This window comes from Salvelinus alpinus, chromosome 26, assembly GCF_045679555.1.
Source record: "Salvelinus alpinus chromosome 26, SLU_Salpinus.1, whole genome shotgun sequence".
Classification (NCBI taxonomy): Eukaryota; Metazoa; Chordata; class Actinopteri; order Salmoniformes; family Salmonidae; genus Salvelinus; species Salvelinus alpinus.
In genome coordinates this window covers 4,327,287-4,817,291 of record NC_092111.1, presented here as the reverse complement: position 1 = coordinate 4,817,291, position 490,005 = coordinate 4,327,287, and the positions used below count along the sequence as shown (strand labels likewise).

The 490,005-nt window shown below is 42.6% G+C and overlaps 9 protein-coding genes and 2 pseudogenes across 24 annotated transcripts; 2 read left to right on the top strand and 9 right to left on the bottom strand.

The window, feature by feature from the left end:
- The first annotated feature begins 2,620 nt into the window (after positions 1–2,620).
- LOC139554486 (nuclear factor of activated T-cells, cytoplasmic 1-like) lies at positions 2,621–73,574 on the top strand. The gene is made up of 10 exons (XM_071367301.1): positions 2,621–3,011; positions 6,944–7,985; positions 8,168–8,327; positions 13,776–13,978; positions 15,975–16,147; positions 16,918–17,058; positions 33,139–33,194; positions 53,381–53,513; positions 55,670–56,278; positions 67,635–73,574. The coding sequence occupies exons 1-10, from the start codon at positions 2,993–2,995 to the stop codon at positions 67,688–67,690; spliced, it is 2,592 nt and encodes an 863-aa protein (XP_071223402.1). The 5' UTR covers positions 2,621–2,992; the 3' UTR covers positions 67,691–73,574.
- A 4,832-nt stretch (positions 73,575–78,406) lies between these two features.
- Positions 78,407–85,237, bottom strand: slc52a3-2a (solute carrier family 52 member 3-2a). Its single transcript, XM_071367021.1, has 3 exons — positions 83,157–85,237; positions 82,850–82,973; positions 78,407–82,041 (listed from the first exon to the last, which is right to left on the bottom strand). Exons 1-3 carry the CDS (start codon positions 84,152–84,154, stop codon positions 81,832–81,834), a joined length of 1,332 nt encoding a protein of 443 aa, XP_071223122.1. The 5' UTR covers positions 84,155–85,237; the 3' UTR covers positions 78,407–81,831.
- A 112-nt stretch (positions 85,238–85,349) lies between these two features.
- Positions 85,350–93,089, bottom strand: slc52a2 (solute carrier family 52 member 2). Its single transcript, XM_071367023.1, has 4 exons — positions 92,775–93,089; positions 91,699–92,554; positions 91,345–91,468; positions 85,350–90,198 (listed from the first exon to the last, which is right to left on the bottom strand). Exons 1-4 carry the CDS (start codon positions 92,902–92,904, stop codon positions 89,989–89,991), a joined length of 1,320 nt encoding a protein of 439 aa, XP_071223124.1. The 5' UTR covers positions 92,905–93,089; the 3' UTR covers positions 85,350–89,988.
- A 1,228-nt stretch (positions 93,090–94,317) lies between these two features.
- LOC139554261 (uncharacterized) lies at positions 94,318–100,571 on the bottom strand. Its single transcript, XM_071367016.1, has 2 exons — positions 100,472–100,571; positions 94,318–97,943 (listed from the first exon to the last, which is right to left on the bottom strand). Exons 1-2 carry the CDS (start codon positions 100,533–100,535, stop codon positions 95,233–95,235), a joined length of 2,775 nt encoding a protein of 924 aa, XP_071223117.1. The 5' UTR covers positions 100,536–100,571; the 3' UTR covers positions 94,318–95,232.
- Positions 100,449–128,182, top strand: fbxl6 (F-box and leucine-rich repeat protein 6). 4 transcript variants are annotated; one of them, XM_071367018.1, is made up of 12 exons: positions 100,449–100,587; positions 106,797–106,875; positions 106,959–107,114; positions 111,451–112,024; positions 112,217–112,375; positions 112,694–112,757; positions 113,044–113,175; positions 115,238–115,345; positions 126,210–126,323; positions 126,611–126,842; positions 127,085–127,328; positions 127,755–128,182. In XM_071367018.1, exons 4-12 carry the CDS (start codon positions 111,522–111,524, stop codon positions 127,882–127,884), a joined length of 1,686 nt encoding a protein of 561 aa, XP_071223119.1. In that variant the 5' UTR covers positions 100,449–100,587; positions 106,797–106,875; positions 106,959–107,114; positions 111,451–111,521; the 3' UTR covers positions 127,885–128,182. The 4 variants fall into 4 exon arrangements, with proteins under 4 accessions (XP_071223119.1, XP_071223120.1, XP_071223118.1 ...); XM_071367019.1 differs by lacking the exons at positions 106,797–106,875; positions 106,959–107,114 and having other exon boundaries at positions 100,473–100,587; XM_071367017.1 differs by lacking the exons at positions 100,449–100,587; positions 106,797–106,875; positions 106,959–107,114 and adding an exon at positions 110,387–111,202.
- A 617-nt stretch (positions 128,183–128,799) lies between these two features.
- LOC139555386 (desmoplakin-like) lies at positions 128,800–130,155 on the bottom strand (annotated as a pseudogene).
- LOC139555385 (plectin-like) lies at positions 130,085–132,906 on the bottom strand (annotated as a pseudogene).
- A 13,566-nt stretch (positions 132,907–146,472) lies between these two features.
- LOC139554258 (plectin-like) lies at positions 146,473–339,396 on the bottom strand. 13 transcript variants are annotated; one of them, XM_071367000.1, is made up of 36 exons: positions 339,065–339,396; positions 316,851–317,061; positions 203,495–203,556; positions 194,752–194,841; positions 194,163–194,198; positions 193,052–193,129; positions 191,650–191,742; positions 184,585–184,751; positions 181,339–181,454; positions 181,111–181,217; positions 180,096–180,215; positions 178,853–178,948; positions 178,586–178,713; positions 177,396–177,489; positions 176,975–177,129; positions 176,434–176,761; positions 176,202–176,279; positions 175,940–176,101; positions 173,186–173,290; positions 172,679–172,774; positions 172,439–172,564; positions 172,160–172,312; positions 170,456–170,610; positions 169,979–170,105; positions 169,457–169,640; positions 169,170–169,190; positions 165,214–165,371; positions 164,331–164,509; positions 164,067–164,205; positions 163,499–163,855; positions 163,173–163,256; positions 162,976–163,080; positions 162,764–162,862; positions 158,071–161,421; positions 150,300–157,633; positions 146,473–150,171 (listed from the first exon to the last, which is right to left on the bottom strand). In XM_071367000.1, exons 2-35 carry the CDS (start codon positions 317,056–317,058, stop codon positions 151,226–151,228), a joined length of 13,965 nt encoding a protein of 4,654 aa, XP_071223101.1. In that variant the 5' UTR covers positions 317,059–317,061; positions 339,065–339,396; the 3' UTR covers positions 146,473–150,171; positions 150,300–151,225. The 13 variants fall into 13 exon arrangements, with proteins under 13 accessions (XP_071223101.1, XP_071223102.1, XP_071223103.1 ...); XM_071367001.1 differs by lacking the exon at positions 169,170–169,190; XM_071367002.1 differs by lacking the exon at positions 194,163–194,198.
- Positions 238,109–244,132, bottom strand: LOC139554260 (fibrous sheath CABYR-binding protein-like). Its single transcript, XM_071367015.1, has one exon. It carries the CDS (start codon positions 243,647–243,649, stop codon positions 241,520–241,522), a length of 2,130 nt encoding a protein of 709 aa, XP_071223116.1. The 5' UTR covers positions 243,650–244,132; the 3' UTR covers positions 238,109–241,519.
- Positions 339,397–375,408: 36,012 nt separating the features above from the next.
- Positions 375,409–378,861, bottom strand: LOC139554485 (transmembrane protein 74). Its single transcript, XM_071367300.1, has 2 exons — positions 378,769–378,861; positions 375,409–378,117 (listed from the first exon to the last, which is right to left on the bottom strand). Exon 2 carries the CDS (start codon positions 378,105–378,107, stop codon positions 377,256–377,258), a length of 852 nt encoding a protein of 283 aa, XP_071223401.1. The 5' UTR covers positions 378,108–378,117; positions 378,769–378,861; the 3' UTR covers positions 375,409–377,255.
- A 22,440-nt stretch (positions 378,862–401,301) lies between these two features.
- trhrb (thyrotropin-releasing hormone receptor b) lies at positions 401,302–407,563 on the bottom strand. Its single transcript, XM_071367299.1, has 2 exons — positions 406,421–407,563; positions 401,302–404,309 (listed from the first exon to the last, which is right to left on the bottom strand). Exons 1-2 carry the CDS (start codon positions 407,189–407,191, stop codon positions 403,881–403,883), a joined length of 1,200 nt encoding a protein of 399 aa, XP_071223400.1. The 5' UTR covers positions 407,192–407,563; the 3' UTR covers positions 401,302–403,880.
- Between the last annotated feature and the right edge of the window lie 82,442 nt (positions 407,564–490,005).

Below are 490,005 nucleotides of genomic sequence, written 5' to 3'. Positions count from 1 at the left end.
TCAAGGTCAATGTTTTTATTTTAATTTAAAAAAAACTTCTAATAGAGTACATTTTCATTGAAGTAACAGTACTTCTACTTGAGTAGGATATTTCATTACTCTTCCCACCCCTGCTGTAAACTACACACAAAGTGGCTGGACTCAACTCAATGCATATCAACATCCTGCACACAGCAATAGACTGTATAGGAGTATAACATGTTCTGAGCAATAGGAAATGCTTCAATTTGTGTGTGTGCACGAGTGTGATGAGTGTCTTGATTATTGTTCAACATTTGAGTCATTCTCTAATCCTCAGGTTGGAACCAATATGGCTGAATATCTCTGCCAGGCGACCAAAAGAACAAGAGACCCAAACCCTTCGTTCTGACTCTTGGGGACAATCGCCTCTAATCCCTGGCATTCACCGTCAGGCTCTGGAGCAGAAGACATTGTTTCAGCATTTTTTTTTTTTTTAAACATAATTTCCTATTGACAATGAATACCTGGTAGGGGTTGGGGGAGTAGAGGGTAAAGGGTTTACTTGTCTTCAGCCCCGTTCCCCAGTAGGGCTGCTGGGATTTTCAAATGATGGACTGTGCTTCTAAGGTTTTTGTTTATTTGTGTGTTCCTAATTTGTTATCTTTCGCATGACTTGATTTTGTAACTGAAATGAATATCTGAAGAAAAAAAAAATGGTACTTTATCTACAATTTGTCATGATTGGCCATATGTCATTTGAAGAATTTTGTCGACTGTGTAGTAACATCTTAACATTGATTGTTAGAATTATTTGTTTCTTTAGAAAATTAACAGATTCTGTAATAGAAAGGTGGGAAAAAAATAACATTTTTGGGAAAATCAAGTGACCCAACATTCACATAACCCAACAGTGCTGGGTTAAAATAATGCGGTGCTGGGTCACAGAAAGGACCCAAATTTGGTCATAATTGACCCAACATTTTTTTTTTTACATTTCGCATTCACAGCGCATTGTTGTGTAGAGAAATCATTTGAGTGAAGTACCACTATCATTACCTACTCTGAAAAGTGCAACTTCAACATCTGAATGAGGCAAGCAGTGTTGGCAAGCTGTGCTGTGTTCTGAAAGACACCCACATAGTGTCCATTGAAGGTGATTACTGCATGGCACCTCTGCATCACGAAGGCCTACACATTGTACGCAGCAGCTGATTACATTCCACTGTTTTGCAGAGATTCCCACTGACAGAGATGGGCAGACTCTTTGAGAGTCACCATGTGATAGACATGTGACTAATGTTGTGTGTTGTCACAGAAGCAGTTCCCAAAGCCCTGAGATGTCCAGACCTGCCAACGATAGCTGACTGCATTATGAAGTTGCATTATGAGGTTGGATAAGTGTACAGTACACCACCATAGATAGTTCTCTATGGAAATAAGAAAAAAGGTTGAAGATTCCAAATGCCAAATTACTGGGTATGGCACTAACTTTATACATCCCTTATACTGTTTGTAACTACAGATAATTATGGGTTTCTTGCCCAGCAGATATGCACTTAGTTGTTCAGTCAAAGGAAGTGGGAAAGTGATGATTTGGTCTTGCAAGTTCAGCAACATCCATAAGAAGATCAGAAGGAAGTCATCTCCTGTATGATGTTTGAAGATACAGCAGCAGCCATATTTATCTAGCTTCAGATCAGAGCCAAGCCAAGCTCATGCATGTTTGGTTCAGCTGGTCCTCACACTGCGCTGTATTCCTTCCTCTGGAGGAGGTAAGCAGACCGGGCTCTTTAATGCAGCTCTTTAACTGAACAGACGAGCATCTGCCTGCTGCCATGTGATGAATGTCTGTATCAGGGTGAACATGGCAGTGGTTTAATGTAAAACATTCACCAAGATTAAGCTGCTTGTAAATCTTGATTAAGAACATTCCTTCTGTAGAATGTCACACTCCATCATACCATGAGGCATGAATGACTGCTCAGACATTGTGTATGATGCCAGAAGGAAGAGATGGAACGATGCTGGATGAATTATGACTAGGAGCAGGGAGGGTTTCGAGTGACCCAGGTATCTGGGGGAGTGAAAATAATACAAGCATTGAAAATATTAGTTAACAAGGGTATCGCCATATTAAAGTTTAATGTTGGTCCTGCCCACTGTTTTTAGAGCACTCCCAAGAGACAAGCTTGTAAATAGGTATATGATATTCTCATGGACACAAAATCAAGTATATGGAAAGGACAGGGTCCATTTATTTGATGTAGATGTGTTTCCTGCAACTGCTTATTCATATATTAGAGAATAGATTAATGTCAACAAGATTTTTAAAGCTGATGCAGCTGTGGGACTGGACAATGGCATATCCATTATCTGATATTCTCATTATCTTTACATCTAAATATTGCATAACATTTTCCACTAGCCTGCATCTCTCTCTGAACTGCAACTGTACACTGCCAGCCCAACTAGTCAACCACGTCTGAAAGCAGCTGGAAACCCCAGAGAGTGGGGAGAATCTCAATTCAACGCGTCTGTTGGTTGGTCAGACGTGGAGATGCGTCACTGTTCGAGGGGCGGTGCGCTCCCGCCGGAGGTGATCCCCAGGTTTATAAGTGCTGAGGAGCTCTTTGCAACGAAGCAGTGCTTCACACAGACCAATACCAGCTAGGATTCCTTTTCACAAAATCAAGTCCGATATTTCAAATCAGGCACTAAAATAATTTTAACTTTCAATCATAAACTGAATTTCCGACTCAGCGTTTTGATTTCTTTGCGCTATTCAATTGTATCCAAAAGTTTTTCACTCTGCAGATACGATTTGTATTTTTCTTCGAGTCACTTTTTAATTAATCTACATGTATTTATTATATTTCATTAAGGACATTTTCTATAGTTTCGAGGTTTGTTAGAATATAGCGAGCGAGCATCGCCATCATCATTGGAGGGGTAAAGCGCCGTTTTATGGATATTGGATTACGCAGACAAAAGTTCGATTTCAGACATTCCGTTACCTTGTCTGAAAGAAAAAATGAAATCTGCTGAAGAGGGTGAGTAGGCTGTTACTGTTACGTCTGAATGTCAGACTGTGTGTAAGAGTAATATAGCATTCGTAAACGGTCATTCAATCGACATTTGAACAGATGCTTCTGCATATTGGATAGCTGCCTGTCTTGTCTAGTGGCGCACTTTCTCCTCAGGTGTCAGTCAATGGGTTTATTCTCTGTTTAGATAGCCTACTATTACACAGGTATGACAATGTAATGCAGCGTACTGAATAATGAGATGATTCTAGGATAGGCTACGTCATTGTTATCTTATTCATGGTAGCTACTTACATTTTGAAAGAAATATTTGGTTTCACCAAAAGGTTTATTTAAAGTACCTACTAACATTGTATGTGTTGAAATAAGAAATATGTTGAGATCGCCATAAGGAACGATGAACCTGAAACACATCATTATGACGTCTACATGACATTATGAGGTGCCTCTCCTGTGAGTAGGGAGTGGCAGTGGTGGCACCAAAACTCACATTCAGGAGGGTTTACTCAAATTGGTAATCCATGCCTCAATGCCTCTTCTTGCATGAGTAAACAGACCCCATTTGAAGATACCTTTGCACCAACTGTGCAGTGTTTCAGTGTGCACGTCTAGATTTACTACACTTGAATCAGAGAACATACACAGAACTACCAGTGGTTCTCATCGGTAAAGTGGCATCTTCTGCAATCCATGGAGAAGTTGCATAGAGACATAGCAATGCTGTGACACCACTGTGATGTCAAGGCTGTTACATTGTGATTATGTGGTGGGAGTCGTATACGGTGGTGCAGGGATGTCATGTCTTTATGGTGGTGATTATGTTTCTTAACAGGAGCTCTGGCGACTGCGTACTGCCTGAGACTGGACTAGTCTTAAGAGCTGACTGTAGTAAGATTACTCAGGTCCCTGTACCCTTAACCACCACTTCCCCTATTCTCTACTGTCTGTGCCACATGGGTAGTCAGTCTGTCTCTTATGCCCTCATACCTAGTGGGGGAGCTGGCATCTTGGCTGGCATCATGAGGCTCCCCTGTTGGGTTGAGCTTGCACCTTTAGTCATGCAAACAAATTAGCCATGTGGTACACACAGGTGATACATTTTCCTGTTGCTTTTGAAAATAAACTAGCCAGCAAAAAGTATAGTATTTGGTTCAATGTTTAGATTGCTGTGGTATATAAAACCAGAGGCAATGTGAAATTGGAAAAAAGATCTAGTCTACATCTGCTTTCCTATTGGCTTATTCATCCCCCCTCTTCTCACCTGTAACTATTCCCCAGGTCACTGCTGTAAATGACAATGCGTTCTCAGTCAACTTACCTAATAAAATAAGGGTTAAATAAATAAATTACAGCTTTGGTTATTTTTTGTGTAAATATTTTTGCCACTTACTTGTATACTTGTCACCTTAGTTATTTTGTGAAGGTTGTGTCTTTCAGGGATGGTGTGTTGGTGGTAGTTTTATTTCTGTGGTTGGGGGAAACCCATTTAGTTTTGAGTTCTCTGGTCTTGCTCTTATTTGGATACAGGAACATGTTGTGCTTTTAACCAGGGCAAGGTGACCGGAAGCATGACCGAATACAAACAGTGTAGCTATTCTCTCCGCAAGGCAATCAAACAGGCTAAGTCCCAGTACAGAGACAAAATCGAGTCGCAATTCAACAGCTCAGACACAAGAGGTATGTGGCAGGGTCTACAGTCAATCACGGATTACAAAAAGAAAACCAGCCCCGTCGCGGACCAGGATGTCTTGCTCCCAGACAGGCTAAACAACTTTTTTGCCCGCTTTGAGGACAATACAGTGCCACTGACACGGCCCCCTACCAAAACCTGCGGGCTCTCCTTCACTGCAGCCGAGGTGAGTAAAACATTTAAACGTGTTAACCCTCGCAAGGCTGCAGGCCCAGACGGCATTCCCAGCCGCGTCCTCAGAGCATGCGCAGACCAGCTGGCTGGTGTGTTTACGGACATATTCAATCAATCCTTATCCCAGTCTGCTGTTCCCACATGCTTCAAGAGGGCCACCATTGTTCCTGTTCCCAAGAAAGCTAAGGTAACTGAGCTAAACGACTACCGCCCCGTAGCACTCACTTCCGTCATCATGAAGTGCTTTGAGAGACTAGTCAAGGACCATATCACCTCCACCCTACCGGACACCCTAGACCCACTCCAATTTGCTTACCGACCCAATAGGTCCACAGACGACGCAATCGCAACCACACTGCACACTGCCCTAACCCATCTGGACAAGAGGAATACCCATGTGAGAATGCTGTTCATCGATTACAGCTCAGCATTTAACACCATAGTACCCTCCAAACTCGTCATCAAGCTCGAGACCCTGGGTCTCGACCCCGCCCTGTGCAACTGGGTCCTGGACTTCCTGACGGGCCGCCCCCAGGTGGTGAGGGTAGGTAACAACATCTCCACCCCGCTGATCCTCAACACTGGGGCCCCACAAGGGTGCGTTCTGAGCCCTCTCCTGTACTCCCTGTTCACCCACGACTGCGTGGCCATGCACGCCTCCAACTCAATCATCAAGTTTGCGGATGACACTACAGTGGTAGGCTTGATTACCAACAACGACGAGACGGCCTACAGGGAGGAGGTGAGGGCCCTCGGAGTGTGGTGTCAGGAAAATAACCTCACACTCAACGTCAACAAAACAAAGGAGATGATTGTGGACTTCAGGAAACAGCAGAGGGAGCACCCCCCTATCCACATCGACGGGTCAGTAGTGGAGAAGGTGGAAAGTTTTAAGTTCCTCGGTGTACACATCACGGACAAACTGAATTGGTCCACCCACACAGACAGCGTCGTGAAGAAGGCGCAGCAGCGCCTCTTCAACCTCAGGAGGCTGAAGAAATTCGGCTTGTCACCAAAAGCACTCACAAACTTCTACAGATGCACAATCGAGAGCATCCTGTCGGGCTGTATCACCGCCTGGTACGGCAACTGCTCCGCCCACAACCGTAAGGCTCTCCAGAGGGTAGTGAGGTCTGCAGAACGCATCACCGGGGGCAAACTACCTGCCCTCCAGGACACCTACACCACCCGATGTCACAGGAAGGCCATAAAGATCATCAAGGACAACAACCACCCAAGCCACTGCCTGTTCACCCCGCTATCATCCAGAAGGCGAGGTCAGTACAGGTGCATCAAAGCAGGGACCGAGAGACTGAAAAACAGCTTCTATCTCAAGGCCATCAGACTGTTAAACAGCCACCACTAACATTTAGCGGCCGCTGCCAACATACTGACTCAACTCCAGCCACTTTAAAAATGGGAATTGATGGAAATTATGTAAAAATGTACCACTAGCCACTTTAAACAATGCCACTTAATATAATGTTTACATACCCTACATTACCCATCTCATATGTATATACTGTACTCTATATCATCTACTGCATCTTGCCATCTTTATGTAATACATGTACCACTAGCCACTTTAAACTATGCCACTTTATGTTTACATACCCTACAGTACTCATCTCATATGTATATACCGTACTCTATACCATCTACTGCATCTTGCCTATGCCGTTCTGTACCACCACTCATTCATATATCTTTATGTACATATTCTTTATCCCTTTACACTTGTGTGTGTATAAGGTAGTAGTTGTGGAATTGTTAGGTTAGATTACTTGTTGGTTATTACTGCATTGTCGGAACTAGAAGCACAAGCATTTCGCTACACTCGCATTAACATCTGCTAACCATGTGTATGTGACTAATACAATTTGATTTGATTTGATTTGATTTGTTTACTTTCTGCGTCAGCGTGTCGATGCAGTTTACACTCCATCATGAGCAACACCATCGCAGCAGCTTTCTTTGTAATTAACTGGCGACTACAGTATGTGTTTCAGTGTGTGAGCCAATGAGAGTGTGTATGGACCATAATTCTGACTCATTCCATGTATTTGCTTTTCAGATGCATACAGCCACACCCCCAATGTCAGTCTCTCCCAGGGCAACCCCTGCATGCCTTCCCAATACCACAGTCTCCAGTCTGGCCCCACCATCTCAGTGTCCATCAGCCAGCCTCCCAGCTACGGCGCCCACAACAACATGAGGACAGTGGGTTACTACTCCTCCCCTGGCATCCGTCCAAATGGGGCGCCAGCCCTCGAGAGCCCTCGCATTGAGATCACAGCCTACGGGCAGTTTCCTGAGGACAAGGTTGAAGAGAGCAACAACCTTACTGTGGCTAAACGGGTCAACTCCATCGTGACCCTGACGTTGCCCAATGCAGATGGCTACCGTGACCCCAGCTGCCTCAGCCCGGCCAGCAGTGTGTCGTCACGCAGCTGTCACTCCGAGGCCTCGTCCTACGAGTCGGGCTTCTCCTACAACTACGAAAACTCACCCCAGAACTCGCCCTGGCAATCGCCCTGCGTCTCGCCCAGGGGCTCCTCCTCTCTCGCCCTTCCGGGTGATGCTTGCGCCAATGCGGGCTCCCCCCGGCACTCCCCCTCCACCTCCCCCGGCACCAGTGTCACGGACGACAGCTGGATGGGCCAGCAGGGCTCCAGGCCCAACTCCCCTTGTGGTGGAAAGAGGAAATACAGCTTCAACGGAACCACAACCTCCAAGTACCCCTACTCCCCTAACCACTCCCCCGGGCCGTCCCCTCACACCTCCCCACGCCTCAGCGTCACAGGTGAGTCCTGGATGCCTAACAACACCAACCAGTACACCAACTCAGCCATAGTTGCAGCCATCAACGCTCTGACCACAGACGGTGTGGCAGACCTGGGGGAGGGCATCCCTCTGAAGGCCCGGAAGACCAGCCTGGAGCCTGGGGCAGTCTGCCTGAAGGTAGAGCCTGGAGGAGAGGAGCTCAGCGCTGGGGAGCTCTGTCAGGATGAGTACCCCTTCTCCCGCCTGCCCTTTAAGAAGGAGAACTACTGTGGGGGATTCCTGGATGTGCCACAGCACCCATACTCATGGTCTAAGCCAAAGCAATATGTCAGGTAAGCTGAAGCAAGACTTTGACTGACTGAAAGAATATTCCTTATAAGGTTGACAGCTCCTGACAACGGAAAGTTTTTGAGGTCAAAGTAAGGTCAACTCCGAAATATACAAGCAAAGCATTGACAATCTGCAGTTGTGTCTTGTTACACTGCAAACTTGACATATACTCTCTCCACCTTAGCCCATCTCTACCAGCCCTTGACTGGCAGCTGCCATCCAGCTCGGGGCCGTACAGCCTGCAGATCGAGGTGCAGCCCAAATCTCACCACCGTGCCCACTATGAGACCGAAGGGAGCAGAGGGGCAGTCAAGGCTCTGGCAGGAGGACACCCTGTGGTGCAGGTCTGCTATCCTCCTTATACTAACATACCGTACTCTAATATAGACTTGTCTGGATGTAATACTATTAGCCCCATCACTTCTCGGCTTAACACTTTCTCCGACCTGAGTGAGCTCCAAAAGTATTGGGAAAGTACATACGTTTTTGTGCATTTGCTGTTTGTTTTGGTTGTGTTTCAGATGATTTTGTGCCCAATAGAAATGAATGGTAAATAATGTATTGTGTCCTTTTGGAGTCACTTTTATTGTAAATAAGAATAGAATATGTGTCTAAACACTTCTACATTAATGTGGATGGGATAATTAGGGATAATCCTGAATGAATCGTGAATAATGATGAGTGAGAAAGTTACAGAAGCACAAATATCATACCCCCAAGACATGCTAACCTCTCACCATTACAATAACAGGGGTTAGCATTTTATATCATACCCCCAAGACATTCTAACCTCTCACCATTACAATAACAGGGGTTAGCATTTTTTTGGGGGGGGGGTGATATTTGTGCGTTTGTAACTTTAAAATCCAAAGTGCTGGAGTACAGAGCCAACTTAAATTGTCACTGTCCCAATACTTTTGGAGCTCACTGTATTTCTCCGATCACTTTCTTTCCAATCTATTTATATCACCAGCGCTTAAATAGATTAGTGGTTATGTGTTTTATCATTACACGTCTGTGATGTTATTTGAAAGACGTAATAGTTCTGAATGAAATGCCATAGGTATGCTATTAGATAGACCAGTCCGCTCAGTCAGTTCCTGTCCAGACGAGGGTGACTCAAACTTTTCCATTACGTCTGAAGTGCAGACAGACAGTCGCAAAGCGACGTAGTGTGGCCAGTAAAAGCTTAGTCATGAGCTTAAACCACAGTGGTCAACTCTGGTGGTCAACTCAGAAGAAGTATTGAGTAATTGTAATTCTTGGACTACAAGGCCGGTCTTCCCAATCATTGTACCACATCACTGATTTGACTTCAACCTCTGAATAAACCACAGTGTCTACGCCGAGAAGAGAAAGTGAGCCCTCCAAGGTTTCAACAGGCAACGTTTACATGTGTTGAATAGTACCTGGACGGTTGAACTTCTCACATATCCTCGTGTGGTAACACCACAAAGTTTGCGACCAACCTGGGATTCTAACCAGGAAGGCTACAGTGGGGCTGAATGGGAACCTGAGAACGTAGCTAGCTAAGCGTGTTGTATGGTCCTGTGTGTCTAAACGTCACAATTCACATCCGTACTGGGTAGCATGTTTTTCTCTGTGATTAGGTGCTAATGATTTAATGACATGGGCTCTGGGTTACTCTCATCATGAAATAGTGTGCTCTTTCAAAACCTCCACCTCCCTCCCCTTCTCTTCCTTCCCTCCCTCCACCAGCTTCCGACCAAACACACAGGCTTCCCTTTGTTTAGGAAAGTTCCCGTCTGTAATGCTGACATCATCAACAGTGGCGTCCTGTGGAGGCGTCCAGGCCGGGCTCAAACCACACACGTTTCTGGCAGCCTGAGAGAGATGTTAGAGGGAGCCTAAGACCACTCAATCTCTCCCTAGCTTCCTGATTACATGGTACACTGTGGGCTGTGGAGCTGTGGACACTGGCTGACTGGCCCTTCTCTCTTGCTCTTCCTCTGAGTCAAACCTTGCCCAAACTGTACAGAGTTTGTTCTCGAAGTCACTCTGGTTCCCTCCATGTCGAGCACAGCTAAGCCTGGTGTTTTCTGTTCTTTTCTAATGCCACAGCTGCTGCCGCTGCAGACCACACGCGCCATTATACAGATGGCAGACTGAGTTATGCTCTCCTAAAGGACTGCATGTTCTAGGTTTTAGGCTTAGCTTTCATAGCTGGGTCCGAGGGAATACCCCATACTCAAGTCTGTGGGGTCTTTTAATGGCAAACATCATTAAGTGATGTCAAATAAAGTGAGTGAAAATATCTAAAACTGGCCAGAGATAATACTGTAAACCACTGATAGATTCATTTCTCATTAGCTAAGTGTTGATTTTCTTAATCTTAACTATGAACGTCATGTAACCATGTTATTTTAAATGATAATGCTTTTTTTATGTGTTCAAGAAAACGAAATTTGAGGTCATGTGAACCATATTTTCAAAAGCACGATAGGACTGTGAAGTCAGCTGGAGGGGTGGAGAGAAAGAGAGAGAGAGGGTGCCCCTGTTGCCCTATTCCCTCTCTCCCTTTTTAATCTCTTTCTGGTGCCATGAGCGGCCAGTCTTGACATTCCTCTAGTATATGATAATACGATCTAGGGAGGGGAGTAGGGCGGCACTGCCTGTGCCGAAAACAAGCGTCCTCCAGTGGTGATTGTTACAGGGAGCTCCATAGTTAGGGATGTGGTAGTCGCGGGAAGCAAGGGACCACTGCTTCCCTGGAGCCCGTGCTCGTGACAGACATCCCCAGGTCCCCGCTGTGATGGAAAAGCACCCAAATGCTTACACAGTAGTCATTCATGTTGGTACAAACAACATCAATCTTCACAAAGCAATTCAAAGATGACTTTATAGGGCTTACAGATAGGCTAAAGGAGACAGAGAAGTGTTTTTTCTTTCCCGGGCCTCTACCAACAATAGGTCACGGAATGGAAGACTTTAGTCGTCTCCTCTGGCTACGGTACTGGCTTACATTCTACAGTTACCAATGGATTTGGAGTACATTGACAATTTTGACTACTTTTGGGAGAGGCTACAGTTTAACAAGAGGGATGTCTAGCATCCAAATAGGAACTGGGGGAAAGTTATCTTGTCCAACATCGAGGAGGCTCTTATAAAACATTGAGTTAATGACAGCGCAACCCCTGCTCAGGTAATTCTTTCTATTCCCCACTATTTCACAGCGTTGTCATCGTACTGCTACCATATTCCCAGGGGTATTGTCAGTAATAATCTTGTGTTAGCTCTGTTACTGTTCGCCCAATGGGAAGCCCACTGTGGTAAGCTCATCCAGTGCTAATACTTCAAATACCATAAATATGTTTTTCAAATCACGAAGAGGGCTTGGGCTGTTACATATCAAGTTTGATGTCAAAGATGGACCTTCTTGATATTTCTTGGTGCGTGAACACGAGCCCAGATATTGTGGTTCTGACAGAGACTTGGATAATTGACTCGATCCGAAAATCGAACATTGACATTGCTGATTACAACATCTTCAGGTGTGACAGACTGAAAAAAAGGGGGAGGGGTGACTATATACAGTTGAAGTCGGAAGTTTACATACACCTTAGCCAAATACATTTAACTCCGTTTTTCACAGTTCCTGACATTTAATCCTAGTAAAAATTCCCTGTCTTAGGTCAGTTAGGATCACCACTTTATTTTAAGAATGTGAAATGTCAGAATAATAGTAGAGAGAATGATTTATTTCAGCTTTTATTTCTTTCATCATGTTCCCAGTGGGTCAGAAGTTTACATACACTCAATTAGTATTTGGTAGCATTGCCTTTAAATTGTTTAACTTGGGTCAAACATTTTGGGTAGCCTTCCACAAGCTTCCCACAATAAGTTGGGTGAATTTTTGGCCCATTCCTCCTGACAGAGCTGGTGTAACTGAGTCAGGTTTGTAGGCCTCCTTGCTTGCACACGCTTTTTCAGTTCTGCCCACAAATTTTCTATAGGATTGAGGTCTGGGCTTTGTGATGGCCATTCCAATACATTGACTTTGTTGTCCTTAAGCCATTTTGCCACAACTTTGTAAGTATGCTTGGGGTCATTGTCCATTTGGAAGACCCACTTGCGACCAAGCTTTAACTTCCTGACTGATGTCTTGAGATGTTGCTTCAATTTATCCACATAATTTTCCATCCTCATGACGCCATCTATTTTGTGAAGTGCACCAGTCCAGCCTGCAGCAAAGCACCCCCACAACATGATGCTGCCACCCCCGTGCTTCCCGGTTAGGATGGTGTTCTTTGGCTTGCAAGCCTTTTTTGCTTGCAATCAACTCTTGTGGCATCATGCACTCTAAATATCACTATCCCCCCAACAATTGAGCTTTTGGTTATAGATGTGGCCATAAGCCAAAATACACATTAATCTGTTGTGGGAATTTACCCCCCCCCCTGCACTAGCGGAGCGTTGTTGGTCCTATTTCTGAGTGTTTTAAACGTGTTATGTCATCTGAATTAGTCGTTTTGGTTTTTTAAAATTTAGATTGGCCTACCCCTCTTAAATTGCTTGTAAATAGTGTATGCTTTTATTGCGTTGTATGATTGTGTGCAGAGCGCCCTTGAAAAAGACGAATTGACCTCAATAGGATTCCCTGTTTAAATAAATGTAAATAAAATGTCAAAAATGGTATGGCAACTCCTTTTTAAGTTAATGCATAAAGTAGACTATCGTAACTCAATGGCTTTGCTGCCTTTGCTTCTTTTCTTTTTTTACTACGTCAGTCTGACCCCCCCCATGCTAAGTTTTCTCTGCTAATGCCTCCACTGTCATAGCGTACAGATAACATGCATAGCTCCACACTCTGTGTCGGTTGTAGTCTCTATTATCAGGTTTCAGAGTGGGTATTTAGGCTCCGTGCCTTTGCTCGGCTTTCTGGGTGGCTGTCAAGCAACACCTCTGGAGGTCTGGGATTCTTTAAGAACCGTTTTGTACCGCAGCCGTTCCGAATCCTGTCCAATTAAATCATGATGTGATTGTCTCGCTGATAAAAAAAGTTAACTCCGTCCACCGCTACAAAAATCTATCCCTGACCTTGGTCAATGAGAGCATGTGTAAGTGACATGTGTTTCGTCCCAAATGGCACCCTATTCCCTCTATAGTGCACTATTTTTGACCAGGGCCCACTGCACTACTTTTGACTAGTCAAAAGAAGTGCACTAAATAGGGAATAGGATGCCATTTGGGAGACTGGTCAAAAGAAGTTCACTAAATAGGGAATAAGATGCCATTTGGGAGACTGGTCAAAAGAAGTGCACTAAATAGGGAATAGGATGCCATTTGGGAGACTGGTCAAAAGAAGTGCACTAAATAGGGAATAGGATGCCATTTGGGAGACAAGCCTAACCTTTAGTTCACTGTAACCCGGGCTTAGTTCTGTCAGCAGGGTAAACGACCCTGTGAAATCGCAGGGACGTTTGTCTCAGATGGGTAACTGGCTCTTGGGCAGCCAGCGGAACGCTGGGGACGGAGCTACTGTAATATCATGCTGTGTCGCAGCCTATCAGTACTGACACGGACTGACATTGATGGAGGAAATATGTGTATGGGTTGTTGGCCTTGGATATGTGTTTGAAAGGTATCCCTGGGTTTTTTTAACAAGTTGTCAAGAGTTGTGTGTGTGTGGGGGGGTGCTAGATACCAGACATAAGTTGTTTCTTATCTATTAACATTGTAAAACAAATTCCTATTAACCGTTGTTGATTGGCAATAAGTGATTCATTTAATACAATTGAATGGAATTGAATCTCTATGTCTTCTCCCTCCAGCTCCAAGGCTACATGGAGAGTGAGCCACTGACCCTGCAGCTGTTCATTGGTACGGCAGACGACCGTCTCCTGCGGCCCCATGCCTTCTACCAGGTCCACCGCATCACCGGCAAGACCGTCTCCACTCCCAGCCACGAGGTCCTGCAGTCCAACACCAAGGTGCTGGAGATTCCACTGCTGCCCGAGAACAAAATGCGCGCCATGTGAGTAGTGTGAGAGTGTGCTTGTATTTATTCGCCTCTGTCTCTGTCTTTTTTGTTGTGCCTATCAGTCAGTCAGACGTCTGTGCTCCTCCTCGAGCAACTCAAATGATGAGTGAACATCTGTAGAGTTATGTCCGTGACGGCTGATCAGCACCAGCTTGAGTGTGTCTGTCTGTGTGTGTGTGTGGGTTTGTGTGGACTGGATCACCCCTCTGTACAGATGGATGGGTTTCCCATTACACGGTATTATAATCCCTGGAGCTCATATTACAGGGGGAACCTCAATGCTGCTAACTGGGGTCTGTCTAGGCAGTAGCAGTTCTACTGCATTTTAATGGATGTAACACTTAAACGTATAGAACCATTTTCACTTCAGTGTTTGGTTTCAGTAGTCTTTCTGGAGAACACACCTTAAAGTGATTTTATTTGATTTATTTAACTGGGCAAGTCAGGTAAGAACAAATTCTTATTTACAATGACGGCCTACCCCGGCCAAACCCTAACCCGGACGACGCTGGGCCAATTGTGCGCCGCCCTATGGGACTCCCAATCACGCCAGTTGTGATACAACCTGGAATCGAACCAGGTCTGTAGTGACGCCTCTAGCACTGAGATGCAGTGCCTTAGACCGCTGCGCCACTCGGGAGCCCGAAATGTGATGTTTGTGTAAGCAAGGGGTTTATACATTTTGAAGTATATTCCCATGTGACTTCCTATATTTTATGCAAGTAAAATAATATATCACAAGGATTAATTCATCGTGATCTGGGAAGTTACCAGTAGTAGCATGTCATCAATTATGGTAAAGTTTTAATCAACTTGAACACGTGACAAGTCTTTCAGTATTATTTGGGCACCAATGCAACAACTTAATTTGACTCGATTAGAGATAAATTCAATGCTTTTGTTACCAATGACCGACTACACTCCAAAAGCCAAACACTCTTAACATGGGCTGCATGGGGTTCAATGGAGAAACATTTTTCCTCCTGAGATTGGCATTGAGTTGAACCCTTGGCACAGTTGACTGAGACTTCGTCTGTGTCCGAAATGGCACCTTATTCCCCATAGGCTCTGGTCAAAAGTAGTGCACTATATAGGGAATAGGTGCCATTTGGGATGAAACCCTTCTTTTCAGGCGTTTTATAGAGACTAGAGACGCCTCAGTAGCCTCAGCCTGTGCTTTGTTCACTCATCACACCCCAAGCCGTCTGGCTGTGGGCGGAGGGAGAGCCGTCTGGCTGTGGGGTCCTTAGCCTCAACACCTGATTGCCTCACCAGCGGAGCAGCCCCACCTGATTGCCTCACCAGCGGAGCAGCCCCCAGTGATTGACAAAAAACTTTCGGGAGTGTTCAGTTAGTGTAAAAGTTGACATTAACTACATTATAAGGAATGTAGCACCGAGGAGTACTGCCATGGAAAAACGAACATTTGTTTGTAAAAGCTAACGCCAAAAAGTCTGAAATGTTAAAAGTGAGTGCAGGGCATAAACAGGAGGGAGGGGGGTGAGAAATGAGACATTTATAAAGTGTCTGATGAATGCTCGGAGACTGTGTAAAAAGCATAATTACAGCCAATTGGCTGGCTGGGAGAGCCATAGAGGGACCAACATTGGATCAACATCCCATGGGTGTTCTCTTTTGGGCCATTAAAAAGCTATTTATGAAACTATTAACATTCACAGCAGTTTGGGTTGCTGAAGGGGGTTGGAACAACCTGAAAGCAGTGGTCGCTGAGTAAACCGTCCATTGAGTATACGGATGATAATCCTCCACTGAAATCCCGTTGTCTGATGAATCTATTGATCTACTCTACGGTGAAATCCCTTTGTGGCGCTGGAGAGAAACTCTTAAACCATACCTTAATTAGCCGAGTGTTGATATTTACTGTATGTGGTAAGTGTCACAGGGATAATGATGGGATCTATCTGACGTGACGATAGCTACGAGCCTCTCTGAGGTCTAACTCGGTTTCTTCTCTATCTGTTTCATCTAGAATTGACTGCGCCGGCATCCTGAAACTTCGCAACTCGGACATCGAGCTGAGGAAGGGCGAGACGGACGTCGGGCGTAAGAACACACGTGTGAGGATGGTGTTCCGGGTTCACATCAACCAGCCCACAGGAAGGACATTGTCCCTGCAGGCTGCATCCAACCCCATAGAGTGCTGTGAGTACACCTTCACTATCAGACCTGCTTTAAAATGTATGGATGCCTTTTTTGGGGCTGACATCCATGCTACGAAGAGTCTTTCACGTGAACAATTTTTCCAATTGTGCAATGTCTTATACAGGGGGGAAATGGTTTAACGTGGCAGATAATTTTGACTTTGGTGATAAGCACCATTGACCTTGAAAGAACTCGATATAAATCTGAGCAGATCGGGTAATCTCATGGGTTTATGGCTGAGAATCACACCACAAGTTCTATGAGGTAAATGAAAAATGTGGTTAAACCATGATCTCAGCTCTTAAGAAGAGACCATTGTCGGTCGCTGATACACTGCCACAAAACTGTTATTAACTGAGACTCTTTATTTCTATTGTCGAGAATAATTGTCAGAAAGGTTCTTTGCCAGATTATTTTTTTCCTTTGCCAACATTAGACTTTTATTAAGGAATATAACACACTTCAAGGCGGTTGAAGTTAACCAGGAGGTGATGGCCAAGTATGATCATGATGCCAAGAAATTATTTGTAAAAACAATAATTTGAGAAAACGATACAATAACAAATACGAAATGGATCCATGCCCTCACCCTCAGGTCAGAGGAACCCTATGTCTCGAGAGCTAATGGCTCATGGCATTGCTAGTTGTGATGATTCTTTTAAGAGTTGTCAAGCTTGTGAAAATGACTTGGTCTGGATGCTCGGGGCTGCATGGGGAATGGGTTTGTGTTGACTCGTTCGTGAGGATAGTGTTTGTCCCCCCTCCTACAGCCCAGAGATCAGCCCAGGAGCTGCCCTTGGTGGATAAGCAGACCTTGGAGACGTGCCCTGCTGCTGGAGGAGAGAGGATGCTCCTCAGCGGACACAACTTCCAGCACGACTCCAAGGTGGTGTTCATGGAGAAATCCCAAGGTAGGAGCTGGAGATGAAGCAGGAGCTAACGCAGTGCAGATGTAGCTGTATGTGGGTTAGTGTGCATGTGTATGTATGTGCATGTGTCTACACAAGTGTGTGTGTGTGTGTGCGCGCGTGTGTGTGCTTGCACGCTTGTGTGTGTGTCTACTCAAGTGTGTGTGTGTGCGTGCTCCAACTCCCTTCCTCTCTCTCTGGGTTGGAGAAACCTCAGGACTACTCCCTCCCTCCTTCCTCCCTGCTCTTCCCCCGCCGTCAAAATATCCCCCATCCTGCCAGAGTGCCACATGTGGTGCACATTAATGCGCTGTATTTTTAACACAGCAGATTTACATTTGCAGAAGTTTCCATTGCCTGTTCAGCACAGGAATGGATCACAAATGCACTATAGGCTGTGTGTGCTGCTTTGCTGTCCCTCACAGTTCTGTATTTGTTTCCTATCCTCTCTCTAAGCCCTCTCAGTTAGGAAGGAGAGAGCGAGGGACTGCTCCGAGATGTTGACGCTTAGGGTTTACTAACAGCAATGTCCTTGATTTGCTTTAGAAAAGTAACTTGAGGTATGGTTTGGGCCAAGGTTGTGCAATGTGAACATATCTAATTGTATCGCTCGGTGAGTCACTCAGAACAGAGGGGAATCCGTTGCCATTGTTCCACCTGTGAGGAGAGGAATTCTAGGTGGGTTGGGTGGGGTCTCAAGCCCCACTGTTATACAATACAGCAGTGTGAGATTTTTTTCAAAACAAGAAGTGATTGTGTGAGAGCTTTGCTATATCTCTTTCTACATCTCTTGATTTCTCCTAATCTCTTCTAGCTAGGAACTAGGGGATTGCTATTGATTTATGTATGTGAAATTCAAAATATTTACCTTGCCTAGAATTCTACATAACTCCCTTTTTGGTTTATAGTTTTTTGTCATTTTGAAGAAGATCAGTGGCTCCCTCAGATCTGTTGAGGTTTAGCAGACTGTCTTTAGGGCCTAGTGCAGCCTCTGGGCTGGCGTTGATGCTCCCTTGTATTTGATGAGGGTTTCCCTGCATCTGGCACTAGAATTAGGATTCCTGGGCAATCCTACCATGGAAACACCCTTAAGCCAGCCTTCCACCCCTTCTCACTCTCCTCTGCCTCCCTCCCTCCATTGAGTCTCCCTTTCAGCCTCAATATCCCAATTCATTAACACTGTGTGCTGTGGAATACCCTGTGAATCTTCAGTTCTGCTGTTGCCCTGTCTCCAGTGGTGTAAAGTACTACTTAAGACGTTTTTGGGGTATCTGTACTTTACTATTTATATTTTTATAATTTTACTTTTACTTAACTACATTCCTAAAGAAAATATTGTACTTTTTACTCCATCAATTTTCCATGACAACCAAAAGATTATAATGGCGCCGGAGGAGATGGCTGCCGTTTTACAGTCTCCTAACCAATTGTGCTATTGTGTGTGTTTTTTCGTGTTATTTGTAACTTATTTTGTACACAATGTTTCTGCCACTGTCTCTTGTGACCGAAAAGAGCTTCTAGATATCAGGACAGTGATTACTCACCTCGTCCTGGACAAAGATTTTTTCTTTAACGAGTCGGACACAAAGGATTTACTTCAGACACCCGACAAGGCCCAAATCACTGTGATTTGCATGAGAAATAGATAGAGATATCGGGGACGTAGGTTGGGGTGCCTTGTAAGGATCCAACGGCGAGTGGGTAATCTGCCTCTGCGATCAGTCCTATTAGCCAACGTACAATCCATTGGATAATCTCCGGTCTCCGGCGCCGACAGGGATGGCCGCCTCGCTTCGCGTTCCTAGGAAACTATGCAGTATTTAGTTTTTTTACGTGTTATTTCTTACATTGTTACCCCAGGTAATCTTAGGTTTTATTACATACAGTCGGGAGGAACTATTGGATATAAGAGCAATGTCAACTCACCATCATTACGACCAGGAATACGACTTTCCCGAAGCGGATCCTCTGTTTTGCCCACCACCCAGGACAAGGGATCGGATCCCAGCCGGCGAACCAAAACAACGATGCGGTCGTTGGGGCAGCCGAGGGGCAGGTGAAGCGGTCGTCTGGTCAGGCTCCGGAGACGGGCACATCGCGCACCACTCCCGAGCATACTACTCGCCAATGTCCAGTCTCTTGACAACAAGGTAGGCAAAATCCGAGCAAGGGTAGCATTCCAGAGAGACATAAGAGACTGTAACGTTCTTTGCTTCACGGAAACATGGCTCACTTGAGAAACGCTATCGGAGTCGTTACAGCCAGCTGGTTTCTTCACGCATCGTGCCGACAGAAACAAGCATCTTTCTGGTAAGAAGAGGGGCGGGGGGGTATGCCTTATGATTAACGAGACGTGATGTAATCATAACAACATACAGGAACTCAAGTCCTTCTGTTTACCTGACTTAGAATTCCTCACAATCAAATGTCGACCGCATTATCTACCAAGAGAATTCTCCTCGATTATAATCACAGCCGCATATATCCCCCCCCAAGCAGACACATCGATGGCCCTGAACGAACTTCATTTGACTCTATGTAAACTGGAAACCACATATCCTGAGGCTGCATTCATTGTAGTTGGGGATTTTAACAAGGCTAATCTGAAAACAAGACTCCCTAAATTCTATCAGCATATCAATTGTGCTACCAGGGCTGTCAAAACTCTGGATCATTGTTATTCTAACTTCCGCGACACATATAAGGCCCTCCCCCGCCCTCCTTTCGGAAAAGCTGACCACGACTCCATTTTGTTGCTCCCCGCCTACAGACAGAAACTAAAACAGGAAGCTCCCGCGCTCAGATCTGTTCAACGCTGGTCCGACCAATCTGATACCACGCTTCAAGATTGCTTCGATCACATGGACTGGGATACGTTCCGCAATGCGTCAAACAACAACATTGACGAATACGCTGATTCGGTGAGCGAGTTTATTAGCAAGTGCATAACGTTCCCAAACCAGAAACCGTGGATTGATGGCAGCATCCGCGCGAAACTGAAAGCGCAAACCACTGCTTTTAATCAGGGCAAGGTGACCGGAAACATGACCGAATACAAACAGTGTAGCTATTCCCTCCGCAAGGCAATCAAACAAGCTAAGCGTCAGTATAGAGACAAAGTAGAGTCGCAATTCAACGGCTCAGACACGAGAGGTATGTGGCAGGGTCTACAGTCAATCATGCATTACAAAAAGAAAACCAGCCCCGTCGAGGACCAGGATGTCTTGCTCCCAGGCAGACTAAACCACTTTTTGCCCGCTTTGAGGACAATACAGTGCCACTGACACGGCCCGCTACCAAAACCTTCGGACTCTCCTTCACTGCAGCCGACGTGAGTAAAACATTTAAACGTGTTAACCCTCGCAAGGCTGCAGGCCCAGATGGCATCCCCAGCCGCGTCCTCAGAGCATGCGCAGACCAGCTGGCTGGTGTGTTTACGGACATATTCAATCAATCCTTATCCCAGTCTGCTGTTCCCACATGCTTCAAGAGGGCCCCCACTGTTCCTGTTCCCAAGAAAGCTAAGGTTAACTGAGCCTCGTAGCACTCACTTCCGTCATCATGAAGTGCTTGGAGAGACGAGTCAAGGACCATATCACCTCCACCCTACCTGACACCCTAGACCCACTCCAATTTGCTTAACACCCCAATAGGTCCACAGACGACGCAATCGCAACCACACTGCACACTGCCCTATCCCATCTTGACAAGAGGAATACCTATGTGAGAATACTGTTCATCGACTACAGCTCAGCATTTAACACCATAGTACCCTCCAAACTCGCCATCAAGCTGTGTGCAACTGGGTACTGGACCTCCCTCTGCAACTGGATCCTGGGCCGCACCCATGTGGTAACGGTAGGTAACAACACATCTGCCACGCTGATCTGCCAACACTGAGGCCCCTCAGGGGTGCATGCTCAGTCTCCTCCTGTACTCCCTGTTCACTCATGACTGCATGGCCAGGCACGACTCCAACACCATCATTAAGTTTGCAGACAACACAATAGTGGTAGGCCTGATCACCGACAACGATGAGACAGCCTATAGGGAAGAGGTCAGAGACCTGGCCGTGTGGTGCCAGGATAACAACCTCTCCCTCAACGTGATCAAGTAAAAGGAGATGATTGTTGACTACAGGAAAAGGAGGACCGAGCACACCCCCATTCTCATTGACGTGGCTGTAGTGGAGCAGGTTGAGAGCTTCAAGTTCCTTGGTGTCCACATCACCAACAAACTATTATGGTCTAAACACACCAAGACCGTCGTGAAGAGGGCACGACAAAATCTATTCCCCCTGATAGGACTGAAAACATTTGGCATGGGTCCTCAGATCCTCAAAAAGTTATACAGCTGCACCATCGAGAACATCCTGACTGGTTGCATCACTGCCTGGTAGAGCAACTGCTCGGCCTCCGACCGCAAGGCACTACAGAGGGTAGAGCGTACGGCCCAGTACATCACTGGAAGGGGCCAAGCTTCCTGCCATCCAGTTCCTCTATATCAGGCGATGTCAGAGGAAGGCCCTTAAAATTGTCAAAGACTCCAGCCACCCTAGTCACAGACTGTTCTCTCTGCTACCGCACGGCAAGCGGTACCGGAGCGTCAAGTCTAGGTCCAAAAGGCTTCTTAACAGTTTCTACCCCCAAGACATAAGACTCCTGAACAGCTAATCAAATGCCTACCCAGACTATTTGCATTGATTCCCCCCCACCCCACCTCTTTTACGCTTTTGCTACTCGCTGTTTATTATCTATGCATAGTCACTTTAACTCTACCTACATGTACATATTACTGAAATTACCTCGACTAACCTGTGCCCCCACACATTGACTCTGTACCGGTAGCCCCCTGTATATAGCCTCGCTACTGTTATTTTACTGCTGCTCTTTAATTATCTGTTGTTTTTTACTTATCTATTTTTTACTTAACACTTATTTTTCTTAAAACTGCATTGTTGGTTATGGGCTTGTAAGTAAGCATTTCACTGTAAGGTTGTATTCAGCGCATGTGACAAATTACATTTGATTTGCTTAGATGTTTGGGTTGTGTGCCTCTGGCTATCCATACATTTTCAAAACAAGAAAATGGTGGGGTTTGCTTTGCTTAATATAAGGAATTTTAAATGATTTATACTTTTACTTTCACATTTTCATACTTAAGTATATTTGAGCAATTACATTTACTTTTGATACTTTAAAACCAAATACTTTTAGACTTATACTCAAGTAGTATTTTACTGGCTGACATTCACTTTTACTTGAGTTTCTTTCTATTAAGGTATCAATACTTTTACTCAAGTATGACAATTGGGTACTTTTTCTACCGCTGCCTGTCTTCATACAATACAAATCAATTAAATTGTAGTGCTTGTTCTTTTTTATTGTTTTAATTGTAATGTTTTTATTATTGTTTTGTCCATGCCAAGGCATAGGTCTAAAAACTGTTTAACGATCCTTCTCATAAATCCTGCCACAGAGGGTTTACCCATTTTACCAATATCATATGAATATTCCAATAAACAACACCCAGAATTTTGAGGCTCCTACTGTAGAGAATAACTAGCCAATATTGACTGAAACTCTTTTTTTATATTGTTGAGACTAATTGTCAGGAAAATTATTTGCCAGATGAATTTTTCCTTTGCAAACATTAGAGTTTTATTAAGGAATAATGTCCCTGTAGATAGGCCCACTGACATTTACCTGCTTCTCAGAACCACTCCAGCCCCATAATAAAAACAGCAGCTCATTATGCAGACACAATCCTGCCTCGGAGCTCCTGCCCACTCTGTCTCAGCACAGTAAGAGGGACCAAAGATAACATCTTTGACCCGTGGTTACAGTGTAGATCAGTAGTATTCAAAGTCGGGGTGGCGATGTTTATTGTATGGTACAATATACAAACATCTTCAAGAAAGATCATTTGAAAAATACACTTTTATTGAGTAAATGTATTTATTGGTTTCTTTTCATTTTAATAAGAGATTAGTTAGTTGAAGGTTATTTGTTGATGTAAAAATGTCAATTTACAGATTTTAACATTGTGTCATTAGATTTGGGGTGGGGTCCCAAGAAATGGGGGTCCCCACTGAAAAAGTTGGAATAGCACTGGCGTAGAGCATGGAGAGCCTTATAGGAAATGACACTACAGCCCTCAGAGCTCCCAGAAGTCAGGCTATAATCTGAAACGGCCTCAATCTGACATTGCTTCTTTCCAACCTCAGCCTGCCCAGAGATGGGCTCTTTGATTAGCCTCAGTACCGCTTGGGGAAATTATTCATCGTTTAGTCACTTTCTCAAGGTTTTGCCCCTGAATTTGTTTTGAAATTGATTTTGGCGGCTGAAGTTTGTTGACTCAAAACACAACATTATGTAAATGTCTAAAAATAGAGATGGATTTTGTTTTGATTTGATTTGCATCTCCAGGCCAAGATTGATAGATTAAGGATAGTCACCCGACTCATTTGCGCTTCTGACATTTTATCGAGGACCATAAATAATGCAGAATAATATAACCTTTTTCAAAATCATATATATATTTTTTTTTTTAAAGCATGTGGAGTTGTGTGTCAAGTTGCGTGCTTGTGTTCACACCACAGAGTATTTACATGGCGTGTGTCTATGTCTGCACAGCATTTCCTAGCAACCGCGAGTTATGGCTGAGAGCTGTGAGGGAATCCTCTTAGCAGAAAAGTCAGACATGGTGAGAAAGTCGCTCATAAAAAGAGTGCTTTCTCATCTGGGCCTGGCTGACTGGATGGCTGCCTGGTCCACTGCAGGCAGGCTGGAGCAACCATGGAGAAACACTCACTGTGTCAGTCAGAGACCCACTGTCCTTCAGTTTCACCAGTTTCCCCCTGCCTGAATCGACTGACTACTTTGTGACACGTGACACAAAATTCACCGTCTCCCTGTGAGTCAGAGCCAATGAGGACAGTCAGTCTAACCAGGTACTTTACAGACCTGCCCTGGAACAGCAACAGACCCATACAGGCATGGTTGTTCTTGGCCAGAGGTGCCGTCTATGTCTACAGTATGATCAAGGACCTCCAAATAGAATTCTGTGAGGATTATCAAACTGTAAGAACCTTACCAAATGGTGTCTGGAATTATCTGAGGAAATTATAGCTAACCTGTAACGTGTACGCTAATAACCAGGAGTCGGAAAGCAAGTACAGGGGGTGCAAATGTAATAATAAATAGAACATAGTACAAAACAAGAAACACACAGACATGAAACAGAGTCAATAACGAGGGGAGTGACAGATATAGGAGAGGTAATCAGGAAGGGGGTGGAGTCCAGGTGAGTGTCATGAGGTGCAGGTGTCCGTAAGGTGCAGGTGTCCGAAACGATGGTGGCAGGTGTGCGTAATGATGAGACAACTGGAGACGTCGAGCTCTGGGGAGGGGGAGCGGGAGTAAACGTGACAGTACCCCCTCCCTGACACGTGGCTCTAGCCGCCAGACGACGCCGACCAGAGGGATGGTCCCGAGGACCAGGAGCGGGCCGGTCGCTTCTGCTGAGGCACGAGAACCTGTAGAGCCAGCTGAAGCGAGGAAACCTGACGAGCCTGACGAGCCGGCTGAGGCATGGGGAGCCTGACGAGCCAACCGAGGCTTGAGAACCTGTCGAGCCAGCTGAGGCATCCCTGGTTGCTTCTTCAGCGGCACTTGGACCAGCATCACCAGTAAAAAAATATATCCCGGTTGCTTCCCCTTGGTGGGGCGTTATTCTGTAACGTGTACGCTAATAATCGGGAGTCGGGGAGCAAGTACAGGGAGTGAAAATGTAATAATAAATAGAACATAGTGCAAAACAAGAAACACGAAAAACGTACAGACATGAAACAGAAACCGAGTCAATAACACCTGAGGAAAGAAACCAGGGGAGTGACAGATATAGGCTAGGTAATCAGGAAGGTGATGGAGTCTAGGTGAGTGTCATGAGGCGCAGGTGCACGTAATGATGGTGGCAGATGTGCGTAATGATGAGACAACTGGCGACGTCGAGCGCCGGAGAGGGGGAGCGGGAGTAAACGTGGCATAACCATCCGTCTTCCTCAGAGTAATGATTAGCCTACACTCAGTGGGAGGGGTGCTCTGTGTTACTTATCTGGTCAGTGCTTCTGGATTTAATTAATTGCATTCTCAGAACAATGCCTTCCACTTTGAAACCGTTCAGCGGTTTGGCCGGCCTCGACATTTCAGAGAACAATATCTGTTTTCATAAACAAATCAATTATATGCACATAAACAGGGAGTTTATGTTTTTAGAAATTACAGCGTACAGTTCATATTTGAGGAAAACAAGAGGCATATTTTTTTATGAATTGATGGTGGCATAGAGTGTAAAGTGATTATATTGTAATGTAGAAGACAGACAGTGTGCTGTATTGAGTAGTGAACCTCACTACAGCAAATACAGTATCCCCTCCAGCTGCAATTGATTGAAGCAGTTTGAAGAGCTGGCTTGCCTCAATTAACGCCCTTCCCTGCGACAGCATGCTTGCATGCAATACCCACAATCCACGTGTTCTGGGGGTAGCACTGGAAGGAAGAAGTTACAGTCATCAGAACCAGGACAAGGGTTCTCTTTCACCATGCCACATGGGCCTGGGTAGCGCATGTGTTTATATTTACTGTACGTTATGAGGGTTTTGGGTATACGCCACCCTGCTGTTTGGCTTCGGGCACTAGGGTTTACTCCACCCCACTCCAATTAAAGAGCACAAGGAGCTGTTTGATTCCCTTTATAAACTCTGCATGACAAATAGCTGTATTGTATACTACTTCATTCAAATCCACGCTGGCTGCCATAAGAGTGCAGTACACCACCAGTGTTGTGTCTATTGGCTAACCTGTGTTATGTCTGCCTTGTGAAAGGTCATTACTCCTGTAGGCCAGGGTTTGTTGAGGTGAGGGAGTGGTCTGGTTGGCACTGTTCCCAAGGGTTTTGATGGTGAGAGGCATTGTGCAGATGTTGCTCAGGCCCAATGGAACATTCTGTGGGTATCAGTTCCCCAGTACACTCTGCACAACACCTCTCACCATCAAAGTAAAGGTAAAAGGTATCCCACGCATGACATGCCTATAGACACTTTTTCAGGTAGAGGGGAAACAACAAATTGCTCAATTAAAGGTTTTGCTTCTGCATTAAAAAAAGTATTATACAGTAGAGAGAGAGAGATAAGAAAAGGGGAGACGAGGGCATCCCGAGTGGTGCAGCGGTCCGGGAGACCCATGAGGTGGCGCACAATTGGCTCAGTGTCGTCCGGGTTAGGGGTGGGTTTGGCCGGCCGGGATTTCCTTGTCCCACCGCGCTCTAGCGACTCCTGTGGCGGGCCGGGCGCCTGCAAGCTGACTCCCAGTCGCCTGTAAGCTGACTTCGGTTGCCAGTTGGACGGTGTTTCCTCCGACACATTGGTGCGGCTGGCTTCCGGGCTAAGCGAGCAGTGTGTCAGAAGCAATGTGGCTTGGCAGGGTTGTGTTTTGGAGGATGCATGACTCTCGACCTTCACATTGCCCGAGTCCGTAAGGGAGTTACAGCGATGGTACAAGACTAATTACTAATTGGGTATCACAAAATTGAAAAAAAGGGAGATAGGAAATGAGAGGGGAGATCAGAAAAACATGTTTACTTTTTGCGTAGCCATCTAAGGTTTCCCTTTTGGAGTGGTTCCCAGAGTGGGAGAGAGAGGGAGAGAGTGGAGGTGGACGTGGAGAGGGCCCCTCCTGCCTCTAGTCTCCAGACATAATGGGAGGCATTGGGAGCTATCAGTCAGTGCCAGCTTCAGTCTCTGCCACATCACAGCCTAAGCAGACCCAAACCAAGGATGCCCTATCTGCAATGGGCTGTCTGCTCCACTGCCTGTGTCTGTGTTTACCTCTGTCTCACTTTATAAGACCAGACAGCCTTCAAAATAACATCTGTCATAATATAGACATAATCAAGAGGGTTTCTATCTGTAGAGTTGTAATCCTTAATGGGAAAACCACGTGCGTTTACAACATTACAACAACAAAGTGTTACTGCAAACCACGAACACTGTCTTTCCCCCATTTTTTTTTTACCTTTATTTGAACAGGTAATGCATATTGCGACCTACAGTAGGTCTCTTTTTCAAATGTGCACTGTATGATACAACATAAATATACACATTATAAACACAAAAAAATCTATTATATATATATCAATATTTACAGTATATTGGTCATATTGGTCAAGGCTCCCGAGTGGCGCACAATGGGATTGCCTTGCAGTTCTCCAGTTGTATCCACTGAAAGCGGTTCAAGAGGTTCAAGGCACGAGGGCACGGGGGCATGGGATGGGACGCAGAGCATGGGACGGGACGGCATGGGATGGGACGCACAGAAGACGGACCTAGCCCATGGGGAAGGGAGGAGGACGAAGGGGGAGGGAGGTAGACCCCCACCCCGCCACACTGGGTAGCACAGAGCAACACCTTAAGGGGCATTGCACTAATAATGGCGCTGACTAGGGAAACGTTCCCGCTGTTCTTAGTGCCAGTCTGCACGTTCAAACTAAAACAATGTAACTAATAATGGCATCTTTATGCTTTCGTTAATAAAATGATGATAAAAATACTCTTTCAAAATGCCAATGTTTATTTAGTTATGGATCCATAGCGAATTAGTATGGGAATAAATATAATTGAATTACAGAAATATTTTGTCTAATGAAGGTAAACAAATTGTTGCTTAACTGGAAAATACTCTTTCAAACACACACGGTCACGTTGTACAGCGCCATTATGGTTATTAGCAGGTAGTTGAACAATAGACTTGCCTAGAAGCAGAAAAGGGGGAGAATTCTATCGTCAAATGTATTTCTTAGTTAGGTTGGCTGTGTCACAACCGGCCGTGATTGGTTGCAGTTTCAGTTTAATCCACCAGAAAAGACAAAACAAATAATACAACAAAAAGTATTATTATTATGTATCACATCTGACCGTGATTGGGAGTCCCATAGGGCGGCGCACAATTGGCCCAGCGTTTCTCTCCCTCTAAAAACAGAAATAAATGTTTTGGCCTTTACAAATATTATTTTGGCCTTCATTCAGATTACAATCGCTCACTTTTTTTAACGAAATAACCTCCAAAATATCGTTATATATTATCAAGTTGATGACACAGTCATGGCACCTACATAAAGCTGAGTGACTCACTCATTCATGGCTTTGGATCAAAATAAATAAGTACCAACATTCTTTCTGATAGTCTTTAATAAAGAAATGTTTTGGTTATCCTGACCTGGACACCATGTACAGTATTATAATAGCCCGTTATGGGCTATTAGCAGGACAATATACCTTTACCAACACCTCTCTATATTTTGATAGTTTGTGGATGGGGCTCCCACAGTGCAAAATGCCTTGCTACAGATGTAGGTTCGATACCCGTGCTGGCCGCCACCGGGAGACCCATAAAGGGGCTTTTGGTTTCTGAGACAAGCATGGGGACTGATCTTGATAAATCAATGAGATTTTTATTTTCACTGAATCTCCATTTGGGTATTGGTTAGACTACAATTATACAATTAGGGTGTAGAAATGTTATGCTCTTAGTGTAACCTTTATTTAACTAGGCAAGCCAGTTAAGAACAAATTCTTATTTACAAGGACAGCCTACTACTTCCTCCCCATCGGGGGATTGAATCCCGGTCTCCCGTCCGCACGACACAGGGATTCTTCAGCTAAATAGCCCAGTACTGTACTGCCGACCATCACGTTGTACAGCGCCATATTTTCTGTTCCATCCTAACAGAAACCCAGAGGGTTTTTAGTTTTTCATGGAATAGAAACAGCATAATATTATTCTAATTAATTAAGCAAGTACCAGTCAAAAGTTTGGACACACCTGCTCATTCCAGGATTTTTCTTTATTTTACTCTACATTGTAGAATAATAGTGAAGACATCACAACTATGAAATAACACACATGGAATCAGTTAAGAACAAATTATTATTTACAAGGACAGCCTACTCATTCCTCCCCATCGGGGAATTGACCCCCAGTTTTCCGCTTGCCCTCCCCGTCTCTGGTAATAACAATATGGAAGGCTATCAAATGCTTTTCAAATATTCCCTCTGGTGGTCAAACTAGCACTAACTTGCATTGACAGAAAAAATGGCTGACAATTAAATGACGTGCCACAGAATGCTGCTTGCATTAGTCATTGCGGCACACCGCAAGGTGTGCCGCAGTATGACGCGACCTTTAAAGGAGGAACCACTGTAGTTGGTTGTAATTTTGGGTAGAGCAGACATTTCCATATGTTTTTGTTAGCTGCATGTGTGACCATAACTCCACAAGTCCTGTTTATGATATAATTTGTGAAGATTATACCTTTAAAAAAAATGCAAAAGATAGTTTTTTTTATCAATTCATATATTTGAGTTTAACCACTATTTGTTGTTATTTCTGGTGGATTAAATTGAAATTGCAACCAACTTTTTATTGCTTGTTTTAAAATAGCGCTATTTGGGAGATTATTTCCTTTTCAAATAACTGAAAGTGAGAGGTTGTAATCTGAATAAAGGGAAAACTTGAACATTGGGTGAGACATTTTTACTAATTTGCTAGAGAACCAGTTTGGATGTAAGTATAACTTTTGTATGACTGAAGCCTTTAGTAAGAGGTCTAATGATGTAATATTTAACAATTTCTGCCCTCCAAATTCATATTCATTATATAAATAGGTCCGTTTAATTTTGTTTGGCTAGCTGTTCCAAATAAAATGTAATATTTTTTTCTCATATCATAAAAAAAACGGTTTGCTAGGTGTAGGCAAGACCATAAGCAAATAGGTAAACTGGGATATGACTAAAGAGTTTATCAGTGTCACGCCCTGACCTTAGTATTCTTTGTTTTCTTTATTATTTTGGTTAGGTCAGGGTGTGACGAGTGTGGTATGTGTGTTTTTGTCTTGTCTAGGGTTTTGGTATGTCTAGGTGTGTGTGTGTAGTCTAGGCATTATGTAGGTCTATGGTGGCCTAGATTGGTTACCAATCAGAGGCAGCTGTTTATCGTTGTCTCTGATTGGGGATGCTATTTAGGTTGCCATTTTCCAGTTTGGTTTGTGGGTTATTGTCTATGTGAAGCTGCATGTATGCACTCTTTGTTTATAGCAGTCACGTTCGTTTTGTTAGTTTGTTTAGTGTTCTTCGTGTTTAGTCGTCTTGTATTAAAAATATGTCTTCACGCGCTTTGGTCTCCTCACTACGACGTTCGTGACAATCAGGGAGATTTTTCCACAAATAGGCAGGTGTTTTCCTTTCTATGGTATCAAGATCTTATCTATTTTTGCTAACTTTCTATAAAAATGTATTGGAGTGAGATCATTTCTTTCTTTCTGGATATTTATACCGAGTATATCCACATCACCATTTGACCATTTTATTGGTACACTACACGGTAATGTAAAAGTTGTATTTTTTGTGATTTTTTTATTTCACCTTTATTTAACCAGGTAGGCCAGTTGAGAACAAGTTCTCATTTACAACTGCGACCTGGCCAAGATAAAGCAAAGCAGTGCGACACAAACAACACAGAGTTACATATGGAATAAACAAACGTACAGTCAATAACACAATAGAAAATGTCTATATACAGTGTGTGCAAATGAAGTAAGATTAGGGAGGTAAAACAATAAATAGGCCATAGTGGCAAAATAATTACAATTTAGCAATTAAATACTGGAGTGATAGATGTGCAGAAGATAAATGTGCAAGTAGAGATACTGGGGTGCAATGGAGCAAAATAAATAAATAACAATATGGGGATGAGGTAGATTGGGTGGGCTATTTACAGAATGGGCTATATACAGGTGCAATGATCTGTAAGCTGCTCTGACAGCTGATGCTTAAAGTTAGTGAGGGGGTTATGTGTCTCCAGCTTCAGTGATTTTTGCAATTCGTTCCAGTCATTGGCAGAAGAGAACTGGAAGGAAAGGCGGCCAAAGGAGGAGTTGGCTTTGGGGGTGACCAGTGAAATATACCTGCTGGAGCGAGTGCTACGTGTGGGTGATCCAATACATTATATAGTACACTTATCATAATTTGCTTGTAATCCAGAGAGGTTAGAAAAATGATCTAGATACTCTATGAGGCTGTGGAGGGATCCAAGTTGTGGATTTAAAGAAACATGAATCATCAGCGTACAATGAAACCTTTGTTTGAAAGCCCTAGATTTCTAATCCCTTGATATTATTGTTGGATCTGATTTTAATAGCTAACATTTCGATGGCCATAATAAATAGATATGCCGATAGTGGACAACCTTGTTTTACGCCTCTTGACCATTTAAAACTTTCTGAGAAGTAGCCATTCTTTACTATTTTACACCTAGGGTTAAGTATACATGATTTTAACCCATTTTATAAGAGATTCTCCAAAATGGAAATGTTCCAGGCATTTATATATAAACTCCAGTCGTATTTTATCAAAAGCCTTTTCAAAGTCAGCTATGAATAGCAGGCCTTGTTTCCCAGATTTTTCATAGTATTCTATTGTTTCCAGTACTTGCCTTATATTATCTCCAATGTATTATCCATGTAAAAAACAAGTATTTTTGTATCACAACACTGAAGTGTAAGGGGCCTCCAAAAAATTTTATGGACTAGATCTTTACATTTCCCACTTGTATCCTGTTTCAGTAATAATGAAATCAGACCTTCTTACTGAGTGTCGGATAATCTACCATTTACATAGGAGTGGTTAAAACATGCTAATAATGGTCCTCTGAGTATATCAAAACAAGTTTGGTATACCTCCACTGGTATGCCATCCAGCCCTGGAATTTTCCTGGACTTAAAGGCTTTAATTGCATCAAGAAGTTTCTCCTCTGTAATTTCACCTTCACACGAGTCTTTCTGTACGGCTGTTAATTTTACATTATTAATAGGAAAAAATCCATTCAATTAGCTTCGGTTAGACTGAAGAGACTGAAACGAAAACATATGCTTAAAGTGCTTTGCTTCCTCTTTCAAAATATAATTTGGTGAATCATGGGTGACTCCGCTCCGTCATTTGTAACAAGTTTCAGTAAATTATTTTTGGTAGCAATTCTATGTTGAAGATTAGAAAAGAATTTGGTGCATTTTTCCCCATATTCCATCCAGTTTTCTTTATTTTTTAAAATATAGTACATGACCAGAATTGTTACAAAGGCACTTCTTAGAAAGTTTAAGGACATTTTTTATGTGATTTCATTTCTATTTCAGGCTTTGTTAACGAGTCATTGGCGTAAGAGAAAATAGTGCAGTGGTTACACTGTTTCTTATAAACTGTGTGAAAATGACTTTATGTTGATGTCTCATAGAAGAATAGCAAAATAGGACCTTTTTTAGGACCCGTGTTTCCAACAGCTGTGATGCACTATTTTATTGCCTGATGGGAAAGACTATTTGTTTACGACAAGTTGAGTGTTAAAAGAAGTTTCATTAACAGAATATAAAACAAGTAAAACATTTAATAATACTTTAATGACCATGACTAAAGCACCGATATTTGAATATGAGCTATTTAAAACGGTGGGTTGGGGAGAGAAACTTAATGCCAAGGCTTCACTTTCCAGTCATTCACAGCCCATTGGTTATCGGAATCCCCATTTTATAACCTCATTAACAAGCCCACAAGTCACAATTGGTCATGCAGTTTGGGATTCCACAAAGGAATGAATTCAGGGTTTCTCTCATCGACCAAAGACGTCAGAGATCCCTTTGGTATGGACTATGACTCGGGTCTCAGAGGTGCATCAGAACGCCCCCCTTGGCCCGAGTGGTTTAGCCAAGAATGAGACTGAGGATATGAGTTCATCGGCAGACTCAACTGATGTTGGTGATAGCCTTGGTTCTGTTGGAGCTTTTTAATAGACCACTGATGTCAGACAGAGCTAATAATGAAATCATTCACAACATCATGGCTTATGATGTCAACATTTACATGAATTAGTCTAGCTAGTTTCGGTAGTTACAAATTTTTGCAAATCTGAATACTGGTACATTTGTCACATATCATTTCCCCACATGCTTACCCTCTCTGTTCTACTCTCCCTTCTGTAGATGGCCATCACCTATGGGAGACAGAGGCCAAGGTTGACAAGGACTCCTCCAAGTCTGTAAGTCCAATAAACAAGACATTCTGCATTTCTGATAGGTATTTCACAGCAATGTTTGTGTTAGTTGGAAGACACTCTGCTGAGTCTCTGTTACTCTCTCTGAAACACCCAGCATACGACCTGTGTATGGAAAAGACAGTACAGTAGACACACTTTGAATTATTTTCATTTCTGAATTAAGGATACTCCTGGGGAAACGGTGTTGAGCAAAAATGTTTCAAAAGGTTCTGAGGAGTTCAGCGTTTCCTTGTTGGAGTGTATGTTTGACAGGGTGTGCTAGCTGTCTTGGTCTGGTACAGCTGGGGGGGGGTCGGATGCTGCTGCAGGTAGGCCAGGGGCCGGGGGAGTCACCCAGAGCACTCTTTTCTTCTGGGAGACTGGGACTGAGACTAGGCGATTAGAGTGTGTATATAGTTGAAGTCGGAAGTTTAAATACACTTAGGTTTGAGTCATTAAAACTCGTTTTTCAACCACTCCACAAATGTCTTGTTAACTAACTATAGTTTTGGCAAGTCGGTTAGGACATCTACTTTGTGCATGACACAAGTAATTTTTTCAACAATTGTTTACTGACAGATTATTTCACTTCTAATTCACTGTATCACTATTACAGTGGGTCAGAAGTTTACATACACTAAGTTGACTGTGCCTTTAAACAGCTTGGAAAATTCCAGAAAATGATGTGATGGCTTCAGAAGCTTCTGATAGGCTAATTGACATAATTTGAGTCAATTGGGGGTGTACCTGTGGATGTATTTCAAGGCCTACCTTCAAACTCAGTGCCTCTTTGCTTGACATCATGGGAAAATCAAAAGAAATCAGCCAAGACCTCAGAAAAAAGATTGTAGACCTACACAAGTCTGGTTCATCCTTGGGAGCAATTTCCAAACGCCTGAAGGTACCACGTTCATCTGTACAAACAATAGTACGCAAGTATAAACACCATGGGACCACGCAGCCGTCATACCGCTCAGGAAGGAGACGTGTTCTGTCTCCTAGAGATGAACGTACTTTGGTGTGAAAAGTGCAAATCAATCCCAGAACAACAGCAAAGGACCTTGTGAAGATTCTGGAGGAAACAGGTACAAAAGTATCTATATCCACAGTTAAACGAGTCCTATATCGACATAATCTGAAAAGCCGCTCAGCAAGGAAGAAGCCACCTCTCCAAAACCGCCATAAAAAAGACAGACTACGGATTGCAACTGCACATGGGGACAAAGATCATACTTTTTGGAGAAATGTCCTATGGTCTGATGAAACAAAAATAGAACTGTTTGGCCATAATGACCATCGTTATGTTTGGTGAAAAAAGGGGGAGGCTTGCAAGCCGAAGAACACCATCCAAACTGTGAAGCACAGGGGTGGCAGCATCATGTTGTGGGGGTGCTTTGCTCCAGGAGGGATTGGTGCTCGTCACAAAATAGATGGCATCATGTGGTAGGAAAATTATGTGGATTTATTGAAGCAACATCTCAAGACATCAGTCAGGAATTTAAAGCTTGGTCGCAAATGGGTCTTCCAAATGGACAATGACCCCAAGCATACTTCCAAAGTTGTGACAAAATGGCTTAAGGACAACAAAGTCAAGGTATTGGAGTGGCCATCACAAAGCCCTGACCTCAATCCCATAGAAAATGTGTGGGCAGAACTGAAAAAGCGTGTGCGAGCAGGGAGGCCTACAAACCTGACTCAGTTACACCAGCTCTGTCAGGAGGAATGGGCCAAAATTCACCCAACTTATTGTGGGAAGCTTGTGGAAGGCTACCCGAAGCGTTTGACCCAAGTTAAACAATTGAAAGGCAATACTACCAAAATAGTAATTGAGTGTATGTAAACTTCTGATTCACTGGTAATGTGATGAAAGAAATAAAAGCTGAAATAAATCATTCTCTCTACTATTATTCTGACATTTCACATTCTTAAACTAAAGTGCTGATCCTAACTGACCTAAGACAGGGAACCTTTACTAGGATTAAATGTCAGGAATTGTGAAAAACTGAGTTTAAATGTATTTGGCTAAGGTGTATGTAAACTTCCGACTTCAACTGTACGTTCGGAAAGTATTCAGACCCCTTGACTTTTGCCACATTTTGTTATATTACATCCTTATTCTGTAATTGATTTCACAATTTTTTTGCTCATAAATCTACACACAATATCCACTAATGACAATGTATAAAAATGAGAAACAGAAATACCTTATTTATGAAATTATTCAGACCCTTTGTTATGAGACTCGAAATTGAGCTCAGATGCATCCTGTTTCCATTGATCGTCCTTGAGATGTTTCTACAACTTGATTGGAGTCCACCTGTGGTAAATTTAATTGATTGAACATGATTTGGAATGGCACACACTTGTCTATATAAGGTCCCACAGTTGACAGTGCATGTCAGAGCAAAAAACAAGCCATGAAAGAAAGAACTGCCCGTAGAGCTCCGAGACAGGATTGTGTCGAGGCACAGATCTGGGGAAGGGTATCAAAACATTTCTGCAGCATTGAAGGTCCCCAAGAACACAGGGGCCTCCATTATTCTTAAATGGAAAAAGTTTGGAACCACCAAGACTCTTCCTAGAGCTGACCGCCCGGCCAAACTGAGTAAACGGGGAAGAAGGGCCTTGGTCAGGGGGGTGACCAAGAACCCGATGGTCACTCTGACAGAGCTCCAGAGTCCCTCGGTGGAGATGTGAGAACCTTCCAGAAGGACAACCATCTCTGCAGCACTTCTCCAATCAGGCCTTTATTATAGAGTGGCCGGACAGAAGCCACTCTTCAGTAAAAGGCACATTACAGCCCTCTTGGAGTTTACCAAAAGGCACCTAAAGGACTCTCAGACCATGAGAGACAAGATTATCTGGTCTGATGAAACCAAGATTGAACTATTTCGCCTGAATGCCAAGCGTCACGTCTGTAGGAAGCCTGGCACCATCCCTATGGTGAAGCATAGTGGTGGCAGCATCATGCTGTGGGGATGTTTTTCAGCGTCAGGGACTGGGAGACTAGTCAGGTTCAAGGGAAAGATGAACGGAGCAAAGTACAGAGAGATCTTTGATGAAAACCTGCTACAGAGCGATCAGGACCTCAGACTGGGGCGAAGGTTCACCTTCCAACAGGACAACGACTCTATGCACACAGCCGAGACAACGCAGAAGTGGCTTCGGGTCAAGTCTTTGAATGTCCTTGAGAGGCCCAGCCATAGCCCGGACTTGAACCCGATCGAACATCTCTGGAGAGACCTGAAAATAGCTGTGCAGCAACTCTCCCGATCCAACCTGACAGAGCTTGTGAGGATCTGCAGAGAAGAATGGGAGAAACTTCCCAAATACAGGTGTGCCAAGCTTGTAGCGTCATACCCAAGAAGACTCAAGGCTGTAATCGCTGAGACTACCTAAATCAGGGGTGTCAAACTCATTCCACGGAGGGCCCAGTGTCTGCAGGTTTTTGGTTTTTCCTTTCAATTAAGAGCTAGACAACCAGGTGAGTTCCTTACTAATTAGTGACCTTAATTCATCAATCAAGTACCTAGGGTGGAGCTAAAACTCGCAGACACTCGGCCCTCCGTGGAATGAGTTTGACACGTCACCAAAACCATCTAATCTGGAACAACCATTTCAGTAACAGAATGGATTTGTTTAGAAAAATTCATGTTATTCATCTTTGTGTAGCATAAGATAAATTCATGTTTTAATTAATCAATCAATATACACTACCGTTCAAAAGTTTGGGGTCACTTAGAAATGTCCTTGTTTTTTGAAAGAAAAGCAAATTTTCTGTCCATTAAAATAACATCAAATTGATCAGAAATACAGTGTAGACATTGTTAATGTTGTAAATGACTGTTGTAGCTGGAAATATCTACATAGGCGTACAGAGGCCCATTATCAGCAACCATCACTCCTGTGTGCCAATGGCACGTTGTGTTAGCTAATCCAAGTGTATCCTTTTAAAAGGCTAATTGATCATTAGAAAACCCTTTTGCAAGTATGTTAGCACAGTTGAAAACTGTTGATCTGATTAAATAAGCAATACAACTGGCCTTCTTTAGACTAGTTGAGTATCTTGGGCATCAGCATTTGTGGGTTCGATTACAGGCTCAAAGTGGCCAGAAACAAAGAACTTTCTCCTGAAACTCGTCAGTCTATTCTTGTTCTGAGAAATGAAGGCTATTCCATGCGAGAAATTGCTAAGAAACTGAAGATCTCGTACAATGCTGTGTACTACTTCCTTCACAGAACAGTGCAAACTGGCTCTAACCAGAATAGAAAGAGGAGTGGGAGGCCCCGGTGCACAACTGAGCAAGAGGACAATTACATTAGACAGTCCAGTTTGATTAACAGACGCCTCACAAGTCCTCAACTGGCAGATTCATTAAATATCACCCGCAAAACACCAGTCTCAACATCAACAGTGAAGAGACAACTCCGAGATGCTGGCCTTCTAGGCAGAGTTCCTCTGTCCAGTGTCTGTGTTCTTTTGCCCATCTTAATATTTTATTTTTATTGGCCAGTCTGAGATATGGATTTTTCTTTGCAACTCTGCCTAGAAGGGCAGATGTTGTAGAGCTTGCTGCAAGTAGTTATTGTAAAATTCACAGTAATTTACTGTTGCTGATCTCTGCCACGCTCACTGACCTGATGGTTTGAAAGGAAGGTCAGTTTGCTACCAACCAAGAGGTTGAGGCCAAGTGAGGCTGGGTTCCAAGTTTGCTCACCACAAAGAATACTTAGTAGTTGTCACGAGATTTCAAGCTTTCTTGTAATCAGAACAGTTCAGTGAAGGTACAGTGAGCTACTGGCAGCTAGTTGCAAGTAAGTTACAATGCATTTTACAATAGCTTACTGACATCTGGTTGCCAGTTAGGTTGAAAGTTAAGCTAGTAAGTTACTGCCACCTAGTTGCAAGTGAGTTAGTAGCAGCTACTGGCTATTAAGATACTGTGAATTGTACAATAACTTACTGACAGCTGGTTGCAATTAGGTAACGCAAAATTCACAGCGACTTCCAGGCAATTAACTTCCATTAAGTTACTGTGAAATGCACACCAATCTCTTAACATTGCAGCTCTTTAATGTCACATTCTCTTACAAAGATTACAGAACTGAACCATCAACCACTTAAACTGGTACAACACTTCCACTGACGGTTGGCACAACTACACATATATTAGATCATCCCCACAAATATGCTAATAAGACCCACTGGTACATTGGCACCAACTACATTTCAAAGTGCAGTGATGATTGTACCTTATATTCAAAATAGTGGGCAGACAAATGTACCTTTATACTAGATTATCTCCACATGTACCCTAAAAGGAACCGACCAGTACCATGTGAAGGTACCTTATGTGTACCTTTAACCTTTTTGTACCCGTGAACAACACTGTACCTTAATTGTACCCTAATTCTGAGAGTGTGTGGATATATGTTCTTGGTAATAAATATGTACCTGGTGGCACTACTGAAACATTCATGCACTTCCACCCAAAAGCTTGCAAATTCAAATCCTCAAAGCATTTATCCCCACTTTACATCAAGTGTACCGCAGCACTGCTATTTTTTACGTTGGTGTTATCTGACAATTATTGACTTGATTCTGGGCAACCTTTAGCAAAGTGCAGAAATGTATTCCAATTCCAATCTCAGGTCATGAGCAACCAAGAGATTGTGAGTTCAAATCCCAAGTGAGGTATAGTCTCAAGTAACCAGCATTCATCAGCATACTGTTCTTTTACTGCAATGACACCTTAATTCAGCTGTACAAATTCAGTAACTTGTTGATGTTTACCTTACTTTCACTGCAACCAGTAGCCTGTAATGTCCGATAAATTATAGGAACTTTTTAACAGTGTAGCATTTTATGACATAAAAGGAAAACATGGCGGAGAGGGAAAGCACAGGATGGTTCTTCACAACCATCTCAGCAGTAAAGAACCCTTACTGATATGAAAATATTTTTATTTTTTACACATATACAGTGGGGAGAACAAGTATTTGATACACTGCCGATTTTGCAGGTTTTCCTACTTACAAAGCATGTAGAGGTCTGTAATTTTTATCATAGGTACACTTCAACTGTGAGAGACGGAATCTAAAACAAAAATCCAGAAAATCACATTGTATGATTTTTAAGTAATTAATTTGCATTTTATTGCATGACATAAGTATTTGATACATCAGAAAACCAGAACTTAATATTTGCTACAGAAACCTTTGTTTGCAATTAAAGAGATCATACGTTTCCTGTAGTTCTTGACCAGGTTTGCACACACTGCAGCAGGGATTTTGGCCCAATCCTCCATACAGACCTTCTCCAGATCCTTCAGGTTTCGGGGCTGTCGCTGGGCAATACGGACTTTCAGCTCCCTCCAAAGATTTTCTATTGGGTTCAGGTCTGGAGACTGGCTAGGCCACTCCAGGACCTTGAGATGCTTCTTACGGAGCCACTCCTTAGTTGCCCTGGCTGTGTGTTTCGGGTCGTTGTCATGCTGGAAGACCCAGCCACGACCCATCTTCAATGCTCTTACTGAGGGAAGGAGGTTGTTGGCCAAGATCTCGCGATACATGGCCCCATCCATCCTCCCCTCAATACGGTGCAGTCGTCCTGTCCCCTTTGCAGAAAAGCATCCCCAAAGAATGATGTTTCCACCTCCATGCTTCACGGTTGGGATGGTGTTCTTGGGGTTGTACTCATCCTTCTTCTTCCTCCAAACATGGCGAGTGGAGTTTAGACCAAAAAGCTCTATTTTTGTCTCATCAGACCACACGACCTTCTCCCATTCCTCCTCTGGATCATCCAGATGGTTCTTGGCAAACTTCAGATGGGCCTGGACATGCGCTGGCTTGAGCAGGGGGACCTTGCGTGCGCTGCAGGATTTTAATCCATGACGGCGTAGTGTGTTACTAATGGTTTTCTTTGAGACTGTGGTCCCAGCTCTCTACAGGTCATTGACCAGGTCCTGCCGTGTAGTTCTGGGCTGATCCCTCACCTTCCTCATGATCATTGATGCCCCACGAGGTGAGATCTTGCATGGAGCCCCAGACCGAGGGTGATTGACCGTCATCTTGAACTTCTTCCATTTTCTAATAATTGCGCCAACAGTTGTTGCCTTCTCACCAAGCTGCTTGCCTATTGTCCTGTAGCCCATCCCAGCCTTGTGCAGGTCTACCATTTTATCCCTGATGTCCTTACACAGCTCTCTGGTCTTGGCCATTGTGGAGAGGTTGGAGTCTGTTTGATTGAGTGTGTGGACAGGTGTCTTTTATACAGGTAACGAGTTCAAACAGGTGCAGTTAATACAGGTAATGAGTGGAGAACAGGAGGGCTTCTTAAAGAAAAACTAACAGGTCTGTGAGAGCCGGAATTCTTACTGGTTGGTAGGTGATCAAATACTTACGTCATGCAATAAAATGCAAATTAATTACTTAAAAATCATACAATGTGATTTTCTGGATGTTTGTTTTAGATTCCGTCTCTCACAGTTGAAGTGTACCTATGATAAAAACTACAGACCTCTACATGCTTTGTAAGTAGGAATTTTGCAGGTTTTCCTACTTACGAAGCATGTAGAGGTCTGTATTTTTTTAATCATAGGTACACTTCAACTGTGAGAGACGGAATCTAAAACAAAAATCCAGAAAATCACATTATATGATTTTTAAGTAATTCATTTGCATTTTATTGCATGACATAAGTATTTGATACATCAGAAAAGCAGAACTTAATATTTGGTACAGAAACTTTTGTTTGCAATTACAGAGATCATACGTTTCCTGTAGTTCTTGACCAGGTTTGCACACACTGCAGCAGGGATTTTGGCCCACTCCTCCATACAGACCTTCTCCAGATCCTTCAGGTTTCGGGGCTGTCGCTGGGCAATACGGACTTTCAGCTCCCTCCAAAGATTTTCTATTGGGTTCAGGTCTGGAGACTGGCTAGGCCGCTCCAGGACCTTGAGATGCTTCTTACGGAGCCACTCCTTAGTTGCCCTGGCTGTGTGTTTCGGGTCGTTGTCATGCTGGAAGACCCAGCCACGACCTATCTTCAATGCTCTTACTGAGGGAAGGAGGTTGTTGGCCAAGATCTCGCGATACATGGCCCCATCCATCCTCCCTTCAATACGGTGCAGTCGTCCTGTCCCCTTTGCAGAAAAGCATCCTCAAAGAATGATGTTTCCACCTCCATGCTTCACGGTTGGGATGGTGTTCTTGAGGTTGTACTCATCCTTCTTCTTCCTCCAAACACGGCGAGTGGAGTTTAGACCAAAAAGCTCTATTTTGTCTCATCAGACCACATGACCTTCTCCCATTCCTCCTCTGGATCATCCAGATGGTCATTGGCAAACTTCAGATGGGCCTTTACATGCGCTGGCTTGAGCAGGGGGACCTTGCGTGCGCTGCAGGATTTTAATCCATGACGGCGTAGTGTGTTACTAATGATTTTCTTTGAGACTGTGGTCCCAGCTCTCTTCAGGTCATTGACCAGGTCCTGCCGTGTAGTTCTGGGCTGATCCCTCACCTTCCTCATGATCATTGATGCCCCACGAGGAGAGATCTTGCATGGAGCCCCAGACCGAGGGTGATTGACCGTCATCTTGAACTTCTTCCATTTTCTAATAATTGCCTTCTCACCAAGCTGCTTGCCTATTGTCCTGTAGCCCATCCCAGCCTTGTGCAGGTCTACAATTTTATCCCTGATGTCCTTACACAGCTCTCTGGTCTTGGCCATTGCGGAGAGGTTGGAGTCTGTTTGATTGAGTGTGTGGACAGGTGTCTTTTATACAGGTAACGAGTTCAAACAGGTGCAGTTAATACAGGTAATGAGTGGAGAACAGGAGGGCTTCTTTAAGAAAAACTAACAGGTCTGTGAGAGCCGGAATTCTTACTGGTTGGTAGGTGATCAAATACTTATGTCATGCAATAAAATGCAAATTAATTACTTAAAAATCATACAACGTGATTTTCTGGATTTTTTTTAAATTACAGACCTCTACATGCTTTGTAAGTAGGAAAACCTGCAAAATCGGCAGTGTATCAAATACTTGTTCTCCCCACTGTATATATATAAAACAGGTAGGCCAGTTGAGATCAAGTTCTCATTTACAACTGCGACCTGGCCAAGATAAAGCAAAGCAGTGCGACACAAACAACAACACAGAGTTACACATGGAATAAACGAGCGTACAGTCAATAACATAATAGAAAAAAAGAAAGTCTATATATAGTGTGTGCAAATGGCGTGAGGAGGTAATGCAATAAATAGGCCATAGTAGCGAAGTAATTATAATTTAGCAAATTAACACTGGAGTGATAGATGTACAGATGATGATGTGCAAGTAGAAATACTGGTGTGCAAAAGAGCAGAAAAGTAAATAAAAACAATATGGGGATGAGGTAGGTAGATTGGATGGGCTATTTACAGATGGGCTATGTACAGCTGCAGCGATCGGTTAGCTGCTCAGATAGCTCATGTTTAAAGTTAGTGAGGGAAATATAAGTCTCCAGCTTCAGCAATTTTTGCAATTCGCTCCAGTCATTGGCATCAGAGAACTGTAAGGCAGCCAAAGGGGGTGTTGGCTTTGGGGATAAGACTTATAGATGACCCGGAGCCAGTGGGTCTGGCGATGAATATGTAGTGAGGGCCAGCCGACTAGAGCATACAGGTCGCAGTGGTGGGTGGTATATGGGGCTTTGGTGACAAATCGTGATAAACTGCATCCAGTTTGCTGAGTAGAGTGTTGGAGGCTATTTTGTAAATGACATCGCCGAAGTCGAGGATCGGTAGGATAGTCAGTTTTACGAGGGCATGTTTGGCTGCGTGAGTGAAGGAGGCCTCACCCCTATTATCACCCTCACCCCTGACAAAGAACCTCTCAATAACTTTTTTCTTGAGTGTATGCTGGTCCAGCATGGTCTGTTGAAGCTGGTCTGCAAAACCATGACTATTATCATATTTCCCAGCATGCTCTATTGCAATTAGATTTTTAGAATTGTTTGTTTTAACATCTATGTTTTGGCATGTACAATGATTGACTAATTAATCAATTAATTTATCTTATGCTACACAAAGATAGATAACATAAATTCTTCTAATCCAGTCTGTTAGTTGGAGCTGTTTGTTGCACCCATTACTGAAATGGTTGTTCCAGTTGAAATGGTTTAGATAGTCTCATCTATTAAATTTCTAAACCCTGGCAGTCATTATGAATGCAGATTGTGGGTGAATAAAAGTTCCAATTGTTGGAACGTCCCACTGGCTGGATTCCAATAGAAATTAGACATCACTTAGCCAACCAGTATAATGTGACTTGATGCTAGTTTTGTGGGTGACCATCATATGCTGGTACGCTGATCATCAGCTCATGTATCCAAAACCAGTATCCAAAACACAGCAAAGGCTGGTCACCAGCGAAAACACAATAAAGGCTGGTCACCAGCAGCAACAAAACGAAGGCTGGTCACCAGCGAAAACACAATGAAGGCTGGTCACCAGCAGCAACAAAACGAAGGCTGGTCACCAGCGAAAACACAATGAAGGCTGGTCACCAGCCTATGCTGGTCTATGCTGTTTTTTCTTCAGCAGGGCACACACTCACTGTTGTTGTTGGGACACATCTGTGTGAATCTCAAACAGACAAGGGGCACACTCCACAGCCCAGATTGCTGCATCAGTCCCATTCTTAACACCGACAGAGCCCTGGCCAGGTTTAACCTTGCCTATTGTGCCACAAAGCTGCGAGACAACACATTCATCACTGAGGAATTTTAAACACCTCAAAAATGTTAAACAGACTCAAAGAGGAGATTAAATCATCATTTAGAGGTGTTACTCGTGAATGATGAGCTGATTAGACCTACTGTAACTTCTCAATGTCTGGTATGTCAGTCTTTGATCTAGGGTTAGTCCTATAGACAATTTTCTGTTGTGACGGGAGTTACTCAAATTAGGTATAAGGTGTGCAATTAAACATGTCATTGCCGATTAACTCAAAAGTTCGTTTCTTGAGAAACTGACAAATAGTGGTTGTAGCGCAATTGCCATCTGGTAGGAATGAGGAAAAAATGTATAATGTGTTTTGATCCTCTCAAAAAGCTACCTCTCTGCTCACTTTCTTCTTGTTTTCCACCCTCTCGATAAAATAAATGCTGTCTACAGTCCCTAGCACCCCAGACACTGTTCATGGCTGAAAGTATAATGGAATAAAACAGTAAACTCTATATTGACCCTTTTTCATTAACTAATCCTCTGACGCATTATCAGGGCGGAGAATAGAGCGGAGTGAAGCCGCAATGTGCAACGCAACAGAAGTGCTTCATCTGGCTTCACTTTAGTTTACGGCTGTACTGATTTGATGTAACGTGTGTCAGGCCTCACCTGCACCTGCCAGGGGCAGCCTTCCTCCAAAGACTAATGCCAAGATGAACGATTCCCAGTCTGGCTACTGCTCAGCACCTCCATAAGTCTGCAATAGATGGTGTTAACCTCAAAAAGTCTTAGCCTTTGTGGGGGAGTTCTACTAGCTAACATATGGAATTGTTTTAAGATTGTCATACCATGGATCATTTAGCTATTTGATTTTGAATTTTAGGACCCATGTAGGTATCAATTATTGTATTTTATAAATGTAATTGAATTTGGCCTTTTCTATCATAGCCCATAGAAATGCATTGAATAACACATTCATAAATGGCAAAATAGACACTCCAAAAATAAATCATAAGGAATGCGGTTTTGTAGTGTCTTTCCTATATCTAGGAGAAATATTTCGTTTTTGGATACAAATTGAACCAATTTTTTGTCACAGAACTGCCACCATACTTCCGTTAAGAAAATTCCAAAAACAGTACTGGTTACCTTCACGAGTCCCGTGACACTTGTGGGGGTCGTAGAGCAAAACAGAGAACACCATCATGAGAGTCTCATCTTTTCATAGAGTGGTCATATTAGTTTGTGTTCCAAACCGTTCAGATGCTACAGCTGTTTTTGTGAGAAGACCTGACAAAGACCGCTGTAGCTCGGCCACCTTCCACTGCAAATGCGAAAGGCCGACGTAGGCGGACGCGGTTGATTGAGACGCAGCCCATGCAAAAAAACAGATATCTCTAGCTTAAACTGAGAGATTTTGATGGGGGATTTTTTCATTATGTTACTTAGGTTGACACGCACTGTTGGGTCAATAGACACTAAAGGATTAACCTCTAAACACGGGTAGAAATTCTATTCAAATTCATTTGAAATACTTGAGCTGGGCTTGATTAAGCTTGCCTGGTGCAATAAATCCAATAGAATAGTCTCAAAACTGCACCAGCACCAGTCCCGTCCACATGACACTCCAGGCAGACTAAAGCAAACATTAAAAGTATTAGTATGTTTTCAAATAGTATTTGAACCCAGGTCTGTAAAACTCCATGCAGTGTAGTACTGTGGTATGCTCACAGACTGGGCTGAACCAAGTCGCACACGTTCAGTCCTGGCCTGCGTTCCCCCCACAGACAGCAGGGAGCAGTGCTGGGGGAAATGAAACGTCTGGAGACGCCCTGGATGAATTTCAGAGTTAATCACAATGAAAACCACCATGGTTTACTGTATAACCTTACCTAATGTATGGGCTTTCACTGTATTCCCCATCTGGACTGGAGTATCACATACAGTGCATTCGGAAAGGACCCCTTGACTTTTTCCACATTTTGTTATGTTACAGCCTTATTCTAAAATGGATTAAATAAAAAATGGCCTCATCAATCTACACACAATAGCCCATAATGACCAAGCAAAAACAGTTTAAAAAAAAAAAAAATAGAAACCCAAAAAATATTTCAAAAATACCTTCTTTACATACAGTTGAAGTCAGAAGTTTACATACACTTATGTTGGAGTCATTAAAACTCGTTTTTCAACCACTCCACAAGTGTATTGTTAACAAACTATAGTTTTGGCAAGTTGGTTAATACATCTACTTTGTGCATGACACCAGTCATTTTTCCAACAATTGTTTACAGACAGATTATTTAACTTAAAATTCACTGTATCACAATTCCAGTGAGTCAGAAGTTTACATAGACTAAGTTGATTGTGCCTTTAAACAGCTTGGAAAATTCCAGAAAATGATGTCATGGCTTTAGAAGCTTCTGATAGGCTAATTGACATAATTTGAGTCAATTGGAGGTGTACCTGTGGATGTATTTCAAGGACTACATTCAAACTCAGTGCCTCTTTGCTTGACATCATGGGAAAATCAAAAGAAATCAGCCAAGACCTCAGAAACAAATTTGTAGACCTACACAAGTCTGGTTCATCCTTGGGAGCAATTTCCAGACACCTGAAGGTACCACGTTCATCTGTACAAACAATAGTATGCAAGTATAAACACCATGGGACCACGCAGCCATCATACCGCTCAGGAAGGAGACGCGTTCTGTCTCCTAGAGATGAGTGTACTTTGGTGCGAAAAGTGCAAATCAATCCCAGAACAACAGCAAAGGACCTTAAAAAGCCAGACTACAGTTTGCAACTGCACATGGGGACAAAGATCGTACTTTTTGGAGAAATTATGAAAAAAATAGAACTGTTTGGCCATAATGACCATAGTTATGTTTAGAGGAAAAGGGGAGGCTTGCAAGCCGAAGCACACCATCCCAACCGTGAAGCACGGGAGTGGCAGCATCATGTTGTGGGGGTGCTTTGCTGCAGGAGGGATTGGTGCACTTCACAAAATAGATGGCATCATGAGGGTGGACAATTATGTGGATATATTGAAGCAACATCTCAAGACATCAGTCAGGAAGTTAAAGCTTGGTCGCAAATGGGTCTTCCAAATGGACAATGACCCCAAGCATACTTCCAAAGTTGTGACAAAATGGCTTAAGGACAACAAACACTCAATTAGTATTTGGTAGCATTGCCTTTCAATTGTTAAACTTGGGCAGACGTTTTGGGTAGCCTTCCACAAGCTTCCCACAATAAGTTGGGTGAATTTTGGCGCATTCCTCCTGATGGAGCTGTTGTAACTGAGTCAGGTTTGTAGGCCTCCTTGATCGCACACACTTTTTCAGTTCTGCCCACACATTTTCTTTAAGATTGAGGTCTGGGCTTTGTGATGGCCACTCCAATACCTTGACTTTGTTGTCCTTAAGCCATTTTGCCACAACTTTGGAATTATGCTTGGGGTCATTGTCCATTTGGAAGACCCATTTGCGACCAAGCTTTAACTTCCTGACTGATGTCTTGAGATGTTGCTTCAATATATCCACATAATTTCCCTCTCTTATGATGCATCTATTTTGTGAAGTGCACCAGTCCCTCCTGCAGCAAGCACCCCCACAACATGATGCTGCCACCCCCGTGCTTCACGGTTGGGATGGTGTTCTTCGGCTTGCAAGCCTCCCCCTTTTTCTTCCAAACATAACGATGGGCATTATGGCCAAGCAGTTCTATTTTTGTTTCATCAGACCACAGGACATTTCTCCAAAAAGTACGATCTTTGTCCCCAGGTGCAGTTGCAAACCGTAGTCTGGCATTTTTATTGCGGTTTTGAAGCAGTGGTTTCTTCTTTGCTGAGCGGCCTTTCAGGTTATGTCAATATAGGACTCGTTTTACTGTGGATATAGATACTTTTGTACCTGTTTCCTCCAGCATCTTCACAAGGTCCTTTGCTCTTGTTCTGGGATTGATTTGCATTTTTCGCACCAAAGTACGTTCATCTCTAGGAGACAGAACGCGTCTCCTTCCTGAGCGGTATGTCGGCTGCGTGGTCCCAGGAAATTGCTCCCAAGGGTGAACCAGAATTGTGGAGGTCTACAATTTTTTTTTCTGAGGTCTTGGTTGATTTCTTTTGATTTTCCCATGATGTCAAGCAAAGAGGCACTGAGTTTGAAGGTAGGCCTTGAAATACATCCACAGGTACACCCCCAATTGACTCAAATGATGTCAATTAGCCCATCAGAAGCGTGACAATTTTCTGGAATTCTCCAAGCTGTTTAAAGGCACAGTCAACTTGGTGTATGTAAACTTCTGACCCACTGGAATTGTGATCCAGTGAATTATAAGTGAAATAATCTGTCTGTAAACAATTGTTGGAAAAATGACTAGTGTCATGCACAAATTAGATGTCCTAACCGACTTTCCAAAACTTTAACAAGAAATTTGTGGAGTGCTTGAAAAATGAGTTTTAATGTCTCCAACATAAGTGTATGTAAACTTCCGACTTCAACTGTAGGTAGGGGTGAAGTGACTATGCATAGATAATAAACAGCGAGTAGCAGCAGTGTACAAAACAAATGGGGGGGGGGGGGGGGGGTCAATGTAATAATCCGGTGGCCTTTTGATTAATTGTTCAGCAGTCTTATGGCCTGGGGGTAGAAGCTTTTAAGGAGCCTTTTGGTCCTAGACTTGTCACTCCTGTACCGCTTGCCGTGCGGTAGCAGAGAAAACAGTCTATGACTTGAGTGACTGGAGTCTCTGACAATTTTATGGGTTTTCCTCTGACACCGCCTGGTATATAGGTCCTAGAATTGCAGGAAGCTTAGCCCCAGTGATGTACTGGGGCGTACGCATTACCCTCTGTAGCGCCTTATCTAGAGTAGTGTGCGTACATCCCAGTACATCACTGGGGCCAAGCTTCCTGCAATCGATGACCTATATAATAGGCGGTGTCAGAGGAAAGCCCATAAAATTGTCAGACTCCAGTCACCCAAGTCATAGACTGTTTTCTCCATCACTCTCCTCTTGGCATTCTCTCAACAAGCTTCACCTGGAATGCTTTGTTGGCTGCTTTTCCAAATCATCTCAATTGGGTTGAGGTCGGGTGATTGTGGGGGCCAGGTCATCTGATGCAGCACTCCATCACTCTCCTTCTTGGTCAAATAACACTTAGACAGCCTGGAGGTGTGTTGGGTCGTTGTCCTGTTGAAAAACAAATTATAGTCCCACTAAGCGGCAGGTAGCCTAGTGGTTAGAGTGTTGGACTAGTATCAAAAGGTTGCAAGATCAAATCCCCGAGCTGACAAGGTAAAAATCTGTCGTTCTGCCCCTGAACAAGGCAGTTAACCCACTGTTCCTAGGCCGTCATTGAAAATAAGAATTTGATCATAACTGACTTGCCTAGTAAAATAAAGGTAAAATGAAAAAATTATAAATGAGTGCAAACCAGATGGAATGACATGTCGCTGCAGAATGCTGTGGTATCCATGCTGGTTAAGTGTGCCTTGAATTCTAAATAAATCACAGACAGTGTCACCAGCAAAGTACCATCACACCTCCTCCACCACACTTGTGGAGATCTTCCGTTCACCTATTCTGCGTCTCACAAAGACACAGTGGTTGGAACCAAAAATCTTAAATTTGAACCAAAGGACAAATGTCCACCGGTCTAATGTCCATTGCTCGTGTTTATTGGCCCAAGCAAGTCTCTTCTTATTATTGGTTTCCTTTAGTAGTGGTTTCTTTGCAGCAATTTGACATGAAGGCCTGATTCACACAGTCTCCTCTGAACAGTTGATGTTGAGATGTGTCTGTTACTTGAACTCTGTGAAGCATTTATTTGGGCTGCAATCTGAGGTGCAGTTAACTATAATGAACTTATCCTCTGCAGCAGAGGTAACTCTGGGTCTTCCTTCCCTGTGGCGGTCCTCATGAGAGCCAGGTTCATCATAGCACTTGATGGTTTTTGCAACTGCACTTGAAAAAACTTTCAAAGTTCTGGAAATTTTGGCATTGACTGACCTTCATGTCTTAAAGTAATGATAGACTGTTATTTCTCTTTGCTAATTTGAGCTGTTCTTGCCATAATATGGACTTGGTCTTTCTGTATACCACCCCTCCCTTGTCACAACACAACTGATTGGCTTAAAACCTATTAAGAAAGAAAGAAATTCCATAAATTGACTTTTAACAAGGCACACCTGTTAATTGAAATGCATTCCATGTGACTATCTCATGAAGCTGGTTGAGAGAATGCCAAGTGTGTGCAAAGCTGTCATCAAGGCAAAGGGTGGCTACTTTGAAGAATCTCAAATATAAAATATATTTTGATTTGTTTAACACTTTTTTGGGTTACTACGTGATTCCATGTGTTATTTCATAGTTTTGATGTCTTCACTATTATTCTTCAATGTACAAAATAGCAAAAATAAAGAAAAACCCTTGAATGAGTAGGTGTGTCAACTTTTGAATGGTACTGTAAGTATTCACACCCCTGACGCAATACTTTGTATAAGCACCTTTGGCTGCCATTACAGCTGTGAGTCGTTCTGGTTAAGTCTCTAAGAGCTTTCCATACCTGGATTGTGCAACATTTGCACATGACTATTTTCAAAATTCTTCAAGCTCTGTCAAATTGGATGTTGATCATTGCTAGACAATCATTTACAGATCTTGCTTTAGATTTTCAAGTAGATTTAAGTCAACTGTATCTTGGCCACTCAGGAACATTTACTGTCTTCTTGGTAAGCAACCCCAGTGTAGATTTGTCCTTGTTTTAGGTTATTGTCCTGCTGAACTGTGAATTAATCTCCCAGTGTCTGGTGGAAACCAGACTCAACCAGGTTTTCCTCTAGGATTTTGCTTGTGCTTAGCTCATTCCGTTTCTTTTTTTCTCTCCTGAAAAACTCCCCAGTCCTTAATGACTACAAACATACCCATAATATGATGCAGCCACCACTATGCTTCAAAATATGGAGAGTGGTACTCAGTAATGTGTTGTATTGGATTTGCCCCAAACATAACACTTTGTATTCAAGATAAGTATTGTTTTGGAATATTTTTATTCCGTACAGTCGTCCTTCTTTTACTGTCATTTAGGTTAGTGTTGTGGAGTATCTACAATGTTGTTGATCCATCCTCAGTTTTCTCCTATCACAGCCACTCTGTAACTGTTTTAAAGTCACCATTGGCCTCAAATCCCTGAGTGGTTTCCTTCCTCTCCGGCAACTGATTCCAGACGCATGTATCTTTGTAGTGACTCGGTGTATTGATACACCATCCAAAGTGTAATGAATAACTTCACCATGCTCAAAGGGATATTCAATGTCTGATTATTTATTTTTTACCCATCCACAGGGCCTTGCAAAAGTATTCATCCCCCTTGGCGTTTTTCCTATTTTGTTGCATTACAACCTGTAATTTAAATGTATTTTTATTTGGATTTCATGTAATGGACATACACAAAATAGTCCAAATTGGTAAAGTGAAATGAAAAAAAATTACTTGTTTCAAATTCTAAAAATAAAAAAACTGAAAAGTGGTGCGTGCATATGTATTCACCCCCTTTGCTATGAAGCCCCTAAATAAGATCTGGTGCAACCAATTACCTTCAGAAGTGACATAATTAGTTAGATTGCACACAGGTGGAGTTTATTGAAGTGTCACATGATCTGTCACATGATCTCATATATACACCTGTTCTGAAAGGCCCCAGAGTCTGCAACACCACTAAGCAAGGGGCACCACCAAGCAAGCGGCACCATGCAGACCAAGGAGCTCTCTAAACAGGTCAGGGACAAAGTTGTGGAGAAGTACAGATCAGGGTTGGGTTATAAAAAAAGATCTGAAACTTTGAACATCCCACAGAGCACCATTATATCCATTAATAAAACATTTTAAGAATATGGCACCACAACAAATCTGCCAAGAGAGGGCCGCCCACCAAAACTCACAGACCAGGCATGGAGGGCATTCATCAGAGAGGCAACAAAGAGACCAAAGATAACCCTGAAGGAGCTGCAAAGCTCCACAGCGTAGATTGGAGTATCTGGCATAGGACCACTTTAAGCTGTACACTCCACAGAGCAGTGGCCAGAAAAAAAGCCATTGCTTAAAGAAAAAAATAAGGAAACATGTTTGGTGTTCACCAAAAGGCATGTGGGAGACTCCCCAAACATATGGAAGAAGGTACTCTGGTCAGATGAGACTAAAATGTAGCTTTTTGGCCATCAAAGAAAACGCTATGTCTGGCCTCTCATCACCCCGAGAACAGCATCCCCACATTGAAGCATGGTGGTGGCATCATCATGTTGTGGAGATGTTTTTAATTGGCAGGGACTGGGACATTGGTCAGAATTGAAGGAATGATGGATGGCGCTAAATACAGGGAAATTCTTGAGGGAAACCTGTTTCAGTCTTCCAGAGATTTGAGACTGGGACGGAGGTTCACCTTCCAGCAGGACAATGAAACTAAGCATACTGCTAAAGCCACACTCGAGTGGTTTAAGGGGAGACATTTAAATGTCTTGGAATGGCCTAGTCAAAGCCAAGACCTCAGTCCATTTGAGAATCTGTGGTATGACTTAAAGATTGCTGTACAGCAGTGGAATCCATCCAATTTATAGAAGCTGGAGCAGTTTTGCCTTGAAGAATGGGCAAAAATCCCAGTGGCTAGATGTGCCAAGCTCATAGAGACATACCCCAAGAGACTTGCAGCTGTAATTTCTGCAAAAGGGGGCTCTACAAAGTATTGACTTTGGGGGGGTGAATAGTTATGCACACTCAAGTTTAGTTTTTTTGTCTTATTTCTTGTTAATTTCACAATAAAACATATTTTGCATCTTCAAAGTGGTAGGCATGTTGTGTAAATCAAATGATACAAACCCCCCAAAAATATATTTTAATTCCAGGTTGTAAGGCAACAAAATAGGAATAATGCCAAGGGGGGTGAATACTTTCGCAAGCACTGTACCAATAGATGCCATTCTTTGTGAGGCATTGGAAAAGCTCCATAAACTTTGTGGTTGAATATGTATTTGAAATTCACTGCTCGACTGAGGGACCTTACAGATAATTGTATGTGTTGGGTACAGAGATGAGGTAGTCATTCAAAAAACATGTTAAACAATATTATTGCACACAAAGTGAGTCCATGCAACCTATCATATGACTTGTTAAGCACATTTTTACTCCTGGACTTATTTAGGCCTGCCATAACAAAAGGGTTGAATACTTATTGACTCAAGACATTTCAGCTTTTCATTTTTTATTGATTTTTTATAAAACAAATGAGAAATATAATTCCACTTTGACATTATGGGGTATTGTGTGTAGACCAGTGACCAAACAATCTAAATGTAATCCCATTTTAAATTCAGGCTTTAGCGCAACAACATTTGGAAAAAGTCAAGGGGTGTGAATACTTTCTGAAGGCACTCGGTTGCGTCTCACTATGGATGGCATTGCCTTTGCCTTTATATTGCAGACATCTCTTCTCATTGAAATCCCTCCTTATCGGAACCAGAGGATATCCAATCCTGTTCAGGTGAACTTCTATGTGTGCAATGGCAAGAGGAAAAGGAGCCAGTACCAGCACTTCACCTACATGTCTGCCAATGGTAAACTCTCTTTCGTTCTGTCTGTCTCCATCTCTCTCTTTCTCTCTCTCTTTTTCTACCCAGCACCCTATCCCCGACTCCTCTTTTGTCTATCCTTGTCCTTTCATATCCCAGACCAATAAGAAAACTTTAAGCACAATTTTTACATCTGAAGAAAAGAACACAAACATTCTGTGTCCCGTCTTTGGTGGTTTTCAAGTGAGGAGCAAAGCGATGGTTTGAGTTATTCCCAATGTAAAAATGGATCTCCATAAAATTTATTATTTTCCATACCTGCAGCTATAGGAACACTTGGAGTGGACTGTACCAGAGTGGAAAAGGGGAGGGGAACACTGTTTTTTGAATAGCCAAACTGTTGCCAGACTAAATGAAAAACGCCACACCAGATCAAATGTAAAAAAAATAAACACTTCTAATTGCAGCCGGCTTGGAGAAAGCTAGTATCCAGTGGGTGGTTCAAAGCTCTAATTCAACTGCGGTCCCAGTCCTGTATGTGGGCACTGACGTGCCTCAGTTGCTTTCCCCTCTGAAAGTGAAGCATTGTCCTCAGCCTCTGGTGAGAGTCAGAGAGGGGGGAGAGAGGACACTGGGCCTGGTCAGTGTCTCTTAAAGGGTTAGACTCAAGTCTCTTCATTAAACAAGCTGTCTGGACAGTGTGGTATGTGAAGTCATGCCACACACTCTAGTAGTCTACACATTAGGTCCAGACAGCTAAACCTACAGTAAAAGAAGATTTGATATCCCTCCAAAAAATGTGTGGATTAAGCCTACACCTAATGAGATGGAAATGATTGTCGCTTATAATTTTTTTTAAACTTTCATATATCAATAAAATATGCAGAAGTACAAACATTTCTGTTACAGTCCACTTACTCAGGCATTTCTAACAGTAAGCTTACAGTATTGTTATTTCAGCAACATCACAGATTTTTATTGCGGAGGTGCTAAGGCACACTCTCAGATTTTGTGGTAACACAAACATTGCACTCATCCTACTCATCTGTGTGTTGTGTCTGCGCATTAGTCTACCCTGTCGCTTGCAGACACACTGCGTCCTACTGGGTCTAAAATAGAAGCGGTTCGCTATTGTAAACCTGCTGTTGGCATGACTCGTCTCATCAGAATTCACCTTGTTCACTTGACAGCGGGCTCAGCAAGGCTGGGTACTGCAGGATGTAGCTTGGTTTCACTCGTTTTAGGTGTGCAAATCGAGTTTCGTTTTTGATGCACGATAAATCTCAGGTTCAAAACCGCTGCTAACGGTCGGTTGTCAGTGGACTGCGGCGTCAGCCGTTAAACGAGATTGACCGAGAATCATACAGGAGGAGATGTAATGTTCAACACGTGTGGATCTTGTTGAAATGTAATGTTCAACACGATCCACACAGGAATTTGGTATCGGTAGCCAAGGGCTGGGAACTGAGAACAAGACAGTGGAGAAAGGGCCCTTCTGAACTCAACCATGGTCACCACAAGCATAATCATTGCAATCTTCAAAGCATTTTGGAGGCACCCATTTTGTTTCAATACTGAGCCACGTCTTGAAATATTGGGGTTTGAAGGAGCAATACATAGCATATTTGGTAAAACTGTTTTTTGTGTGTGGTTTTTTGAGAGAGCAGTAATCTATTTCATGTTTGGGTACAGTATGAAGCTTCTGCAGCAGCAACATATTTCATAATGCACGTTTATAGGATATTATTGCCCGGGTCTGATCCAAAGAAAATGGACATTTTTATTGTAGAACCAGCTGAAGTCTCTTGTGGTGATGATTCATCCCTTTTGTCTCTCCCTTTTTTCATTTTTGAATATTTTCAGCAGGGTGAAAAAGACACAGAGTCTCATTGATGAGAGTGTTTGTTTGGCTGTGGGTATCCTAGCCACAAACCCACTCACTCACTCACTCACTCACTCACTCACTCACTCACTCACTCACTCACTCACTCACTCACTCACTCACTCACTCACTCACTCACTCACTCACTCACTCACTCACTCACTCACTCACTTATTAACTCACTCATTCACTCACTCACTCGCTCACTCACTTATTCACTGACACTTGCTCACTCTCTCACTCTCTACACTCGACAGGAGATCGAACTGTATGCTTATTCATTTTCCTCTTTTTCCTCTCCTTTTTCTCCTTCTTTCAGTTCCAATGATAAAAACGGAGCCGAATGATGACTACGACCCCCCTCAGGTGTGTCCCCAGCGTGGCCCTGGCCTGGCGCTTCACCCCAAGCCCTACTACACCCCACAGGTCATGACCTCCATTATACCCACAGAACTCCGGCCGTGTGTGGGGGGCGCCTACTCCGCCTGCCAACGGAGACTGGGAGGGAAGCCTTCCTCACTGTCCTCCTCATCCTCCCCCAGCACCAGTCCCAAACTGCATGACCTGTCACCCACCACGCCCTTCTCCAAGTGCCTGTCAGCAGGACCATCCCAGTCTCCGATCCCACATGTCTCCATCATCCAGGAGAGTCCTGGATGCTACCAGCCGCAATCTGTCCTCTACCCACCCAGTAGTGCCTCATCCTCACCAGGCTCACAGCCCTCCACCCCTGACACCAGCGGCCCGGAAGCCCCGTTCTCCCCCACCCACTGCCTAACGCCGCCCCAGCCCATCAGTGGCAGCTCCAGCCCAGTGACCCAACAGTTCTCCAAAGTGCCAGAGAGAGGCAGCCGCTCCTCGAGCACCACGTTGGCCATTAACATCAAACAGGAGCCAGAGGAACTGGACCAGATGTACCTAGATGATGGTGAGTTATTAATCATAAACCTCTCCACATTATCCTAATGCACTGTGACAATTAAAGCCACCATTGAAACATACAGTAAATCATATTATTGGCATATTGTAAATCATTTTTTGTATAGCCAGCTGCTTAGAAGCTATGTAAATGCACACTTGATGTAATACAATACTATGCTATGCTACTATCAGTCACTATTTACAGTAATTGCCTTCTCATGAACTTAGTGAGAAAGGCTTTTATGATTAACACCCTCTGGTCCTAATTCCTCCCACTGCTATCAGCCGACTAGAACAGGGATTTACCGTTAGATCATAGAACCCTGGTAGATACTTTGAAGCCCCTGAATAATGGCCAGGCCTTTTAAAAGTCCACTGATAAAATAAACAACTCTCCTCGACCTCTTTTATTCCTCCCAAGCAGAGTGCAAGCTGGGGGATTTTAGAAACCCAGTTTTATGATCTCACTGGTCTGGGATTCCAGCATTCACCACCACTAAGGGTTCTGGGCTGTGTGCTGATTTGCAATAAATGGGATAAATGATCTTCCCTGGGGTTAGCTAAACAACAGTGCTGCCTGGCCCCATATCAATCACTGGGAGGAAACCATCCTTCAGACCTGGAGCTGGGAGAGTCGCTAACCAGCAGCTATCAGCAGCAGTAAAAGTAGAGCTCTTTGATGTGATCTGCACCAGACCCCTGCTGAACTGAACTGAGCTCAAATGTCTGGCTGGGTTGGTCTGGGCCTTCCTAGCCCTGGTGGATTGGTTGTTATGCTGGAGCTACGCTCCAACCATTCTAATTGCCCCCTTCCCGCTAGCAGTCTGGTTAAATAACACACTGACTGAAGTTCTGTTAGGCTGCTCTGTCTGTCTGGGGAAATCAAGCAGCAGAGCTTATATTGTAGTAGGTTATTTACATGGCTCCTCTAATAATCAAGTTATCACTAACCACATTTATCAGGAGTTGTGCTTCTCTTGTACACTTAGTGAACAATGGTGGATTTGGACCAGGAGTGGTATAATTACAGTAATGTGGACAGGAGTTTTGGCACGGTTACATGTGGATTTAGACCAGGATAGGTATAATTACAGTATTGTGGACAGGAGTTTTGGCACGGTTACATGTGGATTTGGACCAGGAGAGGTATAATTACAGTAATGTGGACAGGAGTTTTGACACGGTTACATGTGGATTTGGACCAGGAGAGGTATAATTACAGTAATGTGGACAGGAGTTTTGGCACGGTTACATGTGGATTTGGACCAGGAGACGTATAATTACAGTAATGTGGACAGGAGTTTTGGCACGGTTACATGTGGATTTAGACCAGGAGAGGTATAATTACAGTAATGTGGACAGGAGTTTTGGCACGGTAACATGTGGATTTGGACCAGGAGAGGTATAATTACAGGAGAGGTATAATTACAGTAATGTGGACAGGAGTTTTGGCACGGTTACATGTGGATTTAGACCAGGATAGGTATAATTACAGTAATGTGGACAGGAGTTTAGGCACGGTTACATGTGGATTTAGACCAGGAGAGGTATAATTACAGTAATGTGGACAGGAGTTTTGGCACGGTTACATGTGGATTTGGACCAGGAGAGGTATAATTACAGTAATGTGGACAGGAGTTTTGACACGGTTACATGTGAATTTAGACCAGGAGAGGTATAATTACAGTAATGTGGACAGGAGTTTTGGCACGGTTACATGTGGATTTAGACCAGGAGAGGTGTACTTACAGTAATGTGGACAGGAGTTTTGGCACGGTTACATGTGGATTTGGACCAGGAGAGGTATAACTACAGGAGAGGTATAATTACAGTAATGTGGACAGGAGTTTTGGCACGGTTACATGTGGATTTGGACCAGGATAGGTATATTTACAGTAATGTGGACAGGAGTTTTGGCACGGTTACATGTGGATTTAGACCAGGATAGGTATAATTACAGTAATGTGGACAGGAGTTTTGGCACGGTTACATGTGGATTTAGACCAGGAGAGGTATAATTACAGTAATGTGGACAGGAGTTTTGGCACGGTTACATGTGGATTTGGACCACGAGAGGTATAATTACAGTAATGTGGACAGGAGTTTTGGCACGGTTACATGTGGATTTAGACCAGGATAGGTATAATTACAGTATTGTGGACAGGAGTTTTGGCACGGTTACATGTGGATTTGGACCAGGAGAGGTATAATTACAGTCATGTGGACAGGAGTTTTGACACGGTTACATGTGGATTTAGGACGCACGGAGAGAGTATAATTACAGTAATGTGGACAGGAGTTTTGGCACGGTTACATGTGGATTTGGACCAGGAGACGTATAATTACAGTAATGTGGACAGGAGTTTTGGCACGGTTACATGTGGATTTAGACCAGGAGAGGTATAATTACAGTAATGTGGACAGGAGTTTTGGCACGGTAACATGTGGATTTGGACCAGGAGAGGTATAATTACAGGAGAGGTATAATTACAGTAATGTGGACAGGAGTTTTGGCACGGTTACATGTGGATTTAGACCAGGAGAGGTATAATTACAGTAATGTGGACAGGAGTTTAGGCACGGTTACATGTGGATTTAGACCAGGAGAGGTATAATTACAGTAATGTGGACAGGAGTTTTGGCACGGTTACATGTGGATTTGGACCAGGAGAGGTATAATTACAGTAATGTGGACAGGAGTTTTGACACGGTTACATGTGGATTTAGACCAGGAGAGGTATAATTACAGTAATGTGGACAGGAGTTTTGGCACGGTTACATGTGGATTTAGACCAGGAGAGGTGTACTTACAGTAATGTGGACAGGAATTTTGGCACGGTTACATGTGGATTTGGACCAGGAGAGGTATAATTACAGTAATGTGGACAGGAGTTTTGGCACGGTTACATGTGGATTTGGACCAGGACAGGTATAACTACAGGAGAGGTATAATTACAGTAATGTGGACAGGAGTTTTGGCACGGTTACATGTGGATTTGGACCAGGATAGGTATATTTACAGTAATGTGGACAGGAGTTTTGGCACGGTTACATGTGGATTTAGACCAGGATAGGTATAATTACAGTAATGTGGACAGGAGTTTTGGCACGGTTACATGTGGATTTAGACCAGGAGAGGTATAATTACAGTAATGTGGACAGGAGTTTTGGCACGGTTACATGTGGATTTGGACCAGGAGAGGTATAATTACAGTAATGTGGACAGGAGTTTTGACACGGTTACATGTGGATTTAGACCAGGAGAGATATAATTACAGTAATGTGGACAGGAGTTTTGGCACGGTTACATGTGGATTTGGACCACGAGAGGTATAATTACAGTAATGTGGACAGGAGTTTTGGCACGGTTACATGTGGATTTGGACCAGGAGAGGTATAATTACAGTAATGTGGACAGGAGTTTTGGCACGGTTACATGTGGATTTAGACCAGGAGAGGTATAATTACAGTAATGTGGACAGGAGTTTTGGCACGGTTACATGTGGATTTGGACCAGGAGAGGTATAATTACAGGAGAGGTATAATTACAGTAATGTGGACAGGCGATTTGGCACGGTTACATGTGGATTTGGACCAGGAGAGGTATATTTACAGTAATGTGGACAGGAGTTTTGGCACGGTTACATGTGGATTTGGACCAGGAGAGTTATAATTACAGGAGAGGTATAATTACAGTAATGTGGACAGGCGATTTGGCACGTTTACATGTGGATTTAGACCAGGAGAGGTATAATTACAGTAATGTGGACAGGAGTTTTGGCACGGTTACATGTGGATTTGGACCAGGAGAGGTATATTTACAGTAATGTGGACAGGAGTTTTGACACGGTTACATGTGGATTTAGACCAGGAGAGGTATAATTACAGTAATGTGGACAGGAGTTTTGGCACGGTTACATGTGGATTTAGACCAGGAGAGGTGTACTTACAGTAATGTGGACAGGAATTTTGGCACGGTTACATGTGGATTTGGACCAGGAGAGGTATAATTACAGTAATGTGGACAGGAGTTTTTGCACGGTTACATGTGGATTTGGACCAGGAGAGGTATAACTACAGGAGATGTATAATTACAGTAATGTGGACAGGAGTTTTGGCACGGTTACATGTGGATTTGGACCAGGATAGGTATATTTACAGTAATGTGGACAGGAGTTTTGGCACGGTTACATGTGGATTTAGACCAGGATAGGTATAATTACAGTAATGTGGACAGGAGTTTTGGCACGGTTACATGTGGATTTAGACCAGGAGAGGTATAATTACAGTAATGTTCACAGGATTCTGGCACGGTTACATGTGGATTTGGACCAGGAGAGGTATAATTACAGTAATGTGGACAGGAGTTTTGACACGGTTACATGTGGATTTAGACCAGGAGAGGTATAATTACAGTAATGTGGACAGGAGTTTTGGCACGGTTACATGTGGATTTGGACCACGAGAGGTATAATTACAGTAATGTGGACAGGAGTTTTGGCACGGTTACATGTGGATTTGGACCAGGAGAGGTATAATTACAGTAATGTGGACAGGAGTTTTGGCACGGTTATATATGGATTTGGACCAGGAGAGGTATAATTACAGTAATGTGGACAGGAGTTTTGGCACGGTTACATGTGGATTTGGACCAGGAGAGGTATAATTACAGTAATGTGGACAGGAGTTTTGGCACGGTTACATGTGGATTTAGACCAGGAGAGGTATAATTACAGTAATGTGGACAGAAGTTTTGGCACGGTTACATGTGGATTTGGACCAGGAGAGGTATAATTACAGGAGAGGTATAATTACAGTAATGTGGACAGGCGATTTGGCACGGTTACATGTGGATTTGGACCAGGAGAGGTATAGTTACAGTAATGTGGACAGGAGTTTTGGCACGGTTACATGTGGATTTGGACCAGGAGAGTTATATTTACAGTAATGTGGACAGGAGTTTTGGCACGGTTACATGTGGATTTGGACCAGGAGAGTTATAATTACAGGAGAGGTATAATTACAGTAATGTGGACAGGCGATTTGGCACGTTTACATGTGGATTTAGACCAGGAGAGGTATAATTACAGTAATGTGGACAGGAGTTTTGGCACGGTTACATGTGGATTTGGACCAGGAGAGGTATTTTTACAGTAATGTGGACAGGAGTTGTGGCACGGTTACATGTGGATTTGGACCAGGAGAGGTATTGAATAGAGCCCTGAGTGAAATTATATGTCAGATTTCTCCATTAGTCAACACATATACATATTAAAAAATGTCTAGCAATTCAAATTTTACCTACCGAACGTTCTGTTGCTTTATCTTTTTCCATGTCAGGCTGAATGACCTGTTATGAATGAGGTTTAAATTACAGTAATATGGACAGGAGTTTTGGCACGGTTATATGTGGATTTGTATTTTATTGACTCACTCAGGTGTGGTGGTACACTAATTCATTGTCGACCATGCTCGTTAAAGTTCACATAGACAAATATAATATTTTTCTTTTTTGCAGAGACATCTACTGTCCATGGACTAGTAACTTATTCTGTTCAATTAGTTTCAGCACTAACAGGAAATTTGATTTGTGAAAATTATCATTAGATTTGGCCGCTGAAGTCATACTTCCTAGCTTTTTATTAGTTTAAAATGGTGAGATACGGTATATATATTTTTTAATTTAACTAGGCAAGTCAGTTATGAACAAATTCGTATTTACAATGACAGCCTAGGAGCAGTTAACTGCCTTGTTCAGGGGCAGAAGGACAGATTTTTATTTTGTCAGCTCGGGGATTCGATCTAGCGACCTTTCGGTTACTGGCCCAACGCTCTAACCACTAGGCTACCTGCCACTCCATGTTAATGTCTTAATGGAATGTCCATACATTCAATTTTAGTGTGAAACAAAGCTGTATACAACAGACCTCTAATATTTTGACCCCCATGCTTAATAACTGTCCTACCACACCACCAAAAGGTATCCCTATCTTCCATCATCCCAGTGTCTCCCTCACCGTGCTATCTTTTAACCTACAGTCTAAGGATCCCCCCTGTCTGTCTACCATTTCCCAGATTCTCCTGTAGGACGTTCCAAACCTCTTTCCTCATGGAAACTCTGACTAGGCCACGTGGCTATAAAAGCTACTGACTGGAGCTTGTGCGTTCTGGATGCTGCCTGAGCCCGCTGCCACGGTGGCCTGAGGCAGTGGAGGAGTAGAGGACCAGGGCACATAGTGTAATGTTACTGTAAAGTCACAGCTGAGAGCCAGGGGTAGTAGAGGAGAGAGACCCGAGGGAGAGGAGGGGAGGGAGGTTAAGGTTAAAGCTTGAAATTGTGATTCCCGCAACATTTTGGTAAACATTCTCAACCTAAGGAAGGAAACAAAACCACTTTTACAGTTTTGGTTAGGAGATATGATGTGGCTTTTGGATTACCATGATCCAATATTGAATACCAACTGGTTTTATACTGTTCACAGAGAAGTCGGCAGTCAATGCTGCATTTCCCGATATTGATATGGAATGTTATCCGCACGGTAACATTTTTGCTCTCTCTCTCTTTCTCTCTCACTTGCCCTCCTTTTTCATATATATATTTTTAAGCCTTTTCCCGTATTTCAGTATTTCTCCATTGTTCAGGCAATTTGCATGTATAAAATACCTGGTTGGAAAAGTGTTTTCATTGGCGTAATAGAGGGTGACTTGCTGAACTAGCCGACTGCACTCAGGAACTGACTAACAGTAATACAGCAGGAGCCCCAGCCCGCACGGGCCAAGAACATCTTGTGGCTTGTGGCCTGGCCCAGCTATGTGGCCATATTCTGGAGGACGTGCATGTCCACCACCCTTCCTCACTGTTTCAGGGCTTGTCTTTTTCTGTGAATATTAATAGGTTTTAAAGGTGGTAGTTAGCATGTTAGTGGACCGGTTGTCCTGTAGTACAGATGTATTGTATTGTGAAACACTCGTTATTGGCACGGTTGTTGATGCTCTGGAACCCTTTAATGGGGCTAACAGCGCTGTTCTGCTAATTGTTTTGTGAATGGTGTGACTGACTTTGTTTCTCTAGCTGTTCAGAGTCATTGTTTTCGTCCGTTCCTTCATTGGCGGTCCTTGCCATTCACACAAGAAATTCCCATCTGGGTTGTTTGCTTTGAACAACACAGAGTTTTTCAGTATGTCTCTATCGCAAGACTCTGTATTGAACATCGTCATAGTAACCAGTTCCACATGCTACTGTCACTTTCATATGGGAGGCTATTTTTAGTGTTGTGTTGAGGGCGGGGAGCCTGAATCATCCGTAAACATACACAGATCAACGGTTAGATTTTTTCAATTAGATCCCTCACATGAAATGTGGCAACAGAATGAAATGTAGTCCATGGCAACAGACGTAAACAGACAACGGTGTGGGCTTGGTGGGGGTAAGCCATCGTGTTTTCTGCTTGTAGTCAGTGGGTCAGCTTGCTTTTGCAGGGTCAAAATGAGCAGCACTGATTCAGAAAGGGGGACATTGTTCTTGTTACAGCGCTGTAGGATCTACCACCAACATAGTTGGTGTTAAACTCAACATTTACATTTAATAATCAATCCCAGATTTAGATTCATGTAAACTGCTGTCAATCTTTTTAAAATACAATGTTTTTACAGATGTATATTTTCTCTATTCAGCAGATATCTAGAACCTATTGAACCATATGTGGCATATTTCTGCAAATCTATTCAACCTCCGTAATCCATCCACCATGTTGGTCATTAAATGGGCAGGTGATGATATGGTGTGGATGTTTCTGTTGTATTAATGTCTCAGATTTATGTCTGACATCATGACTTGATGTATGTACTGTATGTATCGAGACGTTGGAGCACAACTCGTCCCTGGTTGTTTGAGTTTGGAAAAGGATATCCCATAACCTCCAGATGCAGAGAAGGTTAATGCCAGATCAAATAGACGACTGACGGCCGGGCCAGTGGTCTGAGTTCTGGGAAGGACACATGTGGCAGGGGTTGGGGAGAATAAAGTGAAGGGGTTGGGGAGAATAAAGTGAAGGGGTTGGGGAGAATAAAGTGAAGGGGATGGGGAGAATAAAGTGAAGGGGTTGGGGAGAATAAAGTGAAGGGGTTGGGGAGAATAAAGTGAATGGGGTGGGGAGAATAAAGTGAAGGGGTGGGGAGAATAAAGTGAAGGGGATGGGGAGAATAAAGTGAAGGGGTTGGGAAAAATAAAGTGAAGGGGTTGGGGAGAATAAAGTGAAGGGGTGGGGAGAATAAAGTGAGGGGGTGGGGAGAATAAAGTGAAGGGGGTGGGGAGAATAAAGTGAAGGGGTTGGGGAGAATAAAGTGAAGGGGTTGGGGAGAATAAAGTGAAGGGGTTGGGGAGAATAAAGTGAAGGGGTTGGGGAGAATAAAGTGAAGGGGATGGGGAGAATAAAGTGAAGGGGTTGGGGAGAATAAAGTGAAGGGGTTGGGGAGAATAAAGTGAATGGGGTGGGGAGAATAAAGTGAAGGGGTGGGGAGAATAAAGTGAAGGGGATGGGGAGAATAAAGTGAAGGGGTTGGGAAAAATAAAGTGAAGGGGTTGGGGAGAATAAAGTGAAGGGGTGGGGAGAATAAAGTGAAGGGGTGGGGAGAATAAAGTGAAGGGGGTGGGGAGAATAAAGTGAAGGGGTTGGGGAGAATAAAGTGAAGGGGTTGGGGAGAATAAAGTGAAGGGGTTGGGTAGAATAAAGTGAAGGGGTGGGGGTCCATTTCAGGATGTGGTTATTTCTTCACTTTGTGGTTAATGGCTATTATTTTTGAAAGGCCAAGCTATACACCTTGCTGCTGACAAAGACTAAGAAGTAGTGTGGGGCTCTGAAGATCATGTTGAAATGAAGCTATGCACCTTGTGTATGCATTAGAAAATGTAATGATGTCAATATGACTTGCACTGAATAGAGTTGTTAAAGATTTCAATCAAATTCAAGCTGAGGCCTAGTATGGTACATTATCCCCACAGAAGCACAGATCTTCCATATTACTGAATGGGAATACTCCAAGGTCTCCCTTGAAAGATCCTGCTCTCCTAGCACATGCTTTGCTAATATCTGAAAGATGGGCTTGGAAATCGTCTGCTGGTGATGTAGTACAAAGATAAAACTTTAGCACAGAAGTGAACCGTTGGAAACTGAATAGCCATTTTGTTCTAGATCCACTATTATGGCAGATCAAGAGGTGATTTAATGTACCTGAATAAAAATGCTCTTGCCAAGTTCCTCATGAAGTCATATCACATTTCACACCCCTGTCCTCAAAGACACATAATAGTGTGTGTCTGTGTGTTTCTATGACACACACGTATGAGAGCTCTACTCCGTCATTTAGCCAACACAGATCGTTTTCCTATTTCTTTATTAATAGCAGTCAATCAGCTGGCCAAACATATTAACTTTATGTCTAGACAACTTGACGGCCCAGATTCAGGGAAGTTTGTACTGTACTCTGTAGCCATAATAAAAGAGCTTCCCTATTATCAAAATTCAAGTGATTTGTCTTCGAAATACCTGAACATGTTATGGAATGCCTCTTTTTAGTTTAATTTATTGGCTGCTTATGTGGGTCTCGGTTTCTCACATTCAGCTCTGTCCCTTGTACATTTATACCATTGGTTGTGATCATGTCAAATTAGTTTGACCTGCACATTGTTTGGACCCCAAAGACTTCTCTCTACCATGTAAACACCTCCGGGACCAGCCAAACACTGCTAGGCACACCCTGTCACTTTTATTGTGCAGGGAAGTAAGGGAGAAGGCTGAGAGGAAGTGGCTGTGTCAGGGCTGGGCCACACAGGGAAGAGCTGCACCGCACCACAATAGATGAAAAAAGCACCACCCCATTTTTTGGGGAGGGAATCTTACAATTCCAGACTGCTTTTCCAGGCCCCAGCTCCTGGCTGTAATGGGAGCGAGCTAATGGTGCAGGGCCAGTGTCCGGTCAAAGGGAATTCCTCTGTATGCTCGTGGGCTTGGCTTCCACCACCAGGCTCCAGGGGTGTTCCCCTCATTTCCTATCTGGCTGCTACCAGGTGGAGCTGTGAGACACATCCTTGGCCTGTGGCTAGATCTGAGTCCAGGAGGAGCTGCTGCCGAGGTGGTTAGAGACTCAGTCCCAAATACCACCTTATTCTCTATAAGGTGCACTACTTTTGACCAGGGCCCATAGCGCTCTGGTCAAAAGTAGTGCACTATTTAGGGATTATGGTGCCATTTGGGATTCAGACAGAGGCTGTTAAATGATCGTGGTGCTGGTTCATTCAGTACTATTAAATGATATATCCTCTGAATTTTAAAAAAAACGATCAAGTAAGGAATTTTCCTCCAAGCTCCTCAATCAGGTGTCTGTGATGAAATGAAAAGAAGTGCCTTGTACTATTGACCCTTTATCCTATCATCGTCATAGGAAAATAATGTTTATTTATATACAGATACTGAAGCAACTATAACACAGATGGTGATTCGGTCTCACAAGTAATGAAGGGGCATAGCTTGTTCTAATATGAAGGAGACCGTTTCTTGCTAAAAGCTTTAGGTTATGCAGATGTTACCAGATTGTGAAATATTTCCAGACTCCAGATCTGATAAGGCTTGCCAGAAAAAGCACTGTAAAGGGAGTCAGGTCCTCTTGGTGAGTCTGACAGGGCTGGTTCATGGTGGACTCCTCATTCAAGATGGCTGCCTTTTCCATCCTCTTTTTCAGAAGGTTTGTTTAGTTCCAATTGGTCCCTTCGGTGTTTGGTCACTTCCCTCCCATCAGCCAAAGAACACAGCTGATAAAAGGGGACAGGCTCTCCGACTGTGGGAACACTGAAAGAGTGGCAGTAGGCAGGAAAGGGGGAGAGACAAGTGCATGACAAGTGCATTTGGATCCTTTGTAGAGGGCAAGAAGCTGCATCCTCTCCAAACCAAACAGTCTGAGACTTCTATTCATCGGTGTTAACAAGACTCCATTTATTTTCCTGTTTCAACAAATGACTATATTTTGCACACTGAACGCATCATGACATATTACCTGCTAAAACACCTAGCTATATCTCTCAAATACTATGAACTATACACTTAAAAAAAGAAGTGCTATCTAGAACCTAAAAGGGTTATTTGGCTGTCCCCATAGGAGAACCCTTTGAAGAACCCTTTTTGGTTCCAGGTAGAACATTTTTGGGTTCCATGTAGAACCGTTTCCACAGAGGGTTTAACATGGAACCCAAAAGGGTACTCCTATGGGCACAGCCGAATATCCCTTTTGGAACCCTTTTTTCTAAGAATGTACCGGAGATGCTTTGATGTAGATTGGGAGATATTGACATCTTTCTCCTTTCTTCACAGTTAATGAGATCATCAGGAACGACCTCTCAAGCATCTCTGTCCACAGTCATGCGTAGCACCACTTTCATCATGGACACAGGAGGACTGAAGCAGAAGAAAGGGAAATACCATACTGTACCAATAATTTGTTACAACGTCTGCATGCTTGGACTACAGTATGCAGGAAGCCAAAAAACAACCAAGGGGAACAGAGATTGAGCATCTTGAAGATTAGAATCTAATGTGTGCCTTTCAGAAGATGCCGTTTCAGAAGATTCGCCATTGTATAAAGATTGAAGATGAGAAGAAATGGCTGATCTCTCAGAAAATAAAAACAGGCGTACTATGCAGCACCGCACCTTCCAGCCTCAACCCAAATAAGTATACTTTTTAGTGGACCAAGAATTTTGATTTTTTACTTCTGTCTGCAGATATTGTAAATGATTCAGTGCCTACGTGTACGTTTTGTGTACAGTGCTTCAGATTGTTTTGTGTATCTGGCATTTCAATGAGATGATTTCATCCAAAATAAGTGCCTTCGACTGGAAATAGGAAATGATGAGAATTAAAGGGCGACTGCACTTCCTGATTTGGCCTTGTTTTTCATCAATGCTCATAAAGAAATGCTAGCGGAATCACAACAAACAAGCTAGCTTTGCTATGGAGAGAACAACGTTTGAAGTTGAGGACTTCTCCCCTCCTGACTGACTCGCCTTCTCAAGATGGTCAGCTAATTCACTTCTACAGTTTGTGTGAGCTTGTGTTTAGTCAAGCTGACAGCAGGTAGCTAGCGTAGCTTGGTGATAGGATAGCCGGCTGCAGCTATCTAGCTAATACTTCTCTGTCAAATCAGTTATGGCAAGATAGCAAGTGCCAGTGTCTGGAATGTGTTTCATAAGACACTTGTTCTACAACACCTTGCTACGAAAGTAGCTTAGAACTTAGTTTCAGTGTTTCGTCAAGTCATGTAATGCATGTTACCGTGGAAATGGTTTAAACTGAGAGTTGAACGCCTGGTCTTAAGTCAGCTCAGCTGTCCACCAACACAATATTCTATAACTGGCTAGTTTTGTCTCATCTCTCCTTATGTCCACTGTTACATCTTTCCCAGGGGGACAAATCCCCAAACTACTAATATCCCTACAACAGGTGTCACCTAGCCTACATCTTGACATTGCACAAACATAGACCAGCTTGACATTTACCCCCCCCCCCCCCAAAAGGGATGAGTTTGTGTTACAGAGACAAAGTATTGTATAATGTAAATATCATATTGATGTGGCTACACTTAGCTAGCAGATAAAAACAAGTTGTGTAGAGTACAACTTCAGCTGTCTAACCAGAACGGCATTCTATTTGGCCAAATCTAAGGATTTGGCTGTCTAACCACACACTGACATGCAAATCTCTGGGTGAGGAGGTCCCTTTAATCTATGTAATGTGTTACAGGTTATGGACAAGTGCAGTCAGGGGGCAGGAGGGGTGGAGTGCATGACAGCCCATCCTCGATATGACAGAGTTTGCCTCAACCCATGGGTCCTGCAGGCAGAGTTCAATAACTACAGGCAGATGTGAGATGCAGGAGAATGGCACTCTTCTCATACCACTTTGTAGGCTAACTGACCAATTCAAAGCTCCATCCCGGAGCCTACAGAGTAATATGAGAAGAGTGCAATTGTTAAACGTATGTAGATATTCGAAACAAAGTGTTTTGATAACTTTCAAGTGTAACAGTTCTATGTATAATAAACCATACTTCCCATAATACTGTAGAAGAAGTGATCTGATAATGTGCAAATATTGTACCTTCCTGTATGGTGTCCCGTATAAGACAAGAGTTCCCTGACATGTTTCAAGAATACACAGTGTCCCTCCCCCCTATTGATAGTACCATTCAATTCAATAGTAACAAAAGATGATACAAAATAATAGATGTGTCTTATATAATTGTAATGCTAAGTGCAACGTCTCTCCCAATTCAGACATCAGTATCAACTTGTCTTTCAGTCAGAGGACTCCATTTCAAAAGCGTCTCTTCTGCCCAGCTGTAGAAAAATGAGGAAGAGCTAACGAGTGACATGTATCGAAAGGGTGATATTACTAAACACTTGCGATGTACTGTCTTATTAGTAATCACCTTTTGTCCCTTCTGAGGTGTTTGCCAATGCCTGATGGGCATGGCAGTGTAGATCAGCTCCAGGCCCCTCTCGTCACAGATACTGGTCATGAAGGAGCCCGACTTCGGCTCCGATATGGGACCCAGCTTCTATATCACAAAGGGAGGGAGAAAGACTGTCACTATATAGTCATGGAAGCCAACAGTTATTTCACGGTTGAACATAGCCATAGCCAATCCTGATTCATAGCTAATTCCCAAGGGACACGTGCCAGCATGGCACTGACTGGTTGGCATTACTCACTGGGGCCCAGGAGTAGTCCATTGGCACAGCGGAAGGGGCCACCTCCTTACAACATACAATACATGCATATATACACGGCACTCATTATATTATGAATGGTGATTAGGTGAATTTCAGGACAGATAGTAATTTTGACCATTGACCAGACCAAATGTGACCTCCATTACTCTGAAGCAGGACTGGTGCCTCACCACTGCCTCAGCCTTCTGTAACAGGTCCTAATATGGTATGGGGTTACTCACGAAGCTGCTGAACAACAAATCCACCAGGTTTTGTGTGTAGCCTGTGAATGGAATAACATATCATCACTGAATAATATAGCGAGAAGAATCATTTTCTCTAGTTTGTAAGTAATTTATATGCTAATAGAGGGACTGTAACTACGGAATAGATTCAGGCCGGTGACGCTGATGCCGTTGCTATGCAACCAGCTGTCTACATTGCTGAATGTTTACTGATATGTTTTGCTATTTGCTGCCAGAGCCATAGCTATATTTACAGTAGACAAGTGCCATCCTACATTTATTTTTGCTCTAGAGAAGACATGATAAACTTTTATGATAACAGGCATGTTGTTTTGGGTTAGCAGACAAAGCCCCCGAATGCTAGTTAAAGACCTAACTTGCAAATCCGGGTTAGTTATCATATCTTTCTACGAGTTGCAATGAATTGGCTAGCTAGCTAACGTAACATTAGCTATCCATTGCGAGTTAAAACATTATTGAAAACAAGCTGTCTACATCCTATGGTTAACTAACAAGCTAGTATCCAAGTGCTTGCCCTGTTATTGACCCTAATGCCAATGGGCTACAGTTATCTGTTGTTACCAAGGTAGCTAGCTAACGTGAGCTATGCACATCTTCCTCTGACATGCTACATCACATTACACGTTAGAGTAATGTATTTATCTAGTTACAGTATCATTCCCCTTTCATCTGTGGTATCACAGCTAGCCTGGCTCGCTAGCATGATCAAATAATGTTTTATAATAAAGGTATCCTGCCCAGAGTGGGTGAAAACGTGCTTTGGTGATGAAATTTCACTTCCTTATGTTATAAAATACATTTTACCAAGACAAATGTGATTACTTATGTTCTGAATCGTTCTGTTGGGTCTTTCTCTAACATGAGTAACCTAATACATCCAATAATAAGCACTGAGCTCTGTTGACATAGCGGTGAATTAAATATAAAAAGCTTTGAAAATAAAACGCTTGGTATATGCTCAGTGACATTTCAAAGAGATATGTTTGTTTTTGTGAGAAATGTTATTTTAAAATAGGAATTTCAAATTAATATGAAAAGCGTACACTAAAATATGAAAATACTACATGCCATATCTCAAAATCAATATCCATCTTACCTGTTTTATGTCCTGCGGATTCGAGAAAAGATATGATTTCAACAGGAAAGTGAGGTAGCCAGTAGCCTTAATTCTTGCACAGAATCCAGCCTAGATGACAATGCAATTTTCCAAACTTTTTACAATTTTTTTTCTCTGGCCTCCATTGATTTAGTCATCCTAATTTTGGCCATCCTACAAGGGTAAAAACACCAATAACTTTGAACTGATTATGATAGAGACATGCGGTTTGGACCATTGGTTTTCTTAAGAGGATTAGCTACACAAATACAACATTAGTCAAAATATGGCATTTTTCACACCCTATGTATAACCAAAAGTAGATACTAGATAGCTAGTACCTCTTATCTATTTAGCTAACATACTCACCAACACCAGTCGTTTGACGGTTGACAGGCAGCAGAATTGACTGTGTCGGGTACAATCTATTCCTGGCCATCTGGCAATATTGTTGAAATGCATTGGGAGTTTGCGGCAACTTTATGGTAGCCTATTTTCACTCCTGTTTGCTGAGCGAAACGTGCGTGTGTTGTATCCATATGCAGACTTGACATCAAAATGTCCACATGGTACGACAACGTGTTGTCTCTAGGCAATTGGGCATCATCTGCAAAAGTGGCCATGTAATCCATACCCAACCCCCTAGTAAATCGTGACGAACGCACTTACAAAACTCTGTTTTGGACGAGACTGACTTTATAATAAAAATTATTCTATTTACACTTTGCAGTCAATTTTGACACTAGAATGAATTTGACTCATATCGATGCCACATAGGCCGTTTAAAACCAGTGAAGTTGGTTCCAAGGGACAGTTGACCTTTAAGCACTTGTTCACACTCACCAATGATAGCATTTTAGAGAGCATGTTCAATTTTGCTTTTGATCTGTTTAGTACAGCTTTGTATGTTTGTGACTTGAGCCATCTCTTCAAGTCACCCAAGGACTGAGAAATGGCATCAACATTGAGTCCTTGAGTACAGGGAGTTAAAAGCACATGCCTTATAAAAGACAAAGACCTCAATCTGTTCAGGTGTATATTTATTTTAAGGAAATACAACTAGGGCAATGTGTTGGCTATGTTGTCAAGAGGATTTTGAAGATATTCAAGGCTAGTGCCTTTTGGAAAGCCAAAATGTCATCTCAAGTACCAGTGCTGCCTCTGTCCTGTTGGGACAATGCAATGTTTGCATTTCATATGCTTGATTAGCCAATAGGCAGCTTGTGATAATAACTCTGTTGCTTACTGGCCAATGCTTGATTTGCTTCTGCTTCATATGGTTGCCATATGCTAACAAAAATGAATTTCCTTTACATAGTTATTACATAGTTGTGTAGTTCTTATCTACAAGATACTGAGGGAAAGAATGATGCCTGAAAAAATATGTGAATGGGATAGAGCATATATAGCAGGTTTTCGCCACACTAATCATGCCATCCCTGAAATTCAGTTTTTTTTTGTTTCGCTTGTACAAACAGTGGGGAAATCTGGTAAAACGTACGTTAGCAATCATTCTTTCATTCATATGAAAAGAAGAAATCATCTCACTTTGGTTAAATTGTCAATTAGAAAATAATTCCTGGATACCTATGCAATATGCTGGTATAGCGTTTGTTTCTCAAATAATGTATGCATTTTAAGACTGTAATAGAAAAAGGTGTCTCTTATGTACATTTATTATTTCCTTTAATCCAAAGAATTGGTAACAATGGTGAAAAGCAATATTCTCCCGTAGGAGATCAAAAACTTTTACATTTTTCTACAAGTATGTATTTATTTTTTACAGCATGTACTTTGTTTATTCCAGTGTTTCATGTAGCTCCTCATATTACTAAATGGTTAACTATATAATACACTATAATATATAGTATTCTAAGATTCAGTTTGTAGAATGCACAATAGCTAGACTGAATACACGCTAAATAATCAGATTTTTGCTTCATTGTATCATTAGCTCGCACAAGTTCCCTTATTACAACTGCATTTTTTTCCTGCTCTTTTATATTAAGTCTTAATCCGTGAATTTAAAGGAAATTAACGAAGCCATGTTTACTGAAAAGTTGACTATTATATTGTTCAGATATGCAGATTAATTGTTCAAAGTTTTTTTTGGTGGGCTCCAATTCTGCTTCATGTACTGTATGTATTGTCAATTATAAACACCTTCTTTTGAATGCTACAGTTGTCTCAATTATTTATATTGAATATTACATTCATGTAGTTTAGATTTTAGAGAGTTATATTCAGTTAATTAATAATACACTCAGTTAAATTTAATAATACATTATATAGATATACACACAGACAGACATATACACCACCATTCAAAAGTTTGGGGTCACTTAGAAATGTTCTTGTTTTTGAAAGAAAAGCTATTTTTTTTTGCCCATAGAAATAACATAAAATGTATCAGAAATACAGTGTAGACATTGTTCATGTTTTGAATGACTATTGTAGCTGGAAACGGCAGATTTTTTATGGAATATCAACATAGGCATAAAGAGGACCATTATCAGCAACCATCACTCTTGTGTTCCATTATCAGCAACCATCACTCCTGTGTTCCAATGGCACGTTGTGTTAGCTAATCCAAGTTTATAATTTTAAAAGGCTAATTGATCATCAGAAAACCCTTTTGCAATTATGTTATCACAGCTGAAAACTGTTGTCCTGATTAAAAAAGCAATAAAACTGGCCTTCTTTAGACTAGTTGAGTATCTGGAGCATCAGCATTTGTGGGTTCGATTACAGGCTCAAAATGGCCAGAAACAAAGACCTTTCTACTGAAACGTGTCAGTCTGTTCTTGTTCTGAGAAATGAAGGCTATTCCAGTCGAGAGATTGCCAAGAAACTGAAGATCTCGTACAACGCTGTGTACTACTCCCTTCACAGAACAGCGTAAACATGCTCTAACCAGAATAGAAAGAGTGGGAGGCCCGGTGCACAACTGAGCAAGAGAACAAGTACATTACAGTGTCCAGTTTGAGAAACAGACGCCTCACAAGTCCTCAACTGGCAGCTATTGTATTATCTCCGGCTACTGTAAGATGTTAGGAAATAAACAGAAGAATAAACAGATGTTGAATGAGACTGAAAGTCCAATGTCTCCTATGTGAAAAGGTGTTAGTATGGTGTATACTGACATCCAGTGGCCAGCTTCTCTCTGTCAGGCATGACTCGTTACTGGTGCAGACCTGGGTTCAAATACCTCAATTACTTTCAAATACATTCAAAGTAAGTATTCAGAATTATTTCATTTGAAATGACAAGTAGTTGAATATTTGTATGTATTTTGAAATACAATCGGGAAGTATTTGAAAAACTCAAGTACACCGACTCAAATACACCCCAATGCATTTTAACCCAGGTATTTGAACATACTGTCAAATATAATTTGTCAGTCTACTTAGTTTTTACAAATAGCCATTCAAATAAAAGTAGTTGTTTTGGGCTGTGTGTTTGAAAATACTCAAAGTATTTTAAGTATGAGATACTCAAATACACAGATATTTGAACACAGGCCTTGTCTGGTGTATTAGGGAACGTTGACTTTACATTTCAATCGAGCTATACTGCTGATCTTCTAAGACCGCCTTTCCTCTCAGTATTTGGTATTCAGACTTATCTTTTTCAGACATGTAAGGCACTCTGCAGGTGTAGCTATCATGCGTGCTCTGAATAAACTGAATGCAACCGCTGACAACCCTCCCACTTGCTGGCCAGCAGATGTAGAATTTTGATTGAATAGCATTTGTAATTTCAAATTAAACCATCCCTTTAAATATGCTGTACCTTTTAGTTATAATTTTATCAACAGACTCACTAGATATAGAGAGAACGGGTCCAATATAGGCTATGCACAGCCTACTCGTCTCTGTTTCAGCACCAATTGGTAGATTTAAAAAATACTCTGATCTTGTAGATTTAGGTTTAGGAAAGTATTGATGAATCATAAAAAACAGGTTTGGAGGGCCTTTATGCACGAAAGAAAGAAAACAGTGGTTTGATTCATTCAGAAAATTGACACGTTTTTCAACCCATGGCAATGAAGGAAGATTAGTGTACATAGAATTCAGTGGTGGTCAGTGCTGTTTTAGATCAAATCAAATCAAATGTTATTAGTCACATGCGCCGAATACAACAGGTGTAGACCTTACAATGAAATGCTTACTTACGAGACCCTAACCAACAATGCAGTTAAAAAAAATAAAAAATAAAAATACAGATAAGAATAAGAAATAAAAGTAACAAGTAATTAAAGAGCAGCAGTAAAATAACAATAGTCAATGTACTGGGGCACCGGTTAGTTGAGGTAATATGTACATGTGGTTAGAGTTATTAAAGTGACTATGTATAGATAACAGAGTAGCAGCGGTGTAAAAGAGGGGGAGGGGCAATGCAAATAGTCTGGGTAGCCATTTGATTAGATGTTAAGGAGTCTTATGGCTTGGGGGTAGAAGCTGTTTAGAAGCGTCTTGGACCTAGACTTGGCGCTCCGGTACAGTCTATGATTTTTAGGGCCTTCCTCTGACACCGCCTGGTATAGAGATCCTAGATGGCATGGAGCTTGGCCCCAGTGATGTACTGATGTAGTGCCTTGCAGTCGTAGGCCGAGCAGTTGCCATACCAGGCAGTGATGCAACCAGTCAGGATGCTCTCGGTGGTGCCGCTGTAGAACCTTTTGAGGATCTGGGGACCCATGACAAATCTTTTCAGTCTCCTGAGGAGGAATAGGTTTTGTTGTGCCCTCTTCACGACTGTCTTGGTGTGATTGGACCATGTTAATTTGTTGGTGATTGAACTTGAAACTCACGACCCGCTCCACCACAGCCCCGTCGATGAGAATAGGGGGGTGCTCGGTCCTCTTTTTCCTGAAGTCCACAATGGTCTCCTTTGTCTTGATCACGTTGAGGGAGAGGTTGTTGTCCTGGCACCACATGGTCAGGTCTCTGACCTCCTCCCTATAGGCTGTCTCATCGTTGTCGGTGATCAGGCCTACCACTGTGTCATCGGCAAACTTAATGATGGTGTTGGAGTCATGCCTGGCCGTGCAGTCATGAGTGAACAGGGAGTACAGGAGGGGACTGAGCACGCACCCCTAAGGTGCCCCTGTGTTGAGGATCAGCGTGGCGGATGTGTTGTTACCTACCCTTACCACCTGGGGGCGGCCAGTCAAGAAATCCAGGATCCAGTTGCAGAGAGAGGTGTTTAGTCCCAGAGTCCTTAGCTTAGTGATGAGCTTCGTGGGCACTATGGTGTTGAATGATGAGCTGTAGTCAATGAATAGCATTCTCACATAGGTGTTCCTTTTGTCCAGGTGGGAAAGGGCAGTGTGGAGTGCAATCGAGATTGCATCATCTGTGGATCTGTTGGGGCGGTATGCACATTGGAGTGGGTCTAGGGTTTCTGGGATAATGGTGTAGATGTGAGCCATGACCAGCCTTTCAAAGCACTTCATGTCTGACTACGGGTCGGTAGTCATTTAGGCAGGTTACCTTAGTGTTCTTGGGCACAGGCACTATGGTGGTCTGCTTAAAACATGTAGGTATTACAGACTCGGACAGGGAGAGGCTGAAAATGCCAGTGAAGACACTTGTCAGTTGGTCAGCGCATGCTCGCAGTACACATCCTAGTAATCCGTCTGGCCCTGCAGCCTTGTGAATGTTGACATGTTTAAAGGTCTTACATCGGCTGCGGAGAGCGTGATCACACAGTCTTCCAGAACAGCTGGTGCTCTCATGCATGTTTCAGTGCCAATTGCCTCAAAGTGGGCATATAAGTAGTTTAGCTCATTTGGTAGGCTTGTGTCACTTGGCAGCTCTCGGCTGTGCTTCCCTTTGTAGTCTGTAATGGTTTGCAAGCCCTGCCACATCCGACGAGCGTCAGAGGCGGTGTAGTACGATTCAATCTTAGTTCTGTATTGACGCTTTGCCTGTTTGATGGTTCGTCGGAGGGCATAGCGGGATTTCTTATAAGTTAGAGTCCCGCTCCTTGAAAGCGGCAGCTCTAGCTTTTAGCTCAGTGAGGATCTTGTCTGTAATCCATGGCCTCTGGTTGGGGTACGTACGTATGCTCACTGTGGGGACGACATCATCGATGCACTTATTTATAAAGCCAGTGACTGATGTGGTGTACTCCTCAATGCCATCGGAGGAATCCCGGAACATATTCCAGTCTGTGCTAGAAAAACAGTCCTATAGCTTAGCATCTGCTTCATCTGACCACTTTTTCACTGGTGCTTCCTGCTTTAATTTTTGCTTGTAAGCAGGAATCAGGAGGGTGAGGGAGAGCTTTGTTTGCGTCTCTGTGTGTTGTAAAGGTGGTCCAGAGTTTTCTGGCCGCCTCCGGGTGGGCGTTTTCTTGTTTGCTTATGGCGGAATACAGCTCATTCAATGCTGTCTTAGTGCCAGCCTGACTGTGGTTGAACGTAAACAGCTACAAAGAATACAGATGAAAACTCTCCAGGTAGATAGTGTGGTCTACAGCTTATCATGAGATACTCTACCTCAGATGAGCAATAGCTTGAGACTTCCTTAGATATCGTGCACCAGCTGTTATTTACAAAAATACATAACCCGCCGCCCCTTGTCTTACCAGACGCTGGTGTTCTATCCTGCCGGTACAGCGTATAACCAGCGACGTTGTTGCCGGTGATATCTGGTGAGGACCCGCCTTACAACAGGCCTACAAGCCCTCAGTCCAGCCTATTGCGGACACTCTGAGCACTGATGGAGGGATTGTGCATTCCTGGTGTAACTCGGGCAGTTGTTGTTGCCATCCTTTACCTGTTCCGCAAGTGGGATGTTCGGATGTACCGATCCTGTGCAGGTGTTGTTACATGTGGTCTACCACTCACATATTGTACTGTAAATTGTGTGTACAAGGAAAATCCACAGCAACAATGTGATGCATAAATCATTATACATTTATAATTGAATGAAATGTTGGGATTAACACAACTTTATTAATTTGTGTAGACCAGCAGTTACCAACCTTCTCTGTTCCGAGGACCACATCTTCTTAGTCAAATTTAGTCCATTTTAGCAGTGAATGTAACAAATTAAAGAACGAGTATTTTTATTATTACAAAGTAATGTACAATTGCTGATAATACCTTTATTTTTGGAAGCTAAAACTTTTTTTCTTAAACACACTGGTGTGTAAATCACATTTTCTGATATTTTAAGAAATTAGTGTATGCAGAAAAATCCGTGATTGGTACATACATTTTTGGACTTTAAAATATGTTATATACCCATTGATTCTTAAAGAATATAACTCAAACTCTCGTTCCCTATCAGAACCCAAAATATAAGCTTAATTATCCCTGTAGCTCTGACTATACATTTGAGAGTGGTTACATTTCTCCAACTCCATCCCTCAGCTATTTACCAAAACAGTGGTGGGTTGAACCTCTGAGTTGAACTGCAGATTGCCCCTTTAATGTTATCGGGGTATTTTATTCATCTGAACAGAAAGTCTGCTAAGCTACAGAATGAAAGTGACAGATGACTGACCTATTCTGTCAAGACCTCTAACATAACCTGAAGACATGGAGTTCGTAGCCCAGCAATTTGATAATCTGACAAATGACAATAATTTGACAATTATCAGCACAAGAAAAACCCACACCCAGGTTGCCTATGGAGCCCTTTCAAACCGTTGATATTGTTGGAGTTCCAGTGATCTCAAAACGTCTGTGGATCTCCATTACAGCAAAGAGAACATTGGACATCCTCAATTTAAATCTCGCCATCTTCCTCGCGATGTAACACTGTCTTTCATAGACTTCCTCTTCCACTCATTTAGAACTAGGGCATTTATGTTTGGCTATTTGCTTATAGGGGGACCCATGATTTTGTGTTTTATCTGCATGGAGTGCTGTGGCAGTGACATGACCCACAACCTACCCATCGCTGAAAATGTACAGGTTTACAGAGGTGTGCAATGTGGCAGTGTGGGTTACAGTATAGCCAACTGCTCTGGCAAAGAGTTTCTTAGAAATTGATGAGAATGGATGGACTGTATGTGGGATTGTGAATTTCCTTGTTATAGTGATGTGGTGGTGCAACATTAGTATTATATTTGCTGTAAAGAAATCAGGGCCAGGGAAAGATGAGACGCTCCCATCCAAAAAGTGTGCCCATAGAACTGTCCACATAACTAATATGGTTGTACATGTGTTACAACCCTACAACTATTTTACTGGCCTTAAAGAAAAATGATACAGAAAACCTTTTAAAACAGTTTAGTTGTTCCTACGCGTGTGCTCATGCTATCTGCTGCCAGCCTAGTACATCCAATACGGTACCTGTGTACTCAAGGAATACGGTATGCCTGTTTCAAAATAAAACGTTTAATAGTATAGGTGGCAATAGCCTTTTGATGTTAACTAGAAAATGTCAAGAACCGAGATGGTTTTTCTTTTAGAATATTGGACTTCGTGACATTTTATGGCGCCGTAACAGTTTAGTTGACTACACTTGAATAAGTTTAGTACCTTGCTATAACGTGTAAAATTCATTGTATTGCATATAATATTTGACCTGTTTACTCAAGCAAAACTGTTTGCCTGTTCAAAACAAGTTGAATAGAGAAAAGGCGGTATTCGGGGTACTTTTGATTGTGATCTAGAATGTTGTTCTCTTTCTGAATAATGAACTTTGTGGCCTTTTATGGTTCTGTATAGCCTACACATTTTAGTTGACTGATCTTGAATATGTACAGCTTGTTGCTATCACCTGTCAAATCCGTTCTGAACACTTAAAGCCACTGCAATACATTAATTAACTGTAATAGGTTTACAGTATACTACAATACATTACAATACAGGGCGGTAGGTGGTTAGAGCATTGCGCCAATAACCAAAAGGTCGCTGGTTCGAATACTCAAGCTAACAATGTCAGAAATCTGTTGATGAGCCCATGGCTAAGGCACTTCACTCTAATTTGCTCAATGGTTGCCGACCCTGTAAAACACCACATTACACTACAGCTATCAGGTGTATGTGACAATACATTTTTTGTTTTGTTTTGTCAATATACTTAAAATGACTTGTACAGTATAAGAATAAACATGTGATTTCTAAATGAATCAAGTTGAAAATCATTATCTGAATCATACAACCAGGCCTGATGTTTAGTCAGAAAAACTAAACACCCTTGTCTTTCTAACTAGCACTGATTTTGCTGATGGCTGCTTTATTTAGGAAAGTTTTTCTTACAACGATTGTGATATGTGTCTTACCGAACTACATTAAGTTAAATGCACTGACTAAGTCGCTCTGGATAAGAGCGTCTGCTAAATCAGCAGATTTAGCAGACGTTTGTTTTGTTTTGTTATTTTGTCAGCTAACTTTTGTTTTTCAGTTTTTTTAAAGCCAATGGATAGTAATTTGAGTCACTCAAATATCACATGAATACACTTTAGACATGGCAAAATGTAAAGAATTGCAAGAAAATTTGCTAAAATGTGTGGAATAGCAGGAAAAAGCTGCGCCAGGGGGGGACGTGGGATATTCCCCAATGCGGGAAGGGGGGCCCAGAGTGAAAACGTTTGGTAACCCCTGTGCAATTTTTTTTTGTTTAACTTTTTAAAAATGTAACCTTTATTTAACTAGGCAATTCAGTTAAGAACAAATGATGGCCTACCCCGGACGACGCTGGGCTAATTGTGCGCTGCCCTATGGGACTCCCAATCACGGCCGGATGTGATACAGCCTGGATTCGAACCAGGGGCTGTAGTGATGCCTCTTGCACTGAGATGCAGTGCCTTAGACCGCTGCGCCACTCGGGAGCCGAGTAAACAAATGAGTAAATAAATGACCAAATGTTAAGATTGCTACATAAATCACTGAATTCCTGTGAAAGATTCTCCACTGTGAGAATGGCCCATTCAAGACTCTCCGCATAACTCTTGTGAAGTCCAAACTGTCAGACATTGATTTGTCAACATTAGATTAGGGCAACCATAATAGTTGACATAGCTAATCACAAGTCCATTTATTCAATGGCGTCTGCTGCAAAAACACTAGGCTTTTATCTTCCGGAGAGCTGAATGTTCTTTCTATCTACCTGGTATGTGCTACTCTCTAAAGGTGCTTATTTGCTGCCTGGTATTATTTGCATGCACTGACAAAAGTCCCTAATTTTACTATCCACAAACTGCTAGTGTAAAGTGAAAAGAGGCTCTGACGGTAGCTTATCAATAGCACCAATGTCACATGACAAGATACTTGAAGGGTGTTGTCCAAATAGTAAATCACCCTGAACCTTATATAGGGTATACCTTACTTTACTATGACAAGTTGGTTGAATTCTGTTCACCTCACTAGTTAGTTGTTCAATTGCATTTTACTAATGAAGTACACATGCTTCGGAATAATTAATCAAATATGTTTCTCAGAATATGCCTGGATCATCGTTGTTTAGCATAATTTAAGGGCACTTTGTATTACATGGGTCTCCTGATAAAAATAAACTATACACACTGACCAAGGGAAACATGGTGACTGCACCCATGAAGGACCCCAACTGCACCACTGCTCCACACCACACGAGGGCACTGTGGCCCTCATCACGGAGGATAACTCCAATGATCACCTTAACATAGGACAAAGTGAGGATGAAGAAGATCCAGGAGCCCACCTGAGATAAGGGACAAGTATAACATTTAATTACTCAATCCATTGTAATGTTTACCATATACTGTATGTGTAATAATTATTTCTATGAGATGTAGCCCTCTATGTTATGCTTTCATCTGTAGCATAGAACTACAGTGGGGTCTGAAATTATTGACACTTGGCAAGAATGACTATATAAAATAAATAATCCACATACTGAGCTACAGTTTTTTTTTTTAAAGGGGAAATTATATTCTTATACTAATACAATTGCTCAGAGAAAGAGATTTTGTTTAACTAGTAATATATATTTTTCTCAAAAAGGTAGTTGTCAAAACTATTGACATCCCTGAAGATTCTTTAAAATAAAGTAGTCAAAAGTTCAGTATTTGGTCCCATGTTCGTAGCACGCAATGACTACATCAAGTTTGTGACTATACAAACTTGTTGGATCTATTTGCAGTTAGCTTGGCTTGTGTTTCAGATTAATTTGTGCCCAATATAAATGCATGGTAAATAATGTACTGTGTCATTTTGGAGTCACTAATTGTAAATAAGAATAAAATATGTTTCTAAACACTTCTACATTAATGTGGATGCTACCATGGTTACGGATAAGCCTGAATGAATCGTGAATAAACAATGAGAACGTTACAGAGGGCGAGGTTAGCATCTCTTGGGGGTACGATCTTTGACCCTTTTTTTGTCTACAATATACAGTAGCTAAGTATTTTAATTATTTCTTTTAGAATCTATTGCGCATCTTTATCAAGGGTGTCAATAATTTCCAACCACACTGTACATTGTGAATTTATGTAGGGGAAACGTACAATGAGGAAGGTTCCTGAGGTTTCATTGACCAGCAGAGGACATGGACTCAGCACTGCCATGCCTATAATGTAGGCTCCAACCCCACTGCCAAACAATGTGAGAGCCCCCAACAGCAATAAGGACCTGTGACAGGATGACAGTAACATTATCAGTATTAGTGGGTTAGGAGGTGCAGTTTAATAAAAGTCCCATTTTGTTGGCCATTTAATAAGCCTACAAATAGGCCTACATATATTAAGTTGATAATGAGTAAATTAAATAACGATTCATTCATATTTATTGGAAATACATTTGAACAAAACTGACCTGGTTGGGAAAAACATGGCAATAAAGCAGGCTAGAGGGTTGGACACCGCAGCCATGGTGGCCGATAAGTGGTAGGCACTGTTTCCATAGGGCAGACAAGCGTAGGACTGCACTGATGGAAGCACAACGTTAGTCAGTCCATTGACCCAGGCCAGGATGAAGAACATGTACATCACCTGTATCCGGCTGTACGTCCCGGTCCCAAAGCAGCTTTTGGGCTTGATATCAGACTGTTTGATCATGGCCTTCTGCTCTGTTGGGTTCATCTGAGCTGCCTCGCCTTTCTCCAGCACCCTGTTAGGGTAGCGGGCATTTGGGCGTTCTCGGGCCACGGCAGGGTGGTAGTTCAGAAGGATGAAGGCTCCCAGGCACACCAACATCATGGCACCGAGGAAGAAGAAGAACACCCCAGCTGAGAAGTTGGCCGGCTGGTAGTGAGCCTGAAGTTCGTAGCTAAGACTGACTGAGCCAGTGTCATTTATCATCCGAGTGCAGTTGTTACAGTGGACCACCCCCACCCCCTGGATCAGGGCTACCAGGGCGGGTAGCAGGCCACTGACACCCTCCCCCACAAAGTAGGTGGTGAGGTACTGGGGCTTCAGACGCATCATAAAGGGCAGGAAGGTGACAGAGGAGGTGCAGTCCACAGTGGAGAGGAATAAGGTAAGGAGGAGGAGGGCCACGCTGCGAGGGACGCCAGCCACCACCAGCGTCTCCTTCCAGAAGAAGGCCAGGAGAAAGCTGGCCACCATGCCCAGGGAGATGATCACATAGATGACCACTGTCTCGTTGAGCACCCCGGGGCGGAAGCGGTGCATGAGGGTGATGAACAGGGGCCCCACGTTGGCCATCTGGATGAGGACGGATAGGTAGGATGGCAGGTACCAACCCTCGGGGATCTGGGGCACGATGAGAGGCAGCTCTACCCATAGTCCGTTGATAGACACCCAGGAGCCCATGCCAAACAGGCAGGCCAATATATGGATGAAAAGTGACATTGTGAATCTGGGTACTGAACACTGGTGCTCGGAAGTGGATTCTAGAATGAGATAGAAATAAGAGTTAGGGCAGCATAAAATACAATGAAATGAACACAGATTATATTTATACTTTGCCTGTTATTCACAGAAATGTACTTTGCGTAAAGAAAAAAAGCAATGTGTTTCAATGTTGAATTGATGCAAATCCAGAACGGCCGACACAAACACACGTCTCAACCACATCTATTTGAAAAGGAAACATCATCTCACTCACCCCGTGCAGCTGGTAAGGAACACTCCTTCCAGCTTAGTGACTTATTCCTGTGTTTACTCAACGATTGCTCTGGTATGTGACATTTAGTACCCCCAAAATCTAAAAAGTCTACTTGCCTCGAATCTAAGTGTTTTTACTTTCTCCCCTGAAATGCAGGTAAACCAACTAACGGCTTGTAACAGAACCATGATGTTATTAGTTAAAATGCAGGCATGCATTAACCATAAGTTATAAAATTGTGTTAGTCATCCGATACACACGTCACCTTAGTTTAATCCCTTTTCAGCTAAGAAAATACCAAACACTCTTTCCTGATAGTTATTAATTAGTCAGCTGAATATATTTAGGAGCTAAGTGGCTCAACTCATTGACAAGAGTCTACTTCTGGTTATGTAAAAAAAAAAACACATGCCAAATGATTTCCCAGTATTTTTTAAAGACAGGATTCCATCCCAGGTGTTACAGAACTGTGTAGTGCGCTGCTCTAGAAAATGCTGTGGATTGAATCTCGGCCTTACATACACACTTTTAAAACATTGGGTTTTGTCACTAAGGGTTCAGACAACGTCTTGTCTGAAGGTGTGTTGTAAAAACGTTATTTTACTGTTGACAGATATTGGCCACTTAAACCTGTAGTGTCATCTGGGAGAAGAGTCTTATCAGTTGAAGCTCTCTGCTAAAGGTGACAATGTCAAATTCATTACAGATTCTTACAAGGCTACAGATGTGAAATAACAAATGATTATGTAAAAAAATGCTTTAGTGGAAATCACTTTATGATGCTTCCAATACCGAAAGACCTGCCCAGTATACTTTATGACAAAGTTAATTGGACACTGTCACATTTTCTTAATTTACTTCAAATATCACCATGAAGCAGCCAAAAGGAATCATTGGTTACTTATACTGTAAAAGTATTGCATAACTACTACGAAAACATCTGAGCAGGATATTGTTTATTGACAAGGAAACCGTTAACAAGGAAACCAAGCTTGCAGCAGTGTCTTTGATCTGGTACAAAAACAACTCAAAAGGAATGGAAAACAATTATAGGAAATTATTTTGTTACAGCGTGTCCTCTTAAGTTAAAAGTAAGAGGAGATAAAAGCAAGACATTGAAACAGATGTCTCAGACTTTCATGTAAGCAGAAATAAGATTTTCAGGTAAAAAAAAAGAGAAAAAAATCCTAAAAAGTAGACTACACATACATGAAAAAGCATGCATCGCAATCATAAAATATATTCCATCCATTTAAATGATATTTCACACCTTCGCAAGTGCACAAAGTAAAACAAAAAGATAAGAGTACAGATTGTTCACTTCATTTTTAAATAAGTTAACAGTAAGAAGAGGACAGCATGCATCCGTGCACATATACTCACGTTGGGTAGACAGCAGAGAGTTCAGTCAGAGGTTCTGCAGAGCAGAGAAGCCAAAGTCCTATGCACTGAAGGATTCCTCTGAGTGAACCTGGGGATTATGGCCCCATTCCTTGGTGGGTGTGCTGTTGTCAACCAACCAAGACACATGGTTTGTTCAACACCTGAGTTGATATTTCATCCACAGTTCCCTCAATAGGCACATTTCAGGACATTTTTCCATTGAGACATCCCATGTAATGGTTTACAAGAATTACACCACCACCATGATTTTCATTGTTTCTTTTCAACTTATGGCTGAGTCAACACATTCTTGTATCTAAGCATTTCTCTAATTCTCCCTAAGGAGATCAAGGGAACTAAGCTAAGCTGGAAGATGGAAATACAGTAGAACTAGCTAAGGCTTAGAATGTTTTGTTTTTCCCGATATACACAAATTCCATTCATTTCTCCAGAGCACATTTTAAAATGAGTTTTAAAATGGTTTGATCTTGAACTTTTGTTGAGGTTATACTTGATTACTTTCTCATTTCACTTTGGTTCACAAACTGCTTTACAGAGAAAGTGAAATTGGCGACGATCTTGAAATGCAATCCATAACCACAGTAACAGGTGAAAAATTAACCAAAGCAATAAAGCAAGCCAAACAGTGCTTTAACTTTATCTACATACCGACATCTACTGGAATGTCGACCAAATTACACTAAGGACGAGGCAAAACTGTCCTGACTAACAAAAGAGATCGGAATAAAATTCCATAGGAAAACATTATACGTACTGAATGACCCAAAAAAGTATCATCAATGATAATGTAGGCCAAAATACCATCCTGGTTAAAAGGCACGTCAAATGCATTCATATATTTCGATAACTCTTCTGTAACATTTCCTGAGAATGCATAGCAACAGGATGAGACCTGCGCTTTGCATTAGGGCTTTGTTCACCCATAACAATGCAACTTTAGTCCATAGAAGGCAATTCCTGTGAGGAGTAATAATGAGTCTCAAGAGGCAACAAAACCTGCTACCTCTACCCATCCTGTCATTTGAGCCAAGTAGTAACTACTTTGCCATATTGTCAAAGCTTACAAAACAAGTAGCTATTGGTTGGAAGTCTCTCATTGGTTGCAAATCTCTCATTGAGATTGAATCATTTTCCTGAGTAGGTGACTTGTACTATGTGGCGATTCAACATCGCATTCCGAGGAACAAAATGTAACAGATTCTTCAACACTCCTATTTTTTTATTATTCCAAACATCCCAAGCTTCTAATGTCAATTGATTTTGAGTGACCATATCTGAAAGGCAGTCAAAAGGATTGTTAACACAGCGATCTAAAGATAATTAGCTGATTGTCAACAAAATATGACTTAGACTTAAGACAGGAAAGATTACAAACGGACAATTTTTTTTTTTTTTACGGAAATGTAAAATCAGTGCCTGAAAAACTAGTTCACCTTTCATTTCACATTAAAAAACATATACAAAAATGGTTATATAGTAAATGTATAGTAAAATATTGTCGCCATCTGACAAAAACCTTTAACTCCGTTTTTGACTATTTGAATTTTTATTATACAAATGATTGAAAGCAGTAACTTCCCTCAATGTATATTTCAAGACTAAGGCCAAGAAAGTGTATTCAAAATAGCTTGATGTCTCATAATTGTACTCTCGTTAATGGGAAAATAAGGTATTTTTTTCCTGAACAGGTTTATCAGATAGTGACGATATAAACATGACTAAAGAGCCAAGGCATGTTGGACCGATACTATTTCTATATTGTCAACATAAAGTCTATAAATTCCATTGAGCAGCACGTTTTCCAATATTAGTCACTGTAGGAGGTACTAAGGCGTAGCAGATTTTTTTTTACATTTCTTTATTCCTTCCAAAGCTGAAATCACAAAACCCCTTGTGTCTCAGTCATGTGTTTAGTAGGCTAACTTAGGTCGCATTTACATTATCAGACATAGCACTGGTGTTTGGAGGCTTCAACATTACCGAAATGTTTTAGATAGCAAGATAACATTTAATGTATCTGAAGGAAGGCTAACATTTGGCATTGCAATTGGAATAGTTAATCATTTTTTAAAAATGGTCACCAAAAAGAAATCAACACCAAATTACATGGATGATAATACGCAACAGGAGACGAAGGCATTAGTAGAAAGAAACAATCACATTGTGTATGGAGAAATAATCTGGAGGGAAATAAACAAGTAATTGTTCATAATTATCCGGACAACACAAAATAAGCTTCAACTAGAATCTCTCTGGAATGATGATTCTGACATGGCAGACAATGACATACCAAGTGACAGACATGAGGGAAATGTAAGTATCTCCTAGAGCAGGCAAATTCAAACATGGACCTCCAAGCCAATTCCACTGCTGATTTTCATTCTTCCCCTCTAATCAAGGACTGATTTAGACCTGGGACACCAGGTGAGTGTAGGTGAGTATGAGGTAGAACAGAAAAACAGCAGTACTCTGGACCTCCAGGCTTGGATTAAAACTCCGCTGTACTAGAACCATAATGATTGGCTACACAACGGTGCATGGTAACAACCCCACTCAGCAGCAAAACCAACTCATATTTTTACTACAGCACTGAGAACAAAATTGTGTATAATCAATTACAAGTTATATTCAACTGCTCCAATAGTAAATCAAAACTTGAATGTCAATTTACTAAAATGGCTGCCCTTGATTTTAGCAATGTGGGAAAAAGTGGATTTGGGCAGCATTTGCATTAAAAATAACAAGTAGAGGACTAAAATTAAACATTTCAGTCAATGGCTGAAAGTGAATAGTTTCCAGTTACATTTTAAATATTTTAATGGCATGGATAAAATGATTTACTTGTATCCATTTATTGTTGGTTAGCTTTGGATAGGTATTTGTACTTGAGAAACAGTAGTATTTAAAACCTGTCTATAGCTAGGTTTCCATCCAATTGGAGACAGATTTTCATGCGAAAATAAAATAAAAACTGCATTTAAAAAATAAAATAAAAATTCCACCAGTGGTATGTTCCACCAAACGGACTTATTACGGATAAAAAGAGCTGCGCACACAAAATGTACGTTTTCATGCAACAAATAAAAATCTAAAGTACAACGGATTTCCATCGCATTTTCAAATACTCTAAACTCTCAGATAGTCGTCACAAAAACTGTTGCGTTAAATAGCAAATGTCCCTATTCTGGTCTTTGCACGTGCCAACATTCGGCAGATACGGTGCGGACAGGCTGTCCACATGAGATGATTATGGATAAGAGCGAGAATCTGTTAAATTTGTCAAGCAACATTCAAGCATCGACCATCATGTCACCAGAATAAGTAAAAGCATCAAGATCACCATGCACTTTCACCACCCTGTGAAGTTAATCATTTATTCAATCTGTAGCCTAATAAACTGCACGGTTTCTCCAAGGCGTAGTGGGAGGACCACACACCATATCATCACAAGTTAACTTCGATATGATGTTTGTCAATATTTGCCATTTCTCGCGTTATTAATTTTAGACACAAAGATCCCACCTTGTCGAACTAGGAAATTATCTGTTAGCATATATAAAATTGTACCGACCTGTCCTGTTTCCATCACAGCTGTCGTGATTTAAAAAAAAATATGATATGACTTTAAATCACATGAAAGCTGTGGATGGAAACGTGGTTTTTGAGTTTCATAGGGCCACTTTCCAAGTCAAAGATTAAGCCCTGTCCAGGACTCTCTGCATTCTCTGGAGATTCTCCATTGAGCACGCTTTTTAGTCGAGGACTGGGCTTATTCTGTCTCTCTGAATCTGGCCATTAATGCGTTTGTTTCTTACTCCTAAGGCCTGGGGACAGCCAAACTGGATGAATGGGTGATATTGATTCAGTCCCTGATTAAACAAGACTTGTCACATGATTTAGTGGGAAAACATACCGGTAATAGCAGCTCCTTCAGCAAACCAAGAAACTAGATCAATAATTTTAAAAATCCCTTGCGGCACTGCATCACAGGCACTTACATACCCTTAGCCAGGACACAGCAACTCAATGCTCCCATTACCCCTGGAATGCCTTTCCTCAGCCCTTACAGAACGGGGGGTTCTGGGGGGGCATCAACCCTTCTGGGCCTGGAAAGGGTGTTCCATCTTCCATCCCTGATGTGATCACCCAGCTAGCTGTGGTTCCTGGTGCATAACTAACTGCAGTTGTCCACACAGTCCTGAGACCTTGCAAATATGTGGTAAATGCTGACCAGGGGGAACATGGAGAGGGCTCCTATCAGTGAGCCAGCCTGGATGAAGACGCCGCACCACAGCAAAGCAGCATGGCCAGCCTCGTGGAGCAGCGTCCCTATAACTACCTTCAGGTAAGAGAACAGACCAGTGAAGATGATCCAGGACACCACCTGTGTAGAAACAGAGAACTGTCAGTGTGTAAATCATTCGGGTTACAGATACTCTAAATATGCTACACATTGTGTTGATCACACCAGACCTGGGTTCAAGTGTTATTTTAATTACTTCCATATACATTTTAAAGTAAAGCATTTGGATTTTTTTTATTTGAAAATAGAAATAGTTAAATATTGGAATGTATTTTGGTATGCATTTACAAATACACTTGGAAAGTACTGGCATTTATTTTCAAATGCAAATATTAAAATACTCCCATACATTTGATATCAAGTCTGTTTGGTCCTAGGGTTATTGGAAATAATATATTTGGAAACAATTATTTGAAAATAGTTTTAAATAGCAGGTTATTTATAGAGAATTATATAAAAAGATACTTTAAAATAGTTAAAATATAAGTAGTTGATTTGGCAACACATTATTTGAAAGCACTCAAATACACAGAACACAAGTATTTAAATGACAAATACTTAATACACATGTATTTGAACTCGGGTCTGGATCACACCTAAATTAAAGCGATCTTAAAATTTTCTCATTACAGGTACACACACACACACACACTACACAAAACACTGGGAACCCAGGAAGTGAATGCACTTCAAGACAAAAAGTGATTTCATCTGTCGCAACCGGCCGCGACCGGGAGGTCCGTGGAGCGACGCACAATTGGGCTAGCGTCGTCCGGGTTAGGGAGGGTTTGGCCGGTAGGGATATCCTTGTCTCATCGCGCTCCAGCGACTCCTGTGGCGGGCCGGGCGCAGTGCGCGCTAACCAAGGGGGCCAGGTGCACGGTGTTTCCTCCGACACATTGGTGCGGCTGACTTCCGGGTTGGAGGCGCGCTGTGTTAAGAAGCAGTGCGGCTTGGTTGGGTTGTGCTTCGGAGGACGCATGGCTTTCGACCTTCGTCTCTCCCGAGCCCGTACGGGAGTTGTAGCGATGAGACAAGATAGTAATTACTAGCGATTGGATACCACGAAAATTGGGGAGAAAAGGGGATAAAATTTAAAAAAATATATATAAAAAAAAAGTGATTTCATTATTAATAGTAGCCTCAATCAATGTTGTAGTGAACAAGGTCCACAATGTTAGCACTGACAGGCCTAGTAGTTAATAGATGATGGTCGAAATAACTGACCACCAAGGATACACCAGCAGGGCTCCCCAAGAGAGGAGGGCAGGGGCTGAGCACTGCAAGAGCCATGAGGTAGGCTGCAAAGACCCCACCTGCTACAGACATGAAACCAAGACCCACAGATGACCTGCAACACAGAGAGGAAAAACACACCCACAAGTAAGATCTCCTGATTCAACATGTACAATTATTCCAAACCATATCTAGGCCTAGTGTCCGTCCATATTTACATTATAATATTCATACATCAATATGAATATTTCTATCAATCAATTACTGTACATGAGGGTGCAACACACAACTGTGGTATTGGCCTACACTGTAATCATGCAGTCTAACTCAGTCATATCCACTCACCTGCAGAGGACAAACATGGCCACAAAGCAGGCCAGTGGGTTTGCAATGTTGCCAAGGACCACAGAGAGGTGATAGGTCATGGTGCCGTAGGGCAGACAGGAGAAGCTCTGGACAGAGGGAAGGACTCCATTGGTCAGGGCGTTGGACACACCTAGTAGCACCAGCAGGTAGATGTTGCGTGGCGTCCAGAAGGTTTGGACCGGGGGTGCTTTCTCCAACTCCACCTGGTCCTCAGACAACAGTGTTCCTCCATTCTGGAGCGGGTGGGTCTCCTCCCCGTTGTCCTTTGTCATCACCATCTCAGGCTCTGGGGTCTCCGGTGATGCTGGCTCTGTTATTTCTCTACACGTCAAAGCCACGAAGCAGAGGGCTGAGATTGTCAGCATTACAAACAGGAACCAAAAGAAGTCCTGTGCAGGGAAGTTCTCTTCCAGATAGTCTGCCCGTACCGTGCCATTCTCCAATTTGCACTCCAATTTCCCCACACCCTGCCCCAAAGCCACAACACATGGGAACAGGGCACTGAGCCCCTGGCCAACAAAGAATGTGCGGATGTATTGAGGGGGGTAGCGGAACATGAAGGGCAAGAAGGTGACATTGGACGTACAGCAAACCAGAGCCAAAACGAACGTGAGCAGCAGATATGGTACGGATCTCACTTCCCCTGCCACAGTGGCCACCTGTGACCAAAAGATGGCTAGGAAGATTGATGCCACCACTGCTAGAACCTGGATACTGTGGATGACCAGGCGCTCGTTTAACTGTCCTGGGGCACAGTGATGCGTTATGGTCACAGCAATCGGACCTATATTCCCAAAGGCTATCAGTACTGACAGATAGACCGGCAGGTTCCACTCTACATATAGAAAACAATGGTCAGTGTCAATCAGAATACACTGCCGGATTAAGCTACTGTCTTTTAGCCTAGACTTCATGCAACAGTGTCTGTACTCAATAATAATACTGTAAAAGGACAAAACAGTATTTCTTATAGAATGGTATAAACGAAGAGGGTACCATGCATTGACAATGAAAGAACATGAACAAAGAAAACATGTTTGGAATCAGATACTGACCTTCAGGCAGAATTCTGACAACCACGGGTAGCTCAACCCAGAGACCGTTGACGGAAATCCAGGAACCCATACCGAAAAGAGCCACAAGGACGTGAGTAAAAGCGGCACTGTTCCACCAAGTACCCGCCATTTAGCCGCTCTGACGAAGAAGACAGACAAAATGTACGTTATGTATCGTTTGAAAAGTGGGACCGATGTCTTATGGGCACGTGCCCTTCCTTATTAAAATGTCAGCCAGCAGGATCTTCGAGTTGAGTAAATGCGTCCGCAGAAAAAACATCTATGATTTGTGGCGTGTTATGTGAAGAGTAGATTCTCCTCCCCTTATCATGTAGCCATTCAGAGAGCTTCTAGGGACTGTGGAGGCGGGCATTCCTGCATCATAGGCTAAATACAGTGCATGCCATTTAGTTCGACGAGCATGGCACCGGAAAAATGCGGCACATTTCCCTAGGCAGAGTGAACACAGATCCACCCGCTCGGTGCTTCGATTTAGTGTGCTGGTGTGAATATCGAGTGCACTGATACGTATCAGAGTTACTCAACAAGATGTGATCGATCATTTATAAATGCAATTGTATTGTAGTACGGTCTACGTAAATGCACTGACATAATTTACTACAACTGCATTATAGTCAGTATGTCTAATACACCTTCCCTTCCCAATACACCGTCTAACAAATAAATAATTTCATAATAATGAACTAATTGACCTACTGGGCTATATAAGCACTTAAACAAACCCTTCAGAATATCCAGTGATCCCTATTATAATATTCAGAACTGAGAGTTGATTCAGTAAAAGTGGCAATCTGCATTTGGTGCATCGATTTGAGTTAAATGAATGATACCCATTGATTCTTGAATAATTTAACATATTAATGCCTCATTACCTTAGTTCAACTGTCCTACCCAATCAGAAGCCACGATAAGCTTGTTTTACTCCATTGTTTGTAAACAATATAATTTTAAACAAACACTAAAGCCTCAACATGACTAAAACTATCCTTTTGATCTCATGCGTGGTCAGTCTGTATCCATAGCACACTATGAATTTGAGTGTGGTTACATTACTCCAGCCCCATCCCTCAGCATTTTTCCAAAACAGTGGCAGGTTGTGCTTTGTTAATATCCAAACAGCAGATTACCCAGTGTGACATAAAGAGGAAAACAAATTGAATACAGACACCCACTGTGCACCCTCAAAAGAATGTTTAAATGTTCATTCAATACGTTTAAATAGTCTAATATATCACAGGTTGCTTAAAAGATAAATGGCATCTCAGTGTAAAACTGGCAAACCTTACATCTGGAAGTTGTGGCCTGATATTTTTTTTTACACAATGTTGATTTTTGGGGCAGTAACTCCCAGCACCACAAACAAGATAAGCTTGGTAGTGTGTGTGAGTTAACTATTCTATTAAGTTATAGTGTGGTAGACAAAATGAATGTAATATGTTTTTGCTCATCTTTATCAAGGGTGCCAATAATTATGGACCCGACCATATGTGCATGTATATCAATTAACAGTGTGACAAAAAGGGAAAGTATACAAACCTTTATTATATTGTTTACATTCCATCCTCTCTTTCCAGGTACAAAATATAAATCTAGGTGAAATCATACAAAAACTATTTCACATCACATTTGATTGGAATCAGAACAGAAATATTGATTATTGATTATTTATTTTTTATAATTGGGGGGGGGGCGATAGAAAACATGTCACTTACAGGAGTTGCAGCACACGTGATAATGTCTGTTCAAATTAAACATCAAACATACAATTTTATGATGGTACAAAACATGTCTTGAACAAACATTTCCCACAAAAAAATAAAATTAACTTCCCTGCCTAAAATGGCAAAGGGCATATAGGACCAACCAATACAATTGGTATGGGTGACGTATTGGGCATGTACCATTTACAAAGAGCAACGACAGTCATCAGCAATCAATACGCTCTGTCAAACGCAGGGAAGTTGCTTTACTTGCTTCTGCTCAAATATTGGTGACATATCAAGCTGGCCTCAACGAACAAGATTCGCGCAAAGCTAGCATTCCTATAGACGGGTTAGCTGACATCACGAAAACGATGTGGGCGCTTCAAAAGGCTGTGTGTTATGGTTCTGGATGGCCAGATAGCTAGCAACAATGACAAGAAACTGTCATGTGGTGAATTGTAAGCTCGTTTGATCTCGATCTTGATACCATACCATGCCTTGTTTTGAGGTGTTTTGACTGATGTCTAATATATGCTAATATGGCTAAAATTTGCTAGCTAGCTAACCAACAACTCTAACTAATGTATTTGCGAGACAAGTGCTCATTGAGAAACTTGGTTTTCAATAAACATAAGACAAAATATAGTTTACATGTTATCAACAGTCTAAGAAAACCATCTGCTTTTCCCCATAGTTGCGCATGTGTCCGTTTTGTTGCTAACTTCCTTCAATATCTAGTGAAATTCATCAAAGTTACCTCTGTAGCTCTGGTAGGAAACAATGTTTTTGTTTCCACCCAAGTCAATACTTCTTTGACCCTTTCCCAAAACCCCTTTGTTGCTTTCATAGTCAACACTCTGACTAGATTGAGCATCAGCAGGGGTTATAGTGTCATGCTCGCTCTGTTGTTCATTGTGCTCATTCTCTTGTACAGAGACTGAGACATCATCCAAACTACACACATCGCCAGGCAACACACTTTTCAGCTTAGAGATCATGTCTGCGAGTGAAAAACCAATATGATTCAGGCTTGGGTCTCTGGAGTCCAGGACCAGTTTTTGGTAACTGATCTCACAGCGGATTGCATCGCGCTTTTGAGCATGGCTTGTCCCATCTAATCGGGCCAATAGTCTGTCAACATCTTGCTCACAGGTGCAAGGTCCTCCGTTTCTTGCAACAGCAGCAATGACCGTGTTTCGGTTTGCTTCGTCTTGCTGGTCCTTTGTCACTGAACTAGGATATTTTCTCGGACGTCCTACTGGCCTCTTCTGGGTCTTGCTTTGGTCAAGAGACTTTTTCTTGGAAGGAGGAGAGTACTCTTCTCTTGGAACAGCGTCGGATGTTTCCCTCTCTGCATTTGTTGCACCAGCAGGAGAACCACTTTCAGATGGAATAGAGTGGCCCTCTGGTTCTTCGTATGTACTTGATGCAAGGTTCGTAAGTCGATCTGGCCTCTTCCTTTTGTATGGGTAGGCATGACCAAAGGGGTATTCAGCCATCAAGACGCAAAATGTGCAGGTTGTCAGCTGTGTGGAAATTTCCAGAGGGGGGTTGTGACAATGTGCGCCTCCAGGCAAAAAATCACTCAGATTGACCTCAGTGACAGCCGCGATTACTTTCACCATCTTCTGCAGACAGACCCTTATTAGGTCAACATGGATGTGTCCCGTGCCAGTTGTGAAGTATGAAAAAACCCCATCAAAGGTCTTCTCTTGCAGAGGCAACTGGAGAAACACATTTGCAATGGTATCTGGCTCAAGGAGGGCTGAGGCATCCTTAGCCCACTCAAGCAGTTTTTGGTAGAGGCAGAGTATATACTGGCTAAAAAGTGAGTACTCTCCTCCGCTCTTCAGAAGTTGCCAGTAAGGCCCCAGGATTTTGCAGTAGACAATGGCGAGAACGCACACAAGTGACTGTATGACATCATCATTGGCATCATCAGTAACACTCTCCAGAATGACATTGGGGCATTCATCGTTGTTCAGTAAGAGCAGGTCGGAAAAGAAAAGGGCAATCTCACCATGATGGTGAATGAGACCCGCTGCTGCTTCAAAGTAGTTATTAAATCGGTTTGAGCGGTTGACTGTTAGTTTGGAGGGATTGTTCTTCTCTTCACAGAAAGCTATCCAGTGTTTCCTGTAGTTTTGCTTTGATGCAGCACGAGGACTCAAGACATCACAGGCCATGTGGATGTAGCGTGACGTAGAACTTTCAGAGAAGTTCACAAATCTTCGGAATTTCGGGTTCCTGTCACGGCCTAGTTTTTCTCCAGTAGACTGCATGATCTCATTTTCGAAGCTCATCATCTGCTGTTCAATTGCGTCATGAATGTCAACAAGAAAATGGGCATTGTAGTGTAGAAAACGCAGGGGTGATGCCATGGAATGTTGATCTTTAAGAGACGCAACTTTCTCTTCAAAGAATTTCATTGCTACATTTTCTTTACATGTTAGTGTGTACTGGTTTTTGAGAAGATCAAGGGAAACTTGTTTGGAAGCATCAGTTTTTCCACCATACACACTTGACAGTTTTTGGACAGAGAGCATAGCGATGTCAAGCAGTGTGAGGGCTTCTCCTTTGCTTGCATCAGGATTCTCTATCAAACTGAGCGAGTTTTGGTTCATTGCATGAGGACTTTCTTCAGTTGGAGAATCGTATTCTTCTTTCACTTTCACCTGAGAGTAAGGTTCCCATACACTCTCTGCGTTTGGTGTTATGGCAAATGTTTCATTTTCTTCTTTGAAGACTTTCACCACTGGCTTATCAAGTTTTTTCTTTCTTCCTTTTTTGCCTGATTTCTTTCCGTCAGTTGGGTCTATAACAAGTTCAAATGGACTTTGAAGGAAGGTTTCCATCTGAGCATTTCTTCTATGTCTGGTTGTTTGGTAATTGCGGTAATGTAGTCTGAATTTTTTTAGCTTTGCCTGAAGGACTTTGCTAGCTTTCAGGATGTTACCATCACTACAGAACTCTGGGTCAAATTGACGTAACCAAGACACCAAGAAAATGGGGTCAATTTTCTCCCTGATGACAAAGTTACTCAACTCAAGTATCAAACCATTTGTGACCTCAATAGACTCTGCTTGCTCAGAAAAATCTGTCATTTCCAAAAGATCAACTCTACCAACTCCAATGCTGTCACATATTGGGCCAACGAATTCAAAGTTAACATTTGACTCAAGGAAGGCTCGTCTTGCATCTCCACTCAAACTTAAAGTTGTTGCAATGCCTCTTTCAATCAGACAACGGAAATCTGCAGACTGATACATTGGGAAAATCTTTTGAAGCCAGTCTACCACTGCCTCCCAGGAGAGTTGGTTGTCTTCTCTCAGAAGTCCCACTTGGATCAGAAGTCTGTTTTTACACGGTTTTTCATTTAGATTCAATGTTTCCCCAGTCTGAGATCCAAAGTAGTCTGCAGCAAGCTTACCGAAGTTGTCATCCCCTGAAAGAAATTTTGATTTATATTAGAACAGAAAGTAATAAAATACAGATTCTAAAAGATAGTTCTTTAAAGTGGTAGTTCACTCCAAAATCAAAGATCGTAAGACATAGGGGTGGGCGATTTGGACTGCATTTATCAGTGTTCTGCAAAGCTGAACTTCATGAGAATACACTGAAAGTAACCAGGAAGTAGTGACTGCCCCCTCAGCCCTGTAATTGTTCAACTTTAGTACTTTTTTTGAACGGATCTTTAAATGAGCAAAAACATAGCGCAGTGGCCTAAATGCACAAAAACTTCATAAAATGGCATCTGGTAGAAGTAAATTAATCCACAAACACATTACATTTACATTTAAGTCATTTAGCAGACGCTCTTATCCAGAGCGACTTACAAATTGGTGCATTCACCTTATGATATCCAGTGGAACAACCACTTTACAATAGTGCATCTAACTCTTTTAAGGGGGAGGGGGGGGGGTTAGGAGGATTACTTTATCCTATCCTAGGTATTCCTTATATACACTACCGGTCAAATGTTTTAGAACACCTACTCTTTCAAGGTTTTTTCTTATTTTTCTTATTTTCTACATTGTAGAATAATAGTGACGACATCAAAACTATGAAATAACTCATGGAATCACGTAGTAAAATAAATCAAAATATATTTCATATTTGAGCGGGTGTTGAGCGTTCGTAAATTCATCAGTTATTCTGCGTTCTGGCACACTCAGACAAGAGTGCTCTGAAATCGGAGTAGATAGCCAGAGCGAATTTTCCAGCTACGTCTATCGATAGTTGTCGCAGTGACATCAACATTCTACTTAAATAGTTACTTGCATAGTGAAGTCTTTTGTTTAGACATGTAGCTAGCTAGCTAAACAATGAACCATAATCCCAACTCATAACATTACCCTGCATGAATCTGCAGGTAGCTAACCAACCAGGTTCAATGTTAGCTAGCTAACATCAGGCTATAACTAGCAATGCAAATGGCTCTGAGCTAGCCAGTCAGCTAACATTAGCTAGCTAGCTAACATTACACTAATTTGAAATGAAAACGAATGACAAAATTAGAAACATGTAATATCTGAAATTGTTGCTAGCTAGACTATTTTACCCATATACATGGATGGATGCTTCACCCTCTGTCACGGATGCCATGGTTGCCCTTAGTTTGAAGACGTTATCCAGAGACGTGTTTTATACAACAGCTTTCTGTGCGTTCTCTTTTCGACTCCGTCTTCATATTTGCAATCAAACGGCAGAATTTTCTCCATTTCCTTAGCATCATACTCTAATTCCAATGATTTCAAAACGTGGTCCTCCAGAAAGTGGAGAGTAACACTTATGCAGATCTATTATGTGATATCTTAAAAAATCTATATTAGAAAGGATTACCTACACATACTGACCATTTCATGGTTATAGACAGAAGCTACATGGCAGAACAAACCAAACTCATCTCTCGGCATGTCCAGCCCAATCATTATCTCAGCCAATCATGGCTAGCGGGAAGGTTGTCTTTTTCCATGGCTAAACCAACTTGGCTCATAATTTAACAATTGTATTTGTATTTACAGATGGCATACAAGTTTCTTATTAAGGCACATGAAAGTTCACAAGTTCCAGAAGTCATTTCTGCCAAAAAACGGATTTTAATACGCCTAGTTTCCTGAAACAAGTCACTCACAACCGTGTTTTCATGAATTTGATGATAAAATCCTGGTAGCCCATTCAAATCAGCAAGGGAAACTAAGCAAAGAAGAATTGGCCGTCACATTCACAGCTAATTATCAGTTAAACAAAGCATGACAACCAATCAGAAGAGGGTCTCATTAGCTAGCTTTGACACAGTGCTGGATAGGCTACAACAAACAGTGCCGTTTTGAATGCTGTTCAGAAGATTCAATAAGTGATCTCAAAGGTGGTCTAATGTCAAGAGGAGTCCACGTCCCACTCCATCTGTGGTCTATCCAGCACAAACCTTTCCTATTTGTTTGAAGAACGGCTTGAGCTACAAACTTGATGGACCACTATTGAGGTTTTAAACAGGCTGACACATTTTGATTTTGGAGCGAACTATCATCTTAATATAGTTAAGTATGTTATCAGTTATTAACTGGAGCCTATAAGACTTGTAAAAAAAAAAATACTTCACATGCTTTGAGGATTAGTTACAATAATTGGATTAATTTAAAATACTACTTAAACTATATGCATCATGACGTTGTACATTAAACTCTTAAAAAAGGCAATATTGTGCAACTGCAGCCCGCAATTAGGGGTTTTCCTGCATGTCGGCCCCGCCCCTTCTTCTGCGGGGTTTATAGCCGGCTGGCATTCAACTTTATAGCGCATTAACGCCACCTACTTTCATGGAACGCCCCCGCCTGTCCTAGTTTAAAAATGGACCAATAGAAGTACAAAGAGGGATTCCTGCATATGCAGTACTGCACCGATTTGCAGGCCGCAATTGCACATGTAGTTTGTCTTTAGCTAGATAAATGCGACTGATAAATCCATACTCACTCAAATCAGCATCAAGCCTGGCAGCATTTGGACCGCTCAGTGTAAAGTCCTGTTCTTCCTCCATGATATCTCAATGATTTGGAGGCAGGTATACAAACATCTGGAGGAACACCGAGGTAACTGTCACCTTTCTATGTAGTCGTGAATATGAGCTCGGTCCAACGAGCAAAATAGCTAGTTAGCTAACTACAAACACGCCTGTTGACCAAGCTAACTGGCTAGCTAGCAAACCATGCTAGCTAATATACTAGCGCTACAAGCTAAAGGGGCAATATAATGGGCTCACCTACTTAGCTGGAAATAACGTTATATAGTTAACTATGAAAATAGCTTTATATAAAATAAGGAAAAAGCAAGTTGGCTAACGCGCTAGGCTACATACACCTAACTAACGTTACCTTGAAAGATATGTGCGATTGTATTATATGAAAGCGAACAGATTTTTCGGAATATCGACACTGCACTTCAAGCATACAATTTAGTACAAAACCGCTTACCGTTTATCTCCTTTTTAATCTTAATACTTGGGCGGCACACTCATCAATTTTTTTCATGAGTTTCAGACGCAGTGCTAGTAACATCTGCTTTGTTTTCCCTCCACAGAATTAGCAAGGGATATCCTTCCTATGTCAATCCGTTATGGCGTGTGTGAAGCAGTGTCTTCTTCGATGAGGTTTAACAGCGGTTGGCATCCAGTATGTTGCGTTACTGCCACCTACTAGACTGGAGTACAACTCCCTTATACTTTGCTTGAAAAATAAATAAACAAATACCCTACCATAACAATACTCACAAAAAAATAAAATAACCCCACTATTTAAATCTATTTAGTCCTACCTCAGGCCAACAACCTGAAAGGATGAGACACCACCACTTAACACACCCTGAAACTCTTCTGATGTCAAGTCTCGCACACCCAAGTACCTCTCTGCAGCACCACCACAACCTCAATTTTCTGCAACTTACGTTCCATCCCTGCAGTACAGTTGATAACCATGGCTATAAATGTTAAAAATCCAATCATACTGAAACATATATCACTTTTTGGTTTATCCCTCTGTACTGGTACAGATCTTCTAGTCACACCATTCCTCTCAGGATCCCAACCTCTTGACCCATCTTCCTCTACTTTCTTCACTGCCTCAGCATATGACAACTTCTGCACTACTCTAACCCTGGAAACCTCAACCTGCCTCTCTCGCACGGGACATTTCTGATCCCCAGCCCCATGGGTACACCTACAATTAACACATACCACTACTTTCCCCAATGCTACACAATCCTTTGTCTCATGCCCTTCGGCACACTTCTCACACCTAGGAACCTCCCTCCTACACACTGCTGCCACATGTCCATAAGCTTGACACCCACAAGCTTGACACTTGAACATCTCTGGAGAGACCTGAAAATAGCTGTGCAGCAACACTCCCCATCCAACCCTAATAGAGCTTGAGAGGATCTGCAGAGAAGAATGGGAGAAACTCTCCAAATCAAATCGTATTGCTCACATACATGTGTTTAGCAGATGTTATTGCGGGTGTAGCGAAATGCTTGTGTTTCTAGCTCCAACAGTGCAGTAAAATCTAACAAATAATATCCAACAATGTCACAACAATACAAACAATACACACAAATCTAAGTAAAATAATGGAATTACGAATATATAAATATATGGACGAGCAATGTCGGCATAGACTAAGATACAGTAGAATAGAATAGAATACAGTATATACATATGAGATGAGTAATGCAAAATATGTATATAAGATTTACACCTGCAACAACGTAATGCATTCGGCACAAAAGCTCGTACAGGATAACTTACAGTTGAAGTCTTAAGTTTACATACACTTAGGTTGGAGTCATTAAAACTCGTTTTTCAACCACTCCACAATTTTCTTGTAAACAAACTATAGTTTTGGCAAGTCGGTTAGAACATCTACTTTGTGCATGACACAAGTAATTTTTCCAACTATTGTTTACAGACAGATTATTTCACTTATAATTCACTGTATCACAATTCCAGTGGGTCAGAAGTTTACATACACTAAGTTGACTGTGCTTTTAAACAGCTTGGAAAATTCCAGAAAAAGATGTCATGGCTTTAGAAGCTTTTGATAAGCTAATTTACATAATTTGAGTCAATTGGAGGTGTACCTGTGGATGTATTTCAAGGCCTACCTTCAAACTCAGTGCCTCTTTGCTTGACATCATGGGAAAATCAAAAGAAATCAGCCAAGACCTCCACCAGTCTGGTTCATCCCTGGGAGCAATTTCCAAACGCCTGAAGGTACCACGTTCATCTGTACAAACAATAGTACGCAAGTATAAACACCATGGGACCACGCAGCCGTCATACTGCTCAGAAAGGAGACGCGTTCTGCCTCCTAGAGATGAACGTACTTTGGTGCAAAAAGTGCAAATCAATCCCAGAACAACAGTAAAGGACCTTGTGAATATGCTGGAGGAAACAGGTACAAAAGTATCTATATCCACAGTAAAACAAGTCCGATATCGACATAACCTGAAAGGCCGCTCAGCAAGGAAGAAGCCACTGCTCCAAAACCGCCATAAAAAAGCCAGACTACGGTTTGCAACTGCACATGGGGACAAAGATCGTACTTTTTGGAGAAGTGTCCTCTGGTCTGATGACACAAAAATAGAACTGTTTGGCCATAATGACCATTGTTATGTTTAGAGGAAAAAGGGGGAAGCTTGCAAGCCGAAGAACACCATCCCAACCGTGGAGCACGGGGGTGGCAGTATCCTGTTGTGGGGTGCTTTGCTGCAGGAGGGACTGGTGAACTTCACAAAATAGATGGCATCATGAGGAATAAAAATACGTGGATATATTGAAGCAACATCTGAAGACATCAGTCAGGAAGTTAAAGCTTGGTCGCAAATGGGTCTTCCAAATGGACAATGACCCCAAGCATACTTCCAAAGTTGTGGCAAAATGGCTTAAGGACAACAAAGTCAAGGTATTGGAGTGGCCATCACAAAGCCCTGACCTCCATCAAATAGAAAATTTGTGGGTAGAACTGAAAAAGTGTGTGCGAGCAAGGAGGCCTACAAACCTGACTCAGTTACACCAGCTCTGTTAGGAGGAATGGGCCAAAATTCACCCAACTTATTGTGGGAAGTTGTGGAAAGCTACCCGACTCGTTTGACCCAAGTTAAACAATGTAAAGGCAATGCTATCAAATACTAATTGAGTGTATGTAAACTTCTGACCCACTGGGAATGTGATGAAAGAAATAAAAGCTGAAATCATTCTCTCTACTATTATTCTGACATTTCAAATAAAGTGATGATCCTAACTGACCTATGACAGGGAATTTTTACTTGGATTAAATTTCAGGAAATGTGAAAAACTGAGTTTAAATGTATTTGGCTAAGGTGTATGTAAACTTCCGACTTCAACTGTATATATCCTAACATCATTGTCAAGCAAAGACTCAACATCGAACTCAAAAGAACAGACAATGACTCTTCTGTTTCACCACTCACCACCCTGTCTGCGTCGCACTAAACGACGAGAGTAACAAACACTAGCAATCTTCCCCTTATGTTGGTCAACTTTTATATTTAGGGCTACCCCAGTAATCACTCGTTTCAATGGCGCCCTTTTCTAGAGAGCAAAACAATTTATATTTCTTGCCCCCATTAGTTTAACGCGGAGTGCCTTCTCCCTCTGACTTGCAGAAACACAAACATTTATCACAAGACCACTTCTGATTACCCTCACCGATTCCACAGCACCCAACTCTGTTTTCACCCACCCTGAAACCACAAATGGATCAGCCAAAAGGCAAGGGTCCACTTTTTCCAAAAACTTCACTCCTTTTGTCAGACTCATCTTTATCCTAACCCTCGGTGCAAGCCTCGGCCTCCAAGAACTTCACCACACCTACCACCTCTGATACTTCGACCTCATTCACTTCCATTTCTCCTCCTGTCTTCAGTTCACTCTGCTTACACTTTCTACCATTCTTCTTTAACAAACAATCTCCTTTTCCCCGCCATATTTAACCGACTCAAGCTCACCCTCTTCCTCCCTCTCTCTCTTAGACCTCCTCTGCCTCTCTTTTTCCTTCCATTATTCTTTCGTATTCATCTCCTTATGATAATACTGCACTTCTCCTGACATACATCTTGTTCTTGCCTTCTCAAGGGACGCCGTTTAACCGGCTCTCACAATCTCCGTACAATCAGCACAAACTGAAGCAGCTTCTCCTCAGAAACACAAAATAAGCACCACATTTCGTACATTTTCTTAATAAAGTCCCCCCACGTAATAGTAGAAACGTGTCAATAACCTGTATTTATTCCTGATATATTACAAATATATTCATGATATATTTAAGTGACATTTGTATTAAATGTGGGTTGTAAAACATGTTCCAAATAACTGGCCACAACGCGAATCACTGTATATGGAGTACATATTGGCTTATAGAGCAAAAACTATTCTGGGTGACACACTCATGCACATTGACACAGATCATGTAGCTTACTACTTATTGCCAGTTAGGCCTAATATTTTGGTGGTATATTGTATGAAATATATTTCATACCTACTATAGTAGGCTAATTAGGGAAGGTGGATTCTGGGGAACATTTAGACATTAGACTACTTGCAATATAGCCTAACAAGTCATTAGATTGGCTTTTTAATACATTGGTAAGGCAATAGCCACCTACTAGACATTTATACAGTGCTTTTTACTTTTTACATGTTTTACAATAACGGTACATTCGTGGACTGTCTGTGTATTTTAATTGTGCTAAAAATAGCCTATCTCTGAAATGCATGGTAGCAATACATGGTTATAACATCGACAGAAAATACATCAATGCCAATGGGGGCGGTGTTGTTGTCTATATTCAGAGCCACATTCCTGTAAAGCTTAGAATAGTATCTCATGTTAAATGCTGTTGAAGTAATATGGCTACAGGTTCATCTGCCCATTCTTGTGGGAAGCTGCAATGGGTGACCTAAATATTTACTGGCTTTCATCAAGCGGCCCACCGAGTGGCGCAGCGGTCTAAGGCACTGCATCTCAGTGCTAGAGGCGTCACTACAGACCCTGGTTCGATTCCAGGCTGTATCACAAACGGCCGTGATTGGGAATTTCATCCTGTGCCTGCTCCACGGGTCAGTCCGGAGCCTCCGGCGACGAGGGTCCCCAGTCCAGGGCCTGCGGCGAGGGTCCCCAGTCCGGGGCCGGCGACGAGGGTCCCCAGTCCGGGGTCGGCGACGAGGGTTTCCGCACCAGAGGCGCCACCAAAGTGGGGGGAGCCAGAGTTGGAGCGGGGGCTATGTCCCGAGCCGGAGCCACCACCGAGGGTAGATGCCCACCTGGACCCTCCCCTATAGGTTCAGGTTTGCGGCCGGGAGTCTGCACCTTTGGGGGGGGTACTGTCACGTTTTATTTCTCTATTTGGTTAGGTCAGGGTGTGATTTGGGGTGGGTATTCTATGTTGTTTGTTTCTATGTTTTGGCTTGGTATGGTTAATCAGGGACAGCTGTCTATCATTGTCTGTGATTGGGAATCATACTTAGGCAGCCTTTTTTCCTTTGTATTTTGTGAGTAGTTATCTTTGTTAGTGGCACTTCACGGTCGTTTATTTGTTTCTTGTTTTGTTGGCGACATTTACATAAATAAAGGAACATGTACGCTCACGCAGTGCCTATTCTAAAGTGAGTGCTATTTATACTTATAAGTGTTTTGAGTGACCAGTGTAAATTCTCACAAAGATGGGCATGCCATTGGTAGACATTCCTTCTGTATCTGGTAAAAGAACAAGCATACTATACAGGATGTTTAAGGAAATTATATTTACATGCGTGAATAACTAGCTTACTAACCTTTTACAAATGTGGGAGTAAGGATTAAGAAATGGTGAGCAAAAATGATTGACCTTTAATTAAAGTGTTACCCTAGGATGTTGGTGGGCGCAGCACAGGCAGTGTGGTCCCCTGGTCTTCTGGTCCCAGTGATGCTAGGCTTAGCAGCACATACTGCACATCTCAGTTGCTGCTGCAGCAGTCAAGTATAATGGATGTAGGGAGAACTCACAGAGAGAGAGAGAGACTGACACATGTACAGTCAGTTTATTGATATTTTGGCTCTATATTATATATGTAATAGTAATTCATCCTTGTATGACAGCCAGGTGCTTATATTTGTAATAAAAGTAGTTAGGCATTCATAAGGTATTATGAGTCAATGGTCATCTATTGTGCATTTATTCAGTAATATTTCTTCTTTATCTAATACATGTGTTTTCTCATTCACAACTACGACGTTGCTGGGCCCAGCACAGGCAGTATGGTCCCCTGGTCTTCTAGTACCAGTGCTGTGGGAAAGGATGCTAGGCTTAGCAGAGACAGCTCAGAGGTGAGTGCAGTGGGGGTAGGAAGAAAACAGAGAGACACAGATGTACTGCCAGTTCCTTAATATGTTGGCTTTATATCTAATAGCATTGGACGGACGGACAGTGACAACAGAGGGGCACAAGGAGACGCAAAGACAGAGTGATAACATAGAAGAAAGAGACAGACAGACAGACAGAGTAACAGCAAAGAAGATGCAGAGAGACTGCACAACAGGGAGACCACAGAGACACAGTTATAGTGGTGAGTTGTATCTCCAGTAGTGCTTTTACATGTTGTATGTGTCTTTAACATGAGCTGGTTAAAAAGAGCTGGTTAAAAGAGGACTATGTTTCACCGGCCACAGTAAAAGTTGAGAAACAATGTACTATAGTCCCTATATTATGTGTCACTAGCATTACTGTCTGTGTCTGTAAGTTGCTTTGCAATCTTGCAGTTAGCCACTCATTCCTTCCAAACCACTCATTGTTGAATTTATGATTTCCTACTTGTGTAATGTTTATGTCCAATGGCCGATGAGCACCGATACATTTTATCTATAATGATGATGACTGCTAGCTTGCTAGCTAAGATTTTGAAAGGATGATGTTGACATGCTTAGTCCAATCAATGCTACAGTAGATATAACGTGATTTGAGGTCATTTTATCTGTGGCCAATGACCTTGAGCGTTCTTGGATCGGCACTTCTACTGTAACTCTATGGCAGCACTCAAGGGGCTTGAATTTTCTAGCTCTACCCGTTGATTTTGCAGTGACGTAGTGTCCCCATGAGAAACAGAACACTGGGCCTAAAGAAAATGACCAACCCCTACACTCCATATTTTCCGCTGGATGCCCCACCACAGAAAGCACTGAGCTAGGCGAAAACACCTGCATTTTGGAGCTGCCTTACTCAAGTAAGCAAAAAAGAGACCATGTTTGGATGCAGCTTTATTAACTCAGCCTGCCCTTAATCACGGGTCGCCACTGGTTGTAAGTACTGTTCCAGGTCATTGTATCTACCATTTGTCGGTCATATGGACTGAGGCCAACACATCTCTCCCGGTCTTCCCTAACTAGCTCTCTGGACTCTGGACTTAACCCTCCCCAGCCTGGTCTCATGAACTAGACATAACATAGTAAATGTAAATCCGACACACTCAAATTAGTGTGATATGTCACTTTTGGTATGGTTACATTAGAAAGAAGTTACTTAAGGCAAAATGAAAGGAGGCTGCTTGGTCGGGGTGGATGGGGTTGAGTGGGCATATAACCAAAGGTTGCGTGTTCGAATCTCATCACGGACAACTTTAGTATTTTAGTTAATTAGCAACTTTTCAACTACTTAATACTTTTTAGCTACTTTGCAACTACTTAGCATGTTAGCTAACTCTTCCCTTAACCTTAACCCTTTAACCTAACTTCTAACTCCTAGCCTAGCTAACGTTAGCCACCTAGCCACCCATCTAATGTTAGCCACATCGAATTGGAATTCGAAACATATTGTACGTTTTGCAAATTCGTAACATATCATCATGTGAATTGTTGTTCGTAACATATCATATGAAATGTTTGATCGACATCCACATTAATGCGATGCCGTAGAGGTTAATTTGTGGATGATATGATTTCATATGATATGTTACGAATTACAATTTGTATGATATGTTTTCTGAATTTGCTGAATGTACAAATATGTTACAAATTTCCAAAACATATGATATTTTACGAATTCCAATTTGGTTAATGTTAGCTAGCTGGCTGACCTTAGCTAGGCTATGGGTTACGGTTACGGTTAATATTAGGAGTAGGTTAAAGTGTTAACCTTCTGTATAATGTAACTATACCAAACATAACATATCATCCTAATATGATTATCCCAGATTTACATTTACTATGTTACTTCTGGCGTTACCAGACTAGTTGGGTGGGTCGCATGTCTGCTAGGCTAAAACTATATTGAACAAAAATAAATGCAACATGCAACAATTTCAAAGATTTGACTGAAAAATTCATTAGGCCCTAATCTATGGATTTCACATGACTGAATACAGATCTGTTAAAGGTAGGGGCGTGGATCAGAAAATCAGTCAGTATCTGGTGTGACCACAATTTGCCTCATGCAGCTCAACACATCTCCTTCACATAGAGTTGATCAGGCTGTTGATTGTGGCCGGTGGAATGTTGTCCCACTCCTCTTCAATGGCTGTGCGAAGTTGCTGGATATTGGCGGGAACTGGAACACGCTGTCGTACACGTTGACCCAGAGCAACCCAAACATGTTTGAGTATGCAGGCTGGGACATTTTCAGCTTCCAGGAATTGTGTGCAGATCCTTGCGACATGGGGCCGTGCATTATCATGCTGAAACAGGAGGTGATGGCGGCGGATGAATGGCATGACAATGACCCTCAGGATCTCGCCACGGTATCTGTGTGCATTCAAAATTGCCATTGATAAAATGTATTTGTGTTCGTTGTCTGTAGCTTATGCTTGCCCATACCATAACCCACCATGGGTTCACAAGATTGACATCAGCAAACCGCTCACCCACACAATGCCATACACGTGGTCTGCGATTGTGAGGCCGGTTGGACGTACTGCCAAATTCTCTAAAACGATGTTGGAGACGGCGTATGATAGAGAAATTAACATTCAATTATCTGGCAACGGGCCTCCCGGGTGGCGCAGTGGTCTAGAGCACTGCATCGCAGTGCTAGCTGCGCCACCAGAGTCTCTGGGTTCGCGCCCAGGCTCTGTCGCAGCCGGCCGCGACCGGGAGGTCCGTGGGGCGACGCACAATTGGCTTAGCGTCGTCCGGGTTAGGGAGGGTTTGGCCGGTAGGGATATCCTTGTCTCATCGCGCTCCAGCGACTCCTGTGGCGGGCCGGGCGCAGTGCGCGCTAACCGAGGGGGGCGGGTGCACGGTGTTTCCTCCGACACATTGGTGCGGCTGGCTTCCGGCTGGAGGCATGCTGTGTTAAGAAGCAGTGCGGCTTGGTTGTGTTGTGCTTCGGAGGACGCATGGCTTTCGACCTTCGTCTCTCCCGAGCCCGTACGGGAGTTGTAGCGATGAGACAAGATAGTAATTACTAGCGATTGGATACCACGAAAATTGGGGAGAAAAGGGGATAAAAAAATTAAAAAATATCTGGCAACTGTTCTGGTGAACATTCCTGCAGTCAGCATGCCAATTGCACGCTCCCTCAACTTGAGACATCTGGCATTTTGTTGTGTGACAAAATTGCACATTTTTATAGTGGCCTTTTGTCCCCAGCACAAGGTGTGCTTGTGTAATGATCATGCTGTTTAATCAGCTTCTTGATATGCCACACCTGTCAGGTGGATGGAGTATCTTGGCAAAGGAGAAATGCTCACTAACAGGGATGTAAACATTTGTGCACAATATTTGTGAGAAATAATATTTGATTTATGTTCAGTGTAACTAGCTGTGAAGGGCTCATCAGGACTACTGACTGGCCCGAATCTGTTAGCAAAGATCTTTATAAGCCTGTCGTTTCCAATGGGAGCAAATTAATCAGTGGGCAGAACAAGCAAAGGAGATGGGCAGAGCCAATCACGAGCTAGTGAGATCCAACTGGCGTGTTTTAGCATTTATTTGAATATTTCAGTTAGGGAACATCTACTCAGAACTGCGTGTGTGCAATAACTCATTTTGCGCTCCTAAACAAGGCCATTTTTTGAACTTTTGGCAAAGTCTACAAAATACAGTCTACTCTGTTACAAATTCTATTTTTGGAAAGCGAAAACTGTATGGAGATCAAATGTTTAATCGATGAGAAAATGTGCAGAATTTGGGCCAAAATCCATCTCGCGCTATCTTCTCCCACTACCGGCAACTGGGCTTCCTCCTCATCACCATATTTGGTAGTGAGTGGAAACGCCAACCAGATACTTCACATTTATACATCCAGTGAAATATCTGTCTCATTGTTCTATCTGTCTGGTGCTTTCATGACAACTGGGAACTCTGACAAATACGAGTTCAAATCATAACGTTAGTGATCTTCAGGTCGGAAACTCTGAGCTCTGAGGCCCGAGTTCCCAAGCTGGAATTTCGAGTTGGGTGACCATTCAAAATAATTTTCAGTCTGAGCTCGTTTTTTCCCAAGTTCTCAGTTGTTTTGAACGCAGCAGTAGACTTCACTCGACTCAAGCTGCGCGACAAACGTAATAAATTTGGGCACCAGGCAGGCGCGTACTGTATGTATAGCTTCTCCTTTATTGTTTACAAGTAGCCTAGCTAGCTACTCCACGACGTGCCTTTTTTGTTGTTGATTAATTTAAGTAAACATTTATGATGTAGCTCATTTAAAGGAAGATACATGCAGGTATGTCCACTAAATATTGGTTATATAAATGTGTAGCTTACTAGTGCGGTTATGTTCAGCTAGCTAACGTTAGCCAGTTAACGTTACCGGTAGCTACTGTAGCTAGCTAATCGTTTCTGCTGTCGGTTCTATCTAACCCTGCAATTATTGGCATTGCTTTTAGCTAGCTAAATAGACAATAATACTTTTAATGTGATATTTATTTTAAATATTGCTGTTACATAGCTTTTGTTTGTTTACACTTACAGATTTTTTTGAAGATAAGTGAAGTTAGGAAACGTGAAGTGTTTGTGTAGACAAAGTGAAGATTGAGGACGAGATGGAAGATGGTACACCTGCAGGACTATCTGTGGGAATTGCAGACGCTGACAATGCGCCCTCAAGCTCATCAGCAGCAGCATCAACACGAAAGAGGACGTCTGATGTGCTCAGAAATGCTAAGCCCAAGAAGAAAAAGAAGGCCAAAGTCAGCCGCCCCCCAAGGCTTGGCTACACTGTTGAACAAGGAGAGGATATGCTTCTGATCATATCGAATACAAATCAGTATGATAACATATGGCGGCCGAACGCGAAAGGAAGAAAGAAAAAGAAAATCCTTAAAGGAAAAGTCAAAGTCACTCCAGCAAAGAAGAAGAATAAGGTTCTTCCAAAGGGTAAAGCCACAAAGAAGCCACTGATCAAAAAAAGTGAACTGGAGCCCACACTTCAACACCACCAAGAGGAGGGCTTTGACAGCTGGGGTCAGAGCCTCCCAGTGGAAGTGTTAGTTAATATTTTCAAGATGGTAGTTCACCAAGATGGTGCAGTACCATTCCTGTGCAGGTAATGCCATGTTTCATGTAGCCTGCCCTTCTCATGTTGCAATTCATTGGTGCCTTTGTCTCATCTCTCTTAAATGGGAGATTCTAGACATAAAACTTAGATGAAATAAACAATCAAGCTCAATACAAGCGGCAATGAACATGGAAACTATCCGAGCTAAATGATATGTAAACATTCTGCACACTGTTTTAGGGTGGCTAAGGTGTGCCACCTATGGAATGCTGCTGCAGCCAGTCCTGCTCTGTGGCGCCGTGTATCTGTGGGTTACTGCTGGTTGGAACCTGGTAAAACTCAATTACCTAAAACAGAACTGAAGATCAGGAACACTGTTAGCTGGCTTGCACAGAACAGGTCAGTACTATTTGGTAAAATTTCAAACAGAATAACATAGTTTCAGACAGTTTGGGGAACTCTGTATCTATGCCTGCTAAGTAAAATGTGGATTGTATAGGCTACTTCCGGGGTTTCACGGACACTGATTAAGCCAAGTCATGGACTAAAAAGCACTGTCAGGGCATAATTTGTGTCCATGAAACAGACTGACCCTTAGAGTAAATGTATTCAAAGCTCTAACAACAATTTTGTAATTTGAAAAAAGAACACTAACTGTCTTAACTATACCTCTATAAATAAGTAATAATGGTACATTTCTCTTATTTTGTTTTGAAGATTCTCCCAAGTAAGAGACTTTTCTCTTAATCACTGGAAAAAAAATGTTGACCATGTTGTGGAGGTAAGTTCTAATCTACACAATACATCTGTAATGTTACTGTTTTGCCATTTAATGCCTCAATGAGGCTAATGTTTGTGTTGCCTCATACCTGTTCTACATTTTTATTGGATCCATGCACTTTACTAATGTAGACTAAATGTAGACTAAATGTAAGAAATTGTTTGACATGGAAAGAAAGCTATCACTGTTAAGTGTTTGATAATAACTTCACACCATGAATGTCAGTATAACATTAGCATAAGTTATTTCCTGTTTATTGATTAACATCCCACTGTTTACCTAACAGGTTGTGTCCCAGTCTTGCCCCCATCTCCGCTCACTCAAGCTGTCATACTGTACAGGCGTGACTGAGAAGGCCTTTCAGAGCCTCAGTGGCAGCTGCCGGTCACTGGATAGCATTAACGTCCAGTACTCTGAGGTAGGTCAAAAAGCATGTCAGTGGACATAATGATGGTTCACTCGCACTATAGCACACAAAAGTCCAAATACTGCACCATAGTAGGCCAGATACTGTGCCTTCTGAAAGTATTCACACACCTTGACTTTTTCCACATTTTGTTGTTTTACAGCAGGGGTTCCCAAACTTTTTTGGGGGCCCATTTTGATTAAAAAAATAATAATTTGCAACCCCACCATGTAAAAAATGTAATTAAAATTAAAATACTTCCTTCAGAGATTTTTTTTCTTCAAGTGGGGTATGACAGTCTATTACAAATCATTCTGACAGTACTTTTTCAAGTATTTACATCTGAAGGAAGTGTGGTTTGAAGTGACTTAAATCAGAATCGCAAGGTATTGGAATGTTCAGAAGATCATCAGGCAATTTTGTATGATCTTCTGTGTAGAAAAGTCCAGCATTGATGGACATAATCTCCCCCCCCCCATTCTGATTTTAGTTCCTGGTATTGTCCGTTCTAATGAGTCCTGCGCGGCTTGTGGGCATTGTAGAGGGAAACATCACACATGCATTTTCCTGAGAGTCCTATCTTTCAGTGATGGGGGTCATAATATTGTTTTATCTTAAACCGTTCAAAGGATAGAGCCGCATTTGTAGGAAGAAAACAGAAACCACTCTGTTTATTACAATCACATCTAGCGGCTACTAAATCCTCATCAATCTACACACAATACAAAATAATTAAAAATATTTAATACATTTTAGAACCGGGGTTACTTAGAAATGTCCTTGTTTTTGAAAGAAAAGCAAAAAAAAATTGTCAATTAAAAATAACATCAAATTGATCAGAAATACGGTGTAGACATTGTTAATGTTGTTAATGACTATTGTAGCTGGAAACTGCTGATTTTTAATGGAATGTCTACATAGGCTTCCCGAGACCCATTATCAGCAACAATCACTCCTGCGTTCCAATGGCACGTTGTGTTTGCTAATCCAAGTTTATAATTTTAAAAGGCTAATTGATCATTAGAAAACCCTTTAGCTACAATAGTAATTTACAACATTAACAATTTCCACACTGTATTTCTGATCAATTTGATATTATTTTAATGCACCAAAAATGTGCTTTTCTTTCAAAAACAAGGACATTTCTAAGTGACCCCAAACTTTTGAACGGTAGTGTACCTGGTTCAGTCTGCTTTCCAACAGACACCGGGAGATAAATTGACTTTTCAGCAGGACAATAATCTAAAACACAAAAATATATAGTGCATTCGGAAAGTATTCAGACCCCTTGACTTTTTCCACATTTGTTACGTTACAGCCTCATTCTAAAATGTATTAAATAGTTGTAATTATTCTGTATTGTGTGTAGATTGATGAGGATAAAAAAAAAAAAAATCTATTTTAGACTAAGGCTGTAACATAACAAAATGTGAAAGAAGTCAAGGTGTCTGAATACTTTCCGAATGCACTGTACAATGGAGTTGCTTATCTAGACGACATTGAATGTTCCTGAGTGGCCTAGTTACAGTTTTTTACTTAAATCGGCTTTAAAATCAAAACTTCAAAATGGCTGTCTAGCAATGATCAACAAACATCTTGACAGAGCTTGAAGAATAAAAAAAAAAAAAGTGCAAATATTGTACAATCCAGGTGTGCAAAGCTCTTAGAGACTTACCCAGAAAGGCTCACAGCTGTAGTCAGTGCCAAATGTGATTCTAACATTATTGACTCAGTGGTGTGAATATTTATGTAAATTCGATTTCTGTATTTCATTTTCAATAAATTTGCAGACCATTCTAAACATGTTTTCACTTTGTAATTATGAGGTGATGAGTGAGGGGAAAAAATTATTTAATCAATTTTGAATTCAGGCTGTAACACAAAATGTGGAATAAGTCAAGGTGTATGTATACTTTATGAAGTTACTGTACATGACAGTGGAGTGAGCTTATGATATACACTTCTGACTATTGATTGTATCACTTTTCATTAGACGTACCATCATTAAAGTAGGTAGAACTTCTTTATGCAATATTAAATGCCTAAAATCCTATACTCTCTCGTGTTGCTGTAGATACAGGTTGAAGGGCTTGTCAACTTCTTGGAATCCTATGGCAGTCAACTTAGACAGATTCTGTTCACCCATGGGCCCAGGAATGACCGACTTCTCACTGCTATCTCCGTAAGTGTTATTTTAATTCTTACAGTATTTGACAACTTGCGTATAATACAGAGACTTCAGAAAGTATTTATACCCCTTGACTTTTTCCACATGTTGTGTTAAAGCCTGCATTTAAAATGGATTACATTGAGATTTTGTGTCACTGGCCTATTATACTCCTATTATACTCCATAATGTCAAAGTGGAATTATGTTTTTAGACATTTTGACAAATGACAGTTTTTTTTTAATGATTGCTTATCTTTGAAACTATAGGCTGATTTTGCAAAACTCTACACACTAACCACAAAACCTTACACCAAACCAGCAAAACATTTATACATCTCTTGCAAAAGCAAACAATTCTTGCAAAACTCTTCACTCTTTTAAAATAAATTGTTTTTGCGTCAATACAGTTCACACAAACCATCATTTGAATAAGCACACGAAGCACCAACTACGCACTGATAGTATACACGAAAAACACTTGTGTCTTTTTCTTTTTCTGTGTTCAGGGCAATCATGTTTGCAATAAAGTTCTGTCATGCATGTAGTAAACACACATACACACAGGTATCCAAATGTGTAAAGTATGGCTGTGTATTCCGAACGTAGTGTCTTATCAATACAAATAAGTGGAAAAGGTTTTTAGTTCTCTCAATGTTCTAACACTCCTCAAACAACAAAAGCGCAGTAGGAGAAAACAAGCATTTCCGCTAGAGAAAAAAGAACAGAAAAAAGGGTCTACATCTCGTGGGTTTGGCCATAAGATTTCATCCACATCACATGCGATGTCTTGAGCTAGGCAGCGTGGAAAGTATTGTCTGGAGTGCCGTATCCAGGCCTGGCATGACCCGTGATCGACGCCTCCTCCATTGCCTGTAGATGAGGTATGCGTTGGTGGGGCTGGCGATCATACACCTTCCAACGCCATGCAGAGAATAATTCTTCAATAGGATTCAAGAACGGAGAGTATGGGGGGAGATTGAGTGCGATGAAAAGTGGGTGACCTGTGAACCAATTGCGGACCACAGCAGCCCGGTGGAAACTAACATTGTCCCAGATGATAACGTACCTGGGCTGCTCTGGCCCCTGGTCATTAGTGATTAGTCTGTTGTGGAGGGTGTCCAGAAATGTGATAATGTGTGCAGTGTTGTATGGGCCTAGGATTGCATGATTGTGAAGGAGACCGTTTTGACTAATAGCCACACACATTATGTTGCCACCACGTTGTCCCGGGATGTTGATGATGGCACGGTGTCCGATAATATTTCTGCCACTGCCCCTTGTTTTTGCAAGGTTGAAACCTGCCTCGTCCACATATATTAGGTCATGATGCACTGCATCTGGTTCTAGCTCCATGAGTCTCTGGGATCAGTCAACATGATGTAGTACAGTAGAAAAAGACAGGGATCAGTCAACATGTAGTACAGTAGGAAAAGACAGGGATCAGTCAACATGTAGTACAGTAGGAAAAGACATGGATCAGTCAACATGATGTAGCACAGTAGGAAAAGACAGGGATCAGTCAACATGATGTAGCACAGTAGGAAAAGACAGGGATCAGTCAACATGATGTAGGAAAAGACAGGGATCAGTCAACATGATGTAGGAAAAGACATGGATCAGTCAACATGATGTAGCACAGTAGGAAAAGACAGGGATCAGTCAACATGATGTAGCACAGTAGGAAAAGACAGGGATCAGTCAACATGATGTAGGAAAAGACAGGGATCAGTCAACATGATGTAGCACAGTAGGAAAAGACAGGGATCAGTCAACATGATGTAGGAAAAGACAGGGATCAGTCAACATGATGTAGGAAAAGACAGGAATCAGTCAACATGATGTAGGAAAAGACAGGGATCAGTCAACATGATGTAGTACAGTAGGAAAAGACAGGGATCAGTCAACATGATGTAGTACAGTAGGAAAAGACAGGGATCAGTCAACATGATGTAGCACAGTAGGAAAAGACAGGGATCAGTCAACATGATGTAGCACAGTAGGAAAAGACAGGGATCAGTCAACATGATGTAGGAAAAGACAGGGATCAGTCAACATGATGTAGAACAGTAGGAAAAGACAGGGATCAGTCAACATGATGTAGGAAAAGACAGGGATCAGTCAACATGATGTAGGAAAAGACAGGGATCAGTCAACATGATGTAGGAAAAGACGGATCAGTCAACATGATGTAGGAAAAGACGGATCAGTCAACATGATGTAGGAAAAGACGGATCAGTCAACATGATGTAGGACCATACACTTCCAGATCCAGTACCAATGATCGGATAGTACAGCTTACCTGCACATATTCATATCTCAGTTGTTTTACACGGTCTGAGTTTCTTTCAAAAGGGACTCTGTACAGCTGCTTCATCCTAATTCTATTGCGTTTCAGTAGACGAGACAGTGCAGAGAGACTAACTCTGACGTTTAGGAATATGGTGTTATCTGCCATTATGTGGTCCTGCACTTCTCTGAATCTGATGCAGTTATTTACAATGTGGGTCTCCTGCTCTGGGGTGAACAGTCAACCTCTTCCACCAGATACTGGTTTTCTTGCAGTTGTGTAAAAACATTTGAATGGTGAAAGTACAGTACATATTACTGTACCAGTAAGACTACAGAACTTACGGTTCTCATTTCGAAATATCCGGATGATACCTGCAACAGTATAGCGGCTCAGATTTGGTTGAACCCGTTGCCCAGCCTCCCTCATGCTCATCCATCCCATGGTTGACAACCTGGTCAACCACAGTCGCTCTGATTTCATCAGTTATTGTGTTCATGACTCCCCGTCCTCTCCTTCTCCCCCATCCTACTTCACCTCTTCCTCCTCTTACTTCTTCACCTCCTCCTCTAGTTCTCACCCCTCTTACACTCTGTCCAATATTGGTCTCCATTGTTGTCCAACCAAATGTTTACCCGTGGCCTGTTTATAGTGTTCAAGCTCTGATTTGTAAGTGAGCTCATTATCTATTAGTGTTTTCACATGTGTCAATGTGGAAAGGCAATTGGCAAAATAGTGTAGCACTGTAGAGACCAATGTTTACAATTTTGCTAGAAGTGTGTCATTAAATTGCAAACTGAGTGTAAAGCAGAGAACGTGCACACTTGGTAAATACATTGGCTGCAAGTGTTAATGGTTTCAGAGATAGTGCTTCAAGAATCACCATTAATGTTTAAGCATTCATCCCATTTGTTATGGCAAGACAATAAGGTCAGGAGGCAAAATGTGTAAAACGAGTCACATGATAAGTCTTTGCGCACTAATAGTGTTTAACATGATTTTTTTTTTACGACTACCTCATCTCTGTACCCCACACATACAATTTTCTGTAAGGTCCCTCAGTCGAGCAGTGAATTTCAACCTCAAAGACCAGGGAAGTTTTCCCATGCCACGCAAAGATGGGCACCTATTGGGAGATGGGTTAAAAAAAAAAGATGCGTGCCTCCCGGGTGGCGCAGTGGTCTAGGGCACTGCATCGCAGTGCTAGCTGTGCCACCAGAGACTCTGGGTTCGCGCCCAGGCTCTGTCGCAGCCGTCCGCGACCTGGAGGTCCGTGGGGCGATGCACAATTGGCCTAGCGTCGTCCGGGTTGGGAAGGGTTTGGCCGGTAGGGATATCCTTGTCTCATCGCGCACTAGCGACTCCTGTGGCGGACCAGGCGCAGTGCGCGCTAACCAGGTCGCCAGGTGCACGGTGTTTCCTCCGACACATTGGTGCGGCTGGCTTCCGGGTTGGATGCGCGCTGTGTAAAGAAGCAGTGCGGCTTGGTTGGGTTGTGTTTCGGAGGACGCATGGCTTTCGACCTTCGTCTCTCCCGAGCACGTACGTGAGTTGTAGCGATGAGACAAGATAGTAACTACTAACAATTGGATACCACGAAATTGCGGGTAAAAAAATAAATAAAGATGCAGACATTGAATATCACTTTGAGCATGGTAAAGTTGTTCATTACTAGGGTTGCAAAGGGTCGGAAACTTTCCGGTAATTATCCTTTAAGTTAAGCCTGGGAATTTGGGGTATTTTGCTTAAATTCATAAAAGTTAGCTTATGTGTATCCCACAAAAAAGGTTCACTCTTATAAGGCATTGTTATAAGGAAATTCTAGGTCATGTGGCATATTTTGGTTAAACTATCCCCTATTCAATGGAATTGCAACCCTTTGCATGCACAGTGCATTCTTCCATCACCATGTACAGCTGATTCTCAAGATCTTCCACACTAATGAGATGCTTTTGAGTGGAAGAGGAGGAGGTAGTAACTTTCAGAATCAAAAAGGAGGAAGATGCCATAACATTGAAAGAAGAGGAAGAACATTTTGTAGTAAAAGAGGAAGAGGAGGCTATCTCAATAAAAGAGGAGGAGAGGGAATTTCCGATTACCACCAGAGAGAGACATGACTATCGTGGATCCTCTGGGGACCCTCAACAACATCCTGATGCTGACAAGTCAGAGAAGAGTCTTTCCAGATCAGAACACCAGATGGTACAGCTTGGTCTGGTCTAGCATACAGCTTGCTCTATCTGGGTCTGGGCTGGGTTTTTGTAACGCACTTCATGACAACAGTGACATCAGCATCCATAATGATATGTGTCTGTGTCCCCTCTTTATGGTTACCAGGACAACGCTAGCACTTCTGTCCTACTGAAGTCCCTATGTCGTGCCTCTCCCGGCAGCAACTTACTGCTGGGTACCCCGATCTCCCGGGTGGCGCAGTGGTCTAGGGCACTGCATCGCAGTGCTAGCTGCGCCACCAGAGTCTCTGGGTTCGCGCCCAGGCTGGGCTGGGTTCGCGCCCAGGCTCTGTCGCAGCCGGCCGCAACCGGGAGATCCGTGGGGCGACGCACAATTGGCATAGCGTCGTCCGGGTTAGGGAGGGTTTGGCCGGTAGGGAGGGTTTGGCCGGTAGGGATATCCTTGTCTCAGTATGTTAAAAAATAATAATAATAATGTATGCACTCAACTGTAAGTCGCTCTGGATAAGAGCGTCTGCTCTTGGCCGGTAGGGATATCCTTGTCTCAGTATGTAAAAATGTAATAAAATGTATGCACTCTACTGTAAGTCGCTCTGGATAAGAGCGTCTGCTAAATGACTAAAATGTAATGCTTTTGAGCCCACACTACTACACTGTCTGAGCCAAGGACTACATGTTTTCTGGTAAGTTTTGATTACAGTACTGGGTGGGGTGAATATATTTTATATGATTTTTGTTTTGCAACGGGTGTTTAAATCATTTCTAACTTGTTAACAATTTCTGCTAGTTAGTTTTTGGTACCATGTGGTTTTTAGCTTGCTTGAGCCTGCTAACTGAGGAGTGTTAATTAACCTGTTTCCATACATGTTTCATTTTAAAACATTTATCTTACAAAGGAGTGGTTTAATCTAACTGCTTAACTATTTATCTGTACAGTCGTGGCCAAAAGTTTTGAGAATGACACAAATATTAATTTTCACAGTCTGCTGCCTCAGTTTCTTTAGATATTTGTTTGATGTTACTATGGAATATTGAAGTATAATTACAGGCATTTATTGACAATTACATGAAGTTGATGCGAAGAGCCAATATTTGCAGTGTTGACCCTTTTTCAAGACCTCTGCAATCCGCCCTGGCATGCTGTCAATTAACTTCTGGGCCACATCCTGACTGATGGCAGCCCATTCTTGCATAATCAATGCTTGGTGTTTGTCAGAATTTGTGGGGTTTTGTTTGTCCACCTGCCTCTTGAGGATTGACCACAAGTTCTCAATGGGATTAAGGTCTGGGGAGTTTCCTGGCCATGGACCCAAAATATCAATGTTTTGTTCTCCGAGCCACTTAGTTATCACTTTTGCCTTATGGCAAGGTGCTCCATCATGCTGGAAAAGGCATTGTTCGTCACCAAACTGTTCCCGGATGGTTGGGAGAAGTTGCTTTCGGAAGATGTGTTGGTACCATTCTTTATTCATGGCTGTGTTCTTAGGCAAAATTGTGAGTGAGCCCACTCCCTTGGCTGAGAAGCAACCCCACACATGAATGGTCTCAGGATGCTTTACTGTTGGCATGACACAGGACTGATGGTAGCGCTCACCTTTTCTTCTCTGGACAAGCTTTATTCCGGATGCCCCAAACAATCGGAAAGAGGATTCATCAGAGAAAATTACTTTACCCCAGTCCTCAGCAGTCCAATCCCTGTACCTTTTGCAGAATATCAGTCTGTCCCTAATGTTTTTCCTGGAGAGAAGTGGCTTCTTTGCTGCCCTTCTTGACACCAGGCCATCCTCCAAAAGTCTTTGCCTCACTGTGCGTGCAGATGCACTCACACCTGCCTGCTGCCATTCCTGAGCAAGCTCTGTACTGGTGGTGCCCCGATCCCGCAGCTGAATCAACTTTAGGAGACAGTCCAGCAGGCGCCAGGACTATCTTGGGCGTCCTAAGGCCTTCACAACAATTGAACCGCTCTCCTTGAAGTTCTTGATGATCCGATAAATGGTTGATTTAGGTGCAATCTTACTGGCAGCAATATCCTTGCCTGTGAAGCCCTTTTTGTGCAAAGCAATGATGACGGCACGTGTTTCCTTGCAGGAAACCACGGTTGACAGAGGAAGAACAATGATTCCAAGCACCACCATCCTTTTGAAGCTTGGCCAAGTGCATCAAGTCCCTCTACTTCTATTCGAGGTGAAAATGATGAATCATATACCTTATCGATAGCAACAGCTCATGTTCCTCCTGGAATCAGAAGTTTTTTTGACTCAATGGAGGAACGTAGTCAGAGATGCTGATGAATGTCTTGCTCGAGCTGTGTATGCAACTGGTTCACCTCTGATACTCACAGGAAATGTGTATTGGAAGAGATTTCTGAATGTTTTTCATCCAGCATAGACCCTTCCAACCAGACATGCTTTATCGACTCATTTGCTGGATGCAGAGTTCATCAGAGTTCAAGTGAAGGTCAAGCAAATCATAGAGAAAGCAGACTATTGCAATCATCTCTGATGAGTGGTCGAATGTTCGTGTGCAAGGAATAATTAACTACATCATCTCCACCCCTCAACCAGTATTCTACAAGAGCGTAGACACAAGAGACAACAGACACACCGGTCTCTACATTGCAGATGAGCTGAAGGCAGTCATCAATGACCTTGGACCACAGAAGGTATTTGCACTGGTGACGGACAATGCTGCAAACATGAAGGCTGCTTGGTCTAAAGTGGAGGAGTCCTACCCTCACATCACACCCATTGGCTGTGCTGCTCATGCATTGAATCTGCTCCTCAAGGACATCATGGCACTGAAAACAATGGATACACTCTACAAGAGAGCCAAGGAAATGGTTAGGTATGTGAAGAGTCATCAAGTTATAGCAGCAATCTACCTCACCAAGCAAAGTGAGAAGAATGAGAGCACCACATTGAAGCTTCCCAGCAACACCCGTTGGGGTGGTGTTGTCATCATGTTTGACAGTCTCCTGGAGGGGAAGGAGTCTCTCCAAGAAATGGCCAAATCACAGTCTGCCGATATGAACAGCCCCATCAAGAGGATCCCCCTGGATGATATATTTTGGGAGACAGTGGTAAGCAGCCTGAAACTCCTGAAACCAATAGCAGTAGCCATTGCACAGATTGAGGGAGATAATGCCATCCTGTCTGATGTTCAGACTCTGCTTGCAGATGTAAGAAGAAATCCGTACTGCCCTGCCCACTTCACTGTTGCTCCAAGCAGACGAAACTGCAGTTCTGAAATACATCAAAAAGCGTGAAGACTTCTGCCTGAAGCCCATACACACCGCAGCGTACATGTTGGACCCCAAGTATGCTGTCTCGCCACCTTGGCCTGGATGAGGGCAAGGTTCTTGGCAGTCTGGTGAAGTACACTTCCAAGCAAGGGCTTTGGGATGGAGATGCAATATGTCAGTCGTGTCAACATATCTCATCAGTCACCTGGTGGAAGGGACTTTATGGATCTGAGGCTCTTTCCCCTGTTGCCTTCATCATCCTCCAAATCGCAACAACATCAGCCGCTTCAGAGCGCAACTGGTCCTTGTTTGGGAACACACACACCAAAGCACGAACAGGCTGACCAATACAAGGGTTGGCCATCCGAGCAAATTTGAGGCTTTTTGAGCCTGACAACGAGCCATCGTCAACAAGGTTGGAAAGTGAAGATGAGGCCTCAGTCTGATGTTCAAGAGCCTGAGAGGTAGACAACCAAAGCTTTAGTTTCTAGACTATTATTTTACAGATGTATGTTGAAAGTGTTTTTGGGAGATGCGATGGATCATTGGGGATCATTCAATATTCCCTTTTGTTGTGCAATGAAATCGTCCCATGTGAAGTCAACTCATTTAATTAAAGTTCAATTCGTAACTAAATAGTATTTTTTTCTTTTGGAAGGATTTAATCATTTGCAATTGTCTACTTATCATATGGAGACAAACATAAACTTTTTACCTTATCATATGGTAAATATATCCAATGCAAAAAAGCATCTACATTTTTAAATGGTATTAATTTGAATATTTCTGTTAATTCCCATATATTCCCACGGAAAGTTACCACCTCTGAATATTCCCTAAAATGTGCAACCCTATTCATTACACTTTGAATGGTGTATCAATGCAGCCAGTCACTACAAAGATACAGGCGTCCTTCCTAACTCAACTACTCTTCCTGGGGACCAGCAAAATCAAGGCAGTTATACATTACAATACATTTCAACAGATTTCACAACATTAAGTGTGTGCCCAAAAGCCCCTACTCTACTACCATATATCTACAACACAAAATCCATGTGTGTGTGTATAGTGCGTATGTTATCTTGTGTTTTGTATTCAGAGAGAACCCTGGTTGTCTGCTTTCCAACAGACACTGGGATACAAATTCACCTTTCAATAGGACAGTAACCTAAAACACAAGGCCAAATAGACACCGAGTGTACAAAACATTATGAACACCTGCTCTTTCCATGACATTCACAGACCAGGTGAAAGCTATGATCCCTTATTGATGTCCCTTGCATTCGGGAAAGGATTCAGACACTTAACTTTTTCCACATTTTGTCATTACAGCCGTATTCTAAATTGGATTAAATAAATAAACAATCCTAAGCAATCTACACACAATACCCCATAATGTTTGCATAATAATGTTTGCAAATGTATTTAAAAAATAAACATGCCTTATTTACATAAGTATTCAGACCCTTTGCTATGAGACTTGAAATAGAGCTCAGGTGCATTCTTTTTCCACTGATCAACCTTGATGTTTCTACAACTTGATTAGGGTCCACTTGTGGTAAATTCAATTGATTGGACATGATTTGGACAGGCACACACCTGTCTATGTAAGGTCCCACAGGTGACCGTGCATGTCAGAGCAAAACCAAGCCATGAGGTTGAAGGAATTGTCCATAGAGCTGCAAGACAGGATTGAGTCGAGGCACAGATCTGGGGAAGGGTACCAGAAAATCTCTGCAGCATTGACTGTCCACAAGAACACCGTGACCTCCATCATTCTTAAATGGAAGAAGTTTGGAACCACCAAGACTCTTCCTAGAGCTGGCCGCCTGACCAAACTGAGCAATCGGGGAGAAGGGCCCTGGTCAGGGAGGTGAGCAAGAACCCGATGGTCACTCTGACAGAGCTCCAGAGTTCCTCTGTGGAGATGGGAAAACCTTCCAGAAGGACAACCATCTCTGCAGCACTCCACCAATCAGGCCTTTATGGTAGTGGCCAGACAGAAGCCAGCCACTCCTTAAAAGGCACATGACAGCCCACTTGGAGTTTTCTAAAAGGCACCTAAAGGACTCTGACCATGAGAAACAGGATTCTCTGGTCTGATGAAACCAAGATTGAAATCTTTAGCCTGAATGCCAAGCGCCATGTCTGGAGGAAAACTTACACCGCTCATCACCTGACCAATACCATCGATACGGTGAAGCGTGGTGGTGGCAGCATCAGGACAACGACCCTAAACACACAGTCGAGACAATGCAGGAGTGGCTTCGGGACAAGTCTCCGAATGTCCTTGAGGGGCCCAGCCAGAGCCTGGACTTGAACCCGATCGAACATCTCTGATAATAGCTGTGCAGCGTCGCTCCCCGTCCAACCTGACTAAGCTCGAGAGGCTCTGTATAGAAGAACGTGAGAAACTCCTCAAATACAGGTGTGCCAAGCTTGTAGCTTCATACCCAAGAAGACTCAAGGCTGTGATCGCTGCCAAAGTTGCTTCAACAAAGTACTGATTTTAAAGGGTCTGAATTCCTGTGTAAATGTGATATTTTCAGTTTTATTTTTAATACATTGGCAAAAATGTCGCAACCAGTTTTTGCCTTGTTATTGTGTGTAGATTGAGGGAACAATTTAATCAATTTTAGAATAAGGCTGTAATGTAAAAAATAAAAGTGAAGTACCAGAGAGGATACTTTGAGGAAATTAACTCAATATTAGGAAGGTGTTCTTAATATTTTTGACACTCGGTGTACACAAGTTGCTTACCAAGATGACAGAATCTATGGCAAGCCTTGAAAATGATCAACAATCAACTGTGCAAAGCTCTTAGAGACTTAACCAGAAAGACTCACAGCTATAGTTACTGCCAAAGGTGATTCTACCATGTATTACACTCAGGGGGATGAATAGTTTTGTAATCAAGATATTTGTTTTTTTATTTCTCGTCAATGTTTTTATCAATGTTATAATTTTTCTTCCACTTCGAGTATTTTGAGCGTTGACAAAAGAAAGACAATTCAATCCATTTTAATCCCACTTTGTAACACAAAAGGTGGAAAAAGTCAAGGGGTGTGAATACTTTCTGAAAGCGATGGATTTAAATTATCGCTGCCCTCAATTAATATTTGAAATATATGTCCCATACTGTATGTCATTTTACTAGAGAGGATGCTGCCCTGAGTTGCAATTGCTGGAAATCAACACAAAACTGGACAGTGGATATTGCCAGCTTCCAATTTGCATCCAAGCTTTGCAAAATGGCTGTCCTAAACTGCAGGTATTTATTCTTTACGCAGTTGCTTATTATGATTACTTATTATGATTACATATTTTTATTTAGTCATTTAGCAGATGCTCTTATCCAGAGCAATTTAGTGGATTAATCTTAAAATGGGACAACCATATATCACAGGCATAATAAATATACTTTTCCTCAATAAATTAGCTATCAGCAAAGTCAGAGATCGTAGAAGGGGGTTTATCTTATTGAATGGCTTTTTATTTGTTGTGTAAAGGGACAAACACACTGTAGACCTTTTTGATTTATTTTCTCTTGTGGCTCAGACTTTCCGGATGCTGAATGTCATTCCGATGCCTAAAATGACTCGTAATTGGTCGGGTTCCACATCTGGCTTCCCTTTACTGGAGGAGCTGTGTATGGCCACCACAGCTGTTTCCTTTATGACTGACCAAGACTTGACGAAGATTGTCTACGACTCCCCTAAACTGCGTGTGCTGGACCTGAGAGGTTGTTCCCGGATCACAGCAGCCGGGCTCTCTTCTCTACCATGTGAAGGTACAGTATATCCAGACAAACCCATCCATTGTTGATGCTATGGAATGGTGTTTGTTTGTGCAATCAATCAAATGCAGAATTTGGCCAAGTCTGTTGCTACCCTCTTGGTTAGTTATCAATAATTACATTGGTTCATGTCAATGTTGTAAACTCATATGCTTCAAATGTCAATGATTACATAGGTTCATGATTACATTGATTATGTTATATGCTACTATACTCTCTGCTGTGTTTTTTCTTAGAGCTTGAGTGTCTGTACTGGGGACTGTACTTCAGCAGCAATGTCACAGTGTCGTTGTCCAAGAAGGGAATTCACCTGCTGACCCAGAAATGGAGTGGTACCTTGCAGGAGCTCGACCTTGCCAACCAGCTCTTCTCTGAAGGAGACATGGAGATTGCCATGGGCCATTTAGCTCAGAGAACCGGAGAAAAACCCTTACGTTCGCTCAATCTTAGCGGGACCAAGGTCACAACACCTGCCCTCCGGTAGGCAACACATTGGTCTTCTTTTCAACATAAAACTCACTATGAAATGCAATAGCCATTACATTACGCTTTATCTATTGTTTGCACAATACCTTTTATTAGGATTATCAGAACAGATGCAAGTATTTGTGAAATAAAGTATCTGAATTTCTCTACCTAGAGAAAGGTCACAGGTAGGGGCAGCCCATCAGTGGAGGTTAAGCGCACGTTAACGCTGTGTGCACCTTTTTTTATTTTGTGTGAGTGTTCACCCATCTTTTGTGGAAAAATGTATTGAAACTAAGTATAGGGAGTGTTACTTTACTCACCGCGAACCATGATCAGTGTTTACCCACTTTTTTTCTCACCACTACATCACTGCAGCATATGCTATATCAGCATGCAATGTGATTTGCCTAGATAAAATGTATTTTCTTTGTTTTGCAGGTTAGTTATAGGCCAGTCTACAGCACTCAATTACTTAAACTTGTCTTCCTGCCGTTACCTTCCTAGAGGTCTGAAGAAACTGTATCGTGGCCAAGAAGAAATCCACCAGCTGCTGGACAAATTAGAGTAATCTATTGGTCCAGTTATTTGTTCTAAGAATGCCTGCAAAAGGACATTGTCTTCAAACCAATCATAAAAGTGAATATGAATCCCCCCAATAGCTTAGCTTAGCTTTAAAACATGGATACTATTGAATAATTGTTTTAAATGTTTTACCATGACCACTCAATCCACAATTTGTCATTTTTGTCATGTTTTATCTGTATGTTGGCATTATGATTTTATTCTTGACTCTTAATATGACTGGAATGCTCTAAACTGTTGTGTAAATATGTTGAATAAAATGTGGTTTCATTTACCTTGCTAAATATGTCTCAAATTCCATATTACTATTAAGGAAATGAACCTTGTGTACTTATTTGTGAACTTTAGAGCTGACTCAACTAGATTGGTGATTATAAACGAATCTGTAACAAAAACCCAGAGTGTATTTAATTGTGCATGAGAAAGTATTACAGGGGTTTCTCCTATTTCTAGTAGTGCCAAGTTATCCACAAGAGGGAGGGAAAGTCTATTGAAATGAATATACTGGTATATACTGTAGGTGGATGGCTTGTCTTTGCTTCCAAGTGAAAAGACATCAGTCTGACAGACGAGGACAAATCTGCTGGAATCGGGTCCGATTTTATGCACACCCCACTCTTATTTTTACTCTGTCATTCTTATTCCTGTTTAAGGGTACAGAGCTAAGCAAAACAATCTTGTGTGTGGCATATTGATATCAATAAGCATAACAGTTTTTAACCTTTTTGCATGTACACAGTATCTCAGATACAGTATACCTGTGGATTATTTTACAATTATGAAATTCAGTTCAATTTTTTTTTTTTTTATTAATTTCAGATTAATTTGGTCCTAACAACACCGAAATTAATTATATTTAGTATAATGTAATAGATTCAAAATTATATGAAAATAGTTTTGAATTATATCCACAGCTTAAATTACAACTAGGTTTTCTGCACAAATCATTATAAGATCTTTTTTTCAGGGACAGTAAGCTAAAACCAGTATCTGGGTCTCACACACACACCTCTCCACAAGCAGCAGGTAGGTGTCAGGGTCGTCGAGGATCTGGTTCATTTCCTCATCAAAGTATCCTCTCTTGTATTAGGGTGACTATATTATCTCATCCATTGTCAATGATCTTGTATTGCTTCAAGAGCTGCTCTCTTTCAGAGAGTAACACATCCCACAGTGACACTTGTTTGCCTTCAAATTGACCTGCATTGATGACCACAGTTTTGTCTTTGAAAGCCTTCTCTGTTTGTTAATCTGTGTGAAACTCACCTCCACCTTCTCCATGTAGTGGGAGAAGTAACAGTCCTGTCTGAGAATCCTTTTCACACCTCTCTTTTAGCTGAAGGTATGTTGTTTTTTTCCCCGGTATTGAGGTCAAATAATCATTTTTTGCCATCGTTTGGATTGCACATTATTCCATTTGTTTCTTCTTCAAGGTAGCCTTTTTTCTTGGCAACATGAACAGGTATCCTGTGGCTGTTGACTGGCTCAGTTATTCCCCCTGTTACAATTTGTGCTTCTAGCAGATGCATCCCATGGCCTTCCTCGATCAGATATTTGTTTATAGCTCCAAATAAAGATATTGTGGAGTTTGTGTATGGATCTACATATCCAGTGACTGTTTGTTCAGCTGAAAGTCGTTTTTCATGTATTTCAACTCCAATTAGCCGTTCTCTTGCGGCCTCATCAACAGATAGTTATTTGTTCTTGATTGGATCGATGAAAAACCCTGTTGCAGCCTGAGCCTCGAGCAGCACCAGTGCAATACCAGGTGTTAGCAAATCTTGCGTCTTTGCCTCATAAATGCTCATTACTTTTTTGGATGGAAGAATCCAGATGGCAGCAACACTTCCTGTACCCCTTATGTATTGCTTCACAGATTCCAGTTGGTCCACTTGTTCAAGAGTTACTTTTCCTTCCAAACTCTTGACGGTACTGGCTGCAATTATGCTTGATTCTAATAGTTGTTTTGCAGAGACCGGTTTTCTCAGACCTGTTTTCAAATCAAATGTATTTATATAGCCCTTCTTACATCAGCTGATATATCAAAGTGCTGTACAGAAACCCAGCCTAAAACCCCAAACAGCAAGCAATGCAGGTGTAGAAGCAGTTTGAATTTGATTTTTGTAATAGTGAAATTTACCGAAATGATGATTACTTGTATGGTTATCGTCTTTGTTCTGTATTTATCAAGGAACTGGAGTCTCTGATCATCAGTAAAGTATCCAGAGTGAATCAAATCCCAAAGAGAGACTATCATTCCTGATTAACGCCCCACTGAAATAAATGCTAACGGTTGTCTTTCAAACTCCTGTTTTATCTCAGCGTCTGAGTACATTTTCTCGGGTTTCTCCTGTGTTTTAGTTTTGTCCGTCAGTGGCAAAAGAAACAGACCCGTCCCTGGATCCTTTATGCACTGCTCCATCATTCCCATGTAGGTCAAGTTTGCTTGTGTCCTTGGGTCAAAGAATCCCTTGGTGTCATCACTAAGATCTGTCAGGTTTTGATTAAGCTCTGCATCAAAGTATCCCTCTGTATGCAACTTCAAGGGGAAAATGAAGACACTTCAATGGGTTGATGATGCCAACTGTTGCAATCTGGGCTTCAAGTAAATGAATGCCATGCTGCTGCAGGATCAGATATTTTTTCATGGCTTGGAAGAGTGAGATATTTTTTATCAGTGTAGGGGTCTTTGTAGCCAGTTACTGCCTTCTCTGCTGATAAGAGCTTTTTGTACAGTTCTGGGCCAATTACCTTCTATTTCAGAGCCTGGTCCACAGTCAGTTTCTGGTTCTGAAGAGGGTCAATGATAAAGCCTGTGGCAGCTTGTGCTTCCAGAAGAGAGAGGTCAATACCAGGAGTCAGGATGCCCTTTTTCTTGGCCTCATAGATGCTCTGTTTTTGATTGGAGGGTTGGAGTATCACACCGGCTACACAGCTGTTTCCTCTCAGATGTTTATCTTCATTATATCCTTATTGGTCAGTTTCCCTTCAATCAGACGTTTGTATGTCTTTTCGTCCACGATTTCCAACCTCAAAAGGTCCACAACAGAAACATTCCCCCTCAGACCCTCAAAGTTCAGACCAACTTGTCATTTTATCTCCTTGCTTTCAAGGATTTCCAGGATAATTACAATGATTTCCTCGACTGATCATCCTCGAACTTGTACAGTTTTAATAACTCCTGCCTTTTGTCCTCACACAGATATTCAGAGTTGATGAGATCCCAGTGTTACATGGTTGCAGCTGAACCTGCCATGCATAACAGTGACATTTGTAGCTTGGAATGTCTCCTTTATGTGATCTTGTAGGTTGACTCTTGTTGCTTTTGAGGAGAAGATGACAAAGCCCTGTGCTGGGATCAGTGACACACCTGGCCATAAGCTGCAGGTATGAGAGGTTCTCATGAGTGTTGGGGTCAAAGAATCCCTTAGTGTCATCACCGGGATCATAAAGAATCGGATCAATTTCCTCATCGAAATAGCCCCTCTTGAAGGCTACATGGACAAGAATACGATGGCTGTTAACAGGGTCAATGATTCCTCCAGTGGCAATCTGTGCCTCCAGCAGACAAATTACACGGTCTTGTAAGATAAGGCTTGGAACAGAGAGATGGTTTTGCCAGTTATGGATCTTTGTAACCAGTCACTGCTTTCTCTGCTGAATGCAGCCTTCCATGCATTTCAGGCCCCACTATGTTTACCTTCACTGCCTCATCCACTGAAAACGGTCTGGTCCAGTAGAATCAGTGCAGTTCCTGGCATCAGCTTTCCCTTTCATCTGGCCTGGTAGACTGTTATGATCTGAGAATCAGGAAGCAAAACACCTGCAACGCTGTCTTTCCCTTGTAAGTATATTTGAACAGGTTTATCCTCTGTGACCTCCTTCACTGTCTTCTTCCCACTGTTGAGTTCCTGCAGGACATCCTCGCTAATGATATCTGCCTCCACCAGCTGCATTGCTGTGACAGTCTCCCGGATACCTTCAAAAACGACGTTGGTTGTTTTCACTGATTGCTCTATAACCTTCAGAATTATGATGATCGTCTTCATTGTAAGGTGTCCCTGCGTGTATTGCCGAATGATGTCTTTCCTCTGACGTATTCGTCAAAGTATTCTGACATCAGCAATTCTCAAAGGGATACAGTCATTCCCATGTATTTCCCAAAAGTCTCCCTCACCCTCACTTCCTTGAAGTTAATTTCATCGACTATCAAACTAAACTTATGATTCCGCCCGCCTGACTGTTCTTGAAGAGGAAGCAGAGTCCAGTGGCTGGGTCGATGACGCATCGTCCAATCAGCTCAAGGTACGTCGGATTTTCCTTTTGTGTTTGGATCAAAGAATCCCTTGGAGACGTCTCCTGAGTCTTCAAGCATTGCATTCATGTCCTTATCAAATAAACCTTGCTTGTAGGCCACGTCTACAGGAAGTCTGTGATTGTTGATGGGGTCAATTACTCATCCTGTGACGATTTGAGCTGCTAGTAAGCGAATCCCATGATCTTTCACGATTAGGTCCTTTGACAGTGACTGAAACAGGGATATTGTTTTACTTGTGTAGGGGTCTTTGTATCCTGTGACTGCTCGCTCAGCCGAGAGCAACTTGGCATGGTAGTCAGGGCCCACAAGTTTGTTTTTGATAGCCTCGTCCACACTGAATTTCTTGTTTTGAACAGGGTCAATCATGAATCCAGTGGCCTGTGCCTCAAGAAGAACCCGTGCTGTTCCAGGCATTAGAATGCCCTGCTTCCTGGCATGATAGATGCTCATTCTCTGATTGGATGAGAGCATAGCTACACCAGAGATACTCCCTTTACCTTCCAGGTACTCTTTCACAGTCTTCATGAGCATCACATTCTGAGTGGTTCTTTTCCCTGTTTGCAAGTCGTCATAGGTCTCTTTGTCAATGATGTTTGCCGCCAGGAGCTCAGGGTAGGACACCCCCCTGTACATGCTTTTGAAGGTGATGCAAACGGGGAGCAGCAGCAAGCCAGTGTCAGGATCCACCATGCATTTCTCTATCAGATGTGGGTAGTTGAGATTTTCTTGTGAGTTTAGATAATAGAACACTTTGACCTCCTCAATCTGGTCAGAGAGTAAGCCTTTTTCATAGTGGCCTTTCTCAGTTGCTGAGTCCACTAAAACATATTTAGTTTCAACAGTGTCAAATAGGCCTTTTGTGGAAATCTGTACCTCAAGCAACCGGGATCCAAAATATTTTGGAATCACATACCTTTGTAGGGCTTGGAATACAGATATTTTTCATTGGTGTAGGGATCTGTGTAACCATCAACAGCTCTCTCTGCAGAAAGGAGTTTTTCTCTCATCTCAGGTCCAACAATTCCTTCCTTGACAGCTTCTTCTACTAGATCTTTCCAGTTGGGTCTATGATTCCCTCAGTGGCAGCCTGAGCCTCCAACAGGGCCAACGCTGTGCCAGGCTTCAGTAGACCTTTTCTCAAGGTTTGATATATTGTTATATTATGCTTTGTCTTCTCCAGGAAGACTCCAGCTACTGCACCGGTGCCTTGTGCATGGCCATTTTCCTTCCCTTCCATATCTTTAGTGATCAACTCCATCTTGACATTCAAATCTGTGTAAAGAAAGATAATATTTTGTTAACCCTCTGTAAACTAAGGGTGTATTGCAATGAGCACTGGACAGCATACTAACTCAAGGCAATCTCTCATAAAAATTTCAATGCGAGCTAAAATCACCCGCACAGCTGATCTCAATTGCAACAACCATCATTAGCCACAGAATTGCTGCTTTTGTCAGTGTCAACTTTTAGTCCTGGTTGCTGTCAACATCATTGAAGACATTTTTACTTTGGTGAGTATAGAGCCCCACAGTAGAAGCATCATAATACCTATAAAACCTAGCGGTCAAACACAGATTTTTTTTTTTCAGAACCACTTTCATGTAGGCTTTCGCTGGCATGACATTTTGATAACTGTGGAAATATCTCTCGGACAAAGTTACTTTTATCAATGTATTCGGCTCTATTTACTCTCAGATTTGAAAATTCTAATTATTAGCATCAAAGTAGACATGCAAGATTATAAATCCCTGCTATATATCCCACGCCATCTCGAGGTCTAACTTTGCATTGGGACTTTTGATCAAATCAAATCAACAACACCGAAATGAATTATATTTAGTAAAATATAATGTAATAGATTCAAAATGATATGAAAATTGTTTTGAATTATATCCACAGCTTAAATTACAACTAGGTTTTCTGCACAAATCAGGAAGAAACTTAGAGAGGAACCAGGCTATGAGGGGTGGCCAGTCCTCTTCTGGCTGTGCAGGGTGGAGATTATAACAGAACATGGCCAAGATGTTCAAATGTTCATAGATGACCAGCAGGGTCAAATAATAATAACCACAGTGGTTGTCGAGGGTGCAACAGGGCAGCACCTCAGGAGTAAATTTCCCATCCACTTTGCCAAAGCACAGCCCCCAAACCACTAGAGGGATATCTTCAACCACCAACTTACTATCTTGAGACAAGGCTGAGTATAGCCCAAGTGATGCATATACAGTGGCAAGAAAAAGTATGTGAACCCTTTGGAAATACCTGGATTTCTGCATAAATTGCCCACAAAATTTCATCTGAACTTCATCTAGGTCACAACAATAGACAGACACAGTCTGCTTAAACTAATAACACACAAACAATTATATGTTTTCATGTCTTTATTGAACACACCGTGTAAACGTTCACAGTGCAGGGTGGAAAAAGAATGTGAACCCTTGGATTTAATAACTAGTTGACCCTCCTTTGGCAGCAATAACCTCAACCAAACATTTTCTCTATGCTCAGGAGGAATTTTGGACCATTCCTCTTCACAAAACTGTTTCAGTCCTGTTGCATCATCCAACTTCTGTTGAGCTTCAATTGGAGGACAGATAGCCTAACATTCTCCTGCAAAATGTCTTGATAAATTTGGGAATTCATTTTTCCGTCCATGACAGCAAGCTGTCCAGGCCCTGAGGCAGCAAAACAGCCCCAAACGACCATACTTTACAGTTGGGATGAGGTTTTGATGTTGGTGTGCTGTGCCTTTTTTTCTCCACACATAGTGTTGTGTGTTCCTTCCAAACAACTCAACTGTAGTTTCATCTTTCCACAGAATATTTTGCCAGGTGCACATTTGCAAACTTCAGACGTGCAGCAATGTTTTTTTTGGACAGCAGTGGCTTCTTCCGTAGTGTCCTCCCATGAACACCATTCTTGGTTAGTGTTTTACGTATCGTAGACTCGTCAACAGAGATGTTAGCATGTTCCAGACATTTCTGTAAATCTTTAGCTGACACACTAGGATTCTTCTTAACCTCATTCAGCGTTCTGCGCTGTGCTCTTGCAGTCATCTTTGCAGGATGGTCACTCCTAGGGAGAGTAGCAACAGTTCTGAACTTTCTCCATTTATAGACAATTTGTCTTACCCGTGGACTGATGAACATACAGGATTTTAGAGATACTTTTTTTAACCCTTTCCAGCTTTATGCAAGTTCTTCATCTGAGGTCTTCTGAGATCTATTTTGTTCGAGGCATGGTTCACATCAGGCAATGCTTCTTGTAAATAGCAAACTCAAGGCAGCTCTAACCAACATCTCCGAACTCGTCTCATTGATTGGACTCGAGGTTAGCGGACTCCTCACTCCAATTAGCTTTTGGAAAAGTCATTAGACTAGGTGTTCATATGCTTTTTCCAACCTACACTGTGAAAGTTTAAATGATGTATTCAATATAGACAAGAAAAGGCTGCTTCCGCTGTGCCTGATGGTTTCTCCTGTCTCAACAGGTACAGATCTCTGCACTGGATATGCCGCCGCGAGATGTTATGTTTCGCTACGGTCTCTTTTCAGATGCGGGTTACATGGCACGAAGGACGAGTTTGCCCGCCTGTTTCTGCCCTCTACAATATTTGCAGAACATGACGTTGTTTTAGAACTCTAGCCATGGGAACATTTTGAGCCAATTCGCATTGAATCTATATGTTTCGCTACGGTCTCTTCTCAGATGCGGGTTACATGGCACGAAGGACGAGTTTGCCCGCCTGTTTCTGCCCTCTACAATATTTGCCGCTTGTGGAATGTGGGACTTGTAGTTTTTAAACAATTAGCAGCGGGGGTAAAATAGATACGGTAGGTTGTAATCTTTAATCGCACACTGTGCTCGTAAATATTTTTTCCGGTTCGCACATATCTATTTTTAGGGGCAAATGCGAGTGTCACGATCGTTATATGGTAGAAGAGAGGAGGACCAAGGCGCAGCGTGATAACAATACATTCATCCTTTTAATTAAGCGAAACGAAGAACACTATACAAACTATACAAAACAACAAACGAACGAACGTGACGCTATAAACAAATAGTGCTGACACAAACACTACACATAGACATAGACAATAACCCACGAATTACCCAATGAATATGGCTGCCTAAATATGGTTCCCAATCAGAGACAACGATAGACAGCTGTCTCTAATTGAGAACCAATCTAGGCAACCATAGACATACATACACCTAGACTAGACACTGCCCCATAAACATACAAAACCCCTAGACAATACAAAACACATACATCCCCCATGTCACACCCTGACCTAACTAAAATAATAAAGAAAACAAAGATAACTAAGGCCAGGGCGTGACAGCGAGTGAAATACTCACACTGTAGAGCCCTGCTTAAAGGTCCTCAATGATGTCACCATTGCCCTTGATTCCAAGCAATGTTATGCTGCTATTTTTATTGACTTGACCAAAGCTTTTGATACGGTAGACCACAGGTGTCAAACTCATTCCACGGGGGGCCGAGTGTCTGCGGGTTTTCGCTCCTCCCTTGTACTTGATTGATGAATTAACATCACTAATTAGTTAGGAACTCCCCACACCTGGTTGTCTAGGGCTTTATTGAAAGGAAAAACCAAAAACCTGCAGACACTAGGCCCTCCGTGGAATGAGTTTGACACCCCTGCGGTAGACCATTCCATTCTTGTGGGCCGGCTAAGGACTATTGTGGTCTCTGAGGTGTCTTTGGCCTGGTTTGCTAACTACCTCTCTCAAAGAGTGCAGTGTATAAAGTCAGAACATCTGCTGTCTCAGCCACTGCCTGTCACCAAGGGTGTACCCCAAGGCTTGATCCTAGGCCCCACGCTCTTCTCAATTTACATCAACAACATTGCTCAGGCAGTAGGAAGCTCTCTCATCCATTTATATGCAGATGGTACAGTCTTATTCTCAACTGGCCCCTCCCCGGATTTTGTGTTAAACACTCCAACAAAGCTTTCTTAGTGTCCAACAAGCTTTCTCTGCCTTTAACGTTGTTCTGAACACCTTCAAAACAAAGGTCATGTGGTTTGGTAAGAAGAATGACTCTCTCCCTGCAGGTGTGATTACTACCTCTGAGGGTTTAGAGCTTGAGGTAGTCACCTCATACAAGTACATGGGAGTATGGCTAGACGGTACAGTATCCTTCCCTCAGCACACGTCAAAGCTGCAGGCAAAGTTAAATCTAGACTTGGTTTCGTCTATCGTAATCACGCCTCTTTCACCCCAGCTGCCAAACTAACTCTGATTCAGATGACCATCTACCCATGCTAGATTATGGAGATGTAATTTATAGATCGGCAGGTAAGGGTGCTCTCGAGCGGATAGATGTTCTTTACCATTCGGCCATCAGATTTGCCACCAATGCTCCTTATAGGACACATCACTGCACTCTTCTGTAAACTGGTCATCTCTGTATACCTGTTGCAAGACTCACTGGTTGATACTTATTTATAAAACCCTCTTAGGCCTCACTCTCCCCTATCTGAGATATCTACTGGAGCCCTCATCCTCCACATACAACTCCCGTTTTGCCAGTCACATTCTGTTAAAGGTCCCCAAAGCACACATCCCTGGGTCGCTCGTCTTTTCAATTCGCTGCAGCTAGCGACTGGAACAAGTTGCAACAAAATGCAACAAAAACTCTAACTGGACAGTTTTATCTCAATCTCTTCATTCAAAGACTCAATCATGGACACTCTTACTGACAGTTATGGCTGCTTTGCGTGATGTATTGTTGTCTCTAGCTTCTTGCCCTTTGTGCTGATGTCTGTGCCTAAAAATGTTTGTTTTGTGCTGCTGCCATGTTGTGTTCCTACCATGTTGTTGTCATGTTGTGTTGCTACCATGCTATGTTTTTGTTTTAGGTCTGTCTTTATGTAGTGTTGTGTTGTCTCTCTTGTCGTGATGTGTTTTGTCCTATATTTTTATTTTATTTATTTGTATTTTTAATCCCAGCCCCCATCCCCGCAAGAGGCCTTTTGCCTTTTGGTAGGCCGTCATTGTAAATAAGAATGTGTTCTTAACTGACTTGCCTAGTAAAATAAAGGTTAAATAAAAAAATATGTATATAAACTCAGAAACGTTCTCTCACTGTCATCTGCGTTTATTTTCAGCAAACTTAATATGTGTAATATTTGTATGAACATAACAAGATTCAACAACTGAGATATAAACTGAACAAGTTCCACAGACATGTGACTAACAGAAATTGAATAATGTGTCCCTGAACAAAGGGGGGGTCAAAACTAACAGTCAGTATCTGGTGTGGCCACTAGCTGCATTAAGTACTGCAGTGCATCTCCTCCTCATGGAATGCACCAGATTTGCCAGTTCTTGCTGTGAAAATGTTACCTCACTCTTCCTCCAAGGCACCTGCAAGTTCCTGGACATTTCTGAAGGGAATGGCCCAAGACCTCACCCTCCGATCCAACAGGTCCCAGACGTGCTCAATGGGATTGGCTCTTTGCTGGCCATGGCAGAACACTGACATTCCTGTCTTGTAGGAAATCACACACAGAATGAGCAGTATGGCTGGTGGCCTTGTCATGCTGGAGGGTGGAGGATGTCTTCCCTGTAACGCACAGTGTTGAGATTGCCTGCAATGACAACAAGCTCAGTCCAATGATGCTGTGACACACCGCCCCAGACCATGATGGACCCTCCACCTCCAAATCGATCCCGTTCCAGAGTACAGGCCTCGGTGTAATGCTCATTCCTTCGACGATAAACGCGAAGTCAACCATCACCCCTGGTGAGACAAAACCGTGACTCATCAGTGAAGAGCACTTTTTGCCAGTCCTGTCTCGTCCAGCGACGGTGGGTTTGTGCCCATAGGCGACGTTGTTGCCGGTGGTGTCTGGTGAGGACCTGCCTTACAACAGGCCCACAAGCCCTCAGTCCAGCCTCTCTCAGCCTATTGCGGATAGTCTGAGCACTGATGGAGGGATTGTGCATTCCTGGTGTAACTCGGGCAGTTGTTGTTGCCATCCTGTACCTGTCCCGCAGGTGTGATGTTCGGATATACCGATCCTGTGCAGGTGTTGTTACACGTGGTCTGCCACTGTGAGGATGATCAGCTGTCCTTCCTGTCTCCCTGTAGCGCTGTCATAGGCATCTCACAGTACGAACATTGCAATTTACTGCCCTGGCCACATCTGCAGTCCTCATGCCTTCTTGCAGCATGCTTTAGGCACGTTCACGCAGATGCACAGGGACCCTGGGCATCTTTCTTTTGGTGTTTTTCAGAGTCAGTAGAAAGGCCTCTTTAGTGTCCTAAGTTTTCATAACTGTGACCTTAATGGCCTACCGTCTGTAAGCTGTTAGTGTCTTAACGACCGTTCCACAGGTGCATGTTCATTAATTGTTTATGGTTCATTGAACAAGCATGGGAAACAGTGTTTAAACCCTTTACAATGAAGATCTGTGAAGTTATTTTTACAAATTATCTTTGAAAGGGTCCTGAAAAAGGGACGCTTTTTTTAATGCTGAGTTTATTCCTATTCTATTATTTTTGTGTATTAGGTAGTTGTTGTGGAATTGGTAGATTGCTTGTTAGATATTACTGCACTGTCGGAACTAGAAGCTCAAGTATTTTGCTACACTCGCAATAATATCTGCTAACCATGTGTATGTGACCAATAAAATTTGATTTAGATTTGATTTGCAGAAAGCATGGCTCCTTGACACACAGTTGAAGTCGGACGTTTACATACACTTAGGTTCAAGTCATTAAAACTTGTTTTTCAACCACTCCACAAATTTCTTGTTAACAAACTATAGTTTGGCAAGTCAGTTAGGACATCTACTTTGTGCATGACACAAGTAATTTTTCCAACAATTGTTTACAGACAGATTATTTCACGGTATCACAATTCCAGTGGGTCAGATATTTAAATACACTAAGTTGACTGTGCCTTTAAACAGCTTGGAAAATGCCAGAAAATCATGTCATGGGTTTAGAAGCTTTGCTAATTGACATCATTTGAGTCAATTGGAGGTGTGGGTGTATTTCAAAGCCTACCTTCAAACTCAGTGCCTCTGCTTGACATCATGGGAAAATCAAAAGAAATCAGCCAAGACCTCATAAAAAACATAGTAGACCTCCACACGTCTGGTTCATCCTTGGGATAATTTCCAAACGCCTGAAGGTACCACGTTCATCTATACAAACAATAGTAAGTAAGTATAAACACCATGGGACCACGCAGCTGTCATACCGCTCAAAAAGGAGACAAGTTCTGTCTCCTAGAGATTAATATACTTTGGTGCGAAAAGTGCAATCAATCCCAGAACAACAGCAAAGGACCTTGTGAAGCTGCTGGAGGAAACAGGTACAAAAGTATCTATATCCACAGTAAAACGAGTCCTATATCGACATAACCTGAAAGGCCGCTCAGCAAGGAAGAAGCCACTGCTCCAAAACCACCATAGAAAAACCAGACTATGGTTTGCAACTGCACATGGGGCAAATATCGTACTTTTTGGAGAAATGTCCTCTGGTCTGATGAAACAAAAATAGAACTGTTTGGCCATAATGACCATCGTTATGTTTGGATGAAAAGGGGGGAGGCTTGCAAGCCGAAGAACACCATCCCAACTGTGAAGCACGGGAGTGGCAGCATCATGTTGTGGGGGTGCTTTGCTGCAGGAGGGACTGGTGCACTTCACAAAATAGATGGCTTCATTAGGGGGGATATTATGTGGATATATTGGAGCAACATCTCAAGACATCAGTCAGGAAGTTAAAGCTTGGTCACAAATGGGTCTTCCAAATGGACATTGACCCCAGCATACTTCAAATGGCTTCAGGACAACAAAGTCAAGGTATTGGAGTGGCCAACACAAAGCCCTGACCTCAACCCTATAGAAAATGTGTGGGCAGAACTGAGAAAGCGTGTGCAAGCAAGGAGGCCTACAAACCTGACTCAGTTACACCAGCTCTGTCAGGAGGAATGGACCAAAATTCACCCAACTTATTGTGGGAAACTTATGGAAGGCTACCCGAAACGTTTGATCCTAGTTAAACAATTTAAAGGCAATGCTACCAAATACTAATTGAGTTTATGTAAACTTCTGACCCACTGGGAATGTGATGAAAGAAATAAAAGCTGAAATAAATTATTCTCTCTACTATTATTTTGACATTTCACATTCTTCAAATAAAATGGTGATCCTAACTGACCTAAGACAGGGAATTTTCAGGATTTGTGAAAAACTGAGTTTAAATGTATTTGGCTAAGGTGTATGTAAATTTCCGACTTCAACTGTACTCCTGTGCCTCTACTCTCCAGACTAAACCCGCTGCTCTTCATCCATGTGTAGGCCACCTGCTCGTTCTCCTTGCCATATGTGGTTGCGGAGTTCCTGGGGAAAGATGCTCCCGCACAAAGTTGTCAGGATTTGTTGAGATGCGCACTGGAACCTTCAATGCTGCACTAGCAATGATCCGAAGATTAAGCGAGTCATTCCACGCATGGGAGGCACTCTGTGCTTTAGTGACCTCCTCCAAGCTGGCACATTTACACTCCTCCATCTTAACATAAACGTCATAAAATGACAAGCATTTTCTGACACTGCATGTTGATGCCGTGTTCACCATGAGGCTGCTGTAGCTGTGTGGCTGCTGCTGGAACCTGTTGACTGTTTGGTTTAGCTTTGATGCACTTGTCAAGAAGGCTCCCCACTGGAACATTGGCCCCTTCCACACTCTTTTTAAGTGCATTGTGGGAGTGGTATGCAGAAGCGTCTGTGGTTCTGTCAGAGAACTTGTCACTTGATTTGTGACGTTTGAAACAGATCTCGCTCAACCTTTTGAGGTAAATTCCACTCCGTCACCAAGTTCCACTGGTGTTGGTCATCTGTACATGACACCCCTGTCAATCCTCCATACACAGCATTCTGCACCTTCAACAAAGCACTACTGGTAGAATAGTCAATTGCAATACAGAACACTAGTTTACATGGTGTTCACAGCTGACTAGTTTACACAGTTTCCTTTTAACTAGTAGGTTTAGGTTGTTGGTAATTTCCCATTTGAATGTAAAACTCACCTTGATTCTGTACCTACCTCATTGCCATTCAAGATTAAACTGATATACTTACACAATGAGCCATTGAAACCAAGAACCGTGTGTGTGTGTTGTAATAGTTAACGTTATCAGTTCTGGTCAGTGATATGGTATCATCACAATTAGCTAGCTAGCTGAGTAATTAGCTAACGTCAAACATATCAGTCATAGAAAGGGTTATGATAAACAAAAAGCCAGCGAGCTAGCTACCTTCCATAGTATTGCATCTGCATGACTGCAAGACTTCCCCTGCCCTGCAACACAAGAACACTCTGCAGTCTCCGCCGTGCCGACAGATAATACAAGAATCCAGGCAGAATGATGGTGTGTTTTGCTTTGACTGGGCTGGATATCTGCTTTGAGAAACACCCGGTTGTCATCCTCAAGACAGTGAATAAGCACCCGCCCAACTTTTCTGCTGTGGAGGTATTGATATGCCTCTGTGCTTTGTAGCTCCTAATCTCTGACCCATCCACATGAGAGATGAGACAAAATAATTGAAAATGTTTTCGTAGGTGCTGTGTGGCCATTCTTGAATAATCTTCAGATGTGGCACAGACTTGCCATTCGACTTTGAAATGTTTTTCTTGGTATGATCCCACAACATTTTGAGCTAGCTAGGTAAAGTTCGCAAAATGGCAAGAACGCCACAACGAAAGTCCTCCACAAAACAGAACATTCTGACATTGTTTTGTTTCTGAGTTCTTAAAAAGGTGAATACTTCCAGAGAAACACGTGGGCCATTGTTCTATCTGTGCTAACACTAATAAGTTAGCTAGTATTTAGCCACATTGAAAAATAACTAATGTTACTTATAGTGTGTGTTGACACACGTAGTTAGCTAACTTTAGTTAATATGATGGGTGTGCTCCGTTTGTGGCACTTTCAATGGGGAACTTATTCACTATTCTGAAGGCGAATCGTTATTGTGGCTAGCTTCACACGTGAGCCCAGCTACCTAACTAGTTAGCAAGTAGCGACCATAGACTAGCACAGTGAACACATTATAATACACATAAAACCTAGCGGTAAAACCCGGTAATGGTTCCAATTGTTTTTTCACCATTCATTTTTGCTTCTGGGATTTTAGAACTACTTCATATAAGGTCTGTGTTTCGTAGAGGCTTATCCTGGCGTGACGTTTGGATAACCATCTACTTCTCTCTCTGACAAAGTCAGTTTATCAATATATTCATTTCAATTTACTGTAAATGCTAATTAGCAACAGAGTTCTCTAGTAAATTGGTAGGAATGTCTCACCCAATGTTCAAGAAAAGCCTTTTTCCCTTTATTCAGATTACAACTGCTTGAAAACAAAATAATCTCCAAAATATAATTATTTTTTAAATAAGCCTTAGAAAGTTGGTTGCAATTTCAGTTTAATCCACCTGAAAAGACAGAACAAATAATACAACAAATATTGTGGTTAAACTCAAATATACTAATTGATAAAAACGTATTTTTCAATAAAATGTTTAAAAAATGTATGATTTCATAAGGGCACAAGGGTAGACCCAGATGCAGATGGTTTGAATCTTTGATATTTATTAAATCCAAAAGGGGTAGGCAAGAGAATGGTCGTGGACAGGCAAAAGGTCAAAACCAGTTCAGAGTCCAGGAGGTACAGTGTGTCAGGCAAGCTCGAGGCCAGGGCAGGGCAGGCAGGTACAGAGTCCAGAAAACAGGTCAGGGTGTGACAGTCCCCCCTCCCCCTCTAGGGGCAGCCACCTGGCGTCCTACCCAGGAGCATACCTGGTTGACCGGGGTGCTGGCAGTGGAAGTTGGCGATGAGGGCTGGGTCCAGGGTGTCTCTAGCGTGGACCCAGCACCTCTCCTCCGGGCCATAACCTTCCCAGTCAACCAGGTACTGGAAACCCCTGCCCCGCGGTCGAACACTCAGGAGGCGTCTCACCGTGTATGCCGGATGGCCATCGATGACATGGGGCAGAGGGGTGGGCCTGGAAACAAAAGACAAAGGGCTGTGAGACACGGGCTTAATCCTAGACACATGGAACGTTGGGTGAATACGGAGAATACGCAGTAAAAAAAGACAAACAGCAGTGGAACTAAGGACTCTAGAGATGGGGAAAGGGCCAATGAAACGGGGGAAAGTTTGCGGTACTACACCCGAAGGGGCAGGTCCCGTGGGGATAGCCATACCCTCTGTCCAATGCGATAGCGAGGAGCTGGAGTCCGACGGCGATCCTTTTGTTGACGATACCTGGAGTTGGTCTTGAGAAGCGCCGCCCGGTGAAATTGCAGAGTGCGAAATTCAAACTACAGTATTATAAATATTTAACTTTCATATAATCACAAGTGTAATACATCAAAATAAAGCTTAATCCATCCGCTGTGTCAGATTTCAAAAAGGCTTTACAGAGAAAGCAAACCATGCGATTATGACAATAGTTCATGTAAAACTGTAAAAATCTACCTAATGATTCTGTATCAAGACATACTGTATCTTTCTTTCCTGTTAAACTTAATCCTTGCAGAAACTTTCTTTGTAAACGCTTGATTAAAAAGTTCAATAACCTTTGGGTGAAACAGACCATAACAATCACCACCCAATGACCTAACAAGCCAGGCATTGTGCGGGGGCCGTCATGCATGTTGAGCCTATGCTGTCAGATAAATTCTGTCTTTACCAGATAAGTTCCAACTTACATATTACGATTCTATCACCGGGTGTCTTTCAGAGATATTTTTTACTCATCTCTGACAACAAGTTCTATCATGTTTCTGAGCCATTTAGACATCCATGAAATACTGTTTTTTCATAAGGAGGTAATTCAGACATTTCAGCTTCAGAGTTTTTTCAATCCAAGATGTTTGTACATAATCACTTGTGGAATGTTTTAACAGCAGTTGCCAGTGATAAAGGTTGTGATTGATTACCTGGCACAATGGAGAGAGTTCCATCCCACATGGGTGTGTGGGAGGAACAGGTGGAACCAGGTGTTCACTTGCGATGTGAAAGACCGGTTCGTGACAACACTTATGAGCCACTCGAAGTATTTCATTTCGAAAGAAATTAGCTCCATTCATGGCACTGTCTGGGTACAGCATTGGTGTGTTGTCCTGCACCTGACATATTTCTCATATCCATTTGTCTTGGCCTCATTCATTCTGACATAGACAGGGTTCACATCAAACAATTTAAAGTGTAAAGCATATGTGAAACACAGTTATACAATGCCATTAGGAGTTTAGTGATTGAGGTATACTTTATTCCAAAACATTGCATCAATCCTACACTTTATCACACCTATTGTCTGCTAAATATTTGAAATAGCTGAACCAGCTTTGATCATACTGCTAATTACACCTTAGAGACTCTCTCTCACACCTCACCTCACCTCATAAGTGACGTATGTGTGTCTTGTGTTTTTAGCTTAATGGTGTGTTATGCACTGTACATGTGAATGGAACCATATACCTGTATATTTTGAGCATCTACTGTGGGACTACTGTATTTCCTATTTTCCACCCGAGCCATGAACAGGCCATGGCTCGGGTGGCTGAGATCCTTGATGATCTTCTTGACCTTCTTGTGACATCAGGTGCTGTACCACCATCTGGAAAGCCCTGTGGTTGTGGATGGTGCAGTTGCCGTACCAGGCGGTGATACAGCCCGACAGGATGCTCTCAATGGTGCATCTGTAGAAGTTTGTGAGGGTCTTAGGGGCCAAGCGGAATTTCTTCAGCGTCTTGAGGTTCTTCACCACGCTGTCTGTTTTAAGGGATTTCAGGTTGTCAGTGATGTGCACGGCGAGGAACTTGAAGCTTTTGACCCAGTTCGTTTTGTTCGTCAACCCTACCGGCGTTTTTCCGCTTGCTCCTGTCTTTTTCTTGTTTTCCCGGTTTTGATCATTATTCCTGCCCTGACCCTTCCTGTCGTCCTGTACTTGCCCCACCACACTGGATTATTGGCCTCTGCCTGCCCTGACCCTGAGACTGCGTGCCGTTCTGTACCTTTTGGACTCTGATCTGGATTACTGACCTGTCATTTTGCCTGCCCCCTGTTCTAGTAATACACTTTTGTTACTTCGACACTGTCTCTTTCTGGGTCTTCCCTGAAACGTGATATTGTTTTGGAGTGTAATTATCTACATGCGAACATATATGCATTCGGAAAAACATTTAATTACTCAAAAGACATTGAATGGACTTTTGTGTTGATGCCTCATAAGTTTATTTACATTATGTTAGGTGTTACATTAAAATACAATGTCACCCTTTCGAAACGCCATTTTAAGCATGCCTGATAACCCAATTTCAAAGTAAATCCTTCAAACATTTTTAAAAGGCTTCACAACCAAAAATGTATTCTCAAATGGATACAACTATTTATATTTTCAACCAAGTTAAATGTCCTGCTTTAAATGATGTGCAGCGTATAAAGGCTTCATAAGCACTACATACATGTGTTACAAATAATCTACACGCATATGTCGTGCTTTATAAAGGGTTCATAAATGTGGCATAACTGTGTGACATAACCACCAATCTCACATGTGACATAACCCACTATGTCAAATATGACAAACCTGTACTTTATAAACGATGGCATATGTGATGATTATGTGCAGTGATTAGCATTATGACCGCCAATGGAATGGGTGGAGTAAAAGGCCAGCAACACTCCGTACCATACACTGTACAGTGATTCGCATTCCAAATTTAATACAAATGTCACTCATATATGAACATATATGAATCATTGTTAATGTTTAGACAACTATTTTTCATATATCATGAATAAATACAGGTTATTGACACTTTTATACTATGAATTCAATACATAACGTAATTTTTTTTGGAAGAATTCCTAAATTCTTAAAGTATTTTTTTAGTGTTACCGACAAGATGCTGATCACGTGATGAGTTCGCAAATCACAATGCCCAATTGTGGTGCCACTGGACAGTGAAAAACAAGTTAACCTTTATTCATTGTAATTTAAATTAGTAGTTGAGTTATATTCCATACAGTAGTTACCTCAGTCGTTATTTCAAATAATTTCGGTGACTTCACAGCAATTGTTAGCTAGCCCAAATTTTGCTAGCTAAAATCCCCTTAGATACAGACATGTCTCATAGTCACGTCATCAGATTTGTACATTAAATATTAGAATAATACGAATCAAATGGAGTTTCCCATCTCCCCATTTAGAGTTTCTGGCGCTGCACAGAAAACCAGACATGCTAACTTTCTTTGTTACTTTTAAGGTTGGAACCAACATGCAGTACCTCCAGCGGGCAGAGAGGCAAGAACCATTCATCCACTAGCTCAGGGACAGGCTACACTATTCACAGTCCTGTGTAATGTTCAATATAATTGCTTTGCTGGACTTTTTGAAACTTAATGTATTTGTCTTTAATGTTTATTTGTTTTAGCTTTTAGTGATAATGTCTTGAGTGTTAATACATTTGTGTTTACATCATTAAGCCTTTATGTGTCTGTTATGAATGACCAAAGGTGTCTGACTTTATAGTAAGTACAGCTTCATATGATACAAGGCATTTATGTATGTGTTATAAATCACCAAAGGGGTCTGACTTAAGTACAGGGTCATGCAATATAGAGTCTTTATGGATGTGGTATGAATATCAAAAGGTGTCTCACTTCATACTAAGTATTACAGGACACTACATAGTGTCAATAAATAGGTTATTAACGTTCGACTGAATTATGAAGGTTCTCTCATGATCCAAAGGTTACTGTAGGGTGTAAGAGGTATTTAAATGGGCTGATGGACTTGCAAAGACCTGATGGGCCCAACACTGCACGGTATGCCTTGTTTTTGTTGTGTGCGTGTTTGTGTACTGAGGAACATGTAACTTGGTGCCAGACGACAGCCATTTTCAATGTCTTTAGGTTGGGGGCTTTCATCAAGGTAAGTGTTTCTTGGTGTAATGTCGCCCCTAGACTATTGCACACACCGCACATTAAGCCTGTGATATCAACCATTCAAAGCTGGCCTTAGTGGAGTGACCGTAGAATTCTATAGGAGTGACCTTACAGAGTCAAGTACTTGTCATCACCACTAGTTAACAGTCAAAAAGTCATAGTTATGGCTAAACCCTACCCATTTCCACAATTGATCTTCATTAAAATTCGATGTTAAAGCTAACCCTAACCAATGAAGGCCAGGTTTAATGTGTCGGTCAAGCAGACCTTCCGTGCATTTGGCCGGAAGTGTCTGGGAACGACATTAGGTGTAATGTGACTAACATGACTTCACTTTTGAGTGCACTCCAATCCCTTGACCCAACATGTCTCCCTTTATAAAGCGCATGTTGATATCATATTCGACATAGAGGGTTATGTCACATTTGACATTGGCGATTGTGTCACACCGTTACGCCACATTTATGAACCCTTTACAAAGCATGACATACGGTCGCAGATACTTTGTAACACATTTATGTAGTGCTTATGAAGGCATTATGAAGCCTTCATAAGTTGAACGTCATTTAAAGGGGGATCAAACATGCAAAGCAATAATAAAATATGTATGACAATATTATGGACATTTAGATGATTTACAAAGAAAAGTACTTTTAAGGAACAATAAAACAAACAATTGTGGATGAAAATATGAACACTGGTTTAGGAGGCAACAAGTGATTAAGCGTAGATATTTTTCAAATATACACTGAGTGTACAAAACATTAGGAACACCTACTCTTTCCATGATAGACTGGCCAGGTGAAAGCTACGATCCCTTATTGATGTCACCTATTAAATCCCCTTAAATCAGTGTAGATGAAGGGGAGGAGACAGGTTGAATAAGTATTTTTAAGCCTCGAGACAATTGAGACATGGATTTTGTGTGCCATTCAGAGAGTGAATGGGCAAGACAAAAGATGTACCTGCCTTTGAACGTGGTATGGTAGTAGGTGCCAGGCGCACCGGTTTGAGTGTGTCAAGAACTGCAACCCTGCTGGGTTTTTCACGCTCAACAGTTTCCCATGTGTATCAAGAATGGTCCACCACCCAAAGGACATCCAGCTGACTTAACACAACTGTGGGAAGCATTAGAGTCAACATGGGCCAGCATCACTGTGGAACGCTTTCAACACCTTGTAGTCCATGGCCCCGACGAAATGAGGCTGCTCTGAGAGCAAAATGGGGTGCAACTCAATATTAGGAAGGGGTGCATAATGTTTTGTACATTCAGTGTATAATACAGTGTACAGTACATAGCTTGTCAGTACATTTCAAATGTTATAATATTTTTTTTGCTCTAAACATTTATTTAAATATTAGCCCTGTACAAATGTTCTTAGTTTTATTATATTGAAATAAAAGGGTTTTGATGCGGTATGAATACTCTATGATGCATAAATTGTGTCATGAACTTGGGAAATACCTGATAATAATGATAATATATAATTTGAACTATGGGAAGTCTGTGTCAGTTCTTTCTCCAGTTGTGAATCACTCAATTTACAGAACAATTCACACCTTGTAATCTATGCAACCCTTTGATGCATTAAATATGCAGGCACTTACAAAAACATTTCAATACAGCAATTGTGGTGTGTGTGGCGGTGGTTAAGACTGTTACTGAGATCAGGTGTAGGTGAGCAGGCATAGGGTCAAAGTTAGAAACAAGGCTGAAGACGGTCAAAGCAGTAGTGATTAATTATATTTTGCTTAGTTAACATCAACATCATCCTTTATTTTTTAATAAATGGCTGAAAAATAAAAAGTCTAAAACAAATTATGGAAATGTGTGTCGGTGCAGTCTTGAGTGCGAACATTGCCGGTGATCTCAGGTAAGTTCTTCTTTTTGACTTGAGGGTCTCAGGATATTGGAAGACATCAAAGCATCAGGACACAGAGGAGAAGTGGAGATTGCTAAGGGAGTAAAATACAGACAAAACTTAGGTTTCAACAAAATGAAGGAAAAAAAAGACTTGAAGATACAGCATTTATTTAAGATTCATGTCTAGCAAAAAATATGAAATCAAAGAAAATAAACTTACCTTTCAAAGGTCTCCAGAGAAGCAATGGTTCTGCTGAGAAGTTATTTCAGCTTGAGATGAGACCAAGGTGTTTCATGGTGATTTGTGGCATTTTTCACTTCAAGTGAGTTTGTCCAGGTTTTATTATGTTGGGATTGCCATCCTTGGAATGCTCTCTCCATAAGGTGCTTGACTGTATAAAGACTGCATAGTTTTAACTGATTGGTAGTCCATTGTATATTACGAGAAGGGGATAGGTAGAATCCAAACATTAGCAAAGTATTAGCGGCACAAGATCTGGAAGCTTGGTTTTTGTTTAAGCATTTCTTCCAGTGTTATAATTAATTGTCCTGTGACTCCTTTTTCTGCTCTGCAGATTGGATGCTTTACTTTCCATTTCTATATATTGTAATGACAGACATCAGTTTAACAGCTTTTACATCTAATTTGTTTTGCCATAAAAAGGTATACTTTATAATAGATATTGTTCTTTCTTTGATGGAATTTAACAGAAATATATATATCAAAAATTAAAATATAATTTTTACTCAAATGTCTGAAAATGTAACTATAGAAGTATAATGAATTAAAACTAATAACAAGCTTGGCTTAAAAATGAAAAAATATGTCAATATGTCTAACACTGAAAACTTTATTATCAATATCATTGTAGTTGCTAAAAATAAAAAGATAATAGGCTGAATACAGCTCTTCTGTATGTAAGCATATAAATAATGGCAACATTGCCATTAAAGTCTACAAAAATGTGACTTCTCAGACCACACAAAACAAAAGAGAGCAACCGAAAATGTACTTCAAAAAAATTGAACTGAATAAACTATGGACAAAATGTAAAGCCAGCAAAAAGATGTATAATATACTGCTGAAAAGCCCCATAATAACGACATGCAGAGCAGAATAAAGGTAGTCTATTTTTCTAATAAGAATTAGGCAACTGGTGAGTAATTTGGTTGTAATGTGGTGAATATTCTCTCTTTAGAACTGCAGTTCCTGCCCATTGCTAGTGATGTCAGGGCCTGTGCTAGCTCATCCATGCTAAGTCCGCTTTGTAATCCTGCATTATATCTGCGCCCATAGCTCGTCGAGCTGAAGGAGGAGGAGGAAAAGTTAGTGGAGAAACCAGAGCCCGTGGCATCAAAGCTCCCTCGTCTGGAGCCTGACCTGGAGCCAGTTCTTGAGTCGGGCCGGGAACCCGATGCTGACCCAGAACCGCTAACACTGTAGGGACTGTAAAGGCCTTTACTTGATTGAGAAGAGGCTTCCAACAGACGCAGACCAGAACCCTCCTCAATCATGCTTCTATCCATGGCATCCTTGTATGAGATCTTAAGCTTTGTCTTTGGGCAGGTGAGGTATTTGGAGTATCCACTGACATCTCGTAACTTTTGTGCAGTACGTGCATCTAGGGTGCCCTTGTTGATGGCAACGTCTAGTGGAACTCTGCCAGTGACCTCTGGTTCGATCAAACCACCAGTTAGATATTGTACTTCCAGGAATCTCTGACCAGCCTCATAGTACAACCACCCTTTTTTTAATGCTTGTGCAGCAGACATTCTTTTTTTGGTTCTGGGATCCTCAAATCCATTGAAGGCCTTCTGTGCCAGGTTGATTCGGTCAACCATGATCTTATCCACAAGTCCCATGTTCATTGCATCTGAAACTGAGAACTTCTCTCCAGTGTTTGGATCAATGATGCCACCAACGCAAGCCTGAGCCTCCAGCAATCTTTGACCTGTGATATTGTCCACAAGATTTCTGTGCATGGCTTCTGTGACAGACACCTTTTCCAATGTGTCAGTATCCAGTATTCCAGCCACAGGCACGGTTTCTTCTGTTGGGTCATTCCATATTGTTGCTGGGGGTTTGATAGAGGGAGCTGGGCTACTGGAGTAAGATGATGTGGACCCAAAAGAGGATGACCTGGATCTGGTGCCAGTTATGTTTCCGGACAACATGTCTGCAAACTCTGTGATGGACAGAGTTCCAGCACGGTATTGATCCAGAGCAGACTGGTCAATGAGGCCCTTTGTGATTGCGTCATCAATGTCATACTGTCGGCCAGACCTTCTATCAATGATCATGGACTTCACAACACCATCAGATGAGGATATAGTAATCTCCTCCCACTCACACTCTTGCTCTGCAAGCTCCGTGTAGGTCTGGTGATCTATAAGTCCTTTGTGATATGCCTCATACACAGACATCTCTTTGCCTGTCTCTGGGTCAACAATGACTACTCTGCGTTTACGCACAGACGATTTAGAGGATGTCTTCTTCTCACGTTTCTTTTCTTTCAACAGCAAAAGTGCTAGTCCAGTTTCCGGGTCAATCATGCATCGCTCCATCAGTTGCAGGTAAGTGAGGTTCTCCTCAGTGTTAGGGTCAAAGAAGCCTTTAGTGTCATCCGATGGGTCTGTAAGAATGCCATTCATCTCCTCATCAAACAGGCCACGTGTGTAGGCCATCTCGACTGGCAAGCGGTGACTCTCTTCTGGATCAATGATCCCACCAGTGGCAATTTGGGCTTCCAATAGGCGAATGCCGTGGTCTTTCAGAATGAGACCCTTTTTCATGGCCTGGAATAGAGAGATGGTCTTGCCAGAGTACGGATCCTTGTAGCCTGTAACGGCACGCTCAGCAGAGATGAGCTTGTCTTTGAACTCTGGACCAACGACTCCCATTTTAACAGCTTCACCAACATTCAGCTTCAGGTTCTTTATTGGGTCAATTATATATCCTGTTGCTGCTTGAGCCTCAAGAAGTTCAAAGGCTGTCCCTGGTCTTATCATGTTCTTTTTCATTGCTTGGTAGATGGACAGACGGTCTTTGCTGGATTCTACATATACTCCAGCAATGCAGCTTGTGCCCACAAGGTACTTCTTCACATCTTTGCTGACCTCTTCTACTGAGATAAGGCCTTCAATGAGATCATTGTATGTCTTCTGGTCAATAATCTGTGAACGAAGCAGCTCATCTAAGGTGATTTGCTTTCTGAGACCCTTGAAAAGCAGCCTTCTGTCGGCCAGTGAAAGTAATCGTAGACCACTCTCTTTATCAGCTTTGCATCTCTTCAGCAGCTGGGCATAGGTCTGTCTCTCCTCTGTGGTTGGATCAACATAACCTTGTACATCACTGTTTGGATCTGTGATCCTGTCATGCGTTTCCTTATTGATGTATCCGCGTTGCATTGCAACATCTGTGGGAAGGTGGAAGTAGTATTCTGGATCCATAAGTCCCCCAGTGGAAGCCTGGGCTTCAAGAAGCCTCAGGGCATAGTCCTCAGGAACAAGGTCTTTTTTCATCGCTTGGAAGAGAGAGATTACTTTTCCACTGTAAGGATCCTTGTAGCCAGTGACTGCCCTCTCGGCAGAGAGAAGTTTGTCATGGATTTCAGGGCCGACTAGCCCTTTGCGCACAGCTTCGTCAACGGTTAGCAATTCTTCTTTCACAGGGTCAATGATGAATCCTGTTGCCGCTTGGGCCTCCAGGAGACTGATAGCAAAATCAGGCTTAATGAGACCTCTCTTCATGGCCTGGTAAATACTGACCTTAGAGGGGGAGTCTGAGAGGATTCCAGCAATACTGCCTGTGCCAAACAAATACTGCTTTACAGACGGCATTTCCATTACCTCACGGATAGTTTTCTTCTCTTGCTTCAACATGTTGTATGTTTGAAGGTCGATAATGCGAGAACTATAGAGCTCCTCAATAGTGACTCTTCGTCTGATCACATCACAGGACATGCTCTGCTCTCCTTTCAGTATCTCCCTTTGTTCAATGATTTCAATGACGATGATGATCATTCTCTCCTTTGTGATTTGCCCAAGGCGATACTGCTCCAGGAGCCTTAGCTTTTCCTCCTCAGGGAGAAGGTTTGACCCCATGACATCCCATAGGGTCATTACCTTCCCTGCATAGCTCTGATGAGGGATATCCACTTGAGTGTTAGTCAAGTCTGTCTGTGCCTGTTCTTCTGTGAATACGTAGGACTTTTCCACTGGACTTTGAGCTTCAGCCTTTGATAGCGGCAGGAAGCACAGACCGGTATCTGGATCTCTTATGCATTTCTCTTGCAGTTGTTTATAGGTGGAACTTTCATTATTGTTGGGATCAGTGAAAGCTTTGATATCCTCTGAGGGGTCAGTAAAGGTCTTAGCCATCTGCTTATTGAAATAGCCACGTTGGAAGGCCACATCATTTGGAACACGGTGGCTGCTGACTGGGTCAATAATCCCTCCTGTGGCCACCTGAGCTTCCAACAGGGGAATAGCATGTTCTCGTAGCACAAGCTCCTTCTTCATGGCTTGGAAGAGGGAAATCGTGTTGCCCGTGTATGGATCTCTGTAACCAGTCACTGCTTTCTCTGCTGACAGAAGTTTCTCGTGAACCTCAGGGCCAACAACTCCTGCTTTCACAGCATCATCCACAGTGTACCTCTGGTTTTTGACAGGATCGGTAATGAAACCGGTTGCTGCTTGTGCCTTGAGCAACGAAAGACCTGTATTTTGTCTCAATATGTTCTTCTTCATTGCTTGATAGATGCTAACCTTGTCCTTTGAATCACCCATGTAGATGCCTACGATCTGTCCATCTGTTCCTTGCAAGTACTTTCTGACTGAGTCAATGTCACTGATTTCTTTGGGTTTCTTTTTACCCTGTTGGAGCTGATCATATGTAGCTTTATCAATTATTTTGGATTCAAACAATGAGCTGGCAGTGACAGATGACCTAAGACCTTCAAAGCTGGCCTGTTCCTTTTCCTGTTTCTTGGCCTCCTTTTCATCAACCATTGTGACAAGGATGGTAATCATTCTCTCAATAGTCACTGTTCCAGTTCTGTACTGTCGAATCAACTCGATTCTTTGTTCCTCTGTAATATATTCAGAGTATATGATCTCCCAAATAGTGACTTTCCTTCCTTTGAAAGGTCCATACGGCAGCTCCATAGTTGCCTGGTTCAGGGCATCTTTGATCTGGACCTCCGTGTATTGATGTTCCTCTTTTGACTTATAATGTTCCTCTTTTGACTTATAATGTTCCTCTTTTGACTTATAATGTTCCTCTTTTGACTTTTGAATTGCTTTCTCTGAAAGCGGAAGAAATGGAAAACCAGTCTCTTTGTCTGTGACACATTTTTTCATGAGTTGTACATAAGATGCATTCTCCCACATGTTAGGATCAAAGAAGACTTTAGTTTCATCAGTGTTGTTGCTCAAGGTCTTGTTTGTTTCATCGTTAAAATATCCACGTTTGCAGGCAACATCATGTGGGATGTGATAACTTTTAACTGGATCAATTATACCTCCAGTTGCAAGCTGAGCCTCTAGCAGACGGATACCCTGGTCTTTCTTAATGAGGTCTTTCAACATTGCCTCAAATAGGGATAGATTCTTTCCAGTGTAGGGATCTTTGTACCCATTAACAGCTCTCTCTGCAGACATAAGTATTTCATGCATCTCTGGGCCAACAAGACCTGATTTAACAGCCTCATCCACAGTGAGCTTCTGATTTTTGACAGGGTCAATTACAAATCCAGTCCCAGCTTGAGCCTCAAGAAGAGACAATGCAGTCTCGGGAGAGAGCATCTGTTCCTTTACAGCTTGATAGAATGGTATTTTCTCATTTGTTGACTCAACGATCACTCCAGCAATGCTATGTGTTCCCCTTAAGGCGTTCTTAACGGGCTCCATCTCAGAGATTTCTTTGACAGTTGTTTTACCATTATGCAATTGGTTGAACAGGTCTTTATTGAGGATCTTAGATTCTAGAAGTTCAGCTGCAGTAACAGGAATCCTCAGACCGTCAAACACAATTTCCTTCCTCTTCTCTTTGTCTTCCACGACGCTAATTACAATTTTGATAATTTTTTCCACAGTAATTTTTCCGGTCTTGTACTGGCGAATCAGATCCTTCCTCTGTGCCTCTGTGAAATACTCTGAGTTAATGATTTCCCAAATGGTCACAGTCTTTCCTTGGAATCTTCCAAATGGTACAGAGATATTCGCTTTAGTGAGTACATCTTTAGTTTCTTCCGTTGTATAGGTCTTGTCACTTTGTGTAGCTTTCTCTGTGATTGGTAACATAAGTAGGCCTGTCTCTGCATCTGGGATGCATTTCTCCAATAGTTGCTGATAAGTGAGGCGCTCCTGAGAGCTTGGGTCAATGAATAACTTTGAGTCATCAGTAGGGTTTGATAGAGTTTTGCTCATCTCAGCATCCAATTGGCCCTGCTTATAGGCTGTCTGGAGAGGTACACGGTGACTATTGACAGGGTCAATTATTCCACCAGTTGCAATCTGAGCATCCAGAAGTCTAAAGGCCTGATCTTGTTCAATCAGACCTTTTTTCATGGCCTCAAAGAGTGAGATTTTGTCTCCAGTGTAAGGATCTTTGTAACCAGTAGCTGCTTTTTCTGCAGAAAGCATTTTGTTATGGAGTTCTGGACCTATTAATTCCTCCTTTACAGCTTCATCCACAGTGAGCATTCTGTTTTTCACTGGATCGATGATGTACCCAGATGCTGCCTGAGCTTCAAGAAGCATTGTGGCAGCACCAGGAGAAAGTTTATTCTCTTTCATGGCCTGATACACACTCATTTTCTGCTTGGCTGGGGTCAAGACTCCGCCAACACTATTCTTGCCTTTGAGACATGTTTTCACTTTCTCAGTCTTGCTCAGGTCTTTCACTGTGGTTTTGCCTTTTTTAAGCTTATCAAAGTCCTTCTTGTTCAGTATACCAATGTCATGGAGCCTGCTGGCAGGTACCTTCTCCCTAATCCCATCAAAAGAAAATGGTAATTCTTTGTTTTTCTTCTCACCATCTACTACTGCAGACCCATCGAATACTTTCTTTGTAGTTCCCACCATTGTCATTGCAATTAGTTGATCTTCAGGGACCTCATCCGTTTGCATCTCCATTTCTTTAGTGTGGGATGTTGCAGATTTTTTTAATGTAGAAAGTTGCTGCAGCTTCTCTCTAAGCTTTTCATTCTCCTCACCCAACAATTTATCTTGTTCAAGCCTCTTCTTTTCAAGATCCTGCATCTCTTTCTGCTTGTTGCACATCTCCTCCTCGGCATCCTTCTGCCTTTTAACAGCGGCATCCAAGGTAGCGTGGAGTTTCTTCTTCTCCTGTTCCATCTGCTTCCTTTGACGATCCTGCTCGTCTCTGAGATCTTTGGCCTTCTTAACCTCATCCTCAAACTGTTTCTCAAGTTTATTTTTCTCTTCTTCAATGAGCTTTTCTTTTTTCAACAACAATTGTTTTTCTGTCAGGAAAGTCTGCTCAAGAACGACCTTTTCCTTTTTAATTTGTTCCTGTTGGGCATTGGCCATCTAATTTGGAGAAGAAAAAAAAGACACAATTAATACAACTCCAAACAACCCTTTTTCACATGGTCTTAACATTCTATTACACTGATTATAACTGCTCAATAATATAATCAATATATTTACATATAAATGGTATTTGTATATATAGCATATAACTGTATTCTGTATTCTATGGTTGGAAATTGATTTGAAATCGGTTTCATTTTGAAATGCAATTATGAACATTTTCTAGAAAACTTAATTGGATTTACAAAATGCAGCAACATTTGATAATTCATGAGAAATTGCTGGACACTTAGTATTGTTGACAGTCTCTGCAATTCACATGAATAGTAACTTTGGACCTCCCCTATGTGTTAGTGCTTTTGAGAAGGTTACGGATATTTGCAAAGGGGTTTTGCACTTATTATTTCACAGGATTATTTCACATTCTGCAATACCTCTTTCGACGTGTTCTGTAGATCTGCAGCCTCTTTTTGTAATTTCTCATTTTCTTTCTGAAGGTCAGCTATGGCTTTGCGTAGGTCATCAGACTCTTTGCTGCTCTGTAATCTCTGCACCTCCAGTTTCTCGACAATGACTTTTTCTGAAGCATGTTGCTCTTTCTCTTGGAGACGAACCCTGATCTCATCTGCTTGTTTCTTGAATTTCTTGGCCTCCTCTTCTGCTTTAGACTGAGCATCACTAAGCTGTGTCACCCTAAGCTTCAGTTTCTCTGCCTCCACCGTCGCTTCATGCTGCCTCTTGCGCTCAGCCTCTAGGGATTTTTGGAAGCCCTCTGTCTCCTCTTCAAAACGTTGCTGCATCTGCTGCTTGTCCTCCAGCAGTTTTTGGGCCTGCTTCTGAGCCTTGTCCTTTTGTTTCTGGAGATTCTCTGCCTCAGCTTTCAGTTTAGTTGCTTCTTGGATAGCTTGCATTTTCTCCTTCAGCATTTTGTCAGCAAGAGCCCTCTGTTCTTCAAGCTTGGACTCTGTAATCTGTCTCTCTCGGGCTGCCTCCTGAGCTTCTAAGCTTAGCCTGGCCGCATCCTCCGCAAGCTTCTTCATGTTCTCAGCTTCCTCTTCCAGGAATTTCTGAGAATTATCTTTGTCTTTACTCATGAGACGCTGGTTTTCGTTCTCAATTCTAAGCTTAAGTTTGACCAGCTCTTCCATCTGGACCTTGATCTTGAATAGCTCATCCTCCACTTGAGCTTTCTGCTTGACAGCATTGCTAACTTCATCCTTCTGGCGCTGAAGCTCTTCATCCAAAACAGATTTCTGCTTATCGGTCTCATCCAGTCGCAGTTTCACCTTTGTCAACTCCTGCTCAACTTGTTTCTTCTGCTTCACTGTTTGTTCAGCTAGCTTTTTGTGCTTGGCCATCTCTGCATCTGCCTGCTGTTTCTGTTTCAGAGCAGCAGCCTCAGCTTCTGCTTGCTTTGCAGCCTCCTGCTCTGCTTCCATCCTCAGTCTCTCAGCAACCCCCTGAGCCTTGGCCTGTTTGGCAGCCTCAGCTTCAGCTGCTTTCTTCTGTTTCTCAGCATCCTCTGCTTTTTGACGGAGTAAAGCAGCCTCTTTCTCAGCTTTCTCCTTTGCCTTCTCGGCTTCTTGTACAAGATTCTTAGCCTTGTCAAACTCCTCTTTGAGCTTGCCCTGGGAAAGATTGTCCTCTTTCTGCTTGACCAGAACAGCCTGTGCTCTCTTTTCTGCAGCACTACATTTCTGTGCAGCCTCTTTGGCTAGACTAATCTGTTTCTCTGTTTCTTTGTCAGCATCCTCCTTTTGCTTGTTAGCATCAGCAGCAATCTTTTTGAGGCGCTCAACTTCTTTCTGAGCTGCCTGGCATTGTCGCGCTGCTTCTTCCTCTGCTGCAGTGATCTTTTTTACTTTCTCTTCAGCTTGCTTCCTTTTGTTCTCCTCCTCTAAAGCATGCTTTCTGAGTTTCTCTGATTCTTCCTCAGCCTTCACTTTGTTCTTATGTGTCTCCTCTGCAATGCCTTTAAGCTTGTTCAACTCCAACTCAAGATCCAACTTGCCTGTTGATGCCTCCTCAAAGTTTAGTTTTAGTATGCGAATCTCCTCTTCGACCACCCTCCTCTGCTTAAGAGTTTCCTCTACAATCTTCTTCTGCCTCTCCAATTCAGAATCAGAAGTTTTCTTAAGCTGGGTGATCTTTTCATCAATGTCTTGCTTGTGCTGTTTGGCTTGGTCTTCCAGGATCTTTCTCTGATAAGCCTCATCTTCGGCTTTTCTCCTAAGTCGCTCATTTTCTGCCTCTTTATCCTTCAGGGCAATCTCAGCTTCAGTTTTCAGACAAGTTGCTTCATTAATGGCTGCCAGTTTTTCCTTGAGTATCTTCTCAGCCTCTCCTCTTTGCCGAGCTGCCTCATCCTCTGCTACCTGCCTCTGCTTCTTTGCGTCTTCAGCAATGGATCTCAGCTTAGTCGCCTCTTCAGCTAGTTGCCTCATTTTCGATGCCTCAGACTCAAGGAGATTTCTGCTTTTCTCTGTTGTAGACATGGTCTCCTTCTCAGCTTTGGACTTCATCTGAAGAAGAACTTCCATTTCGCATCTTACTTTTGCCAGTTCGTCTTCTAGCTCTTTCCTTTGTTTTACAGCAGCATTCACCTCATTTTTCAGGCGCTGGAGCTCTTCATCCAATAGAGATCTCTGTTGCTTACCATGGTCAAAGTCAGCCCTTAGGCGAATTAGCTCTTGCTCTGCAGAGAGTTTCTGCTGGGCCATTCCCTCTGCCAATTTCCTCTGTTTCTCCAGCTCCTTCTCTGCCATTTCCTTTTGCTTAAGAGCAGCCTCTTCAGTCTTAGCCCTTTTCTTTGCCTCTTGCTGAGCTTTCTCTTTCTGCTTCTCTGCTTCCTCCTGAGCCTGGCTCTTCTTATGGGCATCTTCTTCAGCCTGGAGTCTCAAACGGAGTGCCTCGTTGGCTTTCTGCCTCCACTTCTCAAGCTCCTTCTCTGCTTCCTCCCTGGCTTTGTTGGCTTCCTCTTGTTGCTTCTTGAGGCGCTCTGCCTGTTCCTGCAACTGAATAACAGTGTCCTGTTCTTGTTTCAGTGATGCCTCGAGCTTTACTGCCTTCTCGTTAAAGGACATGCGTTTGGTTTGCAGCTCGGTGGCGGCACTCTTCTGTGCCACCTCCTCTGCAACCATGACATGCCTCTGCTTTTCCTCCTCTGCCTGTTTCATGCGCCTCTCTGCCTCTTCAGCTTGCATCTTGAACTTCTGCACCTCATCCAGGGCCTTCTGCTTTTGCTTGGCAGCCTCTTGTTCTGCCTCTGCTTTGTGTTTCAGCTCCTCCTCCGCGTTGCGCTTTTTCTGAGTCTCTTCATTCACCTGCTTGCGAAGCTTCTCTGCCTCCTCCTGAGTAACTTTCCTCAGTCTCTCAGCCTCGGCAGCCATGTCCCTAAGCTGCTGAACTTGGGCCTCGGCTGTGGCCTTCTGCTTTATGGTGGTCTCTAATTGGATTCTGATGATGTGGATCTCCTCTTCTATCTTGGTGTGACTATACAGTGCCTCCTCAACCTGCTGGCTCTTGGATTGGATCTCTTGCTCTGACAGATTCTTGAGTTCGTGCAGCTGCTGCTGTATGTTGTGCTTCTGTTTCTCAGAATCCACTTTCACAACCTCCCTCCTGCTGACCTCTTCTTTCATTTTCAACTTGAGCTCTTGGGCTTCTTGTTCGGCTTTAGCGATAGCTTTTGCGTGTGCCTCAGCTAACTGTCTTTGTTTGTCTAATTCAGCCTGCATCTCAGACAACTTTTTTCTCTCCTCCTTCTTTAGTATTTCAGTAGCTTTCTGTATTAGTGGAAGCAAAAAGTAAAGGGAAAAACAATGTTAAGTATTACAGTGTTAGAATATAAATGTTTGAGTTGATTGAATTACTCAAAGAAAGTCAAACGTTTAAGTACATGTAGGTAGGTACACATACAGTGGGGTCCGAAATGATTGACACCCATGATAAAGATGAGCAAAACTGATAAAAAAAAAATTATAATTAAAAAAGTTCCAATGTTTTTGAACATACAATATAGCTCAGTATTTGAATGATGTGTTTTATACAGTAATTTCCGCTCATCTTTATCAAGGCTGTCAATCATTTCAGACCCCATTGTAGATGTAAATACATGAACAAAACGTTACTTCAAATGAATAAACATTTGTTATCTAGGGAGAGAAATGTTTGTTATTTGCTTTAGGGAAATAATCACGCATGTCTTGTCACATTTACTTAATGTATGGCACACATAATGAGACATTACTTCACAACACTATTGGGATCTTGAATGGTATCATGCCAATTAGGTATAAAATACCAATCAATCAAATAACACTTTTCAATGTACTGACTTGGCTACTACTCTTCAACTTTACCTTGGACTAAGATTGTGTTATCTTTTACAAATTAAATCCATCACGTTTAAAAATTGGAAATAAACTTGAAAGGACAGAAGCAGAAAAATAATAGTTTTCAAAGAGTATATTACCCATAGAGAGTATGCTTAGATTGAGTTAGGTTAGAAAAGGGGCAAACAAAACTTGTCATTTGAAATAATCATTCTGAGGTGGTAGTTAGTCAGACCGCAGAGTCCTAATCACCAGATCAGAGAAAATGGAGTGTGCTGAAATATTTTGTTTCAAGAGTGAAATGACAAATTCAATTGCAGAAAAAAAGGCTGGGGTTGAATGGGGAGCCTGATGTTTGCTTCAGATTTAATGGGATACTGTAGCAAAACTAACTTGCAAGTGTAATTTAAAGACCGATTACACATCCACATCTAATGGGATGTGCTGCAGCACCAACATTTTAAATGACTCTTTTTTTATTACTCACTTTCCATACTGCGATGAGCTACACTAAAACGAATTACTTCCCTCATAGACCACATCAGCTAAAAGATTTTGAACCCTTTAATTAATACATTAATACATAAAGAGAGTGTTTTATCGTAACTGTTGTTATCGCCTGGGTATTCAAGTCTGTTTGTGCCATCATGTTCTCCTTGACACATGCCAAACATCTAAATAGTTGATATGTGCGCACAAACAGACCTTGGACCAGGCTATTGTTATCATGGTTAGTGGGTTTAATTGAAGTTGTCGGGAGCTGCTGCCTGTCTTCAATGTGTCACTCAATTACCTCCTCGTCCTCAAGGCGGCGCTGTGTCTCTGTGATAAACTTGATGTACTGGCTGGTCAGAGTCATCAGCTCACTGTAGCGGGTTCTTAGCGTCACATACTGAAAGACAACTCCAGATGTTTAGTAATCCCATATAATTGTTAACAACTTTAAAGCTACTGTAGCTGTAAAATAATATTAAATAAATTCCCCATCTTGTCTATATGACCTACCTCTTGGATGATATTGTCAGATGCACACTCCATTTTGGTTTTCCTAAGGGGCGAAGCCAGGGGCTCCACCAGAGCTTTGTACGTCACCACCTGAAGCTCATAGTCCTGGGGAAAACACATGGACATAATATAATAATTTTACTGATGCAACAAATCTCCATATGCATGATCTTGTTTTAAGTGATTTGCATACGCACCTTGACTGCATCAATATATGCCCTTGCATGTTTTTGACACTCCTCAACCTTATCTTTGTTCTTCTCGATCTCTTCTAGGAGTTTCTGCAATGATAAAAGATTGGAACACTGACTGTCATGATAATGTAACATTATATTCCATCATTGAGCAAAGAAGTTTCATCTCCACTATTTGTAATGGAAGCATCCTGCTACCTTGTCCTGGGTGCCTCACATTGGTGGTGGATGAGGTGAGTTTCCCCCTTTACTACGTAAAGCGCTTTGAGCATCTAGGTAGAAAAGCACTATATAAATCCAATCAAATCTTATTATTAGTCGTACAGTACCTTCTCCTGTGCCAACTGTTGCATAAGGGCCTTGCTGTCGCCGATGGGCACGGCCTGGATCTTCACCTGCCTTTGCTTGGCATCACCGAGCCATCTGATGAGCCAGTCATAGCTCTCGTGGTAGGCGCACATCTGCCTCCCCAGCAAGTCCAGTTCCTGTTGGCGCAGGTCTATCTGGGCAAACACGACCTGCCAGCGCTCCTCTAGCCCGGCCACTAGTTGGCGGTAGTGTTCCAGCTCGGTGTTGTGCTCGCTGTGGACCAGCTTAATCCGCTCATTCACGGCCGCCGCCTTCTTCAGTTCCACCCGGAGATTGTCGAATGTCTTCTGGTCATCCTCTGCCTCGCCACGCATTGTCTGCCAGAGTGAAAGAGGGAGACAAAGAGAGAGAGAGAGAAAAAGAGAGAGGGAGAGCGAGAAAGAGAGAAACAGAGAGAACGAGAGAAAGAAAGAGGGAGAGAGAGGAACATCACTACAAATGCATAGAAATCATTAAGTTACTGTCGGATAACCAGTCCATATAAAAGCATTGTCTAAACACCAACGGATAGAATACAGTTAATTCTACCTTTAGCTGGGCGTGGTACTTCTCCACCTCTTTTTCGTCTGTTGGCATCTTGTTGACGTCTCGTAAACGGGCTTCGTACTTTTTGAGGGTGTCCTCTGCTCCCTTTGTGCTGCGGATCACTATGTCGATGGTCTTCAGTCTGGACAAGCAATGGTGTATAGTGTTAGCTGTGTGTGTAACATGACTCAGATCTACTATTTATGTTACTTATTGGTCCTATGGGTTTTTGGATATGGTAACAATCAGAGTCAGCGAGGGACTCACTTGTCCAGGTACACGGAGGACAGGCTGTAGATGTGCTCCATCTTCTTCAGCGTAATATCCAGCTCAGAGCGCAGTACTGGGGCGGAGCTGGACTGCTGAGGAGATGCCAGCACCTCCTCTGTCTCCTCAGCCACATTGGTCAGGTCTTTCTTCAAGCCCTCCAACTCTGACTGGACTTTCTATGAGCAGAAAGGGGAATAATGAACCATAACTGGCTATTCCATCTGGGCTTCCAAGCAGTCATGGAGTTGTTAACAAGCTAACCAGCGATATACTGTAAAGTGAAACAGGGACACAAAGGTCTTCTGAAACGTCTTACGATCGGAAACGAGCAGATGGAACATACTTAAACAGCACGACTGATCTAAAAATGTTAGTTTGTCTCCTCTACTGTCTAACTTAATTTACTTGACACACAAGAACTTTAAATCGCTTCCTTAAACAATAACCCCATGTTGAATTTGTCCTGGCTCTGTTTCAAATAGGCATGTTATCTAATTTGGGCTCAAACTTCATTACAGATCTACCATGAACTCGGTTTACTTTGGGATTGGATGCGTGATTTATGGTAACCGTTTACCAGTGGCCTGGCTACCCCTGAGTCTAAATGACATAGATACTGGGTTGAGAAACAGCTACAACAGCAAATGTCTCTTCCTCCATTGCCGTTAGACCCATAGTGATAAAACTCCCAAGGTGCCCCTGTAATGTTATGTTGTATTGTCTTTGTGTTGTTCTTGTCTGTAACTGTCATGCACTGTGTCATGTATTTTGTATTTTGTGTGGACCCCAGGAAGACTAGCTGCAGCATGTGCAACAGCTAATGGGGATCCTAATAAACTAGACAAAACAATGTCAATGAGGGGTGACGTCACTGCAGTACCTTCTGCTCAGCGGTCCTCTGGGCGCAAGCCTTGAGCGGCTCCTTGTCCACGGGCTGTCGCAGATGTGCGACGGTGCGAGTCTCACAGCCCTCCAGCTTCAGACACAGGTCCTTGATCTTGGTCAGGTAGCTCCGGCACTCAGATTCATCTTGCTCACCTGAACAGAATGGGAGCAACCATTACAAACAAATGTATAAGAAGATGAATTTACAGATCAATAGGACTAGAATTCTGGATCATAAAATAGTGCTCTGTTCCCTGATTAACATTGAATGATGCAAAGAGCATATATCTATGTATTTGCTTAGAATTATTTGGTTACATGGGTTGCATCCCAAATGGCATCCTATTCCCTACATAGTGCATTCATTTTGACCAGGGCTCATAGGGATGTGGTCAAAAGTAGCGCACTATGTAGGAAACAGGGTGCCATTTGGGATGCATCCATGGTTATGGTACAGCAGCACAGTCAAAATAAAATAAAATCACATTTTATAGGTCACATACACATTTTTAGCAGATGTTATTGCTGGTGTAGCGAAATGCTTGTGTTCCTAGCTCCAACAGTGCAGTACTATCGAACAATTCACAACAACACACACACAAATCTAAAAGTAAAATAATGGAATTTAGAAATACATAAATATTAGAACGAGCAATGTCGGAGTTTGGAGTATAAATATGTATATATATATTTTTTTGTGGCAGATGGCAGGGAGAGGTGAGGGGTGGGGTAACAGAAAGATATCTGGCAGGTAGCTTGCTCCACCCCCAAGCCTTATATGGACTTCCTGCCCCAACGAGGAAAGGCTGTTGGTCGTTAAGCCAGGGAGTGCTTGGGGATAAAGGAGGAAGCAGCCTGCACAAAGGGGGCAGAAGAGGTGAGAGAAACGAGAGAGGTATGAAGAGTGAGAGAAACGAGAGAGGTATGAAGAGTAAGAGAAACGAGAGAGGTATGAAGAGTGAGAGAAACGAGAGAGGTATGAAGAGTGAGAGAAACGAGAGCAAAAGCTATGTGATTGCCCGTTGTGACCTGGACTGTTGGACTACCCCCTCTTCAGCTATATATATATATATAGCTGAAGAATATGTGGATAGTATATCTACAGCAATAGTTGAATAGAATGGACTTGACTAGAATACAGTATATACAGTGCCTTTGGAAAGTATTCAGACCCCTTGACTTTTTACACATTTTGTTACGTTTGTTATACCGCATAATGACAAAGCAAAAACAGGTTTTCATTTTTATTTTTTATTTTATGAAAAACAACAAACAGAAATACCTTATTTAGATAAGTATCCAGACCCTTTACTATGAGACTCAAAATTGAGCTCAGCTGCATCCTGTTTCCATTGATCATCCTTGAGATTTTTCTACAACTTGGAGTCCACCTGTGGTAAATATGATTTGGAAAGGCACACACCTGTGTATATAAGGTCCCAGAGTTGACAGTGCATATCAGAGCAAAAACCAAGCCATGAGGTCGAAGGAATTGTCTGTAGAGCTCCGAGACAGGATTGCGTTGAGGCAATGATCTGGGTAAAGGTTCCAAAAAATGTCTGCAGCATTGAAGGTCCTCAAGAACACAGTGGCCTCCATCATTCTTAAATGGAATAAGTTTGGAACCACCAAGATTCTTCCTAGAGCTGGCCGCCCGGCCAAACTGAGCAATCGGGGGAGAAGGGCCATGGTCACGGAGGTGACCAAGAACCTGATGGTCACTTTGACAGAGCCCCAGAGTTTGCCAAAAGGCACCTAAACACTCAGATTATGAGAAACAAGATTCTCTGGTCTGATGAAACCAAGATTGAACTCTTTGGCCTGAATGTCAAACGTCACGTCTGGAGGAAACCTGGCACCATCCCTACGGTGAAACATGGTGGTGGCAGCATCAGGATGTGAGGATAGTTTTCACCGGCAGGGACTGGGAGACTAGTCAGGATCAACGGAGCAATTTACAGAGAGATCCTTGATGAAAACCTGCTCCAGAGCACTCAGGACCTCAGACTGGGGGCGAAGGTTCACCTTCCAACAAGACAATGACCCTAAGCACACAGCCAAGACAACACAGGAGTGGCTTTGGGACAAGTCTCAATGTCCTTGAGTGGCCCAGCCAGAGCCCGGACTTGAATCCGATCTAACATCTCTGGAGAGACCTGAAAATAGCTTTCCAGCGACATTACCCATCCAACCTGACACAGCTTGAGAGGATCTGCAGAGAAGAATTGGAGAAACTCCCCAAATACTGGTGTGCCAAGCTTGTAGCATCATACCCAAGAAGACTCAAGGCTGTCATCGCTGCCAAAGGTGCTTCAAAAAAGTTTGAATGCTTATGTAAAAGTGATTTTGAAGTTTTTGATTTATTTACATCTTTTAAAACCTGTTTTTGTTTTGTCATTATGGTGTATTGTGTGTAGTTAGGGGAACAAAATATTTTATACATTTTAGAATAAGGCTGTAACGTAACAGTATGAAAAAAGTCAAGTGGTCTGAATACTTTCTGAAAGCACTGTACATATGAAATGAGTAAAACAGTATGTAAACATTATTAAAGTGACCAGTGTTCCATGTACAAAGGGCAGCAGCCTCTAAGGTGCAGGGATAATTAACCGGGTGGTAGCCGGCTAGTGCCAGTGAGTAAGATCAGGGCAGGGTAATGGGTGGTAGCCGGCTAGTGCCAGTGAGTAAGATCAGGGCAGGGTAATGGGTGGTAGCCGGCTAGTGCCAGTGAGTAAGTTCAGGGCAGGGTAATGGGTGGTAGCCGGCTAGAGCCAGTGAGTAAGTTCAGGGCAGGGTAATGGGTGGTAGCCGGCTAGTGCCAGTGAGTAAGATCAGGGCAGGGTAATGGGTGGTAGCCGGCTAGTGCCAGTGAGTAAGATCAGGGCAGGGTAATGGGTGGTAGCCGGCTAGTGCCAGTGAGTAAGTTCAGGGCAGGGTAATGGGTGGTAGCCGGCTAGTGCCAGTGAGTAAGTTCAGGGCAGGGTAATGGGTGGTAGCCGGCTAGTGCCAGTGAGTAAGTTCAGGGCAGGGTAATGGGTGGTAGCCGGCTAGTGACAGTGAGTAAGATCAGGGCAGGGTAATGGGTGGTAGCCGGCTAGTGCCAGTGAGTAAGTTCAGGGCAGGGTAATGGGTGGTAGCCGGCTAGTGCCAGTGAGTAAGTTCAGGGCAGGGTAATGGGTGGTAGCCGGCTAGTGCCAGTGAGTAAGTTCAGGGCAGGGTAATGGGTGGTAGCCGGCTAGAGCCAGTGAGTAAGTTCAGGGCAGGGTAATGGGTGGTAGCCGGCTAGTGCCAGTGAGTAAGTTCAGGGCAGGGTAATGGGTGGTAGCCGGCTAGTGACAGTGAGTAAGTTCAGGGCAGGGTAATGGGTGGTAGCCGGCTAGTGCCAGTGAGTAAGTTCAGGGCAGGGTAATGGGTGGTAGCCGGCTAGTGCCAGTGAGTAAGTTCAGGGCAGGGTAATGGGTGGTAGCCGGCTAGTGCCAGTGAGTAAGATCAGGGCAGGGTAATGGGTGGTAGCCGGCTAGTGCCAGTGAGTAAGATCAGGGCAGGGTAATGGGTGGTAGCCGGCTAGTGCCAGTGAGTAAGTTCAGGGCAAGGTAATGGGTGGTAGCCGGCTAGTGCCAGTGAGTAAGTTCAGGGCAGGGTAATGGGTGGTAGCCGGCTAGTGACAGTGAGTAAGTTCAGGGCAGGGTAATCAAAATCAAACTCAATCCAGCTTCATGCAGGAGAAATGATTACACAACATTATTATACAACACAATGCATCAACACATGCAAACTCATGCGATTGGACAAGGTGGCTAATGCAATGAATGAACAGCGAAGTTAGAGAAAATCTTGAAGGATGGATAGGTTGAGTGAAGTTGATGGAGTGAAACGAATCCGAACTATCAGAGAAAAAGCTAAGCCAGTCACAAATGTGCTCAATCTGACACTGCAACTAGGACACCTTACCTCCAGTGGGTGATGCACAGCCTGTAATGTGAATTCAACAGTTAACCATCATTTCTAGACGAATGGGCCTGTGATGAATTTCAACATTTCCAACAACGAATATTGAAATCATGATGTTCATGAACGGAACATGCAACGACAACTCATAAGGTGTGCAGTGCAACAAAGTGTGCAATAACGTGTGCATAACAAAGTGCAACACTGATGTCATCAAAAAAAATAACATGGTTTGATGCTACTTCTTGTACTATACAGACCCTCTACCTGCCCAGATGTCCAACACTCACCTTTCTCCACAGAGTGCAGCAGTCCATCGTAGTGCTGGCTAGCCTTGTTGTAGCCACTCTCCACCTGCATGCGGTCGTCTGCACCAAACAGCTGGGAGTCCTGGCTGTCTCTTAGGAACTCTTGGTAGTGGAGCTCCAGGTTCCTCAAAGCTAGCCTGTACTCCTCCACCCTCAGGGTCTTGAACTGTGGTGATGGGGAAGAAAAGTGAGCGTGGTTAGGAAGAGTGTTATATTCTCTTTGGCCGAATTCCATCCGAACCCCGCCCTCCGTTTCCGGGACCTTTGGAATTGTAAAGCTAAGAATAAATCATTCTGTGGGCCTAATTCAATTCTACAACAAAGAGACACCATCTAATAACTGAAATGTCCTTTATTCTCTGATCTACTGTCTCCAAAAAGTATGTGTGTGCATCCCAAATGGCATCCTATTCCCTATGTAGTGCACTACCGTTGACCAAGGTGCACTAAATATGGAATAGGGTTCCATTTTGAGACACAGCCTGTGTGAAACTATGAGCTCACCATGGTGATGTTCCATGTGGTGATGAGGTGGATGTCTCTCATCAGGTACTGCCAGGACATGAGGCTCTTCATGTCCACGTGCAGCATCTGCCACAGGACCAGCAGGTTCTGGTGACTAGTGTCCAGACTGTGGGGGGAGGTTAGAGGTTAGTGAACCATACAGGTGCTGGGGTCAAACGTCTTTACGAGGCATCAAATGTCTGTCAAAGGTTAAATCAAAGGTTTTAGCCATGCTATTTTATTCTGGCAGCCACTATGTTTCTGCTCTCTTACCAACTCCTTATGGAATTGCCATGCCAGACATGTTTGGCATGACAATGAAAATGGAGTGGGCAAGAACACAAAAAGATCTGGGACAGGCTAATGTTGTTAATGGTAAGGCTAAATCAAAAGTTTTGTCCATTTTGTTTCATGGTCAGGCTGAATCAAAGGCTTTAGGCATGTTGTTTATGGTAAGGAGATGATTGGTCGCCTCACCCTGAGACGCCGCTCACTGCGTCATTATTGGTGGGAGGAACCAGGAAACAGATGGAGGGCACGGTGGCCTTGCTGCCTTTGGGGTTCTGCACCTTCCACTTGTACGGCTGAGAGTTGTCCAGCAGTGTACACTCCTCCCCTCTGTGAACTGTGAGCTGGAAAGAGGTACAAAATGGACGCCCACATTGTACTGTATCTGACCAGTTCTAATGACAAGCCTTCAAGCATGACTAATAAGATAAACATAGAGAAAAAAATCTAAATATACTACTGCTTTTCTACTTCTAAGTGTCTACGCTGAGTGTACAAAACTTTGTCTCAAGGCTTACAATTTTTTTTTTTACCTGTCTCCTCCCCTTCATCTACGCTGATTGAAGTGCATTTAAAAGGTAACATCAGTAAGGGATCATAGCTTTTACCAGTCACCTGGTCAGTCTGTGTCATGAAAAGAGCAATGTTTTGCACACTCAGTGTATGCTTTGAATAAACACTACATTTCCACTGATTCTGATAGAATGTGCTTATACACTGTAAAACCGGATAAGTCCTGGCTGCTCAAACATGTTGAGGAAACCGATCACCTCAAAAAGTCAAGAAACTTAAATAGCTGAAGTGAGCAGTACTACCTTCATATTAGTAATACAAATGCAGTTTTTTAAAGTAAGGTATACTTAAATTTAACACCCCCCACTAAGCCAGCACCTCTAATCATTTCCCATGTGCCTTGGCTCTTCAATTGAATTGTAGAGTTACCACCCATGACCGTATTTTTTATGTGACAGAGACATGGTTGTTGAATTTATTAATTTTCAGTCCTGTGTCCTTCACCAAGTGAGTTCCTAGAGAGGAGTGTGAGGCCCCGGTGCACAACTGAGCAAGAGGACATGTACATTAGAGTGTCTAGTTTGAGAAACAGATGCCTCACAAGTCCTCAACTGGCAGCTTCATTAAATAGAACCCGCAAAACACCAGTCTCAACGTCAACAGTGAAGAGGCGACTCCGGGATGCTGGCCTTCTAGGCAGAGTTGCAAAGAAAAAGCAATATCTCAGACTAGCCAATAAAAAGAAAAAGTTTAAGATGGGAAAAAGAACACAGACACTGGACAGAGGAACTCTGCCTAGAAGGCCAGCATCCCGGAGTCGCCTCCTCACTGTTAACGCTGCCAGTTGAGGACTTGTGAGGCGTCTGTTTCTCAAACTGGACACTGTAATGCACTTATCTTCTTGCTCAGTTTTGCACCAGGGCCTCCCACTCCTCTTTCTATTCTGGTTAGAGCCAGTTTGCGCTGTTCTGTGAAGGGAATAGTACACAGTGTTGTACCAGATCTTCAATTTCTTGGCAATTTCTTGCATGGAATAGCCTTCATTTCTCAGAACAAGAATAGACTGACAAGTTTCAGAAGAAAGGTATTTGTTTCTGGACATTTTGAGCCTGTAATCGAACCCACAAATGCTGATGCTCCAGATACTCAACTAGTCTAAAGGAGGCCAGTTTTCAGCTGTGCTAACAATAAAAACTGAGTTGATGTGACTTCTAATTTAGTTTTGAGTCAGTACCACAAACATTTTAAGTAATAATGACTTTTCATTGACTTTATAAGTACAACTTACTAGAAGTATTTGAGATGGAGTGTACTAAGTAGTAGCCTAAGAGTGTTTGCTTCTCCACTGGAAAGCTGGTCACATGAACATTATCTCCTCACCTCCATCTGTTTGAAGTCGCAGACAGCCTGGACAGGCAATTTGCCCTTGACTGGTGTTGCTGGGTTACGTGGCTTTAGCTGGACAATGGTCATGGCCCTCCGGTTCAGCCCATCCAAATGGGTCTTAAACTCTTTCAGTTGCTCCTTCTCATCCTATAGGAAATATCACATTGTATTTAATGAAACAAACAATGACCGGTGCTGTTGCTATTGTAATGTCACTGAAGTAGAGTTGCTGAATTTCCCCTTCACTTCTTCAAGTAGAGTAAGTCAACCTACAGCTGCGTCCTGTAACAAGTCCTCGAGTCTTGTCACAGTGATGTTACGGTTGCATGTGTATTTCTTCTTCATTGTCATCTGCATCTTTTTCATCTTCTCCTCTGCCTCTTTCACGTCAGAGAAAAACTACAATGGGTAGAAAAGGAGGAGCACAAACGATTTTAAAGATAGGATGATGTGTTTTAAGAAGTGTTTTTATGCTCATTGGACCATCTGAGGGAGATATATGAGTTGGCATACTTGGAAGTAGGCAGTGTTCTCTTTGAGGTGGGACTCGACGCAACAGCAAAGCTGCAGGATCCAGCTCCACTGGGTCTGCAGGGCTGCAGTGAAGGCCTTTGTTGGAGAGAGAGAGACGGGTGTAAAGACAACCATTGGCCTCATTAAAAAAAGCGCTTTAACAACCCACCTATCCTCATGTCCTCTGCTTTTAGACATGAAAGACAAATCCCTGTTAAATAGATACTGTAATGCAGGGGTAGGCCACTAGATTTAGCCGTGGGATGATTTTTGTCTGAGTCTATGGTCAGGGGGCCGGAACATAATTAGAATAATTTGAACACTGTAAATTGAACACAAGTAAGCCCAAAAAGAGATTGTATTTGAAGATAACATGATCATGTCATACCTTTATTACATTGAGACACAATCACAAATCTTTATTTTTATTCATGGGAATACTTGGGAACATATTTACTAAATAAATTTTAGCTGAATTCCTGGTGATATATATGTATTTTTTCTCACCTCTACAGTCGTCTTGGCAGGGTGTCCCTCCTTCAGCAGTTTATCTCCTTGGACCTGGACACTGTTGACCCTCTTCTCCCTGTGCTCCAGCTCTTTCATCAACCCCTGAAATTATCCAAAGAAAACACAGGACTTATGGCAAGAGGGGGGATATTACTAGATATGCAAGTGTAACAGTATAACTTTAGTCCGTCCCCTCGCCCCGGGCGCGAACCAGGGACCCTCTGCACACATCAACAACAGTCACCCACGAAGCATCGTTACCCATCGCTCCACAAAAGCCGCGGCTCTGCAAGGGGAACCACTGCTTCAAGGTCTCAAAGCGAGTGACGTAACCAATTGAAACGCTATTAGCGCGCACCACCGCTAACTAGCTAGCCATTTCACATCCGTTACACTCACCCCCCTTTCAACCTCCTCCTTTTCCGCAGCAACCAGTGATCCGGGTCAACAGCATCAATGTAACAGTTTAATTTTACGTCCCATCAGCCACAGTCACCCAAGAAGCATCGTTACCCATCGCTCCACAAAAGCCGCGGCCCTTGCAGAGCAAGGGGAACCACTACTTCAAGTTCTCAAAGCGAGTGATGTAAACGATTGAAACACTATTAGCGCGCACCACCGCTAACTAGCTAGCCATTTCACATCCGTTACACAAGTGCATCCCTAATCATAATAAATTAATTACTTTAATGATTTTTTCATTGGCAAGATTAGCAAACTTAGGCATGACGTGCCAGCAACAAACGCTGACACTACACATCCAAGTATAACTGATCGAATTATGAAAGACAAGCATTGTCATTTTGAATTCCGTATAGTGAGTTTGGAAGAGGTGAAAAATGATTGTTGTCTATAAACATTGACAAGCCACTAGGGTCTGACAACTTGGATGGAAAATTACTGAGGATAATAGTGGACGATATTGCTACTCCTAGTTGCCATATCTTCAATTTAAGCCTACTAGAAAGTGTGTGCCCTCAGGCCTGGAGGGAAGTAAAAGTCATTCCGCTACCGAAGAATAGCACAGCCCCCTTTACTGGCTCAAATAGCTAACCAATCCGCCTGATACCAACCCTCAGTAAACTTCTTGAAAAAACGGTGTTTGACCAGATACAATGCTATTTTACAGTAAACAAATTGACAACAGACTTTCAACATGCTTATAGGGAAGGACATTCAACAAGCACGGCACACAAATGAATTATGATTGGCTGAAAGAAATTGATGATAAAAATATTGTGGGAGCTGTTTTGTTAGACTTCAGCACAGCTTTTGACATTATTGATCATAGCTCTTGATGGAAAAATGCACGTGTTATGGCTTTACACCCCCTGCTATATTGTGGATAAAGAGTTTCCTGTCTAACAGAACATAGAGGGTGATCTTTTAATGGAATCCTCTCAAACATAATCCAGGTAGAATCAGGAATTCCCCAGCGTAGCCGTTTAGGCCCCTTACTTTTTCCATCTTTACTAATGACATGCCACTGGCTTGTGTCTATGTCTGCAGATGACTCAACACTATACACGTCAGCTACTACAGCGAGTGAAATGACTGCAATACTTAACAAAGAGCTGCAGTTAGTTTCAGAATGGGTGGCAAGGAATAAATTAGTCCTAAATATTTAAAAACCTAAAAGCATTGTATTTGGGACATATCATTCATTAAACCCTAAACCTGAACTAAATCTTGTAATGAATAATGTGGAAATTGAGCAAGTTGAGATGGCTAAACTGCTTGTAGTAACCCTGGATTATAAACGGTCATGGTCAAAACATGTTGATACAACAGTAGCTAAGACGAGGAGAAGTCTTTCCATAATAACGCACAGCTCTGCCTTCTTAACAACACTATCAACAAGGCAGGTCCTACAGGCCCTAGTTTAATCGCACCTGGACTACTGTTCAGTCGTGTGGTCAGGTGCCACAAAGAGCGACGTCAGAGAATTACAATTGGCTCAGAACAGGGCAGCACGGCTGGCCCTTAAATGTACACGGAGAGCTAACGTTAATAATATGCATGTACATCTCTCATGGCTCAAAGTGGAGGAGAGATTGACTCCATCACTACTTGGTTTGTAAGAAGTGTTGACATGCTGAATGCACCGAGCTGTCTGCTTAAACTACTAGCACACAGCTCGGACACCCATGTATACCCCACGAGACATGCCACCAGAGGTCTCTTCACAATCCCCAAGTCAAGAACAGACTATGGGAGGCGCACAGTAGTATATAGAGCCATGACTACATGGATCTCTATTCCACATCAGGTAACTGATGCAAGCAGTAGAATCAGATTGAAAAAACAGATAAATATACACAGCGGGACTGTGAAGAGACACACACACACACACACAGGAACAGACACACACATACGCACACATACGCTAGCACGCACATTCTACACACACACACATTGTAATAGTGTTGTATGGTGGTATTATACATTTTGTATTGTAGATATGTAGTGGTGTAATAATGTTATATGATGTAGTGTTTTGTTTTATGTGTTCAGACCCCCGGAAGAGTAGCTGCTGCCTTGGAAGCCGCTAATGGGGATTCTTAATAAATACAAATGTTTAATTTTTTATTAAACAGAATCGGATCATAAGCTAATTAAAGATGGCATTCTGCTGTTCTGTAAAGCGCAATAGCTCTTTACTTTACAAGATACCGTATTATGCTTATAGCTCTCGTCGTTTTTAATTGAAGTTGACCTTTCCAGGTACGTTGAGGATGAGAACAGCCCTACCGAGTAGTTGTCTTTCTTGGCTGTCATGTTGGTGTTGCGTTCGCTCCAGTCGTAGTTCACCTCCTCCTCCTCCTTGTCATTCAGCCACATCAACTCCTTGGTGGCTGCAGTGACAAAGGCATGAAGCCCGTCCAGGCTGCGCAGACGAGCCTTGGAAGAACTCTTGAGGAGAAAAGAATATAAAGGAGATTGGAGAAGACGCATTAGATGAATGTCAGACAGTCGAAAAGTTGTACGTTCATATCTCGAGTCCAGAACATACCAGAAGCTTGCCATAATGCAACTCCAGCTTGGATAAGTTGTCTCTGTAGGCACCTTTGGTGACAGGGGAGAGCTGACTCTGAAGGGGAATAGAAAAAGAGACTAAAGATTAGAGAAGAAGCAGGGTTAGAAAAAGAAACAGTCAGACTACTTTGAGCATTAACCAAAGAGGATCAATGATGGTATGACTAAATCAGTCCAACTCCCATCCCAGGTAGTTTTTCCCAACGTACCTCGTCTGCTTTTGCCCTGCCAATCTTAGCATGGAACTCCTCCACTGACTGGTGAAGGCCGCGGTGGCTGCCCAGCTGGGACTCCACGGTGGGCAGGTCCGAGCCCCATTCCCCCTGGTCCACCCGCCTCTGGTTCTCCTCAACCCAGGCCAGCAGGTCCTGGATGTAGCGCAGGGTCACCTCGTCCAGCTCGGGACGCACCCTCATGGGTGCCTGCTGAAGGGTCTGCATCTGGGACATGGGTATCTGGGTGATGGTTACCCCGGACTTCAGGCGCAGGTTGTACTCACTGCGCAGGTTCACCAGCCGCTCGTGGAGACGGTACACTCTGGAGGTAAAACAGCAGGAACAATGATGACTTGTTCAACGACAACAAACCAAGTTGTCATAAAGATGTAAAGACATAGTAATAATATAATAGTTACAATACAGTAAGAGGCTTAGGTGTTGTCGCGTGTCGCACAAGGCCTCACAATAACACAGTAATGCTCTGCGTGAATGACGTGGCGCTGAAATGGTTTTACTCAGTGGTTGTCCTGACCTGCGGTACATCTGTTCAGCTTGTAGGTGGCGTCCGTCCTTCAGCAGCTGCACGTCGTTGAAGAGGTACCGGATCATGCCCTCGGCCTTGTCCAGGTCTGTCTCTATCTCTGCTGTGTGCATAGCAGGCTTTCCTGAGTTCAGCAAACGGACATCCTAGAACATAGACACAGTATAAACACCGTGACACCATGTGTTCCATCTTGAATACAGCATCATTAGACATCAGTCCATCAGCCTGAGAATGCTTTTGAACATCCGAACACATCCAATCTGTGGGGTATTCATTCACTGTATCAATGACTAGACTCAGTCTAGCATGGGCTTACAAATCTGGTTACAAATCTGTAGGGCCACAGACTGTACATTATACAGTCTATATTGGCTAGTGACTGTCTGTCCCAGCAGGGTGTGAGACTCACCATCTGTAGCAGGCCCTCAACCTGGTTGAGCTGCTCCTCACACACCCCAGACTCCATCTGGACCTTACTGACAACCCTCTGCAGCCGCTCCAGCCTGAGGGTCAAAGGTCAACACATCAGTTGAGACATGTTCCACAGTCTATCATAACTCGGCTCTTGGCTGAGGTATTGTCTAATGAGGTAACGATTTAACTCAATGATGGTACTGTAAATCATGACTGGCAGTACTCTACTCAAAGACAACACTGGCCCCTTGGCCAGATCCCTTGTGAAACAAGTATTTTGACCTCAATGGGACAAACTGGTTGAATAAAGATATAATAATATAAATAAATAATACACATAAAAAATGTATGTCGGTATGAATTCATTTCAATAGCTTCAATATAATATCTGGAGAGAAAAAAACTTTTGCAAATTACAGCAAACATCCAACAATCTTCTCAGAAACGTTATTTAGGCATGGTAACACTCACTCCTTCTCGATCTTCTTGCGAAATAAATTCTCTAAACCGTAGCTCTGACTGGCAAAAGCCATGATGGATTCACTGACAGCTTGTCCTCCTCAGTAGATATGATGACAGTCCACAGGATGTTGTAGTGCGATAAGGTGTTGTGTGACTCACAGACCACAGTAGCTTCTCCGACCGCTGCCCTGACTGCTTACTTCAAGACTGGAAGTCTTGTGATGAGAGACCAAGCCTTACCAAAAAACTACATACGCCCTGCTTGTGATTTGGAAAAGATTGTCCTATAATAACTTGCTTAGGACAGCAAATAATCACATTATTGAAAGGTTTTGAACTCGTTGCCATGGCAACGGCAGTGCATGGATCTTTCAGTGAGTCATGGTCGGGTTGTCCAGCTATCTTTATCTCACAATGTCTTCTCACATCTAGAAAACTGGTTATTAATCCACATAGTCACAGCAGCCACATAGTTACAGATGCCCCTGGCTACTTTCTCCAATGTTTCATTTATTACTTCTAGTAAACATCGAGTTTGCTTTAACAACTGAAACAACAAAAACACTGTGTGACAGTGTCGACTAAATCGAGAATTTCTCTTCAAAACGGCATCTAACAAAAACACTTAACAGATTTCAGCCTCATCTCAAAGATGAAGATATAATCTCAAACACCACAGGCCCTCCGACACAGTTTTGTATGTCTGTATAATGGCTGACCCACCTCTCAAATTCTGTCCTTAGAAGACGCTCTCTCTCCAATATGGCTACATGCAGACGACCCCACTCCTTCTCCACATCGATAGGGTGGTATCCAGGGGGCACCTTGACATGACCCACCTGAACTGCACCCTGCAAGGACAGACACAGACAGGCAGTCAGGAAAAACTTTCCAAAAAAATGGCCAGCATCTATTTGATACAGTTAGTTGATATAACTATTCACTCTGGGTGTTTCGGCTTCTTCTCTTTTTAGAGGATTATTTACTAACCTCAAATGACTTGTAGACATGTTTGGATCGATTCTTGTCAGCTTCCTTTGCGGGCAGCTCTGTCTCCTTGAACTTCAGAAACTGGCGCCAAAGAACCTGAATATTTAAAATGTTGCTGAATTAATTCAACATGACAAGTGAACATAGTTCTTGTTTCATCACATTCCTCAAGACATTTTTCAGAAATCAGAGACAAACAGTATTTCCTCATCAAGCGAGACATAAGGTATTATGGAGGCTAGTACCACTTCAGAGACAAACAGTATTTCCTCATCAGAGAGACATAAGGTATTATGGAGGCTAGTACCACTTCAGAGACAAACAGTATTTCCTCATCAGAGAGACATAAGGTATTATGAAGGCTAGTACCACTTCAGAGACAAACAGTATTTCCTCATCAGAGAGACATAAGGTATTATGGAGGCTAGTACCACTTCAGAGACAAACAGTATTTCCTCATCAGAGAGACATAAGGTATTATGGAGGCTAGTACCACTTCAGAGACAAACAGTATTTCCTCATCAGAGAGACATAAGGTATTATGAAGGCTAGTACCACTTCAGAGACAAACAGTATTTCCTCATCAGAGAGACATAAGGTATTATGGAGGCTAGTACCACTTCAGAGACAAACAGTATTTCCTCATCAAGCGAGACATAAGGTATTATGGAGGCTAGTACCACTTCAGAGACAAACAGTATTTCCTCATCAAGCGAGACGTAAGGTATTATGGAGGCTAGTACCACTTCAGAGACAAACAGTATTTCCTCATCAAGCGAGACGTAAGGTATTATGGAGGCTAGTACCACTTCAGAGACAAACAGTATTTCCTCATCAAGCGAGACGTAAGGTATTATGGAGGCTAGTACCACTTCAGAGACAAACAGTATTTCCTCATCAAGCGAGACGTAAGGTATTATGGAGGCTAGTACCACTTCAGAGACAAACAGTATTTCCTCATCAGAGAGACATAAGGTATTATGGAGGCTAGTACCACTTCAGAGACAAACAGTATTTCCTCATCAAGCGAGACGTAAGGTATTATGGAGGCTAGTACCACTTCAGAGACAAACAATCATCAAAAAATCATGCTTAATTCACTGTTACAACTGAACATAGCTTTTGACATATACAGTATCAAGTCTCTAAGACAATTATTATAAACAATTAAATAAACAGACAATTAAAATATTCACTTACATGTATCAAGCAAAAGATTTCCCCAATAGGTGAGGAGACTTACCTCAATCTCCTCATAGCTGGTAGGGAACTTCCTCTCCTCAAACACGATGATGTGGTGTCTGATCCACTGCAAAAGCAGGGTCACTAGCTCATAGTATTCCTGCCAGCGCAGCTCCAGCTCCTGGGGGACACACAGGAGACAGGAGAAGGTTCATTAGAGAAAGGTTTAATGAAACTATATTGGACAAAAATATAAACGCAACATGTAAAGTGTTGGTACCAGAAGTTTTCCATATGTACAAAAAGCTAATTTCTCTCAAATGTTGTGCACAAATGTGTTTACATCCCTGTTACTGAGCATTTCTCTTTTGCCAAGATAATCCATCCACCTGACAGGTGTGGCATATCAAGAAGCTAATTAAACAACATGATCATTACACAGGTGCACTTTGTTCTGGGGGCAATAAAAGGCCACTCTAAAATGTACAGTTTTGTCACACAACACAATGCCACAGATGTCTCAAGTTTTGAGGGATCCTGCAATTGGCATGCTGACTGCAGGAATGTCCAACAGAGCTGTTGCCAGAGAATTGAATGTTCATTAGCTGGGCCTGGCTCCCAGTGGGTGGACCTGGCTCCCAAGTGGGTGGGCTTATGCCCAACCATAGATTAGGGCTTAATGAATTTATTTAAATTGACTGATTTCCTTCTAGGAACTGTAACAAAATAAAAATCATTGAAATTGTTACATGTTGCATTTATATGTTTTGTTCAATATAAAACAAATCCGGGAGTCTCCATACCACTGCATTAAAAATCACTCCACTGGTCAAACATGGTGTTGGGTGAAGTTCCCTCTAGATGCTGATCTTGATTCAGTTTTGCATTTCCCCCACTATTGGTCAATGTGAGAATTGGGGGAGGGGAAGCTGATCCTATACCTGTACATAAGGGAAAATTCCCTCTGGAGCGTCAAAGACATCTTAAAGTTTGGGAGGATGTGACCTCATAGGTGAGACCAGGAAGAAGCCCCTTGGTGGTGATGGCCTATACGGTTCCAAGAAGACAACACTCACATTGGCTTTCACCCCATCCTGGACGTCAGGTACACGGGGCATGACGTCATACAGGGAGGACACGTATGTGATGATGGACTTCTCGTCTGGGTGTGGCACATCCACATCTTAATAGAGGGGAGACGACGAGCATCAGTTAAAAACAGATTTTTTTATAAGCTAAATGCTTCATACAAATATCTGCAAATAGTATTGACAGTAATGGAGAAAACAATACTCGCACGTTACCTTCTGGGTCGAGCAGCCGAGTGACTCCCAGGTCTCTCTCTGCCACACTGAAGGCCTGCTCCAGGTTCTCTACAGGTGTCTGTCGGTACACCTTACTCATGTCAATCAGAGTAGGCCTGGGGACAGAACATAGAGAAGACTGTTCAAACTATGAAATTGAATCTCAGATACTGTATTTTCTTATAGAATATAGTGCAAATGGATGTATTATATTCCTCTTTGCAACCCCCGAAACATTTAGGTAAAACCATTAAATAAGAGTTCATTTTCTAAAACCCTTTTTTTTTTTTGCAGATGGTCGGGGGCCGGAAACATAATTACAAATAACAAATAATTTGCAAGAAGCTCAAACAGATATAATATTTGACTAAAACATAACCATTTCAAACATTGCTTATATTTGTATATGATCACGTGTCTCTCTATTATGCATGTGAAAACTTGTGAACAGATTTCCAAAATTAAAAACACTTGATTTCCTGGTGTTTTTAGTATTTTATGTCCAACAATGAAGAAGAAAAAAATAAGTTGGGGAATGATGGAATTGCCTACATTAGATCCTGATCGACATGCCTCTCTCAGAGGAATGTGAATACAGACAGGAGGAGGGCAGGAAAAAACAAGAGCTCCTACCAACCAGTAACTTAGAAATCCCCCCACCGTTTCATGCACAAAACATGCAAGTAATTCCATGTACACTGCCAATAAAAGTCATTGCAGTCAAATAACATGCAGATACAAGCTTTGACTGCTTGGAATGAGCACAGGGCACCTCATATTTGCCAAGGGATTTAGTCTGGCATGGTTAGACAAAATACAGGGGTTTTGTAAACAAATTATAAAAAGGCATAAATTGCATAAATTGTTATATTCCCTATTAGAAATTAACTAATGTCTAGAAGTAGAAAAAAAAGGAAGGCTATCAAAGTGAATCCCAACCACCACCTTAATGAAAAAAATCACATAAACCCTCCATACCCTTTCACAACTCTTTGCACATTGTAGTCTCCATGGCCAGTGGGCTGGTGCTCCATATCAGAGTGTCTGTAGGAGTGTCTGTCCCTGCTCAGGTGCACTATGCGAGGTTCTGACCCTGACGCAGACCCTGCCTCCCCATTCTGGGAGCCTCGGCTGGAGGAGGACTTCCCCGGGCTCTGGGACCCCTGACCCGAGTCAAAGGAGCTGCTCTCAGCTGGGATGTCCTCACACAGCATGACCACCCGGTCCTCCAGGTCACTGACGGAGCCCTGGGTGCTGCTGGAGGTGCTGTTCAACCGTCTCTTGGAGGAGCGGAACTTCTTCCTCAGACTGTGCATCATGGTGAGGGTGTGTGTGGGTGTCCTCAACTGCAAACAGTGTTCAAAAACTCTCCTCTTGCAGTTTTCCCTTACAGTCTTACAAATCCATCCGCGTATGAGACTGGGACTGATGTTTTTAAGATTTTACAAGGTTCATGATGCATTCTCACCCTCCAGATACAATTAAATAGACGTTCATACTGTAGCGGCAGTCACTCCCCAAAACACAACTATCGTTCAAGCTTTCCAGTCCGTTTTTCAGTTCAGTGTCTCATGTATCCACATTGCCTTTGATTTAGCATCCCCTTTTCCACAACTAGATAACGTGCAAGCCTTGAGCGTCGACGGTCATAGAATTGAGAGATGACTTTCTCATGCTTTTCCCCAAATTCAATTTGTTGTGTGTGAGCCCAGACTACTTTGTTGATTTGTCGTTCTGCAGTGTGTTTCTGTCTTGCTCTTGGTCTGTGTGGAGTTTGTATGGCAGACACACCTGAGACACCTGGGCGTACCTGAGCTGTGCTGCTATCTGCCGAGACTTAAAAGCACAGCGTCTTATTTTCAGACTCATGGGACACAACCCCTCAGTCACAATCCTCTCTCTTTCCATGCAACTAAATACTACCTCAAAGCTGCCTCGCCACCACCTGTGCCTTTCTCCTGAGTCGTGTGTGTGTGTGTGTATGTGTGAGCCTACAGGGTGTGTTTATACAGTACGTGCAAACATGAAAAGTCTGTTGTCAAAATCTACCCTGACCTCTTATGCTATTATTTTTTCCACAGGCATTTATGTGTGACGTGTTGGACTTGCCCCTGCCTCTATGGATGACTGAGGAAGATCTTCCACCCAGAACTGTCAACAGGCAAACTGAAATGCTTGGTTTTGTTGTTTTAAGAGAGTCTTTGAGATTCTTGCTGTAATAAAAAGCGCTATACAAATTAATCTGTTATCATCATCATTATTAAATACACTGAGTGTTCAAAATATTAAGAACACCTTCCTAATATTGAGTTGCACCCCTTTTACCCTCAGAACAGCCTCAATTAATCGGGCCATGGATTCCACAAGGTGTCGAAAGGGTTCCACAGGGATGCTGGCCCATGTTGACTCCAATGCCTCCCACAGTTGTGTCAAGTTGGCTAGATGTCATTTGGGTGGGGGACCATTCTTGATACACATGGGAAACTGTTGAGTGTGAAAAACCCAACAGCATTGCAGTTCTTGACACGAACCGGTGCGCCTGGCACTTACTACCATAACCCGTTCAAAGGCACGTAAATATTTTGTCTTGCCCGCTCACCCTCTGAATGGCACACAGACACAATCCATGTCTCAATTGTCTCAAGGCTTAAAATTCCTTCTTTAACCCGTCCCCTCTCCTTCATCGACACATGGATTTAACAAGTGACATCAAAAAGGGATTTCTTTCACCTGGTCAGTCTACATCACGGGAAAGAGCAGGTGTTCATAATGTTTTGTACACTCAGTGTATTATTGCTATGTGCTTGAATGCATACCTGGACATGCGTTGCTACAGCAAATAAAATGTTTTCATCAATGAAACTGCTTCCAGATAAAATAATGAGAAGTAATGTTTGACTTTGATTGACGACTGATTGCATAACTATCTGAAGAGGTCCGCCTTTCTGCAGTGTGACAGTGAATATGAATTTCACATTCCTGTCTTTGTATGCACAGCAATACATGTCAAATGTAACATGTAGGTGGAGCCTTACAAGGAGCACAGGGGTTCACTATGTCCCAAGGACGTATATTATAGCAGGTCCAGGCAATCGCAAGTAATCACAAAGTGGTTAGGCATAGCTTAAAAAATGTGTTCTTGGATGTCCATGTATCCCCCCTGGCACAACCTCCCCGTGACACCCGCAATGTCCTCAAGTCCCAGTCAGACCACCTCAATACTACACCTTCAAGGATGCATCTCACCTGTGTTTGTGTACGACGGCGTTGAAGAGCTTGCCGTCCCTCCAGCTGGTGGTGAAGTTGTCACAGCGCATCCCGTGGTACCCCTCCACCATGCGCTGGGACCACAGCAGCAGCTTCTCCTTGGCCGTCATGTCGTCTGACTGGCCATTCACCTGGATGTCGGAGATCTGGGTGCGGGGGGGGGGTATTGGTGAGGCAGGAAGTGTTCTTTAATCATGGTCCTGAGGATCCATAGGGTATACAGGCTTTTGTTCAATTCTAGTAGTACTATCACATCTTTATTTTTTTTGTTGTTTAACCTTTATTTAACTATTAAGAACAAATTCATATTTACAATGACGGCCAACTCCGGCCAAACCTTAACTCGGACGATGATGGGCCAATTGTGCATCGCCTTATGGGACTCCCAATCACGGCCTGTTGTGATACAGCCTGGAACTGATTTAACTAATTTGATGATTAGTTAATTATTTGAATCAGGTGTGTTAGAACTGAGCTTGAACAAAAGCTTGCAAACCTTGTAGGTCCCCAGGACTGAATAACAGTGTTATAGATGGTTCAAGGTGTGGTGGACTGGAAAAAAGGCTGGCAAAAAGGGTTATGCTCTGTGGATAAAGGGAACATAACGGAAGAGAACTCTGTGTGCTTTGGTATAATCATAATGCATTGATTTCAAGTACAAAGGCAGGGAAACCTTTTTCCAATACGCAACGTGACTTGATCCAGGCTTAAGATGACTCACGTTTTCAACCTCAATAACCAACAGTCAGATGCAAAATGCATATGAAATCTATTGCCGTTTGCGGCTGTGAAAACACCCCAAACAGCTTTATGTTCCCGGTTGCAGAATTCAAGTTGTGAGAGTAAAAACATCCACGGGGCACAGCATTTAATAAGGTGCAATGAATTCCTGCAGCGAATACCCGTTTAAACGAAGTTGGAAGATAAAGCTACGAGTCACAGGTACAGCCTTGAGAATCTCTCAGCAGTCTATTTCCCTCTGGAGAGAGAGAGATGATAACTACTGCATCTACAGGAAGCTTCAACAACACTGAGGTAACTTCAGATAAATGGCGGAGCTGTGTTCACTTTAGTGTTTTGTTGCTGTTACGCAATGCTCAATACTACATGTGCAGTGCACACTGTGTTTGTTCCATGCAGTGTTAAATAATGAACGTATTGCCTTGCTAGAAATACAATTGCATAACCCAAACCCCTCTCAACCACCAAAAATAAAACAATAACCAAATAAAAAATGGATGATCCATGGAGTAGTGGATGCTTTTAGTCATAAAAAGGACACTTTAGGACACACGCCTTATTGGAACAAGAAAGATTGCTTTATTAACACTTTCAATGTTTGGCCGGTGGTGGAACACTGTCAGTGGTTCTAATATCACTTTCAGGCTTTTTTGAAGGAAAGGGTGGAGAGAGGGAAAATGTAGGCCTTGCCATCCCTCTCCCTTCTTCTCTGTAGTGGGGGAACCACACTTCTATGTTGGTACTCATGATGTGACTCACACACACACCACACGGAAACATCAATTCGCCTTTATGAGAATCTATAGAGATTCCTGCTTTCTTCCACTTCATCAAGTCATCCAACCGTAAACAAAAGGATAATCAGGTTGTGCCTATGGGCCTAAGTAGTGAACTACATAGGGAATAGGGTGCCATTTGGGGCAAAGTCAGATTCCTCTCATCAAAAAAAAAGTATAGCCAATGGTGGGACTCGTTGAAATGCTTATATCCGCTAACTCTCTTTCCTGCCTCCCCACGGGAAACACTGAGTCACCCTGGAGTGGACGGAATTCCACATGATGGTAATCCCAGTATGACCAGTATATCCATTATAGAATCAAAGAATCTCCGTGCCCTTCTTTTTCCATATTTCAAAATAGTCTCAACTGCTAAACAAATAACCAAATACTCCCAGCATCTCCCACTTGGGGAGAAATCATTTCCATCCTTTATTGAGTTATATTGAGGACGAAAACCTCACATGGTATGAGAGTTTAAATATGTTTTCTTTTTCTTCGATGTTTAGTCTGAAATTCTTCAGACATATGGGAATAATGAGTAGCAGAGTTGTGTATAGAAATCGGGTGCCAAATGCCAAAAGAGGACGATGTTTTTGGAATAATTTAATTGGACTCATATCTGCTTTATCAACAGACGCGGTGGGCTTGGAGTTGATTAGTTGGTCCAGAAAAGTCATAATGTACTACTGTAGCTTTCCCTACTACTGCAGGCAAGGATCAGAAATGATCCTTCCAGGTGAAATATACACTACATGGTAAAAAGTATGTAGACACCCCTTCAAATGAGTGGATTCAGCTATGTAAGCCACACCTGTTGCTGACAGGTGTATAGAATCGAGCACACATTCACGCAATCTCCATAGACAAACATTAGCAGTATAATGGCCTTACTGACGAGCTCAGTGACTTTCAATGTGGCAATGTAATAGGATGCCACCTTTCCAACAAGTCAGTTCATCATATTTCTGCCCTGCCTGAGCTGCCCAGGACAACTAAGTGCTGCTATTGTGAAGTGGAATTGTCTAGGAGCAACAACAGCTCAGCTGCGAAGTGGTAGGCCACACAAGCTCACAGAATGGGACCGCCGAGTGCTGAAGCGCGTAGCGCGCAAACAATGTCTGTCCTTGGTTGCAACACACACTACTGAGTTCCAAATAGCCTCAGGAAGCAGTGTCAGCACAAGAACTGTTCGTCGGGAGCTTCAGGAAATAGGTTTCCATGGACCAGCAGCCGCACACAAGCCTAAGATCACCATGCGCAATGCCAAGTGTCGGCTGGAGTGGTGTAAAGCTCGCTGCCATTGGACTCTGGAGCAGTGGAAATACCTCGTCTGGAGTGATGAATCACGCTTCACCATCTGGCAGTCTGACGGACTAATATGGGTTTGGCGGATGCCAGGAGAACGCTGCCTGCCCGAATGCAGTGCAAACTGTAAAGATTGGTGGAGGAGGAATAATGGTCTGGGGCTGTTTTTCATGGTTCAGGCTGGGCCCCTTAGTTCCATTGAAGGGAAATATTAACAATACAGTATACAGCGCATTCGGAAAGTATTCAGACCCCTTGACTTTTTCCACATTTTGTTAAGTTACAGCCTAATTCTAAAATAGAATAATAATTGTTTTTTCCCCTCATCAGTCTACACACAGTACCCCATAATTACAAAGCAAAAACAGGTTTTTAAAAATTGTTGCAAATTTATAAGAAATTTCAAAATGAAATACCTTACATAAGTATTCAGAGGACTCTGAATACTTTCCGAATGCACAGTACAATGACATTCAAGATGATTCTGTGCTTCCAACTTTGTGGCAACAGTTTGGAGAAGCCCCTTTCCTGTTTCAGCATGACAGTGCCCCCGTGCACAAAGCAAGGTTCAAACAGAAATGGTTTGACGAGATTGGTGTGGAAGAACTTGACTGGCCTGCACTGAGCCTTGAACTCAACTCCATTGAACATCTTTGGGATGAATTTTCCATCTACGTAACATTGCAAAAATCAGAAACTTTCTGTCCAAAAACGATGCAGAAAAATGTTTCCATGCTTTTGTCACCTCTAAACTCAGCAAAAAAAGAAACATCCTCTCACTGTCAACTGCGTTTATATTCAGGAAACTTAACATGTGTAAATATTTGTATGAACATAACAAGATTCAACAACTGAGACATAAACTGAACAACTTCCACAGACATGTGACTAACAGAAATTGAATAATGTGTCCCTGAACAAAGGGGGGTCAAAATCAAAAGTAAGTCAGTATCTGGTGTGGCCACCAGCTGCATTAAGTACTGCAGTGCATCTCCTCCTCATGGACTGCATCAGATTTGCCAGTTCTTGCTGTGAGATGTTACCCCACTCTTCCACCAAGGCACCTGCAAGTTCCAGGACATCTCTGGGGGAAATGGCCCAAGCCCTCACCCTCCGATCCAACAGGTCCCAGACGTGCTCAATGGGATTGAGATCCGGGCTCTTCGCTGGCCATGGCAGAACACTGACATTCCTGTCTTGCAGGAAATTACGCACAGAACGATGCTGGTGCTGGTGGTATTGTGATGCTGGAGGGTCATGCAGGATGAGCCTGCAGGAAGGGTACCACGTGAGGGAGGAGGATGTCTTCCCTGTAACAAACATTGTTGAGATTGCCTGCAATGACAACAAGCTCAGTCCGATGATGCTGTGACACACCGCCCTAGACCATGACGGACCCTCCACCTCCAAATCGATCCTGCTCCAGAGTACAAGCATCGGTGTAACGCTCATTCCTTCGACGATAAACGCGAATCCGACCCATCACCCCTGGTGAGACAAAACCGCGACTCGTCAGTGAAGAGCACTTTTTGCCAGTCCTGTCTGGTCCAACGACGGTGGGTTTTTGCCCATAGGCGACGTTGTTGCCGGGGATGTCTGGTGAGGACCTGCCTTACAACAGGCCTACAAGCCCTCAGTCCATCCTCTCTCAGCCTATTGCGGACAGTCTGAGCACTGATGGAGGGATTGTGCGTTCCTGGTGTAACTCGGGCAGTTGTTGTTGCCATCCTGTACCTGTTCCGCAGGTGTGATGTTCGGATGTGCCGATCCTGTGCAGGTGTTGTTACACGTGGTCTGCCACTGTGAGGACCATCAGCTGTCCGTCCTGTCTGCCTGTAGCACTGTCTTAGGCGTCTCACAGTACAGACATTGCAATTTATTGCCCTGGCCACATCTGCAGTCCTCATGCCTCCTTGCAGCATTCCTAAGGCACATTCATACAAATGAGCAGGGAACCTGGGCATCTTTCTTTTGGTGTTTTTCAGAGTCAGTAGAAAGGCCTCATTAGTGTCCTACGTTTCCATAACAGTGACCTTAATTTCCTACCGTCTGTAAGCTGTTAGTGTCTTAACGACCGTTCCACAGTTGCATGTTCATTAATTGTTCATGGTTCATTGAACAAGCATGGGAAACAGTGTTTACTTTCCATTGAAGATCTATGAAGTTATATGGATTTTTACGAATGGTCTTTGAAAGACAGGGTCCTGACAAAGGGATGTTTCTTTTTTTGCTGAGTTTAGATTAGACTACTGCAATGCTCTACTTTCCGGCTACCTGGATAAAGCACTAAATAAACTTCAGTTAGTGCTAAACACGGCTGCTCGAATCTTGACTAGAACCCCAAAATGTGATCATATTGCTCCAGTGCTAGCCTCTCTACACTGGCTTCCTGTTAAGGCTAGGGCTGATTTCAAGGTTTGACTGATAACCTACAAAGCATTACATGGGCTTGCTCCCATCTATCTTTCCGATTTGGTCCTGCCGTACATACCTACACGTACGCTACGGTCACATGACGCAGGCCTCCTTATTGTCCCTAGAATTTCTAAGCAAACAGCTGCAGGCAGGGCTTTCTCACATAGAACTCCATTTTTATGGAATGGTCTGCCTGAGAGACACAGACTCGGTCTCCACCTTTAAGTCTTTATTGAAGACTCATCTCTTCAGTAGGTCCTATGATTAAGTGTAGTCTGGCCCAGGGGTGTGAAGGTGAATGGAAAGGCACTGGAGCATCGGACCACCCTTGCTGTCTCTGCCTGGCTGGTTCCCCTCTCTCCACTGGGATTCTCTGCCTCGAACCCTATTACGGGGGCTGAGTCACTGGCTTAACTGGTGCTCTTCCATGCCATCCCTAGGAGGGATGCGTCACTTGAGTGGGTTGAGTCACTGACGTGATCTTCCTGTTTGGGTTTGCGCCTCCCTCGGGTTCGTGCCGTGGGGGAGATCTTCGTGGGCTATACTCGACCTTGTCTCAGGGTAGTAAGTTGGTGGTTGAAGTTATCCCTCTAGTGGTGTGGGGGCTGTGCTTGGCAAAGTGGGTGGGGTTATATCCTGCCTGTCCGGGGGTATAGTCGGACGGGGCCACAGTGTCTCCCGACCCCTCCTGTTTCAGACTCCCGTATCTATGCTGCAATAGTTTGTGTCGGGGGGCTTGGGTCAGTATGTTATATCTGGAGTATTTCTCCTGTCTTATCCGGTGTCCTGTGTGAATTTAAGTACGCTCCCTCTAATTCTCTCTCTCTCTCTCTTTCTCTTTCTCTTCTCTCGGAGGACCTGAGCCCTAGGATCATGCCTCAGGACTACCTGGCCTGATGACTCCTTGCTGTCCCCAGTCCACCTGGTCATGCTGCTGCTCCAGTTTCAACTATTTTGCCCGCGGCTATGGAACCCTGACCTGTTCACGGGACGTGCTACCTTGTCCCGGACCTGCTGTTTTCGACTCTCTCACTCTACTGCACCTGCTGTCTCTAACTCTGAATGATCGGCTATGAAAAGCCAACTGACATTTACTCCTGAGGTGCTGACTGTTGCACACTCTACAACCACTGTGATTACTATTATTTGACCCTGCTGGTCATCTATGAACGTTTGAACATCTTGGTACTGTTATAATCTCCACCCGGCATAGCCAGTAGAGGACTGGCCACCCCCAGAGCCTGGTTCCTCTCTAGGTTTCTTCCTAGGTTCCTGTCTTTCTAGGGAGTTTTTCACAGCCACCGTGCTTCTACATCTGCATTGCTTGCTGTTTGGGGTTTTAGACTGTGTTTCTGTATAACACTTTGTGACATCAGCTGATGTAAAAAGGGCTTTATCAATAAATTAATTTGATTGAAATTTGATTGATTGGAACGCTGACTGCGAGCCAGGCCTAATCGCCCAACATCAGTGCCTGACCTCAGTGCCTGACCTCAGTAATGCTCTTGTGGCTGAATGGAAGCAAGTCCTCGCAGCAATGTTCCAACATCTAGTGGAAAGCCTTCCCATAAGAGTGGAGGATGTTATAGCAGCAAAAGGGGACCAACTCAATATTGATGCCCATGATATTGGAATGAGATGTTCGACGAGCAGGTGTCCACATATTTTTGGCCATGTAGTGTAACAAACAGGTTGCACTACATTGGATGTTTTACCAAGATCGCATCACCCTGGCCTAGGCCTATCATTTGAATAATAATAAACATATTGGTTTGTTTTATGTTATGAGTGAAGCATGACATACCTGGAAGTGAAGGATGATGGTCCATATCAGGCCCAGGGTCAGCTTGGGGTTTCCATCAGCGATGTCATCATTTCTGATGTTGACCAGTTTGACCTGTCACAAAAATGGGACACAAGTATGTACAACCATCTTACAGAAAATTGGCCCTCTAGATTTATTTATATCTAAATGGTGAGCTAATGAATTATAAGGCAGAGGTGTGGACTCGAGTCACATGACTTGGACTCGAGTCAGACTGGAGTCACAAATATGATGACTTGCAACTCGACTTTGACTTTAACACCAATGACTCGTGACTTGACTTGGACTTGAGCCTTATGACTCGACCTGACTTGATACCCTCCCCAAGCCCAAATATTAAATATGATGCTATTAAAAAAAGTGTGCAGCGCATCAACTCTTCATTTAACGGATTACAGTTTGAATCGGACAGCAGCCAATCTAATTGTGCCAGCTGAGAAAAAGTTGTGCGGCAGAGCAGAGGAACGTCGGTGGGTGAATTCAGATGGAGCCCTTGGAAAGACGATCTCCAAAATGATTATTTTCGGATATAAAGACGACGCTGTATCAACAAAAAACGGATTGCAACTTGCAAATCATGCGGGAAGAAAATTACAGATGGATGCGCAACAATTTACAACTTTGTTCGACATTTGAAGCTGCACAAAGAGCGGTAAGTCGTGGCTAATATTGCCGACAGCTATATATTTTATTACTTTACTTTTTCTATATCATTCATAACTTTGCTAGTGTATCACATAGGCTAACGTAACGTTAAATCAATGAGCCTCCACACAGTCAGTCAGTGCGGGAACGTGATCATTGCAGCCGAGATTGAGCTACAACTGGCTAGGCAGTTGGTAGCCTAAATCCTGCCTGATGAAACTGCTGCTCCTAAAACCATTGACATTCGTTAGCCTACTGTAACCACAACCCCACAGAGAGAGAGAGACAGATAGACACAGAGAGAGTGTGGTTGGGCGATTGTGAACAAGCCTACATGCGATCCTCGATAGTCGATCACTATTGGGGGGGGGGTCTTTCTCATGGCTACCCATGTATTTCCATGGAAATATAACGTTTGTTTGGAAAGTAATAAATATACAGATATTTTTAAAAGCATTCATGATTTGTGGAAATGTAATATACTAACTATTACTCTTGTTAAAAATATGAAATGGTATTACATTTGGTGAAGAGCACATTATGACTTGTTTAGGACTCGAAACTCAAAGTTTAGGACTTGAGACTTGACTCGAGACTTGACGGTCTTGACTCGGACTTGCATGTCCATGGTATTGGGACTGTTCGATTACATTAGAAGAATCAGTTCAAGTGAGATGTTTTTTTTTTTCACTTAAAAAACATAGATATATTGATCCATTTAATCATCACACTGTACCTGTCTGTGTTTGAGGAAGTCCAGTGCGATCTGTACATTCTGCAGTTTGTGGAAGCGCATGCGCCCCTTCTCCCTGGGCTGTGAGATGTGAGAAGAGATTGAACTTTAGAGGGAGATGAAAACACACATAGAGTACCAATAGGACAGGGAAGCGCAGGCCCCATGACTGGAGACAAGGTATTTCTGACTGAGAAAACATTTTATATGGATTACAAGCAGCACTCTTGGTCCTATATATATACTTTTTTTTTGCAGAGAAATGATACCTAAATGACATTATCACACTTTGATCTACAACACAATCCATTCCTACCAAGCAGATACCTGGAGCCAAGCAGCAGTGATTCGAGTCTTTATGCTTCTCAATCTCTAGATAATGGTCAAGTGTTCAGGAGACATATCTGGTCCACCATTACATGCATAGGTGCAGCAAGTCACAAGCTCTCAGCCAATCACAAGCTCATCTACCATTACAGGTCGATCTCTTATTGGCTTGCAGTGATGTCACTCTGGCCTCGGTTTACAGTAAATTGGGTCAGATGACCGGATGCCTGCATCTCTTTCTGAGACCTCAGACTAATATGCTTAGACGTGGACGGAACTAGCAGACTGAATATTAAATTATCTCGTGCTGAAACTGAAGGAAATATCCCAGCTTCATTCATCATGTTTCTAATAAGTAACTAAAGATGGCTAAATGCCTTCTAAGGCTCCTACTCCACTCACATAGGTTATCAAAGCACAATGACTCGGCACTACCAGTAATTTACCACACAATATCCCCAAATCCATGGGAAAACACAAAAAAGATAATCTTACATCTGCATTCCCTACTCAATGACCCAAATGGCACCCTATTCCCTATATAGTGTACTACTTATGAACATGGCCCATAGGGTTCTGGTTAAAAATAGTGCATTATATGTAGGGAATAGGGTGCAATTTGGGACACATCCCAAGTCTCTGAAAGCTCTTCAGCAGATGGAAGAGGATGACGACGCTGCGGACACAGAGACAAGGAGGTGACATCAACATGCACAACCCGGCAGCCACCTGGGGGAGTGACAGACGCCACGCCCGAGGAGGCGCTATACAGTCCAGGCCCACTCACCAACCGCGAGTTCCTGACAACGTCGCGCTCCCTCGGCTATCACAGCAAGACCATAGCAAGAGAAGAGGCAGAAGCAAAGGGGGCAAAGGGCAGGGCAAGAAAGGAATTAGAAAAGGAAAAACAGGGGTCAAACAAGTGCAAAAAGGTTAGAGAAGCAAATTATGAAATTTGTGTTAAATTATGGCTATGAGAAATTACTTATAAAATGCATTATTACCAAAAACAACTTCAAATCAGTGCCATGGATAGGTTAAGTCAAATCGTGAGGCACTCTTAAGCATGTACTGTATTGTTTGTGGACTACTGTATCCCCGCAAGTTTCAACACATGCAAGAACGTGGTGAAAACAAAACCTACCAGCCTAGGTTGTGTATTACATGTGACATCAAGTTTGGGAAAGATTACAAAAGATCTAATGCATCATCCTGACTAATTAAAATAGTATAGTATAATGGACTGAAAAGCAACTAATGTGAGTAGGATGGGGGGGAAAAAGGACAGAAGGAAATGAGAGGTTAGGAAGGAAGGTTGCAGCAGAAACAGAGGTCCTTCTCCTTCCAGTCAGAGGGCAAAGGTTACAGGGACTCACCAGTGTCTCTCCAGAGAGCACCTCCAGCAGGGAGATGAGGCTGTGTCCATCTCTGAGGTCCTCGTACAGGTCAGTGATATGCCGCTGGGCCTGGGGGGGGGGGGGGGGGGTCGAGAGAGACAGTTAGAGACTGTTCACAGAGAGACACAGTGGATTCATTATGGTTCAATGTACTTGAAGGGTTTCTCTGTTATCTATAAGCTGATCAGCTGTGAGGATGAGGAATGAACACTGCTTACGTACTGTAAATACTCGTGATCTAACAAGACCGGTGCTTAGAAAAGCTGTGTTCGTGAAGAAACAACACTGTTCTTGACAACATAATCAGGGATTAGGAATCAAACAGAGAGCCCGGCAATTTCCCATAATAACTAATAACCAAGACTTTTGCTATTTCTAACAGTCATTCAGGCTAAAAACACTCCAGCAATCACTACTTTGGCAGACTGGAGTCCCCATTGTATTTGAAACTAAAGAAACGTCCAGTAATGCAACAGTATCTCTGTCGGTATCAGTCAGTATCTCTTGATTGTATTCATACTATACTACTCACACACAGCCAGTTTGTCTGAGAATCTGAAGATGCATTGCTTAGATCAGTGGTTGCCAACTTTTTTGGTTACTGTACCACTAAGTGATATTTGCTCTGCCTGGAGTACCCCCTCATGTGCATTTGACATGTTCTATGTTCTCAAGTACCCCCTGTGGATAGGCCAAGTACCCCTAGGGGTGCTAGTACCCCTGGTTGGGAACCACAGGCTTAGATGAGTGACCTGAATAGTTTACTTTAAACATTTTGATTTACAGATTGATTGATTTGGGGCGGCAGGTAGCCTAGTGGTTAGAGCGTTGGACTAGTAACCGAAAGGCTCCACGATCGAATCCCTGAGCTGACAAGGTAAAAATCTGTCTTTCTCCCCCTGAACAAGGCAGTTAAACCCACTGTTCCTAGGCCGTCATTGTAAATAAGAATTTGTTCTTAACTGACTTGCCTAGTTAAATAAAGGTACAAATAAAACTACTTGTTTATCTTCTTATCCTAATTTGATATAAATAGCTATGATATAATAGCTATGCAACTTATAAAAAGGGTCACACGACCTCCTGCTGTAGCAATTACAGTGACTTTGTCCAAAGTCAAACGTTTCAATGTTTTCGAGAGTTAATTTGATAATAGGGTATCTGTCATATGCCTCCGAATAAAATAGCACTTAGGCCTAAGCAATTGCCAGATTGGTTTGATGGGACATGCTCTGATCAGCGACTTTACTCTGCAGAGAGGCTGAAGCAGCGATTACATTAGGAAGTTAAGAGAGGAGGGAAAGAGACACAGACAGGGACAGAGGTTAGAGATGTAGGTGCCCGGCTAGAACGCCTAAGGAGAGGAGCAGCGAAAGAAACCCATGCAGAAAACAATGCATGTCCACTCAGCACTCTGAACAGGCTCACAGACAGTCTGCACCTACCTCTGCTCTCCAGTGCTGATGGAAGGATGGAAAGACAGGATGAGAAACGGAGGAGAGGAAAGAAGAATGAGCAAAAAAGGTGGACGTTCATTTGACTGACAGTTGGAGAGATGTTCAAAAAGACAAGACTGTTGGGGTAAAACACAGTATTGCCGCATGCTTTTGTTTTCGTATCGTGCCAATCATATGTCAAATAGTTTGTCAGAGCAAGATGTATGCACTGAACTTAAATCTGTATTTCACCATAGTGAAAAAGACCATAAGAAGAGTGCGATGTCCCATTTGACTTTGCATGAACAACAGCCCTCAGGAATGAGAGGTGTCTGACTGGCAATGATCCACAACTAGACCTGTGTATCTCCCTCCCAGTTAATCCCATGGTCCTTTTCTGAACAAGGCCCAAACAAAAGCCCTGAACCACACAGGTCCACTGCATCAACACGAGAGGGATTTCCTTTACAATGGAGTACTAACTCAGGACAACCGTCCCCGTGCCAGAGCATATCTACGCCCCCTATCGCATGAATCGCACAGCCATTTCACACAGCGTTTGACACACTTGAGTTCACCTGTGAAAAACAAAAAGAAGAAGGAAATAGAGACTCCTTACTTTGACTTCTCTGGTTCAGCAATGAGATACAGTACAGCAGACTGCTGGGGCGGATTAGTTAGTTGGTTGATTCCACATCGTTTCAAATATGTGAAATCCCACATTTCCTGTTCACTGACACTTACGCAGTCCCTATATACAGTATATTCCACCCTCTTCTGAGGAGGGTGGGATAGCAGCAGCAACTGTCCATCCATACTGTACAAGGCCCATAGAGTCCCTTGCAAGGGGCCTCAGCATTTACTGAGAGTAACATAAACATCTCTCCAAGACAAACTAATTGAAAACTCTGTCATGTGTCCCACTAGCCAGAAACCCTCAGGGGTCCATCACCTCCACCCTGGTGCTCTCTCGCTCAGTCTGCACCACTGCAGGGCTACGTCCCAAATGCCACCCTATTCTCTATATTGTGCACTACTTTTGAACTGTGCCCTATGGGTCCTGGTCAAAAGTAGCGCGCCATATAGGGAACAGGGTGCCATTTGGGACGCACAATACAGCCCCAGAAGCCAGACAGTCTGTGGGCCAGATGTGTGTGGAACATGACCCATGCCCAAAACTCCAGCCCGCCTCGCTCTCCCTCACAGAGCTAAAGCGAGACCAGATGCTTGTGACTCATTCCCACACACAGCACAGAAATAGCATGCGCGTACGTACTGCCACTGTGCTGAGAACAGAATCAAAACTGGTACGAAAAAGATGTTTTCAGCACAAGTAGGGTGTTTATTTTTCACGTAGCTCCAAATCTTATTTGGGAGACGATGTGAGTCACAGTGGAAATGTAATGGTGCATATCCATGTTTTCCAGTGAAAGTACAGTGGTTTTCCAAGTCGTTTTTTATGTAAACCAAGCTTCTGTTTGAGGAATGTCTGATGCTTCATAATATTAATGCAGCATCACAGGCCAGTGTTTTCCTCTTCATACCATAGACACTTGGACTACAACAACAAGCAATCAAAAATATGTTTTTGTGACGGCCACTATAGAAATATGACAGTGGCCTGCATGGGAACCATTGTGCAGGCTCTCTAGGCCATCTCGGGCCATCCGAGGTCCTTTCACTTATCTACAGTTATCGTTAAGTAGACCCCTAATAGTCTGCACTTACACTGCTCAAGCAGTGGTAATTGTAGTGACGGATGGATGCAGTAATTTGGCCATTGGCATCGTTATAAAGTATCATTATGGTACCGTCGACATCAAAAGTAGATTCAGAGATGGACGGTTGGACAGAACATCAAATATTTGACCTCATTTGCTTCTAATCAACGTAATGGTCAACATTTGTTTTTTCCTATCTTGCAGTTTTCAAAGTCGCTATCATGTGAACAGCTGTGGGCTTTGAGTGAACCAAGATGAGTCAAGAAACATGCTGTAATTGCAGCAATGAAAGAAAAAAAAAACTCTTTCCTGCTCATATGATCAATTGATGCATTTTCAAAAGCTTTTGGTCAACGGTTTGCCAAGAGGCAGAGAGCACGCATTAGCAAGAAGCTTTGCACCGCGTGCCCTCCAGTCAGTCAGAGTAGCGACTCATAACATAAACATTAATCTGCGGCCACTGACAGAAAACAAGGCCTTCTGGCTAGGTCCCAAATGGCACCCTATTACCTATATAGTGCACTACTTTTGACCAGGGCATTCGGAAAGTATTCAGACACCCTGACTTTTTCCACATTTTGTTACGTTACAGTCTTATTCTAAAATGGATTAAATTATGTATTTTCTCATCAATCTACACACAACACCCCATAATGATGGCGTTAACACAGCTTTTTAGAATTTTTTGCAAATGTATTAAAAATAACAAACAGAAGTACCTTATTTACATAAGAATTCAGACCCTTTGCTATGAGACTCGAAATTGAGCTCAGGTGCATCCTGTTTCCATTGATCACCCGTGTGATGTTTCTACAACTTGGAGTCTACATGTGGTAAATTCAAGTGATTGGACATGATTTGTAAAGGCACACACCTGTCTATATAAGGTCCCACAGTTGACAGTGCATGTCAGAGCAAAAACCAAGCCATGAGGTCGAAGGAATTGTCCGTAGAGCTCCGAGACAGGATTGTGTCGAGGCACAGATCTGGGGAAGGGTACCAAAAAATGCCTACAGCATTGAAGGTCCCCAAGAACACAGTGGCCTCCATCATTCTTAAATGGAAGTTTAAAACACCAAGACTCATCCTTGACCTAGGGGAGAAGGTCCTTGGTCAGGGAGGTGACCAAGAAACCGGTGGTCACTCTGACGGAGCTCTAGAGTTCCTCTGTGGAGATGGGAGAACCTACAAGAAGGACAACCATCTCTGCAACACTCCACCAATCAGGCCTTTATGGTAGAGTGGCCAGACGGAAGCCACTCCTCAGTAAAAGGCACATGACAGCCCACTTGAAGTTTGCCAAAAGACGACCAAAGGACTCAGACCATGAGAAACAAAATTCTCTGGTCTGATGAAACCAAGATTGAACTCTTTTGCCTGAATGCCAAGCATCACGTCTGGAGGAAACCTGGTACCATCCCTATGGTGAAGCATGGTGTTGGTAGCATCATGCTGTGGGGATGTTTTTCAGCGGCGGGGACTGGGAGACTTGTCAGGATCAAGGGAAAGATGAACAGAGCAAAGTACAGAGAGGTCCTTGATGAAAACCTGTTCCAGAGCGCTCAGGAATTCAGACTGGGGCAAAGGTTCACCTTCCAACAGGACAATGACCGTAAGCACACAGCCAAGACAGCGCAGGAGTAGCTTCGGGACAAGTCTCTGAATGTCCTTGAGTGGCCCAGCCAGCGCCCGGACTTGAACCCAATTGAAAACGTCTGGAGAGACCTGAAAATAGCTGTGCAGCGACGCTCCCCATCCAACCTGACAGAACTTGAGAGGATCTGCAGAGAAGAATGGGAGACTCCCCAAATACAGGTGTGCCAAGCTTGTAGCGTCATAACCAAGAGCACTCAAGGCTGTAAGCGCTGCCAAAGGTGTTTCAACAAAGGGTCTGAATACTTATGTACAGTACCAGTCAAAAGTTTGGACACACACATTTTTCTTTATTTAAAAAAAGAAGTCTACATTGTAGAATAATAGTGAAGACATCAAAACTATGAAATAACACATATGGAAACCTGTAGTAACCAAAAAAGTGTTAAACCTAAAAAATATTTTATATTTGAGATTCTTCAAATAGCCACCCTTTGCCTTGATGACAGCTTTGCACACTCTGGGCATTCTCTCAACCAGCTTCACGAGGTAGTCACCTGGGTTGCATTTCAATTAACAGGTGTGCCTTGTTAAAAGTTAATTTGTGGAATTTCTTTCCTTCGTAATGCATTTGAGCCAATCAGTTGTGTTGTGACACGGTAGGGGTGGTATACAGAAGATAGCCCTATTTGGTAAAAGACCAAGTCCATATTATGGCAAGAACAGCTCACATAAGCAAAGAGAAATGACAGTCCATCATTACTTTAAGACATGAAGGTCAGTCAATCGGACAATGTCAAGAACTTTGAAAGTTTCTTCAAGTGCAGTCGCAAAAACCATCAAGCGCTATGATGAAACTGTCTCTCATGAGGAACGCCACAGGAAAGGAAGACCCAGAGTTACCTCTGCTGCAGAGGATAAGTTCATTAGAGTTGCCAGCCTCAGAAATTGCAGCCCGAATAAATGCTTCAGAGTTCAAGTAACAGACACATCAACGTTAACTATTCAGAGGAGACTGCGTGAATCAGGCCTTCATGGTCGAATTGCTGCAAAGAAATCACTAATAAAGGACACCAATAACAAGAAGAGACTTGCTTGGGCCACGAAACACGAGCAGGTGGAAATCTGTCCTTTGGTCTGATGAGTCCAACTTTTATATTTTTGTACCAACTGCCGTGTCTTTGTGAGACACAGAGTAGGTGAACGGATGATCTCCGCATGTGTGGTTCCCTCTGTGAAGCATGGAGGAGCAGCTGTGATGGTGTGGGGGTGCTTTGCTGGTGACACTGTCTGTGATTTATTTAGAATTCAAGGCACACTTAACCAGCATGGCTACCACAGCATTCTGCAGCGATACGCCATCCCATCTGGTTTGCGCTTAGTGGGACTATCATTTGTTTTTCAACAGGACAATGACAAAAAACACAATGATAGTGATGGGGTGCTGCATCAGATGACCTGGCTTCTACAATCATCTGACCTAAACCCAATTAAGATGGTTTGGGATGATTTGGACCGCAGAGTGAAGGAAAAGGAACCAACAAGTGCCGAGCATATGTGGGAACTCCTTCAAGACTGTTCGAAAAGCATTCCAGATGACTACCTTATGAAGCTGGTTGAGAGAATATCAAGAGTGTGGAAAGCTGTCATCAAGGCAAATGGTGGCTACTTTGAACAATCTAAAATCTAAAATATATTTAGATTTGTTTTACACTTTTTTGCTTACTACAGTCGTGGCCAAAAGTTGAGAATGACACAACTATTAATTTCGACAAAATTTGCTGCTTCAGTGTCTTTAGATATTTTTGTCAGATGTTACTATGGAATAATGAAGTATAATTACAAGCATTTCATACGTGTCAAAGGCTTTTATTGACAATTACATGAAGTTGATGCAAAGAGTCAATATTTGCAGTGTTGACCCTTCTTTTTCAAGACCTCTGCAATCCGCCCTGGCATGCTGTCAATTAACTTCTGGGCCACATCCTGATTGATGGCAGCCCATTCTTGCATAATCAATGCTTGGAGTTTGTCAGAATTTGTGGGTTTTTGTTTGTCCACCCGCCTCTTGAGGATTGACCACAAGTTCTCAATGGGATTAAGGTCTGGGGAGTTTCATGGCCATGGACCCAAAATATCGATGTTTTGTTCCCCGAGCCACTTAGTTATCACTTTTGCCTTATGGCAAGGTGCTCCATCATGCTGGAAAAGGCATTGTTTGTCACCAAACTGTTCCCGGATGGTTGGGAGAAGTTGCTCTCGGAAGATGTGTTGTTACCATTCTTTATTCATGGCTGTGTTCTTAGGCAAAATTGTGAGTGAGCCCACTACCTTGGCTGAAATGCAACCCCACACATGAATGGTCTCAGGATGCTTTACTGTTGGCATGACACAGGACTGATGGTAGCGCTCACCTTGTCTTCTCCGGACAAGCTTTTTTCCCGGATGCCCCAAACAATCGGAAAGGGGATTTATCAGAGAAAATTACTTTATCCCAGTTCTCAGCAGTCCAATCCCTGAACCTTTTTCAGAATATCAGTCTGTCCCTGATGTTTTTCCTGGAGAGAAGTGGCTTTTTTGCTGCCCTTCTTGACACCAGGCCATCCTCCAAAAGTCTTCGCCTCACTGTGCGTGCAGATGCACTCACACCTGTCTGCAGATGCACTCACACCTGTCTGCTGCCATTCCTGAGCAAGCTCTGTACTGGTGGTGCCCCGATCCCGCAGGTGAATCAACTTTAGGAGACGGTCCTGGCACTTGCTGGACTTTCTTGGGCGCCCTGAAGCCTTCTTCACAACATTTGAACTGCTCTTGAAGTTCTTGATGATCCGATAAATGGTTGATTTAGGTGTAATCTTACTGGCAGCAATATCTTTGCCTGTGAAGCCCTTTTTGTGCAAAGCAATGATGACGGCACGTGTTTCCTTGCAGGTAACCATGGTTGACAGAGGAAGAACAATGATTCCAAGCACCACCCTCCTTTTGAAGCTTCCAGTCTCTTATTCGAACTCAATCAGCATGACAAAGTGATCTCCAGCCTTGTCCTCGTCAACACTCACACCTGTGTTAACGAGAGAATCACTGACATGATGTCAGCTTGCAATTCATCTGATCACTCTTCATAGCATTCTGGAGTATATGCAAATTGCCATCATACAAACTGAGGCAGCAGACTTTGTGAAAATTAATATTTGTGTCATTCTCCAAACTTTTGGCAACGACTGTACATGACTCCATATGTGTTATTTCATAGTTTTGATGCCTTCACTATTATTCTACAATGTAGAAAATAGTAAAAATAAAGAAACTCTTGAACGAGTAGGTGTGTGCAAACTTTTGACTGGTACTGTAAATGTGATATTTCAGTTTATTTATTTTATAATTTAGCAAAAAAAAATAAAAAATCACAAACCTGTTTTTGCTTTGTTATTATGGGGTATTGTGTGTAGGTTGATGAGAGGGAAAAAAACAATTTAATCAATTTTAGAATAGGGCTGTAACATAACAAAATGTGGGGAAAGTAAAGGGGTCTGAATACTTTCTGAATGCACAGTATAGGGAATAGGGTGCCAGTTGGGAAGCACCCACTATCTTTACCATGTAATGAGTAAACCTTCTCTAATATTTTAGCAGTATATCCTATTCCAGTTGAGAATGTAGTTTATCTATCCAGATCAGAGCCACAGAGCACAATCACTTAGTTACAAGTGATTTCCTCAATGAGACTCTAAACTGGTATGTTGTCCTGTGTAGCACATATGTATGTGCACTGCACATGCACATCTATAACTCCCTTGTAGCTGCTTTCCTACTGCTGAATGAATTCTGGACCCCAATAAAATACATGGATGAGATGAGTTTCAATGAGCTGAATCTAGTTTGTTTTTTGGGAACACCCCATTACAGTTTATTGTCAAGTTTAGAGAAGATGTGCGATGAGCTCAAGTCAGGTGTTATATGTCCTCGTCTTACCTTCATCAAGTGCTTGTTGACCCATTTTGTGAAGGTCTTTTTCTGTACCCGGTCTCGTTCATCTATGGGACAGAGAAAAAGTGATGGTCAACATCAACAGCATACAGACACTCGACTTCAACTAAGAGACCAAGAGTTACATAGATATAGAATTCTGTCGTCTTTGAGGTAATGTCCATGGGGATCACAAAAAGTGGGGATAGTTCATACAGTTAAGTGGGGTGGTATGCTCACATCCATAACACATTTGTCCCAAGTGCTGGATCAGAGAGGACAATAAAAAATTGAAACATAAGATGGGTGAGGGGGGAGTACTTTACAGCGTTACCATTTGTTGCTCAACTGTGAAGAGCATCCTCCATGAGTAATACCGTTCGCAGGTCGGTTTTTGATTCCACCGTGTGATTACGAACTCTAGGGGACTGTCAACGCATGTCTGATTAGGGGCAAGAGTGAAAACTGTCCTGCTATCACAATCCACATCTACCAGCAGCAGACATGAGTACTATCATCTTTTCCACACAGCCTAACAAGGCACCTGATCCAAGCCTGGCAAGTCCAATGCCAAAGCAACCCAACTCTCACTTCCCTATTCAGTCTCATTCTGTACATAGTTTAACGCAGCATGAAGACCATACAGTATAATACGGTATCTATGGTTGAAATATAGAGACGGCTTGAGAAAGTAAACATCGAGTACAACTCAACTGTATCAAAACACAGCCTAGCATGGGAATATAAGCTATTATTCCTTCATAAGCCATCTGTGACTTGAGAAACAGAGTTTGATTTCATCCTCAGGATAAGCTCTTAGATCAAAGCAGAACTTGTGTGACAATGAGAAAGAACAGAACAATGTCAGGGACTGGTGAGTCATCGGGCAGGGCAACAGAGGAGAGGATGTGCCCCACCAATGCCAAATCCCTTTACTGGTACTGCCTGTGAATCACACACGCATGGTGTCTTAGAAAAACCGCACCAACACAGAAGTGGCATCGTGAGGCACCACACAACCTTTCCTGTCGTGCCAATGCAGCATCCCCATGGTAGGCAGCCAAGTCAAATCCCCCTCAGATATGTTTTTACCAGTAAGGCTACATCCAAATGGCATTCTATTCCCTATATAGTGCACTACTTTTGACCAGGACCCATAGGAATCTGGTCAACGGTAGTGCACTATACAGGGAATAGGGTGTCATTTGCGACACAGACTAAGTGTCCCACTACTGTGACACTGACTATGATCGACAGAAGCAAAGGTCAAGTTGTAACTGAAAAAAACACAACGTTGCAAGCCCAAAGACGTTCCAGTTCAAAAAATAATAATGGGAACTTAAATCCATTTATCCTGATTGTGTGTTCTTGGTTGTAAAGCTCATATACAGTCTGGAACACTTTACTCCGAGCCATGGCTATAGCCTTTCATAGTCTGAGATACTGAAACAAGGGTTAGATTCATTGGGAAGGTATCCGATCTCCTACAAAACCTTCATAGTCTACTCCTACTGCCATAGTAATATATAGTGCTTTCAAAAACAGCCAGGCTATTTTTATTGGTCTATTCTCTCAGCAAACATGTATTTAGCAGTGGTGGGAAAAGTATACAATTGTCATACTTGAGTAAAAGTAAAGATACCTTAATAGAAAATGACTCAAGTAAAAGTCACCCAGTAAAATACTACTTGAATAAAAGTCTACAAGTATTTGGTTTTAAATATACTAAAGTATCAAAAGTAAATGTAATTGCTCAAATCTACTTAAGTATCAAAAGTAAAAGTATAAATAATTTCTAATAGCTTATATTAAGCACACCAGATTTATATAAATGTTTTATTTACAGATAGCCAGGGGCACATTCCATCACATAATTTACAAATGAAGTGTGTGTGTTCAATTCATCTGCCAGATCAGAGGCAGTAGGGATGACCAGATATGTTCTCTTGATAAGTGCGTGAATTGGACCATTTTCCTGTCCCGCTAAGCATTGAAAATGTAACGTGTACTTTTGGGTGTCAGTGAAAATGTATGGAGTAAAAAGTACATAGTTTTCTTTGGGAATGTAGTGAAGTAAAAGTAAAAGTAGTCAAAAATATAAATAGTAAAGTGAAGTACAGATACCACAAAAAAATATATATATTTACTTAAGTACTTTACACCACTGGTATTTAGTTATGGTCCACAACCTTATGTTTTAATTGGCTGTCCTAAAGTAATCTGCTAAAGTAAACTTGAGGGACACTTTAATAAACAAATAAGGCTGAACAAAGCCAGTGACACATAAAGGGGTGTGGCCCTTTGAGAGCCATAACATGGCAGTGCTGTGACAGTAATGGATAATGTCTCTGTTTGTATATTTTACTTACATGAAACAAACTAATTTGGACTAGTTGTATATAATTACATAGACATATACTGTCATATCTGCCGACAGCTGGGTAACCGCAGGTAATCCTATGCAATACAAGCTAACAAGTGAAAGCTAAATATTTCAACACAGATACATGAGTCACATAATTTTTGAGGAAATCATAACTCGGGGGAAAAAACATCAGTTCCTCAATCAAATAAAAGCTCAATAAAGTGAAGCATTTCTAACAGATGAAACCAAGCAAAGATCTGTCTTTCTTTTTTGATAAAAACGAAAACTCCAACTAGACCAGTAAAAACTATTAGACACCATGATAATTCTACCTTTCCTTCCATCGGTGGCCTTGAGCATCCCCTGGTAGTGGTATCCCTCAGTGAAGACCCTGTCACTTCCCTCACTGTCACTGGAGTAGGTTCTGTACACCGGCTGCATTGACATCCCACTGTCAGGTAGGTGCAGTTAACTCAGAGAAATAACAGTAACAAATACAGTTTGTAAGATTACTCTGTCTAGTCTCTGACACTTCTGCTTCTCCTTACTGCTCAAAACGCTGCTTTGTGAAGAGCGCAGAGAGAGCATGTAGTCAAGTGGTTGTGTTCTAGCTCAAAACTGTCCCTACACACGCCTTCTCTCCCCTTTATCCCTCTCTCTTTCCCTTCTCTGTTCTCACTCTCTTGAGCCTTTTTTTCCTCTTGCCTTTGCAACAAAAAAAAAATGCCTGCAGGCTACAATGTCAGGGCCCGTCATTCACTGCTCTGTGTTGTGTGTACTGAAAGGGAACATCCCATATCCTTCCAGCCCAGCCCACCCTGGCCAAACCTCTGGCTAGCCCAGCACCTCCCTGAGGGAACAGATACGGAGGCTTAGACAGATTTACTAAAAATACAGAACCACAGGTTTCACCCTGGAAGAAATGTTTTCGTTAAAAGCGCCATAGAAATAATTGTGAAGGTTTCGTATCCATACACATTTTTCATGAAAATACTGATGCGCTCCGCCTGCAAGACAGTGTATTCTGCTTTATTCCAACGACTTGACAAACTTTCCCAGGACAGACAAAAGGGCATTTGATTTTCTAAGTTTGCAAACAGGAGTAGAAAAACAGCAAACAGTCAACAGAAGAAAAACAATCCTAGATGAGTGGACATTCCCCTACTCTTACTCATGAAGGAAAGGTTAAGGAACGAATGCTATTCATTGACTACTGCTCAGCGTTCAACACCATAATAACCTCAAAGCTCATCACTAAGCTAACGATCCTGGGACTAAACATCTCACCATCTAACTAGAATGGTCCAAACGCACCAAGACAGTCGTGAAGAGGGCACGACAAAGCCTATTCCCCCTCAGGAAACTAAAAAGATTTGGCATGGGTCCTGAGATCCTCAAAAGGTTTTACAGCTGCAACATCGAGAGCATCCTGACTGGTTGCATCACTACCTGGTATGGCAATTGCTCGGCCTCTGACCGCAAGGCACTACAGAGGGTAGTGCGTACGGCCCAGTACATCCCTGGGGCTAAGCTGCCTGCCATCTAAGGACCCCTACACCAGGCGGTGTCAGAGGAAGGCCCAAAAAATGGTCAAAGACCCCAGCCACCCCAGTCATAGACTGTTCTCTCTACTACCACATGGCAAGCGGTACCGGAGTGCCAAGTCTAGGACAAAAAGGCTTCTCAACAGTTTTTACACCCAAGCCATAAGACTCCTGAACAGGTAATCAAATGGCTACCCGGACTATTTGCATTGTGTGCCCCCCCCCAGCCCCTCTTTTATGCTACTGCTACTCTCTGTTCATCATATATGCATAGTCACTTTAACCATATCTACATGTACATACTACCTCAATCAGCCTGACTAACTGGTGTCTGTATGTAGCCTCGCTACTGTATATAGCCTCGCTACTGTTATTTTTCACTGTCTTTTTACTGTTGTTTTTATTTCTTTACTTACCTATTGTTCACCTAATACCTTTTTTGCACTATTGGTTAGAGCTTGTAAGTAAGCATTTCACTGTAAGGTCTAACTACACCTGTTGTATTCGGCGCACGTGACAAATAAACTTTGATTTGGCCATACAACCATATAGTAACAGTCCACTAGAATCTGCTATAGCCACTTAGGGCTCCATGTGTTCTGGCCAGTGGTAAGCGTGTGGTGAGAGAGAGGAAGAGTGTACATGCAACTAAAACTACCACAGCCCACACTGAATGAAAGGCCTGTATTATAGCAGACCAGACCAGACCAGACCAGGGTATAGTACAAGGCAATGGAAATCAGTCATCAGGAAATACATCAAATGGCACAATCACAAGGGAACCCTCAATTATGAACGGTCTGTTTCCATCAGTACATAATTAAAGGGAAACCTCCATCAAGACATGTTTTCATCAAGGAGTCAGTACACAGTGGAGGGTTGACTCGGAGCAGACTCCAAGTCTGTGTTCCAAAAACCACCCTATTCCTTATATAAGGAAGCCAGTGTCTGAATTTAATGGAGGACATCAAAACAATACTGATTTGGTGCTGTGAGTGTGCCTCACTAGATAAAAAAACATCCCATATGTCCATAACTAACAAAAAAAAGATACATCTGGTGAAAGTTGAAACTGGACATGCACTTCACCTCAGAAGACTGTTATGATGATTTGTAGGGGTCAAGGCCATAGCACAAGTCCAGAAAGCCCCCTTCTCCCTTCACAGGTCTCCACAGGTGTGTTGCATAGCACCCAAATACCTCTTACACCTTCAACCCTCTAGACCATACATATTTCTCTTTCAAAGGGGACATTCATGATCATGAAGAAGAGCAGAGAGAATACTTTGGATGCCTGCTTAAGACACGGGCTTGTTTGGGCTTGAGTAGTGGGAAGTGCTGACACTGCTCTTCTGCCAAGCCCTGTATCTCCGCAGGGCAGGTAAACTTAGAAAGCATAAAAAGCACATATATAGTTGAAGTCGGAAATGTACATACACTTAAGTTGGAGTCATTAAAACTCGTTTTTCAACCACTCCTCAAGTTTCTTGTTAACAAACTATAGTTTTGGCAAGTCGGTTAGGACATCTACTTTGTGCACGACACAAGTAATTTTTCCAACAATTGTTTACAGACAGATTATTTCACTGTATCACAATTCCAGTGGGTCAGAAGTTTACATACACTAAGTTGACTGCACCTATAAACAGCTTGGAAAATTCCAGAAAAATGATGTCATGGCTTTAGAATCTTCTGATAGGCTAATTGACATAATTTGAGTCAATTGGAGGTGTACCTGTGGATGTATTTCAAGGCCTACCTTCAAACTCAGTGCCTCTTTGCTTGACATCATGAGAAAATCAAAAGAAATCAGCAAAAACTTCAGAAAAATAAATTGTAGACCTCCACAAGTCTGGTTCATCCTTGGGAGAAATTTCCAAATGCCTGAAGGTACCACGTTCATCTGTACAAACAATAGTACGCAAGAATAAGCACCATGGGACCAAGCATCCGTTATACCGTTCAGGAAGGAGATGTGTTCTGTCTCCTGGAGATGAACGTACTTTGGTGCGGAAAGTGCAAATCAATTCCAGAACAACAGCAAAGGACCTTGTGAAGATGCTGGAGGAAACAGGTACAAATGTATCTATATCCACAGTAAAACGAGTCCTACATCGACATAACCTGAAAGGCCGCTCAGCGTGGAAGAAGCCACTGCGCCAAAACTGCCATAAAAAAGCCAGACTACAGTTTGCAACTGCACATGGGGACAAAGATCGTACTTTTGGAGAAATGTCCTCTGGTCTGATGAAACAAAAATAGAACTGTTTGGTCATAATGACCATCGTTATATTTGGAGGAAAAAGGGGGAGGCTTGCAAGCCAAAGAACACCATCCCAACTGTGAAGCATGGGGGTGGCAGCATCATGTTGTGGGGGTGCTTTGCTTCAGGACGGATTGGTGCAGTTCACAAAATAGATGGCATCATGAGGCAGGAAAATGATATGGATATATTGAAGCAACATCTCAAGACATCAGTCAGGAACTTAAAGCTTGGTCGCAAATGGGTCTTCCAAATGGACAAAGTCAAGGAATTAGAGTGGCCATCACAAAGCCCTGACCTCAATTCTATAGAAAATATGTGGGTAGAATTGAAAAAGCGTGTGCGAGCAAGGAGGCCTACAAACCTGACTCAGTCACACCAGCTCTGTCAGGAGGAATGGGACAAAATTCACCCAACTTATTGTGGGAAGCTTGTGGAAGGCTACCCAAAACGTTTGACCCAAGTTAAACAATTTAAAGGCAATGCTACCAAATACTAATTGAGTGTATATAAACTTCTGACCCACTGGGAATGTGATGAAAGAAATAAAAGCTGAAATAAATCGTTCTCTCTACTATTATTCTGACATTTCACATTCTTAAAATAAAGTGGTGATCCTAACTAACCTATGACAGGGAATTTTTACTCTGATAAAATGTCAGGAATTGTGAAAAACTGAGTTTAAAGGTATTTGGCTAAGGTATATGTAAACTTCCGACTTCAACTGTAGACACCGTAGCCGAATACATTTTAAACTCAGTTTTTCACAATTCCTGACATTTAATCCTAGTAAAAATTCCCCGTTTTAGCTCAGTTAGGATCACCTGTACTTATATATATATATGAGAATTCCAAAAGGAAATGTAACCATTGAATATGAACAGACACCCCCCCCCTGCATGCAGATACAATGCCAAGACATGAGAGATGTGATAACAGTTTTATTATGACTGCTTTGGCGGGAGGAGACGCCTGACACTCTATAGTACATTCTTGCTCAGGGTGTAGGTGTGCACACCCTCCCTACAGACGGGGAACCTCCTTCCCGTGATAACACACCAATGGCGCCATCTCCACTCCACCCACCCACCAAATCTCTCTGCATGTGATGGCCATCAATAATGAAGATAGGAATTTTCAGAAAACACAAGAGATAATATGACTCACACACAGCTGGTTCTGATTTATGATGTCGATGTAGGAATGCTATGAATCTTGGGGAGCTCGTTAAAGCAAGGCCAAGGTATTGAAGCCCGTGGGCATCGGAGGGCAGAAAATACTAGCTAGTAAAATTCACTACTGTCATTGTTATTGCTGCAGCGCAGTCTCTTGGCTCCGCAGCAATTGAGTTGGAATTGAATCTTAGAGCATATATGTGCCCCTGGTTTTTCATGAGAAAATAATACTCCAGTACCCAAACTATATTCTCATCTCATATATTGTACATGTGTTATTGTATTCAAAACTACCACACAATCCTATGACTCAAAAAAGCCACATGTGACATTGATCGGCCCACACACCATTTTTTTATTTTTTTTAAAAACATGGTTGTATGCTGTATACAAAAATCTGATGTGTCGCACATTTTATTTATTAACGTTTCATTTTAAACGTGTAAAAACTGCACACTTCCTAAATGCATCCTTCTCCAAAAATACTGCAAAGAACAGATCACAAATACCGGTATATTAGTTTGGAAAAGGTCTATTTAAAACGGTCATTTTTAATGAGTGTAATTGATTAACTGTTTTATGAGGTCGTTCTATTGGAAAATGTTGTTGCCTGTTTTCCCCGAGTAGGATAGAAAACAGCACTTGAAACAGACTATTCCTTTTAGGGATACTATGGTTGGTGCATGTGCCTTTGTGTTTCTTAATGTGTTTAAAAAATATATATATATACAGTGGGGAGAACAAGTATTTGATACACTGCCGATTTTGCAGGTTTTCCTACTTACAAAGCATGTAGAGGTCTGTAATTTTTATCATAGGTACACTTCAACTGTGAGAGACGGAATCTAAAACAAAAATCCAGAAAATCACATTGTATGATTTTTAAATAATTAATTTGCATTTTATTGCATGACATAAGTATTTGATCACCTACCAACCAGTAAGAATTCCGGCTCTCACAGACCTGTTAGTTTTTCTTTAAGAAGCCCTCCTGTTCTCCACTCATTACCTGTATTAACTGCACCTGTTTGAACTCGTTGCCTGTATAAAAGACACCTGTCCACACACAATCAAACAGATTCCAACCTCTCCACAATGGCCAAGACCAGAGAGCTGTGTAAGGACATCAGGGATAAAATTGTAGACCTGCACAAGGCTGGGATGGGCTACAGGACAATAGGCAAGCAGCTTGGTGAGAAGGAAACAACTGTTGGCGCAATTATTAGAAAATGGAAGAAGTTCAAGATGACGGTCAATCACCCTCGGTCTGGGGCTCCATGCAAGATTTCAACTCGTGGGGCATCAATGATCATGAGGAAGGTGAGGGATCAGCCCAGAACTACACGGCAGGACCTGGTCAATGACCTGAAGAGAGCTGGGACCACAGTCTCAAAGAAAACCATTAGTAACACACTACGCCGTCATGGATTAAAATCCTGCAGCGCACGCAAGGTCCCCCTGCTTAAGCCAGTGCATGTCCAGGCCTGTCTGAAGTTTGCCAATGACCATCTGGATGATCCAGAGGAGGAATGGGAGAAGGTCATGTGGTCTGATGAGACAAAAATAGAGCTTTTTGGTCTAACTCCACTCGCCGTGTTTGGAGGAAGAAGAAGTATGAGTACAACCCCAAGAACACCATCCCAACCGTGAAGCATGGAGGTGGAAACATCATTCTTTGGGGATGCTTTTCTGCAAAGGGGACAGGACGACTGCACCGTATTGAGGGGAGGATGGATGGGGCCATGTATCGCGAGATCTTGGCCAACAACCTCCTTCCCTCAGTAAGAGCATTGAAGATGGGTCGTGGCTGGGTCTTCCAGCATGACAACGACACAAAGCACACAGCCATGGCAACTAAGGAGTGGCTCCGTAAGAAGCATCTCAAGGTCCTGGAGTGGCCTAGCCAGTCTCCAGACCTGAACCCAATAGAAAATCTTTGGAGGGAGCTGAAAGTCCGTATTGCCCAGCGACAGCCCCGAAACCTGAAGGATCTGGAGAAGATCTGTAGGGAGGAGTGGGCCAAAATCCCTGCTGCAGTGTGTGCAAACCTAGTCAAGAACTACAGGAAACGTATGATCTCTGTAATTGCAAACAAAGGTTTCTGTACCAAATATTAAGTTCTGCTTTTCTGATGTATCAAATACTTATGTCATGCAATAAAATGCAAATTAATTACTTAAAAATCATACAATGTGATTTTCTGGATTTTTGTTTTAGATTCCGTCTCTCATAGTTGAAGTGTACCTATGATAAAAATTACAGACCTCTACATGCTTTGTAAGTAGGAAAACCTGCAAAATCGGCAGTGTATCAAATACTTGTTCTCCCCACTGTATATATGTAAATAATGTGGTGGTTATTGTTGCATGTCCTGTCATTGATGATGAATGCTGTGTTAAAACAATTTCCCAAATTGGGATTAATAAAGTAATACTCTACACTCTACTATAATTTCTCTACTCTCTAATATTTCAAGAATGACTACGAGGCCAAATTGTATCCCAGGCATAAGTAAGTGGAATTAGCTGTCTCCCTCTTCTGTTGAAAACAAGGCACTACAGAAACATGCCCTGTTGATCAGAAATGTTTATTGACACCCTGAAGAATTTCAACAACAAAAAAATTATCAAGTTAATCAGGGTTAATTAAACTTGAACTAAGTTCCCCCTCTTAACTTAATTGCAATACCTTTTCCTCTGCATGTCTAGTCTACCACCTAATCAGCATTTTGACTACTAACATCCTAGGTCAACATTTAGTAGAGTTCTGGCAAATGTTATTCGACAGTCATGCAAGACTGTGGAAAAATGAAATGTGAGAGCTGTTTCCAGGACAACAGACCAAAACACACAGGAGCCGGGAGCCAATTAACTAGATTTTATAGATGTGTAGTTTTATCCAAAAACCTCTGGAGCACCAGAAAGCGTAAGTCTGATAGAGCCTGAGTTAGTGGGGAAAGGGGGGCTAGGTTACATAAGGGAAGGTTACTTACGGCAAAAACAAAAGTATGGCGATTGATCGGGGTGGATGGGTGGGCATATAGCGCGAATGTCTAACAATCCAAAGGCTGCGTGTTCGAAACTCATTCCGGACATATTTAGCAACTACTTTGCATGTCAGCTAACCCTTTAACCTAACTTCTAACCTTAACCCCTAGCTTAGCTAATGTTAGCCACCGTCTCATATATTTAGCAAATATTGTACGAATTGCAATTCATAACATATCATACGAAATGGATGATGGACATCCACAAACTAATACATACCACACGAAATGTAACATACCATAGTAATTGGAGTGTCTCAGATTGACATTTACTATGTTACCTCTACCCCAGAGTCCAGGTTGTACTGTTATGCATTGGTCTACTTGCACGGAAATAATATAATCAACAAACTATTTCAGACACACTGGTGAAAGTCACATACAATAAACAACACACACTGTAGGTCTTGATAATTAAGAGGTTGACTGGTTCTTCACCAAAATAATAAAGCACTTTTTGTCATATAGTAACACCGCAATTATAACAATACAGTCTATATAACTTTTATTTTAATATTACTGCAGAGATCACTTACAAGTTACTTATACAGTTATTCTGAGATGTCTGATTTTACAATTTTGCTACCCTGAGCCAACAGTCCTTTACAGTCGTGTTTACTAATGATGGCATGGAATAGGTTAACGTTATCTGCCCAAACCAACGCTTCTCTGCCAGATCTCCTCCTCTCCAGTCCAGCAGTGCTGTATTGACGGCGTGTTGGACACTGCTTACCTGCGCAACACATTCTGCTGTACAAATGGGACCCCACTTCTCCACAGCTCATTTCATTGATGTAATTTGCACGTCCATAAATAATTTCCTGTTCAAAACCGCAATACCGAGAAGACATAGCAGCGGCGGTAGGAGTATCTTTAGCGTTCGCCATACCAAAACGGAGCCACCCGGGGGCACAAGTTGTGTCGCGCGCGCACTCTGCTTTGTCGAAAGAAGTTCCCCTGGAACTACACGGCGTTCGAAACAAAAGACGTCTTTATTTTCTATCTCTTCAACATACAACGAAAAAAACAAGGGGCTGTCGTATTAAGTTACAATGAGTCAAATATTCACTTTCTCAAGCCCAGCCCACATTATTTTATTTATGAAATGACCCAGTGAGCGCAGTCTCTCGGAGCTTCATTCTACACGCGCCCGCCTCTGTGGGACAAAGCGTTCTTAATCGGTGCTATTGAAATGCGATACTAAAGGCCATCCCCAATATAACAATCTGCCTGGACTGTTTCACTTTAAACGGTTTCAGCCCGACACGCGATGTCTCTTTTACTAGCTGCTAGAGGGTGTTTCTTTTCAACTTTTACATAATGATCCCTGAAGGAATGGTGTCAATAGCACTAGTCACCAATGCCCATATGATGTTGCCACAGGTGAGACGCATGTTAAACGTATCACATTTTCATTGGTCATTTCATATATTAGACTGCCTTTTGGCACCATTTCTCTTCCCAACCTTTTCGGTTACTGTACCACCAAGTACCACCAACTGCATTTTGCTCAGCAGGAGTACCCCTGTGCATTTTACCAGTAAGCCTATGGTCTCACAAGTCTTCAAGTACCGTCTGTGGATAGGCCAAGTAGCCCCAGGTACTAGTACCCCTGGTTGGGAACCACTATGCTAAATTAGTCAAATGTATTACATCTATTTTTTTTTTTTTTTTTTTTTTTACATACAGTACCAGTCAAAAGTTTGGACACACCTACTCATTCCAGGGTTTTTCTTTATTTTTTACTATTTTCCAGGTTGTAGAATAATAGTGAAGACGTCACAACTTTGAAATAACACATAAAGGCGTTCTAAGGATCCAATAAGGATCCATGTAGTAACCAAAAAAGGGTTAAACAAATCAAAATATATTTTAGATTCTTTCAAAGTAGCCACCCTTTGATGACAGCTTTGCACATTCTTGGCATTCTCTCAACCAGGTTCGTTCAACTGGCAGGGCTGTCTTTCATGTACAATATTACTCTCCACCAGGTTTTCATCTCATGTTGACAAGGGCATTGTTTGACAGTTAATAGAAAGTGTGATGATGTGTTCATTTCCTCCTCGCTGTGTTGGTTAAGGACAACACCAATGCATCATTTATTTTCCAAAGTGTCTTTTAATGATGTTAAAAATAAGACAAACAAAATGAGTACATTTCCTGTGAGAAGAAGCCATTCCCAAACACATTCATTCAAAACCATTTTAAATGGATAAAATCCATTAGGAGTCAGTTCATTTTCCAAACTTTATTATGCTTACTTAGTTCCTCAATGCATTCAGTGTAATATCGCCGTAACAGACTGAAACATTGGGTGTACATGCATTGTGAGTTGGTTGGTTTTAGACTCAGCAGCTTAATCAGCCAGGATTAGATCACGGTTGCTAGACTGAGCATTGCACAAAATGTTGAATAAATTGGCTCTTTTTCCCCTTTTTATATTTTCATCATCCATGTCATTAAACTATTTTATAGCATTTTTAACTAATAAATTAACTAACAGAGAATATGAAAAAGAAAGAAAAGGATCATAACAAAATGCATATTTAGGGTTAATGTAGTTTTTGAGCCATAAAGAATGTTTGGCTGCATTCAATTACGAAAATATGTGACTGAACCGCTTACACGTAGAGAGAGAAGGATGTAAAGGATTTATTAGAACCCGCCCTTTCAGGTCACCTAATGTCCTAATGTATGTATAGAACATCTGATAGGATCAAGATATAGTGTGCTATAAAATAGTATTCAAACTTTCATAGAAAACTACAAACTAGGTTTAAGGCGATAAGATTATAAGTTTCACATTTCAAAACATTCCTAAGGACTAGTCACACAATGTAGGCATTTATTGTCAATGCTGACTATAAATCTATGAATCAATCTATTTGGCATACTCCCTTCTCATCTTTATAAACTTTTAAGTGCTGTTTTGTTGGAAGTTGTGAGTCAAGCGTTTCGCAGAGGTAGTTGATGGCATTTCCCTGAAAAGAGCGAGACAGTTTTGTTCTATGAGGGTGGTGGCAGGCGTGGCCGGATCTTCAACCTATGAAACACAATTAGACAGTGCTCAGAGAGGCGGTGCCACCTGCACATGGAACAGTGCCATCCCATCAGCAAGGACATGCGGCAAATGAGAGAGGTTGAGGACATGCCAAGATGCTGGAGAGGGACAAAGATGTAGGCACATCTTTGCGCACACATGTGCATATGAATCTCTGGAATTGGAGTACTGTGTATTCGGGTGGAGTATTTAGTATTGGTTGAATCTTGGTGGAGTACATTGTATTGGTGGAATTGTGTGTATTTTTCGAGACCCAGTGTCCTCAAATAGCATTAGATATTGCCAGGGTGTATCATTTATTACATTAGATCAGGGGTGTCGAATTGATTTGACACCGGGTGCCGCATTCAGTCTTCAACGTGGTCCAGAAGGCCGCACTGGAAATTGGTTTTATTTCCTTGCTGCCAAAATGCGCATTTTTTCCCCCCTCTATCCATCATTTTTGGAATTTTCAATGCTCCCTGACTGTCTAGTGATTATTAGCAAGCTAGACAGTCAAGAAACTGTTTGAACGTAGGAGTAGGAGTTTAGGTTCGTTATCCTTTCTACACAGTTTCAATTTTGTCCTAGTCATTTTAAAGTATATTGAGTTCAAGTTTTTACTCAACCCACCCGTAGGCCGTACGTTTGACACCCCTGGATTAGATAAAGATTCAATCAAGAACTGCTTATAAGAACTGATCAAGAACGGGTGAAAAGTACAATACCAAAGTAATCAAGGATAAAGGTGCAGTAAAATAATAACATCTGAGAAAAAAACACAACAGGAAGTGTTTCTCATCACATCTCAATGAAACTCGTAAACAAAGACAGTCTACCGCTTTGGCTGCATGAACAGATTGCTTTATTACCCACTATTACTATTAGGAGAAGCCATTGCCAAGATCAACTCAAATCCCACGCCAAAGCTCTTCAATGGGGCCATAGATTGATACATAAATACTGTTTTCTTGGTCTGTGCAAGGTACAGTAAAAGCTGTACAAATACACACATTCACTCAAAATCAAATCAAATCAAATCAAATTTTATTAGTCACATACACATGGTTAGCAGATGTTAATGCGAGTGTAGCGAAATGCTTGTGCTTCTAGTTCCGACAATGCAGTAATAACCAACAGTAATCTAACCTAACAATTCCACACTACTACCTTACACACACACACAAGTGTAAGGGATAAAGAATATGTACATAAAGATATATGGATGAGTGGTGGTACAGAACGGCATGGCAGATGCAGTAGATGGTATAGAGTACGGTATATACATATGAGATGAGTACTGTAGGGTATGTAAACATAAAGTGGCATAGTTTAAAGTGGCTAGTGGTACATGTATTGCATAAAGATGGCAAGATGCAGTAGATGATATAGAGTACAGTATATATACATATGAGATGGGTAATGTAGGGTATGTAAACATTGTATTAAGTGGCATTGCTTAAAGTGGCTAGTGGTACATTTTTACATAATTTCCATCAATTCCCATTTTTAAAGTGGCTGGAGTTGAGTCAGTATGTTGGCAGCGGCCGCTAAATGTTAGTGGTGGCTGTTTAACAGTCTGATGGCCTTGAGATAGAAGCTGTTTTTCAGTCTCTCGGTCCCTGCTTTGATGCACCTGTACTGACCTCGCCTTCTGGATGATAGCGGGGTGAACAGGCAGTGGCTTGGGTGGTTGTTGTCCTTGATGATCTTTATGGCCTTCCTGTGACATCGGGTGGTGTAGGTGTCCTGGAGGGCAGGTAGTTTGCCCCTGGTGATGCGTTCTGCAGACCTCACTACCCTCTGGAGAGCCTTACGGTTGTGGGCGGAGCAGTTGCCGTACCAGGCGGTGATACAGCCCGACAGGATGCTCTCGATTGTGCATCTGTAGAAGTTTGTGAGTGCTTTTGGTGACAAGCCGAATTTCTTCAGCCTCCTGAGGTTGAAGAGGCGCTGCTGCGCCTTCTTCACAACGCTGTCTGTGTGGGTGGACCAGTTCAGTTTGTCCGTGATGTGTACACCGAGGAACTTAAAACTTTCCACCTTCTCCACTACTGACCCGTCGATGTGGATAGGGGGGTGCTCCCTCTGCTGTTTCCTGAAGTCCACAATCATCTCCTTTGTTTTGTTGACGTTGAGTATGAGGTTATTTTCCTGACACCACACTCCGAGGGCCCTCACCTCCTCCCTGTAGGCCGTCTCGTCGTTGTTGGTGATCAAGCCTACCACTGTAGTGTCATCCGCAAACTTGATGATTGAGTTGGAGGCGTGCATGGCCACGCAGTCGTGGGTGAACAGGGAGTACAGGAGAGGGCTCAGAACGCACCCTTGTGGGGCCCCAGTGTTGAGGATCAGCGGGGTGGAGATGTTGTTACCTACCCTCACCACCTGGGGGCGGCCCGTCAGGAAGTCCAGGACCCAGTTGCACAGGGCGGGGTCGAGACCCAGGGTCTCGAGCTTGATGACGAGTTTGGAGGGTACTATGGTGTTAAATGCTGAGCTGTAATCGATGAACAGCATTCTCACATGGGTATTCCTCTTGTCCAGATGGGTTAGGGCAGTGTGCAGTGTGGTTGCGATTGCGTCGTCTGTGGACCTATTGGGTCGGTAAGCAAATTGGAGTGGGTCTAGGGTGTCCGGTAGGGTGGAGGTGATATGGTCCTTGACTATATCACAAAATGGAGTCGTGGTCAGCTTTTCCGAAAGGGGGGCGGGGGAGGGCCTTATAAGCGTCGCGGAAATTAGTGTAACAATGGTCTAGTGTTTTTCCAGCCCTGGTAGCACAATCGATATGCTGATAGAATTTAGGGAGTTTTGTTTTTAGATTAGCCTTGTTAAAATCCCCAGCTACGATGAATGCAGCCTCAGGGTGTGTGGTTTCCAGTTTACAAAGAGTCAGATAAAGTTCGTTCAGGGCCATCGATGTGTCTGCTTGTGGGGGAATGTATACGGCTGTGATTATGATTGACGAGAATTCCCTTGGTAGATAATGCGGTCGACATTTGATTGTGAGGAGTTCTAGATCAGGTGAACAGAACGACTTGAGTTCTTGTGTGTTGTTATGATGATCACACCACTTCTCGTTAATCATAAGGCATACCCCCCCGCCCCTCTTCTTACCGGAAAGATGTTTGTTTCTGTCGGCGCGATGCATGGAGAAACCAGCTGGCTGCACCGACTCCGTTAGCGTCCCTTGAGTTAGCCATGTTTCCGTGAAGCAGAGCACGTTGCAATCCCTGATGTCTCTCTGGAATGCTACCCGTGCTCGGATTTCATCAACCTTATTGTCAAGAGACTGGACATTGGCGAGTAGTATGCTAGGGAGTGGAGCGCGATGTGCCCGTCTCCGAAGCCTGACCACGAGACCGCCACGTTTTCCCCTTTTTCGGCGTCGCACAGGGTCGCCGGCTGGGATCAGATCCATTGTATTGTGTGGAAGGCAAGACACTGGATCCGTTTCGGGAAAGTCATATTCCTGGTAGGAACGATGATGAGTTGACGTTAATCGTATATTCAGTAGTTCCTCCCGACTGTATGTAATGAAACCTAAGATTACCCGGGGTACCGATGTAAGAAATAACACGTAAAAAAACAAAATACTGCATATTTTCCAAGGGACACGAAGCGAGGCAGCCATCTCTTTCCGGCGCCGGAAGTATTCACTCAGCAGTGACGCTAAGACCTTGCACTGTGGCTGTGCCAATGGTTCTTTAATTTTAAAGCACACACACTGGGTGTGTCTAAATTGCACCCTATTCCCTATATGGCTGTGCACTTTGTAGGGATAGGGTGCCATTTGGGACACAGCCACTGAATAGCACACATGCCTATAGACCCACAGAGCCAGTCTGGGGAACTTCCAGTCTGTTATGGTGGTATCCAGGATACACACGCCATGAGCACAGGGTTGAGTAAGGCACTATCACCCAACCTCTGCTGTGTGTGTGAGTTGGCCAGTTCTTTTTTTAAACTGTTTGGGGGGTAAACTCCCTTCGCCAGCTGCACACTCACCTTCCCTATAACTGAACTAGGTCAAAGGCACCCATGTCAATAAAAGCACTGCCTTAAACAAGTGCTCTCTGCCAGGGCGGCCATGGTTGTCCCTCCCCCGTCATCCAAAATGTGACCAATATACAGATGAAGTCGGAAGTTTACATACACCTTAGCCAAATACATTTAAACTCTGTTTTTCACAATTCCTGACATTTGATCCTAGTAAACAATTCCCTGTCTTAGGTCAGTTAGGAGCACCACTTTATTTTAAGAATGTGAAATGTCAGAATAATAGTAGAGAATGATTTATTTCAGCTTTTATTTCTTTCATCACATTCCCAGTGGGTCAGAAGTTTACATACACTCAGTTAGTATTTGGTAGCATTGTCCTTTAAATTGTTTGACTTGGGTCAAATGTTTCGGGTAGCCTTCCACAAGCTTCCCACAATAAGTTGGGTGAATTTTAGCCCATTCCCCCTGACAGAGCTGGTGTAACTGAGACAGGTTTGTAGGCCTCCTTCCTCACACACGGTTTTTCAGTTCTGCCCACAAATGTTCTATAGGATTGAGGTCAGGGCTTTGTGATGGCCACTCCAATACCTTGACTTTGTTGTCCTTAAGCCATTTTGACACAACTTTGAAAGTATGCTTGGGATCATTGTCCATTTGGAATACCCATTTGCGACCAAGCTTTAACTTCCTGGCTGATGTCTTGAGACCTTGCTTCAATATATCCACATCATTTCCCCACCTCATGATGCCATCTATTTTGTGAAGTGCACCAATCCCTCCTGCAGCAAAGCACCCCCACAACATGATGCTGCCACCCCCATGCTTCACTGTTGGGATGGTGTTCTTCGCCTTGCAAGCATCCCCCTTTTTCCTCCAAACATAACGATGGTCATGATGGCCAAGCAGTTATATTTTATGTTTCATCAGACCATAGGACATTTCTCCAAAAAGTACGATCTCTGTCCCCATGTGCAAATCGTAGTCTGGCTTTTTTAAGGCGGTTTTGGAGCAGTGGCTTCTTCCTTGCTGAGCGGCCTTTCAGGTTATGTTGATATAAGACTCGGTTTACTGTGGATATAGATGCTTTTGTACCTGTTTCCTCCAGCATCTTCACAAGGTCCTTTGCTGTTGTTCTGGGATTGACTTGCACTTTTCGCACCAAAGTACGTTCATCTCTAGGAGACAGAACGCGTCTCCTTCCTGAACGGTATGACGGCTGCGTGGTCCCATGGTGTTTATACTTGCATACTATTGTTTGTACAGATGAACATGGTACCTTCAGGCGTTTGGAAATTGCTCCCAAGGATGAACCAGACTTGTGGAGGTCTACAATTTCTTTTTCGGAGGTCTTGGCTGATTTCTTTTGATTTTCCCATGATGTCAAGCAAAGAGGCACTGAGTTTGAAGGTAGGCCTTGAAATACATCCACAGGTACACCTCCAATTGACTCAAATTATGTCAATTAACCGATCAGAAGCTTCTAAAGCCATGACATCATTTTCTGGAATTTTCCAAACTCTTTAAAGGCACATCAACTTAATGTATGTAAACTTCTGACCCACTGGAATTGTGATAGTGAATTTTAAGTGAAATAATTGTCTGTAAACAATTGTTGGAAAAATGACTTGTGTCATGCACAAAGTAGATGTCCTAACCGAATTGCCAAAACTATAGTTTGTTATCAAGAAATGTGTGGAGGTTGAAAAACGAGTTTTAATGACTCCAACCTAAGTGTACATAAACTTCCGACTTCAACTGTAAGTATTTATCTTGAACGTGTAACAAGTTCATCAAACACAGAAGCCATCCAATAATCTGCTAAAAGAAGTCCAATGCGGTACGACACCAGTGAAAACACTGCACCTAAGGTAGCATTAGCAATGAAACCACAAATGTGATAGACTTCTGCCCTTCCCTATGCACTGTCTGCAGTGCAACATGTGCAGTGCTGAAAGTTGACCAGGTCAAATGCAAAAGCGGCTAAATATTAACACACAGAGGTAGAGATAACCCACAGCCTAGTTGTGCAAAGAAATGTTTGCCTGACATTTCACAGTCAAACCAACATATTATCAGTTAGCATGTCTAGTTGCCGATTCAATAGAATCAAGTGTGAACTTAACACGATTTGGGTCATACAGTAAGGATATTACTTTTTAAAAAAAACAAGTAGAGCTCACTTGAAAAAGGGATGTCAATGTCAATGTGACTTCCCTGGTTAAATAAAGGATAAATAAAGTACAACGCTGTAGAAATCCCTTATCTAAATAGGTGGGTCCTCTAGTGACTTCCTGTGAGATTGACTCGTCAGTCTGAGTCGCTTAGGGTCAAGAGTCATTACCAGCCAAGGTACGGTACCTTACCAAGATTCAGGAAAACAACAAATTAGACCCGAAAATCGAATTTAAAGAAGATTGTGCATCAGATAAAGAGCTACTCAGACTGCTGGCTATTTTAGCATCCTCTTATGGCTAGCTGGCTGCATTACAACTTTACTTTATTGTCCTGTTAATCAGACTAATCGATTTAGTGTAGGGGGGTATATGGGTGTTTCTCATTTCACAAGTGCAGGTAATTATCCCCTCTCTCGCTCAACATCTGCAGCCTTAAACTCAGGCATCCTGTAATTTGCCTAAGGGTGTGGTTGTCCCACTGTTCTGCAGAGGAAAGCATGACCGGCTCACTGTGACAAGCTGTGTCAACAATACATTACATTTGAAAGAGGTGTCTGTGCCACAGGTACAGAGACGTAGCAAGCTAAACTTTATGAGAGGTTAACCGAGCCACATCGTGTGTGATATTTCTTCAGAGACCAGAAGGCCTGAGAATAGCCCACGTCTATAACTCTTAACATTGTGAACATTCCATATAGGACCAATGTGACATGTTCATAAACAAAAGGAGAGTCGTTCGAAGAAGAAGAAAATCACAATTCAGGGCTTTTGCATTCGCCTTGTGTGCAAGTCTATACTACACAAGATAATTCGGATTCACCATGTAATAGACGAAACGTTCTTATTTGATCACGTTCTCTGTCCCATTTCACACCACGACACATGTTCCACTCTCACAAATAGAACAAATGATCTTCACGTGAAACAAAATGGTCATATCTGTCTTGGGGTTCTTTTTCAATGATAGGGAATCATTTATTTCTCCTTAGTGCATGTAACTCCATAACAACTTCGGATAAGTGAGACAAGGCTGAGGCGGACCTACACGTCGTGAATCCAACTGTGAGGCGACGTCAGTCAACAAAATACTACAGCTCCGACAGCATCATATTACAGCCAGCATTTACAGGGTTAACGCCGCCAACTCCTACAGTCAGGAAATTCGAGATGAGAGGGAGAAAAAGAGGGGGAGCAGCGTGCACCACAAACGCACAGAGAGTAGAGAGGGAAGAGAGAGCAGACCATTTAAGACAAATGGTGAAGACTAGAGACCTCACCAGATCCATTCACACAGAAAGCTTCTGATCTCTATTCATGTGCCCCAAGGACATATGACTTACAGTAAGTAGCATTACCTTTCCTGAAGTACAGTAAGCCTCGTAACAAGTTTTTCCCCCAGCTGGTCTTACCTTCTCTTAACTGCCTCTTACGTTGCCTCCACTGCCAAACAGCGATCAAAGTGACAATATGTCCTACAACCACCAGGGTTGGGAATACGTTTCCAGGGGGGCTTGCCGCCATCAGGCCTGTGACCGAGTGGGATCTCGCAGGATCCAGAGACAGGTGGGAGGGCCCGGGTGAAAGGTGAGGGTGTATGGAGGAAGGGGGGGGCCAGCCAGGGGTGTGGTGCCGCCGTCTTGGACTTCAAACCAAAGAGGAAGCCAATATGCTTGCAACTAACGAGAGAGCAGAGCGAAAGAGCACCGCTCAAACCTTTTTTTCTCCTTCTGAGTCAGACTGCTGGCAAAAGTGGCCGAGCTCCCACCCACTCTCTCTCTCGCTCGTTCCTTCCTTTCACAATCTCTCTGCTTCTCGTTCGTCCACTCAGACTTGCATTCTTTTCTTCTTCACTTAGCCAGGTACATTTAAGTCGATTGATTGTAGCCTTCAGGTAACAAAGTAAAGAGTCCATAGGATGGATTTACATTAGTAAAATATGTCTAGTCAGATCGATCTCTCTTCCACATCAGATTTGCAACTGTTCTGTTTACAATAGCCTTAGTTGGATGTGGTGTGGCCAAAGCCACATTCCTGCTTCATGTGTGAGCGTGGCTATGAGCATACCGTAAATACCATATTATATAGACAAACATAAAAATTATAATGTTTTTAAACCTGCAGTTTTAGTTTACTTTTGCACTACGCACCATTTTAACTTCCATTCATTGTTATGTTTTATGTCGTGTCTTTATGTTGTGTTTACTACGTATGGTGCTTTCTTGTCTTTCTTGTAAAAGAGATGTACATTTCAAATGTGACCTCTCTGATTAAATAAAGGATGAATAGAAAAAAATAAAACACTATCTCTGAAGGTAGTGTGGGAGACATCTCATAAAGTGAGACGTTGATCCCAATCTGTCTCTTTACTTACACAAGTATCTCTCCTGGACCTAGTTTCTGTCGTCAAAGTAGTGTGAAGTGATCTTCTATTGGCTGTTGCTACTCCATCTGGTTTGCTCCAAGGGAAGGCTCACAAACTGCTAGCAGGAAGCTACTAATTATTTTCCACCCTCCCCATGAGTCATAAAAACCAAGGATCTCACTTTTTTTCTCTCCAAATGTTTATGTTCCTATTTACAAAGCTTCCCATTTCATTTTCCTAGAAGCTATGTCTTAACTCCATACTCATGTCCACAGGGTTTCCAGAAGCCTATAGAACTGGGTCTTGTTTCTTGACCACTAACCAATAAAAACCATCCAACCTCCAAATACCAACTCACGGTTTAGGCCTTCTGCCTGTAAATCCAAACAACTACCCCATTCTTTCTGGACAAAGAACGTCATTAAAAGACCTGAAGGTGAAATATGTTAGAGAAAAGCCAACCCCGGAGTAGAAATGTTCCTTAAAACACGGATCCTGTTTTCATGGCTGTCTCTTTGTGAAGGTGCTCTCTTTGCAGAGCCGCACAATGCGTAAGTCCTTGACATTGGAACGTATCCCCCATCACAAAACAAACTATGACTTGCAACCGTCCCAAAGCCACAAAACACACAAATAAAACCTACAGACACACTTCACATGACACGCCCCAAAATACAACATCAAAAGCTTTATTCTGTGGGCAAAATAAGTGAGAGTATTGCTTCCAATGCTTTTAGGCTACAAACTGAACTACATACAGTATGCTCTAGCCAAATTAGCAAACCTTCCGGTCGGTTACACCTCTGTCAAAGGTGTGAAGCCTGGAGTCAGGCTAGTTTCCCAGTAACGATAAGCAACACACAGACACACTTTTACCAACCTACCAGGTATGATCTTCATCTATAGAAGATATCGCAAGAGGGATATTTACCCTAAGAGGAGATATTCAGGATGTCAAAGACAGACCTGGTCTGAAGAGACAGAGAGGTGGTTTCTCTCGTATCTCTGTCTGATAACTCTATTATGAGGGGTGTCCCTTTCATGCTATTTTGAGGGTTGCCTATTTTACCCCTGCTGGTAAATGTCAACCAAAAGCATAGCGACCAAAACAATTGTCAAGGGGATATGGAATAGGCCTACACATTTAAGTTAAAAGTGGACATTGAATGGGCAATATGGTCATGATGAAGAACCTGACAGAAGAAAATATTCTTCTAGCTTTGTGATGTCACATCAACACTCCAACATTTAAACCACGTGGACAAGAGTGACTCATAAGAAATACATCTCAACAAAAGGCCTCAACTACAGTGTCGTGAAAAAGTATGACCCCTTTTCTGATTATTATTTTTTTTAATGGGGGGGGGGGGGGGGTAGAGCAGATTTAATATTGCAGACAGATTGTGGTTTCCATCAATGTAATTATTACATTACAGCCTTATTCTAAAATTGATTTAAAAAAATTGTCCCTCACCAATCTACACAATACCCCATAATGACAAAGCAAAAACAGGTTTGTATGAACTTCAGCAAATATGTAAAACAACCAGCTCTGTCAGGTTGGATGGGGAGTGTCGCTGCACAGATTTTTTAAGGTCTCTAGAGATGTTCGATCGGGTTCAAGTCTGGGCTCTGGTCGGGCCACTTGTCCCAAAGACACTCCTGCATTGTCTTGGCTGTGTGCTTAGGGTCGTTGTCTTGTTGGAATGTGACTTCACCCCAGTCTGAGGTCCTGAGTGCTCTGGGGAAGGTTTCCATCAAGGATCTCTGTACTTTGCTCCGTTCATCTTTCCCTCGATCCTGACTAGTCTCCCAGTCCCTGCTGTTGAAAAGCATACCCACAGCATGATGCTGCCACCACCATGTAGGGATGGTGCCAGGTTTCCTCCAGACTTGTCGCTTGGTATTCAGGCCAAAGAGTTCAATCTTGGTTAAATTGAACCAGATAATCTTGTTTCTTATGGTCTGAGAGTCTATTAGGTGCCTTTTGGCAAACTGCAAGTGGGCTGTCATGTGCCTCGACACAATGGCTTGGTTTTTGCTCTGACATGCACTGTCAACTGTGGGACCTTATACAATGGTTCCTCCTTTAAAAGTTGCGACATACTACAGCACACCTTGCGTGCTGCTGCAGCATTCTGTCGCACGTCATTTAATTCTCTGCCATTTCTTCTGTTACTGCAAGTTATTGCTAGTTTGACCACCAGAGAGCATCTTTGAGAAGCATTTGACAGTATTCCGTATTGGCATTACCAGAGAATTTAAAACCTTTTTTGTAATAACATAGTATGCGGGATTGATTTTAAGAAATGTGGCTTAATTAATATTATGGTGTTTCCATTCAGAAAAAAATTGTCCGTTTGTCAATTCAGGCCGTTTCGCTCTCGGAGCACACACTGAACGTTCAGGCCGAGGAGTAGGGTTGATTTGGCCTTAGAACGGCAGTCAAGCACCCAAGATAACATTGGCTAGCTACTTCCAGACACAAATGAGACCACTCTGACCATTTTACTCACCCTAGCAGAGCTGATAAGGCAGTTTTCGTGTTAACCAGAGCGTTGGTAACTGTAAATGTGGTGCTGGAAACAATTTAATTGCGCTTATTTCCCAACGTTTACTGACACTGGCCATATTCAACGGGTGTTGAGCGCTCGTTAAGTAATTATTCTGTGCTCTGGTACACTCAGATGAGAGTGCTCTGAAATCCGTGTAGATAGTAGGCTGGACACATGACATTTTTAACAACGTTCTTTTCAGATAAAAACTAGTTCATTGCATCCGCCGTGGAGCCCAGCTTCATAATATGACCATATGTCCCAGCTGCTTGCCATTGTTTTGAAGTAATCGTGAAAAAACAGGCCTTATTTTAGTGCATTTTTCACCCTGCCAGCTCCTTTTAGTTCAATTGAGCACCGTGGCACCAACTCGCCTTCTGAATGTTCTATTCCCAGCTTATTGTTCAACGTCACAATGCCTGCTTCGCTATTGTTGGCAATGAGACCTGTTCACATTGTTTTATAGTTCAAATGTAAACAACAAAATGTAAACAACAAAAATTATTTTGGAACTCTGCGGTCTTCCCATTGTCTCCTATGGGGGAAATATAGGCATGTCTGTCTATTTCGGCAAATATCTCGCAATGTGTATATTTGTTATTTTTTTTTCAAATCGGGTGTAACCGGTGTGAAAAGCCTAGCTAGTTAGCGGGGTGTGCGCTAATAGCGTTTCAATCGGTGACATCACTCGCTCTGAGACCTTGAAGTAGTTGTTCCCCTTGCTCTGCAAGGGCCGCGGCTTTTGTGGAGCGATGGGTAACGATGCTTCGAGAGTGGCTGTTGTCTACGTGTGCAGAATGTCCATTGAGAAAGCACAACGACTATACCATTTAGCTAAACTAAGAAAGACGAGAATAATCAAGTCAATAAACGTTGGGTAGTTAGATAGCCTATAGTTAATATACTGGCAAGTTTGATGTATAACTACTAACGTTAGGTAGCTAGCTAACATAGCATATCATTACAGCAGTATGTACCGGTATGTGGTTCGTAAGGACAGCGTAGCTAACAAATTGTCAGGAAACATAACGTGTAAGGTAACTTATTTGAAGAGTTATTACTTTATTACATTGAGTAGCAAGCTACCCCTTGGTCGTTAGGGCAAATCTGTCTGTGATGGTGGGGGGGGGGGGGGGGGGGGGGGTTAGACACCTAGCTCGGCTATTAGACTATTCTTTAGTAAAGGTTGTTCAGCTATTAGCCCTCCTTCCCAACTTGCAACAAATTGCTGTTCCCATCTCATTCCATTCCCTCTTCCATTCCTGTCTTCTTCAGTGTCTAAACCAACTTTTCCGTGGCTAAACCAACTGAACTTTATTGTGCCTTGATAACAAACTTGTATGACATTTGTAAATACGAATAAAATTGTTAAATTACAAGCATAGTTGGTTTAGCCACGTAAAAAGACAGGAACCTTCCCGCTATCCATGATTGGCTGAGATAATGGATGGGCTGGACATGCCGAGAGATGAGTTCAGGTTGGTCTGCCATGTAGCACCTTCTGTCTATAACATGAGCTGGTCAGTATGTGCAGGTAATCCTTTCTAACACAGCTTTTTGAAAGATATCACGTAGAACTGCAAAAGTGTTGCTCTCCACTTTCTGGAGGACCGGGTTTTGAAATCAGTGGAATGCCCGGTGGAAGAAAAGTATGGTAGCAAAAGAGATGGAGAAAATGCTGGTGTTTGATTGCAAATATGCAGAGGGAGTCAGTCGAAAAGAGAACACACAGAAGGCCTGTCCCCAGATTACATCTTCAAACTAAAGGCAACCATGGCATCCGTGACAGAGAGGGAGAAGCGTTTATCCATGTATACGGGCAAGAGAGTCTAGCTAGCTATATTTTCAGACATTATATGTATAACATTTTGTTGGAAAAGAAAATTCATTGCAAGTGTATTGTTAACTAACTAGCTAATATTAGCTGACAGGCTCGCTAGCTAACGTTACGTGTATGATCTGTGTAGTAATATTAATCGTATCTCAGAGCCATTTGCATTGCTAGTTATAGCCTAATGTTAGCTAGCTAGCTAACATCGAACCTGGTTGGTTAGCTATCTGCAGATTCATGCAGGGTAGTAACGTTATGAGTTGGGATTATGGTTTATTGTTTAGCTAGCTAGCTACATGTCTAAACAAAAGACTCCACAATGCAAGTAACAATTTAACTGTACCATTTACACTTTCTGTACCCTGTGCATGTGACAAATAAACTGTGATTTTATTTCATATAATAGTGGCTTGCGAAAGTATTCATCCCCTTGGCATTTTTGTTGCCTTACAACATGGATTTTGGGGGGGGTTGTATCATTTGATTTACACAACATGCCTACCACTTTGAAGATGCAAAATATTTTTTTATTGTGAAACAAACAAGAAATAAGACAAAAAAAACAGAAAATTTGAGCGTGCATAACTATTCACCCCCCCAAAGTCAATACTTTGTAGACCCACCTTTTGCAGCAATTACAGCTGCAAGTCTCTTGTATGTCTCTATAAGCTTGGCACATCTAGCCATTGGGATTTTTGCCCATTCTTCAAGGCAACACTGCTCCAGCTCCTTCAAGTTGGATGGGTTCTGCTGGTGTACAGCAATCTTTAAGTCATACCACAGTTTCTCAATTGGATTGAGGTCTGGGCTTTGGATAGGCCATTCCAAGACATTTACATGTTTCCCCTTAAACCACTCTAGTGTTGCTTTAGCGGTATGCTCAGGGTCATTGCCCTGCTGGAAGTTGAACCTCCGTCCCAGTCTCAAATCTCTGGAAGACTGAAACAGTTTTCACTCAAGAATTTCCCTGTATTTAGCACCATCCATTATTCCTTAAATTCTGACAAGTTTCCCAGTCCCTGCCGATGAAAAACATCCCCACAGCATGATGCTGCCACCACCATGCTTCACTGTGGGGATGGTGTTCTCGGGGCGGTAAGAGGTGTAGGGTTTGCACCAGACGTTTTCCTTGATGGCCAAAAAGCTCAATTTTAGACTCATCTGACCCGAGTACCTTCTTCTATATGTTTGAGGAGTCTCCCACATGCCTTTTGTCGAACACCAAACATGTTTGCTTATTTTTTCTTTAAGCAATGGCTTTTTTCTGGCCACTCTTCTGTAAAGCCCAGCTCTGTGGAGTGTACGACTTAAAGTGGTCCTATGGACAGATACCCCAATCTACGCTGTGGAGCTTTGCAGCTCCTTCAGGGTTATATTTGGTCTCTTTGTTGCCTCTCTGATTAATGCCCTCCTTGTCTGGTCTGAGAGTTTTGGCAGGTTTGTTGTGGTGCCATATTCTTTCCACTTTTTAACAATGGATTTAATGGTGCTCCGTGGCATGTTCAAAGTTTCTGATATTTTTTTATAACCCAACCCTGATCTGTACTCTGTACTTCTCTACAACTTTGTCCCTGACCTGTTTGGAGAACTCATTGGTCTTCATGGTGCTGCTTGCTTGGTGGTGCTCCTTGCTTAGTGGTGTTGCAGACTCTGGGGCCTTTCAGAACAGGTGTATATATACTGAGATCATGTGACAGATCATTTGACACTTAGATTGCACAGAGGTGGACTTTATTTAACTAATTATGTTACTTCTGAAGGTAATTGGTTGCGCAATATCTTATTTAGGGGCTTCATAGCAAAGAGGGGGATAAATATGCACGCACCACTTTTCCATTTTTTTGAATTATTTGAAACTTGAAATGTTATTTTATTTTTGTTAAAAATCAATTTAAATTACAGGTTGTAATGCAACAAAATAGGAAAAACGTCAAGGGGGATGAAAACTTTTACAAGGCACTGTATGTGTTTACCAGAGACGGTAATGGGAAGAACAACATGACCTGCACCAAAGTCAAATTTTGATATAACTTTAGGCCAATGAGACAGTGTCAAAGTTCTAATATTAACGGTTAGAATGCCCTGATTTTATTTTGTCACACTCACATCCATAAGCTATTTTCTGTAATTGTCTCACCATCAAACTTGTAAATAATGATGTTCTTGTGAGTTTATTTTCCTGCAATAATGAATACAAATGAGCTAAAGTGAAGACGTTGTCAGCTACTGTATATGATATGGTCATTCATTGAACTGGCTAGCTAGCTAACTTAACGTAAGCTAGCTAGCTAACAAGCTAGAAATGAACCAAAACATTGTTTAGAACGTTGCATTTAGTTGCCTGGTTTGATAGATTGACATATACTAAATACATTTTTGAACGGGTGGGTTGATTGGTGTTAAAATACACCAGTTATGCAATTTTGGACCACCAGGCTGCCTGTAGTTTTTGTGTTCATACTTTTTCATAACGACAAGTTTGATGTCGGACAACAATAAAATGTTCATGATGTCACTGCGACAACTGTCGATAGATGTATTATAAACCAGCCTTTAGTCTTGAAATCTTTGGTTTAGTACATGTGAATCCTTAAAGAGATGGGTGGGGCTAAGGCTTACGAGGATGTGAACGATGCTGAATGGGTGTAGACAAAGAGCTTTCCAGTAGGTGTACCAAACATTGAAGGGCCATTTTCTCAAAAGTGGGGTAACAAGTTTACAAACTTTCAAAGCAGAATGACTTTCCCATTGTTCCTTAACTGTAGTGTATGATACACCATTTTGTAGCTTTGAGTTTCTACTTTTATCCAACGAAAAAAACAATTTGAAATGTTGCTACATAAGACCGAACTACATAAGACCGCAAAAGTCTAAAAGTATTTGGTTTAAAATGTACTTAAGTGTCAAAAGTAAAAGCATAAATCATTTCAAATTCCTTATATTAAACAAACCAGACGGCACCATATTCTTGTTTAAAAAATGACCGGAAAGCCAGGGGCACACTCCAACATTCAGACATAATTTACAAACGAATAATGTATTTAGTGACTCCGCCAGATTAGAGGCAGTATGGATGACCAAGGATGTTTGGTTGATAAGTGCGTGAATTGGACTATTTTCCTATGCTGCTAAGCATTAAAACTACTTTTGGGTGTCAAGGAAAATGTACGAAGTAAAAAGTACAATAGGATGAATATGTATGAACTTTCCAATTTGTAAGTCGCTCTGGATAAGAGCGTCTGCTAAATGACTTAAATGTAAATGTAAGGATGGAATGTAGTGAAGTAAAAGTAACCAAAAATATAAATGGAAAAGTAATGTACAGATACCCCAAAAAACTACTTAATACTTTAAAGTATTTTTTACTTATGGGCCCTGGTCAAAACTAGTGCAGTAAATAGACCTTTTCACAGACCCTTTTTCTCAGAAGTATCTCTGGTGCTAAAGGTCCCAAAGCTTTAGCACATGTGCATATCACATTCTGCACATGTGTTTATTCTCTACTTTACACACAGTCTGCTCTACTCTCAGGGAACAGGCTACTCTGGCGAATGGTGATCGTTTAATAAAGTTAGATCAAAGCTGAATCAATTTCTGCAAGATCACGTAATGATAGTAGGCTATTGTGCATAACAGAACCGAATATAATTGCATTGTATAACTGTAACCCTAACCCTAACCTTAACCCTAACCCTTATTCTAAACCTAACCCGAACTGTAACCTTAGCAAGCAGTTGCTTATCAACAGATAGTTTGTTGGTAGTATGATGATCTCTAGAGCCTTTTGTGTACCTATTCAGGATACATCACCATGAAGAGAATGACATTCATAATTATGTATAGTACAGATCAGGGACCCATGGTGTCATTCTGTTACAATCATTCTGTTACCGGGTCCAATTCAATTCACTTACTGTAGTTCAATAACCAAAATAGATTTTTTTCCAAACTCAAGGTGTCAGCTGACACCCCATTCTTTCTGAAGACATTTTTAAGTCTTAATTTGGAGTAGACATTTAACAGAGTTTTTTGGGAAAATGAGATCAAATAAAAACTGAGGGAGATTTTACTGCCATTCTGTTACCAAACCTTATATCTGCGTTGTTCTTCGAGTAAATGCGTTTTTATAAAATGTTTGAAATTATTAAAGGTAGTACATATGCATAGAGTTGTATGGTTTGTTTAACTTTCCAGTCAATGGTTTTTGTTTGGCATACTTTTAAAATGAAAAATGTCAGAGTCTGTGTCATTCTGTTCCCGTAGATTTGCCCAAATGCATATCCCCATTAAACTGATTGAGAAGGGGACCATAAAAATGTGTGCGTAAGGTAAAGAAAGACATGTGCAGAACATGATTGCGCAGAACCTTCACGTAATTTAATTTAGTGCTAGAGATACTTTTGAGAAAAAGGTCAGGAAAAAGTGGGATCCGCAGCCACTCTGAATAGAGAATAGGGTGCCATTTGGGACGCATGCACTGCCTCTCATTGGAAGAAAACAGGACGGGGAGTAGCCGCTCAGAGGAGTTCATCCGGCTCACACCCCCTGGATTTAGCCAGCTCTGGGGAACCTGATCCCTGGCAGAACCAGAATGTGTGAGTGGGAGGAGCCTACCCTACAGCTCTTGGTCTTACCATACAGTTTGTGCTACAACTCTGCTTCACAGTTAATACTTATTGTCAAGATAAATCAGCAAATCCAAATAGATGGAACGTAGGCTATGTGTCGTTGGCTGGCAATTTATAGACCACAAATCTCAACTTACACTAGTGAAACTAGTTTACCACATAATCGCATCAAAAACAAATGGAATCTAGCTAAATACACAATATGACCAAAAGTATGTGGACACCTGCTCGTCGAACATCTCATTCCAAAATCATTGGCATTAATATGGAGTTGGCCCCCCGTTGCTGCTATAACAACCTCCACTCTTCTGGGAAGGCTTTCCACTAGATGTTGGAACATTGTTGTGGGGACTTGCTTCCATTCAGCCACAAGAACATTACTGAGGTCGGGCACTAATGTTGGGCGATTAGGTCTGGCTCGCAGTCGGTGTTCGATGGGGTTGAGGTCAGGGCTCTGTGCAGGCCAGTCAAGTTCTTCCACACCCATCTCGACAAACCATTGTTGCCACACAGTTGGAAGCACAGAATCGTCTGGAATGTAATTGTATGCCGTAGCGTTAAGATTTCCCTTCACTGGAACTAAGGGGCCTAGCCGGGAACCATGAAAAACAGCTCCAGACCATTATTCCTCCTCCACAAAACTTTACAGTTGGCACTATGCATTGCGGCAGGTAGCGTTCTCCTGGCATCCGCCAAACCCAGATTTGTTCGTCGGATTGCCAGATGGTGAAATGTGATTCATCACTCCAGGGAACGCGTTTCCACTGCTCCAGAGTCCAATGGCAGTGAGCTTTATTCCATACGACGCTTGGCATTGCGCATTGTGATCTTAGGCTTGTGTGCGGCTGCTCGGCCATGGAAACACATTTCATGAAGCTACCGACAAACACTTCTTGTGCTGACGTTGCTTCCAGAGGTAGTTTGGAACTCGGCAGTGAGTGTTGCAACCAAGGACAGGCAGTTTTTACGTGCTACACGCTTCAGCGGTCCCGTTCTGTGAACTTGTGAGGCCTACCACTTTGCGGCTGAGCCGTTGTTGCTCCTTTACGTTTCCTCTTCACAATAACAGCACTTGCAGTTGACCGGGGCAGCTCTAGCAGGGCAGACATTTGGTGAACTGACTTGTTGGAAAGGTGGCATTCTATGACTGTGCCACGTTGAAAGTCACTGAGCTCTTCTGTAAGGCCATTCTACTGCCAATGTTTGTCTATGGAGATTGCATGGTTGTGTGCTCGATATTATACACCTGTCAGCAACGGGTGTGGATGAAATAGCCAAATCCACAAATTCGAAGGGGTGTCCACATACTTTTGTATATATATTGTAGCTTAAATGTGAACCATATGCTGCAGGTTTATCACAAAGAGATGGAATGCCACTACTGTTATGTGATACACTAGCACCATTAGATCCCAGCTTTAGCAATGCAAACCTAATGCTGACACCTCTTGGTAAGAATACTGTACTGTACCAGTAGTTAAAATGTCCTACCTTGGCCCTGTTGAATCAGATCTTCCATAATCAATCTTCATAATAGCTAATAATAAAAAAATATATATTCACAATACAACAACTGAGAGAAAATGATACCACTAGCTACTAGAGTCTAGTCTCTGTGTGCATTTACTCTTTATACACTCGTCTCCCTACTGTTAGAATGGAACATCTCCAGCAGCAACAGCCTGAGCTGAAACACAGAGTTGAGGTCAGATTAAAGGCGGCAACTGCCACATGTTCCCATCTGGGCTCCATCATGTAGGAGCTGAGGCTTCGCCCCATTTAGCAGGAAAAATGGCAGAAAAAGCGGTGTACACTAATTGGACTCACATTTCCCAACATCTTGCGGAGTCATTTACCAACATCTTGCGGAGTCATTTACCAGCCTGCAGAGAATGGAAAGTTCTCAGGCTGCATGGATATCAGGGGGGGCTGAAACAGGCCATGTGGAGGAAGGATCCACAGGCCAGGACTGAAACAAACAAAAAACAGTCACCCATACCTTACTTTTCCCACTTAATAAACACAACTACCTGAGTATCCATAAACATGAATGTACAACATATCATGTTTTTCACTTGAATGTTGTGTCTATTTATCAATGCAATAGCCATGTATTTCAGTGTCTATGACAACTATGTGGGGTATTATCACAACTTTATCCATACTGTACACAGATGGGGAGTAGAGCTGCTACCCAGCAGATGGCAGCAGCAAGTCCAGCGAGTTTTACAGCTCGTGGACGCTGGGTGTGAGTGTGGGAACGTGGACGAGTCGCGTGTGGATGCATATTGATGCAGTCGCCCCATGCAATTGCCTTTTTTGAGGCATCCATCTTCTGAACTACATTTGAACAACAACGCATTAATTGTCCTGTAAATGCATTGTAACATATAACTGTCACTACTTGCAGGATTCACACACAGGATCGTCGGGCCTCGTTTGTTGTCTGGCAATAAAGCAAAAACAACGTAGGTGTAAAGCAAACAACGTAGGCGACCAAGTTAGGAACTGACAATTCTCCAGCTCTGTATTCGCCTTAATCATAAAGAAAAAAGGTGTTCAATTACACAATGCGATTGTATAGTTTTAATCTTGTGATTCTCTGCGCAGGCTAATATTTCTTCTGCCTCACGCGCGCAGCTTAGAGGGAACATTGCTCAACACCATCATCCCAGACACCCTGGACCCACTCCAATGTGCATACCGCCCAAAAAGATCCACAGATGACGCAATCTCTAATGCACATTGCCTTTTTCCACCTACGTGGAACACCTACGTGAGAATACTGTTCATTGACAACAGCTCAGCGTTTAACACCTTAGTGCCCTACAAGCTCATCACTAAGCTAAGGACCCTGGGATTAAACACCTCCCTCTGCAACTGGATCCTGGACTTCCTGAAGGGCAAACACACCAACACAGTCGTGAAGAGGGCACGGCAATGCCTCTTTCCCCCTCAGGAAGCTGAAAGGTTTTGGCATGGGCTCTCAGATCCTCAAAAAGTTTGACAGCTGCACCATTGAGAGCATCTGGACTGGCTTTATCACCGCTTGGTATGGAAACTGCTTGGCATCTGACCGCAAGACGCTACAAAGGGTTGAGCTCCCTGTCATCCAGGACCTCTATACTACACGACCGGTACCGGATCGCCAAGTCTGGGACCAAAAAGCTCCCGAACAGCTTCTACCCCCCAAGCCATAAGACTGCTGAAAAGTTCATCAAATGGCTACCTGGACAATTTGCATTGACAACCTGCACTGGCTTTATGCACACTCACTGGACTCACACAAAGACACACTTTCACACTCTTCACATACGCTGCTGCTACTCTGTTTATTATCTATCCTGATTGCCTACTCAAGTTTACCCCTACCTACATGTACATTTTACCTCAATTACCCCAACTACCTCGTACCCTTGCACATTGACTCGGTACCGGTATTCCTTGTATATAGTCTCGTTATTATTATTTTACTGTGCTACTATATCCTTTTTTCCCTTATTTGCAAATTTTTCGTACTTTTAAACTATGCATTATTGGGAAAGGGCTTGTAAGTAAGCATTTCACATTAAATAGCACCGCAAATAGTACTGCTGGATTGAAAAGTCATAGTCAATCAATCAATAAAATAAGACTTTTAGCAAAAAAAATGTATCTTTAATTTACAATCTGTAGAAACTATGAGATTATAAAAGGTTCAGAAATGTTATGAAACAGCACAGTTAAAAATGTATGGCAAATAGAAATCAAATCAAAACGGGATGCTCTTCAGAAATAGATGGGAGGAAAGAAAACTATTGAAAAATACATTGTGTCTGTAAAATGTACATTCCCGTTCAAAAGTTTGGGGTCACTTAGAAATGTCCTGGTTTTTGAAAAAAAAGAGAGAAAAATTAAATTATCCATTAAAATGATGTGAAATTGATCAGAAATACAGTGCAGACATTGTTAATGTTGTAAATGACTGTTGCAGCTGGAAACGGCAGATTTTTTTATGGAATATCTACATAGGCGTACAGAGGCCCATTATCAGCAACCATCACTCCTGTGTTCCAATGGCACGTTGTGTTAGCTAATTCAAGTTTATAATTTTAAAAGGCTAATTGATCATTAGAAAACCCTTTTGCAAGTATGTTAGCACAGCTGAAAACTGTTGTTCTGATTAAAGAAGCAATAAAACTGTCCTTCTTTAGACAACTTGAGTATCTGGCGCATCAGCATTTGTGGGTTCGATTACAGGCTGAAAATGGTCAGAAACAAAGACCTTTCTTCTGAAACTTGTCAGTCTATTCTTGTTCTGAGAAATGAAGGCTATTCGTTGCGAGACATTGCCAAGAAACTGAAGATCTCGTACAACGCTGTGTACTACTCTCTTCACAGAACAGCACAAACTGCCTCTAACCGGAATAGAAAGAGGAGTGGGAGGCCCCGGTGCACAACTAAGCAAGAGGACAAGTACATTAGAGTGCGTAGTTTGAGAAACAGACGCGTTACAAGTCCTCAACTGGCAGCTTCATTAAATAGTACCCGCAAAACACCAGTCTCAACGTCAACAGTGAAGAGGCGACTCCGGGATGCTGGCCTTCTAGGCAGAGTTGCAAAGAATAAGCCATCTCTCAGACTGGCCAATAAAAAGAAAAGATTAAGATGGGCAAAAAACAGACACTAGACAGAGGAACTCTGCCTAAGAGGCCAGCATCCCAGAGTTTACACCGGGTTCCAACCCCTTTTCAGCTGATTTCTGCCATGTAACTTCACCGGGCTTCCTGTTTTAGGGAAGCCTGGTTCGCGACGAGGCTGTCTGTTACCTAAATAGGCTACTTCCAGTGAAGGCACATAGCATACTACTAACGTGCCACGTATGCAACATGTAATGGATGGTCCCTTAGCTAACTTTAGGGAATCCAAAAACATGCAGCCCCATACAAACAAGATTACGCCCAAAGATTGCACAAACTAACATGAGCAACACATGATCAAATAAATAGACTTGACAAGACGTCAGCAAGCAAAGAGCGCAATCTCTCATTTTATTTCTAACCAACCTGGTACGAAAAGTCTGCCATAGCAACACAGAGGTGTGCGCTAGGCTACCCAGCCACATTGCACAAGTTACCTTAAGTCACTTCATAGCCTTTTCTTTAATTTCTTCACTCAAACCTCTCGCCATTACCAGGGGAGAGGGTGATAGCATGAGGGAGAATGTTTGCAAATATTTGCAGCATACATAGATCAGAGCAGTCTTACAGCCTCATTGGCCAGGCCAAAGAGCATGGGAAAGAGGGATAGGGGCATAGGCACGCACAGTACAGTACAGGGTCAGCCCTCAGCTCCATTCCTTATTTGAACACAGCTGGCAACAAAAACAGCACCAAAGCCACACTGGCTAATTATCGAATGTAAGGATACTGAGCTCTGTGCAAACGCGTCATAGACTGTGTGGTTTTTACCTACTAGTCTGATACTAGTGTCTAATAATCAGTGGTGTTTTCAGTGGATCTTTTCAACTAGGAGTGAATGTTGTGTGGTTTTATCCTTGTGTGTTTTAAATATGTATTTCTCCAGCATTTTGGCAGTCCTCTGTACAATGGCACATCATTTCACACAGTGAAAACAAATACACAAAAGATGATTCAAATCATGCAACAGGTCAGGCATATAACATTGAAAAACTAAATGCTACATACACACTACCGGTCAAAGGTTTTGGAACACCAACTCATTCAAGGGTTTTTACTATTTACTACATTGTAGAATAATAGTGAAGACATCAAAACTATGAAATAACACATATGGAATCATGTAGTAACCAAAAAAGTGTTAAACAAACATCGAAATATATGTTATATTTGAGATTCTTCAAATAGCCACCCTTTGCCCTGATGACAGCTTTGCACACTTGGCATTCTGTCAATGTGCTTCACCTGGAATGCTTTTCCAACAGTATTGAAGGAATTCCCACATATGCTGAGCACTTGTTGGCTGCTTTTCCTTCACTCTGTGGTCCGACTCATCCCAAAACATCTCAATTTGGTTGAGGCCAAGTCATCTGATGAAGCACTCCATCACTCTCCTTCTTGGTCAAATAGCCCTTACACAGCCTGGAGGTGTGTTGGATCATTGTCCTGTTGAAAAACAAATGATAGTACCACTAAGCCCAAACCAAATGGGATGGTGTATCACTGCAGAATGCTGTGGTAGCCATGCTGGTTACGTGTGCCTTGAATTCTAAATAAATTACAGACAGTTTCACCAGCAAAACCACCCCCACACCACACGTCTTAAAGCAATGATGGACTGTCGTTTCTCTTTGCTTATTTGAAGCTGTTCTTGCCATAATATAGACTTGGTCTTTTACCAAATAGGGCTATCTTCTGTATACCACCCCAACCTTGTCACAACACAACTGATTGGCTCAAACACATTAAGAAGGAAAGAAATCCACAAATTAACTTTTAACAAGGCACACCTGTTAATTGAAATGGATTCTAAGTGACTATCTCATGAAGCCTGTTGAGAGAATGCCCAGAGTGTGCAAAGCTGTCATCAAGGCAAAGGGTGGCTATTTGAAGAATCTCAAATATAAAATATATTTTGATTTGTTAAACACTTTTTTGGTTACTACATGATACCATTTGTTATTTCATAGTTTTGATGTCTTCACTACAATGTAGAATAATAGTAAAAATAATTTTTAAAAACCTTGAATGAGTAGGTGTTCTAAAACTTTTGAGCGGTAGTGTATGTGTTCTGAGAATTACATTTCATGTTACAAGAAGAACTACATTTAGTTAAGTGCAAAGCAAGCAAGCCACAACCATGCAGTATCAGAATATTCTATCATGCATCCTGCAAGTGACATATGATTTAGAGAGTCTGGTTATTGTTTCGCCTTATGGAAAATGACAAGTTCATTACTTGTATCGTTATTGGATCTAATTAACCACAGATCACCCTCCCACACATTCACAAACAAACAGTACCCATAGAAACGCCTGTGATGTCACTGATGCAGGAAAAGACTGTAGTCGAAGAAGGGTTAACTAGAAAGAGCTCAAACCTTGTAGTGTATCAGGCCAGATCTTCACCTCCTCCTCCTCCTCCTCCTCAGGTTCCTCTGTGAGAAAGGCCCAGTCACCCTGGGGAAGGGAACTTTTCAGAGCGGCAACGGGGCACTCAGAGGAGGCGATGGGACACTCAGAGGGGATGACAGGGGCAGTACACTCAGCCCCAAAGAGAGGACTAGCCTCTTGCTCAAGTCCAAGCTGTGAGACAGTGCCTGCCATTCCAATGGAGGGGGGTTCCATGAAGGCCTCAGACAGGGAGAGTTGGGTCTCAAACACTGTGGAATACACTGTGGAGCTTACTACCTGGGAGGTTCCCTCAAGTGGCATCTCAGATCTGAAGGTTGCCATAGCGGGTATTTCTTGAGTGATGTGCTCTAGCACTGTCTGCTGATGGTACTCTGTGAGGTCTGTGAAGTCCTCTGTGACTGGGGGTAGAGGGGTGGGAAGGTCAGTGTCAGAGTCTGGCTCAGTGGAGTCAGCTTTGGTCAATGGGACGGAGGCCTTAACCTCCGGTATGGCTTCTGTAATTGTAACTGGTTTACTTTCGGCCTCTACGGCGCCTTCTGTGGTTGTAGCTGGCTCACTCTCAGCTTCAATGTTTTCTGTGATTGTAACTGGTTCACTCTCGGCTTCAGTAGCAACTGCAGCTGTGATTGGTTCAGGCTCAGAGTCCTCAGAATCAGAAGAAGCCTCAGACGAAGAGGCCTCAGGCTCCTCATGAGTGGATGGTTCCTCCTCAACTTCTTTGGGCTCTTCGAGTATCTCAATATCAGTACCATGTGAGAGGTCTTCGGGAGGAACTTCAGCGGCATCCTCGACAACCACCGCCTGAATGGCAGCGGCTTCTTCAACAACCACCACCTCCGTGGCAGTCACTTCCTCAACAACATCTTCCACCTCTTCAGCGGACTCTTCAGTAGACTCTTCGATGGACTCTTCGGCAGACTCTTCAGCAGACCCTTCAGTGGATTGTTTGGGCTCTTCTTCAAACTCTTCAACAGGTGCGGTGGCCTCAAGGACCTCCTCCTTAATGACCTCACCCACTTCAGGCTCTGGGGCCTCTTCAGCTGCTTCTTCTATCTCCTCCACAACTGGCTTTGGCTCCTCCTGTTCCCACACATCTGAGAGCACCTCTGCAGCTTCCACAGTGGTGATCTCTTCCTTTTCTGGCTCAGCCTCTTCAACAGGCATGGGGGCCTCAAATGACACTTCCTCAACTGTCACCTCCTCCACCACTTTCTCCAATTCTAGGGCTGGGGCTTGGGCCTCTGGTTCCACTGCAGGGATGAATGCTGGTTCAATGATCTCTGCAAAAGGCACGAGCACAGCAACTTCCTGGGGCTTCTCTGGCTTAATAGGAGCAGGGGCAGGAACTTCAGGCACAAATGGTTTGACATCTCCAGCTGGGGCAGGGGATCTGGCAGGCCTAGCCTCCAGAGGAGGAGGATAAGCAGGGCCAGCTGGAGCAAAGCCTCTCCTCTGGCCCTCTTCTGGCACACGCTGTTCCTCTCTGTGGAAACCTTGGCCTCTTCTGAAGAAAGTCTGGGTCTCAGCTCCAGGCTCCCCTACAGCTCTGCGGCCGCGGCCCTGGTAGGAGCCCCTGAACGTCATCGCGGGCCTCTCACCCGAGGCCTCCTCCTCGCCGGGGAGTCCCCTCTTGTGGCGGTAGCCCTGGCGGTCTATCATGCCCTGCTGGCTCTCCTGTCCGACCCTGGGTTTGGGGGCGTAGAAGGGGGGGCCCTCCACTGTCTGGACCACTCCACGGCTGGCCCGACGCATCATGTCCAGGGTGGACGCGGGGCGACGCATGCGCTGCAGGGAGGAGGGCACGATCTCAGGTGGCAGACGCAAGTAGTCCCGCAGGTACACGATGCCCTCGTTGGTGAGGTACCAGTAGGAATGCTTCCATGCAAAGGTCTCCCGCGCAAAGCCTTTGGATTTGAGGGAGCCCATGGCCCTTATCACCTTCAGGTTAGCAACCCCCTGGATCTCAGGGTGCATGCACTGGGGACGCCTGTCCTTCTTGGCCACCATGACGCCATCCCGAAAGAGGAGCTCATAAATGGCCCTCAGATCTGCCAGGGGCATTACCATGCCAGCAACCATTTTGACCTCTTGGGTTTTCTTTTAAGGCCTAATTAACTTATTTTGTTTAATGCAGAGGAAACTGAATGCAGTCACTCCTGGTTATACAATAGCAGAACTGGCTGCCAACTATTAAGACTTAAAATGTTTTAACAAAGTCATCCAGTCTTGATACTGTCCTTGTGTGTTTCCTTATTTCTTCTATTATGTTGTGAAAATCGAAATATTTCAGTCCCACGGAACACAGGAAATGTTCCCTATGAATCAGTTTCCCTTGGAAGTAAAAAGGCACTGATCTACCGAAGTGCCTGAGTCAGTGTGGCACAAAAAGCAAGCCCACAACCCCTCCTACCTTCTCTCTGGTCGGTGGAGAAACAGCCTGGCCGAGGCGAGTAGGGAAGAAAAGGGGCAAAGCGAAGGGGGTGTGTGCACACGCGGGATGCAGGGAAAAAAGGAAGGAAGCTAAGCAGGCGAGCTAGCAAGAGAGCCAGGAGTGACACACCTCTGCCGCACCATGGCACATGTGTTTGTACACTGTGTGCCTAAAGGGGACACCCCCACCAGAGCTCTGCCACTCCCCCTTTGGCTGCTGGAAGCAGAGATCTAGCCAGAGTGGGCTGGGCTCCAACGCATGAACAAAAGAACACATAGGAGACACACTGTCCTGTACAGTCCCGCAACAGCCAGACATTCACTCATCTTAGTGCAAACCTCTACAGCCAATCCAGAGCACATCTCTTGCACTCAGTGACATTTAGGTTTTTACAGTATATTTTGCTGAAGCTTACCCACTCACATTTGAATATCCAAAGAGGGGGGCAAACTACTGCTTAAAGAGAGAGAGGAAAATGACATATAGACCGTCCAAACTCCAGGGAGTGTTTCAGAAACTGAGAAAACATGTTGAACATACATGGAGCACATGTGTGTCTGCGTATGCACATGCGAGTGCATGTGTGAATTATTACTGGTTCTTTGCTCCAGCACTCTCTACTGCATTTTCAACACTGCATTCCTTGAAAAACTGCTCCCTCTTTAAAAGGCCCAAAGCAGACGTTTTTAGATCGGTATAATTTCTGGTTAACAACTAAGTACCTTACTGTAATTGATTTTTATTAACATTGGCAAAAATTGCTTTTTAGCAACAAAAAAATATTTATCAAGCAATACTTTTTCTAGGACTGTCTGGGAGTGGTTTGTGTGGGAAGGTTAAAACTAAAAACTAGCTGTTATTGGCAGAGAGGTTTGGAACGCTTGTTGCTATTGGTCTACTAACCAATTTACCGCATGTTGATATCACTATGGAAAGCTGAAACTCCTGTCCATGAAAACCTTCTGATTAGAGGTTCCTGCGTAGATTGTATTTTCAACCAGCAACTATCAGGAAATAACACTGATCAAATGTTTTCACTCTTATAGTTTCATCAGCTGTAGTACAGCTGTTCTACAACACAGGCAAAACAGAGCTTTGACTGCACTGGGACTTTAAATCTGCTTAATCTTTAATTTATTGATCTTGTGTTCATAAAACACCATGATTGCAATTCGTGGTTCGTTTCTCATTACTAGCCAAAATGCTGAGAATGTTTTTGAAAGCCATTATTGTAGTCTTTCTATAAGGTAAAAAGTGTATTCAAAACCCTTAGGCTACTAGTGATTTAACAATAGGGAATTGTGCTGACTATGCTGTGCTCGTAGAAATAGAATGAATAGAACGCATTCTCGATCTGTTGCTGTGCTGCACACTTTCACTAGATCAAATAGTACAAATCTAGTTAAATCAAACTGCTAACTACCGCTAACCATGTATAAACTGCTGTACTGAACAAGAATACCTTCTATTTCCCGATTTGAGTCAGCAGCCAGGAACATGACATTTAATATCTAATGCATGTGAAGATCACATGTCAACTTGAACATGTATCTGTCTATGCATGTGCACATGTGCAGTTCACTTTGTGGTTGCAGGGTATATGGAAGAGCTGGAGAGGGTCTGAGTGTTACCTGTTACACCGGTCTAAATGGGGTCTCACAATTAGGGCTGTGGCGGTCATGGAATTGTGGATGAAGGTAATTGGCCAAATGACCGTGGTCACCATAATAACCATTCGAATATCCCCCAAAAAGTTGTATTTCATATTTTTTTTTTATATTGGCAAATTATAGTCATTGGCTTCATCAATAAGTGCACCGATGACGTCATCTCCCACAGTGACCATACGTACATACCCCAACCAGAAGCCATGGATTACAGGCAACATCCTCCAACATCCAACATCCAACATCCTAAAGGCTAAAGCTGCCGCTTTCAAGGAGCGGGACTCTAACCCAGAAGCTTATAAGAAATCCCGCTATGCCCTCCGACGAACCATCAAACAGGCAAAGTGTTAATACAGGACTAAGATCGAATTGTACTACACCGGCTCCGATGCTTGTCGGATGTGGCAAGGCTTGCAAACCATTACAGACTACAAAGGGAAGCACAGCCAAGAGCTGCCCAGTGACACGACCCTACCAGACGAGCTAAACTACTTCCATGCTCGCTTCGAGGCAAATAACACTGAAACATGCATGAGAGCACCAGCTGTTCCGGACGACTGTTTGATCACGCTCTCCGCAGCCGATGTAAGACCTTTAAACAGGTCAACATTCAAAAGGCTTCAGGGCCAGATGTATGATCAGGACGTGTACTCCGAGCATGCGCTGACCAACTGGCAAGTGTCTTCACTGACATTTTCAACCTCTCCCTGTCCGAGTCTGTAATACCAACATGTTTTAAACAGACCACCATAGTCCCTGTGCCCAAGAACACCAAGGTAACATGCCTAAATGACTACCGACCCGTAGCACTCATGTCTGTAGCCATGAAGTGCTTTAAAAGGTTGGTCATGGCTCACATCTACACCATTATCCCAGAAACCCTAGACCCACTCCAATTTGCATACCGCCCTAACAGATCCACAAATGATGCAATCTCTATTGCACTCCACACTGCCCTTTCCCACCTGGACAAAAGGAACACCTATGTGAGAATGCTATTCATTGACAACAGCTCAGCGTTCAACACTACAGTGCCCTCAAAACTCATCACTAAGCTAAGGACCCTGGCACTACACACCTCCCTCTGCAACTGGATCATGGACTTCCTGATGGGCCGCCCCCAGGTGGTGAGGGTAGGTAACAACACATCCGCCACGCTGATCCTCAACACAGGGGCCCCTCAGGGGTGCGTGGTCAGCCCTCTGCTGTACTCCCTGTTCACTCATGACTGCAAGGCCAGGCACAACTCCAACACCATCATTAAGTTTGCCGATAACAGTACAGTGGTAGGCCTGATCACCGACAACAACGAGAGCCTATAGGGAGGAGGTCAGAGACCTGGCCGTGTGGTGCCAGGACAACAACCTCTCCCTCAACACAATCAAGACAAAGGAGATGATTGTGGACTACAGGAAAAGGAGGACCGAGCACACCTCTATTCTCATCGACGGGGCTGTAAGTTCCTTGGTGTCCACATCACCAACAAACTATCATGGTCCAAGCACACCAAGACAGTCGTGAAGAGGGCATGACAAAACCCATTCCCCCTCAGGAGACTGAAAAGATTTGGTATGGGTCCTCAGATCCTCAAAGGTTCTACAGCTGCACTATCGAGAGCATCCTGACTGGTTGCATCACTGCCTGGTATGGCAACTTCTCGGCCTCCGACCGCAAGGCACTACAGAGGTTAGTGCGTACGGCCCAGTACATCACTTGGGCCAAGCTTCCTGCCATCCAGGACCTCAATACCAGGCGGTGTCAGAGGAAGGCATTAAAAATTGTCAAAGATTCCAGCCACCCTAGTCATAGACTGTTCTCTCTGCTACCGCACGGCAAGTGGTACCGTAGCGCCAAGTCTAGGTCCAAGAGGCTTCTAAACAGTTTTTACACCCAAGCCATAAGACTCCTGAACATCTAATCAAATGGCTACCCAGACTATTTGCATTGCCCCTCCCCCTCTTTTACACCACTGCTACTCCCTGTTATTATCTATGCATATTACCTCAATTATCTTGACTAACCGGTGCCCCCGCACATTGACTCTGTACTGATACCCTCTGTATATAGTCTCGCTATTGTTATTTTACTGCTGCTCTTTAACTACTTGTTACTTTTATTTCTTCTTCTTATTTGTATTTTTTTTAAACTGCATTGTTGGTTAGGGGCTTGTAAGTAAGCATTTCACTGTCAGGTCTACTACACCTGTTGTATTCGGGGCATGTGACTAATAACATTTGATTTGATAGGATATAGAATGAATAGAACGGGCGTCCCCATTCAAGTCAATGTTGGCATAATGGGTACTCATAGGAGCAAAGAAGGAAGTAAAATATGTGTTAAAATATGTCCCTATGGGCCCTGGTCCAAAGTAGTGCACTATACCGTAATACGGTGCCATTAGGGACGCATACTAACAGTAGTGGTAGTTGTGAGGTGGGAGGCGGGGATGTAGAATCACACTAATGCAACACCAGACTCCATTAACAATAGTGTCAGAGTTAATCTTCTGACAGGGGAGGGAGAGGCTATACAGTAAGCCAGTCATCTAAGCTATACTCTCTTGTCGGGGGTGAACAAGACACACAGATACGTTGAATAGACAGTAAAGAAACCCTCTGCTAAACAGGTGTCCACATAGTGCAACAGCTGTAAAGTATCGGCAGTCATCCTGACAAAACATTGAACTACAGTATCAAACTACTAAAACACACGACTTCATTATTCTAACCATGACATGGAATGATGTAGCCTAATCAGTAAGATATGAAGCAAATTCCTAAACTGTACACGATCACCTATATGTAAATCACATCACACCCTTCATGAGTCATTGCATACATTCCACAGTACCTACATCTTCAACCCTGCATATCCATCTCCCCATTATTTTATCAACTCTGCCTGCGTCCCAAATGGCACCCTAATCCCTATGGGCCCCTTGTCAAAAGTAGTACACCGTGTAGGGAATAGGGTGTCATTTGGGACGTAGATCTGTCACACTTTATTAGTTATCACTATACTACAGTACCTACACCTTCAACTCTGCATATCTCCCCATTCTTTTATCAACTCTCGTCTCGCACAACACACCAGTCCCAGGACTCTGGCACAGTGCCTGTGTCCCAAATGGTACTATGTTCCCTACAAAGTGCACTACTTTTGACCAGAGCCCTATGGGCCTTGGTCAAAATAGGGAATAGGGTGTCATTTCGGATGAACACAGCCCAGTGATGCAGATCCCTGATGCTAATGAACAACAACCAGGGATGGTGCTGCTGCCAGAGGGAGGATTTCACGCACTGATTATAAACAAAGGAGTCTCTAACAACCTATCGCAGTGGATCTCTTCACCGTGTTCATGATTCGGCGGCTACAGACAGACTGGCATGCAAGAGAGCTTGTGGCCAAGTTAGAACCATCCCGGAACCATTGACTGCTAAGATGTTTTATATTTTCAAAAACGATGGATAGAGGACAATTCTTTTGCACTTTTTGACAGTGAGGAAATATAACACATTTTCAGACCTCGTTGAAGACCGAATTCGGCCCCCGGGGGCAAAATGAGTTTGACACCACTGGCCTAATGGATCCCCTGAGCAATGCCTGGGCACACCCTTTCAGTCCTGTTGCTTCCATCTACCACCACCCAAAATAGCAATGTCAGCGGGGGATGAGGGGCACTTGGAAACCGTACTCAGAGAGAAGTATGGATGAAGTTTATACCACCGGTCACGACGGGCCGCCACTGCTAAATAATTGCCGCCATGCCAAAAAATATGATTAAAAAAAATAATACATTAAGTGAAGGTCAAATGTTTTCAATGGAAACTTAAATGACTAAAACCAGATATAAAGTATGTAGAAAATATAATGGAGCTTTATAAGATCATCTTTGAGAACTAACAACAGCCAAAATAAAAACTAGATAATCAGGGAGAATCCCCAAATAAATGGCATGGCATGGGGCCCAAATTATTTTATGATAATGTTTGAGTCACTCAGATAGCATAAGAACATAAACCATGGCAAAATATGTATAATTGCAGGATATAAGTCTACTCATGTTTTACTTTTATAGAAAAATATTTTTATGTGTAAATTTTGACCACCCAACAAAAAAATGGTCCAACCCAGCTGGCAAATGGCCAATCAGCCACGGAGTGAACCCCGCACAGCATGGCACCAATGTTCTTATTCACACAGGTAGCCACGCGTAGTTACAGTTCATATACTGTAGGTCTATACCATTTGAAACAGACCTAGGCTTACATCCTTCAAAAATGCACACATTCTGTTCGAACCACTTCAGGGTGTCGCCATAGGGTGACATTTGGGATGCGGCCTGAGTGAAAGCAAAAGGAGATAATATCTCCTCTGATTAATGACCTGTCCCATCATCTTCCTGATATTCTCCTCCTCCATTCTCAGAACCGCTTAGCTGTGGGGTCTGTATACTGTAACCAAGGGTTGTTAGAGTGTACTGTAGGTACATTTTTGTTGTCACTTGTACTTTCGTAACCTCGTCCCTAGGCTCAATTGCTTCCGAGAGCCTGCTGGTGGACGAGACTTTCATGAAATTGCTTGTTCATAACAAAACATGTTTAATCATTATCCAATGCACTGAAATGACACTTCTCACAAACTAGTCATCAAATCAGGTTTTCTGCAAAGCGAGAAAACCCACATACTTCAAGTTGGGACTGACCAGACTGCATATATGGTGCAGATTAGTGAATGTCTTGTAGTGTTTTTCAGTGAGCTTGGTTTTGTACCAGTGAAACATTTCACAGAGGTGTAGCATGCCACTTAATGTGACATTTTAGCAGTAGTACAGCTTGATTGTTGTACCTATTCTAAAGGAGGACAGTGCCTGTGTCTCAATTGGCACCATATTCCCTATACAGTGCACTACTTTTGACCAGGGCCCTATGGGCCAGGTCAAAAGCAGTGCACTAATTGCATAAGATTGCATAACAACATCTCTAGGTAGTGACCCAAATGGCACCCTATTCCCTAAATAGGGCACTACTTTTGATGGGCCCATAGGGTTCTGGTCAAAAGTAGTGCCCTATGTAGTGCACTATGTAGGGAATCGGGTGCCATTTGGGATGAAGCCCTAGTCTCTCATTTACGCATGATCAGTGCAGACACAAGCCCTACCATGGTGAAGCCGTTGCAAAGGAAGGCTCACCATTACTCAATAAATGGAATGTAATGAGTTTTTAATTAGTAATGCACTTATCTTTGGGACTCTGTGAGAACCACAGACATTTGGAACACAGCTGGGATTTGAAATAGAAAATATCTGCCTCAATGTTTAAAAGAGAAAGTTGGCATAGCTAACCGCTGAGCTGTTAGGTAAATGAGTAGTAACCAGTTGGGTGAGAGAGGCAAAGGGCCCACTGAAGGAGATGATAGTAGCTGACAGATAATCGGGGAGTTCCAGAATAGTGGTGCCAGGAACCACATGCCATCTACATTCAACAGCCAAAACAGACCTAGCCTGGGGGGGAACCAGTCCCTGAGAAACAGCACAGACACACAAAAGGGGCAGTGTCTTCTGGCTTTTAACACAATTGAAAAACATTAAGATTTTGTTGATTATAGACCATGTGACCTGGCCAGGAAAAAGACAGTTATAACAGACACCTGGTCAGGGAAAACACCCATTCCAAATATGAATTACATGTCAAAGACAGATGCGTCTGGCACACTGTTCTTAATGCCTCTTGCAGACAGTAAAAAAGACAGGTAAAAAAACCAAAAAAGAGTTTCAGGGGTTGGAACTGATTCAGGGAACAGAACCAAAAACAGACATTTTTCGAGGAACAGAATCAGAAGCGGGAACGAAAGTGATCTATACTGTTCCGGAACAGAAACATTATTTTATGGGAGTATGGGAACCGGTTAAAAATGTTGTTTTACATTCCGGCCTTTTTTTTCGGTCCCACCAAAAACGTCAAACAAAGTGCCTACGCAAAGCCTTCACTCTGTCACTCAGAAACGTATTCCAGTGTCTGCCTGCCAGCTGAAAATCTTTGCCAGTATGTGTGTACACGTGTGTAGGGTATCTGCCTCTCCCCCTCTGAAGCATAGCCTACTGAAGTTACAGGCGTGATTCAGAAATTAGGGAAGAGTTTTTTTAATGACAGAATAATGGATACACTTTTTCAATGCTAGTTAAGGATACTATAGATATCACATTAGATTTATTAACTACTAAAGTTGTGTTTTTAATTCTGGTGCCGCTCTGCACACACAAGCTTGTAAGCTAGCTAGCTAGCACTGGTCCAACATTAAGCCAACTGTTGGAAGTTCAAAGACATTCAAAGTTTTTCCATAGAAGCTGCTCCTCCGTAGGTGTAATTCTGTGGGCCTAAATCAGATATTGCATGTCATAACAAGACGCCCAGTGCTTCAAGCCAAGCCAAGCCTCCCGCTCCACCCTCTCTTGCTCTCTCTCCACCCGCAAAATTTCAATCGCATCTCTCGCCCTACACTTGTCTGGCCATCGCGCATGTAAACAACTATAGCTTGGTGAAGTAACTTAGTGTTGAGCTAAATGTACAAAAAAAAAATAATTCAGAGCTTTAAAAAGGAACGATATAAATAGCTACTTTTTTGGGGGATGGAAAAGGTTCAGAACTTTATTTTGCAGTTCAGAACAGTGGAATAGAACGAAAAAAGAATGGTTCTGTTCAGAACGAAACAAACTCCTGCAGAGTACTGACACCTGAGAAAGTCCATAATCCTGCAGCGCTCACTCCCTTTTCCTCAGGGGTCACAAAACACTTCCCAACTGTGCGAACCTTAATGGAAAAGCCACAAAGTGATTCCTTTGCCTTTAGGAGGTCAATTGTGTCAATTGTGTTCCATTCAACATGAGTCACCCGTCATCCATGCCTCCCCTGAGAGAGCAGCGGACGTGGAAAGAAATATGGAGCCCGTGCAGGCACACTATGGACACCCATTGCAGGGCTAAAACTATGCGCAGCAGGGGAATTGTAAAATATTTGTTTTCCCATTTTCTGAGAGTTAGATGGTAGAATTGTGCCCTCCTCTGACTCATGAAGTGCTTCTCTACTGCTTTTCCACCAATTACAAGTCTGTAGAGCGGAGTGGACAAAACCATCAGTAGAGTGTGGAGCAGTACAGTGTGGTGTACCAGTAGCCTACGTGTCAACTCACACTGCCCTCTATTGGAGACAGGACCCTAGTGGGGACAGGACCCAAAGCACTCTGGGGTTCAGGTGACAACACAACAAAGCTCCCAACAAGTATAAAGGTCCTAGGATGTGTTCCAATTCCAAATGGCAGCCTATTCCCTATATAGTCCACTACTTTTGATGAGAGCCCTATGGGCCTTGGTCAAAAGTAGTGCACTATATAGTTAATAGGGTAGGGGAGAGTGGGTTAGTTGAGCCAAAGGGGTAAGTTGAGCCACCCTTGTTTCTAGGAAATCATACACAAAATGTATAATTTTACCAAATATTTAGGAAGAGGTCATAATTTCATGGATTTTGTCAAGGAAGAAACCACATGGAAAAAGAGGTAATCAAGTCAGGTATAGAAAAATAATTTTCACCAAATCAAAATAATTTATTGTGTTAGAGGTTTCACGATGCTTGTATCTAAACCAACGTTGATCATTTTAAGTATTGTTCTATACATCAGTTGGGGTCTCTATAAGCTTCAATATGAGGTCCTAACAATGGCGCCAATGGTGCGGTTTTATCGGCTCCTAACCAACGGTGCTATTTTGTGTGTTTCTTCACATTGTTGGTTAGTTATTTTGTACATAATGTTGCTGCTACCATCTCTTATGACCGAAAAGAGCTTCTGGATATCAGAACAGCGACTACTCACCTCGAACTGGATGAAGATTTCTTCTTTAATGAGTCCGACGGGAAGCGTATACTTCTTCCCAGAGACCAGGCCCAAATCCCTGTCATTCACGTGAAGATAAGACGGAAATACGGGGCGGAGATCAGGGTGCCTTGTGAGAATTCATCAGCGAGTGGGGAACCTGCTTCTACCATCCGTTCTATTGGCCAACGTGCAATCATTGGAAAATAAACTGGATGATCTCCGTTCGAGACTATCCTACCAGCGGGATATTCAAAACTGTAATGTCTTGTTTCACGGAGTCGTGGCTGAACGACAACAGAGATAATATACATTTAGCTGTTTTTTAAAATGTATTTCCACCAGCATGTCACATGTGCAACCAGAGAGAAAAAAAAAAAACTCTAGACCACCTTTACTCCACACACAGAGACGCGTACAAAGCTCTCCCTCCCCCTCCATTTGGCAAATCTGACCATAATTCTATACTCCTGATTCCTGTTTACAAGCAAAGACTAAAGCAGGAAGTACCAATGACTCGCTCAATACGGAAGTGGTCGGATGCTGAAAACTATTACGGACTACAAAGAGAAACCCCCCTTGCAGCTGCCCAGTGGTGCGAGCCTACCAGACGAGCTAAATGCCTTTTATGCTCGCTTCGAGGCAGATAACACTGAAGCATGCCTGAGAGCACCAGCTGTTCTGGACGACTGTGTGATCACGCTCTCCGTAGCCAATGTGAGCAAGACCTTTATACAGGTCAACATTCACAAGGCCACGCGGCCAGACGGATTACCCGGACGTGTACTCAGAGCATGCGCTGACCAACTGGCAATTGTCTTCACTGACATTTTCAACCTCTCCCTGACTGAGTCTGTAATGTTTCAAGCAGACCACCATAGTCCCTGTGCTCAAGAAAGTGAAAGTAACCTGCCTAAATGACTACCGCCCCGTAGCAAACACGTCGATAGCCATGAAGTGCTTTGAAAGGCTGGTCATGGCTCACATCTACACCATCATCTGGAAAACCCTAGACCCACTCCAATTTGCATACCGCCCCAACAGATCCACAGATGAAGCAATCTCTATTGCACTCCACACTGCCATTTTCCACCTGGACAAAATAAACACCTATGTGAGAATGCTGTTCATTGACTACAGCTCAGCGTTCAACACCATAGTGCCCACAAAGCTCATCACTAAGCTAAGTTCCCTGGGACTAAACACCTCCCTCTGCAACTGGACCCTGGACTTCCTGGTAAGGGTACACAACAACACATCTGCCACACTGATCCTCAACACGGGGGCCCCTCTGGGGTGCGTGCTTAGTCCCCTCCTGTACTCCCTGTTCACCGACGACTGCATGGCCAGGCACGACTCCAACACAATCATTAAGTTTGCTGACGACACAACATGAGCAAGACAAAAGGAGCTGATTGTGGACTACAGGAAAAGGAGGGCAGAACACGCCCCCATTCACATCGAGGGGGCTGTAGTGGAGCGGGTCGAGAGTTTCAAGTTCCTTGGTGTCCACATCACCAACAAACTATCATGGTTCAAACACACCAAGACAGCCGTCGTTGGAAGCCTGTGTTTCAGACATAAGGAAGTGGATGGCTGCAAATGTTCTACTTTTAAACTCGGACAAAACAGAGATGCTTGTTCTAGGTCCCAAGAAACAAAGAGATCTTCTGTTGAATCTGACAATTAATCTTGATGGTTGTACAGTCATCTCAAATAAAACTGTGAAGGACCTCGGCGTTACTCTGGACCCTGATCTCTCTTTTGATGAACATATCAAGACTGTTTCAAGGACAGCTTTTTCCATCTACGTAACATTGCAAAAATCAGAAACGTTCTGTCCAAAAATGTATCCATTATTCTGTCACTTCTAGGTTAGACTACTGCAATGCTCTACTTTCCGGCTCCCCGGATAAAACACTAAATAAACTTCAGTTAGTGCTAAACACGGCTGCTAGAATCTTGACTAGAACCCAAAAATGTGATCATATTACTCCAGTGCTAGCCTCTCTACACTGAGCATTGCTGTTAAGGCTATGTCTGAATTAAAAGTTTTACTGCTAACCTACAAAGCATTACATGGGCTTGCTCCTACCTATCTTTCCGATTTGGTCCTGTCGTACATACCTACACGTACGCTACGGTCACAAGACGCAGGCCTCCTAACTGTTCCTAGAATTTCTAAGCAAACAGCTGGAGGCAGGGCTTTCTCCTATAGAGCTCCATTTTTATGGAATGGTCTGCCTAACCATGTGAGAGACGCAGACTCGGTCTCAACCTTTAAGTCTTTATTGAAGACTCGTCTCTTCAGTAGGTCCTATGATTGAGTGTAGTCTGGCCCAGGAGTGTGAAGGTGAACGGAAAGGCACTGGAGCAACGAACCACCCTTGCTATCACTGCCTGGCCGGTTCCCCTATCTCCATCTGCCTCTAACCCTATTACAGGGGCTGAGTCACTGGCTTACTGGTGCTCTTCCATGCCGTCCCTAGGAGGGGTGCGTCACTTGAGTGGGTTGAGTCACTGACGTAATCTTCCTGGTCGGGGTTGGCGCCCCCCCTTGGGTTGTGCCGTGGCGGAGATCTTCGTGGGGTATACTCGGCCTTGTCTCAGGATGGTAAGTTGGTGGTTGAAGATATTCCTCTAGTGGTGTGGGGGCTGTGCTTTGGCAAAGTGGGTGGAGTCATATCCTGCCTGTTTGGCCCTGTCCGGGGGTATCGTCGGATGGGGCCACAGTGTCTCCCGACCCCTGCTGTTTCAGCCTCCAGTATTTATGCTGCAGTAGTTTATGTGTCAGGGGGCTAGGGTCAGTCTGTTATATCTGGAGTATTTCTCCTGTCTTATCCGGTGTCCTGTGTGAATTTAAGTATGCTCTCTCTAATTCTCTCTCTCTTTCTCTCTCGGAGGACCTGAGCCCTAGGATCATGCCTCAGGACTACCTGGCTTGATGACTCCTTGCTGTCCCCAGTCCACCTGGCCGTGCTGCTGCTCCAGTTTCAACTGTTCTGCCTTCGGCTATGGAACCCTGACCTGTTCACCGGATGTGCTACCTGTCCCAGACCTGCTGTTTTCAACTCTCTAGAGACAGCAGGAGCGGTAGAGATACTCTGAATGATCGGCTATGAAAAGCCAACTGACATTTACTCCTGAGGTGCTGAGCTGTTGCACCCTCGACAACCACTGTGATTATTATTATTTGACCTGCTGGTCATCTATGAACATTTGAACATCTTGGCCATGTTCTGTTATAATCTTCACCCGGCACAGCCAGAAGAGGACTGGCCACCCCTCATAGCCTGGTTCCTCTCTAGGTTTTTTCCGAGGTTCTGGCCTTTTTAGGGAGTTTTTCCTAGCCACCGTGCTTCTACACCTGCATTGCTTGCTGTTTGGGGTTTTAGGCGGGGTTTCTGTACAGCACTTCGAGATATCAGCTGATGTAAGAAGGGCTTCATTTGATTTGATTCGTGAAGAGTGCACAACAACACCTTTTCCCCGGCAAATGGTAACAGAGCGCCAAGTCTAGGTCCAAAAGGCTCCTTAACAGCTTCTACCCCCCGAGTTGTTACACTGCTGCTACTCGCTGTTTATTATCTATGCATAATCACTTTATCCCTACCTACATGTACAAATTACCTCGACTAACCTGTACCCCCGCACATTGACTCCGTGCCGGTACCCCCTGTATATAGCCTTGTTATTGTTATTGTGTAAGTTTATTTAATAAATATTTTCTTAACCCTATTTCTTGAACTGCACTGTTGGTTAAGGGCTCGTAACTAAGCATTTTACGGTAAAGTCTGCACCTGTTGTATTCGGCGCATGTGACATATCAAATGAGATTTTTGATTTGATTTAAACATCCTTGTAGCTGCATGGGCTAATATAGTCAAAATGTTTGCCTTGGGGTAAGTTCCAATGGCCATGAGGTAAGTAGAGCCAATGGTTGAGCCAATGGCAAGTTGAGCAAATTTAAGTCTTTTCTTCCCAGGTGTCATGTAAGGTATTATCGCTGAGATATGAGGTAACAAGAGGGCCAAGCCCATGTTAAAAGTGTTTAAAAAGTATAAAGTGTTTTTTAGGTGTTAAGCCTGTGTTAAAATATTATTCAAATTATGAAAATAAAAATTTTAGTGATTGTGATTGTTTTGAATTGTGTTTGAGAAATAAAGATAGACATGGTTTTAAAAAGGTAGAGGTATTTAATTCAGTACAGAAATGTGTAGGTGGCTTAACTTACCCTGTCCCGCGACTCAATTTACCCCATACCCGAGGTAAGTAGTGCCAAGAGAACTTTTTTTGGACAACCTATGTTTTCAAAACTGTAATGTTTACATCAATTCTGATTATTTCCAGGGATACGCAACATCCTGAACTATATGTAGATATCTGTTAGAAATAATACTATATTTTCCTTGAAGGAGTGACGCTGAATGTGAAAAACGTCAACTTACCCCACTCTCCCATACGATTTGGGAGGCAACCCTAATCAATGATGAGTGGTAGTTTCACATGGACAAGGAAAACATCTGTCCTTAACCATTTACACATAGAAGCCTCACATGATTTATACATAGAAGCCCTTTCATAATTATCCATAATGAAAATCATGTTTAAAATGTCATAAACAACAAAAGACAGGGCTCATTTGAGTTCTTGGGCTAGGTCCCAAATGATCCCCTATTCCCTACTGTCTATAGCTGCACTACTTTTAACCAGGGCCATAGGGCTATGGTCAAAAGTACTGCACTACATAGGGAATAGGGTGCCATTTGGGACGTATCCACTGTGAATACGAAACGGGCCCTTGCTGTTTGGGGTATATCAGACTTAGGCACCACATCAAGCAGCGTGCCAGAGAGGCATTATGCCTTCTCTAGCAGCTTTTAATTATTTAATGCAACCTGGAGGACTCCAATGCATCTCATTCCAATCAAACTACCAATCAAATGTACAGAGCCACTTCTTCACAAGCCTTTCGTGACTCTTGAGACTGAAGTCAAAGTCAAAACGTAAAACGACAAATCATAAGTAATTACTGGAATGGTCTTGACTGGATATGCCTTTTCAGATAAGGATTTAGATTGAAAATAGACAGTAGAATGGCAGTTTAATCTGACACAAACTGAAAATGCAACTTTGTCAACTCAAAAAGGAGGTTGTGAACCCATCCATAACGATTGAGCAAACTCAACACTGACGCCGGAGGCGTCGCTGTCACAGAGTGTACTGCAGACCATGCCAGAGAATCCGTTTCCATCTGCTACCCATTGCCTCTCCTATGGATCCAATTTAAAATGGGAGTAGAGCAACAAAGGCCTTTTGTTTTCATATACCAACTGACTCCCAGATGTAGCAAACAGAATCAATCTCGACCCCTGTCAAATATCTACTAGGTTGTGGCCCGCACAAAACCCGTATACACATACAGAGGCAAATATACAGTGACTAACAAAGCTACACATACTTTAATATTAATTCGTAGTGTAGACTCTACTGTGTACAAGTTTGTTCCGATTGGCCGTATTGAACAAGCTTGGCGTTCAAACCAAATACAACTTTTTTTCTAGCATTCCAACTCTCAGTTTAAAGACAGCAATTTATGCCGCATGGCTGTATTCCAAGTCATTAAAACAAGCTTGGCATGTTGACATTTGGAGACTGAGCAGTGGGAAAAATGCTACAATGGATGTACTTACCAACAACATATGATGCACGCACACACAACAAACCGCTGGTGGCCCAACCAACCCTCACACTTTAATAATGCCACTTTAATAATGTTTACATATCTTGCATTACTCATCTCATATGTATATACTGTATTTTATACCATCTATTGCATCTTGCCTATGCCGCTCGGTCATTACTCAACCATACATTTATTTGTATATATTCGTATTCCATCCCTTTGCTTAGATTTGTGTGTATTAGGTAGTTGTGGAATTGTTCGATTACTTGTTAGATATTGCTGCACTGTCGGAACGAGGAGCACAGCATTTCACTACACTCGCAATAACATCTGCTAACCATGTGTATGTGACCAATAACACTTGATTTGATAAGAATGAGTCAGAAATTAAATAAAGTTTCAGTTTAACGAAAGGAACTTCTTCAGGAGAAAAGCTCAGGGCAGGAAATGTAGACAATTTGCAAGAAAGAAAAACCTTAATAAGCATGCATGGCATAGATTTGAGAAAAGGGTTAGACAAGTCTCCAGAAAGAAAAGGAAACAGATATCCACATTCCTAGCATAACCTAACTACTGAAAGTCAGATGAAAGCAGCACCAGTATATTTTTGCCAAAATGGCTGACCAGACAGACAGACAGAAAATGGCAGCTTGTTGCCAGACCTGCCCTCTGGTCCCACAGGGCACAACAGAGTGGGAGGAACTGTATAATTCCTTCCTCTAACAGACACTGCTCACTCGGACACTGTTCACACATCTAGAGTGAGTCAACATCAAACCCTCAGCAGGGTGTGGTTGGTCAGAAATCCCCTGCTGTTGCCCTGGCAACATGACTCATCATCCTTACCCTCCAAAATATGAGTAAATAAATACAAGGCCTGGCCAGGGCAGTGTTCAGAAATAGTGTGGTTGTTATTGGTAACATAAAAAATAGACACTGGACAATAACTCTTCCTGGAAGTGCGAGTGGCTCAAGAGCTCATCATGTGATGTGATCATAACATAAATATGAATAACCATCTCTGTACTTTTATTGAGATAGATCATATCACAAAAGCTTGAGGGTTGGTAGACTGGCAATGCCTACAGGGTCTGGCGCATACAGTCTGGATTAATGACGGTTATGAAAATAACAATTCTTTACTTCTGCAATGTGATGTGCGCACGTGCACCCTGAGCTGTGGTCGAGAACATTTTCCTCAAAGCCTTGGGCTGTTGCTTCCTTGTGACTGAAGATAGCACAACATTAGCTATGCCTCTCAAAGTAGTCTTGGAAATCCCAGACCTATGCTGGAACATTGGTTACATTGTGGAAGGCAACCCGTCTATCTAGACTCTAGAGCAGGGATGGGCAACTTTGATATGGGTGGGGGCCACAAAAAAAAAACGGAACTTATCATGAGGGGCCGCAGTGGCTCGTGGGTTTGCGTACCCACATCCACACCCGCCCACTTCGTGAGTAAAACATTTTAGCAGCCCCCTTCGTGAAGCGAAGAAAAGACATTTACGTTTTAAAGTTCATTTCCTGCATTTCCTCACATTTTGCCATGGGGCAAAGAGAAGACTTAATTAGCAGTTTTAGAGCGAATTTCTTGCAATTTTACAATTTTTGCCATTGGGTAGAGGCAAATGTTGGCAGTTTTTAATATGATAACTGACAATCAATGGGTCCCACCCTGGTCGGTAATTTGACCGTGCTTACTACCCGTTTTGATAGCTGCCCGCAAGACTAACTTACAAATAGAAAAAATGTTAGCTGACATGGGCTGACTGAGTGACTGCTGATACACAACCAAATTTTGAAATTGCACCTTGTGTATTCTATTATTCTAACTCTCAACAGTAAGTTCAGACCCTGACTGAGTTCCCCCAAAAATGAAGCAGACTTGAAGCAACCCCCCTTAGCACAACACCATCAATCACTACACGACTGCGCTTGGCAAGAGTCCAACAGAATCACTGTAACAGGGTGAGAAAAACACAACAGTTCATTCATTGAAGTAGCTATGTAAAGTGACTGTCTACTCTCTATCCTGTTGCTTTGTCACTTTACCCCAACCTATATGTACATAGCTACCTGAATTACCTGTTACCCCTGCACATCGACTCTGTACTGGTACTCCCTGTATATAACCATGCTGTTTTTACTCGTTATAGCTATTCGTTATTCACTGTGTATTTATTCCTCGTGTCACTAATTACATTTTTTAATTGCATATTTTATCTTTAAACTCTACATTGTTGGAAATTACCCCTAGGTAAGCATTTCGCTGTTACACCTGTTGTTTACGAAGCAATGTGACAAATAACATTTGATTAGATTTGATTGATTTGAGACTGAAGAACCCATTCGCATATACAAATGAGGGAGTACAGTAGTTGTCAAGTTCTGCTGGCTTCCACTAAGCTTTTGTTTATCTATGGGACGGCCAATGTTTAACTTTGTTCACATAGTTAAACTTGGTACTCCATTTCTCCGTGACTGTTCTGGGGCCTCCCACACCAACATCCGCTCTCTGCTCTCGCCACTGGGAATGCAGCGCCTAGTCATGGCCCATTAAAGAAGACGGATATCATCCCTTTTTGTGGTGGGATGGACACCATCACTCAGGAGCACCATCTGGCACACAAAGCAAAGGGAATGTATGTTCTATCGACAGGGACTGGTCCACTCGGTCTGCATCCCAAATGGCACCTTATTCCCTATCAAGTGCCATGGGGGCCCTGGTCAAACGTAATGAGCTATATAGGGAATAGGGTGCCATTTGGGACAACACCTCAGTCAGAGGATGTTTTGGAGCTGCCATTGCCCAGTCTTGGGGCGATACTTGGTGGGACTATGGTGCTCGAGACTGATGAACATGCAAGATAAACAACTAAGGGACAGTATTACTGTCCAAAACAACAGTCCCTGACTTACAACCCACCTCACCAAAGCCATAGACATGTGATGTGATCTTTTTCTTGGCTCTTCATTGATAGATGGCCATTAGCAGGGTCATATATAACGCCTTTCCCTCCTTGTGAACCCAGCTTTTGACCGTGTGAGAGCCCACTCCTTTGAAAAGACCCCTTTCAGTCTAAACCCCGCCTACCAGACCCCATGGACCCACAACAACCCCCTTCACGGTCTGAGTTGCATTTGCACAGTACTCCTAGACTTGACACCCCTATGAGAGAAATCCTGGATATCTGCGATGATCTGCCTTCCATAACATAGGAGGGGAGTGAGAAGGGCCTCATTGGTAGATTGCCCATTTGTTGTACTCTGAGTGAGGCGCCTCCCTGGGCAGTGGTCCATGTGGTAAAGGCTTGGCAAACAAATCGTCTCTGAGGGGTTTTATAACAATCAGCTCATGCCATGCGAGCATCAGGGCTGAGAATGGCACAGGGTTGAAGGCTGTATAACTCAAAACTGACAAGTTAAATGTTCATGTCAGTGGGAGAAAAACTCAAAACAAAATGTGAGTTACTGCAAATAAGTGGAGGCAGAAGTGAAAAACAGCCTTACATAGGAGCAGAAGGCACATCTAAAATATGCAGTAGAAGTCTTCAAATTGTCACTTTGTCTCATCGTGCCATTCTTTTGACCAAAGCCCTACGGTGTCATTTGGGACGCAGACAATGTTTCAAACCTTTCAGCTTCAAATACTGACCCAGTGACCACCTGAATGACTGCAGTGACTTGAGTTATCCTGCCCCTTCACTCAGTATGAAAATGACTGCTAGCTTACCTTCCTGGTGGACTGCGGGGGAAATCTGATCGATTATACGACAACGTGTCGGTGCTGTGTACGACATGGTGACAGACAACCCCGCCCGATCAATCATTGCACCTTAGTGTGAAGGCTTGCCAATCACTTTTTTTTTTTTATTAGAGATGAAGTTCAAATAACATGGCTGTCATTTTTAGAAGATGACGTTGATCTGTAAATGGTAGACAGTGTCCCAAAATGACACCCTATTCCCTAGCCATCTGGCATGCAGCCGTAAAGTATGCTGACAGTGCAATAAATAGACAAATAAACAAAGAGGGCGAAAGACACGTCATTGCGATGGGGTCTTGTTTTCAACTCTGAGAAACCAATCTGTGTGCACATATCAACCAGTGGGTAATAGACAGAGTATATAGTGTGTGTAAGGATCTTGACAAATAGGTGGAATCATTCTGTCTGACCAGACCACATAAGGATCACTCCTCCCTGCCTCCGGGTGAAAAAAACCTGACATACGTTCTTCATTTCTATATGAGAGAAACAGGCAGTTGAGGTAATCATTCTCAAAGTACACCTCTGCACTTCTGGCGACTTCCTGCTTTGTCGTCGCATACATTTCACTGCACCTATCCAGTGTATTGTTTCACAGGGTCGGCCAGAGTAGTACGGCGCCCCTGAAACGTTGTCCTTTTCTCATTAAAACACTTTAGGATGTATGCATGGGATACATGGGAGGTATGCATTTCAACGGTTTTAAACACTGCTGCACTTCACCCTCTCTCTGACCCCCATTCATTACCTTGTTCCATGTTGACCTTGACACACCCAAAGTCATACAACAGCACTGGAACAGCAGCTTACCTGCAAATTAAAATAAACAAGAACACACACATTGTTAAGCCTTGTTCCCACTGCAGGCCTTAATGCTCCAATCAGTTTTTTTCCCTGGCCAAATCTGTTTTGAATACTGCCTGTCCAAACAGCAAGTTACAAGTGACCAAATCAGATTTGTGCGTTCAGACAGCCATTACGGGGCGGCAGGTTGGCCTAGTGGTTAGAGCGTTGGACTAGTAACCGAAAGGTTGCAAGATCGAATCCCCGAGCTGACAAGGTAAAAATCTGTCGTTCTGCCCCTGAACAAGGCACTGTTCCCCGGTAGGCCGCCATTGAAAATAAGAATTTGTTCTTCACTGACTTGTCTAGTTAAATAAAAGGTAAAATAAAAAATTTGCTGACATGGCTCCAGTGGTTACGTAGCAAGCTAAAGTGACGACAATGCCTGCCATTGACATTTCCCAGTTGCTTTGAATGTTCAAAATCATAGTGTAAGGACACTTTTAAAGCCTGAAAAGGTGATCCAACTTTCAAAATGAAAGGCTAGCCACAGCAGTCAACTAGCTAGCTAGAAACAGCAGTCAACTAGCTAGCTAGAAACAGCAGTCAACTAGTTAGCTAGCTAGCCACAGCAGTCAAATACAGTATGTACAGTAGCTAGGTAGCTGTTTAGCTTTCTAGCACATTCACTCGTTTGTTTGTTAACAACAAGATGGTAAGCTACGATGTTCTTGTCAAACTGTCAACAGAGTAGCTAGCAAGTAACAAGATATGCCAAATAACAGTCTAAAAACCACTAGAGGGCAGATAAATCATATTTGACCATTTGCATGGTCAGGAATCAGATTTGTATCTGGCTTGATATATCCGATTCCATGTGCTTTTCGGTGTTTAAACTGCAGGAAAATGAACAGATTTGAATCAGATGTGACTCAAATCCAATTTTTTGGGCATTTCACACTGCCAATGTAAACAAGATTTTAGACACAATGCACACATTACAGTATTGAAATAGAATAAAACAACATGCAGTTGTCGTGTCTTTACGACCACAGCCCAAGCAAGGGCATAAAAAAAAAAAACACCTCCTCCCAAATGTTAAGTGTTATTGTGTACGTTTTAATGAATTAAAAGCTGACAGGTTTATAGGGGGAAAAGTGTTATTTTACGACATGAGACAGGATGACACACCCACACAATCTGCAAACTATCATAAAAAAAGAGGAAGGATTAAACAAAAGACAAATACACCTCAGGAGGAAGTTGCAGTAAATGTGACATGGAGAAGTTAGACAGGGAATGGCAATCCACATAACACTTACTCTAAAAAAAAGAATGTATAACCTTAAAAAGAGGCCTCGGCTGGGGGGGGGGGGGTGCCTGGGTAGATATCACATGGTGAGCTGTGTAGCAAACCAGAACGGTCTGCAGTAGCTTTAGTAACAGTGCCACCTTCTGGTTGGTTTAAGATAACGTTTGCTGAGAGGTATGGCAATCTGTTACAGTCTGTTTTGTGAGTTCCGGGGTAAAGTTTCCCCTTTGTACTGGACTAGGAACAGCAAATAAAAAAACTGACCCAAAATCAGCATCTAGGGGCAACTTCACCATACCCCCTTACTCCTCGACAAAATACAGTGTGAGCAATGCGATTACATCCCACTGGGTCACAGATTAGAAGAAGGAGTGGATAATTGCGGAGGATGTGTTGGATTAAGGAATTACAGCAGACCTGGAGTTATTTAGATTAAGTAGTAATCACATCAGATAACACAGCTGGGACAGAGCCCAGACCAACCCTTTGACCAATATGAGTGGCAGCCTGTCTCACTGATAGACAGACACACCGACAGGATAACTCAGATTGCCACTGAGGACTAATGACTCAAAATCGAGATTCTCAAACACCTGTATGAGGAGTTTCAGATAATTATACTGATAATATACAGAGTAGAGGCGAAAGCCACAAATTGCACAAAATGTCAGTTGCATTTTAGATGATAGTCATAAGATTGTGCCGCAAAATGGATACTGCCTTCGAAAAATTTGGACCCGTTGGAACATTTAAACCTGTCTTCATCCCCTAACATATCAATCAGTCGGAACACATCGGAATTCAAACACATTACAGTTATCCATCATCTTAAAATCGACTCCATAGAGCACCATTTCACTCATGTTTTTGAAAGGGCTGCCGTTGATAGCTCTGCATGATGCGTCAGTTCCTGAAATGGCACCCGCCACATCCCTCTTGCACAACCCTCACTGCCACCTGCCCAAGATCCATGATGCAGTTGGGCTATGTCCCACCAAGCTGCTGTCACGCGAGATGCAAGTTCCTCAGTCTTAAAATAGATCGATGTCACTCTGCATTCAGGAATCCTGAGGCGGTGGATGGATGTCTAGAGCAAGGATTCCACTCTCAGGGGCTAGTATGAACTACAGATAGAGGAGGTATTCTATTAGTATGTGTGATAAAAAAATAGTGTACTACATGACCAGTCCATAGGTTTTCCTTTTTGTTAGAGCAAATTTCAAAACTTTTGAGACTATATGATTGGTTACTTTCCGATAATTATTTGAACACTTTATTACCACAGAGGAAAAGGACTGCATATCAGTCAAAGTCAAAGGAGGCTCGTAGGTGATAGCAGCAGAGGGTAGCTCAGACAGGGGTTCCTAACAGGAAAGATCAGGAGCCAGAGGCCTATGTATCAAGCGTCTCAGAGTAGGAGTGATGATTTAGGATCCGTTTTGCATTTTAGATCCCAATGAATGAGACTACACAAACAGGTGGTACCTGATCTAATAGCATTTCTGCTATTAGACACTTGATACATACTGTAAATCCCTGGAGACGAACAGGAAAGGAATCCGAACCATGCACACAACATGATCACTGATCTAATTCCCTATGGGCTCATAACTACAGACACTTCTTTAAGCTGAGTGCCGCTACTGAAGTTGCTCACAGGCTGTGTGACTACTTGTCGGATTCAATTAGAAGTCAGTAACTAACGTAAACAACATTCCACTGTTTAAACAGGCAAAAAGTTACCCCAAAAAACCCACAGCAAATTAAGAAGTGATTTTTAACCGGAGACTGGATGACTGGGTGTATTTTCTGATCGGCATTGCCTTCTCTCTAGTCAGAGATGATATTTCAATTCCAGCCTTTGGAAAGAGGAGGAGAAGAACCTGTGTGTCACGTTCAATGATTGGGACTGAAAACTCAGATAACTAAGATAAATGATTGCAATAAAAAAAAAGCAAAATAAATCTCTACACACACACATACATGGCTACTGTTTATGGTTGCTTCCTTCTGATCCGCCTGTGGCCCTCCAACAGCAGAAATCTATTGATCTCTCATGTCCTCGTCTCATTTTATGCTGGGAAAGCAGCCTTTCTTGGCATCCAAAAAGTGCAGCGAGGGAGAAAAGAGAAAACGCTGATAAAATACTGTCCTCTGCATCCCAAATGGTACTCTGTTCCCTACATAGTGCACTACTTTTGACCAGAGCACTATGGGTGCCATTTGGAATGCAACCTGTACCCGAGTGTAATATGCTGGTTCAAGCAGAGCGTGACCATGACTGTCTGGATGTTGCCAACAGGATTGCGGCTCATAACAAGAGATAAAGTATGATTGTTTTTTCCTTTTTAGCCACATGTCCTTCGGACAAGTAGAACATCTTTTTTAATTGTCCGAAAGCTTCTTAAATTGACATATTGGTATGATATGAGAGTCAAAGTTGAGATCCAAACAGATGCCAAGAGGGTAAAACAATCACATTTTAAAGGACCAATATATAAATATTCCAGGAACAGAAAAGCAGCAGTTCTTTGAATTCCAGTAAAGCGAGTGTCTGATACAGATGACGTCACAAATTACCCCTCTCCAAAACAATGATGTAATGCTCATCATCAACATTTATGAGCCCTCCGTCCCTCTGAGCTCTCTGCATCCCAAATTAACCCTATTCCCTACACAGTGCACTACTTTTGACTAGGGCCCTATTAGTGCACTTCGTTGGGGCCCTGGTCAAAAGTAGTGCACTATGGAATAGGGTGCCATTTCGGAGGCTGGCCATGAGTACTGTATCGAACAAAGTTTTTTCCTGAGGGTAGGTGGGAGTAGTTCTAATTGAGATCTAGTGTCTGGGCCCTGGGCTGGATAGCCACTGCTCACAGAGTCAATGTCTGTGTTCCAAATGGCACCATATTCCTTTATGCAGGGCACTACTTTTGACCAGGGCCATAGGCTATGGTCAAAAGTAGTGCACTATATAGGGAATAGGGTGTCATTTGGATCACATACAATGGATAGGAAACCAGAGTGCTGAGAGGACTACAGCCCTATAGAATACTGTGGAGACCTGGGGTCATCAGCTGTCTCACAGTTTCCTCTCCAGAGGCCATCCCAATGGATCACGAGGTGTGTATCCCAATGGATCACGAGGTGTGTGTCCCAAATGGCACCCTATTCCCTACATAGTGTACTTCTTTTGACCAGAGCCCTTTAGGCCCCATTTGGGATGCAACCCTGATGAACTCGCATGTTGAAAATCACACGCATGAACATTCCCCCCCCCCCAAAAAAATGGGTCAATCAAAACAAAACATACCGCACTGTTTGGAAAAACAAACAGATAAGAGGCTAGACTGGAGTGGGGTTATTTTATTTTTTTCACGCCAGACCCACTGGGATAGACGAAGCATTGAGCAATCATAGAGGTAGACAAAAGGTTACCTTTTTTAGGTCGATAATAATGTTAGTTATGTTATGCTGCATTTCCATGGTCAGGCCTTGCACCAGTGCTGCAGTGGAAAAGCTCTATTAAAGTACCCATTCCTCGTCTGGACATTCCAGGCCTTATGCACTTGTTTCCACAGTAGTTTGTGGTCTGTTCATGCGGTGACATAACGACAGCCTTTGTACCTAGTAAACAACCGGTTTGTCAACCCTGTAACAACTGACTTCACCCTAAATTCCTGTACCCCTCACCCTCACACAGTTTATATGGTAAAACAGGCCCCCCACATGCAAACACTGGCCTTGAAAAGCCTGTTACCTAGGCTGATTAGAGAGCTGCACTAAAGCTCAGAGAATGTAGGTCAAGACCAAGAACAGGTCATGAGAGTGGTATAAGACGGGCAAAGCCGAGAGGAATCTGATGCTATTCTACTTGGAGACAGAGCCAGACTGTGTCACAAATGGCACCGTATTCCCTATATAGGGGATAGGATGCCATTTGGGACACAACCCCAGTTTCTGTGATGCCAAACCCCACTATGACCGATGTGAACACCTCTCCCCAATACAAAACATATTTGGTGAGTAATATAGGTAAACATGTTCAAAACGGCATAGCTGCTGGCCTGATGGTCCTTTTTAGGATGTTATGTAGCATGACACCTTAAAACCTTTTCTCAATAGGGGGGCGCCATTTTCACTTTGTAAAAAATCGTTCCCAAATTAAACTGCCTCGTACTCAATTCTTGCTCGTACAATATGCATATTATTATTACTATTGGATAGAAAACACTCTCTAGTTTCTAAAACCGTTTGAATTATATCTGTGAGTAAAACAGAACTCATTTTGCAGCAAACTTCCTGTCAGGAAGTGAGAAATCTGAAATCGGGGGCTCTGTTCCAGGGTCAGCCTATTAATTTGCATGGAATCTATGGGTCTACATGCACTGCATACGCCTTCCCCTAGATGTCAGTAGGCAGTGAGAGTTGGAATGGGGTGTACAGCTCTATCTGAGGCCGAACAAGACCTGTTGGAATGACGTGACCACTCTTTCCTTTATTCTGCATGGCGCGAAAGGGTCACCTGGATTGCGTTCTGAAAAGCTTTCGTTATCGACGTTAGATATCTCCGGCTCTGATTTTATTTGATATATGTGTTAAAAACATCATAAACTAGTTATATTAAACCGACTTATATCAGTTTATTGCGATTTTCTGTATTTTCTTTGTTATGCGTTCTGGTGAGTTGGACACTTCTGTGCCGCATGGCCAGCTTTGTTAGCTAAATCGACAGATGAAGACGACATTCTACAACCGAACAACGATTATTCTGGAAAAGGGACACCTTGTACAAGATTCTGATGGAAGCTCATCAAATAGTAGGAACCATTTATGATATTATTTCGTATTTCTGTCGAAAATGTTTAGACTATATTCCACCCAGAGTTCGGGCGCTGTCTCGCTATAACGTAAGCTGTATGTCGTACTAAGGTTATTTTTAAAAATCTAACACAGCGGTTGCATTAACTTCTTGAGAATACAGGGGGTGCTATTTTCCCATTAGCATAATTTGCTCTACAGATTAAACTGCCTCTTATTCAATTATTGCTCTTACTATATGCATATAAATAATACCATTGGAAAGAAAACAATCTCTAGTTTCTAAAACCGTTTCAATTTTGTCTCTGAGTGATACAGAAGTCATTTGACAGCACTTTCCATGACCAAGAAGAAAAAAGCAAGATGTGTATGCCAGCTTCAACGCTCTGCCTATATATGGTCGTGCCCCCTATGACCCGAAACACACCTCATTGGCCTTCCTCTGGGTGTCAAGAGGACGTCAGAGGAAAAATATCTTGTTTATCTGGGACTGACGTGAAATGAGAGCTAATTCTTTGGCGTGACCGACAACTTCCGGTTCTCTAAATCGTGCGACTTGTACCTGCGATTGTCTTCTGTTGTGCGGCCATTATGGATGAAAACTATCTCCGTCTCGAAGTTTGTTTGATACATGTGACCATATCATCGTAATGTATGTTTTTTCAATATAGTTTAATCAGATTATTTGAATTTTTTCGGGAGTTTTGTGGTGTTCCGTTGTCTGATTTTATTTACGTTTGAGAGATCCGTGCCACTCGACCAGTACCTGTGCTAAATGGAGTGGGAAAGGAACAATTCTGAACGGAACCAACGACTCATCTTGACAAAGGACACTTTGATCAACATTCTGATGAAAGATCAGCCATAGTAAGACCCAATTTACGATGTTATATCATATCTGTTGTGCATGTGAACTGGCCGTGGGCGCCTAGCCGAATCTGCCTGGTATAGCTATGCTAATTTAGCGCTACATTTTGTTTTCGTTATAAAACATTTAATAAATCTGAAATATTGTTTGGATTCACCAGATGTTGGGCTTTCAATATCTGTACGCTGTGTATTTTTCTGAAATTTTTTAAGATGAGTAATTCGTTATATGACGTTGGTCTCTGTAATTGTTCTGGCTGGGTCAGCACTATTTCAGATTGCAGCTGCAATGTAGAACTGTGATTTATACCTGAAAAATGCACATTTTTCCAAAAAAAAACTATGCTATACCATAAATATGTTATCAGACTGTCATCTTATGAAGTTGTTTCTTGGTTAGTGGCTATATATATTTTTATTTAGTCGAATTAGTGATAGCTACTGACGCAGGAAAAAACTATTGGGAGTAAAAAAATCGTGTCCTTTGCTAACGTGGTTAGCTAATAGATTTACATATTGTGTCTTCCCTGTAAAACATTTAAAAAATCTGAAATGGTGGCTTTATTCACAAGACCTGTATCTTTCATCTGGTGTCTTGGACTTGTGATTTAATGATATTTAGATGCTACAAGTTACTTGTGACGCTATGCTAGCTATGCTACTCAGTGGGGGGGGGGTGCTACCGGATCAGGGTTGGTGACTCGTGAGAAGTTAAGAACTAGTGTATCTTTCATTTGCTGTCCAACCTGTATTTTTTAGTAAAGTATATGATTAGTTATTTGATTAGATGATGTGAGTGTCAGAAATATATCCGGATAATGTTGTGCAGTTTGGCTACGTATTCACATTGTTCAACCACGAATTGTACCGCTAAACATTTTCGAACAAACCATATATGTATTGTGTAATATGATGTTATAGGACTGTCATCTGATGAAGTTTGAGAAGGTTAGTGAAAAAAATAATATCTTTTGCTGGTTTATTCGCTATCGCTAACGTGCCTTGAATGAATGCGGTTGTGTGGTAGGCTATTGTAGTAAGCTAATATAATGCTATATTGTGTTTTCGCTGTAAAACACTTTAAAAATCTGAAATATTGGCTGGATTCACAAGATGTTTGTCTTTCATTTGCTGTACACCGTGTATTTTTCATAAATGTTTTATGATGAGTATTTAGGTATTTCACGTTGGTTTCTGTAGTTATTCTAGCTGCTTTGGTGAGACTTGTGATGGTGGCTGCAATGTAAAACTATGATTTATACCTGAAATATGCACATTTTTCGAACAAAACATATGCTATACAATAAATCTGTTATAAGACTGTCATCTGATTAAGTTGTTTCTTGGTTAGTGACTATTTATATCTTTATTTGGTCGAATTTGTGATAGCTACCTATGCAGTAAAAAAAATGGTGAAAATATGCGGTTGGGTCTTTTGCTATCGTGGTTAGCTAATAGAAATACATAGTGTTTTCCCTGTAAAACATTTTAAAAATCGGAAATGATGGCTGGATTCACAAGATGTGTATCTTTCATCTGGTGTCTTGGACTTGTGATTTCATGATATTTAGATGCTAGTATTTACTTGTGGCGCTATGCTAGGCTATGCTAGTCAGCTTTTTTACTGATGAGGGTGCTCCCGGATCCGGGATGAGTACCAAGTAGAAGTTAAAAAGCTGAACATCAGGCCAGCAGCCACGCGTTGAACTCTCCTTGGTGAGGACATGCTTACAAATGAACCAACTGAGCAATCAATGTCAAACATATTAAGTAACTCCAATGGGCAGTGTTCAATCGCGTGAGTAAGCTTTTGTCCTCATCTCCTCTTGGTAAAACATTGACTGCGTACCAAATGGCACCCTATTCTCTATATAGTACACCATGTAGGGAATATGGCGACATTTGAGACACATCCATTCTCAGCAGGTCCAAGTGCTGGAGACATCTTAAGCCGCCTGCATACTAGTTTCGAGAAGGCGAAGTGAATGTCTGTACCTCGCATACTCTTTAACAGACCCTGATCTGAAAAACTGCAATATTATCGTTTGTCCCTCTTGAGATGCCGTAGCAACAACATAGCCAGTATACACGTCCTCAAAATAGTCTGAAGATAAATCAAGAAATCTGTAATAAATGTTGATGTTTTTGCCGAGGTCTTAGTCACACAATTTTACATATAACTACACATAATACAGTATAATGACAAAGCAAAAACAGGTTTTTAGAATTTTTTTGCACATTTGGGTATGATGCTACAAGCTTGGCAGACCTGTATTTGCGGAGTTTCTCCTATTCTTCTCTGCAGATTCTCTCAAGCTCTGTCAGGTTGGATGGAGAGCATCGCTGCACAGCTATTTTCAGGTCTCTCTAGAGATGTTAGATCGGGTTCAAGTCCGGGCTCTGGCTGGTCCACTCAAGGACATTCAGAGACTTATCCTGAAGCAACTCCTGCGTTGTCTTGGCTATGTGCTTAGGGTCATTGTCCTGTCGGAAGGTGAACCTTTGCCCCAGTCTGAGGTCCTGAATGCTCTGGAGCAGGTTATAATTAAGGATCTCTCTGTACTTTGCTCTGTTCATCTTTTCCCTGCCGCTGAAAAACATCCTCACAGCATGATGCTGCCACCACCATGCTTCACCATAGGGATGGTGTCAAGTTTCCTCCAGAAGTGACGCTTGGAATTCAGTTCCATCTTGGTTTCATCAGACCAGAGAATCTTGTTTCTCATGGTCCGAGTCTCTTTGGAGGTGCCTTTTGGCAAACTCTAAGCGGGCTGTCATGTGCCTTTTACTGAGGAGTGGCTTCTGTCTGGCCACCATAAAGACCTGATTGGTGGTGCTGCAGAGATGATTGTCCTTCTGGAAGTGTCACCCATCTCCACAGAGGAACTATGGAGCGCTGTTATAGTGACCATTGGGTTCTTGGTCACCTCCCTGACCAAGGCCCTTCTCCCCCAATTGTTCAGTCATGGCTTGGTTTTTGCCTGTCCAAATCATGTCCAATCAATTGAATTGACCACAGGTGGACTCCAATCAAGTTGAAGAAACATGCAAGGATGATCAATGGAAACAGTATGCACCTGAGCTCTATTTCAAGTCAATTAGCAAAGGTTCTGAATACTTCTGTTTTTTATTTTTCATTTTTTATTAATTCTAAAGACCTGTTTTGTCATTATGGGGTATTGTGTGTAGATTGATGAGGATTTTTAAAAATGTAATCAATATTAGAATAAGGCTGTAACGTAACAAAATGTGGGAAAAAGTAAAGGGATCTGAATACTTTCCGAATGCACTGTAATTGAAGAATGCCGTCCATAGGGCCCACTCCTACTAAGAGTAGTACTGTTGAGCAATAACCCACGTAGGGGCGTAGACTTCGGCAACCGAACTTCGACTTGCCTCAAGAAAAGACATGTGTCTGCTCAAATAGTCCAGAAAAGCCTGCCAAACACCAAAATGAACAAAAACGTCACAAAATGTCATCATTATATATGCGCAAACTGTTTCAACTGGGAAGCATGAGACAGGCTTTAGCCCTAGTTCAAACACTATTCCATGGCCGCACCGAACCAAAAAATAAGTAACTTTCTCTTTGGAAGAGCGGGGATAGAATGTCGTCTGAAACCACGAAGTGGGCCTGGTCAGACTTGACGATAGTTTGGCAGCCTCTGCCGCTCTTTCAGTGTGGTGCGGGTGAAGCGCAGCTCTGTTTCATGCAGCGGTCCTGAGCAGTTCCAACCACTGTTGGGGAAACTGGTAATGCATATTAATATATGTTAAGTACATGCAAATAAAGGTTACTTTGCTACCACACCCACAACAGAAGCACAATCATGGCCTCGGATTCGCAGGTGGACACATTAGAACAGACCCAGGGTCTGTTTCTGTGGCGGAAGAAACGCTAAAAGTCTCATGGTTAGTGTAGTTTTTGGTGCTCTTTGAAACCAGCAACTGACAGTAAAAACACAACTTCCCAACACAGAGGCTGAAACATTTATAATATTCATAATCATCAAAACACATTGCTTTGCAATCTCAGGAGAAAATAAAACATCTACATTGTACAGTAATATCGCTATCTCAAACTCATGGTTTATTTAAGGGATGAGGAGACTCATGATTCTCATGATTTTAAAATCTGAAGAAACGTTATGTTAACCGAGAAACATTAAAAACTGATCATATTCAGTGTTTCAAACATTAACTAGCGCGCTACACAGGTGTGTGAAACTTATTTCTTTGCCTTTTAAGTGCAATAAACTTTGTGGTTTCTTTAACACAGAAGAGGTTGCAGTTATGACTGAATTCGACCCAAAACCTACCATCTGCAGTGTTGAGCGCGGGTATGAAACCAATCGGTACGTCAAGAAAAGCTCTCAACCATACCAGCCCGCTCTTAATTTCTATAAAGTTTGACTTGCCATAAGTTCAGGGTCTGAACTGTGTGTTAGATCCGTCACCCGTGGCTTTGCTTCCATAAAGTGAATTAAAAGACCTGCCGCAAAGATTAGGCCAGTTTGTTTGCCCCAAAAAAACTCAAATTACCCAGGTTCTTCACACCAGGCCTGTTGTAAAAATAAAAAATAAATAAAAAAAGAGTATCAGCTTCTGGCTAGGTTAGCTCTGCCAGCCTGGCGTGGTATTTATCCCTTTAAATGGAGACCACAGTTAAATGTGTCTGTTTTCTTAATATGTTTTGTAATTTTGTATATGTTTATGTATTTATGCAGAGATCATCTGTAAAAGAGACCCTAGCCTCAGTATCACTCCCCTGTCAAAATAAAGGTTAAATAAAAATACAAATAAATACAAATGTCAGGGAGGATCTCTTAAAACTTCTTCAGGATTGGTGGGTCCCCTGTGGGGCGGTTGAGCTAATGTAGGCTAATGCGATTAGCATGAGGTTGTAGGTAACAAGAACATTTCCCAGGACATAGACATATCTGATATTGGCAGAAAGCTTAAATTATTGTTAATCTAACTGCACTATCCAATTTACAGTAGCTATTACAGTGAAAGAGTACCATGCTATTGTTTGAAGAGAGTGCACAGTTTTGAACATGAAAAGTTATTAATAAACAAATTAGGCACATTTGGGCAGTCTTGATACAACATTTTGAACAGAAATGTAATGTTTCATTGGATCAGTCTAAAACTTTGCATATACACTGCTGCCATCTAGTGGACAAAATCTAAATTGCACCTGGCCTGGAATAATACATTATGGCCTTTCTCTTGCATTTCAATTTTAGGCAAAAATTGAAAAAAGGGGACCAATCCTTAAGAGGTTTTAAGGATCTGAGCCTTTTATTCAATTTCTGCCTAAAATGACATATCCAAATCTAACTGGCTGTAGCTCAGGACCTGAAACAAGGATATGCATATTCTTGATACCATTTGAAAGGAAACACTTTGAGGTTTGTGGAAATGTGACATTAATGTAGGAGAATATTACACATTAGATCTGGTAAAAGTCAATACACACCAAAAAACATGCGTTTTCTATTTTCTTTTTTTTTCATCATCTTTGAAATGCAAGAGAAAGGCCATACTTTCAGATAGGAGTCTAGGTTTCATTTAGATTTTGGACACCAGATGGCAGAAGTGTGTGTGCAAAGTTTCAGACGGATCATGTGAAGAACTACATCATTACACAATATTTTGTATGTGCCAGGAGTTTGCCCAAATGTGCTGAATTGCTCAATTAATACATTTTTAAGTACATAATTAGAGAGAACATACAAAAATGCTATAGTTTACACACTCCCAGGAATGTCGTACATGATGGATAATTAGCTTCCCTACAGAAAAGTCACTAACCTTCACACATCTAGATGGCCGGGCGGGGTGGGTGTGGGACCAGAGACAGCATGGGTTCAAACTGTAGAACCCAGTTCCTACATTTGAATCTAAAAATGGATTTTATCAAACAAAACTATACTTCATTTCATCTCTGGGACACTCAGGATGACAAATCAGAGCAAGATTACTGAATGTAAGTACATTATTTACCTTCAGAGGCGAATGTATCAAACCAGTTTCCGTGATAAAAGTGTTTTGTTGTTGTGCACTCTCCTCAAACATGGCATTTTTTAAATGTAATAGCTACTGTAAATTGGACACTGCAGGTAGATTAACAATAATTTAAGCTTTCTGCCCATATGAAACATGTCTATGTCCCGGAAAGTTGGCTGTTGTTTACAATGTCATTCTAGTCACATTAACGCACGTTAGCAACAACCGTCCCAGTTTATGGACATCGATCCTGTAGAGGTTTTAAGGGACCCTTTTCTTAAAGTTACAGTCTGCATTTCAGGAAAAACAACAAAATGGCAGCCCCACCACTTATTTTGAGGAATGGGGTGGAGAAATGTATCCACTCTCCAATTCATGGACAGAGCTATGGATGCAAGGACTATCCATGAGATAAAATGATATGTCTTGATATGTTATGATATGTCTTCATGTCTTGAAGCTATACAGTGTTTGTTTACAATTATATAGTTTACAAACAATGGAGTAAACAAGCTTATACTTTGGATTCTGGGGTACGACAGTTGAACTAAGCCTATGAGACATTTATATTAAGCTATAGTCTTCAAGAATCAATTACTGTATATCATTCATTTAAAAGTCCAAAAATGGATGTACCAATCCCAGATTGCCCCTTTAATGGAGAGATAGATAGTCTGAATAAATTAAGAAGCACTGCTAGGTTCAATCTGAGACACAAACTCCCTAATGCATCCTTAAGGCTGGGTTTGGATGCCGTGACGCCATTACAAATTACACTCAGCCTTTTTATTGAAACTATGGCCTAAACAGAGAGAATGCATAACTAGGTCTAAATCCAGACTTCTTTCTTGCGTCTAACTAACAGGTCTAGGCGATAACATTAGACCTGTGTTCTGAACTTGTTCAATTCATATTACTGTAACCCCCACTAAGCCAGTTGTGCTGAACGTTCAACATTTTCTGCTCTTGCACTGCACAGCCAATCGATTGCTGTGCTAGGCTAGCAAGAAATCCCAAATGGTTACACCAGGGATGGACTGATTCAAACCTAGTAGATACTCAAGAGAGTCTGTCAAGAGCCGAGTGTAAACTATCATTATCAGCATTTTTATATCGAGAGATTATAAAAGAGATTAAAATGAGTTATATACTGTATCCTATAATTGTCATTACTCAATTAATAGTAATTGCAAACAGAAAAAAATAACACGGAAACAAAGCACTGTATTACAAAAAGGCATGTACTGTATCCTGCGTTTCATAACATGTCTTCTTCACAGTAATCTTGAAAGTCTCATTTAGTGCAAGTGGTTGATGATCAGTGAGATAATCATAGAGTAGCAGTCGGGTGGGAGGGTGCAGTGGCTAACACCTCTAGGATGTAAACAAATGCAGTATGAAGTGAGCTGCTCCATGACACACTGCAGTGCATCAAGTCAAACTGAACTGAGCGGAAGAAACATTTCCATACATTATAGGGTCGATTATAGGGTATAGGGTATAGATTATAGGGTAGACAAAATGTAATGGCGTCTGGTTTTATATGTTATTTGTCCTGTGTCCCAAAGGATCCTCTCCGGCTACAGGCAGGGATATCCCCAGCCAAAGGGCAGGGTTGTGGTTGGCCGGATCGTAGCGTTGTCGCGGCGATGCAGCAGCACTCTGCAGACCCCAGCGTAGCGCAGACGCACTCTGTGTGCCGCATGCAGCAGTGGTAAGCTCGCACCACTCACCCTTCGCACCACTCACCCTTCGCACCAGTGCATTCAGAACACAATCACACACATATTATGAACACACACAAAAACACACAACATGAAGCTGTCTACAACATACCAGCTCAACTACACCATCATCAATACTATCACCACCCCCGACCGAGCCCCTCCAGTCACGCTTTAACACGTAAGCCATTCTCTCCCTTTATTCTCAACAAAATGCAGAGAGAGAGGGGAAGATAATTATTCCATCTATACACCAAAAGCAGCACAGATCCTTTGATCAAACTTTCTCCACCGATTCACAAGGTGAGGTACTCCTCTGCAAGGGGTTGTGGGAAAATTAGGCGGTCCTGTCCTGAACATCACACTTGATAAAGAGGGAGACAGAGAGGAGAGTACCTTTGAGAGAGGTGATCTCATGCTGGATAGACCTTGCGGTGTCCATGCTCTCCCTCCCACTGCTCCTTCTGTCCCAGTCCCAGTGAGGCTCTGAGGCTGCCTGCCCCTGAGTGAGCGCTCCTGCACCGTCTGGGAGGCTATGAACTGCAAAGTCAGCCTAATGCTACACAGCACGCTGCTGGAGGAGGTGGAGGATTTCGCTCTATAGTACCAGAGTCGTTGCTGCTGCTGCTAGCTGGCTGGGCTGCGTAGCTGCTCTGTTTCTATTCTCTCTCTCTCTCCACCTCTCTCATTGCTCTCCCTCTCAAACTGAAAGAAATGAAGTACAACTCCCTCCTTCCCTCCTCCTCCCCTACCTCCCTCTACCCCATTCCATCCCCTATGCTTTTAACAGACCAATCCCAGCTCAGCTCAGCCATCACATCTCACAGATGTGTAGGATGGCTTCGCACAGCCATCGCAGATACTGTAAAGTAAAAAGTGTCTTCTGAGTGACAGATAAAGGAAGAGAGAAAGACTAAAATGAACTCGTTATACATAGGCCTATACTGTGTAGCATATATATCGGTTTGTTCTTTATCAATGGAGACTTGGTGAAGACGTGAGCAGATGGAAAAATTGTCACCGATAAATCACATGGGAGCATAGATTACAGTGTGCAGTCTCTTTTCACCCTGTCCTTCCCTTGCACCCACATGGATGACGCTGTGAGTCGACAGAATCACAATCTAGAAAAGTGTGTAGTCACTCAATACTACTCTATATTTTATGACAGTGCTGCAGAGGGGCAGGGAGCTCAGACTTACAGCAATGTAGGATGATGCAGCACCTTTTAGTGAGTGTGTTCTTACGCAGCACCTTCAGAAATGATTCCTACCCCTTAACTAGTTCCACATTTTGTTGTGTTACAGCCCGAATTCAAAATTGACTAAAATATATTTTTTTCTCACCCATCTACACATAATACCCCATAATGACAGCTAATTTTTCCCACAACATTTTGGGCAAATTATATGAAAATTCAATGCAGAAATATCTAATTTACATAAGTATTCAAACCCCTGACTAAACCAGGTATTCCTCTAGCATTTTGACTGTGCTTAGCTCCATTTCGTTTCTTTTTTAGCCTGAAAAACTCCCTAGTACTTGACGACTACAAGCATACCCAAAATATGATGCAGCCATCACTATACTACTATTGCTTTGCCACATTCTTTGCAGTATTACTTTAGTGTTTGATACCAACAGGATGCATGTTTTGGAAATGTTTTATTCTGTACAGGCTTCCTTCTGTTCAACCTGTCATTTAGGTTAGTATTGTGGAGTAACTACAATGTTGTTGATCCTTCTTCAGTTTTCTATCACAGCCATTAAACTCTGTAACTGCAACTTTTCAACTTCCTACTACTTTTTAGCTACTTTGCAACTTCTTAGCATGCTAGCTAACCCTTCCCCTAACCCTAACCCTTTAACCTAACTCCTAAACTTAACCCTAACCCCTAGCCTGGCTAACGTTAGCATGCTAGCTAACCCTTCCCCTAACCCTTTAACCTAACTCCTAAACTTAACCCTAACCCCTAGCCTGGCTAACGTTAGCCAGCTAGCTAACCCTTCCCCTAACCCTAACCTTAACCCTTTAACCTAACTCCTAAACTTAACCCTAACCCTTAACCCTAACCCCTAGCCTGGCTAACGTTAGCCAGCTAGCTAACATTAGCTACCTAGCTAGAATTTGTAACATATAATACGTGAAGCAAATTCTTAACATTGTACATTTAGCAAATTCTTAACATATAATACAAATTGTAATTCGTAACACATCATACAAAATGGGTGATGGACATCCACAAATTAATATATACCATACAAAACGGAACGTATCATACTAAATGGACTGTGTCGGATTTATGTACAGAATAATACGAAATGATCTGAGACCAGGTTGGGCCCAATCTCCACAGGGTGTCACAGCATCTAAAGGCTTGTGTGGGGGATGTGACCAATAAGAAAAAACTAATGAGAGGACCATAAATGCCCTTTGCATAGGGTAATTCAGAGTTTACCCTGTACAGATACAAGTAACCACAGAGATAATACCTCCATATAGATACAGTAGCTTCAGAGTCCGCTTTAGGGGACACGTTTAGCATACCAGCTAATCTGCGTTAATACCAATTGTTACGCTTTATTACAACAAAACCTGGTTGGAAATTAGATTGTTGACACTTTCTTGGCAACGACATACTGTAGGCACCAATGCTGAGATTTCATCAGGCACGAAGTACGTGTTCATTAATGTATCATCACTAGTTATAAGGGGGAGTCAATGGGTGTGTCTGAAATGGGCCATAGTCAATGGTAGTGCACTTTATAGGGAAAAGTGTGCCATCTCAGACTCAAACAAACACAAGTGCACACTGACAATCCCCCAGCCAGAACAACACAGCTGTTTAGGGACTGTTTGATTTGGCTGTGAGCAGGTTTGGACCTGCATGGCCTTGCTTGATGTTGTCACGGATCCCTCTGGAACTTTCATCACGCACACCTGTCCCCTATTCCCACTGATTAGGACTTGTATAAGCGTGCCCTTTGGTTTCCTTGTCTGACGATTATTGTTACAATGTCCGTTGCTGCGCGTGAGTATCTGTGCTGTGTGTTTTGGGCTTTCGTGCCCTTGTGGATTGCGCAGATGATTACGGGTCTCGTCCCGTGTGTTAATCACTGTGCGCGTGTGTAATTTATTCAAGGTACTCCTCACTCTTTTGTTTGGGTTTCAACCCTGTGTGTTGTATACGTGTTTGTTTGGTCTTCGTCTGTAACGGAATTCCTCTTCTGAGGAGGAGGATTAGCAAGGATCGGACCAATGTGCAGCGTGGTAAGTGTCCATAATGAGGATCTTTAATAATTCCAATGAACACTGAACAAAATAACAAAAGTACAAACAAACAAAAAACAGTTCCGTATGGTGAAAACACCAGAAACAGGAAACAACCACCCACAAAACAAAGGAAAACAGGCTACCTAAATATGGCTCCCAATCAGAGACAACGACTGACACCTGCCTCTGATTGAGAACCATACTAGGCCTAACACATAGAAACAGAACAAAACATAGAAAAACAACATAGAATGCCCACCCCAACTAATGCTCTGCCCGAACTAAAATAAAGACATAAAAAAGGAACTAAGGTCAGAGCGTGACATCGTCCCCCGTGCCCTTACACGGCACGCCATCATTTGGGGCGTAATAAAAAAAACTATTACGCTTTCCTGCGTAAGTGTACCAACCATTTGTCTTTATTCACACAGCCAGACTAGTTGGCCATTAATTGCATGGACATCAAAACAGGATTCACTTGTAAGAGAATAATACAATTAAACGGATCACGGAAAGTTACACGAGATTTGTTTGATCGCCAGCAAGAGCAAGATGCAGAGAACAGATGCTAGGCAAATGAATAACAGTCCCAAATATTTTTCAGTCAGAGAAAAACATTTTAGCAGCAAATAAAGAAAAGATATACAGTGGGGAGAACAAGTATTTGATACACTGCCGATTTTGCAGGTTTTCCTACTTACAAAGCATGTAGAGGTCTGTCATTTTTATCATAGGTACACTTCAACTGTGAGAGACGGAATCTAAAACAAAAATCCAGAAAATCACATTGTATGATTTTTAAGTAATTAATTTTCATTTTATTGCATGACATAAGTATTTGATCACCTACCAACCAGTAAGAATTCCGGCTCTCACAGACCTGTTCGTTTTTCTTTAAGAAGCCCTCCTGTTCTCCACTCATTACCTGTATTAACTGCACCTGTTTGAACTCGTTACCTGTATAAAAGACACCTGTCCACACACTCAATCAAACAGACTCCAACCTCTCCACAATGGCCAAGACCAGAGAGCTGTGTAAGGACATCAGGGATAAATTGTAGACCTGTACAAGGCTGGGATGGGCTACAGGACAATAGCCAAGCAGCTTGGTGAGAAGGCAACAACTGTTGGCACAATTATTAGAAAATGGAAGAAGTTCAAGATGACGGTCAATCACCCTCGGTCTGGGGCTCCATGCAAGATCTCACCTCGTGGGGCATCAATGATCATGAGGAATGTGAGGGATCAGCCCAGAACTACACGGCAGGACCTGGTCAATGACCTGAAGAGAGCTGGGACCACAGTCTCAAAGAAAACCATTAGTAACACACTACGCCGTCATGGATTAAAATCCTGCAGCGCACGCAAGGTCCCCCTGCTCAAGCCAGCGCATGTCCAGGCCCGTCTGAAGTTTGCCAATGACCATCTGGATGATCCAGAGGAGGAATGGGAGAAGGTCATGTGGTCTGATGAGACAAAAATAGAGCTTTTTGCTCTAAACTCCACTCGCCGTGTTTGGAGGAATAGAAGGATGAGTACAACCCCAAGAACACCATCCCAACCGTGAAGCATGGAGGTGGAAACATCATTCTTTGGGGATGCTTTTCTGCAAAGGGGACAGGACGACTGAACCGTATTGAAGGGAGGATGGATGGGGCCATGTATCGCGAGATCTTGACCAACAACCTCCTTCCCTCAGTAAGAGCATTGAAGATGGGTCGTGGCTGGGTCTTCCAGCATGACAACGACCCGAAACACACAGCCAGGGCAACTAAGGAGTGGCTCCGTAAGAAGCATCTCAAGGTCCTGGAGTGGCCTAGCCAGTCTCCAGACCTGAACCCAATAGAAAATCTTTGGAGGGAGCCGAAAGTCCGTATTGCCCAGCGACAGCCCCGAAACCTGAAGGATCTGGAGAAGGTCTGTATGGAGGAGTGGGCCAAAATCCCTGCTGCAGTGTGTGCAAACCTGGTCAAGAACTACAGGAAACGTATGATCTCTGTAATTGCAAACTAAGGTTTCTGTACCAAATATTCAGTTCTGCTTTTCTGATGTATCAAATACTTATGTCATGCAATAAAATGCAAATTAATTAATTAAAAATCATACAATGTGATTTTCTGGATTTTTGTTTTAGATTCCTTCTCTCACAGTTGAAGTGTACGTATGATAAAAATTACAGACCTCTACATGCTTTGTAAGTAGGAAAACCTGCAAAATTGTCAGTGTATCAAATACTTGTTCTCCCCACTGTATATATATTTGTTGTGGCATGATATCAGTGAGGACAACTGTGCTTTGATCAAATATTATTTCTGACCTAGATGGATGTAGCAATGGACGTAGCAATTTCAGATTTGGACATGAGCAATGAACAATTCTAATATTGGGGATATTGACTGTGCCACAAATGCTAAAAAGCTAGCATTTGGAGAAAGTGTCCAGGTAAAAAAGACTAAAGCATGGATGCTGTAATTACTGGGAAACCAATATGTAATTTGGGTGAACTATCCATTTAACCTTCATCATACTCAATAAGTAGGAAGATTCACAACGGAATTACTATGTTTGACCGCTACAGCCCTTTCTAGTTGTAAAGGACGGTGAGAAAATGGCAAATATGACACACCTACAAATGCGTACATTTGTGTGGAAGGTGATGTGTGGCATAATGACTATGCAGCTTTCTTCGCCAATCCCTGTGCTAAATCCTGCACTACAACAGCCTTCCACTCAATATATAACCAATGAATGGCTGTCAAGCTGAAGTTATGGCATGGATCGTGTGGGGAGTAGGTAATTGAGAATCTGGGAGGAGTGAAATAAAGAATTGACTGAGTGAGGGGGTTATGGAGAGAGGGATGAGGAGGGGGGAGAAACTCTACTACAGTGACAGCGGTCCATCTGAGGGACACAGTGGTTGCACCGTCCAGTCAGGGCAAGGCAACGCCCCAAAGCTCCAGCCAACAACATTCCAACCCAGTGAGGTCACAGAGGGCTGTAAATCTTGCCCTAATGTGCCATCTCTATTAGCACTGCCCACAGCACAGACATGGGATGCATCCCAAGTGGCACCCTATTCCCTACATTGTGCATTACTTTTGACAAGATCCCTATGGACCCTGGTCGAAAGTAGTGTACTATAATGGGGATAAGGAGCTATTTGGGATGCAGCGGGACATGGGGGACTGAAAGGGTTCAGTGTCATCCATGTCACAAACAACACCACACCACAGAGTGGCTCTGTTGGTCCCTCATAAGAACCAAAGAGTGAGTGGGTGGGGGCAGGAAAGCCATAAAAATAATCAGCTAATCAACATAATCATTCCGACATCTATCTATCCCTCCACACAGGAGTGCAATTGATGAATACCAGTTTGATCCTTTGGCAATGGCATTGGAGAGGAGATATAGCACCAGGGAAACACAAATAGAAACACAGCTGCAAGCAGCAATAACTTGGGTATCAAGTATTTTCGCCCGTTTCACCCTCTCAAATATTATGCCCTTATTTTACAAGTCATCACATTTGGTTCAGGCACAACACCAACAACCCCTCACTGTCCAGGGATGTCTATCTGAAAGCCTCAGTGGTGGGATTTGAATCCAGACTGCTATGGGTTGGTATGTATACCAAGACAAAGGCACGAAGCCTCTGAGCCATTCTCACATAATAGCAAAAGTCAGGGCAAAAGTCCACACTATGGAAGTGCATGCATGTATGTATGAATTGAAGGTTCCAGTCTTGACTCCATCGCTTTCACTTACATAAATATTATAACATACAGTATAATAAGGTAACATATGCCATTTAAGCAGGTCACTTTTATCCAAAGCAACTTAAGAGTAATGCGTGCATACATTCTTTACATCTGGGAGAGCATGGCACTGCAAGCGCCATGCTCTACCAACTGAGTTACAGACCACCACGTGTGTAGTAGACAAGTGCACACGTCAGGAAAAAGTATAGAGTATTGAGATGCATAGCCAGCCGGGAGCTCCAACCCTCCAAGAGCCCAAACATAGACACATATTTGGTTCTACTCTACTATACTGTGCACTAGTGTATTTGTATTTATTATGGGCCAAGGCAGCAGCTACTCTTCCTGGGGTCCGGCAAAATTAAAGCAGTTATACAATTTTAAAAACATTACAATACATTCATAAAAGATTTACCAACACACTGAGTGTGTGCCCTCAGGCCCCTACTCCACTACACAAAATCCATGTGTACGTGTGTGTAGAATGCGTATGTTATCATGTGTGTGTATGCATGTGTCTGCGTCTATGTATGTCTCTCTTTACAGTCCCCGCTGTTCCATAAGGTGTTGTTTTATCTGTTTTTTAAATCTGATTCTACTGCTTGTATCAGTTACCTGATGTGGAATAGAGTTCCATGTAGTCATTGCTCTATGTAGTACTGTGCACCTCCCATAGTCTGTTCTGGTGGCATGAGGTATGCATGGGTGTCTGAGCTGTGTGCTAGTCATTTAAACAGACAGCTCGGTGCTTCCAACATGTCAATACCTCTCACATATACAAGTGTACTGTACTGTACGGCACTATACTCTATGGAACAGTGGAGGCTCCTCAGAGGAGGAAGGGGAGGACCATCCTCTTCAGTGAATTTCATAAATATTAAAATTGAAAAACATTTAAAAAGTAAAATTTAGATAAAACTATACTAAATATAATCATATGTCACCAAACAATTGATTAAAACATACTATTTTGCAAAGAAGGTCTACAGTAGCCTCAAAAGCACTCTGTAGGGTAGCACCATGGCGTAGCCGGAGGACAGCTAGCTTCCGTCCTTCTCTGTGTACATTGACTTCAATACAAAACATAGGAGGCTCATGTTTGTCACCCCCTTCCATAGACTTAAACAGTAATTATGCCAACTTCTGAAGGATGTCCTCCAGCCTATCAGAGCTCTTGCAGCATGAACTGACATTTTGTCCACCCAATCAAAGGATCAGAGAATTCATCTAGTACTGAAAGCATATGCTACAGTTAGCTATCACTGCAGTGTATAATATGTGGTGAGTAGTTGACTCAAAGAGAAAGACAATAGTTGAACAGTTTTGAAAAAATGTATTTATTCCAAAATGAAGGAGAAGCAAGAGAGAAGGAATACAACATGGCTGCTATGAAAGTGAACTGTGTTTATGCATGATCAGAACAAAACAGAACAAAACGGGGATAAACATACCTGAATTTGCAACAGTTGTACTGATGATTAGACCTTATATCAGTTAGATACAGGCTACAGTTTGCAAGGCAATATTGAATGTCACTGTCTGTCAACTCAAATTTGTCTCTCGACCTGTGTGCACCTGTTGTAAACTTTCATTCATAGGCTAGGTTGTAGCAACCTCATGATGGGTAAAGGGAAAATGTAAGTATCATGTAGTAGCCTAGACCTATCGCTGTTACATTGAACTGGGTGAATGGAATATGAAATAGAGTCATCCAATATGCTGTAATAGAAATAAGGCCATGCTCATGAAAGAAAATCGTCCTCCCTCATCTTAAACGGCACTGACCGCCACTGCTACGAAACTATACTCTACGGATCTATACTCTACTGAACTGTACTATACTGCACTGAGCTATACTCTATCTTACTGTATTGTGGAGATAATAAGCTATCTCTGCACTAACTAAAACTGAGGCAATTATTTTTGGGCCCAGAACTAAATTGTGTATGTCCTCTGAAATCAGTGGAGTTATGGGGTGAGGTACTAACTACTAAAACCTCTGTTAGCTACCTGGGATGCATCCTTGATGGAAGCTTGGAAGGTGTGAGCATGGCCACTAAAGTGTTAGGGAAGATTAATGCCAGGACTAAGTTTTTGTCCAGAAAGTCCAAACTGCTTGATAAGAACTCTGCCCTCATTCAATGCCATTTTGACTATGCTAGTACTTCCTGGTTTGGGGGCGTATCTAAGCTTCTGAAGGGGAAGCTCCAGATAGCCCAGAATAAGCTGACCAGGGTAGTATTGAAGGTGAGTCCACGTACTTGTAACCGATGTGAAATGGCTAGCTAGGTAGCGGTGGTGCGCGCTAGCAGCCTATCAGTCGGTGACGTCACTTGCTCTGAGACTTGAAGTAGTGGTTCCCCTTGCTCTGCAAGGGCCGCGGCCTTTGTGGAGCGATGGGTAACGACGCTTCGTGGGTGACTGTTGTTGATGTGTGCAGAGGGTCCCTGGTTCGCGTCGGGGCGAGGGGACGGTCTAAAGTTAAAACTGTTACATACTCACATAGGCAGGAGCTGCTTTCAGGAACTCAACTGGCTGCCTGTTGAGGCTTGGTTGTCCCAGATTAGACTGGGTTTGGTTTACAGGAGTATTTATGGTTCTGCGCCCAGATATCTAACCGATTACTTTCCCCATGTTAGGGATGCAAAAAATCACAGCACCAAGATCAGGTGTTGCTAATGTGTGCTTATACAGGTTCAGGAGTAATGCTGGGAAAGGTACTTTCTTGTATACTGGAGCCTCAGAGTGGAATGTGTTGACTCTGCCCATAAAAACAATGTCCTCCCTGGGCAGCTTTAAAAAGAAAAAAAGAAACAGTTTGATGTCTTCTGTGCCCATTTCAATGTACCTTAACGATGCAACTGCAATGATGATAGATTTTCTTCTTTGTTTTTATGTTTTATTATCTCCCTGTCATACTGTGTACAACCGTGTTGGATCTTGCCTAGCCATTTTGTCTCAAGAGGACCACAATGGAAATAAGTCCCAGACTTTATTGTATGTTATCCTCGATGATTTTACTCATGGCTTTTCAAGTTTTATGTGTGCTTAAAAAAAAGAACTATGGCCAAATTAATAAACTAAATTAAACTAAACTTTACTTGAGTTTACTATACTAGATCTTGTTTTTCCCCATTTAAACTTGTCTTGGTCTGGTCATGGTCTCAATACCCTGGTCCATGGTCTAGGTATAAGAAAGTCTGGGTCTGGATCTAAAGGGTTCCGGTCTTCATCTCTGGTACTCGCACCACTTTTATACTTTTGAATCCATGTGGGTAGTGGACAAGCACACACTTCAGGAAACATTGTAGAGTATTGAGATGCAAGGCCAGCAGGGGGTTTCATTCCCTCCCAGAGCAGCTTGAATTGTCAGGCCCAACCTTTCTCAACTGAATTGGCTCACAGCAACCATGACATTTCAGACATAAACTGTCCCACACTGATCTGTTTCACCCGTCTTTGTGATCGTCTCCACCCGCCTCCAGGTGTCGCCCATCTTCAACATTATCCCTGTGTATTTACAGGATTATTAACCTCTGCCTACCCTGAGCCGACCTGCCGTCCGGTATCGTTGCCCCACCTCTGGTTTTCTGACCCCTGCCTGCCTTGACCTGTCCATTGCCTGCCCCTGTTGGATCACAGGGGCAGGCAATAGACATTAAACCATTGTTGATTCAATGTTGTCTGCATCTGGGTCTTACCTTCATACCTGATATCAACTTAATTTATATTGCATATCAAGATCTTGGTCTATAGATGCTGTACACCAAGTTTCTGAAAAATTGGTTTAATGGTGTCTGATGGGATGTTCAAATTCCGAAACTCTAGGTCAAAGGAGGAGGCGGGGCTGACCTTTTGATGTCAAATGTTGTTTATAGCGCCACCATGTGTAACCAGATGTATTCGTGCACCAACTTGCACCATCCCACTTAGTTTGATCTCTGTAGGTCTTACCATTTAAGAACTATAGCTCTTCAAAGAGTGGATAATAATAATAATAGGGTTCCAGCCAATGTTCCCTCTAAGCTGCGGGCGGGCACGTAGCTCCTCGGAACTGCCGTGCAGAAGAAATATCAGCCCATGCAGAGAAGCACGAGATTGAACTTCACTCAACTTTCTAGAGTTTTCCGTCTTAAATAACACTATCAACGTTTCTCTTCTGTGGGAATTGTGATCGAATCAATGCAATATTAGCCACTTTCAATGCAACATACCATAACAAAACAAACTCTGCAAGATATTTTGTTGTAGGCAGAACTCATTGGAGTAGGATTCTATTGCATTGACACGCACGACTCAGCCTGTACTCTACACAGACTTGTGCAGCATAACTAAATCAGAGCTGCAGTAGGCCTATATGCAAATAAACCATTGCCACATATGGATCTTTGCCCTTCTATAAACTGGACTGTGTTTACAGCATGGGCGGCTGGTAGCCTAGTGGTTAGAGCATTGGACTAATAACTGAAAGGTTGCTAGATCGAATCCCTGAGCTGACAAGGTAAAAATCTGTCGTTCTGCCCCTGAACAAGGCAGTTAACCCACTGTTCCTAGGCCCTCATTGAAAATAAGAATTTGTTCTTAACTGACTTGCCTAGTAAAATAAAAATGAGGTCATGAGTATATGCGCTTATTTTGAAATTTTGCCAGAGATGCATGTAGCCACGTGTGCACATTTGTTCATATCCTTTGCTAGTTAGTGAGTTATTATCCCAGTCCTAGATCATTTGTAGTCAGCAATAGGGGAGTGATTGCTTCCTACAAAAGCACAAAACGTATACATTTCTTGACATCTTTGAAAAGGGAGTCAGGTTAAGAGCTTTTTTTTGTCTTAAAGGGGCAATGTCTTTTGAGAAAAGCTTGAATAAGCTAAGTAGCCAATAGGCAGAGGGTAGCATAATTTGTCTAATTCTTTTGTAATAATGGTATGGGAATAATAATGCATTTCATTTTGTAAAGTGTTTTCTTGCATCAAACTACAACATTTTCAGTCACCTTCTTGTTTGAAGGACAAGTGGATAAACAGGTTAATGTCAAGCCTTACATTTTATTTATCAAGAGTCTCATGGAATGTGGGCCTACATTTAACAACACATATTGGCTGCTACTGTACTGTAGGCTGAATGATAGAACAGCTATTTCCATGTTAAAATGTTATGGGATGCATTTTCTCCATATTGTTTTATGTAAGGACACTCTGGTAGGCCTACACTATGATCAAATAGCCACAGTAGCCTACTTCACCACTGTCTGAAACTGTAACTTAAAGCGGGTACAGCCTCAGTGTTCACTGATGACAGGCAGTAAACATCATGTACCAACTGAAAGGACATTCCCACCATACAACACAAGATCAAGCAGGGTATCAGAACATCAGTCACGTGCGTCAGATATCATCAGAATAGACACCGAGTTCCATATCAAAACCATGTTACAAATACTGTTGTGATTAACCTGACCAAACTTCCAGGAAGTGATATGTCAAAACGTATAAGTGTTTTCATTGAGGATCCTGTTTCCATGAAACTGTTCAAGTCCATTCTTCCCATCTGAACACACAGGGGGTTGTAGGGCCTCATATACACCCTTGTACTGGGGTGTGGTTTGCCCCAGTCCACACACTCATCAGTTCCAGAATGAGAGCTTGGACCAGGTCCAGCCCACTCCCACACTGACAGGGGCGACTGGGTTAGTTCAGGCTGTTTGGCTCAGATGTAGAATGTGATGTCTGATCTTGGGCTGTGGTCTAAAGAGGCCAGATAATGTCTGGAGTGGCATCTAAACTTAGCAAAGATGTATCAAATTCCAAGTGCAGTTGTTGCTCATTATCACTCCACTGCACACACACTCACAAATCAATACAAACCCATACATCACTGACGGAGACTCTTGAAATGTATCCCCAATACAAAGACACAATGTGAGGGGAAATGCTACTTAGTCATTATGCCATATATCACTTTCCACACAAATGTACAGGTGGATTTCTGTAGCTCAGACAAAGCTCCACTAGGGGCTGTTCTAGGGCCACCCCGAAGTAGATGCTATAGCCTGGGGTGGAGATTGGGAACAACACTTTTATCTGTGTGAGATGGACCTACTGACATAGAAGAGGAGAGGTTGGGATGTTGGGGATGTTTTGTTTCTGAATGTTTGATTTATTAATTACTAATGTCCAAAATAATTATCAATATTATAGCGTCCATTTATGTTGTAAGTCTTTGACAGGTTTCCAATATTATTAAAATCAACTGGTGAAAATGTGTTTTGGCACCCTCGTTCACCTTGACATAAACAAGATCAGACATTTCTGTTTATCTTATAAGCTGTTGAATTAACTGGCCAGCAGGATGGAGGGTATATGTATAGCTTATAGGTGTTTGGGCACTAGCATGATGGCTTGGAAATGAAAGGGGGCACCAGCTACACTTGAAGTCTGAAGTTTACATACACTTTAGCCATATACATTTAAACTCAGTTTTTCACAATTACTGACATTTAATCCTAGTAAAAATTCCCTGTTTTAGGTCAGTTAGGATCACGACTTTATTTTAAGAATGTGAAATGTCAGAATAATAGCAGAGGGATTTATTTCAGCTTGTATTTCTTTCATCACATTCCCGGTGGGTCAGAAGTTTGGGTGAATTTTGGCCCATACCTCCTGACACAGCTGGTGTAACTGAGTCAAGTTTGTAGGCCTCCTTGCTCGCACACGCTTTTTCAGTTCTGCCCACCAATTTTCTATAGGATTGAGGTCAGGGCTTTGTGATGGCCACTCCAATACCTTGACTTTGTTGTCCTTAAGCCATTTTGCCACAACTTTGGAAGTACGCTTGGGGTCATTGTCCATTTGGTTGACCCATTTGCGACCAAGCTTTAACTTCCTGACTGATGTCTTGAGATGTTGCTTCAATATATCCACACAATTTTCCTCCCTCATGATGCCATCTATTTTGTCAAGTGCACCAGTCCCTCCTGCAGCAAAGCACCCCCTCAACATGATGCTGCCACCCCCATGCTTCACAGTTGGGATGGTGTTCTTCGCCTTGCAAGCTTCCCCCTTTCTCCTCCAAACTTAACGATGGTCATTATGGCCAAACAGTTCTATTTTTGTTTAATCAGACTAGAGGACATTTCTCCAAAAAGTACAATCTTTGTCCCCATGTGCAGTTGCAAACCGTAGTCTGGCTTTTTTATGGCAGTTTTGGAGCGGTGGCTTCTTCCTTGCTGAGTGGCCTTTCAGGTTGTTGCTGTAGGACTTGTTCTACTGTGGATTTAGATACGTGTCTACCTGTTTCCTCCAGCATCTTCACAGGGTCCTTTGCTGTTGGTCTGGGATTGATTTGCACTTTTCGCACCAAAGTACGTTCATCTCTAGGAGACAGAACGCGTCTCCTTCCTAAGTGGTATGATGGCTGCGTGGTTCCATGGTGTTAATACTTGCGTACAATTGTTTGTACAGATGAACGTGGTACCTTCAGGCGTTTGGAAATTGCTCCCAAGGATGAACCAGACTTGTGGAGGTCTACACATTTGTTTATGAGGTCCTAATTTCTTTTGATTTTCCCATGATGTCAAGCAAAGAGGCACTGAGTTTGAAGGTAGGCCTTGAAATACATCCACAGGTACACCTGCTTCTAAAGCCATGAGGACATTTTCTGGAATTGTCCAAGCTGCTTAAAGGCACGGTCAACTTAGTGTATGTAAACTTCTGACCCACTGGAATTGTGATACAGTGAATTATAAGTGAAATAATCGGTCTATAAACAATTGTTGGAAAAATGACTTGTGTCATGCACAAAGTAGATGTTCTAACCGACTTGCCAAAACTATAGTTTGTTGACAAGAAACTTGAGTGGTTGAAAAACGAGTTTCAATGACTCCAACCTAAGTGTATGTAAACTTCTGACTTCAACTGTACAGCCTCCAGCCCAGGTAAGGCCCCCCTAGAACATACAGTATGTACCAGCCGACCTGCTATGACATTCCTGCCGTGAGCTTGTTTTAGCGCACCAGTGTGTTAGTGCCATTGTTCCACATGCCTGGATGCCACACAGCACTCGATTTTCACTGCTGCAGATACCGGTATTCAGAATAGTTTAATAACCAGTGGTCTAACACATGCATGCACACACACACACATTTAAACAGTGAATCACATGCTGTACACTTGGGTCGCTATCAGCTTGTGCTCCATCTGCAGACTGCAACTATATTTTCCTGATTTACAATTCTGATATTATGCTGTATAGGCTAGGTCTACATTGTGATATTTTTGTGCAGCCAAACTTCGCACCCCTTACCCCCTTTTTCTCCCCAATTTCGTGGTATCCAAATTGGTAGTAGTTACTGTCTTGTCTCATCGCTGCAACTCCCGTACGGACTCGGGAGAGGCGAAGGTCGAGAGCCATGCGTCCTCCGAAACACAACCGAACCAAGCCGCACAGCTTCTTGACACAACGCACATCCAACCTGGAAGCCAGCCGCACCAATGTGTCGGAGGAAACACCGTACACCTAGCGACCTGGTCAGCATACACTGTGCCCGGCCCGCCACAGGAGTCGCTAGTGCGCGGTGAGACAAGGATATCCCTACCGGCCAAACCCTCCCTAACCCGGACGACGCTAGGCCAATTGTGCGTCGCCCCTGGGCCTCCCGGTCGCGGCCGGCTGCGACAGAGCCTGGACTCGAACCCACCCACCTTTTTAATAGACTATTTGAGTAGAGCACATAGGAAGGGGATAAAGGACAGGATACAGAGTTTGTATCAGAGAGTAACCCAGAGAGACGGACATATCACACCACCATGGCGAATGTCTCAATGTGACGTCATCATCGTAGACAGATTGGAAACACATCCCTCAGGCCTCCCAAGTGGCACAGTGGTCTAAGGCACTGCATTGCAGTGTTGCGGCGTCACTACAGCCTGGGGTTTGATCCCCTTGTCATTACCGGCCATGACCGGGAGTCCCATTGGGCGGCGCAAAATTGGCCTAACGTCGCCCAAGGAAGGGGAGGGTTTGGCCAGGTGGGCTTTACTTGGCTCATCGCGTTCTAGCGACTCCTTGTGGTGGGCCGGGCGCCTGCAGGCTGACTGTTTCCTCTGACACATTGGTGCAGCTGGCTTCCTGGTTAAGCGAGCTGTTGTTAAGAAGGCTTGGCGGGTCATGTTTTGTAGGACGCATGACGCATGTTGGAGTTGCAGCGATGAGACAAGGTTGTAAACACAAAAAAGGGGTAAAAAAAGAAACACATCCCTCTCAGCGCCCGTGCAATCAATCAATAACCTCCAGTTGCATCCCAAACGGCACCATAATCCGTCAATAGTGCAATATTTTGACCAGGAGTTTGGTCAAAAGTAGTGTACTATGCAGTTAATAGACTGCCATTTGGGAGCTAGACTCAGTGAACCTCCGTCGTACTGTATCTCTAGTCACTGTGGAACCTCAGAGACCACTCAATAATCTCCACTGGTTAATCACCCTGTAGAGGGCCCACATGGCTCTGTTCAAAAGTAGTGCACTATAGGGAATAGGGTGCCATTTGGGATGAAGCCTGTGTCAAGAAGAGTTCAGGTGGGAGAGGATTATTTCACTGCAGACTCAATACTCAGACATATCCAACAGTAGGGCATGGAGAGCCTCACAAATATTGCTTAGCAAAAAGGAACAAAGTAAACACACTATTTTGAACTTGCTATATTTATATTCATAAAGGCCAAGTTATTACTGGCAAAGCAGGGTGGCATGACCAATTGGAGCTATGCTGACAAATCACTTGTGGTGCCTAATGTAACAAGCATGCAACAGGGAAAGACCCAGTAACACCAAGATTGGAACACACGCGCACAGACACCTCAAAATCACAGGAGGTTGGTGGCACCTTAATTGGGGAGGACGGGCTCGTGGTAATGGCTGTAGCGGAATGAGTGGAATGGTATCAAATACATGGCTTCCTCCACTGCTCAAAATAGGCCTATGTATGAGAGAAGCCATACTATGGCATATGACAGAACAGGCATACCTCATCACATTACACCGCATAAGCCACCATGTAATAAATCACCCTGTACATTCAGGTTCACATGTGAACAGCCAGACAAATGGGGCTCCTGATCTGACAGGACCATGTGAAATAGCAGAGTAGTGAGGAAGGCCCTGTATGTCCCGGGACTATCCTACTCCATCACCCTCTGACAGTGAGCCAAAACAAGCCCCCCAGGCCTAAATATGTTTAATAAAGACTAGGTGTGAACATACACTGTGTATAAAACATTGGGAACACCTGCTATTTCCATGACATTAAAGCTATGATCATGTATTGATGTCACCTGTTAAATCCACTTTAAATCAGTGTAGATTAAGTTTAAAGAAGACTTTTTAAGCCTTGAGACACCATAAGCCCAGTGCAAGTCAGCAGTCTTTGGTGAACGGGGATGAAATAATCTTTGGTTGGGGGACTCCTGCTCCTTCATCCTCTACCCTATCTTCTGAGGGTCTTCTCACTTCAGGCCTCGAGGGTGTCTGAGGCTCAACCCCCCCCTCGAGGGTGTCTGAGGCACAGAAAAGGCCAGACATCCACGGCCACTCACCTTCCTCCAGCCATCATCATTGGTAGCTCCATGGTGAAGAACATCTTGGTTCCCTTTTGCAAAAATCCTGTGCCACCCGGGGGCTACGGTGAAGGATAGCACAGGATTTCTTCCGTCCACACTACATCAGCAGCCAAGGTGCATGTGGGATCAAATTATATCAAAAAAGGTCAATTGAGCTGATCAACACCCTGAAAAGCAGCAGATTATCTCTGGCCCCGTGCCGTCGGTGGGTCGCGGCTGCCAAAGGTTCATCAGGCTCTTAGCACTTCATATCTGGCTTAAATACTACTACCACTCTGTTGGCATAACATTTATTGACAATTACGACCGTTTTTGGAAACAAAAGATCCTCTACAGAGATGATGGCCTTCACCCAAACCATCTAGGAGCCTGGACCCTCTCGTCACATTTCAAGGCCGCGTTAAGACATTGACTCAGAGACAGACCAAGCCCCGCTCAGGTAATACCTCCCATGCTTTCTAAGCACTGTCGTCGTACTGTTGTCTATTCTGCCAGGGGCGTTGTCAGTTGTAATATTGTACCCATTCGTTTGAAATCCACTCTTAGATCTGCTGTTAGCTTATAAAAGAAGCCCACTATGGTCTGCTCACCCAGTACTATTTAAAAAATGTCTCTCTTTACAGAAATCCATTTCCCTTGCCCAAAAATTTGAGCTACTTTAAGCCTTTGTCTGGGGAAAAATTTATCCATAACTGTTATAGGGGTCTACTGTCCTCCCTCGGCTAACCTTTGTGCACTCGAGGAGTTAACTAGTTTGTTGTCTTTTACTAAATCATAAATGATTATGTTTGGGAAATGCAGGCTTCAGACAATGTAATGATTGACACCTAACCCAGCTGGTGACTAAGCCTACATGGCCCAACCCTAAAGATACTTCAAAGTGAACTCTGATCTTATTCTAATGAATACACCAGAGATATACGTTTCTACTGGTGTCTTCGCCCAAGATATTAGTGACCATTGCCCAGTTGTTTGTGTTAGAGATGTGAGAATACGAAAATCTAAGCCTCGTGTCATCACAAAGAGGAATTTTAAAACTTCAGTCAACATGATCTTTATTTTAGTGACCTTGATTGTAGTTCAGCGACCCCTGAACCTGAATTAATGTTCAGACCTTTTTTTTGTTGATGTCTTCAATACTATTGTGGACAATCATGCTCCCTTCAAAAAACTAAGGGTTAAAGATAGATCGAATGCCTGGTACACTCCGGAATTATCAGAAGTCATTCATAAAATGCTTAGGGTCAAGGCCAGGAACACAGGCCCGGACTGGCAATCTTTTAAGTAACTGAGGAATCATTGTGTATGACAAATCTAAGGATAAATCTGATAATTATGTAACCCTTCTTTCAGATTGTAATGTCAATTCTGGAAAACGGTCAAATCCTTTGAGAGAACTTCTAAGCCTATTCATTATGATACTGTCCTGGATGCTGATAGGGGAAACTTGCTGAATGATCAGAGAAATGATAGTCAAAACTTTTTTGGTGGGCTATTTACAGAAAAATAAATAATGGACGCTTTGCTAGCACTAGACAACAATAAATCCACAGAGGCCAACCAATTGCTTAAGCCCATCAATGTTGGCTCAATAACCCACTTAAAAAAAAAAAAGAATGTAATGTTATCAGAAAATATTCAAAACGTATAGAAATCAGCTCGTGCTGCCACTCCATAAGGGCGGGGATAGTAGTGATTTTAATAATTATCGCCCCATTTCAAGACTTCCTTGTCTAGCTAAGATTCGTGAATCCTTGGTAAATGTACAACTTTGCTCTTTTTTATGTGAGAAATTTATTTTTAATGTACACTAATCATGGTTTAGGCCTGGGTTATGCACTATTACAGCAACCACTTTAGTTGTTAATGATCTTGTCAACCATTCAGCCTGCCCTGACCTCGAGCCTGCCTGCCTCACCGTACCTTTCGGACTCTGACCTGTTTAATGAACTTCTGCCTGTCTTCGACCTGCATATTGCCTGCCCCTTGAATTCTAATAAATATCAGACTCAACCCGTCTGCATCTGGGTCTAGCCCTGTGTCGTTATAGGTTTCAAGATTATCTTAGTGGCAGAACTCAGGTCATCGTGATTGATGGGGTTAAGTCTGAATTTCTTGAAGTGCATAATGGTGTACCACAGGGGTCAATGTTGGGACCTGTTCTCGTCACTATTTATATAAACACCATTGGTAAATCTGTTAGAAATTGCAAACTTAATCTAAATGTGGATGATACTATTATGTATGCTATTGCCCCGACTGTTGATCTGGCTTTGTCAAACTACAGTCAGATTTGATGGCTGTGCAGGAATCCCTTGCTGATTTAAAATGTGTACTTAATACAGGCTAAACTAAATGCATGTTGTTTTCAAACTCTTGTAAGAATGTTTCAGATGAACTACATGTTCACTCATTAGATGGTTCTCCAATTGAACATGTTCCCATATATAAATACTTAGGCATTTGGATTGATATGGATTTGACGTTTAAAAAACATGTAGATGAGCTGGTTAAGAAGCTAAGATTTAAAGTGGGCTTTTTCTACAGAAACAGATGGTGCATTTCTCTAGTCAGCAGGAAGCAGATTATTCAGTCAACCTTTTGATTTGTTCTTGATTATGGCAATGTTATTTATCTAAGTGCAGTTGCTTTGTTTTGTTACAGGTGACAGTTTTGATGCTCATCACTGCATCCTGTATCAAAAGGTTGACTGGTCTTCCCTCAAGACCCGTAGATCTCTACACTACTCCCTTTTTTGTTTACAAGTCCCTACTTCATAAACGTACATCTTATCTACCTTTGCTATTGAAGTATAGACACCTGAGTAGCCTAACCAGTTCACAGGATTGGTTAACTCTTGAGGTTCCTAGGGTCTCCACCGAGCTAAATAAATCTTATTTTAGTTTTAAAGCACCGTATTACTGGAACAAAATTAAAAATACATTTCATCTTAATGTTCTGGTATGTTTGAATGTGTCTTCTGGCACCTTAAATCACCTTAAATGTCTATGACATGAACATTATTCATAGACTGTGTCCTAAATGGCACCCTATGTGTATATGTACTTATTAACCTTTTACTGCAGTGGGATACATCGGGGTCACACAGTGTTTCTTGGTAGTCTTAAACATATCTACTTTGACAAAAAGTATACACCTCTCACACATGGTTATGGGCTTTTAAAAAATGAACATCGGTACCATGTCAGATATAGAGTTGAAAGGTATTACATTCTCATTTACAGCAACAACCTGGGGATTAGTTACAGTTACAGTGCAGAGGAAGGGGTATGAATGAACCAATGGGAAGCTGGGGATGATTAGGTGGCCATGATGGTATAAGGGCCAGATTGGGAATTTAGCCTGGACACAAGGGTTAACACCTCTACTCATACGATAAGTGACATGGGATCTTTAGCGACCACCGAGAGTCAGAACCACCGTTTGAAGTACCATCCAAAAAACGCCATTCTACACAATCACCGCCCTGGGGTATTGGGATCGATATATATATTATTAGGGCTCCCGAGTTGCACAGTGGTCTAAGGCACAGTGGTCTAAGGCACTGCATCTCAGTGCAAGAGGCGTCACTACAGACCCTGGTTCAATTCCAGGCTGTATCACATCTGTGATTGGGAGTCCCTTAGGGCGGCACACAATTGGCCCAGCGTCGCCGGGGTAGGCCATCATTGTAAATAAGAATTTGTTCTTAACTGACTTGCCTATTTAAATAAATAATATATTTTGGGGGGACCAGAGCAAAGAATGCATCCTACTGGCCCACCAACACCACTTCCAGCAGCATCTGGTCTCCCATCCAGCAACCAACCAGGACCAACCCTGCTTAGCTTCAGAGGTAAGCCAGCGGTGGTACGCTGCTGGTGACTTTAACTGCAGGAAAGGGGTACAGATCCCCATTAGATGCTGCCAAGGCAGCAGCTACTCTATCTGGGGTCCAAACAAGGCAATTACATCATACATTTATTTTATAAAACAGTACATCATACAACACTACATATCTACAAAATGTACAATACAACAATGTGTGTAGAGTGCCTGTGTGTGTGTGTGTGTGTGTGTGTGTGTGTGTGTGTGTGTGTGTGTGTGTGTGTGTGTGTGTGTGTGTGCGCCTCTTCACAGTGCATGTTGTTCCATAAGGTGTACTTTGTTTTAGTTTTTTGTATCTGATTTTACTGCTTGCAAGTAGTACTGTGCGTTTTCCAGAGTCTCTGTTCTGGACTTCAGAACTGTGAAGAGACCCCTGGTGGCATGTTTTGTGGGGTATGCATGGGTGTATGAGCTGTGTGCTAGTCATTTGAACAGACAGCTCGGTGCTTTCATCTCACAAAGACGAGTAAAATGATGCAGTCACTCTCCTCCCTGCAAAACAACAGTTTTCAGTCCGGATAGAGAAAGAATACAATTCCATTAGTGAAAATGTCCCCTTCAACCAATAGCTAACATCCACTAGGACTGCTTCCAAAGCCATAGCAGAGAGGGAGGAGAGGACTCCAGGAAAATAGCCCTTAAATGTCACATATCCTCACTTCTTTTCCAAACAACGATTCAACCAATGAGGCCAGGCTAACTCTGTTGCACCCAAACTAAAAAAGTTTGGTCGTCATTCATTGGTTTAAATCAACAGTTTTAGTGCCAAGTGGCCCGGATGTTGCTTTGGGGGCCTTTGCACCCCGCCTACATTTAGGGAAAACGCTGATTTCAACAGCTAACTTTGTCTCAAAATGGACAGGAAGGATTGTCATGCAATGTCCATTTTTGGTGAGCAATTGGAGACAAACGGGCAGCACATTGTCCACATGGATGCACTCTCATTCGATCACATTGAATGATTGCCAGTAATTGCTCCCACTGTGGGGTCCATACCACCGCCCATTAGAGGCCTGAAGCATTTCACCTAAAAACCCCCATAGGGTACTGTAAATACAGTACACGCGGAGTAATATGAAACTTTCAGGCTGACCACAAGCAAGCTACTAAAGTAGTATGGTATACTGTAGCTTGACAGACATGGACACCCAGCTGGGAATGAGACTGCGACTAGATAAAATTAGGCCTACGTTCATTTTCACTGGTTCAATAGCTTCTAATAAACTGCTCTGATTGTTAGTCACAACTCACAACCACACGCCAAGAATATTTACACCATATCTCACAATGTGGCAGTGCCAACAGGAGCTGAGAGTGCTCTCCTCTCCCATGACGAACAGGTGTGAGTGTATGCTATATTATAGGTGATAATGCTTGTATGTGTGTGTGTGTGTGTGTGTACACTGAATGAGACATACCAGATCTGTCTATTGAACAGTACAGTGTATGCATTTCCTTTCATAGTCGTGTGTGTGTGTCTTTAAAAAGGACACTATTTTAGAGTGCAAGGTCATGTTGCATGAAACTGATCTTGGACAAGGACTGGAAATGAGGGAGGAGGACTGCTCTGCTTACTGTACTAGTCAGCTGTCCAAACACAGCACAGTGATTCCCAACCATACAAACCCTATCGATCCCTTTAACACTACAAAATCATCCCTTTTACTATTTACATGCACATAGCCTAATTCACAGTCCAAACTCACACCAGAATGTCTAACAGCGGTGTTTTGCACCAGACTGTTTTGGGTATTTAAAAATCTAGGTGGGACGGGGGGCGGAATTCCATTGAAATGACCGGCGGTTTAGAACTAAGCAAACAAAGATCTGTACAATCAGTGGGGGCGACAGGACATCCTTTGTCCTCTTCACCTTGGTCGTGGTTTATCTGGGGGCTAAAAAGACCTGACTGAAACTGAGGCATGGTGGGAGATGAGATGAGCTCACTAACTTCCTGAGGGACGGAGTCCACCCGAGATGGCATGCAAGCCAGGGACTAAAGATGTTTGGCTCAGCATATGTTTGTGGTGCAGTAGTGTACTACTGGACTTACTTGAGCCAAGGAGTTGATTAGCGTAATATTTGAACTGCAGGAATCAATTTGATCTATAGTTACCTTGCCTTCCAGGTGAGAGTTGTGAGTTATTTGAAATCAGGTTTGGGTGGCAAGCAAAAACGTAATTGTAGTTTAACAAATGACAGTTTAGCAAGTCGGACTGAACACCTGAGGGGGCGATGATGCATGTCTACTGTTAAAGCAATACCAGCTTGCTGGAGATGCAGTACTGTAGTATTAGTCATATTGCAACAGGCTTGACAAGGAGATGGTCGTACTTAAGACGTACTGTTCTATAGATACAGGTAAATACCAAGCCTGAAGACTGTACTGTTATTAAACATGTAATAAGACATGAACTAATATTGAAGATACTGAAATCTACAAGTAAATAGCATGCCTAGAGACTACTGTTCTCATTGATCAAGTGTTCTTAAATCATGTAATAAGACATAAATAACACTCCTTCAAGACTGTACTGATGTCGTTGAAAACCCGCAAATACAAAATTAGGGTGGCCATCAATACAGACCAGAGCTACAACTAATCACATACCTAAACAAGTTTGTCTTAAGGTAAATATCACGCCTAAGAGCCTCGACTGTTCTAATCGTTATTTTCTTACACATGTAAATCAGACATAAGCTAACATTGAAGAGACTTAAATCTTCCTAAATAAGATGTCATTCACATGGACCTCAGTGGACTAACAGGTCTGTGCCTTTCAACCAGAATAACTGAGACTGACTGCTCTCACAAGATATATTGGTTAGGAGTATATAGAGCAAAGCAGTGTGTTCAACGCTAATTAAACAGTACAGCAGTTATTATTATGACAGAGGGAGAGTAGTAAACTACCGCTTCATAGGTCCAATTGGCAACATTACCTCATGTACCAGATCACTGTAAATGGAACAGATGAGAGTTAAGACTATAATGACTAGACAAACCTGACATACAAAAACATGAGTCCCCCATTATATACAAAACTGTGCATACCACTGAATGACAAGGATGCCTTGAAGGGAGATACTGTATGGCAGGGTTTCCCAAGCTCGAACATAGCCGCAGAGTGACCAATCCCACTGAGACATGAAACAACACACTTGTGTCATAGGGGCAACAGCAGGAATGTTACTCCCCATGACCTGCTGCACAGGGGGGGGGGGGGGTGATTTGCCTTAAAGAGCTGAGCCAAAATCAGTCTTGCTTATTAGGTCTATAAACCAGGGTACCATTGAGGATTTCCTACACTGGGCAAATTGTTAGAGCTGTTGATAAGATATTGATGATAATCCGTCAATTGTTTTTCATGTCATTACATGACGATTATAAGGGGGATCATGGCTGTATTCAATACAATTCCCAAGTTGATTTAAAAAATGTTTAATCCTTATCATGGTTTGTGTCTTGATGGACTTGATGCTGCCACCACCATGCTTCACCGTAGGGATGGTGCCAGGTTACCTCCAGATGTGACGCTAGGTATTCAGGGTCCATCTTGGTTTCATCAGACCAGAGAATCTTGTTTCTCATGGTCTGAGAGTCTTGGGCTGTCATGTGCCTTTTACTGAGGAGTGGCTTCCATCTGGCCACTCCACCAGAAAGGCCTGATTGGTGGAGTGCTGCAGAGATGGTTGTCTTCTGGAAGGTCGGATTCATGGTCACCTCCCTGACTAAGGCCCTGCTCCCCCGATTGCTCAGTTTGCCCGGGTCGGCCAGCTCTAGGAAGTCTTGGTGGTTCCAAACTGCTTCCATTTAAGAATGATGGAGACCACTGTGTTCTTACGATGCTTCAATGCTGAAAAATGTTTTGGTACATTTCCCAGATCTGTGCCTCGACACAATCTTGTCTTGGAGCTCTACAGACAATTCCTTTGACTTCATGGCTTGGCCCAGCGTCGTCCGGGTTAGGGGAGGGTTGGCCGGCAGGGATGTCTTTGTCCAATCGCGCACTAGCGACTCCTGTGGTGGGCCAGGTGCAGTGCACGCTGACACGGTTGCCGGGTGCACGGTGTTTCCTCCGACACATTGGTGCGGCTGGCTTCAGGGTTAAGTGGGCATTGTGTCAAGAAGAAGTTTGCTTGGTTGGATTGTGTTTCAGTGGATGCACGGCTCTCGACCTTTCTCTCTCCCTCGTCCGTACGGGAGTTGCAGTGATGAGACAAGGCTGTAACTACCAATTGGATACCACGAAATTGGTGAGAAAAAGGGGTAAAATATATAGATAATTTTTTTAAGTCATCAAGCTCACTACTGTTGGGTCATCTGCAAATTTGATGACTGAGTTGGAGGTGCGCATGGCCACGCAGTCATGGGTGAACAGGGAGTACAGAAGGGGGCTGAGCACGCTTCCTTGTGGGGCCCTAGTGTTGAGGATCAGCGAAGTGGAGATGTTGTTTCCTACCTTCACCACCTGGGGGCGGCCTATCAGGAGGTCCAGGACCCAGTTGCACAGGGCGGGGTTGAGACCCAGGGCCTCAAGCTTAATGATGAGCTTGGAGGGTACTATGGTGTTGAATGCTGAGCTGTAGACAATGAACAGCATTCTTACATAGGTATTCCTTGGGCAGTGTGCAGTGTGATGGCGATTGCATCGTCTGTGGAACTATTGGGGCGGTAAGAAAATTGAAGTGCGTCTAGGGTGACAGGTAAGGTGGAGGTGCTATGATCCTACACTGTCAAAGCACTTCATGATGAAAGAAGTGAATGCTACATTTAGTTCAGTTACTTTTGCCTTCTTGGTTACAGGAACAATGATGGCCATCTTGAAGCATGTGGGGACAGCAGACTGGGATAGGGAGAGATTGAATATGTCCGTAAACACACTAGCCAGCTGGTCTGCGCATGCTCTGAGGACTAGGGATGCCGTCTGGGCCGGCAGCCTTGCGAGGGTTAACACGTTTAAATGTCTTACTCATGTCGGTCACAGAGAAGAAGAGCCCACAGTCTTTGGTAGCGGGCCGTGTCCGTGGCACTGTATTCTCCTCAAAACAGAAGCCAATGACCTTGAGCATTCTTGGATGGGCACTTCTAATGTAACTCTATGGCAGCACCCAAGGGGCTTGAATTTTTGAGCTCTCCCCATACATTTGTGGTGATGTAGTGTCCCATGAGTGACCGAACACTGAACCAATCACGGCGCGACTAGAGAACATTACCAACCCCTACGCTCCGTATTTTCCGCTGGCTGCCCCACCACCACCACCACAGAAAACACTGAGCTAGACCGCACCTGCCCTGAATGACTGGTCGCCACTGTCTCTTATAATTATCAGTGATTTTATTTTTGATACCTCATTATAAAAACAGCGATGGTGAGATTCCAATGGTGAGATTAATGCTACCGCTGTTTATGGATTTATTATGTGTGCCTGTGTCGGTCACAGACTACAGAAAAATCGCCATGAATCCAATCTATTTCGTCAGGCAATGTCCACATATATTCTATAATGTAATAATAATTTTAATCTCAATGCATGTGCAAGGCCTAAAAAATGCATTATTCTTAAAGTGGTAATGGCCTACTTTTTGACACTTTGCATGCTTTTTGGGAGAGGTGGGGGGGGGGGGGGGTTCTATATGGGGGGGCTCTATATGTACAATTATATGAATTATACCATTGTATAACATTGAAATCCCTTGAATTTGACGTGCCAATGTCTGTATGAACCCTCTTTAAAGGATGTATAGTCCTAGGCCTATGTTGTTGTATAGGTGGAGATATGGACAAACTTGCATATATTCACTTGCATTCCTCTAAGTATACATGTGGAACTGCATGAAAATCCTTTTTATTTGAACTTCAAACCATTTTGAAATGTGTATCCCAATGTCACACACTGGCCCCACACATTGGCTCTTGTATACACTTTGTACACACTTTTGTATACACACAGCCTTTGTATACACTTTTAAAAGGTCTATAAAGGCATAGCTCAGCACTCCTAATAAAGCAGATAGGGTGTGTCCCAAATGGCTCCATATTCCCCAAAAGTGAATTCATCTACTTCCTCAAAAGTAGTGCACTATAAAGGGAATAGGGTGACATACGGGACGTATCCATACTCTCATTTCATATACAGTAAAGTTTGGTAACTATGCCACCTGAGATGGAGAGAAACCCAGCCAAGGCATTGTACAACTCTTTCTGGTGGACTGAACTTCTCTTTCTCTGGGATAACAAATTGGGCCTGTATTTTTAGAAATCACTTTCATCCCCAACATTGGGATGAAGCAGGGGAGGATATGAATCATACACCGCAGGAGGGATGGGATGCATGTAGGTTTCACTTTAACTTTTTTCTAAGTTATGGAGATGCAAGTGTGAACAACATTGCCAAAGTTATGGGCTATGTAATTGATGGTATATTGAGAGATTTAATCAACATGAAAGCACTGGAGGAGCAACAACATATTCTCTTACTGACTTACTGAAAGCACGTCACTGAAATGGATTATTGAAATAGACATGCTTAGAATAGTAACTGTGGGAACTTTGCAGTGGCACATATGATTTATTATAATGCAATCTGGAATACATCGCAGTCAGACACGGAGCAAACAATGTGGATTTTAGTCTTTCCCAGGTGATTTGATGCATTGGACAGTCGAGTTGGGAACAACTCCATTTAAATTGTCTCAGTCTCCAGTATCTATGCTGCAATAGTCTATGTGCAGGGGCGATAGGGTCAGCCTGTTATATCTGGTGTAATTCTCCTGTCTTATCTGGTGTCATGTGTGAATTGAATTATGCTCCCTTTAATTCTCCCTCTCTCCTTCTCTCCCTCTCCTCCCGGAGGACCTGAGACCTAGGATCATGCCTCAGGACTACCTGGCCTGATCAAATCATCAAATCAAATGTATTTATATAGCCCTTCTTCCATCAGCTGATATCTCAAAAGTGCTGTACAGAAACCCAGCCTAAAACCCCAAAGATGACTCCTGGCTGTCCCCAGTCCACCTGGTCGTGCTGCTGCTCCAGTTTCAACTGTTCTGCCTGTGGCTAGGGAACCCTGACCTATTCACCGGACGTGCTACCTTGTCCCGGACCTGCTGTTTTCGTCTCTTTCTCTCTCTCTCTCCCGCACCTGCTGTCTCGACCTCTGAATGCTCAGCTATAAAAAGCCAACTGACAGTTACTCTTGAGGTACTGACCTGTTGACCTTGCAGGTCATCTATGAACGTTTGAACATCTTGAAGAACAATCTGGCCTTAAATTGCCATGTACTCTTAGTATCTCCCCCCGGCACAGCCAGAAGAGGACTGGCCACCCCTCAGAGCCTGGTTCCTCTTTAGGTTTCTTCCTAGGTTCCTGCCTTTCTAGGGAGTTTTTCCTTGCCACCATGCTTCTACATCTGCATTGTTTGCTATTTGGGGTTTTAGGCAGAGTTTCTGTATAGCACTTTATGACATCTACTAATGTAAAACAGGCTTTATAAATACATTTGATTGATTGAATTCCAGTCAATTCAGAAAGTAAACCAAATTCCAATTCCAAATGTTCCTCATTGAAGAGAATTGGAGTTTCAGTGTTGTAAGAATATTTAGAAGATAAATACATAATGCAGAGGACGAGAGGTCAATAGATTACTAATGATCAATGGAAATAGTTTTTTTCCTGTAATAGGGGATTAATGTCAATGGGTCAGAGACATGGGAGGAATTTCAGTCTGGGACTCATAGCTACAAGGTAGGTTCTCATTGGTCCAAATTGTTTATACATTGAATCTGAAATAGGGTACTTGTTATTTGGCCATTGGCCCAGTTTTATTGCAAGGAATTCTAATTGGTCAACCACAGGCTAGGGCTGGGTTATAAAACTACATCCTGTCCCTTTGTTCTGGGGAGGGAGAGAATCACGGGAGAGAATCACGGGAGAGAATCACGGGAGAGAATCACTGAGGACAGGGGAGCATGAACATCTACCATCTACCTCCCTGTATGATTTGATCTCTTTGAATAAACCTATTTTCCTCCCCCCGATTTGCTTTGGGGTCTGTGTTATTGAAGAAAACTCATCAACTGCTAACAGTGTACTTCAGGAATTTTAATGGAATTGACCCCAACCCCGGTGGACAGTTTGGCAGGTCCGAGAAGGGAGAAACATCAACCCCTCTTACTCATCTTTCCATTCACCGGACACAAAGGATCAAATCAAATTGTATCGGTCGGGTACACATATTTTGAAGATGCTATTGTGAGTGTAGCGAAATGTTTATGTTCCTAGCACCAACAGTGCAGTAATACCTAACAATACATGTTAAATTCAAAAGAAAGGAATTAAGAAATATTACAACGAGCAAGGTCAGAGTCAGGAATATAAATATATATGGGGGGATGTTTTTCAGCAGCAGGGACTGGGAGAATAGTCAGGAATGAAGGAAAGATTAACAGAGCAAAGTACAACGAGATCCTTTTTTTTTTTATTTTTTTTTTTAAATTTTATCCCCTTTTCTCCCCAATTTTTGTGGTATCCAATCGCTAGTAATTACTATCTTGTCTCATCGCTACAACTCCCGTACGGGCTCGGGAGAGACGAAGGTCGAAAGTCATGCGTCCTCCGAAGCACAACCCAACCTAGCCGCACTGCTTCTTAACACAGCGCGCCTCCAACCCGGAAGCCAGCCGCACCAATGTGTCGGAGGAAACACCGTGCACCCGCCCCCTCGGTTAGCGCGCACTGCGCCCGGCCCGCCACAGGAGTCGCTGGAGCGCGATGAGACAAGGATATCCCTACCGGCCAAACCCTCCCTAACCCGGACGACGCTAAGCCAATTGTGCGTCGCCCCACGGACCTCCCGGTCGCGGCCGGCTGCGACAGAGCCTGGGCGCGAACCCAGACTCTGGTGGCGCAGCATAGCACTGCGATGCAGTGCTCTAGACCACTGCGCCACCCGGGAGGCCATACAACGAGATCCTTGATGAAAACATGCTCCAGAGCGCTCAGGACCTCAGACTGGTGAAGGTTCATCTTCCAACAGGACAATGACCCTAAACACACAGCCAAGACAACACAGGAGTGGCTTCGGGACAAGTCTCTGAATGTCCTTGAGTGGCCCAGCCAGAGCCCGGACTTGAACCCAATCGAACATCTCTGGAGAGACCTGAAAATAGCTGTGCAGCGACACTCCCCATCCAACCTAACAGAGCCTGAGAGGATAAGCTTTGACTAGAATAAGGTGCATATACATATGAAGTGGGTAAAACAGTATGTAAACATTATTAAAGTGACCAGTGTTCAATCACATATGGCAGTAGTCTCTGAGGTGGAAGGATTGAGTACGGGGTGGTAGCCGGCTAGTAACAGTGTCTAAAGTTCAGGGCCGGGATACTGGGCACAGGCCGGCTAATGGTGACTATTTAACTGTCTGATGGCCTGGATGTAGAAGCAGTTTTTCAGTCTCTCGGTCCCTTTGATGCACCTGTACTGTCTCCGCCTTCTAGATGGCAGCGGGGTGAACAGGCCGTGGCTCGGGTGGCTGAAGGCCTACTGTACAGGGCATTGTATAGCCTACCTTCTGATACATTGTGATCAATGATGTTACAAGAGTATAAATAACAAAATACTTGCAATGGCTGAATCTTAATGTACCACTATTGACGTTGACAGCACACTTGTGGTAGAACAGCTTCCCACTATTCTGATGAGGAACAATACAGTAGGTGCAGTTTCCCATTGCACTGCGAGCAGCCCTGAAATAGACCACATCTGTGCAAATCAATATGGAACCACTTAACGCCAGTCAGCTACCCGAGTTGCCCACACACACGCCCCCTTCCCAACAACCCTGTACCTCACATACCCTGACATACAGAAGTGATTACAATTCACGTCATTAGCGCTGTACCAGCCACTCAGGGACATTAGAGGGGGTCTTTACCTTTATATTTCTCCCTGACGTTCTCATACGCCTGAACATAGTTCTGCTCCTCTGCATGGGCTGGCCGGCTGGCTGGATCATACATGGACATGGCCCTGGCTGCCACTGTAGTAGGGTCAGGTCACCCTCTCTCCTCTCTCGTTCCTCTGATCCTTCTCTTTTTCCCCCAACTGCTGTCGAGTAACTTTTCAGAAGTACAGTGGTATCTGCTGGTCCCCCTTTTCCTTCTCTCACGCGCACTCTCTCAGTGGGGCGGCATGTAGCCTAGTGGTTAAGAGTGTTGGCCCAGTAACCAAAAGGGCGCTGGTTCGAATCCCTGAGACGACTAGGCTGTGATATTGAACAAGGCGCTAAAGCCTAATTGCTATGGATAAGAGCGTCTGCTAAACGACTAAAATGTAAAATGTAGGCTATTCCCTTTAAAGCAGTGGATTTGATTCCAGACCACTAGCACCACCACTCCCCTCCTCTCTCTGCTTGAGAAATACCAACACACACAACAGGCCCTCCTCTTAAAGGCACAGAGGCAGACACTGAGATCTCCCACACAATCAGAGTCGGTCAAACCCCCCACCCCTCCCATACAGACACTCACACAGCTACCTCAACGAGAAACAAGTGACTAAGCTACATGGGGCTACACAAGTTCCTCTAACAGAGGGGAAACAGAGAACACACCAGGGGTATCAGATGGATCACAACTTCCCATCCACACATAGCTTTAACACCCAGCACTCTACACCACACTTTCCCAGAACTGGATGACAACAGATTACATATAAAGGCTGATGCCAGAGAGCCACACCTCTTCAGAAGAGGATAGCCCTGATACGACTTGTAGCTGTAGTATACCAGAGATAAATGACAATATGCTGTCCATTTCAGAAAAGTCCCCAGAAGGATATTGGATTTCAGAATTTCAGCCGCAACTGAAGCGGCACCATAATACAACGGAGAGATACAAAACATAAACTGCATTTTCAACAAACAACATGACTGCATGCTACAGCTCAGTTACAAATGATTCACATGACATGCAAAAACAATACATGTTTTGTCTATGTGCGTGAAGAGCTAATGAACTTAAAAATCGCCATTTTATTGGCAAATGTTTGTTTCTTTCCCCTTTTCTGTGACTTTTAGCCTGCTGGAAAATCCAATGCAAAGTGCAAACCTGATCTTGACAGTAAACAGAAAGACTCTAGAAATCTGTGCAAGTACATCACAACTAAAAAGAGCCACTGTGGATGCCAAGACATGTTGCATCATCAATGGAACCTCCCTGACAGGAAACTGCGCTTGTCAGAGTTCTCTCCGTCAGGAAGAGAGAGAGCGAAATAGGAGGAAAAGTACTAGAGTGACCCTATTACGGGAGGAATTGGAAACATGATGGCACTGCACTGACAGAACATTCTTCTTCTTCAAGGTGCTTGTGTGTGTGTACGTTTGCATTGTGTATTTGCGTGTGTGTGTAAGTGTGTGCGACCACGCACGTGTGCATGTGTGTTCTTAAAACGTCATTATAGTGAAGGGTATGTAAACACATATGGATGCAACGGGGATCTGCATCCTGACAGACGTCATTCAGCAGAGTGATTAGGAGAGGAAGCCTTCGCCAAGTTCAAAACTAGTCAACAAGATCAACTGCCCGAAATGTACTAAATTGCAAAAATATTTACCATGTCTGGCATGTGAAAATAGTTCTACATTATGATTCACTAACCTAGTGCATAGCACGGTAACTAGTTGAAGGACACGTAGCCTCGCCCAGATAACCAAGGTCATTATGACCTCAGAGGAAGAAGATTCTCCCTTTGTTAGAGTGCCTGCCTTGGGCTCCCGTGACTGACTGACTGCTGCCAGGCAGCCAACCATCCCATGCCTCAGCAACTACATTGCCTAACGAACACAGTAGTTCTACTGTCTTATCTCAAAACATTCAAAGAAGGCAGGAGGATCAAAGTAAATATTCAAGATGGACACTGTCCTCGGTGTTCGTCGATTGTGGCCACGTATTCTTTCGGATCTGTTCAGTGACGACACGCTTTTTTTTACAGCCTCTGTCATACATCCGGCTGATCTGTCTTTCCTAGAAGGTTAAATGCTTATAGAAAGGAAAAGCTTTACACTTACATACTTTTCTCAGGTTTTTGCTTGGCTTTCATTACCTAGACATGGTCCCCACACAGCAAATGAAGGGAATGTTGTTTCCAAGGCTATATATGCTCTAAACAAGGTAGTTGGGGTCCCGGATGCTGATTGGCTGAAAGCCGTTGTACTGTATATCAGATAATATACTATGGGTATGACGCAAAATGACTTGTTTTTTGTTCTAATTACATTGGTAATCAGTTTATACATGTAACAGCAATAAGGCAACTCAGAGGTTTGTGGTATATGGCTAATATACCATGGCTAAGGGCTGTATCCAGGCACTATGTGCTGCGTTTTGCCTGAGAACAGCCCCCTGCCGTGGTACAGTATATTGGCCATATACCACACACCCTTGGGCCTTATTGCTCAATTAACTGTAAATCTAGTCTAAAGTAGTAGTACAGCTGAAGTTGCCGTCCTGAAACGTATTTTTAAGATTACAGCCGAGTTAGGTTGGCACAGAGCACGGTAAAACGACCCCAAATCATGCCTATCTGGGTATCAGCGCTTCTTTGAGACCTGAAGCCACTTTGACGCATAACATCTTGAACAGAGATCAAACAAATCATACTAGAGATACTTTAGCTTTGGCTACTGTCCTCTTGTGGCATCAGTGAGCATTGCATGGGTCAGCAGCCTCTGTAAGCACAGCAGAATCCCCCCTCACTGCACCTATGTACAGTGTGTCTGGGATTCCCTATTATGTCTTTTCCTGCACACAGTACGGTGGACATTATGACGTCTTGATTGTCTAAGACCCAGTGGGCACAGAGAGAAGGGCTACATCCTAAATGACACCCTATTCCCTATAAAGTGCATTTATTTTTTTAGCCCTGGTTAAAATGAGTGCACTATGCAGGGATGCCATTTAGGACATAGAAGGTTTGACTTGTGTGAAACTACTTCACATTGCAGGTTCTGATGTATGGTTACTTGTTTATACCACTTTCTAGTGGAATCCCTCAGCTACTCATTCACGTGTAGCACAGGGGTGCTTTTAGTAGGGTCAAAATAACTATTTGAAACGTGTGATGAATAATTCATTGGACATCAGAATGTTCAGAGGAGCGAGTCATGGCCTTCAGTAAATCATGTTTTATATGTCAGTACATTAACAGCATGTTGACTGAAGTTTTTAACTCCAAGCTTTCTATGAGAATGTTTGAGAAAAACACCAAAATAAGGATTCTCTCTATCATATACTGTAGTGTACACAAACCTAGGCAATTACCTCTTTGGCAATGCCTCCTCTGAAGGTATAGGGGCAGTCTCCATAATAAGCAAGGCGGTGGGCAGAATAAGCAAGGAGGTGGGCAGATCCAAGCATGCGCCAGCGAGATCCTATTGGCGCATTATAGCATGTATTTGCACATTTCCGTTTGGGAACGCCTACTATGTGAAGTGCACAATACTCAATTCGCCCTTGCACTCCTTCTTAACAACATTTTTAGAAACTTTGACAAAAGGGTCAAGTCTAAGTTTTATCCAGCGCCATCTTCTCCCACTTCCCACCACTGAACGTCCTCTCCTCACCATAGTCGGGTGGTGAGAAGTTCTAAAACGGATGCTTCAGACTTATACATTCTGTGAGATATCTGTCTCCTTCTTCTATCCGTGGCCTAGTACTGACTAAAAATTATTTTCCGACGGAGATTGTCCACTGAGCTAGCTTTTTAGTTCAGGACTAGGCTTAATCTGTGTCTGGGAAACCACCCCTTAGTGTTAAACTAGTTCTCTCTTCAGCGAAGACTCTGGATGGTGTTTTGGACATGGGATACCATGGTACCACACTAACACTAACATTGCATTCCTCTCATAGGCTTATCATAATGCTTGCAACAGGAAACATCTGTCCAGTGAACCTGTCCTCTGTCACATCACTCCAGAAGGAAGGGTTAGTGTTTAATGTGTCCTTATCATTAATCACTGACTAAGGTCACACACCACCAGGAGTGTCATTTATGCAGATAAGTCTGCATAGTTGGGAAATGGGTAATAATTGTCTACACTGGCACCAAAGACACCTCCCAAAACCTTGTAAATTTCCCCAGGGTCAAATGCCTGGTATTCCAGGCATAACTGGAAAGTGAAGCATTTGAGATATAACAGACTGCCGATGGCTTGCGTAAAAAGGAACTGGTTTAACTAGCCCAAACCATCTACAGTAACTTCTGACATGTAGAGGTCAATCGAAGAGGCCTGCTCCACTAGGGTCAGAGGTCAGTGAAATGTCTGTGGGAAAGTAGGCTACCACACGACACCCTCAACAAAACATACGCGTAACAAAGTGGTTCTGCTAAATATAACTTGAGAAAGCTATCCACTACCAGTAAATGGAGACTATTCTGCAGTCTTTGCACAACAGCCTTTTGTATACAGTGCTACTACGTGCAAATGAATTTGCCTGTATGGCCGGCAGCTATAAAAGCAGAGGGATAACAAACAGTCCCGTCTCCAGTTGTTGTGGGTTAAGGTTGCTGTGGCCTAGCTTGTCAGACACACAGCTGATGTACGAGACCAGTACTATTGTGACTGCAAACCTGTGAGTCATATAACCACCTCTTTTATCTAAATGCATCTTATGTTTGGCAGCATTCTTCACTCATGCTGCCAAACATACCCTCGTAAAACTGACTATGCTACCACTTCTCGACTTCGGCGATGTAATTTACAAAATAGCCTCACTCTACTCAGCAAATTGGATGCAGTCTATCACAGTGCCATCTGTTTTGTCACCAAAGCCACATTTACTACCCACCACTGCGACCTGTATGCTCTCGTTGGCTGGCACTTGCTTCATATTCGTCGCCAAACCCACTGGCTCCAGGTTATCTATAAGTCTTTGCTAGGTAAAGACCCGCCTTATCTCAGCTCACTGGTCACAATAGTAGCACCCTCCCGTAGCACGCTCCAGTAGGTATATTTCACTGGTCACCCCCAAAGCCAATTCCTCCTTTGGCCGCCTTTCCTTCCAGCTCTCTGCTGCCAATGACTGGAACGAACTGCAAAAATCACTGAAGCTGGAGACTCATATCTCCCTCACTAACTTTAAGCACCAGCTTTCAGAGCAGCTCAGAGATTACTGCACCTGTACATAGCCCATCTGTAAATAGCTCATCCAACTACCTCATCACCATTCTGTTATTTATTTTGCTCCTTTCCACCCCAGTATCTCTACTTGCACACTCATCTATCATTCCAGTGTTTAATTGCTAAATTGTAATTATTTTGCCACTATGTCCTATTTATTGCCTACCTCCCTTATCCTACCTCATTTGCACACATTGTATATAGACTTTTTCTATTGTATTAATGACTATGTTTGTTTATTCCATGTGTAACTCTGTGCTGTTGTTTGTGTCACACTGCTTTGCTTTATCTTGGCCAGGTCGCAGTTGTAAATGAGAACTTGTTCTCAACTAGCCTACCTGGTTAAAAAAAGGTAAAACATTTTTTTTTTTTTATGTTTAGATGCCCTGGTCATACCATTTAATTTCAATGAGCATCTGTCTGGGTGTTTAGTCTACTTCTGTATGTACTATGTTATCAATTACTCTCAGCCCACTTCTTTAGCCTACACATTGACATTGGTCAATCGAAACCATATTTCCCTCTATCACACAGAATATAAATATTCAACAGCCATATAGATCCTTATCCAAGCCATAGCTGTGAAGAATAATTCCCTGACACTCTTCACTGCAGGGAGACCACCATGCTGCACTACTCAATAAGAGCCACAGGGTGTTAGCCAAGAGAGCCTACTTGTAACACCCATCCCAGTACAGGACAGAACTAGCAGCAAGTTATAATTAAACAGACATAACTAAGCAGATTAGAATAGATAATAGCTTTTAAATAAATGTTTGATACAGTTAGTAAAATGTGGGTCACAGCCAGAGTCAGCCAATTAACTAGTGTCCTTGGAGAAATTGTGGTTAAGTGCCTTGCTTAAGGGCACAACTGCCCAACACTGTAACTAGGCTACCTGCCGCCGTGCAGCTGAGTGAACATAAAGAAACCAATTTGATCTCCAAACTGCATCTTCCAACTCTTGTTGTGCTGACCAATGATAATATCCAGTCACAATGCTACTGCAGTCTAATGACTCCAACCCACCCCACAATCAAATCAATACGGTTTATTCCAAAGAGAGAATCTGAGAGTCAGTGCTGACACAGCAACATAAATCACACCACAATAGCAGTGGCCAGACACAGACTGTGTCCCAAATGGCACCCTATTTCCTATATAGTGCACTTATTTTGAAGTCACAGTGTCATATAGTAGACTCGAAGTTGGAGCCAAGGAAGGAGAGCCCTGAGATTGACAGAGACGAGCTCTGACAGCCTAATACACCCTTTGGAAATCAAACGGGAAACTTAGAGTTGTTACCATAATAGCTTAGCTCCTAAAGCCTCATTAGCAATGCAATGGCAATGTCATTACTGAGTCACAGGCTGTATGAAACACTTAGAGAACATTGATGAGAGCACCTGTTAAGATGAATGTATCAGTCCTCTGCTCTTGTCTAAAAGTGTGCGATGTGCGGCGTAGTATAGTGTATCTGATTTAATGATCTGTGTGTGTGTGTGTGTGTGTGTGTGTGTGTGTGTGTGTGTGTGTGTGTGTTTTACCAGGCAGGTCAATTAAGAACACATTATTTCTGACTCAGTCCTCTGTGTGTGCGTCCCACGCTCTTTTAGTCCAAGCTTACCTGCGATACGGAGAACGGCCCTCTCCGCCGAGTCCAGCACATGCACGTCTCCGGAGGTAGACTTGGAGCGTTTGATCTGGTGGTGTTTGGAGAGGTTCCAGGGCATGGTGTCTCCTGGGAACGGAGAGCTGCTCAGCTCACTGGAGCTCTCCTCGGATGCAGCCCGCACCAACGGATACCTCTTAGTATTCTCCTTAAGTTCCTCCATGGCCTGCATGAGCAACAAAGGAATAATGAATGTGTGCGGTATAGGATGGTGGGAAAACACAAGGGTGTGTTGTGCTGTGGACTCCAAGTTCAACGGAGCACCTTGGTACCTAAAATAGTAAATTCTCCTACTAGGTGATAACATATAGACTAGATGGATTACATGCCTAGTGTATATTAGTACTGGGGGGGAACACAGAAAATCAGGTTCAGAAACTGTACAAAAGATAACCACTTCAGCTAGATAAAACTAAAATATAACCTTGTAGAGATACTCGGACCATTTACAGTCGACTGTGAGAAAATTAGCATTCTTAAGCTACACTCTCCGTGGTGATGCACCAAGTCAGCTAGCCTCCTTTTCAGCTGAGTCACCATACAGTACTCAAGCTGCTCTCCACAGGGGCGCTGGCTGCCTCACCAGCCCGGCGCTGATTGGACGAGAGCAGACATGGTCCCAAGGGTAACCAGGCATAGAGCGCATCAGGCACGGTTTACACAGTGGCTATGATACCAGTGTAGCCTATCCCTCCACCGGCTAGGATAGCAAAGTGACAGCAACAACACGCTTTAATGAAACCTATGCTACATACAGCATCAACACATAGGCTATGCAACATCACAAGACAGCCTGCTGTAAGATAGCTTACTGTATTCCTGTCTAGTAGGAATCTTCAATAATATAGAGCAATGGGCACGTAATGAACATGCAAACAAATCACCAACTTTGGTAAGTAAAGTGATAACACTGATCACTATGTTAAGTAAAGTAATACTGTGAAGGAAAAATGTTACGTTTGTGCTTTTCTAATAACTAATTCAACTGGGTTCATGCAAATGACTGATTGATGCCTGGGAGGAATCCTCACTATAAGCATAAGCAATTTAGCAGGACGCTCAGAACACTGTTTTGAGAACGGAAAGAAATTTTTCAGTTTCAAGGTCTCTCCTTGGATAGAAGAAGTCTCGTGAGGTATTGGTCAGTCACATGCATAAGTTAATGATGAATTAATGAATAATGTAAATCATGCACATATAAGCAGTATATAAGAGAAAAATGGGACTGCCCCGATGGAGCTCACTTCAGACCGGTACTTGAGGCAAATTAACCTGTAGCCATATTACTTCAACGGTGTTTAACATGAGATCCTCTCTAAGCTTTAAAGGAATGTGGTTCTGAAAATAAATGGAAACTCCACCTTTGGCATTTTTGTGTTTTCTGTAGGTGTTATAACCACGTATTGCTACCACTGCATCATCAAAGGTATTATCTAAGTGAGTTTCAGAATATAGAGATTGTCAGAATATAAATGTCATCTGTACTAGCAGATGACTGATTTTATGAATCTTGTTTCTTAAGCTACATATGTTAACGTGGGCTATTTTTAGCACTTTTCTGGAATGCTTGATAGTTTTCCATTTCTTTACTGGGAAGCTTAGCAGAAGTAGATATTCTCATGTTATTTATGTTAGTGCAGGGTGAGCTGCACACAGTGGACTTCCTACTAGGGCACACCGCCTCAGTGCTAACAGTTTAACTCTGGTTCATAGGCACATGATTACTGCATACAATAGCTGTAGGATCAGCAGAGGCATTCAGGGCAGTTAGAGGGACATAAATTAGGTGACTTACATTGTGTCTTCCAACGCCAATGGGATAATGTACATTTGCTGAATCCTTATGACAACTCATTGACACAATGGTAGGGGTTAACTGAGCTGGGTTTCGATCTCTGATAAGTCATTGTCTCAACGCAGCCTTATAATGCTGTGAAAGGATCCAGGAACACAAATGATTTGGGTGGATCCAATCCTCCTTATAGAACAAGCATCTGCTGTCTGCTGAAATGTTTCATGTCACGATTTAGAGAGGGCACAGGGCCAGATATTATGGGGCATTTGTTGGTGTCAAGCAGAGACCCAATCAGTTCTTTAAAATCCATCTCAGCTGTTCTGAGCTGCCGTTCATAATGTCATTGAATCCAACATGAACTATGATAGACTCAATTTGCTGATGCAGGTTTAAAAATGTTTGGGAGCAGTTTATTGATGTCCTGTACTGGTGCTCCTCGTGCTACAGGGAGTGAGACATTTCTCGCCATTGAACTGCCCAATACAATGGCCAGAGAAGGGGATGGAGAAATCCGCCCATTCCTACCCCTCACACAATTCCCCCCTTACGGGCCCACGAGAAGCAGGATAGCGTAAGCCCGCCGTCCAGACCTCCCACAGCAGGCTGTGCCCCGTCAGATCCAGAGAGCGGGAAAGGAGCCGAACTCGACGACGAAGCCGCTGCTGTAGTCGGAGTAGTTGGAGTCAGCACAGCCGTCGGTGACACGAGGAATCTCAGCCATGAAGGCGCAGGTAGATCCGGCACCAGTGCAGCAGAGCTATTCCTTATGTCAATCTGCTCCGAACCTCTCCCAGTCACTCCCATCCACTTAGCAGCATGCAGCTGCCTTCGGGTTCCACAACTTGTGACATGGGACCAGCGCTGACTGGAACAAATCTTATTGCTGTTCTCTGTCTACTCCACTACAAGATGGAGGAGATGCAGATGGAGACAACTTCCTTGGCAGGCAAGTTCCAGGTAGCACAGGCCATTCGGATAGGGACAGATGATCAGGTTGGGGAAACATCCATCAGGCATCCAGTCACAGGAGTTGATAACGAGAAAGTTTAATTGCAAGTTCGCTCAGAATTGAAATTTGCTAGCTAAGCATAGCCACCTCATTCTTATAATCCTCAGCTAGTAAACAATTGCCGCATTGGAACTCTGGATTGTCAATATTGTCCCGGACAAGAGCGTAATAAACACAGCTTCTACAGCGCTGGAAACGTTTGTTAGCTATTCCAGGAAAAGCGGGTGCCATTGCAACCTAGCTATCTGGCTAGTTGGTAACAGGTTTTGATGCAAATATTTATGAACAAAATACAATTAAAACAAAATAAAACTTGGGAAACAACAGGTTGGTTGAGGCGCAGGAGATGTGACAAGAAATGACACGTGACAGGCGGTGACTACGGCATGTCAAGGGAAAATTAACCCCCAAAAGCACAAAATATGAATGACCCTGTCCAGTCTGTCTGCACTTGTCTATGTAATATAGAGTGTGGTTAGTAACAACAACTACTGAAAGATCCCGCTTTGTGTCCTCACTTATTACTGAGGGTGGACCCTGGTCGAAAGTAGTGCACTATATAGGGGATAGGGTGCCATTTAAAATATTGAACAAGTTGTCCTTTTCAGATAATACCATACTAAATATATTCACGTCACCAAATAATTTATTAAAACACACTGTTTTGCAATGAAGGTCTACAGTAGCCTCAAAAGCACTCTGTAGGATAGCACCATTGTGTAGCCGGAGGACAGCTAGCTTCCGTCCTCCTCTGGATACATCGACTTCAATAGGAGACTCATGGTTCTCACCCACTTCCATAGACTTACACAGTAATTATGACAACTTCAGGGGGGCGTCCTCCAACCTATCAGAGCTCTTGCAGCATGAACTGACATGTTGTCCACCCAATCAAAGGATTGGGGGAATGAATTTAATACTGAAAGCATAAGCTACAGCTAGCTAGCACAGCAGTGCATAAAATGTGGTGAGTAGTTGACTCAAAGAGAGAGAAATACAATAGTTGAACAGTTTTGAACAAATTAGTTTCTTCCAAAATGAAGGAGAAGCAAGAGAAAGAGATTTACTTTTTTTAAACTTTCATTTACACTTACTTAGCTAGCAAATGCAGCTATCTAGTTTAGCCTACTCAAACACCTTGCTTAAAGAGAGGGATGCTATGTTAGCTAGCTGGCTATGACTATCCAACACAACACTGGAACTGTTCCAAGTCAAGGTAAGCTTTTGATTTTACTAATTTATTGTCAATTATGATATAATTTGGCTTGGAAAGTTTTTTTCGCCTGGTCACATATAGCTGACGTGTTGTGCATTGAAGTCCACAAGTGAAGGGAAAAGGTGAGAGGAGGAGAGCTTATAGATGCGAGAAGGAATACAACGTGGCTGCTATAAAAGTGTTTATGCATGATCAGGGGTGTATTCATTCTGCCGATTCTGTTGAAAAAACATTTCTTAAACGGAAGCAAACGGAACGAAACAGGGATAAACATACCTGAATATGTCCAATAGAAACTCTCATTTGCAACTGTTGGTTACACTAATGATTACACCCTAGATCAGCTAGATGCAGGCAAGAGCGTGCAAGGCGGTGTTGAATGTGTCACTGTCTGTCACCTCAAAATTCTCTCTCGACCAGTGTGCACCTGTAACATTTTATTCATAGGCTAGCTTGTAGCAACCTCGATGGGTATAGGGAAAATTAGAGTATCATGTAGTAGCCTTAACCTACCGCTATTACATTGAACTGGGTGAATGGAGTATGAATGACAGTCAACCAATATGCTCCCTCATCTTGAAGGGCACCGACCGTCACTGATATGTCAAGTTTGAGGGTCTTGTGCAGCTCCTCGTTCTAGCTGTTTGCGGCCATGAATGACGGCCAAAGGATATGCGGGCTTTGGGAATGACTAGTGTGACATATCTACCTGAGCGCAGGTTGCGATTGGCAGTGGAGATGTTGAGGAGTGAGCTGAGGTAGAGGGGGAACTTGCCTATGAGGGACTTGTAAATAAATTGATACCAGGTGTGTGTATGTAACAAGGGCCAGTTGACCAGGGTGTAAAGGTCACAGTGATGAGTGTTGAAGGGGGCACTCGTAACAAAGAGGATGGCAGTGTGGTATATGACATCAAGTTTATTGAGGGAGGTTTTGGGGCAAGCATGTAAACTACATTGCCATAGTCCAGGATTGGCAGGATGGTTATTTTTAGGGTGTGCTTGGCAGCGTGGGTGAAGGATGCTTTGTTGCTGTACAGGAAACCAATTCTGGATTTAACTTTAGACGGTGGGTGATGTGAGCAGAGTTGTAGTACTCGAGTCCAGGACCGATTTTCATGACTTGTGACTCAGACTCGCCTTTCCGTGACTTGTATTTAAACTTGGACTGGATAGGCTATGATACGCAGAATATTAGCAGCACTGGGTGCACAGAGCAGAGAGGGTTCTGTTCTCTAGCAGTGAGAAGTACACGCCACACCGGCACAAACAGCCTACATCAGCTGGTGAGCTGTAGCGACGCAAAACGAAGATTGTGGGCAGCCAGGCCAACAGTGTGCAACTGCAGTCTGTATTTCAGGGCATTCCTGCATGTGGGCATTCCTGCATCTGTTTGTTCTTATATCGTTAACACTTAGCACTAAGTATAAGCAAGTGCAAGCAAATGAGCTGCGACAAGGTAGGCCTTCGTTCAGCACTTTCAAAATGGACACCAACAGAAATTCAGCAAGATGTTGAGGCCTTACTCTTACTCTTCTTTAAGTCACCACACACAGAGTGAGAGAGAGAGAGAGGCGCGGTTAGTCTATCATTTTAAGTATTTTATTAGGCCTATGTGGTCCAAAAAGGAAGGAAAACACAATCACGCGGATCCACTTTTATAGCCAATATAACGATCCACAGACAGTGCATTGCGCAAAACAAACCCTTGCAATATCAACTGGAATTACATGGGTCTATTACTGGACTTTTTGATGAAAGCAAAATATTTGAATGGGAAGAGCCTGTCACTGGCAAACGTGGTTACAAACCCGACAACACTATATAGTATGCCTACCTGTTGAGAAAAGCACATTGCCTAATTATAATACACAAAGTAAGCAACACAATAAAATGCATCATTCCAACATTGCCTAAAATGATGAATAAGATACTAATGAGATAGACCTATATATGCAATATAACAATTGAGATGTACAAACTATGGCATAAGGGGACGATGAGCGTGTACGAGGCAAGCCGTAATTTTGATTAAGACATTAATGAGCGAGCTAAGACGGACGTAGTCGATATTTCTAGAATGGTGACGGAGGATATGGCTGACGTTTTACGGTTTCCTAACCAACTGTGTTATTTTGTTTGTAACTTTTTTTTTTTTTTTTTTACTTATTTTGTACATAATGTTGCTACTATCATCTATTATGACCCGAAAAGAGCTTCTGGACATCAGAACAGCGATTATTCACCTCGAACTGGAAGAAGATTTTTTCTTTAACGAGTCCGATGCGAAGGATATGCTGCTTTCTTGAGACCAGGCCCAAATCCCCGTCATCTGCATGAAGACAGAGAAAAAGGGTGGGAGGTCGGGCTGCCTTCTGAGAATTCGTAGGTGAGTGAGTAAACCTCCACTGCCATTCGTACTATTGGCCTACGTCATTGGAAAATAAAATGGATGATCTACGATTAAGACTATCCTGCTAACGGGACATTAAAAACTGTAATATCTTATGTTTCACAGAGTCGTGGCTGAACAACGACACGGATAATAAAGAGCTGGCTGGGTTTTCCGTGCATCGGCAGGACAGAGAAGCTACGTCTGGTAAGACGAGGGGCGGGCGTGTGTCAATTTGTCAATAACAGCTGGTGCACTATGTCTAATATTAAAGAAGTCTCGCAGGTATTGCTCACCTGAGGTATAGTACCTCATGATAAGCTGTAGACCACACTATCTACCAAGAGACTTTTCATCTATATTATTCATAGCTGTCTATTTACTACCACAAACCAATGCTGGCACTAAGACCGCACTCAATGAGCTGTATAAGCAAACAAGACAACGCTCATCCAGAAGTGGCATTCCTAGTGGCCGGGGACTTTAATGCAGGCAATCTTAAATCCGGTTTACCTCATTTCTACCAGCATGTCACATGTGCAACCATAGGAAAAACAACTCTAGACCACCTTTACTCCACACACAGAGAGAGACGCATACAAAGCTCTCCCTCACCTTCCATTTGGCAAATATGTCCATAATTCTCTCCTCCTGATTCCTGCTTGTAAAAAAAAAAACTAAAGCAGAAAGTACCAGTGAATCGCTCAATACGGAAGTGGTCAGATGATGTGGATGCTACGCTACCGGACTGTTTTGCTAGCACAGACTGGAACATGTTCCGGGATTTATCCAATGGCATTGAGGAGTATACCACCTCAGTCACCAGCTTCATCAATAAGTGCATCGACGACGTCGTCCCCACAGTGACCGTACATACATATCCCAACCAGAAGCCATGGATTACAGGCAACATCCGCACCGAGCTAAAGGCTAGAGCTGACGCTTTCAAGGAGCGGGACACTAATCTGGATGCTTATAAGAAATCCCGCTACTCCCTCAGATAAACCATCAAACAGGCAAAGCGTTAATACAGGACTAAGATTGAATCCTACTACACCGGCTCTGACACTCATCGGATGTGGCAGGGCTTAAAATCTATTACGGACTACAAAGGGAAACCCAGCCGCAAGCTGTCCAGTGACGCGCACCTACCAGACGAGCTAAATGCCTTTTATGCTCGCATCGAGGCAAGCAACACCGAAGCATGCATGAAAGCACCAGCTGTTCCGGACGACTGTGTGATCACTCTCTCGGTAGACAATGTGAGCAAGACCTCTCTGGGACAGGGGGCAGTATTTTCACGTCCGGATGAAAAGCGTGCCCAAAGTAAACTGCCTGCTACTCAGGCCCAGAAGCTAGGATATGCATATAATTAGTAGATTTGGATAGAACATGCTAAAGTTTCTAAAACTGTTAAAATAATATCTGTGAGTATAACAGAACTGAAATGGCAGGCAAAACCCTGAGGACAAACCATAAAAATCAAATAAAATTCAGCATACCACTGATTTCAATGCCTGGCACTTTTATAATAGAGCGAAATCGTCCCCGATTGCAGTTCCTCCCCGATTGCAGTTCCTGTTGACATTACACTAGATGTCAACAGTCTTTAGAAAGAGTTTCAGGCTGGATTTTGGAAAAATTAGGGAGAAGTTGTAGTATTTCTAAGTGGTTCCCATTTTGGCTGTTACCAAGCGCATGGCCAAAAGGACCATTTGTAATGTAACTGGGACATATTGGAGTGCTAACAGAAGAAGATCTTCAAAGGTAAGGCATATATTATATCGCTATTTCTGTCTTTCGTGTCGCAACTCCCTGGTTGACAATGATTTGTTATGCATTTGTGTGCTGGACGCTGTCCTCAGATAATCGCTTGGTTTGCTTTCGCCGTAAAGCCTTTTTGAAATCAGACACCTTGGCTGGACTAACAACAAGTTAAACTTTATTTTGATGTATTGCACTTGTGATTTCATGAAAGTTTAATATTTATAGTAATTTAATTTGAATTTGGAGCTCTGCCATTTCACCGGATGTTGGCCAGGTGGGACGCTACCGTCCCACATATCCATAAGAATTTAAACAGGTCAACATTCACAAAGCTGTGGGGCCAGATGGACTACCAGGACGTGTACTCGAAGCATGCGCTGACCAACTGGCAAGTGTCTTCACTGACTTTTTCAACTTTTTCAACCGCCACAACAGATCCACAGATGACGCAATCTCAAATTGCACTCCACACTGCCCTTTCCCACCTGGACAAAAGGAACACCTATGTGAGAATGCTGTTAATTAACTACAGTTCAGTGTTCAACACCATAGTGCCCACAAAGCTCATCACTAAGATAAGGAACCTGGGACTAAACACTCCCCTCTGTAACTGGATCCTGGACTTCTTGACAGGCCGCGACTGAGTGGCCAAACACGACTCCAACACCATCATTAAGTTTGCTGATGACACAACAGTGGTAGGCCAGATCACTGACAACGATGAGACAGCCTATAGGGAGGAGGTCAGAGAACTGGCAGTGTGGTGCCAGGACAACAACCTCAATGTGACCAAGACAAAGGAGCTGATCGTGGACTACAGGAAAAAGCAGGCCGAACAGGCCCCCATTAACATCGACGGAGCTGTAGAGGAGTGGGTCGAGAGTTTCAAGTTCCTTGGTGTCCACATCACCAACAAACTATCATGTTCCAAACACACCAAGACAGTCGTGAAGATGGCACGACAACACGTTTTCTCCCTCAGGAGACTGAAAAGATTTGGCATGGGTCCCCAGATCCTCAAACAGTTCTACAGTTGCACCATCGAGAGCATCCTGACTGGTTGCGTCACCGCCTGCTATGGCAACTGCTTGGGATCTGACCGTAAGGCGCTACAGAGGGTAGTGCCTATTAGAGGTCGACCGATTATGATTTTTCAACGCCGATACCGATACCGATTATTGGAGGACCAAAAAAAGCTGATACCGATACCGGTTATTGGAGGACCAAAAAAAGCAGATACCGATTAAATCGGCCAATTTTTTTTCTTTCTTATTTGTAATAATGACAATTACAACAATACTGAATGAACAGTTATTTTAACTTAATATAATACATCAATAAAATCAATTTAGCCTCAAATAAATTATGAAACATGTTCAATTTGGTTTAAATAATGCAAAAACAAAGTGTTGGAGAAGAAAGTAAAAGTGCATTATGTGCCATGTAAAAAAGCTAACGTTTAAGTTCCTTGCTCAGAACATGAGAACACATGAAAGCTTGTGGTTCCTTTAAACATGAGACTTCAATATTCCAAGATAAGAGAGGTTTTAGGTTGTAGTTAATGTAGTATTTATAGGGCTATTTCTCTCTATACCATTTGTATTCCATATACCTTTGACTATTGGATGTTCTTATAGGCACTTTAGTATTGCCAGTGTAACAGTATAGCTTCCGTCCCTCTCCTCGCTCCTACCTGGGCTCGAACAAGGAACACATCGACAACAGCCACCCTTGAAGCAGCGTTACCCATGCAGAGCAAGGGGAACAAGTACTCCAAGTCTCAGAGCGAGTGATGTTTGAAACGCTATTAGCGCGCACCCCGCTAACTAGCTAGCCATTTCACATCGGTTACACCAGCCTAATCTCGGGAGTTGATAGGCTTGAAGTCATAAACAGCGCAATGCTTGAAGCACAGTGAAGAGCTGCTGGCAAAACGCACGAAAGTGCTGTTTGAATGAATGCTTAAGAGCTTGCTGCTGCCTACCATCGCTCAGTCAGATTTCTCTATCAAATATCAAATCATAGACTTAATTACATAATAACACACAGAAATACGAGCCTTTGGTCATTAATATGGTCGAATCCGGAAACTATCATTTCGAAAACAAAACATTTATTATTATCGCATATACCCTGACTCTGCGTGCAATGAACGCAAGAGAAGTGACACAATTTCACCTGGTTAATATTTCCTGCTAACCTGGATTTCTTTTAGCTAAATAGGCAGGTTTAAAAATATATACTTCTGTGTATTGATTTTAAGAAAGGCATTGATGTTTATGGTTAGGTACACGTTGGAGCAACAACAGTCCTTTTTCCGCGAATGCGCACTGCATCGATTATATGCAATGCAGGACACGCTAGATAAACGAGTAATATCATCAACCATGTGTAGTTAAATAGTGATTATGATTGATTGATTGATTGTTTTTTATAAGTTAAGTTTAATGCTTGCTAGCAACTTACCTTGGCTTCTTACTGCATTCACGTAACAGGCAGGCTCCTCGTGGAGTGCAATGAGAGGCAGGTGGTTAGAGTGTTGGACTAGTCAACTGTAAGGTTGCAAGATTGAATCCCCGAGCTGACAAGGTAAAAATCTGTCGTTCTGCCCCTGAACAAGGCAGTTAACCCACCGTTCCTTGGCCGCCATTGAAAATAAGAACGTGTTCTTAACTGACTTGCCTAGTTAAATAAAGGTGTAAAAAGAAAAACAAATCGGCCAAATCGGTGTCCAAAAATACTGATTTCCGATTGTTATGAAAACTTTAAATCGGTCGACCTCTAGTGCGTATGGCCCAGTACGTCACTGGGGCCAAGTTTCTTGCCATCCAGGACCTATACTCGGCGGTGTCAGAGGAAGGCCCAAAAAATTGTCAGACTCCAGTCACCCAATTCATAGACTGTTGTCTCTGCTACCGCACGGCAAGTGTACCGGAGAGCCAAGTCTAGGACCAAAAGGCTCCTTAACAGCTTCTACCCCCAAGCCATAAGACTGCTGAACAATTAATCAAATGGCACCTGGACTATTTACATTGACCTCCCCCTTTGTTTTTACACTGCTGCTACTCGCTGTATATGTAAAAATTACCTCGACTAACCCCCGCACATTGACATGATACAGTTACCCCCTGTATAAAGCCTCACTATTGTTATTTTATTGTGTTACTTAGTATTTATTTTTTACTTTAGTTTATTTAGTAAATATTTTCTTAAATCTTTCTTGAACTGCATTGTTGGTTAAGGTCTTGTAAGTAAGCATTTCACTGTAAGGTAATACCTGGAGTACCCCTCTCAGGAAGATAATTACTTCCCATTATTCCTAAACTACATAATTTCTATTCAGAGCGGCATTGCCTTCTGCCTGGATAGCACCCAAGCATGTCCAAGGTGAAGGCAACTGTTTGAGTTACTAGGCAACCTTGAGGAGTTTTAAAGGGTATGCTACTCCTGAAAGTTCTCTGGATGTAAAAGAAACAGGGAAAGTCATCAGTGTTTGCCCATTTGAATAGACTTTGGCAGTGCATGAATCACTCTCAGATCATTGAGTGAGGTCAAGAAGTTGTAGAAAGTTGGTGTGGATGTGTCTGTATAGTCTTAGACAACTCCCTTTTCTCCTCTAATTTCATTTATGCTTTAAATGGCTCAACCTGGTCTCAGAGCAGATGCAACCAGGTCTCAGAGCATTTTGCATTGTCCTGTGTTTAAATCCCGACACCCATTTAGTATGTATTGATTTGTGGGTGTCCATCACCTATTCCATATGATATGTTACGAATTACAATTTTTTGTATATGTTACGAATTCGCAAAACATATGATATGTATTGAATTCTAGCTAGGTGGCTAGGTGGCTAACGTTAGCTCACTGGCTAATTTTAGCTAGGCTAGGGGGTTAGGATTAGGGGTTAGGGTTAAGATTAGGGTTAAGTTTAGGAGTTAGGTTAAAGGGTTAAAGTTTTTTTTTTAACATTTGGAAACCACGGCCTTCAACGAAAACTCCACCCAAAAACTATATTTTGGTATTTGTTTCATTAGTCCATTGGTCACCAATGACTAGTCCCAAATTTTTTTGCTTGTCAGCAATCAAGTTTTCAAGATATGTAACTTTCAAAATACAGAAATCATCCCGTTTGATGCATTTTGAAACAAATGCCAAAAGATAGTTTTTGGGTTGGAGTTTTCCTTCAACACTATAACTGCTAAAGCAGTCATTTTGACTGCTCATTTCTTAATTCATTTTATTACACTTCCATTTTTAAAGGCATGCCCCCTTCATCCTTGCCTTCCCCGAATAAGTCTATATAACACACTGTCGTTGTTAGAATCATAATATCACAAACAGAACTGCCGTTATAATCAGTTTTATTTAAATGACTTTCCCCTTTACGCCTCCTTCTCCCGACAGTAGGGCCTGCTCCACTCATTATCCTGACATTGGAAGGTGCAGTGGCCAGTTGATAATCACCCCAATCATTTCCTCGAAACTGAACCTAAACTATTCTGAAACTATTTTCAAACATATAACAACAGATTAAATAAATGAAGTAAAGTATGATGGGGGAGAAAGGGAGAGAATGGGTGAGTTGATGAGTGAGGGGAAGCGGATAATGCATAATTATGTAATCACCAATTGTGAATGAAGAACAGGGCGGGCAATTCTATTATATTGGTATATTCTAATTATTATCTCAAAATGGTACGTACCCTATTTCAGTCCATCAAATCCAAGCAGTCTCATCAGCCTACTCTGGCCTACTTGTAATACACAGTGAGAGCATGCGTAATTTACAATGGCAAGAAGACCAAGAAGACTGGATGCACATGCTGTGTTAGCACTGCTACAAGATCTGAATGAAAACGACTCAGATGTTGGGGAAGAAATTAATCATGACATCTTTGATTGTTATTATTCTGATTCTGAGCCTCAGCCGGAAGGCTCAGACGAGGCCTAAGCACAAAAAAAGACAGAATGGTAAGCACGGAGCTGATGCCCGCGCCACCACCAAACGGTGAGACAGGAGAAAGGAAGGGACAGCACCATTTTGGAAAACTATCCACATTGGGAAACAGGTGCGAGTGTCGGAGAATGTGGGGATGAGGCTTGTGGAACCTTTGGCAAGGGGCAAGGGGAACGTTGGCAAGGAGAAAAATGCCACTGTGTGTCACGTGTGCTCTCTCCCCGGCCTCTAGGTCACCAGGCTGCTCGTTATGGTGCACACCTGTGCACCATTCCCATGCCTCGGCGGGTTCGACTGGTTCCCCTGCCGTAGCTGGCTCGACGGGTTTCCGTGCCTCAGCGGGTTCGACAGGCTGCCGTGCCTCAGCTGGGTGAACAGGCTGCCGTGCCTCAACCGGGTAACGTCTCAGCCGGTTCGTCAGGTTCCCGAGCATCAGCAGGGGTGACCGGTCCACTCCTGATCCACGGGATCGTCCCTTTGGTTTGCGTACTGCAGCTGGAGCCGAACTCACCAGGAAGGGGGTACCTTCACTTATGCTCTCTCCGGTGCTCTAGGTCGCCATGCTCCCGCGTCTCAGCCGAACTGACAGGTTTCCCGCGCCTCAGCAGAGGTGAGCAGTCCGCTCCTGACCCCCGGGATCGTAATTTTGGTCGGCGTCCTGCGGCCGGGGCCGCGCGTCGGGGAGGGGGTACTGTCACATGTGCTCCCTCTCCGGCCTCTAGATCACCAGGCTGGTCATTATGGCGCACACCTGTCACCATTGTTACGCGCACCTAAGCATCATTAGACTCACCTGGACTCATCACTTCCCTGATTACCTTCCCTATATACTGTATATATATATATGTCACTCCCTTTGGTTCCTTCCCCAGGCATCATTGTTTCTGTTTCATGTCTGTGCGTTGTTCGTGTTTCTTGTTTTGTATTATGTATTAATTTACTTATTAAATGATTCACTCCCTGAACTTGCTTCCCGACTCCCAGCGCACACGTTACACCGTGGACAATTTCTTTACGTCACTGTCATTGGCGAACACCATGAACAAAGCGAGACGGGAGCTCCCTCCCTCTGCGCAAAACAAGGCACCTGCACTGCCGTTGTAGTCCACAACGATGCTGAAGAATGACAAGACAACACTCACACTATACCAATGCAAGGCAAGAAAGAACGTTTCTGTCATAAGCACAATGCATCCGACAGTTGCCATAGACAGGGACTCAATAAAGAGAAAACCGGATACTATTACGCACTACAACCAAACGTATGCCAATATTACATAATGCACATCGCCATATATAGATAAACTTATGCAATGCATTATGCTCTTCTACATAACACATGCTGTTTTTCCTATGGGAAAATAATCCAAAACTGTGTTTGAATACCCATACTAACATACTGTATACTACAGGTATTCCCAAACTGGTGTACGCACAATGCCGTCGGGGGTGAGCCAAATAAAAACGTGATTCACATTTTTTTTTTTTAACATGTAAAAAAAAAAATCTTTACATTTTCAAACAGTACATTTACATTTTCCAACGGAGCTATACATTTGGTTGAGGTTTTTTTCTTGCCTGAGTCACTACCAAAAATAAAATGAAACCATCTAGTGTTCAGCGAAATAACAACACAATGTCAAATACAGGTAGCCTAGTCAAATAATTAACATCCAATTACATTAACCGTTACTCTCTTGTGGGAATTATACCTAACGTTCCAATTGTGCCAATAGTAGCTGCTGCTCATGTTGGTATCTGTACTGATGGCGCAAAAGCCATGAAAGGGAGACATAGTGGAGTGGTAATGCAGTGCAAGCAGTTGCGCCCGACGCCACTTGGGTACACTGCAGCATCGACCGAGAGGCTCTTGCTGGGAATGCCTGACAGCTTGAAAGACGTTTTGGACACTACAGTGAAAATGGTTAACTTTGTTAAAAGCAAGGCCCCTGAACTCTCGTGTATTTTCTGCACTATGCAATTATATGGGCAGCGACCATGTAACGCTTTACAACATACAGAAGTGCGCTGGTTATCAAGGGGCAAAGTATTAAGACATTTTTTTAAAATTGAGAGACGAGCTTAAAGTTTTCTTTACTGACCATAATTTTCACTTGTCTGACCGCTTGCATGATGACGAGTTTCCCGCACGACTGCACTATCTGGATGATGTTTTTCCTCGGCTGAATGATCTGAATCTAGGACTCTCAGCAACTATATCCAATATGTGGGCCAAAATTGAGGCTATGATTAAGAAGTTGGAGCTCTTCTCTGTCTGCATTAACAAGGACAACACACAGGTCTTTCCATCATTGTATGATTTTTTTGTGTGCAAATGAACTCAAGCTTATAATTTGTGCCCCGGTCCTATAAAGCTCTTTGTCACTTCCCACGAGCCGGGTTGTGACAAACTCACACTCATTCTTATGTTTAATAAACGTATCGTATAGTGTGTGTGTGGCAGGCTTACAATGATGGCAAAAAACAACATTTGAGAGTGCGCTGACCCTGGTGCTACGCAGCTGGAGGTTGAATGTTTGAAGGGGTACGGGACTATAAAAATTTTGGAACCACTGGTATACTACATACTTAATGAGTATATACTACATACTATTGGTTCATTTTAGTATCCTGTAAATGAACGGTATCCTTTCAGTTGAGCGTTCTAGCTCCTCGCCCGTCTACCGGTAGTTAATGTTGTTGCTAGCTAGTTAGCATAACAAATTACTAGACATTTTTACGATTTAGGGTGTGTTCTTAAATTCACTCTGGAGTGCCAGGGTGCGCTCGTAAATTCAGAGCGTTGTCAGAGCATTTTGCTCTCGGAGCGCACACTGGATGCTCGGGCTCTAATGAATGACGATTAAGGATGTGTTCAACCCTTAGTTCCCGAAGCTTCTTTACTCCGTTTGTTTTGTTGTATTTAAAAGTGTGCATTGTAGCCTAATAGCAGCAGCCTTTCTCCACTGGAGATCTGTTGGCGGATTGGATTGTCTGACTGACTACAACCTTTTTGTATATGGTATTTCATTTGTTTTGGTGTGATGTATACCGTGATGATTTATGTGGTCAGTTGTAGTTGAAGACTTATTGAGATTTGATACTCTTTATGGTTGTGTGGTAAAATAATTGTTATTTTGATTGTATGATTGAGACTGGGTTTACGCTACACTTGTATGAACGGACAAACATTGCGTGACTAAGGTCACTTGAGTTCCCTGAACTCCTTTACCGGGCTGGACTTTTTTAGGCCGAGGTACAGGACATTTCTGGAGGAACCAGAAGTCATTATTTGTTATATTATTATCTATGTGTGATCATTTATGTTGGTAATACAACCCACGCAAAAGAATACAGTTGTTTTGAAGTTATTTCCAATGTTTTAAGGGTTTATGAAAAGTGTATGTCCATCCTGACTTTTACATGAGTCCATTGTATTGGTGAACTTGACGGACCAGACGGGACTCATTCCCTCCCAAACCAAAAGGAGAAATCAATATTTTCTCTGGTAGGCACAACCTACCTGGCACCCCTACAAACAATAACCTCAAGTCAAAACCGTTACATAAAAAATGGCACCCCAGACGAAGAACTCCTTGCCACATTAAGGAATGTGTTGCATGGGACAGCTCGAGACTGGTGGGATGTGGCACGTCTCACCACTACCTCCTGGGCTGACTTTGAGGCCAAGTTTTCCCCTGCATTTCTGTCTGAGGACTACACCAATGAGCTGGCAGACAGAGTCAGGAATCGAGTGCAAAGAGAGAAAGAGAGTATCCATGACTTTGCATATGGTTACCACTCCCTGTGCAGAAGGTGGAAACCTGGCATTGAGGAGGAAGAGGTCATTAAGTTGATCTTGAAGAACATCAACCCACTACTAGCCAGTCAACTCCGAGAAAGTCACCACTGTCGATGGACTGGTTCGCCTGGGACAGCAGTTCGAGAAGGACAGAGAATGCCTGCAGCAATATGAAGAGGAAGAAACAGAAACCCAAACACCCAAACCAGACCAACAACAGCCGGAGTCTCCAACCAAGACCCCTCCCATGTTCTGTTGGAGATGTAGCCAAAAGGGACATTCTTCAGCCACATGTCCAAGTCAGTATCAAGTAAACCCTTCCAGAAACCACAAATCACAACAGGCCAAACTCCCTTCGCAGGAACGACCATCCTACTCTGGGTGCTTTGACCAGAGCTGAAACACCAAGAGTCACTGCCTACGCCCCCCCGTCGACATCCCCTTCCGTTCAGTTAATACCGCACCAACTGGTGTTACCCCTGTCCATAGGCCCATGGACAGGAAGAGCCCTCCTGGACACCGGGTCATCCTACACATTGCTCATTGAGAAACTGTGGAAGGAAGTTAAAGGTCCACAATAGAACTTGAAGCCGTGGACAGAAAGTCCACTATCTGGCTGATGGTGAGGCTAAACGACCACTTGGATGAAGTGAGGTGGAGTTCCGCCTGTGTAACCGCTCCTATATGATTCCTTCAGTTATTCTACATACCAAGAACCTTGCTTTTCCTGTCGTGTTGGGAATTGATTTCATGTACATAAGTGGTGTCCAGATTGATATCGCACACAATTGCTACTGGTATCCACATAATCAGAGCAAGAAGCATTTCTTCCAATCAGAAGCTACGAAGTTACATGATTGGGGTCCAAATGTGGCAGTCTTCTCTGCCTTTGCTCCAGTACTAACCCTTGGTAAACCTTCTGATGATCTCCTTTTACAGGCTGTGAGAAGAGCTCAGCTGGAACAGCCAGAAGGGTTAAGGCTGTTGGAACAGCTGCAGAATAACTCTGATGTATGTACTTCAAAGCTGGGACGCACCGGGCTCCTGAAGCACAAGATATTCCTTACACAGGAAATGCCGATCAAGCAGAAGCCATATCGTTTGTCCCCAGCGAAGCTAAATCATTCAAAAGGGACTCATTAATGATATGTTGACACAAGATATAATTGAACGTTCCTCCTCTCCCTGCGCTGCTCCTGTTTTCCTCATCCAAAAAAAGACCGGTGGTCTTAGATTTTGTGTGGACTATAGGAAGACCAACAATGTTTCCCAGACTGATGCCTATCCTCTTCCCACCATCCAAGAGATCCTGGAGTCATTGTCTAGCACTGTTGTGTTCACTACCCTTGACCTCAATAGTGGCTATTGCAAGTTGAGATGGACCAGGAAAGCAAGGACAAGACTGCTTTTGTCTGTGCTGAGGACTTGTTTTCCTTTAAGGTGATTCCTTTTGGATTAAAGAATGCACCTGTCACTTTCCAAAGACTCATGGAGATTGCGTTAGGTGAGCTCAAAGGGAAGATCTGTTTCGTCTACCTGGACGATATAATAATCTACTCCCAGACCAGAGAACAACACTTTCTAGATCTTCAAGCAGTGTTGGACGAGCTAAGAGAAGCTGGTCTTACATTGAACATGAAGAAGATAAACTTCTGCCAAGTGTCCTTGAAGTTCCTTGGCCATATTGTGTATTTTTACAGCTTTCATATGGATCCTGAAAACACCAAGGCTGTACAAGACTTCCCTGTGCCAACCAAACTCAAGGCCCTTCAACGGTTCCTTGGGATGGTTGGATGGTACCATCAGTTTGTGTCGAACTTCTCCCAGGTGGCAGAACCACTCAACGCGTTGAAGTGAAAAGGAGCGGAATTCCGATGGACGGCAGAGTGCCGGACCTCCTTTGAAACCCTGAAACGACACCTTGTCACACCTCCCATGGTGGGTCATCCCAACTTTGACTGCCTTTTTGTTGTTTACACTGATGCAAGTGATGTTGGACTTGGTGCTGTCCTAGTCTAACAGATTGGACTTGGCACTGAAGAAGTGCTAGCGTTCGCCAGTCAGACATTGAATGGAGGAGAATGGAACTACTCCACAACCGAGCAAGAGTGCCTTGCAGTTGTCTGGGCTTTGGAAAAGTGGAGGTACTACCTGGAGGGAAGACACTTCACTGTGGTCACTGACCATTCCTCCCTTGTGTGGGTGTTAAAGACCAACAAACCAAGTTCCAGACTCATCAGATGGGCTCTACGGTTGCAAGAGTTCACCTTTGCAGTAGAATACAGGAAAGGAAAATACAACACTGTTCCAGATGCCTTATCCAGAGCTCCTGCTGGTGTTAATGGTGGCCCTCATCTTACATGTGCTACCGTCCTGTCTGTCAGTCGAGACTCACCCAAAACTGACTTTCCCATCTCTGATGAGGCCATTTGGATAGCCCAACAGGATGATCCAGAAGTACAGGCTTTGCACCAGACTATCCTGGAAGATGGAGAAAATATGGTCAATCCTACCACCAAGCTGACCATCATTGAAGACAAAGTCTACCGAGTTGTACAACTACCTCAAAGAACACTCCACCAAATGTACATACCTGAACCTCTACGCCTTCAACTGCTGCAACATTTCCATGAAGACCCGTTAACTGGTCATTTGGGCAGGTTCAAAACCTACAAGCGGTTGCAAGCATTACTGTACTGGCCACATCTGAGCATGGATGTGAAGTCACACATCCGAAACTGTCAGGTTTGTCAAATGTACAAACCAGAAGGTAGAAAGCCTGCTGGCAAGTTGCAGCAAACAGTGGTTTCCCGACCTTGGGAAATGTTAGTAGTGGATTTGATGGGTCCATTTCCTAGAAGCTCCAATCAGAATGTGTACATGCTACTTTTTGTTGATTACTATTCAAAGTGGGTGAAGCTCTTTGCCCAGCGTCAGGCCACAGCGAGGACCGTCTCTAACATCCTCACGAAAGAGATCCTGACTCGCTGGGGAGTGCCTGATTACATCCTGTCTGACGAGGTTCCCAATTCGTCTCTGATCTCTTTGAGGAGACCTGCCAAAGATGAAACCTGAGACAGAAGTTGACCATGGCCTATCACCCACAGACCAACCTCACTGAGAGAGTTAATCAAACCTTGAAGACAAAGGTTGCTTCCTATGTAGGGACCCAGCACAAACACTGGGGCAAGCACCTTCACGAGTTTCGATTTGCCCTGAATTCTGCTGTGCAAGAGTCCACTGGAGTCACACCTGCAGAGCTGAACATGAGTCGTCCCCTCCGAGGACCCTTGGATATGGTGCTACAGCCCCAGCAGGTTACTCCAGACTCTGCATAATGTGACCAGGTAGTCCATCTCCACAACTTGAGAGCTCTTGTCTCAAAGAACACGATCCAGGCTCGACTCAAGCAGAAGAGAAATTACGGTAAGAAGAGACATGCAGTTCCAGGTTAGTGATCGGGTGTGGCTTCACTCTCTTCCTTACACAAAGGCTGAACAATTATCCTAGGTTCAATGTTAGCTAGCTAATATTAGGCTATAACTAGCAATGCAAATGGGTTTCTGATTCAAATAATATTACTACACAGATCATTCACGTAACATTAGCTAGCGAGCCAGCAAGCTAACGTTTGCTAGTTAACTAACAGTAAGCTTTAACTTGCAATAAAAACATCTTTCTGACAAAATTAGAAACTGTATCTGTATCTACAAAATAGGAAACTATATCTGAAAATGTAGCTAGACTCTTCCCCATATCCATAGATGAACGCTTCACGGCAGACTGGAACCATTTAACTCCGTTTTGTTTGTAGCTACATCTTGTTCCACCAGCGTTGTGTCAAGTCACTCCGGTTCACACTGACCGTGGTGTGAGCAGAAAGTAGCCCATCACTTTTTCCAACTGATATGTCGATAGCGCCTGCTAAATTCAGGGCATCAATGTTGTTGAGAAAAGTAGCAAACCTTTTGTAGTTCTCAATGGCTAACATTATATCTTTAAAAAACAGCATGGTAGAAAGGACTGTCAACACATACTGAACAGCTCACGTTATAGACAGAAGCACGCTACATGGCAGACCAATCCAACCTCATCTCCCGGCATGTCCATCCCATCCATTATCTCAGACAATCATGGCTAGTGGGAAGGTTCCTGCCCTTTTCCATGGCTAAACCAACTAGGCTTGTAATTTACCAATTTTATTTAGTTTTTATGGATGGAATACAAGTTTGTTATTAAGGCACATGAAAGTTCGCATTTTGCTAAAAAATAAATGTGTATGTTCAAATGCCGCTCCTGTGAAGTAGTGATGTGGGACATATGCGTAGTTTCCTGAAACTAGTCACATGTATGAAATGTATTAATTACGCTGTTAGAATGTTGCAGTCAGAATGACTGCTCGTTAGCTAGAAGGAGTGTCCCTCGAGGCCCCAGTGGTTCTAGTGTTAATAACCATCTGTCATATGTAACCATACCTAACCGCATACTAATTTGAGTATCACAGATTTGCGTTTACTATTTTACGTTTAGTCTGAGACCAGGCTGGGCAAAGACAGGGCAAATGATTGGATACCGTAGACAGAGTCTGTAGCGGTCCTTTGACATGGGAAAGAAGTGTCCATTTTATTACCTGTGCTGTATTATAGAGGTAACAGGGGGAGCGGAAAAGGTCCTACTATTATATTCTATTAAAAACTACAGAGAAGCCTGACCTCAACAGTGACACGACTAGGAAATGACACGCCCACTGATCGCTTTCTGAGGGAATTACTGCACCACAACTTTCTGTTGGTTATATCTGCACTGTTTTAAATTGCCATTGGTTTGTATTTTCTTCAATCTTCCCATTGATTACATTTAAGGTCCCATAACGTTGACTCCTTAAAATTATTTAAAAGACAGTACTCAAATGAATAAACACTTCCCTAAACAGTCGCAGGACATTAATGAAAAAGCATTTTTGTTTTCTTCATACTGTATCATTACAGGTGCATGATGCCATGACGTTGGTTTGTAGTGAAATTACATGCTGGACGTTATTGGTGCTACTGCATGATCAAAGTCATCCTCCAAAAATACAAATGATAACATGTCAACAATATGTTAGAAGTCAAAACAGTTTCGATGACACAAGCCCACATTATAGCTTACTAAACCACATCGATGATGCGGCAAGATAGCCCCAGGATGATATGAGTCATTCGGTAAAACAGTAGATTATTTTATACTCACGTTAACAACCTTGACTGCACTGGTCCAACCGCGGTATCGCTCCACGACTTGTTATACAGCAATAAATTACGCTACCAGGTTGAATTGGGAATGTCCTCCGGCCCGTTTCACAGAAAAATTAAACAGCCATCGATAAGGTCTGTATCCCGCGTTGGGCTGTTTAAATAGATGGTCCCTCGAGAGACAGACAGGTTCGGGGAAGATAACCGAGGCTGCCACACACCACTCGCCAAGTAATGGTTGAATCAAGCAGTGTAAAATATCTAGCTTGAAGTTGTATTAGTCGTACGTACGAGATACACATGACTTGGTATAGCCTGCCTTACACCGTCGAACAAAATGCTTATTTGCAGGTTCCTTCTCAATCTCCCTGATAGATTCACAGAGGCGCATGGGCAAAGTTATGAAATCAGACTGTATGGCTACTTCTAGAAGCACTTTGGAATCCAACTAGTTAACGGGATGATGAATATGATTAGGGAAAAATGCAACCGACGCAAAATATGCCACTTTACGGCACAGGACACTAAACGCAGTCTACCCTGGTCATCATCGACTGGTCTTCTCAGTGAGAATAACAGTGTAAACTCATAAATTACTTCCCAAAACGGCACTCTGTTCCCTTCATAGTGTTGAGCTCTGGTCAAAAGGTGTTTTTTAAAAACATTTATTTCACCCTTATTTCACCAGGTAAATTGACTGAGAACACATTCTCATTTACAACAACGACCTGGGGAATAGTTACAGGGGAGAGGAATAAACCCATTGGATGCTGGTATAAAAGCCAAATTGGGAATTTACACTGGGGTTAACACCCCTACTCGTATGAAAAGTGCCATGGGATCTTTAGTGACCACAGATAGTCAGGACACCTGGAAGACTGCGCCATACACAGGGCAATGCCCCCAATCACTGCCCAGGGGAAAGAGTGCCTACTACTGGTCCTCCAACACCACTTCCAGTCTCCTATTCAGCGACCAACAAGGACCAACCCTACTTATCTTCAGAGACAAACCAACAGTGGGAGGCAGTGTGGTATGCTGCTGGCTAAATGTAGTGCACTCAGTGGCAACCTGTCGTTCAGGGCAGGCCAGAGCCCCACCTGTTTTGAGTCCCACATTTTTAGAAAAAAAATATTATATAAAAAAAGAAAATTGGCATTAATATGTGTCACATATCAGTTTGCAAGCAATGTAAAAAAAAAATATATATATATATATATATATATATATATATATATATCATTGAGTTAATAAATGGTCTCTTTTTTGATTTCTTGATTTCTAGCTCCAAAATGCAGGCTAGCTCAGTGCTTTCTGTGGTGGTTGGGGAAGCAAGCAGAAAATACGGAGCGTTGCAGCGTGATTGGCTCAGTGTTCTGTCACTCATGGGGACACTACGTCACCATCAAGTCTAAAGGTAGAACTCTAAAATTCTAGCCCCTTGGGTGCTGTCATAGAATTACATCAGAAGTGCCCATCCAAGAAGGCTCAAGGTCATTGGACACAGATAAAATTACGTCAAATCACGTTATATCTACAGTAGCTTTGATTGGACTGTCAACATCATACCTTCAAAATCTTAGCTAGCAGTCATCATGATGAATCAAGTCCACAATCTACTGGCAAATCCTTTTTAATCCTTGTCATATGAAGAGAAATAATGAAGAGAAATTAGAGATAAAACGTATCAGTGCTCATCGGCCATTGGACATTGGATACAACAAGTTGGAAATCGCAAATTCAACAAAGAGTGTTTTGGAAGGAATCAGTGGCTAACTGCAAGCATTGCAAAGCAATTATTAGCCCGCTATTCAGTGGAGTGGCTGTGTGGTACCAAATCTAAGAATAAGGGTCTATTTTCCTAGTTTAAAATGATAAGCATTCAACATTGGACTTGCTGTCAATGAAGCGTGATTTTTGCCGCGCTCAAAACAACTGTTAACTCGACTTTCGCCTCTCCTGAGCCCATTGGGGAGTTACAGCGATGAGACAAGATCGTAATTGGATCGCAATTGGATATCACAAAAAGGGGGGTAAAAAATGTAAGTAAACTCAGCAAAAAAAGAAACGTCTCTTTTTCAGGACCCTGTCTTTCAAAGATAATTCGTAAAAATCCAAATAACTTCACAGATCTTCATTGTAAAGGGTTTAAACACTGTTTCCCATGCTTGTTCAATGAACCATAAACAATTAATGAACATGCACATGTGGAACGGTCGTTAAGACACTGACAGCTTACAGACGGTAGGCAATTAAGGTCACAGTTATGAAAACTTAAGTAGAAAGAGGCCTTTCTACTGACTCTGAAAAACACAAAAAAAAAAGATGCCCAGGGTCCCTGCTCATCTGCGTGAACGTGCCTTAGGCATGCTACAAGGAGGACTGCAGATGTGGCCAGGGCAATAAATTGTAATTTCCGTACTGTGAGATGCCTAAGACAGCGCTGCAGGGAGACAGGACGGACAGCTGATCATCCTCGCAGTGGCAGACCACGTGTAACAACACCTGCACAGGATTGGTACATCCGAACATCATACCTGCGTGACAGGTACAGGATGGCAACAACAACTGCCTGAGTTACACCAGGAACGCACAATCCCTCCATCAGTGCTCACACTGTCCGCCATAGACTGAGAGAGGCTGGTCTGAGGGCTTGTAGGCCCGTTGTAAGGCAGGTCCTCACCAAACATCACCGGCAACAACGTCGCCTATGGGCACAAACCCACCGTCGCTGGACCAGACAGGACTGGCAAAAAGTGCTCTTCACTGACGAGTCGCGGTTTTGTCTCACCAGGGGTGATGGTCGGATTCGCGTTTATCGTCGAAGGAATGAGCATTACACGGTGGCTTGTACTCTGGAGCGGGATTGATTTGGAGGTGGAGGGTCCATCATGGTCTGGGGCGGTGTGTCACAGCATCATCGGACTGAGCTTGTTGTCATTGCAGGCAATCTCACCGCTGTGCGTTACAGAGAAGACATCCTCCTCCCTCATGTGGTACCCTTCCTGCAGGCTCATCCTGACAATACCCTCCAGCATGACAATGCCACTAGCCATACTGCTCGTTCTGTGCGTTATTTCCTACAAGACAAGAATGTTAGTGTTCTGCCATGGCCAGCAAAGAGCACGGATCTCAATCCCATTGAGCACATCTTGTACCTGTTGGATCGGAAGGTGAGGGCTAGGGCCATTCCCCCCAGAAATGTCTGGGAACTTGCTGGTGCCTTGGTGGAAGAGTGGAGTAACATCTCACAGCAAGAACTTTCAAATCTGATGCAGTCCATGAGGAGGAGATGCACTGCAGTACTTAATGCAGCTGGTGGCCAGACCAGATACTGACTGTTACTTTTGATTTTGACCCCCCTTTGTTCAGGGACACATTATTCCATTTCTATTAGTCACATGTCTGTGGAACTTGTTCAGTTTATGTCTTAGTTGTTGAATCTTGTTATGTTCATACACATATTTACACATGTTAAGTTTGCTGAAAATAAACACAGTTGACAGTGAGAGGACGTTTCTTTTTTTTGCGGAGTTTAGGTATATCTAACACATTCTTTAAAAAATATATATATTTTTTTTTTCACCCTTTTCTCCCCAATTTCGTGGTATCCAATTGTTAGTAATTACTATCTTGTGTCATCGCTACAACTCCCGTACGGGCTCGGGAGAGACGAAGGTCGAAAGCCATGCGTCCACCGAAACACAACCCAACCAATCCGCACTGCTTCTTAACACAGCGCGCCTCCAACCCGGAAGCCAGCCGGCTCGTGTCGGAGGAAACACCGTGCACCTGGCTACCTTGGTTAGCGCGCACTGCGCCCAGCCCGCCACAGGAGTCGCTGGTGCGCGATGAGACAAGGATATCCCTACCGGCCAAACCCTCCCTAACCCGGACGACGCTAGGCCAATTGTGCGTCCCCCACGGACCTCCCGGTCGCGGCCGGCTGCGACAGAGCCTGGGCGCGAACCCAGAGTCTCTGGTGGCACAGCTAGCGCTGCGATGCAGTGCCCTAGACCACTGCGCCACCCGGGAGGCCCATATCTAACACATTCTGATGGAATGGCTTGTCCTGCACTTTATAAAAACCCAGAGTGCATGTTGGAAAAAGATCTTGGTTCCTCTCTAAACAGAGCAATGTGAATTCAAAGAGGACTCGGACCACAAAATAGGTGAAGTGAACTGGCAAAACAGTTGAGTCCTCATTCAAAGGCAAGGGCAGTGTCAATACAAAAGATAACGGAGTTATTTTGCTTTTTTTTTTACACCAGAGTTCACTTTAAAGAGGACTGAGATAATTTCTTTTAAAAAAGGACTATATGTGAAAGCCCCCTGCGATTAAGGTTAGGAAAAGGGTTAGCAAAAATGCTCTCCTAACCTCCTTCGTATCGAAGTGACGTGAAAAGAATGTATCGTGTCCGTACATGGCCATACCAGAAGAGGGACTGTTCAGGTCATCTTTGCCATACACCTGACCAGGGCTACAATGCACATCATTTTGAATTATCCTAGTGCATTACTGATATTGCTATAGGTCTATATTGTAAAAAAAAAAAAAAGGTAAAGTGCCTTCAATAATTACATTTCAAACCATTGAAGCTCTAGACACCCTAGACAGCTCTTCTTCGCTGTGAGTTGCGTCAGCCAGGCTAAGCGGAGCCATCATATGATATCCAAAATGGCCATGGCAAAATGGCATGTAACACAGTTCTTGAGTGAATCCTGTCCAGACAATTTGATTAAATCATCTACTGAGGGGTTGACACTCTAAGCCCTTGTGTCTTCCAGTGAAAGGTAATTTATTTGTGCACCACATTAGTTTTTTTGTCACTTGGAACTTGGATGGTGCTGGATAAGGAAAGAGGATGATAGTGATGCTGACTGTCCTCCCCTTTGTATTAGTGAACTATGTGTGCCATCTGTCCTGAGTGCCAGTCTTGGTGCCAGCTTTACCCCATTCTGCAAAGAGCTCATCGTGATCAACCAACCACATCGCTCCATTCCTGCTTGCAGAGCACTAGTGAGAACGGCATGAGGGCCCCGAACAATAAAGACTGTATATTGACATCTGAATCACTGCTGGTAGGAAAGCTGCATGGTAGCCTATTTCAGGGAAGAGATAAGTACTCTCTCACTGTGAAGACTTAAAAAAAAATGTGAATAATAAAATGGAACCCCACATGTCCTAAAAGTGACAAAGTGTACCCTTGGTTAAAAGTCTTAAAACCTCTTATTAAGGATCGGACCCTTTTTTTTGTTTGTTGCCTAAAATGACATATCCCAATCTGACTGCCTGTAGCTCAGGACCTGAAGCAAGGATATGCATATTCTTGACACCATTTGAAAGGAAACACTTTGAAGTTTGTGGAAATGTGAAATTAATGTAGGAGAATATAACACATTAGATCTGGTAAAAGATAATACAAAGAAAAAAAACATGCATTTTGTTCCATCATCTTTGAAATGCAAGAGAAAGGCCACAATGTATTATTGCAGTTTAGGTGCAATGTATATTTTGGCCACTAGGTGGCAGCAGTGTATGTGCAAAGTTTTAGACTGATCCAAACACCCATTGTATTGCTGTTTATAATGTTGTATAAAGTCTGCCCAAATGTGCCTAATTGGTTTATTGATAGATTTCCTGTCCAGAGGACACTCTGCTACAGATGTGACATACTTCTCTTTTGGTTTCTTCTTTCACTAAAACAGGAAAATGCAGGTTAATACTGTAGTACACATACAATATAAAAGTTATGTTGAACTATGAACAAAACTGTGGTAAAGTTCTATTATCACATTTGAAGTAATTGAACGAGTTCAGGTAGCTCATTCTAAACTGTTATTGAAAGCTCATTACACACTGTGGCTAGAGAGATCTCTACATTAGTTTGAAATAATAATAATGACAGTTCTCTCCATGGAAAACTATTACGATGATTTCTGGCATGTCGTCTCTGGATCAGACAAAGACATCCTTGTTGAGAAGCCACTAATTGTGATTGCAGTTGTCACTTTAACAAATTAAGTTTAGTTTCTCCAGTGATGGGGGAAAATAATACATCCAGCAACAGGCTGGATCATCATTATGCATTATCAATCATATTCCTATTGAACAGAGAGGGTTGTGTCCCAAATGGCACCCTATTCCCTTTTATAGTGCACTACGTTTGACCAGGGGCTGAAGGGTGACATTTGGGACACAGAGGGAGCCTCCCAACATATTGAGTCGACTGAATGAATGCTCCATGTCTATGACATAGAATAGAAACCTCCTACTGGGTAGGCTAGTGTAATACATGAGTAGATCATTGGCCAAGTATGACAGTACCATAGAGGTCAGTCAGGGCCCTTATTCATAAAGCGTCTCAGAGTACGAGTGCTGATGTAGGATCAGTTTAGCTTTTAAATCATAATGGATGAGATAATATGGGCAGGGGGACCTGATCCTAAGTCAAAACTCTTAGACGCTTTATGAACACAGGCCTAGAGGTCGTATGCAATTATTATTATTATTATTCAACAGATATTTCTTTGCTGTGATCCCCAAAAAATATTTACTCATTCAGAAAAGACACCCACGCACAATCATATATAATGAGATCACGCATCCGTATGATATTATATCACAGATAGAAATGTGAGATCATGCCTTCTACAGTAGCAAACAGCCATGCATCATTCTTCATCTCTGAAGCTCGTCTATTCTCTCCGCATGCATCCTAATTGACATCCTATTCCCTACATAGTGCACTACTTTGGACCAGAGCCCTATGGGCCCAGGTCAAAAGTAGTGCACTATATATGGGAAAATACTGCCATTTGGGATAGAACCTCTGTGTCCACCCACTTGGTTTAGTCAGTGGGAGGAAATGAACCGTAGCTTCCTCATTACTGAGAGGAAACACAAAGGCTCTCCCGCAGGGCCTGGGCCTGAGCCATCTCAGAGTGTCTTTGTCTATCCAGCACTACATCAAACTGCATCTCAGCAAACAAGGGGCTCACAGTGCCTTGATTCACAAGAGCCATTGGTACAATGCTAGCTGTGCTGGACTGAACATTGTTAGGATTCTGTGAAAGTATCGATAGTAATGTTCCATGTTCATGTATTGCATTGCAGAGGACTTGGCAGATTACTAAACAAGGCACATGGGTGGTCTACGTGTTAAATCGATTCTACATGTTAAACTGTCACCTTCATCGACACCCAGCAGGTGATCTACCCAGCATTATTCAACTGATAGGGGAGAGCAAGAGACTAGGGTTGCATCCAAAATGGCACCCTCTTCCCTATAGTGCACCACTTTGACCAGGTCAGGGCCCTCTTGCACTCATTATGACTGTTGAATTGACACCTAGTCAATATAGTCACTCGCAAATTGTCAAAGCTGGTAAAAGATTAAAAGCATCTTGAAAGGTGTTGCCTAGTTTCTTCCCTATGGGCCCTGGTCAAATGTAGTGAACGACATATTTACAAATATTTTACCTTTATACGATGATTAAGGTCAAATATCTTGAAAAATATCTTGAAATAAGATTACTTGTATTAAGCCTTTTTTAGTTTAAAATAAGCAAAATGATCTGCTAATGACGTTAGATAATTTGGTTAAAACATTTTTTTAAACCCTGTCGTGACTTTACCTTCATTAATCTGATGACTGTTATTTATTTAATCCACTAACTATGTTTAATTGTTACCCAATTAAATTAATCATGTAACAATTAACTCAATAGGATTTGTGGCACCACGGAAGAAGTTGTTTAGAGAGTCACCATCTCCCGAAAGAAACTCTATAAGATATTTACCTATAACATCAATAAACAGTAATCTTATTAATCATTACCTCTTATAAAATACTCATTCTGAATGATCGTAACCATCTTGGATTTGCAAAACCCCCAGTCTTGAGCAATATTCAGAATTACACATTTTGTTTAATTATTTATTTACAAGCTAACTAAATAATAACAAAGAATACACATACACACTTACATGAGACAAAGGTCCTTAATGGACTGACAAGATATGACGGCTTCTTACACATATAGAGAGGGGGTGGGAAAAAGAGAGAGATAGAGAAAAAGGGACACTTATTGTGGATACATTCTAGGACTGTCCTCACATTAATCATATACCTTGCAACCGCCGCCGGCTTGGAATAAGAAATAAGAATGTATTTACGTGTTGAATGCCGTTCGCCGTTTCTCTGTTGGAACGAGCCCTCCTCCGTAAGATTGTTGGTTTGGTGAGCCTTTCCTCTGGGCCACTTGTACATGCTCTGATTGTCCACCAGAGATCACAATGTCCTTCTTCTTAGTTGTCTGGTCTCCAATGGGCTGTTTCCTAAGAACAGCTACTTAGCCATACCAGTGATTGTCTGAGGAGAGATTTCTTCTCCTCTTCCTCCCCGTGTTGGCATTCAGGATTCGGACCATGATGGACATGAGCTGAAGCTCTTCGTCTGTCTGGTCTAAAGGAAGGTGGGTTTATTTCTTCACCTCGTGTTGAGGTTCAAAGTTTCAACCATTTAAAAACATGTAGCTCTCGCCAAATGTTTCCTGGTCTGATGTTAATTTCTCTTCCAAGCCTTTATACTCTCTGCGTAAAAGGGGCGTTCCATCATCCTGACACGATCTCTGAGCTCCCTCAGGGCGTGGCTTCTTACTGGTGCAAAGTATCATCAAAACTATGATCTCGTTAGAAAACTAAAATCACATTCCTATCTTTAACAAAAATCCTTTCATCATGTTTTATGTCTCACGCACGACATATAAAATGAAAACCAGACATATACAGTCTGTATACTTTTCAAGTTACAGTATTTCTTCATTTTTATGAATTTTTTAATGACATCCCAAAATAGACATTAGTTTTCCATATACAATCTCTCATCATTCCCCACGTTCTGATATTAGGAATATAGTTCCAGTGCTCACTTTTTGGACATTAGAGTTTTGGGCGGGCAAACGTCTTTGGAGACAAAGTGACATTCCTTTAGTTGATACTAAAGGGTAAAAGAGCGAGTCTCCCTCTCTTGTAATTTACGACCAGGTGTGAACGGTCGACCATCCAGCAGCCCCCCCCCCCTGTGGGAGAGAGAGGCCTGGTTACTGTCACAATCCCACCAGTCTGATCTGATCCATTCTGATCCTCACAGGACAGTTACGACAACCCCCAAAATGTTACGTGAATTATCACTCAATAGAAGATATTTAGGTTGGTTAGATTTCACTTTTTAAAGTGCAATCATCCACAAGCAGCAGCTAGTGCCAAAATGCAGGTTACCATGACAGCGGGTCACTGTAATGAGATTAGGCCTAAACTATGAAGTGTTGTGGAAATTCGTACACAGGGACACTCAAAGTCAATCATAAATGAAACATTGTTTAATGTCAGCTCTCTGGAGAGGTTCCAACAAACTTGATGCACCATAGTTCACATCCACATTTATTTAGTACTATTCCCAAACACACTCGGTAATCTCCCTCATTACCCATGTGCATCTTCAACGTTATCTTGTCATTACTTGCTATGCACCATATGTATACTGCTATACATATAAATAACACCCCATATTCAAAAATACCTTGTGTTATTTGTAGTGGCTGCAATCCACATAGACGTTTCTTATAAATGCCTACAGACTGTTGTCAGCGGGGCTTTCCATGGTTACACCATCGCACTAGTCTTCTCATAAAACTAGTGAATAGCCTTTTCTCTATAAGACGATGGGTACCTTTTTTATACCTTACTCGCCTTGATTTTATTTTTTACCATTTTATTTTATACAGGTTAATTTAAAAAGATTTACTGAAATTAGTTGCTGTCCCTCAATTGTTTGCAGATGATATGTCTCCTCCTGGGCAGCTCACAGAAAGGGTCTGGTCTGCGTGGGTCTCGTCTTTTGGTCAGATGGGAATTTCTCTCACGCTTCATAAAATGCACCACTGGTTTCCCTCACAGACCCCCACTGGAAAGCTCCGCAGGCAGAGTCAATCATCCTGTTCGTTAACGCCAAATTGTTGTGGAATTTCTTACACAGGGACAAAGTCGATCTTGAATGAATCATTGTTTATTGTCAGCGCGCTAGAGAGGTTCCAACAAACTTGATGCACAATAGTGAATGTCTGTCAGGAGCTCTAATGCGGCGGTCCCGCTTAGTTCACTTATACACCTCAGACAAGTCATATTTGCATGATTTAGCTTATTCATAATGAATTAATCATTAACGTTTTCTTCATTCATGTGACCGACCTGTACTGGGTCATGCATGTGACAGACCAATACCTCACAAGGCTTCTTCTCTCTAAGCTGCGACCTTGAAACTGAGATATCCCTTTCTCGAAACAAGGTTCTGGGTGTAATGCAGACACTGGTAGTGAGGATTCATTCAATCAGTGACTTGCATGAACACAGAAATTGGTTCATAGAAAAGCACAAACAGAGAACACAGAAATGTATAAATAGAAAAGCACCAACATAAAATGTTCCATCACCTTAAGCATTAGAGCCATTTAGAGAGTTTGGACATTGAGGTTTCTGTTTATGTGTATTTTAAAGTACCTTCTTATTCAGAGTATTAAGATAGTTACATTGTATCTATACTGAACAAAAATATAAATACAACATGGGTTGGTCCCATGTTTCATGAGCTGAAATAAAAGTTCCCAGAAATTTTCCATATGCACATGAAGTTTATTTCTCTCAAATGTTGTGCACAAATGTGTTTACATCCCTGTTAGTGAGCATTTCTCTTTTGTCAAGATAATCCATCCACCTGACACCTGGCAATTTCTCGCACGGAATAGACTTAATTGCTCAAAACAAGAATAGACTTCTGTGCCAGGTGGATGCAGTCAACTATTTACATTTTCTATTTAACATTTATTTTAACAGGGAAGACATATTGAGATCTAGGTCTCTTTTTAAATACACCCGGTATAATACAAGATAAATATAACTATGAGCTTATCCACAAAGTTCCATGTCCATTGCATCTGCAAGTGAGAACTTCTCTCCAGGATTCTTTTGTCATGGATGGCACCAGTGCATGCCTGACCTGATCTTTGACCTGTGATATTGTCCACAGGATATCTGTACATGGCTTCGGTGACGTACACCTTTTCCCAGGTCTCTGTACTCACACTATAGGAATACTGTATTCATTTATGGATGTCTATCATCCATTTTGTATATGTTAGGTATTGCAATTTGTACAATATGAATTCACTCGTCAGTTAACTGTACTAGCAGGGCACCCATTCTGACGTCTGGCTCTGTCCGTCTGTCTGTATGCTAGTCTATCTTCAGCGGGGCTCCTATGGGATGAATCTGTGCTCAGGGAGGCACAGCACAGCAGATACAGCAGCAGGAACAGCAACAGTAGTAGCAACAGACGGGTACCAGCTCTTTCAGATGGGAGCCCTCGGACCTCAGCCCACATCAGCTCTGACTTGCGCTGTGTGTACACGTGTGTGTCTTACACAGACAGAGCTCAGACTGTGTGTGGATGAAGCGAACTGCACAACGAAGGAGTGATGAGGCGATATAGCAGAGAGAACCCACACATACTAAATGCACACACACAAAAACCTGAAAGGATGCCTGTGAACGTGGGTCTGCCTGTCATTCCTTAAAGTATCTTTCCTGGCCTCCTCCCTCTGCCTGTTCAGTAAGCATGTTATTTTTTTAACCTTTTATGATGAAGTACAATATGCTGCTGGAGTTGACATGTTTCACCAGAACTAAACATAACCCTAATATTTACAGAAAGATGTTAGGTTATGTCCATAGGCAACTGGGTGTGGAAAGTAACCGCTGGTACAGTGTGGTTAAGTAAAGCATATCTGGTTCTTCTGTAACTTGTGAGTCACTGTCACAAGAAACCTAGGAGACTTTCCATTCCCGTTTGTTTCTATGACAACAGCAGCATGACATTTCAAATATCCAAAATGACCTAAACCTGCCAAACGCCAGTCAAAGCTTCCCACATTCTGAGGCTGCTTTGAGAGCCAAAAGGCAATCTGTCCATGTCTGTACCACAAATAATGGCACAGTACTTTCAGTAAAAGCTTACCTTTACATAAGGAACTTTGATATGATAACCTTGTGAAATTGAGAAACACAAGCCATTTTGAAATTGGCATGTGAAATAGTTTATGCAGCTCATTAGTTGAGGGAAAGTAGAAAAAGGCCAATGCTGTCATCTACTGGACAGAGGAGAAACTGTTTTACATACAATGTTAACAAACATCTGGTGTAGTCTCATAAAAGTGAATGAGAGAAAAATCAGTATTGCTAAATTCATTGTTTTGGGAAATTTCAATTCTCCCTGACTGCCTAGCTTTCATGTAGGTGATTATGTTAGTTACAATTATTTACAAAATAGGTCCACTATCTTTTCTACAGACTTTATAACTGGTTTTAGTCTAAGTTTACACTAAAAGCGTTTTTTCCATCCCGAAAAGTAATTAATTAAAACAATGTAGGCGGCCCACTCAAGGATTTCAATGGTGACTTAAAGAAAAACAAAGTGTTTTGCATGTCAGCAATCACGTTTCAAGATATCTAACTTTCAAAATACAGAAATACAGCCGTTGTGATGCATTTTGCATCACATAATTAAGCAATAAGGCACCTCTGGGGTGTATAGTATATGGCGAATATACCACGGCTAAGTGCTGTTCTTATGCACAACGCAATACGTTAGAGCAGTAAAAAATAAATGTTTTGTCAGACCCGTGGTACACAGGCTGATATACCACAGCTGTCAGCCAATCAGAATCAGGGCTCGAACCACCCAGTTTATAAATAAATAAACAGTAACACCTGTGGAACTTGAATAAGTCCTTAAGTTGATGAGAAAACATATTGAAGAATTAGAAAATTGTCGTCAAGATGGAACCCTGAAAAGCTTCCTCCTGGCGAATCTCAAGCTCTGATGATCTCACCAGTTTGGAGTCGATCTTGGTGTCTAGTCTGGCGTCGCGAATGAGGTTGACGATCCACTGCTATGCCTCCTCAGGCGTTGAGCTTGTCTGCCAGCATGCTGAGAGGACACAGCGAGTGTAATGTTTACTGTTATTATCTATTTCACTTGCTTTGGCAATGTAAACATGTTTCCCATGCCAATAAAGCCCCTTGAAGAGAAAGAGAGAGAGAGAAAGAGGGAGAGTGGGAAAGAGAGAGGAAGAAAGAAGAAAAGAAGAAGAAAGAGAGCGCGAAAGAGAGAGAGAAAGAGGGAGAGCGAAGTAGAGCGCGAAAGAGAGAGAGAGCGAGCGAGCAAGAAAGAGAGGGTGAGAGAGAGGGAGAGATAAAAAGAGAAAGAGAGAAAGAGAGCGTGAGAGAGAGAGGGAGAGAGAGGGAGAGAGCGAGAGAGAGAAAGAGAGAAAAAAGAAACAGAGAAAGAAATAGAGAAAGAGAGAGTGCTCATCTGTGGGGACACAAATGCACGCACAGGAACACTACGTAATCTAACGAGCACACGAGGGGACAGCTTTATTACAGGCCATACTGTTTCTAACTGTCTTAATCTCCCCCATAGAAACAACAGTGACAGCACCGTCAACAAAAACGGAAGGGATCTGTTGCAGCTCTGTAAAAGCCTGGGTCTGTACTTTGTCAATGGTAGGTTACGGGGACTATGCTCACCTCTTGGCCACCGCACAGTAGACTATATGATTACAGACATTGACCCCTTCTCTCTCAGCTCATTCACTGTCAAGCCACTAACACCTCTGTCTGATCACAGCCATATTACATTGTTTCTCAAAAGAACAGACATGGAAACAACCACACATTCACAGCCCAGTAAGCTGTACAACATCAGACATTCATACAGATGGGCACAAAACAGCACAGAAGAATACCAGAAAGCAACCTGTAACCAAAATATCCAAACACTCTTAGATAACTTTCTGGATACCACATTCACTCACAGTAAAGAAGGCATCAATCTAGCAGTACAAAACATCAACTATATATTCAGGCAAACGGCAAAAGAAGCACAATTGAAATTGATAAAAAACAAAACAAAAAAGATCACAGATGACAACTGGTTTGATGCAGATTGTAAAATTATAAGGAAAAAACTTAGAACATTATCCAACCAAAATGCACAGAGACCCAAATAATGTTGAATTACACCTTCATTACTGTGAGACTTTAAAACTCTATAAACGTACACTCAGAACCAAAAAAGCACAGTACAACAGCAAGCAGCTGACACTAATTGAGGAGTCCATAAACACAAACAACTTCTGGCAAAATTGGAAAAAACTTGAAAAAATATAAACAAGAGGAATTAGCGATACAAAATGGTGACATATGGACAACTCATTTTAAAACACTCTACAACACTGTTCAAATGGACACAAACGCAGAACAACGCCAAATTCATGAGAAGTTGAATGGATTAGAAAAAGCTATAAAGGACAATCAAAATCCATTGGACTCCCCAATTACTGACCAGGAGCTCTATAAGAAACTTCAGGCTCTCAAATTTAAAAAAGCATGCGGACCTGATGGCATCCTAAATGAGATGCTGAAACTCACTAGTGCAACATTTTTATTGGCTATATTAAAACTGTTTAATTTGATCCCGAGTGTAAGTTATTTCCCTGACATCTGGAATCAAGGACTCATAACCCAAATCTTTAAAAACGGAGACAAATTTGACCCAAACAATTACAGAGGCATTTGTGTGAACAGTAACCTGGGGAAGGTTTTCTGTAGTATTATAAATGTAAGAGTTCTAAACTTCCTTAATTAGCACAATGTCTTGAGTAAAAGCCAAATTGGATTTATAACAAAACATCGCACAACTGATCATATTTACACCCTACACACCCTGATAGATAAACATGTCCACCAACATAATACCAGAATATATGCTTGCTTTATCGACTTCCACAAAACATTTGATTATATTTGGCATACAGGACTGTTCTACAAAGTTATTGAAAGTGGTGTAGGGGAAAAACATATTACATAATTAAATCAATGTATACTGGCAATATGTGCAGCATTAAAATTGGCAAGAAAATAACAGAATTCTTTAACCAGGGTTGCCTTCGTCAGGGTTGCAATCTGAGCCCTGCACTCTTCAATATTTACATCAACGAATTGGCACCTATTCTAGAAAAATCCTCAGCCCCTGGTGTTAGTCTCCACAATTCAGAAGTTAAATGCCTACTCTTCGCAGATTACCTATGCCTGCTGTCACCCACAGCACATGGCCTACAGCAGAGCCTGGACCTGCTAGAGCAGTACTGCCAGACCTTGGCCCTGGCAGTAAACCCCAAAAAGACTAAAGTAATGATTTTCCAGAGAAGATCCAGATCTCAGGGAATTAGACCAAAGTTCTCAATTGGTACAAAATATATAGAGTACTGCACACACTACAATTACTTAGGTTTAAAAATAAGCTCAACTGGACACCTTAATGAGGCAGTGAATGAACTGAGAGAGAAAGCATGCAGGGCATTCTACGCCATTAAAAAACAAATTAAAATTAAAATAACTATTAAAATTTGGCTAAAACTAATCGAATGTGTCATTGAACCAATTGCACTTTATGGCAGCGAGGTGTGGGGTCCACTTGCAAAACAAGATTTCACCAAATGGGACAAACACCCCATGGAAACCCTGCATGCAGAGTTCTGTAAGATGCTCCTACATGTCCAGAGGAAAACTACAAACAATGCATGCAGGGCAGAATTAGGCCAATATCCAGCAACAATAAAAACTCAAAAAAGAGCAATTAAGTTTTGGAAACATCTAAAATACAGTGACCCCCTCTCATATCATTACCAAGCCCTGCAATACCAAGAGCTGAGCAAAGAAAAGAGTCCCCTCATCCAGCTGGTCCTGGGAGTTCACAAACCTGTTCTACTAACACGCCTCAGGACCAGAACATCCAATCAATCAGAATAAACCAAATTACAACATAGTCAAAACAAAACTACATTGCTTATTGGGAAACACAAGCACAAACACAAAGCAAAATGCTCCTCCTTCAGATTCATCATATTATGATGATCAGTTTTTTGACAATCTCCATACAGAAATCAGTACATTTCAGGCAGAGGGTAAAGTGCTTCTTTGTGGAGATTTCAATGCAAGAACAGATTCTGAGGCTGACTACATCTGATGCGGGAGGTAACCACATATTTGGACACCCCTCCTTGTACAGCAGCCCTATTATAAATAATAGAAACAGTCCTGACCAAAAACTTGGGAAGGAGTTAGTGCATCTCTGTCGAGCCTTAGGCCTGTACATGCTTAATGGTAGAGTCAGAGGTGACTCTTTAGGTTGCTTTACTTACTGCTCAGCTCTTGGGACAAGTATTGTCGATTATGCCATCACTGACATTGACCCCTCCTCCATTAGTGCATTCACTATCAGACCACTGTCACGTTCCTGACCTGTTTTCTGTTGTTTTTGTATGTGTTAGTCGGTCAGGGCGTGAGTTTGGGTGGGCATTCTATGTTATGTGTATCTATGTTGGTTAATGGGTTACCTGATATGGTTCTCAATTAGAGGCAGGTGGTTTACGTTTCCTCTGATTGAGAACCATATTAAGGTAGGTTGTTTCACATTGTTTGTTGTGGGTGGTTGTTTCCGGTGTTTGTATGTTTGTTACCACACGGGACTGTATCGTTCGTTCGTTTGTTTGTAGTCTGTACCTGTTCGTGCGTTCTTCGTTGTATGTAAGTTCTAAGTCCAGGTCTGTCTACATCGTTGGTTGTTTTGTAGTTTGTTTAAGAGTTTTTCGTCTTCGTCTGTTTTTTAAAAATAAATATAATGTCAAATTACCACGCTGCATTTTGGTCATCTGATCCTTCTCCTCTCCTCGTCTGAGGAGGAGGACGAAGTAGACGTTCGTTACAACCACAGACACCATTGTCAGATCACAGTCAGATCAATGTGTTTCTGAAGAAATTAACTGAAAATATTAATTAAAAAAAACAGCACAATAACCTCTACAATATAACCCAATCGTACAGATGGGCTCAAAACAGTGCAGAGAGATTCATTGAAACATTGAACTCAAATTAAACGATGAACTCTATACAGTTCTTCAATAACTCCCAATACCAAAACAATAAAGAAGGTGTCAATTCAGCTACTCAAAACATCATTTGCATATTCCAAAAAGCAGCATTGAAATCAAATTTGAGAAAACCAAAGAAATTCAACATCAGAAACAAAATACAAAATGTTTCTGAAAAATGGTTTGATTACGAAGGTTATTAGAAATTATTAGGAATTAGAAAACACCTAAGACAAAAGTCAAATGAAAAACATGAGCAGCAAAACAACCCAGAGCTACGCTATGAATACTTTGAAACTCTGAAACAGAATAAACATACACTGAAACGAAATAAATTGAATTATACCAACAAGACACTTGATGAAATTGAAAACGCAATTGACCAAATCAGTTCTGGGACATGTGGAACAATTTAAGCATGACAAAGCCACAAGAATTAGCCATACAAGATGAAGGAATTTGGAAAACTTATTTTGATAATCTATACAAAAACATCCCACAAAAAGACTTACAACATAACCAATTAGAAATTCAAGAAAAATGTAACATCCTTGAATCAGTCATTAAAAACAACCAAAATCCATTAAATTACCCAATAACCCAACAAGAACTAAATGAAAAGCTCAAATCTATCAAATCAAAGAAGGCTTGTAGTCTAGTTAACATCAGAAATTAAATTCTGAAAAACAGCACACCTGAGTTGCAAAATGCTGTGCTTAAATTGTTCATCATAGTTTCTATCCACAAAAGTGGAGACAAATCAGACCCCAATAATTACAGGGGAATTTGCATAAACAGCAACTTGGGAAAGGTTTTTTGTAGCATTTTGAATTCAAGAATTCAAACCTTTCTTCAAGAAAAAAATGTAATAAGTAAATGTCAAATTGGCTTTCTCCCCAAACATCGCATAACTGACCATATATATACCTTACACACACTAATTAATAAACACATCCACCAAAAAAAGAGGGCAAAATCTTTGTTTGCTTTATTGACTTTAAAAAAGCATTTGATTATATTTGGCACGAAGGTCTATTCTACAAAATTCTCCAAAGTGGGCTTGGTGGGAAGGTGTTTGACTTAATAAAATGTATGTACACAGAAAACAAGTGTGCAATAAAAATCAAAAACCAAAGAACAGAATTCCTTTCACATTATCGAGGTGTGAGACAAGGCTGCAGTTTGAGTCCAAATCTTTTCAACATTTATATCAATGAATTAGCAGACATGTTGGACCATTCTCCAGCCCCAGGACTCACACTATTTGACACAGAGGTAAAATAGCTGCTATATGCTGATGACTTGGTACTTCTATCACCAACCAAAGAAGGTCTTCAACATAACCTTAATATTCCAGAGCAATATTGCCATAATTGGGCCCTGGCAGTAAATAAAAAATAAAAAAATCATGATTTTCCCCCAAAAAACAGATGTCAGAAACACAAATATAAATTCACCTTGAACAACACCATAATTGAACACACTAAAAATTACACATACCTCGGTCTGACCATATCTGCATCGGGAAACTTTAATATGGCAGTGAATGCACTCAAAGAAAAAGCCTGCATTGCATGCAATAAAAATGAAATTATTAAATTTCAACATCCCAATTAGAATTTGACCAAAATATGTGACAGTCCTACCAATAGTTCTTTACGGAAGTGAGGTTTGGGGGCCACTCAAAAAACTGGACTTTAATATGTGGGACAAACATCCAATTGAAGCCCTACATGCAGAATTCTGTTGGAAATTTCTACAAGTCCAGAGAAATACACCAACTAATGCATGTAGGGCAGAATTGGGCTGCTTTCCAGTAGTAATGAAAATACAGAAAAGATCATAAAAATTTTGGCCACATCTAAATTCAAGTCCAAATTCAAGTCTGCAATTTAAAGCACTTCAAACCAAAGAGCTGAGCCCAGAAACGAGCCCTCTCAGTCAGCTGGTGTTAACCAACCAAGCTGACACCAGCACTGCTTCAAAAGAAAGAATTCCAATAAACAAAATCATGAACCAATCAAAGGACTCATATTTACAACATTGGAAAAACGAAACAAAATTCCAAATCCGACTAATTTGCCATCTGACCCTAAACAGAGAATATGAATTGTCTGATTATCTTTACTCTGTCAGAGATACGAAGCTACAGGCTGAGAGACCACCAATTAGCAATAGAAACTGGCAGACATAAGACATGGCTTCCCAAAGAGGAGCGTATGTGGTCACTGCATATGTGGTCATTGCCTGACAGGGGAGGTAGAAACAGAGATGCACTTTCTCCTTTACTGTGAGAAATATTCCTCACCAAGAGATTCATTATTCACAGAAATGACTACATTTATTCCAAATTGTAACTTATTAAACCCAGAAAAAAAAAGTAAAAATAGTCATGGGAGAAGGAGCAATGGCCCCTCTTGCAGCCAAATATGTATTTGCCTGCCATTTTTTATTTTTTATTTCACCTTTATTTAACCAGGTAGGCAAATTGAGAACACGTTCTCATTTACAATTGCGACCTGGCCAAGATAAAGCAAAGCAGTTCGACACATACAACAACACATAGTTACACATGGAGTAAAGCAAACATACAGTCAATAATACAGTGAAAAATAAGTCTATATACAATGTGAGCAAGTGAGGTGAGATAAGGGAGGTGAAGGCAAACAAAATATATATATAAATAAATAAAAATATAAAAAGGCCATGGTGGCGAAGTAAATACAATATAGCAAGTAAAAAAAAAAGTAGAGTAGAGATAGTAGAGATAGAAAAAGTAGAGATAGAAATAATGGGGTGCAAAGGAGCAAAATAAATAAATAAATACAGTAGGTAAAGAGGTAGTTGTTTGGGCTAAATTATAGATGGGCTATGTACAGGTGCAGTAATCTATGAGCTGCTCTGACAGCTGGTGCTTAAAGCTAGTGAGGGAGATAAGTGTTTCCAGTTTCAGAGATTTTTGTAGTTCGTTCCAGTCATTGGCAGCAGAGAACTGGAAGGAGAGGCGGCCAAAGGAAGAATTGGTTTTGGGGGTGACCAGAGAGATATACCTGCTGGAGCGCGTGCTACAGGTAGGTGCTGCTATGGTGACCAGCGAGCTGAGATAAGGGGGGACTTTACCTAGCAGGGTCTTGTAGATGACCTGGAGCCAGTGGGTTTGGCGACGAGTATGAAGCGAGGGCCAGCCAACGAGAGTGTACAGGTCGCAGTGGTGGGTAGTATATGGGGCTTTGGTGACAAAACGGATGGCACTGTGATAGACTGCATCCAATTTATTGAGTAGGGTTTTGGAGGCTATTTTGTAAATGACATCACCGAAGTCGAGGATTGGTAGGATGGTCAGTTTTACAAGGGTATGTTTGGCAGCATGAGTGAAGGATGCTTTGTTGCGGAATAGGAAGCCAATTCTAGATTTAACTTTGGATTAGAGATGTTTGATGTGAGTCTGGAAGGAGAGTTTACAGTCTAACCAGACACCTAGGTATTTGTAGTTGTCCACATATTCTAAGTCAGAGCCGTCCAGAGTAGTGATGTTGGACAGGCGGGCAGGTGCAGGCAGCGATCGGTTGAAGAGCATGCATTTAGTTTTACTTGTATTTAAGAGCAAATGGAGGCCACGGAAGGAGAGTTGTATGGCACTGAAGCTCGCGTGGAGGGTTGTTAACACAGTGTCAAAAGAAGGGCCAGAAGTATACAGAATAGTGTCGTCTGCGTAGAGATGGATCAGAGAATCACCAGCAGTAAGAGCGACATCATTGATGTATACAGAGAAGAGAGTCGGTCCAAGAATTGAACCCTGTGGCACCCCCATAGAGACTGCCAGAGGCCCGGACAACAGACCCTCCGATTTGACACACTGAACTCGATCAGAGAAGTAGTTGGTGAACCAGGCGAGGCAATCATTAGAGAAACCAAGGCTGTCGAGTCTGCCGATGAGGATATGGTGATTGACAGAGTCAAAAGCCTTGGCCAGGTCAATGAATACGGCTGCACAGTATTGTTTCCTATCGACGGCGGTTAAGATATCGTTTATGACCTTGAGCGTGGCTGAGGTGCACCCATGACCAGCTCTGAAACCAGATTGCATAGCGGAGAAGGTATGGTGGGATTCGAAATGGTCGGTAATCTGTTTGTTGACTTGGCTTTCGAAGACCTTAGAAAGGCAGGGTAGGATAGATATAGGTCTGTAGCTGTTAGGGTCAAGAGTGTCCCCCCCTTTGAAGAGGGGAATAACCGCAGCTGCTTTCCAATCTTTGGGAATCTCAGACGACACGAAAGAGAGGTTGAAAAGGCTAGTAATAGGGGTGGCAACAATTTCAGCAGATAGTTTTAGAAAGAAAGGGTCCAGATTATCTAGCCCGGCTGATTTGTAAGGGTCCAGATTTTGCAGCTCTTTCAGAACATCAGCTGACTGTATTTGGGAGAAAGAGAAATGGGGAAGGCTTGGGCGAGTAGCAGAGGGGAGGGCAGTGCTGTTGACCGGGGTAGGGGTAGCCAGGTGGTAAGCATGGCCAGCCGTAGAAAAATGCTTATTGAAATTCTCAATTATAGTGGATTTGTCGGTGGTGACAGTGTTTCCTATCTTCAGTGCAGTTGGAAGCTGGGAGGAGGTGTTCTTATTCTCCATGGACTTTACAGTGTCCCAGAACTTTTTAGAATTTGTGTTGCAGGAAGCAAATTTCTGCTTGAAAAAGCTAGCCTTGGCTTTTCTAACTGCCTGTGTATATTGGTTTCTAGCTTCCCTGAAAAGTTGCATATCACGGGGGCTGTTCAATGCTAATGCAGAACGCCATAGGATGTTTTTCTGTTGGTTAAGGGCAGTCAGGTCAGGAGAGAACCAAGGGCTATATCTGTTCCTGGTTCTAAATTTCTTGAATGGGGCATGCTTATTCAAGATGGTGAGGAAGGCATTTAAAAAAAATATCCAGGCATCCTCTACTGACGGGATGAGATCAATATCCTTCCAGGATACCTCGGCCAGGTCGATTAGAAAGGCCTGCTCGCTGAAGTGTTTCAGGGAGCGTTTGACAGTGATGAGTGGAGGTCGTTTGACCGCTGACCCATTACGGATGCAGGCAATGAGGCAGTGATCGCTGAGATCTTGGTTGAAAACAGCAGAGGTGTATTTGGAGGGCAAGTTGGTTAGGATGATATCTATGAGGGTACCCGTGTTTACGGAATTGGGGTGGTACCTGGTAGGTTCATTGATAATTTGTGTGAGATTGAGGGCATCAAGCTTAGATTGTAGGATGGCTGGGGTGTTAAGCATGTTCCAATTTAGGTCGCCTAGCAGCACGAGCTCTGAAGATAGATGGGGGGCAATCAGTTCACATATGGTGTCCAGAGCACAGCTGGGGGCAGAGGGTGGTCTATAGCAGGCGGCAACGGTGAGAGACTTGTTTTTAGAGAGGTGGATTTTTAAAAGTAGAAGTTCAAATTGTTTGGGAACAGACCTGGATAGTAAAACAGAACTCTGCAGGCAATCCTTGCAGTAGATTGCAACACCGCCCCCTTTGGCCGTTCTATCTTGTCTGAAAATCTTGTAGTTGGGGATGAAAATGTCAGAATTTTTGGTGGTCTTTCTAAGCCAGGATTCAGACATGGCTAAAACATCCGGGTTGGCAGAGTGTGCTAAAGCAGTGAACAAAACAAACTTAGGGAGGAGGCTTCTAATGTTAACATGCATGAAACCAAGGCTATTACGGTTACAGAAGTCATCAAAAGAGAGTGCCTGGGGAATAGGAGTGGAGCTAGGTACTGCAGGGCCTGGATTCACCTCTACATCACCAGAGGAACAGAGGAGGAGTAGGATAAGGGTACGGCTAAAAGCTATGAGAATTGGTCGTCTAGAACGTCTAGAACAGAGAGTAAAAGGACGTTTCTGGGGGCGATAAAATAGCTTCAAGGAATAATGTACAGACAAAGGTATGGTAGGATGTGAATACAGTGGAGGTAAACCTAGGTATTGAGTGATGATGAGAGAGATATTGTCTCTAGAAACATCATTGAAACCAGGTGATGTCATCGCATATGTGGGTGGTGGAACTGAAAGGTTGGATATGGTATAGTGAGCAGGGCTAGAGGCCCTACAGTGAAATAAGCCAATAAACACTAACCAGAACAGCAATGGACAAGGCATATTTACATTAAGGAGAGGCATGCTTAATCGAGTGATCAATAAGGGTCCAGTGAGTAGAGGTTGGTTGGGGTCACGGCGATCCAGACAGCTGGCCGGGTAGATGGCTATCGGTAGCAAGATAGCATAGGATGGAGTTCTATTTTTAGACACCTCGTGCGTTTCCGTCGGTAGATTAGTGGGGTTCCGTGTGGTAGAGGGGATCAATCCAATTGGCAAAATAGATATAGTGACCCAAGAAAAAATAATATTAATAATAAATTGTCCGATATACTTATTCAGATAGCAGCCGATAAGACAGCTAACGATTAGCGGGCCCCAGATGAGCGTTCAGGTAATGTCGCGACGGAGGTGCCAGTTGGATAACTCCCTCGGGCAGATAACGTCGGCAGTCAGTCGTGAAGGCCCGGTGGGGCTCCGTATCTGCAGCAAAAAAAATAAAAAAAAATAAAAAATAAAAAAATAACCGGGTCCGGATAGGTGACTGTAGCCCAGGAATGGCTGATGAAACTCCTCAGCTGGCTAGCTCCGGAATAATTTAAGTTTGCTCCGGGATCGACGTAAGCCAATAGTCACACGGTTTGCAGCTAGCTAGCTGCGAAATCAAGGTGCAAATGTCCAGAGCCTGCGGCTGAAATCCGGGGAAACTGAGAGAAAAAAAAGGCCCGGTATGCTCCGGTCCGAGTCGCGTTGCACAAAAGTGCCGGTAGATTATCGAGCTAAAGGAATAGCTGATGACCACAAAACGTGGGCAGCTGAAACACCAACGCTAGCCAGCAAACCGGCTAACTTCTGGGCAGCTTCAGATTAGCTTTCGGCTAGCTTCTGGTTAGCTTTCTGGCTAGCTTCTGATTAGCCCCTGGCTAGCTTCCACTGTGGATTTTCAGATTTGAGGTAAATAATACTTTTTTTGTTGTAATTGGTGAGGCGGGTTGCAGGAAAGCTTTTGCAGGAAAGCTTTTGTAGTTGAGTTCTTGGATAATAAAATATATAAAAGATATGCGAAGAAGGTGTAAATATATATATATACAGGACAAGACAGTACGAGGACAAAAATGACGTCTGAACTGCTAAGCCATCTGCTAAGCCATAGCCTGAGGGACACTGAATAATAACATCTGCCTAGTAAATAGTAACTTACTTATTATTAGTATTATTGTTATTACCATTATTGTTATTACTATTATTGTTATTTCTATTATTATTATTGTGTATCATTCCAAATAGTAGTGGTATGGTGGGTGATGGTAGTGATAGCAGTGTAGTGATGGTGGTTGTGGTAGTAGTAGTAGTAATGAGAATGGTAGTTGTAGTACTGATCTAATGGTGAAGATGACAGTTTAGTTATAAGTTAGTTATAGTTTCATTTTCCATATTTAGCTTTTTATATGTATTACATTTCTACTGTTGACTTTTACTTTTATTATTATTTTTGTATTTAATGTTTTTTTGTTTTATTATTTACTACCGTTTTATATTATTATTTGTTATCGTTTATACTTTTATTACAATGTATATTGTATACATTGTTGCTTTTGCAATATTGACACAATGTTTTGCATGCCAATAAAGCAGCTTGAATTTGAATTTGAATTTGAGAAAGAGAGAGAGAGAGAGAAAGAGCTATCATACTCTAATTCCACTGATTTCAAAACTTGATCCCCCAGAAAGTGGAGAGCCACACTTATGCAGCTCCACTACACATTACATTTAAAAAAAAAGCTGTGTTCGACAGGATTACTAACACAGACTGACAAGCTGAATTAGATAGAAGCCTCTATACGGCAAACCAATCCGAACTCATCTCTCGGCATGTCCAGCCATCTCATTATCTTAGCCAACCATGGCTAGTGGAAAGATTGACAGCTTTATCTGTGGCTTAACCAACAAGGCTTGTAATTCAACAATTTTATTCGTATTTACAGATGACATACACGTTTGTTATTGAGGCACATGAAAGTTCACATGTTCGGGAAGGCATTTCTGCCAAAAAGAAAACGCATTTTGAGAAGAAAAAAAAAAATTACGTTCAAACGGCTCTCCTGTGAAGTTGTGACTTGTGACATATGCCTAGTTTCCTGAATCGAGTCACAAATAAACTGTGATTTCGTAGGAAATTGACCAGGTATAAACTTTGACTGCTAACACAAGGTGCTTCAGAGTCATTGAGCCACCCTTTTCATCCTCTTATCCCAGAGTAGTTACTAACCTGCTGAGAATAAGAATATAACAGGGTTTTGAGAGCCTCTAATCCGTAGCCCTCAAGGGGAAAACTATTAAAGATTCTACCTGATGCTAATGCACTGATGAATGCGACAGGTCTCGAAGAAGAGTCCTCTAGACAATCCACCGAGAATAAGTCATTTACCAGGACCTGCAGACAGATGTAAGCACAAAATCACTGTCAGCAGCTGACATACTCGTAAATTAACCATCACGGAGACCAGGTAGGAATTTAGGGGTTGCAGTCCGAGAAAAACACTGATAATGATTAAAGGGTAACTCTGCTTCTTTTAACATTTGGGTTGTTATTATGTATTTAGTGATGTTCTACACAGTTTGTGTAATTTTATATCTACTGACTGTTAAGTGATGAGCAACAACGTAAATAGCTTCTGTGACGTTTTCAAGCAGGATCCTTGATATGACTAACAAACTAAATGATGGCCCTTTTCCCTTTATTGAGATTACAACCTCTCACTTTGTTATTTGAAAATGAAATAATCTCAAAAATATTAAAATGTATAAAAAAAGCCATAAAAAGTTGGTTGCAATTTCAGTTTAATCCACAAGAAAATACAGAACAAATAATACATCAAATATTTTGGTTAAACTCAAATGTACTAAACAATTTTTAAAAAGTAAAATAAATAAATAATATAGTACATTTTGTACATTTGAGTTTAACCAAAATATTTGATGTATTATTTGTTCTGTATTTTCTTGGGGATTAAACTGAAATTGCAACCAACTTTTTATATATATATATATATATATATATATACAGCTTAAGTCATAAGTTTACATACACCTTAGCCAAATACATTTAAACTCAGTTTCACAATTCCTGACATTTAATCATAGTAAAAATTCCCGGTCTTAGGTCAGTTAGGATCACCACTTTATTTTAAGAATGTGAAACGTCAGAATAATAGTAGAGAGAATGATTTATTTAAGCTTTTATTTCTTTCCTCACATTCCCAGTGGGTCAGAAGTTTACATACACTCAATTAGTAGTTGGTAGCATTGGCTTTAAATTGTTTAACTTGGGTCAAACGTTTCGGGTAGCCTTCCACCAGCTTCCCACAACAAGTTGGGTGAATTTTGGCCCATTCCTCCTGACAGAGCTGGTGTGACTGAGTCAGGTTTTGTAGGCCTCCTTGCTCGCACACGCTTTTTCAGTTCTGCCCACAAATTTTCTATAGGATTGAGGTCAGGGCTTTGTGATGGCCACTCCAATACCTTGACTTTGTTGTCCTTAAGCCATTTTGCCACAACTTTGGAAGTATGCTTGGGGTCATTCTCCATTTGGGAGACCCATTTGCGACCAAGCTTTAACTTCCTGACTGATGTCTTGAGAAAACGTAATTTTTGTTCCGCATGATGCCAACTATTTTGTGAAGTGCACCAGTCCCTCCTGCAGCAAAGCACCCCCACAACATGATGCTGCCACCCCCGTGCTTCACGGTTGGGATGGTGTTTTTCAGCTTGCAAGCCTCCCCCTTTTTCCTCCAAACATAACAATGCTCATTATGGCCAAACAGGTCTACTTTTGTTTCATCAGACCAGAGGACATTTCTCCAAAAAGTACGATCTTTGTCCCCATGTGCAGTTGCAAACTGTAGTTTGGCTTTTTATGGTGGTTTTGGAGCTGTGGCTTCTTCCTTGCAGAGCGGCCTTTCAGGTTATATCGATATAGGACTCGTTTAACTGTGGATATAGATACGTGTGTACCTGTTTCCTCCAGCATCTTCACAAGGTCCTTTGCTGTTGTTCTGAGATTGATTTGCACTTTTCGCACCAAAGTACGTTCATCTCTAGGAGACAGAACGCATCTCCTTCCTGAGCGGTATGACGGCTGTGTGGTCCCATGGTGTTTATACGTGTGTACTATTGTTTGTGCAGATGAACGTGGTACCTTCAGGCATTTGGAATTGCTCCCAAGGATGAACCAGACTTGTGGAGGTCGACAATTTTTTTTGAGGTCTTGGCTGATTTCTTTTGATTTGCCCATGATGTCAAGCAAAGAGGCACTGAGTTTGAAGGTAGGCCTTGAAATACATCCGCAGATACACCTCCAACTGACTCAAATGATGTCAATTAGCCGATCAGAAGCTTCTAAAGCCATGACATCATTTTCTGGAATTTTCCAAGCTGTTTAAAGGCTCTGTCAACTTATTGTATGTAAACATTTGACCCACTGGAATTGTGATTCAGTGAATTATAAGTGAAATAATCTGTCTGTAAACAATGTTTGGAAAAATTACTTGTCATGCACAAAGTAGATGTCCTAACCGACTTTCCAAAACTATAGTTTGTTTACAAGAAATTTGTGGAGTGGTTGAAAAACGAGTTTTAATGACTCCAACCTAAGTGTATGTAAACTTCCGACTTCAACTGTATATATATATATATATACAAACAAAAAAGGCAAACTCAGCTCCATCATTCATTGAATTAGATGGCTCATTCATCACAACATCAACTAATATTGCCAACTACTTAAATAATTTTTTCATTGGCAAGGTTTCAAACTTGGGCATGAAATGGCAGCAACGAACGCTGACACTACACATCCAAGTATACCTGACCAAATTATGAAAGCCCCGAGGCTTGGAGGGAAGCAAAAGTCATTCCACTACCTAAGAATAGTAAAGTTCCCTTTACTGGCTCAAATAGCCTACCAATCAGCCTGTTATCAACCCCTAGTAAACTTTTGGAAAAAATGGTGTTTGACCAGATACAATGCTTTTTTACAGTAAACAAACTTTCAGCACGCTTATGAGGAAGGGCATTCAACAAGCACAACACGTAGACAAATGACTGCTGATTGGCTGAGAGAAATTACTGATGAAAAGATTGAGGGGGCTGTTTTGTTAGACTTCATCAGGTATTCTGTGCTCTCTGGCACACTCAGACGAGAGTGCTCTAAAATTGGAGTAGATGTCGAGACTGAATTTACGAACTCACCCGAAATGGTTACTTGCATAGTGGAGTCTTTTGTTAAGACATGTAGCTAGCTAGCTAGGTAAGCAATCAATGAATCATAATCACAACTCATGACATTACTACCCTGCATGAATCTACAGGTAACTAACCAACCAGGTTCAATGTTAGCTAACTAACATTAGACTATAGCTAGCTAAGCAAATGGCTCTGAGATACGAATAATAAGGTTATACACATAATGCTAGCTAGTGAGCCAGCCAGCTAATGGTACCTAGCTAGATAAACAATGAAACATAATCACAACTCATGACGTTACTACCCTGCATGCATCTGTAGGTAGCTAACCAACCAGGTTCAATGTTAGCTAGCTAATTTTAGGTTATAGCTAGCCAATCAAATGGCTCTTTCTGTCAAAATTAGAAAAGTGCAACACCTCCCTCAACGTGATCAAGACAAAGGAGATGATTGTGGACAACAGGGAAAGGAGGACCGAGAACGCCCTCATTCTTATCGACAGGCTGTAGTGGAGCAGGTTGAGAGCTTCGAGTTCCTTGGCGTCCACATCACCAACAAACTAACATGGTCCAAGCACACCAAGACAGTCGTGAAGAGGGCACGACAAAACCTATTCCCCCTCAGGAGACTGAAAAGATTTGGCATGGGTCCTTTGATTCTCAAAAGGTTGCAGCTGCACCATCGAGAGCATACTGACGGGTTGCATCACTGCCTGGTATGGCAACTGCTCAGGCTCCGACTTCAAGGCACTACAGAGGGTAGTGCGTACGGCCCAGTACATCACTGGGGCCAAGCTTCCTGCCATCCAGGACCTCTATACCAGGCAGTGTCAGAAGAAGGCCATAGACTCTTCTGAGGCTTCTGAACAGGTTCTACCTCCAAGGTTCTACCCCCAAGCCATAAGACTGCTTAACATCTAATCAAATGGCTACCCAGACTATTTGCATTGCCCCTCCTTCTACACTGCTGCTACTCTCTGTGATTATCTGTGTATAGTCACTTTAATAACTCTACCTACATGAACATATTACCTCAATGACCTCGACACCGGTGCCCCCGCACATTGACTTTGTACCGGTACTCCCCGTATACTGCCCCGCTATTGTTATTTACTGCTGCTCTTTAATTATTTGTTATTCTTATCTCTTTTTTGGGGGGGGGGGTTCTTAAAACTGCATTGTTGGTTAAGGGCTTATAAGTAAGCATTTCACTTTAAGGTCTACACCTGTTGTATTCGGCGCATGTGACAAATACAATTTTATTTTATTTTATTTGTGTGTTGTTGTTCCATCCTCAGTTTTCCCCTATCACAGCCATTAACCTCTGTTTTAGTCACCATTGGTCTCTTTGTGAAATCCCTGAGCGGTTTCCGACTTCTCCGGCAACTGAGTTAGGAAGGACGCCTGTATTTTTGTAGTGACTGGGCGTATTGATACACCATCCAAAGTGTAATTAATAACATCATGCTCAAAGGGAAATTCAATGTCTGTTTTTTTATTTTTACCAATCTACCAATAGGTGCCCGTTGCGAGGCATTGGAAAACCTCCCTGGTTTTTGTGGTTTAAATTCACTGCTCGACTGAGGGACCTTACAGATAATTGTATGTGTGGGGTACAAAAAACATGTTAAATACTATTATTGTACACAGTGTGAGCCCATGCAACTTATTATGTGACTTGTTAAGCACATTTTTACTCCGGAACTTATTTAGGTTTGCCATATCAAAGTGGTTCAATACTTATTGACTCAAGACATTTCAGCTTTTAATTCCACTGACATTATGGGGTATTGTGTGTAAGTCAGTGTAAAATAATTTCAATTTTTATTCATTTTAAATTCAAGGGCTGTGAATACTTCCTGAAGCTACTGTACGCCTACCTGTAGTGCATACTCTTTTTGGCTTGTATCCATCCCTATTTCCAAAGAGCTTTTCTTGTCCGGTTACCAAAGAAGCGCTCCTCCAAACATAGGCTATTCAAAAATGCCAGTCCTATAACACCATATCAATGTTAGGCCTATGCTATATCATGCTTATTGAGACTGTGAGCCGAGAAGTGAGATGCGTGACGGCCTATCCCCCTGGACAAGAACTGGTTGAATCAACATTGTTTTCATGTCATTTCAACCTAAAGAAAATATACAAGATGACGTTAAATCAATGTAAGGGAATTTAGTATTTTTTTCATCCAACTTTTAACCTAAATCCAAAAACAGGGTGACATTTTCTGGTTGATTTCACGTTGAATTCAAATTAGTTGAACTGACCTCTGTGCCCAGTGGGATACTCGTTGAAGCCAATTACAACAATCCAAACATATTGAGCAGACTGGATGTTTTTTTTTTACTGTTGCTATCACTTGTGACTGTAGCCTATTCTATTTAATAAACTGTAGTATCAATCCACAATGGAATAGGACAAGAATATTCCGTGCCCCCAGCCGAATTAGAGTTGATGACCTACAGAACTTGAGACATGCATATTAAGCCATGGAATGCCTTGATTGGCCAGTGAGTGGCCAAGCCCTCATCACACCTACAACTTGTACATTTTGCGCCACCGCCATCTATTGCGGGGGTATTTTCAATACATTTTTATATCTGTAGCTACTTTTTCATTAAATACCTGCAGTCAACTTGCGCAATACGTTAGACGAAAAAAGCAGATCACGTTCTTCATGTCACCTGTCACATTATTTTACATTATGAAACTTTCCTTAGTTCCCCAGAACAGTCAAGTCAAGTGTTTGCTTGCAAATAGCACAATAGCACAGGTGAGTCCAGCTGTGTATTGACATGGGTTGCGTTTGATATTGTAAGTACAGTTGTTGTTTTTGCTTCAATAGAGTGATCAGAGGGACGTGCAACTATAGTTTTCCTTCACAGGGAATACATTAGTGCAACACATTCAGCAGTAAATAGCTTCATTTTCATCAGATGACAACAGAAGTGCCACTCTATTTGGCTGGCAGCCACACAAGTAAATCAGCTTACAATGAAAAAGCAGTAGAGGTGCCTGGGTAAAATCACTGGGGAAGCCAATCCAGAAAAAGCCATATTAAAAGCTCTGTGTTGTTATATTTGCATTAAATTCAACCACGCATTTGTTTCATTACAAACTCTGAGAGCAACATCTGTCCGGTGAACTCCACAAAACATATTGCATGTAACAAGCAGTTTCATGACCTACAGCATGGTCAAGCAAGGTAGTTTCCGAAATTTTCGGACTACTGAGCAACTGTTGATTGAGATCCACAGAGAGTTACCAAAGAAAACCAGAGCTGCCTCCACCATTTCAACTTCAACGTTTCAACATCATCTAATCACCTATGCTTAGTCTAAGACAGTGACAACTAAAATATTTTTTTAAACTATTCAGTCCAATCAACGTAAGCTAAATATGATGTGGCTGTCCATGGTACTGATTTGTGTGTGTGCATGCGTGTGTGCAAGTAGAAAAAAACATGTTGACTCACCTTAACTTGTAGAGAAACACCAATGCCATCCTCCTCTTTCATGTTTCATTTGCCTAAACGGACTATGACTCTGTGATACAGTACATGCTTTACATTTTAGTTGCCCTAGGCTACCTTGCCAAAATACTTGCTCGCTAGCCTAACTTCCTTTCATGGGCAAAGATGCCAGGCCAGCTAGTTAACATTAGCATACTACATCTAGCTACATGTTGAACTTCTAAACTCTCATGCCAAGGGCACAATGTAATGAATTTATGGTTGGATCAGAATTGCCGTTATAATCATTGGCCAGTACGGAGATTTAAGTAAAACCACAAGTCCAAATCACTATCTCCATCGCTGGATAATTTAGGAAAGGGACTATTTTAGCTAGCTAGCCCCCGGAGGAAAACAACACAATGAGATGCAACAATTCAATTTTTGTTCTGTCAATAATAAAACTTACACTGGCTTGTAATGTGATTGGTCTGAAGCCAAATCCAAACTGGCTTCCCTCAACACTTTTCCATTCACCATTCACAGCTGAGCTCACTCAGTTTAGCTCAACGCTGATTGGCTATTATTTTATAAAGGGAGGCCAAAAGCTCGCTGGTTTTTTTATATTCAATGCTACTGGTGGCAAAAATGTCATACCCTACACATACAAAGCCAGAAGGGCGCGGTTTCGTTTTCTCTGATGCTTTCTCAGGTGAGATACATTCAGCCTCTTGTGAATTGAAGGACATTTTTTGGGGGAAGCCTGTGAAAAAGCAAAAACAATGCATGGTCATCATTGCTCCCGAGTGGCGCAGCGGTTTAAAGCACTGCATCTCAGTGCTATAGGCGTTGCTACAGGCACCCTGGTTCGAATACAGGCTGTATCACAACCGGCTGTGATTGGGAGTCCCATAGGGTGGTGCACAATTGGCCTAGCGTCGCCCGGTTTGGCCGGTGTATGCTGTCATTGTAAATAAGAATTTGTTCTTAACTAACTTGCCTAGTTAAATAAATGAAGAAAAATCGAATGTTTATCATAGAAATAATGTAGCCAGCTACATTTCCTAATGTTTTGTTTAAAGTAAGTATTGAATTTTCCCGGGTAAATGTAGACTGGCTACACCGAGAAAAGTACCAGAGAGGAAAGCTACACATCAGCCAGAGCACTGTTTGCTGATAGATGAGAACTCACTAACGTCGAGAAGTGCAACAAAATTAGGCCAAGCAGAAATTACAATAAGAAGCATTTTAGATCTGCATTTACAAAACACAGCAAGAGATTTACATGTTATATTTTTTCTCTGCATGAAAAATGAAGACTTTTGCGTTAACACGACCCCTAAGATGAACTTCCTAGTTATCTAAGTAAGTTACTGAATTAATAAGGTGATGGGGCATCATCTTGTGTAAGCTTTCTGACATGTTTGAGAAGTCAAAGCCCTTTGGATGAGTTATCTGTACAGCTGCCATTGCTATCTTGATTTCCTTGCGTTTTTCTCCTCCAGTCTCGGCCCCTCTGCTCATCCCCTATCTTCTCCAAGCAGAGCAGGCTGAATTAATAATTGCCCTAGACAGACACTCCAGACAGACACAGCGTGTACACGTCCTGCTTCAGAGCAGTCAAGTGTGCATCAAAACTTTGTTCATTTGAACAATGTCTCTTCATTTACATTCGCTTGTAAATGTCCAAACTCAACAAAAATAACATTTGGTAGCTCCTACCTGTATAACTTAATGGGCTGGATTGCCTGTATTTGCACACTTTAGCATATTTAGCTAGCAGCCTCCATGGAAATGTACTATTACTTGTGCTAATTTTGTTAGCATTCTGGTAAGATGCTCAACAGTCTGCGTTTTGGCACCTCCTTGTGTACTAAACATGTAATACGGTAAAGCCTAGAATGAGAGAAGGACTGTATCAAAATGTGAAAATCTGGAAACTTTGCAACCCTAGTCGCTAACAAGAACTGTGTAGTTTCTTTAATTTGTAATTTCATCAATTCATAGTTCAAGATCAAGTTCTGTAGATAAAGTGCTCTTCATGTTGATTGCGTTGATTTGTCATTTTCTATATGACCTTTCACAGACTAATAACTACACAACAAAAAATAACTACACCGCTCAGCCGATCATTCCAATAAACTTGACAGAGATCAGGCTCAGCCTAGATGGAAACAAATGTGTACACTAAAACTAATGCGAGAGTCATACTCTACAGTTTCAGCAATTACTCAGCTGGAGGAAAAACATGAGAGGGAAGAGGAGAGACTGAGATGAGATCATCTGCATTACATGGGAGGAAAACACATAAACCTGAGACTCAATAAAGTCTGAAGTTGCCAGTGCTGCCTGTAGTGTGTGGTGTGTGTGTGCTCATTAGTTTCTCCATGTTCTTGCTGTTTCCATTCCAGCAAAAACTGAAATATTTCTTAGACACAAGTGTTTGTTCACATGATCTTTTGAAGTTAGATAGTATCATTCATTCATCCCATATGGGATGGGCGCGTAAAGAAAGAGCACAAAGAAAATGTTGCTTTTTTTGTCCCTGGTGCTGGCAGCGCTTCAAAAGGGCACATTATGTATTCAAACCTAGAAACAGCAATTACTCAGTCACCGCATTTCATTAAATCGGCACAAAATTGTTGCCTCACACTAATTATATCATAATAATCATAGCAATTGTTATAGTAAATGACAAATGAATTAACTGTATCAAATCTTGGGAGATATACCTTTCGTATCACCCATTCGGATGAAGCACTAGCCTTATAACCAGCACAGACATAAAGGCATTCAATTATTCAAATTAATAAGAGCTTGAAAACTAAGAGCTTGATACATAGGGCACACAATCAATTTGTTCCAAATAAAACACCGTAACAGCTTGTAAGCCTTCCAAGGCTTTTGTAGTGTCTGTTACCCCGAATATTCCCTGTAATGCCACATTGAGCTGCTGGCAAGGATGCAGTTGAGACTCCTGGGGATTCAGCTTTGGTCTGCTGGATAACTTAAATGGAATCAATATGCAGTGGAAACTTTTGATGTCCCTACCTAGGTGCTGGGAACTGCTGCGGAAGCCTGGCACACGGAATAAATTGCAGCATAAATCAAGGACAAAGTAAGCAAAGCTGTCCCACTATAAGATTCATTCTACACCTTCCTCACTGCTAAATGGCAATACGATTCCACTTGGAGATAAATGCTTGCTTGCACATACTCAGCTCGGCTCTGAGTCAAACCTCGATGGCTCTGCATTTTTTGAGTTTATACACATGGAGTACCGGTAATCCACTCCATGACAGATTAAAGTAAATCAGATTTCAAATGAAAAATAATAATAATGGGAATTAAATGCCATGGCATCAGGTTGACATATATCGAAGACCATATAACACACCATACATTTTTTCACTTCAATAATAAGCAATACCACCTACAGCTCATCCATGCGCAATTAATTATTTAAGTACTTTGGTACTGAAGCACTGGTAGCCTAGAGATTCCATGTGCTCCAATCTGAGTGAATGCTTGCTCTCTCCAGTGGGACATGAGTATTACACAGCTGGATAAGGGCTTGGAAGCACCTGCAGTATCCTCTCTGTGTGCAGCGAAAGTGACTTTAACCGTAAAACATACACTGAATTCAGAAAAGCTCTGTTGACTCTACAAGCACTGCATGGGGAAATCACCTATTTTAATCTCTTTCAAAGAATCCTCACTGTGGAGAACTGTGTCTTCTCCTTAGAAACGGCTGACCCTGTTTCTATGGTTATGGTGCCCTCTCTGTGCTTCAGTCAGGACAGCGATGGCACAAAGGGACAAGACTATGTGGGCGACGTTAAACTCAAGAACAGCTGACACAATTAATCACTGCTGTCTACAATGAATATGATACAAACAGATAAGTCGTGACTAGAAAAGAGTGGGCTGTTAATTATAGCGTTCAGAAACTTTGATTGAAGTCAATCAACTTTAACAGAGGAAATTCTATACTGAACAAAAAATATGAACACAACATGTAAAGTGTTGGTCCCCGTGTTTCATGAGCTGAAATAAAAGACACCAGAAATGTTCCATACGCACAAAAAGCTTATTTCAGCTGATGAACTTGACGAGTATTTCTGTCTGTAATAAAGCCCTTTTGTGGGAAAAAAAGTGAATTCTGATTGGCTGGGCCTGGCTCCCATGTGGGTGGGTCTATGCACTCCCAGTTCCACCCATGGCTGTTTCCCTGCTCAGTCATGTGAAATCCAAAGATTAGGACCTAATGAATTAATTTATATTGACTGATTCCCTAAAATGAACTGTGACTCCGTAAAACCGTTGAAATTGTTGCATGTTGCTATATATTTTTGTTCTGTATATTTGAAGTGCACCGTCTGAAATATTATCTCTAGTGCATGCAGCACATCACATAATACGAAATATAAAAATAGAAGAAGTCACTGTGGTCTGATGTTGCCGCTTCTTGTGTAGTCCCCTTTAACCACATTAACCAGAGAACACAATGGAGATAAGCCATTATTTTGGGCTTTATTGTGTTTTTATCCTTGATACATTGTAATGTGTGTAATGTTATCTCTGGCTGGAGCTGCCTACTACTTCATACATTCAATCAATCAATAAGATATGGCTATACATTCGGTGCTATATTCACACGTCTCCCTTGTCTCAGTAAAAACATCTCCTTTGTCACTTCTTCCCTAGTCTTCCTTTACTCGGCCTGTCGTTGCTATGCAACAAACTCTGGGTAATGAGAATCGTTATCGAATAAGCTATTAACTAAAGTTATGAATCCAGAAAGGAATTTTTAAATTGCAGGAATGACCTCACTGCCAACTCATTAAGCAAAAATATGTTTTGAACACTTTCCCTTCACATGCTATGACAGTTGATGATAACTGGATGCCACATCGGATAAGAGACATTGGCTATGTCTCAAAATTGCACCCTGACCCTACTTCCTATATAGTGCACTACTTTTGACCAGGGCCCATAGTGAATATGGTGCCATTTGAGCCGAATCCATTACCACCGCATGCATGTGTCTTTACATCCTGATCCCCAGGGGCCACAGCTGCCACACCCCAGCTCTTGACCCCATGTGACCCCTGCAGCACTCCAATTCCATTTCCTGCTGCCAGCTGGCCTGACAGATTACTCAGTGACTCTGTTCAGGGGAGGGGGGCTTGCGTGTGTGTGTGTGTGAGAGTGGGTGAGTGAGTGGGTGAGCGAGTGGGTGAGTGAGTGAGCGAGTGAGTGAGAGAAAGACCAGTGGGTGGTTGTCAGCTGTAGTGCCCAGCCCCCACTCAAGATATGACTAAGATCTGTGTATTTAAAATAAATAGCCTACCTTTGAAGCCTTTTCAGCTTTGCTTAAATGACACAATATACATCTATATCCACTCACATGTAGAGCACCCCTACTTATACCCTCAGTGAACAACACTAAATGAGGATGGATTACAAGTCCACTTAACATTTAGGTAATACATAGACAGGCAAGTCATACATTAAATTACGGCGCTAAGAGGTAAAATAAGTGCATCTTGGCAATGGTTAGTGCTACTTGCTTGCAAAGGCTGGTGAGTATAATCTGATCCTGCATACTGTAAACATTCTATTACTGAACCTGCACTGCACAGCATTATGCTCACCATCAGCAAGGGACACAATGGTTGCGTCCCAGATGGCACCTGATTCCCTAGGATCAAAAAGTAGGTCAAAAGTAGTGTACTAAATAAGGAATAGGGTGCAATTTTGGACACCGACAACAGTTTGTTCAGAGCACCTTAACCCGGCTAACCCTCCTAAGGCGTGTGTGTGTGTCGTGTATCATTCGTGTTTTTGAATATCTGCTGTCCAATATCCTAGTGTATTGAGTATTTACTGAGCTACTCACAAACATAACCCTTGTATTATTATTTGTCTTAGCTAAGTATTTTAATTTCGTATGCGTTGCAAAAAAACAAATATGGACACAATGTGTGTTTTGTATTTCTAGTGTTGATCATGCAATTGTCTTTTAAATCTGACTCAACATGATATCCCATTTAAACTATTAGACACTATATACACACAGAATAAACCATTGCTTTGACAAAATGATGAACGTCATGCTAATAAGATGGTATGTTCTGCACAACACAAACTTATGTCTGAGGATAAATTCAGTCAATATTTCAAATAATTCCCATCCATTTTAGGCAAGGAGCATTCTACATGGTTAATGGAATATTCCCAGTAGGCTACATGAATGAAATGCACAAATCGAAGCAGCATTATCTTGAAGACACCATTGGTAAGAGTTGCAGAGGGACTTTCTGTGATAGAGATTAGTCCGTGTCTTTACAATTGTACATAATTGTCAATTTAGGACCTCTTCCAAATCTTCCACAGACAATTGGGAGGGAACATTAGGTGGGTTTGAGCCCCCTCTTAAATTGACAGAGCCATATAATTGTGCAGACTGCTTGGAGTAGGTGAAGGCCCTTCTCCTCAACATCTCCCCTTTCCACATAGACACCATGAGCAGGGTGGAGAGGACCACACCCCCGAGGGTGAGCAGGCACAGCCCTGCTATAACCCACCGGTCCAGGTGAACCCCTACCAGGGCGTTCTCACTCTCCAGTCTCTCCATCTCCCGGGCCGACACACTGTCCGGGTTCACTTTAACTTCCCGGGGAACAGTGTAGGAGATGGCTACTAACGAGATGCCAGTCACCAGGCAAGTGACAGCACTTATGAAACCGTAATCCGCTGATTTCCCCAAGGCTTCGGATGTAAACTCATTGTCTGACAACATGGACAGTTCCGGGACACTGCCGTGGAGTTCGCTGAAGGAGCTGTGACTCAGGCTTCCGTTGTTGATCCTCGCTAACCGCTGCGGACTGGTCTCCTCCTGTTGTAAATTGACATCCTCGTATTTGCGTGTGAAAGATGTCTCCAATTCCTCTAGGCAACATACGGTTCTCTCAGCTTCTGCTCCCCGCTGGCTGATTGCGCCGGGCTGCCCGTCTCCCGGGGCAGTTGGCCATGGTCCTGAATCCGCGCAGGCGATCTTCCAATTCCCCGACTCGCAACGATGCTCGTTGGAAAGTGACTTTTTATTGATGTGTTGGTAGTTTGAAGCCCATGGGAGGCTTTTTGTGGGATCTGACCGACTGTCCTCTTGATCAAAGCAGAGGGGTTCTAGATCAGCTATTTGAACAGTTTCCATTTCCAGCTCGCTGTAAATGCAGATAATGAACATGCAGGCGTATTAGTTCCCAACTGCCAGCAGCACACACATGTGTAGAGTAATGCTAAGAAGTGGATGTCCCCGTTCATTCATTCAAATGAATGTTCATTTAAATCGCTGACACACTTACCAGACAATTAATCTCACACAAAGTTACATTTAATTACTCGAGCATGGTGGATTATTTTCGACCAATAGGTACCTACCAATAAATACCTTGACGCACCGGTATCCAATTACAAAATGTAAAAATCCCCCCAAAATCGATGTAACATCTCTAAATCTGGTTTCAGTGCAGTGCAAGCATATCTTTTACTTTTGAATTTAGGCAATTGTAACATCGAAAAAAACATACAACTGAGACAAATTGATCTAATGACTTCTTGGTAAGATTTTTCCTAATCCTATCATGTATCCAGGATTAACAAACGTTGCATTTTGCACAACGCTCTCTATAAGGAGAGTTGCTTTACCAAAACATGTTAGCCGTTCATAGTTCTCTCGCTCGGTATAGCCTACACAACCACAACGTAAGTGAATGGCAAAGCCTACGCATCCTCATTCACAATCTCATTAAACAGTAGAGGAAAATATGTCTACTCAAATGGTAATTTCTAATTATCAGTCCTATTGCATATACCTTTTGTTTTCACAGAATATGTCTGCTGGTCGCCTCCCCGTCCCTGGCTTCTATTGCTTGGGTAATTAGAGAGCGAAAGCTTTGACAGACCCCTCCCACGCGCAGGGCTCAGGCAGGCTGCCTGACTCGGGGACTGAATTAACTTCTGTAGGCTATTTCTCAGCACATTTATAACATTTGCACAGAACAGAACAGAGCACCGACGAGTCAGATGAGGGAAACCTCACACAGCATTGTGAGAAACGAAATGCATATTGTTATAACACTAATATCCAGTGGCGATTCAGGGCAGGTGGGGTATAGCTCTCCTTGGTCAAATAGTCCTTACACAGCCTGGTGGTGTGTTTTGGGTCATCCTCCTGTTGAAAAACAAATGATAGTCCCACTAAGCGCAAACCAGATGGGATGGTGTATCATTGCAGAATGCTGTGGTAGCCATGCTGGTTATGTGTCTCTTGAATTCTAAATAAATCACTGATAGTGTCACTAGCAAAGTGACCTCACACCATCACACATCCTCCTCCATGCTTCATGGTGGGAACCACACCTGCAGAGATCATCCGTTCACGTACTCTGTTGTCTCACAAAGACACAGCGGTTGGAACTTGATAGCCAGTTTCATCATATCGCTTGATGGTTTTTGAGACTGCACTTGAAGGAACTTTAAAAGTTCTTGACATTTTCCGGATTGACTCAAATTCATTAAGAAGGAAGTTCCACAAATTAACTTTTAACAAGGAACACCTGTTAATTGAAAAGCATTCCAGGTGACTACCTCATGAAGCTGGTTGAGAGAATGCCAGGAGTGTGCAAAGCTGACATCAAGGCAAATATAAAATATATTTTGATTTGTTTAACACTTTTTTGGTTACTAGATGATTCCATGTGTGTCATTTCGTAGTTTTGATGTCTTCACTATTATTCTACATTGTAGAAAATAGTAAAAATAAATAAAAACCCTGGAATGAGTAGATGTGTCCAAACCTTTGACTGGTACTATATATATATATATATATATATATATATATATATATATGTTTTGCATGTTATTTTGGAATTAATACGTGTCACATATCAGTTTGCAAACAATGTAAAAAAGAAAATCATTGAGTTAATAAAGCCGCATACAAACATGGTCTCTTTTTTGCTTTCTTGAGTAAGGCAGCGCCAAAATGCATGTGTTTCAGCCTAGCTCAGTGCTCTCTTTGGTGGTGGTGGGGCAGCCACAATGACATTCTAGACGATTCTGTGCTTCCAACTTTGTGGCAACAGTTGGAATGACAACAACCCCATGCACAAAGCGATGTCCATACAGAAATAGTTTGTCAAGATCGGTGTGGAAGAACTTGACTGGCCTGCACAGAGTCCTGACCTTAACCCCATCGAACACCTTTGGGATGAATAGGAACGGCGACTGCGAGACAGATCTAATCATCCAACATCAGTGCCTGACCTCACTAATGCTCATGTGGCTGAATGGAAGCAAGACCCAGCAGCAATGTTCCAACATCTAGTGGAAAGCCTTCCCAGAAGAGTGGAGGCTGTTAATGAAGCATCAAAGGGGGGACCAATATTATTGCACATGATTTTGGAATGAGATTTTAGACGAGCAGGTGTCCACATACTTTTGGTCATGTAGTGCAACTGAAAACAGAGCAGGGAGGGAGGGAACAATGAGTTTGAGCTTGTGTGTGTGTGTGTGAGTGAAAGGTGCTGCATGGTCATTCTGACGTCTGCATTGGCCGTGCAGCATTTACGGGATTCATACTTCTTGCGCATCGTGGAGCAGCGCAAGAGCTGTTGAGTAGAGCTGTTGTGAAGGAAGTTGTCAAGGAAGTGAGTTTGTATTTATGCGGACCTCCCGCCAACCAATCATGTCAATGCAGAGCGAAGCGGAGCCCTCCGCATTGTTACAAAATGTGAGAGGCGCACAGCGACGAGCTAATGACTGAGCGACTGAGCTTGATTTGGCCTCTGCGTGCCTCCAGAGGCTCCGCAATTGCGCCACACCCTCCGTATGGAGCTTCCGACCACATCTTCGGATCAAGCATACGTTGGCTCTTAAGCCTTGATCACACTGACAATGTCATTGCATTTTGGTACACCAGAAGTACATTCATTTCCAATGGAACGCTGCGTTTGCCTTGCAGCATTGCGTTGCAGAGGTAGTTGCAGTGCGTTCTGTGTTGTGCATTTGTTGGATTTGCATCAAATTGTTTGAGTAGACCGGCTTGACCGAAATGATAGCAGAAGGTGAATGTTGAACTTCTGTTGCACACATAACCAGATGATGCTGCGTATCATTTTGCGTACCATTTTACTGCCCCACGTGCCCTGAATGACTGGTCGCCACTGAAAATAGCAGTCCAATAATCTATCATATTCTTGAATCTACATGTTTATAATGTATTAAATAAAATACAAGCATCACAATAGAGAGGGTTACATTTTAAAGAATGAATTCTCTATGAATAAAACAAAATATGAAAAAAACCTGTTGGCTAGTAAAATATTTCCTATTGGCAATGATTGATAATTATATCATTTATATTTTATAATATAATTTTTTCCCATAGTAAATCGTTATGGATCTATTAATATATTTAAAGTCCCTTAATAACTCGGCAAGAGTCTATTGTCCTGCTGATAGTTGAAATAAATATCTTAATTTTGAAAGAGTATTTTCATCATTATTTTATTAACGAAAGCATAAAGATGTTGATAAAGAAATACTCCACAGTGTATTTATTATCTGACATTTTGCGGTTGCATGATGTTGATAGTTAGAAATGTAAAACTTTAGAGTACATAATACATTGTCCGTCTGGCCGTTTGTCCGCCTGGCCGGCAGTCCATCTGGCCGGCCGGCCGGCTGGCCGTCTGGCTGTCTGGCCGTTTGGCCGGCCGCCTGTCCGTCTGTCTGTCTGGCCGTCTGTCTGTCTGGCCTTCTGTCTGTCTGTCTGGCCGTCCGTCCGTCTGGCTGGCCGTCTGGCCTGCCGTCTGGCCGTCCGTCTGTCTGTCCGTCAGGCCTTCTGTCTGTCCGTCAGGCCGTCCGTCTGGCCGTCCGTCTTTCTGTCTGGCCGTCCGTCTGTCCGTCTGGCCATCCGTCTCAGACTGAAAATGCTTCCATTAATTGCCACAGTTTAGACTTCCAATAGATCAGCAATCTAACTCCCCCTTGTGGTAGTGTGGTGCAATGACAGAATGCCACCATCTACCACTAACGGCCGCGGCATAACTTTGTAACTTTTAAAGGAAGAACCACTGTACCTCATGAAGCTGGTTGAGAGAATGCCAAGTGTGCAAAGCTGTCATCAAGGCAAAGGGTGGCTACTTTGAAGAATCTCAAATATAAAATCTATTTTGATTTGTTTAACACTTTTGATTCCATACGTGTTATTTCATAGTTTGGATGTCTTCACTAGTATTCTACAATGTAGAAAATAGTAAAAAATAAAGCAAAACCCTTGAATGAGTAGTTGTCCTGTCACGCCCTGACCTTAGAGAACCTTTTATTTCTCTCTTTTGGTTAGATCAGGGTGTGACGAGGGTGGGTAGTCTCGTTTTTCCTTTTCTATGTTGGCCTGGTATGGTTCCCAATCAGAGGCAGCTGTCTATCGTTGTCCCTGATTGGGGATCCTATTTAGGCAGCCTTTTCCCACCTGTTGTTTGTGGGATCTTGTTTTTGTATAGTTGCCTTGAGCACTGCAATACTGCACGTTTGTTAGATTCTTTGTTGTTTTGGTTGTAAGTTTCATTATTAAATATAATGTGGAACTCTACGCACGCTGCGCCTTGGTCCACTCATTTCAACAAGCGTGACAGAAGATCCCACCACAACTCGACCAAGCAGCGTGCCCGGGAGGAGATGGCATCCTGGTCTTTGGAGGAGGTTGAGGAGAGAATATCCTGGACTTGGGAGGAGGTCTTGGCAAGACACGAAAGCCTGCCAGGGAAGCAGGAAGAAGCAGCGAAGGAGCAACAACAACAACACCGGGGTTCGCGGCCACGACGGAAGCCCGAGAGGCAGCCTCAATTTCTTTGGGGGAGGGGCACTCCCCAGAGTGCCAAGGTGGGAACCAGAACCAACTCCCTGTACTCACCGTGTGGAGTTGGTCACCGTTCAGGTGCCATGTTTTGTGGTTCTACGCACCGTATCTCCAGTGCGCCTCCACAGCCCGGTGTGTTCTGTGCCAACTCTCCGCACTTGTCGTGCTAAAGTGGGTATCTGTCCAGGACGGGTTGTGCCGGCTCAGCGCTCCTGGTCTCCAGTACGCCTCCAGGGTCTAGTATGTCCTGCGCCGGCTCTACACACTGTGTCCCCAGTGCGCCTTCACAGTCCAGTGCGTCCTGTGCCAGCTCCCCGCACTTGCCGTCTCCCCAGCCCGGTACGTCCTGTGCCAGCTCCACGCCTCCAGCGACGGTCTGCGGCCCGAAGCCTCCAGTGATGATCCACGGCCCGAAGCCTCCAGTGATGATCCACGGCCCGGAACCTCCAGTGATGATCCACGGCCCGGAGCCTCCAGGGATTATCCACGGCCCGGAGCCTCCGGAGACGATCCATGGTCCGGAGCCTCCAGCGACGGTTCCCGGTCCAGAGCCTCCAGCGGCGGTTCCCTGTCCGGAGCCTCCAGCGACGGTTCCCAGTCCGGAGCCTGCAGCGACGGTTCCCAGTCCGGAGCTTCCAGCGACAGTTCCCAGTCCGGAGCCTCCAGCGACAGTTCCCAGTCCGGAGCCTCCAGCGACGGTTCCCAGTCCGGAGCCTCCAGCGACGGTTCCCAGTCCGGAGCCTTCAGTGAGGGTTCCCAGTCCGGAGTCTCCGGCGACGATCTACGGTCCGGAGTTCCCGGCGACGATCTACGGTCCGGAGTTCCCGGCGACGATCCACGGTCCGGAGTCCCCGGCGACGATCTACGGGCCGGAGCTTCCGGCGACGATCCACGGTCCGGTTCCTCCGACGATCCCCGCACCAGAGGCGCCACCGAAGCTGGCGGATCCGCGTGCGGAGCGGGGTCTACGTCCCGCACCGGAGCCGCCACCGAGGCTAGATGACCACCCGGACCCTCCCCCATAGAGTCAGGTTTTGCAGCTGGAGTCCGCACCTTTGGGGGGTACTTTCACGCTCTGACCTTAGAGAACCTTTTATTTCTCTCTTTTGGTTAGGTCAGGGTGTGACTAGGGTGGGTAGTCTAGATTCTTTGTTGTTTTGGCCGTAAGTTTCATTAATAAATATAATGTGGAACTCTACGCACGCTGCGCCTTGGTCCACTCATTTCAACGAGCGTGACATGTCCAAACTTTTGACTGGTACTGTACACAGGGAAGGGCACTAAACTTGTACTGCACTGACTAAGATGACTGATGATTGGCTAAAGTAAATGGATAATAAGATGATAGCTGGAGCTGTTTTGTTAGATTTCAGTACAGCCTTTGATGTTCTTGACCACTGGGGCTCCCGAGTGGCGCAGCGGTCCAAGGCACTGCATCTCAGTGCTAGAGGAGCCACTACAGACACCCTGGTTTGAAACCAGGCTGTATCACAACCGGCCGTGAATGGGAGTCCCACAGGGCGGCGAACAATTGGCCCAGCTTTGTCCGGGTATGGCCGGTGTAGGCTGTCATTGTAAATAGGGATTTGTTCTTAACGGACTTGCCTTGTTAATAAAGATTAAATAAAGTAATAATATTTTTGGTGTTGAAAAAACTCACTTGATACGGCTTTATATCACCTGCCATCACATGGTTGGAGAGTTACTTATCCAATAGAACTCAGAGTGTATTCTTCAATGGAAGCTTCTCTAACATCACATATACAGTGGGGAGAACAAGTATTTGATACACTGCCGATTTTGCAGGTTTTCCTACTTACAAAGCATGTAGAGGTCTGTAATTTTTATCATAGGTACACTTCAACTGTGAGAGACGGAATCTAAAACAAAAATCCCGAAAATCACATTGTATGATTTTTAAGTAATTAATTAGCATTTTATTGCAAGACATACAGTGGGGAGAACAAGTATTTGATACACTGCCGATTTTGCAGGTTTTCCTACTTACAAAGCATGTAGAGGTCTGTCATTTTTATCATAGGTACACTTCAACTGTGACAGACGGAATCTAAAACAAAAATCCAGAAAATCACATGGTATGATTTTTAAGTAATTAATTTGCATTTTATTATAACAAACTGGCTTTATTTACAAATTAGTAAGAATGTCTCACCCCATGTTCAAGAATGGCCTTTTTCTCACTCACTTTAGGTTATTTGAAAACAAAAGCATCTCCAAAATATTGTAATTTTTTAAACAAGCCTTAGAAAGTTGGTTGCAATTTCAGTTTAATCCACCAGAAGAGACAGAACAAATAATACAACAAATATTGTGGTTAAACTCAAATATACTAATTGATGAAAAAAACATTATTGGCTGTACTAGATTTTCCGTTCCACCTAAATGATTAGAGATCCTGGTCATGGTGCTACACTATGTTGTTACAGCATATTCAAAGTGTGGACGATCGGCGGTCTGCTGTATACTTATGGCCTATTGTAAACTGAAAGTCACACCTTTCCAGGACTACTCACCCCGCCCCAAACTCTACCCTTAACACAGTTACCATTCAAAAACGAGCTGTTTATCTAAAAAACAATGACATTGCAAACAAAGAGAACAGACGAAATGGACATCATTTTCATCAAGCCAACTTCTGTCTGGACATGGCCTGCTCTCCCTTATGTAAGGAATTAGGCACTTTACCATGTTTACTACAGTTGTCATAAACGTGTGTATAGGTGGCAGGGAAGTCAGGCGCAGGAGAATCGAACTTAATAAAATGGAGTAGTTTAATAACGTAAAAACATACCTCCAAAACCATAACAGTAATCTAAACAAAGTGGGTACGAGGACCCGTCGCGCACCAATACAAACAACACGATAAAATGAACAACAAACAATCTCTGACAAGGACATGAGGGGAAACAGAGGGTTAAATACACAACAGGTAATGAATGGGATTGGAACCAGGTGTGTAGGAAGACAAGACAAAACCAATGGAAAATGAAAAATGGATCAATGATGGCTAGAAGACCGGTGACTGCCGAGCACCGCTCGAACAAGGAGAGGCATCGACTTCGGCAGAAGTCGTGACAACAGTATGTACTGTAGGCTATGTTTACTTGTCAGACTGCACAGTAGTCTAATAAACAAATGCAGGCGGCTTCTATCTTCAAAATGCTTTAAATTTTTTATTATCCAAATGTTTAAAGCGCGTGTGGGCGACCTCATGCAACCGCAAAATGTCGGATAAAGCATATACTGTAGAGTACTGTGTTTCTTCATTAGCATCTGTATGCTTTCGTTAATAAAATAATTATAAAAATACTCTTTGAAAATGCAGATTTTTATTTCGTTATGGATCCATAATGAATTACTATGGGAATAAATATCACTGAATGACAGAAATATTGGAACAAAGTAGGCTAATGAAGGTAAACAAATAGTTGGAAAATACTCTTTCAAAATGAATGGAAGAGACAGCATTCAGGGTTCAAGACAGCTCAGAGACAAGCATGGGGACTGGTCTTGATAAATAAACAAGATTTTTATTTTCACTACACAGATTACTACACAGATCCTACACGTAACGTTAGCTAGTGAGCCAAGTAGCTAACATTAGCTAGCTAGCGAACAGGTTGTTTAACTTGGAGTCTTTTGTTTAGACATGTAGATAGCTAGCTAAACAATGAACCGTAATCCCAATACATAGAGGAGTAGCAATACAAACCGATTGTCATAGCTTTCTGACAAAATTAGAAACGTATCATTTCTGAAAATGATTCTAGACTCTTACCCATAGAGAGTACATGGATGAACGCTTCACAGCAGATTGAAACCCCTTTCATTAAATAAGACGTCCTGTGACGTTTACATTTTGTTTGTACAGCTTGCTTGGCTAGTTGTGTCAAGTCACTCTGGTTCACACTGACCGTGTGCAGTGCCATAAGAATCATCAGATCTTTCTCCCTCTGTCACGAATGCCATGGTTGCCTTCAGTTTGAAGATGTAATCTGGAAAAACACTTTTGCAGTTCTTCATGATATTTTTCATAAGAGCTGCAGTAGAAAGGATTATCTACACATACCGAGCAGTTTATGTTATCAACAGAAGGTGCCACATGGCAGACCATTCCGAACTCGTCTCTCGGCATGTCCCGCCCATTCATTATCTCAGCCAATCATGGCTAGCGGGAAGGTTCCTGTCTTTTTCTGTGGCTAAACCAACTAGGCTCGTAATTTAACCATTTTATTTGTATTTACAGATGGTATACAAGTTTGTTATTAAGGCACATGAAAGTTCACATGTTCCAGAAGGCATTTCCAGAAGGCATTTCTGCCCAAATGCCTCTCCTGTGACGTGCGACTTATGCCCAGTTTCCTGAAACGAGTCACATATTAGATGCTACAGACAGAAGTTGGCAGATCTGCTGTACCGACTTCAGACGAGTTCCAAGATGCTTGTGGGGGTCGTAGAGTAAAACGAAGAACACCGCGTGTCCGTGAGAGTCTCATTTTACTACAGAGGAGTCATAAAAGTTTATAGGTCAAACCGTTCGGACGCTACAGACGATTTTGTTGGTTTATGACCTGATACTGTACACAAAACAAGCCTCGATTGAAGTATTTCAATTTAAATTATTATACAAAATTCTTGCCACCAACAAAATGTTATGTACATGGGTCATATAACCGTCTCAGCTCTGCAGATTTTGCTGTGAAGAGACAGAATCATTAGATCACTTATTTTGGTATTGCCCTATGTAGCTTGTTTCTGGTCACAGGCTGTTTGGGGTTTTAGGCTGGGTTTCTGCTGATGTAAAAAGGGCTTTATAAATACATTTGATTGATTGATTGATAAAATGAAGCCTACAAGTAGCGCTGTTGGGAGATTTGGAAAGCCATAGTCAATCAAAAATAGAATCATATTTTTTGTACAAATATTTCATCTTTAACTTGCAACCTGTAGATACTATGCGTTGAGAAAGGTTCGGAATTTACAGTTGAAAGATATATGGCACGTGGAAATCATAAGAGGGATGGACTGAGAGTAGTTGAGGGGTGGGTTGAAAAGCACATGCTCGATAATAGTTATGACTAAAAACACAATATATAACGTATACTGTATGTGTTTGGGTACTGTCTATCCGGATGTGATATCCGGATAGACAGTACCCAAACACATACAGTATACGTTATATATTGTGTTTTTAGTCATAACTATTATCGAGCATGTGCTTTATGTCAAGTAACTATATTCTTGCCGTGTGACTGCTGTGAAGAGAAGAAATAGAGAAGTAAAATGTATGTATAACAAAAAAAGAAAAAGCTGTAAAAACAACGTTTATTTTTGTCCTACGAAGAATAACATTTTAATAAAAATAATAACAAAAAAGGTCCTCTCTGTCCTCTCTGTTCTCAGCCAGTTGTAGTCATACTGGAACGTGTTACTCTCTCTGTAGTCATACCTGCTTGTCTCTCTGTCCTCTCTGTCCTCTCTGTTCTCAGCCAGTTTTAGTCATACTGGAACGTGTTACTCTCTCTGTAGTCATACCTGCTTGTCTCTCTGTCCTCTCTGTCCTCTCTGTTCTCAGCCAGTTGTAGTCATACTGGAAGGTGCTACTCTCTCTGTCGTCATACTTGCTTGTCTCTCTGTTGGTGTCCTCAGTGAGTGTGATCATCATACTGCCCTGTCTCTGTCGCTTTAGCCAGTATAGTCATACCGCCCTGTCTGTCCCTGTGTGTGTCCCTAGCCTGGAGGTGACTGTCCAGAAGAGGATCGAGGGGCCCATGTTGCCAGAGCTGCTGAGTGGAGATGACAGGAGAGGAGTGTTCCTTTATTAGGCATGAAACAGAAGAAACATTTTGTGAAACAACGAGAGATTAAGGTACCTGAACTTGTCCAATAAGAAATGCATATTTTCATTTCATTCATCCTTTGCACATTGTTCTCTAAATAACATGGCCCCGGGTTACTGATGATGAGGAAAACAATTCTGTTCTCTGGTGCTCTCTCTCTCTCTCTCTCTCTCTGCTTCTCTTCTCAACACACTCAGTCTTTATTTTTCCTTCTTTAGGAACCGCTCATTTTCTGTCCATCTCTCTACTTTCCTTCTTACCTCCAATCTTGATGTTACTTTCTGTGCCTCTGGGCATCTAACCTCCCCCACATCAACCCACCTCCAAACCTCTCTCTGAGCCCTCACTTTTAGCCTCTTAAGGCCCCTCTCTCCTAACCTCAGGTCCTCTCCTCCTCATCCCTACCTCTTCAGTTCCTCAAAGCACCTCTACTTCTCCCACTCATGCCATCATGTCCAGTTCTCTTGAGCTGCCTCAATCTCAGCTTCCTATTTAAAATAATATTTTCAGTCCCAACTTGTTTAACCCCTCAATGCTCATTTAAGGATTTAGCGTTCCCATCGCCATTAGCTTCTAATGAATGAATTCAATGCATCCTTTCACTCTTCTTCGACTGTGAACTCTACCCACTCTCCCCCCCTCCATCTCTCTGTGGTCAGAATGCCGACCCAGAGAAGGACAATCCCTCTGCAACGCCCAAGGAGCTGGAGGACTGTGAATGGCTTTCAAGAGGATAGCTCCAACCTGACGCGCTTCGATGGAGACTTGCTCAAGCCCAGTCACATGGTGAGACCCTTATCTCCTTCGTTACTCCACACCCTCCTTCATCGTTATCAGTGAGCCCCTATTGGTCGTATCCCCATCAGCCCGTCTCCCTTAAGAGGCCTCACATTCACGCACTTATCAAGAGAACATCCCTGGTCATCTTGTGCCTCTGATCTGGCCGTCTCACGAAACATACATGCTTTGTTTGTAAATGATGTGAGTGTTGGAGTTGTGCCCCTGGCTATCCGTCTGTAAAAATAAAATAAAATGGTGTCGTCTGGTTTGCTTAATATAAGGAATTTGAAATGATTTGTATATTTACTTTCACATTTGATACTTAAGTTTATTTTAGCAATTACATTTGCTTTTGATACTTAACCCTTTTGTTGCGTTCGTTTCATGTTAATTCATTCTGTGTTCCCGGTCCAAAATGACCACCCCGTTATAGTTGTTTATAAATCCATAACAATCCATATATTATCACCTAATGTTGCGTTAGATCTTTTTATCAACTTAAGTTCTTGTGAACACTACAAGTTTTGAACTTCTATTTGCTATTTACGGCCTATAGGCCTCATTGACCTGAGCTCATACAACTCGTTTTTGAGTAAAAAAAGCATAATGAATGGATTATTTTGACAATAACAAATACTCAGATGAAACATATTGTGCTATTTATCACAGACTACTTTGTGTCAAAGTTTAACAAGGACTCTCTCCTCGCCAGTGTCATGATCAAAGATATGATCAAGAGCCTCACATACGGTATATCGTTTGGTCATTGTGCTGCCACAGAATGAATTGTGAGCAAGGCCTCAAAAAAGCTTTATTTACCAGAGCTGCGAGAAAAGTTCTATATATTATTGAAACAATGTTGCGATTGTTTGTGAGAATGCCAACATGTGTGATAAATGGGCATGTGCCTGAATTCAATTTTATTGTAGTCTCACCCATTAATTTCTAATGACCAGTCATTTTTGACCGGGAACACCACAGGTGTACAAAAGTGAAATAAAACACCCAAAATGTAATGAAAATCATCAAAATGTATTTTGTGTGTTCAGGTGCCCTGTGTGGACAAATTCATGGAAACTTATGACAATCAGATTAAATGTGTCACGGCCGTCAAATGAAGTAGACCACAGCGCAGCGTGGTGAACGTACATATTCCTTTTTTTATTAGGATGACGCCGACAAAACAATAAACTATACAAAAACAACCGTGAAGCTTAAGCGCATGTGCCACAAACAAAGACAACTTCCCACACTGAAAGGATGGAAAAGGGCTACCTAAGTATGGTTCCCAATCAGACACAACAATAGACAGCTGTCCCTGATTGAGAACCATACCCGGCCAAAACGTATAAATAATAAATCATAGAAAACAAAAACATAGAATGCCCACCCCAAATCACACCCTGACCAAACCAAATAGAGACATAAAAAGGCTCTCTAAGGTCAGGGCGTGACAAAATGAACTACATTTTTCAGAGAGAAAACTGGTCCAGTTCTGGTCCAATTCGACCAGAACACAGCAGGAGGGTTAAGTATATTTAAAACCAAATACTTTTAGACTCTATGTAAAAAAATATCTCAAAATGATTTCCAATGCAATTCTAAAGAATTAGTAATGACTTATGTTGCTCAATTATATTAAACCGCTTTTTGCTACATTTCATAATAACCAAATATAGCCTATTGTATTGACCCCCTCCCCTTTTATATAATATTTCTGTTAAAAAAATGTTAAACATGTTTTAAATGTTCTAAAACCCAGTTTTTGTTTTGTCATTGTAACGATCGTCTTCGGGAGAAAGAGAGGAGGACCAAAGCACAGCGTGGTAAGTGTTCATGATGATGTATTTAATTAAACTCAGAACACTAAACAAAACAATAAACGATGTGAACAAACAAAACAGTACCGTGTGGCGACAAACACTGACACGGAAGACAAACACCCACAAACCAAACGTGAAACCCAGGCTACCTAAATATGGTTCCCAATCAGGGACAACGATTGACAGCTGCCTCTGATTGAGAACCATATCAGGCCAAACACAGAAAACCAACACAGAAATAGAAAACATAGATTACCCACCCAACTCACGCCCTGACCACACTAAAACAAAGAAAATACAAAAGAACTATGGTCAGAACGTGACAGTCATCATGGGGTATTGTGTGTAGATTGCTGAAAAAAATATAATATTTCATCAATTTTAGAATAAGGTTGTGACGTAACAAAATGTGGAAAAAGTCAAGGGGTCTGAATACTTTCCGAAGGCACTGTAGAGAAAAAGCTTGCCAAGCTCTAGGCCCTACATGACTCTGGGAGGCTAAGTATGTGTATGGGCAAAATGTGTCTATCCATATAGCTGATAGGAGCTGAAAGGTAGGTAATAATACCTATTGAAAAGTAATATTGAGAAAGTGAAGGGATTCATAGGGATTTGTTATCTGCTCCAGGCAAAGTCAGAATTTTTTCATTTTAAAGGGGCAATCTGCAGTTCCTTCTTCCATTTTTGGACTTCTGAATGAATGAAATGTACCCATTTATTCTTGAAGAATATAACTTATAAATGCCTCATGAGCATAGTTCAACTGCCGTACCCCATCAGAACCCAAAATATAAGCTTTTCACTCCAATGTTTATAAACAAATAAATGTAAACAAACATTTTAGCCTCAAAACATGGTTAAAAATATAATTTTGGTATCATAGATGGTCAGTCCCTGCATCCATAGACCTGTCTATGAATTTGAGAGTGGTTACACTTCTCCAGACCTATCCCTCAGCTTTTTACCAAAACGGGTGGAGGGGTCACTTTGTTTTTGTTTCAGCTGCTGATTGACACTTTTAAAGCTTGGGATTTTGGCTTTGACAGGGGAAAAGATATACAGTGAAATGAACAAAAAAGGGATTATATTAATGTTCTGTTATCTCATATTAAAGATTGTATCTAATGCAAGTGGCTAGAAACAAGCATTTAACTGCAACAACACCTGCAAATCTGTGTACTCAAGCAATACACTTTGATTTGATATGAAGTGATTATATGAGACATTACAATGTTCTCTCTTTGTCTTTTTATGTTCTCTTTCTTTTATGGAAGAACAAAGAGAAAATTAAAACAAAGCTTTGTTTGAGTGTTTATTTGCACCTCTCCCCACAAGGGGCCCTCTCCTCTTCCCCCCCCCCCCAACCCCCCCCCCCCCCCCCCCCATTTTACGCCTCAGCCCTTCTTAAATCGCTAAATATCCTGACCTTTTAGAAAAGCACCTGTCCTCAAATTGCCTTAGCCTTCTCTTGTCACCAAGGCTCCTCGACAATCTCCTCTCTCATAGAAATAGAACAATTATATTTCTATGTCTGCTCCCGTTATATCCACTCCTGAGTCCTAAGTGGTGAGATGGAGCTTCCGTCTGTGTCTCTCAGAAGGAGGGTCTGAGTCAGACTCTTACGGCACGAATACAGGATGTTGTTCCTTAAAAAAGAGTTGTGTATATATTAAAGTCTGTATTACGATATTGGCCTCTGTAATCAGTTTGATACAATCATTTTGTTGTAAATTTGACCCTTATCATTTCTCTGAACTATTATTATCAATTTGCATTATCAATTTGCATTTACGCAACTGTTCCTTGTATATTTCCACATCACTTTTGTATTTCATGTTTTTATGAAAAACGATTGAAATCATGATGATTCAATTTAATGAAAGGATGAGGATTGATTAAGGTTACTTTGCAATCAAGCAAATACATTTAGCTAACTTGAAAGGCAAAGTTTATCCAGTAATGAACTAAACATTGAATGGTGAAATTCAGAAACACCAACAACCTGAGGGAACTGATGACTCGGGCAGGAAAAGGAGCTGGCATTTAGAATCATGTTAGTGACATCTGGCATTTCTGAGCCAGGGCATCTGTGTTTGCTCCTCTGTCTCTGTTTCCATCTGCAGTGGAACCACTGTGCTCAATCAGATAGGATGCCTAGGTTAATACGTTTGTGTCCCAAATGGCACACTATTCCCTTTGTCGTGCACTACTTTTGACCAGAACCCCAAGTAGTGCAATATGTAGGCAAAAAGGGTGACATTTGGGACGCAGACTAAGACTTGAATTCAGTTCGCTCTAGTTCCCTCTGTCAACACTAATGGAAGACTGCAAAACAAATGCCAATGACCTTACATAGGTCAGAAGTGGGATGGCGACTGTGAGGCCCTCAGAACACACGGGTAGACGTGTGAAGGGGCTTGAAAGAAAGTCGAATCACAGGGACGTGCCTTCCCGTTCGTTGGGTGCAGTGTAGCCATCCTCGTTGTCTGAGCCACGTTACAATTCCCACTGAGTGGGTTAACCCTATTGATGTGATGTGCAAGGTGTTTTCCTTTCATGCCGGAGACCTGGGTTTGCTTCCCACTCCCTGAATCCAGAAAGCTAATGGAGGACCTTATTACTGACGAATGTGTTTGTTTTTATGACCATGTTTTTCTTTCTGCTTGCATTTCTATTTGTATATGTGTATTTCCTGTAATTTATGTAACTTGTAAAAGAGACCTTGGTCTCAATAAAGGTTAAATAAAACAATATAAAATATCAAACCGTCTCATTTTCAGGGAAGTCACTTCTGGCACCCTGCCTACTGTATGTACTGTTATACGGGTCAGTCAGTCCAGTGAAAGAACAGCATATGGTGATGATGCACAATCACTGCTGTATAAAGGTTTACATATCCTAGATCAGTACAGTCAATGGAGTTACTGTATGTAGATTTGAATACATAGGAAGTTATGATAATGCTAATTCACTCCTGTTGATGGATTCATACTCTAGTCCAGTGTTTCCCAACTCCAGTCTTCGAGTACATTTTTTGTTGTTGTCCTGGACAAACTCACCATGGCAAAGGAATAAGTTAGTCCTAAATATTTCAGAAACTCAGACACTTGTCCTGGTCAAAACATATTGATACAACAGTAGCTAGGATGGAGAGATGTCTTTCTATAATAAAGAGCTTCTCTGCCTTCTTAACAGCATTATCAACAAGGTATGTCCTACAGACCCTAGTTTTGTCGCACCTGGACTACTGTTCAGTCATGTGATCAAGTCCGCACCTTTGGGGGGGGGGGTACTGTCATGCCCTGACCTTAGAGATCCTTTTATGTCTCCATTTTGGTCTGGTCAGGGCGTGAGTTGGGGTGGACATTCTATGTTTTGTGTTTCTATGATTTTCTATTTCTATGTTTTGGCCGGGTATGGTTCTCAATCAGGGACAGCTGTCAATCGTTGTCTCTGATTGGGAACCATACTTAGGTAGCTCTTTTTCCATCTGTGTTTGTGGGAAGTCGACTTTGTTTAGGGCACATAGCCTTTGAGCTTCACGGTTTGTTTTTGTAGTGTTTATTGTTTTTGTTTGGCGTCTTATTTAATAAAGGAACATGTACGCTCCCCACGCTGCACCTTGATCCTCTTTTTCCAACAGCCGTGACATTCATAAATAGTTTTTGTCAAGACACTGATGCAGTTAATATTTAATTGTCTGAGATACCCGATAATTTTCTTCCGCCACCGTATTAAAATCCCCACATGTAAAAACTGAATATACCACACATAAATAGGCCTTAGTTTCATAAATAATAACTTTTTCCTATTTGCATCAGGTGCTGTACATTCATTTATCACTCGTATTTTTGTTCCTCTAAAGAAGCAGCCCAATATTAAATCATCGATGTCTCCAAAGTCTGTTACCATAAGCTCTTTTTACTTATTTGCTTACCTACTACTTTTCCTTGCCATTATCATTCTTCATCTGATGATAAGACAAGATGCAACTCTTTTTATGGGGGTCCCTAGGTCGCCGGTTTGCCTGGGAGGGAATCCCAGGGCAATAAAAGGTTGATGAGGCCATAAACATCTTATGAATGATTTTATGAATCATTAATACATCATTTAAAAGTTGTTTATAAATGTGTGAATAATTTGCTTACTGACATTGACAAATGTGGGAGTAATGATTAAAAAATGGTGAGCAAACTGTTGGTAAATGCCTTGAAATAGTTAACTACTCAACATTATAAAGTGTTACCGTTGTGTACTCTACTCTTATATAAGGTATTGTGCTCCAACGTCGTTGCAGACTGTAACATACGGCCAGAGTTGTTGTTGACAACGTCCGTTGTCACTCCATTTACACAAACAAGCCTTATGAAAGCCTGATTGGCTGATGTGACGTAGTATGCGGGACGTAGCCACAAAAGGGTGACAGAAAAGTGGGAGTCAAGTAAACTGTAGCTTTGAGGAGTTTGTATGTCCTAAGTGCCTGAAACTGTCACCAACCGCCAACTAGCAATCACATATCGGCCAGTTTATGATATGAATATTCAATGGCTGTCAAGTGACCATGGAAATTGGAGGGGAGAGCTGTCTACCTATAAAACACGTTGGCAAAGAGATTGACATGCTGTGCCAGGTGTGAAACACTGGATGTGTGACGATGTCACTGATGAGACCTGCAGGCATTTTTATTCTTAGTATCTAAAATGTATGAAGCATTAATACAATAATAGCACAAGGATGTGTAAAAAGGGAACAATGTCAATGTTGTAGGCTACATCAGTATGTGAGAACATGTTCTTCAAAATGGGACTCTCTCTGGCTTTGTCTCTCTGGCGTTTCTCTTTCTGAGTCTTTCTCAATCTCTTTCTCTCTCGCTCTGTCTCTCTCTCTGTCTCTCTCTCTCTCTCTCTCTCTCTCTCTCTCTCTCTCTCTCTCTCTCTCTCTCTCTCTCTCTCTCTCTCTGTCACTCTTTCTGTCTCCCTTTGTCTCTCTTCCTCCCTCCACTATGGGAGGAATAATGAAAACTGATGCATTCTGGGAAACTGATCACATGTTCTGGTTCCTTGTTCTCTCCTGATTGGAACACTTAGATTTTCTGTCCGTTGATTACGATTGTTTTATGTGTTTTATGGATGTTGCTGTTTACGCGCAAATTGATTGGAGGGAGCCATTTTACATTTTCTCTCTCAGAGTCACTCAAGAGTCGAGATTCACTGGGCTAAAAATGCTATAACGGGAGAGAGACCTGAAGGGATGAGACCTTACATCAAAGGCAAACGTCTTCAACACTCAATGGCAGATGTATCTTTAGGATAAGGGTTAGGGTTAGTTGACATGGTTGACAGTTACGTCTACAAACCATCTATTTGGGACTAATAAAAATGTTAAAAATGTTATCTCTTTCTCCAGGTGAACTTGGGGAGCCATCAGTACCTGTTCGCGGTGGAACCCGTCTGAGATGCCCAGCCAAGCGACATGTGGGAACACATCGTCACCTTCAACGCCCCCGGTACGTGTAGAACCTTTTTAGGTTAGTAATTACAAGTACTGGCAGTTCTGTCAACACCTCAGAGACACCTCTTATAAACGTTAAGGGAAAGAAATTTGTTTTCAGGTGGCATTTTTTGTGCTAGTCTCAGGACATTGCCTCAGTATGAGTCTTTTTAACATGCTCAAAACATAGACAAAACCCTCATGAAAATCGACCCAAAGAAGTGGGCTGATGGCTTACTTTTTGGTATGACAGCCTACTATCTCTTTCTGAGGGTCTACAAAAACGTAAAGAACACAGGTATGGTCATGAAGAATAGTCATACGTGAAGTATAGTCATACATTAGATACAAGGACATTGCAACAGTATGAGTCGATTTAGCTTTCTGAAAACGTAGACAAAACGACCGTTGAAATCACCATTAACGTCAAGCTTTGTTTAGGAGTAATATTTGCTGCATGTGTCAGGAGTGATTGCTAGATTAATGTAATGTCATCTTTGTGTGAAGAGGAGTGAATGTAGGTGGACACCATTAAACTACTAGAGCAATGGCAACATAGTACTTGTATGCTAGTTCCCTTGTGGCTATTTGTATTTGTATTTATTATGATGCCCAATAATAAAGGCAGCAGCTACTCTTCCTGGGGTCCTGCAAAATTTCGGCAGCAACACAACATTACAATACATTCACAACAGATTTCACAACACATTAAGTGTGCCCTCAGGCCACTACTCTACTACCACATATCTAGAACACAACATCCATGTGTACGTGTGTTGCTTCACAGTCCCCGCTGTTCCATAAGGTGTATATTTTTTTGTGTTTTAAATCAAATTTTACGGCTTGCATGAGTTACTTGATGTGGAATAGAGATCCATGTAGTCATGGCTCTATGTAGTGCTGTGCGCCTCCTATAGTCTGTTCTGGGCTTGGGGACTGTGAAGAGAACTGTGGTGGCATGTCGTGTGGTATGCATGGGTGTCTTAGCTGTGTACAAGTAGTTCAAACAGACAGCTCGGTGCATTCAACATGTCAATACCTCTCACGAATACAAGTGGTGATGAAATCAATATCTCCTCCACTTTGAGCCAGGAGAGACTGACATGCATATTATTAATGTTAGGTCTCTGTGTACATCTAAGTTGCCCTGTTCTGAGCCAATTGCAATTTTCCTAAGTCCATCTTTGTGGCACCTGACCACACGACTGAACAGTAGTCCAGGTGCGACAAAACTAGGGACTGTAGCACCTGCCTTGTTGATAGTGCTGTTAAGTGCTTTATTATGGACAGACTTCTCCCCATCTTAGCTACTGTTGTATAAATCAATATGCTTTGACCATGACAGTTTACAATCCAGGGTTATTCCAAGTAGTTTAGTCACCTCCACTTGCTCAATTTCCACATGAATCATTACAAGATTTAGTTGAGGTTTAGGGTTTAGTGAAAGATTTATCCCAAATAAAATGCTTAGGACTAAGTTATTCCTTGCCGCCCATTCTGAAACTAACTGCATCTCTTTTTTGCAGTTATTTCAGTTGCTGTAGTAGCTGACGCGTATAGTGTTGAGTTATCCGCATATATAGACACAAGTAAAGCCAGTAGCATGTCGTTAGAAAGATTGAAAAAAGTAAGGGGCCTAGACAGTTGCCCTGGGGAATTCCTGATTCTACCTGGATTATGTTGGAGAGGCTTCCATTAAATAACACCCTCTGTGTTCTGTTAGACAGGTAACACTTTATCCACAAGATAGCAGGGGGTGTAAAGCCATTACAAACGTGCTTGTTGATTGTCCTTCCCTATAAGCATGCTGAAAGTCTGTTTGTTTACTGTAAAATAGCATTGTATTTGGTCAAACACAATTTTTTTCAAAAGTTTACTAAGGGTTGGTAACAGGCTGATTGGTCAGGTATTTGAGCCAGTAAAGGGGGCTTTACTATTCTTGGGCAGCGGAATGACTTTAGCTTCCCTCCAGGCCTAAGGGCACATGCTCTTTAGTAGGCTTCAATTGAAGATGTGGCAAATAGGAGTGGCAATATCCTTACTAATCTCAGTAATTTTCCATCCAGATTGTCAGACCCCGGTGGCTTCTCATTGTTGATAAACAACAATACTTTTTTTCACCTCTTCTTTACGGATTTCAAAAGTACAATTCTTGTTTCTCATAATTTGGACCGATATACTTGGATGTGTAGTGTCAGCGTTTGTTGCTGGCATGTCATCCCTAAGTTTGCTTATCTTGCCAATGAAAAAGTAATTGGCAAGAAACACTAAAAACACTAAAAGCACTAAGGTGTTGAATGCTGTCAATGACCAGCATTCTCACATAGGTGTTCCTATTGTCCAGGTGGGAAAGGGCAGTGTGGAGTGCGATTGCGTCATCTGTGGATCTGTTGGGGCGGTTTGCGAATTGGAGTGGGTCTAGGGTTTACGGGATGATGGTGTTGATGAGAGCCATGACCAGCCTTTCAAAGCACTTCATGGTTACCAACGTGTCTAGACTGATGTGGGACCGAATGAGAGCTTTTGGAGTGACAGGTCAGCCATATTGGCAGTATTTTGCTGCGCACTAGGGTTTGTCACATCGTTTTCTGCAATGCGTTAGGTAGACACGAAGAAATGCTCAGTCTGGGACGTTATTGGATTGATTTCTGAAAAACATCCTAAAGATGGATTATCAACTGAGTTTGACCAGTTTATTCGACTATTATTATGACTTTTTGAATTTTTCGTTCATGCGTAAAATCTTCATGGACACGTGAGCTCCACTATGCTAGCCAAAGTTGCTAATTCGACAGACGAAATGGACATTCTAAAACAAAACAACGATTTATTGTGGAACTAGGACTCCTTGCACTGCATTCTGATGAAAGATCATCAAAGGTAAGAGAATATTTATGATGTTATTTCGTATTTTTGTTGAATATGTTGACTCCAACATGGCGGAGTATGGCTGAGCGCTGTCTCAGATTATTGTATACTGTGCTTTTTACTAAAGTTATTTTTTTTAAATCTAACACAGCGGTTGCTTTAAGAACCAGTGTATCTTTAATTACAGTGGGGAGAACAAGTATTTGATACATTGCCGATTTTTCAGGTTTTCCTACTTACAAAGCATGTAGAGGTCTGTGAGAGACGGAATCTAAAAAAAGAAATCCAGAAAATCACATTGTATGATTTTTAAGTAATTAATTTGCATTTTATTGCATGACATAAGTATTTGATCACCTCCCAACCAGTAAGAATTCCGGCTCTCACAGACCTGTTAGTTTTTCTTTAAGAAGCCCTCCTGTTCTCCACTCATTACCTGCATTAACTGCACCTGTTTGAACCCATTACCTGTATTTATCCCAAATACGTCTCTCACAGTATCTCCGTCTCTCACAGTTGAATTGTACCTATGATAAAAATTACAGACCTCTACATGCTTTGTAAGTAGGAAAACCTGCAAAATCGGCAGTGTATCAAATACTTGCTCTCCCCACTGTATATGTCCAACATGTATTTTTCAGCAAAGTTTATGATGAGTTTTTCTGTTAGATTACGTGACTCTCTAAAATTTCTCCGGACAATTTGGAGCATTTTGGCGCCATGGCACCAATGTAAAACCAGGATTTGTAGCTATAAATATGCAAATTTTCGAACAAAACATAAATGTATTGTATAACATGATGTTATAAGACTGTCATCTGATGAAGTTGTTCAAAGGTTAGTGATTATTTTTATCTCTATTTGTGGGGTTTTGTGAAAGCTATCTTTGCTGTGAAAAAATGGCTGTGTTTTTTGGGATATGGTGGTGAGCTAACATAAATATATGTTGTGTTTTCGCTGTAAAACATTTTAAAAATCGAGAAGATGTTTATCTTTCATTTGCTGTATTGGATTTCATGAAATTATATTATATGATATTCCCTGTGGCGCTAGGCTAGGCTATGCTAGTCAGCGTTTCTGATGAGGAGGATCCCGGATCCGGGAGGGGGGTCGGTAGAGGTTATCCGTGTTGTCGTTCAGTCACGACTCGGTGAAACATAAGATATTACAGTTTTTAATGTCCCGTTGGTAGGATAGTCTCGAATGGCGCTCATCCAGTTTGTTCTCCAGTGATTGCACGTTGGCCAATAGAACAGGTGTTAGAGGCGGGTTACCCACTCACCGACAAATTCTCACAAGGCACCCTGATCTCCACACCCTGTATTGCCTTCTTTTCTTCATGCGAATGACAGGGATTTGGGCCTTGTCTGGGAGCAACATTATATCCTTTGCGTCAGACTCGTTAAAGAAAATATATTTGTCCAGTTTGAGGTGAGTAATCGCTGTTCTGATATCCAGAAACTCTTTTTGGTCATAAGAGATGCTAGCGTCAACATTATGTACAAAATAATTTACAAACATTGCAAAATAACACACAAAACAGTACATTTGGTTAGGAGCCCGCAAAGCGGCAGCCATCCCCTCCAGCGCCATTCACTATCAATATCACATACATTATCAATGTCACGATCGTTATAATGAGTGGACCAAGATGCAGCGTGGTATGGTCCCAACCTCTTTATTTGGACGTGAAACTCAAAGAAAACAATAAAGCGCAAAACGAAACGTGAAGCTAATATAGTGCTCGCAGGCAACTATACATAGACAAGATCTCTCAAAGCACAACGGGGAAATGGCTGCCTAAATATGATCCCCAATCAGAGACAGCGATAAACAGCTGCCTCTGATTGGGAACCATACCAGGCCAACATAGATATACTGTATAATCACCTAGATGACCCACCCTAGTCACACCCCGACCTAACCAACATAGAGAATAAAAAGCTCTCTATGGTCAGGGCGTGACAATCAAGCAAGTCGGAAGTTTACATACACTTACGTTGGAGTCATTAAAACTCATTTTTCAACCACTCCACAAATTTCTTGTTAACAAACTATAGTTTTGGCAAGTCGGTTAGGACATCTACTTTGTGCATGACACAAGTAATTTTCCCAACAATTGTTTACAGACAGATTATTTCACTTATAATTCACTGTATCACAATTCCAATGGGTCAGAAGTTTACATACACTGAGTTGACTGTGCCTTTTAACAGCTTGGAAATTCCAGAAAATGATGTCATGGCTTTGGAAGCTTCTGATAGGCTATTTGACATAATTCGGCTGAATCTAGTTGATAATCCCTGCTTTAATGTATGCCATTTTCAGACAGAACATTTACATACTAAATGCCACATGATCCATAACTGAAAAGGGTATGCTAGTGAGCTGTCTAGTCTGTAATATGTTTAAAGTACTCAATTAAATGTATTTTATAAAGCCCTTTTTACATCAGCAGCTACAGTATGTTTACAATATGTTATATACATAATCACCATTCTCTCTGGTCAAATTACCCCAGTCAAATGTTTTTAAAGTTGTTTATTTGAATCATTATGGTAGTTGTTCCACAAAACATTATTCAAAACAACCGACAAATGCAATCATATTCATTTAAAAGGAACGACGTCCACCATATGTTACTGCACAATATACTTAATGATATCTGTTCATCTTATTGATATCTAAATACTGATATCTATTTCAGCACTAAGGGGAAAAAAAGTACTTTTACTGTATATGTAGCTGACAATTCACAGAAAAATCGTACATCAATCCACATACAGCGATCCTCACCTCAAGCAAACAGGATTTGAAATAAAGTACAAGAACGATACCTTTACAAATACTTTCAAAATATATTTTGATAGTTTCCACAAAGTGATGCACGATTTCATTAATAATCAAGGTGACAAATTTGTACATTCACGGAAGGTAAAATGTATCGATCACTCTACATTGAAATAATCATTGAACTCTCGGCAGTGTACAGCTGGCTAAGAAATATGATATAGATTTATGTTATGACAGTTATGGCACCCTGGCAAATTGTGTTGCCTTTGTGCAGCAGGGCACACTCATAGATTCCCCAGTTCCAGGACCCAGGGGGGATATATATCAATCATCTCAGAGCAGGAGTGCCGAAGCACGATCGGTTTTGCCTTTCAAATCCCAATGAATAACTAAGATTAAATGGACTGGGGGACCTGATCCTAGAGGCAGAAAAGTCCCAATACACCACAATATATACAGTAACTGTATCAAAATCATAATCACTCGCTCTTGATCATCCAAAATGGACTCAAGTTTTGATGTTTACATTTTACTCTCTGTAACAAATAGCCTACAGATTTTTTCACATTACACAATAATATGATCCATAATATAATAAAATAAAGAAAAATCTAAATTGGGAAATAGGCCTGCATAAAGGCCTTAGACTCATAAGTCTGTATACCTTGTTTGAGAAAGAGAGAAAGAGAGAGGCTTGTCTCTGACCCTGCCAGTGAGGTCTCATTAAGAGTGGAAAATGTGCCATTTGAGTCACACCAGGGCAGTTCACATTGTCTGTGTCCCAAGAGCACAAACCTGAAACGTGTGTCTGTTCTTGGGACTTGTGTCTGAAGAGCAAACACAACACAGTAATGTGTCACCACATAGCCTTCACATTGTACTGTACATGGGGCCTTACAATTACTCCCCGAAGGTCAAGCTTGGGTCTCTTCAGTGTGAGTGAAAATGGCTGTGACACAGGACAGTTGAGAGCAAGTCATAGTCCTGTGGCCACAGCACATCTAGTTGCTAACCCTGCTTGCCTCTCAGTCCAGTGAGGTCTCATTCAGTGGGAAATCTCCACCTTGAGTCAAACCGGGACAGCTCACAATGTGTATCTGAAGATGAGTGTCTGAGTACACATCCCACTGGGCACAAACTGGTTGAATCAACATTGTTCCAATGTAATTTGTCAAGGTGTTGACGTGGAATCTATGTGGAAATATATTGGATTTGCAAAAAGTGACTCAAATATACAGTAATAATGTATTCACATCTCAGGCAGGGACTAAAATGTTTTGTTAGCTTCACCCAGGACACTGTTTTCACACTTGACAGACCAGACACACCAATGGCTCTAAAATATAGTCTGTTCACACCAAAAACGTCAGCACCTCCAAAGCTGTCCCTCAAGGCTTAGAGGAGCTGTCATCTTCAGTGACTGAACCCTGAACCCGAACCTTACAACATCAGTCATTGCATAAAGTCACCTTGCTGTACACACAGGTGTCCTGAAACACCATCTTCTTGTCAGGCAACTCACAGGTTACCGTGATCTCGTCCAGCTCTGTGTTGAATTGGTCCGTCGTCTCCACCATAGATGTGTCCTTGACCACGCTGTAGGTCAGCGCCACACCGTACGTGCCGCCGGTAGGCTTCCCAGAGCCTTTCCGTCCGCAGAGGCAGAGCTTGCGGAAGGCGGCACGGAACTTCTGCGACATAGCATTGTAGATGATGGGGTTGATTGCGCTGTTGAGGTAGACACAGCTCCGACAGAAGAGAATAAACCAGGTATTCATGTAGGCCTGCTCCAGGAAGGAGTTTACCACCACCAGGGTGCGGTACGGCATCCACAGCACAGCGAACAGGATCACCACCACAGCCAGCATCTTGGTCACCTACGACATGGAAGAGAAGGTGACTATGGGCCACTTTTCAATCAACGCTACTGGGTTTATTTCCCTTACACTGCAGTCTGCAATATTCTCAGCAATACAATAATTATAGAGTGAGACAGAAATGCCATCTGTTGTGTAGATCCAGCTATACTGTTTATGTCTCAAGGTTCCATATAATTTCAGATGGTGCCTATATTTCTCATTCATTTGGAATTGAAGTATATTGGATCTACAGATTGGGCTATACAATCATCTGAATAACTTTGATTTTGTAGTGAACTGTCACTTTAAACGTGTAATACACATGTAACATTAGTTGTTTGGATTAGTTAGCTTATAAAAACTGATCATTATTTCAAATTATTATAATATTAGTCACTTTATCTCTACATATATGTACAGTACATACTGTATATACTGTACCTCAAACACCTCGCACCCCTGCACATCGACTAACTACTGGTTCCCCTTGTATATAGTCAAGTTATCATTACTCATTGTGTATTTATTCCTCGTGTTATTATTTTTGGATGATTTCTCTATTTTTCCTCTCTGCATTGTTGGGAAATAAGCATTGCACTGTTAGTCTACACCTGTTTTTTACAAGCATATGACAAATCAAATATGATTTTATTTGGACTCCCTCAGTAGGCCTACTCTGGATGTTATGTCCCAAAGCTAGGGGTCAGTTTGATGTAATACCAAATTCCAATTTTATTTGTCACATGCTTCGTAAACAACAGGTGTAGACTAACAGTGAAATGCTTAATTCCAAACAATGCATTGACTATAGCTCAGCATTCAACACCAGGTAATGGCTCTCGGAGTGTGGTGTCAGGAAAATAGCCTCTCACTCAACATCAACAAAACAAAGGAGATGATCGTGGACTTCAGGAAACAGCAGAGGGACCACCCCCCTATCCACATCGATGGGAGAGCAGTGGAGAAGGTGGAAAGCTTTAAGTTCCTCGGCGTACAGATCACTGACCAACTGAAATGGTCTACCCACAGAGAAAGTTTGGTGAAGAAGGTGCAACAGCACCTCTTCAACCTCAGGAGGCTGAAGGAATGTGGCTTGTCACCTAAACACCTCACAAACTTTTACAGATGCACAATTGAGAGCATCCTGTCGGGCTGTATCACCGCCTGGTACGCAATTGCACCGCGCACAACCGTAAAGGCTCTCCAGAGGGTGGTGCGGTCTGCACAACGCATTACCGGAGGCAAACTACCTGGCCTCCAGGACACCTACAGCACCCGATGTCACAGTAAGGCCAAAAGGAGCATCAAGGACAACAACCACCTGAGCCACTGCCTGGACACCCCGCTACCATCCAGAAGGTGAGGTCAGTACAGGTGCATCAAAGCTGGGACCGGGAGACTGAAAAACAGCTTTTATCTCAAGGCCATCAGACTATTAAACAGCCATCACTAGTACATTAGAGGCTGCTGCCTATAGGCATAGTCTAGAAAGCACTGGCCACTTTAATAAATGGAACACTAGTCATTTTAATAATGTTTACACATTACTCATCTCGTATGTATATACAGTATTCTATACTATCTTTTGCATCTTAGCCTATGTCACTCTGTCATTGCTCATCCATATATTTATATATTCTTATTCCATTCCATATTCCATTACGTATTTCTTGTGGAATTGTTAGATATTACTTGTTAGATATGGCTGCACTGTAGGAACTAGAAGCACAATAAGTTCGCTACACTCGCAATAACATCTGCTTAACACGTGTATGTGACCAATACAATTTGATTGGATTTTGATTCGATTGGAACAGTGAAATGCTTAATTCCCAACAATGCAGAGAGGAAATAATACGAAATGAGACCAGGCTGCACACAGACTGCTGATGTTGTGTCAAAAAGCTACACACTCCCGTAGTGTCCCAAAGCTAACTCACCGCTTATGCTGGCTACCATTCTGTATTCCAATGTATTACCAATACCCAATGAATAGGAGCGCACTTGTAGTTTTAGGTACCCGACTCCTGATGTTGTGTCAAAAAGCTAACTCACCCATGTGCATTCCAATTTATTATCAATTGCTAATGAATAGGAGCGCACTTATTTTTTTAGGAACCGCAAATCACCTGTCTCCGAGAAGTAGCGGTAGTGCTGGTGTGGTGGGAGTTTTTACATCCCCTCGTTGTGTTGCTTTGTTCATTTTTACTTTTATCCTTGCGTTCAGAAGGTAACGGATTCATGATCAGGATTCTGGCGATGAGACCATACAGAATGGTAGCCAGCATAAGCGGCACAACAAAAAATATCCCGAAATCCAAAAAGTAAATGGGCAAATAGAGTTGTCTTGAAACTTTGTAGCTGCATATCACGATGGTCACGTCGTTCTCATATGCTTCTTCTTTGATATCTGACAGGTAGAACCACATGACGGAGTAGAGTAAAGTGAAACCCCAGACAAACAATATTATCTTCTTGGCTCTGGACAGTGTGCACAGCAACTGGGCTTTTATCGGGTGGCAAATAGCGATGTACCTTTCGATGGTAAAGGCGGTGATAGAGCAGGACGATGCATTGATTCCCAGGTACTGGAGGTAGGTGATTCCGAGACATCCTGAGCGGCCGAACACCCAAGACCCGAAGATGCTGTCCGTGATATTCGGTAAGCCCGCCGCAGTTAGTACGATGAGATCTGCAACGGCCAAGCTCACCAGGTAGCAGTTGGTGGGTGTCCTCATGTGTTTAGTGGTAAGCACCACTAAGATCACCATAACATTACCAACGATCCCAAAGGCGCATATCACGAAAACTAACAAAGTGCTCACCACTTTGTATTCGATTATTTGGTCCGTCCAAGTCCCCCAAGTCTGATTATCTTGAGCTTCAGTAACATTTTCCATTTTCAGTTCTCTGAATATGTCGAGTAGAGAGAAAACAATTAACTTATAAAGTAGCCTTCTCGCTACACGTAGGCCTATAACCGAATCAGTAGGCTATTACACGGTAGAAGGCTAGTATATAATACTATGGGAAGTAAGCCTGTCAACCTACTAGTTGAAAAAGACATCCATGGTAGGGTATTGTGCTTCAATTCCAAAACATATATTTCCACTTTCTGTCTCACACTTGCAAAATAAGCATTGCGTATTCCTTGTCATATCGTGCGTAAAGGTGAGAGCATGCCGTTGTGTCCAGTGTTTCTTTCATCCAAAGTTGTAGCAAGTGAAACAGGGAGTCAGTGCGCGCATCGAAGTCACAGTGGTGTCACTAAATACGGAGAGTGGGCCTGACTGAAAGGGATGAGAGGAGGGATGCTGGTTTTTGTTCATTTTCTCTGCATCATCAGACATTACGCAATGCGCTCTCTGAGATTTGACGATTTGGGGGGAATGATCTGTCACCAGTTGCTTTATGCCATCGTGAAAAAGTATTTTGTTTAGTAATTGAGTAAACAATTGAATCAATTTAACAGTGTATTGTTGGTTCATAACCGTTGGTAAGAATGGTGAAACTAATTTGAATGGTGATGTGACTAGCCCACAATACATACACATTTGATTCCCTTTTTTAGGATATCATTGTAAATGTAAAAAAAAAAATTATTCTAACCATAATAGTATACTTTATCATTTGGAGACACTTTTTGTGGATGTGACATTCACAAATGGTGGTAACAAAAAGCATTCAGTAATAATAAGTAAGTTACTGCTTACTATGCAGATGTTATTATTCAGTGTCCCTTAGGCTATGGCAGGCAAATACATATTTGGCTGCAAGAGGAGCCATTGCTCCTTCGCCCATGAGTATTTTTAGTTTTTCCTCTGGGTTTAATAAGTTAAAATTTGGAATAAATGTAGTCATTTCTGTGAATAATGAATCTCTTGGTGAGGAATATTTATCACAGAAAAGGAGAAAGTGCATCTCTGTTTCTACCTCCCCTGTCAGGCAGTGACCACATACGCTCCTCTTTGGGAAGCCATGTCTTATGTCTGCCAGTTTCTATTGCTAATTGGTGGTCTCTCAGCCTGTAGCTTCGTATCTCTGATAGAGTAGAGATAATCAGCCAATTCATATTCTCTGTTTAGGGTCAGATTGTCAGAGTCGTGTGTATAGGTGGCAGGGAAGTCAGGCGCAGGAGAGTCAAATGGAGTGTAATGGAGTCTCTTTAATAGCAGTCCACTAAACATACTCCAAACACTAAATGTACATCAAAAACAAAAGTGGGTACGAGGACCTCGCACACCTATACAGACACATAATACAACACTGACATAAAAACAATCTCTGACAAAGACATGAGGGGAAACAGAGGGTTAAATATACAACAGGTAATGAATGTGATTGAAACCAGGTGTGTAGGAAGACAAGACAAAACCAATGGAAAATGAAAAATGGATCAATGATGGCTAGAAGACCGGTGACGTCGACCGCCGAATACCGCCGAACAAGGAGAGGCAACAACTTCGGCAGAAGTCGTGACACAGATAGCAAATTAGTCGGCTTTGGGATTTTGTTTCGTTTTTCCAATGTTGTATATATGAGTCCTTTGATTGGTTCATGATTTTGTTTATTGGAATTCTTTCTTTTGAAGCAGTGCTGGTGTCAGCTTGGTTGGTTAGGTCCAACACTAGCTGACTGAGAGGACTCGTTTCTGGGCTCAGCTCTTGGGTTTGAAGTGCTTTAAATTGCTGACTTGAATTTGGACTTGAATTTAGATGTAGCCAAAATGTTAATGATCTTTTCTGTATTTTCATTATTACTGGAAAGCGGCCCAATTCTGCCCTACATGCAGTAGTTGGTGTATTTCTCTGGACTTGTAGGATTTTCCGACAGAATTCTGCATGTAGGGCTTCAATTGGATGTTTGTCCCACATTTTAAAGTCCAGTTTATTGAGTGGCCCCCAAACCTCACTTCCGTAAAGAGCTATTGGTAGGATTACACTGTCAAATATTTTGGTCCAAATTCCAATTGGGATGTTGATTTTGAATAATTTCATTTTTATTGCGTACAATGCTCTGCGGGCTTTTTCTTTGAGTGCATTCACTGCCATATTAAAGTTTCTCGATGCAGATATGGTCAGACCAAGGTAGGTGTAATTTTTAGTGTGTTCAATTATGGTGGTGTTCAGGGTGAATTTATATTTGTGTTTCTGCCATGTTTTTTTGTTGTTGGAAAATCATGATTTTTGTTTTTTGAAAATTTACTGCCAGGGCCCAATTATGGCAATATTGCTCTAGAATATTAATGTTCTGTTGAAGACCTTCTTTGGTTGGTGATAGAGGTATTTCACCTCTGTGTCAAAAGTCCTGGGGCTGGAGAATGGTCCAACATGTCTGCTAATTCATTGATATAAATGTTGAAAAGATTTGGACTCAAACTCCAGCCTTGTCTCACACATCGACATTGTGAAAATAATTCTGTTCTTTGGTTTTTTATTTTTATTGCACACTTGTTTTCTGTGTACATACATTTTATTAAGTCATACACCTTACCACCAAGCCCACTTTGGAGAATTTTGTGATCAGTAGTGCGATGGTTAGGGAGAAAGCATTTAGTTATTGACATTTAGTTATTTAATTTTTTTCTTGAAGAAAGGTTTGAATTCTTGAATTCAAAATGCTACAGAAAACATTTCCCAATTTACTGTTTATGCAAATTCCCCTGTAATTATTGGGGTCTGATTTGTCTCCACTTTTGTGGATAGGGGAGATGAACCCCTGGTTCCAGACATCAGGGAAGCAGCCAGAAGTTAAAACCATGTTGAACATTTTAAGCACAGCATTTTGCAACTCAGGTGTGCTGTTTTTCAGCATTTCATTTCTGATGTTGTCTAGACCACAAGCCTTCTTTGATTTAATAGATTTGAGCTTTGCATTTAGTTCTTGTTGGGTTATTGGGTAATCTAATGGATTTTGGTTGTTTTTAATGACTGATTCAAGGATGTTCAATTTTTCTTTAATTTCTAATTGGTTCTGTTGTAAGTCTTTTTGTGGGATGTTTTTGTATAGATTATCAAAATAGGTTTTCCAAATTCCTACATCTTGTATGGCTAATTCTTGTGGCTTTGTCGTGCTTAAATTGTTCCACATGTCCCAGAACAGATTTTGGTCAATTGCGTTTTCAATTTCATCAAGTGTCTTGTTGGTATAATTCAATTTCTTGCGTTTCAGTGTTTGTTTATACTGTTTCAGAGTTTCAAAGTATTCATATCGTAGCTCTGGGTTGTTTTGCTGCTTATGTTTTTTGTTTGACATTTGTCTTAGGTGTTTTCTAATTGTTTTACATTCATTATCAAACCATTTGTCAGAAACATTTTGTTAATTTGTTTCTGATGTTGCATTTCTTTGGTTTTCTCAAATTTGCTTTCGATGCTGCTTTTTGGAATATGCAGTTGATGTTTTGAGTAGCCGAATTGACACCATCTTTATTGTTTTGGTATTGTGAGTTATTGAAAAACTGTATAGAGTTCATCATTTCATTTGAGTTCAATTTTTCAATTAATCTCTTTGCACTGTTTGGAGCCCATCTGTACGATTGGTTTATGTTGTAGAGTTTATTGGGCAGTTTAAAAAAATAATATTGCCGGTTAATTTATTCAGAAACACGTTGATCTGACTGTGATCTGACAATGGTGTCTGTGGTCTGACAGTGAATGCACTAATGGAGGAGGGGTCAATGTCAGTGATGGCATAATCGACTACACTTGTCCCAAGAGCTGAGCAGTAAGTAAACTGACCTAAAGAGTCCCCTCTGATTCTACCATTAAGCATGTACAGGCCTAAGGCTCGACAGAGATGCACTAACTCCTTCCCATTTTTGTTCAGTATTTGGTCAGGACTGTTTCTATTATTTATAATAGCACTACTGTACAAGGAGGGGTGTCCAAATATGTGGTGGTTACCTCCCGCATCAGTGTAGTCAGGCTCAGAACCTGTTCTTGCATTGAAATCTCCACAAAGAAGGACTTTACCCTCTGCCTGAAATGTAATGATTTCTGTATGGAGATTTTCAAAAAACTGATTATCATAATATGATGAATCTGAAGGAGGAGCATAAGCTGCACATATGTACACGTCATTGTCACAATAGATTGTACCTTTGTTAAGTTTTAGCCAAATGTGACTGGTACCTTTTTTCCTTTCATTCAGTGCTAAGTCCTGCTTATGCCAAATGATGATTCCACATACATGTATACATAAATACATACATACATACATACATACATACATACATACATACATACATACATACATACATACATATATACTGTACATATACATACATACAGTACATACAGTACATACATACATACATATACACATATACATATATACATACATATACACACATACATACATACATACACACACCATTACATATAATTATTATTATAATACCGGTGCCAATAAAATTAAGAATAGTTTTAAACAAATGAATAAGAATGGAATAAGATTGCACAAAAAATAAGTACAATGCAATCTGCAAGTGTGTGTGTGTGTGTGTGTGTGTGTGTGTGTGTGTGTGAGAGAATTAAAGGGTCTGTCTAGCTCAGTAGTCTGCATATTAGATGCAGTAGTTGGCGCACCTTTCCTATCTCTGATTGTTCTAGGTGTCTTTTGCCAGAGGTTACCTCAGCATATGTAGGCTGATGATCTGAATGATACATGGTGTGGACTGCATCATGTGGTGTACTTCTCTGAAGGACAGTGTTCTGTCCGACCCTGGAGTAGTGGTCAGAGTTGTGTTGTGATGGGCCAGGTCCAGTAGAGCTGTGTTGTGATGGGCCAGGTCCAGTAGAGCTGTGATGGGCCAGGTCTAGTAGAGCTGTGTTGTGATGGGCCAGGTCCAGTAGAGCTGTGTTGTGATGGGCCAGGTCTAGTAGAGCTGTGTTGTGATGGGCCAGGTCCAGTAGAGCTGTGTTGTGATGGGCCAGGTCTAGTAGAGCTGTGTTGTGATGGGCCTGGTGTAGTAGAGCTGTGTTGTGATGGGCCTGGTGTAGTAGAGCTGTGTTGTGATGGGCCTGGTCTAGTAGAGCTGTGTTGTGATGGGCCTGGTCTAGTAGAGCTGTGTTGTGATGGGCCTGGTCTAGTAGAGCTGTGTTGTGATGGGCCTGGTGTAGTAGAGCTGTGTTGTGATGGGCCTGGTCTAGTAGAGCTGTGTTGTGAAGGCCCTGGTCTAGTAGAGCTGTGTTGTAATGGGCCGTGTCTAGTCGTGCTGTCCTGAGGCGGGTCTGGTCTGGTAAATCTGTGCTGTGTTGTGCCTGGTCTAGTAGAGCTGTGCTGTAATAAGCCGTGTCTGGCTCTTTTCTCCTGGGGATGGTGGAGGTACTGTTGTTTCAGAATGTGGGGCGGGGGACCTCTGTTGCTGGGGTGATTGGTGTGTGGGTCCCTGCCAAGTGTTGCATCTTTTAGGTCCTTGGCAAAGGTTCTGATACTGTCCTGATCAAGATGTACATTATCGTATAAGTGTTGACATGTCAGAGTGGGGTGGTGAGCCGTTCTGACGTTGAGCAGTGAGGCACAGTCCACAGTGATCTGTTGATTTATTTTGTCGATCAACTTTCCTGGGAAGTCTTTTCTTGGTAGGAGGGTGGACACAACTATATTGGTTGTTGGGAACATGGCCTGTGCCCGTTCTGCCACTCTTCTCACTGCCCCAGATACATTTTCACCTTTGGCATGAAGGTCGTTTGTGCCAGTGTGGATGATGATGTTGTCGAGGGTGTCAATCCTGGTCTGACTGAGTAGCTGCATTGCACTCTCAGTTGTAGGACACCAGAACTTATACACCTGGTGTCTAGGGAATAATCTTTCCTGGACTAAGAACTTCCCATTTGAATCAATAAGGATTGCAGTTGTGGGTGACTGTCTGGGTGGAGCAGACTGGGAGACTGGTATTCTGACCTGGGCTGGAGCATACAGGGTGGCTGGTTGGCTGACCTGGGCTGGAGCAGACTGAGAGGCTGGTAGGTTGACCTGGGCTGGAGCACACTGTGCTGGAGCAGACTGGGAAGCAGGTAGGCTGACATGGGCTAGAGCAGACTGGGACGCTGGTTGGCTGATCTGGGCTGGAGCAGACTGGTAGGCTGGTGCAGTGTCATCAGGCTGTGTGGTGGAGGCCATGCTGGTCTCAGGTTCTGTTTGTGTTATGCCAAGCTGGTGGACATGTTCTCTAGATGCAGAGGACATAATGACTCGCTGCTGGTTGAGGGTGTCAATGTACCTCTCTCTTTGTTCTAGCTCCTTTCGTGTTGTGCTCAGATGGTCTCTGAGGTCATCATTTGTCTGACTCAGTTTGTCCATTCTGCTTTCTAATTTACCAATAGATGCTCTGCTCTCCTCCCTGAACTGTTTCATCTCTTCTTTTAGTTTCTGGACAGTGTCCTCCTCTTGAAGCTTGTTCTCTCTGAGTTCTATGACCTCTGCTTCGACTAGAGAGAGGGTGTTGTGGAAACGTTGCATAGCAGGTGTTCTTGGTGTTGTAGGCATGTCCTTGGCTCTGTCTGCTGCAGGTGAGGTAGGTAGAGGGACACCGAGGGCTTCTTGCTGGGTCACAGAGACCGTTGGGGCCTGCTTTTCTCCATCTCCCTCAACTTTTTCCTCAGTTTCTGAGATGATTTCAGCTTCTGCTTTTAGGGTAGCAAACCTATTCTCAAAAGCCTGGAGGCTTGAATCATTGTCTCTTGTGTCTTTAGAGGACTGTTTCACTTTGATATCCTTTTTCTTCTGTCCTTATTTTGTCTTTCTTTTCTTCTGTTAACTAGATATTCTTTGTTAGCTTCTTCCAGGAGAGACCCTAGCAACTGCTTAGCAACTGGTAAACAAATTCAGCTAGCTAAGAAAACGGTACAATTTTATGAAAAATAGTTACTTTTTCAAAAGCCTGTCATCTTTGTTTGTTGCTTGGTTTGTCTCCTATTCAGTCTTGCAGTTTTCTTTTGCTTTTTTCTGATGTACTTCACGCTAAAACCATGTAAATTTCAATATTTGTAGGAGCTCATTTTTTCAGCAGCTGCTGCTCAATTTGGAACTCCGGATTTCCGGAACACACACACACACACACACACACACACACACACACACACACACACACACACACACACACACACACACACACACACACACACACACACACACACACACACACACACACACACACACACACACACACACACACACACACACACACACACACACACACACACACTCTCTCTCTCTCTCTACTGAGAGACAGAGAGATAGATAGATAAAGATGAATCCCAATTAAATCTGTTTCTTAGAAAATAGAATATTCCACTGTGACTAGGTCTGAACATAGGATGATGGCAGCGGAGGTGTGGTAATCTATATTTTGTTCCGTGATGACATAACCCAAACATTTCTCAGGCCTCCCACTGATTGTCAGGATCGGTAATTGGGGTTTCTAATGTTCAACACAACCATCAGGCACTGGGCTCTTCACCATCGGGAACAATGAACAAAAGGCACTCGGCGTGATAAAGAAAATAACTTTGTCACAAAGACTTGGTGGAAGTGTTGTTTACATGGATGTCAGCCATTTAAACACGGAACAGAAGAAGAGAAGTCCAAATGAAGCTTCCCATGCCTCTTACACAAAGCTGCAGTATATACGAACATGCATATTGATGTAATACTTCATGCTACAGAATATGTCTCGTCTACAGCTCAGTCCATTTGAAATTCTCAGCCCCCATAGAGTAAAAAAACACATTAGTGCACGAACGCTTGACAGTAAGGCAAGGGCAAGCAGGGCATCTCAGTCGGGTTCATTTAGAGCGAAGTTAGGGGGACATGGGGTTTGAATAGACTCTACCCATAGGGACTTTGTTATGATGTGGTACGAGGGGACGGGGAGATCTTGATCTAATTGAGATAATGGGGTCGAGTTGGTACGAGGAAAATCAAATGTGTCCCACATCAGGATGACACAACCAGAATAGCGCCTGAGATATTAAAGGGGCGATCTGCGGTTCGAACAACAACAAAGCTGTCGCACCGCCGATGGTTTAGTAAACAGCGGAAGGATGTGGCTGTAGAAATGTAACCACTCTCAAACTCATGGACACAGTAATGGACATATGAACTGACCATCCGTTACATACACATTCTAGTTTTAACCACTCGTTCTAAGGCTACACAGCGTTTGTTTACATTTACATTGGTTACAAACAAAGGTGTGTAAACAAGCTCATATTTTGGGCCCCGGTGGGGTACAACAGTTGAATTAAGATCATGAGACATCTACAATTTATATTCTTGAAGAATCAATAGGTATACATTGAGTGTACAAAACATTACGGACACCTTCCTAATATTGTGTTGCACCCCCTTTGCCCTCAGAAGAGCCTCAATTTATTTTGAGCATGGACTAAAAGGTGTCGAAAGCGTTCCACAGGGATGCTGGCCCATGTTGACTCCAATGCTTCCCACAGTTGTGTCAAGTTGGCTGGATGTCCTTTGGGTGGTGGACCATTCTTGATACCCACAGGAAACTGTTGAGTGAAAAATCCAGCTGCTTTGCGGTTCTTGACACACTAAAAACCGGTGCACCTGGCCCCTAGGCTAGCATACCCCATTCAAAGGCACTTAAATATTTTGTCTTGCTCATTCACCCTTTGAATGGCACAGATATGCAATTTTGTGCGGCAGGTAACCTAGTGGTTAGAGCGTTGGATTTGTAACCGAAAGGTTGCAAGATCGAATCCCCGAGCTGACAAGGTAAAACTCTGTCGTTCTGCCCCTGAACAATGCAGTTAACCCACTGTTCCTAGGCCGCCATTGAAAATAAGAATTTGTTCTTTAACTGACTTGCCTAGTTAAATAAAGGTACAATAAAATAAAAAAAACTCAATTGTCTCAAGGCTTAAAAATCCTTCTTTAACCTGTCTCCTCCCCTTCATCTACACTGATTGAAGCGGATTTAACAAGTGACATCAATAAAAGATCATAACTGGATTAACCTGGTCAGTCTATGCCATGGGAGGGGCAGGTGTTCCTAATGTTTTGTACACTCAATGTATATAATTCATTTAAAAATGGATGTAGCAACTGCAGCCCGTGAGTTTTTTATGTCTTGCTTTGATTCTGACTACATGATGTCTATGTAAATGAGGGAGGGATAGCAATGATACTGTATGTAAACATTAGGCTTGCCTTGTACCATAACATTTAGCTTGATGCCCATTTATTATATGTAGGCCTATAAAACCCTGTCATACCCCACAATTTCTCTCACTATACAGTAGCAACTACGGCAGAGCATTGTAGTGATACTGAAGCTTCTCTGAGAGAAAACAGATTAAAATGTTTACATGCCTGTGATTTCATTGCCGATTCATCTGGGATTCCACTGCTTATTCTATTCAACACTGAACGTGAGAATTATCTCTCCCCCACACCAACTGTGCTGTTGGTAAGGTGGTAAAGGAACAGTGCAGAGAATCGTGCCAAAGCTTGACTATTTATGTAATTTTGTTCTGAACAGGCAAGAATGCTACCAGCAGCCCATTCTGAGCCACAGGTGGTCAAGAACTGCTGGGAATCATACCACAGTTGTCCCTATTCTCTCTCTTTTCTCCTTTAGCTTGAAATAATGAGGGGTATTAAAATATTTCATTTCTTTGTGTCTGAAAGAAAATAACATATTGGTTTTGCTTAACAATTTCTGAACAGGCAACACAGTTTATATTCCACTTTGCTTTGACTGTGATTCAATGCTTGAGATCAAGTACGGGAGTAATACTGAGGGTCAATGGCCATTGGCCTGTCTAAGTAAACACATTCTAGTCTAGACAGACAACATGCACAATGGCAACAATCACAATACAAACTGGATATGCTTCCCAAAGTGCACATACAGTATCTTGCTGTTCACAGTAAATACAAGGCTCTGGTCAAGGTGAAATGGTCTCAGATGGTACTTGAACTTTATTACAAGAATACCATATATTTTCTGATTAAAGCCCTGGGGGCCGAAACATCTTCCTTTTAATCTTTAACGAATAATCTTTAACGAATATAACTCATCATCTTACTTTGACCAATCTTTGAGGGTTGCAAACAAGTTATGTGGACCGCTTATACGGCAGTGCGTCTGCCTTCACGTTCTGGGAACCTGGTCTGTAGGAAAGGGAAAAAACTAAACGGGGGAAAAATGCCCACCTTGTCTGGCGAGGGTTCAGTCTCCTCGCTGCCCGGATGTACTCCAGATTGCGGTGGTCAGTCCAGATGAGAAAAGGGTGTTTAGCCCCCTCAAGTCAATGTCTCCACGCCTTCAGAGCCTTGACAACAGCCAACAGCTCCCGGCCCTCATAGTTTCGCTCCGCCGGGCTGAGCTTCTTCGAGAAGAAGGCACAGGGGTGGAGCTTTGATGGCGTACCCGAGCGCTGAGAGAGCACGGCTTCTATCCCAGCCTCAGATGCATCCACATCCACTATGAATGCCAAAGAAGGATCCGGATGGGCCAGCACGGGAGCCGAGGTAAACAGAGCCCTCAGGTGACCAAAAGCCCTGTCCGCCTCAGCCGACCACTGCAAGCGTACCGGGCCCCCCTTCAGCAGTGAGGTAATGGGAGCCGCTACCTGACCAAAACCCCGGATAAACCTCCGGTAGTAATTGGCAAACCCTAGGAACCGCTGCACCTCCTTTACCATGGTGGGAGTCGGCCAATTATGCACTGCTGAAATGCGGTCACTCTCCATCTCCACCCCAGAGGTGGAAATGCGGTACCCTAGGAAGGAGACGGACTGCTGGAAGAACAAGCATTTCTCAGCCTTGACGTACAGGTCATGCTCCAACAGTCGACCAAGGACTTTGCGCACCAGGGACACATGCTCGGCGCTTGCAGCGGAGTATATCAGAATGTCATCAATATACACCACTACACCCTGCCCGTGCAGGTCCCTGAAAATCTTGTCTACGAAGGCTTGGAAGACTGATGGAACATTCATCAACCCGTACGGTATGACGAGGTACTCATAATTACCTGAGGTCGTACTGAACGCCGTCTTCCACTCGTCACCCTCCCGGATACGCACCAGGTTGTAAGCGCTCCTGAGATCTAGTTTGGTGAAGAAGCGCGCCCCGTGCATTGACTCAATCCCTGTGGCGATGAGCGGTAGCGGGTAACTGTACCTCACAGTGATCTGGTTCAGACCTCGATAGTCAATACACGGGCGCAAACCTCCCTCCTTCTTCTTTACAAAAAAGAAACTTGAGGCGGGTGAAGTGGAGGACCGAATGTACCCCTGACGCAGGGATTCGGAGACATATGTTTCCATTGCCACCGTCTCCGCCTGTGACAGGGGATACACGTGACTCCTGGGAAGTGCAGCGTCTACCAGGAGATTTATCGCACAATCACCCCGTCGATGGGGTGGTAATTGAGTCGCCTTTGTTTTTGAGAAGGCGAGAGCCAAATCGGCATATTCTGAGGGAATGCGCACGGTGGAGACCTGGTCTGGACTTTCCACCGTAGTAGCACCAACGAAAACCCCTAAACACCTCCCCGAGCACTCTCGCGGCCACCCCGTGAGAGCCCTCCGTTGCCAAGAAACAGTGGGGTCATGACACGTTAACCAGGGTAGGCCTAGCACCATGGGAAACGCAGGAGAGTCAATGAGGAAGAGACTGATTCTCTCCTTGTGACACCCATGCATTACCATACCCAGAGGAGCGGTGGCATCCCTATTCAACCCTGAGCCTAATGGTCGACTGTCTAAGGCATGAACGGGGAAGGGCACAGCAACGGGAACAGTGGGGATCCCTCAACTAAGGGTGAACGATCGGTCTATAAAATTCCCAGCCGCACCTGAATCAACGAGCGCCTTATGCTGGGAATGCAGGGAAAACTCAGGAAAAGTAACATACAAAAACATGTGTGCAACAGAGGGCTCTGGGTGAGAATGGTGCCGGCTCACCTGGGATGACGCCAGAGTGCCCTGCCTGCTGCCTCGATCCCCAGAGGAGCCACCCCGGCACCGACCGGCAGTGTGACCTCTGCGGCCACAGATGGGGCACGAGACAGAACCTCCTCCAGTCTCCCTACGCACAGCACCTCCCAGCTCCATGAGCACCGGAGCGGCGGTGCTGGGGGATGGAACCGATAGAACCCGATCTGGATGTCCGCGGGTAGCCAGCAGGTTATCCAGCCGAATGGACAGGTCCACCAGCTGGTCGAAGGTGAGGGTGGTGTCCCTGCAGGCCAACTCCCGACGGACGTCCTCGCTCAAACTGCAGCGATAGTGGTCGATCAGGGCCCTCTCGTTCCATCCCGCGCCGGCGGCCAGGGTCCGAAAATCCATGGCAAACTCCTGGACGCTCCTCGTCCCCTGCCTCAGATGGAAGAGGTGAAATCCTCGAAATGGTCCAGTGCCGCATCTCCTTCTCCCCATACGGCGTTGGCCCACTCCAAGGTTTTCCCAGAGAGGCACGAGACGAGGGCGGACACCTTCTCACGGCCTGAAGGAGCCGGGTGGACGGTTGGCAGGTAGAGGTCGAGCTGCAACAGGAAACCCTGGCAGCGTGCAGCCGTCCCGTCGTACTCCCGGGGAAGGGCGAGACGAATCCCACTGGGACCGGGTGGAGGGTGGGCGAGTAGTGGAGACCCCAGTTGTGCTGGTGGAGGCGCTGGAGTAACTCCCTGTCTGTCCCAGCGGTCCATGGTTTGGACCACGCGGTCCATGGTGGCGCCGAGATTGTGGAGCATCGCCGCTCCTCCACCCATATTCCAGGGGCACCTGCTCCTGCTGACTCCATATGTTCGGTGTGGGATTCTGTAGCGGGGTGCGTAATGGGCGGCAGAGAAGTCAGGCGCAGGAGAGCAGAACTTGGTAATTACCAGAGATTTATTAAGCAAAACCAACGGCATCCAGAACAACAAGAGTAAATGGGCACAAAATAACCCGACGTGTGCTCCAAGGGGATGTGCACAATTACTACAACAAACAATCCCACACAAAGACATGGGGGGGAACAGAGGGTTAAATACAAAACAAGTAAATGAGGGAATTGAAACCAGGTGAGAGGAAAAACAAGACAAAACAAATGGAAAATGAAAAGTGGATCGACGATGGCTAGAAGACCGGCGACACCGTCCGCCGATCGCCGCCCGAACAAGGAGAGGACCCGACTTCGGTGGAAGTCGTGACGGTAGCACCATGACCAGGATCTCTATTCATTTAAGTGAGCAGATCAGGGCTTTCAGGAGGAATGGAAAATCTACTGGAGACATTTCAACAATACTGTTAGACTTGGGGATTTTGGTCACGGACAGTGCTATTCGCAAACACTATCATCAGATGCCTGGGAAAATGAACAGGTACACTAGGCTACAATACTGTAAAGTAGGCCTAATAATGCAAAAATAAATCAACTGCTGGTCTTTACTGTATGCTGCACATTTTTACATTGTATTCCATTTCCAGCGAGACTATTCAAGTGATCAACTCACTGATGGATGTAGATGATCAGCGATCGACAAAGGCAATCTGGAATCTGCTGGCATCACAGCACAACATCAACATCACTCTAATCAAAGTCAGAAGACAGTTGATGAAACCTGAGAGGACTTATGGAAAGGCTCTGTAAGACATTTTCTATACATATTTTTTTTCTTTCAAAACAATAACCATATGTGTTCTCTTGTTTTATACTGTTCTGTAGTTTCATCACAATGATTCGTCTGACAAACAAACAACTTCACGTCCTGTAGGCCCAGGCATGGATCAAAGCTGGCGAGACATTCAATGACGCCATCTTCACAGATTATTCAACCGTGGCCCTTGAGCAATTTGCTCAAAATTGCTACAGAAAAAAAGGAAGAAGATCAAGCAAGCCGAGTCCCAAGCATCCCCTCAAGCTCCATGTGTGGGGGGAAATTTCTCATCAGGGACAAGTACCATGTTGGACTTTTGATGGTAAGTTTATAAAAGCAAAAGCTAAATAAAATATTGTAGCCTACACCTCACGGACTGCTATGTGTTCCACAATAATTCACTGTTGCCTCCTTTTTCAGGTATCATCGCTCGAGATTTCTTTGAGGAAGAAATCATCAAGAGATATGATGGACCCTATGTCAGAGAGATGTTTCTGGGACCACGTCATTTCTTTCAAGGTAGGATTATAGCAATATTTTGTTGTGTTTAGGCCTATTTACCTGTATATTTATATTATTGTACCTAATGTTGGCTGTTAGGCTAAATGTCTTTTTTTCTTCTCCAAATGCAACAATGACCCAAAACACACTGCCGCCCGGGTTTGCATTGCCAATGAGGGCATAAACTGGGTCAAGATGCCAGCAGAGTAAGTAGACCTTTATGTAGTAAAATAAATTTAAAATTTAAAAAGACCTACAACACCTATGGTATATTTAAAAATATTTTTTGCATCTCTACATCTATTGGTCTCCTGATTTAAACCCGATCAAACTTGTTTGGTATAAACTGAAAACATTCATCCGTAACTCTGCCAAGCCTACAAGCAAAGATGAAGTGGTTAAAGCTACTAAGACATTTTGGCTAGAGATTTTGACGATAAAACAATGCAACAAATACATTGATCATCTCAGCAAGGTTTTACCCGTGGTCGCGGAGCTGTGGGGAAGTGGAACTAAAATGTAGTTTAAATAAACATCCTCATTTTGAATATATTTTTTCTCATTATTTTATTAATGAAAGCATAAAGATGTTGATGAAGAACGGTTAGGGCCAAATTGAGGGATTTTCTCACCTACAGCATCCGTGCTATGAAGAGTTGCGTGTCAATTCATAAACCATGTGTCATGGGAATCTCTTCCCAACTATTTTGCAATGGCTCTCCAAAATTCTGCGGTTGCATGAGGCCTTGAGTTTGAAATGTAACATTTTTCAGTACTTAAGCATTGAATACATTGCAAATTGGGTGTTTTTCACACCTACAGTAGCCGGGCTGTGAAGACTCTATTGTCCTGCTAATAGGAAACATTGTTTGCATGATAGGCAACACCTGCTACAGTACTACAGTACTACACCTGCTACAGTACTACAGTACACTTGTTTTCAAAATGCCTCCAGCTGTCCATCACTACAATACATAAAATCACAGCATCTTGTTTACATTCTTTATTGTAACCACAATGTCACAAATAATTTGTATCTACCTTTCCAATTACTTTTAGAGTTTGGAATTTACAAATGTGCGCTTTTCATGTCATTTTTAGTAAGTAATATACTATAGTCCAGTTACAGCTTGTTCGGATCAAGAAGAAACAAATAAGTGTATTTTTTTGTGTGTTTGCAGGAGAGGAATAGCAATTCTTACACTATTGTTAAGGAGGAACTGAAAATTGCGTGTCACTTCATAAACCATGTGCCATCGAAACTCTCTTCCCAACTATTTTGCAATCTATATGGCTCTCTGCCAATAATTACATTTGGAGAATTGGAGGATTGTAAATTAATATCTAAGGGGCATTTTTCGTTAGGACAGACCTGGAAAATGACATGCACAAGAGACGTTGGTAATCTTTTCCCTTTTATAATACTGTACATGGCATCCAGGTCATTTTCGTTTCTCTTAGAATAAAAACCTTAGTGTAACAAACAGTTTTAGTATGTAATATGCTACAGTTCAGTTACAGCTTGTTCTGATCAAGCAGAAACAAAAAAATAAGTGTCTTTTTTTTGGGTGTGCGTGCAGGACAGAGGAATAGCAATTCTTACACTATTGTTCAGGAGGAACGGAAAATTGAATGGCAATTCATAAACCATGTGCCATCAAAAATCTCTTCCCAACTACTTTGCAATCGTTATGGCTCTCCGCCAATAATTAAAGTAAGAGGATTGGAGGATTCTACATTAATATCTAAGGGGCATTTTTCAATAGGGCAAATCTGATCTGTGAGAATATCTAAGGGGCTTTTATATAATTATAATGCAGGGTTAATAATAATAATACATACATACTTTGTTTAAAAAATAACTATATTTTGGAGATGATTTCATTTTCAAATAACCGAAAGTGAGCGCTTGTAATCTGAATAAAGGGAAAAAGGCCATTCTTGAACATGGGGTGAGTCATTCTTACTAATTTGTAAATAAAGCCAGTTTGTTCACCGCGCTACCATCCAGAAGGCGAGGTCAGTACATCAAAGCTGGGACCGAGAAACTGAAAAACAGCTTTATCAGACTTTTAAATAGCCATCACTAGCTGGCTTCCACCCGGTAACTAAACCCTGCACCTTAGAGGCTGCTGCCTTATATACATAGACATGTGTAACGGATGTGAAATGGCTAGCTAGTTAGCGGGTACGCGCTAATAGCGTTTCAATCAGTTTCGTCACTTGCTCTGAAACGTAGAAGTAGTGTTGCCCCTTGCTCTGCAAGGGCCGCGGCTTTTGTGGAGCGATGGGTAACGACGCTTCGTGGGTGACTGTTGTTGATGTGTGCAGAGGGTCCCTGGTTCGCGCCCGTGTCGGGGCGAGGGGACGGCATAAAGTTAAACTGTTATACATGGAAACACTGGTCACTTTAATAATGTTTACATACTGCTTTACTCATTTCATATGTATATACTGTATTCTATTTGACTGTATTTTAGTCAATGCCACTCCGACATTGCTCGTCCTAATATTTATATATTTCTTTATTCCATTATTGTCTGTGTTCTTTTGCCCATCTTAATCTTTATTTTTATTGGCCAGTCTGAGATATTGCTTTTTCTTTGCAACTCTGCCTAGAAGGGCAGCGTCCCGGAGTCGCCTCTTCACTGTTGATGTTGAGACTGGTGTTTTGCGGGTACTATTTAATGAAGCTGCCAGTTGAGGACTTGTGAGGCATTTGGAGTTTTCTCTGTTCTGTGAAGGGAGTAGTACACAGTGTTGTACGAGATCTTCAGTTTCTTGGCAATTTCTCACATGGAATAGCCTTCATTTCTCAGAAAAAGAATAGACTGATGAGTTTCAGAAGAAAGTTATTTGTTTCTGGACATTTTGAGGCTGTAATCAAACCTACAAATGCTGATGCTCCAGATACTCAACTAAAGAACGACAGTTGTATTGCTTCTTTAATCAGAACAGTTTTCAGCTGTGCTAACATAATTGCAAAAGGGTTTTCTAATGATCAATTATGCTTTTAAAACAATAACCTTGGAATACAGGAGTGATGGTTGTTGATAATGGGCCTCTGTACGCCTATGTAGATATTCCATAAAAAAAATCTGCAATTTCCAGCTACAATAGTCATTTACAACATTTACAGTGTCTACACTGTATTTCTGAATAAATTAATGTTATTTTAATGGACAAAAAATGTGCTTTTCTTTAAATAAAACAAGGACATTTCTAAGTGACCCCATAATTTTGAACATAATTTTGTATATGTGACCAATAAAATTAGATTTGATTGAAACCTAGTACTTCAGGTTTGAAAAGGTTGATATGCATCCCCATTGGGACAAAAGGTTACGCTCGTAATAACTGTTACACATTTATTCTGACAGAAGTCAGACTTTCATATTCATTGAAGTACTAAGCTAACATTGTTTTAAGATGGTCATACCATGGATGATTTAGACACTTTGATTTTTAGGATCCCTATAGATATCATAAATATATTTTAAAACTATTATTTGACATTTACTACTAAAGCCCATAGAAACGCATCGACTAACACTCATGAATGGCAAAAAATATATATTCCTTATGATTTAGTTTTTACTAAGGTTTTGAAGTGTCTGCCCTATATCTAGGAGAGATAAGAAAGCTCATGGAAATATGAATCGTTTTTTGGATACATTGTTGCCACAATACTACCTCCATACTTCCATTAATTTGTATGCGTTTCCTTCAGACGAATCCCGTGACACGCGAAAGTCTCTCTTTTCCACAGTGGGAAAGTTTGTAGCCTAAACGGTTTGGACGCTGAAGACAGAAGTTGGAACATCAGCGTTACCGGGAGGCGTAGAGCAAAACAGAGAGCACCATCGTGTTCGCGAGAGTCTTGTCTTTTCATAGTTATAATAATTTATAATTAGTCTGCCAAATCGTTCGGACGCTACAGATGTTTTTGTGAGAAGACAGCTTCTTAGAATGGTCTGATAAACACCACTGTAGTTCGACCACCTTCCACCGCAGATGCGGAACGCCCACATAGGCGTATTGACCTGATTGACACTGATCCAGTGTGAGTCCTTATACTTTTACATTGTATACATTGTTGGCATTGTTTCTCATAACTTTAGATATAAGAATAAGAATAATCATCCTCAATGTATTAAGCTCATATTAATAATAATTGCTATGATTCACCGTCCGCAGATAAAAAATATAATTTGTGCAATATGAAGGATCTTTTAACGCAGTATACTAAATTTGTCACCTGGATATGAAAAGCATTAGCTTGGCTTATAGGTAATCCTAAAAAGTGTAATGACATAGCTTTCATATTTGGTTTCAGGGGCTAAGTAGTGCATAGCATCTGATTCTAATGTGTACATATTCACATAATGTTAGTAACAGGGTTTGCAGGTCTTAAATTGTGATCATATAGCATGCAAATGCATTCGTTTTGGTTCAAACTTAGGAGTCAAGGATCATGTTACGTATTCAGGAAAATAGAAAGTGTTGTTCAAATGTCTTGAACAAAATATTTTTGTGTTTTATCCTCCAGTACAGTAGTAGAAGTAGTGCCAACATTGAAAGATTTCAGGTTGAAATATATTGCTTTGTTTCTGAGCATTAAATATGTACTGTATTATCCTATCACTTGCATGATAACTCAAGCTGTGTTATCACCATATAATGTTACGTGGCCTTTGACCATTTTGTATTTACTGACAATGTGACAGGTCAATTTCAGAAGGAATCATCTCAGGCCAACTGAGAACCGTCTGCTGTCCACCACACTGACTGCAGCCCCATGACTAAAGGGTTGAGTCTCAAATGAAACCCTATTCCCTATAAAGTGCACTGTTTGATCGGGGCCCATAGGGCTCTGGTCAAAAACAGTGCATTCTATTGTGAATAGGGTGCCATTTGGGACGCAGACAGGGTCGGCCATAAAGAATGTGTCCACCGGGAGCTGACCCTGACCCATCAATGGTAAATACACTATAGGGCACAGTCCATAACCTCTCCGACAGAAAGCATCACTATAAGTTATCACTCTGCAATATATCAGTGTCACTCACTGCCAGGTTGCTTGGAACCTGCAGGTTTATCCATGCTAGACAGGGCAGGTTCAAAACCATTTGATTACCCTGACTTGATTATCCAGTCTCATTCACCAGCCGGATCTCTCTTGCCCAGGAACGAGGTTACCTGTGTCTGCACAATTTCACTGCTATATTTCAACCCAACTTCCTTCATGTACCCTTCCTAATGTTAAATGCTAGTGGATGAATGGACACAAGCAACACTTTATATAAGAAGTGTAGGTTAATGCTGAGTCAGGCCAAAGATACCATCTAACCAACGGGGCAATCAGACTCAATAATGTGGTATTAGGGGACAGGGAGCTCTTGATCTAATTGAGACAAGCATCTGGGAGTGTTTTAAGGCTCCTAGAATATTAGAGAAATGCAGAATATGTGATTTGTCAAGGTTGTAACGTCTCTATATTAAATATGAAATGAATGAAAGGTTATGCATGTATTCCTAGGTAAAAACAAATATGGAAGGTATATATTTATGGGTTTGGATTTATGAGCCTGAACTATTATTAATCATTAGTTATAATAGTGACATGAAGGGTGCCATAGCCGAGGGTTTACACCAGAAGTTAATGGTTATCTGTAGGAGGAAGGTATATGGTGGGTGCAACTAAGCTTGGAATGTATTGAGTGCAGGGAAAACGATCAATTGTGGCAGGCATTGATAAGGGGAGAGAGCCATGGATTAGTGATGAAGGGGGTCGATGTCAGGCCATGTCACATTAAGGAAGAAGGAACAGTTTATTACTCGTATCACTTAGTTTCCTGCCTAGCAATAAAGATACAATGTTTAGCAAGAAGGAGGAGACTCTAACCAAAGTGGGGTATGTATAAAACCACTTGTGGAATTATGTCTTTGTCAATTCAGCTGTTCGATCCTTTCGGGAAGAATAAACTTGGTTTAAGCTTTCATAGTGTCCGTTGAGTTCTTACTCTGATAATTAGAACCTAACGGTTGGCCTTGTCGGCAGGATTCACCACGGTTTTTAATCACACCAAAGGGTCCAGATCAGTGGAACCGGAGCCGGCACAACAAACAAGGTAGGCACAGTTCCTACACCTGTTACCACTCATTTTGACATCTTGGGGAGATGAGAGTCGTAGGCTGAACAATAATAGAATATAGACCTAAAAAGCCTGAGTTTATTCAGTAGGCCCATTGTGTAACGACCGGTCGTAAATATATGGTGTAGGGTAGGTTCCATAGGGAGAGGTCCCGAGTGGGGGTGTTCCTCTGCGAGATCCAGGTAAATATATGGTGTAGGGTAGGTTCCATAGGGAGAGGTCCCGAGTGGGGGTGTTCCTCTGCGAGATCCAGGTAAATATATGGTGTAGGGTAGGTTCCATAGGGAGAGGTCCCGAGTGGGGGTGATTCTTGCGAGATCCATAGGTGTCATTACAGTGTAGGGTAGGGTCCGTGAAGGATAGGTCCCTAGTGGGGGAATTCTCTTGCTAGATATGCAAGGGGGACGAAAGTCCCAGCCACAGTGGCCGTGAAGCCGGAGGTGTGTGTGTGTATGAATGTTTGGACAATATTAGTCTGTAGTAACAGTAGCAAGAAAGATAGAAGTTGGTTCAAGCCCTATTGGGACAGATTAGGTGAATTGATAAACACGATAATGTAAACCAGCCCCAAAAGGGTACAAAGAGTGACCAAATTATTAATTGGCTAAACTGTTATTACTTAATGCCGTTAGGGGGTGATGCGGAGTCAATAATAACTGAGATGGCTTCTAGAGGCCAGGATATCCCAAGGGGGGGAGTAGAGAGGGAAAATGTTACCATAGCCTTAGAGGCACTAAAAAGAGCAGATGATCAGCACCAAGAACCAAATAAATGGTGGGGAAAATTTGCCAAATTGGACTAAATTGGTACACATTTTCCGGTAGATGGAAAGTTTAAAACCAGCCAAGAGAGTATGGATGCAATCGTAGTGTGGAACACTGAAATCAGAGAACGGTCCAGACCACAATATGCAGGCATCAGCGGATAACACTAGAGAAAGAGATAGAAAAAGACATATCTGCGAAGTAAAATGGAGCAGGCAGTAGACAAGAATGAGGCGGAATACAAAAAACAAGGTATATCCGAAAGGCATGCACATAGATTAGATGAACAGAAACGGGAATTGGTTAATGCGCTAGAAAAGAGTCAAAACCTAAATCAAGAGTCAGAGAAAGACCTTGAGGATAGGCAAAACCCAAATAAACAACTCAGGGTTACGCTTCAACAGTATCAGAATACGTGTGGAGGAGTATATGCAATTGCAACACCTCCGCTGTTCGCCCCCATGCTACAAGGTGAAATAGGTCACAACTGGTGGGTCACCCTCTCTTAAAGAGGAAAAAGAACGATATGGGTTGCGAGCGGCAGGGTACAGGCACATTACGAGTCCGTACATAGTAGTCCCAGACTGGGTAGTTGATCAGCATGATTCAGGTAATCGTAGAGAGGTGCGGAAAGTACGAACACACGCGACCCTGGTTACGTATTATCCGGGACAAATAGTACCAGGGAAGGACGACCCTATTCCAGATGCTGTGCAGCCCCAAGTACGGATAAAAATTCAGCATCACCATCAGCCATTGAGCATGAGCGAAATGCCTAGTATTATGAAAGAGGCACCGGATTCAGTAAGGGAGGGACAGGAATTTATCCGTTTCTTGAGGAGACAGGTTATAATTTTTGGGTTCCATGCTGGCGATTATGATCATATTGTATGCTTGCTTTTGCCAAGGGACATGTTGCCAACACTCGCACAGGGATATCGAACGTCAGCTTGGTCCTCAGGACGCGAAGCGTGTGACCCAGCGACAGCAAATTACGAAATTGAGGGATTCCTAACTACAGTTGGGAATGTATTGTTTCGACCAGATGCGAGTAAAATTAGTAACTGTACTCAGGGTGCGAAAGAAGCAATTTGCGATTATGTGGATCGGATGGATAATGCGTTGCATACTAACCTGACAATGGTGGATAGATATGATCAAAATGCAGGGATTTGTATGTCTGCTTTGATGGCAGATTTGAAACCTGTTATCAAAACGGCTATTGCAGGGGTAGTGGATCAGCATTCTCACTGGGATGAAAAATGTGCAAGCAGCGTTGAGAGTAGAATCTAATTCAGTTTACTCCGCAGCTGTAAGAGTGGTTAATGCTGCCACAGTGAAGGTCACTAACAGTGGAGTCAATGGCCCAAGTAAGACAAGGAAACAGGGAGGAAAGGGAGTCCTGAGTCCTGTTTTAGGTGTAGGGCTGTTGGTCATTGGAAAAGGGAGTGTAGGGTGTTAATGGAACCTGCTGCCTTCGGAGGAAATGCCACTATCCAAGCGTTTAGATCTTTGTCAAAAGAGCAGCGACAAACCCTCTTGAAGGCAGCGGGACAGGAACATTTTACATAGCAGTGCATGGCCTCCGTTCGATCAATAGTGGTTCATAGAGATGATGGTTTTTATGTGAAAGGAGACGTAGGAGGTCACGTCTCACACAACCTCCTAATAGATACCGGCGCTCAAATATCACTGATTCCTTACGATGAAAAAATGTGCTAAATTTGCAACAGGAAAAAGTATCACATTCAGCGGTGTAACAGGGGGTACAGCTATTCCCTATGTCATTGAACATTGGACCAGTAACAGTAGCAGGATCATTTTACATGGCTACAGGAGTATATTTGGAGTTGGATAATCTTTGCGAGATGCCGGGAGAATGGATTTTAAAAGGTAACAAATTAGAATTGGCCCAACAATGTTTTGTTTCAGGACCATCACTATGGGCAAAATACGCATTAGATTGTGGTCTCATCAAAGGTTGCAAGCTTGTTGTGGTTGAGGGAGAACAGCTGCCACCAGTGAAGCAATACCCTATTAAACCGGAGGCTGAGAAATCGTGGCGAAGAATCTTCCAAAATTACTTGAAATTGGCATAGCGGTCCAAGGACCAGCACTTTATTCCCAGTGAAAAAGACACTAAAATGGCGTATTACTGTGGATTTTCGCAGCATAAACAGACATGCAGTGGAAATCACACCAGTGGTAGCAGATTTGGCAGACCAATTGCCAACTATTCCATCATCCTCAGAATGGTACATGAAAATGGGATTTTTTTGTCAGTGCCGGTGTCAGAGGCAACACTCGTTCGGATTCTGTTGCCAGGGGGAGCAATACACGTGGGCTAGGGCGCCGATGGGATTTACAAATAGTCCAACTTGGTATCATGCTGCATTGAAACAATCGCTAAAAGGTTCTGTGTTGGTACAATAAGTAGATGATTTGTTATTGCCGTCAAAAGCTGAAGACACTCATATGCGAGACCTCACCACATTGGTAGACTATTTGGCAGAGCAGGGTCATGAAGCATCATATGAGAAAGCACAACTAGCGAAACAAGAGGTAACATATTTGGGGGTTTCGATTTCTAAAGCCGCGAAACACATTACCCGTGATCGACCCACGGCCAAACACTCCTCGCACACTCAGGAAAACCTTAGGAGTTTTCAATTTTGTGAGACATTTTATTCTCTGAAATTGCTGAGTCACTTACAGAGTTGACGAAAGGGGGGAAGGGTCCCCATGATAGGATAGAGTGGTCAAGAGTGTGAGGAAGCGTTTGTCTAGCTAAAGAAGCAATTGTGTCAAGCGCCAGCATTGAGATTGCCAAATCTAAAATGACCTTTTAAAATGTTTTGTTCATGAACAGGAATGACATTGTAGCGCGGTGGTTACGCAAAATCATGGGGGTAGAGAAAGACCAGTAATGTACTAGAGTAAATCGCTAGACTTGGTGGCGAGAGGAATGCCACCATGCCTGTTGGTGGTACAGGCGACAGAAATGGTGTTGCATAACACGGCTTCGATTACAATGGGTCAAAAAGTGGATTTGTATGTTCCACACACAGTAGTTCGAAGATGGCATAGCAGTGGGGATGTCTGTTTTGATTGTCTTGTCCCATCCCTTGTATATATCGTTTTTCTTCGTATGTATTTCGTATATATTTGTATTATATTTGTCTCAATTTCCATCTACGGACTTAGCATACTGTCCTGCAACACGCCTCACCCAATGTGGTATGGATATTTTTACACTTTTGAACCAGAACCCCCTCCTGAAGCTAGCCAGCTAACTAGCTACTAGCTAGTAGTTAGCCTGGAGCTATCCTCGAACTAGGCCTATCTCCCGGCTAGCTGAAGAGATTCCATCAAGCAATCCCTGGGCTTCAATGACCTATTTTGCCAATAGGCCTGGACCCTTTGCTGCTGACACGGAGCCTCACCGATCCATCATGACTGGTCTACCAACGTAACCGTCCGAGGGGGTTTCTGTCCCGATGCAAGCACCAGTTAGCCTGGAGCTAGCCTTGAGCTAGGCCCTTCTCCTGGCTAGCCAAAGAATTCCAGCAGATCATTTCTGGGCTTCAATACCTCTTCTGCCAATTGGCCTGGACCCTTTACTGCCGACACGGAGCCCCGCCAATCCATCACAACTGGTCTGCCGACGTAACCGTCCGAGGGGGGTTTCAACAGACTCTTGTTGCGACGTCCCCCTGAGGCCCATCTGCTAGCCTGCTGCTAGCCCCGGCCTGCTAGCTGTCTGAATCACCATGCCTCCAGCTTGCCTAGCTACTCACTGGACCCTATGATCACTCTGCTACACATGCCTCTCCCTAATGTCAATATGCCTTGTCTATTGCTGTTTTGGTTAGTAATTTTTGCCTTATTTCACTGCAGAGCCTCCAGCTATGCTCTACATGCAGGTGACTGCACCTGGCTTAAATGGTGCCTCTAGAGACAAAACCTCTCTCATCGTCACTCAATGCCTAGACTTACCTCCACTGTACTCACATCTTACCATACCCGTGTCTGTATATTGTGCCTTGAATCTATTCTTCCGCGCCCAGAAAACTGCTCCTTTAACTCTCTATTCCGAACTCACTAGACAATCAGTTCTTTTAGCCTTTAGCTGTACTCTTATCCTACTCCTCCTTTGTTCCTCTGGTGATGTAGAGGTTAACCCCTGCAGCCCCCAGCATCACTCCCATTCCTCAGACGCTTTCATTTGTTGACTTCTGTAACCGTAAAAGCATTGGTTTCATGCATGTTAACATTAGAAGCCTCCTCCCTAAGTTTGTCTTATTCACTGCTTTAGCACACTCCGTCAACCCGGCTGTCCTAGCCGTGTCTGAATCCTGGCTTAGGAAGGCCACCAAAAATCCTGAAATTTCCATCCCTAACTATAACATTTTCCGCCAAGATAGAACTGCCAACTGCCAGTTGCAATCTACTGCAGAGATAGCCTGCAGAGTTCTATCCAGGTCTATGCCCAAAAAACTAGAGCTTCTACTTATAAAAATCCACCTTTCCAGAAACGAGTCTCTCACCGTTGCCGCTTGTTATAGACCCCCTCGGCCCCCAGTTGTGCCCTGGACACCATATGTGAATTCATCGCCCCCATCTATCTTCAGAGTTCGCACTGTTAGGTGACCTAAACTGGGACATGTTTAACACCATGGCCGTTCTACAACCTAAGCTAGATACCCTCAATATCACACAAATCATCAAGGAACCTACCAGGTACAACCCTAAATCCGTAACCATAGGCACCTGCTTAGATATCATCCTGACCAACTTGCCCTCTAAATACACCTCTGCTGTCTTCAACCAGGATCTCAGCGATCACTGCTTCATTGCCTGCGTGCATACTGGATCCACGGTCAACCGACCACCCCTCATCACTATCAAATGCTCCCTAAAACACTTCAGCGAGCAGGCCTTTCTAATCGACCTGGCCCGGGTATCCTGGAAGGATATTGACCTCATCCCGTCAGTAGAGGACGCCTGGTTGCTCTTCAAAAGTGCTTTCTTCTCCATCTTAAATAAGCATGCCCCATTCAAAAAAATGTAAAACTAAGAACAAATATTGCCCTTGGTCCACCCCAGACTTGACTGTCCTTGACCAGCACAAAAACATCCTGTGGCGGACTGCAATAGTATCGAATAGTCCCCACGATATCCAACTTTTCAGGAAAGTCAGGAACCAATACACGCAGTCAGTTAGGAAAGGTAAGGCAACTTTTTCAAACAGAAATTTGCATCCTGTAGCTCTAACTCCAAAATGTTTTGGGACACTGTAAAGTCCATGGAGAATAAGAGCACCTCCTCCCAGCTGCCCACTGCACTGAGGCTAGGAAACACTGTCACCACCGATAAATCCACGATTATCAAGAATTTCAATAAGCATTTCTCTACGGCTGGCCATGCTTTCCTCCTGGCTACCCCAACCCCGGCCAACAGCTCCGCACCCCCCGCAGCTACTTGCCCGAGCCTCCCCAGCGTCTCCTTCACCCAAATCCAGATAGCAGATGTTCTGAAAGAGCAGCAAAACCTGTACCCGTACAAATCAGCTGGGCTAGACAATCTGGACCCTATCTTTCTAAAATTATCCGCTGCCATTGTTGAAACCCCTATTACCAGCCTGTTCAACCTTTCTTTCGTATCGTCTGAGATTCCCAAAGATTGGAAAGCTGCCCCGGTCATCCCCCTCTTCAAAGGGGGAGACACTCTAGACCCAAAATGCTACAGACCTATATCTATCCTACCCTGCCTTTCTAAGGTCTTTGAAAGCCAAGTTAACAAACAGATTACCGACCATTTCGAATCCCACCGTACCTTCACCGCTATGCAATCTGGTTTCAGAGCTGGTCATGGGTGCACCTCAGCCACGCTCAAGGTCCTAAATGATATCATAACTGCCATCGATAGGAGACATTACTCTGCAGCTGTATTCATCGACCTGGACAAGGCTTTCGACTCTGTCAATCACCACATTCTTATTGGCAGACTCAACAGCCTTGGTTTCTCAAATGATTGCCTCGCCTGGTTTACCAACTACTTCTCTGATAGAGTTCAGTGTGTCAAATCGGATGGCCTGTTGTCCGGACCTCTGGCAGTCTCTATGGGGGTGCCTCAGGGTTCAATCCTCGGGCCGACTCTCTTCTCTGTATACATCAATGATGTTGCTCTTGCTGCTGGTGATTCTCTGATACACCTCTACGCAGACGACACCATTCTGTATACTTCTGGCCCTTATTTGGACACTGTGTTAACAAACCTCCAGACGAGCTTCAATGCCATACAACTCTCCTTCCGTGGCCTCCAACTGCAAGTAAAACTAAATGCATGCTCTTCAACCGATCACTACCCGCACCTGCCCGCCCGTCAAGCATCACTACTCTCGACGGCTCTGACTTAGAATATGTGGACAACTACAAATACCTAGGTGTCTGGTTAGACTGTAAACTCTCCTTCCAGACTCACATTAAGCATCTCCAATCCAAAATTAAATCTAGAATCGGCTTCCTATTTCGCAACAAAGCATCCTTCACTCATGCTGCCAACATACCCTAGTAAAACTGACCATCCTACCGATCCTCGACTTCGGCGATGTCATTTATAAAATAGCTTCCAACACTTCCAACAAATTGGATGCAGTCTATCACAGTGCCATCCGTTTTGTCACCAAAGCCTCATATACTACCCACCACTGCGACCTGTGCGCTCTAGTTGGCTGGCCCTCGCTTCATACTCGTCACCAAACCCACTGGCTCCAGGTCATCTATAAGTCTCTGCTAGGTAAAGCCTCGCCTTATCTCAGCTCACTGGTCACCATAGCAGCACCCACTCGTAGCACGCGCTCCAGCAGGTATATCTCACTGGTCACCAACTACCTCATCCCCATACTGTATTTATTTATTTATTTATCTTGCACCCCAGTATCTCTACTTGCACAGTCATCTTCTGCACATCTACCATTCCAGTGTTTAATTGCTATATTGTAATTACTTCGCCACCATGGCCTATTTATTGCCTTACCTCCCTTATCTTACCTCATTTGCACACACTGTATATAGACTTTTTTTCTTTTTTCTACTGTATTATTGACTGTATGTTTTGTTTATTTCATGTGTAACTCTGTGTTGTTGTATGTGTCAATTTGCTGTGCTTTTTCTTGGCCAGGTCGTAGTTGTAAATGAGAACTTGTTTTCAACTAGCCTAAAGGTGAAATAAAAATAAATGTCAAAAATACAGTATATTTTGGTAAATAGACGTATTACATTTTTTTAATTAACCTTTATTTAACTGGGCAAGTCAGTTAAGAACAATGACGGCCTACCCCGGCCAAACCTGGACGAAGATGGGCCAATTGTACCAGTCAAAAGTTGACACATCTACTCATTCAAGGGATTTTCTTTATTTTTATTATTTACTACATTGAAGAATAGTGAAGACATCAAAACTACGAAATAACACATATGGAATCATGTAGTAACCAAAAAAGTGTTCAACAAATAAAAATATATTTTAGATTCTTCAAAGTAGCCACCCTTTGCCTTGATGACAGCTTTGCACACTCTTGGCATTCTCTCAACGAGCTTCACCTGGAATGCTTTTCCAACAGTCTTGAAGGAGTTCCCAGATGAGTTCCCAGATGAGTTCAACTCATCTCAAACCATCTCAATTGGGTTGAGGTCAGGTGATTGTGGAGGCCAGGTCATCTCCACTCCATCACTCTCTTTCTTGGTCGAATAGTCCTTACAAAGCCCAGAGGTGGGTTGGGCCATTGTCCTGTTGAAAAGCAAATGATAGTCCCACTAAGTGCAAACCAGATGGGATGGCGTATCTCTGCAGAATGCTGTGGTAGCCATGCTGGTTAATTGTGCCTTGAATTCTAAATAAATCGCTGACGGTGTCACCAGAAAAACACCCCCACACCATCACACCTCCTTCTCCATGCTTCACGGTGTGAACTATATATGCGGAGATCATCCGATAACATACTCTGCATCTCACAAAGACACGTTGGTTGAAATCAAAAATCTCAAATTTGGACTCATCAGACCAAAGGACAGATTTCCACAAGTCTAATGTCCATTGCTTGTGTTTCTTGGCCCACGCAAGTCTCTTCTTATTATTGGTGTCCTTTAGTAGTGGTTTCTTTGCAGCAATTTGACCATGAAGGCTTGATTCATACAGTCTCCTCTGAACAGTTGATGTTGAGATGTGTCTGTTACTTGAACTCTGTGAAGCATTTATTTGGGCTGCAATGTCTGAGGCTGGTAACTCAAATTAACTTATTCTCTGCAGCAGGTTCCTCCTTTTTGTTACATAAGACCGAATCGAGCTGGTCGGTCACGTATATCTTTAAAGATATATATTTTCCTTTATTATTTTCCCCTAACCCTAATTGGGGTAAACTAATGGAAAACACCACTTAGTCTTCTACTTCCAGCTTCTACATACTACGTATATACATTCTACGGACACAATGTATTTTACAATAGTTATATTTTGTTTGATTTTAATACCATCCTTCAGCTACCCTTAACCTCTCCCATCTGTTTCTGAAGACCATCCGGTTTGATTTCTATTTGCCATATATTTTTTAACTGTGCCGTTTCCCAAAAGTTCTGAACCTATAAACATTTTACGGACACAGCATATTTTACATGAGTTATCTTGTTGTTTTTAGACCCACCCTTTAGCTCCACTCAATCCCTCCCATCTATCTCTTAACAACATTTATTTTTTTATTTTGTATTTGCCATATATTTTTCAACTGTGCTGTGAAGTTTCACAAAAGTACTGAACCTTTCTATTATCATAGTTTCTACAGATTGTAAATGAAAGATACAGGTGTTAGCATCTTTCAAATTTCGGAAGGGGAGAGGACATTTGGCCCATAGACTTGCCCATAACTTGCAAAGAGAAAGGGTGGAGCTCTTCATTCCTGTTCCAACCCTCATTCTCTCTATTCTCTTAACACGTATGGACCCAGAACTTAACCAAGCAATTGACCAATTACGTGAGACTTTAGTTCTGGGTTAACTGAAATTAATTTTCATAAGGCTAATAACTTGAAAGAAATCTAGCTTTAAAAAGGTCATGTCCTGAAATTCTAAACATTTTGCCATGGGGCGTGGAGAAAATGTTGCAGTTTTAAAGCACATTTTCTTCAATTCTACAAAACGTTTCCAGGCGGCAGAGGGAACATTTTTGATTTAAAACTCATTCATTGCAATTCTACTCATTTTGCCATGGGATGGAGAGGAAAATGTTGCAGTTTAAATGTGAATTCCCTGCAGTTCTACACATTTTGCCATGAGTTGCCATGTTCATGTGATATCTGAGTGAGAGTGATGAACAAAATAATTGGAGGCCCCCTGGAGGTCAGGGCCCTTGGGCACGTGCCTTGGGTGCCTGTTCAGTAATTCAGACATGATTACTACAAGGTTTAGATAGCAGGCTAGACTTACTTACCTAGCAATCTATTACATGTTAGCTGACAATAATTGTCTGTCAGTGACCGACATAGCAAGAGGACAACTGCTGATGCGCTACCAGATGTAGAAATTCATAGTAGAATACAAGATGCAGTCCCTCAACAGTACATTGAAACCCAGACTGATTTCCTAAAAGTCGGGCGCCCCTAGTGGTCCTTTAGGGCCAAACCAAACGTTGTTAAGGGAGGCTAGTTTGGTGAGCCCCTGGTCTAAACCATTCAAATGCTTTAAGACCCGTGACGAGACGTGTGCAAAAGCACAGTTAGGGAGAAGGGTGGAGAATCAGGATGCAGCCCAATCTGGGTAGAATTCACAGATCTAGGATTGGCGTTCCCCTCCCCAAATCCTAACCCCAGCATTTGCCGAAGCAAAACTGACCTTAGATCAATGTATAGGGGTTAGCAATGTGGTTAAGGCTAGCTTTCAAATCAGATGTTAGGACTTTGTGGCTGTGCCAGCTAGTGACCACCTTGCAGAGCTGCCTCAATGACAAGATTAATCTCAATAAATGCTAACATGCTAAAATATAGAACAGTGGCTAAATTCTTAGGAAAAACATTTTTGGTTTCAGGTAGAACCCTTTGGTGGGGGAAAAGGTTATACTTAGAACCTTTTAGTGGTGAAAGGGTTCCATATAGAACCTTGTATTCATAGGGATTTCCTAGGGGGATAATTGAAGAACCGTTTATGGTTCTAGACAGCACCTTCTTTTCTAAGAGTGTATGAATAGAAGTTTTTGAGAGAAAAAATAGGTTCCAACATAGGAGTCAAGCGCTTTCATTTCAAAACATTTACCAGCAGAAGCAAAAAAACAAAACAAGGTCTAGACACCATCAACAGACCATCTAGCCAAGACAGCTCTGAAAACACTAATCTTCCAAAAGCATATGATGAGAAATGCATAAACTCAGCAAAAAAAGAAACGTCCCTTTTCAGGACCCTGTCTTTCAAAGATAATTCGCATTAATAAATCCAAATAACTTCACAGATCTTCATTGTAAATTGTTTAAACACGGTTTCCCATGCTTGTTCAATGAACCATAAACAATTAATGAACATGCACCTGTGGAACGGTCGTTAAGACACTAACAGCTTACAGACGGTAGGCAATTAAGGTCACAGTTATGAAAACTTAGGACACTAAAGAGGCCTTTCTACTGACTCTGAAAAACACCAAAAGAAAGGGTCCCTGCTCATCTGTATGAACGTGCCTTAGGCATGTTGCAAGGAGGCATGAGGACTGCAGATGTGGCCAGGGCAATAAATTGCAATGTCCGTACTGTGAGACGCCTATGACAGCGCTACAGGGAGACAGGACGGACAGCTGATCGTCCTCGCAGTGGCAGACCATGTGTAACAACACCTGCACAGGATCGGTACATCCGAACATCACACCTGCGGGACAGGTACAGGATAGCAACAACAACTGCCCGAGCTACACCAGGAACGCACAATCCCTCCATCAGTGCTCAGGCTGTCCGCAATAGGCTGAGAGAGGCTGGACTGAGTGCTTGTAGGCCTGTTGTAAGGCAGGTCCTCACCAGACATCACCGGCAAAAACGTCCCCTACGGGCACAAACCCACTGACGCTGGACCAGACAGGACTGGCAAAAAGTGCTCTTCACTGGCGGTTCACGGTTTTGTCTCAACAGGGGTGATGGTCGGATTCGCGTTTATTGTTGAAGGAATGAGCGTTACACCGAGGCCTGTAGTCTGGAGCGGGATCGATTTGGAGGTGGAGGGTCCATCACGGTCTGGGGCGGTGTCACAGCATCATCAGACTGAGCATGTTGTCATTGCAGGCAATCTCAACGTTGTGCGTTACAGGGAAGACATCCTCCTCCCTCATGTGGTACCCTTCCTGCAGGCTCATCCTGGCATGGCCCTCCAGCATGACAATGCCACCAGCCATACTGCTCGTTCCATGCGTGATGTCCTGCAAGACAGGAATATCAGTGTTCTGCCATGGCCAGTGAAGAGCACAGATCTCAATCCCATTGAGCACATCTGGGACCTGTTGGATCAGAGGGTGAGGGCTATGGCCATTCCCCCCAGAAATGTTCGGGAACTTGCTGGTGCATTGGTGGAAGAGTGGGGTAACATCTCAAGCAAGAACTGGCAAATCTGGTGCAGTCTATGAGGAGGAGATGCACTGCAGTACTTAATAATGCAGCTGGTGGCCACACCAGATACTGACCGTTACTTTTGATTTTTGACCCCCCCTTTGTTCAGGGACACATTATTCAATTTCTGTTAGTCACATGTCTGTGGAACTTGTTCAGTTTCAGTTGTTGAACCTTGTTACGTTCATACAAAGATTTACACATGTTAAGTTTGCTGAATATAAACGCAGTTGACAGTGAGAGGACGTTTCTTTTTTTGCTGACTTTAGATGGAAAATAATGAAGGAAAAACAATGTGTAATAACTGAATCTCAACAAACCACTCAACCTTTTTGCTAAAATCTTCATCTCCAAGACAACAATATTAACTAAGCTTTCCTTAGGCTGTAAAAACACAACAGCACAGTCACTGTTATTCACCCTGATAAAACTCACAGGGTCATTGGCTCATAAGGTTCTCTCTATTGACTCAACCCACTGCCAGAGAGGCAGTCAACATAATGGTAAGGAGGCTGCCAAATGTTATTTCACCAAGAGAGGATAAACCTCAGAGCCAAATATTTATGGTGAGATGGAAAGGAGAGGAGTCCATTGTGGATTGAGTCATCACATATCCACCCACACCATTATCATTTTTCCTGGTTAAACCTTATTACTGAAATTGGACCAATTTTCACATCACAAACTGAAAAGAAAACTGACACACTCGCCTGGAGGTGATCTGAAGAATTGAGACAAGTTCATTATCTCCCTTTGTTGTTGATCTGGTCAACTCAGGCACTATCTGGGTCTGGCTGGGCTTTAAGGAAATAATGAGGAGGAGAGGGATGGGCTGCCCTCTCACTCTCGCTTTCCCTCCTTCTTGATCGCTCCCTCTCTTTCTCCTTCCATCTTTCCCTCTCTCACTCCAGCACTCTTCTCGCTCCTTTTCCCCCTCTCCCACTTTCTCCCGCTCTCTCTCTTTCCATCGCTCTATCCCTCCCTCCTCTTATCCTCCCTCCCTGTTAAACAGTGTCTGTGCAGTGTGAAAGCATCAGGTCACCTCAATCTCCCAGCAGCCTTCGTGACAAGGCAGACCCAGACCACTAAAACACGTTGATGTATTTCCTCCGCCTCTGCTTTTTCATCTCCATACAGCTCTTTCAAGCTACATGCAGACTCTTGACAACTAATAATACAGCCCTCCTCTCCCTCTATGTAATATAACACAAAATACAGAGTACGGATTAAAGTGGTGGTTCAAAGTTGCCATTAGTGCACTTCTGAATGTATTGGAAATGCTTTTTAATGTGTGTATTAGCCAATACACAAAACATATTTTTATGGCTTTCTTCTCCCATTCATTTCATCAGAGTGTGTCAGAATAAATAGGAAATGGGTTTGTTCTGTGCGTAAACTAAAACCACAGAGGGAGGAAAATGTGTTGTGTCATTTGCCTTTGGACGCTCCAGTTCCTGAATACCATGGTCTTTCTAATTTGCATGCATTTCATAGCAAATACTGAACCAGGGGCCTTCATTTATCAACCGTGCGTACATTTCTTACAAAATTCTGGCGTACGTGGAGATTCTAGAATTTGCGTGGCCACAAATTATTGGGATTTATCAAACTGTCGCACACAACATACATGTTTTCATTGATAAATCAGAGCCGTATTAATCCTGCATGGAAAACTCCATCTATTCACCTTTTATAGTAACAAAAATGCCCTCATTTGCTGTATGATTTGGACATGTTGGAACTGGGCCACTTTCATTACTGACATTTACTCCTGAGGTACTTACCTTTTGCACCCTCTACAACCACTGATTATTTGTTTTTGTTTTTCTGCTCTTTTGCACACCAGTATTTCTACTTGCACATCCTCATCTGCACATATATCACTCCAGTGTAAATTGCTAAATTGGAATTACTTCCCCACTATTGGCCTATTTATTGCCTTACCTCGTTACTTAATTTGCACACACTGTATACAGATTTTTATATTGTGTTATTGACTGTACGTTTGTTTATCCCATGTGTAATCTCTGTGTTGTTGTTTTTGTCGCACTGCTTTGCTTTATCTTGGCCAGGTCACAGTTATAAATTAGAACTTGTTCTCAACTGGCCTACCTGGTTAAATAAAGGTGAATATAAAAAAATATGATTTGACCCTGCTGGTCATCTATGAGCGTTTGCACATCTTGAAGACAATCTGGACTTAAATGGCCATGTACTCTTATAATTTCCACCCGGCACAGCCAGAAGATTACTGGCCACCCCTCAGAGCCTGGCTCATCTCAAGGTTTCTTCCTAGGTTCCTGCCTTTCTAGAGAGTTTTTCCTAGCCACCGTGCTTCTACATCTGCATTGCTTGCTGTTTGGGGTTTTTAGTTTGGAAAAAGTCACTTCAAAAGATTAAAACATTCTGCTCACACCTCTACAGAAATGTGATCAAATCTGTTATTCCACATTCTTTTAGTTGGCTTTTCATAGCCAAGCACTCAGAGGTCGAGACAGCAGGTACGTTTTAGAGAGAGAGTTGAAAACAGCAGGTCTGGGACAAGGTACCATGTCCGGTGAACAGGTCAGGGTTCCCTATCCGCAGGCAGAACAGTTGAAACTGGAGCAGCAGCACGACCAGGTGGAATGGGGGCAGCCAGGATTCATCAGGCCAGGTAGTCTTGAGGCATAACCCTAGGGATCAGGTCCTCCAGGATGGGAGAGAGAGAGAGAGAGAATTAGAGGGAGCATACATAAATCCACACAGGACACCAGATAAGGCAGGAGAATTACACCAGATATTACATACTGACCCTAGCCCCCCGGCACATAGACTATTGCAGCATAGATACTGGAGACTGAGACAGGGGTGGGTCTGGGGAAACTGTGGCCCCGTCCGATGATACCCCCGGACAGGGCCAACCAGGCAGGATATAACCCCACCCACTTTGCCAAAGCATAGCCCCGACACCACTAGAGGGATATCAACAGACCACCAACTTACTACCCTGAGACAAGGCTGAGTATAGCCCACGAAGATCTCCTCCACCGCACGAGTCCGGGGTGGGGGGGGGCAAAACCGGACAGGAAGATCACATTTGTGACTCAACCCACTCAAGTGACGCATCCCTCCTAGGGACGGCATGGAAGAGCACTAGTAGGACAGTGATTCAGCCACTGTAATAGGGTCAGAGGCAGAGAATCCCAGTGGAGAGAGGGGAGCCGGACAGGCAGAGACAATGGCGGTTCGTCGCTCCAGTGCCTTGCCGTTCACCTTCGCACCCCTCGGCCAGACAATAGTCAATCATAGGACCTACTGAAGAGATCAGTAATGACTTAAAGGTCGAGACCGAGTGCATCTCTCACATGGGTAGGCAGACCATTCCATAAAAATGTAGCTCTATAGGAGAAAGCCCTGCCTCCAGCTGTTTGCTTCGAAATTCTAGGGACAATAAGGAGGCCTGCGTCTTGTATGCCGACATCCTTCACAGTTTATTTTAGACGACTGTACAACAATCAAGATTAATTGTCAGATCCAACAGCAGATCGCTTTGTTTCTTGGGACCTAGAACCATCATCTTTGTTTTGTCCAAGTTTAAATGTAAAACAATTGCAGCCTCCACTTCCTTATATCTGAAACAAAGGCTTCCAGGGTAGGCAATTTTGGGGCTTCACCATGTTTCATCGAAATGTACAGCTGTTGACATTTTGTTTTCGAATGACATCACCAAGACGTAGAATATATAGTAAAAACTTACAATTGATTTGTCAGAGGACAAACCATCCACAGAGACAAACTGATACCTTTCCGACAGATAAGATGTAAACCAGGTAAGAACTTATCCATGTAGACCAATTAGGGTTTCTAATCTCTCCAAAAGAATGTGGTGATTGATGGTGTCAAAAGCAACACTAGGGTCTAGAATCACGAGGACAGATGCAGAGCCTTAGTCTGATGCCATTGAAAGGTAATTGACTACCTTCTCAAGTGCAGTCTCAGTGCTATAGATGGGGTCTAAAACCAGAGTGAAGCATTTCGTATACGTTACTTGTCTTCGGGAAGGCAGTGAGTAGCTGAGCAACAGTTTTCTTTAATATTATGGAGAGGAATGGGAGATTCGATATAGGCCGATAGTTTTTTACATTTTGCCTTTTTCAAGAGAGGCTTTATTTCTGCCACTTTTAGTGAGTTTGGTACACATCCAGTGGCTAGGGAACCATTTATTATGTTCAGAATAGGAGGGCCAAACACAGGAAGTAGCTCTTTAAGTAGTTTAGTTGGAATAGGGCCTATTATGCAGGATAAAAAAACTTGAGTGTCTCCATTGGTCCATTCATCCTAGCTGTCACATTTACCTCCGCTCTGTCCCTCCGGCGCTCGACGTCGCCAGTTGTCTTATTTATTACGCACACCTGCCACCATCGATACGCGCACCTGCTTCTCAGGATACTCAGTTTGACTCCGTCACCTTCCTGATTACCTCCCCTATATCTGTCACTCCCCTTGGTTCTTTTCTCAGGCGTTATTGCGTTTGTTTATATGTTTCATGTCTGTACGCTACTCGTGTTTCTTGTTTTGTTCCATGTTCGTTTATTTATTAAATTCACTCCCTGTACTTGCTTCCCGATTATTAGCGTACACGTTACATGAGCTTTGGAGAAAAGCGCAGATTCAAAGAGGAGTCCGTAATTTGCTTTCTAATGATCTTTTCATCAAAGAAGTTCATGAATTTAGCACTGCTGAAGTGAAAGCTATCCTCTCTTGTTGAATGCTGCTTTTGAGTTAGCTTTGCGACTGTATCAAAAATAAATGTAGGATTGTCCTTATTCTCTTCAATTAGGTTGGAAAAATAGGATGATCGAGCAGAAGTGAGGGCTCTTCGATATTGCACGGTACTGTCTTTCCAAGCTAGGCGGAAGACTTCCAGTTTTGGCCATTTCCGTTCCAATTTTCTGGAAGCTTGCTTCAGGGCTCTGGTATTTTCTGTATACCAGGGAGCTAGTTTCTTGTGCAAAATGTTTTTTTGTTTTTCGGGATGCGACTGCATCTAGCGTATTACGCAAGGTTACATGTATGCCCTCAGTTAGGTGGTTAATTGATTTTTGTACTCTGATGTCTTTGGATAGGTGGAGGGAGTCTGGAAGGACATCTCGGAATCTTTGGGTTGGCTGAGGATTTTTAGCACGGCTTTTGATGATCCTTGTTTGGAGTCTGAGTAGATTGTTTGTTGAGATTGCAAATGTAAAAAGATGGGGGTCCGATAGATCCACAACATTTATTCCACGGACAAAACTCGATCCAGGATATGACTGTGGCAATAAGTAGGTCCGGAGAAATGTTGGACCAACCCACTGAGTTGATGATGGCTCCGAAAGCCTTTTGGAGTGTGTCTGTGGACTTTTCCATGTGAATATTAATAACTCTTTTGTCTTGCCCATTCACCCTCTGAATGTCACACGTAAACAATCCATGTCTCAGTGGTCTCAAGGCTTAAAAAACTCCTTTAACCTTTAACCTCCCCTTCATCTGCAGTGATTGAAGTTGATTTAACAAGTGACATCAAAAAGGGATCATAACTTTCACCTGGATTCACCTGGTCAGTCTACGTCATGGAAGGAGCAGGTATTCTTGATGTTTTGTTTATTCAGTGTAGGTCTATAGAGAGAATCAGCGAACTCACACACATACACCCCTGTAATATCAAAGCCACCAGCGTAGGTCAGACACAAGCAAAAATGTATCCTTTCCTTAAAACGTATTTTAAAAACCTAGGTCGACCTTACAGCATAGTTTGATTGTGAGTCAAGAATTCAGCATAGCAAGTTTGTATGAAGGTCTGGTTATTAAATGGGTAAATAGTTAAATAGTAATATGCTCTAGAGGAGGAAAGGAGAAGTCTGCTGTTTCAAGGATGGGGTCCAACAACGCAGCAAGAGAGGCAATCCGTGTGCGGGAGATCTTCACCTCCTACTTCTTCAAAGAGGGTGCTGTTCCCTGGCAACACCATAGACTACACTATGCACAACCAAAGGGTCTTTTAAGAGCCATCTACATTGCAATGTCAATGTCAGTTATTCAATTCACAGTTTTTCTCCCTTTGATTTCTACTTCTCAGGTGAGGGTGCTGTTTAGATAAGGGTGTGATGTCTGTACAAAAACAAAACAGGCTATTTTAAGTCACCCATATTGAAAGAAATTAGAACAATAAGACACCCTATAACCCACACCTACATACTCATGTATCAATCTGATTGATGGATTGTGTTGTGCAGTAAGCAGGCTCAGGTGTATAACTGTGGCTCCTTCCACCTTCAAAGAATAGGTAAGAAGGCCAAACATGGAGAAGAGTAAGACACTTCATTATTTCTATAACTAAGCTATATTGTTTGTCCTCGTGTGTCTGTGCATGTTTTACAGCATAAAGTACACTGCAGCCACTTAGTGTGGACACCAGATGAGGCCACCCACACAGATTCCTTTTGAACACCTTATTTTCTCAATAATAGTCTGTCTCCTTCATTTCATCCCTCTCGTCCCTTTTCCCTAAATCCTCTAGGTTATATCAGCTGTGTCGGTGAACTCCCACTGTATCTGAACTGGCTACATAGAGGGCATATTATGATCAGAGGTGAGAGGTCACTTGGTCGGCTCAACAGGAAGTATTATTAAAGAGATGCTTTTGATTGAAATACAGATAGAGATGTAGTAGTCCCAGAGTTAATGATCCCAGGTCAGTTTATATTATACAGGAAGTATTATTAAAGAGATGCTTTTAATTGAAATACAGATAGAGATGTAGTAGTCCCAGAGTTAATGATCCAAGGTCAGTTTTGCATTCCACCTCCTGATGATTATGATGACTGACAGTGTTAGAATGAAGAAAAAGGCTTAAAAATGCTATCTCTCTCTCTCCATCTGTCTCTCGTCTGCAGGTATGTTTTGATGTGAGAGAGGATGCCAACCCCCAGTCCCGCCATCGCCACCTCACCCGCTCTTAAGATAACCTTCGGGATGACTGGGAGCCCAAGGCTGGTTAGGAGGCACCACTCATGACAGTATTATGCAATTGCGATGAACTGAGAGAGTATTAGAGTAGCACTGTGATTCATGAATCATATGCTGTCTTCCATGGTCCTCTGTTGTTACCTCTCCCTTTCTGTCTTTTACACCTCTCTTGCCACTTCCTCTTTCTTTCTGTCACGCCCTGACCGTAGATATCTTTTTATGTCTCTATTTTGGTTTGGTCAGGGTGTGATTTGGGTGGGTATTCTATGTTCATTTTCTATGTTTTGTATTTCTTTGTGTTTGGCCGGGTGTGGTTCTCAATCAGAGGCAGCTGTCTATCGTTGTCTCTGATTGAGAACCATACTTAGGTAGCTTTTTCCCACATGGTTTTTGTGGGTAGTTGTTTTCTGTTTTTGTGTCTTCACCAGACAGAACTGTTTCGTGTTGTTACATTTTGTTATTTTGTCTCAGTGTTCAGTTTTTTAATAAATAAGCATGAACACTTCCCACGCTGCGCTTAGGTCCACACCTTCTTCATACGACGACCGTTACAGAACTACCCACCACCAAAGGAGATATTGGACGGTAAGGGACCCTGGAGATAGGCTGGGGAATATCGCCGCCCGAAAAAAGAGCTGGAGGCAGCTAAAGCGGAGAGGCGGCGATATGAGGCAAGGCAGCGCAGCAGGCACGAGAGGCAGCCCCCAAAACATTTTTGGGGGGGACACACGGGGAGATTGGCGGAGTCAGGCGATAGACCTGAGCCAACTCCCCGTGCTTACCGGAAGCAGCGTGGTACTGATCAGGCATCGTGTTATGCGGTGAAGCGCACGGTGTCTCCAGTGGGCGCTCATAGCCCGGAGCGCTATATGCCAGCGGGGGGCAAGTGCCATGCGAGAGTGGGCTTCCAGCCAGGGAGGATTGTGCTAGCTCAGCGCGTTTGGTCTCCGGTGCGCCGTTTCAGCCCAGGGTATCCTGCGCCGGCTCTGCGTACTGTGTCTCCGGGGCACTGGGAGGGTTCCGGGCGAAAGTACCGGGCGAAAGTGGGCATGGAGCCAAATGGAGAGGTGCGAGTGTTAAGCACCAGATCTCCAGTGCTCCCCCACAGCCCGGTTCGACCTCTGCCTGCACTCTGGAGGGGCCAGGCTAAAGTGGGCATTCAGCCTGGAGGAGTGGTGCCAAGGCTGCGCACCAGAGCTCCAGTGCTTCCTCACAGTCCGGTTCATCCGGTGCCTCCTCTACGCACCAGGCCTCCTGTAGGTCTCCCCAGCCTGGTGGGCCCTGTGGCTGTCAGGCCACAGGCTGTCTCTGCGTCTCCTCCCTCCAGAGTCGCCCTCCAGTCCGGATCCTCCAGCGACGCCCTCCAGTCCGGAGCGTCCAGAGGCGCCCTTCAGTCCGGAGCTTCCAGAGGCCCCCTCCAGTCCGGAGCCTCCAGCGGCGCCCTCCAGTCCGGAGCTTCCAGCGGCGCCCTCCAGTCCGGAGCTTCCAGCGGCGCCCTCCAGTCCGGAGCTTCCAGCGGCGCCCTCCAGTCCGGAGCTTCCAGAGGCGCCCTCCAGTCCGTAGCTTCCAGAGGCGCCCTCCAGTCCGTAGCTTCCAGAGGCGCCCTCCAGTCCGGAGCTTCCAGAGGCGCCCTCCAGTCCGGAGCTTCCAGAGGCGCCCTCCAGTCCGGAGCATCCAGAGGCGCCCTCCAGTCCGTAGCTTCCAGAGGCGCCCTCCAGTCCGGAGCTTCCAGAGGCGCCCTCCAGTCCGGAGCTTCCAGAGGCGCCCTCCAGTCCGTAGCTTCCAGAGGCGCCCTCCAGTCCGGAGCTTCCAGAGGCGCCCTCCAGTCCGGAGCTTCCAGAGGCGCCCTCCAGTCCGGAGCTTCCAGAGGCGCCCTCCAGTCCGTAGCTTCCAGAGGCGCCCTCCAGTCCGTAGCTTCCAGAGGCGCCCTCCAGTCCGTAGCTTCCAGAGGCGCCCTCCAGTCCGTAGCTTCCAGAGGCGCCCTCCAGTCCGTAGCTTCCAGAGGCGCCCTCCAGTCCGTAGCTTCCAGAGGCGCCCTCCAGTCCGGAGCTTCCAGAGACGCCCTCCAATCCGGGGCCCGCTACGAGGGTGCCCAGTCCGGCCCCTGCAACGAGGGTCTACGTCCCTCACCAGAGCCGCCACCGCGAAGAAATGCCCACCCAGACCCTCCCCTATGGGTTCAGGTTTTGCGGCTGGAGTCCACACATTTGGGGGGGGGGGGGGGGGGGGCATCTGATTGAGAACCATACTTAGGTAGCTTTTTCCCACATGGTTTTTGTGGGTAGTTGTTTTCTGTTTTTGTGTCTTCACCAGACAGAACTGTTTCGTGTTGTTACATTTTGTTATTTTGTCTCGGTGTTCAGTTTTTTATAAATAATCATGAACCCTTCCCACGCTGCGCTTAGGTCCACACCTTCTTCATACGACGACCGTTACACTTTCTCTGTTTTTATAATGCACAACAGATGTGCATTGAAGTACAGATTGAACTTGTATTTATAATATAATTTGACAATTATCATGCATGTATTATGTATTTATAACACTTGGATAGTGAACTTCTTTCAATAAAGCATTTGACATTCTCTACTGGTTGAAATTAAGTCTCTCATTTGATTAAATACTACACCTATCCTGTGTTATTCAGATCAATGCAGATGAAGGAAATTAGATATTGAGATGAACTAGTTTTCGAGTATTTACATCATGCATAGGAAGTGTAGTGTACTGTTTTTTAAATTCTATTTGTGTATATATGAATTACAGATCAGCCTTTAACTAGTTAAATCATGTTTGTAGTCTATTGCATAGTTACAATGTGTACCATTGATGTCCCAGGACCAGGAGTGATTGGTAAACACTGTTGAAGTGTATAATTGTAATACATACATTTTTATTTTATTTATTTTACCTTTATTTAACTAGGCAAGTCAGTTAAGAACAAATTCTTATTTTCAATGACAGCCTAGGAACAGTACATACAGACACAGCATCATATAAATACTGAAATATGATACCCCTGGTATTGGATTTCACTGAAAAATAATCTCACAGACATTGATATCTGAACTGCCCATTTATTTGCGAAGGTAGAGTACATGCATAGTGAATACATTAAATGTACAGGCTACAATGTGGGGATCTCATGCTTGGTAATAAGTACATGTATATAAGGCATCCTTGGCAAAAAGTTATATTATATTCTACTCAATCCATAGGCTTCATTAATTGTCATTATGACTGTTTTGAAGTTGATACAACTGGCTATGTTAAACAAGGTTCATAGCAAGGTTCTGAACGAATACAGTTGAAGTCGGAAGTTTACGTACACCTTAGCCAAATACATTTAAACTCAGTTTGTCACAAAGCCTGGAGTGGTGGGTGCGGAGTCAAGCGCAGAGAGCAGAGGATAATGGGGAAACCGGACTTTATTTCGGCGTCCAAGATTAACGTCCAAAACAACAGGTGAATAATCAAAAATTGTCCAACCCAACACAGGGCACAAACAGACAGGAACACTACACACAACAACCTCGACTGACAGGAAACAAGCCCGCACAAAAACAGGCGGTCCTAACAGGCTTAAATAGTCCTGAATCAAAACTAAATAAGAGACAGGTGCAACCAATAAAACATAACAAACAGAAAAGGAAAAGGGGATCGGTGGCAGCTAGTAGACCGGCGACGACGACCGCCGAGCGCCGCCCGAACAGGCAGGGGAGCCACCTCCGGTGGGAGTCGTGACACAGTTTTTCACAATTCCTGACATTTAATCCGAGTAAAAATTCCCTCCCTGAATTTGGCAGTACGTCCAACTTGCCTCACAACCGCAGACCACGTGTATGGTATCGTGTGGGCAAGCGGTTTGCTGATGTCAGCATTGTGAACAGAGCGCCCCACAGTGACGGTGGGGTTATGGTATGGGCAGGCATAAACTACGGACAAGGAACACAATTGCATTATATCGATGGCAATTTGAATACACAAAAATACAATAACGAGATCCTGAGGCCCATTGTGAGGCACATTAAGATATCTGTGACCAACAGATGCATATCTGTATTCCCAGTCATGTGAAATCCATAGACTAGTGACTAATGAATTGATTTCAATCGACTGATTTCCTCATATGAGCTGTACCTCAGTAAAATCAATTACATTGTTGCATGTTGTCTTTATATTTTTGTTCAGTGTAAAATAAATCCTGCTAAAGTCTCCAGTCATCTAAATTGATGTAGAATTGCATGAAATGTGTTTTTAAAGGCCAAATTGCCGGACCTTAGGCTACAAAAAAGGTTCCGATGTTTCTGCTCTATGCCAGCACGCAAAAACAATGATATTGCATTCAATGCTTTATTATAAACGTTTTATTTTTTTCAGCCGTTCTGGTACCTCAGAGCTCACCAGGTCACTCCCCTCTTGGGCTCACTTTTTGTTCCCGGCACATCCCAATTTACAAATTAAGCACTGCCTGAGGAGAAAGAGGCGCTGTCACTATTTGGACACCGAGGAACTTGAAGCTCTCGACCAGCTCCATGGCCGAGCAGCCGCACACAAGCCTAAGATCATGCGCAATGCCAAGCATCGGCTGGAGTGGTGTAAAGTTTATCTCCATTGGACTCTGGAGCAGTGGAAACTCGTTCTCTGGAGTGATGAATCACGCTTCACCATCTGGCAGTCCGACGGACAAATCTGGGTTTGGCGGATGCCAGGAGAACGCTTCCTGCCTCAATACATAGTGCCATCTGTAAAGTTTGTTGGAGGAGGAATAATGGTCTGAGGCTGTTTTTCATCGTTCAGGCTGGGCCCCTTAATTCCATCGAAGGGAAATATTAACACTGCAGTATACAATGACATTCTAGACTATTTTGTTCTTCCAACTTTGTGGCAACAGTTTGGGGAAGGCCCTTTGCTATTTCAGCATGACAATGAAGAAAATAGGTTTTGTTGAGATCGGTGTGGCATGCACAGAGCCCTAACCTCAACCCCATCGAACACCTTTGGGATTGATTGGAATGCCGACTGCGAGCCAGGCCTAATCGCCCAACATCAATGCCCGACCTCACTAATGCTCTCGTGGCTGAATGGAAGCAAGTCCCCACAGCAATGTTCCAACATCCAGTGGAAAGCCTTCCCAGAAGAGTGGAGGCTGTTTAAAGCAGCAAAGGGGGAACCAACTCCATATTAATGGCCATGATTTTTTAATGAGATGTTCGAGAGCAGGTGTCCACATACGTTTGGTCATGTAGTGTATGTGATCGTATACAAATGTAAGCAAAGTTTGAAAATATTATGTTTTAGTGAAATATTTAATCTGTTTGGGTTTTTTGCGGTCATTTTGCAGTCTACAATTTATATGTAATTATGTTCCGGCCCAGTGACCATCTGCTCAAGAAGAAAATCGGCCCGCGGCTAAATATAGTTGATGATCCCTCCTATACGCTATTTTTCATTGATAAACCAAATTAGAACAGAGCTGAGGTTCCGTAGAGAACCTCTATTGACAGCTGGAGACTGATACATTACAAGGCACCCTGAACCATTCACTGTTGACCTAGAATCTGTCAAGAGGTGGTTGGGGAAGCAATTTGTCTCTTTGCAGTCCAAGCACACCACGTAGAGCCATCACATCAGGCCCTTTACTGAGCAAGGTATTTGATGGAACTGAGCATAGGACAAAGCTAATGATCCAGTTTTGAGTTAAGCCAATCAGATCTCCCAAGGACATTCAGGTGCGGATGATTGAAGTGCAAACACAGCCAAAAACATCATATGCATGCTGTACTCGTTACCCCAATCCTGAGGCCTTAACGGAAAGATCGTTATAAAGCTGAGTGATGCAGAATAAGGCTGCGTCCCAAATGGAACTCTATTCCCTAGGTAGTTCACTACTTTTGACCAGAGCCCCATGGGCGGTGGTCAAAGTATTGCTCTATATAGGGAATAGGGTGCCACTCAGGACGTAACCTAAGACTTGTCTATCGATGTGAGAGAAACAAACTTCAAGGCTCTCTCTGCCCTGAGTCTCCATGTGATTGAACTGAACATAACAGACAGACAGTTGTTCTCAGAAGCTTATTAGAAAAGGATGATAAGATACAAATGAGCATCAATTAAATCCAGCACAAAGTAGCCGACATTCAAAAGGACTGGGCAGGGACTACCCTTTTGTTGCCATGGTGCTTGATGGAAGCACATATTATATAACATATTATACACATTTAAGATCATTTTCTCTGGCAACCTCTTAATGCCCTGTTCAGAGTGTAAATCGGTCCAGGTACAATTTACATTTACATTTAAGTCATTTAGCAGACGCTCTTATCCAGAGCGACTTACAAATTGGTGCATTCACCTAATGACATCCAGTGGAACAGCCACTTTACAATAGTGCATCTAAATCTTTTAAGGGGGGGGGGGGGGGGGGGCAGAAGGATTGCTTTATCCTAGGTATTCCTTGAAGAGGTGGGGTTTCAGGTGTCTCCGGAAGGTGGTGATTGACTCCGCTGTCCTGGCGTCGTACCCCCTCTCCCCCCCAACTGCCCTTCAAACATACACAAAGCCTTGCAAGGAAAGATAATTATAATAATTGTAACTCAAGCCAAAAATGGCAACGATGAGGGGTATGGATTTGATTACTATAATTTGCCTCTGCTCAGACAGAGAATGGTGTGATATCAAGAATCAGCCCTTATCATGGTCAAGGCTGAATAGTTTAGGTGGGAGAGTGTTGTTCTCTCTTGGGTGTCATGAGTTCACACCTCATCGTACTTTCCAAATGGGATGGATAAAGCCTACAGCTATGACAACTGTTATGGACTAACGATGAGCCATGTTCAGTAATCCCAGCTAGCACATAACGTTTTGAGAACCATATGTTTTTTATAGCTTGGTTGTCCTATGGTTATTTTGCATACAACCTTCCCACAACTTTCTGGTGCAGGATAGTTGATTGGCTTAAAGGAACTTGACAAAAAAACTAAAATGTATTTATATTTAATTACTTTAACAGAACGTTTCCTAAAAAATCAAACATAGTTACATTTCAATTTTGGTAAAGTTTTTGAAACATTCTCCAACTGTTATGACATTGGTAATGTTGTCAAATAGTTCAGATTTCATTAAGAAACAACAATTTTCTGTGGGATTTTCAGTACGTTTTCTACAAGTTTCCTCATAGTTTTATTTAAAGTCACGTTCTCAAATTATTCTGAGAACAGTAGGAAAACTTTCCATAAAAACCTCAAGAAAACGTTAACGTTCAGGGAATGTTCTAAGAATGTTATTTAACAACATACATTCCGTTCTCAGCATCTACAAAACTCTCTCTATCCTCTATCTTGTTAATTGTGTTCAGGTGTGTTGGTTAGCGTTTTTCGTCATGAATATTGTTCTGGAGGCAGCTCTGCAGTGGTCACTAGCTGGCACAGCCCCAAAGTTATAAAATCTGATTTTAAACCTAACTCTAACCTTAACCACACTGCTAACCCTAACCTTAAATAAAGAGCAAAAATAAAAAAATTGTTTTTTATGATTTTTTACTAAATAGACAATTTTGACTTTGCAGCTAACATAAAGGGAAAATCACTCAGCCCTGTCTCTTGCTCAAGAGTCATGACAAACGTCAACCTGCATTGACAGCACCCACTAATTGGCCACACCTGATCTTAATGAGTGCTTGTTTCCTTTGAAATGGGGTCTGTTTGAATAGACTAAAAACATGGCATGCTAGCTCCATCCAGGTAGTGCAGTGGACTAATTCTATGGATAGGTTTGAATCTCTCTGATTCTGTGTCACAATGAAAAATAAATGTGTTTGCTTGATTAATGGCTAAGGAAATAAAATTCCATGTGTCCTATATGTGCTTGGAGTTAATAAAAAGTTCCCCCAGTGTTATTCAAATACTTATTGAAACATTCAGTGAAAGTAAAAAAAAAAAAAGTAATATATCTAGTTACGAGGCGATATATATATATATATATATACACACACAACCGTTCCAAAGTTTGGGGTCACTTAGAGGTGTCCTTGTTTTTGAAAGAAAAGCTAATTTTTTGTCCATTAAAATAACATCAAATTGATCAGAAATACAGTGTTAATGTTGTAAATAACTATTGTAGCTGGAAATATCTACATAGGCGTACAGAGGCCCATTATCAGCAACCATCACTCCTGTGTGCCAATGGCACGTTGTGTTAGCTAATCCAAGTTTATCATTTTAAAAGGCTAATTGATCATTAGGAAACAATTTTGCAATTATGTTAGCACAGCTGAAAACTGTTGTTCTGATTAAAGAAGCAATAAAACGGGCCTTCTTTAGACTAGTTGAGTATCTGGAGCATCAGCATTTGTTGGTTTGATTGCAGGCTCAAAATGGCCAGAAACAAATAACGTTCTTCTGAAACTTGTCAGTCTATTCTTGTTCTGAGAAATGAAGGCTATTCCATGTGATAAATTGCCAAGAAACTGAAGATCTCGTACAACGCTGTGTACTACTCACTTCACAGAACAGCTCCTCCCTTCCTATAGGCAGAAACTCAAACAGGAAGTACCCGTGCAAAAGTCTATTCAACGCTGGTCTGACCAATCGGAATCCATGCTTCAAGATTGTTTTGATCACGCAGACTGGGATATGTTCCGTGTAGCCTCTGAGTACAACATCGACGAATACACGGATATGGTGACTGAGTTCATCAGGAAGTGTATAGTAGATGTTGTACCCACTGTGACTATTAAAACCTACCCAAGCCAGAACCCGTGGATAAATGGCAGAATTCGTGTAAAACTGAAAGCGTGAACCACCACATTTAACCATGGCAAGGTGACTGGGAATATGGCCGAATACAAACAGTGTAGTTATTCCCTCCGTAAGGCAATCGAACAGGCAAAACATCAGTACAGAGACAAAGTGGAGTCGCAATTCACCGGCTCAGACACGAGACGTGTGTGGCAGGGTCTACAGACAATCACGCACTACAAAGGGAAAACCAGCCAGGTCGCAGACACCGAAGTCTTGCAGAGGGGGAGAGGTATAGAGGGATTGGGGGGGGGGGGTTATGACACCTCACGCCCATTGTAAATCTTAATGCAGCAGACAAATCCTTTTTCCTCTGTGTGGAGGATTGGAATGTATGGTGGGCCTATGGAGAATCTAACTCAGAACAGTAACACGCAATAAATGGACTTTGGGACAATATATTTCATCAGCCAAAATGGTAGTAACAATGATAGACGTAATATTAAAATGAATGTTGTTTTTGTTGTGTTATTAAAAGTTAAAGGACGACATTATAACGAAAACATTGTAACTTGAAGAGTTTTCATTAATATCTACATGATGTTTACATACTGGGCGTTGTGTAGAAAATATCTAGATCAAAGACAATATTTTTGTAACAATGAACTATGATTTTAGTTGCCTAACGAGATCATAATACATTGTGATACCCTACCTCGTAACTAGATATGCCCCAGAGAATTTGCCATAAAGACGGAAATGCCCCTTTGTGAGTAAGAATTTACATATCAGACTAAAACGGACCACAGATGCAGCGTGATCTAAGAGAGTCGCAACCCCACAAACGCAACGCGAGGACAAAGGAACCTCTTAACAATCATTAATTATAATTCTGATCCATAATAGTGGCAGTTCGGGGCAAGCTCTCTCTCTCTCTCTCTCTCTCTCTCTCTCTCTCTCTCTCTCTCTCTCTCTCTCTCTCTCTCTCTCTCTCTCTCTCTCTCTCTCTCTCTCTCTCTCTCTCTCTCTCTCTCTCTCTCTCTCTCTCTCTCTCTCTCTCTCTCTCTCTCTCTCTCTCTCTCTCTCTCTCTCTCTCTCTCTCTCTTTCAATTCAAGGGGCTTTATTGGCATGGGAAACATGTGTTAACATTGCCAAAGCAAGTGAGGTAGATAATATACAAAAGTCAAATAAACAATAAAAATGAACAGTAAACATTACACATACAGAAGTTTCAAAACAATAAAGACATTACAAATGTCATATTATATATATGCAGTGTTGTAACAATGTACAAATGGTTAAAGCACACAAGTTAAAATAAATAAACATAAATATGGGTTGTATTTACAATGGTGTTTGTTCTTCACTGGTTGCCCTTTTCTTGTGGCAACAGGTCACACATCTTGCTGCTGTGATGGCACACTGTGGAATTTCACCCAGTAGATATGGGAGTTTATCAAAATTGGATTTGTTTTCGAATTCTTTGTGGATCTGTGTAATCTGAGGGAAATATGTCTCTCTAATATGGTCATACATTGGGCAGGAGGTTAGGAAGTGCAGCTCAGTTTCCACCTCATTTTGTGGGCAGTGAGCACATAGCCTGTCTTCTCTTGAGAGCCATGTCTGCCTACGGCGGCCTTTCTCAATAGCAAGGCTATGCTCACTGAGTCTGTACATAGTCAAAGCTTTCCTTAGGTTTGGGTCAGTCACAGTGGTTAGGTATTCTGCCACTGTATACTCTCTGTTTAGGGCCAAATAGCATTCTAGTTTGCTCTGTTTTTTTGTTAATTCTTTCCAATGTGTCAAGTAATTATCTTTTTGTTTTCTCATGATTTGGTTGGGTCTAATTGTGCTGTTGTCCTGGGGCTCTGTGGGGTGTGTTTGTGTTTGTGAACAGAGCCCTAGGACCAGCTTGCTTAGGGGACTCTTCTCCAGGTTCATCTCTCTGTAGGTGATGGCTTTGTTATGGAAGGTTTGGGAATCGCTTCCTTTTAGGTGGTTGTAGAATTTAACGGCTCTTTTCTGGATTTTGATAATTAGTGGGTATCGGCCTAATTCTGCTCTGCATGCATTATTTGGTGTTCTACGTTGTACACGGAGGATATTTTTGCAGAATTCTGCATGCAGAGTCTCAATTTGGTGTTTGTCCCATTTTGTGAAATCTTGGTTGGTGAGCGGACCCCAGACCTCACAACCATAAAGGGCAATGGGCTCTATGACTGATTCAAGTATTTTTAGCCAGATCCTAATTGGTATGTTGAAATTTATGTTCCTTTTGATGGCATAGAATGCCCTTCTTGCCTTGTCTCTCAGATCGTTCACAGCTCTGTGGAAGCTACCTGTGGTGCTGATGTTTAGGCCGAGGTATGTATAGTTTTTTGTGTGCTCTAGGGCAACGGTGTCTAGATGGAATTTGTGGTCCTGGCGACTGGACCTTTTTTGGAACACCATTATTTTGGTCTTACTGAGATTTACTGTCAGGGCCCAGGTCTGACAGAATCTGTGCAGAGGATCTAGGTGCTGCTGTAGGCCCTCCTTGGTTGGTGACAGAAGCACCAGATCATCAGCAAACAGTAGACATTTGACTTCGGATTCTAGTAGGGTGAGACCGGGTGCTGCAGACTGTTCTAGTGCCCGCGCCAATTCGTTGATATACAGTGGGGAGAACAAGTATTTGATACACTGCTGATTTTGCCATTTTTCCTACTTACAAAGCATGTAGAGGTCTGTAATTTTTATCATAGGTACACTTCAACTGTGAGAGACGGAATCTAAAACAAAAATCCAGAAAATCACATTGTATGATTTTTAAGTAATTAATTTGCATTTTATTGCATGACATAAGTATTTGATACATCAGAAAAGCAGAACTTAATATTTGGTACAGAAACCTTTGTTTGCAATTACAGAGATCATACGTTTCCTGTAGTTCTTGACCAGGTTTGCACACACTGCAGCAGGGATTTTGGCCCACTCCTCCATACAGACCTTCTCCAGATCCTTCAGGTTTTGGGTCTGTCACTGGGCAATACGGACTTTCAGCTCCCTCCAAAGATTTTCTATTGGGTTCAGGTCTGGAGACTTGCTAGGCCACTCCAGGACCTTGAGATGCTTCTTACGGAGCCACTCCTTAGTTGCCCTGGCTGTGTGTTTCGGGTCGTTGTCATGCTGGAAGACCCAGCCACGACCCATCTTCAATGCTCTTACTGAGGGAAGGAGGTTGTTGGCCAAGATCTCGCGATACATGGCCCCATCCATCCTCCCCTCAATACGGTGCAGTCGTCCTGTCCCCTTTGCAGAAAAGCATCCCCAAAGAATGATGTTTCCACCTCCATGCTTCACGGTTGGGATGGTGTTCTTGGGGTTGTACTCATCCTTCTTCTTCCTCCAAACACGGCGAGTGGAGTTTAGACCAAAAAGCTCTATTTTCGTCTCATCAGACCACATGACCTTCTCCCATTCCTCCTCTGGATCATCCAGATGGTCATTGGCAAACTTCAGACGGCCTGGACATGCGCTGGCTTGAGCAGGGGGACCTTGCGTGCGCTGCAGGATTTTAATCCATGACGGCGTAGTGTGTTACTAATGGTTTTCTTTGAGACTGTGGTCCCAGCTCTCTTCAGGTCATTGACCAGGTCCTGCCGTGTAGTTCTGGGCTGATCCCTCACCTTCCTCATGATCATTGATGCCCCACAAGGTGAGATCTTGCATGGAGCCCCAGACCGAGGGTGATTGACCGTCATCTTGAACTTCTTCCATTTTCTAATAATTGCGCCAACAGTTGTTGCCTTCTCACCAAGCTGCTTGCCTATTGTCCTGTAGCCCATCCCAGCCTTGTGCAGGTCTACAATTGTATCCCTGATGTCCTTACACAGCTCTCTGGTCTTTGCCATTGTGGAGAGGTTGGAGTCTGTTTGATTGAGTGTGTGGACAGGTGTCTTTTATACAGGTAACGAGTTCAAACAGGTGCAGTTAATACAGGTAATGAGTGGAGAACAGGAGGGCTTCTTAAAGAAAAACTAACAGGTCTGTGAGAGCCGGAATTCTTACTGGTTGGTAGGTGATCAAATACTTATGTCATGCAATAAAATGCAAATTAATTACTTAAAAATCATACAATGTGATTTTCTGGATTTTTGTTTTAGATTCCGTCTCTCACAGTTGAAGTGTACCTATGATAAAAATTACAGACCTCTACATGCTTTGTAAGTAGGAAAAATGGCAAAATCAGCAGTGTATCAAATACTTGTTCTCCCCACTGTATATGTTGAAGAGGGTGGGGCTTAAGCTGCATCCCTGTCTCACCCCACGACCCTGTGTGAAGAAATGTGTGTTTTTTGCCAATTTTAACCGCACACTTGTTGTTTGTGTACATGGATTTTATGATGTCGTATGTTTTACCCCCAACACCACTTTCCATCAATTTGTATAGCAGACCCTCATGCCAAATTGAGTCGAAGGCTTTTTTGAAATCAACAAAGCATGAGAAGACTTTGCCTTTGTTTTGGTTTGTTTGGTTGTCAATTAGGGTGTGTAGGGTGAATACATGGTCTGTTGTACGGTAATTTGGTAAAAAGCCAATTTGACATTTGCTCAGTACATTGTTTTCATTGAGGAAATGTACGAGTCTGCTGTTAATGATAATGCAGAGTATTTTCCCAAGGTTACTGTTGACGCATATTCCACGGTAGTTATTGGGGTCAAATTTGTCTCCACTTTTGTGGATTGGGGTGATCAGTCCTTGGTTCCAAATATTGGGGAAGATGCCAGAGCTAAGGACGATGTTAAAGAGTTTTAATATAGCCAATTGGAATTTGTTGTCTGTATATTTGATCATTTCATTAAGGATACCATCAACACCACAGGCCTTTTTGGGTTGGAGGGTTTTTATTTTGTCCTGTAACTCATTCAAGGTAATTGGAGAATCCAGTGGGTTCTGGTAGTCTTTAATAGTTGATTCTAGGATTTGTATTTGATCATGTATATGTTTTTGCTCTTTATTCTTTGTTATAGAGCCAAAAAGATTGGAGAAGTGGTTTACCCATACATCTCCATTTTGGATAGATAATTCTTCGTGTTGTTGTTTGTTTAGTGTTTTCCAATTTTCCCAGAATTGGTTAGAGTCTATGGATTCTTCAATTACATACTCTCTCTCTCTCTCTCTCTCTCTCTCTCTCTCTCTCTCTCTCTCTCTCTCTCTCTCTCTCTCTCTCTCTCTCTCTCTCTCTCTCTCTCTCTCTCTCTCTCTCTCTCTCTCTCTCTCTCTCTCTCTCTCTCTCTCTCTCTCTCTCTCTCTCTCTCTCTCTCTCTCTCTCTCTCTCTCTCTCTCTCTCTCTCTCTCTCTCTCTCTCTCTCTCTCTCTCTCTCTCTCTCTCTCTCTCGTAACACTGTGTTGGTCCTCTAGGGACCTGTTTCATTGTACTATGTTCTAATCAATAACCTAGTGCATGTGTATTTTATATTATCATTTAGCTTGTTAGTAAATAAGTAATCAACCGTGAGGTATGGAATGATTTAGTGAGACCCGGGTGTTTGCAGATTTAAGAATTATGCGACGTTCAGGAAGTTTAGGAAATGAATTCATTAGCGACTGCTATGAAATCGATATTCTGATATTCTTTGAGTTCATTTGGGAAATGGTAACTCATTAAACAAACTTTTCCCATGGTTCCCCAGGTTACTGAGTTAATGGTTGCCTGATTATTTTAATCACGTAATTATAAACACAGTTAATTACTCGATAATCAGCAATCGCCACATTTATGATACCAACGTTGCGACACGGGCTCTCCTTCTCCGTGGCCAACGTGAGTAAGACATTTAAACGTGTTAACCCTCGCAAGGCTGCCGGCCCAGACGGCATCCGTAGCCACGTCCTCAGAGCACGCGCAGACCAGCTGGCTGGAGTGTTTATGGACATATTCAATCCCTCCATATCCTAGTCTGCTGTCTCCCACTTGCTTCAAGATGTCCACCATTGTTCCTGTACCCAAGAAAACAAAGGTAACTGAACTAAATAACTATCCCCCCATAGCATTTACTTCTGTCATCATGAAGTGCTTTGAGAGTCTAGTTAAGAATCATATCACCTCTACCTTACCTGACAAACCTAGACCCACTTCAATTTTCTTACTGCAACCAATAGATCCACAGACGATGCAATTGCCATCGCACTGCACACTGCCATACCCATCTGGTCAAGAGGAATACCTATGTAAGAAAACTGTTCATTGACTATAGCTCAGCATTCAACACCATAGAACCCCGCCCTGTGCAACTGGGTCCTGAACTTCCTGATGGGCCGCCCCCAGGGGGTGAAGGTAGAAACAGGGGCCCCACAACGGTGCGTGCTCAGCCCTCTCCTGTACTCCCTGTTCACTCATGATTGCATGGCAACGCACACCTCCAACTCAATCATCAAGTTTGCAGACGACACAACAGTAGTATGCCTGATTATCAATAATGACGAGACAGCCTACAGGGAGGAGGTGAGGGCCCTGGGAGAGTGGTGTCAGGAAAATAACCTCTCACTAAACGTCAACAAAACAAAGGAGCTGATTGTGGACTTCAGGAAACAGCAGAGGGAGCACGCCCCTATCCACATCGACTGGATCACAGTGGAGAAGATGGAAAGCTTACAATTTGAAATGGTCCACCCAGACAGAGATTGTGGTGAAGAAAGCGCAACAGGAGGCTGAAGAAATTTGGCTTCGCCCCTTAAACCCTCACAAACTTTTACAGATGCACAATTGAGAGCATCCTGTCGGGCTTTATCCCCACCTGCCGGCAAGTGCAGGTCTCTCCAGAGGGTGGTGGGGTCTACCCAAAGCATCACACGGGGGCAAACTAACTTCCCTCCAGGACACCTACAGCACCCAATTGTTGATAATCTTTACTCGGTGTGGCGATGATTCGGCACAGCTGTGCTGTGACAGAGATGGTCGGAGATAGTGATGGAGAAGAAGGTGAAGCAAGTATGGAGCATAGTGGTACAAATAAAGGGGGGAGTAAGAAAGATGACAACTAATGCGGGAAAGTTCAAAGAGTGTAAGAAGGGGTGGAGTTAGGATTGTCCTTTTATTCAGTTACACTTCAAGTGACCATAGGATATATGAGTTATTATGTGAGGGCTTATGTACCAAAGCCTTTAAGATGTTTTAACTGCCAGAGGTTTGGGGTGTGGCAACAGCATGTAAAGAGAAAAATAGGTGTGCCAGGTGTGGGGCGGAGCATGAGTATGGGAAGTGTGGGGATGGTGTACAACCAAAGTGCTGCAGCTGTGGGGGTGCTCATAGTGTGGCATATAGTGGGTGTGAGGCAATGAAGCAGGCATTGGAGATGCAACAAGTGAGAGTGGAGAGAAGGGTGTCATATGCTGAGGCAGTGAGTGTGGTCCAGGTCCAGGGAGATACAGGTTCAAGGGAGAGATGGGTAGGAGCATCTAGACCGGGGATTACAGGGCAGGTGGATGGCGGTTTGATATACATAGATAAGAGATAGCTGGTGACGTTCATAGCAGGAGCTATCAATCACTGCTAAAGTAGAGTCTTAAACAGAGAGGATTCAGCTAATAGTGAAAGCGGCTGGGAGACATCTGAGTATAACAGGGTTGACATGGGAAGAGGTTCGACATGACCTCAATCAGTGGTGTCCTGTATTACTGGATTTTAGTTATGGTGGTAGTACTACAATGGAATGCTCGAAGCCTGTTGGCTAATGGGCAGGAGTTCAAACAGTTAATTGTACATTTGCCAGCTTAACCTGATGTGATTTGTGTGTAGGAAACATGGTTCAAAACAGCTTGGAGTTTATCATACAGGGATATGTAGTGGTTCGTAGGGACAGAGATGTAGGGGGGGCAGGTTAGAAGTAAGGTCATGTGGTGTGGGAATTTTAATGAGCAGACGACCGCTTGGATGGATATGAGAGGGGGATGTGGATACTATGAATAATTGGGTGAGAACAGTGTTATTTGGGGGCAGCTACTGAGGTTATACCTAAGAGTTCAGGGAGGAGGAGGAGGAAAGCAGTCCGATGGTGGACGGAGGTGTGTGGAGCAATGGTGGGGAGTAGGAACAGGGCATCTAGAGTACTGAAAAGGATGTATAACTTCCAACATCTGATTCAGTATAAGCAGGCCCAGGCTCTGGTGAGGAGAATTATCCGTCAGGCAAAGAGGTCAAATTGGCGTCGGTTCTGTGACACCATTGGAAAGGCGACACCTGAGGGAGAAGTGTGCATAGCTCGGCAAATGTAATTTTGGGTAGAGGGGGAGAGAGAGAACGAGAGAGGAGCATCCTGGAGTGCTGGATAGGAGGGAGGATGTAAATGATGCGTTGAATGCACCAATGCACCACCACAGCATTTTTCACCCTTTTTGGATCCTTTTTCTCTACCTGTAAAGTAGTTGGCGTAATGCAGACGCCATTATACCAGAGAAGAAGAAGAAAAAGAAACTCATTAAAGCTGACGAAGGCCTTGAGGCCGATACGTAAAGCTTATTAAAGAGCAGTGATAGTAGCAAGAGCAGTGTACGGGTTTTTAATATTTTACATTTACATTTACATTTAAGTCATTTAGCAGACGCTCTTATCCAGAGCGACTTACAAATTGGTGCATTCACCTTATGATATCCAGTGGAACAACCACTTTACAATAGTGCATCTAACTCTTTTAAGGGGGGGGGGGTTAGAAGGATTACTTTATCCTATCCTAGGTATTCCTTAAAGAGGTGGGGTTTCAGGTGTCTCCGGAAGGTGGTGATTGACTCCGCTGACCTGGCGTCGTGAGGGAGTTTGTTCCACCATTGGGGTGCCAGAGCAGCGAACAGTTTTGACTGGGCTTTTTTTTCCAGTTTTGACTGATTTTCTCATCTCCTTGTCCCTGCAAAAAAGATAGATGTGCGAGTGCCTTTTGAATTTTGAATTACATACAGTAAATGCTTAAAAATGCGCAAAAAGTTACTTTAGCTGATGAAGATTATATCATAGAAAAAAAGTATAGATCTCCTAAGCCTGTGTTTACCACAGACCTTGTTTTTGGCGTTTATCCAGAAAAAAAACATTCATTTCCGTAGGCTTTGGCCAACGAGCATGGCGGAGTTAAGTCAAAACCACACAGAGAGACAGCGTCAAAAATTGTGTGCGAGAGTAGAGCGCTTCAATTCACGTACACTGCGTAGTGTATGCCAACTTAATTGTCATGAGAATCAGTAAGTTGTGTTTGTTATGTTCGCTATTTAGCCCTTGTGAATTATTGTTGCGTGTTCCTTTTTACTCACCTTATAGGTCCTATGGGAGCCACCGTACACGCCTTCAGTTATGTTGGCTCACGGACTTGAGGAGAGTTGTAGCTAATACACCCAAGCAATTTATAAAGAATTTAGCTAGTCTCGTTCTTTCTACATAACAGTATTCTCTCTTGAACAGAATTCCGCAATTTTCCCAGCCATGGCCTGCCTAGGTTCATTTTAATTCCTTTCTGTTCAGGCACGTAAAAAACACTTTCCGTTTGATTTGGGCATCTCAAATTTAACTAAGAGTGTTTTTATATTTTTACATGCATGTACATGCTAGAATTAGAATGCAAGGTAGAGAATGACTTTTCAGTCTGAGTCTCTCTTCTCTGGCACTAGAGTCCTGCATCAGGCAACAACAAAAAACTGTCAGTGGTCCTGGAGTTTTAAGAGAGAACTTGGGTAAATACAATGGGGGAACATCACTTGACATGTGGACTGACAATTTTTGAAAAATAGGCAAGGTGGGCTTTTGGTTTCTCTCCCTCTAAAAACAGCAATAAATAATTCTAAATAACAAACAGGCTTAATTTACAAATGAGTAAGAATGTCTCACCCCATGTTCAAGAATGGCCCTTTTCCCTTTATTCAGATTACGATTGCTCACTTTCGGTTATTTGAAAACAAAATAATCTCCAAAATATCAAGCCATAGAAAGTTGGTTGCAATTTCAGTTTAATCCACCAGAAAAGACAGAACAAATAATACAACAAATATTGTGGACGTAACAATATTTGTTGTATTATTTGTTCTGTCTCAAATATACTAATTGATATTTAAAAAACTTTATCAGTTGGAACCTTTATCAAGTGGAAGGGGGAAAAGTAAGGAACTTGTCTGTCGACCCTACGTTAAAGACCCAAAATTGGTTAAAGAAAATTGTGATAAATAAAAATATATACAAGTTTCATTTAAGGACCAAAAAATTGACAGCTGTACCATATAGCTTGCAAAATAGTTGGGAAGAGATTTTCGATTGACCTATTCCATGAATTGACACACAGTTTTCCAATCCTCCTGAAAGTCCTGATCTGCTCACTTAAATGAATAGAGATCCTGGTCATGGTGCTACAGTATGTTGTTACTGTATAATCAAAGTGAGGACAATCAGTGATCTGCTGTATACTTATGGCCTATTGTAACCTGGAGCCACACCTTTCCAGTACTCCTTACATTGGAATACAAAAGAAGCCATCCACCCATGATAGGCTATTAGCAGAACAATACACTATTGCCAAGAAAAATTGAATTCAATAACATATTTCTACCACAGTAAATGCTGTGTTTTTGGTTAATGGACAATAATAAAAACAGTCAAATCCATTCTCTCCATCGCCCACACACACTTTAAACATTAAGATAATAATGCATTTAATAAGGGTCTGCCTCTTTTTTTCAATCTTCACCTAAAATGACATACCCAAATCTAACTGCCTGTAGCTCAGGACCTGAAGCAAGGATATGCATATTCTTAATACCATTTGAAGGGAAACACATTGAAGTTTGTGGAAATGTTAAATGAATGTAGGAGAATATAACACTTTAGATCTGGTAAAAGATAATACAATGTTTTGTTTTTTCCATCTTTCAAATGCAAGAGAAAAGCCATAATGTATTATGCCAGCCCAGGCACAGTTTAGATTTTGGCCACTAGATGGCAGCAGTGTATGGGCAAAGTTTCAGATTGATCCAATAAACCATAGCATTTCTGTTCAAAATTTTGTGTCAAGACTGCCCAAATGTTCCTAATTGTTTAAGTGCACAAGTTTATAACTGTGCACTCTCCTCAAGCAATGGCATGGTATTCTTTCACTGTAATAGCTACTGTAAATTGGACAGTGCAGTTAGATTAACAATAATTTAAGCTTTCTGCCAATATCAGATATGTCTATGTCCTGGGAAATGTTTTTGTTACTTACAACCTCATGCTAATCACATTAGCCTACGTTGGCTCAACCGTCCCGCAGGGGACCCACCGATCCTGTGTAGAGGTTATTGGTTATTGCCGGCTGACATTGGTTGATTTTAATACTTCTCACAGCCACAATTCAAACTCCGCACATAACTTTTGGACTTTTAAACATTCCAAAAGGAATGGATTATTCTAACCTACTGCAGGCCTAAAACCTATGGGTGCAAATAACGTTTCCATGATGGGCTATTAGCAGGACAATGGACTCTCCAAGCTTTACAAAAGGATAACTCGGCTAGGTGTGAAAAAAAATCACCCCCATTTACAATGTATTAAGTACTCTAAAGTTGTACATTTCTAACTCCAAATCTCATGCAACCGCAAAATGTCGGATAATGCATACACTGTACAGTATTTCTTCAACAACTTTATGCTTTTGTTAATAACATAATGATAAAAATACTATTTCAAAATGCAGATGTTTATTTCAACTATCAGCAGGACAATAGACTCTTGACCATTTTAGGGACTTTAAATATATTAATGGATCCATAATGAATTACTATGGGAATAAATATCACTGAATGACATAGCATGGGGACTGGTCTTGATAAATCAATCAGATTTATATTTGGAAATGTTAGGATTATTTTGCTCTTCACTGTCACAACATTAAAAACGTTCAAATGCATTCATGAATTAAATCACTTTAGCCAACATGTTGCAGTTCATCTGATGAAGGTGCACATGGGCCTATTTATATCATGAATATGAATTTGGAGGGCAGAAATGATTAAATATTAAAGCATTCGACCTCTCACTAAAGGTGTCAGTCATACAAAAGTTGTACTTAAATCCGAACTGGTTCTCTAGCACATTAGTAAGAATGTCTCACGCCATGTTCAAGAATGGCCTTTTTCCCTTGATTCAGATTACAACAGCTCTCCTTCGGTTATTTGAAAATGAAATAATCTCCAAATGATCGTTATTTTTTTAAACAAGCTGTAGAAAGTTGGTTACGATTTCAGTTTAATCCACCAGAAAAGACTAAACAAATAATACAACAAATATTGTGGTTAAACTCAAATATAATAATTGATTTAAAAAATATATATTTTATATATAATCTTTGTAAATTATATCATAAATAGGACTGGTGGAGTTATGTCACACATGCAGCTAACGTAAATATATGGAAATGTCTCTTCTACCCAAAATTACAACCAACCAATTGCAGCATTAAGCCAAGTGGAAGGGGGAAAAAGTAAGGAACTAGTCTGTCGGCCCTGGAGGCATTTTGAAAACATGTTTTCAAACACTTGTTTTTCACAAGGGCTATTAGCAGGACAATAGACACGATGGGTCCCAAATACACCTCTCTGACATAGGGTCCAGCATATCTCTTGATGATGTCATTGAATGTTTCACCAGCTTTGATCCATGCCTGGGCCTGCAGCCTGCAAAGGTCTTTGTTTGTCAGACAAATCATTGGGTCGAAAACTACAGAACAGTACAAAACAAGAGAACACACATGGTTAATGTCCTGAGAAAAATAATATATATATATAAAATGTCTTACAGAGCATTTCCATACGTCCACTCCAGTTTCTCCAACTTTCTTCTGACTGTGATTAGAGCGCTGTTGATGTTGTGCTGTGATGCCAGCAGATTCCAGATTTCCTTTGCCGATCGCTCATCATCTACATCCATCAGTGAGTTGATCACTTGAATAGTCTTTCTGGAAATGGAATACAATGTAAAAATGTGCAGCATACAGTAAAGACCAGCAGTTGATTTATTTAATCATTTTTTTTGTTGCATTATTAGGCCTACTTTACAGTATTGTAGTCTAGTGTACCTGTTCATTTCCCCGGGCTTTCGTGTTGGCGTAACACGGCGAATAGCGCTATCCGTGACCATAACCCCCAAGTCTAACAGTATTTTAGCTCCTTTCTCTTCTCTGTGCTGGAGTTCTTTTTGAAAACAATGCATTTGGTGGACTCGGTAAGAGTCTATTGTCCTGCTGATAGCCCATCAAGGGTGCATGTTTTATTTTGTATTCTTAAAACCACATCTGGATGAATCCATAACGAATTACCATGGTAATAAAATATCACTGAATGACAGAAATATTGGAATGAAGTAGGCTAATGGAGGCAACAAATTGTTGCTTACTGGAACACCCAAAGTCATCCAATCCTACCCGCGTGTAGTCAACTATTTCAACACGCGCTGCTCTGAGACAAGCAAGACTACTTAATAAACATATACATTTTAAAACAGTTTTTAAAAATCAAATTCAATAATATATTTGTACCACTGTAGATGCTGCGGTCAGTCAGAGTTGAGTCCTATTGTAAAGTGTATCCGAAAGGCCAAACTTTCAATGTATTCGATGCTTAAGGACACTAAAACCAGATTTGCCCCAACAACAAAAATGCATCAACCCCTACAAATATATTAATTTATTATTAACTCTGCATTATAATTGTATAAAAGCCCCTTAGATATTAATTTAGAATCCTCTAAATGTAATTAGATCTACTACTGTAAAATTACATTTTATTGATATGCCAGTATTTTCATTTAGAGATTCCGGTAAACTCTTTGATGTTTCCTTATATGTGTCCTACTAATTATTATTATTGGGTTATTCACCATGGCAACCAACTATATATATTTCTTAGTTAGGTTGGCTTTTGTGGAGATCAGACTGTTTTCAATTGATATTTGTGCATTTTTGACCAAATGTAAGTCAGAACAAAGACTTATTTCACTTTCATAATATTCCTGTTGCTATTGTTAGATGTAAACACAAGAAATGTGTATGTAGATGGACAACTTTCTTCATCAGTTCTCTTACCATTTTGTACAATTGTGTGATTAGCCTACCAGTTGGTGTAACTGAAATGTTAATTCTCTTGAGAGGGATTATGGTGTGTAATTCTCATTTGTCCTGTTGGTTTTGTCAGACTGCACAGTAGCCTAATAAACATATGCATTTTGAAATAGTAAAAAAATAATTGAATTCAATTACATATTTCTACCAAGGTAGATTCTGCGTTTTTGGTTGATGGACAATATTAAAAACAGTCAAATGCATTTGTGAATTCAATCGCTTTTGTCACTCCCTGATCTGTTTCACCTGTCCTTGTGATTGTCTCCACCCCCTCCAGGTATCGCTGATTTCCCCCAGTGTATTTATCCCTGTGTTTCCTGTCTCTCTGTGCCAGTTCATCTTGTATGTTTCCAAGTCATCCAGCGTTTTTCCTGTTCTCCTGCTTTTTGCATTTCACCTTTTTCTAGTCCTCCCGGTTTTTGACTCTTGCCTGTTTCTGGACTTTGTACCCGCCTGCCTGACCTTTCTGCCTGCCTTGACCACGAGCCTGTCTGCCACTCTGTACCTCCTGGACTCTGATCTGGTTTTGACCTTTGGCCTGTCCACGACTATTCTCTTGCCTACTCCTTTGGATTAATAAACATTGTAAGACTCCAACCATCTGCCTCCTGTATCTGGGTCTCGCCTTGTGTCATGATAGCTTTATTGTTCAATTATTGAAGGCTACTTTCTCTTCTCTGTGCCAGAGTTCTTTTAAGAACAAAGTAGGCCGAAGAAGGCAACAAATTGTTGATTACTGGAACACCCAAAGTCATCCAATTGTTTTAATAAGATTTGAAGCAATAGCCACAATAGACCACAATAGACCACAATAGACCACAATAGACCACAATAGCCACAATAGACCACAATAGCCTGTGGTCAACTTTTTCACCACTGTTTCGCGCTTCTCTGAGACAAGCATGGGGACGGGTCTTGATAAATCAATGAGATTTTCATTTTCACTGAATCTCCGTTTGGATATTGGTTAGCCGACATTAAGGGTGTGGAAATGATAGGATTATGTTGCTCTTCACTCACAGTCACTACTCCCGACAGGTCATGGCTTTTGTTTTTCTTGGAATAGAAACACCATAATATTAATCAAATTAATTAAGCTACATTTATTTCTTAAAGTCAATCCCAAATACTAAGTTCTTACAAAAAAAAGTTTTAAATTCTCTAGTACAGCCAATATTAAAAACAGTCAAATGCTTCTCAAAGATGCCCTCTGGTGGTCAAACTAGCACTAACCAGCATTAATGGCAATGATTGACACTTAAAAGACATGACATAGAATTATGCGGCAGCCCGCAAGCTGTGCTGCAAATTTGAAAGGAAGATCTTCTGATAAATTCCCAGAAAAGGCTGTTTGTACATTGTTATGTCTAGAATTGTGACATGTATAGTTAAGTGTCTATTTAGTGTTTAAGTTTAACTGCCAGTGCCAATAATACATATTTGATTATAGTATCTATGCCAACCTTTGGCAGCTAAACTTATCAACACTAAATAGACACTTTTTAACTCTATATGTCACAATACCTGTTAGTGAGCATTTCTCCTTTGCCAAGATAATCCATCCACCTGACAGGTGTGGCATATCAAGAAGCTGATTAAACAGCATGATCATTACACAGGTGCACCTTGTGCTGGGGACAATAGAAGGCCACTCTAAAACGGGCAGTTTTGTCACACAACACAATGCCACAGATGTCTCAAGTTTTGAAAAAGCGTAAAATGCCATACTAACTGCAGGAATGTCCAACAGAGCTGTTGCTAAATAATTCTATGTTCATTTCTCTACCATAAGCCGCCTCCAACGTCATCTTAGAGAATTTGGCAGTACATCCAACCGGCCTTAAAACCACAGACCACGTGTAACCACGCCAGCCCAGGAAACTCCACATCCGGCTTCTTCACCTGCGGGATTGTCTGAGGAGGGGGGTGGGGGGTGATGAGGAATGTCTTTAAATAAAGCCCTTTTGTGGGGAAAAACTAATTCTGAATGGCTGGGCCTGGCTCCCCAGGGGGTGAACCTGGGCCCACCCATGTCTACGCCCCTTCCCAGTCATATGAAATACATAGATTAGGCCCTAATACATGTGTTTCAATTGACTGATTTCCTTCTATGAACTGTAACTCAGTAAAATCTTTGAAATGATTGTGTTTATATTTTTATTCAGTATAGATAAAGGGCTTTATTGACAAAATCCCCTTGAGCATGCCATTAGTTTTTCATTTGCATGTATTACAATACTGTGTAGTCAAACATTTTAAAATAAAATATCTAGCTAAGTCAACAAAAGAATGGCTATATTAGCATGTTATACCTAACGACTCGTGTACATTAGTAACGCGGTAAATTGCTGCGTGCCGCTACGGCCGCCCAAAGTGGCACGCTTGTTCTATTGTGCATCAAGAATTCAGTTGTAGCAAGTTTGTATGAAGGTCTGGTTATTAAATGGATAAGTAGTTTAATCCATTCTCCATTTAATTAATTTATTCACAGGTAAATAGTAATATGCTCTAAACCGCAATGGTGACAAACAAACTTTTCTGCCCTGTTTCCGATCGTCCACGTGGCTGGGAGAACCTATTCAAGTAAGTAAATACATTTTGAAAATGTAAAAAAAACGATGTATTATTAGCTAACTAGCTACAGTGCAGGCTAACTCAAATGAGCTGCTAACATAGCTAGCTAGCTATCTAGTTTCCTAGATAGCTAGCTAGCTACATACTGTATAGCTAGCTAATTTAATAAAATATCACCCGCTACCTAACTTCATATTAGCTAGCTATCTTGATATATTTCTCATTGTAAAAAACTAACTCCAAAAGCATTTGTAGGTAGCTAGCTAACAGCCATGGAGGAGGGTGAAAGGATAGCAGCCCCAACTTTCAAAGTGAGAGAGTAGGTTATTCTGGATAGGGCAGGTACTTTTATGTAATTCCAGTCCCTAGAAGTGGGGACAGAGATAATAGTCTCTATTATCAGAGATAATAGTCTGAAGATGTTTTCTGTCCTCAGATACAGAGTGCAGTGAAAGCCTGTCTGCAGATGAAGAGGTCCCAATGAAGAGATGTGGTTCTCAAGCCTGGTCCTAGTGACTTCCAGACCCCTTGACTTTTTCCACATTTGTTGCGATACAGCCTTATTCTGAAATGTATTAAATTATTTTTTCCCCCTCATTGATATACACACAATACCCCATAATGCCGAAGCAGAAACAGGTTATTCGATTTTTTTGCAAATTTATAAAAATAAAAAAACCAAAATTACAACCAACCAATTGCAGCATTAAGCCAAGTGGAAGGGGGAAAAAGTAAGGAACTAGTCTGTCGGCCCTGGAGGCATTTTGAAAACATGTTTTCAAACACTTGTTTTTCACAAGGTCTATTAGCAGGACAATAGACACAATGGGTCCCAAATACACCTCTCTGACATAGGGTCCAGCATATCTCTTGATGATGTCATTGAATGTCTCGCCAGCTTTGATCCATGCCTGGGCCTGCAGCCTGCAAAGGTCTTTGTTTGTCAAACAAATCATTGGGTCGAAAACTACAGAACAGTACAAAACAAGAGAACACACATGGTTAATGCCCTGAGAAAAATAATATATATATAAAATGTCTTACAGAGCATTTCCATACGTCCACTCCAGTTTCTCCAACTGTCTTCTGACTGTGATTAGAGTGCTGAAGAAAAAAAAAAAACTGAAATATCACATTTACACAAGTATTCAGACCCTTTACTCAGTACTTTGTTGAAGCACCTTTGGCAGCGATTACATCCTTGAGTCTTCTTGGGTATGACTCCACAAGCTTGGCATACCTTTATTTGTGTGTTTTGAGTTTCCCCCATTCTTCTCAGCAGATCCTCTCAAGATATGTCAGTTTGGATTGGGAGGGTTGCTGCACAGCTATTTTCAGGTCTCTCCAGAGATGTTTGATCGAGTTGAAGTCCGGCATTTGGCTGGGCCACTCAAGGACATTCAGAGACTTGTCCCAAAGCAACTCCTGCGTTGTCTTGGCTGTGTGGTTAGGGTTGTTGTCCTGTTGGAAGGTGAACCTTCGCCCCTGAGGTCCTGAGTGCTCTGGAGCAAGTTTTCATCAAGAATCTCTCTGTACTTTGCTCCGTTCATCTTTCCCTTGATCCTGACTAGTCTCCCAGTCCCTGCCTCTGAAAAACATCCCCACAGCATGATGCTGCCACCACCATGCTTCACCGTAGGGATGGTGCCAGGTTACCTTCAGAGGTGACGCTTGGCATTCAGCCCAAAGAGTTCAATCTTGGTTTCATCAGACCAGAGAATCTTGTTTCTTCTGGTCAGAGTCCTTTAGGTGCTTTTTGGCACCAACTCCAACCAAACTCCAACTCCAAGCAGGCTGTCATGTGCCTTACACTGAGGATTGGTGTCCATCTGGCCACTCTACCATAAAGGCCTGATTGGTGGAGTGCTGCAGAGATGGTTGTCCTTCTGGAAGGTTCTCCCATCTCCACAGAGGAACTCTGGAGCTCTGTCAGAGTGACCATCGAGTTCCTGGTCACCTCCCTGACCAAGGCCCTTCTCCCCCGATTGCTGAGTTTGGCAGGGCGGTCAGCTCTAGGAAGAGTCTTGGTGGTTCCTAATGTCTTCCATTTAAGAATGATGGAGGCCACTGTGTTCTTGGGGACCTTCAATGCGTCAGAATGTTTTTGGTTACCCTTCCTCAGATCGGTGCCTCAACATAATCCTTTCTATGAGCTCTACGAACAATTCCTTCGACCACATGGCTTGGTTTTTGCTCTGACATGCATTGTCAACTGTGGGACCTTATATAGACAGGTGTGTGCCTTTCCAAATCATGTCCAATCAATGGAATTTACCACAGGTGGACTCCAATCAAGTTGTAGAACCATCTCAAGGATGATAAATGGAAACAGGATCCAGCTGAGTTCAATTTCGAGTCTCATAGCAAAGGGTCTGAATACTTATGTAAATAAGGTATTTCTGTTTTTTATTTCTAATAAATTTGCTAAAACTTCTAAAAACCTGTTTTTTCTTTCTCAGTATGGGGTATTGTGTGTAGATTGAGGATTTTTAAAATATTGAATCAATTTTAGAATAAGTCTGTAACATAACAAAATTGGAAAAAGTAAAGAGGTCTGAATACTTTCCGAATTTTCATTTTTATTTCTCCTTTATTTAACTAGGCAAGTCAGTTAAGAACAAATTCTTATTTACAATGACGGCCTACCCCGGCCAAACCCGGACGATGCTGGGCCAACTGTGCACCGCCCTATGGGACTCTCAATCATGGCCACATGTGATACAGCCCAGGATCGAACCAGGGTCTGTAGTGACACCTCTAGCACTGAGATACAGTGCCTTAGATCGCTGCGCCTCTCGGGAGCCACTTGGGAGCATACTCGGAATGCACTTTATGTATTCATTTGTGATGCTATCCTTGATATGATCCTGCTGTTGTCACATCCAGCAGCCTCCAATCACAACGCGACACATAGTTCAGCATAAGGAGAAACCACCATTCCCTTCACTGCCCCTGGATGGCTACAGACTGGAGAGCAAGGTGCGTGCACATGTGGATGTATCTCAAGGCCTACCTTCAAACGCAGTGCCTCTATGCTTGACATCATGGGAAAATCAAAAGAAATCAGCCAAGACCTCAGAAAAAAATTGCAGACCTCCACAAGTCTGGTCCATCCTTGGGAGCAATTTCCAAATGCCTGAAGGTACCACGTTCATCTGTACAAACAATAGTACGCAAATATAAACACCATTGGCCCACGCAGCCGTCATACCGCCCAGGAAGGAGACGCGTTCTGTCTCTTAGAGATGAACGTACTTTGGTGCGAAAATCAATCCCAGAACAACATCAAAAGGACCCTGTGAAGATGCTGGAGGAAACAGGTACAAAAGTATCTATATCCACAGTAAAACGAGTCCTATATCGACATAACCTGAAAGGCCGCTCAGCAAGGAAGAAGCCACTGCTCCAAAACCGCCATAAAAAGCCAGACTACGGTTTGCAACTGCACATGGGGACAAAGATCATACTTTTTGGGGAAATATCCTGATATTTGTCTGATGAAACAAAAATAGATCTGTTTGGCCATAATGACCATCGTTATGTTTGGAGAAAAAGGGGGAGGCTTGCAAGCCGAAGAACACCATCCCAAACGTGAAGCGGGGGGTGGCATCCTCATGTTGTGGGGGTGCTTTGCTGCAGGAGTGTCTGGTGCACTTCACAAAATAGATGGCATCATGAGGTAGGAAAATTATGTGGATATATTGAAGCAACATCTCAAGACATCAGTCAGGAAGTTAAAGCTTGGTCGAAAATGGGTCTTCCAAATGGACAATGACCCCAAGCATACTTCCAAAGTTGTGGAAAAATGGCTTAAGGACAAAAAAGTAAAGGTTTAGGAGTTGCCATCACAAAGCCCTGACCTCAATCCTATAGAAAATGTGTGGGCAGAACTGAAAAAGTGTGTGCGAGCAGGGAGGCCTACAAACCTGACTCAGTTACACCAGCTCTGTCAGGAGGAATGGGTCCACATTCACCCAACTTAGTGTGGGAAGTTTGTGGAAGGCTATCTGAAACGTTTGACCCAAGTTAAACAATTTAAAGGTAATGCTACCAAATACTAATTGAGTGTATGCAATTAGTGTATGCAATTAGTATGTCTGACCCACTGGGAATGCGATGAAAGAAATAAAAGCTGAAATAAATCATTCTCTCTCCTATTATTCTGTCATTTCACATTCATAAAATAAAGTGGTGATCCTAACTGACCTAAGACAGGGAATTTTTACTCTGATTAAATGTCAGGAATTGTGAAAAACTGAGTTTAAATGTATTTGGCTAAGGTGTATGTAAACGTCCGACTTCAACTGTATATGCATGACCTACACCAAAGCTCCTGTTAGCATTGCATTACATTATTTCACACGGCAGTAATTTAGTAACAGGAAGCCTCTGACCGTCTGGGGCACCATTACTATCAGTAATCCCCCCTGGCCTGTGGTGACAGTGATTGTTTTTTAAACCTGTTCCTCCAGCTATTCCTGTCCCCTGGACCCACCTGTCTCAGACTTCCACCAATGGCTCTGTCACACTCACGCTGAAGCTGGATGGCACGTGGAAGGCAGAGGACGAGATTGTCATTGTCTCCATAGGTCACAGGTATTTGACACACACACACTCCCCAAGGCGGAATTTACCCTCATTTGACATACTGCCTCAAGGCTGAATTCACACTGGACGTTTCCAATGTAATTCAAACTCTATCTTGCTGATTATCTCTCTATGTAAAGTGGCTTTGGGTGTGCTGAAAAAGGGCATAGTTTGAATGACTAGGCCATCAGGTTATTCTGTGTCAGTTTACCTTATATCATTCATTTCTGCCTGCTTGTTTTCCAATCTAGATACAGCCAGAAGGAGAACGAAGTGAGGAGGATAGCATCAGTGTCGTCTGATGCCTGACCGTCATCCTGAGGTCTGACCATTATCCTAACAGAACCTCTGACCTACACTCACCTGGACGTGTCTGTCACCGTGCCTGATGGGACCGTCTTCGAGGGCAGAGCTGATGTGGGCCTCCTCACCAGGAACATTGTGGTCAGAGGGTCCAAAAACCCAAAGTGGAACGACCAGATCGAGGCCAGAAGGCTCCGACACAGGTACAGTAGTTTGTGGAACTAGTATGAACCGCCAGAGTAAAGGCTGAGCTGAGTGAATTCAAGGAAATGTGTTTATTGCATGGCACTTTTACATACCACAAACCAAATCAAGTAATATCAGTTGTTATAACGTACTATTATTAACAGCCAGAGTAAGGGTTGAGATTTAAGATATTAAATAGTTATTGTAAATAGAAGTCAATTGTATCCAAAAAAATGTGTTCCTTTCATCGCTTGAGATATACACTGAGTATACAAAACATTAAGAACACCTGCTCTTTCCATGACATAGACTGACCAGGTGAGTCCAGGTGAAAGCTATGATCCCTTATTGATGTCACTTGTTAAATCCACTTCAATTGGTGTAGATGACGTGGAGAAGACAGGTTAAAGAAGGATTTTTAAGCCTTGAGACATGTATTGTGTATTTGTGCCATTCAGAGGGTGAATGGGCAAGACGGTGCATGGTACTGTTAGGATATATATAAACAGAGTAAAAACGAGTAAATGGATGACTAGTAAAGCTCAAACCAAGTTTATTCACCCACTGGGATACACAGCTGATCAGACATGTTCCCACCAGCATAAGTATTTATACCCCCCTTTAGGTGGAGTCTCCTGCTTCTCTCTAAACATGACATCTTTGTTGCTAGGCAGGAAGTGATGTGAAGTGGGTAATAAACTCTTACTTCTCCCTTCTCCCTCCCTATTTTAAGAAAAATAAGTGTTAAGTAGAAAATAGACAGGGAAAAATAATTAAAGGGCAGCAGTAAAATAGCTGTAATGAGGCTATATACAGGGGGTACCAGTACAGAGTCAACGTGGAGGCTATATACAGGGGGGTACCGGTACAGAGTCAATGTGGAGGTTATATACAGGGGGTACCAGTACAGAGTCAATGTGGAGGTTATATAGAGGGGGGTACCGGTACAGAGTCAATGTGGAGGCTATATACAGAGGGTAGCGGTACAGAGTCAACGTGGAGGCTATATACAGGGGGTACCAGTACAGAGTCAATGTGGAGGTTATATAGAGGGGGGTACCGGTACAGAGTCAATGTGGAGGTTATATACAGGGGGTACCGGTACAGAGTCAACGTGGAGGCTATATACAGGGGGGTACCGGTACAGAGTCAATGTGGAGGTTATATACAGGGGGTACCAGTACAGAGTCAATGTGGAGGCTATATACAGGGGGTACCAGTACAGAGTCAATGTGGAGGCTATATACAGGGGGGTACCGGTACAGAGTCAATGTGGAGGCTATATACAGGGGGTACCAGTACAGAGTCAATGTGGAGGCTATATACAGGGGGGTACCAGTACAGAGTCAATGTGGAGGCTATATACAGGGGGGTACCAGTACAGAGTCAATGTGGAGGCTATATACAGGGGGTACCGGTACAGAGTCAATGTGGAGGCTATATACAGGGGGTACTGGTACAGAGTCAATGTGGAGGCTATATACAGGGGGTACTGGTACAGAGTCAATGTGGAGGCTATATACAGTGGGTACCGGTACAGAGTCAATGTGGAGGCTATATACAGGGGGGTACCAGTACAGAGTCAATGTGGAGGCTATATACAGGGGGGTACCAGTACAGAGTCAATGTGGAGGCTATATACAGGGGGTACCAGTACAGAGTCAATGTGGAGGCTATATACAGGGGGGTACCAGTACAGAGTCAATGTGGAGGCTATATACAGGGGGTACCAGTACAGAGTCAATGTGGAGGCTATATACAGGGGGGTACCAGTACAGAGTCAATGTGGAGGCTATATACAGGGGGTACCAGTACAGAGTCAATGTGGAGGCTATATACAGGGGGTACCAGTACAGAGTCAATGTGGAGGCTATATACAGGGGGTACCGGTACAGAGTCAATGTGGAGGCTATATACAGGGGGTACCGGTACAGAGTCAATGTGGAGGCTATATACAGGGGGTGCCAGTACAGAGTCAATGTGGAGGCTATATACAGGGGGGTACCAGTACAGAGTCAATGTGGAGGCTATATACAGGGGGGTACCGGTACAGAGTCAATGTGGAGGCTATATACAGGGGGGTACCGGTCAGAGTCAACGTGGAGGCTATATACAGGGGGTACCGGTACAGAGTCAATGTGGAGGCTATATACAGGGGGTACCGGTACAGAGTCAATGTGGAGGCTATATACAGGGGGTACCGGTACAGAGTCAATGTGGAGGCTATATACAGGGGGTACCGGTACAGAGTCAATGTGGAGGCTATATACAGGGGGTATCGGTACAGAGTCAATGTGGAGGCTATATACAGGGTGGTACCGGTACAGAGTCAATGTGGAGGCTATATACAGGGGGTACTGGTACAGAGTCAATGTGGAGGCTATATACAGGGGGTACCGGTACAGAGTCAATGTGGAGGCTATATACAGGGGGTACTGGTACAGAGTCAATATGGAAGCTATATACAGGGGGTACCGGTACAGAGTCAATGTGGAGGCTATATACAGGGGGAACCGGTACAGAGTCAATGTGGAGGCTATATACAGGGGGTACTGGTACAGAGTCAATGTGGAAGCTATATACAGGGGGTACCGGTACAGAGTCAATGTGGAAGCTATATACAGGGGGTACCGGTACAGAGTCAATGTGGAGGCTATATACAGGGGGTACCGGTACAGAGTCAATGTGGAGGCTATATACAGGGGGAACCGGTACAGAGTCAATGTGGAGGCTACATACAGGGGGTACCGGTACAGAGTCAATTTGGAGGCTATATACAGGGGGTACCGGTACAGAGTCAATGTGGAGACTATATACAGGGGGTATCGGTACACAGTCAATGTCCGGGGGCACAAGTTAGTCGAGGTAATTGAGGTAGTATGTACATGTAGGTAGAGTTAAAATGACTATGCATAGATAATAAATAGAAAGTAACAGCAGTGTAAAAGAGGAGATGGGGATAATGCAAAATAGTCTGGGTAGCCATATGATCAGCTGTTCAGGAGTCATAAGGCTTGGGGGTAGAAGTTGTTAAGAAGCCTTTTGGACCTAAACATGGCATTTCGGAACAGCTTGCCATGCGGTAGAAGAGAGAGCAGTCTATGACTAGAGTGACTGGAGTCTATGACAATTTTCATGGCCTTCCTCTGACACCGCCTGGTATTGAAGTTCTGGATGGCAGGAAGCTTGGCCCCAGTAATGTACTGGGCCGTACGCACTACCCTCTGTAGTGCCTTGCGGTCGGAGGCCGAGCAGTTGCCAAACCAGGCAGTGATGCAACCAGTCAGGATGCTCTCGTTGGTGCAGCTGTAGAACTTTTTGAGGATCTGAGGACCCATACCAAATCTTTTCAGTCTCCCGAGGGAGAATAGGCTTTGTCGTATCCTCTTCACAGCTGTCTTTGTCTGTTTAGACCATGATAGTTTGTTGGTGATGTGGACACTAAGGAACTTGAAGCTCTCGACCTGCTCCACTCCAGCCCCGCCGATGAGGATGGGGGCGTGCTCGGTCCTCTTTTCCTGTAGTCCACAATCATCTCCTTTGTCTTGATCACGTTGAGGGAGAGGTTATTATCCTGGCACCACACGGCCAGGTCTCTGACCTCCTCCCTATAGACTGTCTCATCGTTGTCGGTTATCAGGCCTACCACTGTTGTGTCATCGGCAAATTTAATGATTGTGTTGGAGTCGTGCCTAGACATACAGTCATGGATGAACAGGGAGTACAGGAGGGGACTGAGCATGCAACCCTGAGCGGCCCCCATGTTGTTGTTTCCTACCCTTACCACCAGAGGGCGGTCCATTAGGAAGTCCAGGATCCAGTTGCAGAGGGAGGTGTTTAGTCCCAGTGTCCTTAGCTTTGTGATGAGCTTTGAGGGCACTATGGTGTTGAATGCTGAGCTGTAGTCAAGAATAGGATTCTCACATAGGTGTTCCTTTTGTCTAGGTGGGAAAGAGCAGTGTGGAGTGCAATAGAGATTGCATCATCTGTGTATGCAAATTGGAGTGGGTCTAGGGTTTCTGGGAAATGGTGTTGACCAGCCTTTCAAAGCACTTCTGGCTACAGACGTGAGTGCTACGGGTCGGTAGTCATTTAGGCAGGTTACCTTAGTGTTCTTGGGCACAGGGACTATGGTGGTCTGCTTGAAACATGTTGGTTTTACAGACTCAGTCAGGGACAGGTTGAAAATGTCAGTGAAGACACTTGCCAGTAGGTCAGTGCATGCTCGGAGTACACGTCCTGGTAATCCGTCTGGCCCTGCGGCCTTGTGAATGTTGACCTGTTTAACCTTTTATGGCTGCAGGCCGGTGTCGGGCTCAATATGACAACAGCCCGTCCAAGTGCAGGGCGCGAAATTCAAAAGATATTTTTTAGAAATATTTAACTTTCACACATTAACAAGTCCAATACAGCAAATGAAAGATAAACATCTTGTGAATCCAGCCAACATATCTGATTTTTTAAATGTTTTACAGCGAAAACGCCACGTATATTTATGTTAGCTCACCACCAAATAGAAAAAAGCACAGACATTTTTCACAGCACAGGTAGCATGCACAAAACCAACCAAACTAACCAAGAACCAACCAAACTAACCAAGAAACAACTTCATCAGATGACAGTCTTATAACATGTTATACAATAAATCTATGTTTTGTTCGAAAAATGTGCATATTTGAGGGATAAATCATAGTTTTACATTGCAGCTACAATCGGAAATAGCACCGAAGCAGCTAGAACAATTACAGAGACCAAATTGAAATACCTAAATACTCATCATAAAACATTTATGAAAAATACATGGTGTACAGCAAATGAAAGACAAACATCTTGTGAATCCAGCCAATATTTCCGATTCTTTAAGTGTTTTACAGCGAAAACACAATATAGCATTATATTAGCTTACTACAATAGCCAAAAACACAACCCATTTATCAGCAGCAAAAGTTAGCGATCGCAAAAAAACAGCAAAAGATATCTAATTTTTCACTAACCTGGACAAACTTCATCAGATGACAGTCCTATAACATCAGGTTATACAATACACTTATGTTTTGTTCGAAAATGTGCATATTTAGAGCTGAAATCTGTGGTTATACATTGTAAAAACGTAGCAAATATTTTCCAGAATCTCCGGATATATTTCTGACACTCACCTATTCTGACCAAATAACTAATCATAAACGTTACTAAAAAATACTTGTTGTACAGCAAATGATAGATACATTAGTTCTTAATGCAATCGCCGTGTTAGAATTCTAAAAATAACTTTAGTACGACATGCAGCTTACGTTATAGCGAGACAGCGCCAAAACTCAAGGCGGAAAACACAACAACACATTTTCGACAGAAATAGGAAATAACATCATAAATGGGTCCTACTTTTGTTGAGCTTCCATCAGAATCTTGTACAAGTGGTCCTTTGTCCAGAACAATCGTTGTTTGGATTTAGAATGTACTTTTTCCCTCTCGAATTTGCAAGCAAAACTTGCCAAGTGGCGCGAAGCTGTCCATCGTCAACAAACGCAGAGAACGGAACACGCCAAAACTCCCGAAAAAATTTCAATAATCTGATTAAACTATATTGAAAAAACATACTTTACGATGATATTGTCACATTTATCAAATAAAATCAAAGCCGGAGATATTTGCCGTCTATAACAAAAGCTTTTCAGAAGCCAATGCGGAAGTCCTTTCCGCGTCTTCCTGAACAAAGGAATTTGGGGTCCTGTCATTCCAAGCTCTCTCTTTTGACCATAGAAAGAGCTAGAGACCCCATTTCACCTCTCACAGCCTATTGACATCTAGTGGAAGGCGTATGAAGTGCATGTATACTAATAGATTTCAAGCAAACGATTAGGGAGGCCCTGGAACAGAGCCTCGATTTCAGATTTTTCACTTTCTGACAGGAAGTCTATCTTGCCAATGCAGCGTAACACCCGCCAGCTTGTATTTTATCCATGTCGTCGTTCAGCCACGACTCAGTGAAACATAAGATTTTACAGTTTTAAATGTCACATTGGTAGGATATTCATGATTGTTGTCACGATCGTCATCAAGGTGGAAATGACCGGACCAAGGTGCAGCGTGGTGAGCATACATTTCTCTTTATTATGAATGTCGCCAACAAAACAACAGAAACGATAGACAGCTGTCCCTGATTGAGAACCATACCCATACCCATAGAAACAGAAAACATAGAAATAAAGAAACTAGAATGCCCACCCTAGTCACACCCTGGCCTAACCAAAATAGAGAATAAAAGCCTCTCTATGGCCAGGGCGTGACAATTGTAGCTCGTCTATTTTGTTATCCAATGATTGTACGTTGGCTAATAGGACTGATATTAGAGGCAGATTGCCCACTCGCCGTCGTGTCCTTACAAGGCACCCCGACCTATATCTTAGTCTCTTTCTCATGCGAATGACGGGGATTTGGGCCTTGTTGTGTGTCTGAAGTAAATCCTTCGCATCCGACTCATTAAAGAAAAAATCTTCATCCAGTACGAGGTGAGGAATCGCTGTTCTGATGTCCAGAAGCTCTTTTCGGTCACAAGAGACTGTGGCAGCAAATAACGTGAAGAAACACACACAATAGCACAATTGTTTCGGAGGCCGTAAAACGGCAGCCATCTCCTCCGGCGCCATTGTAATTCCTATCTCAATGCATTTTTTACACATTTCTTAAAACCTAAATTACCTAAATTCCCATAAATTCCCCAGTGTGTAGACCTCCACAATCAACCTGATACCCCAAATAAACAGTTTAAGGTAACCCTAAATTAATTTACGGGCACAGTTGATCACCCCCCCCCCCCTTCTTGGCACTCATCTTCTGGCGTATTCTTCATTTTCTTATTCAGATAGCGTTATAATTAATATGCCACTGGCACATATGTAATTCATGCCTGTCACAGTTGATGGCCCATGATAATGTCCCGATTTCAATACCTGGGGGATAATCTGAATTTCCCACGCCCACGAATCTCTCACCTGAGCCGCCACCACCATTCTGTACAGTCCATTCTGTCTGGTCCATTTTCCCACCAGATTATCAGCAACATGAGAGAAGTTTGGATTCGGTCTGATTCGGTCTTATGTAGCAAAATTTGAAATTGTGTTTTTTTTTACATTGGATAAAAGCAGAGTCAGAGCTACAAAGTGGTATATCATACGATGCATAATTCTGCTTTGAAAGTTGATCAACTTGTATCCTCACTTTTGAGAAAATGTCCCATTCAGCATTGTTCATATCCTCTTAAGCCAGCCTCACCCATCTCTTTAAGGATTCACATGTGAGGTCATGTGCTAAACGATATCAGTGATAATTGAGGTAGTTCTATGCATAAAATCAGGGGTAAAAAGGATGAGGAGCAGGATAAAAAAAATGTGTAGCAGCAATGTATGGCGTGTGTGTTAGGAGAGAGTCGTTTGAATAGAGGCACTGCAGATAGTGCTGATGACTGGGAACTACGTATGAACAAGATAATTTATATTTGGAGAATCTGTTTCTGTCCTGCCCTTGACTTTGGTGAGGGCATGTAACGACCGTAGCCTATTCGTCGCAAAACTCCCTGATCTTCTCAAAAAGATACATTTGTCTAGTTGTGTCCAGTCCAGGCAGACCATCTATGGGAGGAAGGATGTCAGCGTTGCGCAGCAGCTGAAACCTGGTCCAGACTGAGTCCGAACGCTCCTTGGCGACAACAACACCAGCCTCCAGAGAATCGAAGCTGTAAAACAGGAAATAACATTTTTTTTAATGTGAGATCAATAAAAGTAGTGCCAATAATGTTGGAGGTCAATTAAATAATCAAAACGTGTTGTTTATGCTTTACATACCAAGTGTTGTCATCGATTCCTTGTAGAGTCACCACACTGCTGCTTTTGTCAAATGGGATGGCAGCAGCTTTCCACCAAGTGTTTGTGTCCTGGGTGGTGTCCTGGTAATACTATTGCATTATCCTCTGCGTAGTTGTTGATAAAGTTCACAACTCGCTGCAAGACCTCATACTTCAGCTGTCACCTGTGCTTGCTTGGGCCAGCTCTCTTTTTGATGGGAGGCATTAGACCATTCTCCTTGTATAACTGGTGGAGGAGAGTGAGGCGTGTTCTACTGATGCTGAAAGACAAATTCCAGATTAAAATATTTTGGCATTATTATACAATAGATAGCCGTAATTACCGACAGACACACCTGGATAACTTGATGGGTCATGTAATCATCTGGCAAAGTGGAGTCTTTTGTTTAGACATGCTAGCTTAACAATGAAGCATAATCTCAATCCATAGAGTAATAACAATACAAACCGATTGTCATAGCTAGCTAAAGTTAACCAAATAGGTTTAATGTTAGCTAGTTAGCTAGCTAACATTAGGCTATAACTAACAATGTGAAATGGCATTCTGAGATAACATTACTACACGCAGATCATAAACATAATGTTATCTAGCGAGCCAGCCATCTAACGTCAGCTAGCTAGCTAACAGTAAACTTTAACTTGCAATGAAAACAAATTTCTGACAAAATTTGAAACATATAATACCTGAAAATGTAGTTAGACTCTTACCCGTATACATGGATGCACACTTCACGGCATGAAATAAGATGCCCTGTGTCGTTTCTGTTATGTTTGTACAGCTTTCTTGGCCCGTTGAGTCAAGTCACTCTGGTTCACACTGACCATGTGCAATGCCATGAGAATCATCTTGTTAAGCTTTAGCCCCCACCCAAACTCTGACCATTTTACTCGCCCTAGCAGAGCTGGTTAGACTGTTATCTTGTTATCCAGAGCGTTGGTGACTGTAACTGTGCTCCTGGCAACAATTTAATTACGCTTTTTTGCTGACGTTTACTGACACCAGCCATATTCAACCGGTGTTGAGCGTTCGTAAATTCAGCAGTTATTCTGCCCTCTGGCACACTCAGACGAGAGTTCTCTGAAACAATTGTTGCAGTGACATTCTATTCAAATGGATACTTGCATAGTGGAGTTTTGTGTTAAGTTTTATTACACAACACATTTAAAAAAGCTGCGTTAGACAGGATTACTTACACATACTGACCAGCTCATATAGACAGAAGCTTGCTATATGGCAGACTAATCCAAACTCATCTCTCGGCATGTTCAGCCCACTCATTATCTCAATCATGACTAGGGGGAAGGTTGCTGCCTTTTTTTGTGGTTTAACCAACTAGGCTTGTAATTTAACCATTTTATTTGTATTTACAGATGGCATACAAGTTTGTTATTAAGGCACATGAACTCTCACATGTTCGAGACTGCATTTCAGCAAAAAAAAGCATTTTGATATAAAAAAAAGTTTATGTTCAAACGGCTCTCCTGTGAAGTAGTGACCCACGACATATGCCTAGTTTCCTGAACCGGGTCACATACACTGCTCAAAAAAATAAAGGGAACACTAAAATAACACATCCTAGATCTGAATGAATAAAATATTTTCTTTACATAGTTGAATGTGCTGACAACAAAATCACACAAAAATGATCAATGGAAATCAAATTTATCAACCCATGGAGGTCTGGATTTGGAGTCACACTCAAAATTAAAGTGGAAAACCACACTACAGGCTGATCCAACTTTGATGTAATGTCCTTAAAACAAGTCAAAATGAGGCTCAGTAGTGTGTGTGGACTCCACGTGCCTGTATGACCTCCCTACAACGCCTGGGCATGCTCCTGATGAGGTGACGGATGGTCTCCTGAGGGATCTCCTCCCAGACCTGGACTAAAGCATCCGCCAACTCCTGGACAGTCTGTGGTGCAACGTGGCGTTGGTGGATGGAGCGAGACATGATGTCCCAGATGTGCTCAATTGGATTCAGGTCTGGGGAACGGGCGGGCCAGTCCATAGCATCAATGCCTTCCTCTTGCAGGAACTGCTGACACACTCCAGCCACATGAGGTCTAGCATTGTCTTGCATTAGGAGGAACCCAGGGCCAACCGCACCAGCATATGGTCTCACAAGGGGTCTGAGGATCTCATCTCGGTACCTAATGGCAGTCAGGCTACCTCTGGCGAGCACATGGAGGGCTGTGCGGCCCCCCAAAGAAATGCCACCCCACACCATGACTGACCCACCGCCAAACCGGTCAAGCTGGAGGATGTTGCAGGCAGCAGAACGTTCTCCACGGCGTCTCCAGACTCTGTCACGTCTGTCACATGTGCTCAGTGTGAACCTGCTTTCATCTGTGAAGGGCACAGGGCGCCAGTGGCGAATTTGCCAATCTTGGTGTTCTCTGGCAAATGCCAAACGTTCTGCACGGTGTTGGGCTGTAAGCACAACCCCCACCTGTGGATGTCGGGCCCTCATACCACCCTCATGGAGTCTGTTTCTGACCGTTTGAGCAGACACATGCATATTTGTGGCCTGCTGGAGGTCATTTTGCAGGGCTCTGGCAGTGCTCCTCCTGCTCCTCCTTGCACAAAGGCGGAGGTAGCGGTCCTGCTGCTGGGTTGTTGCCCTCCTACGGCCTCCTCCACGTCTCCTGATGTACTGGCCTGTCTCCTGGTAGCGCCTCCATGCTCTGGACACTACGCTGACAGACACAGCAAACCTTCTTGCCACAGCTCGCATTGATGTGCCATCCTGGATGAGCTGCACTACCTGAGCCACTTGTGTGGGTTGTAGACTCCGTCTCATGCTACCACTAGAGTGAAAGCACCGCCAGCATTCAAAAGTGACCAAAACATCAGCCAGGAAGCATAGGAACTGAGAAGTGGTCTGTGGTCACCACCTGCAGAACCACTCCTTTATTGGGGGTGTCTTGCTAATTGCCTATAATTTCCACCTGTTGTCTATTCCATTTGCACAACAGCATGTGAAATGTATTGTCAATCAGTGTTGCTTCCTAAGTGGACAGTTTGATTTCACAGAAGTGTGATTGACTTGGAGTTACATTGTGTTGTATAAGTGTTCCCTTTATTTTTTTGAGCAGTGTATATCACTCAAGGTGTGGAAAATCTCAATATATTTTGGATAACAGTAAACCATTATCAACATATCTTTTCCTTTTATAGGCAGACCTGAACAAAATCAATTAGCATATTTACCAAAGGTCCATGGCCCCAGGGAACTGGTAATTTCCCCTTTGGAAGCATGACTCAAAAATCAACAACAAAACTGCCTGTTAAAACCTGTTGAGGCCACGGGTGCCGCTAGCGGCACTCCTCCCACATTCCATTGAAAAGGCAGAGCGGCAAATTCAAAAAAAAAATTTGAAATATTTAACTTTCACACATTAACAAGTCCAATACAGCATTTGAAAGATAAACATCTTGTCAATCCAGCCAACATGTCCGATTTTTTAAATGTTTTACAGAGAAAACACCACATATATTTATGTTAGGTCACCACCAAATAAAAAAAGACAGACAGACATTTTTCACAGCACAAGTAGGCTGCAGGTAGCATGCACAAGCCAACCTAACTAACCTAGAACCAACCTAAATAACCTAGAAAAAACTACCTCAGATGACAGTCCTATAACATGTTACACAATAAATCTATGTTTTGTTCAAAAAAATTGCATATTTTAGCTATAAATCAGTTTTACATTACTGCTACCATCATAGCTACAGTCAGAAATCGCACGGGAGTAGCCAGAGTAAATACAGACACCAACTACCTAATTACACATCATAAAACATTTCAGACAAATATATGGTGGATAGCTAATGAAAGACAAATATCTTGTGAATACAGACAATATTTCCGATTGTTGAAGTGTTTTACAGCGAAAACACCACATATATTTATGTTAGTTCACCACCAAATACAAAAGACAGACAGACATTTTTCACAGCAACGGTAGCATGCAAGTAGCTAACCTAACTAACCTAGAACCAACCTAAATAACCTAGAAAAAACTCCCTCAGATGACAGTCCTATAACATGTTACACAATAAATCTATGTTTTGTTCGAAAAATGTGCATATTTTAGCTATAAATCAGTTTTACATTACTGCTACCATCATAGCCACCATCACAGCTACAGTCAGAAATCGCACGGCAGTAGCCAGAGAAAATACAGACACCAACGTCAACTACTAATTACACATCATAAAACATTTCAGAACAATATATGGTGGATAGCTAATGAAAGAATAAGATCTTGTGAACAGAGCCAATATTTCCGATTTTTGAAGTGTTTTACAGCGAAAACACAATATATCGTTATATTAGCTTACTACAATAGCTAGCACACAGCAGCATTGCTTCTAGTCAAACGGTAGCATAGCACAGTTCGACAGATATATATGAAAAAGCATCCCAAATTGGGTCCTTATCTTTGTGGATCTTCCATCAGAATGTTCTCCAAGGGGTCCTTTGTTCAGAACCGACTTTATTTGGATCCATAACGAACGATTTCCCTCAGAATTAGCAAGCACCATTAGCTAGCATTGCTAGCCTCTCGTTCTTGAACCAATTCTTGCGTCGCATCACGTCTAAAGTCCAGAATAAATTTCAATAATATAATTAAACTATATTGAAAAAACATACTTTAAGATGATATTGTGACATGTATCAAAGAAAATCGAAGCCAG

Coding starts and splice junctions, on each gene's coding strand:
- LOC139554486 (XM_071367301.1), top strand. Junction 17,059..33,138: donor GTTCATGGAGAAATCCCAAG/GTAGGAGCTGGA, acceptor TCCCTTCTGTAG/ATGGCCATCACCTATGGGAG. Junction 33,195..53,380: donor ACAAGGACTCCTCCAAGTCT/GTAAGTCCAATA, acceptor TTTATATTGCAG/ACATCTCTTCTCATTGAAAT.
- slc52a3-2a (XM_071367021.1), bottom strand. CDS start 84,154: ATGTCACTTTTCATCCATATATTGGCCTGCCTGTTTGGCATGGGCTCC. Junction 82,974..83,156: donor GCCATGTTTTTCCCAACCAG/GTCAGTTTTGTT, acceptor ATCCTGTCACAG/GTCCTTATTGCTGTTGGGGG. Junction 82,042..82,849: donor CCTCAGGAACCTTCCTCATT/GTACGTTTCCCC, acceptor CCCTTATCTCAG/GTGGGCTCCTGGATCTTCTT.
- slc52a2 (XM_071367023.1), bottom strand. CDS start 92,904: ATGGCGGGTACTTGGTGGAACAGTGCCGCTTTTACTCACGTCCTTGTG. Junction 91,469..91,698: donor GCCATGTTTGTCCTCTGCAG/GTGAGTGGATAT, acceptor TCTGTGTTGCAG/GTCATCTGTGGGTCTTGGTT. Junction 90,199..91,344: donor CTGCTGGTGTATCCTTGGTG/GTCAGTTATTTC, acceptor GTTTCTACACAG/GTGGTGTCCTGGATCATCTT.
- LOC139554261 (XM_071367016.1), bottom strand. CDS start 100,535: ATGGAGGAAGAACAGGACTTTACACTGAGCGGTCCAAATGCTGCCAGG. Junction 97,944..100,471: donor CAGGCTTGATGCTGATTTGA/GTGAGTATGGAT, acceptor AATTTCTTTCAG/GGGATGACAACTTCGGTAAG.
- fbxl6 (XM_071367018.1), top strand. CDS start 111,522: ATGGAAGATGGTACACCTGCAGGACTATCTGTGGGAATTGCAGACGCT. Junction 113,176..115,237: donor TTAACGTCCAGTACTCTGAG/GTAGGTCAAAAA, acceptor GTGTTGCTGTAG/ATACAGGTTGAAGGGCTTGT. Junction 115,346..126,209: donor GACTTCTCACTGCTATCTCC/GTAAGTGTTATT, acceptor TCATTTTACTAG/AGAGGATGCTGCCCTGAGTT.
- LOC139554260 (XM_071367015.1), bottom strand. CDS start 243,649: ATGGTTGCTGGCATGGTAATGCCCCTGGCAGATCTGAGGGCCATTTAT.
- LOC139554258 (XM_071367000.1), bottom strand. CDS start 317,058: ATGGAGGAACTTAAGGAGAATACTAAGAGGTATCCGTTGGTGCGGGCT. Junction 203,557..316,850: donor GGCCGTTCTCCGTATCGCAG/GTAAGCTTGGAC, acceptor TCTGTCCCATAG/ATGAACGAGACCGGGTACAG. Junction 169,641..169,978: donor CCACATGGAACATCACCATG/GTGAGCTCATAG, acceptor CCATCACCACAG/TTCAAGACCCTGAGGGTGGA.
- LOC139554485 (XM_071367300.1), bottom strand. CDS start 378,107: ATGGAAACTGTTCAAATAGCTGATCTAGAACCCCTCTGCTTTGATCAA.
- trhrb (XM_071367299.1), bottom strand. CDS start 407,191: ATGGAAAATGTTACTGAAGCTCAAGATAATCAGACTTGGGGGACTTGG. Junction 404,310..406,420: donor CCGCTACTTCTCGGAGACAG/GTGATTTGCGGT, acceptor TCCATGTCGTAG/GTGACCAAGATGCTGGCTGT.